Source organism: Leucoraja erinacea, chromosome 14 (genome assembly GCF_028641065.1).
Source record: "Leucoraja erinacea ecotype New England chromosome 14, Leri_hhj_1, whole genome shotgun sequence".
In the NCBI taxonomy this organism is placed as follows: Eukaryota; Metazoa; Chordata; class Chondrichthyes; order Rajiformes; family Rajidae; genus Leucoraja; species Leucoraja erinaceus.
In genome coordinates this window covers 14,193,477-14,770,192 of record NC_073390.1, presented here as the reverse complement: position 1 = coordinate 14,770,192, position 576,716 = coordinate 14,193,477, and the positions used below count along the sequence as shown (strand labels likewise).

The window sequence follows — 576,716 nt, the reverse complement described above, 5'->3', positions numbered from 1 at the left end:
ATTGTCCCAGTGTGAAGGATTTTACTATTGTGCGGGGATTGCTGGTCGGTGCGGACTTGGTGGGCCAAAGGCCTGTTTCCCCGCTGGATCTCTAAATTAAATTAAAGTATGACCATCCTCTAGCAGTAAATCTAAACCACAGCATTCCTTGCCTTCCCTTCGGTCTGTGAAATTGGGCAGCCTTTGCCCCTCCACTGGCATTCTTCACAGGCCTGTACAATCCCCACTTGGCTCGGGGAGAAGATTCCTCAAAGCCATTTGCTTGTCTCTTTTTAACCCCCATTTCTTGTTGAGTTGGCACAGACTTGTGTTTTTAATTGGTGCCATTTTATCTTTAAAAAAATATTTTAATTGATGACACGTCAGGAGTATGACTAATACAGGGTACATAATATTGCCTTTACACATGCCTCGGCCTTTGGAAGCAATTCAATGCGACTTGGGATGTTTTTGTTAAAATGGATGTTGCCAGAAGTCAACTATTTCCATATGGGCTGAAAAAAGGGAGGCTGTGTTGACGATGCAAGATGGTGTGGAACCCAATAGAATGCATCCAGTCTTCTGCAGTGGATAATAATGAACATTGATACAAAGAGCTGGTTTATTTTTGAATAATAATCCACAGTGCAAATTGTGCAGCAGGGAAAGAGAGGACTGCATGTCTTTGCCAAGGTTGTGTCCAGTTTTTGCAATGTAGTGCTGTGGAGCAAGGGGAAACATTCTTGGTCTGCTCCCTGCGACACTCTGTCAGGCAGGCTCAGGTCCGCTCAGACCTTGGATGGGAACATATCTGTTGGGCTCGTAGCCTAGTGAAACAGTGATTCAACGAGTAGACCAAATACAAGCCCCAATGAAAATCACACTCTGCTGCATGTGATTTACGTATACAGCACAGGAACAGCCCACTACGGCCCACAATATCTGTGCCAGACATGGTGCCAAGACCTACCTCCACCTAATCCATATCTCTCCATCCCCTGCATATCCATATGCCTATTAATGCCTGCACCACCATCCCAGGCAGCGCATTCCAGGCACCCGCCTTTGTCTGTGCAAAAACATGCCCAACACATCTCCGTTAAACTTTGCCCCTCTTACCTTAAAGCTATGCCCTCTAGTCTTTGATATTTCCATCCTGAGAACAAAGCTTCTGACTGTCTACCATATCTTTGTCTCTCATAATTTTATATCATTCTATCAGGTCAACCTGTGGTATTCCAGAGAAAATGACCTGTCCAGCCACTCCTTGTAGTTAATATTCACTATTTTAAAGAAAGTATTCCTTTAATCGGAGGTAAGGTCCAATTCTTCTGCAAACTATTTTCCAAGATTAACTTCAATGAAGAACCCAGAACCATTTTAATTAATATTTCATTCACAAGAGGGGAACTCTGAACAGGTCGTGGGTGGATATGTTGGAAAGGCCTGGGGTCACACTGCCTATTCCCTGCCTCAACCAACTCATTGTCTTGCCCACCCTCTTGGTAAGGTGTGCCAACTTTAATTAGGAATTCACAGCAATGAAGCAATTGAAACAAACACAATTGATATTTATCCCATTAGTTACATCTTTATCATTCTGGTTCCACAGCATACACTAGAATAGTGCTAGTGTGTGGGGATTGCTGGTTAGTGCAGGCTTGGTGGGCTAAAGGGACTGTTTCTGCACTGTATCTCTAAAACTAAAATCTAAGCTGCTGCCTCATAGCATCAGAGACCCGGGTTCGACCCTGACATCAGGTGCTGTCTTTGTGAAGTTTGCCTGTACACCCTGTGACTGTAGGGGTTTTCTCGAGGTGCTCCCGCATCCCAAAGGTGTGTGGGTTTGTTGGTTAATTGGAATCTGTGAATTGTCCCAGTGTATGTCTGGAGTGGATAAAAAAGTGGGATAACTAATGTGAACGGATGAATGATGGTCAGCGTGGGCTCAGTGGGCTGAAGTGCCCGCTTCCATGCTGTATCTCTCAATCAATCAATCAATCAATCAATCAATCAATCAATCAATCAATCAATCAATCAATCAATCAATCGATCGATCGATCGTAATATTTTCCACTTCCTCCCTCTCCCCTTCCCCTCCACCTACATTCCTTCCTCTGGCTTCACAATACACAACTCTTCAGTTGTTGTGTCTCACACCATTTCTTTTCTTCTCTGGCCTTTATCCAACCAACTTTCTATCAAAAATACCCCCTGGACTGTGTTCATCTATTACCTGTGTAGGAAAGAACTGCAGATGCTGTTTTACACTGAAGATGGACACAAAATGCTGGAGTAACTCAGCAAGTCAGTCAGCTTCTCTGGTGAAAAATAATAGGTGACGTTTCTGGTTGAGACCCTTCTTCAGTGTTTAGAAGGGTTTCGACCCGAAACGTCATCTATTCCAGGGATGTTGAGTGCTGATAGATTAGGGCCAATGTAATTTCCAATGCAGATGAACAAAACCTTGTTCACAATATTGGCGATGTCACACTTACTTAAATTGATGAGATCTGGCCTGTGGTCATTGTCTAAATTGGTGTGTTCACTCCATTAGTGCTAAGCATCCATCACAGAACTGAATCCATATTGGCAAATACACCAAAGAAAGAACTTTATTTGCTTTGTATCACCGACATTATAAACTGAATGGAAAGATTTCCTCTGCTCACAATTCCAAGAAAAATTATGAATTAAAAAATAATCTACCGGTATATTTATATTAGAAATCCAGTTTATCCAAAAACGTTTTGCTATCTCTCAGACATTGTGAACAAGTAGCGATCAAACCAAAAACCTCCCCATGGGCATGAAATAATACAGTTAAATCAAAGAATGCTACTTTCTGCCAAAATTAGCGTAGAAGATTCTGAAGTTCAGGAAATAAGTTCCATAAGTGTCTTTGGCAACTGATACAAATGAAGCAAATTTAATTTTATAGCGAAGATAGACACAAAATGCTGGATTAACTCAGCAGGTCAGGCGGCATCTCTGGAGAAAAGGAGTAGGTGACGTTTCGGGTCAAGACACTTCTTCAGACTGAGGGTCAGGGGATGGGGAAACTAGAGGGATAGAAAAGGGACAATGAACAAATGAATGAAAAGTAACAAAAGAACAAATCAGAGCCAGCACCGATGACCAAGGAAAGGCAGAGCCCACAATGTTCCATTGTTGTCTGTGGACGAGGTGATAACAAGCGGATACAACAGTGAAACAAGCAGGATGACTAGGGTGGGGAGGAATGGAGAGCGAGGGAATGCAAGGGTTACTTGAAGTTATAGAAGTCAATATATAGTGTTGATATGAATAGGTTGGACTGAGGAACATAACTCTTTGTGGACTCCTTCTGTTCTAACCATGACATCCGAACATTAATTTAGAAGCTTCTAAACTTCCATGACTTTATATGTGCAGCTCAATTTCATTCATAGTTGGAGGCATTCCGCATCAGCTGACGTACTGCCCTGGACACATTTTGTTCTGTAAAAGTCAACGCACTGTCCTAGAACTGGATTTGATAGAACTTAACATAATGTCCTTGATCAACACGTTATCAGTCGAACACTGACACTTAACAACTCTTGGGAAATTCATAGGATTATCTGCCACAACTGCCAGTAATGCAATCAAATGTTCTGACTGCCCAGCTGGTTTTATTAGGCACGAGAACTGTAGCAACTTGGAACCAAAACATTTGTGTGCAAGTATAAGAATCGGCAATTCAACTTCTTGAATTAATTCTATTTTTATATCAGCCCGAGGTGATTTTGTATCTTAGTTCCATATTTGCACTTATGTTCTGCAATCTTTAGAAAAATTGCCTATTAAAAGTCTATCAATCTTTTTAAAATCAAATAAAGTTTAATTTTCCCCACAAACTCAATAGCATTTTTGGAAGAAAATGTTTCAGACTTTATTTGTTCCATATGTGAAGATTTGCTGCTTAACACCATTAACAAGAGGTCTAGATCAGGGTTGATGTAAACTCTTGCCACTTTCATATGATCAAGGGATTTGGTTCCTTCACCGCCTCCCCTCCTCTCCGCCCCTCCCCCTATCACAATTTTTAGAGACACAAGGAACTGCAGATGCTACAATCTTGAGCGAAACACAAAGTGCTGAATAACTTTGCGGGTCAGGCACCCTCTGGGGAAGAAATGGACAGACGATGTTTCTGGCCGAGACCGACCTGCAATGTCATCTATCCATTCCCTCCGTGGATGCTGACTGACCCGTTGAGTTTATTTCTGGGAATGCTGGAAATACTCAGCAGGCCAGGCAGCAGCTGTGGAGGGAGATACAGAGATCTTCTTATCGGGTCCACATCACAGTTGAACATGTCTATGGTACTGGCTGCTCAACCAGTAACATAACCAACATGCTAGTTTAGCATCTGGATTAAACTCCTCTTATGTAGGTAAATGGTTTCGTGGAGAATGTTACACAGGGCACCAAGGACATGGTGGGCCAAAGGGCCAGTTTCTCTGCTGTATGATGCTAAGATCTTATATAACAAATGAGGAAACACAAGTCCACTTTACACCAAAAAAAGCAAAGTGCTGGAATAATTTAGTGGGCAGCACAGTGGTGTAGCAATAGAGCTGCTGCCTCACAGCAACAGATACCAGGGTTTGATCCTGACTACGGGTGCTGTCTGGAGGGAGTTTGTATGTTCTCGCTGTGACCATGTGGGTTTTCATCAGATGCTCAGGTTTGCTCCCACACTCCAAAAATGTACAGGTTTGCAAGTTAATTGGCTTTGGTAAAATTGTAAATCGTCCTTAATATCTAGGATAGTACGGGATGATCACTGGTTGGCGTGGACTCGGTGGGCGTACTCCGTACAGACAGCACCCGTAGTCAGGATCGACCCGGGTGTCTGGCGCTATAAAGGCAGCAACTCTACCGCTGCACCATCGCGCCGCCCCCTGATGGTTCCCCCAAAAGCTCTTGAATGATGCTGTCATAACTGGTTCCACCATCTCCCCTGGAAGTGCATTACAGACCTCCACCACTCTCTGTAAAACCTGTGTCATGAATCTCCTTTGTGCTTTCCCCCTCTCACCTTAAATCTATGCTCTCTAGTATTTGACATTTCCAGGATAGACCGAGAACGATTCTGACTATCTACCTTATTTATGCCCCTCATAACTTTATACACTTCTGCCCCTCAGCCTCTGGCATTCTGGAGAAAACAATCCAAGTTTGTCCAACCTCTGCTTATAACTAATACTCTCTAATCCACGCAATCCAACCCTCTTTGGAATTCTCTCCAAAGCCTCACCTTCTTCCTGCAATGTGACAACAAAAACTGCACAAAATACTTTAAATGTGACCTGACGAAACTTTTATACAGCTAGAGCATGACCTCACCACACTTGTACCCAATAACTTTACTGGTGAATGCAAGCATGCCGAATGCCTTCTTTACCACCCACAGCACGGTGGCACGGTGGCCTAGTGGTAGAGCTTTATAGGACCAGAGACCCGGGTTCAATCCTGACTTTGGATGTACCTTGGAATCCACGTGACCTGTGTGGGCTTTCTCCGATATGTTTGGTTTCCCCTCACACACCAAAGACATACATGCTTTTAGGTTAATTGGCTTGGTATAAATGTAAAATTGTCCCTAGTGTGTGTAGGGTAGTGTTAGTGTGCAGGGATCACTGATCGGTGCGGACTCGGTGGGCCGAATGGCCTGTTTCCGTGTGGTATATCTAAACTAGACAAAACTAAACTAAACCCAGTTCACTACAACTGCCACTCTCAAAGAGCCACGGACTTACACTGCATGATCCCTTTGTACATCAATGCTCCTCAAGGTTCTGCCATGCACTCTATGTTGCTTACAAATTAATTGCACGCTCTCCCACTGATACTGAACATTAGGCCATACTGCCTGACAATATGGTGATGGAGCATGTCATGCTAGAATACGCTTGAACACTGTGTGGTGCTGCACTGTATCACATTGAGTTACAGCAGTACATGGAATGTCACACTAATTACCGTCATATGCATTACATTTTGCAAGTGTTTGAATTGCAGTACGAAGAGATATTTCTATATTCCAATAAAATTCTGATAATCCGCTATTCAAATATGCAGAAAATTCATTAGAAAATTTATTGTACTTCTGTGTAACATCTACAATAATTAATTAAAAGTGTGGTTTAGTTTAGTTTATTGTCACGGTACAGTGAAAAGCTTTTTTTTGTTGCGTGCTGTACAGTCAGTGGAAAGACTATATGAGTAGGAAGGAACTGCAGATGCTGGTTTAAAGCGAAGATGGACACAAAATGCTGGAGTAACTCAGCGGAACAGGCAGCATCTCTGGAGAGAAGGAATGGGTGATGTTTCGGGTCGAGACCCTTCTTCAGACATACTGTACATGATTACAATCAAGCCGTCAAACAGTGTATAGAAAGAAATGCTGTGGGGAGAATAATAGAAATGACATCCAATAGTCCAGAAAATCAGACTGTCCTGTTCGTGCAAAGCTCTGACCATGCCAGGTTATTGGAGTTTTACTATGTTTTAAATTTGTTCTGATCGCAGTTAGAAAGTTGCAAAAGGGTTAAAATAAACTTAAATTTGCTGCACTTTTTTGGGAAATAAAAGGGGAAAAAATATGCATTAGGCATATCTTAAAATAATTTTGTTCCTCTTTTTTTCCAGATTTTTCCGTTGAATTAGTGAACAGAAAGTTGCTGGTGTGGTTCGTTTGCGATTGCTACTGATTTTGCAGTGACGTTGTGAAAGCAGCTTGTGTTGAGACCTTCACTGGAATCTTTTTGTTACCAGTCACTTGGCAGGAGAAAGGGGGCAGCTGGTGAGGAGCTCTCTTTCTTCTTTCTCTTCACATCCGCACAATATTCTCAACTGGATAAAAACGAGTGGAAATTCTCCATGTATGAACCTGCAGCCTGCCTCCTCTAAACAGCGGGTCACCCAGTTTGGCGCGCCTTTAAGCACCATTTTTTTCCCCGCGGGGAATCTTACTGCCATTAGTGAAACGTGCACATCAGCAGCATTTGTGCATCTGCTGAGGGAAAACCAAGTGCGTACAACAAATAAATCATTAACAAACTGAGCACAGGTCTAAAAATTTGGCTAAAGACTTAAGTGCAGGGCCTCATCGGAAAACTAAACATCTCCATATGGTCCGATCGTTACAGATCTGCACACTACTTTCAGTGAAGCCACATACTGTAAATACTTCAGCCCACCTACTGCATGCAACGTGGAGTAACATAGCCACTGATTAAACACTCAAAGACAGTTTTAATGGTTGTTTATTTTTGAATCAGGCTGCACAAAAGTGCAACAGTTTGCCTCCTTAAAGTTGTCACTGCATGAAAAATAAGAGGCCAAGTCGGTTGCCATGTCAACAGCTGGGGCTTAAATTTAAAAGCATTCACTCATTAATGAGCTGGACGCCATCCTTATCTGAAGAAGAGGAGGTGGTGTAGTTGGTGAACGCATGTTGTGAAGCTTTCATTTGGGCAGGAAACAGTGCGAAGAGTCTGAAGAAGGGTCTCGACCCAAAACTTCAGTCTGAAGAAGGATCTCGACCCGAAACTTCATCTATCCATGATATCCAAGGATGCTGCTTCACCCGCTGAGTTACTCCAGGACTTTGTGTGCTTTGATTTGTAAACCAGCATCTGCAGTTTCTTGTTTCCTCCTGCTTAATTGGTTTATTATTGTCACATGTATCGAGGTATAATGAAAAGCTTGCTATGCATCAGATGTACCATGTATAGATACAATCAGTTCAAACCCAAGTACAATAAATAGAGCATAGAGGAAGAAACAGAGCACAGCATGTAATGCTAAGCATTGTAGTCCTTCAGTTCTTTAAACAATGTCCAATGTCCTCAATGGGGTAAAGGTGAATCAGTCAGTATCCTAGCTAATGGAAGGACTATTCAGAAGCCTGATAACAGAGGGGAAAAGGCTGTTCCTGAGTGTGCCCGCTTCAAGCTTCTGCACCTTCTGCTAGATGGCAGGGAGAAGAAGGAATTACAAAAATGAGACAAGTTTATGATTATGTTGTCTGTTTTTCTGAGGCAGCATGAATTATAAACAGTCAATACTCGTTTAGTTTAGTGACATAGCGTAGACACAGGCCCTTTGCCCCACCGAGTCCGCGCCGACACAGCGATCGCCCGTACACCAGTTCGTTCTATCCTAAACACGAGGGTCAATTTACAGAAGCCAAATAATCTACAAACCTGCATGTCTTTGGAAAGTGGGAGGAAACTGGAGCACCCCAAGAAAAGCCATGCGGCCACAGGGAGAACGTGCAAACTCCGTACAGACAGCACCAGAAGTCCGCATCGAGCCTGGGCTGTTGGTGCTGTGAGGCAGCAACTTTACCGCTGCACCACCGTGCCACAGGCAGGAGGTCTGGTCTGTGTGAAAGACTGGGCTACATCTACAACTCTACAATTTCAAATGCAGAATACCAAGCACCCTTGCACTGATCCTTTTACAAAGGAAGTGGGAATTCATTTCAATTTTAGTGAATCTGAAAACTGACCGCAGAACTAAAAACAAATAGCAAAGTGTGACTGTGGAAATAATAATGGGAGATGAATGAAAAATATTCATGGAAGACGAATTAATTCCAACCATGTCAACTGCAATCAAAATATTGGCTGAGAAAAACATTCTCTGAAAATATGGTTCCAATTCAAAGTTGAAGCCACAAGCTGCACTATCAGAAGGCCCCTCACCATCATCATTTATACCCAGGACAAGAAACATGGTTTATCTTGGATATCTGGCCTCAGACATGTGAGTTTAAAAATGGGCATCACTGAATAGGCTCAACTGAATACCTGCTCTCTTGGAGACTATTACAGGGGAGCAGTCCACTACAACAATTATAATGGAATTGGGCAGAGTAAGTGTGGTTTTACAAAAAGGAATTTGTGTTTGACCAACTGAGTAGATTGCTTTGAAGATGCAACCAGCAGGGTGGACAAAGGGAACAAGTGGACAATACATCAGAATTTTTTAAAGGCATTTAACAATATGCCATAGATCTTTGCTCCATAGAAACGAGGCTCACAATATTGAGGGTAATGTGGAGAAGGGATAGTTAACACACAGAAACAGAATAAGGATAAATGGGTACTTTCCTGGTTGGTAGGTATAACCATAGAAACATAGAAAACAGGTGCAAGAGTAGGCCATCCGGCCCTTCGAGCCAGCACCGCCATTCAATATAATCCTGGCTGATAATCCTAAATCAGTACCCCAATTCCTGCTTTCTCCCCAATCCTGATATCATTTAGACAGACACATAAATCTACAGGAAATAGAGGGATGAATTGTAATTGTAAATCTTTATTGTCATTTCCTGAGTATTCGCATACCCAGAGGAAACAAAAAAACGTTGCTCAACCAGTGTCCATTCAGTTTGCATTAAAAAATAAATAGGAATTAAAATTATAAAAACATAGAAAAATTTAACACTCTACTAAACATTCAACAGCCGTAGACCGCCGGCACAACAGTGGCCCTGCTGCAGCCAGGGGGTTTGCCGATACTTGGCAGGGGGCATAGTCCATTTAACAGTCTTATAATCCTGTGGGAAAAGCAGTACCCCTGGTTCCTAATGCTTTCCTCTTCCCAGATGGGAGGATGGAGAAAATGTCATGCGATGGGTGGTAAGGGTCTTTGATGATGGAGATGGCTCTGTTGATACATCTCTTCTTGTATATGTCCAGCAGGAAGGGGAGTGGAGCACCAATAATCCTGCTTGCGGTCTTCACTGTGCATGTGCGGCAGGGGTGAGTTAGAATGGTTTTTTGGTGGGCATAGAACTGGTGGGTTGAAGGACCAGGACCTACCCTGTGCTGTTGTATGTTCTATGTAGACAGGGAGAACATTGAGGTTATCCAGCTTGAGGGGCTGAGCGATTCTGTTTATGTTTCAAAAAGTGAGCTGGTGGGACCATACAGGTCGGGGTCACTGCTGTATTACAGAGACCCCGTGCTCTCTTGTAGCTATGTTTAGTTTATTGTCACATGCACTAAGGTACAGTGCCATTTTTTATTTATTTCATGCTATCCAGTCAGCAGAAAGACTGTACATGATTACAATCAAGCTGCCCACAGTGTACAGGTACAGGATAAAGGGAATAACGTTGAGTGCAAGATAAAGTCCAGTAAAGATAGTCCGAGGTAAATAGTAGGGTCAGGACCAGTCTCTAGTTGGTGACAGGATGGTTCAGTTGCCTGATAACAGCCGGGAATAAACTGACCCTAAATACTGATGCATCCAACCACAGGGTAGAAGTCTAGCTTTTTCTCCAGGAGGTGAACAACATGCACACCACTCATGCTCAGTACAATTGACTGGGGATCTGGTCCTAGACATTATTACTTTCATTAATTCCTCCATTCCTTCTTGACACTAATGTCCTTTGCAGGACAGTGGGCAACATGTTTTCAACTGGAAATGCACGATGGTCCTACCTGTCAATTAAAAGGCTTTGTAGAAACAAGGAAATGCAGATGCTGATTTACACAAAAGGACACAAAGTGTTGGAAATTACATAGTTCAGTTTAGAAATACAGTGCAGCCCACCAAATCTGTGCTGACCAGCGATCCGCGTGCAGTAGCACTATCCTGCACACTAGGGACAATTTACAATTTTTACTGAAGCCAATTAACCTACAAACCTTTACGCCTTTGGAGTGTGGGAGGAAACCGGTGCACCCATAGAAAACCTACGCAGTTACAGGCAGAATGTATAAACTCCGTACAGACAGCATCCCTAGTCAGGATTGGACCCGGGTCTCCGGCGCTGTAAGGCAGCAACTCTACCGCTGTGCCACCGTGCCGCCGTTTCGTGGAGTCACGAAGCAGCCAGGCAGCATCTCTGGAGAACAAGAATAGGTGACGTTTCGGGTCGGGATCCTTCTTCAGACCCTACAAGGTATTTCTGTGCTTTCAAGATGCTACAGTACAGATAAATATTGTTGGTCGAAGTTTCATTCAGCAAGCAAGGAAGACAGTGGCTGTTTGCAAGAATCCACATCAAGACTCTGCCAACGGTTAAAGTAACATTTTATTCAGAAAAAAATTATATCCAACAAGAGTCTTGATGGATGTGCCCTGCAGTGTGCAGATGTGTATCTGTGAGTGTATGACAGTGTATGTGTGTGTGTGTGTGTGTGTGTGTATATGTCTGTGTATGTAACGTGTCTGTGTGTTTGAGTGTGTACTTGTGTAAGAGCATGTGTTTATGTGTATTGTGTGTATGTGTATGTATGTGTGTGTGTGTGTATGTTTGTGTGTGTGTGTGTGTGTGTGTGTGTGTGTGTGTGTTTATATGTATGTGTATGTATGTGTGTGTGTGTATGTGTGTTTGTGTGTGTATATGTGTGTGTGTTTGTGTGTGTGTGTTATGCCTGTATAAGAGCGTGTATGTGTGTGTAAGTGTGTATGTGTGCTTGTCTATGAGTATGTATGAGTGTATACGTGTGTATGAGCATGTCTGTGTGTGTGTGTCTGTCCCTGTCTGTCTCCGTATGTGCATGACCACTTGTGCAAGCGTGTGTTTTTTGTGTATATGCATGCATGCAAGACTGCACGTGTGCATTCGGGACATGGATCATTTGGTTTGAGCTATTCTGTCATTATACAAGTGAACCTGGCCACCAGATTGTGTAAGCATTCCAACTATTTCAGAGTTGCTCTTCCCTTGGAAGACGTCCATTAAGTGTTACCAATGAGATCCAGATGTGAGCCAAGTACGAAGGCTCACTTCCTCAAGGAATGCTTCATCATCAAGACAGTGACTTGGCCTCAGAAGGCTGAGGTGGGCCAGATGGGCCCCAAAAAATTGTTTTCTGTCTCTAATGCAAGGCCAATGCACTGGCGTCTTTTCAATAAGTTGTCAACACATATAATCAGGGACAAAACCTAACACAGATAGATTGTGGCCAGTGTTTGTTTGGACACCATTTGCCTTCTGAAAGTTGTGTCTGTACTTTATTAGATTATGAATGTTGTTTTCAAACCCGCCCTGCACTCTCCTCCCCTGTGGCAGTCGTCCAACAAGTGTCAGTATTTCCATCAGGATCCGTTTCTGAAGCTGATCTATTTTCCTATGCCTGGCAAGCAGCGTTCTTCCAAATCCCAACAATATCGGGGATTTGTTGCAGACCCACCATGTAACCTCAAGCCAGCTCTGTAATCCTGCACAGCCACGAGGCCGCCAGTACTTACTCCTCATCCTCCGCCTTTGTTTCCCCCCGGTAGGATGACCGAGGTTCAGTGTGACAGGGATAATGTTTTTGTCGATCCGTTGAAATAGAACATATGTGAATGTTGCACAATAGTCCAATAGTCGTTAGAAATAAATGCACAGGCTGTTTTTTGAGAGTTTCATTTTCAGAAGGAACAGTACATAATTAATAGGGTTTTAGGCTAATTTGTGTTCTTGCACGCAGCCACGTATGTAACATTTCAGTCATTCCACCCCCCCCCCCACGTCTGCTGCGCCACATTCGATCTTGATGCCAACAAAGACAATGAAAGTTGCCATTCCAGACTGCAGGGGTACATGCAGAAGGATGCACTGAAGTAAGGTGGAACCAACGTGAAGGCTCTGTGGGGGAGAGTCACAGTCTAGGGTCCTTCCGCTGCTGGACATTGAGGGGCCAGAGTCCGGTGGGGACACACCACAAACAAGGGTAGGGATATCACCCCAGGGACCATATGAGTAGCAAGGGTGTTATGTTCAAAGATAGATGCAAACACCACTGAGTATGCAGGAACTATCATAACATTTAAGCAGGTATTATCGCAATGTTGAAAAAACATTAGGATAGGTACATGAATAGGGCAGGATATATTTAGAGGAATAGGGGCCAAATGCAGGCAGGTGGTACTAATGTAAATGGTGCATGTTGGTCGGCCTTTTTATGTTGGGCCGAAGGGCCTGTTTCCATACTGTCTGACTATGAAACTATTGAATATATAGACACTGAGAATGTATGAAGTGTTTTGGCTCAGTTTTTGTTTCATGTATATTTTGCATTCTGATTAATGTTCATTTGTGGAAAAAAAATATTTGGAAGTAAAAATGTTTCTGATTGAAGTTCTGATTGCAGTAAGATCAATGAAAATGCTTGTGAGTGCATGTTGTAGATCTTCAGATAAAATGGAAAATGCTGGGAATACTCAGCAGGCCCGGCAACATCTATAGAGAGAGGAGAGAGTTCATGTTCTTTTACATTGATGCCTGATCATTGGAGCAGGGCAAAGTTGGAGATGCCTTATGTTGCAGAGGGTGGGGTTGGAAAATGAAATATGAAATGTCTGAGTTAGGCTGGAAATCAGGGGAGAATGATGGAGGTGCTGGCTGAAAAAAAGTTGTAAAGGTCGGTGAACGCTAAAGGGTACAATCAGGGGAGGGTTTAAATCGGAAACAATAAATGAAATTGGTGAATCTCTGGAACTCTCTGCCACAGAAGGTAGTTGAGGCCAGTTCATTGGCTATATTTAAGAGGGAGTTAGATGTGGCCCTTGTGGCTAAGGGGATCAGGGGGTATGGAGAGAAGGCAGGTATGGGATACTGAGTTGGATGATCAGCCATGATCATATTGAATGGCGGTGCAGGCTCGAAGGGCCGAATGGCCAACTCCTGCACCTAATTTCTATGTTTCTATGTTTCTAAATGTGAAATTACTATGCTAATTCCTAGTTATCTTATCATGAGATGCTAAAGTAATTAGATCTATATTCTTCAGAGTTTAAACCATTTTCCTAGACTGAAAATGTCAAGGACTAAAGTCAAGGACTAAAATGTCTAAAGTCTAATGTGATCTAAAGAATAGAGGGCATAGCTTCAAGGCGAGAGGGACAAAGCTTTAAGGAGATGTGCAGGGTATGTTTTTTACAAAGTGGGTGGTCGGTGCCTGGAATGTGGTGCCAGAGATGGTGGTGGAGGCAGAATGATAGCGGCTTGTAAGATGCTTTTGGATAGGCACATGGATATGCACAGAATGAAGGGGTTTGGATCAGGCAGATGTGGTTAGTTTAACTTGGCATTATGTTCAGCACGGACATTGTGGGCCGAAGGGCCTGTTCCTGTGCTGTACTGTTCTATGCTCTAAGATTCTTAGGGGCATGACAGGGTAGATATCGTAATGCTTCTGATTTGGGAGAATCTAGAATGAGGGGTCAAAGTTACAAGATTATGGGTGGTTGTTTAAAACTGAGGTGCCTTGGTATTGCTGAAATTCTCCACTCTGGTGGGTTGTGGAGGTTAAATTATTGGGGATATTTAAGGAGGAAGTAGATATATTTTTGAAAGAAGGAGGGATTTAGAGTAAGAAGGGTCTTGACCCAAAATGTCACTCATTTTGGTTTAAGCTCTGAGAAAAAAAAATTCACACAGAGGATGGTGAATCTCTGGAACTCTCTGCCACAGAAAGTAGTTGAGGCCAGTTCATTGGCTATTTTTAAGAGGGAGTTAGATGTGGCCCTTGTGGCTAAAGGGATCAGGGGGTATGGAGAGAAGGCAGGTACAGGATACTGAGTTAGATGATCAGCCATGATCATATTGAATGGCGGTGCAGGCTCGAAGGGCCGAATGGCCTACTCCTGCACCTAATTTCTATGTTTCCTTCTATCTAGAGATACTGACTGTCCCAATGTTTCTCCAGCATTTTATGTCTATCTTCAGTGAAAACAAGCATCAGCAGTTCCCGCCTAAATGATGAATTTGTGAAAGGGAAATGCCATGTAAGAATGGTTTAATGGTTCAATGGTGCTTTATTTGTCACATGTGCAACTGTACAGATAAATTCTTTTTGCATATTTACACGTGCAGGTGCCGCCAAGTTTTGCCGCCATTTCCGAAGTCCAAGATCTGGTGAGAATGCGAAGAGATGAGGCTTGAGGCAAATCAACCATGATCTAATGCGGTGCTGGGATAACTCAGTGGATCAGGCAGCATCTGTGGAGGACATGTCCTTCAGAGATGCTGCCTGACCTGCTGAACTAATTTAGTGTTGAGTTCTTGCTGCTTCACCTTTTTAGGTGGTAGAGAAATATCTCAGGTGTCCTTTCCTGCTGTCGGGTCTTTGTTGTCTAGCATACCTGAAGGCATGTGTTGCAGCTTTGCCGGGTTTAACATGGTCAACGTATAATCTGAAGTTGGAAGATGGAACGATGGGTACGGAGACTACAGGTGCCTCACATGTTACAGAGGTTAAAGTTAGTGCATCACAGGAACACATGGAACTACTTTCATATAAACCACTAGCTGTGATGGAGGATTACCAACCTGATATGGCAACTCCCATTTCTCTCTCCACAGATGTTGTCTGATCTGCTGAGTATTTCCTGAATTTTCTGGTTTTATTACCCAAGACGTTATTGTCTAGAAATTCATTCCTGCCAATTGCTAACTATTACTCACATCCGTAGCCAAAACGGCTGACTTTGCCAAATATTTCATATAGCCCTAAATAGTAAATGCAGCTGAAACGATGGTTTAAGCTGAGACATGTAAATCTGAAAAGGAACAGAACAGAAATAGCTCCAAAAACACCCAACGTGTCAGGCGGTATCAGAAACACGACAAACCTCCATGCGTATTTTGTCTATCCAGTTCTGATAGTGAGTGCACGTTCCAACTGTTTGTTCTCTTTGCACATGTTGCCTGATCTACCTTGTGGTGATAGCATTGTAGCACTAAGCCAATCGTAAGCCTGAAATGAATTGCGCTTATGTAAAATTCTCCATATGAAATGTTATATTTAGTTTAGTTTAGTTTATTGTGACGAATACCGAGGACAGTGAAAAGCTTTTGTTGCGTGCTAACCAGTCAGCAGAAATATTATACATGAATACTTTAAAAAAAAAAAAAAAAAAAAATTTCAAAATAGACTTTATTCAATTGAGAAATATATACAATTCATGAACCATTCGAACAAAAAATTCATCCGACATTTTCGGAGACTATACAAATTTTTTTCAGTACAATATTTTTACATTTGTCAAATTCCACCAAAACTGTCCCCCACCCGCCCGTGCCACTCCGTGGCCCCTGTCCAAGTAATAAATATATACAATGAATGTGTGTACTATACATGAATACAAGAATACAATTGATCCATTTACAGGGTATAGCTACATGATAAGGGAATAACGTTTAGTGCAAGGTAAAGCCAGCAAAGTCCCATCAAGGATAGTCTGAGGGTCATCAAAGAGGTAGTAATTCAGCACTGCTCTCTGGTTGTGGTAGGATGATTCAGTTGCCTGAAAACAGCTGGGAAGAAACTGTCCCCGAAACGTGGAGTGTGTGTTTTAACAGTTCTATACCTTGTGCTTGATGGGAGAGGGGAGAAGAGGGAGTGGGCAGGAAGAGGGAGTTCCTGCTTTTCTCCACAACATGTTCACAGTGTGTTACTGCTCAATGCTAGTTGCTTACAGAAATCACTGGCAGCCTCTCCTTGAAGCTGAATACAATATCACATAGAAATATGTAAGAAAATTATTGCTTGTGGCAAATTAAACTGTCCTATTCCTTTCTTAAATTTTGGTGAGTCTAGAGTTATATTGGTGCTGATTAGGTTAAATGATTAAGGTGCAACGTATATGAAAACTAAATTAAATTTCCGATTATTATGTCTGCAGTGAAACATGACTGAATTAAATAAGGTTTGGTGTTTGTAATACTACGAGCATTTAAAAAAGGTTCACGTTTAAAAAAATCTTGTGGTATTTTTTTGTTTACAATTATTTCCACCAACAAAAGTCATTTCAGCTTTTCAAAGCTGGAATGACCTGTAGTTTAGTTAATGCTCAGTAATTCAGTGGTATGCTCTCCAATTGCCAACTAAAACCGGAGAGAACTTTGAGCAGTAGACTTTGAGCATGCCCTCAGTATGAGGCGAACAAAACAGTTACACATACAGCATGAGCACGGAACTCGGTTTTTCCTTGATCCTAATTTACAGAGACGTTACTACAGAACCAGACTGAAAATAATCCATCTAGTCAGATCATCATTTCCAGCCTTCTACAGTTCCTGTGGCAGATTGGTAGTCTGCAGATGAAACTCTGAATATCTTATATCACAGAAAGTAGGAGCAGCTTAAGTGAGGGGGATCCTGCAATTGCCTGGAAATTCACCCCTAGCTGGTAGTGGCTTTAGACTTTAGAGATACAGTGTGGAAACAGGCCCTTCGGCCCACCAGTCCATGCCGACCAGTGATCAGCCCATACACTAGTTCTATCCTACACACTAGGGACAATTTATTATTTACAGAAGCCAATTAACCTACAAACCTGCATGTCTTTGGAGTGTGGGAGGAAACCGGAACACCTGGAGGAAACCCATGCAGTTACAGGGAGAATGTATAAACTCCGTACAGACAGCACCCGTAGTCAGGATCGAACCTGGGTCTCTGGCGCTGTAAGGCAGCAACTCTGCCACTGCGCCAATGTGCCATCACGGTACATTCGTCACTTTGGTTAATTTACTTGTTACTACCTGTTGTACTTGTGTATGGCTTGATTGTACTTATGTATGGTCTAATTTTACTAGATAGCATGCTATCTAGATTTTTCACTGTATCTAGGTACACGTGATAAACCAATATCAATATCCTGCTAATGCACTAAAGCTGATCCAACAGAAACACTGGACAATGAGTTGTTATGTTGATTTAATCACGACAGGGTGGAAGGCAAATGCTGGGATTGGAGTTTAGTCCACTGGCCTAATGTGGACCATCAGTTCAGGTACTTTATTTTTTGTTTTTATTCTTTATTTCAAGGAATCTTGGAGGAGGTGCGGCTACGTTAGTGTTTGAACATTCCACTTTGTGTGGACACAGAGGTAGTTACAGAAGGAGGCACCATGACAAAACTTCTAGACTTGCCGCTATCAGGGGTAGCACAGTGGCGCAGCAATAGAGTTGCTGCCTTACAGTGCCAGAGACCTGGGTTGATCTGGCTACGGATGCTGTCTGTAAGGAGTTTGTCGTTCTCCCTGCAACCGCATGGGTTTTCTCCTGGTGTTCCAGTTTCCTCTCAAAGACTTGGCTCCTGTAAATTGTCCATAGAGTGTAGGATAATGCCAGTGTACTGGGTGATCGCTTGCTGGCTGGGACTCAGTGGGTCGAATGGCCCGCTTCCATGCTGTGTCTCTAAAGTCTAAAGTAACGTCTAAGTCTCAGGACCTGGGTTTAATTTTGACCTCTGGTGCTGTCTGTGTGGAGTTCGGACATTCCCCCTTTGAACCTAGGTGTTTCCTTTGGGTCCTCTGATTCCTTCCAGGATGTATGGGTTGGTAGGTTAATTTGCCACTGTAAATTGCCCTGGTGTGTCGGTGAGTGTGGGCTGGTGGAAGAATCTCATGGTCACAAGCCCTTTAGACATTACAAGTGGAAGAATCTAGGGAAGTTGTAAAGAATATGTGGACAACAAATGGGATTGGTGTAAATGGATGCCTAATGGTTGGTAGTGACTCAGTAGGTTGAAGGGATGAATCTAAGACTGCAACCAATCACTGGAAAACAATGAAGATTATTGACAGCTAAATGATTTTTCACTCCATAATGGCTCATATAATTGAAACTGTATTTGCGGTGTGGTGAATGATGAAAGACTATTCAAAATGTTTCCTCCCTAAATACTGGAAAAGATGATGAGAAAATAAAAGCATTCTTACCTTTCACTTCAAATTCCTTCCACATAAACATTTACTTCATTGAATGGTGGTGATTCAAGATATCACCATTGCTGAGGCCACAGCTTTGAAATTGGTTGTGTCTTTTATTTTAAAGTTTTCTGATCTTTCAAAGGATATATCTGAAATTAGATATATTTTATTCTATAAACGAGTGTATCAAATATGACTGGGTAATTTTAATGTGCACAGCCTGTACTGAGAATATTGATATTATTGTCAGTGAGAAGCCCAGCACAAATTGGAGGAACAGCACCTCATATTTCACTTGGGCAGCTTAAAACCCAGTGTTTGAATATTGATTTCTCTAACTTCAAGTACCCCTTGCTTTCCCTCTCTCTGCCACTTCTCCCGCCCTAGTATTCTCCGACTAGTTTTACTGTCCTCCTGATTAATTTTACTGATTTTATGCCTCGTTGTCACCTTCCCCTCAGCCAACAATATTTGTGTTTGTTTTCTAGGTCTGCACAAAACTTGAGAGTCTTTAATTTACAACAGAAGTCTTTAATGCTTTACTCAATGCTGGCAGCAAGACAACTCAAACATGGTTGCACACACACCCTGTCTATAGACAGAAGAGAACTATATACACAACATCTCCTTTTGTCCTGTGCAACGCCACCTGCTGCACGGGAGGAACAAAGGGTCCTCCCACCCACACAGTCCACCAAACATCGCATTCCCCCTTTCCAGTTTGAACGTCGCCATTTAGCTGGACCTCGCTTCACTCTTTTCTTCCAGCCTTTTTTTGCATTTCACAACTCTTGCTAAAGGCTCAGAATCAACAGAGTTTTCCTCAGTGTTCTCTTTTGAAGATATATCAGTATTTGCTTTATCTGTATGCTGTTCTTTCTCCACTTGACTGTAGTTTTTCTCGGCGGTTGTCAGCGTTTTGGATGCGAACGTGATTGGTGCTTCCTTGCCGTTCGGCGCCGTTTGTGAGATTACAGCTCCAAGACCACACGGCAATGCATCGGCAGCCAGCGTATCTTCTGGGCGAGCATCTCCTTCAACCTGGTGAATGCATGGTCACACGCTTTGGGCCAGTGCCATTCGACATCCTGTTTTTGCAGGTTGTTCAATGGTGCGCACAAAGTCGAAAGTGCCGGTATGAACTTGCCATGGTAGTTCACCTTGCCAATTAAGCTTTCAAGCTGCTTCACATTTTCGGGCATCAGAAATTTCACAATGACGTCCACTCTTTCTTCCGATGGCTTCAGAACACTTGCCGAGATCACATGTCCGAGATATGTGACCTGTTGTCGGAAGAATGCACACTTGTCCACACTTTACTCAGCAGCTCGGCCATCTTAGCACACCGCAGCACATTCTTCAATGAGGAGTCGCCTGCTGGATGAATGCGTGCGTGCAGCCCATGACCAGTCAATACCGCAACGCATGGTCTTGGCACTTTTTGTAGCATTGAGGTTTAAAATCACATGCCTTTGCCTTGGTGCGAAGTTCGGCAAGAAATTCAGTAGTCATTAATTTACCACAGAAGTCTTTAATGCTTTACTCAATGCTGGCAGCAAGACAACTCAAAAATGGTTACAAACACACCTTGTCTACAGACAGGAGAGAACTATATACACAACATCTCCCTCTGTCCTGTGCAGCGCCACCTGCTGCACGGGAGGAGCAACAGGTCCTCCCACCCCACACAGTACACCAAACATCACAACAATTAACTTTAATCTGTCGTTTTCACCTGGCCCTTCCATATCCCTAGTCTCCCCCTCCCCTAACTTTCAGCCTGAAGAAGGGTCTCGACCCAAAACATCATCCATTCCTTCTCTCCAGAGATGCTGCCTGTCCCGCCGAGTTACTCCAGCATTTTGTATCTATCTTCGGTGTAAGCCAGCATCTGTAGTTCCTTCCTATGCATTGATATTAATGTTTCTTACTTTTATGCAAGGGTTTCATTAGTTACACAATGGAAAAATACTTTAACCAATCTTGGGTACATTTAGTTTATTAACGTGATATATTGGAGTTAGCAGGAACCCAGGTAGTGAAAGCACATGATTAGAACAGGGGAAGAGCTTGTTACTGATTTGATCTGCTGTTTTGCTTGGATCTTGCAGCAGTATAGTTTGAAAACAGCACAGTCCAAAGAGACGCGCGGACCTCTGGGATCTTGGCTAAGATCAGGTTGGTCTCAGCCAAAGCACAAAAGACAAACATCAGAGCTGTTGAAAATGCATGAAGGCCACCTGTGTCTTCATTAGCTTTTTTACTGTAAATTACATTTTAGAAACAAGAGCCCATGAATTGGATTGCATCTGTTTTTGGTTAGCTAAGACATTGTGGCGTTTGGAGTGTTAATGCCAATTTGGGACCACTGCAAACATTGTTGCAAACTTGGCCAAAATCCAGCGTGAAACTGCACGATGGTGATTTGGACCCAGAAACAAGAGCTACAGCAGAACTGTGAGGCTTCTGCTGCGACCGCACTCCAAGAAATGGCAGCCTCTGACACTTGCTGTGTCATGGTCAGAGAAGGGAGAGAGCATTTAAAGGCACACTGCCCTCAATAGTGCCACAACAACATGCCATGGCTGCCATGGAAGGTGGGAGAGGATCGAGGGGAGAGGAAGGCAGCCCGCCACATTTACTCAAAGGGACATTCAAGTCCTGGTCTATTAAACACATGCCCGGACAGAGGTCTGGTTTGCCAGTGCTGCCCAGACTCTCGATGGCTCACAATAATAAGAAATTAGTTGCAAGTGGCTACAGTAGTTCAAACTTATCACATCATTGCATTCTTTTATAAGCAGACTGACATTATGCTCAGCTCAAAGACATACATTATGTCTGCAGGGGCTCATACACAGTAGGTCTGTGCTGAGCTAACAAATTAATAGCTTTGAAATGTGGACTGTGAGCTGTATGAATAAGGATAAGAATAAGGGGTAGGTTTACAAGGTTAATTCCCGGGGTGGCGGGACTGCCAGATGCTGAGAGAATGGAGCGGCTGGGCTTGTATACTCTGGAGTTTAGAAGGATGAGAGGGTATCCAATTGAAACATATGAGATGATTAAGTGTTTGGACACGCTAGAGGCAGGAAACATGTTCCCGATGTTGGGGAAGTCCAGAACCAGGGGTCACAGTTTAAGAATAAGGGGTAATCCATTTAGAACGGAGATGAGGAAACACTTTTTCACACAGAGTTGTGAGTCTGGAATTCTCTGCCTCAGAGGACGGTGGAGGTCGGTTCTCTGGATACTTTCAAGAGAGAGCTAGGTAGCGTTCCTAAAGATAGCGGAGTCAGGGGATATAGGGAGAAGGCAGGAACTGGGTACTGATTGTGCATGATCAGCCATGATCACATTGAATGGCGGTGCTGGCTCGAAGGGCCGAATGGTCTACTCCTGCACCTATTGTCTATAATAAATATCATTAGTTCTCAATTAATGCCAATTTGGGACCACTGCAAAACTATAGCCAATGCCTCAGAATAAAAGGACATACATTTAGAAAGGAGACGAGGAGGAATTTCTTTAGTCAGAGGGTGGTAAATCTGTGGAATTCATTGCCACAGATGCTGTGGAGGCCAAGTCAATGGATATTTTTTAAGGCGGAGATTGACAAATTCTTGATTAGTATGGGTGTCAGGAGTTATGAGGAGAAGGCAGGAGAATGGGGTTGAGAGGGAAAGATATATCCACCATGATTGAATGGCAGAGTAGACTTGATGGGCTGAATGGCCTAACCTGGAGGCTATTAACATGAACTAATGTAGACATTCAAGATCTAACAATGATTTGGGTCTTATCCTCTGTGAAATCGCAAAATAAAATCCTGCAGAATGAAAATAAAAAGTGCTGAAAATACTCAGTATGTCAGGTGGTATCCGTGAAGTTAAACAGAATGAATGCTTTGTGTCAATGACCTTTTATGAGAGCGTTCACATTAGCCCTGTTTTTCTCTCCACTGCTGCTCCGGATCTTTTGAGTGTCTTCAGCATTTTCTCTCTTTATTCCAGTTGGTGGTCCGGGGGTGGATTGCTGCTGGGTTGGGTGGAAGAAGGCCCTGTGAAATCTGGGGACATTAAACTGAAGCACCTGTGTCTGCACAGTCCAGTGAATGCAAGTTCGGTTCTCTGTGAATTCTCTTAATCAACCAATCTTTCAACAACCTTTCCCTACAAACCATCTCAATAAATTATAATTTATATCTTTTATTGCCCACGAAATACTGTTTTTTTTATTCATCCTTTTCCTTATTATATCTTTAGTTATTCCCTCATATCACATTTTTGTTAGGCCCATTCTTAGTTATGTTATGTTCTGAAGAAGGGTTTCGACCCGAAACGTTGCCTATTTCCTTCGCTCCATAGATGCTGTCTCACCCGCTGAGTTTCTCCAGCATTTTTGTCCACCTTATGTTATGCATGTTAGCTGCAAACATTTGTCCTGCTTGACGTTTAACAATCTAAAGAACCGGTTTCTTCTAAACATATTTATTTTAGTTTAGTTTATTATTGTCACGTGTACCGAGGTTCAGTGAAAAGCTTCTTGTTGCGTGCTATCCAGTCAGCGAAAAGATTGTGCATGATTACAATCGAGCCGTCCACAGTGTATAGATCGAGGGTAAAGGGAATAATGTTTAGTGCAAGATAAAGTCCAGTAAAGTCCAATTTGTCCGGTCCAAAGTATTTGTGAAAATATCTATTTTTTAATGGATTAAAATCATGAGACAAAATAACAAAAGAGAAGAACTTTGCTTCTTTTAATCCCAAACATTAGGGATGGCACGGGTGTGCAGCAGTAGAGTTTCTGCCTTACAGTACCACGGAATTTGTTTTGATCCCGACCACCGGTACTGTCTATACGGATTTGTACCTTCTCCCTGTGATCTGCATGGGTTTTCTCCGGGAACTCTGGTTTCCTCCCAAACTCCAAAGATATATAGGTTTGTAGGCTAATTGGTTTGGTAAAAGAATAAATTGCAGCGAGTGTGTGTAGGATAGTGTTAGTGTGCGGGTATTGCTGGTCGGCACGGACTCGGTGGGCCAAAGGGCCTGTTTCCAGTAAGTATCTCTAAACCACACTCAACTAAATGTCTCCATTTATCATGACCCACGGTGATAAGCCAAGGCAAATTGGCTCCAGCCCAATGCAACAATTGTGAAATATCCTATTGTTCCTACAGGGCTATTGCTCTTTGAATGGATTCAAGACAATCAGCAGTCAAAAGTGTTTTATTGTCATATGTCCCAGATATAAATGAAATCCTTACTTGTTGTCCTTATTACAGAGAGATCAGTGGAACGTGGCCAAACACTAAGGCTGTGTGCTTTTCAATTATTGTGCCCTAACATTGCTACGTCAAAATCTGATAGCAATATGCAAATGTTGCCTTTTTTTTGCACTGGTACCACAAGGATTGTGCAATATCTGACCTGTTGGCGAGAGCTGGTCACATACCATGATCAGTTGAGGCTTAGATGTTTTATTTTGTTCGATATAGCTGATGGATTAGTCTAGAATCAGAGGATACACAATTTGCAATGGATTGCAAAAGAACCAAAGTAACATGAGGAAACACTTATTGTGCAATGTCCACAACTGGGATATTAGTGGATATAAGTTCAATTGCAGTGTTCAAAAAGGAGCTGGAAGGAATTTGGAGAGAGTGGGGGAATTTGACTGTTGGATTAGCTCTAACATCGAGCAAGTAGGGACTGGATGGACCCAGCAGCCTCTATTAGGTGCTGGTAAGGCTGCATTGGGAACATTGTGAGCATTTTTCAGCACCATAACTTAGGAAGGATGTGCTGGCTCCGGAGAGGGTCCAGAGGAGCTTTACAAGAATTATCCCAGGAATGAGTAGGTTAATCTATGATGAGCGTTTGTTGGCATTTGGGCCAGAACTCGCTGGAGTTTAGAAGAATGAGGGGGGACCTCATTGAAACATACAGTATAGTGAAAGTCTGGATAGAGTGTGGAGAGGATGCTTCCATTATCAGGAAAGTCTAGGACTAGAGGTCATAGCCTCAGAATTAAAGGGCGGTCTTTCAGGAAGGAAAGGAGAAATTTCTTCAATCAGAGGGTGGTAAATCTGTGGAATTCTTTGCCACAAAAGGCTGTGGAGGCCAAGTCAGTGGATATTTTTAAGGCAGAGATAGATAGATTTTTGATTTGTATGTGTGCCAGAGGTTATGGGGAGAAGGCAGAAGAATGGGGTTAGGAGGGAGGGATAGATCAGCCTTGATTGAATGGCAGAGTAGACTTGATGGGCCGAATGGCCTAATTCTATTCCTATCACTTATGATCTCATGACCTTCATCATGCTGCAACCATTCTGCAACCTCTGTTTCTGAGGACCTTGGCTGCCATTTTCCCAGACAAGCCTACTCCTCTCACTGCATGCATCCTTGATGATCTCCCTTCCCCATTTGACTTGGCTCAGATCCTAAACAGGGACCTGCAGCGGTCACCAACTGCTACACCCATTTCATGTCACCCACCTGACCTCCACCCATTACTTGCACCAATGTCTGTCCCTGGAGGAAACTACAAAGTCCCAAAGAGATGTGAAAAGTAAAATCTCTCAATGGCCATGCTTCAGCCAATGACAATGATTCAGACACTATAATGAGAGTTAGATTTAGCTCTTAGGACTAAAGGAAACAAGGGCTAAGGAATGAAAACAGGAAAGGGGGAATGATTTTGGATGATCAGCTATGATCGAGTTACTGGCTCGAAGGATCAAATGGCCTACTCCTGCACCTATTTTCCTATGTTTCTATCAGCACTCGTATTGATTCTCTGTCGTCTGAGCTCTATTCCAGGCCCAGATTCTAATCTTAACTCCAAATGATTCAACAATCTCCTAAACGCATTTCAGATTTCCTATGTGGAGATGATTAAGGGAGTTGTGAACAGGTGCGCTATTACCCAGGGCAGTTGCAAAATTAATTCATCTCCCAACAATAAAATAATGACCGTCTACCCAAACCTCACCATATAACAATTTATTTTGTAATTTGACAAATGCAGGCAACATTGTACTTCCGAAAAAAAACAATCACACACTCGGATAATCTTGGTTTACATGCTGTGGTGACAGTATGCTGCCACTGAAATAACAAGTCATTTCATTTTGCTAAATGGACAATTCACATGAACACAGATTTATTGGTCGGCTGTACTCAACTGTTACTGATTTTCTACCTTACAATCTGTTCCGTTCACCATCCCAGTACAGCAATGGCTTTCTTCACTGACATAATTATCCATACCATATATATATTGGTATATAAGCCTTCCAGCGTCTACCTTGATGAAAATGGAAAAGCTCTGACCAGTTTGGGAACCCAGTTTTCTACCTAAAGCCAACAAGCGGGTGCAAAGGCACGGATAGGAAAATGGAAAACAAATCTATTTCCGTTATGAAAGATTCACAGCTCTCTCACAGCGGACATGCTCTCTCCCTCAGTAATGGAAGAACAAAATAAAAGGGGATATTGTGGAAGAATAGAAGCTAGAAATAGGAAGTGGCCATTTACTGTGACTTGCCATCTTCTTTGAAGAATGCAACACCATGATTTGAAGGCCAGCATCAAGGTATTAAGATTAAATCTACAAAGGATTCAGAACATAAACCTCCAGTTGACTTTCAATTGACAAAGCCTGATTTGTGTAATCTATCCAGGTGAATGTAACTGAAACAAGCAGCTTGTACTGAACAGGGGGAAATCAAAATGTGAAATGATTCTTGCTTGCACTGAAACTAAAACAAATTTAAAATAAACAATACAATTTTGGAGTCCATTTAAACAGTCGTGCTGGCTAAAGATTTTTAATGCCTGGTTTATTCCTCTGCTTTTGAGAAACAACTGCAGATCAGAGATTTCCACGTGACAAACCTCTGAGTTTACAATCAAATATTTCCATGTGTTTTTCACAGTTGATAATACTCCACAATTTTTAAAGATTTAAACATTACATTTTAATACTTACATTTGAAATATATTTTATAAAAATGGAATATATCTTTAAATATATTGTAGCTTATATGTTGGTAGAAAGATATGAAGATAGATCAATGCATTTCTTTTTAATTGTTTTCATGTGTAAATCTTGCTGGTTTTGTTCCAATCTGAATGTAAATTTTCCATTTTGTTTTTCCTAACTGTTTTACCTGTGTGATACTTCCTCTGTAGTTAAAACTGGTTTAATTCTTGGTTGCAGCGATAAAGTTAATTGTTCTGTTAGTTTCAAGAATTTTTTTTAGGTAAATTAGCAAAGAACTAACATCAGCAGAAGTGTCAAACTCCCATAGGGAATTAAACATTGTACACTCACAGTCAGAGCAGAGCAGTTGTTTTAAATTTCAATGCAACTATTTAATAATGCGTAATCTTTTTTTTTAAACTTTTCTCATTATGTATTGTCACTTGGCTAATTTGGCAAGCTAACCAACCAAGGGTTCATTGACATTTCATCTTCAATTAGATTTCCTCTATTTGTTTCTTTCAAATGGCTCTCATCGTCAGGCCAGACTTCAACGTTGATCCCGGATTCATCGATTTCCCTCTCAGCCGTCATCCGACGCCGCGGACTCTGCTTCCTCCGAGGAGCTGCTGTGGTGGATTTTCCCGTCATTCTTCATGCTGGTGAAGGTCTTCTTGAACGCCTCCATCATGGCGTGCGCTAATTTTTTGGCTTCGAGCTTACTCCCACATTCGACCGCGTGGCAATCTATCTGGTAGGACAAATCGTCATTGATCTCTCTGTAAAGCCATGCAAAGATGTTGGTGCTGACGTGGTGATCTGCTGTGCAATAGGCAATGCGCGACACCTGGAACGCATCCATTTGGACCGCGGCCTCCCTCCTGGAATCCAAATGGTGGAGACGGACCTGGAAAGGGCGGATCTCCAAAATGGCATTGGCTGACGATATGTCTTCTTGATCCATTGCCTCCTTCTCCCACAACTCTACAACTGACCTCTCGGTGCAGCCCGACGTAAATTGTGTCCCCTTCATGACCACTTTTCCTAAGTACCTCACCTGTGAACAACAAAAAGAAAATCAAATGATTAGAACAATCGTGAATATTAACTAGTAAGAAGTTGATGGAAACAAATACGTCATCTTCCATGTCAATAAATTACATTTACTAGCTTTACTACAGCGAGTTTTCAAAATAAGTGTAAACATCCACAAGGTTTAGCATTCAAATAACTGTGCGCATGCGGTAAGTAAATTATCAGTGGGCACAGTTCTATATTCTGTTCAATCTTGTCCCTCCGCATCCTTCTAAAGTTATGGGAGCACAATTAGGTCATTCAGCCCATCGAGTCTACTCTGCCATTCAATCGTGGCTGACCTATCTTTCCCTCTCAACCCCATTGTCCTGCCTTCCCCTCATAACCCTTGACACCCTTAAGGGCCTGTCCCACGAGCATGCGACCTGCATGCGGCGAGCGCGACCAAACCGGAAGCGGGGGCCGCGCGGAGGTCGAGTGAGTGACGTGAAGTTCGAGCGAAGTCCGCGGGAAGTTCGCGCGTGACGTACGGAGTCAAGGCGCTGCGCACGCCCGTCGAGGCGATGCGTATGGCGTCGAGGCGGCTGCGGGCCGGCATGCCGTTGCCGCGCGGAATTTTTGAACACGGTCAGTTTTTCGGAGCCCCGCACATTTTTCGGGGCCAGCTCCGCACAACTCCATATGGCTCCTGCGATCGAAGTGGGACCGACCCCGCGAGGCCGTACGGTTGAAGCGACCACGTTAGGTCGCGCTTGCCGCATGGAGTCGCATGCCCGTGGGACAGGCCCTTAACTGATCAAAAATCTGTCAATCTCCGCCTTAAAATACCCAATGTCTTGGGCTCCACAGCCGTCTGTGGCAATGAATTTGACAGATTCACTACTCTCTGGCTAATGAAATCCCTCCTCAACTCCTTTATAAAGGTATGTCCTTTTATTCTGAGGTTATGGTCTCTGGTGCAAGACTCTTCCACGAATGGAAACACCCTCTCCACATCCACTCTATCCACTGTATCCATGCCTTTCACTATTCGGTAAGTTTCAATGTGGTCCCCCCTCAATCTTCTAAACTCCACAAGTACAGGCCCAGTGCCTTCAAACGCTCATCATACGCTAACCCAATCATTCCTGGTATCATTTTCATAAATCTCCTCTGGATCATCCCCAAAGCCAGCATGTCCTTCCTCAAATATGGGGCCCAAAACTGTCCTCAATACTCCATATGCGGTCTGACCAGTGCCTTATAAAGCCTCAGCATTACATCCATGTTTATATATTTCCAGTCCTCTCAAAATAAATGCTGGCATTGCATTTACCTTCCTTACTACCAATTCAACTTGCAAACTAACTCTTTGGGAATCCTGTTCCATGGATTATTATTGGTGATCAATGTACCATCTATTTGTTCGGCATGAATGGGCCAGCAATGAGACAAAATTAAAAGGAGCACTGTAATACAGTTTTATTTCCGAGAAGGCTTTAGGTTGGACCGCCAGCACTCCTGGTGGAAATACATGAGGCCCCACGATATTTAAAGAATATTGGGATCTTCTGATGTAGCACATTCCTGATTACTGATGGCAGCTACAGGTTTACATGCTGTACAGAGCAGAAAGTAGTCCGACCACTGAATGAAAATAACTAAGAGGAATTTGTTTTGCAGCTTTTCGGCAAGAAGACAGGTATAATTTCTCCCTCTGCATTGTGCAGCTCATTCTGCAGAAATGCACCTGTCAATCTGCAAGTTGTCAGCTGGATTGTTGTTTACCAACAGTGACAGCCCCGTCAAAATGTGTCAGGCAACAATGCTTGATAGACAATGTCATCATCCTCTTCACTGTTAATCTAATGAGCTTTGCAAAAGAAAACTGACCCAAACGTCTCTGTCTGCACTGATATCGCTGGACACGGCAACTTGTCTAGAATGTACAAGGCGTGATTAGTACTTTTGCAGATGATGCAGGCAGGTGGGACTAGTGTGGATGGGTAACACATAAGGGTTAGAAAGTTATAGACATAAAAAGCAGAAGCAGCTCAGCGGGACAGGCAGCATCTCTGGAGAGAAGGAATGGGTGACGTTTCGGGTCGAGACACTTTTTCAGGAAGAAAGGGGAAGTGGCCATGCAGCTCATTAGTTTGCATGAGATGGATGCAGGACGTGGCAAGAGACTGTGCAGCGGCAGGTCTGGTTCACGGCTGCGAGAGAAAGATAAGCCTGTTCGATTAACTTTTTGTAACTTCGTCCCCCATCTCTCCTGCAGAAGATGTTGTTCCTGGACTTAACATTGCCACCAATCATGCTCCAATGTGGCAGATTTGACATGCGCAGCTTCTTGGCTTCCTATCCAGTGGTTTGGATTTTTTGTTTTAGTTTAGTTTTTAGTTTTTTTAGTTTTAGTTTTAAAGATACAGAGTGGAAGCAGCCCTTTGGCCCACCGAGTCCACGCCGGCCAACGGTCACCCGTACACTATTTCTATCCTACACAATAGGGACAATTTACAGAAGCCAATTAACCTACAAAACAATTTGTTTAAGAAGGAACTGCAGATGCTGGAAAATCGAAGGTAGACAAAAATGCTGGAGAAATTCAGCGGGTGAGGCAGCATCTATGGAGCGAAGGAAATAGGCGACGTTTCTGGCCGAAACCTGAAGAAGGGTTTCGGCCCGAAACGTTGCCTATTTCCTTCGCTGCATAGATGCTGTCTCACCCGCTGAGTTTCTCCAGCATTTTTGTAAACCTACAAAACTCCACGTCTTTGGGATGTGGGAGGAAACCGGAGCACGTGGAGAAAACTGAAGCGATCACAGGGAGAACGTACAAACTCCATACAGACAGCACCTGTAGCCAGGATCGAATCCGGGTCTCTGGCGCTGTAAGGCAGCAACTCTATCGCTGCGTAAAATTTGCGCACAAGGACTTGCAGGAGGTGGTATTAAAGAGCGCAGCCTCAATGGCTTTCCCCCTGTACTTGGAGGAACTGAGGTCATTGTTGTTATCTGATGGTTTTGTGTAAAATGACCCAATTCAGCAGAGACTGAACCTGTTTAGAACATTTATATTTATGCAGCTTCAATGTCACATCGCTTACCTACAGAGCCAATACAGGAAGAATAAACATTACACTTCCAAAAGCACAAAGAATAAAATTGTAATTTTAGTAATGGCTAACAGATGGCAGAACTATTTGTCTCATACTAAAAAACATTTGGCAAGCAAACACAAATGTATCTGGTTGCGGTATTTGTACTCAACCTCACTTAGACTTAAGGATGGTTCTAACTTGTACAGATGCCTGTTGTCTATTTCCTGAACTTTAAGTCAACAAACCAGACGCAACAGCTTCATCTTCCAGCCCTGTGTGACCATCCAGACCTCAAAACAGATTAGTTTTTCCACAAAATTCTGAATGCCTGAGATTTTTTTTACAACTTTTTATCGTAGAAATGGTTTAGCCCCTTGCATCACATCCATTTGCAGTCTCCATGAAACCAGCTATTTGGAATTTTTTAATTCCTTCCACTGCACAGTATATGTCTGTAACTGAGCAAAATTTGGGGAAGGGCATTAATAATTTTTTATTATTATGAAGTGTGCAAAAGACAATCTTACCATGTTTGCAGAAATAAAGGACTGCACTTTACTTTAGATTTTAGAGATACAGTGTGGAAACTGGCACCTTGACCCACTGAGTCTATGCTAACCAGCAAACGTCCCCTACACTAGCGCTGGAGAAACCGGAGCACCCGGAGAAAACGCGTGTGGTCCCAGGAAGAATGTACAAACTCTGTTCTGACTTCACCCCATAATCAGGGTCGGACCCGGGACTATGGCACTATAAGGAAGCAACTCTACCACTGTGCCGCCCCTTAACTGCAGATGCCGGTTTATAGCAAAGATAGGCACAAAGTGCTGGAGTAATTCAGCGGGTCAAGCAGCATCTTAGACAGGTCTGAAGAAGGGTCCCGACCCAAAATGTCACCCATCCGTTTTCTCCAGAGATGCTGCCTGACTCGCTGAGTTACTCCAGCACTTGGTGTGTCTTTCTTTCCCATATATATTTGTTGGATTGAATCTAATGCATAGCACAGGTCTAACAAGGATCTAATCGTTTTTCAACATTTATGTGAATGAAAAACTTCCAATTATTTTTTTTCTGAAAATCTGGATTTAAATTCAGTAATGGGTAGGGGAATAGCGGTCAGATCTTGCAGTGTGTCCCATAATGATACCGACAAAATAGCTTGCGCTCTGAGGCTGAGAGAGGCTAGTTCACAGCAGGATTGCTGTTATTATTACAGGCAATCTGCAGTCATTTTGTCCACTCCTGGCAGTGAATGGTATACTGAACCATGCCTCTGCATATTTTGCTACAGACATGCCTCTGGAGTGTTAAACATTTCAGGCAGTACTCCAACCAAAGTACAGAGTTTGCCTTGTCCCCCATACCACACACCACTAGTGAATGTTCTTGTCATTTGCACCATCTGCTATTTTTTTTTAATGAATCTCGCCACATTCTGACCATGTGTTGTGGATTGTGCATCACCTCGCTGAATCTTCAAACGGTTCAGGAATTTGTTCACAATATCATGAGATCAACTCAAGGGCATTCATGTGTAATAATCCATTTGTTCAGCACTCGATTTAATTCTGATATCCAATTAATCAATAGTTGCAGATTAAGCAGCTTCATAAGGAGGGATACTTCGCTGGCTGTAATTACACAGAATAGATTTTACAGCTTTTACTCAGTACAAGATTATTGGCGTTAGAAATGCACTGACTATAATAATAAATAAAAACTATATTCGACAAAAATGGCACACCAATAAAACACTGAAGTGTTAAATACAATAAGTAATTTCCTGGTCCATTTGCTTGGAAACCCATGCTGTCTATATAACGAGCGTTAACAATAGACTGGCTTTTCCCCAGATTTGTCTTTCAAATGACATCATGCAATTATTGGCGGAGCAAACCTTTTCTTTTTATCCCTCCGTCTTTTTGGTTGCTTTTAGGTTTGCGTAGAGGTTTAGGTTTAATATTGTCACATAGCGAGGTAAAGTGAAAAGCTTTGTATTGCATATTATCCAATCAGATAATACTGTATAAATACAATCACGGCACACTCAAGGGGAAGATACAGAATGCATCTGTATCTGTTGTAGTGCTTAGTTTTTTTTAAGTTTTTTTAGTGTTAGAGATACAGCGCAGAAATAGGCACTTCGGCCCCCCGAGTCATCGTCAGCCAGCAATCCCTGTGCACAAACACTGTCCTACACAATTTACAATCTTTACCGAAGATGTCAGCTGATATACATCGGTGAGACCAAACGGAGGGTGGGCGATTGTTTTGCCGAACACCTCCGCTCGGTCCGCAATAACCAACCTGACCTCCCGGTGGCTCAGCACTTCAACTCCCCCTCCCATTCCCCATCCGATCTCTCTGTCCTGGGTTTCATCCATGGCCAGAGTGAGCAACACCGGAAATTGGAGGAACAGCACCTCATATTCCACTTGGGGAGTCTGCATCCTGCGGGCATGAACATTGAATTCTCCCAATTTTGTTAGCCCTTGCTGTCTCCTCCCCTTCCTCAGCTCTCGGGCTGTCTCCTCCCAACCCTCAGCCCTCGGGCTCCTCCTCCTCCTTTTTCCTTTCTTCTCCCCACCACCCCCCATCAGTCTGAAGAAGGGTTTTGGCCTGAAACGTCGCCTATTTCCTTCGCTCCATAGATGCTGCTGCACCCGCTGAGTTTCTCCAGTATTTTTGTGTACCTTCGATTTTCCAGCATCTGCAGTTCCTTCTTAAACACTTAACCTACACACATGTATGTGTTTGGAGTGTGGGAGAAAGTCGAACCACCTGGAGAAAACCCACGTGGGAACGGGGAGAACATACAAACTCCCTACAGACAGTACCCGCTGTCAGGATCTAATCCGGGTCTCAGCAACTCTACCGCTGCGCCACCGTGCAACTCTGTGTTGTAGTGCTACAGTTCTACAGACAAAGTCCAATGTCTGCAATGGGGTGGAGGTGAATCGGACAGTACCCTGGCTTATGGAAGGACCATTCTGAAGCCTAATAACATAGGGAAAGAATCTGTTCCAGCAAGACAATGATCCTAAACATACTTCCCGCCATCCCGGGAAATAACCTTGTAAACCTATGCTCCACTCCCTCAATAGCAAGAATGTCATTCCTCAAATTAGGGGACCAAAACTGCACACAAAACTCCAGGTGTGGTCTCACCAGGGCCCTATCTATACACCTGCAGAAGGACCTCTTTGCTCCTATACTCAATTCCTCTTGTTATGAAGGCCAACATGCCATTCAGTTTCTTCACTGCCTGCTATACCTGCATGCTTACTTTCATTGACTGATGAACAAGAACCCCCAGGCCCCGTTGTACTTCCCCTTTTCCCAACTTGACACCATTTAGATAATAATCTGTTTTCCTGTTTTTGCTACCAAAGTGGATAACCTCACATTTATCCACATTAAACTGCATCTGCCATGCATCTGCCCACTCACCCAACCTGTCCAAGTAACCCTGCATTCTCATAGCATCCTCCTCACAGTTCACACTGCCACCTAGCTTTGTGTCATCTGCAAATTTGCTGATGTTACTTTGAATCCCTTCATCTAAATCATTGATGTATATTGTAAATAGCTGCGGTCCCAGCACCGAGCCTTGCGGTACCTCACTAGTCACAGCCTGCCATTCTGAAAGGGACCCGTTAATCCCTACACTTTGTTTCCTGCCTGCCAACCAATTTTCTATCCACTTCAGCACTCTACCCCCAATACCATGTGCCATAATTTGGCCCACTAATCTTCTATGTGGGACTTTATCAAATGCTTATCAAAAGTCCAGGAACACCACATCCACTGGCTCTCCCTTGTCCATTTTACAGAGGCTGCACTGCAAGATGCAAACCACTACTTTGCCTCAAAAATAGGATGGCCAGGTTACAGTTTGCCAGGAAGTACTTAAAAGACCAACCACAGTTCTGAAAAAAAGGTCTTGTGGACAGATGAGACGAAAATTAACTTATCAGAGTTATGGCAAGAGCAAAGTATAGCAGAGAGAAGGAACTGCCCAAGATCCAAAGCATATCACTTCATCTGTGAAACACGGTGGTGGGGGTGTTATGGCCTGGGCATGTATGGCTGCTGAAGGTACTGGCTCACTTATTTTCATTGATGATACAACTGCTGATGGTAGTAGCATAATGAATTCTGAAGTGTATAGACACATCCTATCTGCTCAAGTTCAAACAAATCCTCAAAACTCATTGGCCGGCGGTTCATTCTACAGCAAGACAATGATCCTAAACATACTGTTAAAGCAACAAAGGAGTTTTTCTAAGCTAAAAAATGGTAAATTCTTGAGTGGCCAAGTCAATCACCCGATTTCAACCCAATTGAGCATGCCTTTTATAAGCTGAAGAGAAATCTGAAGGGTACTAGCCCCCAAAAACAAGCATAAACTAAAGATGGCTGCAATACAGGCCTGACAGAGCATCACCAGAGAAGACACCCAGCAACTGGTGATGTTCATGAATTGCAGACTTCAAGCAGTCATTGCATGCAAAGGATATGCAGCAAAATACTAAACATGACTTCTTTCATTTACATGACATTGTTGTGTCCCAAACATTATGGTGCCCTGAAATGGGTGGACTATGTATAAACACTGCTGTAATTTCTACATGGTGAAACTAACATGTATAAAATCTGAGGTACACAAAAAAAGCTGGAGAAACTCAGCGGGTGCAGCAGCATCTATGGAGCGAAGGAAATAGGCAACGTTTCGGGCCGAAACCCTTCTTCAGACTGATCGGGGGTGGGGGGGGGGGGGGGGGACAAGAAAGGAAAAAGGGAGGAGGAGCCCGAAGGCTGGGGGATGGGAGGAGACAGCAGGGGGACTGAGGAAGGGGAGGAGACAGCAAGGACTAACAAAATTGGGAGAATTCAATGTTCATGCCCCCAGGATGCAGACTCCCCGAGCGGAATATGAGGTGCTGTTCCTCCAATTTCCGGTGTTGTATAAAATCTGACAATGTGCACTTTAACCAGTGATTTTGTTCTATTACAAATCTCAAATTATGGAGTGCAGAGGCAAAGAAATAAACGAGGGGTCTTTGTCCCAAACATTATGGAGGGCATTGTAGATTTGGAACTTCAGATTTAATCCACACATTTTATGATACATATCTGATCACTGGAAATTATGCTGACAAAACTGCATTGAAACATGGGACCCAAGCATTAACTTGACATCTCTTTGCAGTTACATATCTCAATTTAACTAACTAAGTCTCAAATATAGGCTTTTAATTACCTCCGATTATAGCCGATGACCTTATCCACATACAATAAGTGTATTGCCTCTGTTTTGGCATTACATGCACCAATGAACATAGAGTCGTTGAGTCATACAGCGTGAAAACAGTCCCTTTGGCCTAACTTGCTCACACTGACCAACATGTCCCATCTACACATGTACCACCTGCCTGCATTTGGCCCATTTCCCTCTAAACATGTCCTATCCATATACCTGTCTTAATGTTTCTTAAACATCGCGATAGTACTTGCATCAACCACCTCCTCCAGCAGCTCATTCCATACAACCACCACCCTTTGTGTGAAAAGGTTAGGTTCCTATTAAATCTTTCCCCCCTCACCTTAAACCTGTGTTCTCGATTCTCCTATTCTGGGCTATCGATCTATTCCTCTCATGATTATGTACACCTCTAAACTGTACTGTACTGTTCTGTTCTGTGTTCCAGATACATCTTTGACATTTGTAGAGTTACACAAAAATGTTTAAAATAATGAATGAAAAGGGACAACATCCAAATTCATGTTAAAGCTCTTAATTTTCTATATCAATCTGATATACAAAGAAAGAACTACAGAAAATTGAACTTTATTTTTCAAAATAGTGATAATGACATTCTCTACAACAAATGGGACAACATGGAGCCTGGACACATGGGACATTTCAGCAGTTTGTCCCTCACTCTCCCAAGTTTTACCCATTAAGCACTTCCATATGCTATTGTACATATGCTCACAATTACTAGCTGTGTAATAGTTACTTCTGGAATACATTTCGTTTTCTAACCATGAAATACATGTGGGAAGTATGAGGGATTTATTTTTGTGTGCAATGATTGCATTAGTAACTCCTTGCTAAACCTGCTGCCGTTGAGTCCAACATTTCCGTATGAAGTAGTTTGCACCGTTCCTTTTTCCAAGCATAGGCCAAAACAGCTCACCTTTCCACCAACTCCAATTGCAATGGCCAGACAAGTTGATTTGCAGCACCAAGGGTTCAGTGGTAGGGTATAATGAGTCTGTATCTACTACAGTGCAGTCCTCACCTCCCATCTGTCTCATTGAAGACCTTTGAACTATCTTCAAACAAACTTTATCAGACTTCAATGTCATGTCTTGCACTAAATACTATACCCGTTATCCTTTATCTGTGCACTGTCGAAGGCTTGATTGTATTTATGTATAGTCTATTCTTTGGCTGGTTAGCACGCAAACAAAAACTTTTCACTGTATCTCGGTACACGTGACAATAATACACAACATTAAACTCAACACCCAAAATGCTTTGATAACTTTTGACAGGAGGCAAGATTGTAGTGTGAGCTACACTTCCAGGAAAATATCACACCGATTTTCAGCTCATACATTTACGATGAAAAAACTCCAAACATGCAGCTTGGTAGGAAAATTAATACAATTATTACTTTACTAAAAGGTAATCCAAAGATGTTGTAATCGTATGTACATGATACCCATAAATAATGAGGAGCGTGCATGACCACAGTAAATTCTAGTCAGTTTATTAAAAGGACTGAGCTGGGTTTAAAGGAAATTCCACTGTGCCTGTGATAACGTCTCAAAGTTCTGCAGAATATCACGGATCAAATTTGGATCCCACTGCGATAATAGTAGGAATCACATCCAATTAATTTAGAAACACTTGGGTAGGCACCAGAAAAATTACTTGGAACTTGAAACATAAGATCCTGAATGTCTTGAGAGGATGGATGTGGAGAGTATGCTTCCTTGTGCGTGAGTTTAAATGCAGGGTCACTGTTGCAAAATAATGATGTCCATTTATTACAGACATGAGTCAATATGTTCTCTGAAACCCCTCTTCAAAAGTCAGTGAAAGCAGATGCCTTGAATAGTTTTAAGGCAGAGGTAAGGTTCTTGATAAAGAAGGATGATGAAAGGTTATAGGATGTGGGTGGAAATGTGGAGCTGAGGTTAAGACTAAACAAGGCATGAACTTATTGAATGGAAGAGGATCAAGAGGATGAGATCTACTCCTGCTCCTAATTCCATACGATTTACATCACAGAAGCAGCTAGGGGCAGCACAGTGGTGCAGCGATAGAGTTGTAGAGTTGCTGCCCTACAGCACAATAAACCCGAGTTTGATCCTGACTACGCGTACTGTCTGTACGGAGTTTGTTCGCTGTCCCTGTGACTGTGTGGGTTTTCTCTGGGTGCTCCGGTTTCCTTCCACACTCCAAAGACATACAGGTTTGTAGGTTAATTGACTTCGGTAAAAATAGTAAATTGGCCCTCGTGTGTAGGACCCGGTGAGACAACGGGCCTGTTTCCAAGCTGTATCTCGAAAGTCTAAAGTTTCTGCCACTGATATGTCTCATATTCCCCAAAAACAGACATGAATGCTGCTGAACTACCAAGAAACTCTTCAGGGCACAGAAGCTGCCAGATCCACCTACTTATAAATGACTCAATATGGCAACTATTAATCCCAGTTAAACTGTTTGCCAAGCCATACCAATGCCAGAGCAACAAGGAGTGGAAAACAAACGCTGGCCCACTTGTACAGCGCACTTTTGAGACAAAAGACTGGAGGCCCATGATGCATCCAAATCACCAATAAAGCCACATGGCTGACTTGGCAGAAAATGTGATGAAAATCAGACATTCACATAGATGGATCAAATCTCCCAATTACTCAACGCCCAACTTCACGACAGTAGGTACTGTAGATGTGGTGTCCTGTTCTGATTATTTGTGGGGCAGGTTTAACTTCTCTTAGGCAGGGATTTCAATTATTTATTTCAATTTCCAATAGAGATTTCTTGGCAATCCCAGGATTGCATTGTGATGTTTATTACTTTGACATGCTGCGATAACAGAGGCAAATAATCAGGCTTGAACGTGGTTGAACAAGCTGAGGAGGAATAGAGCTTTCCTGTTTCCTATTAAAGATCAAGAATTGTTCTTCCACAAACTTCCTTCAGCTGCAAATGTAGACAAAAATGCTGGAGAAACTCAGCGGGTGAGGCAGCATCTATGGAGCAAAGGAAATAGGTGACGTTTCGGGTCGAGACCCTTCTTCAGACTGATGTGGGGATGGGGTGGTTGGGGGGGGGGGGGAAGAAGAAAGGAAGAGGCGGAGACAGTAGGCTATGTGAGCGTATAGTTGCGTATAGTTGGAGGGAAAGGGGAATCACAAAGGGGGGGCAGAGGGAGAGGAGGTTATTACTCCCTCCGTGATTCCCTCTTCCCTTCAACTCTACACCCCCACAGCCCACTGTCTCCGCCTCTTCCTTCTTACCGCCCCCCCCCCCCCCCCCCCCCCCCCAAGGGGGCAAGGTGGGAGTGGTGAGTGGAGATGAAGTTACTTCAAATTCAATGTTCATACTGCTGGGTTGTAAGTTGCTCTGCATTTTGACACCCATTCCTTTTTCTCTCGAGATATTGCCTGACCAACTGAGTTACTCTGTGTCTATTTTTAGTATAAACCAGCATCTGCAGTTCTTTGTTTTTACATTTTGACTGGACTCAAGACATGGCAGGTCTGTCCACAGCCCATTGTATTGCGCTATGTGTCTGCATCGTCTCCTCGTGCCTCCAGAAGCAACAGTGGAAAAGTACAAATGCCTCTGATTTTGATTTGAAGCACTGATGCCAAAGACAGGCTGGTTTTGTTTCGTTACACACCCAGAGATTTTCAGGACATTCTCCCAACCTCATTGGTTGACTGATGAATTAGTTATCCATAACTGTCTGAAAACAGGTTGAGCCACTGATAGCATCTTTAACCGCAAATTCCACTGTGTGATTAAGAGTGGAACAATTTGACAGAAGAATGGGAAACTAATCAAACTACGTCACTGCTGCCACTGCTTCACCTTGAAGGAGGGTCCCAACCCGAAATGTCACCTATCCATCTTCTCCAGGGATGCTGCCTAACCCGCTGAGTTACTCCAGCATGTTGTGCCTTTCCTTGGTAAACCAGCATCTGCAGTTCCTTATTTCTACATCTTACTTTGAACCATCATCCTGTTAACTGCAGAATGGCCTTTTAACAAACATTGGGCGGCACAAAGGCGCAGTGGTAGAATTACAGCCTTACTGCGTCAGATACCTGGGGTAGATCCTGACTACAGGGGCTGTCTGTACTGAGTTTGTACATTCTCCCTGTGACCATGTGGGTTTTCTCCGAGTGCTCCAGTTTCCTCCCCCACTCCAAAGAGGTGCAGGTTTGTAGGCTAATTGGCTTCTGTAAATTGTCCACAATGTACAGGATAGACCTAGTGTGCAGGTCGGCAAACAGGGCCAAAGGACCTGTTTCCATGAAGTATCTCTAAACTAAACTAAACTAGATTAGCAAAACAATTTAGGCAGAGATAGGCACAAAATGCTAGAGTAACTCCAGGCAGCATTTCTGGAGAAAAATAAAGAAGGGTTTTGACTCCGAAACCTCACCTATTCTTTTTCTCCAGAGATGCTGCCTGACCCACTGAGTTACTCCAGCATTTTGTGTCTATCTCCAGCATAAATCAGCATTCTACCAAATGTCCTTCACCATAAAACACCAGCATTGATAGTAATGGGCCCAAAACATTAACCTACATAACCTGAACCACTTTTATGATGTGGGAGTCACTTCTCAGAGATGGAATTCAACCTTACCTTCAGTTCACTAGCAAGTCTGTGTCTGCCTGAGAAAAAGCACATTTGATGATCAAAACCTCCAATCTGGCACAAAGCTCCTGGTCTGCTGGACACCAGAGATACCTGTTGTCCTGTAAACTGATGAACTACTTTCAGGAGGCACTGCAAAACACTGGAGAAGTACTCCAAAGTTGTTTCTACTAAATCCTTCAATTCCACTGGCAGCATAAATGAATTACTATCTATAACCTCTCCCAGGCCAGAATCTCCAACATGGGAATCCCTGGTCAAGGATGTTCACAGTGGAGAATGAGCATTTAGGTTGTCCATTTACAAGAAGCTCACTGCCATTTCTCCATCCACATGTATAATTGATCTATATGATCTATTGCTGTATCCTTTGACAGCCGTCCTCACTGTCTGTAACATCACCATTTGTGTCATCTGCAAATTTACTGACCAACCCATCTTCATTTTGGTCCAAGTCATATATATATAAATATACTAAATCTATACCATGTATATACTGTATATATATAGTGCAGAACTTGTGAAATTGTGACAAGAGAAATAAAGCAATATTCACTGTCTTGTATGGAAGTCAAGAACAGCAGGACAGTGCATCGCACGGGTCAAACCCACAGCTGGAGATTGGTGTTTAGTCTAGTCTCTGCACTAGAGAACATCATCACAGGCATCACACCAGGATGTGACAACATTAATGAGAATACAGAGGAGATTTATGACATGTTCTCCAGAGATGTTGCCTGACCCTCTGAGTTACTCCAGCGCTTTGCATCTAAATTTATGACAATGTTGCCCGATCTGTTACAAGAAAGCTTCTCCTTGAAGCTACGAAGAACAGATGGAGATTTAACTGAGGTGTAACAATTATACAAGAGGCGTAGATAGCTTGAACATGATACGGCAATTTCTCCTAACAGAAAGGTCAGTAGATAGTGGATAGGGATTTAAAGTTGAAAGTATAGAGGAGAAATTGCCGGTGGGAATTTGATACTCATTGCATGAAAGGATGATGGTGTCCCAAACTCAATCTATTTCTAAGCATTTGATTGAACACAGAAAGTGTTCATTGTTTGAAACCGTCAGACGTTAATGGAACATTAATGGGTTGACAGGAAAAGATAGATCCGCCATGATTATTGAATGGCAAAGTAGACTTGATGGGCTGAATCACCTAATTCTGCTCCTAGAATTTATGAACATTTCAGAAGCAGACAATTTTCGTTGCTACAATATTTTGCATTTAGTGCATGCAACTAGGGAGAATTTCATTTGTGACAAGCAATAATCTAAAAAGATAGAAGTCAAGAATTCCGAAGTGGGATTATTCTATTTTGGCCAGCATGGGCACAATGGGTTGAATGGTCTCACAAGCACTAAGTTTCTGTGATTCATTAGAGTACTCTTGACAAAATAAGATGGAGGAAGCTTAAGCGGAATAGAAACTCTGGCATGGAGCCGTTGGGTGGAGTGGATTGTTCTTGTTACAAGTTTTAGACTGTAGACTTTAAGTTTTAGAGATACAGCATGCAAACAGGCCCTTTGGCCCACCGAGTCCGCGCCGACCAGCAATGGCCCCCGTACACTAACACTTTCCTACACACTAGGGATAATTTACAGTTTTTTCCAATAACAACAAACCTACAACCCTGTATGTCTTTAGAGTGTGGGAGGAAACCAGAGCACCCGGAGAAAAACCCACACAGTCAAAGGGAGAACTCGGTACAGGCAGCTCCCTTATTTAGGATCGTACCCAGGCCTCTGGCTCTGTAAGGCAGCAACTTTATCGCTGCACTACTGTTCTGCCCCTATAGTTCTTTGTAAACTAAAAAGGAAAATTTATGAAAGTCTTTACAGATCATCCTTGCTAAGAGAAAAGGGCGGTGAAACAATATTCCAGTGGATTGAAATCCATTATTGATTTGTGGACCAGGTTAAGTAACCGTCACTCTCAACTGCATGTCCAATTTCTTTCCAATTATTCAGGGGGCAGGCAGTTGGTATTTGGAACAAGCTGCCGAGGGAGGTGGATGAGGCAGGTACCATGACAGCACTTAAGACACTTAGAGAGGTACAGGGATAGGAAAGATTTAGAGGGATATTGACTAGCTTATATGGAACATCTTTGTCATCATGGACAAGTGGACCAAAGAGCCTGTTTCATGCTGTATAATTATATGACTATTCAATTTATTTTGATGGATCTCTGAAATAATTTTGTTTTAAGAAAGGAGTATTATTTACCTGGTCTTATTTAACTTCTAGCTGGCTTGAAAACAAATGGTGAATCAGGCCTCATATCCTGCTTGGGTAGCTTACAACCCAAAGGTATGAGCATTGAATTCTCCAATTTTAGTGATACAAACCTCCCCCTTCCCTTCTTCCCCATCCTTTTTCTGCACCTCTCCCCCCTGTGCCCCACCTGAACAAGCACCTCTTTCTCCCCTTCCCCTTCCTCCAGCTACACAATTCACAGCTCTTTAATCCGTTTGCCTCACACCCTGTGTCCTTTCATCCCTTGCCTTTGTCGAAACCATCTACCCCTCAACCCCCCCTCACCTGTATCCTTTGCCAGGCTTTGTCCGGACCCACCTCTCTTCCAGCATCCACCCCTCTCCCACACCAGTCCCGACATGAAACATCACCTATCCATGTTCTCCAGAGATGCTGCCTGACCCGCTGAATTACTCCAGCATTTTGTGTCTTTTTTTTTCAGGTCTAATTAATAACCTGTAACAAATCTTACTGGCAGTTTCCGTAGATCTTTGAGGAAAAACATACGTGCAAAAGCATGGAAAATACCAGGATGAATGGATATCTGTGTTATGTAAAGAAATTTAAGGGGCATCTACTGCCATACTATATATTTTTTCCTCGGTAATAAAATGGATTAACGGAAAAATACTTGTTTGTGAGATTTGAACTGATTTGTATGTTCTAGTCAGGTAATTATTGCCTTGTGGTCATTTTAAGTCTGTTAGGGGAATGTGAAAACAAACAGCTGGTTGCTTAATCACACACTGACTCTTTGAAAAGTTAGCACAACCAGCAATCAAGATTCTGAAGAAGGGTTTCGGCCCGAAATGTTGCCTATTTCCTTCGCTCCATAGATGCTGCTGCACCCGCTGAGTTTCTCCAGCAATCCTGTGTACCTTCGATCTTCCAGCATCTGCAGTTCCTTCTTGAACAGCAATCAAGATCTCCTGGAAGTAGGTTTCATAGATATTCCATGCCTATCAGCTCCCACTGTCCACGATCTGCATTCTTTGAGTGTTTAAGGGCGGAACTATGGTGCAGCGGTGGAGTTATTTTAGAGTTTATACTGATAATGAAGCTTATTTGGCCACTCTTAAATATCCTCCTTTGCTACTTGTTTACATATTCTGTTGTGCTGCTGCAAGTTTCATTGTTCTATCTGGGACTTATGACAATAAAACACTTGACTCTTGTTTCTTTATTGAACAACAGCCCTGAGCATTCCTGTCAACATTTCTGTGGGATCCCTACCAAAGATTGGAATAGTTGTGTCGCTTGATCAGTTGGATGCCCGGACTGCCCAGATATTCTGATGATCACGGCAGGTGCATGGGGCGGCATGGTAGAGTTACTGCCTTACTGCCTTACAGCACCAGAGACCCGGGTCCGATCCTGACTACGGGTGCTGTCTGTAGGGAGTTTGTACGTTCTCCCCGTGAGCGTGTGGGTTTTCTCCGGGTGCTCCGGTTTCGGCCCCTACTCCAAAGATGTGCAGGTTTGTAGGTTAATTGGCTTTGGTAAATATCATAAATTATCCCTAGTGTGTAGGAGAGCACCAGTGTATGGGGTGATTGCTGCTCGCTGTGGTCTCGATGGGACAAAGGGCCTGTTTCCCTACTGTATCTCTAAACTAAACTAAACTAAAAAATGGTGGTGGATTGCATGCAGCAGCATTAACACTTTCAGTTTCAGGTACCAACTGAAATACCTGTACATGAAATTAGCCCATGTATCTCTTTGTGGAAGGCGCACAACTCAGCATTGAAAGTGTGGATATTTCTGACTACTTTAAGCTTTAACTGGCATTGTTAGTTAGGTCCCTGCTGAAATGGGTCAACTTTGGCATATTTGCAGTATTGGGCTCCCTGTATGTGTTGAAAATCCTGCTGGCATCTCACCCTGTATGAGGAAGTCAGAACAAAGATGGAAATTGCATCATATTAATAAAGGATTTGGAGTGAAAGTCATGCCCTTGGTGCGAATCCACCCTTGAGAAAATCCAGCTGCTTCTCTTTAATTTAATGGCTCAAGTTGATCTTGTTAGATATCGACCTGATTTAAGACTAAAACTAGTACTTGGAGATCAATTCAAAATTATGTTGCATCTTTGAGTGCAAGGTTTAAATACAGATCGCATTGATATAAATAACTAAACCAGGCTGAATTTACACTGTCCATGGATCAAATCGTTAATCTGTACATCTAAAGGGAAAAAGGTGGCCACTGTGGTCCGACTTAGTCCCCCTACACATCAACGGCGAGTGTGTGGAGAGGGTCAACACCTTCTGGTTTCTCGGCGTCCATATCGCTGCTGATATCTCCTGGACAGACAACACAACAGCGGTCATCAAGAAGGCTCAGCAAGCACAACCTGGACTCTAACCTCTTGCTGACCTTCTATCGAGAGCCTGCTGACATACTGCATTACAGCATGGTATGGCAACCATACAAGAGGCTTCAGAGGGTAACTAGGACAGCGCAGAAGATCATTGGTTGCCCTCTCCCCTCCCTGATGGATTTCTACACTGCTGCCTTAGGGGCATCAAAAGACAGCTCGTTTGGACTGTTCTGTAAGGCAGGTGCTAAAGGACAAATAGACAAATAGGCTTTCCGGCTACTCTTAATTCAAATGCACTGACTTCACAGCCCAACACCCGGACTTCCATCTGTATATGTGTATATCCACGTAATTATATGTATGCACTGAGTACGAGCAGCTTTTAATTTCATTGTACATGTATAGTGACAATAAATGGCATATCATATCATATATATCATTTATAATAAATGCTGGAAATACACAGCAGGTCAGGCCACATCTGTGGGAAAGAAAATGGGTGGCGAAAACGTGGGGGTTTGTAGTTTAATTGGCCCTTGTAAATTGCCCCTAGTACGCAGGGAGTGGATGATGAATTGGAGAGTGGGATAACATAGAACTACTGTGAACGGGTGATGGATGGTTGGCATGGACTCGATGGGTCTGTTTCCATGCCGTACCTTTCCAATTTTTCAATCAATCAACTGGATTCAGAATTGGTTTCATGGTAGACTGACGGGACTGAAGACTAATAAATCTCCAGGGCCTGATGGTCTGCATCCCGGGGTACGTAAGCAAGTGGCTTTAGAAATCGTGGATACATTGGTGATCATTTTCCAATGTTCTATCGATTCAGGATCAGTTCCTGTGGATTGCAGGGTAGCTAAATTAATCCCACTTTTTAAGAAAGGTGGGAGAGAGAAAACAGGGAATTATAGACCAGTTAACCTGACATCGGTGGTGGGGAAGATGCTGGAGTCAGTTATAAAAGATGAAACAGAGACACATTTGGATAATAGTAGCAGGATCGGTCCAAGTCAGCATGGATGTGCGAAGGGGAAATCATGCTTGTCTAATCTTCTTGAATTTTTTGAGGATGTAACTAAGAAAATGGACAAGGGAGAGCCAGTGGATGTAGTGTACCTGGACTTTCAGAAATCGTTTGAAAAGGTCCCACCTAGGAGATTAGTGGGCAAAATTAGAGCACATGATATTGGGGGTAGGGTGTTGACAGATAGAAAATTGGTTGGCAGACAGGAAACAAAGAGTAGGGATTAGCTGGTCCGTTTCAGAATGGCAGGCAATCGCTAGCGGGGTACCGCAAGGCTCGGTGCTGGGACCGCAGCTATTTACAATATACATCAATGATTTAGATGAAGGGATTCAAAGTAACATTAGCAAATTTGCAGATGACAAAAAGCTGCCTGGGGCTCCGTTAGATCGGGCGCAGCTCCTAGCGGCCGAGTGCATACAACCGTCGCGGCCTGCTGTGGCACAGAGGACGCCAACACGTCCTCTAGCCAGACTGACCACTGCAACACTGACCCAAAGCACCACCATGACACTGGGCTTTCAGCGCCAAGTTAAGACTCTAACATTTTGTAAGACACAAACATTTAAAAAAAATTGGACTTGAAGGGTACAAGATGGCATTAAAACAAGGCGACTCAATGACTCAATGTGGTCTACTATCTTACACTTAGTATGATTGTGCCTAATGTTTAATAGGATTGTCAATGAACTGTATGCAAAAAGTAAATCCACAGTACACATGATGATAAAGTACCATTGAATCATTGATACAGATTGAGAGTTCTGTAAAACTACGGAATTCTATATTAGGTCCGGAAGGCTGCAATGTGCCCAGATGGAAGATGAGTTTCAGTTCCTCAAACTTGCAATGGGCCTCATCGTAACAATGCTGGCGACCACAGGCCGATTGGTCGGAGTGGGAGTGGATGTAGAGTTCAAGTAGCAGGAAACAGGAAACTCAAGTGGCCCCTGCGGACTGAACGCAGGTGCATGCAAAGTAGTTATCCCATTTGTATTTAGTTTCTCCGCTGTAGAGGAGTCCACAATGTGAACACTGAGAGCATTGCACTTGATTGAAGTAAGCACAAGCAAATAGCAGCTTGATTCCACAACACTATTGATCTGCAAAATTATTTTCATTTTGCAAGTTTATATTGGTGGATTGCATTGAGGTGATTGAGAATCGGTTAGTGACGCATCTTTTCAACGCTGGCACTTGTTCAGCCGAACGGATGGGAAAAAAAACCTTTCCTTTCTATGCCAGCTATAAAGATTTAACTCAAAATGTGTTTGCACGGCCTGCATTCTGCTCCAAGTAGGCATGAGTCCACACAACATAATGAGCATCATTGAGGGTGATTTGGCATCAAAATGCCAGCTTCTCTCAGGGCTCAGGACGATGCTTACTGTGGGAAGTGGAAAAAGTCACTTTCGTGTGCTGGGTAATCCTGTCCTGTGGGTGTCTATTACGGCACATCAGAGATCCTTCAATTAAATGAATGTTTTGATCAAAAGTTTAAAAAAAAAAATCAAACTGAAACAGACAGTTCTTTCACAGTTCAGCAAGATGTGACGTTTACAACCAGAGAGAGAAGACTGACTACTTTCTATTCCAAACAGGTCAATACTCATTTTGAAATCCTTGAGGGAAATGGTTATGCAATCTATTGCACCACTGTTCTTTTAGCTCTGGGGCATGAACTGAAATGTGACCTGAACTGGGAAGAGTGTTGCAAAATAATAATTCTCCTTAACAGCTGGCGACTATCGAACAGTCTCTGCTCCCAAAATGTCTTGCAGATATTATACATTCTTTGGAAGCTCATGCTGGCTGTAGTTTCTGAAAGTATGAGAGATACAAGAGATAGACTGAGCAGTGGAATTATGGCTTCTTCAGAGACGTGAATTGATGCTTATGCAAAAATCGAATGATCAGCCAAACAACCCAGTCGGGAATTGCAGAGAAAGTTTGTCTGGTGCCTTAGATGGAATATTTCCAGCGTGGCTGTGATGAAAGATGCTAGCCGAAATACAAATCCATCTCTACTCTACCAATACTGGCCTGCTCTGCATTTTTAGCACGTTTAGTCTACTTTTTTATAAACACTAATATTTTTCTTGTAGTTAAGTTAGTACAGCAAAGTCAAAATACACAGAGGTCAGTGATTAGTATCCATTCCAAGTTCATGGTTTCCATGGTTCCTTGACTACCTCTTCCTCCGCCCCCTCCCCCCACTTCCTAACATTCCCTCCGATCTTCCTGTCAGGATAGTCCATTCCTTTTCCTCCAGTTTCTCTGGTGACGCCTTTCAAGACGTATTTCTTAACTCTGCTTTCCCTTCCAACACAGTTGGCCGTGCTCACAACCACATCTGTCTCATTTCCTACATTTCTCTTCTCAGCTGCTCCACTCCGAGCCAGAACAAGTATAGAGGAAGGGTCTCGACCCGAAACGTCACCCGTACCTTCTCTCCAGTGATGCTGCCTGTCCCGCTGAGTTACTCCAGCATTTTGTGTCTATCTTCGGTTTAAACCCGCATCCTTCCTACACATAGGTGGAGTTACCCTTGTTGTTACCGAACCACCCTCCATAATTTCTGGCACCTTCAATGTGATGCCACCAACAGGCACAACCTTACCTTGCCTTTCGACATTCAGTGGAGACTGTTTCTTCCACAACCCAATATATATTGGAGGTTCCCTTTCCCACCTCCACTATATGCGCTCTCCGTTTCGCCACACCTTCACATATAGACGCAAATCCCACTATTTTCCCTCTTCTGGACTCATCACCCAGTAACCCAACGCCATTTCCTCATCTTGCATTCCATGCTCAAGAGGTGACCTCATCTACCCTGGGAAAACTAAAAACAGATTAGCTGAAAAAAAAGACACAAAGTGCTGGAGGAACTCAACACATCGCTGGAGAGCATCGCTGTGTTGCTCCAACCTTTGTGGGGTTTTTTTGTAATCCTGCATCTGCAGTTGCTTGAGTTCACAGATTAGCTGACTGCTTCTGCAACACCTCCACTCATTAATCAGGGGTGACCCTATATTTCTAGTTGCCTTTCACTTTAATCCTCCACCCAACTCCTACTCCGATCTCTCTAACCTGCCTCTTCCAATTTAGCATATTATTGCTTTCCAAACAATTCTGCCTCAACAATTCCAGGTAACTAACTAACTAGTTCTGATGAAAACCATCATCTTGAAACATAAGCTGTTTCTTTCTCTATATTCAGATGCTGTCCGATCTGCTGTTCATTTCCAGTATTCCATTTTTATATTGGATTTCCACCATGTGCAGTATTTTATTTCATAAATGTTTTATATCTCAGTTCCAGCATTTAAAAAATATATTTTTTTATTCTCTCCTTCATCAATTCCCCTCTATTTCCCATCTCCTCCAGACAGATGAGCTGTGATTAGCAGACTAACCTTATCTCAACCTGTATCACCATTACATCAGGCATTTAGTCCCATTTCGTCTCCACCTTATCATTTGGTTTGTTCTTTCTATCTTTTCCACAAATTGAAACATGCCTCAATCAGCAACAATGGTGCCAAAGTGGAAATGGCCGAGAGCTTCAATTTCCTTGGCATTATTATTACCAACGATCTGGCATGAACCAACTTCATTGATACGACAGCCAAGAAGGCACACAAACGCCTCTACTTCCTTGGGAGATTGAGGAAAATTTACATGTCTCCAATGTCTCTTATAAACTTCTGAAGATGCACCATAGAAAGTATACACAGGTTGCATCAGAGCTTGGTTTGGGCACAGTTCTGCCCAAGACTGCAATATGTAGCCCAGTCCATCACACAGACCAGAGCTCCTACCAATGACTCCGTCTACACTTCACGCTGCCTTGGAAAAGCAGCCATCATAATCAAAGACATCTCACCCAGTCATTCCTTCTTCTCTCTGATCCCATCTGACAGAAGGTGCAGACACAGGAACAGCTTCTTCTCCTGTCAACAGGCTTCTGAATGATCCTTCCTGTGTGATTCACCTCTAGCCCATTGTGGACATTGGACTTTGTCCCTAGAACTGATGCGCTACAATGCTGAGAACTATATTCTGCATTCTTCCCCTTTGCTCTATCTTTTGTACTTGATTGTAATTACGTATTGCATTATCTGAAATGTTTGGATAAAATGCTAAACAAAGATTCTCACCATCCGACCCTTCAAAAAACTGATCGAAGGTCATTAACTGGTGTATTATCTCTGGGTTTTTTCCCCCATAGATGTCGCTTGACCTGCTGAGTATTTCTATATTTCATTTTTTAACAGAAACATATATGAAATAAGGCACAAAAACCCCATTCAACCATTTGTGTTTTCTCTGCTGCTGATGTATCTTTCACACTTTCACACTTTCACACACAGAAATAACGACATAGCACTTTCCTTCACAAAACCTATACTCAAGATTTCTTTAATCTCAAAGGATCAATGCATTAGGACATCAGAAATTAGGAGCAGGAGTAGACCACATGGCCCCTCAAGCCTGCTCCACCATTAAGGATGATTACAGCTGATCTGTCATTTCCCCTTTATTGCCAATTCTTTCAACTCCTTGATTGTTCAAACATGTACCTACTTCCTCTTTCAATACCCCCCAATGACCTAGCCTTCACAACCTTTTAGGATGTTGTGGGCAGCACAGTGGCGCAGCGGTATGGTTGCTACCTTACAGCACCAGAGACCTGGGTTCGATCCTGACTACGGTTGCTGTCTGCACGGAGCTTGTACGTTCTCCCTATGACCATGTGTGTTTTCACTGGGTGCACCAGTTTCCTCCCAGTTTCAAAAGACATATAGGTTTGTAGGATAATTGGCTTCGGTAAAATTGTGGTCGATGGTCGACATGATGGCCTGGCCAGAGGGCCTGGTTCCGTGATGTATCTCCAAAGTAAACGAAAGATAGAGAATTCCAGAGGCTCACCACCCTTTGCGGGAGGATTTCCGTGTCAAATATAATTTGCTGACTGAACCGTCCCTTCTTCTGTCACCTTGAGGTGAAAAGAATTAATCCCAGCTCTGCATGAATGACACCCCTCTTATTTTTAGAATATGATCCCTTGTTCCAGACATTCCAGACAGGAGAAATCATCATCCATGCATTTCCTCTATCAAGCCCTGTAAGAATTTTGTATGTTTGAATGAGTCATCTCTAATCTCAAGGGTTTATGAGCCTGGCCTTTTAAACTCTGCTCATTTCACAATGAAACATATTTGCTTGTGTCACTGGAGTGAATTCAAGACCGAGATCACTGGATGTTCAGATATTAAAGGAATCAAAGAATATGGGCTCAGAGCAGGAATGGGGAGCTGATTCAGATTCAGATTCAGATTCAATTTTAATTGTCATTGTCAGTGTACAGTACAGAGACAACGAAATGATCTATAGGAGCAGGGCAGTTAAATGTGAGACCTGCCTGGAAGGTAGTAGGGCAGTGGTTAGTCCAACGCATCAAGATGTTGCAAACTATGGAAATGAAAGGAAATTACGGTGACACACAGCTGGGTGAAGCTACAGAGCAGAGATTGGATAAAAAATATTTACTCAGAAGCAGGGTTGCGATCCAAAATGTCGCTTATCCATGTTCTCTGGAGATGCTGCCCGACCCACTGAGTTACTCCAGTTACTCTGTGCTTTTAAAAAAAATGATTTCCTCAGAAGTGGATGATCAGCCATGATCACATTGAATAGGTGACAATAATAAAGATTAATAAGAGGCAGCACGGTGGTGCAGTGGTAGAGTTGCTGCCTCACAGCACCAGAGGCCCGGGTTCGATCCTGACTACAGGTTTCTTCTTGGTTTCTTGGTCCTCCAAAATATTCCAAATGGAATTTAAACTGGAGGTGGTACCCCATCTCCTCCCTCCCCCACACCTCTCTCCCCCTCCCCCTCTCCTCCCCTCCCCCCCCTCTCCCCCCCCCCCCTCTCTCCTCCCCCTCTCCATCTTCCTCTCCCCCTTCCTCCCCCTCCTCCTCCCCCCCCCCCCATCCCTCTCTCCCCCACCCCCCTTCCCTCTCTACCCCATCCCCTTCCCTCTCTCCTTCCCCCCCCCTTCCCCCCACCCCTCTGTCCCTCTTCCGCCACTCCCCCTACCCCTCCCTCCCCACTCTTCCACTTCTCTCCCAACCCTCTCCCTCAGGTGCTGCCTGTGTGGAGTTCGTACGTTCTCTGTGTGGCCTTTTGTGGTTTTCTCCGGGTGCTCCGGTTTCCTCCCACATTCCAAAGACATGCAAGTTTGCTTCCGTAAATTCCCCCGAGTGTGTAGGATTAAAAAATAGGATACCGTAGAATTAATGTGCGGGGTGAATGGTCGGTGTGGACTTGGTGGGCCGAAGGGCCTGTTTCCACGTTGTATTTCTAAACTAAACATACCTTCAGACAATAAAGAGCATATTGTGGACATTCTTTATCAGCCATGGGTTCACAATGCCAACTGCTTAGCTGTCTGCCATTAATAGTTTTACAAGTGAGGCAGGCATTGCCATGACAAATTATAATGATGCATTATTGCACAAGGTATTAATGCGGAAGCAGAGGCTCGCACGTGGTTGAAGAAAAGCAAAGTGAATCAATGAACTGGTCAGAGAAATAGATCCAGTACAAGGTTTCCCAGAGAGAAAGATGCTCCGTCTCCTGGGATAGTGAAAGAGAGTCCATTATAAGCAGCTCGTCAAAGTCATCGGTTTGTTAATGGGACAATGGCTTCTTGTGGCTCTGTACTCACTTTCATTCACAATGCTCATTGCCTTTTTTTCCTCTAATCTCTCTCTTTCACTGCACTTCCTAAGCTCCTGGGTACAATGTGACAATTCATGGAGCTCAGTGGCAATCAGTTCAGAGGTAATTTGTGATCCCATTACAGTATAAAAGCACTGGTTCACAAAGGTTTCAGGACAACAGCGTGCTACTGCAAGAGTCCACAATCAGGTGAGGAGTAAAAGGTTCTACACTAAGTGTTGTAAGCGAGGTGATGCTAATTGAATCTGGCATGGACCATGTGGACAGAGGAGCTCTGTGGAATGGCTCAGTGTATACATGACGTGTTGTTTAGAGAACCTGAACCAGGTTTGGCTTGAGCTGGATGCTTTAAACGCAGGATCGCATTGCAATATGGAGGCAATTCTGAAGCTCCTATGAGAGATGTTACAGAACATATGGACTCACTGATGTCGGTCCAACATAATGTGAACAACATGTGCCTAATCGCAACATAGATAGGCTAGACTGTGCTGAACGCCTTGGAGATGATTCAGAAAAAGTCAGCGAGTTCAGCGAATAAAGCAACCAAGTGATTGAGTGAGTTAATAGAGTCATAAAGCATGTAAACAGGCTCTTTGGCCCAACTTACACATGCCAACCAAGATGCCCAATACACCAGCCCCACCTGCTCACATTTGCCCCATATCCCTCCATGCACCAGTCCAAATGTCTTTTAAATTATTTTTAACAGAATTTTATTCACTATACATTGATGTTGTTAGTTCATAAATGTATACATATATAGACGTAAATATTTGTATGTGGTTTTACAAAAGGAAAGTAGTTGATACATTTTTTCAAACTATACAAAGTAAAGTGTGTCTTGTGGTATTATTTTTGATTATATTGGACTGAAGTTAGTTGAGAGCACGTTGTCTTCAGTAATGGATGTCCCACTGATAAATTACCCCCTATTTCGAGTGGTGGCAGCCTCGCCAGCAGCTGTCTGTCCTTTCATCCTTTTTGTTATTTATAGTCTGTCTAAAAGTTTGTTTTTAGATGTTTTTTAGTCTTTTTTATGTGGGGGGTGGGGTGGGGGGGGGATGGGGGAAACCGTCTTCTCAGTCACAACCTGGTCCAGGTTGCGACTTTTCTCCGAGCCGTATCTTCGCCCCCTCGTCGCGGCCTACCATCTGGATTGGCGCGGTCGGTCTTCCCCGCCGGAGACCGGCCAGAGCTTCAGCAGTGGCACAGCACTGAATTACCATCAAGGAGCGGGCGATGCCTTACCTGGGATCTCTGTGTTGGAGCTCCGGAGTGTTGGGCCTGCTGACTTTAACACAGTGGAGCTGTGGTCTGCGGAGCTTGCAGCTGCGGACGGCGTTGACTTTAACATCGTGGAGGCCAGGGATCTTTCGCCGAGGATTGCCAGTGTTGGAGCTCCACCCAGCTCGGCCTCCGGTAGGAAGCGGCCGATTCAGAAACTCCAAGCTGCTGAGAGTGTTCTTCCGTTCCGAGGCCGGTTTCCATCATTCCGGCGAGAGGCCCTGAAACATCGGGCCGCCATTGTGGCGACTGCAGAGGCCTCAATAGGCCCCGACTACGGGTGAACAGAGGAAGAGGACTGAACTTTGTTGCCTTCCCTCACTGTGGGAAACGTTGATTCCGCTGGGGGGGGGGGATGATTTTATGGTTTATGTTAAATTCTATAGCGTTGCGTTTATCTTATTTGTGTGCTGCATGGTAACTCAAATTTCACTGCATCAATTGGTGTACGTGACAATAAATGTCCTTTGTCTTTTGTCCTTGTCCTATTACTTTAATTTACAAGTAGCAACACTAAAGTCTATAGACTACAATAATTTACACGTCAGTCCTTCACTGGTTACTTGAACAAAACTTCACCTCTGCTGAAATCAGGATTGATGTTAACTTTTAGCACCATGTATGGTCGGATGACAAATGATATCTTCAATGCTGCTCAAATCAACCACACCCACTCTGCACACAGCTCAGTCCTATAAGGTAGACAAAAATGCTGGAGAAACTCAGCGGGTGCGGCAGCATCTATGGAGCGAAGGAAATGGGCAACGTTTCGGGCTGAACCCCTTCTTCAGACCTAGCAGGATCTAATAGAGGAAAGATTTAAAACGACAGGATCTTTGGCAGACACAAGCACTGTATTCATTTATTTGAGCAGCAGTTATGATCAGAATGTAGTTTAGCAGTCTCCTTGCAAAATAAAGCATCTTCAAATGATTTATTTCCCTGTTTGTATCTAATTTAACAGGTTGTTGGTTTTACTATCACTATGCATAATCTGGCTTTGATGGAGAATAATGCTCTGTCTCCATAGAAAGCGTATTTGTAATTTCCTCATCAGTTGTGCCACCGTCTGCCCTTTGCTGTTCCACCCTAGTTTGTTGTCACTTGGTGATCACTCTCACTCAACATGCTCACAAGTACTGGAATACCCACAGCATTTCATAGTTCATAAGCTATAGGAGCAGAATTAGACCATGTGGCCCATCAAATCTACTCCGCCATTCAATCTTGGCTGATCTATCTTTCCCTCTCAATCCCATTCTCCTGCCTTCTCCCCATAACCCCTGACACTGGTCTTCCTGAGCTCATATTCAATCTCACTGGAGATACTTGAGTCCTTACTCACATCCTTTGGAATTTTTCAGCCTTCTGTCCTGATTATCCTGTTCTGTCCTCTCTTTTTTTCTCTTGGATCAGGTTTCTCAGGGGAGGAAGACCATGTCCAATTTACGCAGAGCCAAGTAAAATCAGCAACGTTAAGGCACTATAAAGATGTTAATCTCTTCAACCAGGTGTGGTGTCCTGGCAAATCTTATTATCATAATTTCTGCATTTATTCACACTTAGAATAGAATAGAATAAAATTTATTTGCCCCACAACCAGGGTCGGTGGAATTTGGGTTGTCAGCAGCGGTACAATAATAAAGAACACACAACCACAATAAAAATGTAACACAAACATCCACCACAGCATTCATCACTGTGGTGGATGGCACAGAACTTGGCGAGTCCTCCTCCATTTTCCCCCGTGGTCGGGACCTTCACCCTCCGCAGCCGTTGCTGCGGGCGTCCAGATGGTAAGGGACAAAGTCAAAGTCAAGGTAAGTTTAGGATCGGTTCTTCCCCACCGGAGACCGCGGCTTCAGGCTGGTGTAGGCCGCAGGCCGGCGGTCGAAGATTTAAGGTTCCCGCCGCGCCGCAGCCAGAAGCACCGCAGACCGCAGGGCCGATGGTCGAAGCTCCCCTCCAGGGGTGATGGTAAGTCCATGCCGCACCCGCGGTAGAAGTTGGCCGCGGGCCGGCAGTGATGGCTTCTTCTTCCCCCGGGTCCCCCACGAGGGATCCCGGGCTGCGGACGCCGCGCCATCTGGAGCTCTGCAGACCGCGGCGGCTTCAGGCTGCCGACTGCCGCGGGCCAGCGAAACGGAGCGCTCCCCTCCAGCGAGGGCTCGCCCGCTCCACGCCGAGAGTCCACGCTGCGCCCGCCGCTGAAGCCCCCGGGCGCGTCTCCGGAAAAGGCCGCGCCGATCTCGTTGTTAGGCCACGGGGGAGGCGACCTGGAAAAAGTCGCCTCTCCGTGGAGGAGGCGACCGAAGCGATTTCCCCCTTACCCCCCCACACCACCCCCCACACAAGACACACAAAGGAACATTAAAACAAACTTTAAAACATACTTTAAAACATACTCAAAATTGAAAAGACTAACGCGCTGCTGACAGGCGCAGCCACTGCAGCGCCCCCTACATGTACTCTTCACGACTATAGAGAGCTTTTGTGAGCATTGCAGGAAGAGTCAGTCATTTACTTCCCCGTATAGCACACAAACTGCTGGGGTAACTCAATGGGTCAGGCCTAGGGTTGCCAACTGTCCCGTATTAGCCAGGACATCCCGTATATTGGGCTAAATTGGTTTGTCCCATACGGGAGCGCCCTTGTCCTGGTTTGACTTCTACTACTCGGGTCGAGGGGACTGTCGGATCGGAGGGCCGTGTCCGGCCCCGCCTCACCCGTCCCGACGTAGTGCAGCCCATGGAGTGCAGCAGCAGTACCCTCGCCCGTGGCCGCGTTGGTCGGCAGGCGGGCCAGCTGTCCGACCTTTGGACCTTCGCTTACTGCCGACACCACCATCCATCCTTCTCATGGCCGATCATCGGTTCATGCGTTGGATGGGGTGCCGGACTTTGCGCGCAAAGCCGCGTGCCCCTGGCGCCCAGGCCAAAATTCCTCAGCTGGCCCGCCAGCTGGGCTTTGTATGCAGTCCAGCACCCGGACCAACTCATCATTCACCCAGCCATGGCCGAGTCGGTCAACAAATTGCCGTTGGGAATTTGTCCCTTATTTTGACCTTTTGTCCCTTATTTGGGAGTGAATAAGTTAACAACCCTCGTCAGGCAGCATCTCTGGAGATCATGGATAGGTGACATTTCTGTTAGGGACCCTTCTTCAGATGAAGCAGGATCCCGACCCAAAATGCCACCTATCTATGTTCTCCAGAGATGCTGCCTAATCTGTTGATATACTCCAGCACTTTGTGTCTTTTTTTGTAAACCAGCATTCGCAGTTCCTGTCTTTTCGTCACAGCAAACTAGGTTCTGGATATTTTTTCAAGTAAAAGTGTACTCTCCAGTCCTACCTTCCCAAGGCTGAACAACATGTAGAAGGAATGGACAGGCAACATTTTGAGTTGGGTCTCTTCTTCGAGGTAGATAGATGAAAAATTCTGGAGTAACTCAGCGGGACATGCAGCATCTCTGGAGAGAAGGAATGGGTGACGTTTTGGGTCTAGACCCTTCTTCAGTCTCTTCTTCATGGTGATGCCCACCCTTCACTCCCTGCCCTGTGTTTGTGGAGTAGAGATATATGTAAAGGGGAGGAAACCCAGGAGATGGTGGGAGCCTCTGGAAAAATATAAGCTATATAACATCCTAAGAGAGCAATAGAGTCCTAATAAATAAAAACCATTGCATGTTGGCAATCACGCCCACCCAGGAACATCATCACACAAGCTCCTCATGGAAAACAAAGCTTAAGAACCAGCAGCTTTTGGAAAATTTGCCCAAACCAGCGAATCAACAAAGTTGACATACAAATGCAACCTACTGTTATTTTCAACACTACCACATGTCGATTACCGCCTGCCATGCTAATTAATACCATAAAGCATAGTAAGCCTTGCAGCGTTGCAAGGACTATCACTGTATAGAAATATGTGGGAGACATGGTGGTTGTCGCCATTAAATTAATTTATTGAATAACATTAATCCATCACAACCCAGTCTGCAAGTTTACAATGTGCATAATGGTCTTCAATATTACAGCCTGATAACAACCATTGGGAGAGAAGCAAATGTTAGTGATTCTTAACAGATGTAAATTCAATCCTTATTTTAAGTTGCCTAATTTGCACCCAGGGAGTTTAGAAAAAAGCCAATTAGAGATGGTTGCAAGTAACTGGGGTGGCACAATGGTACAGCGGTAGAGTTACTGCCTTACAGTGCTAGGGACCCGGATTCGATCCTGTCTACGGGTGCCGTCTGCGTGGAGTTTGTACGTTCTCTCAGTGACCGTGTGGGTTTCTTCCGGGTCCTCTGATTTCCTCACACACTCCCAAGACATACAGGTTTGTAGGTTAATTGGCTTCGGTAAAATTGTAAATTGTCCCTAGTGTGTAGGGTTTAGTGCTCATCATGTACAGGGTGATCACTGGTCGGCGTGGACTTGGTGGGCCAAAGGGCCTGTTTCCACAGTATCTCTAAAGTCTAAACTACTGTGACACTGTGTACAAAAAGACCATGTCTACCATTTGGCAAACTGTGATTCCAGGATATAAATACACCAATATGAATCACACCATTTTTTAAAACCATTTACCCTAGTGAGTAAAAAGGAATTATATGTGGTTACATAGCGTAACCCACTCTTGACTGAACATATAAATTCACACATGGATTTAATATTTCCTGCCCTGCTAAATAAACAGGAACACCACAGTGTTATCAAGTGACCTCTCTTCAACTTGAAGAACAAACAAGAACTCCAGCACAGATGCAAGCCACAGAACCCTCACCCTGCTGAATAATCAAGCATTTTGTAACGTTCTCAATGGACTGACTGCCTTAAATGGGCTCTAGAATGCCTTGAATTGGGACTTGCTAATGTAGGGCAAGTCTCAAACAGAAATACATAGAATAATTCCACACGGTACTGCATGGAGTGATTGCCGTACATTAAGGTAGGAGGTACAATAATTGCCACCTCTTGAGTACAGAGAAACTTCCACAGTGTCACGCATTAAACAATTCTCACATAGTTTTGTCAGGGAGAGTGTCACTCCTAGAATGTAACGACCCCACACATTTAAGAACCAAATTATTCCCAGATTAACGACTTCCACCATTTTGATCAGGGAGGAACACCCACAGTCACGCATGGAGTAACCTATATATTGTACATTCCTTCCCCTGTGACTGGTGTGTCTCTCACCTGTTGATTACAAAGTAACTCCCATCAGTTGCACATGGATTTACAGTATTTCCTCACATTCCATCTGGACCAATTCCCTCATCCCGTATCCAGACGTTCCCAGACTTACACAATAGGAGGCTTATTTAAACTCGCGTTATGTAAATAATTCTGTACTCAATCCCTAGTGCAACAAAGGCAGTTTGTAATTTCCACAACACTCTATGATCACTCACGTTTACAATGGAAACAAGCCAGCAATGGTGATGGTGCTTACCCAGAAGGCCGTGCGCTGCAAAAAGTGCCCCAAGGGCGAGACGAACTCAAGGCAGCAATGGCGGCGGCGCTTACCCAGAATGCTGTGAGCCACAGAAAGTACCGCGGACACAGCCAAGACAGTCAATACAGTTGTTTAGGTCAGAGGATGGCGATGGTGATTCCGACTTACGTAATAACTAATTTATGTAAGGGTTCACGGAATATAACCATTATGTAAGTTGGGTAGCACTTGTAAACAGGAAAAGCAGCAGGTTGTTTAAAACCTTATTCAATCTATTGTATCACCCTTGTTACAAGTTAAATGTTGAATTACAAGTGTTCTGATTTTCTTCCCTGCAGTACCTCACCCAGGAAGGACATATTAGAATATCAGGACATCACTGACAGGAACAGCTTCTTCACCTCTGTTATCGGGCTTCTCAACGGTCCTTCCATAGGGGACTACTGTCTGATTCACCTCTATCTCATCAAGGGCATTGGACTTTGTCTAGGGAACTGATGTGTTACAATGCTGAGAACTATATTCTGCATTCTGTATGAGAGCTATAGAGTAGAAATGTCAAATACTAGAGGGAGCAGCTATAAGGTGAGAGAGGGAAAGTTTAAAGGAAAAATATGGGGCACATTCTGTTTTTACACAAAATGACGGGTCCCTTGAACATGTTATATAAGAGCCATTTAGAAAGGCAGAAGAACATGCGGGGAATGGAGGGATGTGTAGGAAGGAACTGCAGATGCTGGTTTAAACCGACGATATTTACAAAATGCTGGAGTAACTCAGCAAGACAGGCAGCATCTCTGGATGGAAGAAATGGGTGACGTTTCGGGTCGAGACCCATCTTCAGACATATGGATCATAGAAACATGAAATTAGGTGCAGGAGTAGATTCGGCGGCACCGCCATTCAATAGTTCATGGCTGATCATCCAACTCAGTATCCCGTACCTGCCTTCTCTCCATACTTGATCCCCTTAGCCACAAGGGCCACATCTAACTCCCTCTTAAATATAGCATGCCTCATGGGGCAGATTCCAGAGATTCACCACTTGTGGGTTCCAAAGGTCCCCTTATCCTTAAGCTGTGACCCTTTGTCCTGGACTGTTGTCTAGCCTTCTAAGTTGTATTAAATCAATCTCCTAAATTCTAGAGACTATATTGCTTTCTTCATAAGACAGTCCTGACATCCCAGTGTCTATGGCAATAAATCTCCATATCATAACCAATGAGGAACAGGGTTCGATGCGGTTAGTTTTAACTTGGCTTCCATAGACATTGTAGCAATGTTGTACTGTTCTCGGTTGATTAAATCAGGACTATATTGCGTGTAAATCTCCATATCATAACCAATGAGGAACAGTTAGTTCCCTTGTAGCAAACAGGCTCCACGCTGGGAGGTAGATATTGCAACCATTTCCAGAACACGGGGCAAAGTATTTTTGCAAATCGTGATCTGCGTGCTAACCTTTATCAAGTACATTTTTATGTGACTGATTCAATAGTCTGACTCTCAGATCCTTTCAAGAGAACCAAAATGCAAATACATTCATTTACGAGCTTTTTACAATTGGCAGCAATTTGAAAATAGTTTTATGACAATCCTGCAAACAATTCAGTGTAACTTTATATTGCACAGATTAAGCACATCCATTAAGACAGAAATAATGCTTGCCTCAGTCCAGCTCTTGTACACTCACACCCAGTCAAACCACTTCAAGAGTCAAAAGTGTTTTATTGTTATGTGTCCCAGATAGAACAATGAAACTCTTACATGCAGCAGCACAACACAATATGTAAACATAGTACACTGTGACCAATATAATAAACGAGAGAAAAAAAAAGTTCAGTGTGTGTATATATACACACATACTCACAAATACATATATAGATTATATATATATGTATATGCACACACACGCACATCCGAGATCTTCAGTTTCTAAACTAGACTAAACTAAACCCTCTGTGGTAGCGAACTCCAGACATTCACCAACCTCTGCGAGAAGAAGTCTTGGTTTTGAATGACAGCCCTCCGATCTTATTATTTTTTACCCTCAGACAGACTCTAAGTGCTGGAGTAACACAGCGGGTCAGGCAGCATCTCTGGAGTAAAAGAAAAGGTGACGGTTCGGGTCGGGACCCTTCTTCAGACTTACCCTGATTTGAGTTTCTCACTCAGGTGGAAACATCCTGTTACCTGCCCTGTTGTGCTCTCTTGGGACCTTTTGTGTTTCAATAAGATCACTCCACATTCTTCTAAACTCCAGAGAACACAGATATAATTTCTTTAGCCACTTTCGATGGGACAAGCCTCGCATCTCAGGAATTATCCTTGTGAATCTCTTTTGGATTGTCTCCAATGTTGCTATATCCTTTCTTAAATAAGAGGATCAAAACTATACACAGTACTGACTGTAATTGAGTCTCATGAGCACCCATCCAATTGTCAAGTTTTCCTTTGGTTTGGTTTATTATTATCACGTGTACTGACGCACAGAGAAAAGCTTTTTTGTTGCGTGCTATCCAGTCAGCGAACAGGTTTTACATGATTATAATCGAGCCGTCCACAATGTACAGATACAGGAAAAAGGGTATATTTCTAAACTTTAACTCTTGCAATAAAGTCTTCTATGCCACTTGCCTTCCTAACCATTTACTGCATCTATCCAATAACTTTTTGTGATGACATATGTCTTGTACCTACTAGGTAGAATGAGTTTTTAACTGGTACGCGCACATGTCACATTACCGAGTAGGGTGATCGAGAACCAGAGGGCATAGGTGTAAGGTGAGGGGGGAAAGTTTAAGTGGAAACATGAGGGGTTACTTTTTTACACTAAGGGCGGTAGGTGTATGGAACGAGCTGCCGGAGGAGGTACTTGAGGCAGGTACTATCACAACGTTTAAAGAACATTTTTGGACAGGTATGTGGATAAGACAGGATTAGACGGATATGGACCAAATGCAGGCAGGTGGGACTAGTGTAGATGGGACATGTTGTCGGTGTGGGCAAGTTGGACCGAAGGGCCTGTCCCCCGCCTTGTATGACTCTATGACTCTTTGACTATGAGGTAAAAACTCATAACGAATTCACATTTCGTGCAACCTGGGGTCTGAATTGCCTGCAGATAAAGCTGCAATTCGCTTGGATCCCATTGCCAGTTTGGTTGTGGAGTTATGGGCCTGTCCCACTTAGGCGGCCTTTTAGGCAAGTGCAGGAGACTCTGCGCTCACCACATGTTCGCTGGTGAGTCTCCTTCATGGTCGCGAGGAGTTCCCGCATTCTGAGAACGAGTCGTGGCCTCAGTATGGTCGCCGCAAGTTTTTCAACATGTTGAAAAATTTTCCGCGACCAAAACTTGAAAAGTCATTTTCATTGGCTTATTGGGGAAAATAAAACATAAGCAGGAGTTTTTTCAAAACCAAGGATAACCGACCGGTAATGTTAAATTCCCGCCGAACTTCACAGCTGTGTATCACTGGCTTATTAAAAGTTGTCTGGCTTCTTAAAAGTGTCTCCACTCCTTCTTCCCCTTCTCCCCTCTCCCCCCTCACCCTCTTTTAAGGACTTAACGTGCACTATGCTAGTCGTCTTAACTCTCCTGTTCATCGCGGTGTGTGTCTGTATCATCATGGCTTTGCACCGTGTGAAATTCAGACAGCGCTAGCCCCCGCTTGCCCTGGCCTTTGTGATGTGTTTGTGTGTGTGTGTTCCACTCTGACAGTTGCTATTCCAGTTCCCGGTTTTTCAGGCGACTGCCGGCAACTTGACAGCCGCAGGCAGTCTGCTGAAAAATCGCCTAAGTGGGACAGGCCCATTAGGATCTCGACTTTAAAAAAAAAAAAAAATTTTTGCAATTTGTCTGGACAGTTGAGGAAAATATGAGAAGAGGAAACTAAAATGCAATGCTTTCCTTGACAAAGTCAGACTTCCTTTACCCACGAAAGGCAATGATAGCCATCACCATGCATTGTGCAATTAATCTCTCACAGAGGAGTATGGAGTGCTCCCTGAAACCAATGATCTGCAGTCATCGGCAGCAGATGGTTAGAATTTGCTTCAGGAATGCCGCTGCGTGACCTCATCACCAATGTGACAGAGTCAATTTAAAGGCACGGATGAAAAAGACCACACTAAATATAGACTGTAATAGAAAGGTGTCTATTTGTAGTGGATGAGTCTCTCCTGGATTCAACTTGGATGGAGTATCGGCATTGCCTTACAGATATGACCAACATGAAAATAACCAGCTCTCATTTATCTATCTCCTAAACCCCTGTGCTTCATTCCTCTATTATTTACCCCCTCATTTATCACCACTCTCTGATTTTTCATCTGCTTTCCCTTATTTTCCATGGCTCTTCCTTAACCCACTGATTAGCTCCCCATCGATGCTAAAATACATAAACAAATCCTTTTAAAATTATTTTCTCTTGGATCATATTTAGAGGACAGCACATGTGGTGGAGTTTAATGAATGGACCACTGACAGACTTCTAAAATATCTTCCAGAAAACTTTACCCTGCAGCAGTTTTGTTTAATGCCGTCTAATCTTCTGTATGCTGCACATATGATCGATTGTGATGAATTTTCCAGTATTCATATCTATTAATTACTTCTAGATGTGAGGTTTGTTGACACTGCCTAGGTTTTGGACAGCTTCTTTCAGCAAGAGGGGGGAGAGGAAAGGCAGCTAAATATATGCCTGATTAAAAAAGGTAGACAAATGTTGAAATTATTTATTTCTGTCTGACTTTGGACCAACAACCCTGCTTTAATATAAATAAGTAGATTTTGGGCAGAGGAATAAAGAGACTCCTGTGTGCCTTTTGGAAAACAGGAGTCTAAATAAGGTGGAAGCGCAGAGAAATCTCAGGAAACAGACACACAAATATTTTAAAGTCGTGATGGAGGTTAGCACCGTAACAGTGAAAGTAAACAAAGGACTGGCGCTCATATCTAGGGGGTGAAAATGAACAAGCAGGAAACTAAAACCTGTATACCTTTTAGGTGTCTGCCAGATTGAGGCTCCATATTGTAGGGGACACTTAGAAGGGGATACAATAGGTGAGTTAAAATGATTGCAACATGGAAACAGAAACATAAAAAGATGCAACATGGAAACAGGCCCTTCGATCATCCATTCACACCAGTTCTCATCCACTTCCCACACACCAGTGGCAGTAGCAGTGGCCAATTAACCTACAAACCCTCACATCTTTGGGATATGGGAGGAAGCCGGAGCATCCGAAGGTAACCAACGTGGTTACAGAGAGAACGTGCAAACTCCACACAGACAGCCCGAGGCTAGGATCGAACCTGGATCCATGGTGCTGGGAGGCAGCAGCTCCGCCAGCTGCACCACTGAGCCGCTACAATGGTTGGGGATAATTTCTCACTCAAAGGAAGATGGTTTTGGGTGCTGGAGGTCAAGCATCCAAGTTGGAGGGCATAGTTGCAGTAATCCCTCAGGGCAGTGTCCTGGACCCAAATATCTACATTTGCTTCAACAATGGTCTTTCTTCCATCCATCATAAGGTCTAAATCCATTCCAGTTCAAATCCGTTTGTGCCTTCTTAGCAAACAAAACAATTCATGCCAAGATGCAGTAGGAACTTGACAAGACTCCGGCATGGATCGGTAAATGGCAAGTAGCATTCATGCCACAATAGTGCCAGCCAATGACCAATGACAGTACAAGTAATAGAATGGTAAAGGAGGCAAAGCAATCTATTTCAACTTCAATGGTCGGGGCATTGAGTATAGAGTCAGAAAGTCGCAATGCAGCAATATAGCTCTTTGGGTGGGCCATATTTGGAGTGTTGCATGCAGTTCTGGTTACCTATTACAATACAATACAATGGCAATGGAATTTGCAAAAGTCATTTGCTGCCTTGATTAGGTCCAAACGAAATGCGGTTGCTTTCTCAGCCATACATTACAAACAAATATAAATTTTGGTCTTGACATGTTCACATCTTTACATTTTAACATAAAGATATCTATCACATTGCTGTGATGGAAGGCCAAAAAAACTTATCCCCCCCCTGCACCCTCCCCCCCCCCCCCGATGTCAGAGTCAAAGTCAAAGCCCCCGGCTGGCGATGGCAATTGTCCCGCGGCCATTAAAGCCACGCCGGGTGGTGCGAGGTCGCACACCGGGTCTTGATGTTAGAGCCCCCGGCGTGCGCTCGCATAGTCCCGCTGCCATTCCAAGCCGCGCTCAACGGGTTGCATGTTAGGCCTTCGCTCCAGGAGCTCTTCGACCCCGCAACTCGGGCGGGAGGTTAATGTCGCCGTTGCAGGAGCCCTGAAAACTGCGGTCTCCCTAAACGATACTTTCCTGGGGGGACCCGCGGGCTCCCGGATCCCTTGCTAAATTTGGTTTTCTAAGACCCGCAGTTTGCTAGCATCCGAAAATCGGCTCTCAGCAAGCAGTTGCATTATTCCACAGACCGATGACCATGGGCTCCAGACTCGTGCAGTTCCGCGGGAACGGTGAGGTGAGTCGGCAAATGCAGAGTCCCCGGCTTCGGGCTGTATCTGTGGGAAAAAGTAACAAATTTAAGCCCCAGGTCCAGGACGATTCATTCCCGACAAGAAAGGATCGGTGTCTCCTCTGAGAGCAGTGAACCTCTTCAAGATTGGCTTTAAAAGATGTGGCCCCCTCCCAATAATAACCCCCCCCCCCCACACACACACACCCCAACAAAAAATAACAAAAACTGGAAATAAACATAGACAAAAAATAATAAAAAACGCGGACGGGCTGCAGAGGCCGCTGCTGACCAGAGTCGCGCCGCCTACCGCCAGAAAGGATATGGTGGCTTTGGAGAGGGTGCAGAAAGTTACTGGATGCTGCCTGGATTAGGGAGTATTAGCTACAATAAGCGGTTGCTTTCTCAAGGACTATTAGAGGTGGGCTATAAATTTTGGTCTTGTGATGTTCAAATCTTGAAAATTGAACAAATAGATATCTAGTAGGGAGACACTGGAAATAGGAGAGGTGAGGAATACACATATCTCTCTCCCAACCTACAGTCTCTCCTTCTCTCCAGCCTCTGCTCTCTCCGCCCCTCTTACCTCAAGTCCTTCCCCCACACCCTCCCTACATCCAGTCTCTCCGTACTCCTTCCCTCTCCCCAGTCTCATCCAAACACTTCATGTCTCCACTCTCTCCCCGGCCCTCCTTAAATGAAACAAAGCAAGACTATCTCAACTTGGTTGCAACTAACTTACTTCCAGTTGGCATTCCTTTCAGAACAACATAAATGTTTTTCTTTGGTTAATGTACATTTTGAGGTTGACGTGAGAAAAAATAACTGAAGATCTTACTTCACGATACCTCCTGGGGTGCAAAATCTAGAAATATTTCCCCCTTTCCCAGCTTTGGATTCCATTATATCCATAGAATCCAACTCCACCACCCACATCCAAAAAACCTAATTGATCCCTTGCTAAATTTGGTTTTCTAAACCTCGGGATCTTGACTATGCATTCCACTGCCAAAATTCCTCCTCTCTTTCCAATGAGTTGTGTTATTATTTAAACAGATGTGATGACCATGGGATATTTAACTTGTGCTGTTCAAGGGGAACAGCAAAGGAACAAAAACAGGAAATGCTGGAAACACTCGGGTGGTCGGGCAGTATCTGTGGAAAAAGTAACAAAGTTAAGGCTTCAGGTCCAGGACAATTCATTCACGGAAAAATGAATGGATATGTGTTCCTCTGAGAGCAGTGAACCTCAAGATTGGCTTTGGTGGAAGAGAAGTGGCAGTGGATTCAATAATAAATGAAAATTGAAAGAAGCTGCAGACATCTGACATCTGAAACAAAAAAAACCCAAAATGCTGGAAACACTAAGCAGGTCAGTCAGCATCTGCGGAAAGTGAAACAGAGTTCAAGATTCAGGTCTGGGATCTTCCATGACAGTGAAAAGAATCGCACTAGGGTGCAATGACAGTATAAGGCTGTGCCATACCACATAACAATATTGCCAGAATATGTTCATTCCACCAGGCTGTTAAGGTTTTCTATATACAAGGGATTCCTGGTTTTCGTTAAGTTATTAGAATCCAGGTTTAGTTTAGTATAGTTTTGTTTAGAGATACAGCGTGGAAACAGGTCCTTCGACCCACTGAGTCCGCGCTGACAAGCGATCCCCGTACACTGGCACTATCCTTCACACAAGGGACAACTTACAATTTTCCCCAAAGCCAATTAACCTACAAACCTGTACGTCTTTGGAGTGTGGGAGGAAACTGGAACACCCAGGGAAAACTGGTGACAGAGAGAACGTACAAACTCAGTACGCTGCATCACCATCTTATCATACACCATGTATCTCAGGAAATTCTTAGGCACTTGACCAGCAGCTTGAAAGGTAGGAAATGGGCTACCGTTACTTTCTCTAGATTACGTAGAAGTTATACCAAGGTGCACATCAGTCAGCAGAACCTGTGCATGTGATGTGCTAATGGCCATACAAGCCTCCTCCTATCATTACCCCATCAAAGTGCTGGAGGAAATCAAAGGGTCAGGAAAGCATCTGTGGAGAGAAATGGACAGGGGATGCTTTGGGTCAGGACCCTTTTTCTAACTGATTGGTGTAGAAGGGAATAAGGGAAGGGAATAAAGCTGGGAAGGGAAGGAAAGGTGAGGTCAGGACAAAGTCGGGCAAGTGATCGGTGGTGGATACAGGTGAGGGGATGGGGGTGGGGGCGGAGGCGGACTGGCAGATGGGTAGAATAGGTGCCAAAAGTTAAAGGTGAAAAGAACACTAAAGTGTGTGAAATAAGGAGAGAGGTGGAGTGAAATGTAAAGCAGGAGGGAATGAGGGATGGGGGTGGAAGGAGGCAGTGGGAAAGGGAAAGTGGAGATAAAAGGAAAGTGGGGGACGGGGATGGGAGACGAGTGTTCGAAGGAGAGAAAAGAGCAGGGTGACAGGGGTGGGATGAGAGATGATGGGGGAATTGGAAGCCCACCATGGTGGGGTGGAGGCATGAGGAAGAGAGTGGAGGCAGGGAGCATTACATTCGGTCCAACTTCAAGTAATATTCATCCTATCCCCTGATTCTTTCCCATCCCCCCACTCCCTACCTCACAAAATTAGGATTTCACCATCATACCTGGTAAAGTTCTAGATGGGAGAACCCAACCTTTGATGATATTTAATGTTTCCTTATGGTTATGAAGCTCTCAGTTTGGAACCGGTCTTGTATATATTTCATTGTACCTTCCTCTTGAGCTTTTATACCTCGTTCATGCCATAGACCTGTATACAATGCTCCAAATATGAATTAACAAGGGTTCTGTGTAAATTTAACTAGAGTTTTCTGATTTTGGAATTACATTCCTTTATAAATAAACCCCTGTTCCATCATAGGATTGTTATGGCTTTAGAACATAGAACACTACAGCACAGGAATAAGGTCCTTCGGCCCACAATACCTGTGCCAAACATGAAGCCAAGATACACTAATCTCATATGTCTTCATGTGATCCATACACCTCCATATCCATTTGCCTATCTGAAAGCCTCTTAAATGCCACTACTTTATCTGCCTTCACCACCACCCCATTTGTTAGCCTGTGTCACAGCTTGCGATGCTTTGTGAAACTGTTCCTCTCAATCTCTGTGCTACCAATCCCATTTCGACTTTTATTTCTAAAAGCACATTTGTCCTCGCATTACTCGTATGTTTAGCAATTCTGAGCGTGCAACAGTCGTTGAAGGATGTATAGATGAGAATGTTGATACTCCTACGAAGACATAAAGTGCTAGAATATCTCAGCGAGTCAGGCAGCATCTCTGGAGAACATGGATAGGTGACATTTTGGGCTGGGACTCTTCCTCACATCAGTCTGAAGAAGGGTCCAGACCTGATACACTACCTATCTATGCTCACCATAGATGCTGCCTGATCCTGTGATATACGTCAGCACTTTGGGCCTTTGTTTGTAAGCCAGCAGTTCCGTATTTATACATTGATACTCTGGATTCTGGATAAGTGCTATTGCCTAAATAAAACCAACTCTGTTCTTCCCTTGCAGGTTTTGAGTTGGTGTGGTTAATAATATTAGAGGCAGCACAGATTCTACAGGTAGATTCTATGACAGATCTGTTCAAAGTTAAATTTACATTTTTTTTTAGAATTGAAGAGCTTTTCATGAATGTATTAGGAGAATGAGTTGGAATGCCCGGTATTGCTGTCTATTGGCTGTCTAGATTCCGGGTGATTTCAACACAGCGCAAGGCCTCAAGTACTAAAACATGCCAGAAATAACAGAAGCTTTCATGCAGCAGTGAAATCTGCTGGAGCAAAATCTGTGTTTAAAGTTAATTAAAGCCACACTATTTACGCAATGGTAAAGGACAATCTGGATTCATCTCTTCTATGAGATCATTTTTATTTTCAAATTCATAAGAGGTTTTAGAAACATATTAACACATTGGCCATCATTTTCGGAGAGCCAGCATTCGGTTTTAATAAACATTTGGACTCGTTAAACATTTGGAGAGTGCACAGCGCACATTGCTGGTGAGCTTACTCCAACACCACAACACACTGCCCTTCAGCTATATCCTGGTCATTCTACGGAAGAAGAGGACTTGCCGGCTTTATGGCAATTGAGGCATCTGACCCACCCGCATCTGATCTACTAAACCTTCAACCAATTTTAACAGTGACTTTAAGGTCAACTATTCGAGATGACTCTCAGTGCTAATAGTACATGTGATTGCCAGCAGCATATTAGTGAGATGACTCAAGGACTTAGCAACATCCAATCTGGATTCTAACAAACTAAATTACAGTGGGCAGCACAGTGGCGCAGCGGTAGTGTTGCTGCCTTACAGCGCCAGAGACCCGGGTTGGATCCTGACCATGGGTGCAGTCTCTACGGAGAGGGCTAATGAAGTTTAGCATGTTTCCAACACTCTTCTGCAGACGCGCCAGAGAAAGCATCCTATCAGATTGCATCACAACTTGGTTTGTCAACAGCTCTACCCAAGACTGCCCAGCCCATCACACAAACTAAGCTCTCCACCCCGACCCCCATTCCCATTGGCTCCATCTGCACGTCACATTGCCTTAGGAAAGCAGCTAACAGAATCAAGTATCATTTTCATTGCAGTCATTTGCTCTTCTCCCCACTCTAATCGGGCAGAAAATCCAAAAGTTTCAAACCTCCAAGTTCAGGCACAGCTTCAACCCGTCCCTTATCAGACTACTGAACAGTCCTCTCATAATCTGAGAATGTGGTTCCGATCCCCCAACCTACCTCATTACAACCCTTCCACTTTACTTTATCTGAATTTCCTCTGCAGCTGTAACACTATATTCTGGTCGTATTCTCTTTGCGCAACCTGTTACACTCATCTATGGCTTGATTGTTCGTATGAATAATAAGATTTGACTGGATGGCATGCAAATAATGTTTTTCTCTGTATCACAGTACATTTGACTATAATAACCCAAAAAATTGTGTCAATGAATTACACAAAATCAGAAACTGAAATTTACTAATGATTAACCAAGTAACGCAATTTTTTCATTTCATCTGTGTATGTAAGCTACTCAGTTAAAATGACATTAAAGTAAATACTGAATACTGATCCACATATTCACAAGGCAGGCACATGAGAAATATGCTAGAAATCTGAAAGCTGTGAGCTCAAATGTAGCCACCTGTGAAATGAAATGCAATAAATGTGGTAAGGTTCAAATGACAACATATAACATGGTTCACTTGTATCATGTTAAGAATCAAGTCTTTTATTGTCATGTGTCCCGGAACAGAACAATGAAATTCTTACTTGCAGCAGCATAATAAATATAGTATATAGACAGTGCATAACTCACAATCTCCACAAGAAGTCTAACAATTTAAGAGAGGGTGGAAGGGTACATCTCCTTCTCAGAACAGATGGGTATAAGGTACAGAAATGCCCTTGCCATCAACAACATGCGGAATGCTAAATTAAAACAGAAATGGACAGCATGTGTGGCAGATATTTTCCAAATTTCCAGCCCGTGTTTAATTCTGAAATTGACTGCTTACTCTGGAAGATGCCAATTATATTTTCATTAATATCAATTAAATGAAGAAAGGGGATCCTCTCTAAAGACTGAGTATTCCTCTGCCAATTTCACACCTTTCCAATGTTGAAAGATTGCCCCAACAAGCCTTGCTGCGTGTCAAACTTTCAAAGGCATAATATAGTTATCACAAATGATATAGAGGTAATTGCAGGGGTAATGTGGAGTCCGTAATTAAATGGTCTTTAAGAGATCAATGGCACACATTAGGATGACTGATTCATTCCAAAGCTAATAGCTGTATCAAAGAGGATGCTGGTAATCTTTGAGGTCATGGATAATGATCATTCGTGTACACATTAGCGAGAGCCACATGTTCAATGACTTGAAAGATTGGACTAGAGGCCTTACAGCTGAATTCAATCCAAAATATGCCCACGAGACAGGAAGCAGCCCAAGCTGATTCAGCCAGCAGATATTAGAAACTCACATGTGGTAGCTAGTTGCACCAAGTTTTAAAAGAGAATCTCTGTGTAAAATGGCAGTAAGGTATAAGTAAGCAGTGATGACTGTCAGAATGCTTTCAAAGCTGTCACGGTTGTGAGGCACGACAATTTCAACAGACAGGAAGAAGTAAACTCGGTTACGGTAGCAGTGAATCTCCTCAAAAACATCACCTATATGTCTAGACAAGCGGAAACATATGGAAATTTCCTCTGTGACAATTGGATGAGGCTGATAAGCGAACAAACAGTGGCTGATCGAAAGTGAATTATGCTACTCGGAGTTCAGATGGTACTACTCAAGGGAATAAACTTTGATTCTCGTGGTTTGATTTGAGGGTTTCTTAACATTCTTTAACAGTAATCACAACCTTCCTGTAAAACGGAAACATTTGATCGGCGGATTTGAAAGATCTAAGCGGCTAAATTCAAAAGTGGCTGAAGCAGGTAGAGAGATTGTAGTGGGCCCATTAAATGCAACGTGGGCAAGGCGGCATCTTCATGGACCTTCGCATTACAGCGTCGCATGCACCCAGATGATCGGCAGTGGTGCCATTATTATGCATGGGTGGTACCAGCTAATGCCAGCCTGCACTACATAATGTTAACTGGCTGCTCTTCAAGAGGAGAGCATTGTGACTGCAGGCAGCGGCAGCTCTTTGTATATGAAAATCAGTGAAAGGTGGCACAATTTGCAGCCCCTAGACTGTGGAACAGCATCCCCTTTCCCATCAGAACTGCCCCCTCCATCGACTCTTTTAAGTCAAGGCTAAAGACTTATCTATAATCCCAAGCCTTTCCTGACGTCCTCTGAGCGAGGGCTACATATATATAAGTATGTAGGTGCACAAAAATGCTGGAGAAACTCAGCGGGTGCAGCAGCATCTATCGAGCGAAGGAAATAGGTGACATTTCGGGTCGACCCTTCTCCATAGATGCTGCTGCACCCGCTGAGTTTCTCCAGCATTTTTGTGTACCTTCGATCTTCCAGCATCTGCAGTTCCTTCTTGAACACTATATATGTATGTAGTCTGTTTTGTTGTGCTATTCTTATAACAAATGTAAAGCACTTTGGCCAATGAGAGTTGTTTTTTAAATGTGCTATATAAATAAATGTGACTTGACTTGACTTGACAATGTGCAGGCACTGTAGGCTTTGGAAATGTGGGCACAGCATGCACAGAAGATGACTTGCTTGTGAAAAGGATGCAGAGGGTGATTTGCAACTATATTTTACAATTGAAAGCCTGTGACCTGCTGTGTATCATTGGCATGGGTGCTGGGACCCTTAAGGTGCATCAACTATTTGGATGTGAATGTAGTAGGAAGTATGGACAGCAAGTTCATTAAAGACACAAAAATCAGTGTGTTGTTGCTAGCGAGGTGGGTACTGAATAATATTGATAAGTCTGTAAAATGGGCAAAGAAATCGCAGATGGAATTTAGTGCTGAATTTTACTTTGAGAGAACTAATAAGGTTAGAACAGTTTGGTTTATTATTGTCACATGTATCAAGGTACAGAGAAAAGCTCAGATAAACACAAAATGCTGGAGTAACTCAGCGGGACAGGCAGCATTTCTGGAATGGGTGACGTTTTGGGTCGACACCCTTCTTCAGACTGGCTGTATGTTTACATGCTATCCAGTCAAAGAAAAGACTGAGCAGGAATACAATCAAGCCACCCACAGTGCACAGATGAAGGTTAAAGTGTACAACATTTAGTGCAAGATATAGCATTGAGGTCCAAAGAGGTCTATTCCCTCCAGAAATGCTACCTGATCCCCTCAGTTACACCAGCACTTTATATTTTGCTTCATGTAGACTATTGCAAGCCAGAATAGAGGTGATTGATCAATTCTCCTGCCAATCCCACATGATGCCCACCCTGCTGTAAACGACTGAGATGGATTTTATATGTGTAACTATCCTACATTGACTCCATTACTGTGGAGAAATTACACTGCATTTACCAGGAGATGCTGCTGTAGTTTCATTCATCTATTTCTTCCACCCTTTAACACGACAGTTTCTGAGTAAATTGATTTTGTTGACTGTGCAGTAGTTACGAGCCAAGACATATGTCCCATCCTACCTCCGAGTCATTGCCTGAAGTAATGTTGTCAGTAAACACTCTCAAGTGCTGGGAACAGGACCTCAGGGTCAGCCACCTGAGGCCTAATCCGTGCTCCATGGACTGCTCCTTTCAAGCTTCCCCTATTTTTGTTTCTGTTGACTTCTGACAAATGGACTGGACGCACTGTTTAGTGCTGTTTTCTTTTTATCTACTATTAGCATAAACCTTGCTCTTTGTCGAATCTAATCTGCTTTTATTAACTACGCAGGGCAACATTTATCAGAGCTTGGTGGCTGAGCCACAGGAAATATTAGTGTCATTTGCAGTAGTACCTAGTACTGACGGCATTTATTGTGCCTCTAGTTTACAAAGACAACCTTGCTGAAATGTTTACTGAATGACAATATCGTGTTGTCTATTCATCCCAATGGTTCTGTCTCTCACTTCAACTCCCCTCCCATTCCGTATCCAACCTCTCTGTGCTGGGCTTCCTCCATGGCCAGAGTGAGCACCACCGGAAATTGGAGGAACAGCACCTCATATTCCGCTTGGGGAGTCTGCATCCTGGTGGCATGAACATTGAATTCTCACAATTCTGTTAGCCCTTGCTGTCTCCTCCCCTTCCCAGCTCTCCCTCAGCCCTCGGGCTCCTCCTCCTCCTTTTTCCTTTTTTCTCACCCCCCTCCCCCCTCCCCACCCCCTATCAGTCTGAAGAAGGGTTTTGGCCCGAAACGTTGCCTATTTCCTTCGCTCCATAGATGCTGATGCTGCTGCACCCGCTTAGTTTCTCCAGCATTTTTGTGTACCTTCGATTTTCCAGCATCTGCAGTTCCTTCTTAAAAACGTTCTGTCTCTCAGGTTCTATCCAAGCAAAAACTCTCAGAAATCTGCTAACTATTTTGCCCCAGGGGATAATTTCGGAGTCCAAACCTATGAAGCCCCTCATCAAAACCCTAAAATGGATTGAGAAACAAAGAGCAGCGGCAATCTTCCACTAATAAAACCACAGGCAATTTAACATCCCAAACCTTTCCGTTCTGCTTCAATGGGAAATAAAGCACCTCTCTGCTAGCGTAAGAATCAAAGCGTGTGTGTTGTATAAGAACTGTATTCGGTGAACCACTAAATAAGAAGACAAATGTGCAGCTCTTTCAACCAATACGTTGCTGCTAAGGACTGACCGGATGGCCACGTTCGAGTGAACTCTTGAAATGTCACAGTAGGAGATGGACACCATTTTTCTTTGTAAATGTCACGCTGTAAATCGGTTGTCTGATATAAAATGGCTTTGTAGCTGAGGTACAAAACACTTTAACAAATACTTTTAACATTGTATGCCTGCAGGACTGATGTCAATGAATGATAAATTAAAGAAATTACTAAAAGTATTGGATTGTGGACTCATGCTTATCCGGAATTGAGTTGAGTTTAAACAAATTCATTATATCAAGACTTTCCACAGCAATGATCTGAACTGACTTACAGCGCTGATGCAGCATACAATGAGGTGGACTATGCTTTGATCCAGACTGTACTCTTTGTTGCCTCCCTACACTAAATTGTAAGTACACTTACTATTTCTTGGCACCATGGATTATGCCATTATTTTCCTCAATGCTCTGTCTTTCTGATAATCACATTTTTACAATGATTGAAATCCATTTTAGTAATTAAGATATAAATATTATTATAAGAAACTAAAAGATAGCATAAAATAGCAGACACAAAGTTCTGGAGTGACTCAGCAGGTCAGGCAGCATCTCAGGAGAATGTGGATAGTTGATGTCTCGGGTTAGTATAGGTGACGTTTCGGGTCAGGCTCCTTCTTCAGACTCAGTTGAATTAAAGATAACCTAGTATCTTAAAAATGTTTAGCAGCTAGAAATTAATTAAAATCATTAAGAACATAAAATGTAGATTAGAAATCCAAAACACCAACCTGCACTTACCTTTGCAATCAATCATTAACTCCAGTCAAATGTGTGGGGCTGTTTACATGCAGAATGTCTGTGATTAAACTGAGGGATCAATAGAGGGTTTGCATTTTGTAGCAGGGTCAAATGAGCTCAGATGCAATAGTGGTGCAGCTGATACAGCCCAGAAACCGGGTTTCAATTCTGGCCTCTGGGGCTGTCAATGTGGAGTTTGCACGTTCTCCCTGTGAATACATGGTGAATACATTCCTGCTGGTGTTTGGGTTGTCTTCCATATTTAACAGATGTGCGGGTTGTGTATTTAGTCGAGACTGGTCGGCAGAGAGTGGCACAGTGGCGCAGCCGGTAGAGTTGCTGCCTCACGGCGCCAGAGACCCGGGTTCAATCCTGAACTCGAGTGCCATCTGCTGGAGTTTTGCACGTTCTCACTGTGAACGTGTGGGTTTCCTCCGGGTGCTCCAGTTTACTTCCACATCCCAAAGACGTGCGGGTTTGTAGGTCAATTGGCCTCTGTAAATTTCCCCTAACACGCAGGGAGTGGGTGCGAAAGTAGGATAACATAGAACTAGTGTGAACTGGTGATCAATGGTCAGTGTAGGGCCAGTTTTCATGCTGTATCACTAAGCTAAATCTCTAAACTAAAACAGTCTAGATGACGGGTCTCAACCTGAAATATCGATTGGCCAATATTCTCTGCAGATGCATGCCTAACCCACTGTTCCTCCAGCTGTTCGCCCTCTTTTACAGATTAACTGACTGCTGTAAATTAATAATAATAATGATAATAATATACTCTATTGTCATTGTAAATACATACAATGATATTTCAGGCGCACTGCCCGAGCGGAGCTCCAACGTATCAGAATAACAAAAACGGCAAAAAACGTCAAGTCATAATGGCCTTGGGGTAGAAACTGCTCACTAATCTTGTAGTGTGCGATTTGATGGACCTGTAACACTTTCCTGAGGGCAGAAGGGCAAACAAGTGATGTGCATGGTGAGATGAGTCCTTTAGTATACGTGATGCCTTCCGCAGGCAACGAGAGCTATAGATCTCTTCCAGGGCAGGCAGGCAGGTGTGTGTTGGTGATCTTCTGGGATGTATTGATGACTCTGCAAGGCCTTCTTGTCAGCCGCAGAACTATTGCCATACCATACCAGGATGTCATGTGTCAGGACACTCTCTATGGCGCAACGGTAGAATGACACTAGCAACTGTTGTGGCAAGTTGACTTTCCTGAGTGACCTCAGGAAGTAAAGCCTTTTTACCAGAGAGTGCGTGTTAGTTGACCACCTGAGATCTGCTGAGATGTGGGTGCCCAGGAACCTGAAATAGGAGACTCTGTCCACTCTTTCTCTGTTTATGTGCAGTGGGGGATGGTCACCTTGCTTCTTCCTGGTCAATGATGAATTCTTTTACTTTTTTGTTATGAATGCTTAAAGGGCCTGTCCCACTTGGACGACCTAATCCACGGGTTTAGAAGACCCTAGACGAGCTTAAAAAAATGTCACGGTCGCGTTGACTCGCCGAAGTAAAAGACCTCCTACGACAATGTCTACGACCTCCTACAACCCCCCTCAACCTCAGACTTCCACACCTAAGACCAACTATGACCAGCTACGAGTGGAAAATTATCACATGATAAAATGATGTCATGTTTGCATTCTTTTTCTCAGCCAAGTTACCGAGCTACGACTACCTACGACTACCACCAACATGACCTACTACGACCTACCTACGAGTAAAAAGTATCAATTTTGTCCGTGCCGACCTTTTTTTTTACTCGTGGACATTTTTTATCAGGGTGGTAAAAACGCCGCAACCTACTTGAGGCCATGGGTACGAGGAGACCACTCACGAGCATGAGGAAGAGTTACAAAGACCTTCTACCACCTCGTGTGGTGACCGTGCTGCGAGTATGAGTCGAAGGCAAACTCGGCAGAGATCGCCAATTAGGTCATGAAAGTGGGACAGGGGCTTAAGTTGTTCTCTGAGCCCTTAGTACATCGGTGAGTGTTAGAATCTGATGGGAATTAATGGTAATTTGAGGAGAATTAAATGGGTTAGCGTAAGATGAATGTAAAATTGGATGCCCGGTGGTTAGCATGGACTTAGTAGGGTGAATGAGTTGTTTTCTTGCATCTCTCTGCGACCCTGCACACAGGCATTAATCCACAGATGACTTCTGTGATGCATCGCACTGAAATGTACTTGGTGATCAATTCACTGAAAGCATCCTCTTGCACTCCACATGATCTGGTCCATTCAGGAGCATCGTGGTTCCACAGTGTTCCTGCTGAACTCAGCCAGAAAAACTGTAGCCAATTTCTCACTGCTGGAAATCCTTGCATTACGCATGACCTGATTTATGAAAATCTGACTTTATGCAGCAATGTTACAAAATTTTGAGATTTAAAAAATCAAGTCTGCAATTTATCCCATCAGATAAGGCATAACAATAAGTTTAATTTGACACCTAATTCACTTTCATCTCAAGGACAAAGGCGAAGACACTTGGGAACAGATATCTAAACCATTTCACTGGGTTTAGAAACTGTAGCCAATTTCTCACTGCAGTTTGAGTTGGCAAACAAGAGAAGCTCCACTGAACTTGAGGGCCTTTGTAGTAAAACATATTTTTAAATTTCATTTACATCAATTTATAGGCCAAATGGAAGGATTTTAGTGTTCAATTGCTGTAAATTAAAGTCTATTTTAAATCGGCTTTCTAGTGGGTTCCTGTGAATACAATTAGGATACTTTTTAGACACCTTTTGTTTGTTAATTAGAGGTAGTTATTTTAAGTTATTTCACATTAGTACAGGGGCTCCTTGGGTTACGAATGGCCTGATTTATGAAAGTCTGACTTTATGGTGATTCTTATAATCATACAGCATGGAAACAGGGGACAAAATAGTGAGGGCTCATAACTTGTAAATAGCAATGTGGCATCTCTGGAGTTTGATGAAGGGTTCTGACCTGAAACGTCACCCATCCTTTTTCTCCAGAGATGCTGCCTGGCCCGCTGAGTTACTCCAGCACTTTGAGTCTATCTTCCTTATATACCAGCATCTGCAGTTGCTTTCTACACAAATAGGGATGTGGATTGTGCTAATGTGGTGACAGGGACCTGCAGACAAAGCCTAAAAGTAGAGATATGGATGACACCCAAGTTTCAGGAACTTCATTGATTCCATTATAGTGTGTACCCATCGTGGTAACAGAAAATGGGATCCACTGTCAACAAAGTTAGATTTGTGGATAATCATTTTATTCTGTAACCAAGACCTCGTTTGTCTGTTCATCAAGTTTCTGTGTAATCGTGTCAGCTGACAATGTAAAAGCTGTACCAAGATTGCACTCGGGAGAACAGCTTTGACTGGTCTCCTGGTGTGCATCAATTTTAATACATTGCCAGTTACTTCGAACACAACACGGCGTGGCCTTTCCATTTGCTCCTAAACAGGCCCTTCTGCCCAACTTGCCCATGCCGACCAAGATGCCCCATCTACACTAGACCCAGCTGCGCATGTTCGTCCCATATACCTCAGTCTAAACCATTCCTCTCCATGTACCAGTCCAAATGTCTCCCATATATTTTCAAGTATTTTTAAAGCGAGTAATAATTAAAAAAAAGTTTCATGGTATTCATTAATGACTGAATACAGTATATATTCCATTAGTTTAATCATGAGTAATGTTAGGGTTTACATTTAATTAAAGAATTGTAGCAAGTGTATGATGAATGCCACAGTATGGGTGGATGTAAAAATCAGCAATCAGGTATGCCCATTAAATAATGATTTTTCCCGTGAGTAAATAAAGAATGTGTCCAGAAAAATAAATCTATTAATCACCAGCCAGTGAGAGGAACCCATGTGGATTAAATACATACTGTTCACAATTATTGTTTTTTCCTAAATTGCCTTAATGCATTGGTATATTTTTTAATGGAATTTATTTCCCCACACACAAAAATCCCAAATGCTCCCAAAAACTATCAAAGAACCTGAAAATTGTTAACTTGAAAAAAAAAACAAACAAACCTGTAGTGGATTTTGTTAAAAAGAAAGTAGGACTGATAAAATTTAAATGCTTCACACTGCAATGTGGATGAATATTAATTAAATCTTGTAGTTATACACCAAGATTTCACATGCAAACTGAATTTCACCTTTCAAAATAATTAGAAGCTAAATTTGCTGATTTGTATTTTTTTTTTTTTTGCCATTTAATTGTTCAGTTCGAAAAGGTACCTTGAATTGTGATGGCTGGTGATATCATTGACAGAGTAGGTACCGACTTTTGAATGGGAAACCAATTGTATTGGTAAAGGATTGGTTTAGGGCAGTACAGTGGCACAGCGGTAGAGTTGCTGCCTTACAGCGCCAGTGGCAGGGCTCAATCCTGACAGTGGGTGCTGTCTGTATGGAGTTTGTACGCTCTTCCTGTGGGTTTTCTCCGGGTGCTCCGGTTTCCTTTTGCACTCCAAAGACATACAGATTTGTAGGTTAATTGGCTTTGGTAAAAATAGTAATATTGTCCATAGTGTGTAGGATAGCGTTAGCGTGTGGAGTGATCGCTGGTCGCCGTGGAACTGGGTGGGACGAAGGGCCAGTTTCCACGCTGTATCTCTAAAGCCAAAAGTAGCTCTAAAGTAAAGGAGAACAAAAAAAGTATGTAGGCAACTATGGGATTCATGTAAATCATTGGTGCACGTAGCAGGAATTGTGCTTCTAATAATAATTGTGCTTCTATTAATTAAATTGTCATCGGGTGGCGCCGCTTGCAACAGCCTCGTCAGCAATTTGTCTGTCCTTTCACCCTTGTTGTTGTTTTTAGTCTAAAAAGTATGTAATTGGAGGTTTCTTAGTCTTTTTTATGTGGGGGGTGGAGGGGGAAGAGGGGAAACCGTTTCTCAGTCACTACCTGGTCGAGGATGCGTCTTTTCTCTGAGTCGCATCTTCGTGACCCCCTCGTCGCCTACCAACTGGATTGGCGCGGCCTTTCCTGCCAGAGACCGGCCAGAGCTTCAGCAGCGGCGCAGCACTGAATTCCATCGCTGGGCAGGCGATGCCTTACCGGGCCTGCTGATTTACACTGTGGAGCTGTGGTTTGTGGAGCTTCCAGCCGCAGGTGGCGCTGACTTTAACATCGCCACTGAGGGTCGCCAGTGTTGAATCTCTGCCCAGCTCGGCCCGTGGATTTCGGGATCCGCGGTCTCCGGTAGGAAGTGACCGATTCGGAAACTCCAAGTCGTGTGTGTTCTTCCGTTCCGAAGTCGGAGTTCCATCATCCCGACGAGAGGGCCTGAACATCGGGTCACAGTAGCGGCGACTGCAGAGGGTTCAAAAGCCCCGACCACGGGTGAACAAAGAGGAAGATGACTGAACTTTATTGCCTTCCCTCACAGTGGGAAACACTGATTCCGCTGTGGGGGATGTTCATGTTAAACTCTATCCTGTATTGTGTTTTTTTTAATTCGTATGGCTGTCTGGTAACTCAAATCTCACTGTATCAATTGGTGCGGGTGACATTAAATGTAACTTGAACTTGAACTTGAACTAATTATATATTTGGCAAAAAGCCAGTCCTAATTGGGTCATCAGGGAACTGCTGAATTATGGATACTCAGACAAATTATGTTGACCTGAAACTGCCAGTGACAAATTATCAACCCGACAAATCTTTGGACATGGACATGGCTGACGTATAGTGTTCATCCTTTATCCAATGTGCTTTTCCACTGGAAACCTTGAACATGTTACTCCTTTGGGGCAAGGGAAATATTGGAGAGGGTACAGCTGCTGAAGACAAATATATAACAAATACCATTGACGCCAAAGGTTTTGCGACAGTACTTTCAGAAACACATTTTCAACCCTTGCATTGAAGTGTCCAACTGTAAAAGGACAAAGCAACTGGACCCGTGAACGCGTCTCCAGTGTGGATTGCAATGACTCACTGAATGTTTGTTTCATTTTAATAAGGCGTCAATTACGCCATTAGCTCGCTGTTTTACTTTATCCCATCATTCATCACTTAGTTGACAAACTGCATGTATGCAATATTAAAAGTGAGTTTAGAGTACGAGTTTTAACTTATTTGCAATAAACCAGAGAGTGCTGGATATACTCAGAATGTCAGACAGCAGCTGGAGGGAGAGAAACAGAGCTCAGTTTGACGACTTTGCACCAGAACCAGAAAGGGTAGGCGATAATAATCAATCAGGTGACACGTGGGGGAAAGAACAGCGTGAAAATCTGTCCTCTCCCCGTTCCCGTTGAAACCTATTTTATCGCTCTGTTTTTCCAGTTCATTTGCAAGAATGTTGATCTGAGATGTTAACTCTGCTTCTCTCCTTACAGATGGTTTCCGACTGTTTCCAGTATTTTCTGCTTTTATTCCAGACTTTCAATCTCCATAGTATTTTCTTTTTGTTTGAAATTGCTCCCAATTTGGCGAAGGAACACTCCGAGACACATTTCCCTTTCGGCATCAACAGGGTTCACGACGATCTTGCGCGGGCGGCAGCAGGAAAAAGACAACTAAGAATATGGGACGTTCCCAGACTCCTGCTCATCCTTCACTGTGTCCGCCTGCAGGGGAGATTGTTGTTGGCGCTTGCTCGGGTTTTGCTTTGTTCCCTTTGCGCCGTGGTCAGTCTCTCCACCGCGCTCTGGAACATTCGCTTGCCTTGTGCAATCGGTCAACGGGAAAAGGAACCAGGGGGAACATCGCATCGTAACTGCGCGAGATAATTGCAAGTAGACGTAGAAACACAGAAAATAGGTGCAGGAGTAGGCCATTCGGCCCTTCAAGCCAGCACTGCCATTCAATATGAACATGGCTGATCATCCAAAATCAATATGCCGTTCCTGCTTTCATATCCCTTGATTCCGTTAGCCCTAAGAGCTATATCTAACTCTCTTGAATACATCAAGTAGTGCGAGAAAGCAGTGGTGCTGGTGGGGAGGCAATAGCTGTAGAGATGTGTTGCTGTGATGGCAGGCAGTGGCGTAAACCACTGGAAGCTATTGGCAGCCGAGGGAGGAGAGGATCTGATGGGCCACCTGGGAGTACCACTGAACAAAGTAAAAGCAGCTGTTATTCTTGAACTTTTCTCATTTAAGGACTGCCAAAGGCAAATGCATCTGATGTGACCAGGATTTTGAATAATTGCGGCAAGACATTTAGAGCAGCATCTATTTGTTGTGTCTGGCCAAAGCCACATTGCTTATATTATTTTTCTTATATATTACTTTGCACTACCCCCAACACAGATTCAGATTCAGATTCAGATTCAAACTTTATTGTCATTGTGCAGTGTACAAGTACAGAGACAACGAAATGCAGTTAGAGGGGGGTAAACAGTCTGTGGTTGGGGTGAGAGCAGTCCTTGACGATGCTGCGCGCCCTTCGCAGACAACGCTTGCTCTGGACAGACTCAATGGAGGGGAGTGAGGAACCGGTGATGCGTTGGGCAATTTTCACCACCCTCTGCAGTGCTTTCCGATCGGAGACAGAGCAGTTGCCATACCATACTGTGATACAGTTGGTAAGGATGCTCTCGATGGTGCAGCGGTAGAAGTTCACCAGAATCTGAGGAGACAGATGGACCTTCTTCAGTCTCCTCAGGAAGAAGAGACACTGGTGAGCCTTCTTGACCAGAGTTGAGGTATTGTGGGTCCAAGAGAGGTCATCAGAGATGTTGACCCCCAGAAACCTGAAGCTGGAAACACGCTCCACCTCCGTCCCGTTAATATGGATGGGGGTGTGTGTGCCACCCCTAGACCTTCTGCAGTCCACAATGAGCTCCTTGGTCTTCTTGGTGCTAAGGGCCAGGTTGTGCACGTACATACATTTTGTTTTGTTTATGGTTTCTCAGTGTGTGGTATTCTCAGCAATGGAAACATTCCCACTTTGATTCATACCAGAACTGACAGCTTAATGTTCCAAGGTACATGTGCTACAAGCAGGATAGAGGTGTTGGTAAAGGAGCTGGGGAAAATTACAGTTTTGATTACAGGGAACATCAAATCAATCGTCCAAAATGAAATTACTGAGCGGTCACCCAGTAACGCTTTCTGGATGGAGCTGGGAAATGGGGGAATGAAACATAGAAAATAGTTGCAGGAGTAGGCCATTCGGCCCTTCGAGCCATTCAATATGATCATGGCTGATCATCCAAAATCAGTACCTCGTTCCTGCTTTTCCCCCATATCCCTTGATTCCGTTAGCCCGAAAGAGCTAAATCTAACTCTCTTTCTGAACATCTTGCTGAGTTTGCTGAGGCCCCAAATAGTCACCGGAAAATGGAGGAGCAAATATGCAGGGGGTTGCAGGGAGCTGCAAGAATAATAGGGTGGTCATGGAAGGGAATTTAAACTTTCTAATATAGCCTGGGACTGCTATACTGTGACGGGGTGGAATTTGTTCAGGGTGTTCAGGAAAGTTTTTGCATATAATTTATGAAGAACCCTACTGAGGAGGCCTACTCTTGGGAAAGAGTGCAGGGCAAGTGACTGGGGTGGCAGTAGGGGAGCACTTTTGGGACCAGTGACCATAATTCTATAACTTTTAAAATAGTTACGGAAAAGGACAGAACTGTCCCATGAGTTCAAATTCTAAATTGGGGCAAGGCTAATTTTGACGATATTAGACAGGGGTTGCCAAAAGTTGTTTGGAGTGAGTTGTTTGCGGGCAAAGGGATGTCCATCAAGTGAGGGTCTTTTAAAAGTGTGACAGTGAGAGTTCAAGACCTGCTTGGAAAGATTTAATAGGAACCTGATGGGCAAAGTTTTCACACAAGGGGTGGCATCTATGTAGAATGCATTGCCAGTGGGCATAGTTGAAGCAGGTACAATGACAGGATTCACAAGCAATTTTGGACAGATATATGGATAGGAAAGGTTTAGAGGGGTAGAAATCAAATGGCGCAAATGGGATTAACATAGCAGGGAACACTGTTGGCATGGACGTTGGGCCGAAGGGCCTGTTTCCCTGCTGTCTGACTCTCTGACACTCTGTGCAGCCACGAGTTCCACATTCTCATCATTCTCCGAGCACGGAAATGCCTGCGCCGTGCTATAATCCCCTCACATACCAGACCCAAGATTTGAATTTATATTCTCTCCATATGTGAAATGTTAACAACTCCCCAGGGCCATTGGAGTAATGGTAGCATATTAGAAAATCACAGGTACACCGCTCAGAATTTAACGCATATTTGCCTGGAAATTGGATTGCATTGTTCTGCTTTCAATCCCTGGCGAAATTAGGCCAATACTAAAATTAGACGCTGCATTAGTTTACATGCATCTGCGATCTCTGGGTGTTTCTGGGTTTCATGTTTGCATGCTTTAACATCACAGTCCACACAAGTCTTGTTTCAATCCATTTTTACTAAAGCTCCACTCTCTGACCATTGTGGAACGGTTGTTGTGGGTTGTTGGATTACTCACTATTTCAGTGTACGCTCTGGGGGATTCGGCTGGGATATTCAAAAAATGACTACAGACTGCTCAATGCCTGCCATGGTTCAACGCGTGCATTAGACCCGATGGGAGTGTGTTCTTGCACCTTAATGCTCCTGAGGTGTTTATTCAATGGGCACCTGAGTAGTGATAGTGCTGGCAGCAAACTATTGCTGGAAGCCCTGTTATCATCAGAACTGACAGAGGTGAAAGTAAGTGACGGAATGAACTGCAGACGCTGGTTTACACCAAAGGGAGACAGAAAATGCTGGAGTAACTCAGCAGGTTATGCAGCATCTCTGGAGAAAAAGAATCGGTGACGTTTCGGGTCAAGACCCGTCTGAGAGTCAGGGGAGAGGGCACAAGCTGGGCACAATGGGGAATCTTATTCAGTATTCTTTAGCTCCATCTATAAAACCCAGGACCCTGTAAATCGTTTAAACATGCAACTTTTGAAAACACTGTAAATATTACACTCGATCTTCATATTCTTGAACATAGAATTGTAACTTTAGACTTTAAAGATATAGCGTGGAAACAGGCCCTATGACCCACCGAGTCCACGCCAACCAACAATCACCCCTTGCACTTGCACTATCCTACACCCTAGGGACAATTTATAATCTTACCAAAGCCAATTAACCTACAAACCTGTACCTCTTTGGAGTGTGGGAGGAAACCGGAGCACCCGGAGAAAACCCATGTGGTCACAGGGAGAATGTACAATTTCAATAGACAACATCCGTAGTGAGGATGGAACCTGGGTCTCTGGCACCATGCCACCCCTCACAGTGGCTTGAGCCTCCTGTTCGTATCTCCACGTCCATTTCTTCCATCAGAATGTAAAATTGTAAATTTCTCTACATTAAATCTCCTCTGCCACTTATTCACCAAATCCACTGTGTAATAAAAAGGAATTGCAGGTGCTCATTTGTATCAAAGACAGATACAAAATGCTGGAGTAACTCAGCAGTAACGTTTCAGGTCAGGACCTACAAAGAGTCTCCCTAATACAATCAGTTTGAAGAAGGTTCCCGACCTGAAATATCACCTATAAGTTTCTCCAGAGATGCTGCCTGACCTGATGAATTACTGCAGCATTTTGTGTCGATCTTGTGCAAAATCCACCAACCTGTTTGTTTCGTTGAGCTCCTCTGTATCCTCTTCAAAGCTCACCACTACCTCAGTTTTGCATCCTGTACAAGCTTGGAAAGTGAGCCATCTACATCCAAGTCTAAGCCAAGATAATAAATCTTAAATAAAGCTGCGGTCTTTGTAACAACCCAGAAGAAATTTAATTGCACACTTTCCTTCAGTTTGATAAATAACCTCTCACTACCACTCTCTATTTCCTGTTGCTCAGCCAATTTTCTAACCATGCTGCTACAACCCTTCATATCCCATGGCCTGCGATCTTGATGACAATCCAATTATGTGGTGGGTTATCAAACATCTTTTGAAAGTCTGTTTACACCACATTGACCACATTTCCCTCTGAATTCCTTTGTTACTTCATTTAAAAACCATAGGTTAGTTGAGTAGGAAAGAACTGCATATGCTGGTTTACACCAAAGATAGGCACAAACTGCTGGAGTATCTCAGCGGGTCTGGCAGGAATACCTGACGTTTCGGATCAGGTCTGAAGAAGGGTCTCGACCCGGAACATCTCCTATTCCTTTTCTCCAGAGATGCTGTCTTACCCGCTGAGTTACTCCAGCTTTGTGTGTCTATTGTAAGGTTTGTTGAAATGGTTTACCTTATTAAAAAAGGCTTTTTTGTCTAATCAGTTCAGTTGTCTAGTTTTGCTTCGGGTTCTGATTTCCAGAACTACATGTATCACCTCAAACAAAAGATGACCTGACTGACCTGCAGGTACTGCTGTGTTTGAACAAGAGCGCAGTGTCAGCATTTCTCCAGTGCTGAGGCACCCAGCGCAGAATCTGCAGATGAGCCTAAATAACATCACGTTGACTGTATCTCATCTGATATGGAGAATAACCTGGCTAATGGCTCAACAGTTCAAAATGTTTGCATGAACCTGATGATCCTTTGAATGCCACCCAATGCAAACAAGGCAGGCTCACTGAGGACAGTTAAAGCATCGTGGACAACAGGACAGAGAAGGATAAGATAAAGGGTGAGCCATTTAACCACTAATAGCTCTTCTGTTGTTCTGCATTGCACCTCAACATCAATGCCGCTTGCTCCAAACACATTCCTGGCAAAAGTACATGGATTCACCACAGAGGTCCTAATTGACTTCAAATTTGGGGCAGACTCGGTGGGCCTAAGGGCCTGATTCCTTGCTGGATCTCTGAAGTCTAAAGTAAAGTCTAAACTGGCAACCAAATTGACACAGTGATATTGACTTATTTTGACTAAAAATAACAATGACAAGAGTAATTGTTTCTTTTGCAGAAGTCTTGTCCATTCCTCTCTTATCCCCAACTCTAATGTCGGCCTCGGCTGTTCAATAACAACAGTTGCTCAATTTATCATCTCCAATGAAATGGTTTAATATGAGAGAAAAAAAAACATTGCGTAGGAACACATATCCACTTATAACATTGGAATCAATGGGGAAAACATGTTTGTGTCACTGAAAATCACGACACTCACAGTTTTTTAGCATCACCTGAACTTGCCAAAGAATAAACAATGCTAACATGTGTTGAGAGATTCCTTTACACAAGTGATTTGTAAAAGAACTTCATCAAAAAAATCTGAGTATAGTTTTTATGGATTGCTGGATTGGTTCCAGGTTCTTTTCCGTGCTCTCAAACTGCGCTCAGATTGCACGCAGCACGCATTTTGAAGTCACCCATGATGCTGTATGCGTGCATTTTCCATGCAAGATCTGTAACTGCAACTTGTAAAGCAAATCTCTTGAGACGTTATTTGGCAATTTAATTGCAGTAAATTAGAAATGAAAGGGCAATAATTCCACGTTTTGAATAATTTTTTAACTACATCACCTGGCTGATAAACTAGTAGAACGGTTTCACTGTATGTATCCCGTATGGTTTATGTTCCTCTTAGTTTCTAACTATCAAAGTTATTTATTACCCATTATACCTCATTTTCATTTTCATAGTTTACTGATTGCTGCATTGATTAAAATAAGATGTCTATATTCTGAAATATGGATTTGGACAAAGGTGGGGAAGAGGGCAGCTTTGCATCTTCCTCTGCCGAGGTTAATATGAAACACACCACACAGCAGCAGTTTCAGGTGGTACAGATTAATTGCCACACAAAACTCCTGCTAGTTGTGGCTGGAATAGGTTTTAAGCCAAACTGCAGGAATATTTCATTTCTCTCCCCAACCATGTGGTCACATCCCAGAAACCAGTGAACAGTGTATTTGCAATTTGCACAAAACGCAAAACATTTGATTTTAATTAAACTCATTTCAGAACTGGTAGAATGAGAAGGCGTATATCCAACCAGAGCAGAGTAACGTCAAAACTCTGGGTGACGAAGGGGGGTGGGGGGGGGAGTCAGAGTAACCCACGGAAACAATTATCCACACTTGTCTTAATGGCAGAGGCAAAGACTATTATCTAATTATTTTGTTTAGTTCCCCAGTTACTCCATTCACAAAGTTCAGATATGGGCATCGATGCAGGTGTTTGCAGGTGTCCAACAAGTCACCATCTCAATATTTTAAGGGCATCATTGACAGACATTAAATTGTGGCCTTGTCATAGATACCCACTATACCAGACGGGGAAAACTCAAAGTCTTACTGTCGTTGAAAGACAGTGAAAGCCAAAGATTATCGTGTCAATTATGTGTGCATTTCTGCAAAACTGCTTCATCTTGTCATTGCCTCTGCTATTTAGGACACAAAGAGGGTCGAGTGAAACTTTGATTTATATCATTCTGATCCGAGATTCCCCTCTGAGATCCCAAAGAAAGGACACATTTTTGATTATACATCACAGGCAATTCTCAATGGGTTTTTTTTTAAGAAAATGAAAACATTTACTGAATGATTTTTATATTTCATTTTTCAATATTTTTCAAATTTGAGTAGCCGCCAAGCGTAATGGCGATGCCTTTGTTTGCTTTCTCTTCCTGAATTAAAAAAATTGCAGAGCATTTTAAAGCCAATAGATCAAGTAATTCCATGTATGCAGCAGTCTGAGGTAATGTCTCAAGGCACCACAACCATGTACCTTTGGTAAGCTGAAGAGTGCAGTTGTCTGTACGGATTCTGGCACCATGTCCAGACAGTAAATGTTAACTGAGGTTAGGAAGTACTAACATATATTTGCCCCAGCCAGTGAGATATTCTCACTAATATATAGCATACTGTTGCCCACAAAAACATCCTGTCAAGCAATATCCTACACGCTTGCAACCAACCTTGCGCTCTGTGTTGTACTGGCTGTTCATCAAAGGAGCTGTGGGGGACAATTCGATGGCTTCTGGTTCGTGAAAGATGACAGTGGGCAAGGGTTCCTTCCGCAGAGTCAACACATTCAACTTGGTTTTCAGCATGGTCTGAAAGTGCTGGAATGCAAAAGAATGAGTCAAACTTTGGAGTGAATTGGCATCAATAACAAATAGTCTAGGTTAGATTCATTTCAACTCATCTGCAAACATAAGGAAAAGATGATTTTGTTCATAGTGGGAGAATAAAGCAATTGGCAGAACACCTGAAAATTGCTCTTGAATTTATGTTGCATAAGCACGTTGGAAACAGGTGCAAGAGTAAGCCTTTCTTACTCAGGCTTTCACTACCATTCAGATTGATCCACCTTGTTACCCAGTCTCCAAAGGCCCTATTCCTCAGTAGTTGAAAAATGTATTCTTAGGCCTGAATATATTTAGAAATGGAATGAATGCAAGTATAACTCATGCAGAAAAACTAGGTTATATTATCAGATGAAGTTATCCATGCTAAGGTAATAAAAATGAACTGCAGATGCTGGTTCACAATCACAGAAGAAGGGTCCCAACCCAAAATGCCACGTATTCATTTATCCAGATACTGCCTGACCCGCTGAGTTACTTTGGCACTTTGTGTCTGTCTTATCCGTGCTAAGGGTTGGCATGGATTTAAGAAAAAACACCATGCAGAAATGTTATTGGGTAACATTGAAAACTAACAAGGGGCACATGATAAAAGAGGGGATTTCCTGAACCTGCAAAACTTTTACTTTATCTCATTCTATTAGGGTTTGAACATGTCTTTACTTTTTGCACTATACAATTACTGTGGGTGAGCTAATTTGTATGGATGAAGTCCTCCATGTCATTGTGTAGGGATCATCTGATATTAGATGGCAACTCTTTTGTCAATGGGATTGTGGAACATTAGCGTTTATGGTGCGGGAGATAACAAGTTGCCGTGGATAGATGTTGGCATAAAGAGTCTTTTTATATTTGGCAAGTTGTAACAAATGCAGGTCTAGGTCGCCATCTTGTTATTATTTACTTAAATGACTGGGATGTGGGCACAGAAGGCCTAGTTGCTAAATTTACACAAGGATAGGGAGGAAAGGAAGCTGAGAAGAGAACATTAAGAAGCCATTAAGTGGTTGTAGGTAGGTTAGGCATGATGGTAAAGATTGGAGAAATGGAGTCTAGCTGGGCATGCTACTGTCCATTTTGTCAGCAGTAAAGAAGAGGGCACATTATCTGAATGCTAAGTGACGTGCAAAGGGATCCAGCAATGAGAAAGGCTGGTGTTCAGGTAGGGGAGGTAATTGGGAAAGATGGCAGAATAGTAGTTTATTGCCAGGGGAATTCAATACATAAGAAGGGGGAGTTATGCTTCTGTTATACAGAGCATCTGGAGAAATGTGGCTTTTAAAAAAAAAAAAAAATCGGTCTTTTTAAATCGATGAAGGTTGTTAAAGCTAAGGAAGCAATTTGGCCAAAATACACCCGATTGATACCTGGAATAAGTGTGTTATCTTACAAGGAAAGAATGGATAGGGAGAGTTTAGAAAAAAGCGATGAATTGATTGAAAAATACTAGGACCTCACGAGGTCTTCACAAGATGTGGAGAGGATGTTTGCTGCTGTGGGTGAAACTAGACATTGTTTAAAAATAAGGGTTGCTGTTTAAGACAGAAATAAAGTGACTTTTATTCTGTTAGGGGGCTGCAGATTTTGGGGCGGCCTTCCACAAAGGTGGTAGAAATAGAATCTTTGCTTATTTTTATGGCAGTGGGATATCGATGCTTAATAGGCACAGGGGCAAAAGGTTAATGGTGAAAGGTGGAAATGCAGAGTTGAGGTGGGGTGGGAGATTTCAACATTCACGTGGTCCACCCTGTTTCGACTAATGCAATCAACCCGACGTGCACAAACAAATAGATCAAATAACACAAGTTGACCTACAACTTTAGGCTGTGCACGCCATGCGCAAGAAGAAGAAGAGTTGAGGTTACGATGACATCAGCCATAATCTTATCAAAGGGCAGAGTAGGATCTAGGGCCATATTCCTGTCCAAATTTGGTTATTCATATATATCAGTTGAGAACAATATCTTGTGAAAAAATACATTTTCATGTATTGCATCCTGTCAGTTTATGAGGCAAAGTAGACGCTAACTCATGAAGCATCTTAAAAGCAAATGTCATGGTGCTTTGCAGTAATATGCACTCAGGGTGTACAAGGACACTTATAAATTTTAAAGATTTTCTTTTGCCCTCCAGGTTCCAGTTAGATCTCAAATAACTGTAAATTCCGTTGGATTTTAGTTCTCTTGAGTATCACATTTTCTTGGTATACTTTGAAATAAATTGTATTGGACAATGCGGAGTCTGTGAAATCTGAAATAGGAATATTATAAAAACATATGGGGCCACAAGGCAGTCTTAACTGTACAATTTTCTTCAAGTTAAATCAGAAATCCTGCTTGGAGGCCAAAACTTTATGGAACTTCCAGCGCCTTTCACAAGCACAGAACGTTCAAAACATCAAGTCATCACTGAATGTAAAAACAGCAAAGAGTTAAAGCCACACCATTTCATCAGTGTCCCTGTTAGAAATGTTTACCAGCTGTCTCAGGAATTTTAACCACCGGCAAATTCTTCTCAAGATGTCTTTGTAAAACAAATACACAAACTTTGAAAAACATAAAATGACCAAAACATATTCAAGCTCTCCTTTGTGTAAATGTCTGAACTGGATGTACCTGGAAGTCTGGAGTGAAAATATAATGCCATGGTTTGCATAACAGTCTGAGGGGTCTTTTATGGTAAAGCGAGTCAAATTACAATGCTTCCACATTTTGGGAAAACATTTTAAAACCAGACCCGTTCCCTGGACCATAAGCTTAGAATTTCTCATAATTCAGTTGTTGTTGACATTAAACTTCATCAACCTCACTGACATCTCACAGTCAACAGCGACGAATTGTGAAATTTAGATGCGGAAGGTGTGTGGTACCATGGTACTATAGTTTAATTTTGTTTAGAGATACAGCGTAGAAACAGGCCCTTCAGCCCACCTAGTTTGTGCCGACCAGCGACGCTAACACTATCCTACATGCGCTAGGGACAATTTCAGACTCAGATTCACATTTATTGTCACGTGCATGAGTGATATTTGAGTTACCATGCAGCCATACAATTAAAAGAACACAACACAATTAAAAAGAATGATAGAATTTAACATAAACATCCACCACAGTGTTCACTGTGATGGAAGCCAATAAAGTTCAGTCAGTCCTCCTCCTTTTGTTCACCCGTGTTTGGGGCCTTGACCCTCCATAGTCGCTGCTACGGATGGCCCGATGTACAAGCCCTCTCGTCGGGATGATGGAAGCTCCGACGTCGGGCCGGATGGAACACACTCCGTGGCTTGGAGTGCCCGAATTGAATATAATTTACAATTATACCAAGCCAATTAGCCCACAAACCTGTGGGAGGAAACCGGAGATATCGGGTAAAACCCACGCAGGTCATGAAGAGAACATATAAACTCCGTACAGACAAGCACCTATAGTCAGGATCAAACCCAGGTCTCTGGCACTGTAAGGCAGCAACACTATCGCTATGCCACCATGCCACCCGTACTGTGTTGAGGCTATATAGACAAGATAGATTGCTGGAGGATTTTAGAGTAACAAATGTTTATTTTTCCTGGGATTGCAGCTACACTTGGCCTGGAAGTATTTGATATTGATATTGGGGTCAAGTCAAATTTTTCCTGCTGAAGTGACTAAATAGGCTCATTTATTGGATGGCTTATATAATTGGGAGAAGCAGGGATTCTGAAAATATACTTGTTTCATTAACTAAATCAAAATATTCTTGAATCAAAGGATACTTCTCAAACATTTTAGGGGCAGCACGGTGGCGCAGTGATAGAGTTGCTGCCTTACAGCGCCAGAGACCCGGGTTTGATCCTGGCTACGGGTGCTGTCTGTACGGAGCTTGTACGTTCTCCCAGTGATTGTGTGGGTTTTCTCTGGGTGCTCCGGTTTTCTCCCACATTCCAGAGACATATAGGTTTGTAGGTTAATTGGCTTGGTAAAAAAAATTGTAAATTGTCCCTTGTGTGTAGGATAGCACCAGTATACGGGGTGATCGCTGGTCAACACAGACTCCGTATGCCGAGGGGCCTGATTCCGTGCTGTATTTCTAAATTAAACTAAACTAAATTTAACAGGTCACTTCCAGAGTAAGAAGTTGTTGTCATTCCAAGAGCAAAGTGAAGTGTTGAGCAGAACATCTCAATGACAAATGAGAGTATCTTTCTTCAATTGTCTGTAAGCTAAATGTGTGTGGGCTTGTATAATGGAGTGTCACAGAGGTCATGTTGATGGGAGGATGTACTCCCCCATCAAGTACCGTGTGGTTAGAGGTTTTTCAAGAGAGCACAGATGAAAGAAAATGATGGATGGGTGGCTCTGTTGGTTTGCAACATTTTAAAGGAGCATGAAGGACCTTCATGAGGAGCTGAAGAGCAAAGGAGTACATGGCCAGGAACAGCAGTCCAATTGATCTCTGCTGCAGGGCTATAGGAAATATGTGAATACACTGAATGTGTAGGCCCCAGATAAACTAATTCTATATATGTGCTGTACCCGCTCGGCAGGCCTGGTGGTCGGTGGGACCCAACCTGTAGCCTCGTTGGTCGGTGGGATCCAGCCTGTAGACTCATTGGTCAATGGGAACCCGCCTGAAGGCACATTGGTCGGTGGGGACCCCCTAGCCTGTAGGCTTGTTGGTCGGTGGGAACCTGCCCGAAGGCTCGTAGGTCAGCAGAACCAGGAAGGAACTGGAGACATCGGACACAAAGACCACGGGCCGTTAGGAGGGTAATGCATCCAGCACCCTCAGGGTTGACCCTGGGACACAAAGAAGGCCGGAGAGGAGAGGAACGTTGGTTTGTGGGAACTGCTCCACTAATTCGAGCGCGCGGGCCAACCGGACTTTGGAAATGGCGACAAAACATGGTGGCGCCTGCATGTGTAATATATGCAAGGAGAATTTCACTAGTACAAAGTAGCATATGTGACAAATAAAGAACCATTGAACCATTGAATGCAAAATCATGATTGAATGGAACATCAACATTGAGATTTGTAAGTGTATCACAGGTTTTCGATCTCCATTATAAACTTTAGCAGTGAAATTCTGAATGGAAGGGAGTATAAATAAGGATAAATAAACACCTCCTCAGCATTAGCTGACACAGAGAACCCATTCATATATAGGACCACCACACCATTTACACATAGCTGGTATCTGTTTCTGCAACCATGCTGTGTCAGATTGCAACACCAGAGTATATTGGTGAGACCACACCTGGAGTATTGCGTACAGTTTTGGTCTCCAAATCTGAGGAAGGACATTATTGCCATAGAGGGAGTGCAGAGAAGGTTCACCAGACTGATTCCTGGGATGTGAGGACTGTCTTATGAAGAAAAGACTGGATAGACTTGGTTTATACTCTCTAGAATTTAGGAGATTGAGAGGGGATCTTATAGAAACTTACAAAATTCTTAAGGGATTGGACAGGCTAGATGCAGGAAGATTGTTCCCGATGTTTGGGAAGTCCAGGACAAGGGGTCACAGCTTAAGGATAAGGGGGAAATCCTTTAAAACCGAGATGAGAAGAACTTTTTTCACACAGAGAGTGGTGAATCTCTGGAACTCTCTGCCACAGAGGGTAGTCGAGGCCAGTTCATTGGCTATATTTAAGAGGGAGTTAGATGTGGCCCTTGTGGCTAAGGGGATCAGAGGGTATGGAGAGAAGGCAGGTACGGGATACTGAGTTGGATGATCAGCCATGATCATATTGAATGGCGGTGCAGGCTCGAAGGGCCGAATAGCCTACTCCTGCACCTAATTTCTATGTTTCTATATGAACATACATAGTGACTCCTCAAAATAACAATGACAGAATATCAAACTCTGCCTTTGACTGCGACAGATGATAATAGATAGGCATTGAAAAAAGGAGGCTTTTATTTTTTTATTTTTTTAAACTTGACAGCACACAGGCTTTTTGTCAGTAATATAAATAAACATTTCCTCATTCCTGACAAACTGTGTTTAAGTTCCCATCTTCCGAGGACTGCCGGTATTTGGCTGTCAAAAGAATTTTTGAATTCTCGTTACTATTTATTTCCCATCCAAGTTAATGCAATTGAAGAGTCTGAGTAGCTGGTTGATTGGAGTCAATCATGTTTGTATTGTACATGGAGGGAGCAATTTAGTTCATTTTGCTTTAATTTATTATTGTCACAGATACCAAAGTACAGTGAAAAGCTTTTTGTTGTGTGCTATCCAGTCAATGAAAAGACTATACATGATTGCAGTTAGGTTACGCCCACAGTGGATAAAGGGAATTACGTTTAATGCAAGATAAAGCACAGTGAAGTCCGATTAAAGATAGACCGAAGGCCTCCAATGATGTAGATTGCGGGTCAGGACCACTGAAATTGTAGAAACTGGTGAGAGCTGTTGGAGAAATGCCGAATTTCCTAAGCCTTCGAAGGAAGTAGAAGCGCTGTTGCACTTTCTTGGCCATTGGTTCGATATGGCAGGTCCGGGATAAATTGCTGGTGATATTTATCCCGAAGAACTTGAAGCTATCAACCATCTCTACCATGTCAGCATCAATGTATGTGCATTGCCTTCGCTTCCTGAAGCCCATCACAATCTCCTTTGTCTTGCTGACATTGAGGGAGAGGCTGGTGTCTTGGCCCCAGGTTACGAGATTCTCAATCTCCTTCCTGTTCTCTGTCATTATTCAAAGGTTTTAAAGGTCAAAGGTCTGTTTATTATCAGGTTTACCAATTAAGATACAGTGAAACTCGATTACAGTGATTACTCGATGGTATATGATTTATGACTGCCATTTCGTACTTGTTAAGTAAACCAAATAATTTCTAATTACACGCTTCATGCTTAAATCTAGACTAGAGTTACACTGGGCGTCGTACTGACTCCGATGGCCTATAGTCATATAGTATGTCCACCCAGAATAACAGGACCTTCAAATAAAGAACTGGGAGTCTTCCACACCTTTAAAGCCCTTCAAGGCCATGATCACATAACTAATGTGATGCCAGAGAGCTCATGACACAAGTGGATGTTCCTTGCAGTTCACTGGCTCCAGGCTGGCACAATGCCAAGTAGCCCAGACCCTGAGCTGGCCTACAGATAAGGGACATCCAGAGATGGGATGCCGTATGCGAGGGCACAGAGCCCACGACGACAGTGGTTGACATTAGTCCTGTGGAGAGGCACCTGGCTCATCATTCTATGGGATGAATTGGGCAGCAATAGCAGAAACGTTTCCAATTGCAGAAAAGAGAATGGTTAAGATTTCATTTTTTAATGCAAAGGGCACACCTGGGCCTAGTTAATGCATTTTTGAACAGTTATTTATGAGGTGAATGGAAATTATTTATCCTTTAATCATTTTTGGCACTTGGACATTTTTTAATGTTAACTCATACAGTGCACGTAACCCTCCAAAGTTGTGTTGCCAATATCATGGCATTTCCTATGAGTTTAAGATTGCATTTTCAAACTACAGTACGTACCTCCACTTCCCGGCAGCCCTGGGCACGGTTTCAGCAGGCTGTCAGTAAACCACAAGTCCCTCTATTTAAAAACTGGATCAGGATCTGTGTGACGCACAGCCATGGGCAGGATGTGGGTTTGGGAGTCCAAAGTGTTTACCACTTTGGTGCTAGACTCATTATTCTTAGAACATAGAGCATCAAGAAACCGAGGTGCAGCAATCTGGAGCAAAATGCAAAGTAACTCAGCAGGTCAGTCAGCATCCATGGATCAGGAGATGTTTCACATCCGGGTTGAGGAATGATCCCAACCCGAAACATCACCTATCCATTCCCTTCATTGATGCTACCTGGTCCTCTGAGTTACTCCAGCATTTTGTGTTTTCATCCTTAGAATATTGTCTGACCTAGCACTAAGCCTGGCAAATGCTTTCACATAAATCAGTAAACCAATCAATAAATATCACTAAAACCAGATTAATGATCCATTAATTTGCTGGTTGATGATAGATACTTATAATGTACAAAACAGCACTATAGGACGTCTTGTTAACTCTTTGGGATGTGCGAGGAAACCAGATCACCAGGAGATAAACCCGTACAGTCACAGTGAGAACGTACAAACTCTGTATAGACAGCACCCAAAAGTCAGGATTGAACCTCGATCTCTAGCGCTGTACGGCAGGAAACCTACCATTATGCCACCCACAGTGTAAATGTAAATTGCTTACACGAAATACTATTAACATGCAAAAATGTATTTTTCCACCAGGTTTTTTGTTTATTTTAATTCACATCTGTATTTTGATGCATAATTAATTCATCAAGTACCAGTCACAGGTTGGAAGCTCATCTATGTTTCATTCCAGAGAATTCCAAGGCATTCAAAAGTGGCATTGTCAAAATCTTTTCATACCTCTGCATTACATGTGTCAAACAACTACAAAAAGTAGAAGGAAGGTCTCTCGTTCACTGATGCTACTTTAAGGAAAGTGGGCCCCATCCACACATTACACCTTCCCCATTGTCCGCCAAGCTTTGGTTTGTTCATAAGGAGCAGCATTAGGCCATTCAGCCCATCAAGTCTACTCTGCCATTCAATCAAGATTGATATATCTTTCCCTCTCAACCACATTTTCTTGCCTTCTCCCCATAACCCCATACACCCATACTAATCAAGAATTTGCCAATCTCCACCTTAAAAAAAATCATTGATGGCCTCCATAACCTTCTGTGGTAATTAATTCCACAGATTCACCACTCTCTGACTAAAAAAAATTCCTCTCCATCTCCTTTTTAAAAGTACGTCCTTTTATTCTGAGGCTATGGCTTCTGGTCCTGGACTCTCCCACTAGTGGAAACATCCACGGATGCACGGATGTGAAGAAAGGGAAAGTTATGTAAAGGGCCTGTTATGTATCTCTTGTAGATTAATATATACAGATTCAGAGACAATGTCTTCCCAGCTGTTGTCAGGCAACTGAATCATCCTCTTGGCAACTAGAGAGCGGTCCAGGCCTCCCAGCCACCTCCTTGGAGACATTTGAACAATCTTTAAATAGACTTTACTGGACTTTATCTTGCACTAAACATTATACCCTTTGTCCTGTATCTGTAGATTGTGGACAGCGTGATTATTCCACCCCTCAATCTTCTAAAAAAGGGGCAGTCCCACTGCGGCGATCTAATTGGCGAGTTTAGAAGAGTTTGCCCTCGACTCATACTCACAGCATGTTCGACACGAGGTCCTAGGAGGTCTTTGTTATGCCCCTGTCCCTGAACGGAAACCTCTGGTGACCTTGCGTCCCACCCAAGGTTTCCATGAGGTTCCTGGAGGTTTTGGTCACTCTCCCTAATGGTCGAAAGTGGTTTCCGCGTGGTCGAGGTTTCTTCTATGTTCCTTCGATTATTTCAACAAAATTGAAACCGGCCTCGACTAAAAATAGGTTGCTGTTTGGTCGAAGCCAGTGGAGTGGGGTTGCTATTTACTTACAGGCAGTCGAAGGCCATCTCCTTCGCTGACCGACCATTTTGATTGGCTCATTGGAGTGTCACGACCTAGACGGACCCACCGGAAGGTAAAATGCCCGCTAAGCTTTATTAAACTTCTTAAAACTGTCTCCACTCCTTCTCCCCCCCCCCCTTCTCCCCACTTCTCTCCTCCTACTCTCTCCCCTTCTGCCCCCTCCCGGGCTCTCTAAAGGACTTACCATGCTCCGTGGCAGCCGTTTACCTTCCACTTCATCGCGCAGACAGCGCTCCCCGCTGTCCCTGGCCCCCGCCTTCTCGATGTGTGTGTGTGTGTGTGTGTGTGTGTGTGTGTGTGTGTGCGTGTGTGTGTGTGTGTGTGTGTGTGTGTGTGTGGTCGGTAGCAAAGATCCTGTAGGATCTTTGGTCAGTAGATGCAGCTCACGCTTCAGTCGAGGCTTTCCAGGCGAGTGACCAAAACCTCTGGTAACTCATGGAAACCTTGGGTGGAGTGCAAGTTCACCAGAGGTTTCCGTTCAGGTTTCCTAAGTGGAACAGGGGCATAACTCTCCTGCATGCTTGAGAGTAGTCCCCGCGTACTTGAGGCCTCAGCTAGGTCGCGGCGTATTTTTCAACGTGCTGAAAGATGCCCGCGAGTAACAAAAAAGGTCACCATGGAAAAAAAAAAAGATATATTTTTTAACTTGTATGTTTAGTCGAAGTAGGTCACAGTAGGTCTGGCATGTTATTCGTATTTAATCGAGGGTAGTGGAAGGTAGTCGTAGATAGTCTTCAACATAGTCGAAGGGAGGTCGAAGGAGGTCGTCTTCAATCTCCACTATTCCGTGTCCAATTTTCCCGAAGCTAGTCGAAGTTAGTCTTCAACATAGTTGAAGGAGGTCTTCAACATAGTCGAAGGAGGTCTTCAACATGACACTTTTTCAAACTCTCCTAAACTCTTCTAAACTCGCCAATTAGGTTGCCGCAGTGGGACAGCCTCTTAAAACTAATCTATACATTAGGTTCTGATTTTTGCATTCTACCCGCAAATTATAACCAAGCCTATCATCTATGGTTCTGCTTTTTGTATAGTCATGTGGCTTGAAGTCTAAGACCTCTTTGCTGACTTTGAGCCCTCATGACAAGAGTTGGTGATTTTTAAGTTTGCAGATTGTTCGAGACATTGGAGAATGTTAAAATTGCTGTATAACTGTGGCTGTTTGCTATTGTTATAATACAGTACATAACTAGTGATAGACATGTCACTTATGTTGAAATATAATGTAAAAGAAGCCAATTGCACACACGATGAGGTAATATGGATTCTTGTAAAGGCCCATTTGAACTCAACAAAAACTGAGAATTCAATTATCCTTGAATGAAACCTTCAGAACGTCAAATGTCACCCCCACGCTCAGATCACCAGACATGCACTGTAGGGGCCACAGGTTCTGATATTTATGGGAATCAATGGACGAGTCTAGGTGGGAACCAAAGGAGGGGAGGCAGGCTTTAGTGAATCTCGCGGAGTAGAAGCCGTATCGTTAGTTGAAAGAAATAACATATTATATTTGTTATGAAAGAAAAGGAAATAAAGAGATGAAGAAATAGCGAAAGATAAAACACTTGTGGATGAACATCAAATAAAGAGAAAAGTCAATCTTCTTTCTTAAAGCCCTGTCCCACAGTGCGAGTTCATTCAAGTGCTCTCCCGAGTTTTAAAAAAATCAAACTCGTGGTAAGCACGGAGAATGAACGTAGCGGGTACATCGGAGTTCGGGGATGTCTCTTTCTGGCTTGTACCACTAACGGCAGGTACTCGGGAAGACTCGCTAATGGCAGGTAAGCACGGGAAGACTCGTGAAGATTTTTTAACATGTTGAAAAATGTCCACGAGAGCTCCGAGTACCGATGAGTGGCCAATACCGTAAATCTCCGAGTTCAAATCAGGGCAAACTCGGGAGAACTCTTGGAATGAACTCGCACCTTGGGACAGGGCTATCAGTGGAATGGCTATTTAGTAGAATATTTGTGAAAAAATATTATTCAGAACAAAATGAACATAATTGTAGAATGACTCGTTATGGAGGGATTAGTTTAGTTTATAGTTCAGAGAAACAACGTGGAAACAGGCCCTTCGGCCCACCAAGTCTGCACCGACCAGTGATCCCCACACATTAACACTAACATATACACACTAGGGTCAATTTACATTTATATCAAGCCAATTAACCTACAAACCTGTACGTCTTTGGAGTGTGAGAGGAAACCGAAGAATTCAGAAAAATCCCACGTGGTCACAGGGAGAACTTACAGAGAGCACCTATAGTCAGGATTGAACCCGGGTCTCTGGCACTGTAAGCGCTCTAAAGCAGCACCTCTACCTCTGCGCCACCGTGCCGCCCCAATAATACGGATTATTGAATTATTTATTATTTACAGATGAATGGCGGAACTGGCAGACTGACAACTGGAAAATGGTGTTGATCAACCAAGAACTTTCAAAAAAGGACAATAAGTGCTGGAGTAACTCAGCGGGTCAGGCAGAACCTCTGGAAAACATAGATGGATAACATTTTGGGTCAGAACCCTTCTTCAGACTGGAAGAGCTTTTCAGAATTCCTTCCCCGATGCTACCCGACTTGCTGAGTTCCTCCAGCACTTTGTGCTTTAAAGTGAGAAGCGCCTATCGTTACTTTTTTTAAAAAAAATGAAATCACTGAAAATAAAATACTGATTGGGATACATTTACGAGATTATGGAATATGCTAAAATATATCATGGAATTAAAAAACACCTTTCTGAAGCCAGGGAGGTTATACAACAGTTATCACACACATTGTTAAAAACTCAGCTGTAACTCTGGTTTCATTGCAACGTTGTAGGCTCCTTTGTATGCCCTGGTTTTGCAAGAATGCTGAGCAATACTCTTATGGATTGGAATAACATTATGTTGATATATGTACTTATGAACAGACCCCACCCCCCACAAAAGTGACATGGATAGGTGATGGGGTTAGTGGTGATAGTTGGGGGTTGGGACCCTTCATCAGACTGATTGCAGTGGGGGGAGGACAAAACCTGCAAGTGATAAAGGTGGATATAGGTGAGGGAGGTGGAATTTTTGGTTAATAGATGGGTGGACAGATGAAAATGTGACAAAAAGGTGCAAGGGAAGGAGAGAGAAGGAGTGAAATGTGAAGACAGAAGAAGAAATACAGGTGGAAGTGGATGGCGGGGAAGGAGAAAGCAAATAGATCAACATCTGGCTATGAGAGAAGGGTGCAAGTTGAATGCATCTGCTTGCTATCACCGAGGTGTTTATAGTCATTCTGAAGGCATCCTAATCCTTTCACACATTCCCCTTGCTCAATGTCTTTAAGTGGTTACCAGTTGGTCTAAAGTCTTTCAATGTGACAATCTAGGCCCATCGAAATAAAGCTCATGATTCATACAATGAACCAATCATAATGATTCATGAATGGGGAAAAGACTGTTTCAATTAAGTGTTTTGAGATCAGATTTTCCAAGTACAACATTGCGTTTTAAAAGTCAGGCACCTTGATGGAAACACTGCCACATCATTGTACCAGATGGTAATAGTTGAGAGCAGAGTTCAACAGTGTCTGGTACACATTTTCTTTTTTTTTTTTTTAAACACTGTTTGGGAGGAATATTGCACACCTGAAACATGAAGAAAGAAAATAGTAACAGACTGCAAGGAGGCAAATCCATCTGTTTAGTTCTAACGGCAATAGGGTAAAGTGTACTATTCAGACATCCAATTTCCTTGCCATGTCTGAACAAGTTAATATAAAGTGTGAAAGGAGTGTTAATTTTATAGCTGTTACATGTCAGAAATAATTTTAAATTAAAAGAATATTTCGGCACAGGACAAATCTTGTTGCCAGCGCCTGAATGCCGGGGACACGCTGTTATCTGGCTTTCACCGAGCTGAGTGTATGGAGTACATTTTTATTTCATTGTGGGGATTTGCTCTTTCTATCAGTATGTTTCTTTAAAAAACTTCTCCTCATTGCCACAGACTTGGCAACAATAGTTGAGTCAACAGCTGTACTTAGTTTATTCGCGACTAGCGACTTTCAGAAGATCAAAAAGTTGCAGATTCTGCAGATATAAAATAAAAGTGCAAAAAGCACTCAACATCGCAAATGGGGTTGATGAGTGAATGTCCTCTAGTGCAGTGATAATTCTCAGAATCTAAAACAGAATGACAAACAAGGAAATATTTACGTTAAACAAGGGTAATGGTGCTTAGATGGCTGTCTGGAGAGCATGCAACAAAAGCTTTAGGGGGCTGTCCCACTGCAGCAACCTAATCTGCAAGTTTAGAAGAGTTAGCCCTCAACTCAAATTCGCAGCATGCTCGACACGTGGTCCTAGGAGGTCCTATGAGGTCACTGGAACTCTCCTTCATGCTCGCGGGAAGTTCCCGATATTCACGGCCTCAGCTAGGTCGCAGAAAATATTTCAGCATGTTGAAAATTTTTCTGTGAGTAAAATTTGGTCTGCGTGGTTCTTTATAACTCGTAGTGCAGTAGAGTGGGGTCGATAATTAGTTACAGGCAGTCGAAGGCAGACGTAGGCAATCTCCTTCGCTGACAGGGCATTTTGATTGGCTCATTGTAGTTTTCAGGACCCAGGAAAACCGACCAGTATGTAAAATGCCCGCTAAACTTTATTATACTTCTTAAAAGTGTCTCCATTCTTTCTCCCCCCCCCCTCTCTAAAGGACTTACCGTTTACTGTGCCAGCCGTCTGTTAAACAATAAACTAAACTCAAACTCAATAAATTAAACTCATACACTCACAGATTATTCATGTATTTAATAATAAACTAAATAAACTAAACAAAAACTAAAATGTGCATATTAACATTGTAAGACTCGTCAGAGTGATACAGTGTGGAAACAGGCCTTTCGGCCCAAGTTCCCCACAACGGCCAACATGTCCCAGCTACACTATTTCCACCTGGTCCATATGCTTCCAAACCTATCCTATCCATGTACCTGTCTAACTGATTCTAAAGGTAGACACAAAATGCTGGAGTAACTCAGTGGGACAGGCAGCATCTCTGGAGAGAACTGTTTCTAAACATTAGGATAGTCCCTGCCTCAACTATCTCCTCTGGCAGCTTGTTCCATGCACCCACCACCCTTTGTATGAAAAGGTTACCCCTCAGGTTCCTATTAAATCTTTTCCCCTTCACCTTAAACTTATGTCTTCTAGTCCTCAATTCACCTACTGTGGGCATCTACCTGATCTATTGCTCTCTATAAGATCACCGCTGCGCTCCAAGGAATAGAGTCCCAGCCTACTCAACCTCTCTCTATAGCTCAGACCCTTGAGTCGTGGCAACATTCTCATAATTGTACACTTTCCCACTTGATAACATCTTTCCTATAAAACGGTGCCCAGAACTGAACACAATATTCTAAATGCAGCCTCACCAACGTCTTATACAACTGCACATGACTTTGCAACTTCTATACTCATGAGTTATCAGGATGTCGTACGTAGGGACATCTTGGTCCCTCTGTTCAACACTACTTTTCAATCTCTTACTGCTTAAGATTCAGATTCAACTTTAATTGTCAATGTCAGTGTACAGTACAGAGACAACGAAATGCAGTTAGTATCTCCCTGGAAGAGCGACATAGAATATGATTTCAATAAATAAATCTATTTACATGCATACAGCCATAGTGTTTTCCCTGTGGGAGGAGTGTCCGGGGGGGGGGTGATTGGCAGTCACCTAGGTTCATTGTTGAGCAGTGTGACAGCCGCAGGGAAGAAGCTGTTCCTGGACCTGCTGGTCCGGCAACGGAGAGACCTGTAGCGCCTCCCAGATGGTAGGAGGGTAAACAGTCCATGGTTGGGTGAGAGCACTCCTTGGCGATGCTGAGCGCCCTTCGCTTTGGACAGACTCAATGGAGGGGAGCGAGGAACCGGTGATGCGTTGGGCAATTTTTACCACCCTCTGCAGTGCTTCCGGTCGGAGACAGAGCAGTTGCCATACCATACTGTGATACAGTTGGTAAGGACGCTCTCGATGGTGCAGCGGTAGAAGTTCACCAGAATCTGAGGAGACAGATGGACCTTCTTCAGTCTCCTCAGGAAGAAGATGCTGGTGAGCCTTCTTGACCAGAGTTGAGGTATTGTGGGTCCAAGAGAGGTCATCGGAAATGTTGACCCCCAGGAACCTGAAGCTGGAAACACGTTCCATCTCCGTCCCGTTGATGTGGATGGGGGTGTGCGTGCCGCCCCTAGACTTCCTGAAGTCTACAATGAGCTCCTTGGTCTTCTTGGTGTTAAGGGCCAGGTTGTTGTCAGCGCACCATGCTGCTAGGAGCTGGACCTCCTCCCTATAGGCCGACTCAGCGTTGTTGCTGATGAGGCCAATCACCGTTGTATCATCTGCATACTTGATGATGGTGTTAGTACCATGTACAGGTGTGCAGTCGTAGGTGAAGAGGGAGTAGGGGAGGGGGCTCAGCACACAGCCCTGTGGAACGCCGGTGTTCAGGGTGAGGGTTGAAGAGGTGTGCTTGTCTAACCTAACAGACTGGGGTCTGTTGGTTAGAAAGTCCAGTATCCAGTTGCAGAGGGAGGGGTCGATGCCCAGGTCACCGAGTTTGGTGATCAGTTTTGAGGGTATAATGGTGTTGAATGCTGAGCTGTAATCGATGAACAGCATTCTCACGTAGCTGTCTCTGTTGTCGAGGTGGGAGAGGGCGGAGTGAAGTGCCGTTGAGATGGCATCCTCCGTACTCCTGTTCTTGCGGTAGGCAAACTGATAGAGATCCAATGTGGGGGGTAGGCAGCCTTTGAGGTGTGCCAGGACCAGCCTCTCGAAGCACTTGGTGATGATGGGGGTAAGTGTAACTGGGCAGAAGTCGTTGAGGCTTGCCGCAGTGGAGTGTTTTGGCACCAGCATGATGGAGGTGATTTTAAGACACGTGGGGACAACTGCTTGGGAAAGTGACAGGTTGAAGATGTCAGTCCAGACGTCTGTCAGCTGCGCAGCACAGGCCCTGAGCACGCGCCCGGGGATGCCGTCAGGGCCAGCGGCCTTACGTGCATTAGTCCTACTCAGTGCCACGTACACGTCGTAGGGGGCGAGTGTGAGGGGTTGGTGATCAGCAGGTAGCACAGCCTTGATGGCTGTCTCTAGATTGTCCCTGTCGAAGCGGCCATAGAAGTGGTTAAGCTCCTCAAGGAAGGAGGCTTCGCTGGATGTGGGGGTGATGTTGGAGGGTCTATAGTCCGTGATGGCCTGGATGCCTTGCCACATGCGTCGGGGGTCGGAGTTTCGAGACAACATTTCGTTGTCTCTAATGCATTTCGTTGTCTCTGTACTGTACACTGACAATGACAATTAAAATTGAATCTGAATCTGAATCTGAGTTGTTGTTGAAGTGCTCCTCAATCCTGAGCTTATGGCAGTGCTTGGCCTTCCTGATGGCCCTCTTCAGGTTAGCCCTGGATGAACTGTAGGCTCGAGCATCGCCTGACCTGAAAGCGGTGTCCCGTGCTTTCAGCAGTAGCCTGACCTCGCTGTTGATCCATGGCTTCTGATTCGGGTATATGGTCACCCGTTTGAGGGAGGTGACACTATTGATGGTGGAGTTTATAAAGTCCAGAACAGAGGATGTGTAGGAATCAATGTCCTTGTGGGAGTCATGGGTGGCCTGGGCTGCAAACGCCTTCCAGTCAGTGCTTCCAAAACACTGCTGAAGTGTGGAGTCCGCTTCCTCTGACCAGACTTTAACTGTCATCACAGTGGGTTTAACCCGTCTGATGAGTGGGGAGTACTTAGGGAGCAGGAACAATGAGAGGTGATCAGACTGACCAAGGTGGGGGAGGGGGACGGCTTTGTAAGTTTCAGCCATGTTGGTGTAGACTTTGTCCAGTGTCTTGTCTACTCTAGTGGGGAAGGAGACATGTTAGCGGAATTTGGGGAGTACAGTCTTCAGGTTGGAGTGATTGAAGTCACCCGCAACAATGAAGGCTGCCTCGGGGTTGTGCGTCTGTTGTTTGCTAATGGCAGTATGCAGCTGTTTCATTGCAAGCTTGGCATTAGCATCAGGAGGGATATAGGCTGCAGTCACAACAGTGGAGGTAAACTCTCTGGGCAGATAGAACGGTCTGCATCTAACCAAGAAGAACTCACGGTTAGCTGAGCAGTGACGCTCGATGATGGTGGAGTCCGAGCACCATGCTTTATTTACATAAATGCGCAGACCCCCCACCTCTGGTCTAAAACAAATACACTGCCTTTCTATGTTTTCAGCCAAAGAATAATACTTTTCCACATTATATTCTATCTACCATGTCCTTGCCCATTTATATAGCCTACCTAAATTGCCCCGAAACATTTTTGGATCTTCCACATAGGCACCTCGGTACACGTGTATTAGCTTCATAAGCCACCCTTGCTTTCAATTATTAATGTAGAACCTGAACACGGTTTCAGGATTATGCCCTGCAAAACCACATTGATTGCAAACTAAAAATGGCCTGTTTAATCCAAAGTGCTGGAGTAAATCAGCAGGTCAGGCAGCATTTGTGGAGAAGATGGAGAGATGATGTTTCGGGTCAAGACCCTTCTTCAGACCCATCTTATAGACTCTTTCAGAGCCATAAACATAGGTTGAATACTGACTACGGGTATTGCTTGTACGGAGTTTGTATGTTCTCCCCGTGACCGTGCCGGTTTTCTCTGGGTGCTCAGGTTTCCACCCACACTCCAAAAACGTACAGGTTTGTCGATGAATTGGCTTAGGTAAAAATTGTAAATTGTCTCTAAAGTGAAGGATAGTGTTAGTGTACAGGGATCGCTGGTCGGCGCGGACTCGGTGGGTCAAAGAGCTTGTTTCCACCCTGTGTCTCTAAACTAAACTAAACTAAACTCATCAGATCATTTAACCTCACTCTGTGTTTTGTCCTGCTGATTATTTCTGGAATAATTTGTTTTGATTCGCTACCAACAGAAAAATGAAGAAAAAAAATTATCCTCTTTCGAACTGCTGATGCCACAGCAAATGCATTTCATATGTTATTATGAAATTATTTTCCATTAACTGCAAATAAACTGAATTTTGGAAGGAGGGTTTGAGGAACATTGCAGGTTTGGGTGTTTAGTGTATCACATACTTCCTAATATCTCACATCATTTTCTTTCGTTACCTTCTATCTTCAAATGGAATAAAGTCCCTTGGGGAGAACTCTGAAATTTCCAGCTACAGAAAGGTTGCTGAGAGCACCTCAAAATTCCTATTGGGGGAGTCCGAGATTTCCAGACATTCATTCCCATTTTTGGCATTAGATCAATGTGCTCCAATAATGATATGAACAATACAGCCTTTTATTTTACCAGCTCTTGGCATGCACATTGAAGAGAATGTGGTTACAGCAATCGTTTTGACAACTGAAAAGGAACATAAGCAGTAAAAGGGAAATGTGTAGAATTTTTCAGAAGAAACATCAATCAACCATTCAAGTTTTTCAAACATAGGTCAATTTATTAGTTTAAGAGCTGGCCGTACTGTATAAAGTTAAGAAAAAATATGATGCCAAGTTCATGCAAGTTTTTTTTTCATTAAACACACAATCTGTAATCCCTGATTATTTTAAAGTGGACCATTAATGATGAATAAATCATTATATCTACTAAATTGGTGTTCATGTCTTGTGCTGTGTTCAAAATATACTGCTTTTTAATGAAATATTTAAACACCTTCAGCAATATGCTTTAGGTACACGGTGCTGTTAATGTTTTCTATATTATTGTAAGCCTATAATTGACCACATTTTGTTGAAACAAAAATTCCACAAGGCCTTTTCGCCCACTATTTTGCTTCCCCGAACCAGGGTCCAATATATTAAACCCAATCACACTTTCATCACAATTCTTAATCCCTTGGTGTTGGCTGAATCCCTGTCATTAATCATGAGCAATTTGGGGGACTTGGCAAGTTAAGGCATGTAAGAAGGTAGGAGTAGCACATTTTGCTTCAAAACGGAGCTTTTATTTAATACGATTACGGATTATCTTCTCGTTAAAGTTGCCATTCCTACCTAATCCCGTTATCTCCTGTTTCTCTTTGTTGGTGGCATCAGTAATTAAGTACTTTCGGTGGAGAATGGCAATCACTCACAACCCAAGTCGAAAGATTTCTCCTGATCTCAGTCCTGAAATACCAAACCGTTATTCAGAAACACTACCCTCTACACCACGATTAGTCTCTTGATCCCTCTGAAATCTGTCAACCAGTCTCAGAATCTAATGGTTCAATGCGATTGGATTTCCTTTTTCTAAACTCTAAAGAGTGTTCATGTACCCTGTTCGATTGTTCTTCATAATATAACCTTCAACCCAGGAATCAATGAAGTTAATCCACTCAGAACAGCCTCCAAGGCAAGCATGCTCTTCCTATGTTCAAATTTATATGTTCCTTCTATGTAAGCTCTCAATGCCAGATGAAGGGAACAGCATTAAGCATTAAAAGGGGGTCATGTATCATGTCTTGAGGCAGCAAGAGGTTTGATCCAGTAAAAAAATGAAATAATGTTTTTCCAGTCCCCAGTCAGTTTTATTCTGGTGGTAGTAATGCTTCATCAACTCATGCAGTCTACGTTTCAGGTGTTTCTGGGGGTGAACATATTATTTTCCACCTATTGTGAACAACTAAATCAATGACACCCTGCTGGGTCTAATGAAATGGTACGTGAAGATCAAAGATTTTGCAGTCCAAAAATATAATAGGTTTCATTGATACATTTTTAGAAGCATTTCCACATTCATTTCAGAAGACAGCTTGGATGTAAATATAGTTCCAACCTGACTGAACATTGGAGGGGAAACCATCTGGTGTTTTTTTTAATCTATGATTCATTGGTTTTTATTCCCCTTATTTGAAGTTACTCTTATTTATTGTCACTCTGGTCCATTACTGTAAGTTTCGCTCAATTTACACTGAGGTGTAAACTCATGCTTCATTCATAAGTTTTAGCAGAAATAGGTAATTCGGCCCATCAGGTCTACTCCACCATTCACACATGGTCGATCTATCTTTCCCTCTCAACCCCATTCTCCTGCCTTTGCCTCATAACTCCAGACAACCGTACAAATCAAGAATCTATCTATCTCTGCCTTGAAAATATCCACTGACAGCCTCCACAGCTGTCTGTGGCAATGAATTGCACAGATTCACCATCCTCTGATTAAAGAAATTCCTCCTCAGCTCTTTTCTAAAGGATCTCCTTTTAGTCTCTGGCCTCTGGTCATAGACTCTCCCACTAATGGGAGATACAGCACAGAAACAGGCCCTTCGCCCCATTGAGTCCGTGCCGATCAGTGACCTACACTAGCTCTATCCTATACACACTCGGGATAATTTACAATGTTCCCAAGCCAATAAGCCTACAATCCTGTACGTCTTTGGAGTGTGGGAGGAAACCGGAGCACCCAGAGAAACCCACATGGTCAATAGACAATAGGTGCAGGAGTAGGCCATTCGGCCCTTCGAGCCAGCACCACCATTCAATGCGATCATGGTTGATCATCCCCAATCAGTTCCCCGTTCCTGCCTTCTCCCCATATCCCCTGACTCCGCTATCTTTAAGAGCCCTATCTAGCTCTCTCTTGAAAGTATCCAGAGAACTGGCCTCCACCGCCCTCTGAGGCAGAGAATTCCACAGACTCACAACTCTCTGTGAGAAAAAAGTGTTTCCTCGTCTCCGTTCTAAATGGCTTACCCCTTATTTTTAAACTGTGGCCCCTGGTACTGGACTCCTACAACATCGGGAACATGTTTCCTGCCTCTAGCGTGTCCAAACCCTTAATAATCTTATATGTTTCAATAAGATCACCTCTCATCCTTCTAAACTCCAGAGTGTACAAGCCCAGCCGCTCCATTCTCTCAGCATATGACAGTCCTGCCATCCCTGGAATTAACCTTGTAAACCTACGCTGCACTCCCATGAGGGTCATGAAGAACGTACAAACTCCATACAGGCACCACAGTCAGGATTGAACCCGTCTGGTGCTGTAAGGCATCAACTCTACCACTGCGCCACCGTGCCACCCACCCAAAGTTAATTTACTTTTAAATTAAAGCATGCAACTCAATTAGTTAAAAAGAATTGTTAAGAGTTTCCTCACACCTGTTCCTCACTGTGCAAACAAATGGAGTTGCGGTTCCTGGGCCAGATCTAACTTGGCACAGGTTCAGGGTGCAGGTTCCCCAGTTTAAAGCTTGAGGAACTGCTGCATGGATGGAACACATGAAGAATCCAAGGTTGGAGCCCAGTCAGTTAATGCCGTTGGAGAATACGATCAGCACTTCAGCATTCAATCAGGGAATCCCAAACTTGCAGCACTTGCTTGTAAAAATGGCAACAGTGTGAGAAGCACCACACTAATTCCAGAGCCGAATTAACACTGTAAAGGGGCTGTCCCACTGTACGAGGTAATTCAAGAGCTCTCCCGAGTTTTAAGAAAAAAATCAAACTCGTGGTAAGCACGTAGAATGTACGTAGCGGGTACGTCGGAGCTCGGGACGTCTCTTAGCAGCTCGTAACGCTAACGGCAGGTACTTGGGAAACGCGGTAAGCTCGTGAAGATTTTTCAACATGTTGAAAAATGTTCACGAGAGCCCCGAGTACCTACGAACGGCTATTACCGTAATTCACCGAGTTCGAATCAGGGGAAACTCGGGAGAACTCTTGAATTAGCTTGTACAGTGGGACAGGCCCTTAAATCAGGAGCATGAAGGACGGAAAGTGCACTAGACTTTTTTAATTTGCTGATTTTATCTAGAAAGAGTTGAAGGAGGCAGTGTTTTTAGTTTAGTTTAGATATACAGCGTGGAAACACGCCCGTCAGCCAACGAGCCCATGCCAACTAACAATCACCTGTACAATAGTTCTATCCTACACGTAGAATTTACACATAGACAATTTACAGAAACCAGTCAACCTACAAAGCTGCACATCTTTAGAATTTGGGAGGAAACCAGAGCACCCAGAGAAAACCCACGCTGTCACAGGGAGAGCATACAGACTCCGTACAGACATGACCCGTAGTCAGGATTGAACCCAGGTCTCTGGCACTGCGAGGCATCAACTCTACCGCTGCGCTACCGTGTATGAATAGAGTTAGCAGTTCCACGAGGGAACTGAAAAAAACACTCGAGAAGGAAGGTAATTGAAGTTAGTAAGAGGTGGCTAGAGTTTGGTGTTTGTCCATGTTGTGACTGGCCAAAGAATTACAATCCTACTCTTGTACTTCTTATGAAACAAAAATAAAGGGTAGATTCTAGGAGGTCTCACAGTGCTGGCAGACCCGAACTCACAGCCAATGAATATTAGATAATCCAATGATTGCAGCTCTGAACACATACTTTATGTGCAACGGGAATTGGCAACAAGCTAACTGACAGAATTTACCCAAAGGTGGCAGGCAGAGTTTCTTCACAGAAGGAAATCGAGAAAATGAAAATCACAAATTAAGACAAATTTACGTTTCTTAACAAAGGCCTGATTTTATGAGGTCTCCATCTACAGGGAACAATTGAATCGAATTCTAAATTCCAAGGAAAAGAAATTACAGGCAGAATGGCTCTCTTGTAATCTTTTTATTTATAACTCATTCTCACAGCGAGAGGCCTGACACAGACATCCCCTGGATACATGTTGGATCCAGATGTGTACATCCAAACCTTTAGCATGCAACCTTTAATCTTAGGCAGTTTTCAAAGTGAGAATGTTGCAACACGAGTCCATTGATAGAGATCAGTTATTAAAACAATAGTTATTGCTTTAAGTATACTTATTAAACTTTTTGTTATGTCTGTGTGGCAAACAATATTTCATAGATTTCAATGTTTAAATTGCTACAAATAATTTATGACTTCCTGTAACACATGGATTTTTAACAAATACACTCATCATAATTGCACTGTGCTTTTTTGTTGTTGCTGAAAACCTGTCGGAATTATGTGCAACATTTGGCAGTACAGAGGCACCATATATTTTGGAGCAATAACATAACATTATCTATTTCTCAGCAAAGCAAAGAATCGGTCATAATTCTGTTGAAAGTATCATCAGTTTTATTCTTTTTACTCTTGCGCTGTGTTTCCAAATTCAAATGACTATATTTTAAGGTTTAAGGGAATAGATCTCATTCGCATTACTGTCACATATCCAGTGCTCTATTTTTCCCCATTAGTTTACTCCATCCATGATTTAAAGCTTGAAGCTCATGGTTCACTGCCTATTTAATGTGACCTTACTAACGATAAAGTTAGATCACGGCACCGGACGATTTCAGACATTCAAGTTGTCAGAATTTTATACATAAACATAAGTAATTGGGGATAAGCCTCCATTTTGAGCAATTAAATCATATTAAAACATTATAGTTTTGCAACTGCTCACTTCATCTTAGGATATAATGAATGTGTTGGTATATAGCAGCTATTGAACCTATCCACCAATTTTTCTTTTGTTCTGTGAATCGCGTACCTCTGTGATTCAGGGACTGTGTTTCGCAGCTGTTATCAGACAAGTAAGCATGCAGGTAGCTGTTAGCAGGCATGCAGGTACAGCAGGCAGTGAAAAAGCTAATGGCATGATGGCCTTCATAACAAGAGGAGTCGAGTACAGGAGCAAAGAGGTCCTTCTGCAGTTGTACAGGGCCCTAGTGAGACCACACCTGGAGTATTGTGTGGAGTTTTGGTCTCCAAATTTGAGGAAGGACATTCTTGCTATTGAGTGAGTGCAGCGTAGGTTCACGGGGTTATTTCTCAGGATGGCAGATCAGTCATATGTTGAAAGAATGGAGCAACTGGGCTTGTATTCACTGGAATTTAGAAGGATGAGAGGGTATCTTATTAAAATATAAAGGATTATTAAGGGATTGGACACGCTAGAGGCAGGAAACATGTTCCTGATGTTGGGGGATTGCAGAACCAGGGGCCACAGTTTAAGAATAAGGGGCAGGCCATTTAGAACGGAGATGAGGAAAAACATTTTCAAACAGAGGGTTGTGGTTCTGTGGAATTCTCTGCCTCAGAGGGCAGTGGAGGCCGATTCTCTGGATACTTTCAAGAGAGAGTTAGATAAAGCTCTTAAAGATCACGGCGTCAAGGGATATGGGGAAGAGGCAGGAACGGGGTACTGATTGTGGATGATCAGCCATGATCACAGTGAATGGCGGTGCTGGCTCGAAGGGCCGAATGGCCTACTCCTGCACCTGTTGTCTATTGTCTATTGACAACTGAACAGTCCTCTCACCAGCTAGAGATCGGTCCTGACCTCCCACCTACCTCATTAGAGACTTTCGAACTATCTTTCATTGGACTTTATTGCACTGTGGATCAGTACATTGCGGACGGCTTGATTATAATCATGTACAGTCTATTCGCTGACAGGATAGCACGCACCAAAAAGCTTTTCACTGGAACGTGGTAGATGTGACAATAATAAACTAAACTAAACCAATGCCTCGGCTTCACTACCAAGTCAATGGTATTAATCACTGAGAGTTCAGCATTATAATCCAAGAAACCATCGTTTGTTGCTCCACCTTGCATAAAGAGCAATGATTTTATACTAAGTCACTGAAAAAAGGGTTTAAAAACATTGAACTGAGAACAAAGAGCAGTACAGCATGGAAACAGGCCCTTCCGCCAACAATGCACATGCCGACCATGATGTCAAGACCAACTTTTATCTGCCTGCATATAATCCATATCCATGGGCCTCAACAAAAGTTTCTAAAATGCCATTATCTTATCTGCCTCCACCACCACCCTCTGGCAGCATGTTCCAGGCATCCACCACCCTCTGTATGGAAACCTCGCACAAAACACATCTCCTTTACACTTTCCTCCTTTCACCTTAAATCTAAGCCTTCGAGCATTTGATATTTCCATCCTGAGAAAAGGGTTCCGACAGCCAACACTACGCAGCCATCTCACAATATTATACACTGTACCTCTATCAGGTCTCCCCTCAACCTCCGGCATTCCTTTGCAAACAAATCCAAGTCTGTCAAACCTCTCCCTGCAGCTAATACCCCCGAATCCAGGCATCATTCTGGTGAACCTCCTCTGCACCCTCTCCGCAGCCTCCACATCTTCCCTGTAATGGGGCATCCAGAACAGCATGCAATACTCCAAAAGAGGCCTATCCAAAGTCTTATAAAGCTCCATCATGACTCCCCGACTCATACTCAATGCCCTGACCAATAAAGGCAAGCATACCATGAGACTTCTTTACCATTCTATCTACTTGTGTTGCCACTTTCAGGGAGTTATGGACTTGGACTCTTAGGCTTAGGATCAGAACCTCTCAGGTTCCGGGAGTGAAAGCTGCACAGGTAACCGCCGCTCTTGACCATTGCATCATGAAATCATTTTTGTGCGTCTATGGACCCAGAATAAAGGAAGAAGTTTTCAAGTAATGTGTCAACTATCCACACACATGAGCTTACGGAAGATGCCATGCATCCACTAGAAAGGTCCTTGGGAATGCTTCAATATTTTCACATAACATTTCCAACACGGAAAATAAATTATTCCTCCACTTCTTATTAGGTCAGGGATAAATTCAATTCCATCGTGAATGCTTGAAATAAATCAACAATTTGCTCTTCTGTGCTTCTAATAGTCAAGATTGTCACATAATTTGGGTTCCACAGAATTAACAAGTCTTGGCACAAAAAGCTCAGGAACAATAAACAGTCTCAAGAGTTACAATGAAATAAACCGAGAAATAAACTTCAAAGGATGGCGGGGGTGGGGATCTCATTGAAACTTACTGAATAGTTAAAGGCCTTGATTGAGTGGATGTGGGGAGGATGTTTCCACTGGTGGGACCAGAGGGTACAACCTCAGAATAAAAGGACGTACCTTTAGAAAGGAGATGAGGAGGAATTTATTTGACAAGAAGGTGGTGGATTTGTGAAATTCATTGTCACAGATGGCTGTGGAAGTCGTCATTTGGGTATTTTTAAAGCAGAGATTGATAGTTTCATGATTTGTAAGGACATCAAAGGTTACAGAGCGACGGCAGGAGAATGGGGTTGAGAGAGAAAGATAGATTAGCCATGATAGAATGGCAAAGCAGACATGATGGGCCAAATGGCCTAATTCTCCTCTATTGATTTATGATTTTCCAATAAAATTAATATTTCATTTTGTGCATTGAGCAGATGGGTCAACCATCCCCAAATGAGAAGCAGGAGAAGATTTGCTATCAGATATTAAGATTGCAAGAAATGAAAATCAAGACAGTGCAGATGCTGGAAATATGAAATATATACAGAAAATACTGGATAAACTCAGCAAGTCAGGCAGAGTCTGTGGAAAGAGAAACAGCTAATGCTTCAGCTCAAGAACACTTTATCAGATATGTGGCTTTATTTAAGATTAGAATGTGGCAATCACTTGCAATTTGGCGAGATTCTGTATTTCAGCTAGTCAAAGATGCATCAAATTGTCCAGAATCAAAGATTGGGTTTTGATGTAACACAGGACGACAACTCAATTTACTGCTGTTGTTTCTCATTCAGCTTTAAAAGTCAAAATCAACAACTCTGACCTCATATCCCCAGCCCATCAAGTCTATTTGACTTTCACACTGCTAAACTCAAAGGCCTGGAGTCATTCAGCATAATTTGGTCAAAAATGGCAAATGACAGCAGAAATGATGGGAGCTTCAAGTGCAAGTTATGACCAGTGCTAATTGACTTTCCCTGATCTTCTGTGTTTGTTGAACAGACTCGAAGCTGGTCCTGAGAACAAAACTGGCTACACTCTCAGTAACAAATAACCACTAATACGGAGTATTACTTTATTTGATCAGTGTGAGACAGTGAGGAGGATCTGCCATTTTTGTTTTATTAGGTCTAAGATTATTAGTCTGAAGAAGGGTTCCGACCTGAAATGTCACCAGAGATGCTGCCTGACCTGCTTAAATACCCCAGCACTTTGTGTCTTTTTTGTAAACCAGCATCTGCAGTTCCTGGTTTCTATATTAATTGACATGTTTGAAAATGTTTTTGAATTTAATTTGTTTTCTTAATTTGCTAACAAATCTTACCAATGTGCATTAAAAATTGGTTTTTAATGTGATTTAATGTGATTTTTAGTTTTAATAGATACAAGACATATCCAATTTAACCAGTGTCAAAACACAGAGAGCAGGAGTAACTCAATGGGTCAGGCAGCATCTGTGGAGAGATTTGACAGATAACGCTTTGGGCTGGGACAATATCGCCTATTCACTCCGTCCACAGATACTGCCTGACCCAGAGTTACTCCTGCACTTTATGTTTTACTCAAGATTTCAGCATCTGCAGTTCCTTGCGTCTCTCTCTTAATCAGTGTCAAGTTATGATAAACCAATTTTCAGTTTCATTCATCAAAATGCATCATTACTCTTCAAAATTCATGAATAACGTAAAACATTTAGAAATAAAAAAGCACAGGAGCAGGTTCTTCGGCCAACAATGTCTGTGTTGACCAAGATGCCAAGACCACTCTTATCTGTCTGCACATAATTCATATCCTTCCATTCCCTGCATATACATGTGCCTATCCATAAGTCTCGTAAATGCCATTATCATACCTGCTCCACCACACCTGGCACTTGTTCCAGATGCCTTAAGAAAATGTTTTTTAAAAGCATACCATTAAAAAAAAAATTAATCTTCTAAAGTGCCTGTCCCACTTTCACAACCTAATTCACAACCCTTTTAACTCGTGGACATTTTTCATCATGCTAGAAAAACGCCCCGACCTAATGGCCTGTTTCTGAACTGTATCTCTAAACTAAGCCAAACTAAAATGAGTTTGGAATGAAAATCAGGGGGGCAAAAAAATCCAGTCGTTTTGAGCTTCACTTGTACCAGATTGGCAAATGTGCCCAAAGTGACATTTCTAACCCCCCTAATACTTGATGTTGATTCAAGTAGTTCCGCAGGATGGCCCTGCTGTGACTTTATCACCCACCACGGCAGATGATTTACCTAATTTCCCTTTTCTATGGATGTCCAGTGAAGGCTTCCGGCAATGCCGACATCATAATGCTATCTTCACCCAGATGTTTTCTCTTAGTTTTAATCAGCCTTCAATGAAAATATATATTTACCCAGCTGCTTTAATGTTTCTTAACACACGCATACTTTGGCAAACATTTAAAAATATTTGAATAAACACTAAAGCTTGTAAAGCCTCTAGTAAATATTTTGTATGTCTATGGCTGCTTGAATGAATCATGTAGGGATGTTGCATTAAGAGTTTACGTAACTAATCTGATTAGTCGGGATCATTAATTTTTTGCTAAATAATCCTGTGAGCATTGACCCAAGTCAATGATCTGTGTCAGCTATTAACCCCCAATTTCCAACTCTTGATAGCTAAGTGATAACCTCAAGAGTCAAGAGTCAAGAGTATATTTAATTGTCATTTGGACACCTGGAGGTCCAAATGACCTGCATCAGGGATCGGGGGTATGGAGAGAAGGCAGGAACAGAATACTGAGTTGGATGATCAGCCTTGATCATATTGAATGGCGGTGCAGGCTTGAAGCCTATCCTTTGGTGGCTCAGTAGTGAATAAGCAAATAATGCTTCATCAGTCTGATATTGCTGCATCTATAACCAATTGTGGTCAATGCTTAGTTTAGAGATACACTCGTACATTAATTTTACTTCAGAGTCACGTGAGTGACTACGTGAAGAACCCGTCCAGCACGCATGCGCGGCATTGCGTTCACGCAGTGCAACAGCGACGAGCGGGAGTACAGGCGCTCCCGCTACAAGCCTGAAGGCCGTTAGGTAAGTACTTACCTTCAGTTTAAAATCACGACTTTGCTCTCGTTTGTTGCTCCAGGGGGAGCAAAGCAGCAGAGGGAAGCGGCCCCCGTTCGACTACAGGGAAGGAGCGTTCCGTCAGTGGAGGGGGGAGAGGCGGCACCGGGACCGCACACGCTGCGGTCCACAGCAGGGTACTGCGCCGATGCCCTGTCTGACCAACAGCAGCGGACTGGAGGGAAATTCAAAACCGGCCGGTATCCCTGCATACTCCCGACAAGGAGACACGCCGCCCGAGAACCGCAGATACCGGCCGAAAACGGCAGAGCCTCCAGAGCAAGTTAGCAAGCAAACCTCGGGCTGGAGACAGACACAGAAGATGGAACCAGCAAGTGACTGCTCTCCAAGCCTTGAGTAAGGTCATGGAGTATAAAACTCCATCGAGAATTGCCCCAGGAGCAGGGGCAAGCTCGCCAAGGGAACATAACACTCCCACTCCAGTGCTACAGCACTGTTCATCTCCCTTGTTGAGGGATTGATGGCGAGCAGAGCTGGGCTGGTCAAGAAGAGGGGTCACTGGCTGAACAAGATCGGGAGTATGCTTGAGGTACAGGATCAGGAAGAGCTGCTGGGTGTGGCCGCTACATGGCTTCACCACGAGCGAGATGGCCTTTCAGTCTCACTGACGGCCAGCCTACTACCTGTTTTTCCAAAAAACCTCTCCAAGACAGGTAGCCACGAGGCGTTGGATTCACCACGGCTCCCCTAAATTGCATTTACTCAAAGTGCCCACCATTATTGGGGGACACATTGAGCAGGGCATTTTAAAACCCAAATATCTTAAAATTGCATTTGTTACCCTGACGTCGGCTATCATGTTCGCATGCTCTATATATTAACGGCAGGGTAGTATGGCAAAACGCCTGATCCTATTGTTCACAGTAGCTCCACAACTTCTCAAGGGAAGTCACAAACCTATCCAGATATCTACGTATAAAATTCACAGGACTGTGAGAACGCCGACCTCACAACCACAGATCCTGCTATCTGGCAAGTTACCAAACCAAGCCTAATAATGGACGAAGTGTCCAAAATATTCGGCTCAAAAGGGCAGGGTCTGGAATGAGCACTACACCAACCAGACAGCAGTACCTCTGACGCGTCCACCAGGGGCGTCAAACATCATGGTACTGGTGAAAGATCGGGGCAAATGGCCAATCCCGTAAGTCCTTTATAGGCCAGGGCCCAGAGCGGGTTATGGAAAATTGCGCCACCCCCCAACACAGTCCCTACAGACAAGGAACCGAAACCGAAAACCGAAAAACTCCGAAAACCAACAGTGAAGACAGATAAGTATGGTTCCTACCACACATAAAGGTGACGGGTTTGTACCAAACAGACCCGGGGGGGGGGGGGGGGGGGGGGGTACTACTGTAGCGCGGCTGCCTCCCCGCCGGAGGACCGGGGAGACACTTAAACATCTGTAAAATCACACCTGGTTGGGAAGCTATCACTCTTGGTAGTTATATACCAAAAAATATTCAAGGGGAATAGAATTAATATCTTGCCACCAGTTCAGCTTGCACCCCAAGGGGTCTACCCTCCCACTAAGAAACATGAGGGTCTAGCTACTGGGAAAGATATACCAGAGGTCATAAGAAATCTCATATGAGCTTTGGTACCAAAAACCCCAAGATGGTGAATGTCGCTCGCCGCATTGCATTAACCGACCCCGGTATTTCACTCTATACCCACTTATGGAATTTGTAACTACTACCATGGATTCCAAGGATACTTTACGGTAGACATCGACTTTAAGATGCATACTATTCAGTACCCTTTTATATAAGATTTCGGATATACCACAATTTACCTGGATGGGACAACCATGGCGCGCATTGCCATTTTTCATTCACTGCACATCTCGCATGTGTATGTGACAAATAAACTTGACTTGATTTGAGTTGACTTATTATTGAATTGGCTTATACGAGCCAAAGCTATTCCAGAATTTCAAACTAGCCCTGACACTTAAGGGACATTTCGTCATGGCATGTCTATATATTAACGACAGACTATCCTTGGAATAGCTATATCAGCTGCATTAGCTACTAACTTATTTTAGCCTGGGCTCTGTCATATTATCCAGATATCTACGTTGACCCCATCCACAACATTGTCTATCTGGTATTCATTAATGCTATCAGTTATGGTAACATTTAACCACCTATCAACTACGTGGCAAAGTAATTGGGATAGTAGCAGCATTACCAGCTACTGAACATTGTACCTTTCCAATGAGCTGAGATACTAGTGTTCAAACTATATCCCATACCTAGAATATGGTGGCAAATGGACTAATCTGGAGTTGTCATCACTATAGACACTGGGCATTAAACCTAGTTAGAAATATTGAGTATGTTCTATTGAGTATATTCATCGGACTGGCTGCAAGGCCACAAATGGGCCGACCTCGGGGTTTTTCAGAGGAAGAGGACAACATTCTGGTGCCTTTCCCCACAGTGGAAATTTGATTCTGCTGTGGGGGGGGTATGTGTTGAGTCAATTTTCTTTATTTGTTCACCTTTTTCTATGGTATGCAAACGTATTATCTATTTTTGTAAAGCACTTTGGTGTCAATGCGAGTTGACTTAAAAACGTGCTATATAAATAAAACTTACTTATTGCTCAGTAGTGCACCATTTTTCATGTTCGTTTATAAATTAACAACATCACAGTGGTGGCATATACCAAACCACTTGGGTGGAATAAAATCGATATTATGTGACAATTTATTTAACAATTGGTAACCGTATGTCGTCAAACATGTTTAACCATCGGTAACTTACCTATCAGGTGAGCTAAATACTGTAAACGAACATTTAAACCAAAAGTATTTGCTGAGATTACAAAGCAATATGGACACCAGATATCGATTACCTTATATTCCAATTGAATCGCCACGTACCAATGTATAGAGAAGGGGTGGAGGTAGGGATGACAGGCATTATCTATTTTTGTTCCTGGGTGGTCAACAAAAGTTGACATATTTGGGCTGCAGCATAAATTATTGCAGGAAGACCCAAAGAAGCGTCCTGACCCGAAACGTCGTCTGTCCGTTTCTCTCCATAGATGCTGCTTGACCTGCTGAGTTCCTCCAACAGTTGTATGTTGCTCATAAATTATTACATAATGTGCAGATTTTATAGTGGATATAGTGCAGACCCAATAAAACTCAGCTCTTCGTGACTCTATCCTGCTTGAAACAGTTAGCTGCATTGGGTGTACGCTGATGTATTTGTACTTGAGGATGAGGTACAACCAATTGGTTCATGTACCATTATATCTTTAACTTTGTGAAAGAAGATGTCCGAAAGCAGTAAAATCTCAGCATGAACATGACACAGACCTTGATGTTTTAGCATTTGAGTAGTGTTTTCAAGGTAGTTTTCAAACCCTTCGAGGATCTTCCTTCCTAACAATTCCCCAGGGACAGTAAAACAACTTTCTGAAGGCTTAAATTCAAATCGTTTAAATTCTGGAACGGAAGAAGGTAAAAGTGCAAGTAATCCCATGTTGTTCAACTGATGAAAGACGTAACAATCTGATCAATGTCATTGCACCTTCTTCCGAACCTTTTATTTATTGGCTCAGCCAAACCTTTTTTGGTTTAGCCAAATCCTGTTTGCCACAATTGCCTTTGTCAGCAGTCATGGTATTTTTGAGGCTTTGCTGCCATAGTGGCGTCAGGGCACTTTCTGCAGCGCACGGCCTTCTGGGTAAGCACTGCCGCCATTGCCGGCTTGTTTCCAATGTAAACTTGAGCGAGCGTATAGTGTTGTGGAAATTACAAACTGCCTTGATTGCACTCAGAACTGAGTACAAAAGTGTTTACGCAAGTGCTAATTTATGCAGGTCGCATTTACATAAGTCAGGGAGTGTCTGTAGTAATATTCGGTGCTGTTGAAAATTTAATGTGTCTTTTTTATTTTGGTTTCATTTCCTTGTTTTCCCTCCTGTTACGTACCACAGTATTTTCATGATAGTTACGTATTTTTTGTTGGGTGAAATCCAGTGGACATTCTCAGACATCAAGAGGCCTTTCAGACATCAAGCAATTAGGAAAGCAAATGGTGGTCTTAATTCCAAGAGGATTTGAGTACAAGAATAAAGGCGTCGTCATACTATAATTACACAGGATCCCGATGAGACCACTTTAGAATATTGCATAAGGTCTACTTTCTCTACTTATACCTGTGATAGAGCGATAAACAGTGCATTCAGAAAGTATTCAGGCCCCTTCACTTTTTCCACATTTTGTTACGTTAGCCTTATTCTAAAATTGATTTAAATCTTTTTTTTTTATCATCAATCCACACACAATACTCCATAATATAAAAGTGAAAACAGGTGCTTAGAATTTTTTGCAAAGTAATTGAAAATAAATAACTGAAATATCACATTTACATAAGTATTTGTAAAATAAGGCTGTAACACAACAAAATGTGGAAAAAGTGAAGGGGTCCGAATACTTTCTGAATGCACTGTACACTTGTGATGGAGGAAAGATTCACTAGATTAATCCCCAGGATTGGCGGGGGAAGGAGAGACATTGATTTCAATATGGGAAGCGATAAAGTGGACCAGGCCTGTGCACTCTTGAGTGTAGAAGAACAAGAGGTTATTGAAATGTTTCAATATTTCTTATTGAAATATGCAATGCATTTAAGGGGTTTTGCAAGACAGATATGGAGATGATCTTTCCTCTCGCTGGAGCGCCTAGCGCTAGGGTTCATTGACTCAGAATAAAGGAACAGACGTTCAGGACATGAATGGAAAGAAACGTTTCCACCAGACAACAGTGAATCTTTGATTTTCTTCACTGAAGACTGCCATTGAGGTCCGGCTGAGTATATTTAAGATAGCGTTCAATAGATTGCTAGATGTCAATGAAATCAAGGGATTAGGGGACAGTACAAAAAGTGACACTGATGTACATCAGCCATAATCTTACTGAACGGGACGATCAGACACATGAGATCAAATGGCGTTGTCTGGATTTTTGAAATGGAGGCAACTCTCATTGTTGAAAACATCAATACGGTTAAGAAAATCGCAATATTTGAAATAAAGTAATACATACAGTTAACATGGAATAAATGCTCTCTTTGAAACCTAGTCACAGCCTCCGATGAGCAGCCCCATTGAGCTGCCATCAATTCCCCATTTCCTACACCAACCAACTTAATTATCTTAATTTGCCAGTTGCGGCTGATGTACAGCTTTACGCTGGAATAGTTTCAATTGGGACGAGGCAGGAAGTCCTTTGGAACTGATATTCCTCAGCACTAACGGCCGAATCACTGACCGTTTCAGGACTGCTGCAGATGCAAATTGGAGATCTTAACATCTTCATCCAGCACATCTTTCACAAGAACCATTTTGCAATTTTACTTGTGTGAATAAATCTAAATGTTTCCAACTTTTCAAAACTGTATTTGTATTCAGGTTATTTAGGTTTGACAGTCTGCAAAAATAATGTACTTTCCATTGAATTAAAAATTCCAGTTTGCAACTGTGATACAAAATATAATTAGCTTAGGTGCTGGACTTGGAATTAAGTTCCTCCGTTGATTAAAATTAAATGACAGTAATAATCCATAACCTGAGCTCAGAGAATGCAGTGAAGAATTCAAAGAAGGCTTAAATTCTGGATGCCTAGAGGGTGATCGGCATGTGTTGTGCATGTCAAAATGTTGGTGCATGCTGACCAATGAATATTATATTGTATATTATATACAGATGCAAAATAGCTTCATAAAAGTTCTCTACTAATAGCTTCATAAAAGTTCTGTAGAATGTACAAAACTGCACAGTGAAATTCTCTTAGATCTCTCATAGATCACACATGCATGTCACCATATTTTGGCACCATTTACAAAATGTCCAAAGTCCAGTCCACATACTCGATGTACTGGAGTGGACCCTGATCCAGGTAAGCCCCAAAATCATGCAAGACCAGGACTGGAGTGCAGGATGAGGAGTTATCTTATAGAGGTGTATAAGATCATGAGGGGAATAGATAGGGTAAATGCACAGACTTCTACCCAGAGCATTGGAATCAAGAACCAAAGGAATAACTTTAAATTGAGGGGCATGGGGAAGATTTAATAGGAACCTGTGGGGCAATTTTTTTTTTACATACACATAAGGTGGCAGGTATGTGAAACGAGTTGTCGGAGGTCTATCACAATGTTTAAACAACATTTGGACAGGAACATGTATAGGATAGGATTAGAGGCAGGCAGGACGAAGGTAGATGGGGCAAGTTAGTCGGCGTGGGGTAGTTGGGCCTCAGGGCCCGTTTCCACGCTGTATGATTCTATGACTAGTTGCACGTATGTTTGGAATCAGACCAGCGAGATGGCGTGATTGTGCTATGAGATGGGTGTTTATGCAACCGCTGAGCTGACTGCACGGTGGGACTCAAACTGAAAGATGGGTAAATGGCTCAGTCTGGGATCGAATGTAGGGGTGTGCTGGGCCTGAAGGTTGGTAGAGCTCTTGTGCCAGGTATGGAAATGGACATGGGCTTGCAGGTTGGTGGGGGTCAAACCAGGAGCTGGCAATGGGGTTGTACAGTGAGGGTGCCTCAGTGAGAGTTGGCAACTGGAATCATAGGGAGGTACTGGTTGTTACAGGGAGCTGGGGATGGAGCTGCTTGTCATGTTAGTGTTTGAGAGACTCTGGTGGGAAATGCTTTGTCCAGGGAGGTTGGTTGAGGTTCCCAGTGGATGGAAATTGGTGTGGATTGTGTGGCCTCCTAGTTTCTATGCAACTCTAAACAGTTATTTAGACACTTCACACCTATTCTCTGCTGGAAATGCAGTGCCACAGCGGTTAATCCCTGTTGCTGCAGCAGATGGTTTAGTTTAGAAATTGCCAAGCAACAGGCCCTTCGGCCCACCAAGTCTGGGCTGACCAGCAATCACCTGTGTGTAAATTGTCCCTATACACAAGGGACAATGTACAGAGTCTAATTAACATGCAAACATGCATGTCTTTGGAGTGTGGGACGAAACCAGAGCAACCTGAGAACACCTACACGGTCAGAGAGCGAATGTACAAATTCCGTACAGACAGCACCCATAGTCAGGATCGAACCCAGTTCTCTGGTGGTGTAATACACTGCTGTGCCACCGTGCCACCTCTGTACAGTACATGAAAATAATACTTGGACATTTTACATATTTAATGTTTTAACTATTCACAAGGCAGAAAATCCTATTGTGTCTTCATTTAGTTAGTTGTTTTTTAAAAAGACAGTGGAGGAATTACTAAGGAGTTACTAAGTGGAGGAATTCTGCTCTGATGGGGAACAGAGCAAGAGAATTAGAAGTCAAAACAAAAAAAACTGGAAACATTCAGGCAATATCTGTGAAAAGAGGAGAATCGCTTTAGGTCTGAGACTCTTCATAACACCATTGATAAAAGGTTCTGGACCTAAAAAGTTAACCATTTCTTTAGACTTTAGAGATACAGTGTGGAAACAAGCTGTTCGGCCCAGTGACTCCACGCCGTGAAGCAATCACGCCGTACACTAGCACTATCCTACAAACACTAGGGACAATTTACTATTCTACCAAAGCCAATTAACCTACAAACCTGAAGAAGGGTTTCGGCCCAAAACGTTGCCTATTTCCTTCGCTCCATAGATGCTGCTGCACCCGCTGAGTTTCTCCAGCTTTTTTGTGTACCTTTGATTCTCTAGCATCTGCAGTTCCTTCTTAAACAACCTACAAACCGGTATGTCTTTGGTATGGGAGGAAGCCTACACGATCACAGGGAGAACATACAAACTCCATACAGACTCTTTCCACAGATTCTGTCGAAATTGTTGAGAGTTTCCAGCATTTGTTCTTTTACTTCAGATTTCTAGCATCTGCATGTTGTTTTCATATTGAAGAGAATCGGTAGCTATTGAGAATCGGTAGGTATTGAGAATCGGTAGCTATTGAGAATCAGTCTTATCTTATCATCTTATTACCCATTAACTACCGGTAACTGGAAAACATGATCAGGTTGTGTTACAAGCAACTGTTTTGTTTCTACATATTTTGCACAAACTGATATTAAATTTGAGCCCTATCTGTTCTCAAAGATGAATCTGTAGCACAAATACCAATACAACAGACTCTTGCATGAACAGGCTCACCTGTACTTGGTTTTCAACAGAGGACCTAATACTTCAGTGCAGTACTGACCGAATGCTGCATACATTGTTAATTTAAGACCTTGTCTCTTTCTTTAGGTGGAAAGTTAAGTTCTTAATATATTTAGGTTTATTGGGATATAGCACCTCATCCTTAAAACATATTTTGCTGGTAATTCCCCTCATTGTTAGATGAGGATTTTTATTTTCTGTACAGAAAGGCTACTCACTGAGGCTACAGTCAATTCCAAAGCAATTTATTCCATGTGATAGTTTTTGTAACATTTCAAAGAGATAGAATAGAGAAGATATAGTTAATGGAGAGAAGAAAACAGTTCAAACTGATTCAATTAGAAACAGAATTTACATAAATAACAGCACCAATTGTTTTTTTACCATTTGTTTATCTGCAGGTACTGTCATATCTCCAGGGCAGCTCCCAGGCTCTGGAACTCCCTCCCCCAACTGATCCGCAATTCCGTGTCCCTCACCATCTTCCAGCCCCGCCTCAAGACCCATCTCTTCACCTCTGCCTATCCTTAGCCCCACGTCCCCCTCCCTTTTCATCTGTGCATTAATTGCCTCATTTTGTGTTTTGTATTGAATTCTGTCTTTACTTTGTGTACTAGTCATGTCTCTACTATTTATTTCATTCCCCTTACATGTTTTTCCTCTACCTGCTAATTTTTTGTAAGGTGTCCTCGAGACTCTTGAAAGGCGCCCATAAATAAAATGTATTATTATTATTATTATATCGGTGCATTTTAATCGTCTTGGTGTCTATCATGGTAAAATATGTTCTCTATTAGTTTGGAGCTGTTACATTCGACCACTTGCTCACATCTCATTATTTAGTGGGAAACAGATTCTTAAAAAGATCTTGAAAGGTCAATGAGTATGGGCGACATAGAGTTGATGCCTCACAGCGTCAGAGACCCAGGTTTGATCCTGACTATGGGTTTGTACATTCTCCTCGTGACTACATGGATTTCCCCAGTCTCTCCGTCCATGTTGTTTGCTTATTCTGTATTTTTATTTCTATATTGCACTATTACTACAAACAGACGCTAAACTGCATTTCGTTGTACCCATACTTGTATCTGTGCAATGACAATAAAGTTGAATTGAATTGGTTTCCTCCCACACTGCAAAGATGTATGGGTCTGTAGGTTCATTGGCAGCGGCAACGATTGTAAATTGTCCCTCGTGTGTGTGGACTTGGTGGGCTACAGGGCCCGTTTCCGCACTGTACCGCTAAACTAAACTGTAGATCAGGATCTCTTTCATCCTTTTGTACATGTGGATTGTTCAAGTATTCACCGTTAACATTGAGACATTTTATAAATGGTGGATTTGCATTACAATTGGCTATCCTCTCAACCTACCTCTCACCCAGAAGCTTAACATACTTTAAAGCTTTTAGATGTTATCCATTGATTTCCTTTGTTTGCTTAACCAGTCCAACATGAAACAATTACAGTCGGTTCAGTTGCGCAATTGATTGATCAAAATGTTCAATAACTGGATTGAGTGCACAAATTGCACCGACTAAGGTTCAAACATACTTATATGGGTGGAAGATAATGTTGATTGCGATTGCAAAAATAATTAATACACTTCATTTGTTTGTGTTTCTATAAGTAATAAAATTGCAGTAGATTGTCATCCAAAGCCAACTTTCACCACTAAACTGCAGATCATCTCACACATGAAGTGTTGTGCAAGGACCTGGATAGAATGGACGTGGAGGGGGTTTCCATCAGTGGGGGGCGGGGGAGAGACTAAAACAAAAGGGCACATCCTCAGAATTAAAAAAACATACTTTTAGAATAGAGATGAGGAGGAATTTCTGCAGCCAGAGAGTGGTGAATGTATGGAATTCATTGCCACAGACAGCAGTGGAGGCCAAGTCAATGGGTATTTTTATAGCAGAGATTGATGTTTTTGATTAGTAAAAGGATATGGGGGAAGGCAGGAGAATGGGGTTGCGAAGGAAAAATAGATCAGCCATAATCGAATGGGCTGAATGGCCTAATTCTGCCCCTATGTCAGATGATCTTAGATCAACCATCTGAACATTCCCTTCAGACTGATGGTTGCTCTAGGAGAGAGATATTTGAGAACAGACTGTAGCAATTTGAAACCTGGCATGGATAACTCTCTCTGGGTTGCTTTTAATTTGCCAATGTTTCAGATGGAGCAATGGAATATTCATTAGGCACCAAACAGCTTTCTAACAGCTCAGTATCAATGTTATCAGTAAACAGGAGATGCATGGCCAGGTGTTTCACTCAATAGGCATAGCTGATATTTTCTCACTGTTTGCAAAATCATTTCACATGTCAGCATTGTTCTTTCACTAATGAAGTTCCTGTGCTTATTCCAAGTCTTCCCAATATTTCCCATTGTTTCCTAACAGCAGTTCCCCTTCAGACTAGCTGCAACTTAAATTCCAGTCCCTTCTGACTTCACTCCAACGCTAAATTTTGCCTAAATTTAAGATCCAAAGAATTGGGAAATGTTTAGTTTAGTTTTGTTTATTGTCACCTGTACCGAGATCCAGTAAATAGCTTTTTGTTGCGTGTTAATAGAGTAAGCCAAAAGACTGTACGTGATTACTATCAAGCCGTCCACAGTGTACAGATAAAGGATAAAGTGAATCGTGTTTAGTGCAAGATAAAGTCCAGTAAAGTCCGATTAAAGATAATCCGAGGGTCTCCAGTGGGGGAGATTGTAGGTCAGGACTTCTCTCTAGTTGATGATAGCATGGTTCACTTGCCTATAACAGCTGGTTAGAAACTGTCCCCGAATCTGGAGGAATGAATATTCAAACAGCTGTACCTCTTGCCTGATGGGAGAGGGGAGAAGAAGGAATGCCCAGGGTGAGACTTGCCCTTGATTATGTTGGTGACCTTACCGAGGCAGAGTTAAATGTACATGGAGTCAATGCAAGGGAGGTTGGTGTGCGTGATGGTCTGGACTGCGCGTATAATTCCCTGCAATTCCTTGTGGTCTTGGATGGAGCTGTTCCCAAACCATGCTGTGATGCATCCAGATAAAATGCTTTCTATTTATTCTATGTTTGTACAACTTGTAGTTCAGAGTTGTGGAGCAAGGTTGCAACACAAGAGGAAAAAATAAGAAAGCGTTTTGTACAAAAGCATTGGTTTTGTTTTTAGCTGAGAGAGATACCATGAAAACAGGCCCTTTGTCCCATCGACTACACGTCGATCACCGGTTCACTCTAGTTATAGGTTATCCCATTTTCCCTTCCACTCCCTACACATTAGGGGCAAATTACAGATGCCAGTTAATCTACAAACGGAGATGGGCGGAAACCCTAATTGGTCACAGGGTGAACATGCAAACTCCACCAAGACAGCACCCAAGGACAGCATTGAATCCAGGTCTCTGGCATTGAAAGGCAGCAGCTCTACCAGCATTTGTTGCTAAATATCCACTAACAAATATAAACAACAATCGCTAATGCTGTGTTTACATACAGTTTCAATTTGATTGAATACAGTTGTTTGCGCCCAGTCGCGATCCTGCCTCGGTTTGGAATTGTATCATGCACCAATTGAGCGCATTTTGTTTAGTTTGCAGAGCTCGATGTGATGATTGCTGACTTCAACTATCTTGGTAAAGGCTTGAACCTGCACAAGGTCAGTGCTTGGTTTAACTAAGTCAGTAATTTTCTATGGGACTATCATGATGGTGGCTTCAATGGAGGGCTTTCTCACATCTTCCCTGTAATTATTTTGGAAGTGGTCTTGTTATTTCCGGAAACTTCTCCATGAAGCCTGGATGATATTTATAACGCAGCCTCTGATGACTCAAGACTCCTGATTAGAACATAGAACGGTACAGCACAAGAACAGGCCCTTCAGCCCACAAGGTCTGTGCTAAACGTGAATGCAAGCTAAACCTACCTCAAAGATAGACACAAAATGCTGGAGTAACTCAGCCGCACAGCCAGCATCTCTGGATAGAAGGAATGGTGACATTTCGGGTCGAGACCCTTCTTCGGACAGAACCTACCACAAGGGTGATTGTACAATAAAGTGGTAAAGATTGGCCAATAAATAGTCGGTTTTGATTATTTTTTAAATTAATTCATACAGTTATCTCCGCTGATCTGGAAACCCAACAGTTATACCCAGTGCCTCAGAGGGCGGTGGAGGCCGGTTCTCTGGATGCTTTCAAGAGAGAGCTAGATAGGGCTCTTAAAAATAGCAGAGCAAGGGGATATGGGGAGAAGGCAGGAACGGGGTACTGATTAGGGATGATCAGCCATGATCACACTGAATGGTGGTGCTGGCTTGAAGGGCCGAATGGCCTACTCCTGCACCTATTGTCTATTGTGGCGGAAGCATGTTATAGGGAGGTTCCACATCTGGTACTAAAGCAGCATATCTTCTTATGGAACAGCTGGATAGTCACTGCGTTTCTAGTTTGTTTGTTTCACTTCATACAAACAAACAAATAAACAAAATCTCATTTGGTGACCAAATACCACCATCTCATTTCTTTGCCAAAGGTATGCAATTATTTGGATCCACCGAGGGAAAGCCTTAAAGGAAAAGTGAATTAATAATAATCAGCTGGACCATATAAGACCATAAGACATAGGCGCAGAAATAGGCCATTTGGCCCATCAAGTCTATTCTGCCATTTAATCATACTTTATCTATTTTTTCCACTCAACCCCATTCTCCTGTCTTCTCCCTGTGACCTTTGACACCATTACTAATCAAGAATCTTTGCTTTAAGAATACCCGATGTCTTGGCCTCCACAGCAATCTCTGCCAATGAATTCCACTGATTCACCACCCTCTGGCTGAAGAAATACTTCCTCATCTCCATTCGAAAGAGTGGACCTCTTTGAAGCTCACCAAATAGTGAAGAGCCTGGATAGAGCAGATGTGGAGAGGATGTTTGCATTAGTAGGAGAGCCTAGGACCAGAGGCCAGACCTACTTCTGGTTATGGCCTCTGGTCCCAGCTCTCCCTCTAATGGGAACACCCTCTGGCTAAAGAAATACTTCCTCATCTCCATTTATTCTGAAGCTGTGCTCTCTGGTTCGAGACTCTCCCATTACTGGAAACATCCTTTCTACGTCGACTCTATCCAGGTCTTTGGGGTAAAAATTATCATGGGGTAAACATTTCACATTTACTGGGATTTCGGTGTGTTTATAGTTTTCAGAAGCTAGCAACGTACTGATTGTGCTAGATCAATATGGTAGTCTGTCATAAAATCATACGTTCTAGGAGCAGAATTAAGCCATTTGGAACCAAGTCTACTTTGTGATTCAATCATGGCTGATCTATCTTTCCCTCTCAACCCCATTCTCCTGCCTTCTCCCCATAACTCTTGACACCCTAATTAATCAAAACCCTGATAAACTCCGCCTTAAAAATGTTAATTGACTTGCCCTCCACAGCCGTCAGTGGCAATGAATTCCACAGATTCACCACTGTGACTAGAAAAATTCCTCCTCATCTCCTTTCTAAAGTTATGGCCTCTGGTCCTAGGCTCTCCTACTAATGGAGACATCCTCTCCACATCTGCTCTATCCAGGCCCTTCACTGTTTGGTAAGCTTCAAACCTCTTATCCTTCTAAACTCCAGCATGTACAGGCCCAGTGCCATCAAACACTCATCATATGTTAACCCAATAATTCCTGGGATCATTCTCGTAAACTTCCTCTGGTTCCTCTGCAACGCCAGCGCCTTTCCTCAGATACCGCCTCAAAATTGCTCAACAATACTCCAAATGCAGTCTGACCAGTGCCTTATAAAGCTTCAGCATTACATCCTTGTTTTTGTATTGTAGACCTCGCGAAATAAATGCTAGCATTGCTGCCGATTCGACTTGCAAATTAACTTTTTTATTAACAAATCCAGCACCAGCATTGCCAAGTCCCTTTGCACCTCCAATTTCTGAATTCTCTCCCCATTTACAAAATAGTCTACGCCTTTCTTCCAACTATCAAAATACACAACTCTACACTTGGCAACGCTGTATTCCATCTGCCACTTCTCAGCCCACTCTCTCAACCTGTCCAAATCCTTCTGCAGAGACCCTGCTTTCTCTACACTACCTGCCCCTCCACTTACCTTCATATTATCTGCAAACTTGGCCACAAAGCCTTCAATTCCTTCATCCAAATCATTGATATATACCGTGAAGAGCAGCTGCCCCAGCCCTGCGGAACTCCGCTAATCACCGGCAACCGGCGATCATCGGAATTAGCCCCCCTTTATTGCCACTCTTTGCCTTCTGCCATCCAGCAACCTGCTATCCATGCTAGTATCTGCCCTCTGATACCATGGGCTCTCGTTTTCTTTAGCAGCCTCACGTACGGCACCTAATCAAAGGCCTTCTGAAAATCAAGGTAAACCACATCCACCGACTCTCCCTTGTCTATCCTGCTATTTACTTCCTCAACGAATTCCAAAGTGTTATCAGGCAAGATCTCCCTTTCGGAAAACCATGTTGACTTTGGCCTATTTTATCGTGTGTTTAATCATGTCAACCGTAACTCAGTCAATGGCAGATCGTGTCTCCGAGTCTGAGAGTAATGGGTTTGGATGGGAGTAATAGGAAAGACCTTCAAGTGTGATGTTACACTGAGGTCCTGTTCATCCTCTTGGACTGATGATCTCATGGCACAGTTGGATGAGTTGTGGCCTTCCACTGATGTTCTTATCAATATTAATCTCTCCAATTTACATAACTGAACAACTCTTCTGTTTGAGGCAGTGGTGCCTGCATGACAAGCAACTACTTGGCTTAGAAGTGATTGCATGCTAAAGTACTTAGTCTGGTATCCCGAAGATGTAAAAGGCGCTAATATACAAATCCAACTCTTCTTTTCTTTGGAGACTTACAAATCAATCTTTCATACTTCTCTGGTGAAAGGATCCACCTGCCTTCATGCAAAGATAACTTTAAAATCAAGCTCCGTGACTGCAACTTTGATTAAATGTTGGATGTTTTGGTTTCGAATGAGAAACACTGTAATTGTATGGCTCTTATCCACAAGGATACAATGTGCACATGAAATCAATGAAAACCTGTTTCCCTGGAATTCAGAGTCCCCGATTTCTTGCGTTTTCAATTAGTCACTTCAACTCTGGCCACTTGTGTCAGTATCATTCTGAAATCCTCTACATCACAGTGGTGGTCACCATCTTTATTGCAATTAAGGAGCAGAGTTACAACATGGAACCAGACCCTTCGGTCCACCTTGTCCATGCCCAGCCACGTTGGCAAACCATGCGCCTGCATTTGTCACACACCCCTCCATGGGTTCAATTGAATAAAGGAGGGATTGCTCTCTAATCCCTTCCTGCTTCGACAAGAGGTTTGGTGAATAATACAGAAGGACTTTGAAGGGTATTTCAAACGCTTACTTATTTGAATTTGCGAAAGGGAATCCAGGCTTTTGAATTGTAAGTGACCCTGCTTGTGCCGGGGCGAGCCCCATGCAGACCGGTACACCTGCATTACACCACCACGTTAAACGTAGCCGTTAATTGAGGTGAAGCTTGTGGGAAGTTTGTCAGACAATGTCAATATTTCGATCCAACCCCAAAAAAGTGACTGCCTTCACTTCCGGCTGAAACCAGGATAGACACAAAAACAGGGTCGGGCCTCGGCAGAAGTGATCTATGGCCTGAAATGGACCCTTAATACATGGGGGCAGAAAACTCACAGCCGTAGTGTGATAGCTAAAGAAAGCTATTGGATGAAAAGGAACAATTTCAGATCGCAGCAAGGCAACGAGGAACAGAACTAGGTTGAATAGATATTAAGGTCTCCATCTTTACAACTTGAATACTGCAAATAAATTCCCTCAGGCTATTTATCACAAAATCATTATTAATTCACTGAGTGCTATTGGCGGCACATGTACCAAAGGCTGAGCAATTGCTGGAGTAACCAGCAGGTCAAAAAGCGTCTGTGGAGAGCATGGAATGGTGATGTTTCAGGTCAGGACCCTTCTTCAGACTCAGTCTGAAACAAACCCTCCATAGATTCCACCCGAGTTCCTCCAGCACATTAGGTTTTGCTCAAGATTCCAGCATCTACACTTTCTTGTATCTCCAGCGTATAGAAGACTGTTTACTTGTTTACTAAAATAGAAGATAAACAATGAGCACAAATATGTTCCTGCCACTTTCTACTTAGTTGGAGGTATATAGTTTTCATTATGCCTTGAATCCTACTTGATATTCCTCAAGTGAAGAGGAGGGTGGGAAAAGAGGAGGGTGGGAAAAGAGGAGGGTGGGAAAAGAGGAGGGTGGGAAAAGAGGAGGGTGGGAAAAGCGGAGAAGGAGGAGGGTGGGAAAAGCGGAGGGTGGGAAAAGCGGAGGGTGGGAAAGAGGTTGCTCCCTCCCGTCTTGCTGTTTGGCACTTAAGGGCATAACGCTAAAATAATAAAAAATATACATTTTGGAATAGCTCAGCTGCACATTGTCTCGTGTGCAGGAAGTCTTGTGAACCACAGCCCTGAGAAAGAAGGGGAAGCAAAACTAACTGAATCAGCAGCAGGCAAGCCTGTGGGGATTGCACTGTGCAACGAAAGACAATGGCTGGAGATAGGGAAGGAATTCCTCAAACCTTTAGATTTTAGCAATACAGCGTGGAAACAGGCCCTTCGGCCCACTGAGTCCACACCGACCAGCCCGCACTATCCATCCAGCACACTAGGGACATTTACAATTTTACCAAAGCCAATTAACCTACAAACTTGCACATCTTTGAAGTGTGAGGAAACTGGAGCGTCCAAATGAAACCCACGTGTTCACAGGGAGAATGTATAAACTCCGTACAGACTGCACCCATAGTCAGGATCGAACCCGGGTCTCTGTCGCTGCAAGGCAACAACTCTATTGCTGCACTACTGTGGCGCCCTTAAAACTTACTCATGTTTTCAAGTTTGGCAAAACCAGAAATAGTGAGAGACAATCCAAAGACGTACAGGTTTGTAGGTTAATTGGCTTAGTAAATGTAAAAATTGCCTCGTGTGTGTGTGTGTGTGTGTGTGTGTGTGTGTGTGTGTGTGTGTGTGTGTGTGTGTGTGTGTGTGTGTGTGTGTGTGTGTTGTGTGTGTGTGTGTGTGTGTGTGTGTGTGTGTGTGTGTGTGTGTGTGTGTGTGTGTGTGTGTGTGTGTGTGTAGGATAGTGTTAATATGCGGGGATCGCTGGTCGGCGGGGACCCGGTGGGCCGAAGGGCCTGTTTCCGCGCTGTATCTCTAAGCTAAACTAAACTAGTTGTTTGGGGAGGTACGGAGATCAGAAGGTCAGGCAACACAATGTAAACGTGTGTAATGGATTCTATGTGCAAATGGCTGATAATGGGATCTTCTCCAGTTCAACAAGCAGGGCAGAATTGCAACCTTTTAAGTAGCAGGTGAAGACTGTGACCCATTGTTGGAGACGATAAACATCATTAAAAGGTCTACCACATCCAATCTCCAGCATTATGCATCAGTTACACAGAAAAGCTGGAGAAACTCAGCGGGTGCAGCAGCATCTATGGAGCGAAGGAAATAGGCAACGTTTCGGGCCGAAACCCTTCTTCAGACTGATCAGGGGTGGGGGTGGGTGGGGACAAGAAAGGGAAAAGGAGGAGTAGCCGGAAGGCTGGAGGGTGGGAGGAGACAGCAGGGGAGCTGAGGAAGGGGAGGAGACAGCAAGGACTAACAGAATTGGGAGAAGTCGATGTTCATGCCCCCAGGGTGCAGACTCCCCAAACGGAATATGAGGTGCTGTTCCTCCAATTTCCGGTGCTGCTCGCTGTGGCCATGGAGGAGACCCAGGACAGAGAGGTCGGAGGCGGAGTGGGAGTTGAAGTGCTGAGCCACCGGGAGGTCAGCTTGGTTATTGCGGACCGAGCGGAGGTGTTCGGTGAAACGATCGCCCACCTCCGCTTGGTCTCACCGATATAGATCTGCTGACATCTAGAGCAGCGGACGCAATAGATGAGGTTGGAAGAGATGCAGGTAAACCTCTGTCGCACCTGGAACGATTGCTTGGGTCCTTGAACGGAGTCGAGGGGGGAGGTAAAGGGACAAGTGTTGCATCTCTTGCGGGTGCAAGGGAAAGTGCCCGGGGAGGGGGTGGACCGAGAGGGAAGGGAAGAATTGACAAGGGAGTTATGGAGGGAGCGGTCTTTGCGGAAGGCAGATATGGGGGGAGATGGGAAGATGTGGCGAGTAGTGGGGTCACGTTGGAGGTGGCGAAACTGACGGAGGATTATTTTTTGTATGTGACGGCTGGTGGGGTGAAAGGTGAGGACTAGGGGGACTCGGCCCTTGTTGCGAGTGCGGGGATGGGGAGAGAGAGAGCAGTGTTGCGGGGTATGGAAGAGACCCTGGTGCGAGCCTCATTTATGGTGGAGGAGGGGAACCCCCGTTCCCTGAATAGTGAGGACATTTCAGATGTCCTGGTGTGGAACGCCTCATCCGTGGAGCAGATGCGGCGTAGACGGAGGAATTGGGAGTAGGGGATGGAGTCCTTACAGGAAGCAGGGTGGGAAGAAGTGTAGTCCAGATAGCCATGGGAGTCAGTGGGTTTATAGTGTATGTCGGTTAGAAGTCTATCACCTGCAATGGAGATAGTGAGGTCAAGGAATGGTAGGGAAGTGTCGGAAATGGTCCAGGTGTATTTCAGTGCCGGGTGGAAATTAGTGGTGAAGTGGATGAAGTCAGTCAGTTGTGTGCGGGTGCAGGAGGTGGCACCAAAGCAGTCGTCGATGTAGCGGAGGTAGAGGTTGGGGATGGGGCCCTGGTATGTATTGAACAAGGATTGCTCGACGTAACCTACAAATAGGCAGGCATAGCTGGGGCCCATGCGTGTGCCCATAGCTACGCCTTGTATTTGGAGGAAGTGGGAGGAGCCCATAGCTCACAGCGAGCAGCACCGGAAATTGGAGGCCACAGCGAGCAGCACCGGAAATTGGAGACACAGCGAGCAGCACCGGAAATTGGAGGAACAGCACCTCATATTCCGTTTGGGGAGTCTGCACCCCGGGGGCATGAACATCGACTTCTCCCAATTCTGTTAGTCCTTGCTGTCTCCTCCCCTTCCTCAGCTCCCCTGCTGTCTCCTCCCACCCTCCAGCCTTCCGGCTACTCCGCCTTTTCCCTTTCTTGTCCCCACCCACCCCCACCCCTGATCAGTCTGAAGAAGGGTTTCGGCCCGAAACGTTGCCTATTTCCTTCGCTCCATAGATGATGCTGCACCCGCTGAGTTTCTCCAGCTTTTCTGTGTAACCTTCGATTCTCCAGCATCTGCAGTTCCCTCTTAAACATTATGCATCAGTTAGATGGGAGCAAACAGTGACTTCTCATCTGATTGCACCTTTGTCAATCTACGCAAGCTGTACAACTCTTTCACAGTAGCTCAAGCTTGCACAGAACTGAGCAGAGGTTCCACTGCACTCACATTTTCCGAGGGTTTTATAGTTGGCTAGTCGATAGCAACTACTGGTGACCTGAATTTTGGCAAGAGTATCGGGGCACTGTGTATGAGTGGGACGGGTATACAAATGCCAACGGCATTGACCTGCAGGCCAACCACCTTTACAGTGCCTACGTGGCCAAGAACACCAGCAGGTTAAGCCACAGGTATACTCACTAAACACTGTGGCTCTCTTGTCAGCTACTGACTGTGCCAGCTCAAGGATACAAATGTACAGCAGATGTACTTGCTCCAGATGATAAATGTTCCGTCCTGGTGACCTGTTACAGACTGAGCCATGAAATTGTTAAACAGGTTTCCAAGGCCATAAGAATGGGCTGGGATTAGCTAATCTATTTCACAAGACTTGATTTACTTTGTACTCTACCATGAAATTGAAGTGCTTTAAAAGAAAACATCTCAAAGGGAGAGTAAATTTTGCTGCCAATATTTTTTCTGGAACTTAGTATTTTCATAAGAATCTCACTTACGGAAAAATTGCCTCATTATGAACCTTGCAGCAAAGAGGTATGCTAAACATTACACACAGCCCAGCAAAAGGCTGCTTAAGAAGACATTCACCCATAGAACCAGCCACAGGCTCCTTGCAAACAGGCATGCAAGTAAGTGGAAAACTAAACATGAAATTCCCATGTACTCGTATACGGCAGAAATGTTGATCCCCAGGTAGAGGTGTTTAGAAATAGAGGGCACAGGATTATGGTGAGAGGGGAAAATTCTGAAGGATAGCCAAGGATTCGGTTTTTCCACACAGAGAATGCCGCTGGCTGGAACAAACTGCCGGAGGAAGTGGTGGAGGGAGGTACAATGGGTCGACAGGTCTAATGTAGATGGACGCCCCCTCCCCCCCTTTCTGAACTCCACGTACGATTTACAGGCACTAACCCAACGTTTAAGAATGACTTGAATAGGTACATGTTGGGTCCCAGTCACACGGGAGGCCTGGTCCTCCAACACAACCCATTCCCCAATGCAATAATCCACCACTCACCTGTTCCCCCAACGCAACGGCGGGAGCGTTCTGTAGCCAGGACACGGGGACTGCTTCAGGTGGGGCCTGTCGGGGGCTGGTGTGTGTGGGGGGGGGGGGGGGGGGGGGGGGGGGGGGGGCCGGATGTTTAGGGGAGGGGGTGTACGTGGGGGAGGGAAGGTGTGTGGGGGGAGGGGAGGTGTGGGGGGAGGGGGGGTGGAGGAGGGGTGTGTGGGGAGGGAGGAGTGTGTGTGTGTGTGTGTGTGTTTGTGTGGGGGGTGTGGATGATGTGTTTGTGTGGGGGAGGGGTGTGCGGGGGAGGGGGTTTGCGCGGGAGGGGGGGTGTGCGCGGGGGAGGGGGGTGTGGGAGGGGTGTGTGGGTGTGGGGTGTACGTGGGGGAGGGGAGGTGTGGGGGGGGGGGGGGTGTGTGGGGGGGTCGTGGGGGTGTGTTTGTGTGCAGGGAGGGGTGTGCAGGGAGGGGGTTGTGCGCGGGAGAGGGGGTGTGCGCGGGGAGAGGGGGGTGTGTGGGGAGGGTGTGGGGTGGGGGGGGAGGGGGTGTGGGGTGGGGGGGGTGTGGGGGTGGGGGGGAGGGGGATGGTGTGTGGGGGTGTGTGGGGAGGGGTGTGCGGGTGAGGGGGTTGTGTGGGGAGGGGGGTGTGGGGGGTGGGGGGGGGTGTGTGGGGTGGGGTGTGTGGGGAGGGAGGCGTGAGGGGAGGGGGGAGTGGGGGGGGGGGGTGTGAGTGTAGGGGGTCTGTGCGGGGGGCGGGTGTGTGTGGAGAGGTGGTTTGTGGGAGGGGGGTGCGTGGGGGAGGGGGGGGTGGGTGGGGGGTTTATTGGGGTAGGGGGGGGTGTGGGGGGCGGGGAGAGGGTGTAAGTGGGAGGGGAGAAGGGGTTGTGTGGCGGTAGGGGAAGTGTGGGGGAGGGAAGGCGTGGACAAGGGTGGACGGGGGGGGGGTAGGGGAGGGTGGGGGGTGTAGGGGAGGGGGGGGTGTGGGGGGGGGGTGGGGGTGTGGGGGAGGGGGATGGTGCTTCTTTACAATGTCCTTCAAAATGTGACCACTGAAAATAATGGAACACAAATACTGCCTAGCTGATGGCTTTATGTGCTGCTCACTGAAGACCTTCAAGTTGTTCAGTCCAATATAATTCCCTCCATTGAATTTAACGGTTTCATGCAGGAGGAAACAGAATCAGCCATCCATTCATTCTTTTCACTTCTTATATTGCTAAAATCCACAAATCCTTATGTGGCAATCGTCTGCTTCATTCATTATGTGTGTGTCCTATGGAATTCCACACGCTACCCAGTTTGTCATGAAATACATTTCTCTTGAAGCTGCAATGTCTGTTGTTTATTTGTAAATAGGCTCTTTTTTACTTAAAATGTACCTGTCTTGCCATTGGTATCGTGTTATCATACCTTGTATGTAATTAACCTGGGTATTTACTGAGAGTAGGGGAACCTAGAATAGAGAACTTGATGACAGAGGTTTGTGAGAGGGCAAGATTTAATAGGAACTTGAGGGGAAGCATTTGGTGGGCGTGGGAGTATGGAACGAGCTGCCAGAGGAGTTATTTGAGGCAGGTGCTATCACAACATTTAAAAAGACATTGGACAGGTGCATGGATAGGAAAGGTTTAGAAGGATATAGGCCAAACACAGGCAGGTGGGACGGGTGTAGATGTGGCATCTTGGTTGTTGTGGGCAAGTTGGGCTGAAGGGCCTGTTTCCATGCTCTATGACTCCATGACTCTAACCTGTGACCAAAACAATTTGACCAAAGACAACCGTCAACATATGTATATACCACCAAGAGCTGTCTTTTACGTGTCTCACTAGTGCATTGAAAAGAGATACCAATCATATGTTGGACATTTCCTTTATCATTGACACATACAGAGGCTACTATTCTTCCAAAAGTTCCAATCATTGCCATGGGAATAATATCAGTTTCCTAATTTTTGCTCATGAAAAACAATTTTGTAATAGAAAATTATTTGAACCCGAAAGGGCAAGCAGAGAATGCAAAATGTTTCTGATGGATAGGAAAGAAAACTGTCACTCGAGACCAGCATATTTGGAGAACTACCTACTCACTAAGCAAATCTTACTCAATTTCTGACATAACCAGAGGGCCAAAAACCAGAGAAAATATATGAGATCAACCATGTATTTATTGTTCCTGTTTAGTCGGTCAGCCCCAACTTCGCAGGCATATAACAGTACCTAGTTTTGGGCATCCACTAATTCAGGTCTGTAGATATATACACAGTGCTGGAGTAACTCAGTGGGTCAGACAGGATCTCTGGGGAAAAAAGGATGTCACACATCCCATTTCACCAGAGATGCTGTCTGACCCGCTGAGTTACTCCAGCACTTTGTGGCTATCTTTGGTATAAACCAGCATCTGCAGTTCCTTTCTAGATCTGTACCTTGCATAACAAATCTCCACCTTTGATAGGACACAAAATGCTGGAGTAACTCAGAGCGGGTCAGGCAGCATCCCTGGAGAACATGGATAGGTGATGTTTCTGGTTGGGACTCTTCCTCAGACTAACAATCTATAGAGCGAAGGAATAGGCGACGTTTCGGGTCGAGACTCTTCTTCATACTGAGGTGGGGTGGGGGGGGGAGGATGAAAGGAAGAGGCAGAGACAGTAGGCTGTGGGAGAGCTGGGACGGGGAGGGGAAGGAGGGAGAAAGCAAGGACAACCTGAAATTGGAGGTCAATGTTCATACCGCTGGTGGTAAACTGTCCAAGCAAAATATGAGGTGCTGTTCCTCCAATTTGCAGTGGGCCTCACTCTGGCCATGGAGGAGGCCCAGGACAGAAAGGTCGGATTCGGAAAGGGAGGTGGAGTTGAAGTGCTGAGCCACCGGGAGATCAGGTTGGTTATTGCAAACTGAGCGGAGGTGTTGGGCGAAGCAATCGTCAAGCTTGCGCTTGGTCTCACCGATGTAGAGCAGCTGACACCTGGAACAGCGGATGCAATAGATGAGGTTGGAGGAGGTGCAGGTGAACTTCTGCCTCACCTGGAAAAACTGCTTGGGTCCTTGGATGAAGTCGAGGGGGGAGGTAAAGCGACAAGTGTAGCATTTCCTGCAGTTGCAAGAAAAAGTACCAGGGGAGGGGGTGGTTTGGGTGGGAAGGGATGACTTGACCAGGGACAAATTCCAGCATCTGCTATTCCTTGTTTCTAAATTTGCACCACTGTATCATTTTGTCCCTTTTGTTGTTTTCAGTAGGGTGGAACAATGACACAGCAGTTGAGTTCCTGCCTTACGGCACCAGAGACCCACTTTGATCATGACTACAGGCGCTCTCTGTACAGAGTTTGTACGTCTCTGGGTGCTCCAGTTTCCTCCCATACTCCAAAGAGGTACTGGTTTGTAAGTTAATTGGCTTTGGTAAAATTGTAAATTGCCTCTAGTGTGTATGATCGTGCTAGTGTTTGGGGATCGCTGGCCAGCATGGACTCGATGGGCCAAATGACTTGTTTCTGTGCAGTATTTCTAAAGTTTTAAGTAAAGTCTAAAGTTATAAATATAATTCCTTGTATTTGGAACATGATGGTCTAAAGTGACCTGTGATTTTTGGAATGGAGAGAGTACTTTGATCATCAAAAGCCCAAGTCATGGCTACAAAGCAGAGCCATTCTCCCAGGTCACCTCTCAATTGTGTACTCCAAGGAGATTGTAAACATGTGTTTGACTTTATACGCTTTCTTTGAAAGAAGTTTTAAATCAGTGCCATGTAATAAGCCAAATGTCAAATGACAATGGAATAGCAAAAATAAAATCCAGCAGATGCTGGAAATCTGAAATAAAAAACAGAAAATGGCAGAAATGCTCAGCAGCATCTGTGGAAGGAGAATCAATTATTTGGATCAATTACTTCTAATGAAAGCTCATCAACCTAAAAGGTTAACTCTTTTGCTTTCTCCTCAGATGCAGAGTAACCTGCTGAATATTTCCAAATGTTCTGTGTGAATAGGCAATTTACATTTCCCAGTTCTTGCCATTAAAATTCAAGGAGAAGATTTCATCTTAAGGAATAAGCTATGGATGTTTAAATTATCTTTAACTTAATCATCACTTTTGGCAGCTAAGATCCTTTAGATAATCCTTTTATCTTTCATATAAGGTACACATTGAAGCTAGCAAGCATGCCAACATCCACATTACAAAGTGTAGAAAGGAACTGCAGATGCTGGTTTATAGCAAAGGTAGACATAAACTGCTGGAGTAACTCAGTCTGATGAAGGGTCCTGACCTGAAATGTCACCCACCCTTTTTCTCCAGAGATGCTGCCTGACCCATTGAGTCACTCACTTTCTGTGTATCCATATTGCAAATCGGCATACAATTCTATTCCCTGCACAGATAATAACTGAATCAATTTTTAAGTAGCACTTTATTGCTGCAATTAAGAACATCTAATGCAATCATATCCCAAAGAGCAAATGATTAATATGTGGAGAAAGCTGGCAGCGCCTTTTCTTCAAAGCAAGTTCCCCAAAAGACAGCAGTGAATAGGTAGCAAATATTGGTTTCAGGGTTACACAAAAAGGCTGGAGAAACTCAGCGGGTGCAGCAGCATCTATGGAGCGAAGGAAATAGGCAACGTTTCGGGCCGAAACCCTTCTTCATTGGTTTCAGGGCATCAGTTAAGGAAGGAATGTTGGCCAGAACAGGGGATGAACTTCCAATAGTATTAGCAATGCATTATTAAATGGCTTCTATATCTAACAGAATGGGTTGACAACTCCTTGATTTAAGACCTCATTGAAAAGGCAGTTCTCCTTATATGGTGGACTCCTTCAGTACTGCACTGCAATACTGGACCAGATTAAATACCCAGTGGGAGGTTTCAACATGGGTAATATCTAGTGATCCAAGCGCACACTGAATATAAACCCATGTCCTACCACAACAGTGTATGAAGGAACTGCAGATGCTGGTTTAAACCGAAGATTGACACAAAATGCTGGAGCAACTCAGCGGGCCAGGCAGCATTTCTGGGGAGAAGGAATGGGCGACTATTTGAGTCAAAACCCTTCTTCAGACTGCCACAACAGGTTAGGTTAATACTGCAATGATTATTCTCTAATATAAGAAACAACAACTGAAAGGAATAATTTTTTTGGACAGTTTTCATCTTTCTTTTACCCAAAGCACAATAGAGCCACTGAGGTGCTGTTGGAAGCGTGGTAACTAATATAACATAGAACAATACAACACAGTGACATGTCCTTTAGCTCACAGTGACTAACATGATGGCTGGTGAAACTAAACTTCTCTGCCTGCATCTGATCCATATTCCTCCATTCCCTGCATATCCATATGCCTCTCTAAAACCCTCTTAAATGCCACCACCACCCATGGCAGCACATTCAGGTTCCCACCATTCTCCATGTAAACAAACTTCCCCTGCATATGTTACCAGTGGCACCTTAAAACTAAACCTTCTAATCCTTACCATTTCCACCCTGGGATAAAGATCCAGACTGTCTACCCTATCAACGCCTCAAATAAGTTTGTATACTTCAATAATGGAAAGCAGATGAAGAGAAACCTCTCCAGAAATGTAACAGTGACGAGATAATCCATTTTAAAAATACTGATTGCAGGATAAATACAGCCCAGGACACTGGGAATAATTCTATGGTAGTTCAATTACAGCTTTGGGATTTTTTACTTAGACGTATAGCACAGAATGGATTAGGTTAAGAACCCCATTTGAAAGATGACATATTTGACAATGTAATGCTCTCCCAGTATTAGACAGCACCCCAGTATTTTAAGGTGAAGGGCGAAAGAAACCCGAGGGGTAACTTTTTTTTTTAACACAAAGGGTAGTGGGTGTTCAGAACGAGCTGCCGGAGGCTGGTACTATCATGTGTATGAAGGAACTGCAGATGCTGGTTTAAACCGAAGATAGACGCACAATGCTGCAGTAACTCAGCGGGACAGGCAGAATCTCTGGAGAGAAGGAATGGGTGACATTTCGGGTCGAGACCCTTCTCCAGGGGAGAGGGAGATACATGGATAAGGAAGTGTAAGGTGTGAAAACAGGTACTATAATAATGTGTAAGGATCGTTTGGGCAGGTACATGGAAAGGACAGGTTTAGAGGGATATGGGCCAAGCATGGGCAGGTGGAACTGGTGTAGATGGGGCATATTGGTCAGCATGGACAAGTTGGGCTGAAGGGCCTGTTTCCGTGCTGTATGACTATGAACTGGAATGCCAACCTAGATGAAATATCATCAAGCATGCAAGTACTGTATTGATTCCTCGCCTGCTTTCAATTGTATGTCACTCTCTGAAGTTTAAGTTTATCATTCGAAATTAAAATCTGGGGGCAAAATTTCATCCCCTATTTCCCATCCCCACCGACAGACAATCGCTATGAAATTCTCCACACAGTGGACAGGGAGGGATTTAGGCGTCGCTTTAAGGATAGTGAACAGGTTTATTTGGCGACTTTCCTGAATCTACGGACTGCAGAATATGTTCCAGTGTGACTGACACAAGTGTCCCTCGCCATTTGGCTCAAAATCTGCAATAAACGTGGAGGGGGGCGGGGGTTTAAAGGTGGAGAAAAACGGGCAAAGCTTGCAACAGTCTTGATAAGACTCGGTTCGAGTTTCCCAATGCATGCCACGGCAAATTCCACCACAGCAGGGCTACTCAGCTCTGAAAGGGATACACTTACAGCCAGGCGCAACTAGGCGAGGAGACTTATTCTAACTTTGGCTCTGCTCATCCTTTGACTGAGAAGAGTGAGGGAGGGGGACACACTTTCTGCTGAAATCTCTGCCCAGAGCCCCTTGGAGCGTGGGAGCACCCCATGTTATTCAGTGTCTGGCAGCGTTACCTTGCTACAAAACACAGCCCCAGACACAACTGGCGACCACTATCACGCCTGGCGGAGAGGCAGGTGGTGAAAGCAACAGAAAATTAAACACAAATAACGGGTTGTTTTCCCTCTTAGCATCAAGGAAGGGGAGAGAGGACGAGTGGGAGTTTGCAGGTTAGGGTGAGCCTGTTGGCTCCCAGCCCTGCTGTTCCCGTTCTCTCTCCTTAACCAGAGGTGGCTGAACGCTGCGTGTGGAGGCAGAGAGAGAGGGAGACACACACAGAGAGCGCTGGTGTCGGGGATCAGTGCAGACAGTCTGACGGTTCCCCATGGGCTGCCTACACGGCTCTTACCTGCAGTCTCTCGCTCGCTGGCTGCCACATGCTGGTGCTGCCGGAGGGCCCCGGGTGACAGTGGGTGGGCTGACCTGCTCGCTTCTCCCGCTTGCTGCCGACTGCGTCCCCTCCGGCGCTGTCTGTCTGTGTGTGGGGGGAGGTTCGACTGATGAGGCCGGCGTCTGTCTCCCTCCCTCCCTCTCACACACACACTCACTCACTCTCACCTCCTCTGGCCACTATGCTCTGCTGCAGGCGGGGATCCAGAGGCGGAAAAGCCTCACAGTCTGATCCTCAATCCCATTTGTAGTTCGCAGCGCTGGGAGAAAGGGGGAGGTCTCGCCTCTCTCTCTCTCTCCCTCTCTCGGCGCCGCGGGCAGGCACACACACACACATTAACAACATCGTCGGTGGAATCAGCTTGCAGCTTCCCTTCATGTTAATCCCACTTAAATGGCCATAAATCATGCCCCGGGATTTTGTATCAACCAGATCTCCCCAGCGAGTATGTTGAAGGTGTAAGTGCGCCAGCGGACACTGGCCACATTCCCCAAGAGAAGCGACCCCAGCAGTTGTGACCTTCCCAATTGGACTCACTTTAGCTGCAGTTCGGACGAGCTGGGGTGTGGAGGTCAGTCGCCCCTTCCTTACCCCGTGTGGCAGGGAACGAATCCCAAAGCAGGCGAGAGAGGGAAGAAAGATTCCAGGATATCTGGGATTATTGAGGAAACATTCGTTTCCCTCTCCCCCTCAGTTTAACCGTGTTTCACGATAAACGGCAGCGACCCTTTGAATGCCTATGTTTCATGCGCTGAGCACGTTGTCCGGCAGTTCGGTGGATCTAAGGGAAGTAGACAATGATAATTTTTGGTATCATTTTTACTAATTACACCCCCCTGAACTCGATTGAGAGAGAGAGAGACGCGTCAGGAAACAGAGTAATTAACATGCCAGTGACACTCAGAACCAGAGAGAATTCACAAGGGCATCCATTCCCCCTACCATTGTTACAACACAACAGAGGCTTGGCATCAGACTGGGGCAGACACAGTAATATGTTATATCACGTCTCAACAGTGAATGTCGAACCCTGGTCTTGACACCTCGAGTTAGATTTAGTTCTTAGCTCTTAGGGCTAAAGGAATCAAGGGATATGGAGAAAAAAACAGGAATGGGGTACTGATTTTAGATGATCAGCCATGATCATATTGGATGGCGGTGCTGGCTCGAAGCGGCGAATGGCTAACCCTTGCTCCTATTTTTCTATGTTTCTATGACACCAAACCTGCTTGTACAGTCGGCAAAAAGACCCTGAAATATTCAGTTTGCTGGAGCTCATTGACTGGGCTATTAAGATAAAGTAGGAATTGATTTAAAACTTTTCCATTCGCCGCTCCAGCAGGAAAATGGGATGGCTCCAAATCAAGGACTATTTTAATTCCAGCCATCACAGAGTCAACGTTTTCAAAATGTTTATTTGCTCTTTTACCTCTTCACTCACTTCCAGAATATACAAGGAAGTCAGTCTGTAGCGTGAATGCACTTCTTAACAAAACACACAGAGGTAATTGGCATGTAAAGTGGCCTGCTTAATGTTCGGTCCTGTCAGGCTGGAGCGGGGGAATGGAGTCACAGGATCACAGAGTTATACACCATGGTAAGAGACATTTCGGACCAACTTGTCCATACCAACCTAGTTGGCTTTCTGGGTGGGTCTCATTTTCCTGCATTTGGCCCATATCCATAAAAAAAGGACCAAAAGTGCTGGAATAATTCAGTGGATCAGGCAGCATCTCTGGAGAACATGGATAGAGGATGTTTCGAGGTCAGGACACTTCTTCAGTCCCGAAACATCCTTGAAATCATGTGGCTTGGATTTAACTTCAAAAGCAGAGTTGGAGTTATAACCAGGATGAAATGGAGAGGTGAATTTCTCACTTGTCTGGGGAATGCTTACTTCCCGGATGTAAATTAAAGTGAAATGAGGCAAAGTTCGTCATCACCAGGGCAAAATGCACAAAGAACAAGCAGCCTTGGGTCCAAATCTGTGCACACATTTGCCAGGGTATTCCATAGGTGAAAATTTACAAGCTTCTGAAGAGTTCCTCACACCTCAAGTATCAGACATCAAGACTGACAATTGGCATAAAGATCATGCATGAATGGAAGAAATTATTAGTTTGCTGTTTTCACTAATTGGCAGAACTGTTAAACGATAAAATAAGAATTAATTTCAAACTTTTCTGTTTGCTGTTTGAGCAGCAGCTTAGAATTCATAGCAAGTGATATCGTCAGGTTTATTGTTCGATGCACAAGTATGGTATGGTACAGGTACAATGAAAATCATGCTGCTGTATCACAAGCACATAGACTCACACAACACCCAACAAGATAAATGTTACATACATTCTACAAGCTAGTGACAGGTGTTCACAATAGCAAGATATTAATGCAATGATGCACAATTAGAAAACAAGTCTATGCTAGTGCAAGAGGTGGTCTAACGTGTTCTGTTGCTGAAGTAGAATGACAGTTGTGCAGGTTCATTTATGAAACCTGATAGTTGTAGGAAAGCACCTGCTCTTGAAGCTGGTGGTGTGGGACATCTGTACCTCCTTCCCATTGATAATAGTGAGATGACGGCATGGACCAGAAGGTGTGATCCTTGAAGATAGATGCCACCTACTTGAGGTAGTGCCTCATCCAGATGCGTTCAATGGTGGGCAGGGCTGTGCCCATGAAGGACTGGACTAGGCCCACCACTCTTTGCAGATTCTTGTGTGTTGGAATTGCTGCACCAGGCCATGATGTAGCCATTCTTTCTACAGTTCAGCTTTAGAAGATCATTGGAGTATTCAGTGACATGCCAAATCTCTTTAAACTTCTAAGAAAATAGAGGGACGGATGAACCTTTTCATCGCCCACATCTATGTGCTGGGTCCAGCACAAGTCATCCCAGATGTTAATACCAAGGATTTTGAAGCTGCTAATGTTTCACTGACCCACCAATGAAAACTATAATGTGGCCTTCAAATCTCGCTCTCCTGAAGTAAATGATCGTAGGCCCTTGGTTTTGTTGTTATTAAGCAAGAGGTTGTTGTTGTTGTGGCACCATTCAACAAGCAGTTCCATCCCTCTCCTGTACGCTGATTTATCACTGTCCGTGAGTCAACCAGCAACTGTTGGGAATTTATAGATGGCATTGGAGTTTCCTTTAGCCACCTAGTCATGGGAGTAAAGAGAGAAGATCAGGGTCTAATCGCACAGCTTTGAGGTGCACTTGTGTTGACGATAAGTGAGGCGATATTGTTACCAGTCCACACTGATTGAGGCCTGCTGATGAGGAAATCAAGGATCCAATGGCAAAGGGAGGCACAGAGGCCTAAGTTTAGTTTAGTTTAATTTAGAGATGCAGCACGGAAACAGGCCGCTCGGCCCACCGACCAGCGATCCCCGCACCCTTACCCCACCCTACACACACTGGGGACAATTTACAATTACACCAAGCTAATTAACCTACAAACCTGTACGCCTTTGGACTGAGGGAGGAAACCAGAGATCCCGGAGAAAACCCACTACTGGTCACATTGAGAATGTACCAAGCCCATACAGACAGCACCCATAGTCAGGATCGAACCCGGGTCTCTGGTACTGTAAGGCACAATTCTAACGGCGAGCCACTGTGCTGTCCACCGTGTTAGAGTTTGATGATGAGTTTGGAGGGAATGATATTGTTGAACGCCAAGCTCTAGTCAATGAACAGCAGCCTGGCTTATGTGTTCCAGTTATCCAGATAGTGGTGGCAGCATAGCAGCCTTATTCTCTGCTCAAATCTAGGCCTTAACATTGCAGTCTGCTTCCTAGTATCGGTTGCTATTTGACTAAAGCATGCTCAATATCAACTAAATGCAGGAATGCCTCTTTAGGCTTGCGTCCTAGTGCAACTACTGTACATGTACATCTACAATTCTGTACAGAGAACCTAAATTTATTCATACAATCATGGTGTTCAACTGCACTATTTCATTAAATCTCTCCAAAAGGTCAGCAGGATTACTATGAACACCATATTGAATGATGACCAATCTATCCTTGCAATATGCACGCATTCAGAGTACAACAATAGTCCTCAGTGGTTCTATGCTTCAATGGTACTTTATTGTCACATGTAGCAAGGTACAGCAAAATTATTTTTTGTATACAGTTCAGTACGTATCACTATACATAAGCAATTAGATACATCGTAGATAAGCACATCAGATACAATGTATTACAAGTGTAAAGTAGTAGTACATTGAGACAGTGTACACGGTTGCAAAATTTGGCGTCATTTTCAAGTCCAAGGGTGGTGGATGTATGGGACAAACTGCCAGAGGAGGTAGTTGATGCCGGGACTATCCCAACATTTAAGAAGCAATTAGACAGGTACTTGGATAGGACAGGTTTGGAGGGATATGGACCAAATGCTGGTTGGTGGGACTAGTGTGTAGCTGGGACATGTTGGCGGCTGTGGGCAAGTTGGGCCGAAGGGCCTGTTTCCACACTGTATCGCTCTCTGATGCTTTGACTCCTAGTTGTTATAGAGTGTAGAGTTTTTAACCTGACCATGAAGGCCCGTTGTCCTGGCAACTCTGCATGGTCGGCCTGGCCAAGCATAGTGGTTGGTGCCCTCCACAGCTGCTCCACCGCTCTGGGCCACTGCAGGCCGCTTACCATTCTGATTGGCTCCCTCTTCTCCAGTCCATGGGGTGAGCAGGGGCCCGCCTCGGTAAAGGTGGATCAGGCAGTACCCTAGCTGTTGCTGTGGCCTTGGGTTGGTGAGCCCATGGTGTCCCATCAGAACCATCACTATCATGCACTTAGAAATGCCAGAACTTCTGTAAGAAGAGCTCAATCAGTGCTATATTGAGGAAATCCAGAAAACATACAAAGGCAATGTCTCGGCTCTTTGGAATGTCCAATGGGAGGCAGCTTAATCACTTGCAATTACAGGTGAGAGAATTGGAGATTTGATTGTGAGATTTAATGCATTTTCTCTCTTCAACAGATTTAAATTATGAGCTCTGGAACCAAAGATGCTGGTGAGACATTGAATATAGAACAAATCTCCATGTAACGTATCATTTTATGTGATAATTCAAGCAAAACTTGACTGCAATTTATGCTTTGCTGACCCAGCCCACCTTCTTGATTCAGGGGCAAGCTTATCTTTGCAGAGATGATTGTGGCAGTTCAATAACTGAGGGCAAACCAAGCTAGAGTCCCAAACTCACCACACAGACTGTGGTCCATTGTGGCAAGGTTCGAATGCCGTAGACTTTACTTTTGACTTTAGAGATACAGCGTGAAAACAAGCACATTGGCACACTGAGTTTGGGCACCAGCCCACACACTAGCACTATCCTACCCAATTTACAATTATTACCAGTCAATTAACCTACAAACCTGTGGAGTGTGGGAGGAACCTGGAGCACACAGAGGAAACCCACTCACGGGAAGAAGGTACAAACTCCATATAGACAGCACCAGTAGTCAGGATTGAACCCAGGTCTCTGGCGCTGTAAGGCAGCGACTCTACTGCTGTGCTGCCACCCTATAATGGGCTACAAATGACAATTAAACACTCTTCACTCAAAGTGGTGGGCCTGAATTGGTGGCAATATTGCATGCCTCACTGACGAGCTCAATGCATTCCATACTCGTTTTAAACAAAGGTCAATGAATGACAACATTAAAATAGGATGAATTGTAGACAGTGAAGATGGTTATCAACAATGATGGCAGGATTCTAATCAGCTGGGCAAGTGGGCTAAGTCCAGGTCCAGCCACATTGATTCCACGGCCAAAAAACACACCAATACCTCTACTTCCTCAGAAGACATAAGGGCCTGTCCCACTTGGCGATTTTTTCAGCGACTGCCGGCATCATTGACTGAAGTACCAGGTCACCGAAAAATACGCGGCGTGGTTTGGCATGACGACGTATGACGTGGCGTGATGACGTATGATGCGGCGTGATGTCGTATGACGCGCTGTGTTTTTTTCAAGTGTGGCAATATTTTTTTTTGTCGCCGCTAGATTTTGAAATGTTCCAAATCTTTTGACGACATTGATATGACGCTGGCAAAATAGCCAAGTGGGACAGGCCCTTAAGGAGATTCAGCATGTCTCCAATGACTTACTTATTTCTACCGATGTACCTTGGAAAGGATCCCATTGGGATGCATGCAGCTTGGTATGCAACAGCTCAGCCAAAGACCTGAATAAATTGAGAGAGTTGTGAACACAGACCAGTCTTCTCCTCAGTCCCCATCAACTCCGTTTATACTTCACCCTGCTTCAGGAAAGCAGCCAACATAATGAAGATCACTCACACCCCAGTCATTCCTCTTCTCAAATTGGAATATCCTGTAAATGGCTTCCTGGGACTCCTGCCATGAAGCCCTTGCTAACTTGGGACATCAATCCTCCTTGGCCTTCTCCCTCATCCAAACACTAGGCAGTGGCCTGCCGCACCTAGTTTTAATGGACTTCCTGTTGTCTTTTTAGGTATTTAATTTGGGGAATTAATAAGCAGCATGATTTAAAGAGCACAAAAAAAATATTTATAGGAGCAGAAGTAAGTCATTTTGTCCCACATACCTGATGCACTATTCAAGAAAATCATAGCTGATATTTTACCTCAGCAACATTCTCGGCAAACCTTCAGTCCAAAGAAGGGTCCCGACCCGAAATGTCACCCAACCTTTTTCTCCAGAGAGACTGCCTGACCCACGGAGTTACTCCAGCACGTTGTGTCTATCTTTGGTATAAACCAGCATCTCCAGTTCTTTGTTTCTACATCCACCTGTATTTTACTGCTCGTGATAGTCATCACTACACCTTTTGAATTTTCTAATAGCTTGTGGGAAGGTGTATATTCCCCAAGAAATAAACCACAGATGGATAGCTTCTGTTTAATCAGCTTCAATTGTGAGATAGTTTATTGCAATCTATATAATATTCCCCAATGATATTGCAAATCCAGAATATATGCACGGTTTATTAAATTTAGTAAAGTGTTATTTTCAACTTTCATCTACTGAATACAATTGCTTTCACGGGCTCTAGATGCTCCTGCATAAAGTATCACTTACAGGCCAATATTTATCTTCTCACTACTCTTCAGCCAGTCACTAAGAGGTATTGCTGACTCTAACTGTCTTATTGACACATTTTCCCTTTTTTCCCCAGACCAAACACATACCCACAAGCAGCAGGTATGTCTATTCCACAAGGGCACTGGATCAATAAAGGTTCATGAACAAAACACGTTGATCCAGATGAATCCTTTACGAAGAATTATTTGGCAAACTGCGGCCAAAGATCTTTCTGTTCATCCTCGCTCAGCCACCTAGAAAGGATTTACACTCTTTCCGTCACTGCTTCCACTTGTTTCCCTGGCTGCTCCCACAATCTCCCTTTATTGTTCTCACTTGAACCCCCTGGTTAGGAACTACTGTAATTCTTAACGTCAATAGAGTGATAGATCTTTATTACCTCTTTTAAAACATCGGATCATCTCTCAGTCACTTCTTCAGGTTATGAAGCCAAATCCAACAACTTATAATTCAGCTTCACTAGGGTAGGGAGAAGTCTGGTGTTTGTTTTTCTTTAAATTTGTATGGTTATAATTTTAGGCACTGCCAGACGTTTCCAATTAAAATAGTCGACATGTATTTTGCATAACAACTTTCCCCTCAACCATGCAATCTTAGCTCACATCCTCTTTAAGTTTTTCCCAACTCATTCTTTTCAAGGCACGAATGCCTTTCTGGAATCTACAGTAAGACCTAGCTCACTGTTGAAGTGACAAATCACACAAAGTCTTCAACAAACAGATCAGACCATATGTTTATCAAAGTGTCCAGTTTTAACCGTTGGATCGAAACCAGTTACTGCTTGAATGAAGTTCATAGAATGGCTCTTTAGGAAAGGAAACAACTGATGAATGATTACGTGGATTATATAACATTTAAATAGCATGGAAAGTTTGTCCTGAAAATATATTTCAATCAAGTATTTGATAGTTCAGTCGGTAGAGCATCAGACTTTTAATCTGATGTCCCTGTTCGGGCGTTGCTTTTCCCCTTGTGGCTAAGGGGATCAGGGGGTATGGAGAGAAGGCAGGTACGGGATACTGAGTTGGATGATCAGCCATGATCATATTGAATGGCGGTGCAGGCTCGAAGGGCCTAATGGCCTACTCCTGCACCTATTTTCTATGTTTCTATGATATGAAGATTGGGGAACTTGGGTCAGTGAATGGAGATGTCTTGAGGACAGTTCGCATTATGGTTGAGGAGATACTGGATGTCCTAAGTTGTATTAAGGTAGATAAATCTCCCGGGTCTGATCAGATATCTCCGAGAACACAGTAGGAAGCTAAAGAAGCTTTGTTCTTTGGGTCTTTCTCTGGATGTCTTTGGGTCATCCTGCACTATCATGGGCTTGATATCTAATTGTGTTTTTGTACTAATCTTTAGTTTGCAGACTTTTTTTTTTACTATCTTGTATAATATATGTAAAACTTATGTTTTGTGTGTTGCCTGAGTCTGATGCTGCTGCAAGCAAGATTTTTATTGTACCTGTACATCACTGTACTTGTGCATATGACAATAAACTTGATTTGGCTTGATATTTTGAATAGCAATGATGGCATTTACGTGGGGTGCCTTGAAGGAATTATTGGGCTGGAATGTGGAAAGCTGAATCAAATGGTTATCTGTGCATTGGTTTATGCATCTCAGTACACATATGGATTTTATAATGATTACGCACATTTCTCAAATTGTCATATTGTCAATTTGGACAATTTACTGTCAACAACTTAAGCCATACTTATGAGTTTAGTTTATATTGACTTACCAATATAAATAATCATGACTTTTTAATGAATGTAGTCATAATAAAAATAGATTTTTCTCTACCCCATTTCAGACATTGAACAGTGGCACTGTTGTGCTATAATGCTGAGAATCATATTCTGCACTCTGTATCTTTCCCTTTGCTCTACCTATTATATACCGGTACATGAATTTGACCATTGGATGTCTTTAGGTTGTAGACTGTGTTTAATCGAGATATTAACAGATTTAGGCTCTGAAATTCGCCTTGGATGGTGTTAATTACCTATTGTGCTTGAGGTTAACTTGATTGCAGCTATGTATAGTATTATCTGATTTGATTGCATAGATTGACAAACAAAGCATTTCAATGTTACATGGTACACATAAACCTAAACCTAAAGTCTTAAGACAGTGGAATTGATTGTAGACTTTATGAGACCTCCCCTTCCCCCCACCCCACTCAACATCAACAACACCACAGTCACATCTGTGGAGTCTTTTAAGTTCCTGGGAACCATCATCTCCAAGGACCTTAAGTGGGGGACTACCATTGACTCCACGGTCAAAAAGGCACAACAGAGGATGTACTTCCTGCGGCAACTGAGGAAGCATAATCTGCCACAAGCAATGATGGTCCAATTCTACACGGCCATCGTAGAGTCTGTTCTCACCTTCTCCATCATGGTCTGGTTTGGCTCGGCCACCAAGCACGACACCTGGAGGCTGCAGCGAATCGTCCGATCAACAGAGAAGGTTATTGGCTGCAACCTTCCCTCCATTGATGAACTGTACACTGCAAGGGCCAGGAAGCGAGCGGGCAAGATCATCTCTGACCCCTCACACCCTGGCCACAAACTCTTTGAATCACTTCCCTCTGGAAGGCGACTCCGGACTGTCAAAGCTGCCACAGCTAGACATAAAAACAGTTTTTATCCACGAGTAGTTGCTCCACTCAACAGCCTCCCTTCGATCTGGTATTTTGTTGGTTCACATTCTTGATCATTGGTGTTTTATCATTAATGTTTTATTATTAATAATGTTTAGTGTTTTCTGAGTCATTCGTAACTGTCACTGTATGTCATGTTGTTATTTGTGAGCGGAGCACCAAGGCAAATTCCTTGTATGTGAATACTTGGCCAATAAACGTACTTACTTACTTTATTTAAACATTATTGGACGGAGATTTGCTTTGGATTGCTGAACAATTGCTTCAAGGAAAAGTTGACCAAACTTGTGTTATTTACTCTGGAGCACAAAGGTTGAGGGGGTGACCTGATAGAAGTATCTAACATTATGAGAGGCACAGATAGAGCGTTTTCACCAGGGTGGAAATGTCAAATACGAGAGGACATAAAAGGGGAAAGGAGAGCATTCAAATGAGATTTAGCAGACATGTAGTTTTTTAAATTCTTGGCGTGGTAGGTGTCTGGGATGTGTTGCCAGGTGAAGTGGTGGAAGAAAAAATGATAGCAATGTTTAAGAGGCATTTAGACAGACACATGATCAAGTACAACTGGAGGAATATAGATCATGGCAGGCAGACATGCAGTTTAATATGGTATGGTCAGCACAGTTATTGTGGGCTGAAGGGTCTGTTTGTGTGCTGTACTGTTCTATATTCTATCTTCTCTATAGTGCTGCATTACTTTTCCCTTGTAGGGTTCATCTCAATTAGAATCTAGCTCATGATATGTCATCTTTAGGGTTTGATTAATGATTGTCACATGTATCTAGGTACAGTGAAAAGCTTTGTTTTGTATGCTATCTAACCAAATCAGATAATACTATACATAAATACAATCAAGCCAAAATACAATAGGTAATTAACACCATCCAAGATTAATTTCAGGGCCTAAATATGTTAAAATCTTAATTAAACACAACATCAACAACCCAAAGATAAGAGCATTGAACGCTCCAATTTCAGGTAACCTACATTCCCTCTTCCCCTTTCTCTCTCTCATCCCATCTACCCTGGCTCCCTCTCACACTCCCTTCTTCCTCCAGCCCCCAATCATACAATTTCTTCCCCCCCCCTTTCTTCCCATGAGATCCCCTTCACCTCCTACTGTTCACTCTTCCCTTCCCTCTGCTGTCCTCATATGCCAACACCCCTCATTCTGTTCAATTTGTCATCTTCCTTTCCTATCAGTTTCCAGCTTCTTATTCTCCACTGATCACCTCCCAGCCTCTGTCGCTATCTCCACCCTTCCCTCTCCCACCTGATGTTATTTGCCAATCAATCTCACCTCACCCACCCATTGTTGGCTAACTCTTGCCTCATCTGTCCCCTCACCTCATTGCACTGGCCACTTCACCATTACTCTTTCAGTCTAAATGAAGGGTCTCCAACCCAAAACGTTAACTGCCCACTTCCCTCCGCAGATGCTGCCTGACCCGTTGAGTTCCTCCAGCTGCTCTCCTTATTTGTGACAGATTCCAGCATTTGTTGTCTCTGATGCCACCCCAACATCCATGAAATGTGATGGAAATACATCTTCTGCCCCTAATGTCAAACAGGCAATGTCAATTAGCAAGATAGACACAAAATGCTGGAGTAACTCAACAGGACAGGCAGCATCACTGGAGAAAAGAAATAGGTAACGTTTCGGGTCTTTTCGGGTCTGAAGAAGGGTTCCGATCCTCTTGACAAGTAATGTTGCATTGAGCTGACAAGGGCTGCAGTGTGCCATTTTGGTACTGGGATTATGTGTTCATTCACAGACGTGTCTTGGTTCATGCGGGTGGAGCTGTGAAAGTGAGCGTACATGACTGTTATACTGTATGTCATCTGAGCTCTGCCAGGTGATTAGGTCTGAACTGTGTTGGTGTTAAGGACGGGACTGTGAGATGTAGATGATCACTCTCCCTCCGCTTACATTATAATTTCACCGGCTTCTGATAGGAAACTTTGCTCCATCACCGAGTCACTGCTGCCCTCTGCATGGGAAGTGAGAACACAGGCATTGTGTAACAACTGGAAGTATCACTTCTCATCCTCTTGTTCCTGCCCCCTTTCATCCTGTGTCCTATATCCATCAGACTCGGGGTCTGCACACTGCTCATCCTCCTGCATCAGCTGCTGCCTTTACCCCCCCCCCCCCCCACCACCCACACACACACCCAGTTATGAAGCCCCCACACCTACAGGGTGTCTACAGCAAAGCATCTCGGGTCTGATGCTAACACTACAATCTCATTTTCAGATCATTTCTACAATGGCTTTGATGCTCCATATTGCTTTTTAGTTTTTTTTAGTTTTAGAGATACAGCACGGAAACAGGCCCACCGCGTCCGCACCGACCAGCGATCCCCACACATTAACACCATCCTACACACACTAAGGTCAATTTACAGAAACCAGTTAACCTACAAACCTGTACATCATTGGAGTGCGGGAGGAAACCGAAGATCTTGGAGGAAACCCATGCGGTCACGGGGAGAATGTACAAACTCCGTACAGACAGCACCCGTAGTCGGGATCGAACCCGGGTCTCCGATGCTGCAAGTGCTGTAAGGCAAGAACTCTACCGCTGTGCCACCGTGCATCGGCCTTCAGCCTATTAGATACTGGTGACAGGAGCCAGAGAAGTCAGAGGATTGGTTTTGTCCCCCAGGGTCCACCCTTCAGTTACAGGAAACTGTGGAAAAGGACTAGCTGTTCAATCTTGTTGAGGATAAATGAGCCACCAGAGATGTGGGATTCACAATTAGGAACGACTTCTACTGGATTTTACAACCACTTGCAGATTGAAGGATTGGGGGAAAAAATCTGGATTATTAAATGGAACCCACATGGGAATTAAATGCAGTCAATGGGAAATCTCACTTCATGATATGTTAACTATGCTTCACTAAAATCAAAGAAAATGAAACCATTTCAGAGTAGGAAGGGCTTTCGATCTGAAAACATGAACTCTTTTTCCACAGATGCTGCATGACCTGCTGAGTGTTTTCTGCATTTTGATTTTACTTAAGTTTTTCAGTATCTGCAGATTTTTTATTTTTTTTTTCAATTTTCATCTACCCTAGGTACAGTTTGTGAATGATTAGGGTCATCGAAGGAATGAGGGAAACCCACAATTAAAGATATTACCCCTGGTGAATCTGTGGACTTTATTGCCACAGACGGTAGTGGAGGCCGCCATTGGGCATTTTTAAAGCGGAGATTAATAGGTTTTTGATTAGTAAGGGGTGTCAAAGGTTACGGTGAGAAGGCAGGAGAATGGGATTGATTGTGAAAAGTAAATGAGCCGTGATCCAATGGTGGAGTAGACTTGATGGGCCAAATGGCCTAAGTCTGCTGCTATGTCTTATGATTTCATGTTTTACACACTGTAATACAATTGTGGAATACAAAGCAATCGGGATCATTTACAAGAAGAACGATATGTTTAAAGTAGCTATATTGTTTGGTGTTAAGTTGAAGAGATCTGGCACCCTTTAGTTTTTGAACTGCAAAATAACAATCATGAGATATGAAGCATTGAACAGTTAACATCAATGTAAAACATTTGGTGGTCTTAAAGCCAAATCAAATTTAACTTGAGTTAAGCATATTTATCTTCAAAAACATCCTGTTTATTAAAATCAGATTTAGCTTTTAAACAAACTCACATAAAAAAAAAACAAAATGGGTAACAAACAACTAAAAAATCTGTGACCAATTAAGGAAGAACTTTGGAAAATGTGTCGACTGCCTCTGAAGAGAAAGCAAGCTTAAGAATAAGAGGGACAAGAGGGAGTTTCTGAGATTTATTCTTTTCCAAAACTCCCCTTTGTTGGTAAGTGAGTGTCCATATCCCACAGATCTGCCATGTCCATATAGGCATCGATTGAAACTTCCATCAGATTGACTTATTAACTTGAGCTTGATTTAGGCTTTAGAGATACAGCGCGGAAACAGGCCCTTCGGCCCACCGAGTCCGCACCGACCAGCGATCACTCCGTACACTAACATTATCCTACACACTAGTGAGAATGTTTACAATTTTATCATAGCCAATTAACCTACAAACCTGTACATCTTTGGAGTGTGGGAGGAAACCGGAGCACCCGGAGAAAACCCACGCGGTCAGTTGGAGAACGTACAAATTATGTATAAACAGCACCCGTAGTCAGGATTAAACCTGGGTGCCCGGCGCTGTAGGCAGCAACTCTAGCGCTGTGCCAATGTACTGACCCTGATGGCAAGGGGGCATTAACTGTGGCAAATGGTACAGTTGTAGCATTATGTTACATAATGTAGCATTAACTGTGGCAAATGGTATCACCAATCACATTCTTAAGGGTGGGGGAAATCAAGGACTAGAGGACAGAGGCTTAAGGTTGACAGGGGCAAGGTTTAATACTAACCCGAGGGGTAACGGTTTCACTCAGAGGGTGGTGGGTATATGGTACAAGCTGCCAAAGAAGGTAGACGAGACAAAGCATTTACGACAAAGCATTTAACAAATACTTGGACAGGTTTCTATCATGGATAGGAAAGGCTTAGAGGAATATGGGGCAAATACAAGGGAATGGGACTTGCTTAGATGGGGCATCTTGGTCAGCATTGATGAGTTTGGCCAAAGGGGCTGTTTCCGTGGTGTATGACTATGAACAGATACAGAAAATTCAGCCTTACTGATCTTAACAGCTCCCTCAAACAATGTCTAGCGATTAACATCACTACAGACGGTTCAAAGTAATAACTGTAGACATGAAGTTTTTATTGACAAAATAAGATTAAAATGATGAAAGCTGGATTGTATTGCTTACAGCCACTACATTTCAGAGAAAGGGATACAATGCTAAATACACTTTCAATCAGAAGTTTATGGTTGCAGGGAAAACATAGACAGAGAAAATGATTTAACAATTAGCATTAGTACTCTTTGGATTTGGTCTTTCCATTTCTATCGATGTTTTAGATTTAAATTAAACAAACGGTGGTAACAGTGGAAATCCTGAAAAAATAACCATTGAGCTTGATGAGATCCTGAATGTAAATTATCACACCCAGTTGATGCGCTTCCATAGAAAGTTAATTAGCAAAATTATCGGACAAACATTTAACACAGTCCAATTAAAATCTCCTTTATTTTGGTGGAAATGGTACACCATTAAAAAAAAAAAATTGAAATACTGTAGATGGGTTAACACCTTCAGTAAAAGTGTTTGTCGGATCGGATTCTTGACAGCCACTTCCTAGCCTGTACTTCAATTGATAAAGCAATTTGCTAGCTGAAGATTTTAGTAATCCATTCAGGTGGTAATGGGGAATGTCTAATGGTAATGGCTAATGGTAATGGCTAGAGAAACAGTGCGGAAACAGGCCCTTCGGCCCACACCGTGTAGCGATCACCCCGTACACTACACACTGGGGATAATTTACAATTATTACTGAGGCCAATTATCCTACAAACTTGTACATCTTTGGGATGTGGAAGCCAGAGCACCTGGAGAACACACACACCCACACACGCACACGCACACCCACGCACAAAAGTAGGTTTAGTGATATAAACCTCTCCTCATACTCCAATGGAAAATAACTAAAGTTTAGGTGTCACATTTTGGAAACATATTTAAGGTTTTGGACCCTGCAGAAATCACATCAATAATTGTTTAGTGCAGCTTTGTAGCATAGAGGCTAGAATTGATCCCCAACCTATATTACATTGCTTGACTGGCAATCAGGATGTTTAATTAACCTCAATGCCCTTAAACGAGTGATGTGAACTCATCCAGTGTTCCTTCTCTACAATGATGGGCAATACAAAGACTGGGTTGGGATCAGTTGAAGAATATAATCCAGAAATTATATGAAGTGATTAACACAAAAGGTTGAAGGCACCAAACTACATTTTTTTTGATAAATCCAGGGACCAGTCGTCCATTAAAAAAAATGCAAACCAAGTTAATTACGTGTTTGACATGATTGTTACACGTAAAGCTGATGGGAGAACCCATCTCCCATTGAAGAAACAGCTCTGCTACTTTGAAGACAATCAGTTTCAAGAATGGTCCCGACCCAAGATGTAGCTTATCCATTCTCTGCACAGATGCTGCCCGAGCTGCTGAGTTCCTCCACCACTTTGTGTTTTGATCAAGATTTTAGCATCTGCAGTAACTAATGTCTCTATTTTACAGCTCTTTTTTTCCCCATAGATATAATGATTAGGCATGGTCAAGCAAAAGGAAAACTGCAGGAGGAAGTCACAGGGTCAGGCAGCATCTGTGGAGGTAGAGGGATCTGTCCGAAAGACAGGATCTTGATCTGAAATGTCAAATGTCCATTTTTCTCTACAAATGCTGTCAGATCCATTGAGTTCCTCCTGTGGTTTGCTTTCTTTGCTCCAGATTACAACATCTGCAGTCTCTTGTGATTCTAAAATTAGATATCACATCTGTTTTATTCCTGATCAGCAAGATCAAAATCCACCACTGGAAACAGAGTTTGATCTTGGCTAATTTTTAACATGTAAAGTCTTTTCTTTGACTGGATAGGACACAACAAAGGCTTTTCACTGTACCCAAGTGACAATAATAAACTAAACTATAGGTGGTTTAAATGACAAGTTATCATAAGATGTCTAATTCAGAGGGGAAGAGCTAAATTAAATGCAACAGGATAAATTGCAAGTGGAACTTTTGTATATATGTTTCAAGATTAATGTTTTAATTTGCAAATGTAAAGTTGATTTCAGGTCATTTGAAAATAATTTTTAGTCTTTGTTTTCTGTGCACATTTTAAATGTACCTAAGTACATGAATGTTGAAGTTTATAAGCTTCTTAAATAACTCAGGAAACGTCACCATCCGTCTTCCTTTTAATGGAGTATTGATTTGATCTTTTTATCAATGTAAATAACAGCTCACTTATTTTCAGGACATTCCATTTACAATGTCTTGGTTGCTATTTCTCGTTCTGGTTAAGGGTTAATAACTACATCAGTTTCACGGAGAGGGTTTAAATGGCATTGAATACATCACAGAATAACAGCAAGGCTCAAGCAATTGATTCGGAGAGGTCTCCAGCACAAATTTATCATTAGAAATGAAATTAGTACCGATTCACATGCACCAGTGATTAGATGCACTGAAGAAATCACTTATGAAAGTCAATGACTTACCAGATATGACAAATAGAAACAGGGCACTATTCTACGAGAATGCAGCCGTGAGTTTGATTTTCAGGTTGAAAGCAGCATCTGAGGTCTTCTGGATTTATTTGCAGGAATGGAATGTTCCATTTTGAAGATATTTTGTCTGGTCTTGCTGTAAAACCAAACAAGTGAATAAATGTGGAGACACACTTCTGCAAGTGAACAAATATATAGTGAAATCTTTGATATTGATTTCACTATCTAATCTCCAGGCTCCCTAAGGAAGACTGTTCTCAGACAGGCCACTCGCAGGCTGTTACCTCTGTCGTACTAAAGACTTTTCTCAAGCATGGCCATTGAAGAGATAGCCACCTTTCATTGTTTGAATATAATCCTTTGTTACCTCAGCATAAATTTCTAATCAGTTTCCTGAGTAAATGGTCCAAGATTATAGATTTGGGCAGCACAGTGGTAGAGTTGCTGCCTTACAGCACCAAGACCCTGACAATGGGTGCTCTCTGTGTGAAGTTTGTACATTCTCCTTGTGACCGCATGGGTTTTCTCCGGGTGCCCTGGTTTCCTCCCAAACTCCAAAGACGTTCAAGTTCGTAGGTTAATTAGCTTTGGAACAATTGTAAATCTTCCCTAGTGTGTCGGATAGTGCTAGTGTACAGGTGATCACTGGTCAGCATGTACTTGATGGGCTGAAGGGCCTGTTTCTGGGCTGTACAATGCATTCAGAAAGTATTCAGACTCCTTCACTTTTTCCACATTTTGTTACGTTACAGCCTTCCAAAATGGATTAAATTCATTTTTTTAATCATCAATCTACACACAACACCCCATAATAAAAAAAGCAAAAACTGTTTTTTTGCTAAGTAATTAAAAAGAAATAACTGAAATATCACATTTGCATAAGTATTCACACCCTTTACTTAGTACTTTGTTGAGGAACCTTTGGCAGCAATTACAGCCACAATTTTCTTGGGTATGACATTACAAGCATGGCACATCTGTATTTGGGTAATTTCTCCCATTCTTCTCTGCAGATCCTCTCAAGCTCTGTCAGGTTGGAAGGGGAGCGTCGATGCACAGCTATTTTCAGGTCCCTCCAGAGATGTCCAGGTTCTGGCTGGGCCACTCAAGGACATTCACCCTACTGAAGATAAATGGGGATACTGTGGATAGGGTGAGCTGTTTTAAATACCTGGGAATCCAAATCTCCGAGGATACGACATGGACATCACACGCTGCAGCACTTGTGAGCAAGGCAAGGCAGCGTCTTTACCACCTCAGGCAATTGAGGAAATTCAGAGTGTCTCCGAGGATCCTCCAGTGCTTCTACTCAGTGGCTGTGGAAAGCATCTTGTCCGGAAATATCACAATTTGGTTTGGGAACTGCTCTGCCCAGGACAAGAAGGCTCTGCAGAGATTTCGGCCGAATGCACAATGGGAACTACACTCACCCCGAGGTGCAACTCCAGAGCAAACAAGATCATGGGAGACCCCTTCCACCACAGCAATGGACTGTTCCAGCTGCTACGGTCAGGCAAACACCTCCATTGCCATGCTGTGAGAACGGAGAGGATGAGAAGGAGTTTCTTCCCAGAGGCCTAAGGACTGTAAACTCCTATCTCACCAGGGACTAACTTTACTAACTTTACTGTACCATTCACTGTTTTTTAAATTTGCTGTTTATTTCCTTTTTCTTTCCTCCCACAAATATGTAATATGCAAATATGTGATTCTGTTCCATTCTGTTTGTAGTTTGTTTGTTTGTATTTTTGTACAATCCACAAGCATTGTCACATTTCATTTCACTGCACATCTCGTATGTGTATGTGACAAATAAACTTGACTTGACTTGTCACGAAGCCACTCCTGAGTTGTCTTGGCTGTGTGCTTAGGGTCGTTGTCCTGTTGGAAGGTGAACCTCTGCCCCAGTCTGAGGTCCAGAATGCTCTGGAGCAGGTTTTCATCAAGGATCTCTCTGTACTTTGATCCATTCATCTTTCCCTCGACCCTGACTAGTCTCCCAGTTCCTGCCTCTGGAAAACATCCCCACAGCATGATGCTGCCACCACCATGCTTCACCGTAGGTATGGTATTGGCCAGGTGATGAGCGGTGCCTGGTTTTCTCCAGATGTGACGCTTGGCATTCAGGCCAACGATTTCAATCTTGGTTTCATCAGACCCGAGAATTTTGTTTTCATGCTTTTTGGCAAACTCCAAGCGGGCTGTCATGTGCCTTTTACTGAGGAGTGGCTTCCATCCAGCCACTCTACCATAAAGACCCGATTGGTGGAGTGCTGCAGATATAGTTGCCCTTCTGGAAGGTTCTCCCATCCCCACAGAGGAACTCTGGAGCTCTGTCAGAGTGGCCATCGGGTTCTTGGTCACCTCCCTGACTAAGGCCCATCGCCCCCGATTGCTCAGTTTGGCCGGGCGGCCAGCTCTATGAAGAGTCCTGGTGGTTACAAAGTTCTTCCATTTAAGGATGACGGAGGCCACTGTGCTCTTCAGGACCTGCAATGCTGCAAATATTATTTTATTCTCTTCCCCAGATCTGTGTCTCGTCACAATCCTGTCTCGGAGGTCTACGGACAATTCCTTTGTCTTCATGGCTTGGTTTTTGCTCTGACATGCACTGTCAACTGTGGGACCTTATATAGACAGCAGTGTGCCTTTCCAAATCATGTCCAATCAATTTAATTTACCACTGGTGGACTCCAATCAAGTTGTAGAAACATCGTAAGGATAATCAATGGAAACAGGATGAACCTATTGAGTGTCATAGTAAAGGGTCTGAATACTTATGTAAATAAGATATTTCAGTTATTTATTTTTAATTACTTTGCAAAAATTTCAAAACATTTATTTCCGCTTCTTCATTCTGGGGTATTGTGTGTAGATTGATGATTAAAAATGAATGTAATCCATGTAAAATTAAGGCTGTCACGTAAAAAAATGTGAAAAAGGTGAAGGGGTCTGAATACTTTCTGAATGCAGTATCTCTAAGTTCTAAAATAACGTCTAAAGCTGCCAGAGGAAGTGTTGGCAGCAGGTACATAAGTGACATTTAAGAGACACTTGGACAGGTACACAGGTAGGGAAGGTTTGGAGGGTTATGTGCCATGTACAGGCAAGCAAGACTAGCTTGGTTAAGCAACTTAGCCAGCAAGGACTAGGCTATATAGCTCTATTACTCCATGCTGTATAGCTAGGAGTCTATATTTCTATGAATCCAGGTCAGAGATCTAGCCCCATTTCAGAGGTATTCAAAATATGCAGAGCAAAACCATTGGTACAGGTCAGAGAAGCGGGACACCTTTTTGTGACTCTTGCCCCCAGGAAGCACTGACTCAAAAGGCAGAGAAAACACACTCTGAAGGTGTAGACACAAGGAACTACAAATGCTGGTTCTTGAAAAAACACAAAGTGCTGGAGTAACTCAACAGATCAGGCAGCAACTCTGGAGAATGCGGATAGGTGACGTTTTGGGTCAGAACCCTTGCTGCATTCAGATCTAACCCAGTCAGATGCTGATCAAAGGATCTATAGGGTCCCCAGGGAAAACTGAGCACTTGCACAGATTCGTGGATAGAAAAGGTTTCGATGGATATGGGCCAAATTCGGGCAAATAGGACTAGCCTAGATGGGGTATGGATGGGGTTGGCATGGAATAGTTATGATGAAGGGCCTGTTTCCGTGCTCCATGACTCTATGCAGCTCTCACAGAAGCCTTTGTTACAATTGGGAGTTGAAGATCATCGTGACCAAAAGCTGACCTGCAGTACAGACCTACAACAACATCCCTAATTTGCCAGTTCTTGCTTGTCATGAGTGGGGCTGGATAGGGCATGCCACCATGTCGGGAAATCTATGACATTCCTGGTCTGAACCCTTGCCAATTCTGGTCTCCAGGCAGGAACATGAAAGTCTACCATTGAAAGCTTCATTCATGGACGGCAGGCAAAGTTAAAGCCGGCTTGTGGCGCAAGGGTCAAGAGGTAAGAATGTTTGTTTGTCACGAAATAATACATTTCTTACTTGCTGTAACCATATAGGCCCATTGATGCAATAACACACAAATAAATATACAATAATCAGTAAAACAATAAATTCATAATCAATATTAATAATCAGTAACACTAGGTAATCAGACCATATTAGTGCAAAGCTGAAGTACTGTATGTCGTGCAACCAAACCAAACCAAACCAAACCAAACCAAACCAAACCGTATAGTAGATCATAGTTGCTGAGGTAAGGTTGTGTTTAGTGTTGTGCAGTGTTCCAGTGGCTGACATTGCTGGGAAGAAACTGTTATTGAACCTGGTGGTCACAGTTTTCAGGCCCCTGTACCTTCTTTCCAATGGTAGTAGCATGATGAGAACATGGCCGGGTTGGTGTGGGTCTTTGATGATATTGGCTGTCTTTTGGAGGCATATCCTCCTGTACATCCCTTTGATGGTGGGGGAGGTCATTACGTATCACATTCTGCAGCCTACTTCATTCTTGGGCGTTTGACTTACCAAACCAGGCCATGATGCAACCAGTCAATATGCTCTCTACTGTGCAACTGTATTTGAGTATTTGCTGACATACCAATCTTCTAAGGAAGTAGAGACATTGATGAAGTCACTTTGTGACTGTGTTAATGTGTTGAGCAATGTTGTTGAGTGATGTCCTCTATTGAGGCATGGAAGGGATGGTATACAGACACTCTCTGGAGCTTCCTGCAAGTGACAATGGCAGGAAATTTGAGGGAAGATTTGCATTAGCTGCCAACACTGGCCACTGGTGTCATTCTCATGATCTTACCAGGTTGACTTAAGAAGCGTCCTCAAAACCTAAGACATTATCATTGCAGCTACAGTTCTCGCCTTCTTCTCTCTTCTCAACTTCTCACACTGCCTACACCTTTCTTCTCTAAACACTCACCTTCCCACTCACACATGCTAACTACTTCTGGCTCCAGTAGATCTGGATTCTGCCTGCCTCACTCTCTCCCCTTTCTTCCTTTCTGATGTTCCATCTGCTTCTCTACCTCTCCATTTCCCTCCATCCTTATCCCTCTTCCCTTCTGCTTCCGATCTATTGCCCGCTGGTCTCCCTAATGCCTGAACAAGACAGTTCATGGTGGAGCTTATGTGATGCTCAAACATTGCAATGCAGAACATAGGTATGTTACAAAACCTACCTGAATCGTCATTGGGAATCTGCCCTCAGCCATGTCCGCGATTTTGGCGCTGTTTGGAGGGGGCGGGTTTAAAACGCGATTTTTACTAGGCTGTTCTAATCGCAGATGTTCAGCCTAGTAAATCATTAACGAAAAATCGCTGCAAGACCCGGTCGCAAAAGGTATTATTAGTTTTATAGACCTCGATAATATAGTTATAATAGTTTTAAAATTACTGTCTCATTCCGCAACCTCTCGCAGCCCCAGGGTTTTATAAAGCAAACAATTAAAGGTATGTACCTTATTTTTACATTAAATGGGGCATATATATAACCCTGTAATTAAAGTTATCTATAGCGAGTAGTTCATTTTGGGCTTTTTATATCCCGCAGTATTTTTCTGGGCATTTGAGGGCACTAATCCAGCGCGATGTCAACGTTCTAAACCAGCGCGTTCACATGAACCCACTAGAAAGCCGATTTAAATGGGCATTTATTTACAGCAATTGAACACTAAATTCCTTCCATTTGGCCTATAAATTAATGTAAATTAGATATAAAAATCATGTTATATTGTGAATTATATGTGAATAATCTTTGGACACTTAGGCTATTTAAAAATGTTAATCTTTCCTTAAGAAATGGGCTTTTGACTATCCAAGATCACAGCTTTTTTGTAATGTCCATTGAAAATCAATAGGGAACAAGATGCTAATTTCCGAGTATGAAAATGGCCATATCTTTTTTAATACTTGAGATATGAAAGTGAATTTGGTGTCAAATTAAACTTATTGTTATGCTTTATCTGATGGGATAAATTGCAGACTTGATTTTTAAAATCTCAAAATTTTGTAACATTGCTACAGAACAGAGCCGTCTGAATGCTACAGAGCACCGTTGGAGTGATGCAGACAACACAATCTCATGTTTATTAATCTACTGGTAATGGTGGCCATGATTGAGTAATAGTTGTCCCAGATTAAGAATTTTCAGAAAAATCAAATATTAAAGAACTTTAGTTTACAATTTTATCGGTACAGCATGGAATCAGACTCTTCCCCCCACTGAGTCCATGTGGACTATTGATCATTTGTTCACACTGGTTCTACATTATCCCACTTTACTATCACTTCTACTAACACCTAGATGCAACACACATGCTCACATGGAGAATGTGCAAACTCCGCACAGACAGCACCCTAGTCCAGGTCTCTGGCGTGTGAGGCAGCAGCTCTAGCAACTGTGTCACTGTGTCCATGTGGAGCACCATGTCAACTGGCAAACCAGCAGAGACACACACAGAAAATAATTCTAGCTGAAGATAACTTTTGCATACCTTGGTAAAGAACAAACAGGGCTAGAATGGTGAGAGAATTCTGAGCATGGAGCGCAGGTCTATTATATGAGTGGGGGCCTTGGCATTCAGAGGGGGTGATATTAGAGTAAGTAAGGGGAGTAGAAAAATCTTGTCGTCTCACCAGCAGTTAGAGGTAGAGATAAACAGGGTCCCGACACGAAATGTCCCCATGCTTTTTCTCCACAATTCATTGCTACAGAAGGCTGTGGAGGCCAAGTCAATGGATATTTGTAAGATGGAGGTTGATTGGTTGTTGATTAGTAAGGATGTCGGGTTATGGGGAGAAGGCAGGAGAATAGGGTTGAGAGGGAAAGATAGATCAGCCATGATTGTATGATGGAGTAGACTTAATGAGCCGAATGGCCTGATTCTTCTCCTATAACGTATGAACATGAACATAAGAGAGACACTTGGTGTCTATCAAAAGGGATATGAATTTCTATTCTTGAAAATCGGATCGACACTACCATTTAATCAGCCCTTTTCACATTTTCACTCGGATTACGCAGTAGTTTTTGTAAACAGGCCAAAGAAACAACAGCATCAATTATGAGCTGAATATTAATCTTACATGTACACAACAGATGTCAGACACAATTTTTACTTGTTGTAAAAATTTCTATTCAGTGTAATCTTGAGTGCTGCCAATGGATAGTGAAAGGGTAGTTTGCTCAAAGCAGCAGCGACTCGCAGCAGAAGACAATCTGCTGGCAGCTGAGCCAGGTTTGGTTTAGTTTACTTTAGGGAAACAGGCCCTTCAGCCCTCCAAGCCCATGCTGACCTACACTCCCCACACACCAGCACTATCCTACACACTAGGGGCAACTTACAATTTTGACCAAAGCAAATTAACCCACAAACATGTACGTCTTTGGAGTGTGGGAGGAAACCGGAGCACCTGGAGGAAACCCACATGGTCACAGGGAGAACGTACTAAATGTGTGCAGACAGCACCCATAGTCAGGATTGAACCTGGGTATCTGACGCTGTAAGGCAGCAACTCAATCGCTTTTCCACCGTGCCGCCCTTCTCAACCCGTTATTCCGTCCAAGCACAACCCTTACTGGTGTTAGGAGCAGCACTTCTTGAAATGCCACCTCAAGTCCCGCAGCCATATGTGTAATCATCAAAGTGAATGGCTGTTTAAGGTCTGACCTGCAACCTACATTAAGATGAGAAGCTAACTCTGCATTAAAGCATTAGAGCAGTCAAGAGATATGAACTATAGAGTCCCCATTGGGGCATCCATGTTGTGCTCATTGACCCTGCCAAAGATGTACAGGTTGTATGGGAAGAAATTGAGGTTGCTTGTTTACACCGAAGATAGATACAAAATGCTGGAGTAACTCAGTGGGTCAGGCAGCATCTCTGGAGAAAAAGAATAGGTGACATTTCAGGTCGAGACCCTTCATAGGTTTATTGGCCTTGGTAAATTGCCACGAGTGTGAATGGGTAGATAGTTCTTCTGTGTTCCAATTTTGCCTACAAGCTTCACAGACAATAATCACTCTATCTCTGTAACTTTCCTGGGGGTTCCCATTTACTACCAACTGAATAGGAATAGCCATGTACACAATGTGGCCTCAGCAGCAGGTTGGAAGCTAGGAATCCCGCGATGAGTTACTTCACCTCCTAATTCCTCAAATTCTGCCCACCATCAACATAGCTCAAGGAGTGTGAAGGAATACTCTCCCCTTGGCTGGATGAGTGGAGCTTCAACAAAACTCAAGAAGCTCAATACCATGGGCAGGCACAGTGGTGCAGCGGTAGAATTGCTGCCTTACAGTGCCAGAGACCCGGATCGTACCTGTCGACTACGGATGCTGTCTGTACAGAGTTTGTACGTTCTCCCCGTGACCTGCGTGGATTTTCTCCGAGTTCTTCGGCTTCCTCCCACACTCAAAGACGTACAGGTTTGTAGGTTAATTGGCTTGGTATTAATATTAAATTGTCCCTAGTGTGAGTAGGGTGGTGTTAATGTGCGGGTATCGCTGGTCGGTGCCGACTCGGTGGGTTGAAGGGCCTGTTTCCACGCTGTATCTCTAAATAAAATTAAAACTGCGCTCCACTAAACTAAAGCAAACCATGAGCGGCACAGCTGGTAGAGCTGATCTTGCAGCGCCAGTGACCCGAAGCCCTGATCCTGACCTGCCTCTCTGTGACCAAGTGGGTTTCCTCTGCGTGCTCCAGTTTCCTCCCACCTCCCAAAAGACATGCAGGTTTGTAGGTTGACTAACTTCTGAAAATGTAGCTGTAACTCTGCTGTGCGTTTACTATCTCATTGCACTACCTGGATACGTTTTTATTGTAATCATGTACAGATGCCTTTTTTTGGTCCCTGGATAACAGTCAAAACAAAGTATTTCACTATATTTGAGTGCACATGACATTAAACCAATACCAAAATAAGAGTGAACTCGTTTCTCTGTGTTATTTTGTTCAAAGGCATGTCACCTCATGTAGTCAATAAATTATTTCATTTGATTACCACGTCAGTGCACTGATGTAGATTGGGGTGTGTACTGCACCTTGTTTCCTGAAGTCGATGATGAGCTCCTTCATTGTGCTGACATTCAGGGAAAGGTTGTTGTCTTGACATCATGTCACTAACTTCTCTGCCTCCTTCCTGTATTTCTTGTCATTGATTGGAGTAATAAACTAGTGTAATCTGCAAACTTGTAAAAGGATTGGGAGCAGAATTTGACTGCACAGTCATGGTTGCATGCAGTGATGGGGACTCTGTTTATGTGGGGGAACTGAGCTGAACTCTATACGCTGCAGTCTCTGGAACTCGCCCTTGTTTAAAATCACACAGGATGGCAGCCGGTACCTCTGGAAAGCATTCACCTTGAACTGTGAACAGGAAGGAATTCCTAAACCTCCTGGAGAAATTTCAAATGAAACCATCTTCTAGGACAATTATGGTTGAGTATATAACCACACTAATTGATGTCACAATAAAAATATACTATGTGGGTTACATGGTTGGTTTTGAACAAGGGTTAGTTCTTTATAACTTTGATGCCTGTGTTTCTATTCTACAGCACAGTGGCACAGCGGTAGAGTTGCTGCCTTACAGCGCCAGAGACTGGGGTTCAATCCTGACTATGGGTGCTGTCAGTATGGAGTTTGTACATTTTCCCCGTGGGTTTTCTCCGGGATCTCTGGTTTCCTACCACACACCAAAGACGTACAGGTTTGTAGGTTAATTGGTTTAGTATAATTGTTAATTATTCCTAATGTGTGCAGGATAGTGTTAATGTGTGGGGATCGTTGGTCGGCATGGACACGATGGGCTGAAGGGCCTGTTTCCGCGCTGATTCTCTAAACTAAACTAAGTTCACAGTATTTTCATGCTCTATGTGACTCAAGGTTGTTGTGTATGATTTAAATGAAAGTGATAATTCCACTAAACACTAATGAAGATACTGTAGATTTAAACTTATTCTGCTCAATAGACAATGGATGAAAGGCAGATGAAATGGTTGGGAAACTTACTGCCCCCTAGAATCAAGTTGGGTTTGATCCTGATTACGGGTTCTGTCTGTGCGGGATTTGTACAGTAGGGTTGGCTGGCAATTAAGTTGGACACTGCACATTAACCTATATCTCTGTTTAATTGCTTCTTTTAATTGCCAGCTGACTGTTTCTCATGTTAACCTACAAAACCTCTACGGATACGAAATATTTTTATGGGTTTAAGGGGGACAATAATTCTCCCAAGACTCTAGGGAGGTAACCCAGGTTTCTATTGCCTCCATTGTGGCAACTCCCCCCGTCCCCACACCCAAGTTGTGCCTCAGCTGCTATGTTCGTGGCCACGTTGGCTTCAAGACCACATGCTATTGTACCAATCCAGAGGCGCTAAACACCCACAGTATTGACTTATCCATTAATGATATCCATGTGTTAAAACAGACTGGTGGATTAGTGGTTACAATTATTCCAAATATAAATCTCCCCTCCTGTGATTGTAAATATCAGAAATTCGCAAATATTACCGTACAAAGTTTGGTATAGTTAGCCTGGTTGATAAACAGTGGATATTAAAGTAAGAACTAAAATAAAAGACCAACATAATAAATGCTTCAGGGAATATTAACCAAGAAATTCAAAAAGAAAGGCTTGTACATGAGAAAATTAATTGATCTAAATTACTGATGGGAGTGTTGGGCTTTATATCAAAAGGACTGCCATAAAATAATTTCTAAAAACGGGTCCCAACCTGAAACATCATCTGTCCATTCCCATCCACAGATGCTACCTGACTCGCTGAGTTCCTGGATTCAGATTCCAGCATCTGCAGCCTCTTGTGTCTCCATAAAATAACGTTCAAGCTATTGTGCCTGTAACATGGTAGAAATGGCCAAAGTGCCAAGGAGAATACAACACCAAGCCACACGTTGATCACAGAGACAGGTTTTATGAAGCACCTTAAAGATGGAGGAAGAAGTGGAGAGGCTAAAAGAGGATGCGAGTACTTGAGGCATGGGCAGCCATGTGAGCGCTGATTACATGTAAGAACCACAGGAGATCAAAATTGGACGAGTGTGGAGATCTCAGAGGGATGGAAGGTTGGAGGAAGCATAAGATCAGGGAGTCTCAAGGCTCAAGAGGGAATTTGAAAGCAAGGTTGATAATTATAAGGCCAATATTGGAGTGGGAACAGCAAGCACAGGGGCGGTGGATGTTGGACCTGGTTAGAGGATACGGAGAACACATTTTGGTTGTGATCACATTTACGGTGGATGGAAGTTGTGAGTCTGGCCAAGAGAACACTGGAGCGGCCATGGTTAGCGGTAAGAATGGCATTGACGAGGCATTAATGGCAGAGGAATCCATTGAACCAGGTCTAACTTGCAAACAGTTAAATTATCTTTGACTTTGTGATTTCATTCATATCCAAGTGATGTAAGGAACGGTCTGCCAATGGAATTTGTAAGTGTTCAGGGTGGATGGTGGTGATAGAATTATTCATGTGTGCGGGACATTTTTCCAGCACTCAACACACACAAAGTCTCTTGCTCAGAGTGAGGGAATCGCAAAGCAGAGGGCACAGGTTTAAGGTGAAGGGGAAAAGGTTTACAGGAATCTGAGAAGTCACTTTTTCATGCAAAGTGTTGTGGGTGTATGGAGCGAGGTATTTTGAGGCAGGGACAGTCACAACATTTAAAAAAACATTCAGACAAGTTCAAGGATAGGACAAGTTTAAAGGGATCTGGTCCAAATGCAGGCGTGGGATTAGTGTGGATGAAACATGTTGGTAGGTGGGCAAGTTGGACCGAGGGCCTGTTTGCACACTACATCACTCTACGAGCCTGTAACTGAAGCTGTCTGGTCTCACCAATGTACAACTGGATGGAGCTAAGACATAAGCAGCAGGGGCATTGCGTCTGGATCGTGCTAATAGTGCAGAAGTGGTTCAATGATCTAACCAGGTCATGACAAGAAAAACATTTGCTGGATCAATTGCATCATGTCCTTTATATCCATTCTTACTTCATTCTGTGGCTGGGCAAACTAGATCACATCACTCGTCACGCCCACTCAACTCCCAGGCTTCACTTGCTAAGCATTTCACCATATTTCAATTTCCCCTTTGCCACTCACCTTATCCTTTGTGCAGTATGTCATCCTCACTGAATCCTTCTCACCCAATAGAACTTAGAACAGTACAGGAACATGCCCTTTGTCGAGCATGATGCCAAGAGACACTAAATCGCATCTACTGCACATGATCCAATCCCTGCATATTCAGTTGCCAATCTAAACTCTAATAAATACCACTATTGTATCTGCCTCCGCCACCTGGCAGTGCGTTCCAGACACTCACCACCTTCTGTAATAAAAAACTTGTCCTGCACATCTCTTTTAAACGGTGCCTATCCAAACTTAAAGCCCTGTCCTATCGTCCATGGCATTTTCACTTATGCTGTCAAATGTTCTGGCACTCATAATTTAATATTCTTCTATCAGGTCTCCCTTCAACCTCCACCATTAATACCCCCTAATCTAAACAGCATTCTGATAAACCTCTTCTGCACCCTGTCCAACAGGTGAAAATCGGAACATTGTTTACATACAGGCTTGTTCTAATCATCCTTAAAGAGAGGGACATGCAAGAGCAAGGGACTATCCAGCTACATGATGCTATATCTACATGATGCAGAGACCCTGAATCAAAGGCATCGCAGCCTTGCTCCATACTACATTGCAGATAGTGATGATGGAATTACGAATATCACTCCCTTTCCTTTATCAAGAGCAAACTGTAAGAAGACCAGAAATATTACTTTGTGGCATCTAAATTGTTGTCTGCAGGACCTTTCCCAATGCAGCAAGTGTGGCTTGACCCCATTCTTCTCTCTCCCTCATCCACCAGGTGTTTCCCATTGCCTCAGAAGATGCCACGACACAGCATGTACCAGTTGGCACTTTCTGGGGTCTACTTACAGAGTTAGTTCATTGACACTCAACACATGGGTATGAACAGGGACAACCAAAAGGCAGGTGGATTCTGACTCACTTGTCAACGGACCAATATTGCATGGGACTTGACTCGCTAATGGACCCAATATTGCATGGGATTGGACAAATGCTCACCATGGAGAGAATAGCTTCAAAACATTTTGGAAAAGCTTTTCCCACTGAGAGTAGGGAAGATTCAAACAAGGAGACATGACATGAGAATTAAGGGACTGAAGTTTAGGGGTAACATGAGGGGGAACTTCTTTACTCAGAGAGTGGTAGCTGTGTGGAATGAGCAAGGTTCGTTTTATCATTTAAAAATATATTGGATAGTTATATGGACTGGAGGGTTATGGTCTTGTCAGATTATGTGTTCGGCCACTATTTGCATCGAGATGGCCAAATGTGCTGTAATGGAGAGAATAGCTATCAAAACTCTCCACATGGCCATATAGACTTCGAGCCCAACTTCCTTGCCACATTAAACAAGATCATAAGATATTTAATCCGTCATTTAATCGTGACTGAAGTATGTTTCCCCCTCAACTCCATTCTCCTACCTTCTCCCCACAAGCCTTGACACCCTTACTAATTAATAATGTATCAATCTCCGCTTTAAAAATACCCAATGATTTGACCTCCTCAATGATCAGTACGAATGAATTGCACAGATTCACCTCCCTCTGGCTAAAGAAATTACGCCTCATCTTCATTCTAAATATAATTATTTTAATTTGAGGCTGTGCCCTCTGGTTGTAGATTCCCTTACTACTGGAAACATCCTCTCCACATCCACTCTAGCTGGGCCTTTTATTATTTGATGGGTTTCAATGAGATCCTTCCTCATCCTTCTAAAGTCCAGTGAGTACGCGCCCAGGATGATAGATGTTTTACAAGTTACTTCTCAGCATGCCCCTGATTTCTACTGGTCGGTCAGCCATAGGACCGAAGAGAGGAATGTTGACAAGGGAGACTATGTCAAGATCTAACCAGCAAATGGTAATAATGAAAAAGAATGAGCTGAGACCACAGGGATCTTTGCATTGCTGTTCAGATGTTATTTTGTGTAAGAGCTTTATTGTTTCATTAAACATACAGCTTTGATGCATGGATTTACTGGAGCAAATCAAATACCAGTCTACTTCAGTCAGAGAACAGGCTAAGTTCAGTATGAGCAGTTTGGAAATTCACGGCACACATTACAGGTCAAAACACCAATAAACAACTCGGCTTCCGCCCACCACAAAAATATACAAGCTACAAAAGAGCACAAAAGGAGCAGTTTGTACAACAGCAGGAAAAAACAGAAGCTCATACCAAAATGTGCAACTTGCATTAAACAATATTTCTTTTGCTTGAAGTGTACAATATTACTTCTTAAAACTCTTTGCGGCTTTAATAGGGATGCACAGCAGTTTTCACGGTTCATGGACTACTTCTGGTTTCATTACAATATGTAGTACTAAACTCTAGGCACCTAAAGAGTGAGTCTGTCAACATTCTTGCCTCTTGTTGTAAAAACAGTTAGGTTTTGATTAATGTTAAAGAGTTGAATTCTTTTGCAGACACTTTTGCTGTTTGGTTATAAGGGGAAATAGAAAGTGTAAATTGAACACCATTAGATTAATTTATAAAAAAATAATCAGGCATATTACATATTGCAAAGGTTCAGAGATGGATAACATTGTTCTTCCCTGGATGGCAATGCCAGAGTGCAACTGTTTGAGCAGGTCTTCATGAGTTTATTAGATCAAGCACAAGTTTCACAGTTATACGAAACTGCCCAGTTAATATCCTTTGTTGAATCTAATTCACATAAGTTGATTGCTGGGTTGTTTTTTTTTTGTTAGTCCACTGTATGTTGTTTTGTTAGTGGGAGTATGGTTAGACTTAACTGTACATAGGAGCTTCATTAACATCACTCAACTTTTTGCAACTTGCTTCACTCATAAGTTCTTAAATCATACGAGCAGAATTAGGCCATTCGGCCCATCGGGTCTACTCCGCCCTTCAATCATGGCTGATCTACCTCTCCCTCTCAAACCCTGCCTTCTCCCCATAACCCCTGACACCTTTACAAAACAAGAATCCGTCAATCTCCGCCTTAAATCTCCCCGAGGAGCATCGAGCTCACTAGCTGGTCTCAGCCTGTTAATGAGCCATTTTTAAATAGTTTTTTTGATTGAAAATCTCAACAGAAGCAAACAGTTAATAACTAATAATTGCACAGTAACTGAATTTTCAAGAAGATTCCAATGATGAGACTTGCTCTTTAAGGTAAATCTACTAAAAAAAGCACCACAGTATGTAAAAACTAAGCATTCAGCAAAACACAATCAAGCCGGTTCTGATAATTATGAATGAAAGGAGTACTTCACCCTATATAACTGTCAAATGCTTTCAAAGGATTAGCATGAATTTGAATTATTTTTTCTGCATTCTAGTTTAAATAACTTGAGACAAAAATGTTGATTAGTAAATCTGCAAAGTAAGTGATACTGACAGAGTGCTAATTAAATGAGTATCATAAAGTTTCCTTTTTAAAAGAATGTTCACACGAATCAATTCTTAGGTCCACTCTGGTGTCTATCTAGTGTAAGGTAACACAATAGTCCCACCTTCATTTCCTCATTGGCTCCTCTTCTAGTCTCTCCGGAAGAGACATTAATTTTATGACCATTTCCAGTCATTGTATTTTGGACACTGGCAGGTCCACTTTAGACAATCTCAGTATCCACAAGGACCACTAATGTTGTGGGCACAGTCCATTATCAAGTTTTACAGTTCACAAGTTAGTGTTGCTTGCAAGCCTCCACGTGCTCTCCTCTCTCAATAAAATAAGTTCAAGGAATCAACTATCAAAAACAAATCTAAATTCCTATAAGCTATGGTGCATTGTTGGTTCACAGAGACAGAAAAACACAAAATATACCACCAATCGATTTCTTTAGCTTGGAGCTCTTATCATTTCTGAATAATTCACAATCTAATAAGATAAATATTTTTAAGATCAGTAGCCACATTGAAAACATATTTCATTAACATAGCGATTAGTTTAATAAACACAAACAATTCCAATTCAAGTATTCTGCATAAAACTATTTTAAATGATAGAACTACTAGAAAATGACCATTTAACCCACAAAGCAAATCTCGTAAATATTTCAGCTGTTTCCTGTCTAAGAAATATTTAGCCGGTGTGTGTGTTCTTGTGTGTTTGCTTGTGTGTCAGTCTGTGTGAGCATTTTATCTTCCTTTTATATACCCATAAACGAGGAGCTGTGCTTTACAAATCTTTTGTTTTAATTAAAGTGACAAGTGGTTTATCATCAGGGCTGTAATCTTCATAGGCCACGGTGGTTGCATCGTACATCGCTGGTCTGGCCTTCTTACCAAACCTAAAGTGAATATAGATGGAGAGACAAAGAGTGAGAGAGACTTTGAGGATTTGTACTATAACAACGAGAACTTTATACATTTCTGGAGTTTCTGGGGATCACTACAATACCCCTTATCAAAAGTTTTACATTCATTACAATCATTTACTTGACCATGTTGGGGTTAATAGTACAGGCCTTAATGAAAACATCATTGGGATATTCCACATCTGTGGCTGGCAGTTATTAGTAACACTTTCTGGAACATGGTTATAATGGATTTTCAAATTGAAAAGGAATTTGAGTTTAAATACCTGGAATGATGGACAAGTTTGTGCTATTGTGCAGGGCCGCAGTGGTTTCAGTATTCAACTGTTGTTTAAAACGGAATACAGAGTGGGTTAGATGTTCTTGTGAATCATAAAAGATAAGCAGGAAGGTTCAACAAGTAGTTAAGGCAAACAGCGTTTTGACCCCTTCATTTGCAAAGGGGTTTGCTACGAGATGGCTGCCCTGCCAGCAGCGTGTTAGTCAATTCTACTTTTTTAGTTTTTTTTAGTATGTCCAAATGTTTGTTTTAATGTCTCTCGGTGTGTCTTGTGTGGTGGGTGGTTAAGGGGAGCGTAAGGGGGGGGAAACCGCTTTCGGTCGCCTCCTCCACGGAGAGGTGACTTTTTCCATGTCGCCTCCCTCGCGGCCTAACACCAAGGATTGGTACGGCCTTTCCCGGAGATGGGCCCGGAGCTTCAGCAGCGGGCGCAGCATGAACATTTCATCGCGGAGAGGGCGAGCCCTCGCCGGGGGTCGCCAGAAGTGAGTGGTCCGATCACTGGCACGCGGCAACCTGAAGCCGGTCTGTGGAGATTCCAGCTGGTGCGGCATCCGGAGCCTGGGATCCCTTGTTGGGGACCCCGGAGAAGAAGAGCTCCGACCGCCGACCCGCGGCCTACATCATTTAGAAACCGCGGACTGCGCTGCTTCTAACCGCGGGCGCGGTGGGGACTTACTTACTTACAATCCGGAGCGGGATCCCTCGCCGGGAATCCCTGGAGAAGAGCTCCGACCGCCGGCCTGCGGCCTACGTCATCTTCAAGCCGCGGTCTCCGGTAGGGAAGCACCGATTCGGGACTTACCTTGCCCGTACATCTTGCCGCCCGCAGCGGCGACTGCGGAGGTTTATAGTCCCGACCACGGGGAAAAATGGAGGAGGACTGACTAAACTTTGTGCCTTCCACCACAGTGATGAATGATGTGGTGGATGTTTTTGTGTTAATTTTTTTATTATGCATTGTGTGGTCTTTTTTTATTTTACCGCTGCTGGCAAGTTCATTTCACTGCACTTCATTGTGTATGTGACGAATAAATCTGACTATTGACTATTGAGTTTAAGAGTAGGGAGTATTCACCTGTAATGCTGTTTACAGTTTTAGTCCTAAAAATAAATGTTGTAACATTGGGGATCTTAGTGGGAAGGAGATCAACATGGCTAGTTCCTGTGACGAGAGTGTTATTCTATCAAACTAAATAGTTTGCAACTGCATTCTTTGAAGTTTAGAAGAATGAAGGGTGACCTTATTGAAATGTAAATGATCCTCAGTATGCTTGACAGACTAGACATAGGAACGTCTTCATGAGTGAGCGTCTTGACAAGGAGACTTAGTTACAAAATTAGGAGCCAGTCATTTAAAGCTGAGGTATGTAGACGTTTCTCTACAGTGGGTGGTGAATCCTTGGAATTTTCGACCTCAGTTTGTGATGGAAGTCAGTCGTCAGAAATACAGGCACTCCGCGACATGCGTAAGGGCTATGATCTGTGGACTCTGGGTTAAGTCAGGTGGTACGCAAGTCAGAAACGGAAGCGCTACTGTGCACGTGTAAATTTACTATTTGTCGTTGGAGCTGCGATGCGGAGACCACGTGCGAACATCTATGAGAAGAGCCGACTCGTCTGCAGAAATGGCCACAACACTGCAAAATAAAGCAGTGGGCTTAAAGAATTGCTTATGTACGTGTGAGTTTAGGTGAGTCGCCTATTACGTAAGTCGGGAAGTGCCTGTACTTAAAGTGGAGGTGGATACATATATGATAGATTGAAGAATAGAGGGATATGGAGCAATGCCACAGAAGAATAGGTGAGGCCAGCTTTTGCATCAACCATTAAATGTTGGGGAAGTTTTGAAGAGCCTAATGACCTATGCCTGCACTAATTTTCTTGTGTTCTTGATTCAAACATAGTATTTAAAGTTCTCTTGTTTGGGGTAAATAAAGGTTTGGGCTGAACGAAAATATTGCTAAAGTTGCTGAAAATATTGCTGAAATTTGGAGCAACATTACCTGGCATGTCTGATTGAAGCTATTGCACTGCTGAATTCACTGTCGATGCTCCTACAGTTGTAGAACTCTTCATAAGATGGCCTGGAAGAGCCCTGGTATTCAATGCGGCTGATGCGACAGATCCCCACAATCAGAATAATCAGCATCAGAACAAAGGCCACGCAGAGGGCCCCGATGATAATGTAGAGGGAGTGACGAGGCATGTTGTTCAGACTCTCTGCCATCTGATCAGATTTCCATTCCAGGTCTGCATTTAATTAGAGAGAGATATTCAAGGCAAAACATCATACCGTTGCTTGAACGCTGGTATCTAGAGCAAGGGATACAACATTCTACCATATTGCAAATGATGTTCTTTTTTAAGTGAGGAGAATTTAACTATGTTAAAATTCAGGATTTTACTAAGTATTTTGTTTTGTTAACTTACCAAATACGATGTAAAGATCATTACTATAGAATGCAAGTTGCTGCTGGAATTGTGGATGACAAGAGAATAAACGATCGCCTGTGAAAGTTGGCTAAAAATCCAAGACCTGTAAATTCTCAAATCATTATTGTTAAACATTTCTCTAACCTGCGATGTGATTCTTTCCAATGGAATGAATAATAAATACATCTCCATCGTTGCCGATTTGTATCAGGCAAGGATTTAAAAGTGGAAAGCTTATTGTTCGTTTTGTTGACACATTAGCAACAACCAGAAAATTTGCTCTTCCACAAAATTATAAAATAATTGTTATAATAAAATAATAAAAGAATTGGGCGGCACAATGGCGCAAAGGGGCGGCACGGTGGTGCAGCAGTAGAGTAGCTGCTTACAGCGCCAGAGACCCGGGTTTGACTCTGACAACAGGTGCTTGTCCTTATAGCGTTTGTACACTCCCCCTGTGACCGCGTGGATTTTCCACGTGTGCTCGAGTTTTCTCCCACATTCCAAGGACAAGCAGGCTTGTCGGTTAATTGGCTTCTGTAAATCGTCCCTAGCATGTGTAGGATAGTGCAAGTGGACGGGGTTATCGCTGGTCGGCGTGGACTCGGAGTGCCGGAGGTCCTGATTCCACACTGTATCTAAAGTAAAGTAAAGTGAAGTCAACAAAACAAGTTTATCTTCAGGAAAACAAAGTGCTGGAGAACTCAGCAGCATCTGGGGAGGGAATGGACAGGCGATGTTTCCGGTCAGAATCTTTTTACAGACTTTATCTCTCGGATGAGCCTGTCTGGGCAATTCCCGATGAGGGCTAAACAGGTCAACATTTTAAGATATCAAAAGAGGATGTACTTACGGACATCGCAGTTAATTCCAACCCAGCCGTGTGGGCAGTGACAATTGTAGCCATTTGCTTGGTCCACGCAGGTTCCTTCATTATGGCAAGGACTGCTCTCACACTCATTTACATCAACCTCACATTCTTCACCTGCACAAGTAGAAGAACAGCAAGAATGGTGGTTAGATTTGGCACGGGGTTTCAGTACGCCAAACCTTCCCCTTATCTGCCCAGTGACAGAGATCGGTGACAACCACATTGCCTGTAGAACCACATTCATTGGAATGAGGTTCTATTGAACCAAAGGGAAAAATCTGGTCAACATATAATTCTGAATTATTCACCATGGTCTACAAGAAAGGACTAAATCTCAAGCTCCAGGGGTGAATGTGTTGGAGATGCATTGTGCAGTCTGAAACATTTGATTTCCATTGAAGATAGACACACAAAGTTGGAGTAACTCAGCAAGACAAGCAGCATATCTGGAGAGAAGGAATGGGTGACGTTTCAGGTCGAGACCCTTCTTCAGACTGGTTAGGGAAAAAGGAAACGAGAGATATAGACGGTGATGTGGACAAAAGACAAAGGACATTTATTCTCACGTACACCAATTGGTGCAGTGAAATTTGAGTTACCAGGCAGCACACAAATAAGATAAACGCAACACTATAGAATTTAACATAAAACATAAAAAGCATCCCCCCACAGCGGAATCAACGTTTCCCACTGTGAGGGAAGGCACCAGAGTTCAGTCCTCGTCCTCTGTTCACCAGTGGTCGGGGCCTATTGAGGCCTCCGCAGTCACCGCAATGGCGGCCCGATGTTTCAGGCCCTCGAACGGAAGAACACTCTCAGCGGCCTGGAACCTCCGAATTGGCCGCTTCCTACTGGAGACTGCGGCTTCCGAGATCCACAGGCCGAGCTGGGCGGAGATTCAACGCTGGCGACCTCAGCAAGAGATCCCAGGGCTCCGCGATGTTAAAGTCAGCGCCACCAGCGGCTGGAAAGTCAGCACCGCCTGCGGCTGGAAGCTCCCGCAGGCCACAGCTCCACGGTGTTCAAAGTCGGCAGTCCCAGCACTCCGGAGCTCCAACACGGCGATTCCCGGTAAGGCATCGCTCGCTCCGCGATGGAATCCAATGCTGCGCCGCTGCTGAAGCTGAAGCTCTGGCCGGTCTCCGGCAGGAAAGGCCGCGCCAATCTAGACGGTAGGCCGCGAGGAGGGGGCGAAGATGCGGTTCGGAGAATAGTCGCATCCTCGACCAGGAAGTGATTAAGAAAAAACGTTTCCTCCTTTCCCCCCTCTCCCCACATAAAAAATACTAAAAGACCTCCAAAAACAAATTTTAAAACAGACTAAAAATAAGTTGCAGGCGAGGCAGCCACACTCGATGGCACCACATCGGAGATGGGAAAAAGTGGAGAGATAAAGAATAATGAATGAAAGAAATGCAAAAAAGTAGTGGTGATAAAGGAAACAGGTTTGTAAGGTGAAAATGAGAAGCTAGTGTGACTTGAGTGGGGGAGGGATAGAGAGAGAGGAGAGGGAATGCTGGGTCTACCTGAAGTGACACAAATCAATATTCATACCAGTGGGCTGTAAGCTGCACAAGCAAAATATGAGATGCTGTTCCTCCCTATATGAGATGCTGTGGCCTCACTCTGACAATGGTGGAGACCGAGGACAGAAAGGTCTGTGTAGGAATGGGAAGGAGAATTAAAGTGTCCAGCAACCGGGAGATCAGGTTGGTTCAGGCGGGCTGAGCGAAGGTGTTCTGCGAAACAATCGCCCAGTCTGCGTTTGGTCTCGCCGATGTATAAGAGTCCACATCTTGAACAACGGATACAGTAGATGAGGTTGGAGGACTAACCTGAAAGGACTGTCGGGGTCCATGGACATAGTCGAGGGAGGAGGTATAGTGACAGGTCTTGCATCTTCTGTGGTTGCAGGGGATGGTACCTGGGTAGGGGGTGGTTTTGGTGGGAAGGGATGAGTTAACCAGGGAGTTGTGGAGGGAACGGTCTCTGCGGAAGGCAGAAAGGGGTGGAGATGGGAAAAAGTGGCCAATGGTGGGATCCCATTTCTGATGGTTATGTGTTTTATGCAATGGCTGATGGGGGGGGCGGGGAAAGGTAAGGATTAGGGGGACTCTGTCTCTGTTGCGACTAGTGGGAGGGGGAGCACGGGCGGAGCTGCGGGGTACTGAGGAGACACAAGTGAGGGCCTCATCTATGATGGGAGAGGGGAACCCCCGTTCCCTAAAGAATGAGGATATCTCGGATGTTCTAGTATGGAACACCTCATCTTGGAATGGGGGATAGATTCTATGCAGAAAGCAGGCTGGGAAGCAGTGTAGTCTTAATAGTTGTGAGAGTCAGTGGGTTTGTAATAGACGTCAGTCAATTGTCTAAGTTTGACCTCTTGGGAGTGCCAGTATTTTCTTGATGGCAGAAGTAAACGATTTGGTCAGAAATTAAAGAACGGAAAATTACAGCTCCAACAACAGGAACTAAGAGGCACGGTTGTGCAAATATCTAGAAAAGTGTGGGGTGCACAGTGGCACAGCAGGAGTGTTGCTGTCTTATAGCGCCAGAGACCTGGGTTTGATCCTGATTGGGGGTGCTGTCTACACAGAGTTTGTACTTTCTCCTGTAACCACATTGGTTTTCTCCGTGTGCTCCGACTTCCACCTACAGTCCAAAGACGTACAGGTTTGCAGGTTAATTGGCTTCTGTAAATTGTCCCGAGTGTGTAGGGTAGCACTAGTGTACAGAGTGATCATGGGTTAGTACAGACTTGGTGGGCTGAAGGGCCTGTTTTCACACTGCATCATTAAAGTCTTAAGTCTAAAAGTCTAAAAGACACATTTGGATCTTAAATGGGAATAACAAGGTAGAATTGTACGAAGAAGCAAGGAACTGCAGATGCTAGTTTGCAAAGAAAAACAAAGTGGTGAAGTAACTCTGGCTGCATCTCTGGAGAACATGGATCGGTGACATTATGGATCGGGACCCTTCTTCTGACCCGCTGGGTTATTCCAGCACTGTGTCTTATTATTTATTTTTTATTGTATGAATATTGATTTCTGAAATAAAATCACAGTGACAATCCTATATCAGAATTCTGATTTGAATCAATTTCTGACCTCTGTTTCTCTTGCCTGAGCATCACCCAGACTGTGATTTGATCAGCAGTATTTCCTACTGAGTGCTGCTTCATAACAGTATTTCCTCTTGTACTAAAGCCGAATATACAAGAAGCAGCTGTTACTGTTAGTGCTGGAAAACTACTCACTGAAACTTGTACACAATGTTACCACTGAGCCACAGGACAAAAACATAATGGAAGGACATAAAGATAGCAATGGGATTAGGTCATTTGACCCCTTGAGACGCCCGAGTCTGCAAGAACATGGCTGATTTTTTACCTCAGTACCATCTTCATGTCCTAACTTCATAGCTGCCTGGAACAGAACATTTCAAAGATTCACCACTATCTGATGGAAAAAAACTTTTCCTCATTTAAATTCTAAATGACCCGACATATATTTTGAGATTATGATCATGCGTTCCAGGCTCCTTAGCAGGACAAAACAGCCTTTCATCTCTGTGTTTAAGAAGGAACTGCAGATGCTGGAAAATCGAAGGTACACAAAAAAGCTGGAGAAACTCAGCGGGTGCAGCAGCATCTATGGAGCAAAGGAAATAGGCAACGTTTCGGGCTGAAACCCTTCTTCAGAAAGTGATTGGGGACGATCAGCCATGATCACATTGAATGGCGGTGCTGGCTCGAAGGGCCAAATGGCCTACTCCTGCACCTATTGTCTATATCCTTGTTTAAATGGGGAGACCAAAGTTGTGCTCATTAACCCAGGAGTGAATAATTGGAGCCCAACCACCAATCCCGGGCACTCCACTTGTCATGGGAACCTGAGGCGGACCTGTTTATTCCTACTCTTTGTTCTTTCTGTGTCTTTCTTTCTTTCTTTCTTCCTTTCTTCCTTTCTTCCTTCCTTTCTTCCTTCCTTTCTTCCTTCCTTTCTTTCTTCCCTTCCTTCCCTTCTTTCTTCCCTTCTTTCTTCCTTTCTTCCTTCCTTTCTTCCTTCCTTTCTTCCTTTCTTTCTTTCTTTCTTCCTTTCTTTCTTCCTTTCTTTCTTCCTTTCTTACCAAACTCTCAATCCATGCTAATACCATGGACTTGTTTTGTAATTGCATTTTGCACTAATGTCTTGTTTCTTTACAATCTTTTCCTTTTCACTGTCTTTCAGGAACCGTGTCATTTATGTGTAATTGATGTATAATTGATGTTTTAGCGTGTGTCTGAGTCAACGTGCCTGTGATGCTGGCACAGTAGCACAACGGGCAGCACAGTGACAAAGCTAGTAGTGCCTCTGCCTCACACTCACAGTGTCAGAGACCTGGGTTCGATCCTGACCTCAGATGCTGCCTGTGTGGAGTTTGCACATTCTCCCTGTTACCGTACGGGTTTCCTTCCAGGTGCTCCAGTTTCCTCCCACATCTCAAAAACGTGCGGGTTATTAGATTAATTGACCTCTGTAAAATTGCCCCTAATGTGTAACTAGTGGATGAGAAAGAGGGATAACTGAACTAGTGTGAACACTAATCAACAGAAACTCAGTGGGCTGAATGGCCTGATTCCATGCTGTATCTCTAAACTAACTCATCATACTGATGTATATGATAATAAACTTAACTTCTTCTATATTACCCCTAATTCCATATGCTGTAAAAATTTTTATTGAGCAATATTGGGATTTCAATGGATATTTCTAAGGCAGAAATTGATAGATTCTTGATTAGTACGGGTGTCAGGGGTTATGGGGAGAAGCAGGAGAATGGGATTTCATCAGAAGTTTTCTGAAAATCCAAATACACCACAACGTCTGGTTCTCTCTAATCTACTCTATTGGATGCCATTTTTAGAGAATTGCAATGGGTTCGTCAAATATGATTTCCCTTTCATAAATCATGCTTCAATTTTACTGCTTTCTAAATATCTTGATAAAATAGTGTCATACAGCAGGGGGTGTTCACATTAAACAGTGGGCACTAATCTGTATTAATTCATCTTCCAGTACTGGGCCTGTAGCCTTCAGTGTCTGGGTGATTCGAGCATTGTCTCAACAATTCTTAATTACTGCTCTCTTCTTCCACCACTTTCCCTGCCAATGCATTCCAGGTGGTGAAACATTTCGTCCTTGGATCCGCCTTGGATCCCCTTGAAACTTCCAAACCCTGACTTTAAATCCGTGTCCTGTAGTTTGCTTCACTTCTGATTAGTTTAGTTTAGAGATGCAGAGCGGAAACAGGCCCTTCGGCCCACCGAGTCCATGCCGACCACCGATCCCCGTACACTAACATTATCCTGCACACTAGGGACAATTTACAATTTTACCGAAGCCAATTAACCTACAAACCCCTATGTCTCTGGAGTGGGGAGGAAACCGGAACCCACAGAGAAAACCCACACGGTCACGTGGAGAACGTACAAACTCCGCACAGACAGCACCCTTAGTCAGGATTGAACCTGGGACTCTGGTGTTGTAAGGCAGCAACTCTTCCGCCGTGACACCATGCTGTCCTCTCCGTAGCGCTCATAATTATATTCATCTCATTCATGTCCCCTCTTAAGTTCACTCTAGGGAAAACAGACCTAGCCTTTCCAGCCTCTCCTCATAACTGAAATGCTCTAACCTAGACAAGGTCTCGGTGAATCCCATCTTTTGCCTCCCCCGCACTGTCAGATTGTCATATCACATCCATTGTTCATAAGTTCTAGGAACAGAATTAACCATCAAGCCTACTCTGCCACTCAAACACGACTGATCTATATTTCCCTTTCAACCCCATTCTCCTGCCTTCTCCCCATAACCCCCGACACCCATACTAATCAAGAATCTGTCAATCTCTGCCTTAGAAATATCCATTGATGTCCTCCACAGCCGTATATAGGGGAAAAAAATCCACAAATGCACCACCTCTGACTTACAGAAATTCCTCATCATCTCCTTTTTAAATGTACGTTCTTCAATTCTGTGGCTATGACCTCTGGTCCTAAACTATCCCACTAGTGGAAACAACCTTTCCACATCCTCTTTATCCGGGCTTTTAACTATTTGGTAGGTTTCGATGAGGTTCCCCCTCATCCTTCTAAACTCCAGCGAGTACAGGCCCAGTGCTGTCAAATGCTTATCATATGTTAACCCAGTCATTCCTGGGATTATTTTCATAAACCTATTCTGGACCTTCTCCAGCACCAGCACATCCTCCCTCAGATACGGGGCCCAAAATTGCTCACGATACTCCAAATGCGGTCTGACCTGTGCCTTATAAAGCCTCGGCATTACAACCCCGTTTTCATATTCTAGTCCTCACAAAATAAATGCATTGCTATGGATTCCAACTTTTTTCCCACAAGTTTGAAATGCCTCTTTCACCAAACGTGAATTCAAAAGCACTTTGGTGATGCCCTGAGCATCTGGAAAGGGAATGGGAGGAATCTGACTGCATCCAATTTGATAATTATAGTGCTGCCACTACATTGGCACAACAAAGCAAGGATTCTTGTCGCTGGCAAATTACACACTGCAGCCAAACACCAATCTTCTCCAGAAACTATCAATTAATTGGCTAACTATAATATATCGTTCTCTCTGTGCCCGTACTTCCTGGCACCTGAAGCACTACCAAGCCATCTGGTTGCTACTCCGTACTAAATACATTTATAGTGTTTACATCATTGGAGTCAAAAGATGCATGTTGTGTAGATGCTAGATTATTAAGTCTGATCTGTGTTGTAAAGTGTCCAAATACCATGGCTGAGAGTGTTCACTTTGGTCATGAGTGGCACTGCCGTACACATATTGTGCAGAGCAATTATGCTCGTTGTCAGAAGTGAGTTTTCTTCCTTAAGTTGGAACTAAGTGTAAAAGGATATGATCTTGATATGATGGACGATAGGTGGGAAGAAGCTCCTTTGGGGCAATAAATACCAGCATTTTATCGTTTAGTTAGCTTTGGATTAGTTTAGAGATACAGCGCGGAAACAGGCCCTTCTGTCCACCGAGTCCGCGCCGACCAGCGATCCCTGTAGACTAGCACTATCCTACACACAAGGGACGATTTATAATTGTACCAAAGCCATTTAACCTTCAAATCTGTACGTCTTTGGCGTTTGGGGGGAAGCTGGAGTACACGTGGAAAACCCACGTGGTCACAGGGAAAACGTACAAACTCCATACAGACAGCACCCATAGTCAGGATTGAACCGTGTCTCTGGCTCTGTAAGGCAGCAACTCTGTGCCATCCTTGATCCTGGGTTGATAGAAGATGGGAGGATACTCCTTTGGAGCAATAAATACCAGCATATTATGGTTATAAAAGTTGCTATTAACAGGCACATTTAGTCAGCATTTTATAAAATAATTCTTTAAATTTAGCATTTAAAATAATTTATGGGATTAAAAAGTGATAACTGTAGATTGATTATGCATGTCAACCAATCACATATAAGTTAGCATCACTAACCCCACCCCACTATAACGTTTATATTAACACTTGCTTCCGGCACTGCTCAGTTCGAGCAGCAGTTGGGATGTTCTGACATCTAACCATCCTTTATGCTGTTAAAGTCTATGTGCTGATTAAAGATAACTTTGGATCACATAGGGTGTCTGTCTGTCTACAATAACCTATTTCAAAATTGTTGAAAATTACTTTATCATATAAAACATTTTTATTCAGTCTGGTACAGCAAAGGTGGGAAACTTAATTTTAAACAATTCAAATGACTTTGAAAATATAATGTAATAACATTTGCCGGTTGTACTGTAGCCGGTTTATGAGTACATTATATATTTGTCAGCTTTCTGAATGGCTCTATCAGTATCCCCCGATACAAAAATAACATAACTTTATAACTCTATAAAGTACATAAATGGGCATCCTTATTGGAAACATGTAATTTGTCCCGGAAATGTGGTTAAAGATGCTTGTGGCCTGTTTCTGTGTACTTTTCAACGTCTATAAAAGACAGCTAAAAATGCATTTTCCACTTAGCTAATTTACGCTTGAAATTCCTTCTTTCCTTTCCAGGGTTCATCCTTTCCTGGATGAATTAGGTTGAACAACACAAGCAGCTGGAAGCTAAATCGTCTCTTGTTTCAGTCACAGCTTTCCCTCCCCAGTGCGTTAACCTCGCCTGGCTTCTGTACACGGCCCAGGTGGATTTCAGAACCTTATTGAGAATAAAACACAAAGTGCTTGAGTAACTCAGCGGGTCCGGCAGCATCTCTGAGGACAGGGATAGGCGTCATTTTGGGTCGAGACCCTTCTTCAGACTGAAGAAGGGTCCCAACATGAAACATCACCTATCCATGTCCTCCAGAGATGACCCGCTGAGTTACACTGGCAATTTGTTTGTTTTATTCACAACTCCAGCATCTGCAACTCCTTGAGTCTCCGTCCCTTAGGGTTAAGGTTAGGATTAGGAGGGTACAGTGAGTTGCACTCCAATCAGAGAAGAACAATGCATGACTTGCTGCTATGACGACGCTGAGAATCGATTGTTCCGTTTTTGATAAGCAGTGTGCGAAAATCTCACATTATTGGGGTCGTGTAATATCACAGATGAATACTTATTTTCTACTCTTTACACTGGGCAATGTATTGCAGATCCTTCGTTGGAATATCAACTTTTCTCAAATACTAGAGGATATAGTTTTAAGGTTAGAGAGGGAAAATTTAAAGAAGATGTGTGGGGCAGACTTTTCATGCCTGGAATGAGCTGTCAAGCGGTGGAAGCAGATACGATAGTGGCATTTAAGAGGCTATTAGAGAGATAGATGAATATACAGGGAAAAGATGGATGTTAATTACATGCAGAGAGAGGAAATTAGTTTAATTTGGCATCATATTCGACACAGACAATGTGGGCCAAAGGGCCTGTTTCTGTGCTGTACAGTTCTATGTTCTCAATGACCACCACAATTAAGGTTGGTATGAGATACAGTACATTCTGGCAGTTTTAGATTCTTACTCCTTTAGAATTAGACTATTACCCAAAGATAATGTTTTGCTTGGAGGAGTTGATAATAAAAAGCATGAAGTCAGTGGCGGACTGGGTCTAAAAATATTGGTTGCCAGGAGACAAAGGGGGCCCAATTCATCAGGGGCCCACTTGATATAGGGGGCCCACGCCATCGGGCAAGCTGACATCCTGGCCAGTCCGCCACTGCATGAAGTTGTAAAAGTGAATTATGCTCTTCCTGTAATAGTCAATGTGCATGTGCTAGGGATATAATTCTAGGTAATATATCCAATAAATCGGAATAGATATTAGATTTACAAGGATGTTGCCAGGACTTGAGGGCCTGAGCTATAGGGAGAGGTCGGGTACACCAGGAGTCAGTAGGATGAGGGGTGATCTTATAGAGGTGTACAAAACCATGAGAGGAATAGATTGGGTAAATGCACCGAGTCTCTTGCCCAGAGTAGGTGAAATCGAGAACAAGAGGACATAGGTTTAAGGTGAGGGGAGAACGATTTAATAGAAACCTAAGGTGTAACATTTTTACACAAAGGGAGGTGGGTGTATGGAATGAGCTGCCGGAGGAGGTAGTTAAAGCAGGTACTATCGCAATATTTAAGAAACTTTTAGACAGGTTTGGAGAGACATGGGTCAAACAGAGGCAGGTGGGACTAGTATCGGTGGAACATGTTGGTGAGTGTGGGTAAATTGTGCCAAAGGGCCAGTTTCTGCACTGTATGACCCTATGGCTCTATATTAGATCTGTTATTAAGATATGACATCAGTACAGTAGTGAAAAATAATTTTCAGTCAGAAAATCAAAACTTCTAATTAGTTTGAATAATTAATAACAAGAGAAGAATGTCACTGGTAATAATTCAAAGGCCACTGAAAGCAGTAATACTAGAGAACAAAATGTACGGCAGGAAACAATGCGATAATTCACCTTGACACTGCAGTTGGACTGCTGGACCACGGGAGAAGGAACAAAGGGAAGAGATAAAGACCTTGCCTTCCATCACAGTGACGAGATGTTGGAGACTCACTGTGACGGGTCTTGGATTGTTTTGTAATGTAAAAAACTGTAGAAGTGATATTTCGTTCAAACCTAGGTTTGAATGACAATAAATTGCATTCTATTCTATTCTTCTAAATAAAAAGAGATGAGGTAAGGTATGTTTACTTGGAGAATGATAATGGGGAATTAAGAATGGGAAATAAAGAATTGTCAGAGATTTTGAACAAATATTGTGTCTTTAGAGTGCAAGATACTGAAAGCATTACACTAATAATATAATATCTGTGGTCAAAATAGAAAGTGGAATACAAAAATAATTACAATCAAGAGGGAAAAGCTATTAGGTAAATTAATGGGACAAAAGGCACTCGGCTCCCTTCGGCTAAATGTCCTGTTTACTGGGGTCAAGTGGAATGGGTGCAGAGACAATGGATGTACTGGCTGAGCCTAAATTCCTTAGATCCTGGAAAAGGTCCCAACTGTTTGGAAAAATCCAAGTGTAACATGCTTCATATTCAAGAACATGTAACATATTCAAGAAAGGAATGAGACAGAAAGGAGAAAGTTGCCGGCCAGTTAACATAACGTCTACCATTGGGATAAATGCTAGGATCCATTACTCAGGTACTAAGAATAAACAGTTGGTAAATCATAGTTCAGTCAAGCAGTGTCGACAGGGTATAAGGAAAGGGAATAGGTGTTGGACAAATTTATTGGAGTTCTTTATGGGTGTAGCAACTAGGTGTGGAGAGGGATCAGGGTGTCCTGATCCATGAAACATAAGATTGGCATGTAGGCAACGCACGTGATTAAAGGCAATTGGAACACTGGTCCTTGTTGCAAAGATGATGAAGTCTAAAAGCAGAGTCTCGTTACAACAGCGGAGGGCATTGATAAAGCTCAACCTGTAGTAATGCACACCTTCTGTTCTTATTTAAGGAGAACTATATTTACATTGAAGACAGTTCAAAGACAGTTCACTACTTTGATTCCCGAGATTAAAATCTTGTCTTACGTTGAGCTGGTTGGGCAATATTGAGTTTAAAGAACAAAGTGATCCTCTTGGAGAGTGTTAGGTTGAGAGAAGGCTTGATAGAGTGAATGTTGAGAAGATAAATTCCCTTGTTCGGGGATCTAGAACTAGGGGGGTATGTAAGAGTCCAGGCATGATGAAGACAATAAGGAATGTCTTCTGAGTGGGTCTTGAATTTGGGGAATTCTCTATCTTTGGAGTTTGAAGCATTAAATAAATGCATTGCTAAGATGCAATGTCTACAGCAGAGTTAAATTCTTGGGGGAATAAGCAGGAAATTGGAGCTGAGGCCAAGGCTTGAGGAATGGTGTTACCTACTCCTGCTTCTTTGTCTATATTCTTATACAAAGCATTGGTGTTACACTGTGAGGAGTTGTTCCTGCTTGTTACTGAATTGCCCAATTCCAGTTTCCATGAAAATAATAGAATTGAAAATCAAGTGAGTTCTATTTCAGTCCGCTCCATAGATCATTGCCCAAACAATAAAGGGAAAAATGATCCTCTCTGAAATACTGACTTCACAAACATGGAACAGTACAGCACAGCAATAGGCCCTTTGGCCCACAATGTCCGTGCCAAACATGATGCCAAGATAAACTAAATCATCTGTTTGCACATGACCCATATCTCTATTCCCTGCATATCCATGCACCTATCAAAACTCTTCCTAAATGCCACTATCGTATCTGCCTCCACCACCATCCCTGGCAGCGTATATTTCATTCACCCACCACCACCGTGTTAAAAATACTCGTCGCCCACATCTCCTTAAAACTTTACCCTTTTCACCTTAAAGCTTTGCTCCCTAGTCTTTGACATTTCCGCCCTGCGAAAAAGGTTTGGACTCTGCCATATTTCTGAATCTCATTATATTATATAGATATCAGGCCTCTCCTCAACCTCTGGCATTCCAGAGAAAATAATTAATGTAATTAATCAGCAATACGGTTGACACAAGACAAGCAAAATGTTATAGTCGTATGAGTGTACGTGAACAAATTGATCTCTGCACCGCTCTGCGACCAGAGGCCACAAGCCTCAGAATAAAAGGACGTGCCTTTAAAAAGGAGATGAGAAGGAATTTCTTTAGTCTGAGGGTGGTAAATCCGTGGAGTTCATTGCCGCAGACATATTTTTAAGGATGAGATTGACAAATTCTACATTAGTATTGGGTGTCAGGGATGATGGGGAGACGGCAGGAGAATGGGTTGAGAGTGAAAAATAGATTAGCCATGATTGAATGGTGGAGTAGACTTGATGGGCCGAATGGCCTACTTCCACTGCCATAACTTATGAACTTGTGAACCATTGCTCAGAAGAACAAAATCAGCTTTGAAGTTATTTTGAAAATATTCTTGTAACGTCCTCAGTTCTTCAGACCTACTGATTTGACATCTTTAACCAACTGTTAAACTTACTACACCTAAAACTCATTCTGAAAAGGACTGGGAAACCAAAGTTCCAAACGGATAAATAAAGTTAATTGAAATTGAAACTGAAATTGATTCTGGGCGCCTATCTACTACCTCTACTATAATGAGGGAGTACATCATTGAAACGTACCGAATCGTGAAAGGCTTGGATGGAGCGGATGTGGTGAGGATGTTTCCACTAGTGGGAGAGTCTAGGACTAGAGGTCATAGCCTCAGAATTAAAGGACGTTTCTTTGGGAAGGAGAAGAGAAGGAATTTCTTTAGTCAGTGTGTGAATTACAGTAGGCTGTGGAGGCCAAGTCAATGTATACTTTTAAAGCAGAGATAGTTAGATTCTCGATTAGTACGGGTGTCAGAGGTTAGAGGGAGAATGCAGGAGAGTGGGGTTAGGTGGGAGAGATAGATCAGCCATGATTGAATAGTGGAGTCGACTTGAGGGGCCAAATGGCCTAATTCTGCTCCTATCACTTATGACCTCCCTCCATGAAGCTGTTGCAAGGAAGCCTTGCACTGCTTTTAATTACAGTAAGTAGCTGACCACTTATTGATTTTTTTTGTATGAAACACTTCACCTTCCTCTCTCCTGACTCTTCTGCATATCCTTCACTCATTGCTTAATGCTGCAGAGTATTTTGCATGTATGGAGATAGGATTGATGTTGAAGGGCTGGTAAACCATCTGGAAGTGGCGGCGCTGGGAACGGCTGCGGCTCGCCTGCAGTCCGTTTGTCTTTTACTTTTTTGTGTTGTTTTTTTTCGTTTTGTCTAGTTATGTTTTTGGTTTTTAGGCTGTGTTTATGTGGGGAGGGGGGTGGGGGGTGAAACGGGGGCTGCTGTCACTCCCTTTGGGGGAATACGACCTTTTTGTCGTATCCCCCTTCTCTGCCTCCATCTACGCTGAGGCCTAGCGGAGCCGGCGACCTCGGGACTCTGGAGGCAGCTGACAGACTCGTCCTGGGCTCGCTCCCGGCCCAGCCCGGGATGGAACGGTGCTCCCGTGAGAGCGGCCTGGTGAGGGGCTGGAAGGGAACAGCGGCACTCCCGCTGGAGTGGCCCAGCCCGAGGGAGGAACGGCACTCCCGCTGGAGTGGCCCAGCCCGAGGGAGGAACGGCACTCCCGCTGGAGTGGCCCAGCCCGAGGGAGGAACGGCACTCCCGTCGGAGTGGCCCAGCCCGAGGGAGGAACGGCACTCCCGTCGGAGTGGCCCAGCCCGAGGGAGGAACAGCACTCCCGCTGGAGTGGCCCAGCCCGAGGGTGGAACGGTACTCACGTGAGGGCGATCCGGTCCGTGTGCTGGGATTACGTTAGGCGGCGGTGTCCAGAGTCAATGGGTTCAGCCGCGGGCAGGCGGCTGCGTCTGCTGGATTAGAGGTGCGGCGGCTTCGACCACCCCGGGCCGCAGTGTTTGAACCGGCCCGTTCGCGGGGTTCGGTGAGGCGCAGAACTGTTTGTACCATCGCCCGGTCGGGAATCGCCTCAGCGCAGAGGGAGAAGAGGAGGGAAGACTGCAGCCCTAAGATTTTTGCCTCCACCACAGTGATGAGGTGTTTGGAGGACTCACTGTGGTGGATGTTAATTTGTGTTTATTGTTGTTTATTATTGTATTATTGTATGTATGACTGCAGGCACGAAATTTTGTTCAGACCGTAAGGTCTGAATGACAATAAAGGAATTCAATTCAATTCAAAGCCATGGGCAATGTGGTAGATTCACTTTGGAGAGAATGTTGGTTCATATACTTACCTATTGACTGAATCTCCTGAGCACTTGTATGCAAACTTCAGTGCTGTTAAATCTCAAGCAAGTTATGTTTCTGGCTGCTTGCATGATAGTTAACTAATTACAAGATACAGTTACTTACCTCATCTATCACCCAGCGTGTGATGTAAATTATGATGAACTGCTTGGCAAAGTTTAAAGCAGGTTTTAGTGAGATGGATTTTCTTCACAAGATGAGATGTGACCATACTGCTAGTAAATCTACTGTTTCACACCACTTGCCTGAAAATCCAGATGCACAAACGCAGGTAGTATTGAGTTCCTTGCTGATGCAGGTGGCTCCATTCTGACAGCTGACATTAGCACATGGATCCTTATATAGGTCACAATGTGTACCTGGAAACAAACAACAACTTTATAAAACCAACTATCATTTATGAAAAATCCCAAACTGCCTCAGACGAAGCTGTCAAACACAATTTAATGTTGATAGACACAAAATGAAGAAGGGTCTTGACCCGAAACATCTTCTCTCCAGAGATGCTGCCTCCAGCATTACTCTAGTAACTGAGTTACTCCAGCATTTTGTGCCTAACTTCAGTGTAAGCAAACCTCTGCCATTCTTACCTATACAAAATATAATGCTGGGCTGTGCCCAGTGTTACGTATATCTGTGCATGAGAGACAGTACCACCGGGGAGAGCGTGGATAAGTATGTAGATGTTCAAGGGTATCGCAGAGGAGGTGAGGTTTAAAGGTTTAAAGAATGAATTTAAGATATTGGCAGTTGAAGGCACTACAACTGTGACACAGTGACACAGCGGTAGAGTTACTGCTTTACAGCGCCAGAGACCCGGGTTCGATCCTTTGCCAGAACCAAAGCAATGGTGGACGGTAGTTTGAGTGAATGAGGATAAGGTTGGCGACATTTAATTTGACCAGGAAAATGGTTTCCGAGCAATGGTTGCTGTTCCTGTGGTTACAGAAACTGTACAACTGAAAATCCACATATTATAATCCTGCTTCACATCTCAAATAAAAGCAGAAGGTGCTGGAGCTGCACAGCAGGACAGACAACATCTGTGGAAAGAGAAAGGCTGAGACCCTTTGTCAGATATGGGAAATAGTGTTAATAAGTTGGTATGCACATTTACTAATTTGTCTCACCTTTTCCGAGATATTCCCTTGTTTCTACACAACCCTCCCTCCCTCCTCTGCAACTACAATTAACGTTACTCTCTTTACAAGTTCCGATGAAGGGCCTCAGCCCTGAAATATTAGCACTGTTTCTGTATCCACAGCTGCTGCCCAACCTCTGGAGTGCCCCCAGCATTTTCTGTTGTTGTTTCGGATTTCACAGTGCCTGCATTTTGTTTGTGATCTCCATCCACTTCCCGCTAGAATATAACCATTGCAGGAAGCCGAGTCGAGTCGAGTCGAGTCGAGTCGAGTTTATTTGCACAAGTATGTTGTGGTACAGGTACAGGTACAAGCAAGAATTTTATTGTCCTCTCTGGGACACTTGACAATAAAACTCTCTTGACTCTTGATGAAAATCATGCAGCAGCATCATAGTCACAAAACATCTATCTATTAATATATAAAACTCTCATGCCATCCGACCGGCTGCCGTCCAGCTGCCTTTCTGCCTTTTGATTCGTTGACGGCTGCTCCTTCCTATCAGCTTCCAACACACTTCGAAACAAAGTTGCAAGACAGGAACACTCTGAACTTTTCACTGCTGCAGCAGGCAGGGGAGGTGCAATTGGATTTTGTTTTTAATCCACTGCTGAGGGAGGCAGGGGAGTGCTGGAATCTTAAATTTGGGAACAGCTTCAGTTCCATTGGAGGAGCCAGGTATATGGTGGAATATTGGGTTGGGGGATCACACCATTGGGGGAGCAGACCCAACGGGTCTGCACTTGGTCTAGCAATTCTATAAAAGTATGCAAAATAGTGAAAAGAAAAAGACTGCATAAACACAATTAGAAAACAAGTCCATGGTTAGGCAAGAGGTAGTCCATAGTGCTCCATTGCTGAGGTGGGATCTGAGTTGTGAAGAAGGTCTGAAGAAAGGTCCCAACCCAAAAAGTCACCCATCCTTTTTCTCCGGAGATGCTGCCCTGGCCCGCAGAGTTAATCTAGCACTTTGTGTCTATCTTCAGGTTGTGCAGTTGGTTCAAGAAACTGATGGTTGTTGGAAAGTTTCTGAATCTGGTGATGTGGGACTGCAGGCTTCTGTACCTCCTGGCCGATGGTAGCTGTGAGAAGGGGGCACAGCCTGGAAAGTGGGGCTCAATGATAATAGAGGTTGCTTGCTTGAGGGAGCATGCTTTATACCAATGTTTTCGGGTGGCTGTCCCCATGATGGACTAGGCCGAGTCTCTTCTGTGGCTCAACATTTTGACTTGACCTGCATTAAAAAGATTTGGTAGAAATTCTGACCTTGACTGGGCTTTTTGGCAAGTGCTAGAATTGGTAATGACCCAGTGCAACACGAACATGGGCTCATCTTTGGTGCGTTTTTGCAGTATGTTGCCATTAATCAAATCTAACAGAATCCATAAGATATTTCCAGTGCAATGGATTTCAATGTGTATTTTTAGGTTTTAAGAATGTTTACGAAAGAGGGTGAACTATGTTCTTAGACAGAAATGAATTATTAGAAGAAACCAGCTGAGGTAAGGAGAAGATTAAACATGAGAAATGTTGGAATTGAGTTCAGAAGTTCCTGTGTGACAATGCAGGTACCAATGAAATATGGCAGCAAAATAATATTGAAATGTTTCCCTTATAGGAGAACGTATGAACGAGAATGGCTTCCGTTCAATGTTTGCCCCATTTTTCAACCAAACTGAGGCTGGATAGAGGTCACAATTATTCCCACCTACCATGCAATGATGATGCAGGATGCAATGTTGGTCCAAACTTAGTTATCATTTAACTGCTTTCAGGAGGCTATTATGATGCATACAAACATAGTCTGCTGACAGGGGGATGAATGTCTCAATGATTAAAGGATAATCAGGATGTTGATAAAAAAACATTATCAATGTTGACCCACTGAGTCCACGCTAACCATTGATCACCCGTTCCCACTAGCTCAATGTTATCCCACTTTCATATCCGCTCCCCCACACACTAAGGGTAATTTACAGAGGTCGATTAGCCTACAAACCCGTACGTCTTTGGATCGTGGGAGGAAACTGGAGCACCCAGAGAAAATCCACACGATCATTTGAGAGAGCATGCACGTATCACACAGACAGCACCCGAGGTCAGGATCAAACCCGCGTCTCTGGTGCTGTGAGGCAGCAGCTCTACCAGCTGCACTACTGTGCCGTCCTAGTATGGTTATGAGAGGCAGAGGATAGGGTTGATTTGGAAAGGGTGGCAGCTGTGGCAGAGCTTCAAATACAGGGAAAGCAGTAGTTAATTTAGTGGGAATGTTGTACACAATCCTTGCTTACTGAGTTTGCTTCAGCCACCACATTACCTCAGGAGGTTATGTAAAGTAAAATTAGTCTGATAACATAAGAAAAAATACTTTTTTTTCAATGCAATCATTCCCAAAGAAAGTATGGAAAAATTGGTTTCCAACTGCAATTTGACTTCAGTGGTTTAATTGAGCCTATTTATTCAAGGGCCCCACAGTGGGGAAGTGAGCTATGCTGTTAGGCAACATTTCAGATTTGATCTCTGGTTTGCATGGAGCCAGCTGGCTTCTGCTGGGCAATGAACCCTGCACTTGGCTTCAGAAAAAAGGGAAAATTGGCCAACAGACTTGAATCTTGAATGCTCTAATTGTTCACGTTAGGACAGAATGTAAAATGAACTCAGAAATATCACATTGATCTGTGCAATATTTGTATTTATTTTGCCTTATTTTTTTAACTCAGTTTATTGAATATTTTCTTTCTGTTCTCCCCTGCATGACTTATGGGATCCTGGGTGATACTGGGCAGGTTGTTACTGAGGTCAACCCTCATTTGTGATGCAAGGTTGATTTGCAAGTGCGACCTTGAAGTTAGTAACTCTTCCTTTACTTCTCCATCGTCCTGGGGAAATATTTGGCCTCCCCATAACGCAGTGTGGCCAGAGATCTGTAGTGCAGTGGTTGAGCTGCTGCCTCCATCGCCAGAGACCCTGGTTTGAACCTGGCCACGGGTGCAGTCTGAGGGGAGTTTATACCTTCTCCCTGTGACCACATGGGTTTTCTCTGGGTGCAACGATTTCCTCCCACTTTCCAAAGACATGTAGGTTAATCCGCTTCAGTAAATTGCCCCTGGTATGTGGAACGGACGATCGATTGTCGGCGTGGACTCGATGGGCCTGTTTCCGCGCTGTATCTCGAAACTAATCTTTCTAAGCAGATTGCTTCTCCCATCTAAATCCAATGCAAATTCAGAACGTTCACCGCCACAAAACAACTTCAAATCGATACTGCAGCTCTGACCCAAATCAAAAGGTGAATCTGTTTTGAAAGCATGCATCTTCAATAGTAAATGAGTTGAAGTTGTATTTTTCTGCAGTGTAAGAGAATTTATTCATTGACTGAACCTTAAAAACACCAACTCCTCTGACCTACCTTCATATTCAGCAGGACACAGGCATTCGTAACCATTTACCAAATCTTTGCAGGTACCCAAGTTCTGACAAGGTGCTGAAAGACATTCATTATATTCCTCCTCACAATACAGACCGTGGTAACCTGTGGAGAACAAAGGCTTTGTACGTAAATCATACTGTAGAAATGGTCATTACAGACTGCAAATGAAGGATAACCCAAGGGATAAGAGACAGTATCTAACCCACCTTAACATGAAAGGATCAGTTGGACATAATATTATTACTTGTGGGCAAACGTGGACAGTGGAAACACACAATTTAAGAGCTGAACTAAATTTGCTCAGACTAATTGATTTTTTATCTAATCTTTCACGGAATCATTTGAAATGGTGGCATACTGTATATCCTCCTGAACTGAGGAAGCTCTTGAGAATAAACCACATGCTGGTGGGTTCGGAGTTGCGCACAGGATATAGAACATAGAAAGGTACAGCACAGGAACCATAGACACAGAAACATAGAAAATAGGTGCAGGAGTAGGCCATTCGGCCCTTCGAGCCTGCACCCGCCATTCAATATGATCATGGCTGATCATCCAACTCAGTATCCTGTACCTGCCTTGGACCCACAATGTTTGTACTGAACATAATACCAAGATAAACTAATCACATCTGCCTGAGCATGATCCATACACCTCCATTTCTGGCATATCCATGTACCTATATAAAAGCATCTTAAACACCACTATAGTATCTGCCCACCACCACCACCTGTGGTAGTGCGATCCAGGCACCAACCATTCCCTGTTGAAAAAACTTGCCTTGCACAATTTTTTTCAAGTTTGCCCCTCGCAGCTTAAAGCTGTGCCCTCCCGTCTCAGACATCCTGGAAAATGACAGATATCCTTCCTTAAAATACATTAGTGGATCCGATGAAGTTTTAACAAACAATCTGGTAACTTCATGTTTAACTTCACGGGGACTTGCTTGCGCCTCCATCTTGTGCCTCATGGTTTCCTCCACCTTGTACCTAACCCATGGTTTCCAGCTCCAGTTCCCTACCTCCTCCAACTCTTCTCCCAATTCATGGCTGCTGTTGCTTCAATTAGCTTTTAAATACTAGAATTTACATTTCTCAGCTACCCAGGTGAGCTTTGACCTCCTGTCATTGGATCAATGGTGCAATTGTATTTAGATCATTTGTTGTAAGAAAATAATGGAATTCTGCCTATGTTTAACTAACTTACTTCATTGAGATTTTCTCTGTTAATATTTGAACGGATGTTCAATTAGGAAAACAGATAACCAACTACTGTTGGTAGATACATTGTCAAATAACTCATGCTTTAGTTGAGTTATTGACAGTATTTTGGATGCTGGTCTACAATGTTCTTGGAGCTGATGCCCCAGTGTTGCTGTATTCTCACCTGAATATTCTGAACCCTGGTGCTGTTTGGAATTTGGAATTTCAACAGATAACTATGTCAAAAACCTGACAGGATCTTCATTCATGGTGTAAGATTAGATTAGATTAGATTAGATTCATTTATTGTCATTCAGACCTTTCGGTCTGAACGAAATTCTGTTTCCCTGCAGTCATACATATAATTTAAAAAAAAAAAAGACAAAACACATAGTCAACACAAATTTAACATCCACCACAGTGAGTTCACCAAACACCTCCTCACTGTGGTGGAAGGCAGCTTAGAATTAACTGCTGAGCAATCCTTAACACATCAAACTTAGAGTTTTAGTGATACAGCATGAAAGCAGGCCCTTCGGCCCATCGAGACCACACCGCCCATCAATCACCCTTTCACACGACTTCTATGTCATGACACTTTCTCATCCACTGCCTACACATGAGGAGCCATTTACAGAGGCCAATTAACCTACAAACTCACATTGCCTTTGGGATGTGGGAGGAAATCTGAGCACCCGGAGGAAACCCACACAGTCACAGGGAGAACGTGCAAACTCCAAACAGAGAGCACTTGAGACCAGGATCGAATTGACAGGATCGATCTGGCGCTGTGAGGCAGCAGCTCTACCAGCTGCGACACCATTTGGAATTTGATTTTTTTAAAACTATTATTTAGTCAACTACTATGATCATTGGTTACCATAATATAGTTTTATGACAGTCAAAATAATAAAAAATAAAACACATATTGAAAATATTAGCAAAAAAAAAGCAAAACACTTTGCCTGTCACTGCAGCTTGGCCAATAGATGGCAGTGTTAAATTACTATATGTTTATGTGATGGGGGAAAACAGTGAGGTTAAAACCATGATTTTTATAGTGTCTGCACATTGAACTCTCATCCTGACATTTGGCTCTGCTGAAATCAATCAGGCTGTATCTCAGAAGGGTGACGATGAATATATCCAGCTATATTTATGTTTCCTGTAGATGGCCCTGGGCAAAAGCATACCCCAAAACATCAGATTGGATTTCCAGATGAGACACCTTCATGAAATGCTCTTCGGGAGAAAGGTGTAAAATATAAACTGCAGGAACAATTACCAACGCCTATCTCTCCAAAATGCTCACAGTATATGTCCGTGATGACCTTTGCCATGATTTATTTCTGTCACTTTAAAGAAATTATGACTAATCTATTATTTCCCCTATGTTAATTGTGTGACATTAGCTGCAGATTAATGATATGAATAAATGAACAGTATGACATTCTGTTAATGATTCTGCCAAAGTAATAAACAATGGAAAGTCCTATTAACATGTTCAGCATTCTCTTTGTTGATATTGTTGGCAGTAGTTTCCCCCGTCCCGATATTTAATGAATGAATGGTATAACATTATTGGGCACCATTCCATCTGAGTGTATCACTTCCCAAATAATCACACCAGTAGATTTTTGTGGGATGTTATGCGTTCGGGTTGGGTTACCATTAGGGACTGGGTTAAGGGACTGGATAATTGACAAATTATGCACTTCAGAACTGGAATGATGATTACGAAAGCAAAGGAAAATGCAGGGTCCATAAGAGCTGGGGATTGGGATCTGCTGGAATAATCCTACAGGGAACCAACTTGATAAACCAAATGTCTTCTTTCCCTCTAGTTTCCATGATCCAGGAAGATATTGGGTTAAATAAATCGTTTTCTATGCAGCATGTAGGATGGACATTTCTTACAATCTTAATTTTTTGATGCACAGGGTTTAAAGTCATCAGGTCATAAGGAACAGGAGTAGAATTAGGCCATTCGGCCCATCAAGTCTACTCCGCCATTCAATCGTGGCTGATCTATCTCTCCCTCCTAACCCCATGCTCCTGCCTTCTCCCCATAACCCCCGACACCTGTACTACTCAAGAATCTATCTATCTCCACTGAAGGCCTCCACAGCCTTCTGTGGCAAAGAATTCCAGAGATTCACCGCCCTCTGACTAAAGACATTTCTCCTCATCTCCTTCCTAAAAGAACGTCCTTTAATTCTGAGGCTATGACCTATAGTCCTAGACTCTCCCATTAGTGGAAACATCAAGAGTCAAGAGTCAAGTTTTATTGTCATATGTCCCGGATGGGACAATGAAATTCTTACTTGCTGCAGCACAACAGAATATGTGAATATGTTAACATAGTATATAACGGGGGAAGAGGAAAAAAAAGAAAAAGTTCAATAAATAACAAATATAGTGCAATAATAATTATAGTATTTTGCAGTTCAGAGCTCAGAGCTTATTAGCTGTTGTGTTTAATAGCCTGATGGCTGTGGGAAAGAAGCGGTTCCTGAACCTGGACATTACAGTTTTCAGGCTTCCTGATGGCAATGGTGAAATGAGTGTGTGGCCAGGATGGTGTGTGTCTTTGATGATTTTGGCTGCCTTTTTGAGGTAGCAACTACGACATCCTCTCCACATCCACTTTATCCAGGCCTTTCACTATTCTTGCCTCTTACTTTATGCCATGAACTAATCATTCGCTAATACCCGGTTTCCACTCCAGCAATGCACTGATCACCAGGACGTACTCAGGTCTAAGTGTCGTCTCCACTCGTTCTGTCTCGGCCCCACTGCTGGAAGACTGGAGATGTAAAACCACCCAAGTATAATTAACTTGCTAAGGTGCTTGGACATCGAATTGTTACATTGTCAGGCCACACATGTATGACTGGGCATTAAATTTGGGCAAAAAGGGCAATTTGAACCAGGCCTTAGCTCAAAAATAGTCTGAAGAAAGGTGTCGACCCAAAACATCACCTATCCATGTTCTCTGGAGCCAGCAGTTTGTGTCATTTTTTCTCAAAAATTGATAATTAAGCTGAAACAGATATGAACTGAAAATTGAGAGAGGTGCCAAACTTGGTGAAAGTTCGCTCACACCAATTTTACATGATTGCACGATGCCAAAATTACCTTCAATTAGAGATCACAAAATGTGAGAAACAAACGTATTTCAATGTTAAATGTAGGCCCTTTGTTTGAAATTAGAGTTGAGACTCCTTACTGGAAGAATAGAGAGGATCTGTCTCAAGTAACTGAGTTGCCAAATTATATCATGGCCTTTATTTCCAATCAATAATGACTGGTAAAGCCAATAATATAAACACCGTTAGTTTGCTAAGCTGAAGCAATGGATATTTTAAAGGCGGAAAGTGACAGACTCTTGATTGGTGGAGTTATGGGGAGAAGGTAGGAGAATGGGGTTGATGGGGAAAGATAGATCAGTCATGATTGAATAGCAGAGTGGACGATGGGCTGAATGGCCTAATTCTGCTCCTAGATGTTTATGAACTTATGAAAGCTAGCTTTTTCAATTACCTGTTCATCAATGTGGATGGGATGCAGTTAATTCACCTCCAGGGATAAAATCTTTTTTAGGTTAATGTCCCAGTTCTAGTTTTATGGCCGGTTTTAGTTAGAATTCTTGTTCAAGATAAAATCCATGGTGGTGTGTTTCTGAAACCCATACAGCATGAGGCCATGTGACACAGTCTTGGACCTTGGTGGATCACTGAAGTAGATCTGCAGCTTGGGCATGATGCTAACATTGTTCATTGGCTATACATTACAAGCAGCCTCAGTTCAAAGATTTATGTATTAGTAAAGAATAATTTTTAAAAAATTGCTGGAGGAACTCAGCATTCAGGCAGCATCTGTTGAGAGAAATGGACAGAGATGTTTTGGGTCAGGAACCTTCTTCAGTGTCCACTCAATAGATGCTGTCTGACCTACTGAGTTCCTCCAGCAGTTTGTTTCTTTGCTCAGGATTCCAGCATCTACAGATTCTTGTCACTCTATGTAATAATGTAGATTTTCATGGGAAAGGCATAGAAGGTTATAAGCTTAAGGCTACTGGGATGAAGGAAGATCAGTTACACATTCCAATAGTCATTAGGAAGCACCATAAATACATTACAAAATTAATTTATAGGATAGAAGCACGAGTTAGATGACATCAGAGGTGGATTATTGGGGATATGACTTCCTCTCCCTTTGATCTTCAGTATTAATTTCATATCTATGAATCTAGGGTAGAATTTCTTAAGGATGTTTATCTCCCAATGAACTGACCCTGAGAAACAATCTCCAGAGGTCATGGGGAGTTGACATTTTGGGTCAGGCCGTTTCACATTGGGACCCGAAATGCCACCAATCCATGTTCTCCAAAGATGCTGCCTGACCCGTTGAGTTACCTCATCACTTTGTGTCCTTTTGTGTAAACCAGCATCTGCAGTTCCTTGTTTCTAAACACCAGAGGTGGTCAGATGCATCTTTGTCACTCTGGCCTAATGCTTGGTTGACTAACGAGCTTTACAATTCACCTTTTGTGTGTGATCAAAGGGCTTAGTGGTCAAAAAGGCTTTCGGCACATTGGCCTTCATCAGCCAGACTATTGAATATAGGAGAGGGCATGTCGCAGTTATATAAGGCGCTGGTGAGGCCAAATTTAGTGTATTGTGTTCAGTATTGGGCACCAAGTTATAGGAAAGATATTGTCAAGCTGGAAAGGGTTCAGAGAAGATTTACAAGGATGTTGCCAGGACCCGAGGGTCTGACCTATAAGGAGAGGTTGAGCAGGCTGGGACTCTATTCCTTGGAGCACAAGTGAATGAGGGTTGATCTTATAGAGGTGTACAAAATCATGCAAGGAATAGATTGGGTAAACGGACAGAGTCTCTTGTCCAGAGTAGGGGGGAAAGATTTAATAGGATCCTGAGGGTTAACGTTTTTACACAAATGAACTGAACTGCTGGAGGAGGTAGTTGCGGCAGATATCGCAATATTTAAGAAACATTTAGAAGGTACATAGGCAGGATAGGTTTAGAGGGATATGGGCCAAACGCAGATGCTTCCAGTGTAAATGAGACATGTTGGTCGGTGTGGGCAAGTTGGGTCTATTTCATCTCTAAATAACTCTATCACTCTACGAATCTATGGCCATGATCTGTATTTGCACCTTGTTAATACGCATCTCTATGGCAGTGGATGCAGATTTTATATTGGTTGCCACATTGTGTTACACTGACCATGCGAGACCATGTCTGCTACGTTTTATCAGTGTTGTGGAATCCACAAATCCTGTCCTGTAGGAAATTGCTCCCAAACACAAGGTCAGTTTTTTTCTTGAACAGAAATATTCACTGCACCAATGCTTACCAATTTAACTCTCCTTCCCATTCCCATACTGACCTTTCTGTCCTGGACCTCCTGCACAGTCAGATTGAGACCACACGCAAACTGGGTTTACAGCGCCTCATATTTGGCTTGGGTAGTTTACAATCCAATGGTATGATCAGTGAATTGTCCAATTTTAGATAACTAACAAACACCCCGTCTATATTTTCCCCCTCTCTTCCTTGATGTGTACTAATTTCTCCCTCAATCCCACCCGCCTTCCCCCCAATCCCCTTCCACTTGTATCCCTTTCCCTGGCTTCCCATTTGATGTCATTTCTGTATCAGCTTCAGGGCTTTGTCTAAAGCTCAACCCTCAAAGACATTCCAACCCCCCCCCCCCCCCCCCCCCCCCCCAGCATGCCACTGTGGTGACTGTAGCCAGGGCACACAGAGACATTCATGGAGCATGCAACGTACCTGGGACACAGAGACATTTGTAGCTGGTGTCAACACTGCGGCAGACGCCGTGGGAGCAGGGATTAAGGGCACAGAAGTCGATCAGCTGACCACAGACTGGCCCAGTGTAGGCTGGGCTGCAGTTACAACTATATGACGTGCCATCCGCAAAGCAGGTCCCATTGTTCTGGCAAGGTGACAAATCACACGGGTCTATCGTCTGATCGCACGTGGGGCCGGTAAAACCTGTGGTGTAATTCACAAGCAAGTCTGTTAGTGTCACACGGAGAGAAAATAAACACGATTTGTGAATTTAAAGCTGAGGCTCGGTATCAAGAGACACAGTGAGGATGAATTTCCTTGGGGGGGTCTCCCTGTATATCAGGTAATTGAAACCAAAATACAATGTACTGAATGATTAGATATTGCTGAATTTTCACCAGAGAGAAAACAATTGACAAAGAAGGTGCAGAAACCCCTGGTGATGAGTGAACCTGTGAATTCAACGCATAAGAAAACTGTCAAAGCAGAGGTTTACGGGACATCTGACTGTGAGATGCCGTCCCTACTACCTGCCGAAGGAATTCACTTCAGCTATCCTGACAGCAGTCTACATCCCCCCCCCCCCCATCCCCCCCAACCCCCCCCCCCCCCCCCCCCCCCTCACGTAGAAGTCAAATATGCTCTGCACAAACTGTATTCCATTATCAATAGCCTTGATACAAAACGACCTGAAGCCGTGGTCAGTGTAGCCGGTGACTTCAATCAAGCCAACCTCAGGGTCATACTACCAAAGTACCAGCAGCATGACTCGTGTTCCACTAGGAGCCGGAATGGTCGAAAACTTCAAATTCCTCGAAGTCAATATCACCAACAACTTTTCCTGGACCACCCATTTTGAAGCAACGACCAAAAAGTCACACCACCGCCTCTACTTCCTTAGAAGGCTTAGGAAGTTTGGCATGTCCCCTACAACTCTCACCAACTTCCACAAATGCATCAGGGAAAGCATTTTATCCGGATGCATCACAGTTTGGTTTGGGAACAGCTCCATGCAGGACCGTAAGTAATTGCAGCGAATTGCGGACGGAGCCCAGATCATCACCCAAACCAACCTTCCTTCGATTGAGTCCATTTATACCTCACGCTGCCTCAACAAGGCCAGCAGCATAATCAAGGACGAGTCGCACCCTGGCCACTCGCTCTTCTCTCTCTCCCATCGGGCAAAAGGTATAGAAGTGTGAAAACGGACACCACCAGATTCAGGGACAGTTTCTTCCCAGCTGTCATCAGGCAACTGAATGATCTTACCACAACCAAAGAGCAGCGCTGAACTACTATCTACCTCTGATGCCCCTCAGACTATCCTTGACGGACTTTGCTGGCTCTACCTTGCACTAAACATTATTCCCTTATCATGTATCTATACACTGTAAATGGAATGATTGGAATCATGTGTTGTCTTTTTGCTGACTGGCTAGCATGCGACAAAAAGCTTTTCAGTTTTCACACGTGACAATAAATTGAACTGAAATCGATGTATAGGAAGGAACTGCAGATGCTGGTTTACATCGAAGATGTAGTAATATTCACAGAAACGATGAACATTGATTTCTCTAATTTGAAGTAACCTTTGCATTCGCTCTCTCTGTGTCCCTCCCCCACACTAGTCATCCCACCAGTTTCACTGTCGTCCTGCTTAGTTTCACAGTTCGTATCCTCTCTACCTCTCTTTGATCATCGTTGCTGGCTTTGATTTGTTCTGTTCATCCCTTTCATTTATTTGTTCTTTGTATCTTTCATACCTCTAGTTTCCCTCTCCCCGACTCTCAGTCTGTAAAAGGGTCTCGTCCCGAAACACGACCTATTCCTTTTCTCCAGAGATGCTGCCTGACCCGCTGAGTTACTCCAGCATTTTGAGTCTAAATACAATCTTGTTTTGTCTTTCTCGTGTTGATTTTTTTCAGAATAAAGCAGGAACGTGGGCTTCACCACTGGTTTTAATATTTAGGATGCAACTCGCTGTACCTAGGAGTGTGAATCTGCTACAAATTGTAACGCAACACACACTTTCAGCTTTAATCTGACACCACAGGGAGTAATTCCCCAGTGTTTGCAGGAACTAAACGTGCAGAGTTTCAGCTGCCAGTCGTACACAATGTCCCACATTTGGTTTATTAGGTCACTCCCATGAATCACAGAATACGGCTGTGTTCTGCCTCCTAACTCTCAATCAATTAATACCCAATCTCATAAGAATGCTTCCAATTAAATAGTTTTAGACAGTTATTTTAGGAAATTTCACCTCATTAATCAGTCTTTGCAGGTTGCACCATTAGTTCGGGCTGATTTTTTTATTCTCTTGTCAAAAGAGCTTTGTATTTTTGCAACAACATATACCCAAATTGTCAGATTTTGGAATAGAATGAAAAGGAACCTTATCTAGGAGTACACTTCACCACCGTTCCCTTCCATTCCCAATGCAGACCCTGCAGCAACTTGTTACTAGTAATCGGGGTTGGATGAACCAAGCCAATTATGTTGTCGGTGGAAGAGTGTGGGATGAAGAGATAAAAAAAGTGAATCATAACACCGTCCCCACCGTGGGTGCAGAGAGTGGCGGTAGAATTACGGCCTTACAGTGCCAGAGACCTGGGTTCAATCCTGACTATGGATGTTGCCTGTACGGAGTTTGTACGTTCTCCATGTGACTGCGTGGGTTTTCCCCGGGTGATCCTGTTTCACCCCACACTCCAAAGACGTACAGGCTTGGAGGTTAATTGGCTTTGGTAAACATTGTAATTTGTCCCTAGTGTTTAGGTTAGTGCGAGTGTACGGGGAAGGTTAATCGGCACAGAGTTGGCGCAGACACGGTGGGCCGAATGGCCTGATTCCCCGGTGTATCGCTAAACTAAACCTAAAATAACCAACATAAAGGATAGAAATATAAAAGAAAATAGTTATATAGAAATCGCACCTTATATAGAAATCGCATACTTTCAGACCGTTCCAAAGAGCATCACAACAATGCAATCCTAGCTGTGTGACACTGACACCTCTACACTTGAGATCTCACCACCTGGCTCCAAGAATCCAGGCCAGTGAAATGTCAAATAAACTACTGAAGTTTTGAAAGGTTATATTAAAGGTTCCCATTTGGTCCATTAAACTTGCCGCTGTACTTTGTTATCATCAATTTTCACTCTCTCCTCATGAAGATATTGCTTCCTCACAGGGACATGGGGAAACTTAGTGCAACCTGAAGACAATTTCTAAGATCCTTCCTATGTTTAGCTGGAGGAAGTTTAACCTCTTGTCTGACTGCTTGGTAAACAAGCATCTTATAATGCAGAGGCAGTGGACGGGTTAAGGGAGGTGGTGAATAAATTAAACTCAAAAGTTGAGTTTGTCGTCATATGCGCAAGTATGGTGAGGTATAGGTACAACGAAAAATCTTGTTAGCAGCAGCATCATAGACACATGGACCTGTCTAGGTTTGTCACTGTTCTCCCTTCCAAAGCATGCTTGAAAGGCATGCAAAAAAAGTGTGCATCAAAAAACAGATGTGATGTGAGCCAAAGCCTGAAGATTTTGTTGCCAGGTGACAATATGAGGATATGATTCATAAATAATTTTGATATCAAAATGAACTCCACACCCTTTCCATATCACCTGTGGGATTTCTGATTTAAGTTTTCCAATTTATTTATAAAAGTCCTATGCAGGTGTAAAGTGTTGTCCTTTTATTTGTTGCAAGAATCAGTGTATAAAATCGCTCCACTCCTAAATATTGCCTTTGAAAAAACCACAACTACAATGAATCATTAAGCTATTTTGATTTTGTCGTAATTATCTTTTGTTTTGATTCAAATGCTGTGAATATTTAAATGTGTTATAAAAAAAAATCAAATTAGTTAATTATGTTGTGTAACTCGCACAGAATTTGACATGGCTCCATATTGGATTATGAATTATATAACCATGCAGATATTTGTGAATTAATCCAAAAGCAATTCACTCCTAAAAACCGTGTTCCTCCTAATTGATCCATTGTGCATTTCTCGGTCCATCAGTATAGAAGTGACTATACATTCACTTGCCAGGGGATCACTTGCCTTCTCAAACCTTCTCAACTTCTCTCTCCTCCTTCAAGACCATTCTATTTGACGAGAGTTTTGGCTGTTTCCCCTCACATGCCCGTTGTTTACTGCAGATTTGTTTCTTCTCACACAAAGTGCTGTGGGATACGTTACAAAATTACAGCTGCAACATAAATGCAAATCCTCACACTTGCTTTTAATCTCCCACGTTTCTTTGTGCCCGAGTCTCGTGGAGCTGGCAGGTTAATCCCCGATTCAGCTTTTGCAGTTCAGCATCTTATAGAGACATCCAATTACCAAGCCATCTTGATAACTGAGAGAAACAATTTTGTTAAATGAAAAAAAAAAAGGTTTAATCTGCTTGAACACTGCACAAGCCTATTAAAGGATCAGTGCAGTAGCAGAGCCATCCAGAAGCTGGGCTGCAAGTTGATTTATATTAGGGCTGCTGAAACACTATGCTATCATATGAAAACACAGGCATGAAGTCAGGTCTGAATTTCAAAACAGTTTGTCACTATTGTGATTACAGAATTATTTGAACAATTTTCTTACACTTGTATTTTTAAATTACCGTAGCTGTAATCATCCTAGCGATGCATGAAGTAATAAAAAGAGCAATTGCTTTGTGTAGAATGAATGGCTGCTTAGTTAGACAAGGACCTTTCTCAAACTCATTATATTACATCTCTGGAAGTGAGTTGATGCCGCCACAATTGTAAAACCATTTATAAAATGTAATATGACATGAAGATTGAAGAACTAAACAGACTGAAGAAGGGTCTCGACCCGAAAAGGTAACTATTCCTTTTCTCCAGAGATGCTGTCTGACCCGCTGTTACTCCAGCTATTTGTGTCTATCTTCGGATTGAACCAGCATCTGCAGTTCCTTCCCACACATGTAATATAACATCCTCCATACCTCCTTACATTTCATTACCTCAATGTTAGTGAACACCCTCTGCACTCATTTTTTCAGTTTCCAAATTCCTGATTTGAGTTCTCCAGTTAGCTAGCTGTCCAGTTCCCCAGTTAGCTAGCTGTCTTAAGTTACCGATAGACCACAGTGGCGCAGCGGTGGAGTAGCTGCCTCACTGCGCCAGAGACCCAGGTACGAGCAAATTTGGGCCCCATATCTGAGGAAAAATGTACTGGCTCTGGAGAGGGTCCAGAGGAGGTTTACAAGAATGATTCCAGGAATGAGTGGGTTAGCATATGATAGCATTGGGCCTCTACCCATTGGAGTTTAGAAGGTTGAGGAGGGACCTCATTGAAACTTACAGAATAATGAAAGGTATAGATAGAGCGAATGTGAAAAAGGATGTTTCCACTGGTGGGAGAGGGCCAGAGGTTATAAGCCTCAGAATTAAAGCGCGCTCTTTTAGAAAGGAGGTGAGGAGGAACTTCTTTAGTCAGGGGGTAGTTAATCTATGGAACTCATTGCCACAGAGGGCTGTGGATATTTTCAAGGCAGAGATGGACAAATTCGTGATTAGAATGGGTGTCAAGGATTAGGGGAAAAGGCAGGAAAATGGGATTAGGAGGAGAGATCAGCTATGATTGAATGGCGGAGTAGACTCGATGGGCCGAATGGCCTAATTCTACTGCTATAACGTGAACTTGTGACTACGGGTGCTGTCTGTCTCCCTGTGATCGTGTGGGTTTTCTCCGGGTGCTCCGGTTTCCTCCCACATTCCAAAGACGAGCAGGGTTTTAGCTTAATTGGCATCTGTAAACTGCTCCTAGTGTGTAGGGCACGAAAGTGGGATAACATAGATCTAGTGTATGGGTGATCGATGCTCAGTGTGGACCTGTTTACATGCTGGATCTCTGTTCAAAAGAAACGAGCAAGGGTCAGTAACGAGTTTGGAATTCAGTTCCTTACAGAAAGAGTTATTTCAAAAGAAATTATTAAAATAAAAGCAATTGAAATTGGACATTGCTTCATAAAGTTGTCCCATATTCAAGGACATTAATAGCACCAACGGACACACTCAAACGCACAGTGCATTATTCACAGTTCAACATTTATCATTCAGTTAATATTAAAAAAAACTATTCTGGCTCTTCTAATTGCATCTAGTTGTGAGGCCATGCCTCTCACACATTCCTTATATTCCAATGAAGACTCAATTTCAAAAGTAGCTTATTGGCTCTGAAGTAATTGGGATCAGCCTGCCACCTCAGAAGGTGCTATATAAATGCAAGTCCTTACTCCTTACAAGGTAGTAATTCCAAACTGTAATTTGTTTGCAAATAGCAAACGATTCTAATTTTGCTTTCTTTAATCAAAATCGAGAAGAAGTAAGTTCTGATTACTCACTAATGCTTCTTTTATTATTCTTCATTTCAAACATTTTCATGTTGTGATATTGAACAAATTACCCTTCTGTGGCGAGTGAATTAAAATGTATTTTATCTAAATCATTAACTAAGGGGCCCAGATGTTACAATGTCCAGGGGGATCCATTATAAATGTTGCAAATATCTGTCCTTACTGATGCATGAAATTTATTTAGATATTCTAGCTGCCTTTCACGGCAGATGTAGCTATTAGATTCGGAGGTTGCATAGAGTGAATAGGAATGGAAAATGAACTCAAAAATCATTTACAGCCAGTATTTTATTTGTTGGTAACAATGTTGTCTTAGGGAATGTAATGGAAATTCAAAATGCTTTATAAACTAAAAAAACACTTTACCAGCCAAATAAGAATGTAAATTTGTGCAGTTGTGTACTTTTGTTGCACAGCATCAGTTAATCAGCGTGAAAAATAATTGCAGATGCTGGTATGTACTGAAGATAGGCGCAAAGTGTTGGAGTAACTCAGCGGGTCAGGCAGCAGCTGTGGAGAAAATGGATGTGAGACGTTTTTGGTTGGGACCCTTCTTCGGACTGAAAGTAGAGTGGAGGGAACTGGAGGTAAAAAAAAAAGGCCAGAACAAAGCAGGGCCGGCAACAGATGACCAGTGAAGGGTGGAATCCATAATGGCCCATTGTTGGCTGGGGTAGAGGTGATAACAGAGGGATACAAGGATGTGAACAGTGGAACAAGGGTGGTGAAATGAGAGAAATCAACGTTCAAACTGCTGGGTTGTAAGCTGCCCAAGATAAATGCAAGGTGCTGTTCCTCCAATTTGCCAACTCTGTCACTGGAGGAGGCCCACAACAGAAAGGTCAGTATGGGAATGGGAAGGGGAGTTAAAATGTTTGGTGATCGACTGTGAGTTGCAAAAATTCTGGGTTTCTTTCTGGCTTCCCTGTGAGTCTGACAAGCCAATACATGGTGGTGTCCTGACACCAGTGGTGTTCAGTGTGGTCTCCATTAATGGCTTGAACCACCTTTTTTGACTGGTTCCTCCACATCGGTGTGACCAGCAATGGCCTTGGGTAATTCCTGCAGAGAATTTGCGCTCACATAGAGTGATACGGTGTGAAAGCAGGTCACTTAGCCCACTTGCCCACACCGACCAACATGTCCCATCTACACAAGTCCCACTTGCATGCGTTTGACTCGTATCCTTCTAAAATTGTCACATCCATGTACCTGTATAATTGCTTGTTAAATATTGTGATAGTTCCAGCCTCAACTACCTCCTCCGGCAGCTCGTTCCATACACCCATCACCCTTTGTGTGAAAAGGTTACCCATCAGATTCCTACAAAATCTTTCCCCCTTCACCTTAAACCCATACCCTCTGGTTCTCGATTCCCACTCTGGGCAAGAGACTCCTCTGCGGTGGAAGACTGACCCCAATAGCTTTGCACGTAAGAAGCTGAGGTCAGTGCTGGGGCCGCTACTTTTCACATTGTATATTAATGATTTGGATGAGGGGATTGAAGGCTTTGTGGCCTAGTTTGCAGATGTAATGAGAATAGGTGGAGGGGCTGGTAATGTAGAAAATGCAGGGACTCTGCAGAGGACGTGGGCAGGTTGGGAGAGTGGGCAGAGAAGTGGTAGATGGAATAGAGTGTAACAAAGTGTGGAATCATGCATTGTGGTAGCAGGAATAAAGGTGTGGACTATTTTCTGTATGGGGAGAGAATCCAGAAATTGGAAGGTGCAAAGGGACTTGGGAGTGCAAAGGGACTTGGGTGATTCCCAAAACGTTCATTTGCAAGTTGAATCTGTAGTAAAGAAGGCAAACACAATGCTAGCATTTATTTCAAGAGGGCTAGAATACAAAAACAGGGATGTAATGCTGAGGCTCTGTAAGATATTGGTCAGGCCGCATTTACAGTATTGTGAGCAATTTTGGGCACCATAATCTGAGGAAGGATGTGCTGGCTCTGGAGAGGGTCTGGAGGAAGTTTACAAGAATGATCCCAGGAATGAGTGGATTAACTTAAGATGAGCATTTGATGGCACTGGGCCTGTACTCGCTGAAACTCACTGAATAGTGAAGGACTTGGATAGAGTGGATGTGGAGAGGATGTTTCCACCAGTGGGAGAGTCTAGTACTGGAGATTATAGCCTCAGAATTAAAGGAGGCTCCTCTAGAAAAGAGCTGAGGAAGAATTTCTTTAATCAGAGGGTGGTGAATCTGTGGAATTCTTTGCCACAGAATCCTGTGGAAGCCAAATCAATGGATATTTTTCAAGGCAGAAATAGATAGATTCTTGAATAGTATGGGTGTCAGAGGTTATGGGGAGAGGGCATGAGAATGGGATTTGGAGGGAGAGATAGAAGGTAGATAAAAATGCTGGAGAAACTCAGCGGGTGAGGCAGCATCAATGGAGCGAAGGAAAAGGTGACATTTCGGGTCGAGACCCTTCTTCAGACTGATGTGGGAGTGCTGGGGGCGGGAAGAAGAAAGGAAGAGGCAGAGACAGTGGGCTGTGGGCGAGCTGGGAAGGGGAGGGGAGATGGGGAAGGGAAGGGGAGGGGGAGATAGATCAGCCATGATTGAATGGCGGAATGGACTTGATGGGTCAAATGGCCTAATTCTACTCCTATCACTTATGACCTATGACCTTATGACCTTAGCTACTTAAAATGTAGTCATCATTGTAACAAAATAAAATAGTACATGGCAAGATGCCAGAAATACATAAAATGGCCAAATCATTTTTTCCCTGCATGTTAGTTGTTAGACATAGAAACATAGAAAATAGGTGCAGGAGTAGGCCATTCGGCCCTTCGAGCCTGCACCGCCATTCAATATGATCATGGCTGATCATCCAACTCAGTATCCGGTACCTGCCTTCTCTCCATACCCCCTGATCCCTTTAGCCACAAGGGCCACATCTAACTCCCTCTTAAATATAGCCAATTAACTGACCTCAACTACCTTCTGTGGCAGAGATTTCCAGAGATTCACCACTCTCTGTGTGTTTCTCTCTGAAATACTGCAATGATCTTGTACTGGCAACATTATACCCAGAGCTGAAAGTAGAGATTAGATAAAGTCATGGGACAGTGTTGTTTGGACATGATGTTTCAAGAGTTGCTTTCTATTTTTTAGATGAAGCCAGGACCCAGATCTAACAATGTAGTATTTATTTACCGCTGCACTGGAATATCACTCTAGATTATAAAGCATTGCTCAAAATTGAAGACTTCTGATTTTAGTAAAGAAACTCTGACACATTACAGAGGAAAATATGATCTACTTCCTAGCGCAGAGTAGCTAGTTAAACAGAATTCCTTAAGTTTCTCCCTTCCTTGGATAGACACAAAATGTTGGAGTAATTCAGCGGGTCAGGAAGCATCTCTGAAGAAAAGGAATAGGTAACGTTTCGGGTCAAGACCCTCCTTCAGACTATGAAGTATAGTTCTTCATAGTCTTCTTCAAGTATACTTCTTCATTCATACGAGCAAATTGGAGGAACAGCACCTCATATTTTGCTTGGGCAGCTTACACTCCAGCGGTATGAAGATTGACTTCTCTAACTTTGCTTTCCCCCTCTCTCCATCCCTCTCCCTTCCTAGTTCTCCGACCAGCCTTACTGTCTCCGATTACATTTTATCTCTGTTTGCTTAGTTGTTCCCTTCTCCCAGCTGGCAATGATATATTCTACATTTTCCTTGATCTCCATTCCCTTTGCCCAGTTTTCACTCCTTCACACTTCCTCCCTCCCCCTGACGTCAGTCTGAATAAGGGTCTTACCCCGAAACTTCACCCATTCATTCTCTCCAGAGATGCTGCCTGTCCCGCTGAGTTACTCCAGCATTTTGTGTCTATCTTTTGTTCATTTTGCTCAATTGTTTTCCCAGATTTGTTTACTTGTTTGTTTGCTTTCTGACTTGGTATGATGGCTTCTTTTGAAAGGACGTGCTGGTTTTTCCGATGTAACATTTAATTAAGTGCAAGCAATTATCAAGGATTTAAAATTGCTGGGTACCAATAACAGACCAATGAAGCCCAGCTGCTTCTTGTCAATGGAGCCAGATGTTGAATTGTTACAAATTAACGTCAATGAATTATAGCCCCATACAAGATGTATAAGGTCAAGAAGCAGATCTGAAATATCTGCATTATTATAGATTGAAATCTGTGGATTTTCTGAAGGATTGTTTTGAGGAGCTCAAAAGAGAAAAAAAAAAAACAGTTTTCACATTCTTAAAAATCAATGAAATCAAGGCCAAAGGTCTGGACCAAACAGTATTTCATTACACTCACAGTAAAGATATTAAATAAATCTGTGGAAAATTAGTTTACTTATCAGGGTACAAAAGTCATTGCGTATGTTTTACGATCTCATCCCATTGTATGCAATATATAATCTATGCAACCCATCTAAACAACCCAAAACATCATCTATTCATTCCCTCTTCAGATGCCTGACCCATTGCGTTCCTCCACCACTTTTGCTCAAGATTCCAGCATTTGCAGTCTCTGGCATCGCCAATAGATAACCTCTCTTGCCTCTGCTATATTTTCAAATTATTCCTGATCTTTTCTCTTTGCTTATTATTTCAATCTCCTTTTCCTTTGGGTTGGAGATGAAAAATATATTACCAAAATACGTTAGACATGGGAGCTTGGAGAAAACGGATCCGAGTCACTCACGTGGACTAGATTCTGTGCCATACAGTATTCCTAGTCAAAGGGATTGGTAAGAATGCCTGAAAGATGTCCCAGCCAAAGTAGTTCAGGATATTTATCATGTAACCCTGGTAATCCTTGTATGTGAATACTTGGCCAATAAACTTATTCAATTCACTCATTCATACATTCATTCATTCATTCATTCAATCATGCATTCATTCATTGAAAATGGATGCTGACTTCCTTAAATACATATAGAGACTGAATTTACTTAATACATTCACTAACACCCAAACCTTTCTACAGCCATTATTCCCATCACTGCCCTATCTCTTTCCCCTTGAATCACACTCTCATTCAGTGCATCAATCCATTCTACTTGCTCTCTTGTTTAGTTTAGTTTAGTTTAATGATACAGCATGGAACCAGGCCCTTTGCCTCACCGAGTCCATGCTGACCAACTGGACATTAGTTCTATGTTACCCCACTTTTGTAGCCTACATACTCGGGGCAATTTATAGAAACTAATTAACCTACAAACATCAATGTAAAATCATTTCCCCTGCTCTTCGGTGTGAATTCCTTTTCTTAAACATGCTTTCAAAAGCCAGCTCATTTATCTTTAAGAGTATAAAGTCATAACAGCCAGGATGACTTTCCTCATCTCCTGGCCAGCATTTATTCTTCATCCAAATCAGCTGGGGTATTTAACCATTATTACTTGGTACTTGTTCGATCTTGCTGCACATTTATCTTTAAAAGATTTTCAAAGTACTTATTGTTTTACCAAGAAAGCTCAAACAACTGACTGTGCTTAACATCCCAAATCAAGCCGCCCTTACTGCCCTGAAACCTTTCACTGTTCCAGTTTAAGATGCTCTGTGTCCCGTTTCTTTTATTCTCTCTCTTCCCCAATCTCCCTGCCACAACAGGAATACTTTGCATTTCAATAACCCTTTGCATAATGGAACATTGCAAACAATGCTTAATGTCCAGGCACGTACTGCTAGTGCTTTATCCAACTCCACACATTCTGAGGTAAATGCTTATCCACGTACCTCCCTGTACAATTCCCCCATCCCAACACATTCCATCAAGAGAAACTCCACCCACTCAGCTTTAGCCTACTACTAAATAAAGTAAAACCAGCTCCAATCCTCTCATAGAATCATGGAGCCATACAGCGTGGAAATAAGGCCTTTGGCCCAACATGCCCATGTCGACCAAGATGCCCCATCCCTACTAGTCCCACTGACCTGCATTTGGCCCATATAAACCCCTCCAATCCATGTACCTGTCCAAATGTCTTTTAAATGGTGTGATAATACCTGCCTCACCTACCTCCTCTGGCATAGACCCACCACCCTTTGTGTGGAAAAAGTTGCCCCTCAGGTTCCTATTAAATCTTTCCCTCTCACCTTAAAGTAGGGTTGCCAACTGTCCCGTATTAGCCGGGACATCCCGTATTTTGGGCTAAGATGGTTTGTCCTTTACGGGACCGCCCTTGTCCCGTATTTGACTTCTACTACTCAGATCGAGGGGACTATCGGGCCGGTGCGCCGCGTCCGGTTCCGCCTCACCTGTCCCGATGTAGTGCAGCAGCAGCGCCTCACCCGTGGCCCCGTCGGTCGGCAGCCCGGCCAGCTGCCCGAACTTCGGATCTTAGCTTACCACTGACACTACCACCCCTCCTTCTCATGACCGATCATCGGTTCATGAGTTGGATGGAGTGCCGGACTTTGCGCGCAACGTCACGCGGCCAGGGCCAAAACTCCTCAGCTGGCCCCGCCGGCTGGGCTTTGTGTGCAGTCCAGCACCCGGGCCAACTCATCATTCACCCAGCCACGGCCGAATCGGTCAACGAATTGCCCATCGGGAATTTGTCTCGTATTTTGACCTTTAGTCCCTTATTTGAGAGTGAGAAAGTTGGCAACCCTACCTTAAACCTACGTCCTCTGGTTCACGATACCCCCACTGTGGGTAAAAGACTGTGCATTTACTCATCTTCTCACCCACGCAATATTAAATCCTAGCACCAAGTTGACAAACTCAACTGCACCATCCACACCCTCACACTGATCAACCCAGATCTGAAAGCAGTTTCCCCTTATTTTTTCCTACTGTGGCCTTTATCTATGCCGCTGCTGGCATTCCACTGAAATTAAGCCAAATGGGGTGCACCAATGAAATTCAAATCCTCACGATTAAATAAAAACACCTATTTAACTTTCAGATGAAAATAGGTTTAGAATTTGTGAATTTGATTGTTGAAGGCAGTCCATAAATCTCAGAATAACAACCAGTGGAGATCGGATTTCACCTTAACTGAAAGGTTCAAATAAAGAAATTGTCTCCGGCATCTGCTGGTGCTCACTGTGACTAACATCAGTGGAAGGGGGAAACACTTCATTTGGGTTTGATGGTGAGGAGTCACCTCTACTCCCTTGTACAATACTGTGCATGCAACCAGAAACCTGTTGATCTTTGTTCCAGATATCTGCACTGAGAAAGCTGGCAGGTTACTGTTGAGGCAATGTTTCATGTAATACTTCCTTCACCATTTTTTGGTGTAACTCAAGCCCCTGTCCCACTTTCACGACCTAATTGGCGACCTCTGCCGAGTTTGCCCTTGACTCAAACTCGCAGCATGGTCGCCACAAGGTCGTGGGAGGTCTTCGTAACTCTTCCTCATGCTCGTGAGTGGTCTCCACGTACTCGTGGCCTCAAGTAGGTTGCGGCGATTTTTTCCAGCCTGATGAAAAATGTCCACGAGTAAAAAAAGATAGCCATGGAAAAAAAAAATCGATACTTTTTACTCGTAGGTAGGTCATGGTAGGTCGTGATGCTAGTCGTAGGTGGTCAAGGTAATAGCTCCGGGGTGAAAAAAATGTCAGTAGAAAAAAAAGGTAATTTAAACAGCAGAACGTCACCTCTTTCACTCCAAGGCATGTTCATTCATAGCTGGAGAGTTTTTTTGGAGAGGAGACTTGTGTTTTAGAGATGGCACCAAAAAGGCAGCAGCGCAGGGGGAGGGCACAACACTCAATAAAACCTGCCATGCAGGTGTTGCCCACCCAGGAGGAGTAGTGGCAGGAGATGATGCCACAGGAGGTGATAGTGCAGGAGGAGGTAGCCCTGCATGAGAGACCCCTGGAGGAGGAGACCTGAGTGGTAGTAATATGTCCCCACCACCACCCCACCCTTCACTGCCTCATTTGAAGGCAGCAAAGCAGCCCTTTCTCCTGTGTCTGACACAGTATCAGAGGCAGATGACCCAATGGTGGTGAGAGAGGGCTGGAGGAAGGTTATGCCCAACACCTTCACCAGGCAGCAGGAGGGGGACCTTGAGAAATGGTTCCAGCAGAATGCCATCCTGTACGAAAAGGAAAATGAGGGGTACAGGGACAGGGACAAGAATGGCATGCTTGCCATCCACTGCCCCACATGTGTGCTTAAAGTTCCATCTTTTGTCAAAGCCCAGCACCACTCTCTTCCACTCTTTTGGTGTACTGGGACAGTCCATCACATCATCTCCATTCACCCATCGTGACCTCTTCTTGTGCTTCCTCTTCACCCTTGCTAATCCCCTTCTGCTTTTCTTAAAAAGCTGCTGAAGCAAAAGGGCTACTGCAAACAGCAGTACAGGTGCACAACCTTTTATCCGAAAGCCTTGGGATGGATTTCGCTGCTGATGCAAAAGGGCTTACTGCAAACAGCAGTAGTATTTTTAGCGTAGATTAGCGTAGGTAGAGCGGGCGGCTTAAAAGTCTAAGCATCTTCCAAGACTAGTTCCTTCCTAAATGCTTGCAGGGATTTTCACAATGATTTGCCAGGGTGAGGGGGACCAATTCGTAGTCCCCTACCTGGTCGAAGCCCCAACCTCGCGGAGCTGGGGGCTTCAACATAGGGCGAAGGAGGTCTACTTGCATAAATCCAGCGAGGCGAGTTGTCTTCAACGGCCACAGCGCTCCGGAGCCGAGGTCTTCAAGGCATAGTCTTCCCCGAAGGTCGTACCATAGCCGAGGAAGGTCGTTTGCGGAGCTGGGGCGTCACCGTGGGCCTTGGATTTTTTTCGCAGCCAGGGGTAGAGTTGCCGGGGTCGGAGCTAAAGTCGCTTAAGGTTGCGGAGCTTACTGCACGGCGCAGTGGAGGACCGCTCCCCCGCCTTCTAAGTGGGACAAGAATTAAAGTTTACCCCTTTACATAAAAGCCCTCCAAACTATGACTAACATTTAAGTTTTACAGATGTTGAGGCCCCGGTCTCTAGACTTGTCTACAACCTGGGTTTGTTGGGTCGATTTGGGTCAAGTTTGGCGCCAAACGAGCTATTGGAACAGACGACTATGGCCGGTGTTTCTGGAGAATTGTGTCCTAACACCGGATAAAAGGTCCCTAATGGGCCTGTCCCACAATAGCTTGCACAATGACTTTGCCAGAGACCAACGTACACAAGCCACAACATAGTCGCTTCCTTCACCAGTCGTAGGAGGTCTTCAACATAGTCTTGGATGTACACATAGGCGGGGGACAGGGCAAGCGTGGGGAGCACTGTCTGAGTGAAATTCACACAGTGCAAACAGCCACACTATGTGATGCAGACCAAACACTAGACTTGTCACAAGCTTTGAATTTATCAAGTCAGAATTGGAACGCTGTAATTGTGTCCTAAGACGGTGTCTCACATAGGCGACTGCCGGCAAACACACACACATCGCTTCCTTCACCAGCTCGTTATGCAGGCGGGGGACAGGGCAAGCGTGGGGAGCACTGTCTGAGGGAAATTCACACAGTGCAAAGCCAATGTGATGCAGACACACACCACGATGAATAGGAAGGTTGGCGCTGTAATTAAGACGGTGAAAGCACAGTGTACGGGAAGGGTCACGTAAGTCCTTTAAAAGAGGGGGGAGAGTGGGGTAGAAGGGGGGGGGGAGAAGGAGTGGAGACAACATTTAAGAAGCCAGAGATAAACGGCTGTGAAGCTCGGCGGACATTAACATTACCGGTCGGTAAAACTACTGTTTACGTTTTTTTTCCCCCAATGAGCCAATGAAATTCATCGAGTCAGCACCGCTACAACCTACGAGAACCTACCACAACCTTCGACCTCCTGGCAACCCACTACCACTGCACCTACGGCACGAGAATTCTCGCTACTCTCCATGGCGGCTTATTCTGGTCGCCGCTTATTTTTCAACATGTTGAAAAATTTGCGGCGACTATAATGAGGCGGCAACTAGTTCCCGGAATGCGTGAACTCCTCGAGACCATGAAGGCGACTCCCCAGCAAACCACCCGCGAAGTTCTGAAGATGCCTAAAAAGTCGCTTAAGTGGGACAGTTCCATAAGGAACAAGGAATGTAGATATTTAAAAAAAAAATAGTTTGGGACTTTACAAATATCTTATTTCCTCAAGTGTTGATCAATATTATACAATTAATTACATTTCTGAAGTAAACGCACAACATTCTTCACATTTGCGTCATGCCAATATTAACATTCGTTATTTCTCTCATGCTCCTCAGACACAGGAAGATCACTAAAAGTCCTTTGCATTAAAAGTGATGTGAATATGGAACAACTGCTAAGGACATGGGAGAGGCACACATAGTACATAGAAAATAGGTGCAGGAGTAGACCATTCTGCCCTTTGAGCCAGCACTGCCATTCAATATGAACATGGCTGATCATCCAGAATCAGTATCCCATTCCTGCTTTCTCCCCATATCCTTTGATTCCGTTAGTCCTAAGAACTATATCTAACTCACTCTTGAAAACATCCAGCGAATTGGCCTCCACTGCCTTCTGTGGCAGAGAATTCCACAGATTCACTCTCTGAGTGAAAACATTTTTCCTCATCTCAGTCCTAAATGGCGTACCCCTTATTCCTAATCCGTGACTCCTGGTTCTGGACTCCCCAACATGGGGAACATTTTTCCTGCATCTAGCCTATCCAATCCTTTAAGAATTTTATATGTTTCTATAAGATCCCCTCTCATTCGTCTAAATTCCAGTGAATATAAGCCCAGTCAACCCATTGTAGGTGCCTTGTCTACTGCCTATGATATATTAATGAGGATTATTCAAGGTGGAAGTTTGTGAAGGGCTGAGTGCAGCTAGATACACACATTTGGCTCCACTTCAACTTCTGACAGCCTTCAAAGGGAATGGCGTAAAACTGGAAAATTAACTGGAAAACATTTTGGAGCAAGAATTCGTGTCCGACAGGTCAGACTAAGCATGTCTCCCACTCCCAGGGAATGGAAAAAAAGGAAAAACAATCAGAGTCCCTGCAATTTAACAAGTCCTTTTTCTCTCCTTTCCAGTTCAGATGAAGTCTTCAACCTTAAACTTAGTTTAGTTTAGTTTAGAGAGACAGCGTTGAAACAGGCCCTTCACCCCACCGATCCCATGCTGATCATTGATCCCCCCCCCGGACACTAGTTCCATGTTATCCCACTCGGGGTAATTTTCAGAAGCAAAGTAACCTACAAACCGGCACGACTTTGGGGATGTGGGAGGAAACTCCGGAGCGCCCAGAGAAAACCCATGGAGTCACAGGAAAAACGTACAAGCACCACACAAACAGCACCCATAATCGGGATCGAACCAGGGTCTCTGGCGCTGCGAGACTGCAGCTCTACCGCTACGACAGTGTGCCACATGAACTATTTCTCTTCCCACAGAAGCAGCTCAACTTCTGAGTATTTCCAGTATTTTATGTTTTCATTTTAGATTTCCAGCATCAATGTTTTTTGATTACCATTAAGGACTGTTTTGCTGTGCGTTTTTAAATCGTTTGGATGTGATAACAGTGAAATTTAACACATCTTTTATGAATTGAGGATCTTAATTATCATTTTGATCTTAATTTGTCATTAAATTGGAAAGAATGCAGAGAAGACTTTCGAGGATGTTGCCAGGATTTGTGGGGCTGAGCTATAGGGAAAGGTTGGGGGCTAGGACTTTGTTCCTTGGAGCGCAGGAGGCTGACGGGTGATCTTATAAACGTCTATAAAATCATGAGGGGCATCGTTAGGGTGAATGCGCAGAGTATTTTACCCAGGTTAGGGGAATCACAAATGAGAGGGCATGTGTTTAAGGTAAGAGGGACAAGGTTTAATACAAACCGGAGGTACATCTTTTCCACTCAGAGGCTGGTGGGTAAATGGAACAAGCTGCCGGAAGAAGTAGTTGAGAAAGATACCAAAACCGCATATAAAATAGGTACATGGATAGGAAAGGTTTGGAGGGATATGGACCAAATGCAGACAGGAGAAACTAGATTAGATGGGGCATCTTGGTCGTCTTGGCAGGTTGGCCTGTTTTTGTGCTCAATGACTCTGTGACTATGACGTTAGGATGGCACAGTGGTGCAGTGGTCGAGTTGCTGCCTTACAGCACCAGAGTCCCAGGCTCGATCCTGACTACGGGTGCTGTCTGTACAGAGTTTGTACGTTTTCCAGTGACCGCGTGCGTTTTCTCCAGGTGCTCCGGTTTCCTCCCACATTCCAAAGACGAACAGGTTTGTAGGTTTGAAGGAGGGGTTCGGCCCGAAACGTCGCCTATTTTCTTCGCTCCATAGATGCTGCTGCACCCGCTGAGTTTCTCCAGCAATTTTGTGTACCTTTGATCTTCCAGCATCTGCAGTTCCTTCTTGAACAGGTTTGTAGGTTAATTGGCTTCTGTAAAAATTGTCCCTAGTTCATAGGATAGTGTTAGTGTACATGGTGATCGCCAGTTGGCACAGACTCAAAGGGCAAAGGGCCTGTCTCCATATTGTATCTCGAAAGTCTAAAGACCTAGAAGTGGAGAGGGTTACTTTATGGAATCAACCCCCTTTTGACACCAAAACACATTACAGAGGAATATTTTATGAACTGCTCGTGTTGAAATCTCACCTTCTGGACAGAGGCAGCTGAATCCTGTTCCTCTGGTCATGCAGGTAGCTCCATTTTCACATGGCTCGGAGAGACAGTGATCAATCGGAGTCTGGCACAGATCTCCCGTGTAACCTGGTAACGTAAAGAGGATGCAAAGAATATAATGTGTAGGAAAGAACCACAGATGCTGATTTAAATCGAAGATAGACACAAAATGTTGCAGTAACTCAGCTAGACAGGCAGCATCTCTGGAGAGAAGGAATGGGTGACGTTTTGGGTCGAGACCCTTCTTCATTCTACTCCAACATATTGCGTCTACCTTCCATTTAATATAATTATTTCTCCCAAAGGGAAGAAAACCTTTATCAATTATTTAATATTTCCACTTCTGGAAATTAGTAGAGTACATGGCCAACAATTATTCCTCAAGCAAAGCCACTAAACCAATAATCTTTCTACTTATCAGGCAACTGAACCATCCTACCAACAACTAGAGAGCAGTCCTGAGACACTATCTACCTCATTGGAGACTCTTGGACTATTTTTGATTGGACTTTACTGGGCTTTATCTTACAATAAACATTATTCACATCATTCTTATGGAATGATCCACTATGGAAAGACATTCTTGCCATAGAGGGAGTACAGAGAAGGTTCACCAGACTGATTCCTGGGATGGCAGGACTATCAATGAAGAAAGACTGGATAGACTTGGCTTGTACTCGCTAGAATTTAGAAGTTTGAGGGGGGATCTTCTAGAAACTTAAAAAATTCTTAAGGGGTTGGACAGGCTAGATGCAGGAAGGTAGTTCCCGATGTTGGGGAAGTCCAGAACAAGGGGTCACAGTTTAAGGATAAGGGGGAAGTCTTTTGGGACCGAGATGAGAAAAACATTTTTTACACAGAGAGTGGTGAATCTGTGGAATTCTCTGCCACAGAAGGTATTTGAGGCCAGTTTATTGGCTATATTTAAGAGGGAGTTAGATGTGGCCCTTGTGGCTAAAGGGATCAGGGGGTATGGAGAGAAGGCAGGTACAGGATACTGAGTTGGATGATCAGCCATGATCATATTGAATGGTGGTGCGGGCTCGAAGGGCCGAATGGCCTACTCCTGCACCCATTTTCTATGTTTCTATGTTTCTTTTCCCTTTATCATGTATCTGTACACTGTGGTTGGCGATTGTAATCATGTATTGGCTTTCCGCTGACTGGTGAGCACACAACAAAAGCTTTTTACTGTACCTCGGTACAAGTGACAATAAACTAAACTAAAGTTAACACTAACCTTGCTGACCCTAACCTTATCAGATAGATTAACAATTTACCTCTGTACATTTTCTAAATTTATGAGACATTAGCTGGGTGATAGTCCTACGCTGATACTAAGCAAAGGAAGGAAATGATATGTTGGTATATAGTAGGGGTATGCAGGGGGGAGAGGAGGGTGAGGGTAGCTGGACTGCTCATATAGAACCAGTGTGGACTCAATGGACCATATGACTACTTCCTCTGCTGTAAGCATGCTATGGTCTTTTGAATTTTAACTGAACATAAATCTACTCATTTACTAATCCCCTCAACCAGAATATAAATTGATCTAACAATTTTACTAATGAAATAATTAAATTATTTCTCTGATAGGCTCGCCATGTAATAAATCACACATCAAAGTGAACAGAAAATGCTGGGAATACTCAGCAGGTCAGACAGCATCTGTAGAGAGATACATAATCTGAAGATTCAGATTAACAACCTTTCATCAGGACCAGCAAATTGAGATCCACATGTAATGCATGTTCTTAATTTCTCTGCGACAAAGCACCAACTTCTTCTGACTCAAAGTTATCCGGTACACAACATCTTTTGCCACTTACAGTCTTTCTACAAATACGCAATTTTTTCTTCCCTTCAGACTTCATAAATTGCCATCTTAAACAGCTCTTGATCTCAAATACTCCTCAGAAAATGTCTTTCCTTCCAGGTCCTTCTGACTCCACACTTGAGACCATTCACCATAAGACATTGATACAGGATTAGGCCATTTGGCCCATTGAATTTGCTCTGCCATTTGATTGTGGCCGATCTATTTTTCCCTCTCAACCCCATTCTCCTGGCTTCTCCACAAAACCTTTGATGCCCTTACCAATCAAGAACATGCCAATCTTCGCTTTAAAAATACCCAATGAATTGGCCTCCATCTCCGTCTGTGGCAATGAATTGCACCGATTCACCACCCTCTGGATAAACAAATTGCTCCTCATCTCCATTCTAAAGGTACACCATTTTATTCTGAGGCTGTGCCCTCTGGTCGAGACTCTTTCACTCCTGGAAACATCCTCACTTCCCCAGGCACTTCCCCAGTCCTACCCCATGCAATGTTTTTACCATCCCTCCTAATATTTCCCTCTCTGATTCTGAATGACCAATTCTCAGCGGAGATGTCAGCTTCACCCCCCCCCCTACATCTGCAAATGTAATGAAGTCAGAACATGGCATGATGTTCAGGTCATCTTCCACCATTTCAGCCTCTTGGCTCGTTTCTTTGGCCAGGTCCTCACTGCAGACAGATCCTCTGTCATTTCTGGATCCTAATTTTTATTTTACTAATGAAATAATTAAATTATTTCTCTGATTGGCTCGCTATGTAATACATCACACACATCCACTAGTGGCTGTATCATCAGCTGCTTTGGACCTGAGATCTGGAGTTCCCACCACAAACAAAACCATCTTTATCTTTCCTCATTCTAGAAGATGTTCTTGCTATCCACCTTCCACACAAGCATTCAGTCTGCCTTAGGTGGCAGCGCGCCAGATTCCCATTATATATTTTGGAGAATTTACAATAATGACATCTTTTAGGTGAAAGCCTTTGTTGAAGTAAAGAAAAGAAGACATTCGTCTGCATTTGTTTGTGATTGAAAAACACAAATGTAATTCCTTCCAGAGGAAAAGGAAATATTAGTCAACATAAAGACCAGTATGATTCAACATCCTGCTTCTTAAGCCGTAAGGTTTAGTTAAGTTTAGTTTCTATTGCCACCTGTACAGAGGTATAGTGAAAAGCTCTTGTTTGCATGCTATCTAGTTAAGAAAAGACTATATATGATTACAATCCTGTCGACAATGTACAGATAAAGGATACAAGATTTAGCGCAAGATAAAGTACAGAAAAGTTCGATTACAGATAGTTCAAACGTTTCTAATGAGGGAGGTGGTTCAGCCCCAAAGCAATTTCTGCTTTTATGTCAGCATTTTCTGTACAGTTTTATTTAGTTTCAAATCAGTCACACTTTATCCACTTTGAAGAAAATAAAATATTAAACCTACTGAAGAAATATCATGGTTACATGTAGTATTAACCTTTTTATAAGAACAAATCTGGTTTACATATTAGTAATGTAAGTGGAATAACCTACAAGTACTCTACACACACCCACTATTTATCCTTATTGCGATGACATCCACTTTCTCTCACAAGTAAAACATAATTAATTTGTTACAGCTTTGCTGTCAAATGTTAGCTGTAAATGCATCAAAAAATGATTTCCAAATTGATGTGAAAGTCCTGTGGAAAAAAAAAGAAAACGCTGGAGATTTCATAAAATAGTTTTGAGATTTTACGCTAAGAAGGTGCATAATCAGATATGTACGTAATTCTTTGAAAGTAAAAATAATGGGGTAAGTCATGACTAGGTGTAAATGTAAAAAGTGTTTGACAGAAGTATAGAATGTGTAGGGAGAACTTAAGGGAGGAGTTCAGTGGGTGAAGAGACGGCATTAAATACACTGGTGGGCGAGACCAAAGAGAATCTCAGAGAATTATATAAATATGTTAAGTAAGTGATAACCTGAGTAGAGGAGAGCCCATTATTTAGAAAGATGAGAGTCAATCTTATAGAAACATAAAATTCTTAAGGGATTGGACAGGCTGGATGCAGGAAAAATTTTCCCAATGTTGGTGGAGTCCAGAACCAGGGGTCACAGTTTAAGTATAAGGGGTAGGCCATTTAGGACTGAGATGAGGAAACACATTTTTGCCCAGAGAGTTGTGAATCCGTGGAATTCTCTGCCACATAAGGCAGTTGAGGCCAATTCACTGGATGTGTTCAAGAGAGAGTTAGATATAGCTATTGGGGCTAATGGAATCAAGGGATAGTGGGAGAAAGCAGGAACGGGGTACTGATTTTAGATGATCAGCCATGATCATATTGAATGGCAGTGCTGGCTCAAAGGGCAGAATGGTCTACTCCTGCACCTATCTTCTATGTTTCAGAGAGTCAACCCTGGAACTGGAAGATGCAAGTGAAGTCTAAAATTAATATTTCTCATCTCTGTTCGTTATGGGGAAAGGCATTGTAGTTGCACCTGACACAGGACAATAAGAGGGACAGCAATAAATTTCAGAACAAAGAACGCATTGCTTGTGTGGGTGGTAGAGGCTGGTACTTTCACAGCATCTAGCTAAAACCCAAAGAAAGGCCTTGCATTGCCCATGCAGAGAAGACTTTGGACCAAGTGCTGCTAAATGTGTGATGCTAGTACTAGATAGTAGACATGGAGACAATGGGCCAAATGGCCTGTTTCTGTACTGTACATGAAACTAGTGAAATATTTATAAAAAACAAAAAAAATCACATCAGGTATCTGTAAATATATAAGTACGAGACTAAGTGGGACCCATTGGGTCCCAGCATCACACGGGAGGGCTGGTCCCCCAACGCAATATTCCTCCTCTCCACCAATTCCAATATTGGTGGTCAGTGGCGTAGGGGGTCTTTCTGGAGCACTAGTATGTTGTGGGCTGAATGGACTGTTCCAGGGGGCTAGTATGAATATTGTGGGCCGAATGGATACTTGGGCTGGCGGCTCAGTCACTCAAGCCTGTTGTGCTGGCAGCTCACTCACTCACCGCTGGTGGGCTGGCAGTTGACTCACGGCTATTCCTTGAAATTCCATTTCAAGCAGGGTGCAAGGCCACCAAATTCAAGTGCAGTTTCATACCATTTCAAGCAGGGTGCAAGGCCACTAAGACCAGCGAGTCGTGACTGCTCCCTCCTCAATCTTGCAGAGACTGAGCCATGCCCACACTTATGGGTTTTATAGTCCCTTCCCCCATCCCACCTGAAGGGGCATGGCCTTCATGGCTTGATTGACAGGAGAGGGAATCACAACATTTTTTAAAAACTAATAATTCTTTTATTTGTCATCTCTTTTATTTTTCATCGATGGGAAAAATCCTCGGCACCTGATGAGCGGAGGGGAACTCTAGGTAAGATGGCCAAAAATCACAGGCGTACGTAGTAGCGTTATTTCTAAAATCAATATAAAGCACAAACAGGAAGTGGTCAAGATTAGAATTATATAGAAGGTAAGGCGACTTTAATTGGGCAAGGCAATTTTAATTAGGCAAGGCAACTTTAATTAGGCAGGGCAACTTTAATTAGGCAGGGCAACTTTAATTAGGCAGGGGAACTTTAATTAGGCAGTGCAACATTAATTAGGCAAGGCAACTTTAATTAGGCAACATAGCTTGAGGATTTCCAAACCAAAGGCCACACAGCTTTCAATAGACAATAGACAATAGACAAGTGCAGGAGTAGGCCATTTGGTCCTTCGAGCCAGCACCGCCATTCAATGTGATCATGGCTGATCATCCCCAATCAGTATCCCGTTCCTGCCTTCTCCCCATATCCCCTGATTCCGCTATTTTTAAGAGCCCTATCTAGCTCTCTCTTGAAAGTATCCAGAGAACCTGCTTCCACCGCCCTCTGAGGTAGAGAATTCCACACTCACCACTCTCTGTGAGAAAAAGTGTTTCCTCGTCTCCATTCTAAATGGCTTACTCCTTATTCTTAAACTGTGGCCCCTGGTTCTGGACTCCCCTAACATCGGGAACATGTTTCCTGTCTCTAGCGCGTCCAAGCCCTTAACAATTTTATATGTTTCAATGAGATACTCTCTCATCCTTCTAAACTCCAGAGTGTATAAGCCCAGATGCTCCATTCTCTCAGCATATGATAGTCCTGCCATCCCGGGAATTAACCTTGTAAACCTACGCTGCACTCCCTCAATAGCAAGAATGTCCTTCCTCAAATTAGGGGACCAAAACTGCACACAATACTCCAGGTGTGGTCTCACTAGGGCTCTGTACAACTGCAGAAGGACCTCTTTGCTCCTATATTCGATTCCTTTTGTTATAAAGGCCAACATGCCATTCGCTTTCTTCACTGCCTGCTGTACCTGCATGCTTACTTTCATAGACTGATGTACAAGGACCCCCAGATCCCATTGTATTTCCCCTTTTCCCAACTTGACGCCTTTTAGATAGTAATCTGCCTTTCTGTTTTTGCTACCAAAGTGGATAACCTCACATTTATCCGCATTAAACTGCATCTGCCATGCATCTGCCCACTCCCACAACCAGTCCAAGTCACCCTGCATTCTCATAGCATCCTCCTCACAGTTCACACTGCCACCCAGCTTTGTGTCATCTGCAAATTTGCTAATGTTACTTTGAATCCCTTCATCCAAATCATTGATGTATATTGTAAATAGCTGCGGTCCCAGCACCGAGCCTTGCGGTACCCCACTAGTTACTGCCTGCCATTCTGAAAGGGACCCGTTAATCCGTACTCTTTGTTTCCTGTCTGCCAACCACTTCTCTATCCATGTCAGCACTCCACCCCCAATACCATGTGCCCTAATTTTGCCCACTAATCTCCTATGTGGGACGTTATCAAATGCTTTCTGAAAGTCCAGGTACACTACATCCACTTTCCCATTTCCAAACCAAAGGCAACACAGCTTGAGCATTTCCAAACCAAAGGCAACACAGCTTTTGCATTTCCAGACTATATTTTCAAATCACATTAAGGGCACTGACAGGTCAGTAAAACCACTCACAGTTTAGTAGACATGTGTTCAGTGTTATTCACAGCTCAGACTAAGAGACGTGACCCTCTCACTTCCCCCATCTTGCAGAGACTGACTGAGGCACTCAACATTTCTGGGTTTTATAGTCCCTCTGGAAGGGGCGTGGCCTCCAGGAGAGAGAATCTCAACATTTTTTAAACACTAATAACTCTTTTATTTTTCATCGATGGTAAAAATCCTCGTCCTACGCAGCGGATGGGGATTCTCAGTAAGATGGCCAAAAATCACAGCCGTAAGTGGCAGCATTTTTTCTAAAATCAATATACAGAACAACAGGAAGTTGTCAAGATCAGACTTTTAGTAATATAAATAATAAACTAACCACAGGACACTACATCAGCCTGAAGAAGTGTTTCGGCCCGAAACGTTGCCTATTTCCTTAGCTCCATAGATGCTGCCTCACCGGCTGAGTTTCTCCAGCACTTTTGTCGACCTAACCACAGGACTAGTTTAGTTTAGAGATACAACGTGGAAACAGGCCCTTCAGCCCCACTGAGTCCATGCTGACTAGCGATTACCTTTACACTAGCACTATCCTGCACACTAGAGACAATTTACAATCTTTACCAAAGACAATTAACCTACAAACCTGTACGTCCCTGGAATATGGAGGGGGGGGGGGGTATCAGAAGCACCCGGGGAAAACCCACATGGTCACGGGGAGAACGTACAAACTCCGTGCAGCCAGCACCCGTAGTCTGGATCAAACCCAGATCTCTGGTGTTGTAAGGCAGTAACTCTACCACTGCACCACTGTGCCACCCAATAACTAATGATCTAATTTATTTTACAACATGAGAGATTTCTTGCAATGATGGACACAGCAACTGCTGCTTCTTCCATTCAAATGTTTTCATAGAAGAAGTCCTGCCTGTTATTATTTGTGAGCTCTTCTCCTTCATATGATGTATCTTCTCATCACAATAATAGGCTGTTTAATTGACACTCTTCCAATATTTCAACATCATCTATTTTTAGTCTCAGAACAGCCAGTGGCTCTGACTGATGCATCGACCAGCTAACCCTATGAAGATCCTATGTAATATAGCACTTTAGTGACAGCAATGGATATTTTCAGAAAAATGGTGCAATTTGCAACGACTCTCTATTGATTTAACTCGCTCACAAGGTGGCCGTTTCTCAAGTACAAAACTAAAAGGCTGAGCAACCAAAATATATATCAACTGAAAACAATTTCTAATATTTAAAACTGCACTCATAGCTGTCACTTTAATATACAAATGCGTCTCTGCTTATTTCATATTGAACCACAAACTACAGAAATAAATTGTCAGCAGGATTTTAGATTGGAACAAATTTGCTGACATAGGTTAAAAGAACACAGTTCTTACAAGCACGTATCAGACTTAACAAAAAGAAAAGGCGACAGAGTGAGGAATTAATCATTGCAGTTGTAATATTATAAGTTACTAGACTAAGTGGGACCCGTTGGGTCCCAGCTTCACACGGGGGGGCTGGTCTCCCAACGCAATATTCCACCTCTCTACCAATTCCAATATTGGTAGCCAGTGGGGGGGGGGGAGGGGGGGGCTTTCTGGAGCGCTAGCATGGGTGTTATGGGCCGAAGGGACTGGTTTCCAGAGGGCTATTATGGACATTGTGGGCACACACTCACACTCACACACATTCTCACAGGACTTCTAGAGGTCTCCTTCCTCTAGCAGGGTCACCAAAACCGAACTCAATATTCCAACTGTATCCTCACCAACATCTTGTACAACTGTAACATAACATTGCAATTTCTACACTCAATACCTTGACGAATGAAGGCCAATGTACTGAAAGGCTCTTGACCACCCTATCTACCTGTGATACCACTTTCTACAAACTATATACCTGCACTCCTAGATCCCTCTGCTCTAGAACACTCCCCAGGCTCTGCCCTTCACTGTGAAGGTGAGGCTCTGGTTTGACTTCCCAAAATGCAACATCTTGCACTTATCTGCATTCAACTCCAAAAAATCCATATGGGTTAAAGATGGAAATTTTAATCAATTTTCAAGGGCGATGTCAAATGATAGAGTATGGAAACACGCCCTTCGGACCACTGAATCTACACCGATCACTGATCACCCGTTCACACCAGTTCTATGTTATCTCAACTTTCTCATCCACTCCCTACACACGAGGGGCAATTTACAGACGCAGGAGGCAGCAGTCTAAACTCAGAAGTTAAGGGAGGAGATTTTAAGCATGACAAGAGTGGGAGGCAAAACCCAGATTAACAAGAGAGAAATTAAAGAAAAAGCAAAAAAAAGCATTAAAAAAAATTTCCAATACAGCTGCTCCTCGACCTACGATGGGGGTTACGTTGAACCCATCGTACATCAAAAATAAGTCGAAAACGCATTTAACACAATTTGATCACGTGACCGGGAATGCGGTGCAGCTCGCAGCCATTGCCGAGCGTCTGCACCATCGTAAAGTCGAAATATCGTGAGTCGAAGCATCGTAAATCGGGAAGCATCTGTCCTGGTTTTCTTATGAGGAAATATCCCCATTTGTATAAAATTAAAATTTGAGAGAACTGCAGTTGTTCAGCAGTAATTTGTGTGATCACATCAGTAAACCCATCCCGAAGATGTGTGCGTTTGTATGTTAATTGGTCTCTGTAAACTGCCTCTAGTGCTTATGCCCCTGTCCCACTTAGGAAACCTGAACGGAAACCTCAGGAGACTATGCACCCCACCCAAGGTTTCCGTGCAGTTCCCGGAGGTTGCAGGTAGTGTAAGCAGGTAGGGAGACTGACAAAAACCTCCGGGAACCGTACGGAAACCTTGGGTGGGGCGCAAAGTCTCCAGTGTTTCCATTCAGGTTTTCTAAGTGGGACAGGAGAACTTAGGGAGTGAATGAGAAGGTGGGATAACATAGGACTAGTGTAAACAGGTAATGGATGGTTGATGTGGATTAATGGATTCGTTGGGCCGAAGGGCCTGTTTCTATGCTGCATCTCTAAACTCTAAATGATCACATCACTAACAAGCTCAGTTAATTCTTGATGTATCATCTTTAGCCTCTAGAGCAGAACCTGTGGGTAAATACTTCAAATTCCCTTCAGTGGCGAGTTTATTGAAATGGGCTGCAACAAAGCCCCTTCTGAAGGAACAAGCTATCTCTGACAGCAAAGTCTTGACTTTCTTACTTAACTGCTCATGCTAGAAATTACCTAATTTTTCCCATTATAATGGAGGGTGTTGTTGATCTAACTGTTAATCTGGTTTCAAAATCCATCCTCGTATGAGGATATTATTTTAAGATAGAACACACCAAAATTGATCAATTTATTATTTACTCGCAGGTCATGTAAGGAATGATGTGTATTTTGATAGCTTTTTGCTTTATTTACCTTTAGCAATGAAGACAGAGTTTGGTCCTTCAGTAGAAAGCCAAGGTAATGATGATATGACCTTTGGGAATGATAGGCCAACTAGTTTTAAACTGTGTTTTTTTTTAAAGAAAGCAGTTTCTACTTTGCTTTCCATATCAACATTTTATTTCCATTTCTGATTGTCTCCATTTGTGTACTTTCTTTCTATTTTTCTGCAATTATTTCTGAAAAAACTAATATTTTAAAACTGCTTTTTTTTTTTTGCTTAAATTAGTTTAGTTTAGTTTAGTTTAGTTTAGAGATACAGCGTGGAAATAGGCCCTATTGCCCACCCAGTCCACGCTGACCAGTGATCTCCGTACGCTAGTTCTATCCTATACACTATACATAACCTATACGTCTACCTATACATAACCATACACTATACACTATACAAACCTGTACGCCTTTGGAATGTGGAAGGAAACCGGAGCACCCAGAGAAACCCCACATGGTCACAAGGAAAACATACAGACTCCGTACAGAAAAGTACCCATAGTCAAGATCAAACCCGGGTCTCTGCCGTTGTAAGGCAGCAACTCTACCGCAGCCCTAGTTGTCTCTTAAAATTTGCTTTACAATGACAGTGGTCAAGGGTCAGGACTGTGACGCTATGTCACCCAATCCCCCGCTGCCTGACTTCAGGGTGAACAGATTCAGTGAGTGCAGGCCATTGCAGCTGGTGCAGCTGAATGTGGGCAGGTGGGACCACAAGCAGCATCTCTCCAGTTTTGAGTACAACTAGCTTTCGAGGGATTGCCACTTTTAGGTTATAAATGATTGGCCAATAAATAATGGCCCTTTTCTGCCATGCCCTGATTCCACACAATAAATAAGGAAAAATCAACGAATAAGTTTAAAGGAGATGTGTGAGACAACTTTTGTTTTACACGGAGAGTACCGAGTGCCTGGAACGCACAGCCAGGCTTGCTGGTGGAGGCAGATATGATAGCGGCATTTAAGAGGCTTTTGGATAGCCATATGGATATGCAGAGAATGAAGGGATATGGATTGTGCGCCGGTTGATGAGAGATGGCATTGGCATCATGATTAGCATAGACATTATGGCCCACAGGTTCTGTTCATGTGCTGTACTGTTCTTCGTTCTATATAATACAGACAGCTTCATACATTAAACCCGCGTTTGGCTTTGTCGTTCGATGGTGTTTAATTTGACATCTTGATGATCATAACATGACCAAACAAATCATGCGTACCTGGTGGGCAGTCACAGGTGAAGTTCCGAAGGTTGTTTCCCTCTTTAATGTCCAAACATGTTCCATTACGTAGGCACTGGATGTTATGGCAGGCATCAAATTCTTCACAGAACAGCCCAACGTGTCCGTCCTCACAGTCACAAAAGAAGGTGACCTATAAAGACATGTGTGTGGTGATAATCTTAAATACAGTAGTCACGTAAAAAAAATATCTATACGAAGTTGAGCAGACTAAAGACATTGACTGGTACGAGGGTGGTGCATTTTGTTGCACTTGTACAAGATGGTGGATAAAACGTTGAAGTTGAACTACATTGAAGGTAGACACAAAGTGCGGGAATAACTCAGCGGGACAGGCAGCATCTTTGGAGGGAAGGAAAGGGTGACGTTTCCGGTCGAGACCCTCCTTCAGACTATATTCTGACTATATTGAACTATATTCCTTGCCGAATGTCGCAAGGAAACATTGGACTTACAAGATGTTTTGGGCAAAATCGTAAGGATCTGAGGGTTAGATGTAATGAATGAATGAATGCTTAATTGACACATGTGACAAGCCACAGTGAAATACTTTGTTTTGCATACCCAGGGTATGTAAAGAGTCCCCACATAAAGGTCACCAACAACATGCAAATGTTTATAATGGCCAGGTCTGTATTTTGACACTGATTATTTTCTAATCACTTAATTCCTTTTTATTTGGAGGATTGTGATGTATTTATTTAACTCTCACTTCCATATTCAAAACCGCTTCCACTGCCGTGCCAAAGATTCTATATTCTTAGATTTATTATTTTAATCTAATTGTTGCATTGTGGGCGGCTTGATTGTCATCCTGTATAGTCTTTCTGCGGACTGGATAGCACACAGCAAAAATATTTTCATGTTCCTCTGACAATAAACTACACTAAACTAAAAATAGGCAACCACTAATTTTTAAACAGTAATTTTCTGGGAGCAGTGGAAAGATTCATAGATCTTTCGGGTCTCGTGCCTATGGCTCTGTTATTGCATTGAAATTAGATTTGCTTTTCAAAACATTCAGCATTCTCCAAGTCTGTATTGAAGAAAGGGGAGTGATAAGCCAACAGCAGGGAAGTGTAGGGGCACAAAACTAATCCAGGAGCAAGTGCGAACAATCCTCTCCTATCCACTAATGATAAAAATCATTAGTGGATGAAACTTTGTATTTATTTAGCATGGTCCCATGACAACACACGGCATTTGCAGCCAATACAATGCTTTCAAATTAAAGTGGCTGTTGTCATTAGGAACTGCAGCAGCTAAGTCACGCAGAGCGGGCTTGTACAACAGCAATAAAATGATGCATTTTCATCAGGACACCATGGATAACTGTGCAGGAAGGAACTGCAGATGCTGGTTCATACCAAAAATAGACACAAAATGCTGGAGTAACTCAGTGGTTTAGGCCAGTGGTTCCCAAACTTTTTTAGCTCATGGCCCCCTTGGGGTCTTTTAATTTTTCTGTGCCCCCCCTGACATTATTAGCGGAAAAAAAACTACTTCAATATTATAATACCTTCCATAAAAATATCAGTGTCTATTAATTGTACATATATTCTCTTTTATTCTATTCCACAAACATCAAAAATATTTCAACTACATAGATTTAAATTTATTATAACTGAAATTTAGGAGGCAACAGGGTGGTAGCTCTGTGGCCCCCTTCATTTAACCTGTGGGCCCCTAAATACCAAAATGTTCCTGTGGCCCCCCTGAAATTTGTCATGGTCCCTATGGGGCCATTTGGCCCCAGGTTGGGAATCACTGGTTTAGGCAACATCTCTTTGCTATTCTAAGTTTACTTTAGTTTAGAGATACAACGGGAAACAGGCCCTTTGGCCCACTGAGTCCATGCCGACCAGCGATTCCCATACACTACCACTATTCTATACACTAGGGAAAATTTACAATTCTTACCGAAGCAAATTAACCTGCAAACCTGTACGCCCTTGGAATGTGGGTAGAAACCGGAGCACCTGGAGAAAACCCACGTGGTCACGGGGAGAACGTAGAAACTCCATACAGACAGCACCCATATGAGGATGGAACCCGGGTCTCCAGTGCTGTAAGGCAGCAACTCTACCGCTGCGCCACTGTGCCGCTCACAATAGTACTATGTTATTTTTTTCAATATCCACATCAGAAAGTATGCAGAGACATGGATTACATCTCACCTTAAAGTTAAGTCTTTTCAACAGTACGATACTCCCTCAGTATTGTACTGAAATGACACCATAGGCTTTTCGGAATCATACGTGTGAGTTTATTTTATCCATAGTTACAGTTGACTGAGGACGAAGTGAATGTGATGGGACGCTGAGTGCAGTCAGTTTGAACATGGTCACTGAATGTGTCTGATTTACCTGTTCTTTGTTCATTGCTGGGGCCTACCAATCTTGTTGACAATCGTGCAGTTCTATCATTGCACTTCATGCAAAGTTACTTTAGCAGTAGATGCTTGAAAATACAGTTTGACAATGATCCCATGCTCGAGTTTGCAAAGAGCTTTACACAGCAAACAATGATAACATAAGGCCATGGAGTGAAATGTCAAACTGGAGGGAGGGATATTAGTGGAAGAGGACAGGGGGGGAGGAGGAAAAAGGGAGGGTAAAAGGGAAATGGGGGACAGGGATGGGAGGGGTAAGAGATGAGTGTGTGTAGGAGTGGAAAGGAGCAGGGTAGGAGGTGGGGGAGAAGTGGTGGGAACCATCCGATCACCAACTGGAAAGTGTTCCTGAGCTACCATCTACCTCATTGGAGACCCTCAGAGTATCTTTAATCAGACTTAATATTGCACTGAACTTTATTCCCTTTATCCTGCATCTGTGCCCTGTGGATAGCTTGATTGTAATCTTGCATAATCGTTCTGCTGACTGGATAGCACACAACATCAAAGCTTTTCACTGTACCTCTTTACATGTGACAATAAACTAAACTAAACTAAATGTGTGCGCACCATGGGGGGCAGGGGAGTACTAATTGAAATTGGGGAATTCAATGTTCATACCATGGGGTGTGGACTACACAAGTGGGATTTGAGGAGCTGTTCCTCCAGTGGTCTTACTCTGGCAATGGAGGAGATAGAACGGTCGGGATGGGAATGGGAAGGGAAGTTAAAATGGTTCCCGACTGGAAGATCCAGCAGGCATTGGTGAATAGAGTGCAAGTGTTGGGTGGAACAGTCGCTAGTCTATGCTTGGTCTCACCCATGTAGAGGAGCCCACATCAGAGCGCTGAATACAATAGAGTAAACTGGAAGAAGTGCAAGTCAGCTTCCGTCTCACTTGGAAAGGTTGCTGGGGTCGCTGGATGGTAGTGAGGGAAGAGATGTAGAGGCCGGCATAACATCTCCTGAGGTTGCTGGAGAAAGTGCTTGGGGAGGGGACGGGTTGGGTGGGAAGGGATATATAAGCCAAGGAGTTGCGGGGAGAACGGTCACTTCGGAAAGAAGTAAATGGCGGGGCAGGAAGATGTCACTGGGCGCATTCTCAATTACTTTGTGCCATGATTGGTAGTCAGTACAGTACAGTCAGTCAGTTGGTGTAATGAGTATAGAAGTTGGAAGGTCATGTTGCAGTTGTATAAGACGTCGGTGAGAGAGATATTTAGAATATTGTGTTCAGTTTTGGGCACCATGTTATAGGAAAGATATTGTCAAGCTTGAAAGGGTCAGAGATGATTGACAAGGATGTTGCCAGGACTAGAGGGTCTGAGCCATAGGATTGAGTAGGCTGGGTCTCTATTCCTTGGAGTGCAGGAGGATGAGGGGTGATTTTGTTGAGTTGTATAAAATCATGCGAGGAATAGATCGGGGAGATGCACAGAATCTCTTTGCCCAGAGTAGGGGAATCGAGGACCAGAGGACATAGGTTCAATGTGAAGGGGAAAAGATTTAATAGAAATCTGAAGGCCAGAGGAGGTAGTTGAGGCTGGGACTTTCCCAATGTTTAAGAAACCGTTAGACAGGTACATGGCTAGGACAAGTTTGGAGGGATATGGACCAAGCACAGGCAGGTGGGACTAGTGTAGCTGGGACATGTTGGCTGGTGTGGGAAAGTTGGGCTGATGGGCCTGTTTCCAGACTGTATCACTCTATGACTACACCTGTCTATACCTCAAGCACTGGAATTCACTCACTAAACCTCTTTGCCTCTCAACACAAAGCAGCTGGTTTCCTGCTGAGCTGAAATGAGCGGAGAACCGTGGCAGACACGAGTCGTGTAGTATGCAGGTAGAGCTTGTGCTTGTTGACATTCCTGGTCAATCTTCTTTTACTTTACGTATCGAATACAAATTCAACTTAATTATTGAAGTGACATTCTGGCCTAAAAAAAAAGTCAGAATCGGTACGGATATGGCAAATTGAGTCCATTAAAAAATATGGTTGTAACAATAAATTATTATATGGTATTTTATGGGCATTTTTATTGATAATGTGCTTTACAATACTTTGTTATTATTAAACAATATTATTTAGATTAATGATAATAAAATACTGCATTATAGAATGAATAAAGAATTTCATTCTTTATTCATAAGATGCTGTTCAGAACTTTATTATTATTAAACAATTAGCTCTTAGGGCAGCACAGTTGCACAGGGGTGCCTCACAGAGCTGAAGACCCGGACTCGATCTCTGTCTGTATGGAGTTTGTATGTTCTGGTTTCCTCCCACATTCCAAAGTCATGCAGGTTTGTAGGTTAATTGGTTTCTGTAATTAGTCCCTAGCGTGTAGGAGAGAACTAGTGTACAGGTGACCGCTGGTCGGCAAGGACTTGGTGGGTCCAAAGGCCTGTTTCCACGCGGTATCTCTAAACAAAAAAAATAATGTCCCCAATGTTTACTGCACATGATAGGGTCATAGAGTTACACGGCATAAAAGCAAGTCCACTAATCCTGTCAAAGGTCCTTGTGAGTCTGTTCAGAACCCTTTCAAACGTAATGACATCCTTTCTATACATGAACACACTCCATATTCCAAGTGCTCATTCACCAATGTCTGGTACAGCTGTAACATGGAGACCCTGCTCTTATACTAAATGCCTCATTCAACGAAGGCAAGCAACTTCTTCACCACCCTATTTATTGGCATCATGGGCATCTTTACTCAACTAACAGACTATCATCCCCTCAATCATACTTCTAATATGGCCACAAAGTTAAAAAGTAAATGTAAGACATATTTCACAGATCAATTGCTATTGTTCAGTGACTCAAATCTGAGTTTGGATCAGCTATAAAACAAGAACAAACATTTCCACATCCATAACTCAGCAGACAGACAGGTAACTTGCAGCTACTATAGCAACGTTTAAATAACATTTAGACAGGTACATGGATAGGACAGGTTTAGAGGGATATGAGGCAAACGAGGGCAGGTGGGACTACTGTAGATGGTATATGTTGGTCCGTGTGGGCAAGTTGGGTTGAAGGGCCCGTTTCCACACTATATGACTCTATAACAAAAACTTTCAGGAGGGAAATGGAGGTATCGTGATCTCTCAGTTTGAAATTTCCAACGAGCATGTTTTATTGTAGGTTTCCAAACTCGGCATTGCCTCACCATCAATGGTACCAATGTTGGGGAAACGAATGGAATTTCTGGTGGTAACAAAATGCGCGTTTTCTTATCGTTGGTGGTTAGGTGACAATTCGTTGTCACTTGTTCCAATGAAAAATAAGGGTAAAAATTGTTGGGTAATAACAGGTTAACGCTGCCATTGCCGAAGCTGAACCGATTGCTTTATTTTTTACTCTGTGGCAGAATACATGCACCTGCTGCAATGTCACGGGCAGAATGTGTTCAGCAGCCACTCTGCTCTCAGCAAAGGCAAGCAAACGTCCTTGGAGATAACCTTGCAGCAGTTTCTGCCAAGGGAACATTTCAGTAAATGTCAAAACACACAAAGACTATTAGGGAGTGAATACAAGGCTATGATTTCAATAATAAGTAGGATAGATGTTTGGAAACTATGCAGGTTGAGTATTCACATTTTCTGGCATTACTAAAGCCCATTGACTGAGTCCCTGAGCTGCAATGTACCTTTCAGCTAGTCATAAAATGATGGAGGTTGGGGGAGAAGGGAAACTTACATAATTCTTAATCATGGATCAAATGATGACGCTTGTGAGAAACAAGTGTATTTAATCATGCTCTAGCATGTCCTGTCACCGTGGATGGAAGGGATTGCCCAATTAGTTGTTATTTGTGATTGATGATAGACATTAATGAAGCAGAAATGGGCAAAGATGAATGCTGTTATCTTTGAAAGGAAGTCATTAATTTTCTCAGTGTCTTGTGCAGGTTGACTGGAAGGCTTGATGTAGACCCGCCTGACACATGACACCCAATTTTCTTCTCTGTGCCGTTGAATCGACAACGATCCTGCTTTAGAAATGGCTCCCCTGACACGACTGAGAACAAATCAACCACCTTAAAGGTTAATGCCAGCCTCTGCCAGCTTCCAAGAGGATGGAAGGTGCATGCTGATATTTCCCCACTGCATCATTATAAAGTCTGCAGAAATGTTAATTGACCTTTTTCAGCAGAGACATTGAACATGGTTATATGCTAAAGGCTACAGAATTGCTTGAGAATGGGGAATAAAAATAAGACAAAGGTAAAAGTAAAAGGATCAGGAATGCTTGCTTCCTGAGCAGCATCTTTAGAAGTGGCACATGACCACTGGGTTCAAGAATAGCAGTCACAGAGAGTCTCCATACAGCATGGAAACAGGCCCTTCAGCCCAACTTTCCCACACCGACCAACATGTTCCATCTATTCTCAGTCCATCTTGGCCTACGTGATCTCCCGGTTGCCAAACACTTTAACTCTCCTTCCCATTCCCATACTGACCTTTCTGTCCTGGGCCTCCTCCATTGTCAGAGTGAGACCAAATGCAAATTGGAGGAACAGCGTCTCATATTTCAGTAGAGCAGCTTACAACCCAACGGTATGAATATTGATTTATCTAACTTCAAGTAACCCTTTCGTCCCCTGTCCCCCCACCCCTTTGTGGGCTCCACCTTTCCTTAATATTCCTTGTTATTCTGCCTGTTTTATGATGTCTTGCTTATTTTTTTTCTGTACAGCACTTTGGTCAACTTTGGTTGTTTTTTAAAGTGCTTAACAAATAAAGTTGGATTGGATTGGATAATCATTACTTTTTTGCATATCTTTCATTCATTTGTTCTAAATCCCTCTGTATTACTGTCTATATCTCTCGTTTCCCTTTCCCCTTACTCTCAGTCTGAAAAAGGGTCTTGACCCAAAACGTCACCTATTCCCTTTCTCTAAGATGCATCTGAACCCGCTGAGTTATTCCAATATTTTGTGCTTATCTTCCATCTACACTAGTCCCACTGCCTGCATTTGACCCATATCCCTCGTAACCTGTCCTATATGTGTCCATGTACCTGTTTAAATGTTCCTTAAACATTGCGATAGTCCCTGCCTCAACTACCTCCTCTGCCAGCTTGTTCCATACACCCACTACACTTTGTGTGAAAAAATGACTCCTCAGGTTCCTATTAAATCATTCCCGCTTCACCTTAATCCTATGTCCTCTGGTTCTTGATTGCCCTACTCTGGGCAAGAGGTTATGTGCGTCTACCCGATCTATTCCCTCATGATTTTGTACACCTCTTGTCCCCAAGAACCATCAGGCTCTTGAAGACTACACTGCACAAACCTATGAACTAGTGACTGTGGTTGCATTAAGGATGGATGGCATTTTTTGGCATTGGTATTAGGGTTATTAACTCATTGAATTTCTGCTTATTACATATTATCTATGTGCATTGTGTTACTGGCCTGTTCAGCTGCTGCAAGTAAGAATTTCATTGTTCTATTGTTGGCACACATGATAATTAAACACTTGACTCTTAAGGAGCCAAACTATATATCTAATAATATATCAAATTTTATTACCCAATAAAAAGATGTGTGCATGTAATCGCCAAACTCCAAGGAAGAGGGCAGGAAGAAACATAGAAACATAGAAAATAGGTGTAGGAGGAGGCCATTCGGCCCTTCGAGCCAGCACCACCAATCATTGTGATCATGGCTGATCGTCCCCAATCAATAACCCGTGCCTGCCTTCTCCCCATATCCATTGATTCCACTAGCCCCTAAAGCTCTATCTAACTCTCTCTTAAATCCATCTAATGACGGCCTCCACTGCCCTCTGTGGCAGGGAATTCCACAAATTCACAACTCTCTGGGTGAAAAAGTTTTTTCTCACCTCAGTCTTAAATGGCTTCCCCTTTATTCTAAGTGTGGCCCCTGGTTTTGGACTCGCCCAACATTGGGAACATTTTTCAGTTAAGACCAGTCAATACTAGGCCCCAATAAATGCCTCTAGTGCCTCTTCCTTTACTTCATTGCACACAAATTAGTTTTGCAAGCGTTTTGAAGGCTCCCGCTCGACTCTGCTTTGATTTAAATACCACCATATTTTGTTGGCTATATTTATGTACCAAAATGTTTCCTGGCAAGTAATGCCAAAGTCAACAGGCAATGGCGTCAGTAAAAAATAAATGACTTCAAATAAATATAGCGCACTTCTGTCTACTCCAGTTCAACTAGGACCCTCAGTAAAAACAAACGGAAGCTATAAACCCAAACTTAAAGAGAAAGTAACGGCAAAAGTATTAAAAAAATTAAATGCAAAGAATGTTGCAAATCAAAGAGAGCAGTCCTAAAAGGTGCAAACAAAATGTAAACAACACCAGGGGTGACAATATAAACTCGCAGTTACCTCAAGTTAGTTTTCACATTACGCTGTGTTAATGTTGCACACTGCATTCACACCAAAACATAACAAGTAAGACATCCTGTTAAAACTTCCTGAAAATATGAAAGTGCCCCATCTCTCAGGTTATAGTTAACAAATGTTTAGACTGGAAAAAATAAGTAACAGATGTTTCATTTAAGCTGCTGAATGCCAACGTCAAAATTGGTTGAAATTTAAAGCTGCCGATTGATAATTCATGAAGTTCAGTGGAGGTTTACAATCAGTCTTTGGCCTCAGAGTCTGGGCAGCCATTGTGTTGTCCTCCGGGCCTAGTGTTTTCTGCCAGCTACTGGAGCCTGGGCAGCATGAATTTTCCAAACAATGCTTCCTGTGCTGCAAACTACCTCGCACCTCATGAAAGTCATTGCAAGGAGCTCAGTGCAGTTATCTTTCTTTCAGTGCGGACAGTATCGTAAGATTTTGTACACAAAAAACCCTGCTGCTCACCATATTTGGGAGGTGCTGATAAAGCTGGCAGGTGGGCAACTGTGATAACGATTTTACACTTTGCTAGTTTCGAAGTCAGCTCAATCAACACTTTTTTTTTTAAAGACATATTTTAAATGTCAGGTGTCTGCACTTTTATGCAGATTTATTCCAAAGAAATATATCAATTTGTGACAGGATATCCATAATTGGGCCAATAATTGTCCTCACATGCAAAAGGAACATAAGAATATAGGAGCAGGCATTTGCCACCAGGCCCTGCAAGCCTGTCCCACCATTTATTATGATCGCGGCTGTTTTAACCAGGCCTCAACTCCTCTTCTCTGCCATTTCTCTAGAGCCGTTTATTCCTCGATTCATCACATTTTTTATCCATTCCACTCTAAGTGTTGAATAAATAAAGATCCAGCTTCCACCAGCCACAGGGGCAGAGGATTCTAGAGATTCACCACCCACGTTGAGAAGGTACCTTTACAAAGTTGAGGAGGAATTTATTTAGTCAGAGAGTGGTGAATCTATGAAATTCAATGCCACATACAGATAGGGAGGCCAAGTTATTGAGTATTTTTAAAGCGGAGATTGATGGATTCTCTGATTAGTAAGGGTGTCAAACGCTATGGGAGGAGCGCAGGAGAATGGGGTTGAGAGAGAGAGAAAGATAGATCAGCCAGGTAGAGTTATCTCAATGGGACAAATATTAGCGTAATTCTGCTCCTATAACTTATGAGAAAGTTCTATGTGTCTCAGTTTTAAATGGCTGGTTCAATATCTTGTTGTTAAGTCTCCTTGTTCAAGACTTTCCCATTAGTTAAAAACATCCCAGTACCTACCTGTCAAGCCCTCTTAGGATATTATATCTTATATGAGAGGCATATAGGGTGGACAGCCAGAACCATTTCACCAGTGTAGGTATGTTCAACACAAGAGGCTGTAAGGTGAGAGGCTGAAAGTTTAATGGAAATGTGCAGGGTAAGTTTTTTTACAGAGAATGGTGGGGACATGGAATGCAATGCCAGGGTTGGTGGTGGAAGCAGACATGATAATGACATCTAAGAGGCTTTTAGATAGGTGCATGGAAGTGCAATGAATAGAAGGATTTGGATCATGTACAGGCAGATGTGATCAGTTTAACTTGGCATCATGTTCAGCACAAACATTGTGGGCCGAATGGCCCGTTCCTGTGCTGCACTGTTCTTGGTTTGTTTATGTGTTGGAATAAGGTCACCCTTCATTCTGCTAAAGTATCTACTTGAATTGTGCCCTACAACATTCTCAGTGTGAAGAATATGACACGTTGCTGTAACAGAACAGGAGCAGACAAGGATGATCCTCCATTTGCCCAGAGTCTGATCTAACTGATATGGGATTTACACAACAATAGTACAGGATATATCTGGGAGTTGCTGAACCAGGACTCTGACTTTTGATATGATGACTCAATTGTTTCGTAAAGGGGTGGCACAGTGGCGCAATGGTAGAATTGCTGCCTTACGGCACCAGAGTCCCAAGTTCAATCCTGACCACAGGCGATGTCTGTACTGAATTTGTACATTCTACCCATGACCGCACGGGTTTTCTCCGAGTACTTCGGATTCCTCTCACTCTCCAAAGACATGCAGTTTTGTAGGTTAATTGGCTTTAGTAATGATTGTAAATTGCCCCATGTGTGTAGGATAGTGCTAGTGCATGGTGATCGCTGGTTGGCATGGACACTGTGGGCCGAAGGGCCTGTTTCCGTGCTGTATTGTTCAACTAAACTAAACTAAACCCTTATGGTTGCTGAAATGAGAGCAAACAATTGTGAAGAACAAGGTTCACAGAACCTTCACAGCGTTCTCAGAATTGCATTCAATGCCCAGAAGCTTGACTCAATCATGCTACAAAGCATACCATTCTCCATCCTGCGGGAGAAATGAAAATGGAGCCAGGAATGTAGATAGTATCGTAACTGACATGACAAAAGGAAATGAGTAAATGGGAGAACAATTATCCTGCTCTGGTTAAGGATGAGGGCTGAGAGAAAGATTATCGGTTTGGGGTGCTAGGGCTTGGTGTATGCTGCAGAAAATCTCCAGACAGGGGCATGGTCTCCTTGACCAACTCATGAAGATGATCCTGGGTAACCCCTTCAGGCAGAGGCGGTCAGAAATTCTGTTCCACCGCATTTGTGTCAGTGGAACCCAATGTCTATAACAGACTATAACACCAAGCTGCATAGAAACGATTGGAAAGCAAGCAATAAGTCCCACTTATTGTTAGTAGTAGGTAATTTCCAAATACAATGAGCCTGCAGCATAAACCTTAGACTCCGCTCTCTCATTTGCAGGGATGCAAAGAATGGCAAATGTGTGAGAAATGACAAAGGGGAGGGGAGATGCTATTCTAACATTGAACTGCAAGAATTGCATTTCTTTGAGAAATCATTCAGGGAATTATACAGGGGTGGGTCTGCAGATTACAGTGTTGCTGCTTGACCAAACAAATATAAACATATGAAAATATCCATTGTTGAGAAGAGTAACTGTCAAGTCAATGTATCAGGTTGTAAATTATACCAGGTAACACAAATCAGCTTGTGGTGGTGCCCAGCTCACAGAAATACATGAGAAGTGGAAGGGTTGTTGATAGTGAGGAGGATAGCCTTTAGGTGCAGAATGATATTGATCAGCTGGTGTGTAGGTTATACACCATAAATACACGCACACACACACACACACACACACACACACACACACACACACACACACACACACACACACACACACACACACACACACACACACACACACACACACACACACACACACACACACACACACACACACACACACACACACACACACACACACACACACACACACACACACACACACACACAATCAAATAACCTCAATGGTGCCAACAAACAACACTAGTGCCCCCAGAGTTATGCAGTTCAGAGCTCATTTGGAGTTTGCAGTGATTAATGGCCTGATAGCTGTTGTAACAATCACCTGCTTTGGCTTCTTAAAGCTCTCCATCTCTGTGCCTCTTCTTTCACACTTCCTAGCATCCTAACTCCCTCAGATCTTTTTTCTGCTTTAGCCATTCAAGCTACAAAGTCACCTCTTTTGAAATCCCCTCTCTAGATCTCTTCCACTACTTTCATGGCTGTCATGCTTGTTTTCAGTCTGATCCTCCACACTCCAACTGCTGCATGGTGTTAAGTTCATACCCACTGTTTCATCCTTCAGTGGACACTCAGAGCTTTACATCTGCCTTTATATTGCAATGCAGTCTTTTCTCAAAGCATTCAACTCAATCAGCACTTAATTTGGTCCATTTAGCTGTTCTGTAAATAACAAGAGGCTGCGAATTCTGAGCTATTCTCCAGTGTTCACATATAGTTGAAACTTCTTAGTATTGACGTTGCTAGATCCAATCAATATGACCACCATGCAGCACCTCACGCTGAGCTTGTTGATTTCATCTTGTTGTGGACACAGATGTTTTTCTGAAGCACCTTTGAACTGCTTCTTTTATGCTGTTCAAACAGATTATACTGCATACCCTCCGAGTGAGCTGACTGCCTCCAAATGTTGCCACCAGTTAGTTCCACTCTTCCCAAATCAATATTTGAAATGGTTGTTTCTTTTAAACCTTTAACCATTGTTTCTCTCTGACACCCCATCCTCTCCAATTCTCTAATTAACTCGTCACTTAGTGCTCTGTTGGTCTGTTTCTCAACTTCATAACTGGCTTCATAGCTGGTTTGCCGGTTGATGCTTCTTGTCTTAATGGAATACTGTCATCTTAATGCAATAGTTGCTTCATTTGTGCATGTGGTGAAATATATATACACTTAGCTTTCATTCAATCAGTCAACATTGTGAATCCATGACAGGCTAAGCATGTCTTCAATATGTGCTTTGAATCTCTGATGGTAAATTATTTATTAATATTGCCCACTATTTGCAGCCCTAATTCTGCAAATATCACTTTCTCATTCACTGCCTTGTCCCTTGATCATGGTGCTACACTGCACCATTTTGTTTGGGGTTTCCTTCATACTCTACACATGCATCTTCAGCTAAACCACTGTCCAAAATCTACCCAGGAGGGTCTCGTACTTGTGTGCTTAGCTTTTTGTTCAGTCCAAGCTTCACATTCTCAATTGTAAGGACAGTTATTGAATTCCACATGCATCACTGCCCATACACCATTGCATGCACTTGCATTGCCACACTCACCCTGATGGACAGAGGTGTCTGCATCCCACTGACTCCTCAGGTTTACTTTCTCTCACTTATTCCACATAGCCATTCAGCCATAGCCATTTTCTATAGCCGTCTCATTTTGAGCCGTAGCCTGGTACCTCTAAATGGTTGGGGTCACTAGTTGGACACTTCCTCTGTAGGCCAGAGGCCGCTTTCCATATAGATAGCCAACAATGTTTGGCTCTGCATCCATGGGCTGCAAACAGACTGACTTGCTGCACAATCAATAGTTCCCTCCTCAATTAACAAACGCATCGTAAAATGTATTGTCCTCGTCATTATCCTAGGTGTATAATAGATGGGGTTAACCATTCCCCATTCTATCTCCACACTATCTAATTGTATTCTGGGTACAGTTTCCCAGATGTATTGTTTACTGAAATGTCTTCCTTACGTCTGGGCCATATTTGTTATTGATAATTATCTCATTCAGGCATTGCCCCCCTTGTAACATCCTGTCCAGTGACACTTGTAGCACCAGACCAATGGCTGGTCTGAGGGAAGATGGTTCTTGGATGGTCTATGGTAACAGGTTTCTGTTGAATCCACTTGCAGCATTTATACCACCTTTCCTATTTCTGTGGACTGTTCCCTGTTCACACCCGGGAATCATCTCCTGATATTTTTAATCAACACCTGCGTATGAAATTTCATCCGTTGTTGATGGTGCAAGTGGACTCACCAACATCTCATGTCTCTGGATCACTGCCTGCAGCAACATTAGCTTCCTCTTTGTATATTGCCATGTTTCTCTGTTCTGTGTCACCTCCCCTCAGGGCCATCTCAACTTGTTCCATGCATAGCTACATGCCTGTTCACCCATGCCTCTAAAGGGGCTGTCCCACTGCGGCAACCTAATCTGCGAGTTCAGAAGAGTGGCTTCGACCTTTAAGCTCGAGGGCATTCGCCTGGAAACCCTCGAGCTGGATCGACCGTCAGTGATGAAACCGCGAGCTGAATCGACCGCCCGTGCGCACGCACACACACACACACACACACACACACACACACACACACACACACACACACACACACACACACACACACACACACACACATCGCAAACGCGGTGGCCAGGGAAAAACGGGGGAGCGCTGTCTGAAAGACACACCCGCGATGAAGAGGAAGGTAAAAGACGGCTGCACAGTGTACGGTAAGTCCTTTGGAGAGTGTGGGGGGTGAGAAGGGCAGAGAAGGGGGGGGAGGGGGGGGAGAAGGAGTGGAGACACTTTTAAGAAGTCAGACAACATTTAATGAAGTTTAGCGGGCATTTTACTTACCGGTCGGTTTTCCTTGGTCCTGAAAACTCCAATGAGCCAATTAAAATGCCCGGTCAGCGAAGGAGATTGCCTACGGCTGGTTGCTGACTGCCTGTAACTACATAGCGACCCCACTCCACTGCACTACGAGTTAAAAAGAACCATGCCGACCGATTTTTACTCGTGGAAAATGTTTCTACATGCTGAAAATTTTTCCGCGACCTATCTGAGGCCGCGACTATGCGGGAACTTCTCTCGAGCATGAAGGAGAGTTCCAGTGACCCATAGGACCTCCTAGGACCACGTGTCGACCATGCTGCGAGTTTGAGTCGAGGGCACTCTTCTAAACTCGCAGATTAGGTCGCCGCAGCGGGACAGCCCCTTTATCCCTCCCTGCACATTTTTAATAGCTCCTTACCTACCAACACTTCTCTGCCCAGCAAATGAATAGAGGTGAAGCTTCACATCGAACATCCTGGGTTGAAGATGGTAACTCTTAATTGAACTGCAGTGTATAGCTACAATAGTTTATCAAGAATCTGAAGTGCTTAGCAGAATTAGGCATTTTGGCCCATCACGTACTCCGCCATTCAATTATGGCTGATCTATCTCTCCCTCTGAACCCCATTCTCCTGCCTTCCCCCCCATAACCCCTGACACCTGCACTAATCAAGAATCTATCTTCTCTGCCTTAAAAATATCATCCTACACGACACAAACTGTCTTTTAAAGGGAGCATTTCTGCATTTACATACATCAGATGCACGATTATCATGAGCTCGTTTTCACCCTTATTTTAACGATCATGCAGCATTGAGTTGGCTTGCTGTATTTTTTTACATTAATAGGTGTGGTTGATCATACACCACATTCACTGTTCCCACTTTTAGAGATTAGTAAATTTAGCTCCCTTTATCCCACATAGTGCAATCCAAATTTTAGGGTGAGAGATCCATATTTGTGAATTGTACAAATGACAAGTGTTTGGCATCGTGTCACCTAGACTGCTTCCTTTAGGAAGTAAATTGAGTCTAAAAATTGTCCGTCTGCGTCCTGGGACAAATGTTTCACCTCCAGATTCAGGGACAGTTTCTTCCCGGCTGTTATTAAGAATAAGGGGTAGGCCATGTGGAACGGAGATGCGGAAAAACATTTTCTCCCAGAGAGTTGTGAATCTGTGGAATTCTCTGCCTCAGAAGGCAGTGGAGGCCAATTCTCAGGATGATTTCAAAAGATAGTTAGATAAAGCTCTTAAAGGTAGCAAAGTTAAGGGATATGCGGAGAAGGCAGGAACGGGGTACTGATTTTGGATGATCTGCCATGATCACAGTGAATGGCAGTGCTGGTTCGAAGGGCCGAATGGCCTACTCCTGCACCTATTGTCTATTGTTATCAGGCAACTGAATCTTCCTGCCACAACTAGAGAGCATTCCTGAACTACTATCTACCTCATAGGTGAGCCTCAGATTATCTTTGATTGGACTTTACTGGTTTTACCTTGCACTAAACGTTATTCCCTTATCATGTATACACTGTAGCTCCTTACCTACTCAATTGTAACCATGTATTAACATATAACAATTACAGCACGGAAACAGGCCATCTCGGCCCTACAAGTCCATGCCGAACAAATGTTTTTTCCCCTTAGTCCCACCTGCCTGCACTCATACCATAACCCTCCATTCCTTTCTCATCCATATGCCTATCCAATTTATTTTTAAATGATACCAATGAACCTGCCTCCACCACTTCCACTGGAAGCTCATTCCACACCGCTACCACTCTCTGAGTAAAGAAGTTCCCCCTCATATTACCCCTAAACTTCTGTCCCTTAATTCTGAAGTCATGTCCTCTTGTTTGAATCTTCCCTATTCTCAAAGGGAAAAGCTTGTCCACATCAACTCTGTCTATCCCTCTCATCATTTTAAAGACCTCTATCAGGTCCCCCCTTAACCTTCTGCGCTCCAGAGAATAAAGACCTAACTTATTCAACCTATCTCTGTAACTTAGTTACATGTATTAGCAGATGTATTATCTTTGTGCTGACTAGTTAGCATGCAACAAAAGCTTTTCACTGTACCGTGGTAATTGTGACAATAAACTAAACTGAACTGAAATGGGCCGTCAATGTTTCATGTCGAGACCCTTCTTCTGGACTCGATGTTATTTACAATCTCAGCATCATGTCAACCTGGCAATAGTACAACAATGTAATCTCACGTTGTGCACAGTTGTTGCCCAGTTGTTGCCCTGAGATGTTTCCATCAGGAAGGACAGGATAATCCAATAGCATTATCCTTGTAATGTCACTGGGCTGGAGTTACTGATTGCTGCCAGCAGTTTCGAGTTGTTAGCTGTTTGAGTACCACACTACTACATTCAGTAGCAACTTTCACAGCTGGGAAAGATCTCCCCTTCAGCTTTAGCAGCTGTCAAAGACCTGACAGAGATGTTTCAGGAGCAGAGATAATGCCAGAGGTTTAGTTGCTGACGAGACCACATCTCTTGACTTCAGAAGTCGAGCGAGTTAGACCCTCCATCTTCACATATGATGAGCGTTTGATGGCACTGGGCCTATACTCACTGGAGTTTAGAAGGATGAGGGGACATCTCATTGAAATTTACCGAATGGTAAAAAGCCTGGACAGTGTGGACGTGGAGAGGATGTTTCCACTAGTGGGAGAGTCTAGGACTAGTCATAGCCTCAGAATTAAAGGACTTTCCTTTAGGAAGGTGAGGAGGAATTTCTGTGGTCAGAGGGTGGTGAATCTGTGGAATTCACTGCCATAGAAGGCGGTGGAGGTCGAGTCAATGGATATTTTTAAGGCGGAGATAGATAGCTTCTTGATTAGTATGGGTGTCAGGGGTAATGGGGAGAAGGCAGGAGAATTGTGTTAAGAGGAAGAGATAGATCAACCATGATTGAATGGCAGAGTAAACATGATGGGCCGAATGACATAATTCTGCTCCTATCACATTGCAGGTAGTGATGGGTGTATGGGGACGGGCCAGACAATAGACAATAGATTCAAAATCCAGTCCATTTTGAATCACTCATTGGACTTCACTCCAAGATCCCCTTTGCAAAAGTCTTTGCTGCACAAGATACATCAGCTCTGAGCTGATTAAGAAGGAACTGCAGTGTCTACCTCCGCTCTGAGCTGCTGCGGGCCAGACCTGCTGTGGCATCCAACATAATATAGCACCAGGATTTAGAGTGTCATTTATTCTGGTCTATGTACCTCAAAGGAGCCTCTAACAGCAGAAATAAAAAAAGAAAATCTTTCGTTTGTCCTACTTTTAGCAGCCAAAAGCAGAGTACAAAATGATGACCAAATGTTTTGAGCCATAATTCCAAACTGCTTGTCTCAGCAATAAATCGGAAAAATTGACTGCACAGATCTTCAAGCGACACATTATAAATAGCAGCACCAGTATAACTAAATGGATTGCAGTATGTTTCTTCCAATTTCTGCAATAACTTATCACAGAAGATTTAGCAGAGCCTTTTCTTGGTTCAAGTGATGCTGCAGTACATTGACAATGCACCAAACTTCTCATTGTTAAAAAGGCCAAAAGTCAGTAGGTTGCTTTCCCCAATTTACCCAATTAACTAAATATAAGAGCACAACTGGATTGGTTTGAAAACAGAATAGCATACTCTGACAATACCAGTTACATGATGAATCGTTGTCATCAGCTGCATTTTCTGCCAGAAAGTGGAGCAGTCAGTGCGGAGTGACAGAGCAGGTAGCTTGGGATTTGTGATAAGGAAAGGCAGGCTCACATCATAGAAAAAAAGTGGTGGAGAAACTCAGTGGGTCAGGCAGCATCTGTGGAAGGAATGTTCAGGCAACTTTTTGGGTCAGGATCCTTCTTCAGTTTGGAGCCTCCTGAAGGGTCCGAATCCAAAACATTGCCCGTTCATTCCCTCCGCTGATGCTGCCTGATCCACTGAGTTACTCCAGCACTTGCTCAAGATTCCAACATCTGCAGTTCCCTGTGCCTCACATTATGGACGGATGATCTTCTTGATACAGGAGAAGGAACAAAAATACAAGTACCTTCACTAGTTGTAAGTCAAAAGAATTTAGAGAGGAAATATGGAGAATAAATATTTCGGTCTCCATATATTGGAGAAACAAAGCAAAGTTTTTTTCCCAAACAATCTAATTCTCTGCTGTGCCAAAAGGAGAGCAGTTGGTAGAGATTGAAGAGTGTATCAGAGGCTGGAGAATGGGAAAGAGGGGGGGGGGGGGAGGGAAAAAATAGATCAGCCATGATCGAATGGTGGAGAAGACTCAATGGACCAAATGGCTTAACTCTGCCCCTATGTCTTATCAGTGGGTCACAGAATGAATAGGCCTATTGCAATGATGAAAAGGGAGGGGAATAGAAGACATGTCTGGTGGTGGTATCTCATTGAAAGTGATAAAAATCTGTAGCATCTTATAGGATATAAGGTTTCTAACAATCTGTTAAAAGTAACTCAGCTGCTCGACTTGCTGAGTTCAACCCATAGATAGATTGTTGACAACATCTGCAATCTCTTGTGTCTCCAAGGTACGATTTCTGAATGATGCATCCAAATTCATTTTACGGGCAGGGATTGGTAGCTAAACTAGATTCTTTCAACGTGGGCATTTCCATCTTTTTCATTTTGCAAATGAAAGCAGAAATAGTTCATGAGGTTGTCACCTATTTTGCATGATAATGCCAAAACATGGATTGAATAAGGTGCAGTAAATCAGAGCTTGAATAAATATCCATTATTTCAATGCTTTTCAAAATACTTCAAATAATGTTTCTGAAATTTTAATTTAACAGCATTCTGAATTGATTTCAAGGGAGGAATGATTGAATTTATGTAAACACAATTTTGTTGGTTTGCTGCTATGTCAAAACATGTGTTTACATTTGACAAGAAAAGGGAAGTGAAGGTAATTCAAGTTATGTATAGGGAAAATTCAAAGGTAATGCTTGTCAAATGGAACATTAGCAAAAGAATAGGAGTATGAACTGGTGATAAAATGGGAGAATGTGAAAGTGTACCTGAATCAATGCGAGGGAGAGATATGGATAGAGAGAGGGAAGGGCATGTCGTGGGCAGGGCAAGTCGTGCTTAGGGTATGTCGTAGCAAGGGCACGGTGTTGGTAAGGCATGTTGTAGCAAGGGCAAGTCGTGGGTAGGGCATGTGGTAGCAAGGGCATTTCATGAGTATGGCACATCGTAGGTAGGGCCTGTCGTGGCAAGAGCAAGTTGTGGGTAGGATATGTCGTGGGTAGGGCACGTCATGGGTAGGGCCAGTCATAGCAAGGGCATGGCTCCCTCTGACTTTACCTCCCAGTATTCTACAACCAACTCAAGAAGAGTGATGAAATTTAAATTCCTGCATTTACCTCGCAAGATTGAGGAGGATAATATTGATAATAATCAATGAGCTAAGGGGGAGACCATTGAAAGTGAGCAGTGGGGAATGCTGGGTGGGAAGAGAAATCAAGTGAGCCACAGTGAAGCGTGCATGAATAGGATCAACACAAATGGCTCATCCAGGATCTCTTCTTCCTTTGTCATAGAGTGATACAGTGTGGAAACAGGCCCTTCAGCCCAACTTGCCCACACCGGCCAATACGTCCCAGCCACACTAGTCCCACCTGCCCATGTTTGGTTCATATCCCACCAAACCTGTCCTATCCATGTACCCGTCTAACTGTTTCTTAAACGTTGGGATAGTCCCTGCCTCAACTACCTCCTCTGGCAGCTTGTTCCATACACTCACCGCCCTTTGTGTGAAAAAGTTACCCCTCACATTCCTATCACATCTTTTCCCCTTCACCTTAAACCTTTTGTCCTCGATTCACCTACACTGGGCAAGAGACCCAATCTATTCCTCTCATGATTTTGCACCCAAGGTACTGCAGCAATCTAATTGCAGTGACTTAGCGTGGCCAAAAGGAATTCCAACTCACCTCAGAAAGTTTGGTGACACACTGTCCTCTTCCAGAGCACTGGAGATCATCCTGGTTGTCCTTTTGTTCTGTGCAGACACTGGCTTTAACTTTCATGTTCAATCTCAAGGCTGTCAGTGCTTTAGTAGCTGAGTCATTCACCAGGACTGGAGGAAACAAAATAGGGAAAAAATCTTAAATAATATGCTTCCATAATGCCATCTCTATTTAAGCACCTGTGACCTAAAGGACACCATTTATCCTAGGGTTTACACCCAGATTAACCATTAACACAATAATTGTCATCCACTTAATGTGCTTTGGCCTTTGATTATTTTTTATCTGAATTTCTGCAAAATTATAATGCTTCCAAGTCAACAATCCCGATATGACGCCCTGCTAATATGACATATTTACTAAGATAATATTCTTTGCAACATGCTACTCCTTTATTGGCATAAGTTCTGTATTGTACGGGAGCGGATACAGTTACTCTTGATAGGCTTCTGATACATGCTACTTCTGTCATGCTGATACACAACAGAATGCCACATTCAACAACTCTCAACAATATATTTTGGGCAGTGGGGAAAGAGGTTGAGCATCGTAATACGATTCAGGTTCAATCCTAACCTCCGCCGTTGGTTGTGTGGACTGTGCATGTGGATTCCCTTCACATTCCAGAGATGTTCTGATGGATAAGTTAAATTGCTAATGTACATTAACCCTAATGTAGGCAGATGGCAACAAATTATCACTGCTCAATAAACATTAAACCCATCCTTTAAGGCTCCATTGTTCCGTGTTGCTCAAATAAGCTGTTTCTGACATTGAGAATTGCAAGATTTCACTGATTGTTAGGCACACAGGAAGGATTTGACATGTTGTTAAGTTGTATCCCAAGCTGAACCAACTGCGTTAGCTGTAAGACAGCTTTAAATGTGCATAGAACATATAATAAAACAGTACTGGATCAGGCCCACAATGCTTGTTCTGAACATGATGCCAAGTTAAACAGATCATTTGCCTGTATATGATCCATATGCCTCTAGCCCCTGCACTTCCATTTGCCTAACAAAATACCTCAATGCCACTATTTTATCTGCCTCCACCACCACTCCTGGCAATGTATTCCAGGCCCCCGCAACGCTCTGTGTAAAGAAAATATCCCACACATTAGTTTTTAGTTTAGAAATACAGCATGGAAACAGACCCTTCGGCCCACCGAATCCATGCTGACCAGCGATCACCCATACCCCAGTTCTATCCAACGCACCAGGGACAATTCACGGAAGCCAATTAACCTACAAACCTGCACGTCTTCCGAATGTGAGAGGAAGCCAAAACCTCTGGAGAAAATCCGTGCGGACACAGGGAGCTTGTACAAATTGCGTTCGGACAGCACCGGTAGTCAGGATTGAATCTAGGTATCTGGCGCTGTAAGGCAGCAACTCTACCACTAGGTATGTTACAAAACCTACCTGAATCGTCATTGGGAATCTGCCCACAGCCAGGTCCGCGATTTTGGCGCTGTTTGGAGGGGGCGGGTTTAAAACGCGATTTTTACTAGGCTGTACTAATCGCAGATGTTCAGCCAAGTAAATCATTAACGAAAAATCGCTGCAAGACCCGGTCGCAAAAGGTATTATTAGTTTTATAGGTCTCGATAATATAGTTATAATAGTTTTAAAATTACTGTCTCATTCCGCAACCTCTCGCATCCCCAGGGTTTTATAAAGCAAACAATTAAAGGTATGTACCTTATTTTTACATTAAATGGGGCATATATATAACCCTATATATCAAGTTATCTATAGCGAGTAGTTCATTTTGGGCTTTTTATATCCCGCAGTATTTTTCTCGGCATTTGAGGGCACTAATCCAGCGCGATGTCAACGTTCTAAACCAGCGCGTTCACATGAACCCACTAGAAAGCCGATTTAAATGGGCATTTATTTACAGCAATTGAACACTAAATTCCTTCCATTTGGCCTATAAATTAATGTAAATTAGATATAAAAATCATGTTATATTGTGAATTATTTGTGAATAATCTTTGGACACTTAGGCTATTTAAAAATGTTAATCTTTCCTTAAGAAATGGGCTTTTGACTATCCAAGATCACAGCTTTTTTGTAATGTCCATTGAAAATCAATAGGGAACAAGATGCTAATTTCCGAGTATGAAAATGGCCATAACTTTTTTAATACTTGAGATATGAAAGTGAATTTGGTGTCAAATTAAACTTATTGTTATGCTTTATCTGATGGGATAAATTGCAGACTTGATTTTTAAAATCTCAAAATTTTGTAACATTGCTACTACCACTGTACCACATTTCCCCCTCACAACTTATAGTTTATGAATGCCTCTGAAAACTGAAACAAAACTGTTCACAATATTTTGGACTAACATTTAGTACTTCATGAAAAATACAAGTTTTATTTTATTGATCAAACAAGAACATGCACATGGATGTAATCCATGGAAGGCTGTGGAGACCATCAATGAATATTCTTAAGGCAGAGATAGATAGATTCTTGATTAGTATGGGTGTCAGGGGTTTGGGGGAGAAGGCAGGAGAATGGGGTTGAAACATAGATAATATGTGCAGGAGTAGGCCATTCGGCCCTTCGAGCAGCACCGCCATTCAATATGATCATGGTTGATCATCCAAAATCAGTACCCCGTTCCTGCTTTCGATCAGCCATGTTTGAATGGGCGGTGTAGACTTGATGGGCTGAATGGCTTAATTCTGCTTCTCTCACTTATGAACCTATATAAGGTAAGAAAACAGGTAACATTCTTAAATGTGGCTTTCTGAGAAAGCAGCTTTGGGAGGACCTTGGACTGCAATGAGGCTGCAAGATTATTTAGCCTCTCTTTGCCCTTGACATGCTTTATTCTGGTCTGATTACTTAGCATTTATGAGATGGATGGAAACAGTAAAATGGCGACATTACTTCAAAGGCATGGGTCAGGTCTCTGCTATCTTCTCCGAGCTCTCTGAAATTTCTGGTAGGTGGTGAGTAGGTAAAGATAACCATCATACGTGAGCAAAGGTCACCACAATCTGTGGGTTCTGCTCTTCCAACAGAAAGCTACACGTTGCAATGAGAGGAAAAGTCTGTGAAAGCGTAAAGTTACGTACAAACTCTGGTGTTTTAAATAGTCAATAGTCATAGTCAATTTTATTCGTCACGTACACATATAAGTACAGTGAAATTAATTTGCCACCAGCGGTACAATTTAAAAAGAATGCAGAATACACAATAAAATTTAACACAAACATCCACCACAGCATTCTTCACTGTGGTGGAAGGCACAAAGTACAGTCAGTCCTCCTCCATTGTTCACCCGTGGTCGGGGCCATAAACCTCCGCATTCGCCTCTACGGACAGCCGGATGTACAGGCCCTCTCGTCGGGATGGTCGAACACACCCCACGGCTTGGAGGTCCCGAATCAGCGCTTTCTTACTGGAGACCGTGGCTGCAGGCCGGCGGTCGGAGCTCTTCTCTGGCTATCCCTGGCGAGGGATCCCGCTCCAGAAGTCCATGCCGCGCCCGTGGCTAGAAGCTCCGCAGACCGTGGCTTCAGGATGTTATAGGCCGCGGGCCGTGGTCAGAGCTCTTCTCCGGGGATCCCTGACGAGAGATCCCAGGCTCCGGACGTCCCGCCCGCGGCTAGAAGCTCCACAGACCGCGGCTTCAGGATGTAACAGTCCGCAGGCCAGCGATCAGAGCACTCCCTTCTGGCGACCCCCGGCAAGGGCTTGCCTGCTCTGCGATGAAAAGTCCATGCTACGCCCGCTGCTGAAACTCCGGGCCCGACTCCGGGAAAGGCCGCTCCAATCCATGGTGTTAGGCCGCAAGGGAGGTGACATGGAAAAAGTCGCCTCTCCGTGGAGGAGGCGACCGAAAGCGGTTCCCCCCTTATTCCCCTCACCACCCCCCACACAAGACACACCGAGAGACACTAAAACAAACTTTTGGACACACTAAAAAAAACCCAAAAAAAGTAGAAATAACGAACATGCTGCTGGCAGGGCATCCGTCTCATAGCACCTCCACCGACTGCTCATTTGGTAGCCATTTGGTACCAAATCTCAAGTGCTAATTTGCCCATTTGCAAATATAAAATGGTACTCCGTATGTTATGTAGTTACTTCCCCCTCATGGTTAAAAAGCATTTCAGGCATTTCTATTCAAGGGGATCTTTTCCGCTCGTCCATCGACTGACGATCGCAACTCACTAACTAAAATTCCCTTGTGATGTATGACCAAACAGCAAATGAAGCAAAGCTCACGACTTAGTTTTTTGTTAGATGCTTTCATCTATCATCTTCTCCGTATCCATCTTGACCCAGAATATATGAATTGAAACTCCAGATGTAAGCAAATTTATCTAGGCCAAATACGTTTCCTACACAGCTATTAAAGGACCACATTGACAAATTGGCTCCCTCATGAAGTAACTAGGCTTTGGACCAGGCATGCTCAAGATTCCTCCTCCATGGCCACCATCCAAAGATATGTTCTTGACTTAGATAAAAAGCCTGTACCGTGGACCCAGGAGGAACAAGTAAATGAGGTCAATGGGAGTAGAAATGAGTTGAGATGTAAAATAGCCTGCCAGTTCTTTAGGACAGATTTCACATTACTACGCAAGGAATAGCATTCCTCATTAAATGAACAAATCTGCTGATAGAAGGGGTACGAGGCATTCCATCTAATCTAAAGACATGAATTAAATCCTATGGTGATTGTAAGTAAATCTAGAAAATAAACAATATCAGTGGTGATGATGACCATTAAAGTACTAATTGTTGTGAAAACCCAACTGGTTCTTTGAGGGAAGGAAATCAATCTTTACTTGATCTGTCCCATAGGTGAGTCCACACACACTGTGGCGTGGCTGGCTTCTGAAATAGCTGAGGAATCAACTCAGTTCAGAGAAATTAATTTGTGGTGAGCAATAAATGGCCTTGCCAGTCATACCCACATCTGTCGTGTGAATAAATAAATGACTCAGAATGTCAGAGTGGGCCATCACACATCCACGGCCCTCAGCCTCAGTACCGGCTCTCCACAGGGCTGTGTACTGAGCCCCCTGCTCTACACCATCTACACGCATGACTGCACCCCAGTCCACCACAGCAACACCATTGTCAAATTTGCGGATGACACTACAGTGGTGGGACTCATCTCCGCGGGGGACGAGTACGCCTACCGGGATGAGGTGGAGCAGCTGACAGGGTGGTGCGAAGAAAATAACCTGCTCCTCAACACCTCAAAGACGAAGGAGGTAATAATAGACTTCAGGAAAAACAAAACGGACATGGTACCACTGACCATCAGAGGGGACTGTGTAGAGAGGGTGGCGGATTTCCGCTTCCTGGGAATCCACATTGAGGAGGACCTGACGTGGAGCGTGAACACCACTGCGCTGCTGAAAAAGGTCCAGCAGAGACTGCACTTCCTGCGGGTGCTCAGGAAGAACAACATCACTCAGAGGCTGCTGCTGTCCTTTTATCGGTGCTCCATTGAGAGCATACTAACATACTGTGTATGCGTGTGGTACACCAGCTGCACAGTGGCTCAGAGGAAAGCGCTCCAGAGGGCCATTGACAACGCCCAGAGGATTGTCGGCTGCCCTCTCCTTACCTTGGAGGACCTACACAGTTCCCGCTGCACCAAAAAAACCCAGAATATAATAAAGGACATCTCCCACCCCGGACACTCCCTGTTTGAACTGTTGCCGTCAGGCAGACGGTACAGATCCACAAGGACAAGGACAAATAGACTACAAAACAGTTTTTACCCCACTGCTATAAAAGCACTAAATGTGGCCGCCAAGGAACGCAGGGGCGATACAGACTAAGGGACTGTGGTAACGGTGAAATCGACAGAAGGATGGAGGGTTGGGTGTGTATGCGTGCTTTGTCTGTGTTTTTTTATTTATTGCTTATCTTTATTATTTTACCGTGGATGTTTCGTTAGCTTTAGAAATGTTTGAATGCTGCACTGACTGGCTGACATTTTAAATTTCGTTGTACATGGCCCATGTTACAATGACAATAAAGAAACTATTCTATTCTACTCTCGAGTACACGATGGCACAATTCAGTTCGAGAGAAATTACGGATGGGCAATAAACAGCTTTGCCAGTGGTTACCACATCTGGGGGAGGGAGGTGGGGGGGGGGGGGGGGGGGGGGGGGGGTGGGGGGGGGAGGGGGGGGGTGTGGGGGGGGGGGTGTGAGGTAGGGGAGGGGTGAGTAGGGGAGGGGGGGAGTATAGGGGAGGGGGTGTAGGGAGGGACGAGGTGGGAGGGGGGGAGTGTGGGCTCACCAGTTCCCGGCCCTGGCTCTGACCACACTCCTGGCTCCAGGACCCGGCTCTGGACTCACTCAGCTGCTCCCGTCTCCAGTGCCTGTCGCCATCATAGCCCCCGCCTGCAGAACACAGCCCACACCCACACACTGCTTCAGCTTTACTCTCGGCGGCTTGTGGACGGGCAGCGGCTTCTGGACGTGCTCACGGACTCAGCCCCGCCTCCGGGAATTTATTCTCCAACGGGTGCTGGAAGGGGCGTTACCTGGTTTGTGACTGACAGGCGAGAAGACCAGTCTGCTGATCTCACGATTTTTTTAAACCTTCATAACTTTTGTAATCTTCCACCGATCGGAACAAAACTTGGTGGCTTGGAGCAGCGGCGAACGGTGAGTAAGGTGGCGAATAATCCTAGCGATATAAGATAGCGTTTTCGCGCAAATTTACATACAACGTAGACCAGAAGTGGTCAAGATGAGAGTTTTAGTAATAGTATATAGATGATACATTGTCAGCAATAGAAATTCTGCATGTTGTTCTGATGAATAGCCTGGAAGAAGAGAGAAAGGCCTGGATAGAGTGAATGTGGAGAAGATGTTTGCACTAGTGGGAGGGGCTAGGACCAGAGGCCACAGTCTCAGAATAAAAGTACGCATCTTTGGAAAGGAGATGAGGAGAAATTTCTTTAGTCAGGGTGGTGAATCTGTGGAATTGATTTCCACAGCTGGCTGTGGAGGCAAAGTCAATGGATATTTTTGAGGCGGAGATTGACAAACTCTTGATTAGTAAGGGTGTCAGGGGTTCTGGGGACAAGGCAGGAGATTGGAGTTGAGAGGAAGAGATAGTTCAGCCATGATTGAAAGGCGGAGTAGACTTGATGGGTCGAATGACATAATTCTGCTCCTATCACATATGATCTTATGACCCGTGATAGTGCACAGCTTACAGGTAGTGAGAGGGAAAGATAGATCAGCCATGATATATCAGCTGAAAGTGACAAATTCCATTCACATGTATCAAAGCTGCATATTCATTCGATTAGAAATGTATGGATTTTCTACAGTTAACAAAAAAAAATTAAACTCTGGGCCCAGGGTCTCAGTTTTGGCCAAAACCATCATTGAAAGCTTGTTCATTAACTCCAAACAAAGATGGAGGTTGAAGCAGTACTATCTCTCAATGTGAAATCTAACAATCATCAATCAATCACAAAGATATTACTGACCAAAACTGAACACAAAACATTGCCTCATCAACATATTGTACAATTGTAACAAACATCCCAACTTCTATATTCAATACCCTGACTGGTGAAGGCCAACGTACCAAAAACATTTTTTTAACCACCCTACCTACCTTTGTCCAACAGGCAACTATTTATCTGTACTCATAGAGCCCTCCACTCTACAACATTCCCCTTGGCCCTACTATTCACTGTGAAAGTCCTGCCTTGATTTAACCACTCAAAATGCAACACCTTGCACTTATCTGTATTAAATTCCATCAACCATTCCTCAGCCCACATGCCCAGCTGATCAAGATCCTGTTGTAATTTTTAATAACCATCTTCACTGTCTACAATACCACCTACTTTAGTGTTATCAGCAAACTTATATATTCTCATCAAAATCATCGATATAAACTACAAACAACAATGGGGCCAGCACCGATCCATGAGGCACACCACTCGTCACAGGTGTCCAGTCCAAAAAGCAACCTTCCATTGTAGCGAAGGTGGACACAAAATGCTGGAGTAACTCAGCGGGACAGGCAGCATCTCTGGATAGAAGGAATGGGTGAACGTTTCGGGTCGAGACCCTTCTTCAGACTGATGTCAGGGAAGTGGGCAGGACCAAGATAGCCTTCCATTATAGCTGGGTGATCAGAACTGTAAACAGTACTCCAAGTGTGGTCTCACATGCAACTTGTACAGCTGCATCATGATGTGCTAACGTTTGCACTCAATACCTTTCCCAATGAAGTCAAGCATGCCATAAACCTTCACTACCCTGTCAATCTCAGTCCCCAATCCTAGATCTCTCTGTGGTGAAACACTCTCCAGGGCTCTCTCATTTGCTGTGTAAAGGGTCTGTCCCACTTTCACGACCTAATTCACGACCTCTGCCGAGTTTGCCCTTGACTCATACTCTCAGCATGGTCGTCACAAGGTCGTAGGAGGTTGTAGGTAGGTCGTAGCAGGTCGTGATGCTAGTCGTAGGTACTCGTGGCAATAAGTAGGTCGGGCCGTTTTTCTAGCCTGATGAAAAATGTCCACAAGTAAAAAAGGTCGCAAAAGTGGGACAGGGCCTTAAGTCCTGCCCTGGTCTGACATTCCAAAGTACAACATCTCACACTTGTCAAGTTAAAATTCATTTGCCATTCCTTGAGCCGCCTTCCCAACTGATCTAGTTCTTATTATGTAAACTTAGATACACTTTCTCACTGTCCACTATAACACTTATTTTGTGTCAACTGCCAATTAACTAACGATGTTAACTATATAGCTATTCAAATATTTAAGGCGGAGATTAACAGATTCTTGATTAGTAAGGGTGTCTGGAGTTATGGGGAGATGGCAGGAGCATGGAGCTGAGAGGCAAAGATTGATCATCCATGATTGATTGGCAATGTAGACCTGATGGGCCCAATGGCCTAATTCTGCTCTTATAACTTATGAACTTATCAATTATGAAATTGTTAAGGTACAGTGTATATAACAAACAGCAATGACCCCTGTGACATTCTACAGACCTCGATTAAGAGAATCAATCTTCCACAATTACCTTTTGACTCCTTCCTCCAAGCCAACTTTGAATCCAACTATGGACACAAGTGCTGGAGGAAATCAGCGGGTCAGGCAGCATCTCTGGAGAGAAAGGATGGGTTGGAATCCAACTAAAGAGCTAATTTTGAATTCCATGCAATCTAACCTTCCAGACTAGCCTAACATGCAGGATCTTGTCAAAGGCCTTGCTAAAGTCCATATAAACTCTGAGGGAGTAACTGCAATGTGTGCCCGACCCTCCAACTCAGCACATTGAAGATCCTTATGCATCCATGGGGTCTTTAGAAATGCCACTGAATGTTACAGTATGTTAATTAATACAGGCATCACATATCTCATTCTTGCTAGTGAGTCTTCATAATATCAAAAAGTACATTTAAAAATTGTATTTGTTAACGGCAAAATTGTGCATGGATTTGCAGTATTTCCACGATAAACTGAATTACATAGTGACAAGAGATGATGAATGTGGGTTGGTCAAGGCTTTGTTAATAGCAGTCATGCTTCTGACTTGCTCCCACTGCACAGATTTACACAGAGAATTCTACGCTGACACATCAGCAGGTACACAGAGGGAGTCATTTTATAGATTACATATTAAATCAAGGCCCTCTCCATTCTCACATTGGCTGTGAAAAATCTCATTACAATATTTCAAAGAACAGCAGTAAAGTTACTGTGACCAACATTCATCCTTCAATTAACATCATTAATATCTTATTATCTATTTATAACATTCTCGATCATGCGAATTTCCAACATACCAATTAGTGTTGTGCTTTCTTTCAACACTTCAAAAATGCTTTGATATTTGTAATACCGAGTTGCCTCAGATCAAGAGTCTATTGAGTCTATGGCCACCATTAAGCATCTATTTACTTAATCTTATTCTAAAGTCACTTTATCCTCCCCATAAACTCCCATCAGACACTACTGCTCAAACATTGCATACGAGGAACAATTTACTTACTAACATATCTTATGGGCCTGTCCTGCTTACGTGACTTTTTCGGCGACTGCCGGCACCCGTCATAGGTCGTTGCAGGTCGCCAATATATTTCAACATGTTGAAAATCCAGCAGCGACCAGAAAGACTCTACAATTCATGTTTAAGAGACAAGAGGGGACTCTACAATTCTTTGAGCGACTGAGGAGACTACTCACGACCATACAGGCGTCACCCGGCAACATGTCGCGGGGTGAAACCAGAGTCATACTTTGTTCTGGTCACCGCTTGGTAGCGGTGTGGAATGAGCTTCCAGTGGAAGTGGTGGAGGCAGGTTCATTGGTATAATTTAAAAATAAATTGGATAGGCATATGGATGAGAAGGGAATGGAGGGTTATGGTATGAGTGCAGGCAGGTGGGACTAAGGGAAAAAAAATTGTTCGGCACGGACTTGTAGGGCCGAGATGGCCTGTTTCCGTGCTGTAATTGTTATATGGTTATGTGGTTACTGTGTCTCTGTGCTAACTCTATGTAAATGCATGCCTTTTCTTGTTCTCAGTCAAAACATGTACCAATCTGTGCGACGTGATCTGAGCAATATGGCTTGTTTTCTTTTAATACAGGAGTGTTTCTTCAGTAATACAGTACAGGAGTTTTCCCCATAATTTTAAATTTATCTTACTGTGCGGAAAATTTGTTTGGCATTTATAGCGGTTGATGATTAATACAATATAATTGGGAACAGATCTCTCTTTGCCTGTTGTTGCATTAGCTCTCTGTGCTGCTTTGTATTGCAAGCGAGTTTATCACATCAATTTAAGGGATTATTGACAGTAATAAAACCGTGATTCCAGCAGTGACTATTGACTTAAATCACTGGAAGAGCTTTGCATAATTGAGAACAAATCAAAAGTGAAATGGGCAGCTGGGCTCTTTGCCCAGTACTTGCAAGTAACTATTTTCAAACGGCATGGAAGGACTTCATCCACAAAAAACTCCAGGACATGTTCAAATAAATGCCATGAGCTACCTTTCTTCATACAGTTCCCTGCGGTAATCTTCGCTTACGGTAATGGAATGTGGCAGGTTGCCGTTTGTACTGAATAGGCTGGTCTTATCACCTGCCACCAGACGCACATGTTGCTCTCAGCCCGAAACCTTCACACTTGGACCAGGACTTGTCTGCATTTGCCAGCATCCAATGCTGGATCCAGGCCAAGGTTGGTAGCAGTGGCATCAACTGATTCATCAACTAGATATGGAGTCCAAAGGACAGTGCAGGTTTTTGCAGCAGTCCCAGCTCTCTGGCTGGGAAGACAAGCTGGTGAACTTGGATCACGTTTAACAGGTGCATGTATGACAGCCCCGTTCAAATGAAAGGCAGAATTCGACAGCTAATTAGTCTAAATGTGTGCATATATATGCATATACGTATACATACGTATGCGCGCACACACACACGTATTATATATATATATATATATATATAGAATGTAGTCACAAAATGCTGGAGTAACAGCGGGACAGACAGCATCCCTGGAGATAAGGAATTATGTATATATATATATATATATATGTGCGTGTGTTTATATATATATGGAATGTGGCATATTGCCGTTTGTACTGAATAGGCTGGTGTGTGTGTGTGTCTGTATACATACTGTTTATACATACACACACATATAATTTATGTGTATACATGATCTTTTAATTGTTATAATGATTTTAACCAGTTAAACTTTAATGCTTTATTTTTGAGCAGACCCAAGTGATTTTGAGCATTTGTGAAAGTCAGAGGATAGCGAGCACGTTAGTCAGTCTAAGACCTACCCCACAAGACTAACAGTAATGTGTTCAGATCAGTGGCTTAATATGTGCATTTTCTTTAACCTTGTGAAAATTACTTTCATGTGAGTCTTAGCCCATCTACAGGAGTAGAGCTCCCTCCTGCTCTGACTTTTCACCAATTATCCTGGAGTGCTAGCATTGATTTTTTTAATGAGCAGCTTTGATGCAGGTTACCTGAAACTGTGGCATTAACCTATTTGTTGTTAACTCTCGGGATTACTGGATTCTGTTTAGTTGGCAAAGCACGGTTTAATATAACAGGTTTGCAATAATACTGCCTTTAAATAATATTACCCTCATAAAAACACTCAAACTACTCAGGCACTTTGGCCATTTGATAAGATGGGAACTCAGCACTTGGAGATTGAAAAGCCCAAGGAGAAGTGGGTACTTAAGATAATTAAATGCAATTTGAAATTAAAATAGAAAATGCTGGAAGTGTTCATCAACAGGCAGTATTTATAGAAAGGATAACAGTTAGAGTTTCAGTCTGTGACTTTTTGTCAGTTCTGATAAAAATATCCTTGACTTAAATTGTTTCTCTGTCTACAGATTCTGCCTGACCTGCTGAGTGTTTCCAGCATGTTCTGTCTTCATTTCAGATTTCCAGTACCTTTGTGTTTTTCTTTGTGTTTTTCATTCATAATTTGGGGCCTGGTTGGACTACATAATTGAGGTAGATAATGGCTTTGCTTGGATGGAAAGCTTCCCACGCAATTGCATGCACAAGGCCAGGTGTAAAGAATCCTTTCATATGAGGGAGGCTTTGCATTTGTGAGTGAATGAAACAGGGAGAAGGTAGAGTGTCCACTTGCGCATACATGACAGGAAATAGATTATGGGTTTCCATGCAATATATTTTCTAGAGCACTTGGTGGGCCAAAGGGCCTATTCCACGCTGTATCTCTAAACTAAACATTATCTACATTACTTCAGGCTGGTTTTGGAAACTGGCCAGATCAGGTAAGGACAGCATTACTCCTTCCTGAGATAACCTCAGTGAATCAGATGACTTAGTTTAGTTTAGAGATATAGTGCAGAAACAGGCCCTTCGGCCCACCGAGTCCGTGCTGACCAGTGATACCCGCACATTAACACTAACGTGCACACACTAGAGACAGGTTACAATTTTTACTGAAGCCAATTAGCCAACAAACCTGTACGTCTTTGGAGTATGGGAGGAAAACTGGAGAAAACCCATGTGGTCATGGGAAGAACGTACAAACTCCATACAGACAGCACCCATCATGAAGATTGAACCCGTGTCTCTGGCACCGTTAGGCAGTAGCTCTACCACTGTGCCTCCGTGCCACACTTGTGACGATGATTCACTTATTTAACAATCAGATTTACTACTATCTTTTTCTTAAAGCTCAAAAAAAATGAAGCGGTACAAAAAATGTATTAAGATATATGTGTTGTGTAGTATTGTAATTTACCGTACTTCTAATAAAAATAATTTAAATAAATAAATAAATAAATAAAATGATCAGATTAACGATACGTGGCTTTTATTTCAGATTTACTTAATTGCATATTTCAATTCCTTAGCTGTGATGGGATGAGAATTCATGTACGTTAGAATAATATTCTGCTAAAGTAGCTGCTTTCTTACCATTTCCATAATATATACCATACAGCTGACTAATTTTTGATCCATTATTAGATCACTTGTGAAAATCCATCTTCTCGCAAGATGTGAGGAATGCCTGTTCCAACCCAGGATAAAGGGACTTTCTGTCTGGTTGCCAGAGACTTGGATCGGAAATATACCCTGCTGACATGTATTTTGATGTTGCCTCCCTCTGGGCATAACTCCGTTGACTTTAATGTTCATTTTTTAACATCAAAGATATCTCACTGTTGTTATGGACCTGGGGTTACTTCATTGGTCACAGGGAACCAGACAGAATATCACCAGTGACTGGAATGTGCAGCATATTGCTGAGGAAATCGTAACCTAGCAAATATCACCACGGAAACAGATCTGAAAGATAGGCCACTGGATGATTTTTTTTAAAACTTTTTTTGACTGATTGAAACATACAGCATGGAAACAGGCCCTTCGACCTGCCGAGTCCATGTCGACCTGTTCACACTAGTTATACGTTTGCATCCACTCCCGATGCACTAGGGGCAATTTTACAGAGGCCATTTACTTCAAAATTCACACGCCCGTGGGATGTGGGAAGAACATTAGTTAGGTTACATCTGGAATATTACGCACAGTTCTGGTCACACTGTTACAAGAAGGATGTGCAGGCTTTAGAAGAAAGAATATTGCCTGGATTAGGGGGTATTAGCTACAGGGAGAGGTTACACAGACTTGGATTGTTTTCTTTGGAACGCCATAGGTCACGGGGAGAACAGATAGAAGTATTGTATGTAAAATTATGAAAGGCATAGCTAGGGTAGAGATTTAGAACCTTTCAACCAAGATGGAAAAAATAAATACTAGAGGGCATAGCTTTAAGGTGAGAGGGGAAAAATTTGAAGGAGATGTGGGGACAACTTTTTTTTTTACATAGAGGGTGGTAAGTGCCTACAATACATTGTCAGTATTGGTGGTTGAGGCAGACACGATAGTGGCATTTAAAAGGCTTTTGGATAGTCATATGATATGCAGGGAATGGAGGGATATGGATTATGCACAGGTAGATAAGAGATGGTTTTGGCATTATGTTCGGCACAGACATGGTGAGCCAAAGGGCCCATCCTTGTGCTTCATGTTCCTATCGTCTATGTCTATGGTACACCCACAGGCAGTCACAGGGAGAGCGTGCAATCTACACACCAACTGCATCTGAGATCGGGATCGTGATGGAATAGCTTTACCAGCTGTGCCATGGTGCTATCCTAAACATTTCTTATAAGATCTGCAGTGGCTTAGTGGCGCAGCAGTATAGTTGCTGCCTTACAGTGCCAAAGACCTTGGTTAGATTCTGAGTGCATGTGCTGTCTGTACGGCGTTTGTAGGTTCTCCCTGTGAACACATAGGTTTTTCCCGGTTTCTCTGGGAAATTGGCTTAAGGTTTTCCTTTAACAACAAGATCCTGCATCATTTTTCACATGTAATTCCCCTAAATGATGCAGGATTGCTTGGTTATTTAGGACATTTTACACAAGGTAGCAGATGTGAACTTTCTTCAGTGTCCATTTTGATCTGTACCATTGGCTCCAGTATAGGGCTTTCATGCAACTCAAATCATAGAGTACGTGTCAGATTGATCAGCAAAATATTTATTTTAATCACATTTATTGCCTCAATGTATCTATGTCTGTGTGCTATCTGACTGAGTTTTACAATTTATTAGTGTTTAATTTAGACATACAGTGCGTTAACAGATTATTTGCCCCACTGAGTCCGCGCCAACCAGCGATCCCCGCACACTAACACTATCCTACACCCACTAGGGACAATTTATCATTTTACCAAGCCAATTAACCTACAAACCTGTACGTCTTTGGAGCGTGGGAGGACACAGGAGATCCCAGAGAAAACCTACGCAGGTCACGGGGAGAACGGACAACTCCATACAGACACGCACCTGTAGGCAGGATCAAACCCAGAACCCAGGGTCGAACCCAGAACCCAGGGCCACCGTGCCGCCCTGGAACTATCCTATCTCCAAACTAATGCATCCACCTTAAGGGCTCCTGGACCAGGGATTCTCCCTTTCGTCACTATCTCTAAACTAATGCATCCTCTCAAAGGAATATAAGACATGGGTACACGAGCAGTCCCCAACATGTCCCTGCAAGCCTGCTTCACAGTTCAGAATGACCATGCCTTTTCCGAACTGGTCCTCAAATCCATGTTCGTGTCTAATCTTCATAAACCTTAACCTACCCTTGGTCAAAGAAATGACCTATCTGTGATATGGAACATTCCAAAGGTTCAAAACTCACAAAGAAAACAAAATCCTGCCCTTCTCCAACTTAAATGGGTGATTCCTGTTGGATAAGGTAAATAAAACATGGAAAGCTGATCGGAAAATGGTAAAATGGAAAGATTAGAATCGCCGGAAATCTGGATATCTTTAGAAACTGTGGGAGTGAAATTTAAAAGGGAGATTGGGTAACTAAATAGAGGGTATGAAAAAATATTGGCAAGTGTAATCAAAGAAAATCCAAATATGTTTTATTAGTACTGCCTTTGCAAATGAGGAGGATGTTTTAATAAAGATGAAAGTGTGAAATAATAGATGGGATAAAGATAGCACCGAGGTGTTTAGCATCTTTGAAAATTGATGAAATGCCAGCCTTAGATGAAATATATTGAAACTTTTTTGAAGAAGCAAAGGAGTAAACTGCGTAGGCACTAATTATAATTGTGTTATCCTCCTTGGAGCAGGGTTACCAGAGATTTGGAGGATACTCAACTAAGTGGGACCCGTTGGGGAGGCCTGGTCCTGGGTGTGGGGGAGGAGGGTGTGTGTGGGGAAGGAGGGGGGTGTGGAGGAGGAGGGTGTGTGGGGGAGGGGTTTGTGTGGGGGGGGGGGGGGGTGTATGGGGGGAGGGTTTGTGTGTGGGGGGGGGGGGTATGTGTAGGGAAGGGGGGATGGGGGAGGTAGTTGTCGGGGAGGGGGGGGGGGGGGTGGTGGTGGGGGGGGGGGTGGGAGGTGGGGGGGGGGGTGTGGGGGGGGGTGTGTGTGGGGGAGGGGGGTGTGTGTGTGGGGGGGCGGGGGGGTGGTGTGTGGGGAGGGGGGGTGTGTGGGGGAGTGTGCGAGTGAAGGAGACATTGAGATGATATGGCTGTGGCGGCGCGTGTGTGGCATCGCGACGGTGGGGCCTCGTGGCGGCGGCGGCGGTGGGGTCTGGGCCTGTCGGTTGCCCGGCGGGAGTTGAGCTGGGGTTGCCGCTTCTTCTCCGCGCTAGCTAGACCCACAGCCAGTTCCCCCTCTCCCCCCCCCCCCATTTATTCACACCCTCCCCCCCGGGCATTCACACCCCCCCCCCCCCCCCCCCCCCCCCTGCTCCAAAAAGGCAGCCAACATCATCAAAGACACACACCATCCTGGGCACACGCTCCACCATTGCCATCGGGAAGAAGGTCGAAAGCCTGAAAACTGTAACGTCCAGGCTCAGGAAAAGCTTCTTCACTACAGCCAAGCAAGCAACAATTTCATTGTCCTATCTGGGACATATGACAATAAAACACTCTTGATTATTGACCCCCCCCATCCGCACCCCCCCCCCCCCCCCCCCCCCCCTGCCACCGCTCCCTGGCCCCTCCCCACCTCTCAAGGTGGAGACGATTGATTGCCTCCATAAATTCCATAATTTTCATTGTGGGGGGTGATGGGGGTGATTGACTCCGGGGGGCGTCTTTCTCTGGGGTGAGCAAGAACGCCACGCCACCCCGCCACGCCACCCCCCCCCCCCCGCATTGGGGGACGTGACCCAACTGGTCCTACCTGGTTTACATCTATCTTAGTCTCTCCTTGCCTCCCTACGGGGCTATGGGTGAGTAGTGTAATAGTGTGCTGGGGGACTAGGTCTCCCGTGTGACAGAGACCCACGGGTCCCAGTTGGTCTAGTTGTCCCTAATATTGTCTGGGACTGCAATAGTGTGAGGACTTGGACAAGTGGAATTTGTTAAGGAAAGTATTCTCAATTAATATATAAATAGCTGTATAAGAAGCAGGGCAAGAGAATGAAGTAGCAGTGGTGGTATACTTTGAGACAAGCGACAATAATTATTTTAGTTTTAAAATGACTATGGAAAAAATATGACTGGTCTACAAGTTAAAGTCCTAAATTGGTTGTCTAAGATTACAATAGGCCCCAGATTGACTGGAAAAGTGAATAATGGAATTTAACTTGGGCAAGTGCGAAGTGTTGCATTTTGGTAAATTAAACTAGGGCAGGATTTACACAATAAACTCCCGGAGAATGGTGTAGGACAGAGAGACGGAGGTGTGGAAGTACACAGTTCCCTAAAAATGGTGACACAGGGAGACAGCATGGTGTAGAAGACATTTATCATGCTTGCCTTCATCAGTCAGGGCACTGAGTGGACAGGTTGGGATGTCAGGTTACAACTGTTCAAGAAGTTGGTGAGACAACATTTGGAATATTGTATGTAGTTCTGGTCACCTTACTATAGGAAAGATGTTATTAAGTTGGAAAAGATCAGAAAAGATTCACGAGAATGTTTTCTGGACTGGAGGGCATGCGTTGTAAGGAGACGTTGCATAATCCGGGGAATTTCCCCAGGAGAAAAGGAGGCTGAGCGGCGAGTTTATAGAGTATATAAAATCACCAGTGGCATCATGTATCTTGTCAAGGTTTTTTCCCCCAGGGTGGGGCAGTCCAAAACTAGAGGGCATAGATTTAACATGAGAATGTAATGATTAAAGGGAACATGAGGGGCAACTTAGTTTATTTTAGTTTTGTTTTCCACGCCGTGGGTGGGTGTGTGGAATGAGCTGCCAGAGAAAGTGGTTGAGATGGGTACAATTGTATCATTTATGACATTTGGACAGATACATGGACAGAAAATGTTGAAAGGATTATGGAGCAAATGCAGACAAGTTGCTCAGTTGGGCAACTTCATTGGCAAAAATGAGTTAGAAACATAGAAACATAGAAATTAGGTGCAGGAGTAGGCCATTCGGCCCTTCGAGCACATTCAATATGATCATGGCTGATCATCCAACTCTGTATCCCGTACCTGCCTTCTCTCCATACCCCCTGATCCCCTTAGCCACAAGGGCCACATCTAACTCCCTCTTAAATATAGCCAATGAACTGGCCTCGACTACCCTCTGTGGCAGAGAGTTCCAGAGATTCATCACTCTCTGTGTGAAAAAAGTGCTTCACATCTCGGTTTTAAAGGATTTCCCCCTTATCCTTAAGCTGTGACCCCTTGTCCTGGACTTCCCAAACATCGGGAACAATCTTCCTGCATCTAGCCTGTCCAACCCCTTAAGAATTTTGTAAGTTTCTATAAGATCCCCTCTCAATCTCCTAAATTCTAGAGAGTATAAACCAAGTCTATCCAGTCTTTCTTCATAAGACAGTCCTGACATCCCAGGAATCAGTCTGGTGAACCGTCTCTGCACTCCCTCTATGGCAATAATATCCTTCCTCAGATTTGGAGACCAAAACTGTACGCAATACTCCAGGTGTGGTCTCACCAAGACCCTGTACAACTGCAGTAGAACATCCCTGCCCCTATACTCAAATCCTTTTGCTATGAAAGCTAACATACCATTCGCTTTCTTCACTGCCTGCTGCACCTGCATGCCTACCTTCAATGACTGAAAGTTGGGTTGAAAGCCTTGTTTTGGTGACTCAATGACCAACTCTCATTCATCTCAACTTCAATGAGATTTGACTTAACCTCTTCATAATATTCTTCTTCATATACCAAACATAGGCTCTCATTTTAACACAGTACTCTTACTGGGCAAAGACAGTTTTCATTGGATTCTAAGTAATAGACCATACACACTATAATGTTCAAAATACTTTAAGAAGAACACTTTGAAGATTATCTTAGAACAATTATCATTCACAAGATGATTGCAGTTTGCTAACACAGGATCACAGGCAGAGGGTTCTTGATGGGAATCAATTATCTTGATGCAGTATCACAGCGTGCCTATGGTCTCTCGTTTAAACTCATTTATATGCATCAAATTTCAATTCTTTGAAACAGAATGACTAACTTTTCCACAAGCGATAACATTTATAAAATCAACAATATTAAAATGAATGCCGCAGTTCAGAATATTCAGCAGATCTGAATATCTATTTTAAAGATGAAACATTTGAGGCTATTAGCTCTCTCTTTACTTTTGCTGCAATTTAGTGGAGCAAAAATAGCTGTTCCTTTTTAAATGCCAATCATAGTCCTGGGAAGATAATCCCTGGGCAATGGCCTAATTACAGTATTGTGCTGGGGACGGGAAAATTACATTTATAAAACTAATTAATGTGGTTATTTAAAAGAAATGTTTAAAACATGGCCTTGCAGCAGAATATAATTATTCCACACTCTGCAAACTGGAAAGAACTATATCTGGAGGTAACCCATACCTTGTTGACATTGCTTCCTTCCATCTCTGAGGTGAAAGATTGTGTGCTTAAATATTGCTCTGAAGATTTGAGCACAATATCTAGATTGATGATTCAATGTTGTTCTCTCTTTTGCTCTCTTGTCACAGATGCTGTGTTTCAGATTATAGAATCATGAAATTAGTTTAGTTGGGCAGTGGTAGAATAGCTACCTTACAGCGCCAGAGACATGGGTTCGATTATGACTATGGGCGCTGTCTGTATGGAGTTTGTACGTTCTCCCCGTGACCACGTGGGTTTTCTCTGGGTCTTCCCGCACTACAAAGATGTACAGGTTTGTTGGTTAATTGGTTTTGGTAAAATTGTAAATTGTTCCTAATGTGTAGGGTAGCGCTGGCTTACGGGGATTGTTGATTGGCGCAGACTCGGTGGGCCGATGGGCCTGTTTCCACGCTCCATCTTTAAACGTTATGTTATTCTAAACGTAAAGTCTAAAATAAAGTGTGCATTTTCAAACTTCTGTATATCTTGTCTGCTGGGAGAGGGGGGAAGAGATCTTGCTACACAAATTGGCTGCTGTGGCTCCTGTACTGCATCAGTGACTATGTTTCAAAGATGCTTTAATTGCTGTCAGGCGTGTTAGGTTATACAGGGTGAGGAAAGGCACTGCAAAGATGAAAATCTCCTTTATACGTACTCCTGGTTTCAAAGTTGGCCACAGCCACCATTGTCTGAACCTGAGCCAACCTGCTGGAGTAACTCAGCGGGTCAGGCAACATCTCTGGAGGTGAGGAATAGGTGACGTTTCGGGTCAAGACCCTTCTTGAGACTGTGAGTCAGGGGAGAAGGAACCTAAAGGTATGAGAAGGAGCAGAACAAATAGGGCCAATGGTAGCCAAAGAGCCTACAATGGTCCATTGTTGGCTGTGGAGGAAGTGATAGCAAAGATACGAACAGTGAAACTAGCAGGATGATTAGGGTGGGGGAGGGACAGAGAGAGAGAGGGAATGCAAGGGTTACCTGATAATAGAGAAATCAATATTCATACTGCTGGGTTGTAAGCTGTCCAAACAAAATATGGGGTGCTGTTCCTCCGATTTGTGTGTGACCTCACACTGACCGTGGAGGAGGCTCAGGACAGAAAGGTCAGTTTTGGAATAGGAAGTGGAGTCTGACCCTTGGTGTGAGAGTACTATAATTGGACACAGAACATCTCTTGTCCACTGGTCTGGTTCACATGCACTTCCTCTCCCAGAATGCCCACTGTCTAGGTATTCCCATTGGGAATCCTATCGCGGACTCAAAATGTTATATTTTTTAGAAATACAGCATGGAAACAGGCCCTGGGTCTCTGGCGCTGTGAGGTAGCAGCTCCACCAGCTGCATGACTGTGTGGCAAAAAAATAGCCGAGGAGTCATTACTATCGAGGGTCATTAAAAACAATGGAACATCAAAGAATTGATCTTAATCAACCTTAGTTTATCTTCATTAAATGAACCAGAGTACAATATGAAACTTTCACCAAACTTGGACACCTATTAGCTTGTGCGTTTTGCATTGTCAGTTTAAATTCCAATCTCCTATTGAGACACTTGCATGTAAGCACTCTCATTTAACAAAAGAAAGAGATGGAACGCAGACCAGGATCGAAACATCTTACCAATAAAGTAGTTGCTGCCCATTGCTGCCATCTCCTCCAGAAGAACAAATCCATCCACAGTGTGCAACAGCGAGATACTCTTCCCATTTGAAACAGAGCACTGTTGAAATTCAGCTTCTGTAACCTCCCAAAATCCAACAGAAGCATCAATCCCATTCAGTTTGAATCTGGAAGAAAAAAAACTTAGATTGTAAACGGGTTCAGCTAATGGCAAATGCTTGATCGAAGAATTGATTTCAATGGCTGTTACTACGAGCTTTATAAAGAAATGCAGCTCCCATTTCACAGAGCGTTCTGCTTCACCTTCGAAATGATTGTGAAAACTTAACCCACTTGAAAACTACCTTGGGGAACCATGTACTAAATCCCTCTGCCAGTCCACATGGGAATTGATGCTACTCACAGAATCTTAATGAGTTACATTATATTGTAGGAGAGCTCGGGTATGAATGAAGTGATGGTATACTGGTTTAATTATACTGTAGCCTGAGGAGATAGCATCTGAAATGTCTGTGTCCTTTCTACTGTTTTTATTATTTTAAGTATGTTCTAAAAGTTAGTTTCAATGTGTCTTGGTTAGTTTATGTGGGGGGTGGGGGTGGGGGAATATGGAAAACTTTTTTTCAGTCACTTACCTTGACGGAGATGCGATTTTCTCCATGTCGTATCTCCGCCCCCCCTTGCGGCCTAACAACGTGGAGAGGTGCGGCCTTTCCTGGAGACCGGCCCGGAGCTTCAAACCGCAGGCAGGGCGCGGATTTACCATCGCGGAGCCGGGGATCCTTTGCCGAGGATCGCCAGAAGAAGAGCTCCAACCACGGGGCCCTGTGGACTTTAACACCGTGAAGCCTGCGGTCTCCGGAAAGAAGCGGCCAACTCGGGAGCTCCATGCCGCCGAGTGTTCCAAACCGTTCCGCGCCGGAGTTTCGATCATCCTGTCGACAGGGCTTGGACACCGGACCGTCGGCAATGGCAAATGCGGAGGGTTCAAGGCCCCGACCACGGGTGAACAAAGAGGAAGATGACTGAACTTTATTGCCTTCCATCACAGTGAGGAATGTTGGTTCCACTGTGGTGGATGTTTATGTTACATTTATTTTATGTGTGTATTGTGTTCTTTCACTTAGTATGGCTGTATGGTAACTCAAATTTCAGTGTACCTTAGTCGGTTAAGTGACAATAAACGCAAACTTGAACTTGAACTTGAACTGTGTGCTCCAAGTCTGCTTTCCCACCTAAAGCAACACTAAAGGACTTCAACAAAAATTTACCAAGCTTGACCCTGAGATGCAGGTTTGTCAGATGATATTTAATGTCTTGATGTTTGAAGAATAATAGTTGATCACACTGAAATATTCAAAAATCTCAATGGGATTTGGTGGATTGAGGTATGATTGTTTTCTCTGGCTGCTGTTTCTACAACAAGGGGTCAGTGTCCCAAAATATGGATTTGGCCATTCGGGACAGAGATGAGTAGAAATGCCTTCACCCAAGAAGTGGTGAACTCTGGGGCTCATTAGAGGTCGACGGAGATAGCGTTGCCAAGTTTATTCAAGACGGTGATACTTAGATCAGAACATACTAAGGGAAATAAGGGACATAGGGTTAATGCAGGATCAAAGGTGAAAGATCAGCAACATTTTGGGATTGATAGTAAATATGGAAGGATCTGAATAGCCTACTATGCTTCAACTTCATATCTTCTTATCTCGCCTTCCTTGAAATAGCAAGAATGCTCCTCAATGAAGTAGAATGCTGCTGCACTGCTGGGCGCTGACAAATGCATTGCTTCCAATGAGGTTTAGTGTCCATACAGATCGTGAATGATTTGACCTACATAAGAAATTCCCCACGCATTTGCCTACTGATGGTAGATGCACAAATATAATAGAAGAAACTACTTGGAAGTAGGGCTGTTGAAATTCAACTTTAGTGCGAGTTAAGAAGTAAAACAAGAGATAAAATAAAAACAATAGACAATAGGTGCAGGAGTAGGCCATTCGGCCCTTGGATCCAGCACCGCCATTCAATGTGATCATGGCTGATCATCCTCAATCAGTGCCCCGCTCCTGCCTTCTCCCCATATCCCCTGACTCCGCTATCTTTAAGAGCCCGATCTAGCTCTCTCTTGAAATTATCCAGAGAACCGGCCTCCACCACCCTCAGAGGCAGAGAATGCCACAGACACAACTCTCTGTGAGAAAAAGTGTTTCCTCATCTCTAAATGGCTTACCCCTTATTCTTAAACTGTGGCCCCTGGTTCTAGACTCCCCCAACATCAGGAACATGTTTCCTGCCTCTAGCATGTCCAAACCCTTAATAATCTTAAATGTTTCAATAAGACTTCCTCTCATCCTTCTAAACTCCAGAGTATACAAGCCTAGCCGCTCCATTCTCTCACCATATGACAGTCCCACCATCCCGGGAATTAACCTTGTAAACCTGCGCTGCACTCTCTCAATAGCAAGAATGTCCTTCCTCAAATTAGGGGACCAAAACTGCACACAATACTCCAGCTGTGGTCTCACTAGGGCCCTTTACAAATGCAGAAGGACCTCTTTGCTCCTATACTCAACTCCTCTTGTTATAAAGGCCAACATGCCATTTGCTTTCATCACTGCCTGCTGTAGCTGCATGCTTACTTTCATTGACTAATGAACAAGGCCCCCAGATCCCGTTGTACTTCCCATTTTCCCAACTTGACACCATTTAAATAGTAATCTGCCTTCCTGTTTTTGCTACCAAAGTGGATAATCTAACATTTATCCACATTGAACTGCATCTGCCATGCATCTGCCCACTCACCCAACCTGTCCAAGTCACCCTGCATTCTCATAGCATCCTCCTCACAGTTCACACTGCCACCCAGCTTTGTGTCATCTGCAAATTTACTAAAATTAGTTTGAATCCCTTCATCTAAATCATTGATGCATATTGTAAATAGCTGCAGTCCCAGCAACGAGCCTTGCGGTTCCCAACTAGTCACTGCCTTCCAATCTGAAAGGGACCCGTTAATCCCTACTCATTGTTTCCTGTCTGCCAACCACTTCTCTATCCATGTCAGCACTCTACCCCCAATACCATGTGCCCTAATTTTGCCCAAGAGTTTCCTTATCAAACGCTTTCTGAAAGTCCAGGTACATTACATCCACTGGCTCTCCCTTGTCCATTTTCTTAGTTACATTCCAGAAGATTAGTCAAGCATGATTTCCCCTTCGTAAATCCATGCTGACTCGGACTGATCCTGTTACTCCTATCCAAATGTGCCGCTATTTCATCTTTTATAATTGACTCCAGCATCTTCCCCACCACCGATGTCAGGCTAACTGGTCTATAATTCCCTATTTTCTCTTTCCCGCCTTTTTTTAAAAGTGGGATAACATTAGCTACCCTCCAATCCACAGGAACAGATCCTGAATCTATAGAACATTGAAAAACATGAGTAAAATCATACAAAATGGCAAAATCCAGATTCTGACACCTAGGAAAGAAATAAAGAGCCAAAAGAAAAGACAAAACAGAAAATAACAGCAACAGAAACAAACCTGAAAAAAATCTTGCATCATGTAATTTTTGCAATTACAATATAAAGAAGTAGACACAAGCTGGAGAATCTCAGTGGGATAGGCAGCATCTCTGGAGAGAAGGAATGGGTGATGTTTCAGGTCGACACCATTCTTCCCCCCATTAGGATCTCGACCTGAAACGTCACCCATTCCTTCTCTCCAGAGATGCTGCCTGTCCTGCTGTTACTCCAGCATTTTGTGTCTATCTTCAGTTTAAACCAGCGCCTGCAATTCCTTCCTACATAAAAAAGAGGTCAGACTAATGCGTGGCTCTTAGATATGGATAGCTGTGATGATATAATTAGGCAATGGCAGAATTGATGAATGATTATGTTATGTCAATATTTACATTAGAGGGGGAGGAGAGAACCATAGTTATAAGAAAGGCATCAAAGGAAACTAATATTGAACCAGAGGCAAGATTTGCCAAAAGCAAAATAAATTAAATTAAAGTATTGAAGAAAATATTGGCACCGAAGACTGACGGACCTGAGGCCAAATGATTTGTATCCCAGTTATTCAAAGAACATCGATGAGAACATTGCAGTTACCATACATATTATAAACCTTTAAAGTATGCTTGATTCAATAATTCTACTTTCAATTTGGGAAGACAGTTTATGTCACTTTAGGAAGAAGTATAAGGGAAAAATGAAGGAATTATAGAATATTTAACCTACATTTGTTGGCAAGAAAAGATTGAGATCCATAAGTAAGATTGTAAGCTGGCTTTGACAATTGTCAGTGCCTCAGTGTGTGAACATGGAATTGTGAAAGCAAGATCTTGCCTGATGATTGTGATTATAAATTGAAATAAGTGTACAACCTATTGAAATGTGGGTAATTTACAGATGTTGCTCCCACGGATTTCTAAAAGGTATTTAATTAACCTCCAATTAGAGATGGAAATGAAGCTTATGGAATTGAAGGCATATTGTTGACCTAATTTCTCATTGAAACAACTTTTCTGTAAAAATTGAGGACACGGAGAAATTAAATTTGTGGCCATATATGAACTTATTTGAACACAGATGATACCATCAGAAAGGAGAGTTATTGTGTTCGATCATATAACCTTTGAAGTTTCCTGTAATATTTTATTTGCTTAGATTTATATTACTTTAGAGTATTTACTTAGATTTAGAAACTTCTGAAAAATTTAGCTTGCGATATTCTGTGATATATGCGAATGTTTGTGATATTCTGTAAGACTTGGTTAGATTTAGCTTGGCCCAATATATTTAAACAAATCTTCGGCCTATAGGACATGGGGCAGAGAAAAGTATAGCATAAGGAACAGGCCCTTCAGCCAATGATGTCTGTGCCGATCATAATGACACAAAATAGACACAAAAATCACATACACTGAAGTTCACCGATCTGGTTAAATTTAAGACTGCGCAAATCATGTACAAAGCAAGAAATAATTTACTTCCAAGAAATATACAAAAACTGTTTATGGAAAGACAGGGTGGGTATAATTTGAGAGAGGAACATAATAAAAAAAAACTCAATGTCAGAACAACTCTTAAAAGTATGTGCCTAGCAATCTGTAGTGTGAATTTGTGGAATGGTCTGGAACAAGAGATAAAACTTAGCACAAACATAATTCAGTTTAAAAATGTACAAAAACACTTTTTTAAAAGGATATTGGGATGAGGATAGGTGATTGTGAGTGGGATATTTGTTATACTGATTGTATTGGGAAGGGTGATTATAGGGTGATGGGTTGTATATATGACTAAGATACTATAGTATATGAGAGTTTTTTCTTTATTTTTCTCTCTCTCTTTTTTGTATGGCTTGTAAATATTTGATTAGTGTATAACGGTAAATAATTTGGTGTACATATAGCTGCTGGTGTGCATATGGTGTACATATAGCTGCTAAATTTGTATAAGATAATTATAAGCAGTTGAATAAGGGGTGGGAATTAATAAGCTTTGGCTTCTTCCTGCTCCTTTTCGGACACATACGATTTCATTTATTTATAGATATTGTTTATTAAGTGTGGGCACTTTATAAATATTCTTGGTTTGTTTTTTATATGCTGTTTCACATTTGTTTTTTATTCTGTTTGAAATAAAGAATTAAATAAATAAATAAATAAACAAACTAATCTCTCTTTGGCTGCATGTGAACCATATCCCTCCCTTCCCTACATATTCATGTGCCTATCTAAAAGTCGCTTATTCCTCACTGACATATCTGCTTCCACCGTTTTTCCTGGCAGCATATTCCAGGCATCTACCATTCTCTGTGTAAAGAAACCTATCCTTCACATCTCCTTTAAACTTTCCCCTCTCATCTTAAAAGCTATACCCTCTAGTATTTTACATATAAAGCCTAGGTTTAGAACACACGTGTGAACAATACCTCGCGAAGCATCTATTGGCCTTAGAGGAAATGTTATTCTGATTTAGCAGAATGATACATGTACCAGTACCAGTTAAATTAGGTGAGGTATCTTAAACTGCATGCATGTAGTGACTTGCTTAATGCTCTCAATACTTCATGAAAAGCTGGTCAAAATTACTTCTGCTGATGGTGGAAGCAGGAATGGGGGCACACTATTAAAACTAAAGCCAGACTTTTCAGGCGTGAAGTTAGGGAAACACTTCTACACGCAGATGGTGGTAGGAATAGGGAACCCTTTTTTTAGTGCTGGGCCATTTTTAGTTTAGTTTTTAGAGATACAGCGTGCAAACAAGCCCTTCAGCCCACCGAGACCGCGCCAACTAACAATCACCCGTATCCTACACACAATTTACAGAAGCCTATTGACCTACATATCTGCACGTCTTTGGGATACGGGAGAAACCGGAACACCCAGACAAAGCAGAGAGAACATACAAACCATACAGACAGCGCCCGAGATCAGGGTCGCGCCCGAGTCTCTTACGCTGCAAGGAAACAACTCTACAGTTGCACCACTGTGACGCCCATTTGTTAAAAGGATAATCGAGAAAGGTTTAATACAGGTGGCTGATCTCCGACAATTATAATGAACGGCTGACAGACTTAAGGGGTTAAATAGGTTTGTGTTCTCCTGTCATGCTCTGCTCTTATGCTTCTGCTGACCATCTGTGGCTATTTATGGAATAACACAGCAAGTTTCTGTCGGTGGCTACAAAGTAGTTGAACAATGACACAAAATAATAACTGTACTTGTGCAATTGGATCAGCCAAATCCATTCAATAAGAACAACAGAAGTGTCTTTACCTTAGTGCAGTCTTTTCAGGTACTTCAAGAATAGGTGGCTGGCTATAAATTGATTCATTGGAGCTTAGGTTTCCACAGAGAAAATTTGAAGCATTGATCTGATTGATAAAGAAAAGTTAAAATTGTTAGCAGTCTTGGAGGAAGTTTTGAAAGTTATACTAATTAAAAAACATGCATTAATTGTATAGCCAGGCTAATCTGGTTATTTCATCAGTGATTCACACGACATAGTCATACAGCATGAAGCAGACCCTTCTGCTCATTGAGTCCATAGCGGCCATTGGCATCCATTTATGCAAATTTTATTTACTCCACATTCCCATCAACTCCTCCCAAATTCTATCGTCCATCTATCCACAAAGAGCAGTTTACAGCAGCCAATTAACTTACCAGATGGTACATCTTTGGGATGTGGGCCTAAACCGGAATGCCTGAAAAAATCCGTGTGGATACAGGAAGAGCTTGCAAACTCCACACAGTAAGTCATCAGGATTGGGCCTGGGTGACTGGAGCTGTGGGGCAGCAACTTTACTAAATGTTGTTACCCAGTCTTTAGAAAGATTCAAATAACTCTGATGCCCGACTGCTGTTTAGACCTTTCAAAAGTAAAGTGTCTGACTTTGGAAATTATACAGGTATAAATTTCCTCTAGTTAAATGCAGGGCAGGATAATGTAATTGGCCAGGATTGCAATGATGTTTGGTGGAGAACGATCAATGAACAGCAGAGTTTGTGTTGGTGTGATCCGGACTTCTGAGCCTAAGTACTGTAGCACTGGGGTTTGGAATGGATGGAGAGCAGGTGAAGGTGTATCAAAGCTCTTGCTCCACCATCAAATCCAGGGGCATTCTGTAACCTATTGTGCTAAGGGAATTAGTACACTTGTATTGGACCCTTCAACTTTGTTCCACCTACATATGGCACATGTGTAAGACCATATTTATATGAACAGCATCACTGACCTTCATTAAATAGGTAGGTTTACCTGATTTTTTGTTTATTTTTCTTTATTTGACTCTTACCTCTTAAAACACATGACAAGCCCTCTATCCAATTAAAGGAGGTTGTCATAAGCTTGTCATTTGGGGATGTGCTTCATTGAAATTCCAAGAAGAGCCATTTTTATGACTGGAGCAACTCGTGCAACTTCCAGGGTGATGTGTTCCCCGTTCTCTTTCCATTGATAACTTTATTTTAGGATGCAATTGTCATGGTGATACTATATTGGAAGTATCAGTTGTGCATGACATATTGGAACAGATGTTTCAATCAAATCTCTCAGTGCATTTCCCCAGATAGTTCTCTACTGTTCACTGCAGCATAATCAAATATACAATACCTTTGGGACAGCACAGTGGCGCAGCGGTAGATTTACTGCCTTACACCGCCAGAGACCTGCATTTGATCCTGACTATGGGTGCTGTCTATGCGGAGTTTGTTCATTCCCCCGTGACAGCGTGTGTTTTCTCTGGGTGCCCTGATTTCCTCCCACTCTTCATAGACATACAGGCTTGTAGGTTAATTGGCTTGGATTAATTGTCCTCAGTGTGCAGGATATAACTAGTGCATGGGTGACTGCTGGTGGAAGCGGACTCAGTGGGCCAAAGGGTCGGTTTCCACGTTGTAGCTCTAAATTTTAAAACAGTATGGACAATAACCGTGATCTATGACTGTGTGGTAAAGATCAAAGTGATTGCATTACAATAAACAATAGGTGCAGGAGTAGGCCTTATGGCCCTTCGAGCCAGCACCAGCATTCACTGTGATCATGGCTGATCATCCACAATCAGTATCCCTGTTCCTGCCTTCTCCCCATATCCCTTGACTCCACTATCTTTAAGAGATCTATCTAACTCTCTCTGGAAAACATCCAGACAATCGTCCTCCACTGTCTTCTGAGGCAGAGAATTCCACAGATTCACAACTCACTGGGTGAAAAAGGTTTTCCTCATCTGCTGTATGTTCTAAATGGCCTCCCCCTTATTCTTAAACTGTGGCCCCTGGTTCTGCACTCCCCCAACATCGGCAACATGTTTCCTGCCTCTAGCGTGTCCAATCCCTTAATAATCTTATATGTTTCAATAAGAATCCCTCTCATCCTTCTAAATTCGAATGTATACAAGCCCAGCTGCTCCATTCTTTCAACATATGACAGTCCACCCATCCCGGGAATTAACCTCGTGAACCTACGATGCATTCCCTCAATAGCAAGAATGTCCTTCCTCAAATTTGGAGACCAAAACTGCACAATACTCCAAGTGTGGTCTCACCAGGGCCCTGCACAACTGCAGAACCTCTTTGCTCCTATACTCAACTCCTCTTGTTATGAAGGCCAACATGCCATTAGCTTTCTTCACTGTCTGCTGTACCTGCTTGCTTACTTTCAGTGACTGATGTACAAGGACACCCAGATCTCGTTGTACTTCCCCTTTTCCTAACCTGACACAATTCAGATAATAATCTGCCTTCCTGTTCTTGCCACCAAAGTGGATAACCTCACTTTTATCCACATTAAACTTCATCTGCCATGCATCTGCCCACTCACCCAACCTGTCTAAGTCACGCTGCATCCTCATAGCATCCTCCCCGCAGTTCACAATGTCACACAGCTTTGTGTCATCTGCAAATTTGCTAATGTCACTTTTAATCCCTTCATCTAAATCATTAATGTATATTATAAATAGCTGCTGTCCCAGCACCGAGCCTTGCGGTAACCCACTAGTTACTGCCTGCCATTCTGAATTACAAAGCAATTACTTTTGGTACCTGTTCACACAATGTGACCACCACTGGCAAAGCTTGCTTATTTGCTCAACTCCATTCTCCATTTCTGACTCAAACACGTTGCTGTGGTCTGGCACCATATATGTCAGATCTGGTGAAGACTACACATTTCTTTCCCCAGATAAAATTAGTGATTCCTTGTTTTTAAATAAAAATCTTGCAGTTTTTAAATAACATGTAAATATAGATGTAATCCTGCACACTGCTTGCAATATATCACCTCTCCCTGGTGCCATCTTAGTTGTGTCACCATCTTATTTGAGGTTCCGTTTCAATTTTCCTATCACTCTCACAGCAGGTAGTATCTCACTGGCTCTCCACTCTGCTGTGGACCATTTGGAAAACAGGAACACATACACAAGGCTGCTGTTCATCAACTACAGCTTGGCGTTCAACCTTTGCAACTGGATTCCTGTCTTTCTCATCGGCAGACCTCAATCAGTGTGGATTGGTAATACCATCTCCTCCTCATAGACCATCAACACAGGTGTAACTCAAAGCTGTGTGTTTAGCCCCTTGCTCTATTCTCTTTACACCCACGACTATGTGCCTAAGCACTGCTAAAGTGCCATCTACAAACTCGCCAACAATATCACTGTGGTTGGTTGAATCGTCAATGGTGGTGAATCATCACTACATGAGAGAGATAAAACACCTGGTTGAGTGGTGCCACAACAACTGCTCGCTCAACATCAACAAGACCAAGGAACTGATTGTTGACTTGACTTCAGAAAGGGAAAGTCGGGAGACTGCACACCAGATTCTATAAGTGGACCGGTGGTGGGCAGAGTTTGCAGATTCAAATTCCTGGATGTTAGCATCTTGGCTGCCTGTCCTTTACCCAACACATAGATGCAATCACATAGAATTTGTGTCAGTGTCTCTACTTTCATAAAAGTTGAAAGAAATTCAGTATGCCATTGAAAACCGTAATGAACTTTAACTGATGCACTGTGGAAGATATCCTGACTGGTTGTATCATGGTCTGGCATGATCATTCCACTGCCCAGGAACACAAGTGGCTGCAGAGAGTGGCGGACTCAGCCCGGTCCATCATGTGCACAGCCCGCTCCACCATCGAGAGCATCTACATGAGGTGCAGCCTCAAGAAGTTGTTCCCCACCATCTCTCTTCTCACTGTTACCACTGGGCAGGAGGTACACAAGTATGAAATCCCATGCCACCGGGTTCATAAACCACTACTTTCCCTCAACTATCTGGCTCTTGACCCAACCAGCACAACTCCAATCCTACCTTGACAATGGAACACTGCAGTCCATCTCCTGCACTATAATGGTCATGTTTCTAATTTCTAATTATGTTTCTGCGCAGTCTTCCTTCTTATATAATTTTATGTGTAATTTATAGATAATGTATGTATATTTTGTTGTTGTGTGTTTGTCCGAGTCTATGTGCCTGTGCTTGGAAACAAGATTTGTCATTGTACCTATACCTCACTGTACTCATGCCTATGACAATAAACTTCAACTTAAATTTCAAGTTGATGGTAGCTTTATTAATTCAGCTTTTGAAAAAAATGTTACTCATTAAATTCCCCATCTGCTATGGTGGGATTTGAACTCCCACCATGCCATTCAAGGCTAAGGAATCTGACACAAAGAAACTGGCCTCAAGGTGTTCAATATGATCGTGGCTGATCTGTGCAGGTCTCGGCCTTCTTCTATGGCAGTTCCCCAATTCTAACATCTCCAACGCACACTTTCCTCTTGTTTGCTGCCTTTGAGCCTTTAACACAGCCCTGAATTTTTCATTTCCAATTTCTGGTGTGACATACACTGCCTCAACTTATTCATGCCCCTCGACCACCCCAACCTCGTCCCATCCAAAAACACAGCACATCACTCGTTTTGCACCAATCCCATTATCAGTTCTGATGCAGTATCTCAACCCATTATATCAGCAGTTATTTTCTTCCCACAGAAGCTGCTCAACCCACTGAGTTCCTCCAGCAGTTTGTTTTTTTTCGCACCCGATTCCAGCATCTTTTGTCACGAGTTGTATCCTTGTCTATGATCAGGCTCCAAAGGTAATGGAACTGAATGTGGGGAAATGGGAATCTAACTAACAGGTAAGTCTCTCAAATATCCTCAATGCTGGTTAGCAGAGACTAATTTCCCCATACATGTTCAAACAGAAATGCTGTCCATTGAGGTCTGAACATTGCATGGTATGTCAGTGCTCATGACAAGTTATGATAAACTGTTCATAAATGGTTTAAAAAAACATCTATAAGAGCTCACAATTGGCCAGCCAACAGTTCCCTCAGGTGCCATTCCAAATAATCAACCTTTTCTTTGGCAATATTTAACATGATACCTGCTCACCTGGTTAGATGAGATTGGGAGCCACTACAATACATCAAGTGATGCACCGGACATTGGACTTTTTGCAAATGGCACCAAAACATGGCGACTCGTGCATGTGTGATCTACGCCAAAATAATTTCACTGCGCAGTGCGCACATGACAAGATAGTACCAGTGAACCATTGTACTAGCACTAATACCATTACACCAGCCTCTTCAGCATGTCTTAACTCCAATTTCAGGATTCCCATAGTGTGTGAGTTTGATATTTATCTTCTCATCACAGGTGGCCATACACTGTAAGTCATACTGCTATTTTAGCAGCAACCATTTGCTAATTTTGGAGACGTTGTACTGATTACATATCTATTAAGGGCAGTACACAGGGGGTTGAATTTTGTCAAACTCTTTCAATACACCTATTAATATGAATTATATGGGTCATCCCAAATTTTTGTTCCAGTCAAGACAATTGCATTGGAGGGGGGGGGGGGGGGGGGGGGGGGGGGTCATCATTAGGAGAGTCCTCTTTTGAATAGTTGAAATAATAAAAAATAACTGCTATAGTTAGACCATGATTCTAATTTCTCTATTTGCCACCACTAATGAGACAATTTGTGTCTTTTGATGACCCATGCCCTTTATCCACCAAAAAACATTCAAGAGTCAAGAGTGTTATATTGTCAAAGTGTTTAAGAAGGAACTGCAGATGCTGGAAAAATCGAAGGTACACAAAAATGCTGGAGAAACTCAGCGGGTGCAGCAGCATCTATAGAGCGAAGGAGATAGGCAACGTTTCGGGCCGAGACGTTGCCTATCTCCTTCGCTCCATAGATGCTGCTGCACCCGCTGAGTTTCTCCAGCATGTTTGTGTACCTTGTGTTATAGTGTCATGTGCCCCGCAACAGAATAATTAAATTCCGCACTAAAGATGGTCGATTTTGCCTACCATGGCCCATTGGCACCAGATGTGAAGGCTCTTTGGCTTCTGAAGATTGAAATGGACCTGCTAGCATCCATGGCCACTCAAACCAGCATGACCTTGATGGGTCAAATGGCCGCTTATGTATGAGAAAGGACGAGACATATGGACACTAGATATGTGCCTAGCCACGGAGTAGTCGCAAACATAATGCACGATGCATTTCTCTTCTCGTCCTTTTGTTGCAAATACCTATGATAAACATTGCAAGGGCCAGAGGGGATGACAGTCAGTGGAATGGCTACCAGAACATTTTACACCGAGTTGGCTTGAGTAGCATTCTGTCCCTTATAACCTGAATGGAAAATCTAAACCCTTAGATGCTGCAGGATTAAGTCAGTACTCATTCGATTTGCTGAGCCAGCTTGCTTAAAGGTGCATAGGAAAATTAAAAAAAAAAATCATGCCTCCATTCCCAACAAATTGCAAACTGCACAGTGCTCGATTATTTTAATAATACCTTGACATCAGTAATCCATAATAAATTACTTTTTCCATAAACTTTCTCTGACCTTCTTAACACTCGTGCCAGAGAAGGGCAAGCTAATCGAGAGTAATGCAAAGTTTAATGAGGTGAATGTTGTCGCAGTTATTAATGCCATCTAGGGACACAAGGATCTCGTCAGATGGAGATATCCATTTATAGTTGAACCGCTTGCAAATTCTGCCACTGAGCATTCGGGCTCATTGAGTGGAAGTCATTATTTGACACGACATTTAACAAATCCAGCAAAGGCTCAGAAATATTTCCTCTATCTAATGTTTATCAGTTGTATGTGGACTAAATGTGAACAGCGACACAGCTCCTAAGGGGCCTCAATAGTAGACTTAAACTAAATCTGAATGTCAGGTTTCATGGAGAGATCCCACAGTATAATGGGCCTGCCCCACTTCGGCGATTTTTCAGGTGACAGCTGGCGACTGTCAAGTCGTTTTCGGTCGCTGAAAGAACTGTGACTGTCAGAGTGGAACAAACACACACACAAACACACATCGTTTCCTCCACCAGCCAGTTATGCAGGCGGGGGACAGGGCAAGCATGGGGAGCGCTGTCTAAGTGAAATTTACATGGTGCAGAGCCCATGTGATACAAACACACACCACGATGAACAGGAAGGTTGACGCTGTAATTAAGACGGTGAAAGCACAGTGTACGGGAAGGGTCACTTAAGTCCTTTAAAAGAGGGGGTGAGAAATGGGGGAGAAGGGGGAGACGGGGTGGGGAGAAGGAGTGGAGACAACTTTTAAGAAGCTAGAGATACACGGCTGTGAAGCTCGGTGGACATTAACATTTCTGGTCAGTTATCCTTGGTTAGCACAGGCTACAACCTACGACCTCCTGGCGACCCACTACCACTGCACCTACGGCACGAGAATTCTCGCTACTCTCCATGGCGGCTTCATTGAAAAAACATGTTGAAAAACTTGTGGCGACCAGAAGGAAGCCGTGACTAGTTCCGAGAATGCGGGAACTCCTCGCGACCATGAAGGCGACTCCCCGGCAACCACCCGCGAACATGTGGCGACCGCATAGTCTCCTGTAGTCACCTAAGTGGGACAGGCCCTTAAGTGTGTTCGCACTGGAAAAAGTAGCATTTTGGTCCCATGGATATCATTCCTCTGAGGTCAGGCAAGCATATTCAAAAGATGTAGGACAAGTTACAAAATGTAAGTATAAGGAAGCCTGTTTCTTGTGTTATCCACAACTCCATTTTTTGGCTGTCTTTCAGTTTGTTCATCTCATGTTTAGCAGTTTATAATTCCTTTTGACAATGTTATGGCAAAGCAAAGTAGAGTTGTTTGGGTGTACCAGGTTAGTGGTGAAGTTATTTGTGCACACATAATTTAGATGCAACAATCCTTCACTCACTGATTGTTCTATAACATTATAGTATGTGACAACCTGCACAATCCCAATCATTCCTTAACAATGGAACACTGCAGTCCGTCTCTCGCTGTTCCGCTTTCACCGAGTGAAATTGTTATCGTTTTTGACTCCCCCATTCTTTAGCCGACTTTCCAAGTGGGCAGCACAGTGGCACAGCTGGATGAGGCGCTGCCTCACAGCACCAGAGACCTGGGTTCAATGCTGACTTCAGGTGCTACCTGCGTGGAGTTTGCATGTTCTCCCTGTAACTACGCGGGATTCCTCCGGGTGCTCCCGTTTCCTCCCACAACCAAAAGAAGTGCGGACTTGTAGATCAATTGGCCTCTGTAAATTGTCCCTTGTGTGTTGGGAGTGTCTAGAAGTGGTGTGTGAATGGGTGATCAATGGTCTGAGTGGATGCGGTGGGCTGAAGAGCCTGTTTCCATGCTGTATCTCTAAACTAAACTACACTTACACAGTTGCTGCTTGATCACTGGGTTCTTCCAGCGTTTTTTTTTTTACTGAATATTTTTCATCACCTTTATTCAGTCAACTGAAGAAGGGCAGGATACGTTCCATTCAATGTTCTTGTTAGTTCTGGGCCAGTCAGTGTGAAAGTGAGGAAATGGGATCACGTAGAACTAGTGTGAATGGGTGATTGACGTCAGGCATGGACTTGGTGGGCCTGTTTCCATGCTGTATCTCTAACTAAATTAAATGAATTACCTTTGTGAGCTGTGCAATAGACATTTCAACACAAACTTTCCTACCTCAGTGAAAAGCAAACTGTGAGAGGAAGTCATTAGTTCAGGAAGCATCCTACATGGCAGCTACCTTCCAACTCATTGGCTGGCATGGTGCTGTCAATGGCTCCTCTTTGTCATTTCTCCAAATGTTTCAGTTTGAACTATTTCTGTGCCAAGTGGCACAATATTTTACTGTCTGTGCTTTGTGCCACAACTCCTCATATTTTATCTGCCGATCGTTATCTTTATGATGTTAATTTTCAACAGCATAAATTTTAATGTGCAAATTTGGAAACCATGGTTGTTGCAAGCTGCCAGCTAAATTACAGATTAATTTAGCGCAATACTTAATCTTGGAACTGACTAGTGAAGTGCTTCTTTCAGCTTCTGTTCCATCAATAAAGATATTCCAGCAGTACTCTTTCTTTACCACAGACTGGAATGAATCTGTTAGATAAAGGTACATAACATACTAGAAATGCTCAGCAAGATACAGCGACGGCATTGAGAGAGGCAGAGTTAATGACTCAATGTGACAACTCTTGAGAACTAGCAAGTATTACGGACGTAGCAGCCTTTCAACAATCTTTGGCCACGGGGCTGCAAGTTAAGAAAGAGTAAATAAAGGTAATAGGGTCGAAGGCAGGAATGATTGAAATGGCCCAAGGCAAGACATAAAGAATGGTAATGTATCTGGTAATGAAACTACAACGATCTAACAGAATTGCAAAGGAAGAAAACATAAAATTGCTGGAAATACTCAGCGGGTCAGGCCACATCGGTGGGAAGAGAAACAAACATTGTTTCCGGTCAGAGCCCATTATCAGGTAGCTTGATTTCTCAGTCTGTATCAGTTGTCCATCTGTAATGTTAGCTCAGCGTGGGTTTTTTTCAGGGAGGTGAAGGACATGCCATCCTGCTCTGCATTTGGTAACTCCCACATTCTTTTGTCTTCATTCTCACTCATTCACTCATTGACCAGATATCACTGGTTTACAGCTTTGTACCAGCTATCGCCCTTATCCCCCACCTCTTTCCACCAGCAGTCTCTCGTCTACTCCAGTCCAGAAGAAGGGTCCAGACCCATAGCCCTGTCTGTCCATTTCTGTCCACATCCCTCCACAGATGAGTGGCGCGGTGGCACAGTGGTAGTTACTGCCTTACAGCACAAGAGACCGGGGTTCGATTCTGACTGCGGTGTTGTCTGTACGGAGTTTGTACAATCTCCCCGTGACCGTGTGGGTTTTCCCCGGGTGCTCCGGTTTCCTCTCCCACTCCAAAGATGTACTTCGGTAAAAATTGTAAATTGTCCCTAATGCGTAATGTGTGCTAGTATAACAGGTCGGCGGGGACTCGGTGGGCCGAAGGGCCTATTTTCCCACTGGATCTCTAAAACTCTAAATTATGCATTGCCTATTCCTAGTTACTCTCGTGAAGTTTGTGGTGAGCCACATTCTGCTGAAGGAATTCCCAAAATTCGATTGAGTAGGAAGTTCCAAGATTTAGACCCGGAAACAATGAACAAACAATGACATATTTCCAAAACAAGGTGGTGTGCAAGCAGGAGGAGAGCCTGCTAGTTGCGATATTTCGATGTTTCTGCATCCCTTTTCTCCCTTGATCCTACGGGATGGTGCCCAACCCAGGCGACTCTTTGTGTGCTGGTCATTAAAGTTGATATGCAATTGCGCATCACAATTGCTCAACTCTTTTAAATCTCGACTCCAACAGCAGCATTTCTGTACACTGTGGATGGCTCAATTGTAATCATGTATTGTCTTTCCACAGATGGGTTAGCATGCAACAAAAGCTTTTCACTGTACACATGACAATAAACTAAACTACACACGTAGACGTCATAAGCGTGCTGCTAGTTTAGCCTGTGTGTAGATAGACTGCTGCTTGCAGACTGCAGCTGCTGTACATGATGGTGAAGGCGTTGAAGTTGTTAGAGGTGTTACCAATGCAATGGGCTCTTTTTTCTTGGATGATGCCAAAGATCTTTTGGACATACTCATCCAGGCAAGCGGAGATTATTCCATTATGCATTGGACTTGTGTGACCATTCCTTTTTCTCGCTGCTCCCATCAGGCAGAAGATACTGAAGCTAGAAAGCAAGCACCATCCTATTTTTCACTTCTGTTATTAGGCTTCTGAACGGTCCTTTCATAAGCTAGGGTACTGCCCAGTTCACCTGTGCCCCACTGGTGCGCTACAATGCTGGGAAGTATATTCTGCACTTTGTATGTATTCTGGGCAGAACTTTGTTCTCCCCTTTGCTCTACCTAAAGCCCTTGAGTTTGACGCGATTGTATCTATGTATAGTATTATTTGATCCGGATTGGATAGCACGCAAAACAAGTACTCGGTACACATGACAATGATAAACCTAAATCTCAACCTTGGGGATGAAATGGAGGGTTTGGGATGTGAGGAGGCGATGTTGCCTGCTGCAGGAGTTACATGGCTGCACCATTTGATCTTCTGACCCATGATGACTACCAGGGTGTATATTGCCTGTACCAGTGGTGTCAGGAGTTAAGGGGAGAAGGCTTGAGAATGGGGTTGAGAGGGAAAGATAGATCAACCATGATTGAATGGCAGAGTAGACTTGATGGGGCGAATGGACTAATACTGCTCCTATAACTTATCAGCTTACGAACACGAGCAGTGCTAATACCATTGAGATGAGGACAAATAGTTACGCTCTCCTTTGTTGGAGAGAGATGCACTTTGTGGGGAGAATGTTGATTAGATCTTGCTGCATGCAGGGATGGACTGCCTCGTTTGATGAGGAATTGTGAATGGACTTGAACTTTGTGCAATCACCAGTCAATATTCCTTGACCAGTGATAGTTTGACAATAGTCACAATAGGTGCAGGAGTAGGCCATTCGGCCCTTCAAGCCAGCACCGCCATTCAATGTGATCATGGCTGATCATCCCCAATCAGTACCCCGTTCCTGCCTTCTCCCCATATCCCCTGACTCCACTATCTTTAAGAGACCTATCTAGCTCTCTCTTAAAAGTATCCAGCACCCTCTGAGGCAGAAAATTCCACAGGCTCACAACTCTCTGAGAGAAAAAGTGTTTCCTAGTCTCCGTTTTAAATGGCTTACCCCTTATTCTTAAACTGTGGCCCCTGGGTCTGGACTCCCCCAACATGGGGAACGTGGCAATTGACGTGCAAATAGACATGCACTGCATCTACTGACAGAGCAAGGAGACAGGCTTTCTCTCTTGTGAAGGGCACAACTCCCTCTGATTTATAATTGACCTTCATTATAAATTCCCAAAAACGGGTCAGTTCAGAAAGTAATTACTTGAACATGTGCACTTCTATAGTTTTACTTGTATATCAGATATGGTCTAATGTTACATTAAAGATCCCCCTCAGGATAAGTCTGAGTTCACTGTCTGGTGCAGTAAACCTGTCTAGAATTTAAAAGTTTCACAAAATATTTTAAACTTTCAATGTTCAAGGATTAGTTTTGTGAAATATTTTGGTTTCAGAAGTGTCACTTTTTGTCCAATTCTCCAGTGACAAAGAACCTTAAAATCCACCACCACCAAGCTGAATAATCAACCTGTGCTCCTTTGTACTACATGCACAAACAATTTGCTTGGATCTTCAGAGGAGTTAGTGGGCAATATACAGCAGAGTCTACTCTGTGATTTTCTCGTGAAAGAAAATGTTGCCTTGGAATGATGTAAAAAAAAAATTCAGGGTCATTCTTTAGATACAAAGTATAAAGAGGGAATTTGTGGAAGGTATGAGAACTTCATGGTTGAGTCTGTGTTCAAAATGGTTCCAAAGAATAACTTTCAGGAAAACATCAGGGGAGGCAGTTGACTGATTTGACATTAAACCCGAGATCCTGAGGTAGCTTTGCACAGTCACCACCTTTATAATTTAAAGTTCACAATTTTCATCTGCATGTTCAATGGTAAAGCTTGTTAGCTTGCTGGTTGGTAAACAGATCGGATGCACACATTGAAGATAACCCTCTGGGATGTGGCCTTGCACACCGAAGGAATATTTAGTTCTATAACTGCACACAGTCATTGGTCCCATTGGAGAAGAAAGGGCAGTAGGATGTTACAGCTTACATGAAATATAGTTTAAGTATCAACTGTTCCAGCAAATATTTATAAAAAAATTTGAAGGATTTGAAAGAAACAGAGTTTTGTCTGGGGCATAAGCAGGGAGATAATGAAATGGGTGAGATCTTAAGCAAGATATTGGAGAAAAGATAGGTGACTTTTTACGCCTGACCCGCTGAGTTGCTCCAGCATTTTGCATCTATCTTTGGGATAAACCAACATCTGCTGTTCATTTTTATTGCAAAAAGATACAGAGTGGTTAACTGAGTTAAGGGAGCAGACAAGTGGTAGATGGAATAAAAAGGAGGAAAATATAACGTTACTCATTTTGATACAAAGAATATAGAATGGAATGTTGCTCCGTGAGAAAGTAAAGTGTTCAACAGCATTTGGGAGGCCTAGTATATAAAACACTGAATTCTAACATATAGGTAAAATAAATAGATAGAGAGGCAAACATTAATAAAAAGGAAACTCCAGGTGCTGGTTTGTACCGAAGATAGAAGGCATAATGCTGGCTAATTCAGCAGGTCAGGCAATATCTCTTCAGAAAATTGAAGAAGGCAAATAGTAGGCCTGCTTTTAGTGAACTGGGGAATAGATGCGTTCTCAGTTCTTGCTGCAACTTTGATGAAACAACAGCTTGAGTCCTATGAGTATGTTTTGGTTTTCGCACATATGGAGCTTATTTTTGCACTTTGCTAAGGCAGGTAATCTTTCACAAGACTGTTTCCTGGGAAGGATTATCCTACAGTCATTGGAGTTCTGAAGAGTGGTGGGGATCTCATTGAAATGTAAAATTCTGAAAGGCCTTGGTGAGAAAGGCTGCTTCTCCTGACTCAGGGTCATGAACTAGGAAGCATAAACTTGGAGTGAAGACCAAGCTATTTGGGACTCACCTGGGTTGAATTGTCTTCAGATAGAGGACTGGGAATCTTTGGAGATCTCACCTCCTCAGTATTATGGAGATTTAATCAATGGGTGGGTCCATGATTTGGAATGATATTTGAATTGCAGATTAATAATATTGGAAATCTGATTTTTTTTTAAAAATCAGGGATCAGCCATCAATTCATTGATGCTTAAAAGGCTTTAGACTTTACTTTAGACTTTGGAGATACGGCGTGGAAAAAGGCCCTTAAACCCACTGAGTCCATGCCGACCAGCAATCACACTGTCCACTAGCACTATCTTACACACTAGGGACAATCTACAGAAGCAGTTAACCCACAAACCAGTAGGTCTTTGGAGTGTGAGAGGAAACTGGAGCACCCAAAAACCCATTTGGACACAGGGAGAACATACAAACTCCATACAGACAGCACCCGTAGTCAGGTTCGAACCCGGGTCTCTGGCGCTGTAAGGCAGCAGCTCTACCGCTGCTCCACAGGCCCCTAGCACACAGTCCTTTTTGCTAATCTCTAAACCAGAAACAGATACCACACGGAGAATAACAGGAATAAAGAGAAACAGCTTCAAGGATGGTTAGTCCAAGTGTGGCTGATATATGGGAGAATAAACACAAGCAGCTGATGCACAATTATATTAACAAGTGTCGGAAATCAAGAATTTTTGGCAACTTTCTGAAGATTAAAAAGTAACAATAAAGCCAAGTCTCAGGGCTAGTTAGTCCAAGTGAAACTCAGAGCTGGGAGAATGAAAATAAACAGCTTGTGCAAATATATATTAACAAGCATCTGAAACGGAAAAGAAAATAGCAATTTATCCAACTTTAGATTCAATGCCAGGTTCTGAGGATTTAAAATTAACAATAAAACCAAGTCTCCAGGTGTTGAGAATGTTCACAGCAACCTAATTAGACTCGGACACAGCAATGCAGCCTGACACATTCACCAAATGGGAATAGAGCTTCACACATCTGACAGATGTTGGCAAGGAATTGTTTCCTTGTGGCTCAACGGAATACAAAGCAGAGACAGGTCACTGGTGCATGCAGCCATAACAGATGCTGTCAACCTTTGAAGATATTTTGTAAAATTTTCACATTAAATGTTCTCCTAAAATAAACCTGACCAAAGGAATTCATCTTAAACGTACGTGCGATGTTGCTGCACAAAGCCACTAATTGTTTTCCCAGGGTAATTAGTACCAAATAGGTATTGATATTTTGAGTTTAGTTTAGTTGAGAGACACAGCACAGAGACTGGCCCTATGGCCCACTGAGTCCATGCCGACCAGCGATCCACATACACTATCCTACACACTGGGGACAATTTACAATCTTTACCAAAGCCAATTAACCTACAAACCTGGACGTCTTTGGAGTGTGGGAGGAAACCGGAGCACCAGGAGAAAACCCACGCAGTCACGGGGAGAACGTACAAACTGAAGGAATGGCATCAATCTGTCCTGGTGCTGAAACTCATGAGTAGATCACATGCGTTGTTTAAACAGTGGATGCGAGCTCCTGGGTGCTCAAGGATCATGGAAAACGTTCAGGGCAACAATAGCGCGACAGTAGGTCCAAGAGTTGCCGTAAGGTTCTCACCTCTTGCTCCTTGTCAGCTTGGACATAGCTAATGCCTCCATCTTTGAACAAAGACACGAGAGGAAAAATAATCTGAAATCCAACCATTTCTTAAAAGTACAATGAGGTCGATCCCATACAAACTGCGGGTCCTGGAGATCCCTATGATAATCGTAGGTACTGGCTGTGCAACTAACTCTCAGATTATCTTTCTTACAGGAGGCCCACACTGCATCCCTTTGCTTAACTACAACTCATTTTGTATGAAGGAGGGTCTCGATCCAATATGTCACCTATTCCTATTTTCCAGAGATGCTGCCTGACCCGCTGAGTTACTCCAGCATATTGTGTCTAATTTTGACTCATTGTAGTTCAAGTGAATATTGTACAAAGTAGAAACTCGAAACTGCAGGTGCTGGTTTATGAAAAGGGCACAAAGTGCTGGAGCAACTCAACGGGTTGGGCAGCATCTCTAGAGAACATGGATATGTGACGTTTCGGGTCGAATCTCTTCTTCTTCTTCTTCAGACCTAAACATCAGTCAGTATTGTACGATGTTTAACATCATCTCTGCATGCTCTGCAATGTTAATACATGATTCAACCTGAAAGGTAGCACCAATCGGTGAGAACTTTGCTAATCATAAAGTGGAAACAGAATTTACACACAAATGGGGATGTGTAATGCAATGAAAAAAGACACAAGTTATGTGATGGAAGCTTGACCTCCGGCGCCCAAGTTAAACTGTACAAATAACATGTGTTTGGATCACTTCCAGGGTTACTTTGCTTATTTGGACATCTTTCGGCTGACTGGCCCTGTACTAACAAGAAAATTGAAAAGGACATGTTCAGCAGACTGAATAAAGGTGATGAAAATATATTGAGTAAAGAACAAACAGAATGCTGGAGGAACATAAGCGGGTTAAGCAGCATCTGTGGAGGCAAAAGGTGTAAGTGTCATTTAGTTAGGAGATCCAGCATTGACATAGGCTTTTTAGCCCACCACGTCCATGTCGACTCATTCACACACGACATCTACACACTCCTTGCACCCGAGGGCCAATTAACCTACAAGGCTACATGTATTTGGAATGTGGGAGGAAACCCATGCGGTCACAGGGAGACATGCAAACTCCACACACACACAGGACCCGAGGTCAGGATCAAACGTGGCTCTCTTGAGACGCCAGTGGTGCTGCCCTTGATGCTCTAACTGTGGTGAGTAATGCCAATAGCATGCAGCCTTCGTGGAAGTGCAGTAGTCGCATGATACCTGCACAGTGAAAATTAGTCTTCCTTGTGTTTATGAGACTCTAAAGTAACCTGCACATTATGTGCTGACAGCTAACATCTGGTGCAGACTGACGATGCAGAATCAAAGAGAATCTGGGGAGAAATTCCACTTCAATTCTGCACTGAAGGTCATTAATAGAAACAACTGATAATCCACATGAGACAGAAATGGGAAAGCAGACAAATGAGATTATCAAATGGATGTTTTTACAAGCTTTGTAAACTAAGCGGAATAGTTTAATGATAAAATCTATATGCTAATAAATGATGTCCAAATTCCCCATCAAGCTTTTTATGCAACCAGGAGAATTCATAATTCTAACCTACATACTCATTCAACGGACCTTTATTCTTCAGGTCTCCACCATCCAATTTCCAGAGGTTCTCCCTGGTAACCACGGTCAGAGACCATGCCTTCAAGCACATTTTGGCTCTCCATTCTCACTGAAGCTTTAAGTAGCTTTTTATTGAACAGCTTATTGGAAAAATAAATAATAGCAGCATGTGATGGAGCTCGTAATCATGTTTTGGATTACTTGTATGAAATTGGGGTTGAAGGTGACAGGGGAAAGATTTAGTCATAGCATCATACAGTGTGGAAACAGGCCCTTTGGCCCAACTGGCCCATATTGACCGACATGTCCCATCTACACTAGTCTCACTTGCCTGCGTTAGGCCCATATCGCTCTAAACCTGTCCAATCCATATACCTGTTTAATTGCTTCTTACACTTCGCAATAGTTCCTACCTCAACTACCTCCACTGGCAGCTTGTTCCATACACCAACCACCCTTTGTGTGAAAAAGATACCCCTCAGATTCCTATAAAATCTTTCCCCCTTCACCTTAAACCTATACTCTCTAGTTTTCGATTCCCCTACTCTGGGCAAGAGACTGAGCGTCTAGCCAATCTATTCCTCTCGTGATAGATTTAATCGGAACCCGAGTGTGTTGCCAGTACTGCGGGAGCATATTGGTTATCTACGTGCAATTAATGTGAAACTTCATGGAAATCTCAGAGAAATTGCAGTTCTGCACAACATGAGTTTAGGGTGATAGATTCATACAGCTTAAAAACAGGCCCTTCGGCCCAACTCATTCATGCCAATTGCCAACCAAAATGTCACATCCAAGCTAGTCCCATTTTCTCAAACCCCTCCAAATTTTTCCTATCCACGTACCTATCAATATATCTTTCACATGCTGTTATAGGACCTACGTCAACTACCTTCTCAGATAGCTGATTCCATATATTCACCACCTTTTGAATTAAAATGTTGCCCCTCGGGTTGCTATTAAATCTTTCTCATCTCACTTAAACCTATGTCCTCTGGTTCTTGATTCCACTGTCCTGAGCAAAAGCCTGTTTACATTTACTCCTTCTATGCCACTCCATAATTGTATACAACTTTATAAGATCACGCCTCAAATTTCTGTGCCATAAGGAATAAAGTCCTAACTGCCCAATCTTTCAGTATAATTAATTCACACGAGTATTGGAAACATCCTCAGGTTCCTCTTAAATCTTTCCCCTCTCACCTTAAACCTATGTCTTCTGGTCCTTGATTCCACTACCCTGGGTCAAAGACATCATAGAAACATAGAAAATAGGTGCAGGAGGAGGCCATTCGGCCCTTTGAGCCAGCACCGCCCTTCATTGTGATCATGGCTGAGCGTCCCCTATCAATAACCCGTGCCTGCCTTCTCCCCATATCCCTCGACTCCACTAGCCCCTAGAGCTCTATCTAACTCTCTCTTAAATCCATCCAGTGACTTGGCCTCCACTGCCCTCAGTGGCAGAGAATTCCATAAATTCACAACTCTCTGGGTGAAAACGTTTTTTCTCACCTCAGTCTTAAATGACCTCCCCTTTATTCTAATATCCTATCTATTCCACTCATGCTTTTATACATCATGCTTATATTTCCTGGAATATTTACGGGATGGGTTTTAAAACCAATATGTAGAGGAACTGACTAGAGGGCAGGCCATCCTAGACTGGGTATTGTGTAATGAGGAAGGATTAGTTAGCGATCTTGTTGTGCAAGGCCCCTTGGGCAACAGTGACCATAATATGGTGGAATTCTGCATTAGGATGTAGAGTGACCTGGTTAATTCAGAGACTAGGGTCCTGAACTTGAATAAGGGAGACTTTGAAGTCATGAGACGGGAATTGGCTGGGATAGACTGGCAAATTATACAGAGGGTTGACAGTGGAGATGCAATGGCACAGATTTGAAGACCGCATGGATGAACTCCAGAAATTGTTCTTGGTTCTTGGTTTCTTGGTCCTCCAAAATATTCCAAATGGAATTTGAACTGGAGGTGGTGAAGGGAGGGCTTAAGCCAGAAAGGGTTATTGGGAAGAAAGAGCTACTTTAAATTTAGTTGCATCTGGCGAAAAAATAAAACTGGGAAGGCGGCTCAATCGTGGCTGACGAGGGAAGTCAAGGACAGCGTTAAATCTAAGGTTGAGGCAAGAGGCAAATACATTGGCAAGCAGAAGTGGCAAACCAGAGGACTGGGAGAAATTTAGAACTCAACAGAGGAGGACAAAGGGGTTAATTAAGAGGTGGAAAAAAGAGCATGAAAGAAAGCTTGCAGGAATATAAAAACTGACTAAAAGATTCTTTAGGTATGTAAAAAGGAAAAGGTTAGTGAAGATGAATGTAGGTCCCTTACAATCAGAGACAGGTGAATTAATAATGGGAAACAAGGAAATGGCAGAACAGTTAAACAAGTACAGGGTACTTTGGTTCTGTCTTCACTAATGAAGACACAAACAATCTCCCGGAAATACTAGGGGAACGAGGATCTAGTGGGAGGGAGGAACTGAAGGGAATCCACATTAGTCAGATTAGATAAATCCCCAGGCCCTGATGGTCCGTAGCCCAGAATACTCAAGGTGAGGCCCTAGAAATCGTGGATCAGTTCCTGTGGGCTGGAGGGTAGCCATTTTTTAAGAAAGGAGGGAGAGGGAAAACAAGGAATTATCGACCAGTTACCTTACATTAGTAGTGGGAAGATGCTGGAGTTGATTATTAAAGATGTTATAGCAGTGCATTTGGAAAGCAGTGACGGGATCGGTCAAAGTCAGCATAGATTGATGAAGGGGAAATCATGCTTGACTAATCTTTTGGAATTTTTTGAGGATGTAACAAATACAATGAATAAGGGAGAGTGGATGTGGTGTATCTGGACTTTCAAAAAGCCTTTGACAAGGTCCCACACAAGAGATTAGTGTGCAAAATTAGAGCACATGGTATTGGCGGTAGGGCATTGACATGCGTAGAGAACTGGTTGGCGGGAAGGAAGCAAAGAGAAGGAACTAACGGTAGGCAGTGACTAGTGGGGTGCCGCAAGGCTCGGTGCTGGGACCCCAGTTGTTTACAATATATATTTACGATTTAGACGAGGGAATTAAACATGACATCTCCAAGTTTGGGGATGACACAAAGCTGGGTGGCAGTGTGAGCTGCAAGGAGGATGCTATGATGCAGCAGGGTGACATGGATAGGTTGGGTGAGTGGGCATAAGCATGGCAATGTGGACAAATGTGAGGTTATCCACTTTGGTGGCAAGAACAGGAAGGCAGATTATTATCTGAATTATCTGAATATTATCGACTGGGCTTGTATTCGCTGTAATTTAGAAGGATGAGAGGGTATCTTATAGAAACATATAAAGTTCTTAGAGGATTGGACAGGCCAGATGCAGGAAAAATGTTCCCGATGTTGGGGGAGTCCAGCACCAGGGGTCACAGTTTACGGATAAGGGGTAGGCCATATAGGACTGAGATGAGGATAAACTTTTTCACCCAGAGAGTTGTGAATCTGTGGAATTCTCTGCCACAGATGGCAGTGGAGGCCAATTCACTGGAAGTTTTCAAGAGAGAGTTAGATTTAGCTCTTGGGGCTAAGGGAATCAAGGTTATATGGGGAAAAAGCTGGAACGGGGTACTGATTTTAGATGATATTGAATGGCGGTGCTGGCCCGAAGGGCTGAATGGCCTACTCCTGCACCTATTTTCTATCTTTCTATGTTTCTATGACATAAATATTAAATTCAGTTCTCATTGCAAGTAGAGAAAATGGAAATAAAGTTATTATTGTCTTGCTTTCCGTTACTCTCCCACACAGTAGTGAGTTTCATTTCCGTGCTTTTCTCTGAATAAAAACGTGTCCTCCTTGTTTCCTGATTGGATTTATTAGCCACAAAATGCATCTATGGCCATAAAACATCACAGATTATGCCTGACCTGCTGAATATTTTCTGCATTTATTGTTCTAATTTTGTATTTAGACTCCATGCCCATGGTCCGTCTACAACTGGAAGCATCCTAATGATTACCCTAAGGGTGCACTTCATCATTTTAAGACTTTTATTGGTTCAATATCATTAGCTCCTCTTTCCAGTAAAATAAAATGTCAATCTTTATTAGTTGGGGGAGGCTGACGACTGCCATCCTGGTCCTGTCATGTAATTTATTTATTAATCTCTTTTATTGGAATACATCTTAGAACACTATCCAATTGTGAAGTTTGTCAGAGTTTGTTGTCGTGCCACAGTTAGCATCATAACTTGGTTTCAAGACCAGGATTGTAATGTTATAACTAACCGTTTGTTCAAACAATCCAATTGATAGTGGTGTCAAAGATAGACACGAAATGCTGGGGAACAAAACAGGGCCGGCAACAGATGAGTGGAGTCCATAATGGTCCATCGTTGGGCGGGGAAGATGTGCTAACGGCAGGGACACTAGGATGCGAACAGTAGAACTCGGATGACTAGAGTGGGGGGTGGGGGGATGGAATGCTGGGGTTACGTGAGTGGTCCCCTCCCAGTCCTGCTGCAATCCTCATTACTGTTTTATACTTTCTTATCTGCCACTCACATTCTCTTTGTAAAATGCACCAATCCCAAAGTCAATCCCTTGCAAGTAATTTTGTAACCTAGCTGTGATGGGAGGGAGATGTGGCAACTAATTTCCAACTGGAAGATCCCATAACCAGATTATGGAGATGTTGGGTGAAGGATATCTATTGGCAAAGACACTGGGACTCCCTTGTCCTTGGAATAGTCCCCTGATCCCTGTGTGCTGAAACAGTAAAGGTAAGAATATATATTGACAGGTCTGCCCTACACAGATCACTTAGGTCTCTAGCCTATACTTGTGGCATATCAAACTATTTGTAGCATGTTGCAATATTTTGAGGGGTGCTATATCAAAGTGTCAAAAGTAAGTTTCATGAATTTGCAGTGATTAAAATCGCTGTTTTCTTCTTCTTATCATTGGCACATTTCAGCTTCACATTTGACATTCCTCTAAGATCTGGATTAGAATATTTATTTCCAGTTATTTTAATGCACGTTCCGTTTTCCTTTTATATATGTATAAATTTGTTCCAAAGTCCTACTCTAGTTAAATGTGGCAAGTTTAGAAGAGTTTGCGCTCGCCACATGGTCGACACGTGGTCCTAGGAGGTCACTGTGACTCTCCTTCATGCTCGAGGGAAGTTCCCGCATACTTGCCGCCTCAGTTTGGTAGAGGAAAATTGTTCAGCATGCCGAAAAATCTTCCGCGAGTAAAAATTGGTCGGCATGGTTCTTTTGAACTCTGGTAGTGCTCTGGTAGTGGGGTCGCCATGTAGTTACAGGCAGTTGAGGGCAGCCGTAGGCAATCTCCTTTGCTGACCAGGCATTTTAATTGGCTCATTGAAGTTTTCAGAACCAAGGAAAACCGACCGGTAATGTTAAATAACCGACCGGTAATGTTAAATGCCCGCTAAACATTATTAAAAGTTGTCTGGCTTCTTAAAAGTGTCTCCACTCCTTCTCCCCTCTCCCCCCCCACTCTCCACCCACCACCCCCCCCCCCCCCCCCCCCCCCCCCCTTCCCGCTCACTTACCGTACACTGTGCCAGCCGTCTTTTACCTTCCTGTTCATCGCGTGTGTGAATTTCAGACAGCGCTCCCCCGCTTTCCCTGGCCCCCGCCTTTGCGATGTGTGCGTGTGTGTGTGCGTGTGTGTGTGTGTGCTGATGGTCGATCCAGCTCGCGGTTTCTTCGCTGACGGTCGATCCAGCTCGAGGTTTTTCAGGCGCGAGCCCTCGAGCTTGAAAGTCGAAGGCAGTTGCTGAAAAGTCGTTTTAGTGGGACAGGCCCTTGAGAACTGAGATATGGTGACCAGGATGATTTATGCTTGCAGTTGGACAACTGCAGGCATTTGAAGACTATACAGACACTCCCAACTTACGCAATAGAATACTTACATGAAATACAAAATCATGAGAGGAATAGATCGGATCAATGCACAGTCTCTTGCCCAGAGTTGGGGGAATTTGAGAACTAGAGGACATAGGTTTAAGGTGAGGGGGAAAGATTTAATAGGAACCTAAGGGTTAACTTTTACACAAAAGGTGATGGGTGTATACAGAACGCGTTTCCGGAGGAGGTAGTTGAGGCAGGCACTATCGCAATGTTTAAGAAACATTTAGACAGGTATATGGATAGGATAGGTTTAGAGGGATATAGGCCAATCGCAGGCAGGTGGGACTAGTGTAGATGGGTCAGGTTGGTCAGTGTGGCCAAGGTGGGCCAAAGGACCTGTTTCATGATGTATGACTCCATGACTCTAACTAGCGCTTACATAAACAAATCTGTATTCAGTCCCTAGTGCAATCCAGGCAGATTGTAATTTCAAATTTACATCGGAAACAGGGCGGCAATGGCGGGCATGCTAACCCAGAAGTCAGTGCACTGCAGAAAGTGCCCTGGACATTGCCAGATGCCACTGAGATAATTAATACTCTCAGTGAGTTATATCGGGCAGGGTTTGGGGAAGGTCATAAGGTCATTAGGTCATTAGGAATAGGAGTAGAATTTGGCCATTTGGCCCATCAAGTCTACTCTGCCATTCAATCATGGCTGATCTTTCTCTCCCCATAACCTTCTGCCTTCTCCCCATAACCTCTGACACCTGTACTAATCAGGAATCTATTTGTCCTGGGCCTCCTCCATGGCCAGAGTGAGCACCACCGGAAATTGGAGGAGCAGCACCTCATATTCTGCTTGGGCAGTCTGCACCCTAGCGGCATAAACATTGAATTCTCCAATTTTCGATAGCCCTTGCTGTCTCCTCCCCTTCTCAACTCTCCCTCAGCCCTCGGGCTCCTCCTCTTCCTTTTTCCTTTCTTCTCCCCCCCCCCCCCCCCACCCCACCCTCCATCAGTCTTCAGAAGGGTTTTGGCCTGAAACGTGGCCTATTTCCTTTGCTCCATAGATGCTGCTGCACCCGCTGAGTTTCTCCAGCACTTTTGTCTAACTAAGAACCTATCTATCTCTGCCTAAAAAATATCCACTGACCTGGCATCTACAGCCTTTTGTGGCAAATAATTCCACATATTCACTACCTTCTGACTAAAGATGGTGATTTAGACTTGTGTAAAATCAGACTTAGTCAGGGAGTGCCTGTACATGGCAGTCGAGTTCACCTGCTTTGTTTCACTTTGATCAGCTACGCCATAGCTCTCTGTATGTGAGCTGCTGATCCAGCTCAGACAGCTCTTTGTTCAGGGTATGGCCACAATATAGGTTCCCTCCCCCTCAATCAATTAAAAAATAGTAGAGGAATGTATGAGTCATCCTTACATCTGAACAAATAAACATTCGATTGGAAAACTGCTTTCTTTTCTTTGGTTGGGGAATATGAGGATTAGAAGTTAGTGTCATATACTGAACAGTGTTTCCAATGGAAGTCCTGCTATTTTATTAACACATTTTACCGGAGCAGATAGACAGTGGGAAGCGGAGCAAGCGGGCATAACAATTCCATTTACCTTTCACTTTGAATCCCTAAGGAAAAATTTCACATCACAACCTCTGAAACAGACGGATCATCTATCAGGTTTTGCTATGGTAATGCACAGTTTAATTACTGGACCTACTGCCAAGGTTCTGGACCATTGATCCAGAAACACAAGTTTGAATTCCACATAGGTTGTGGGGGGATTTAAATTCAAGTAATTGTATTAACATGAAGTTTTACAAAGCCAGTCACAGCTGAGCATAAAATGACTGGATTGCTGTCAAAATCAACTTGTTTAACAATGCACTTCAGGAAAGGCAATTAGCTATCCTTACCCTGCCTGACCTGCGTGAAACTCCAGATCCACTAACACGGTTTACTTTGATCTGTCCTCTTTGTTCAGGGCAATTAGGAATGAACAACAAATATCAATGTTTAATTTAGTTTAGTTTAGTTTAGTTTAGTTTAGAGATACAATGTGGAAACCAGTCTGCACCGACCAGCAATCCCCGCACATTAATACTATCCTATGCACTCAAGGGACATTTGTGCACACTAAAATGTACAATTTTTTTGAAGTCTATTAACCTGCAAACCTGTAGATCTTTGGAGTGTGGGAGAAAACCAGAGAACCAGTAGAAAACCCACGAAGGTCAGGGTGAGAACGTACAAACTCCGCAACCACAGCAGCCATAGTCAGGATCGAACCTGGGTCTCTGGTGCTGTAAGGCAGCAACTCTACTGCTGTGCCACCATCCCACCCCAATGCTGCCATAATTTTTTTTTTAATTGGATGCTCGTTCCTTCTGGTTTTCTGTCTGCTTAAATTAAAATGGGTGAATAATGATTGGTAAGGGTTGCATGTCTGAATGTGTGTTTATGAATCCAATGACTCTACACCATGGGTTCAGTGGCCAATTGCTGTTCTTAATCTGTATGTTCATACGTGCACAAACTACTTGTATATATATTTCTTTCTCCACCTGAACCTGGAAACCTCCAATTCCCATTGATAAAGGGAGCTGAATTTGCCTCCACTTGTTATGCTTTGGCTTGGATTCTCTCAATGGAATTTGCTTTAACTTGGATCGGACTTTAATGGAGATCCATTAAGGTTGAATTTCATCCTGTGCTAAAAAAACTTATAAATCCCATACTGAAATTGAGATTAAAATTGGGCACTTTTAGTACCAGGCTGTTGATCTGCACTACTACTTATATGGTGAATTATTAACTTGAAAATTAGCATTTTGGCTCTCACTGTTATCAGGCTTCCAGAACTCAGCTCCTTTACATTAAAGAATACCCTAGGCAGAGGCCAGTGCCTCTGTGATTAGCACTTCCACATTCTGTAACACCACTCCATGTGACATAGTCATAGAGTCATACAGAACGGAAACAGGCCTTTCAGCCCAACTCGTCCAAGCTGACCAAGATTCCCCTTGTAACCTTGCCTGCGTTTGGCCCATGTCCACATAAAGCATTCCTGTCCCATGTACCTGTCCGAGTGTCTGTTAAATGCTGTCATGGTACCTGCTTCAACTACTTCCTCTGGCAGCTTGTTCCATGTATCCACCACCCTCTGAGGAAAATAGTTGCCCCTCAGATTCCTACTGAGATCTTTCCCCTCTCACCTTAAACCTGTGCCTTCTAGTTCTTGATTCCCCTACTCTGGGGTAAAATACTGTGCATTTACCATATCTAATCCCCTCATGATCTTATACACCTCTATAAGATCACCCCTCATCCTCCTGCGCTCCAAGGAATAAAGTCCTAGCTTGCCCAGCCGCTCCCTATAGCTCAGGCCCTTGTGTCCCGGAAACATCCTCGTAAATCTTCTCTGCACTCTTTCCAACTTACAACACAAACATCATTAGGGCTAGGAATGGGCTACTTTTCTGTTCCTTATTACCAAAACATGTAAGGGAGTTACAAATAGCCTGCCTTTTGCATCAAAAATACTTCATAATATTGGATTCATGGATTAGGATTTTTTTTCCCCACACATCTTAATCTATTGGTTTTACTTCAGTAGCACATTAAAATTCCCAATTGTTCATTAGAAATACCTCACAAACACCTGGTTCCTTGCATTTTAATAAACAAACATGATACCCTGGAGAAAACTCTTTATTAAAATTCTATTTGCAATTTAAAAACATGCCTCCTGATGGTTGTGGTTTGCATAGATCTTGAAGTTGAAAAGTTGTGGTAAATTGAGGATCGCAGCATATGTCAGTATAAACCAACCTTAAAGAACTGAGTGTCCTAAACAATTGGGCCTTGTTGTATCAGACACTGCTGTTCAGTTGGCAATGGGTGCCTTCAATTCATCTGCTTCGTCTGAGATTCAGGACTTGCAGCATACCATTAGATACGCAGCATACCATAGGATACATAGCTCTGACTAAAAGGTGTTGCGGATGGGAGTTTTCTGCATGTGAGAAAAAAAAAGGATAGATCCACTGGTGAAGGAAGCTAAAGAACTCTTTCTTTGACTCAGAGCAGGTGTAGTGAGGAAATGATTATATGGGATATGTCAAGAAGATAAACAGTTAGTCATTCACCCTGAATGAGAAACATCTGAAAAATGCAGAAGGCGATATTCTTTCTGGTAGTAGGGTCAGGGTTACAAGATTCATTGATGAATATGCTGCGAATGTGAATTAATGCTGAGGTATCATATGGTAGACTTTGAAGGGACATTTCAATCCAATGTCATTGGAAGCTGTTGAGAGAATCCAAGTGCACCAGTTTAAAATGGTGGACCTAATAGTCAAAGAAGGTGGCAGCAGGGAGTTTAGGAGAGAGAAAATGGAAGGCCTGCTTCTGAGAGCAAGCAAGGAGCAGGTCCACGGAATTGGAATAGAGGCGAGGTCATCTTTAAATATAGACACTCCCCAACTTATGTAAGGTTTACATCCTGTGGACTTTTGAGTAAGTCAGCTGTTACATAAATCAGAAACTGAAGAGCTATTTCGCAAGCATATATTTATTATTTGACTTGGAGACCACGTGGAAGCTGCGACAAGGAGATCACATGGGAGCATCGACAAGAACAGCTGACTAGCCCGCAGAAAAAGAAGCATGCGCAGTAACGCACCGCAACCGGGACAATCAACTCGGAAATAAAAGCAGTGGGCTTAAAGAATTGCTAATGCACGTGTGAGTTTATGCGAGTCGTCTATTACGTAAATCGGGGTGTGTCTATAATCTGATTTACGAAATTATCTGTGTGTTGGTGGGAAACCAGTCATAAGATATTGGCAAAAGATGAGAGGCTATGTCACAAGAATGGAAAAAAATAGGACGAGTTCCCATGAGAGAGCAGCAGATTCAATGTCTATACTGCATTACTGCAGCCATGAGATTGGGCGTCATTCCCAAAAGTGAACGTTTTTCAAGATGCTACTGTTACTGTTGGCATAGAAAACAAGAAGGCGAGTATTTGGGGTTGACCTATTGAAGTACTGTACAATAGAGTCTGGAGAAGGTTCTCAACCCGAAACCTCAACCATTCCTTCTCTCCAGAGATGCAGCTCTTCCCGCTGAGTTACTCCAGCATTTTGTGTCTACCTTCAAAGTACTGCACACATGAACTCAAGGATGAACAGTTGGAAATGGGAACTTTAACTACATTTATTGCATAACTGAAGAGAGTGGATAAAATCCTACATGTATGTTGGCCATGTTGATTGAAGAAAGAAGTGAAAATATAGAAATTATAATGAGTCATTCATTAACTTTGGAATGTTTCTGCTGAGAAGGCTGACCATTCTCCAGGTCATCCAGGAACTGGACCACAGGGTAGACACAAGGAACTGCAGATGCTGGAATTGTGAGTAAAACCCAAAATGCTGGAGTAACTCAATGGGTCAGGCAGCATCTCTGGAGGTCATGGTCAGGTGATGTTTTGGGTCAGGACACTTCTTCGGAAAGAAGAATGTATTCCAGCACTTTGTGGACCACTAGTTGTCTAGCAGGGATAGTTGGACACAGATGCCTATCATAATTATGGGCATTAAGCGAGTACCTGGAATGGACTAAATTGATTCACATAGACTGAGGGATTGTGTTTTTGATGAGATTATTGCTTGACCAGTGAGGCACTTTCAGCCCTAGATGCACAAGATGTGTTCTAACAGAATGTTGGTCAGGTAGGTTCATAAATTCATAAGACATAGGAGTAGAATGAGGCCATTCGGTCCATCGTCTACTCTGCCATTCAATCATAGCTGATCTATCTTTCCCTCTCAACCTCAATTACCTGCCTTCTTCCTGTAGCCTTTGACACCATCACCAGTCAATTACCTGTCAATCTCCTCTTTAAAAATACCCAAAGACTCGGCAATTAATTCCACAGATTCACCACCCTCTGGCTAATGAAATTCCACCTCATTTTAGTTGAATTTTGTTTAGTTTGGAGATACAGCGCAGAAACAGGGCCTTCGTCCCACCGGATCCGCGCCGACTAGCGATCCCCGCACATTAGGGACAATCTTTACATTTACCAAGCCAATTAACCTACAAACTGTACATCATTAGAGTGTGGAAGGAATCCAAAGATGTCAGAGAAAACCCACGCAGGTCACAGAGAGAACATATAAACCGTACAGACAGCACCCGCAGTCGGGTTCGAACCCAGGTCTCCGGCGCTGCATTCACTGTAAGGCAGCAACTCTACCGCTGCGCCACCGTAACCGCCCAGTCATCTCCTTTCTAAAGGTAGGCCCTTTTATTTTGAGGCAATGCCCTCTGGCCTGAGACTCTCCCACTAATGTTGGATAGAAAATCTCCAGATAACAGATACTTGTTGACAAGTACTGAAGGCAGTCGAGTGAGCTGGTTACACAACACATTGAGTTAACGGCGACAATCAAACTACCTGAGTAAGAAATGGGAGATTGAAAATTTGCAAAATAGCATCACAAATGGAAGACGTATTTTAGAAACTACATGTAACATTGTTGACAACTTAATATCCTTGGAAGAAAATGCCTTTCGCTCTATATGACAGGTTTATGCAACTAAATCAACTTATTGGCTGATGTTGGGAAATTCCCAAAGACACAAAGCTGGAGCTAAACAGAGAATATTTCAAATAACAGTTGTCTATAATGAGGAGTGGTGCAAGAGCAAGGCAATGCCTCAGTGTTGGACGTTAACATGACATTTCCCGAGAGGAAGTTTCAACGTACCCGAGTGACCAGGGATAAAATGATGAAGTTTGCAGGCGAGAGGGCAACGCAGGAAATGGTTGCAGAACATTAATTGCTAAGAATCTTTCACACAATTTAGTTAGTTTAGAGATACAGCGCAGAAACAGGCCCTTCAGCCCACCGAGTCCGCGCCAACCAGCGATCCCCGCATATTAACACTATCCTACACACACCAGGGACAATTTTTACATCTACCAAGCCAATTTACCTACATACCTGCACGTCTTTGGAGTGTGGGAGGGAACCAAAGATCTCGGAGAAAACCCACGCAGGTCACAGGGAGAACGTACGAACTACGTACAGACAGCATCCGTATTGCCGCAAATGCGGTAAGCGCAGTAAGGCAGCAACTCTACCATGTGCCACCCAGTTGAAGCTGCTTCCTTCAAGGCAAGCATCAAGGATTGCCATGGGCATTAGAATTCCTTTCTCATGAACCTCAGGATGTCATATTCATTGGGTATGGGAGTGAAATGGCTGCAACACCGGCATTGGATCGAAGAGCCGTGGTTTAGAATTTGAGTTTAGTTTATTGTTGCATGTGCTGAGATACAGTGAAAAGCTTTTGTTGCATGCTAACTAACCAGTCAGTGGAAAGCCTATACATGATTACAATCAAGCCATCCACAATGTACAGATACATGATAAAGGGAATAGTTGGTCCGAGGGGCCTGTTTCTGTGCTGTATGACTCTATCTCTAAGAATTGAGTGAAGAAGATGAAAAAGGTAAGTAAAATAGAAACATTTCCCGTTGACCTTAGCATGCCGAATATCTGTTGTATTTATTAATTGGAGTTACTAGATTTTAGTGTTCAGGTTTATGCAAACTGCATACATCACTTAGATTTCATTAAGATGGCGAACCACAGCAAGTACAATCAATGTTATGAAGGCAATTATGTTAATGTCACATTTAAACAACAGGATGCCAGGTCCAATGTCTGCAAGACCTACATGAAGAACACATTCTGAGAATATTAAAAAGCTAGAATGTTCGTGTCTTTAGCAGACAAGCAATATAGTTCTGTAGGTAGGATAATAGCAATGAATAAGATTATTCTCTTACAGGATTTATTTTAATGTATTACTTTATGTGATGCCATTTGGTAATGTGTGTGACATTTTGGTTCATTTTCCAAGGAATTACCCAATTACTGAAATCACTAAACCCCAATGAGATACTTTGGAGTTGTTGGGCACATTCTGAAGTAGAGTTTTGTAGTCACGAGGAATAAGAGATTGAGTGAATTTAAATTTGGTCAAATTCATAATAGTAAATATGGCAGCCTCCAACTGGTATCGACCTCGATCGCAGAGCCTGGGGACTTACCATCACAGAGCTGGCTGACTTCGGAGGCTGCGGTGGTGTTGCGGCTGCCACCCGACTTCGGAGGCTTCGGGTTTGCTGCAACATGTTTCACAAAACATGGGGGGGGGGATTGACTCCCACCTCTCAATACATGGGGGGGGGGGGGGGGGGGGGACAGGTCCCCCCGTCCCCCCCCCCCCCCCCACCCCCCCCCGATTTCCCACCATGTCGGGCTTTGTGCAAGCGGTGGTGGCTGCAGTCCGGAATTTCAATGGATGACCACTGTAAACTAGAAGCTGCTGGTCGTGCAGCAATGAGACAGTTTCAGAGGTCAGCATCCAGTGGAACTTTTGTCTGATCAAACCCTCCCTATAATATCACCCAGATACACATCACTCCGGTGACACAAAATGCTGGAATAACTCAACGGGACAGGCAGCATCTCTGGAGAGAAGCCAGCTGGTGACGTTTCAGGTCGAGACCCTCCCTGTAGGGTGATTATTCCAGCATTTTGTTTCTACCTTGGATTTAAACCAGCAATTGTAGTTCTTTCCTACACATATCAGTCTGGCCTTTGGTCCTTAGGCCACAGCCCTTTAGACTTTAGAGATTCAGTGCAGCAACAGGCCCTTCGGCCCACCGATTCTGCGCCGACCAGCGATTACCCCGTACAGTAGCCAAAAAAATGGGGGGGGCTACAGCCCCCCCCCCCGGTTCCACAGCCCATGGTAATCTGTCAATCTGCGCCTTAAAAATATCTACCAACCTCTTGGTAGAAATCTACTCTACTGATTAAGTATCCACTGTCTAGTGTCATTTTCATGGATTTAAAACATCAAGTTTTGTTGTGTATTCACTTCCTTTAAATATTAATTGAAGTAATACTTTTTTGTAAAATATATATATTTTTCGCCCTTGCCTCAGATTATATTGATTATTAATTTCATTACAAAAGTCCAGCATCCCTGATAAGCAGATTTGGCTTAATGTAGCAACAAGGAACTGCAGATGCTGGTTTACACAAAGAAAGACACAAAGTGCTGGAGTGACTCAGCGAGTCAGGCAGCATCCCTGGAGAACATGGGTAGGTGACGTTTCGGGTTGGGACCCTTCTTCAGATGGTCTCATCAGTCACTCCAGCACTTTGTGGCTTCTCCTCTTAATGTATATTTGTAGATAATTTTCTTGCAAGTGGAGGTAATAGCTGAATCTATTTCTCAAAAGGATATACTGACACAGAAATCCAACAGTAAAATCACTGTAACTATCCAGGCAAAATCTGCACCCCAACCCAAGCACCTTGTTGAAGGATTAGACTTCCAACTTCAGATATACAGAGTGGAACAGGCCCACCCCCCCTCGCCCTGAGTGCACCGACCACTGATCACCCCGTACACTAACACTATCCTACACGCTAGGGACAATTTACAATTTTACCAGAGCCAATTAACCTATAAACCTGTACATCTTTCGAGTGTGGGAGGAAACCGGAACACCCCAAGAAAACACATGTAGTCGCAGGGAGAATGTACAAACTCCGTACAGACAGCACCCATAGTCAGCATCAAACCCAGGAAGCAACTCTACCGCTGTGCTGCCCCATCACATGATAGAATTCCTGCAATTTGCTCGACAGAACTAGAGAAAAGCAGAATTATTTTGCCAAAAGACTAACATTTGCCTCAGGAAATAGTCCCGCCTACAAATTGCTTACGTAATGCGTTTAATAAGCAGATTCCTTACCTCTCTGAGGTCCCAAGACAGGTCTACCACATTGTGCCCCGCCGCTGGGTGCCAAGACGACAAGGTGGTTGTTTGCCATGAGGACGTGGATGGGGTTACTTTCGGAACCATAGAGGTTGAGGCCGGCTCAGGTTGCCAAGGCAACGTGGACTCTGCCCACAGAGGTGCAGGAGTGCTTTGTGGCGGCTGTTCACAGTTTTCACCTTGATAGCCTTCTTCGCAAATGCAAGCATAGCCATCGATGTGGCTGCTGCAGTTGCCATAGTGACAGGGATTGCTTGCACACTCATCTGTTCGATCCTGAAAGCAAAAAGAGCACATGATTACTTGTATTTATTTCCCCTGTTGGAGTTGATTTGTTTCCCAACACAAGAATGTATCTCAAGCCCTAAAAAAAAACTTGTATATGTATTAACTTTTCTTCGACAATCAAAATACATCGTGTGATATGCATGAACATTCCCTGTGGAAAATATCAGCAAATGTCACATTCCCAGGCACTTCAGAATCACCGGCATTGGGATGATTCTGCCTTTAGTTTCCCATCCCATCCTGAGCTGAATGCCTCCCATTGACAATACAGCTTGTAAGGCAGAGTCACCACAAAAGGGGTTCTGAGTCATTGCTCCGCATGAGGCAAGGCTTTAGCATGTCAAAACACAGATCCATCATCCCAGTCAATGCAGGGATAAGAATTACTCAGTTGAGGTGTTAATGATAGTGCTGAGACTATATCCGCTGCTGAGACATCTGTCATGCAGTGGGCCATGAGATGATTTCTACCGAAGAGCAAGGTTAAATAAGGTATCATTACAGCACCATTCAATGTGTTGAAACATTGAATTTAAAAAAAACAACATTCATGTTTCAGTAGTTAAAATCAGTGGAGTTCCATCTAAGACTCTATTTTCATGCACTGGCGAGCACTGATATCACCATTACACGGAGATCCCCCAGCTATGCCCATCACCACTAGCTGCACCACTGTGCTGGCCCACAATATCTCTGGAGCAGTGGGAGCATTCTGGGTGGCCCTGAAGGCTCTACGTCCTGTGATTGCCTTCCAGAGAAAACTCTAATGAAACGAGTCTCATGTAATGAATGATATGCCCTGATGACCAAATGCTTGGTGCGTCATCCTGGACAATAAAAGGTTATCTACTTCAAAGTGACCTTCATGATCTTTTTGTTTTTTTCTACTTCATTCTCTTGGAACACACTGTGGCGGCCTCTGACTTCACCACCCAAATACACCCAGCCAAGACTGCCAATCGCTTATCTGTCGTGTAGTTGTGCATAGTATCATGATAGTGAAAGTAGAAACTTGCATTTTCTGTCCAGGTTCACTTCTTGTCATTCGTCCTACTTTGCAGTCCAACTTTCACAGTCTTCCAACCCATTTGAGGACAGTGAAGAGAAGCTGCATATGCAAACTCGGTTCAATTCTTGCTGAGGAATTTAGCAAATTCAGCACAAGTAAAATGTTTGCACTGTCTCTTACAAGTGGCTCTGCAAGGCCATGTATACTGATGACTATTCTGTACTGAGATGTGCAAGTATTTGTGGGAGTTTCTTTTATCCACTTTAAATATGCATCCTCTATAATTATTTTACAATCTACATCTTTACCACAAATGAACCGATGAATTACTCATGTAGACACAAGGAACTGCTGAAGGTACACAAAAATGCTGGAGAAACTCAGCGGGTGCAGCAGCAGCTATGGAGCGAAGGAAATAGGCAACGTTTCGGGCCGAAACCCTTCTTCAGACTGGGTTTCTCCAGCATTTTTGTGTACCTTCGATTTTCCAGCATCTGCAGTTCCTTCTTAAACACAAGGAACTGCAGATGCTGGTTTACAAGAAAAAAGACACAGAGTATGGGAGCAAATCAGCAGATCAGCCAACATCTCTAGAGTGCATTGATAGGTGATGTTTTGGGTTGGGACCCTTCTTCAGACTCCCTGAAGAGAGTTCTGACCTGAAACATCTCTTATCTAAATTCTCAAGTATACTTGAACGTGGGTTCTCATGTATCCTTCAGCTTGTTATTGTGAAGCAAACTCCCCTTGTGTTAGATTTCTCCACAATTAAAAACATCTTCTTTGTGTCCATCCCTCAAGTTTCTTCAGAATGTTACATGTTTCAATAAAATGACCTTATTTTACTTCGGAGTCACGTGAGTGACTACGTGAAGAACCCCGCCAGGACGCATGTGTGTCATATCGCTACACGCATTGCAACGAGTCACAGCAGGGGGAACGACATTCCCCATAGCGGCAGAATTTAAAAGCCGGGAACAGCAGGTAAGGAGACTCTGCGTTCTTTCCACTTACTTCACAGGTGGAGGCATGGACAGATCCACGAGAAACAAGAAGGCTGCGAAAAAGCTGGCGGGGGAGAACCGCGGAGTTGCGGGCAGCCAGCAGCAGCCAACGGCACTGCAATCTCCCGTAATGGGAACAGCTGTGCCCGACTTCGCTCCCGCACCGGCCAAATCAACACCGCGGCCGGGCGGTAAAGCGAAGCAAAAAACTGACAGAGTCGTTGACTCCGATGAGTCCGACTTTGAACAGCCGTGAGCAGCCAGTGCCCATGAGCATTGGGGCCGGTTGGAGCGGCTTGAGGAACAGGAGCAGCCGCGAGCGGCCAGTGCCCGAGAGCATTGGGGCCGGTTGGAGCGGCTTCAGGAGCAGCCGCGAGCGGCCAGTGCCCGTGAGCATTGGAGCCGGTTGGAGCGGCTGGGAGCGGGGAACAAGAGCAGCCGCGACGGCCAGTGCCCGTGAGCATTGGAGCCGGTTGGAGCGGCTTGAGGAACAGGAGCAGCCGCGAGCGGCCAGTGCCCGAGAGCATTGGAGCCAGTTGGAGCGGCTGTTGGAGCAAATACTCCAAAGTGGCAGGCTCCGGGAGATGGAGACTAGTCACAGTGGGCAGCTAGTAAGTCCTACAGCAGTACCTCTTGTAGGGCTGCACAGTGTTTCTCCCTCATCAGAGGGGAGTACGGGGGGTCAATTCTGGGCTGACCCTGAAGAGGGGTGTGCAGAACATACCCCTAGTGTGCATGGGGTGCAAGAAAACCTATTGGATATGGTGTCCCAGTTTATTCAACCCGACCAAACTGGCCAAAACCTGGAGCCTAAAATAGCTGCAAGTATCGACTACATGTCATTCAACCAGCTACAAGGACAGGCATTATTGGACACCACTGCAAGACACTTACCACCAGGGAACTGCAAATCACTAAATGTTCCCAGTGTCAACCAGTGTATTTGGAAACATGTCGGAGCATCAATCAGAGCCAGGGACTTGAAACTACAGAAAGTTCTGAAAGTCCTAACAGCGGGAATTACGGCTTTCGCCCGCACATTAAACGAACAAGACATGACACAAGATCACCAGGATGCACTGGCTTTATTTTGCAACTCCCAATACAAGTTAAATAGTATTAGGAAGAGTGCCATCCAACCGGCTTTAGACCCCAAATTTGCAGGCCTGTGCAAACCTGGAACCTCCAAACCACCAATATTACTATTTGGAGGTGACTTATCCAAACAGGTAAAAGAACTTGACGAAGAGGCTAAAACCCTGGGGCTCATTAAAGCAACGTCCAAAAACTACTTCGGCCAGAAACAGCACCCCTACGCACCCACCAGTCGGCCAAGACAAACTGGTGAAAGCTCGAAGGCCAGGAACACTCAACATCGGTCTTTTTTAGGCCATGGCCCAGACCGGCCTTCCTGGAAAATGCGCAAACCCTCAACACCAACCCAACTACAGACCCAGACACCGGCGCCTCAATGTCCACGGAGGATGCCGAAAAAGTAACAAACCTACCACTGGTAACCATGGAGGTAGGTGGGTCTGGTTCCTTATGAATTGAAGGGAACATGGAGGTTGGTGGGAGATTACAATTCTATCTGGATGCATGGAATAAGTTAACTACCGACACTTGTATTTTAAGCAGTATCCAGGGTTATACCATAGAATGCATACAAAAACATAACCCTCCAGTTCAGCATGTACCGAACCGAATGTTCGTGCTTACAGGCAAAGAAAAATCAAAAGCGCATGCAGAACTACAGCGGCTTTATAAAAAAGGAGTAATTGAGAAAACCCAACACGAATCACTGGAATTCGTGTCCAATATCTTTATCAAAAACAAGAAAGATGGTGGTTGCCGCATCATCATAGATTTGACTAATTTGAATACTTTCGTACAATATATTCATTTCAAGATGGAAACCTTTGTTACTGCTAAGCAATTGATTTCCAAAGGTTACTACATGGCAAGCATCGATTTAAAAGATGCTTACTATACAGTACCCATAAGAGGTGACCACAGATGTTATTTAAAATTCAACTGGATGGGTCAGCACTGGCAGTACAGGGCACTACCTAATGAGCTAACATCAGCCCCCAGGCTGTTCACTAAAATTTTGAAACCAGCCCTAGCGTTTCTGCGGAAACAAAAACACATGGTAATGGCATATCTGGATGACATACTTATTGTGGGCAAAACTTTGGAATTGGCTAAACAAACGGTAACAGCCACAAAACAATTATTTGAAAAACTGGGGTTTATCATCCATCCAGTTAAATCTAAATTAACGCCTTCAACCACAATGGATTATCTGGGGTTCACCATTAACTCAGTTCACATGTCAGTGACTTTGCCAAAAGAAAAGGTTACAGCCTTAATAGAGGCTTGCAGCAAAATCATTGACATCACTAAACCATCCATCAGACTGGTAGCAAGAATAATTGGCAAAATAGTGGCTGCGTTTCCAGCCACACAATTCGGACCTTTACATTATCGAAATTTACAGAGGGCTAAAATACGAGCACTCAAAATTAATGGTGGTCATTTTGACAGACCAATGAAGCTACCAACAGAGGCCATAATGGAACTAAAATGGTGGAAAGATAACATTAGGCATTGTTCCAATCCAATCATTATCAGCAACCCGTCTATGGTACTACAAACTGATGTCAACTTGGTTGGGGTGCTACCAATTCCATCTCCAGCTGTGGAGGGAGATGGAATGCAAAGGAGGCATCATTATTACAAACACTGGGCATAAACTATCTGGAAATGTTAAATGCATCCTTTGGCCTTAAGTCATATTGTACTGGGTTATATCACCAGCATGTTAGACTACAAATTGACAATACCACTGTGGTAGCATATATCAACCACATGGGTGGAAACAAATCGACATCATGTGACAATCTGGCCAACACAATTTGGCAATGGTGTATCCAGAGATATATTTGGATATCAGCTACCTACTTACCAGGTAAACTAAATTTAGTGGCAGACACCAGGTCACACAAATTCAATGAAAACACTGAATGGATGTTGGATAAAAATGTATTTGCTGAAATTACAGCATGGTATGGAACACCAGATATCGATCTATTCGCATCCAGGCTCAATCACCAGTTATCAAATTATGTTTCATGGGAACCAGACCCTGGGGCAGCGGCAACAGATGCATTTTCGCTGCATTGGGGGAAATTGTTTATTTATGCATTCCCTCCTTTCTGCCTCATCAGTCAGGTATTAAGGAAAATACAGCAAGACTCTGCGTCTGGTATTTTGATAGTACCCGATTGGCCTACTCAACCATGGTTCCTGGTGATACTCGACATGGTATTAGAACCATGCATCACCATCCATCATAGACCTAATTTACTGGTTCATCCCGTAACAAGGGAAAGTCACCCATGTCATAATTATACAAACCTATTAATTTGTAGAGTTTGAAAGCACCTCTACTACACCTGGGACTGACGGACCGAACAGTGGATATTATTTCAGCGGCTCACAGACAGTCCACCAAAAAACAGTACTTGGTGTACATCAAGAAATGGGAAATGTACTGTCACAACAATAACATCACCCACAGATCTATGAACATCCCGTCTGTTCTGGAATTCCTGGCAAGCCTCCATTACGATGAGGGGCTCAGTTATAGTGCCATCAACTGCGCCAGAAGTGCTCTGTCAACATACCTGTGGCAAGGAACAGAGCGGCATTCTGTTGGGACACACCCCCTGGTAACCAAACTCATGAGGGGCATTTTTAATGTTAATCCCCCAAGAACCAGGTACTCCCAAATATGGGATGTGAGCATTGTACTGACCATGTTAAGAAACTGGTCTCCAGCTACAGCTCTGTCCCTACAGAAACTGACTATGAAAACAGTCATGCTGATGGCCTTGGTCACGGCACAAAGGGTCCAGTCGCTACAGAAACTAAGGCTGGACAACATGACTATTTCATCTGGAAATTTAACTTTTCACATCAATGAATTAGTCAAACAGAACAGACAGGGGTCAGCAGGCCTAAAAATAGAATTCAGGGCCTACCCGACAGATGATCGTCTCTGTATTGTAACACACTTACTATTATATATGGAGTATACTAAGATCATCAGAGGCAAAGAAATGGCACTTTTAATCAGCTACAAACAGCCACACAAAAAAGTGACCGTCCAGACCATCTCGAGATGGCTAAAACAGGTTCTAATAAAGGCTGGAGTAGACACTAACATTTTTAAATCTCACTCCACCAGGGCTGCAGCTACATCGGCAGCTATGAAGTTGGATGTTCCTATGGACCAAATCCTCAAGACAGCAGGATGGTCAACGGAGAAAACTTTCCAACGATTTTATAACAAACCAGTAATTGAACCTGGAACATTTGCTTAAACAATTTTAAGTTCTGTAATATAATTTTACCCCATAAATAGGGGCTATAATTTGGTGTTAATAAATTTATCGTTGTTTTTTCAATATCGTATTGATGTCTAATGATGTTAACACTATTCTCCCCATAATCAAGGCAGATGTGATGCATGGACTCGTTTCCACGGCATGAAATCACAGAACTTTAAAATCTTCACGTAGTCACTCACGTGACTCCGAAGTAAAATAGTAAGATTAAACGAGAACTTACCAGTTTGAAGTTTGATCGTTATTTTATGAGGAGTAACGTTGAGGGAATACGTGCCCTCCGCTCCCACCCTTGATCATATACTCAACTGCTATCTCTTCTCTAATCTTACTATGTTTAGTCATTACAGTTATCTGTGATTTCACACCACTGCTTTGAAGAATGACACGCATGCGTCCTGGCGGGGTTCTTCACGTATTCCCTCAACGTACTCCTCATAAAATAACGATCAAACTTCAAACTGGTAAGTTCTCGTTTAATCTTACTATTTCTGCTAAGTTCCAATGCGTACAGCCCAACCTGCTCAGTGATTCCACATAAGTGAACCAATTCATTCCAGGAATCAAATGGTGAGCTTCTCCGTACTGTCGCCAAAATAATTGTCCCTTCCTTAGTGAGACACAAAATGCTGGAGTATTTCAGGGGGTTAGGTCGCATCTCTGTAGAAAACGAATAGGTGACAGGTCACCACCCTTTTTCAGATTCAGAGTCAGGGAAACTAGAGGTATTGAAAAGATTCAGAACAAATCAGAGCCAGCACTGATGACCAAGGAATGGCAGAGCCCACAATGGTCCATTGTTGGCTGTGGAAGAGGTGATAACAATATGGGTGCCGACAGTGAAGCAAGCAGGACAACTAGTCTGTGGAGGAATGGAGAGGGAATGCAAGAGTTACTTTAAATTAGATACATCAATATTCATACTACTGGGTTGTAAACTGTCCAAGCAAAATATGAGGTGCTGTTCCTCCAATTTGCGTGCTGCCTCACTTTGACAGTAAGGTGATAATAACTGTAGGCACTAATCGAGCTTTGCCTGAGCCTTGTACTGCTATAGCAAGTGGTCCCTACTTTTACACTCTATCCCCTTTGGAATTATGGTCTTTTGCCTTCCTAATTACTTTAATCACGTATGTGTATGCTAACGTTGCTGATGTTTCATGCATGACACCCAGATCCTTGCAAATAGCAGTATTCCTTAGTCTCCTCCATTTAAACAACATTCTACTCAATATTTAATTTCTATCCTTGCTATCCAAGAGGAGAGCCTCACAAATCCCCGCATTGTACATCTGTACAAATTGTTGCCCGCCCACATCAATTTTCTTAGTCCTCCTAACAATTTGCTTTCCTGCATACAGCAAATTGAGCTTCAATACATTCAGTGCCTGCATCTCAGGAGCTCCAGCAAAAATCCTGTACCATTAATTAGAATGTACCAACTTGAAAATTATTAATTTATCTTAACTCTGTTTTCTCTTCATCAGCTAATCTTCTATCCATATTAATATATACCCCCGGTGCAATGTGTTGCAATACCTTGTGTAATAATAACCTCTTATCTATCACTTTATCAAATGCCTTTGGGAAATCAAAAATAAACTACAGGTTAACCTTAATGCACCTTGTTAATTACATCCTTAAAGAGCTCAAATATATCTGTCAAATACAACCTCCCTTTCCTAAAACAATGCTGACTATGCTCCATTATACTATCAGTTTGTTAAAGTTCTTCCACTGCTTCATTAATAATGGCTTACAGCTTTTCTCAGTGACAGATATTATGATAACTACCCACAGTTTCTGGCTTTCTGTTTTCCCCTCTTCTTCAAAAGGGGCATTTGCAGTTTTTAATCAATATGGATAAAATTTAAATCTTAAAAAAATAAATTATAATTTAATAATTATTAATTAGAATAAGACCAATATAGATAGAAAATTGTGAGAGGCATAGATAAGGTAGACAGTCAGAACCCTTTTCCCAGAATGGAAATGTCCAACACTAGAGGGCATAGCTTTAAAGTGAGAATGCGACAGTTGACAGGAGAATAAGCGAGTTCGGTATCTCGATAAATGCAAGGAATCATGGGATAAATGCAAGGAATCATGGGATTTGTCAAAGGTCATTCGGGATTTTTAAAAAAGCGAATGCAGCGCTGTATAAACTGGGTATAAATTGTTAACTATTCTACCAAGGAATTAATTTAGAATTCTGTCAACTCAATAGCTTCCTTTCTTGTTCACTCACTACTTTGCACAGTCCCAGTTCCTGTTCAGTTCATTAATCTGCAATTATGGGATATTCAAAAAGTTAAAGAATTTATTATTTTAATTTAAACATTAATGTGTTTGCTACTGGAATAAGAAAATCTTACTTGTGTTTGAAACATTTTCTTATCTTTATTCATGATTATTGTGTAAAAATATATTTAATCTGAGGCAAGCAGCGACTGTATCAGTGTGATGTGGGCTGATGCTTTACCTACAGGCGGTGTGAGTGTACCGTTAAGGCAAAGATTCACCTCAGAGGAAAACTGAGTACATGGTTGGCCCTGTGAAGTAGCCGCCAAATCCGATATAAGACATTTAACTGCGAAATGCCTTTAGTGTTGGATAGATTGAGTGGCAGGTCTGTGCTGTTTCAAGTTTGCGGTGATTGTGGTGCGTTATCCCCAGCCATCTTGCCCAGTACACGGTGACCAGCACAGTTCGCCAGCCCTTGTTAGCAGAGGCTCTTTGTGCAGGTGTTACCCGAAGCCCAAAGGTTTTGTGGAGGTTCTGCGTTAGGATCGGGCATGCAGCGTGCTAGCGAGAGGGCTGTCAAATCAGATCAGTCCAGGTTGCCGAGTGGCCGAAGGACGGATTATAATGGGTCGTTATTAAACTGTTCCATCTGTGCCGCATCGCCAGCTCTCTCTCTCTCTCTCTCTCTCTCTCCCAGATCCCCCACCCCAACTATCGACAAAGTCTGATTGAGAAAATGCTCCCACTCGTATTGCGGATTGGCTCCACACTTGTCCACTCTCTGGGGCGGGCGGCGCCTCCTTCAAAGAGAGCGAGAACAGGTCCCATCAGCTGGGGAGCTGCGACCGACTCCTGAGTGAAACCACTAGTTTGGCTGTGGTTAAAAGGGCTGTAAATTCTCATCATTATCATCGCCCAGTCACCCAGACCCGGCTCCCAACTGTGCGCCCTAACAAACTGGAACCAACCCCAGAGGTTAAAGCAACAGCATCTTTATTTAAGCCAACCCGCCTCAAAAGTTTAACCAGCCTTTTCGAATCCAATCTGAACTTTCCAACCTACCCCCCACACAGCTCATTCCCCTCGTTTCCTTCAATCCAAGAAGGTTTTTTCGTAAGGGCTGTCTCAAATTGGTTGACCACACAACTTGTAATTCGTGTAAATCAATATCAAATTTAAATGGCTGTGAGTCAGGCTAATGCCAGCGATTTGATAATTGACAGGTTCGTTCCAGGCATTCCTGCATTTTCAAGGCTGGTGCTGTATTGAGTCAATAACTTAAATAGATGCAAATGTGGATTTGTGCAGCCTGCAGTACGCTGTGGCCTACTGCTGACATATTTGACGGATACATTTATTTATGAATCTCATTGAAATTAATATGCAGGTCCGTGCACGCACAGTAGCTCAGCTTTCGAGAATGTTTATCCTGAATGACCCATGACCTAGACATGCGCAGTTGTAATACCGAACGGGGGGAAGGGTGTGGGAGGTGGTAGGGAGCTTTCGCATTTTTCAACTTGAAATTGTGCAATCTGGTGCATACTGTAGCGAGTCATTTAACTTACACTTGAATGCAACATTTATACTTTAAATTCGATTAGGTATGAATAAGGTTAGGGTAAATTACATTCCTAATGCATTGTGAACGTGATGCCATCTCTTACCTACCTGCGCATAACCCATTTCCCTCCATTTCCCACGTATCCATGTGCCTATACAGGGCTCTAGTGAGACCACACCTGGAGTATTGTGTGCAGTTTTGGTCTCCAAATTTAAGGAAGGACATTCTTGCTATTGAGGGAGTGCAGCGTAGGTTCACAAGGTTAATTCCCGGGATGGCGGGATTGAGCTGAGAGGATGGAGTAGACGGTCTTGTATACTCTGGAATTTAGAAGGATGAGAGGGAATCTTATTGAAACATATAAGATTATTAAGGGTTTGGACACGTTAGAGGCAGGAAATAAGTTCCCGATGTTGGGGTAGTCCAGAACCAGGGGCCACAGTTTAAAAATAAGGGGTAAGTCGTTTAGAACGGAGACGAGGAAACACTTTTTCACTCAGAGAGTTGTGAGTCTATGGAATTCTCTGCCTATACAAAGGGAAAGGGCATGGGGCAACTGTGCTACTAATGATGAGAAGAGTACACTTGTGAGAAATTATCTTTGGTGAGAAGACCAATTTGTCGAATCAGTTTGAGTGGAGGTAAGAAATAACAATGGACAAAAGTCCTGGTGAGAGTTGTCTAAAGGACCCCTATTGATGGAGGATAAATCAACAAATCAGCTTGTAAAAACAGTGCTGCAAATCACGGGTGATTTTAATCTTTGTGTAGATTGACAAAACAAATTTGGAACGGTCGACTTGAAGATGAGTTCAGAGAGTTCATAGAAAGATTGATTCAACTGTCAGTTTGGAATTCTACATCAAGAGGACCAATTCTCTGAGGCTGTCACACCGGTTTATTATCCACGGCATGAGAGGTAGAATCATCAAAAACTATAACACAGAAATGGGCCCTTTCGGCCCATCTCATCCATACCGGCCACGATGCTGGCCTACACTAATCCTATTTGCCTGTTAGGCCTGTAATCCCCTATTCCCTTCCCGCCCAAGTTCCCACCCAAATGCCTTTCAAATGTTGTCAAACAGTTTCTGCGTTTGCTCTGCAGCTTGTTCCAACTAGTCAGGTGTGAAATATGTGGCCTTTAAATTTCTCCCCTTTCACCATAAACTTGTGACAATAGACAATAGACAATAGGTGCAGGAGCAGGCCATTCGGCCCTTCGAGCCAGCACCGCCATTCAATGTGATCATGGCTGATCTTCCCCAATCAGTACCCCGTTCCTGCCTTCTCCCCATATACCCAGACTCTGCTATTTTTAAGAGCCCTATCTAGCTCTCTCTTGAAAGCATCCAGAGAACCTGCCTCCACCGCCCTCTGAAGCAGAGAATTCCACAGACTCACCACTATCTGTGAGAAAAAGTGTTTCATCGTCTCCGTTCTAAATGGCTTACCCCTTATTCTTAAACTGTCCCCCTGGTTCTGGACTCCCACAACATCCGGAACATGTTTCCTGCCTCTAGCTTGTCCAAACCCTTAACAATCCTATATGTTTCAATGAGATACCCTCTCATCTTTCTAAACTCCAGAGTGTACAAGCCCAGCTGCTCCATTCTCTCAGCATATGACAGTCCCGCCATCCCAGGAATTAACCTTGTAAGCCTACGCTGCACTCCCTCAATAGCAAGAATGTCCTTCCTCAAATTAGGGGACCAATTTGTGCTCAATAGCTCTCGTATTCCCTGCAATGGGAACAAGATTATGATGACCTAACCTATCTCTGCTCCGATCTATATTACTAAAAGTCTGATCTTGACCGCTTTTGGCTCGCTGTGCTGCGATTTCCGAGAGAACGCCGCCAACTACGGCCGTCATTTTTGGCCACCTCGCTCAGAGCCCCCCCTTCGCCTTCCGGGACCAGAGGATTTTTCCCATCGATGAAAAATCAGAGAGATATTATTGTTTTTAAATAATTTGCCATTCTCTCTGCTGCCCCTGCTGGAGGGAGGGGGAGGGACTATAAAACCAGGAAGTGGTGTGCCTCATTCAGTCTCTGCAAGATGGAGGAAGCCAGAGGGTCACGTCTCTCTGAGCTCTGAATAACACTGAACACATGTCTACTCAACTATGAGTGCCCTTAATGTGGTTTGAAAATGAAAATATGGTTGGTTTGAAGTAAAAATGCACCGCAAATGGTTGTTTGGGTTGAAGTAAAAATGCACTGCAAATGGTTGTTTGGGTTAAAGTAATTGGTGGAGCGGTGGAATTGGTGGAGAGGTGGAATATTGCGTCGGGGGACCTGCTCTCCCGTGTGAACATGGGACCCAACGGGTCCCACTTAATCTAGTAATTTTATAAACCTCTGTAGAGGTGACTGTAGAAGCTATGTTCCACTGAGATTAAACCCAGACTATCCAATCTCTCCTTCTAACTACAGCCTTCCATTCCAGTAAAACACCCTGGTGACTAGGCACTCTCTCTCTTGCTAACATGGTTATTCCTATACTGTGACCACCAGTATTATACACTTGTGCACTGATCTAAAGACTTGGCTTAGAACGTGCGTGCATAAAGACGCAAAATGCTGGAGGAACTCAGCTGGTCAAGGGAAACTTCATGCATCCATGTTCTCCAGGGATGCTGCCTGACCCGCTGAGTTACTCCAGCACTTTGTGTCTTTTTTTTGTAAACCAGCATCTGCTGTTCCTTGTGTCTGCATCGCACATAATTAGTTTGTCTTGCAGCATACATAAATAGTTTGCAGATTCTGGAAGATGGTGGGTTATTCAGGGATAGGTTCCAGGCGGATGTTAGATTCCTCCCAACCAGAAGAAGTTACTGTGGGTGCTATCCCCTCTTGTATCAGATACCAGATCACATTGGCAGAACTGCCTGCGTTATCGATAAAAATCGCGTACAATGTTGATGTTTCGCTGCACATAATACAAAGTAGGATAAAATGGAAACAATACAAGTTTTTAAAAAAAATCTTGTTATGGTGCTGCCCAAAGTGAATGGATTGAGTTTTAGTTCTATCACCCACTAACATTTAATTTTTCTCACAACTAGTTCTTTTGCCAATCTCACTTATATCACAGTGCGAGGTATAAGAAAACTGATCCCCAGTGTGAAAATATTACCGTTGTGATGAAAATACAATGTTTACTGCTATTTTTAGTATAAAAATGTCACCGCAGCCTTAGGCAGGTCACCTCAGTAGTTAGCAATTATATTAGAGCAAGTCTGCTATTGAATGTCGTATTTGAGATTGTTAAACCCAAATATCTTAAACAGCAAACAAACACAATTTCACACAGGTATATGCGCAGGTTAAATAGCACTCACTTTTCCCTTTCTCTTACATTCCTCACTTTTAATATTCTCTTGATGTCTTTATCTCCTATTAATAATTCTCTGCTCCCATTTGCGTTTTTTCCATTGTATCTTTTTTGGAGTCTTGCACAGTCTGTCTCTATGAACGTGTGCCTTGCTTCCTCCCATTATTCATCTTCCATTGTTTCACTCGGTTTAACTGTTTGCAGATATATTATTAAAGATCTAATTACGAGCAAAGAAGTCTTACAGATAAAGGAAGGTTACATTGGCATGGTAACCAGTGGCATGAGGCTGCATTTATAATAGTTACATTAAACATATAAGGTTCTGAACCTTTGGAGAAATTATTACTGAGATAAACCCTAGAGTCCTTTTTATGTGCAGCAACTTGCCATCTGATTGAGCTGGGTTTCATCGGGTTGAGTCACTTTAACAAAGCAAGGTCATCTGTAAGATTCAGCTCCCAGTTCTGCCGTGCAACTGATATTACTGTGGCAACCATCACATGACCACAGATGGGACTAGTCTACCTCCTGCTAAATCACAGAGTCAACTATGCAGTTCCAAAAGCGTAGTCTGACAACAATTTATACAGCCCTTTTTATTAAAAAGCAATACTAAAAGTGGACATATAATATATTTGGAGTTTGCATTCAGTGCCGGGAAGTAGTGCTGAATCCAGACTCCGAACCAATTGTTCCACGGAGCAAAGGCATCGCAATACATTACAATTGATTTTAACTCTATAAGTGGCACACTTCTGAAAGCAAGCCTAGTGTTTTAAAGTCCAGTCTGAAGAAGGGTCCTGACCTGAAACATCATCTATCCCTTTTCTCCAGAGATGCTGCCTGACCCGCTAAGTTACTCTAGCATGTTCTGTCTCTACAGTCTTTTAAATAATTGAAATGTCCCATCAGAACAGTTCCTCTTTCCCCAATACTGATGCCAATGTCCCACAAATTCAAATCTACTTCTCCACCATCAATCTTTGAGCCACAAACATGTGTCATTTTACTTTTGTACAAAGAATAAATTTGTCTTTCAAAATCACAGATTTGTAAAAATCGTACATGTTAGTTTAAGAATTCTGTGCCTATTCCAACATTTCCAATCATAAAATTAGAACTTAGCAAGATTGCTTCATAAAAGGTGAACATTTCCACACTTATTCTCCCGTCACTTTATGATTCTGTTCAGTGTGGGAAAGGTTTGAGTAATGCATGCATGAGAAGACATGTACACAAGTCGAGAGACTTGAGCACAGAAACTGAGGCTTCCTTTTCCAAAAACAATAGCGAGGCAGTGCCTTGAGTTACCTTGAATTGTGTCTAAGACAGAGGTCTATATCTACCCAGTGTAGAGAGAGTACCAGAGTTGGCCTAAATGGCTGTGCAATTCTAAGGGACTGCTATATCTGTGCAATGCTGAGGGACTGCTGGAGAGTTGACCTAGATTTCAGCTCTGTACCGAGGGAGTACTGCAGTATCCGAGATGCTATTTTACGAATGTGATGTTAAACCAAAGTCCTGCCTGTACTCTTTAGTTGAATGCCAAAGAACATCGAGGTATGAGCAAAAGCAAGGGAGTTATCCCCAATGTCCTGTATAATGTTCATCCTTCAAGGTCACAAAAGTAGATTAACTTAGTATTAACTGACTGACATTTTGTCAAGCTTGCAACGCACAGATGGGTTTCACATTATAAACAATAACATAAACCTTCGAAAATACTCAGGAGGTCTGGCTGCTTCTATGGAAAGAGCATCATAGTTAATGGTTTGGGTCAACAATCCATCATCAGAAAAGGGCAAAGTGAGAAAACAAGTTTGTTTGAAGTTGTACAAAGAGTGGGAGACTGTGTATAGACAATAGGAATATACCTGAGCCAAGGTTGCCCAGGTGATCCCAATATTTATGGAAGCATTTGTTTAGTAGATTTATGAGAAAGGAGATTTTTTTTTAAATTGTTCTATGATGCTATAAAAATAATTGGACATATTACATTTAAAGGTAGACAAATAATGCTGGAGAAACTGAGCGGTTGAAGCAGCTCAATTGGAATTGACGGATGGAATTGACGACATTTTGGGTCGAGACCCGAATTCAAAAGTGTTGCTGAAAGTGAAACCAAAAGGAGAAGCTGGAAATACTTGACAGATTAGGCACTGTCTGTATGAGGAAAAATTAAGTTATGGATTATCTAACAGCAGAATGAAACAATTCTTATACGGGAAATGTATCTCAAATTGTTGAATCCAATATCAAGTTGCAAAGGCTGCAAAATGCCTGGGGCCACGGTTGCCAACTGTCCCGCATTAGCCGGGACATCCCGTATATTGGGTTAAATTGGTTTGTCCCATACGGGACTGCCCTTGTCCTGTATTTGACTGCTACTATCGGGTCGAGAGGACTGTCGGGTCGGAGCGCCGCGTCTGACCCCGCCTCACCCGTCCCGACGTAGTGCAGCCCATGGAGTGCAGCAGCAGCACCTCGCCCGTGGCCCCGTCGGTCGGCAGCCCGGCCAGCTGTTCGACCTTCGGACCTTCGCTTACCGCCGACAACACCACTCCTCCTTTTCATGGCCGATCACCAGTTCATGAGTTGGATGGGGCGCCAGAGTTTGCGCGCGACTTCGTACACAAAGTCTGGCGCCCGGGCCAAAACTCCTCAGCTGGCCAGCCGGCTGGGCTTTGTGTGCAGTCCAGCTCCCGGGCCAACTCATTCACCCAGCCAACGAATTGCCGTCGAATTGTCCCTTATTTTGCCCTTTTGTCCCTTATTTGTGAGTGAGAAAGTTGGCAACCCTACCTGGGGCCCTGAGGTACTGTTCCTCATGCTTACGTCAGGCTTTGCTGGAACAGTTTGCAAGGCCACAGGAAGCAAGGCCAGCGTGAGAGTGGGATGGAACTACCAGGCAGATGGAATTTCGGAGTTAGTCTTTCAGATTGAAGGACGTGCCCTGCAAACCAATCACTGAATTTAGACCTTAGACTTTAGAGATACAGCGTGGAAGCAGGCCCTTCGGTCCAACAAGTCCATGTTGACTGGCGTTCAGCCCATATACTAACAGTATCCTACACCCTGGGGACACTATTTACCGAAGCCAATTAATCTACAAACATGTCTTTGGAGTGTGGGAGGAAATTGGAGCACTCAGAGAAAACCCATTGCAAAGTTGTGAGAACTGCTGTGTTACCAATAATGCATTTTTAATTCTTGCCATTTGGACCTGAAGAATGTTCCTGAACCTCATTCTCATCACGCTGACAACCTGGTCCAGCAACCCCCACTCTGACTCTATCTACTTTCTTGCCATTTACATCCACATCTTTACATCTGCATTCAGTCTTCTTTTGAATACCTATGCAGCAAGGCAGAGTATTGCAAGTCCAATTGCTCAGGTTTGCAAATGAAGATTTCAATCAAGAAATTCGAGTGCACCTGGCAGTAACTACTCACCAATAACTACTATGGTAAAGTGCCAGAACCTACACACATCAGTAGTGCCATAAACCATTGTTACTGAATGGGCAAAGACACTGTGCTGTTCTTGTACAGTGATGTACAATGGGGGGTGTACAGTACAGTTTTTGTTGCTCTACTGAATACTGCACAGAGGCAATGATTCATAAGCGACCACATTGCAATACATAATATTGCAGGATGGGGTGTTGAAAGGGTGGGGTGCTGGCATTAATGAAAGAAGGCCCAGTTAATGTGTTAAGTGACATGTTGGGAAGTAGTTGATGAGAAGGTGAGAGGCGTTTCAGTGGGGATTTCCAAAAGTCAGAGTTAGGCTTGGACATCAGAGTGACAATAGGCCAAAGGATGGCTTGGGCTGGACTACGTGGAAGTTTGCTGGACTAAATGGAAAGTGAGGCGAAGCGGTGTGAGGAGGTTAATTTATTGTTCGGCCGAGGATTCTGGTTTGTGATGGTTGTGTGGCTGGTATCTCAGCAGACCACAAGGTTGTGGGTTTGAGATCTGAAACACAGATGGTCACGGTGAGGACCAATGTAGAGAGTGGCGGTAGATTGGTGACTTGATCTTGTATAACTAAAAAAGAGGTTTTCCTTAATTTTCACATCTTTCATTATTTTTCAATTCCCCATATTGCATTTCCCCCTCCTATATTAGTAACAATTCAGAGCACATGCCTCCAAATCACCAGGCTCTGCCGTAACATCTTCCCCACTATTCACAGCTCCCCAGACCTGCGTAGGGACTGATCAGGACAAAAATGGGACATCTGTTAAGGTCATGACATGGTCAGGCTGAGAGCTAAATCAGTCCTTTAAATAAACTTATAACCACTTCAGAAACGTTTGCACTTTGTGCAAATGCCACGCACAATCTCTTGATGTCCCAATCTTCAGAGAATATTCTGTATTGCAATGCAGTAGTTTATGAATTATGCCTCCATGAAATATTTAGTGGGGCAACAATATTTTGTAGAAACAAAGAACTGCAAATGCTGGTTTATACCAAAGATATACACAAAGTGCTGGCGTAACTCAGCAGTCAGGCAGCATCTCCAGAGAAAAGGGATGGGTGACGTTTCGGGTCGGGACCCTTCTTCAGTCTGATGATGCTTGACCCGCTGAGTAACGCCTGCATTTTGGGCATATTTTAAAATTACAAAGCATCTTTTTCAACGCAGTTCCTCAGAAATCTATGAATCTTTGAATCTGAATGTTGGTTATTTGTTCCTATAGATTAAAGGAAAATTAATCAAATTTTGTAACTGAAAAATGCGTCACAAAATAAGTCAAATGCAGTAATTCTGAATCTTTTGAAATAGTTTTCAGTGCAGTGCACGATTTTAATACTTCCTTGACAATTATCATTCATGAATGAAACTTTTTTTTCATTTGAAGTAAGACACTGTCCAAACTCTGGATGAAAGTCTGACAATGTAAGGTAACACTGAGTATTACCAGGAGTCCTTGACGTCTTGTCCTTCTCTGGAGGGCACTCCAAAAATAGCTTTAGATGACACTGAAGCTGTCATAAAAGTAGGACAATTGAATGCAGAATAAATTACACTGGGAAGGAGAAAGCTCGGCTTAAATAAAGGGGAGAAATTATTTTGCCCTAGCCTGCACTATAGACTTACCTTAGACTTTAGAGATACAGCATGGAAACAGGCCCTTCAGCCCACCGCGTCCATGCCGACCAGTGATCACCGTACACAATATCCTACACTAGGGACTATTTACAATTTTTACTGAAGCTAATTAACCTACAAACCTGCACGTCTTTGGAATGTGGGAGGAAACTGAAACACCAGGAGGAAACTCACGTGGTCACGGGAAGAACGTACAAACTCCGTACAGACAGCACCCGTAGTCAGGATCGAACCCGGGTCTTTTGCGCTGTAAGGCAGCAATTTTACCGCTGCACCACAGTGCCGCCCCTAGATAGGCGTGATATTATCAGCTGCTGACTGTAATCACCCTGTCATTCCATTCCACTGAAGCTCATGATGTGCAGAGCACTGTACCAGTATGACAGAGGCACACAGTGTGTTTAAAAACTCGCTGGAGAGGGAACACACGGTGTCCACTGGGACCCTGGAGGCCTTCAGTGAATGCTGGTCGCCACGGGAGGTCAAGAGTATTGTAGATAAAGATGGCACTATTGTATTATAATGATCGCCTGATGTAATGTGACTATTAAAAGTCTTTGTACCAGCACAAAAATCGGCCCTTCGACCAAAAGGCCCAAAGTAATTTCATTGTGCTCTGCATACATGACAATAGAGAACTATTGAACCATTGAACTCACCCACAACACCCAAGATGCCCCATCTAAGCCAGTCCCATTCTAAACATTCCCTATCTATATACCTACCCAAATGTTTTGTAAATGTTGTAGTAATACCAAACTCATCCACTTCCACCAGCTTGGTCCACACGTGTCTACTCCTCTGTGTAAAAAAGTTGCCACTCGGGTTTTTATCAAATATTTCCCCTCTCACATGAAACTTATGTCCTATTGTTCTTGATTGCCAAACCCTGATAACATGACTGTGTGCATTCACTCTATATATATCACTATGCACCCCCTCCCCCCCCCCCCCCCCCCCCCAACCCTCCTCCCCATATATCTCAGCCAGGGCACCCACAATTTCTTCTCTAGTTTCCCTCATTGTTCGTTGATCTACCTGAATAGGCCCTGCTGATTTATCCACTTTCATACATTTTAAGATATCCAGCATCTCCTCTACTGCAAATCAGACTATCCTCAAGACATTCCCATTAATTTTCCCGACTTCCTTGGTCTTCTCGTCTCTCTCCATGGTAAAAACAGAGGAGATATATTCAATGAGGGCTTTGTCCATCTTCTGCAGCTCCACACACAAATGCCTACTCTGGTCTTTGAGGGGCCTATTCTATTCTCTCCCAGGTACTCTTTTCCTCTTAACATACTGATAAAATCTCTAGGTTTTCCTTTATCCTCTCTGCCAAAGCTATGTCATGCTGTCATTAACATCACTATGAACTCTTTGATAGAAAGCTGGTCCTGGAAGCGGAGGTGATGTGCTGTGCCGTTGGGCTGCGTAGACCGAGCAATATTGTGAGGCTGACAACATGTTCACTGCGCTCATCACAGCCACGGTCCCCTATCCGGGAGTCAGCCTTCAAACCCTCTGAAAGCCAACCCGTCAGGAGTAGGACGTTAACGCGAGGAAATAATATTAACTCTCCACAGAAACCTAATTGGAGCCTGTGATATTTAAGCAGCAAGGGAAATGCAGAAAACAAACGATTACCAGACGATGCAATTATCGGGAAAGATGAAGAAATCAGTGAGATAGAAAACTATGAATTGAACCACTGGGTAACACTGGTGCATTTAGGAGGAAGCTCAATGAAGAAAAAACAATTCTAGGAAAACAGCTAAAGAAAAACGTAATGTGGACACTGGCAGACAGGAACAGGGTGTAATGATCGGTTTCTATCCTGTGGATTGTATGCCACCAGCCTAATCTTGCAGAATGTATGCAGTGGGACAACATTAAACGTACATGCTTCATACATATTTATGTAGCAATTAAGCACATTGTTACTCTGTAACATTTAACCAGATCCATTCTGGTTACATATTCATTTTTAATGATACATCTCTGTTTATGCTAATCTATCTTTATGCAAATAGCATATATATGGAGCTGGCTTTATATAAGCATTTTGGCTTTAGGCTAAGTGATTGTATTTAAATTACTTCTATATTTTATTTTTCTCCTCCACGCTGATGACCTGATGGCATTGCAGGGAAGGAAGCAGAAATATAGAGGGCAGCATTGGCGCAACGGTAGAGTCCCTGCCTTAAAGCGCAAGAGACTCAGATTCGATCCTTACCTTGGGTGCTCTCTGTGTGGAGTGTGCACGTGCTCCCTGTGAACGTGTGGGTTTTCTCCGGGTGTTCCGTTTTCATAGAAAAAGTAGGCTATTCGGTCCTTCGAGCCAGCACCGCCATTCATGGCTGATCATCCAAAGTCAGTACCCCGTTCCTGTTTTTTCCCCATATCCCTTTAGCCCTAAGAGCAAAATCTAACTCTCTCCTGAAAACATCCAGTGAATTGGCCTCCACTGCCTTCTGTGGCAGAGAATTCCACAGATTCACAAATCTCTGGGTGAAAACGTTTTTCCTCATCTCAGTCCTAAATGGCCTACCCCTTATTTTTAAACTGCAACCCCTGGCTCTGGATTCCCCCAACATCGGGAACCTTTTTTCCTGCATCTAGCCTGTTCAACCGTTTAAGAATTGTAAATGTTTCTGTAAGATCCCCTCTCATCCTTCTAAATTCCAATGAGTACAAGCCCAGTCGACCGATTCTTTCATCATATGTCAGTCCCGCCATCCCGGATATTAACCTGGTGAGCCTACGCTGCATTCCCTCAATAGCAATAATGTCCTTCCTCAAATTAGGAGACCAAGACTGCACACAATACTCGAAGTGCAGTCTACCCAGGGCCCTGCACAACTGTAGTAGGACCTCCTTGCTCCTAAACTCAAAACCTCCCACATTCCAAATATGTGCAAGTTTGGCTTCTGTAAATTGTCCCAAGTGTGTAGGATAGAACTGTGTACAGGTGATCACTGGTTGGCACGGACTCGGTGGGCTGAAGGGCCTGTTTCAACGCTCTATCTCTAAACTTAAGCTCACGTTGCAAACACATTGGTGAGTGACAAAAAGGCCTGTCACCCCCCCCCCTGACGTTAACTTAATCATCACATCCACCCTGCAAGGTATAGGTAGCTCATGGTTTCAACAAAACGCCTGGCATCGTAATTCTGTGGCTGCTGTTCTGTGGGCATACTTGCGTCAGAAGGTACCTTAAATTACGTCTTAACATCACAAGATAACTTGTGAATGTGACCATTCCCCCCCCCTCTGCAGTGTAAACAAGCATTACTGGAACTTGGAACTTGGAACTTGGAACAATCTGCAACTGAAACTTAACTTTAGAGAGGGGCTGAGGCTTTAAAATGAAAATATTTCTGACGGTATCAGGGCATAAAAATGTTAACACAATTGGTACATTAATTTTGCTTTGGTGTAAACTAATATCCTTTGCTTAAAAATGGTGCCTGTTTAGTTTGTGAAGTGAAAACATGACTTTTTTTTTGTTTAAATGTACATTGAATTATTGCAAAAAGCAAGTCTTAATAACTGTTGATGAAGAATCCTTTGGATAGAAATGCATTTTGAAAGCAGGTTTCCTTGATGAATATTGACACAAAATGTGACAAAACAACCATAGCAATAGGAAATAGAATGCAAGGCATGAGTATTTTGGACAATACATGCGTGCAGCAGATATTTAGATAGATAGGTGTGCAGTGTTCTCTCCCATGAAGTTACACTTTCCCATGAAGTCAAACAATGACGGCTTGTGCTGGTGATCTGACAACCTGGTTCTGATCTTACTGTTGCTAGAAGAAACATAATAGGGGTTAGATGCTTTGCACGGAGGCTGAGGTGAAAAGACCCAATATCACTGTAACTGCAAGTTCCTCTACAAACCCTGCAGACGGAAAGTGTCACTGGCAAAGAGCCAGGTAAAGGTCACCGCATAAAATATACAAATATAAATGAAAAAAAAACTTAACTGAGAAGAAATAGGAATTTTCCTCAGAGGTATATAAAGTTAACAAAGCAATTGATACGAGAGACAGTCAGAACTTTTTTTTCCCAGGGTGGAAATGTCAAAAACATAGCTTTAGATTGAGGCAAAATGTAAAGGAGACATGTGGGGCAAGTTTTCTTTTACACAAAGGGCGATAGGTGCCTGGAACACATTGCTAGGAGTGGTGGAAGAGGGAAATATTATACCTAGTGGCATTTAAGAAGCTTTTAGACAGGCCTCTTTTAAACCAGCATGTGCAGTTCTTTATTCCACTTTTAGACAGGCACATGGATATGCAGGGAATGGAGGATCTCGTCATCATGTTCGGCATAGATATTGCGGGCCTGTACCCGTGCTGTACTTCCCAATGTTGTATGTTGTACTTTTAGGCCCCTTTTTGCAAGATATGGATTAAAAGTTGTTTGTTTTAGAGATACAGCATGGAAACAGACAGGTGATTTAGCCCGAGTCCACGTCGAAGCATCAATTACCCTTTCACACAAGTTCTATGCTATCCTACTTTCACATCCCAGGGCAGCCAACTCTCACGCTCAAAGCGTGAGACACACGCCCTCACGCAAACTCTCACGCCCTCACACTGATCAGAAATTTCTCACGCTCAGTGGTGAGAAATTTTGTGATCAACGAAAATTTCCAAACTCGTATAAACTGCATGGTCCGCGGGTGTTGGAGAGCCGGGGCTGCGGGAGGGATGGGAGCAGAACCAGCGGCGGGAACAGATGCGGGGAGCCGGGACTTGCGAGTGTTTGCGGCGCTGTCGAGTGTTTACGGGGCTAACGCTGCCGCTCCGGCCATGGAGCGCTCCGGACAGTGCAAGAGTCCCGGGCCGCGGAGCCGTCAGAAGCGTTGTGCCGCTGCCGCGAGAGTCTCTGTGCCGAAGGGACAGACTCTCAAAGGGAGGTGGAGAGAGAGAGAGAGAGAGGGGGGGAAAGGAGACAGGGAGACAGAGGGGGAGAGAGAGGGGGGGGGGGGGGGGGGGGGGGGGGAAGGGGGGGGGTAGAGTGAGAGGGGTGAGAGGGAAGGGGAGAGAGGAGAGAGAGGGGAGGGAGGGAGAGGGAGAGGCGAGGGGGAGAGAGGAGGGGGGGTTGAGAGAAGAGAGAGCAGAAGAGAGGGGGAGAGAGAGAGGGGATGAGAGAGAGGGGGAGAGTGAGGTGGGAGGGAGAGAGAGGGGAGAGAGAAAGAGAGGGAGGGGAGAGAGAGGGGAGAGAGAGAGAGAGAGAGAGAGAGAGAGAGAGAGGGGGGAGGGAGAGGGGGATAGAGAGACAGGGCTGCCAACTCCCATGCATTGAGCGTGAGAATCACGCATTTCACCAAATTCTCACGCTGATCGCAAATTTCTCTCGCTCTGTTGTGAGAAATTCTGCGATCAACGAAAATTTCAAAACTCATATCAACTGCATGGGCCGCGGGTGTTGGAAGCAGAAGCAGCGGCGGGGACAGATGCGGACGGGGAGCGGGGCTGGAGAGTGTTTGCCGGGCTGGCGAGTCGCTCACTGCAGTTCCGGCCATGGAGCAGCCTCAGTGCAAGAGTCCCGGGCTGTCGGAGGCATCGAAGCGTTGCGCCGCTGCCATGAGTCTCTGTGCCGAATTCGCCCAGGTGACCGGCATGGATCAGGCTGCGGCTCGGTGCATCCTGGAGGACAACCAGTGGCTGCTGGAAGTAAGTACCAAGCACTGGGTAGATACGGTGGAAGGTAGTGGACTTCAAATGGGGGTGGTTGGTGAAAGCATCCTGCTTGCCTTCTAGATTTTCACTTACTGTAACTGCAGGAAATATGTTCCCGATGTTGGGGGTGTTTAGAACCATGGGTCACTGTTTAAGAATAAAGGGGGGGGGGGCAGTTAGGACTGAGATGAGAACAAACTTTCTTCACAAAGAGAGTTGTGAATCTGTGGAATTCTCTGCCACAGAAGGCAGTGCAGACCAATTCACTGGATGTTTTCAAGAGAGAGTTACATTTAGTTCTTGGGGCTAACGACATCAAGGGATATGGGGAAAAAACAGGAAAGAGGTACTGATTTTAGATGAATATCCATGATCATATTGAATGGCAGTGCTGGCTCGAAGGGCCGATGGCCTATTCCTACACCTATTTTCTATGTTTCTATGCTTGAGTATATGGCAATAAAACTCGATCACTTGATTTTGAAGCATTCATGCATGGTGGAGGTATAATGTAGTCATAGAGTGATACAGTGTGAAAACAGGCCCTTCGGCGCAACTTGCCCACACCCGCCAACATGTCCCAGCTACGCTACCTGCTTTTGGTCCATACCTCCAAACCTGTCCTATCCATGTATCAGTCTAACTTTTTTTTAAATGTTGGTATGGTCCCTGCCTCAACTACCTCCTCCGGCAGCTTGTTCCATACACCCATCACCCTTTGTGTGGATAAAGTTATCCCTTAAAAAGTTACCTCTTAAAAATACTTCAAACAAAAAACATTGAAATCATACTTCTACAGTGCACTAAAACATGATTTTAATACATCAAATTTCAAAAAGTTCCTACCCTGGGAGGGGGGACACCCTTCTTCCACACCCTCTCCCCACTCGGTTGCTCCACTCCCTCACCGGGTACCCCCAAGGCCAGTGATCAGTAATCGCACAGCCTCCCCCCTTTCAAAAACACTCCAATCCAATTTAAAGCATATATATTGCATTCAAGTGTAAGTTAGAAGACTCGCTACAGTATGCACCATATTGCACAATTTCACGCTGAAAAATGCAAATGTTCCGTACTCGGGCTTAGTCTCTCACAATTTCTCACTCCCAACTCTCACCCAATGTTGGCATCCCTGCATCCTCTCCATACACATTAGGCACAATATACAGAGGCTATTTAAGCTACAGACCCAAAAGTCTTTGTGAAGTAGGACGAGACTGGGTCTCTGATGCTGTGAGGTAACGGCTCTACCAGCTGCACCACTTTGCTGCACCACTTTGGGCCCAATGATTTTGTGATTTTTTAAAATCTATGTTTTTATTTGAATAACGTCTGAAAAAGAGAGTTCAACTCATCAGACAAGTTACGGGGAATTCATTAACTGGTATGTACAATTACACCCATAAAATAAAAAAGTTCTGCAAAATAAACTGCCTATAATTTGATTTCTGCCGGAATTTCATTTTGAGAAGCTTTCATTCTGTTTGAGCTTCAGGACAGACAGAGCAAGAGAAAGACACACACGTTATGGTCGGTATTAAGGTCATACTCTGAAGAATGCAATTGGATCCACAGATTGGTTTTGTATCAAGATTGAGGATGCATTTGAGACCCATTTCAGATCAGGATGTGATGCAAGGCTCAAACCTTGATATGAGAAAGAGAATATTGTACAGGTTCAGACAAAATCAAAACCTGCCACTGCAACAGAAACAGTGCTGCCTTGGTCTCAGCGGTCAAATCAATGTATCCCTCAATAAACCCACTGGAATGTTATGTTGTTTTTGAGGTCAGTTGTTTACACCACATATCAGAACACAAACATGTTAGCCAATTTTTCTAATAGGTTACATCAGAAACGTGAAAAATCTGATGGGTTCAAAATATATAATGAAGCTATCAGTAAACACCAAATTAATCAATGTTCTCAGCTGGTTGGGCAGTACAGTGGTGGCGCAGCGCAGTAGTAGAGTTGCTGCCTCACGGCGCCAGAAACCCGGGTTCAAATCTGACCCTGGGTGCTGTCTGTGTATAAAGTTTGTACTTTCTCCCAGTGACCACGTGAGTTCTCTGTGGTTTCCTCCCACTTTCCAATGACTTGAAAGTTTGTAGGTTAATTGGCTTCTGTAAATTGCCCCTAGTGTGTACAACATAGAACGAGTGTACGGGTGATCGATGGTTGCCGTGGACTTAGTGGGCCTATGGGTCTGTTTCTACCCTGTATCTCTAAACTATGTCTAAAGCTATGAATATTAAGCCTAAAATACCATGTAGAAGCCTGGTTGAAGTCCAAAAGACTCAGCGTTGAGATAGTCATTCTTCTTTCGCATCCAAGGAATTGTTATTGTCTTCCTTTCCAGAGGAAATCTAACTGAATGGGAATCAAAAATCCAAAGACACACGGATCTCCCTTGTATCACCAGCATGCCATTACATTGCTTTTCTTTCCTTAGACAATTGAGATGCCTTCCACAGTCAGTAAGGAACCCTGCGAGTACATGTGTAAACTGAAGTTAAATTCTACCAAAGCACAAAGCACCAAAGCTATTTTTATGGTTGACTGGGCAGAGCATCTGCTGCAGATTTGCTTCCCAGTAAATCCCAGAAGGCAAGAAGCTGGTGAGTTTACAGAATTGTGAACATTATTTCCTGGGGATGTGGAACAGTGGCAATACTTCCCCGAGCTCTGGGGTGAAAGGTTGATTCACTGCTGCATCGAGCTGGCCGTCCTCTGTGCCAGCAAATCCCCAACTCGAGCAAACTCTGAGCTGCTTGTTACTTGTGGGCTAAATGCAGATGTTTCTGCAAGGCAAGCACTTTGCAGCCATGCCAATTGGACTCAGGCAACTTGCACCAGCACATGTCACAACAGTCCTAGGCTTAGCACTCTAACGTCCCCCAACTGGTCGAACATTAGATGCAATCTCTGATAGCAAGCCAGATAACTTTGCTAAATAGTAACCATTGTATACCTTCCAGATAGCCACGTGTGGTAAAGTTTTACTGCCTTCACATTATCATGTAAATAACAATCACTCGGAAACTAGGCCTCATCACCAAACACATGCATTCCATGTTATCCTATTTTGCAGACTTTACAAAATATTAATGTATCTCGACAGATCTTGGGTTTAGGTTTAGGTTTAAGTTTACTATTGCAGTGAAAAGTTTTTGTTTGTGTGCTATTCACCTGGTTTCCAATGAACATACTCTCCAGAAAGCTATAAGGGATAAGATGGCACAAAGAGAGATTGGCCATGGAGATGTATCAAGCTATTGTCAAACTGGGACAGTTCAGCAGCAATCGGACTTCTCCGAGAGAAGAGACAGAAAGATTGCTGCTGAAGTTGACATTTAACAACCTGTGGGCTGGCAGCAGGGAAGATGGGCTGGAAAATAAGACTTTGCCATACAGCAGCTGGTGGATGCAGCAAATCTGGCCACAGGTTTTCTGAATCTTTCACAAGCTTTGGTTCAACTACTTGCTGAAACTCATAAACTTTGCATAATTAAAAGCATATTATCTTTCCAATAACGAACTGGACAAGTCATGCATTTAAAGATTAATTGCCTATGTTAAGTCCAGTAAACAGATACAATTAGCAGAAATTCACTGGACCAGTCAATTCAGTCCTGTGCTTGGTGATCAAACAAGCGAAGCTACCACTGCTCTGTGCTTTAAATGATCACAAAATAATACAAGATAAGAAAAGGAGTGCAGCAGGTTTATGATGGGTTTTACAGAGTACTCTGTTTATTTACCTGTTGTGTTGCTGCAAGTAAGAATTTCATTGTTCCGTTTCTAACCATAACACAATCAAACACCCTTGACGTACATGATTCAGCATTCGTATGCTGAAGATGACCTGCCAAGAACCACCATTTCTTTGAATTCAAGGTCTCCCTGACCATTTGTTCAGGTTGAGTTTATTTCTGGGAACGGGGGAAATTTCTATCCTCGTTTCTATTTTCGTTAGTAAAAACAGAAAATGCTGGAAACATCCAGCTTGTTAGGCAGCATTCAGGCCAAGACAAACCGAGCCAAGACCTTTCAACATATGTGACTTCTCCATGAAATATTATCTGTACCTGTGTCCACAGACACTGCCCAACTTGGTGAGGGCTTCCAGCATTTTCGGTTTTTATTTCAGATGTCTAGGGCCTGCAGTTTTCAATTGATGTTAATATTGTGGCTGTTGGGCTTGGCCTTGCAAACCAAGTGGAGATATTGAGTCTTGGAGGATCAGGAATCAGAATGGCACACTACATACAAGTTAGCTTAAGAATGGGTAAATGGAATGGGCCTGTAGACATGGATTAAAAGGTTTGGGTGCTAGTGCTGATGGATCGAGGAGCTCTGGGCAGATCGGAGAGAGACCGCAGCACTGCAGAGGGGAGGATTGAGATGGTGGCACCATTTATGCTGAGGATGGGTGAGGGTTGAGGGGCAGATGTCTCAAGAGTGATAAGGGTAGTGCTTTAATGGGGTGTCAAACAACTGCTGTACTGTGAACAGTTGACCTGGGGGAACTTAACAAAGTTTTCTCCTGGGATGACCTGATCTAATGTGCCCTGTGGAGACCCTACCGGGGGCATAGTGGGTATGACAATACCCTACTGGACTATGTACGACGGCACAGTGGCGCAGTGGTAGAGTTGCTGCCATACAGCACCAGAGACCCGGGTTTGATCCTAACTACGGGTGCTGTCTGTACAGGAGCGAGTTTGAGCGTTCACCCCGTGACTGCATGCGTTTGCTCTGGGTTTCCTCCCACACACCAAAGACGTACAGGTTTGTAGGTTAATTGGCTCGATAATACTTGTAAATTGTCCCTAGTGTGTAGGATAGTGTTAGTGTACGGGGTGGTCACTCGGTGGCCGAAGGGCCTGTTTCCACGCTGCATCTCTAAAGTCTAAAAGAACTTCACTGCAACATGTGACAATAAAGGACCATTGCTCCATTGGATCAGTAAACACAGGCCTGCACCATTGATCTATTCTAGAGACACACGTTTGAAGCCCATCCTACAGTACCAGGCCGGGATAAATTCAGTTAATTGAATAAATCCGGAAAAATGAAATTGGCATTAGTAATGAGTATGAAACTACCAGAAATGTTTGATTCACTATTGTCATCAAAGTTGGAAACCAACAGTCCACACCTGGTCTGGCCTGCATCTGAATCCAGCTGTAAATTTGCTTGGTTATCTCCTAATTTCTGGGCAATTGGGAATGGAAAATAAATACCAACTTGATGTCAATGTCCACATCTTAGCAACAAATTAATTGGACTTGGGCCCGATGACAGAATTGTTCCAAAGTGCATGCATGACTAATGTTGAGAAGTACACGGTCAAATTTCCAAAGTGACACAGTGCAATATGAAAATGATCTTATCATGATTTTCTTTCCATTGTTATTGGAAAGTACATCTTCAATCCCATAGGATTGAAATAAACAATAATGCGCAGACACTTTAAAGCAAATGATTCCATGATTCCACACTATGCAGGGGGCCGGTCTGCCCCTTGTGTCTATGCTAGCCCTCTGAGACCAATCTGTTCCATTCCTCTGCTCCTCCAAACTCCTGCAACTGTCTTTGTTTCTTAAATAGACAGATTGCTGTACAATCTGCTTCTTCCTCCTGTTTCAGCCACATTCCAGATCACGGCAGCCGTAGATCCAAACTTTTCATCTGCCCTCATCCCACTGTCATTTCTTTCACCTGTCCTCATTACACAATTTGAGGAAGGATATTATTGCTATTGAGGGAGTGCAACGTAGGTTCACCAGGTTATTTCCCAGGATGGCGGGACTGACATATGATGGGTCGACTGGGCTTGTATCACTGAAATTTAGAAGGATGATACAAAAGAAGCATATAAAATTCTTAAGGGATTGGACAGGCTAGATGCAGGAAAAATGTCCCCAATGTTAGTGGTGTCCAGAACCAGGGGTCACCGTTTAAGAATAAGGGGTAGGCCATATAGGAGGACTGAGATGAGGAAACACTTTTTCACTGAGAGAGTTGTGAATCTGTGGATTTCTCTGCCACAGAAGGCAGTGGAGGCCAATTCATTGAGAGAATTAGATTTAGCTCTTGGGGCTAACGGAATCAAGAGATATGGGGAAAAAGCAGGAACGGGGTACGGATTTTAGATGATCAGCCATGATCATATTGAATGGCGATGCTGGCTTGAAGGACAGAATAGCCTACTCCTGCACCTATTCTCTATGTTTCTCTTGCATGCTGTCTGCAGAATCCTGTTTTGGTAACAAAACATTATGGATCACCTCTTGCACTACCATGGGACATTGTGTTTTGTTTTAGTTTTCTAATTGCATTTGTACTAATGTATTTTTTTACACTCACTTTATTTTTGTTTTAACTGTCATGCAGGATTTGTGTATTGTGAATAATTTATGCATCATTTATGTTTTTCTTGTCTTGTCCAAGTCTAGGTGCCCGTGATACTGCTGCAAACAAGATTTTCATTGTATCTGTACCTCAGCGTACTTGTGCGTACATGACAATGAACCCAGTTTGACTTGAGGGGTATTTAATGCCCATTCAAATGCAGCAAAACCAATGAACTTAATGAGAGTAAGATTTATTGCTGAATCATTGAAACGGCATTGACATTTTCAATTGGAGCATGGGTAACATTAAGCATCTGCAAGTGGTCTCTATATTATTTTCATACAGTATTTTACACTCACACACATTGAAATCCAGTAGGATAATGTATCGATGCACTTCAGCTGTTCAAATTGTTACCTCGCTATGCTTGACAGAAATTCCCAATAGCTTTCAAAGTTGACTGACAACTTGTATTTCCATGAAAGACAGGTCCTGTTCATTTTCATAATGCCTCATTTTCAACGTTCCATTGAATGGGTGAAAAACATATCTTTTTAACATAATAATGAAAGATCTGTGGTCATTCAGCACGTTTTGCTATTTCGCCAAATGGTCTTCCCTTCAATAATCTTCCTAATTTGCTCTCAGGTTCCCCCATGGTCTCTTATAACTAAAACCATGTGAAAAACTGTCCACTATTCTGACACAACAAAATCACTGAGTACAGAAACTTACATAGTCATGCTTAAAATCAGCAACTAAAGAGCTACAAGTTACTGCGGGGAATATTAAATGACAAATGCTCAACATATCTTGTAATATTTCATTATCCAAACCTTTAAAAACAGTCTAACTTATTAGAAATAGAAACAAGTTGATAGCTGCACACAAACTTGGAACATATTCAAGCAACTTTAAAACTTTGGCAAAAACTAAAAGGTGGAGGAACTGAGCGGGTCAGCCAACATCTATGGGGGGAAGGGTGGGTACCCTCCTTCAGTCTGATGGAGTGGGAGGAGGAAGCTTGAAGAGAGGCGAGGTGAGGTGGGAGGGAGGCAGAGTCTGGCAAGTGATAAGTAGAGGCACAAAGAACTGCATGTACTGGAATCTTCAGCAAAACACAAACTCTGCAATCAGGCAGTATCTGGGACGGAATGGACTGACGTTTCATGTTGGGACCCTTTGTGATCAGTGAATGCAGATGAGGGGATCGGGGGTGATTTCACTCCTATGTGACACCCTTTTGCCTCCTCTATGCCTCTCACCTTTGTTACCTACTTCACCTATCTGCTTATCACCTCCATCCTTCACCTGCATCACTTGCCAGGTTTTGCCCTACCCCACCTCTCTTTCCCAGCTTTCTACCCCCCACTCCATCAGTCTGAACAAGGGTCTTGATCCTAAACGCCAACTGTCCTGTCCACTAGCTAGCCATTCTGGCTGTTCGTGAAGGACTCCCTCTGGAGAAATTATGAATCGACTTTTAAAAGTTTGGAGAAGCTAAATGCTCCAGATGCTTTAAAACTGATATAAAACTGGAAATGTTCAGCAGGTCGGTCCACAATGGTGGCGAGAAAAATAGTGAACACTTCAAGTTAATGATCTTTGATTGATCAGAGCTGGGAGATGGTGGAGAAAAGCGTTTTAAGATGCATCAGAAAAGGGGTAAAGGGGGCAGAGTCAAAAGCGAAAAGAGGAGAGGAAGGATTAAATGACAAAAAAGAAAGATAAAAACTGATTAGTCGTGCTATCCTTTAGATCTAAATAAATAGTTGTACCATTTGCTTTTCTGCCTGTTTTAATGCTGATATTTTCCTGCCTGTATTTGGTGCAGTGTTAAAAACATGGCCAGATGCTAGCCTGTTCAAGCACACAATATCTGATGCACTGGTTTCTCTCTGCTCAGTCGTTCGTCTTCACTCTACAGCTTCTGAGCTTATTTCTGGTTGATTTGATCCGTCTTGCGAGCATTGTTCTGCAAGGGATTGCTGATCTTTCAAAGTAGAATGAAAAGGCAACAGAATTAGCTTGGCATGAGCACATCCCCAATCGGTGATTCGAGCCAAGTCTCAGTTTCATTGATCTATTGTTACAGCGAGTTTGTCAAGTTTCTAAGAATATCTATGAATATGTGAAAATCTAGCAGTCTGGCTCATAACTAATCACTATTGCAGTTTTAACATTAGCTCTATCTGAATCCCTGTCTCTGGCAGTGATTGCCATGTATCTGACAAACTGAAGTATGGATATGTGAGAGGCAGTTCCAAAGCTTCGTTGCAAAGGTAAGTGAAGAAAAATAATAGCCTTTCCCCTTCTCCTAAGGAAAAAAATAGAATAGTGGCATCTTAACTGCAAACCAGCAAAATGTTATCCACAAAAATGATTTATCATAGGTTCAGAATGACAGATAGTAATCATTAGTATCTAAGGATAAAGACTCACTTCTAAAGCATTGTACTCACTTCTAATAAATAAAATATATATTAAAAAAAAAGGCCTGTTCCACTTTCATGACTTGATTCACGACCTCTGCCGAGTTTGCCCTTGACTCATACTCGCAGCATGATCGTCACAAGGTCGTAGGAGGTCATGGGTCGCGGGCTACTGAGTTGGATGATCAGCCATGATCATATTGAATGGCGGTGCAGGCTCGAAGGGCCGAATGGCCTACTCCTGCACCTATTTTCTATGTTTCTATGTAGGTAGGTCATAGATAGGCCGTGATGCTAGTCGTAGGTACTCGTGGCATCAAGTAGGTCGGGGCGTTTTTCTAGCCTGATGAAAAATGTCCACGAGTAAAAAAGGTCGTGAATTAGGTCGTGAAAGTGGATGAGGCCCTCAAGTCCATTCTAATTATTAACATATTTTAAATTTTGACATTTTCTTCTACACCTTGTTTGATGAAGATTCCTTTAGTTTTCCTCACATCAATGTTAAGCTGACTGGTCTATAATTCCCTGGCATGTGGGAAGAATGAGTGGATTGGACAGAGAAGGTAGACGAAAACAGAACATCTTTTGCTGGATTTGTAAATGTGGTTCAGTGTGTACAGAGAGCAAGTTATTGATGATGTAGGTAGGATATTGTCCTAAAAATTGGCACTGGAATAATTAACTTCTTACTTGCTGCAGTTTAACAGGCCCACTACCACAATAACAAAGCAAAAAAAAAAAAAAAAAATCCACAAAAATACAACAAATTATCAGTAATCCTAGGTAACCAGACCATAACATTACAAACTGAAGTATGTACAATCAAAGCAATGTCCATAAAAATTGTTGTTGAAGTAGAGTTGTGGTTAAGATTGCTTTGTGTGGTTCAAGATCCTAAAGGTTGATGTGAAGAAGCTGTTCTTGAACATGAAGGAAACAGTTCTCAGGCTCATGTGCCTTCTTCATGATGGTAGCAACAAGACAGGAGCATGGGCAGGGTGGTGTGGGTCTTTGATGATATTTGCTGCCTTTTTGAAGCAGCACTTTCTGTAGATCCCTTCGATGGTGGGGAGGGCAATACCCGTGATGGAGTACACAATGTTCCTACTGTCTGCAGCCTCCTTTGTTCTTGGCCATTCGAGTAACCCACTCAGACCAGTCAGTATGCTCTCTACCATACACCTATACAAGGTCGATAGGGGATGGGTATTTGGTGACATGCTGAAACTCCTCAATTGTCTAAGGAAATAGAGGCATTGATGAGCCTTCTTCATGATTACATCAATATGTTGGGCAAGTGCTCAAAAACGATCAGTCAGTGTTACCATTGTTTCAGAGCATAATATTTAGCAAATCAATGCATTAATTTGGTTTTGTGCCCATTGTCATGGAACAGTTTTAAATGTGCATGTACCACCAGGAGAAATCAAGCACACATGCTCTGCTAGGCTTGCAGTGACCTACAAAGCGTGACTGATTCTTCTTGTTAAAATTCTGTTGGGAAAACAAGGGGAGGTTATTGATGATGGAGGTAGGATATTGTCCTAAAAAGCAGATTCAGCTCTTGAAAACTTGTTTGATTGAGAGAGGAGATTGGAATGCCGAAATCTTGCTGAGGTCATTCCAGACATTATAGCAGAGGCCAGAAGAAGCAAACGGTTGAATGGCAGTGAATGGTCGGGCTCTGGGAAGTATTGTAGAACATAAGGATCGAGGAATGCAGGTACATAGTTCCTTGTAGGTGGCATCGCAGGTAGACAGGGTGGTCAAAAAGGCTTTTGGCACATTGGCCTTCATCAGTCAGAGTATTGAGTATAGAGGTTGGGAGGTCATGTTGCAGTTATACAAGTCATTAGTGTGGCCTTAGTGTGATATTAGTTTTTGGGCAATGGGCAGGTGCTATAGACCTGCACGGGAAGGTAGACGCTCCCGCCCCCACGAGTCTCGGGCAGATGGGGCTCGTCAGCCAGGGAAGGCAGTCCATCTAGGAGAGGGAAAACTGATTTAAAATCTCCACTGCCCTGTGGCCATATCCAGTCATTGGAAAGGCTCCTGGAGTAAACATCAAGAAAATCCAGAGTCGGAGCCCCTAAGGCAGTTCGTCATTGTCTACAACCTCGCTGGCAGCTCCTGCAACAGCGCTGGTGCCAAAGTGTAAAGGCCCTGCTGTTCCTTTGGATCGATCAACGACATGGAGAGGGGGGGGACGTGCTGCATGGGCAACAGCCTGTCCTCCATGTGACATCGCCCAGGCTTGCATCCGACCACACATCACCTGCAAACTAAGATGCATCACCCATGGTCAGTCATGACCCGAAGGGGGCCTACGAATGTGGCCGCATTTAGAGTATTGTGTTCAGTTCTGAACACCATGTTATAGGAAAAATGTAGTCACATTGGAAATGGTGCAGAGAAAATTCACAAGGACGTTGCCAAGACTCGAGGGTGTGAGCTGTAGGGAGAGGTTCAGCAGGCTGGGACTCTATTCCTTGTAGTGCATGAAGATAAGGAGTGATCCTATTGAGGTGTATAAAATCATGAGAGGGATAGACCAGGTAGATGCACAGAGTCTCTTGCCCAAAATATGGGAATCAAGAACCAGAGGGCATAGGTTTAACATGAAGGGGTAAAGATTTTATAGGGATCTGAGGAGTAGCTTTTTCACACAAGGGGTGATAGGTGTATGGAACAAGCTGCGGTGGAGGGGTCTAATTTCTTCTTAAACGTATGGAGGTAGTTGAGGCAGAGACTATCGCAGCGTTTAAGAAGCAATTAGACACAAAATGTTAGAGTAGCTATCTTTGTGTCTATCTACGGTATAAACCAGCATCTGCAGTTCATTCCTACACCTTCAAGAAGCAATTAGACAGGTACATAGATAGGTTTAGAGGGATATGGGCCAAACGCAGGCAAGTGGGACTAATATAGATGGGACATGTTGGTCGGTGTGGGCAAGTTGGGCCAAAGGGCTAATTTCCACACTTATGACTCAATGATTCTATTCCCACCGATACCCTCTGTTTGTTACCTACTAATATGAACATTATGGCCTTGGGATTAGCTGTTTACATTTACACTGATTTCCCGCTGGGCAATAAGCTGAACATCTTGGCTGTGATCAGGTAAAACCATAAGTACGGTTATTAAGCCACTGGATTTTGTTCCGTTATTCATTACACCACAAGACTGAGTGTTGGCACTGCAAACTGATGGGGTAGGAGAAAGAGAAAATGCCCCATCATCATCTTTAGTGGACTATTCCTCCTGCTGGCTACAGTAGGCTTTTATTATCGCAGAAAGTGCAATAATCAGCCTGAGAGGATTTACAGAAGACAGTGTTTGGCCAAGCCTGGGTGTTGAATGGGTGAACTGTATCACACCACATCCACTAACCACTCCCTTCTCCCTTCTAGTGTTTTTAACTGCTGGCCATTGGCTTTTCCAATGCAGGTGAATGTTTCACCTCTTTGGTCCCACATCAGGTATTGTCTCACTATTAGAGGAGGTTCTGTCTGGATTAGAGGGTATTAACCTTGATTAGAATGGGTGTCAATGGGGAAAAGGCAGGAATGGCGGATTAGACACGATAGGCCAAATGGCCTAATTCTACTTCAATAACTTGTGAACCAGAAGGAGAGGTTGGGCAGATGTGGGTTGTTTTCTCTGGAGTGGCAGAAGCTGAGGTGAAACCTGATAGAAATTTATAAAATAATGAGAGATAGAGATAGAGTAGACAGTCAAAATCTATTTCCCAGAATGGAAATGTCAAATAGTAGAGGACTGCGATTTAAGAAGAAAAGGAGAATGTTTAAAGGAAACGTGCAGGGTAGGTTTTTTTACACAGAGTCGTAGGCTCCTAGAATACAGCGCCAAGGGTAGCAGGAAGCAGATATGACCGTGGCATTTATGAGGGTTTTCGATAAGCGTGAATATGCAGGGGATAGAGGAATATGGATTATGTGCAGGTATAAGGGATTAGTTTAACTTGGCATCATCTTCAGCACAAACGTTGTTGGCTGATGGGGCTGTTCCTGTGCTATACCATTGTTGGAATGATTCCCATCCCTAACAAGTCCAACCAAATTAATTGCAGCACAAATGTCATGTGATCCATAAATTGCCAATCCTGAACCTGCAAAACTAAAATGGCTGATTCCAGATCTATAATGGAACTGATCAGTGAGCATGTCCCTTATGAGGTATTGCCATTAAGGCAATATACTTCCTTCATATGTAAAATAAGGACTAAGATATCCAATAACCAACATATCTGCATTGTTGATGAATTTTCTGGCCAGATGCCTCGTGAGGAGGTAATCACTACAATTTATTAATGGTAACAACATTGGCAAAGTAAAGGTTTTTATAGCAAAACAACTCTATATAATGTACAATTAATTTAATAATTATTATATTTGCCAGATCATTTGCATCGACTGTAAGCACTGATAATAATCAAATGATCCCCTTGGATGTTATTCAATCAATAAATAGTTTGATGGCATCTTCTGTTTGAATTGGAAATGTTCAAAATACTCAGGGAAATTGATCCACATGCATGGTTTTAAACTGTCTCAGAAAGCTAAAATATTTTAAGCCGTAGCATGAAAATTAGTTTCTCCACATAATGCGTGATGAACGTATGTTTACTGCAGGAATATTCTGTCTGTCGTGAAGCAGATTAAGTGGCAGTGTATCAGCATACTGAAAGATTCTAGGGAATACAATTTGTAAATTCTATGAAGCGTTTCAGTGGGTTTCTATGTATATTGAGAAAAAGGATTTTAGTGGTAAATTCATGAATATTTATTGAGGAATTGTATTCAGGATGTATAGTTCCAGGAAGGCTAAATAATTTGCTGTGTGGGTACTTCTAACGGGCTGATACAGAATATATACTTAGCTACCCATCATACGACTAGCAAACTGGAACCAGTTTTCCCTTTGTTTTCACCTGCAGTAATGACTCTGAATGAAAGTATAAATTATACATTACAAATGTTTCAGATAATGCAGAAATAGAAAATGTCCTCATTTAACAGAACCGACTGTCCAAGTATTGTTTCTGCGTATACTGGAGATGAAACAGCATCAATCTATCTAGCTACCTACCTATCTATCTACCTATCAACTTCCTATGTAGATACTCAATATACACAGAGCTACTTGTCCAAAGAATAATTTTGGATGAAAGTGGAGATAAACTTTTTTAACTTTTTGGTCACTTAAAACCAAACTCTTGTCAACTGGGTAGCACATTCATTAAGAAATGTAACATGAGCTACTCATGAAAATGGGGGGTGAAGGGAATCTAGAGCAGTGCAAAGTTTTCTGCCAGTTTTTCATGAAGCTGCATGGGGGCCGGGCCCTCAAAGATACGTTCAATTCCTAATGCAGCAGTTGTTAGAAATCTTAAATTCAGGTAATTCAATAAGTAGGGAAGAAACAGTGAGTATCAGTGATGGTGATGACAAATTACTACACTCTCATAAAAAACCCCATTTAATTCTCGTATCTCACCTGCATGTTACTCCAGACCTGCCATCACAGTTCAAGGGTCATTCGAGGTGAGAAATAAATGCCTGCAATGCTCCCACGTTTTGAATGAATATTCATTTGGAGTGGCGCAGTGATAGAGTTGCTGCCTAACAGCGCCGGAGACCCGGGTTCAATCCTGACTATGGGCGCTGTCTGTATGGAGTTTATACGTTGTCCCAGTGACTGCGTGGGTTTTTCTGGGTGTTCCGGTTTCCTCCCACACTCCAAAGACGTACAGGTTTGTAGGTTAATTGGCTTCAGTAAAATTGTAAATTGTGTGTAGGATAGTGCTAGTGCTTGGGGTGATTGCTGGTCTGCCCACACTCAGTGGGCCTGCTTCCACGCTGAAGTCTAAATCACTAAAATAATAAGAAAATTGTTCCCGCGTCACACTACTTGCAGTACTACTTATGTAATACTGTATATATCCTGAATGTAACCTGTGTTAAGTTTTATACCAGGACACCTGGAGCAGAAAAATATTCTTCAATACTAATGATCGTCCCCAAGGGCATTAGCAACATTCATCCAGTGCTTTTTTTATGCAGATAAAAAGATACTTGAACGCATGATTAATAAACATAGGTGTCATATGAGTAGAAAACAAAATAATGAAAGTTAACTTTTTAAAGATGCCGAACGCCGTACCAGCTCTTACCGTCACAGCCATGGCGTTAGCATCAAGGCAAAGCACACTTAATCGCCAACGCGATCTCCCGATTGCTAAACAGTTTAACTTCCCCTACCATTCCCACACTGACCTTTCTGTCCTGGGCCTCCTCCACTGTCAGAGTGAGGCCAAACGCAAATTGGAGGAACAGCGCCTCATATTTCGCTTGGGCAGCTTACACCCAGCAGTATCAGTATTTATGTCTCTAACTTCAAGTAACCCCTGCTGTCCCTCTCTCTCCATCCTTCCCCCACCCTAGTTCTTCGACTAATTTCACTGTCCTCATGATTAATTTTACTGTTTGTTTGCTTCATTGTCACCGTCCCTTCAGCCATCAATGAACAACTGTGCATTTCCTTGATCACCGTCTGCTTTGAACTGTTCTTTTCACTCCTTACATTCTCTTTGTACCCTTCCATCTTTAGTTTCCCTCTCCCCGACTCTCAGTCTGAAGAAGGGTCTCGACCCGAAACGTCACCCATTCCTTCTCTCCAGAGATGCTGCCTGTCCCGCTGAGTTACTCCAGCATTTTTGTGTTAACCTTCACATTTAATCACAAATGGATAGACAAATAGTTTTACATTCAAGCCACGAAGGTGAATAAAGTTACCCCACACAGCCAATGATATGTAAACTAGTGCAAGGCTGAAGTGACTCCCTCTGCACAAATCATCGCCCAATATGGCACATACTTCCAACAAATTTAACATCCTCGCCAGATGCAATGAAATGTTCCTAAGTCAAATTTAATTAAGTGAAGGTTAAGCAGCGAGATTGTAGAAATAAAGGGAGATAGCTGACAGGTGAAGTGGATTTGGGACTCTTAAACTGATGATTCAAACCAATATACTCCACTGCCAGAAACAAAAGATGATGTTAGGTTGTGTAAAAGAGGGGAATAGAATATTGCCATAATCATAAGATGATGTTATAAATGATGTTGTTCCCAGCATCATTCTGGGGTGTGATCCTTGCTGGGTAGCCTACAGCACCAGGCAACCATGAGGGACTGTAGACACACAGGCTAAGCAATTAAGCTGACATAAAAGCTTACATTGGACAGAGGAACAGGCAAAACCTCCCCTTGTGTCTGCTCCACCATTTAATCTGATCAAAGTTGGGCTTCATCTCCATCCAATTTATTTTAACCAATCAAATGTCTATTAATCTCAGTTAAATGTTTCAACTCTTAACAATATGACAATAAAAATTTCCCCTCCCCCCCTCACTGTCTTTCCCCATCCCCCTCCATTTGTGTGAAGGACTGCTTATTGATTGAATTCCTGATTGGCCTTGTTGTAATTATAAAATGATGGCTCCTTGCACTGCGATGACCGATGGGATGAAACAGTTTTACTGCGATCGCCTTTATAAATCTTTTAAACGTTGCCAATAGAACATCCCTCAACATTTCAAGTTCAAACAATATCAAACCAAGTTAATGCGACTTGTCCTGCAAATTCCTCCGATAAGCCCTGTTAAATTCAGGTGATGCTGATCTGAGACATTGTGGTTTGCTCAAATGAAATGATCCAGAGAAGGCCTGATAATGGATATGTACAAGTAGTACAGCATGGTTATAATGGGCTGAATGTCCTCCTTCTATGTTGTGTCATTCAAGGATTCTAACTGATAACTTTGTAAAGTTTAGTTTAGTTTAGATTAGTTGTAGACACAGCTTTGGCCCACCAAGTCCATGCCAAACATTGATCACCTATTCACACCAATGTTATCCCATCCTGTCATCCACTCCCTACATTAGGCGCAATTTACAGAGGCCAATTATCCTACAAATATGCACATCTTTGGGGTGTGAGAGCACCCGGGAGAAATCCACGTGGTCACAGGGAGAACATGCAAACTCCACACGGACAGCACCCAAAGTCAGGATTGAACCCGGGTTTCTGGTGCTGTGAGGCAGAAGCTCCACCAGCTGCACCTCTGCACCACCTCTGAACTGATGTTAAGTGATGAAGTTAAGTGATGTTAAATGAACTGATGCTAACTCATTACTCAGCCTGTATAATCCACAGCGATTAAGTGAAGATGTAACCAAAAACCTTTTGCATTGATTCTGTGAATAAATTAATTGCATAAACTATTTAACTTTTGACTAATCACCAGATTACATTGCCACAACTCAAACTGCCTAACAATCAATGCAAGGAAAAATCTACGTGACATATGGCAAGATTCTTTCATCAACCAACACGGTGGCGCAGTAGTAGAGTTGCTGCCTTAAAGCGCCAGAGGCCCGGGTTCAATTTTAACTACAGGTACTATCTGTAAGGAGTTTGTCCATTCTCCCCGTGACCACTTAGGATTTCTCCAAGTGCTCCGGTTTCCTCCCTTATTCAAAAGGCATGTGGCTTTGTAGTTTGATTGGCTTCGGTAAAAATTCTAAATTGTTTCTACTGTGTAGGATAGTGCTAGTGTACGGGGATCGCTGGTCAGCGCGGACTCGGTGGGCATATAGACTGGTAATGTCTCCTCCACCAGCTGTTCAAAAAAATATTGATAAAGTGAGAAATTAAATCTTTCTCCTGCTAAAATTCATTTTGTAAATGATGTTGTTCACAGCAGCATTCTGGGGCGTGATCCTTGCCGGGTAGCCCATAACGCCAGGCAATCATGAGGAACTGTAGACGCACAGGCTAAGCAATTAAGCTGACGCTCACGATAAAAGAAATATAAGTGGAATAATGTTAAAACTCTCACAGGAGAAATGAGTTTTGTCACTTTTATCATCCCTGAACATTTAAAAATTTTAATACACAGTTGGCATGAACTGATTCAGCACTGTATGTGTTAGATGGCTTGCCACCCTTTTTATACAAGCAAGAATTAGCTGAATTATAATCACCATTTGTATAGTCTTAGTGAAGTGAATTCAACAATAATGAAAGCCGATTAAATACTTCAGTTTGAATTTTCACTTGGGCTCAAGCTGAGATTTGCAGCTCTATATCTCAGATGGGGCTGTGATCTTAGCATTACGTCATAATATCTGAGCATCAACTTCAGGGAGAAAATTTCCTGATGCTTAACGTAGGTAGGCTGGACAAGAAGAATGTTCTGTTGCACTGAGCAGCTAAATTTACAGTAGGATAAGAACAGATTTATTTATTTTAGACCTGTGTGAATTTAGAATTCTTTCAAATTTTATCCATCGTATACTTAAAAACCTAAAAACTAATGTGACATTACCACAAGACTGTAATGTGGCCACCTGGACTCTTAGTCGGATATAATAAGGGAATAATATTGCACTTTAATGCAGGGCTAAAAGAGAAAAGAGACTTGCCAAAATAAATACTAATCCTGAAAATGAGGCAATAATCATCTAGTTTTTAAATTATGATTTTTGAACTATATTTAATATTTCCTCTCATAAAATGAAAACAAAATACCAAGCCTACTAAATTATGCCAATTATTTCTCCCCTGGGTTTATTTTTATCTGTAGAAAGCTTTGGTTATTTCAATACAAGAAGAAAAAATCAATTATGTTTTTGTTTTTGTAATATTAACATTATCAAAGCCAGGCATTTTTCTCAGAATATCTAATGATTAAAGTGTGTCACATAAGATCTGATGATTTCATTCCATTTGATCACATTTAATTTGATCTGCTTATCTTTAATTGAACAGTTTATTTTTAAATGTACTAAAACTGACTACGGAACCAGTTGATTTCCCTGTCTTCCGACAGAGAAACATTAAAATACAATATTATTCATATTTTATATACATATGCATTTATATCATTTATATAATTATACAGCAGTAGAGTTGTTGCCTTACAGCTCCAATGACCCAGGTTCGATCCTGACTGTGGCTGCTGTCCATACAGAGTATGTACGTTCTCCCCATGAATGCGTGTGTTTTCCCCGGGTGCTCCGGTTTCCTCCCACACCTCGGTTTCCTCCAAAGTTTGTAGGTTAATTGGCTTCAGTAAAAAATGCAGATTGTCCCCTGGTGTAGGATAAGGCTAGTGTACTGGATAATCTTTGGGTGGCACGGACTTGGTGGGCCTGTTTCTGCAATGTACCCCGTATCTTTAAACTAAACTAACATTTTAGTTTCAATGGTAATTAAGAATTACCAGAAGGTGCAGAACAAGATTAAACTCCTTCAAGAAAACATGATTTTACTAGAAAATATAAAATTCTTAATTCAGTGGAACAACAAATGAAATTCAAATGAATTTCTTGCACTATCTTGGTGCCTGAGGTAGTAGGTTCAATCATTTTCTTGTAAACATGCCTGGTTTCTGCAAGAAGCCCATGTGTCTGTTACTTGACAGCCTCCTTATATGTGATCTGGTCACCAACTGAATCAGTAATTTTCTAAGGCTGTGGACAAGTACATAATGAATGGAAGGACCTTTGTAACTTTGTCAGTGCCATCATGGGCAACACTTGTGTACTGTACTGCCTAGTTTGTATGCAAAACAAAGCATTTTTGTCTCACTGAGTTGCTCCAGCATTTTGTGTCTATCTTCAGTATAAACCAGCATCTGCAGTTCCTCCTACACTGTTCACCATATCTTAGTACCCTAGGTACATGTGACAATAAAGTATCATTCATTCATTCATTAGGGATTGTTGAGGAACAGATGGATCTCAGTGCACTGGTCCAACGAACCTTGAAGGTGGCAGTACATGTAGATAAGGTGTTGAATATGGTCGTGTGTGGACGGGAAGTTGAAAGACGAGAAGCCGAAGCCAAGAAGTGGAAGCCAGGATACCGAACGGACATGACGCCGAAAGGACACAAACCTGAATGTACACCACACCGTAAAGACAAGACGCAGAATGGACATGACGTCTCTGGGGATGGGATTTGTCCGAGACCTTGTCAGCGATTGGTCCAGACCCCCGTGTCCATCATATCACTGGCCGGGGGGTGGGCAGGAGAGCTTCAGCTTGTGTTTGTAAAATGGTGGCATTGACTCCAAGCTGCTGCAATTGCTACAGAGGCAGTGATGTGATGGACGCTGCTGGGATCTGGATCAATCGCTGACCTTTGTTGATGACTAACAAGGTGTCGGATCCATCCTGTCCCCGGAGATGTACAAGGTACAACAATTTAACGATATCAAAATGTAACAAGGTACAACAATTCTTGCAGCAAATATAGATTTTTTTTAAAGTGTTTCATACCTATTTATCATTTCGGTTTCATGTGCGTTTGGTGTCAGATTGTTTTTGGGCTTAAAATCTGACGGGGAACGAACATGATGTCGAAAAGTCTCTGTTGCAATCGCAGCAGCTTGGAGCCACTGCCACCATTTTACAAATGCAAGCTCAAGCTTCCCCCCGCCCCTCCTGTCTCCCCCCCCCCACCCCCCCCCCCCCCCCCCCCCCCACCCCCCCCTATCCCCCCCCCCAACCCCCCCCCCCCCCCCCCCCCCCCCCCCCCCCCCCCCCACCCCCCCTGGCCAGTGATATGATGGACGCAGGGGTCTGGACCAATCGCTGACCTTTGTCGATGACTGACAAGGTGTCGGACCAATCCCGTCTCCAGAGAAGTCATGTCCATTCGGCTGCTGTTTGACGTCATGTCCGTTCTGCGTCTTATCTTTGTGGCGTGGTGTCCATTCGGGTTCATGTCCTTTTGGCGTGATGTACTTTTGGTATCTTGGCTTTTCGGCGTGATACACTTTCGGCATCTTGGCTTCCACTTCTTGGCTTCGGCTTCTCATCCTTCGATGTCCCGTCCAGGTACCGAATATGGTATATAATAGTCGTGCCTTCATTTGCCATGGCTTTAAAGACAGCTACAGTTAGATTATGATGCAACTGTATAAATTCCTCTTGGGCCACAGCTAGAGTACTGCATACTGCACTGTTTGTAATGTTATAGGAAGGACATGATTGCACTGGTGAAGGTGCAGAGCAGACTCGTTCGGATGTTGCCCAGGATGGAGAGTTTCAGGGACAGTTTCTTCCCAGCTGTAATCAGGCAACTGAATCATCCTACCACAACCAGAGAGCAGTGCTGATCTATTAGCTACCACTATGATGACCCTCAGACTATCCTTGATCAGACTTTGCTGGCTTTACCTTGCACTAAATGTTATTTCCTTATCATGTATCATACACTGTAAATGGATTGATTGTAATCATGTATTGTCTTTCTGGTTAGCATGCAACAAAAGCTTTTCACCGTATCTTGGTACACATGACAATAAACTAAACAGAACTGAAACTGAGTAAAGATTGGGTTGTCTGAGCTGTTTTCCTTGTATTATCGAAGGCTGACAGGGTTTAGCTTAGTTTAGTTTAGAGATACAGTGTATAAACAGGCTACGCCGACCAACGGTCACCCATACACTAGTTCTATCCTACACACTAGGGTAATTTATGGCAGCAAATTAACCTACAAACCTGTAAAGCTTTGGAGTGTGGGAGGAAACCGGAACACTCAGTGAAATCACATGCGGTCACAGGGAGAATGTATAAGCTGCCTACAGACAGTACTCATGGTCAGGATCAAACCCAGGTGTCTGAAGCTATGAGACAGCAGCTCTACTGCTGGCCACTGTGCAGGTGTACACCATTATAGGTGGTATAAATGGGGTAGATAGTGAGAAACACTGCCCTATAGCAGAGCCATCTAATTCTGGAGAGCATAGGTTTAGGGTCATTTAGTTAAAATTAGAGAGAATCGGAGGAAAACATTTGTCACCATTATGGAAAGCCGTTGGAAAGCCATGCCTGAGTGGGTGGCAAAGGCAGGTATCCTTACAACATTTAAGTAATAGCACTTGAATTACCAATGTGTAAAAGACTTGGGGCCAAGTGCTGCTAAATGAAATTTGGGCAGATAAGTACTGGATGGTTGCATTGGACATTGTGGGCCAAAAGGCATCTTTCTCTGCTGTATGACACTATGACCATATTCCATGTTATTGGTGACTGCATTACTAAGTCATTTCCAAGCCTGAAAAAACATACAAGATCTTCAATTTACTGAGGGCTTTGTGCAGCACACCTTTGTCTAAAAGATGATCTTCTGGCATCTGCGTCTCAGGTGGACATGGGATCATTTTGTTGAGTTGAAGGTCTACAAGTAAGTTGTATCCACTCTCACTTTCCTGCTGAGCAGAATGACCATAATATTGTCTTGCTACCAGATACATAAAGAAACTCAACAGATTTAAATAATATTTCCAAATATTTTGAAAATAATGAAACATTTTAGAGTATGGAGGAAGGTATGGAAGAAAACTGTGTGTTCATACAGAATTGAAAATGTTTTCAGTTAATCTTTCAGTTGAGTTTTAAATGTTGAAAGTTCTTGCCTTGGTAGGCTGCAAATAAATCTAAAGGAGGCTTTAAATATAGCAGCAGCGCTTATATCATTGGATGCTTTATCCCAATAATGCTTCCCTTGTTAGATCTGCTTCCATGAAATACTCTAGATTGGGTTTACATCTTTAAATTTAATGCAAAATATGTTTTTAACAAAGCCATATTTCCAAAAGATACAAGATGTTATGACTTTCAAGAGATTTTTGGACAGACGTATGGAGAGGGAAGTTTACAAATGCAGGCAAATGGAATTTTCCCACAATACCCACTAGGCCAGCATGGACAAGGTGGGCCTAATGGCCTGTTTCTGTATTGTATAGCTCTATGACTCTACATTTTACATTGATGCTACAAACTTTGTGATTAACTTTTTCTCAGACATACAGGTAAGAGCAAATTAATGGATGTAGATGATCAGCATGGTATCAGGTGGACTGAAGGACCTGTTTCTGTGCTGTATGACTCGTTGATTCTGTGACTAAAGACAGTCAAGGGTGTTTTTGTGGTCATATGTACCAAAGCAAAACAATGAAATTCTTAGTTGCAGAAGCTAACTCCTCAACATTTCCTGCAAGCTTTGTTTGTTGTGCAAATATAGATGGAAATTGGAGTCTGAATTTGTGTAGTCTTACTCTTACCAACCATTGCCCTTCCTGAGCCCCTGAGCTGATTGGAATGATTGATCTTGTAATGCATATAATTGTCATGTCAATCTTTATGGGGGAATATTGTTACATATAAATAGATATGTTGCTGATATTTTAAGCAAACTATGTTTTAACTATTTCTTTACATCTAACAAAGATAATATACTGTATGTGGACATTAAAATGTAGAAAATATTTTTATATGTTCAGCAGTATTCCCAATATAATGAATGGATCTGGTATCCTGCAGTACCTCCCTCAAATTATTATTTTGTGGAAGAAATATTTATGCCAGAATCAGCAGCAGTGGTTGCCCCAATTTCACATCACATAATTCAAACAATATTTTATTTTTCCCGTGATCCAGATTCCAGTGATTCCATGCACAGGGTTTGTTAAAACATCAAAAATTCTCAAAGATTTCAAAAGTTCAAAAATAACTGGTGTTTGCATATTCTGCCAGAGACTGAGTGGGTTTCCTCTGGATGCTCCAGTTTCCTCCCACATCCCAAATGACATGCTGGCCCTCTCACCCTGGCCACAAACTCTTTAAATCGCTTCTCTCTGGAATGCGACTCCGGACTGTCAAAGCTGCCACAGCCAGACATAAAAACAGCTTTTTTTCCACGAGTAGCAGCTCTACTCAATAACCAAAAATCTGTAGTCTCCTTTTGCTCTGGTATTTTATTTAATTCACATGTTTAATCAATAATATTAACCATATAACCATATAACAATTACAGCACCGAAACAGGCCATCTCGGCCCTACAAGTCCGTGCCGAACAACTTTTTTTCCCCTTAGTCCCACCTGCCTGCACTCATACCATAACCCTCCATTCCCTTCTCATCCATATGCCTATCCAATTTATTTTTAAATGATACCAATGAACCTGCCTCCACCACTTCCACTGGAAGCTCATTCCACACCGCTACCACTCTCTGAGTAAAGAATATTTTATTATTAATGTTTAATGTCTTATGTATCCTTCTTAACTGTCACTGTATATCATGTTATCACTTGCGAGCAGAGCACCAAGGCAAATTCCTTGTATGTGAATACTTGGCCAATGAACGTTTTCATTCATAAACATATTCATTCATTCATTTGTAATGAATGAATGAATGAATGAACTGCTGTAAATTGTCCCCAGTATGTAGGGAGTGGATGAGAAAGTGAATAACATGGAACTAGTGTGAATGGGTGATCATTGGCTGGTGTGGACTTGGTGGGCTGAATTCCCAAGTAGCTGTTTGATATGTCCTTTGGGTTTCAAAGGGTTGAATTTTAAATTTTGCCAACTCTATTTTGCTGAATCTATATGATGAAAGACTTGTAATTTCCTACAGTAAACTGATCAGAGGAGAAAGTATATTCATTCCAGTGTCAAATCCATCCCAAACAAGATGTTGCAGCACAATGTCACAATATCCTACACACTGAGTGAGGTGTCTACCAAACCTAAAAAGCAATGGAAACCAAATAAAGATGTGCGTTTGCAGCAACCTTAGGAATTATATTAGATTGGGATGAAAGAGTTGGTTTGAACAGTTGGCACATGTACTGGAATGCTTGGGTGAGCTTATTGAAACATATAAGATTATGTGGCACAATGGTGCAGTTGTTAGAGCTGCTGTCTCACAGCCCAGAGACCCAGGTTCAATATTGTCCTTGGTGCTGTCAGTGTGGAGTTTGCAAGTGCTCTCTGTGATCTCTTTGGTTTCCTCTAGGTGAACCGTTTTGCTCCCACATCTCAAAGGTGTACAGATTTGCAGGTTAATTGGCCTCCTTAAATTGCCACTAGTGTGTAGGGAGTGGACACGAAAGCGGGATAACATGGCGTGATCGATAGTGGGCATGGACTCGGTGGGCTGAAGGGCCCGTTTCCACGCCGTCTCTCTAAACTAAAAACCAAAATCTTGACAAGGTAGACGATGAGAGGATATTCCCCTCTTGGCAGAGTCTACAATTAGAAGTTGCCTACTTCAGATGAATGTGAACAGGAATTTCTTTCCTTGATGAATGATAAATCTTTTGAGTTCTCTCCCCCAGATCGTTATGGAGGCTGAATCATTGATTATATTGAAGGTCGCCTCACTTAGATCATTGGAATTTGATGCAATAGAGAGCAACATGAGATTAGCCATAACTTTATTAAATGGCAGAGCAGGTTCAAGGGGGATTGTAGCCAATTCCCACTCCCACATCTTGTGCTCTTACGATTTTATGGATGTATATTATTGCCACTCCTCAATAGCACAAAGGTTAGAAAAGTCTCTGGAGAATGCTATTATACTGGCATCCACTGAAGCCTCTGGGTAGGTAGGTCTGCAGAATGTTCTCACTAATAAAGGTTTTATTATTGGTGGGAAGACCAGATTGGAGCTCAGGAAATAATTGAAGCTGGACAGTGTCATTAATTACACGGCCGTGTGTCATGAAGTTACTCTAATTAGAAGCTATCCACAGTCTGTGAAACGACAGTGTGGCCTGAAATCTACCGGGAGCAAGAGAGGCACAGGCAAGCAGACAGATAGTATGTAGCTGAAAGAAGTGTTTTTGTGCAACTGTGCACTGTGGTTTGAGATTAATGGTTTCAATATACCTGTGAGCTACAATGGATAAACGTCAGATACTGGAGAGAAAATTGACTAATTCAAGCGCAGTTGTTGCAAGGTGCATCTTTAACATTAATTGAAAACAATGGACCTGTCAATTTTCGTGACGGTTGTAAATTCCCTGCAATATTTATGCCTTGATAACCTTCTCGGTGTTATTCTGAAAATAGCAGACAAAAATTGCAAGCAAAAAATATTTGTGTAATCCACGCAAGAATAATTCATAATGTTTGGTTTTGTTATGGGCGGCTGAAATATTGCTTGTTCATAAATAGGTGAAGAAGCCAAGTAAACCTTGCACCATATTTGTCAAATCAAAGTCAGCAGTTCAATTGTATGATTTGTTATTGCTTTTCATTGGCAATTATGTCTACTTTTTTTTTAATGACATTTACACATCATTTTCATTAACTTAGGATATCTGTGAGCATTTCATGGGCAATTATGTATTTTGAATACTATTTACTATTGTAACTTAGGGAATTGTAATGCACCAATTTGTGCACTTGTTCTCACAACAGCAGTGAGAGAACGATTAGATAACCTCTCTTAGTGAAGCCACAACATGATCTTATTTTCAATCTGTGTCAAGTCTTTATATCGATGCATAATATTTTTTTAATCTTGCAATGACTAATTCAAAAAGGACCAGCTTGTGTCATAGCCATACAGCGATGAAAAAGGCCCGTTTTTGTCAAACTTGGCCATGCTGATCAACACATCCCATCTACACTAGCCAGCACCACCTGCCAGCATGTGGCTCCATATCCCTCCAGAACTATCCTATTCATGTACCCATCTAAATGCTTATAAAATATTTACGATAAGTATCTGCCTTGACTACTTCCTCCAGCAGCTCATTCCATACATCCTGTGGCTTCAAACCTCTAACTCTTGCCTCAACTTAAGGTTCCTTTCCCTTCCCCGATGACATAAATTCTGATTGACAAGTGCTTCTGTATAACTGAAGCAGTTTTTTTTTTGCTGTAAAACCATCAACAGTCTTGCCATAGCAGGATTTGATCTCGTGTCCCTGGATCAAAACTTTGGCAGCTAGTCCAGTAACCTAACCATTATACAAATCATATGTGTAGTCTCAGAACTCTAGCAACTTTGCAGAAATAAACAATGTTAACAAACATGTGTCTGGTCTTTCAACTTAAAGTCGAGAGCTATTGATGCAAACTTGTCCTTCTCACCAGGACCTCATTGAGAACAAGGATTCTCTTTTTGGGATTAGAGCCTGTACAGTATGAAATGCGCTTGAGCTCAAAGATTTTAATTACCAACTTGGAAAGATATACTGTGCCCACTCAACAGAGAAGCTTTAAGGATGCCTTCATAAGCCAATGGTTTTAGTCCCTCTAATAAATCTTAAATCACTCAATACATCATAAACCTGAAATGAAGTGAAAGTTTCTACTTTTACATATAATGTTTCTTGTATATTACACTATTCTTCTCCCATTTTTCTTCTATCAAGTGCAGCATTATGTCCACAGTAGAAAAGGTATGTGTTGTGGGGAATGAGAATTACAGTAAGGGGGCAACACATTTAAAATAACTTACATTTTTGCAGTATCGATCATGACTTCAACATCTACCAAAGTACTTTACGGCCAATTAAATAATTATGAAGGTTAGTCAGAGTATAGAGAACAACTCTGAAAACACAAACATATTAATAATCAATCTTGGAGATTGATATTAACGGGAATCACGTGAGATGCATGAAACATGCTATGAATTATTTATTGTGGGATTAGCTTTCTCATCCCTGATTTCAAGGCAGTGGCTCTTGATTCTACCTAGGACATTTAATTGGCAGTTTAGTTTAGTTTAGAGATATAGCGTGGAAACAAGCCTTTTGGCACACTGAGTCCATGCTGACCAGCGCATCCCATACACACGCACCACCCTACACACGAGGGACAATTTTCAATTTTTTACCAAAGCAAATTAATCTACAAACCTGTACATCTTTGGAACGTGGGAGGAAGCTGGAACACTCAGAGAAAATCCACGCGGTCACAGGGAGAACGTACAAACTTTGTATAGACAGCACCCGTAGTCAGGATCAAACCTGGGTCTCCCGTTGCCGTTGCACTTTATTCTTAACACTGACTATAAATAGTCCCATACTTGAAAGCAACAAAACATACGTTCAAAAATTCCTGCTTGTGATCCATACGTGGTGGCTGTGATTCTGTATCTTCAACAACGTATATGTTTTTTCACCTCAGAGTCTTTCAACATATCCCACCTAAAATACGTATTTTACCATCGTTCAGGTTTAGTGGTTGTAACACACAGAAAATGGCTATTTAGTATGTTCCACCATTTAATTACATCATGCTGATGGCTGAATTGCATTTACCCACCTTGATTCTATGCCCTAAGATCTCCTGAGTCTGACGAAGGATCCTGACCCAAAATATCATCTACTCAACCCTTCCACAAATGACTCCTGACACCCCGAGTCCTTCCAGTGCCTCATGTTTTGCTGAAGATTCCAGCATCTGCAGTTCTTTGCATCTCCAAAGATTCTTTGAAATTATTTCGCATATTTTCAACTGTCCCTTTAACTGTCAACTTATCCTCCACTGCATTTAGCAATGAAGGGAGTTCTGTATTCATGTCACATTTTGCAAAATAAACTGCTTCTTGACATCATCTTAAGGTATTGCCTCCTTGTTCTTGACTTCCTTATCAAATGTGTGAGAAAATATGGAATCAGACATATGCTTTCACCAGAGAAGCACACGGCAGCACTAATTTATTTAACGTAGGATAACACAATAATTTTGAAATGTGTTGTGGCCTAAAGACTCACTTAAGACTTTTCTCGTCGGCTTTTATTATTAAACCTTCTCCACTCATCGACATCCTGATAAAGTGGGAGTTACCAGTTTAATTAAAAATAAACTCTCACCTTCAGGTGGTCAGCATCAATATAATTTTCACATATAATTGTGATTAGCTTTACAAGTGATGCTGCTTAAATACTATTGTTTTATCAAATACTTTCAGATTGTAATTTGGATTGCCTTGATTAATTGTTCTATTTAGAAAAAAAGGGAAAATTATATTAGATAAATGACTTGCATAATAAGTATCCAATCTCATGTCTAATTCTGAACAGAACTGACCTGCGGAAAAATGTATTATAGCTTTTGCGATAGATAAAAAAGACCATTGAGCTCAAGAGGGCCACACAAGGCAAATGTATATCAATTATTAAAATCCCTAGGGCAGATGCAAAATTAAATTGAAGAGGGTTTCAGAATGTTGGCCATCTATATAGATCATTTAAATCTCTATAGATCTGAATTCAAGTAAGTAGAGATCCTGCTACTACTTGTATAAAGACTTAGTCAAACCACACTTGGACCATTAACGGTGAGGCATACTGTATTCATCATGGAGAGAAGGCAGCGTAGAATTATTAGAAAGATATCTGGACTCTAAGTGATGAATTTAAATTTGAGATTAATAAACTTCATATATCAGAGGTGTGAAGGTGTCTGGAGAAAAACATATAAGGAACGAGACTGCACATCAGGCATGAAATCATTGAATGTTTAGAATTGGAGGCTTGTGCTAATTGGCTTATCCTTGCATCTCTGTGCTCCTGCTCCCATGGTTCGTTCATTCCTTTACACCACTGATGCTTATTAATACTCTGGCTCTATACCTTGTCTGCAGTAGCTGCTGAAATCTTCAAGGACCAACTATTCATCGTTAAAATGAACTTAAAGCTGTTGTTCATAGTTTGGGACAGCAAAATCTTTTCAAGGGAGCCTTGAGGTGCCATTTTTTATAAATATACAAAATCCATTTTTCTCTATACACCTTCCTGACCCGCGCAAGAACAATGTCAGAATCAGAGAGGTAAACATGTTGCTTACTAACCAGAGCCAATAACATGGACTGAAGAAGTCTCAACCCGAAATGTCACCCAATTCCTTCTCTCCAGAGATGTTGCCTGTCCCGCTGAGTTACTCCAGCTTTTTGTGTCTATCTTCGGTTTAAACCAGCATCTGCAGTTCCTTCTTACACATGAATAAAGAATCTCGCTTTGCTTGTCATGATTCTGGATTTTTCTGCTTTATTGTGGTCAAGAACGCAGGGGCGATACATACTAAGGGACTGTGGTACACTGTGAAATCGACAGAAAGATGGAGGGTTGGGTGTTTTTGCGTGCTATTTTCATGATATTTATTTTAGTTGTTTATCTTTTAATATTTTATCTTGTATGTATCGTTAGCTTTTAGAAATGTTTGAATGGTGCACTGAATGGCTGACATTTTTTAAATTTCGTTGTACATGGTTCATGTTACAATGACAATAAAGAAACTATTCTATTCTAAATCACTTTCGCAATGTGCAAGTTTTAAACTTTTACCTTTCTTGCTGTTAATTTAATTTAATAATTCTTCGTACTGAATATCACTTTCCAACAAGATAACTTCAATTAATATCTAAACAAGAACTCAAACTTGTTCTTGACCTCTGCCAATCAACGCCTTCAAAAAACGTAAGGAGAGTAACGTGATTGGGGAGCGGTTATCCAACAAAATCATTAGTTTACAAACTAAAACAACGTCAGCAGAGGTGGGAAATCAGAAATAAAACAAAAAATACTGGAGAACATCAAATCATCAACCTGAAATGTTTGCTCCATTGCTGTTGTTTGACTGTTCCAAGACTGTGCTTGTAGCTTTATCCAATAACACAAGTCATCAGAGGAACCACTTACTATATGGAGCAAGAGGCAGGCAACGTTAAGAATACAGGTAACATCAATAAATGTCACTTCTAGCCAATTTCACCCTTCAGCAGTGTCTTGGATAAAGTTCTGTGTAACTTTGCATAATATTTGTTCTTTCAGACTGAAAATAGATCTGTGCTGAAGTGTTGAAACAAGCAACCTGAATTATACATGACTCCATCAATCAGGGGCCTAGGTAGCAATAAGGAAACTAATAGTTTGATTGGTGATGTGACAGCATCACTCAGAAACAGTAGATATAGGAATAATATACAAGTTTGTGAGGAGCATAGATCAGGTGAACAGCCACAGACTGTCCGCAAGGTTAGACGAGTATAAAAATAGAAGGTAGAGTTGAGAGGAAAAGATATAAAAGGGGGCAGAGGGATATTTTCCACACAGGTCGTGGTGTATACATAGAATGAGCCGCAACAGAAAGTAGTCGAAGTGGATGCGATTACAACATTTAAAAGCCACTCAGACAGTTTAATGGATGGGAAGGGTTGAAAAACTATGGGCCAGGTGTACTAAGCAAGTTGGAGCAGCTTGGTAAGTCAACTTGGTCAGCATGGATGAGACAGGCCAAAGGGCCTGTTTACGTGCCGTATAGCTCTCTGACTCTACGGATCATTTCCCATACTTCAGAATTAGTTGCTAGTGTTCAATGCACTAAGCTAACAATCATCGGCCAACCTTTTTTGAAAGCAATAAATTAAATATAGGTCCTTAAATTATTCAATATGATTTGTCATGTTCCTTCCATTCATTTAAAGACTTTGAATAGCTGAATTATAGGAACATTTTAGAAGCATTCAAATAATCACAGATAATGCAGCATTCAGACTATATTTTTAATACAAAAATAGGCAGCCAAGTATTACATTGAATTTTATATTGTATAAACAGACCATTTGCTCTATCAGGTCTAATTTTTCTGCTGATGACCTTCCTTATAACCTACTCCATCTCCCATGCATCATATCTTTCTATTCCTTTCTATCCAGAATCCTCAAATGCACATCTATGGGATCCACTCAACCATTGCATGTGGTGGCATGTTCCCTGCTACCAGCAATCTCCAAAATTCCTGAAGAAGGACCCTGACACCGAAATATCACCTATCCATGTTCTCCAGAGATTAATCTAGAGATGCTGAGTTACTCCAGCGCTTTGTATCTTATTTCCATTGAAATAAAAATGGAAAATGCACGTCAGGCATCACCTATGGAACTCTTAACTCACTTAACTCAATTTCTCTTTCCATAGATACTGCCTGGCCTTGCGTGAGTGTTTCCACTATCTGCAGTTTTGTAATATTAAACATGAGATGAATTATAATCATGAACTTTTTTTGTATTTTAACATCCAGGACTTTCTTTACTCAATATCACAAGGGCCATACAAATTACTGAAGCCAATATTGGGAATAGATACCAACTCATACACTGCACTTCACTCACTGAAATGCCTTTGCAATTTCCTTGACCCAATTTAGTTTAGTTTCGAGATGCAGCATCTAATTAGGCCCTTCGGCTCACCGAGTTCATGTCGACCATGATCACCCATACACTCCTACACACCAGAGACAAGTTTCCAGAAGCCAATTAACCTACAAACCTTCACGTCTTTGGAATGTAGGAGCACCCGGAGAAAGCCCACGCGGTCACAGGGAGTATGTACAAACTGTGTATAGACAGCCCCCACAGTCAGGATCGAACCCAGGCCTCTGGGGCTGTTAAGGGCCTGTCCCATTTAGGCAATTTTTTTTAGGCAAGTGCCGGCGACTAGGCTGTTGCCACATGGTCGCCGGGGTGTCGCCTGTATGCTCGTGAGTAGTCTCCTCAGTTGCCCAAAGAGTCGTAGCGTTTTTCTAATCGCCGCTGGATTTTTGGAATGTTCAAACCTTTTCGGCGACTGTAGGCTTGTTGTAGCTTGTCTTCTCCTGACGTAGGTGATGTCGTAGACTGTCGCCAGGTGAGGTAGATTGTCGCCGGTGCTGACCGGTGAATTCCATTGTCGTAGTTGCCGGCAGTCGCCTAAAAAATCATCTAAGTGGGACAGGTCTACTAGTCCAGTCGCCATTTTTTTGGCGACCTGCTACGATTATGACAGTCGTCTGCAGTCGCCTAAAAAATCGCCTAGTGGGACAAGCCCTAAATGCAGCAACTCTACGACTGCGCCACTGTGCCGCCCAATTTGGTTTCACTCCCTGTATGCAGTAAATTGCAAATCAGAAACTATTCTTCAGCTGAAATAAGCTGTCATACAGAAATCAACGTTGACATGGAGTAGTGAAGACAATCTATTGGCAAGCCAATTCAAACCTCACTGTAAAGCATCTGCTACTGCACGATATACAAAGAAAGCTGCCCAGGGTTTGGTTGTCAAATGCTGCCTGCCTGGGTGAGAATGTTTTGGGCAGTTGGGAAACATAGAAACATAGAAAATAGGTGCAGGAGTAGGCCATTCGGCCCTTCAAGCCTGCACCGCCATTCAATATGATCATGGCTGATCATCCAACTCAGTATCCCGTACCTGCCTTCTCTCCATACCCCCTGATCCCCTTAGCCACAAGGGCCACATCTAACTCCCTCTTAAATCTAGCCAATGAACTGGCCTCAACTACCTTCTGTGGCAGGGAATTCCAGAGATTCACCACTCTCCGTGTGAAAAATGTTTGTCTCACCTCGGTCCTAAAAGATTTCCCCAAAAGAAACACCATTAATGGAGGCATCATCATGAGAGTGAGATATACTCATGTGGCCTCCCTTTCTTGTTGATGACCCCAGCATGGTGAGGGATTTTCCAGAGGGAGAGACTGCAATGCTCAGCCAGTTTGGCAATGTCATTGAAGCTTTGTTGAGCGAGTTTGCTCAGGAAGCTGAGAGGAGCAGTTCTACCTCGACAGCAGAAACTACTTCTAGCACTACCAGAAACTTGTGGGATTTTTTTTTTAATTGTGTTTAGCGCTAATGTGTTGTTTTTTTTTTGCAATCTTCTTAGCTTTAGGAATTTTACGTGCAATTTATGCATAATTGATGTTTTTGTACATTTGTCTGAGTCCATGTGCCTATGAGGCTGCTACAAGGTAGATTTTCATTGTACCTCACTGTAACTGCATATGACAATAAACTCAACTTGATTTAACTTAACTTGACTTGACTTGTCTAGTCTTTCTCTGGACCCACCCAGGATGTTTGCTTTTATCTGCCTCCTGAAATAGCCTGACAATGTACTAAGTACAAGCTGTACACAGGAACACACAGTAAAAGCATTGACAATAAATGCTGGCTTTTCCATGACAACCACATCCCAAAGATAAAATTATGAAAACCGATGGATTGCTGTGTTCCTCCTGTGGCTGGTTTCAAAGTGACTTCCACCAATTATTTTAGGAACACTTCTGGGGAATGTTTAATCACTGTGGCCATAATCAGAGTCTAACTAAAATCGGAATAAAGATACAATGACCGATAAACTAATCCGTTGTTGGTGATATATGTATATATATGTTATGCTGCATTGTCAGTGGACGACACGTTTACTCCCAAAATTGAGTTATTTGCCTCGAATGCAATAAATTTCAGTTGCAGATTAGAACACCCTGAATCTTACTAATGGTGTGCATTCTGTCACCAATTTAGTATTGAACTTCTCATCAAACTGCCCACGTTAAATATGGTATACGAATGATAGATCTATATAGCATTCCAAATGCAAAATAGACGTGATATCTTCATGGACGAATGTGATTGTTCCAGCTCCTAAAGAGGATGAAAGTTGATTGAAATTCATGAATTTAACAGCTGCTCATATCCACCTTATCACAGCTCCATCTATTTGCAATCTGATTTCCAATTTGATTATATATATATATCTTACAATGAGAGATTTGGAAGACATGCTCAGACTAGAAACAGAAATACCAGTCGCTTGCACTACCACCAGTGATGTGGGACATTCTAACTGTTGAAATAATGAATAATAATTGAATCTGAATTGAATAACAATGAACATTAATTGAATCTGAAGATTGAATTTTCCTTTTGCCAGTTGGGCTCCTGGAGTGTTTCAAAAGCGTGATTTCTGAAGGATCTTGGCCTAAACCTGTCCCATCTGATCACTCATCATCTTATCTAGATCTAGTCTGTAAGTGCCATCATGAAGGCTCCATGACAAACAGAGGTGGAGGTGGTTACATTGCTCCTTGTGTCTGTCTCCCCATTCATCAGGATCATGGCTGATCTTCGATCTCAATGTTATTTTCTTACAACATCTTCATATCCCTCGAGGACCTAACAAAGATCTATCTATCTCGGTTTTGAGAAGCTATCCCTCCCCAGATCTCTTGGATAGAGACCTCCTAAGATTCATAATAATACAGCACAGAACAAGCCCTTCAGCCCAACTCTTCCATACCGACCAAAATGCCCCATCTAAGCTAGTCCCACTTGCCTGCATTTGGCTCATATCCATCTCAACCTTTCCTATCCATGTACTTGTCCAAGTGTCTTTTAAATGTTGTTATTTTACCTATCTTATTCAACTACCTCCTCTATTCACCCAGTACCCAGAGTGATAGAATTGCCCCTAACATCCTATTAACTCTTTCCCATCTCACCTTAAATCAATCACCTAGCGGCGCTACATACATATATTCAGATGGAAATTCCGTGGTGATTTTATACAGTGAAGTCAGTGCATGTGTGAATTAGAATTAATAGTAGTTATAATTCTCGAAAAGCAACTATTTCTGAGTCTATTTGTCCTGGATTTGATGCACCTATAGCGCCTTCCAGAGGGCAGCAGGTCGAACAGTCCAAACGCAGGATGGGAGCTGTCTTTGATGATATTCTTTGCCCTGCTAAGGCAGCGGGAGGTGTAGATGTCCATCAGGGAGGGGAGAGGGCAGCCAATGATCCTCTGCGCTGTCCTAGTTACCCTCTGAAGCCTCTCCCTGTCTGCCATGGTGCAGCTGCCATACCATGCTGTAATGCAGTATGTCAGCAGGCTCTCGATGGACGAGCGGTAGAAGGTCAGCAGCAGGTTAGAGTCCAGGTTGTGTTTCCTGAGGACCCTCAGGAAGTGCAGCCGCTGCTGAGCCCTCTTGATGACCGCCGTTGTGTTGTCCGTCCAGGAGATATCAGCAGCGATATGGACGCCGAGAAACCGGAAGGTATTGACCCTCTCCACACACTCGCCGTTGATGTGTAGGGGGGCTAACCTTCCCTCAACCTTTCCTATCCATGTACTTGCCCAAGTGTCTTTTAAATGTTGTTATTTTACCTATCTCAACTACCTCCTCTATTCACCCAGCACCCAGAGTGATAGAATTGCCCCCAACATCCTATTAACTCTTTCCCATCTCACCTTAAATCAATCACCTAGCCTGGCTAAAGGATTCCGTGCATTCACCCTATCAATTCCCCTCATGATTTTATACACCTCTATAAGATCACCCCTTAGCCAACTGTGCTCCGAGGAATAATCCCATCTTGCACAACCTCTCCCTATAGCTCAGTTCCTCGAGTCCTGGCATCGTCCTCATTAATCTTCTCTGCACTCTTTCCTAGAGCAGGCTGACTAAAACTGAACACAATATTACAAATGTGACCTCACCAGTGTATTCTACAACTTTGGTTTACACCAACATCTGCAGTTCCTTCCTATACTCTTCTATAATTAAAACAGAACATCAATACATAATGCCCTGACTGATGAAGGCCGATGTACCAAAAGTCTTCTTTTCCCACCCCATCACCTTGTGACGCCACTTTCAGGGAACTGTGTACCTGTACTTCTATATTCCTCTACGCTACAACACTGCCATTCTGCTCTGACATTCACTGTGAATGTTTTCCCCCTGGTTGACTTCCCAAAATGCAACATCTTGCACTTATCTGCATTGAATTAACCATTCCACCGCCCTCTTTTGTCCAACTGATCAAGATCCTGCTGATATCTTTGATGACCCTCTTCACTGTCAATGATACCACCTACTTTGGTGTCATCTGCAAACTTACTAATTGTGCCTTGCGCATTCCCATCTACATTAATATAAACCACAAACAACAAATGATTCCAACACCGAGCCCTGAGGTACACCACTAGTCAGAAGCATATACACTAGTCATAGTCACTCTAAAATGTCTCTGAATTTTAGTCCTAAATAGTTCAATCCCATATCCTGAGATGGTGAGCCTTAGTTTTACACTTGCTGACCTGGGAAACATCCTTCCTGATTCCAGTCTGTCCTGCTGTGTAAGGATTTTGTAACTTTTCAAAAGATCATTTGTCATTCTTTTCAACTCTGTAGAAAAGTCCAGGAGTAGACTACTAAAGAGTCTACTCAAGTTATTCATGGATCTACTCATGAATAGTCCACTCAATCTCTTCTCCTTTTTCCTATCTGCCACACTTGGAACCAGCCCAGTGAACATTTGCTGCACTCCGTCCACAGCTGCTGCAATGGCAATTCTCAAATCAACCCTTGCTGCACTAACCTCTATCCTTCCTACATCAGGGGGACCAAAACTGAAGAGTCTGCTCCAACTGCCATCTTACCAAGGCCCTGCGTGATTGCAGTGAGAAATGCTTAGTCCTGTCCTCCACTCCTCTCATAATAAAAGTCAATGTGCAACTAGCCTTCATGTCGCTTGCTGCATATACACGTTGGCCTTCAGTGCCTTGTGTAGAAGCACATCTAGGTACCTTTGAATATCGCTATTACCCAATCCCTCACCATTTTAGAAAAATCACCCCTTTCCAGCTTTGTATCCTGAAGTGAGTAACTTCATATTTTTATTATGACATTCCGTCCACCACAATCTAGCCTAATCACTCAGCTAGTCCATGTCCACTTGAAGCTCTTTACATTCTCTTCCCTATTCATGGCACGGTGACGCAGCAGTAGAAACTAGTACAGCGCCAGAGACCTTGTGAACGCATGGGTTTAACTCGAATGCTGTGGTTTCCTCCCACATTCCAAAGACGTTCAGGTTTGTAGGTTAATTGGCTTTGGTAGATATTTGTAAATTGTCTCTAGTGTGTAGGATAGTGCTAGTTTGCAGGGATCGCTGGTCAGTGTGGACTCAGTGGGCCGAAGGGCCCGTTTCCGCACTGTATCTCTAAACTCTACTCAGAATTCCATTGTTTTGTATCTTCAACAAGATGGAAATATGATATTGATAGTTTGGACAAATTAGTAATAGAGGAAGCCCCAAGCACCAATACCTACAAATCCTATTAGTTGTTGAGTGAATGACTAGGCCCCAAGCACCAAACTCTGCCAGACCTTATTGGTCACAACTTGTCAATCTGAAAACCTTGTGATTATTCCCACTCTTTGTTTTTTGTCCAGTAACCAATACATTATACGTGACATTATATTACTTACAACTCCTTATACTATCACGTTCATGACCGACCTCTTGTGTGGAACTTTATTGAAAACCTCCTGAAAATCGAAATACTGTCAAACTCCAACAATTGGTGCCCCAGGGACATGTTAGGCATGGGACCAGCAGACTTTTTCCAATATTGGACTTTGCTCCTATTAATACCCCAATGCACCTTAACTTCACTGGTATTACATGATATGCAGTAGTATAATGCCATCTTACCATTTGCAGATGAACCTAGTGAGTTTAAAAGGGATGGGAAATAGAAAGCAGTATATTTCAGCAGTATCCTTTAGTTTGTTTAAAACATTCTGTACCACTCTGTACTCCAGCACTGGTTGCAAACTTCTCCGTTTTGCTGACCCCAGCTTCTGCCAAAACCTACTCACTGACCCCCAGCTCTCACTAGACACCTGGCCCACAGTCAAGTCCAAGGCATGGCTATGGGCACCCGCATGAGCCCAGCTATGCCTGCCTCTTTGTAGGGTGTGTTGAACAATCCCTGTTCAAGGCGTATACTGACCCTATCCTCGAACTCTATCTCCATTTCATTGATGACTGCATCGGTGCTACCTCCTGCACCCATGCAGAACGTCATGAGCTTCATCACCAATTTTCATCCTGCACTCAAATTTACTTGGACCCTCTCCGACACCTCCCTCTCCTTTCTTGATCTCACAGTGTCCATCACAAGAAATAGACTATTGACTGACGTCTATTCCAAACCCACTGACTTCCACAACTATCTCGACTACATTTCTTCCCACCCTGCTTCCTGCAAAGGCTCCAATTCCTCAGTCTATGCCGCTTTTGCACCCAAGATGAGGTGTTCCACACTAGGACATCCAAAATGTCCTCATTCTTTAGGGAACGGGGGTTCCCCTCTCCCATCATAGATGAGGCCCTCACTCGTGTCTCCTCGGTACCCCGCAGCTCCGCCCTTGCTCCCCCTCCCCCTAGTCGCAACAGAGACAGAGTCCCCCTAGTCCTTACCTTCCACCCCATCAGCCGTCGCTTACAACACATAATCCTCCAGAATTTCCACCACCTCCAACAGGATCCCACCACTAGCCCCATTTTCCCATCACCACCCCTTTCTGCCTTCTGCAGAGACTGTTCCCTCTGCAACTCCCTGGTTAACTCATCCCTTCCCACCCAAACCACCCCCTCCCCAGGTACCTTCCCCTGCAACCACAGAAGATGCAACACCTGTCGCTATACCTCCTCACTCGACTCTGTCCAGGGACCCCGACAGTCCTTTCAGGTTAGGCAGAGGTTCACTTGCACCTCCGCCAACCTCATCTACTGTTGTTCAAGATGTGGACTCTTATACATCGGTGAGACCAAACACAGACTGGGCGATCGTTTCACGGAACACCTTCGCTACGCCCGCCTCAACCGACCTGATCTCCCGGTTGCTGGACACTATAATTCTTCTTCCCATTCCTACACAGACCTTTCTGCCCTCGATCTCCTCCATTGTCAGAGTGAGGCAAAACACCAATTGGAGGAACAGCATCTCATATTTCGTTTGGGCAGCTTACAGCCCAGTGGTATGAATATTGATTTGTCTCACTTCAGGTAGCCCCGGCATTCCATCTCTCTCTATCCCTCCCCCACCCAAGTCACACAACCTTCTCATTTTCATCCCACAAACAGCTAACAATGGCCTGTTTCCTTTATCATCATAACTTTTTTGCATATCATCCATTCATTGTTCTTTAGCTTGCCGCATCACCATCTATTTCTCTCGTTTCCCTTATCAGTCTGAAGAAGAGTCTCGACCCAAAACGTCACCCATTCCTTCTGTCCAGAGATGCTGCCTGTCCCATTGAGTTACGCCTGCTTTTTATGTCTATCTTTGGTTTAAACCAGCATCTGCAGTTCCTTCTTACACACCACAGTCACCTTGGCTCCAGTTGCATAAGCGTCCTACTCTTTGGGGAGTAGCATGCTTATGCAGGGAGACACGTTGTAGACATGTATCAAGATATCTGATCAAAACACAAAGTGCTGGAGAAGCTCAGTGGACCAGGCAGCATCTGTGGAGGGCATGGACAGGCGATAGTTTGGGTTAGGACTTTTCTTCAGATAGTGTTTTTGAACAAACGGGCTGGTAACAGATTATCTGAGTAATATTGTAAATATAAGGTCCCCCGTATCTATTCCCCTCGTCATATCCTCAATAAAGTACAATGGGTTAGTCAAACATGATTTCATAACTTCATGTTGAATCTGCTCACTGCTACTTTTTTATCCAATGTATTACATATTTCACTGTGGACTCCAGCAACCTTCCCCCTCTGACATTAGGCTAACTGGTGTACTGATCCCTAGTTTCTCTGATCCTCCACTTTTCAATAGTGGATCTCTTTAGTTACCCTCCAATCCAAAAAAGCAATTCCAGAATATATAAAATTCAGGTAGATAGTAACCAGTAATTGTTCATTATCAGTTTAGCCACCCTTTCTGGATGTGAATCATTATATCTTTGGGATTTATCAGCTTTTAGCCTCACCAACAGTTTGAGCACTCATCAGATTGTTCTGTGGCACAAGTACACACAATTCAGTGCAAGCTCACTTTAACTCAAGTCTTGGCACATCAGATAGGGGTTCGTGGCTCATTTCTTTGTATGGAAGAGTAATTGGGATGAGCCCGATTCCAGTTGTCACATTTATTACTACAGAAGGTGATCACAACGTTTAATACTGTGAGAAGGCAGCAAGAGGGTCTTTAATTAGTGCAGAATTGATCAATGAATTGCAAATCTCTTGGAATATTTCTGTGGATGCCCATTATTCACGACATTGGCACCTTATTAATGACACTGGCAGCTCACCAGTCATTTTAATTCAACCTTAGATATAAGGGTTGATTTGAAAATTGCCATTCCAGCAGAAAGTAAGGAGGAGGGTTTGTGTTGGCAGGCCTCTAGATATATCATCGCATGATACTCTGTTAAAAATTGCATGAGAGAAGCAGTATAAGTTGCAGGATAATATTCCCTTTCATAAAACGTGCAGCTATTTTTCAACCACGTGCCTGTCCTCTTTAGATAGCTTAGGAGCTCACCTTGTAATATAATCACAAGTGAAAAACTATTATGCATAGCTTATGGCATTGAGAAATTACAATACCTTATCTCTACTGGAGAATGTTATGACATCTTTTCAAATTTACGGTCACATTTGATAAGGTCACATCAACGCAGAAGCAACTGGATTAAAATCAATATATGTTTTAGTTTTGTTTGGAGATACGGTGCGGAAACAGGCTCTTCCGCCCACCGAGACAGGGCCGAACAGCGAACGCCACACACTACCACTCTACACACACCAGGGACAATATACAATTTTGCCAAGCCAATTAGCCTGCAAACTGGCACGTCTTTGGAATGTAGGAGGAGACCGGAGCTCCCAGAGAAATCCCATGCAGGTCATGGGGAGAACGTACAAACTCCGTACAGACAGCACCCATAGTCAGGATCGAACCTGAGTCTCGGGCGCTGTAACGCAGCAACTACTGCTGTGACACTATCCCCGCCATTTTGTTTGATAAAGTGCAATTGTTATGTTATTAATGTAAGTCACTATTAACATATCCTCTGATAATGTTCGGCATATTAAATGTAAATGTGCATATTCACATTTATAGCACCATTTCCTTAGGCTACTGGGAATAGTTTCATAAATAATCATTTGTTCAATCACCATCTTGTTCATGTAATAAAGGGCAGAGAAGTCACTTGAGCATTATTAGAACCTTTAATCGTTTATAGCTCACGTTTTATGGTTCTCTGTTAATGCGACAGCTAACATTTAACTTCTGTACATCTGTGAAATGTAGAGACTATTTTTTTCCTCTCTTGAATTAAACCAACTTCTGCCCCACCCCCTCCCTCATTGTTACCTAAAACAGATACAGCCTGCTCCACGGAGAAAGTGCTGCCACATCACAAGATACTGTATACGTTAACCATTCCAACGGTATCTGCCGAGTGTAAAATCCAATTTCACTGTAGCCTTACATTTATCGGGTCTTCTGAAACCAGATACAAGACTGCCAACTCACCAGGCTAAGAAACTAGTCTTATGATTACAGCTATACTTTAATGCATTAGATATTTTTATGCACATAATATATTGAATCAGAACATTCATATAGGAATTGTATAGACACTTGAAGAAAATTGATTTCCAGGGCAAATGGAAAAAAAACCCGAAGGAATGGGACTGGCATCCTCTTGAAAGGTCTCCTTTTGTTCCGACACAGTTCCTTGACACAAAACTGATGTAGATCTCCAAATTTGGAAAAGTAGTAGCTCTAAGGATGCCCCACATAAATCATGTATGTATGTATGTATATATGTCTTACCTATCATGTATATATATGTGCTTGTGCTGGGATAGAGTCAATCATTAGGGGTGGCACCAGAGACCCATGTTCGATCTTGACTACTGGGTGCTGTCTGTATGGAGTTTGTACGTTCTCCCTGTAACCATGTGGGTTTTCTCTGGGTGCTCCAGTTTCCTCCCATACTGCAAAGACGTACAGGTTTGTAGGTGTTCATAAATGCTTGCTGTGCTCATTCTTCCAGATAATTAAGATTGCAAGCACAGAAAGCGCTGTCAGAGGAACCTGGGCTGCTAACTGCAAGATGCACCATGCAGCCATTATGCAATGATGGAGGTAAGTATGAATATTTAGGGCGGTATTTATTTTGTTCTGGTGTTGACCTCAAGTTGTGTTGGAACTAGACTCATCCATGCAAATGGAGAGAATTCCATCAAAATCTTGACTTGGACCCAATGGAAGATGGAAAGGCTTTGGGATGATAGGAGGTGAGCCATATGTCACAGGGTCCCCTCTGATATGCTCTTGTAGGTGCAGTGTTTTATGTGGTTGGTCTAGTTCAGTTTCAGGTCAATAGGCATGCCTCCCAGGATGTTGATAACATACAACACAGCAGACGAACCAAAATGCCCAACCTGACACCAAGTTAAACAAGTTAGTCTGAAGAGGGGTTTCGGCCCGAAACGTCACCTATTTCCTTCGCTCCATGGATGCTGCTGCACCCGCTGAGTTTCTCCAGCATTTCTGTGTACCACCAAGTTAAACTAATCTCCTCTGCCTGAAGGTAATCCATATCCCTCCATTTCCTTCATGTTCAGGTATCCATCTAAAAGCCTCGTATATATCGGTATTGCATCGGCTTCCACCTCCGCTCCTGGCAACACATTCCAGGAACTCACCGCTCTCTGTGTAAAAAATCTCCAGATCTTCTTTAAATTTCCCCCTCTGGCATCAAGGCTATGTCTTCTAGTCTTTGACATTTGATGGCAGGGGACGTTTGCTTGCAATGTAATTGAATGTTAAGAGATCTGACTCTCTCTTGTGAGAGATTTTTGTTGCAAGAGCATTACTTGCCACTTCTCAGCTCACATCTGAATATTATCTAGATCTGAATGTAGCCATATTTGCTGAGGTGGTGCACATGGAAATGTAACATTGTGCTATCAGTAAACATCCTACTTTTGACCTTAGATGGATAGAAACGTGGACTAAGATTTCTTAATTTAGAACAAATAACAGAATTTTAAAAAGAACTGTGTTTCAGATTGTGAATGACCGCATGTGATGAGTCAACTCCAAATATCACTACCCTTCCCTTCTAAACAGCAAACTAAATCAATGGAAGATGAGTGAGTTGTCAGCATAGAACCGTGATCTTGAAGATTCTAGCCATCTTTCTAGCTTCCAGTGAGCTATGACCCAAGTATCTTCATAGTTTGAAATGACAAACAATAACAGAATCTGTTATCATAGAAATTGAATGATTAAATTATGTTCAATATTTCCATCCACATTGTTTTAATAACTGGCTAAGTATAAAGAAATCCTTCTTCAATGGTTCTGGACTCCATGAATAAGTTACACTGACTTTCGAGTAAATCAGGCTAGGCAGTCAGACCATACAACAGCAGAGTTATTGGGACGGAAGTGAACCATTCAACACTTCAGCTTGTTCCAACATTCACTTTATCCACTTATCCATATCCTTTGATACCATTAACAAAATCTATCAATTACATTATTGAAAATAATTATTAGCCCAACATCCAGAATCAATTTCAGTTGAAGTGGCTTTCATATTTCCATTGTTCTTTGTGTAGGAACAGCCTAGTTTTAAGATTACACCCTGTTGCTCTGGATAACCCCCCATGGGTTTATCTGTACCTTCCCATTGAATTCCACACTCAATTGCAATATCATGATTATATCAACTTTCTAAATTGATCAGAATAAAGGAAGCATGCACGCCACCTGCACGTCCAATTAACCCCTTTAAACCCTAGAATCGTGCTGTTGACTCTGCATTGTACACTCAAGGCCAAAATATTTAAGGAAACTCAACTTAGTATTCCAAGTGCAGTTTAAACAAGGTTCTGTATATTTGATTTATTGCTTCTTCCTTTTGGAGTCCTAACCCAGTAGATATAGGAGCTGAACCTATTAGATTTCATGGTTTTCTTTTGTAACTACAGATGACTTTAAGTGTTTGTGTACATGAAGCCAAACTCCTTTTGCTCATTCATCTTGTCCTTGACTTGTTGAGAAAATGTTTCATATCAGCTTTCTTAGGTTCAAATGTCCAAATTCTGAGTCAGAATGAAACCGTCTAACACTAAAGAGGATTGAGATGAGCTAATCTTGCCCATGCCTCTTGCCTGAAGCTCTGCAATGGTAAACGATGTCAGTATGTAAGGCTTCCTAATTGCATTTACATGAATTGATGTGTCAACAATCATACTGTTATAAACTACAAATGAAAATATAAGCTCAATTATTTTAAATCTGCAGTACACTCTGTGGCAATTGATAACAATTTACTCACACACTCCCATTGCTTATGATTCAATGTCAATTCCAAAAAAATATATATTTTGTATTCATTCACTGTATGTGATGTGCACTGAGAAAAACAACAATTTAAGTCCATCCCTATGATGACACTAAAATAGGTGGTGTTGTGATCAGTGAAGATGGCTATCAGGAATTACAATGGAATCTGGAAGGGCTGAGCAAATGGGTCAATGAATGGCCAATGGAGTTTAATTCAGGTAAGTGTGAGGTCTTGGATTTTGGAAAGACAACCTAGGCTAGGACCTTCACAGTGAACAGCAGGGTCCTGGGGATTGTTGTAGCACACTAGGAATACAAGTCCACATCTTCCTGAAAGTTGCATCGCAAGTAGATGGGATGGTGAAGTAGGCTTTTGACACACTGGCCTTCATTAGTCAGGAAACTGAGCAGAGAAGTTAGGACATTATATTACAATTGTACAAGACATTGATGAGACCGCATTTGGAGTATTGTGTGTGCCATGCTATAGGAAAGATGCCATTTAGCTGGGGAAAATGCAGAGAAGGAAATGGGGATTAGGAAAGTAGGGGATATGTATGAAGTGGGCAAACTGTTATTTCAACAATTAAAATTAAATTTTAAATTGAAGGATAATCAATATTTTAAATATATACAGGTATGTGACTTTATGAAGAAATATACACATATATTTCAAACTATATTTTTAGACCCTTTAGAAGTAGCAATGAATATTAAGGCTGATTCACAAAAATTAATATCATACTTATATAATAATATATTAAATAGAGAATCACCCTCAACAGAAGCATTAAGGGAAGATTGGGAACATGAGCTAATGATAAAGATCTCAAAGGATAGATGGGAAAAGTATTTGATGACTACACATAACTGTTCTATTAATGCAAGACATAATTTAATTCAATTCAAATTATTACATAGACTATATTATTCAAAAACGAGGTTGAATAAATTTTATCCAAACGTCTCTCCCAGATGCGATAAATGTTTGTTTCAAAACGCTAATATAACACATTCATTTGTAGGATGTACAAAGTTGAATACATTTTGGAGTGATATATTTGATATATTTACAAAGCTTTTCAAGTCAAGAATAGAACCCAAAACGGAATGGATTATATTTGGAATAATAGGAGAAGATACCAATTTAAATAAAGATCAAAATGTTTTTTTTAAATTATGGGTTAATAATTGGAAAGAAATTGATACTTAAATTTTGGAAAAATACAACTATACCAACTGTTAAAATGTGGATTAGGAATATGATGGACATAGCACGCCTTGAAGAAATGAGACTCCGACTAATAGATAAATATGACCAATTCTTAAGGAGTTGGTCTCCTTTCATCGACTTTTTGGAATCATGTGATGCAGCGGTACCGTAAGGATTGCTGATTTCAGTTCATGACGCGGATAGATCTACATCTCCGAATACAGATTTGAAAATTTCTCTTTTAAGGGGCCTTCTCTTCTATTTCTACTTTCCACTTTCTCTCTTTCTTTTTTATTTTTTATATACACACTTCATGTTTTTCTACTCTCTACCACCTATTTTTCCACTTTTTCCTCTTTCTATTGTTTTCTTTTTCTTGTCTTGCTTACTTCCTTCTCATAACATAAAACTAGAGGTTGTACATAGAATGGATTACGGTATTACATAGTTGGCACCTTAAATTAGGTTCCACTGTACTGTTTTGTGCTGTATTAACTTCTAATAAAATAAACAAAAAAAATAAAAAATAAATTTTAAAAAAATGCAGAGAAGATTTACAAGGATGTTGCCAGCACTCGAGGGCATGAGTTAAAAAGCATTTTATAACATTTAAAAGATATTTGGATATGTCCATGGATAGGAAATGTTTAGAGGGATATGTACCAAACACAGGCAAATAGAACTAGTTTAGATGGGCATCTTGGTCAGCATGCACGTGTTGGGCCACAGGTCCTATTGCTGTACTTTAGTACTCTAAGACTGAATTGCTTCCTGAGGGCAATTAAGATTCAGTGACATTGGTAAATCTGTATTTACTTATAGACCAGATTCTGTAAGGAATGCAGAAATAACATTAATGAAGCAGAGAATCACCTGGGTGTTTATAAAAATCTGATCATCTTCTTGACTCTATCCTTTTATTACAGATTTATTTAATTGCTTGAAATTAATTTGCTTTGCTTCCCTATTGGGGATTCAAAATCTTGCCACGTCTCTGCATCTGCGGATTGGGATTCAGGGCACTAGTCCAATAATTTAGTCATTGTCTAATAATTGAACTACAATCCCAGTATTCAGTACATATCTATTTCAAAGGATAGCATTCAGTCATACACTCATTTATGCTTCAGTCTCAGCTTCTGCATGAATATATTGTGCAAAGCTGATAAAAAATATGTACCTGCTATAACCTACATACCAGTACATAATGCTTTGTGATGGTCGGTCCAAAATAATTTGTTGACCAGACTATCATTTTGAATAGGGTATAAATGCAGAACTAAAGTTGTATATTTATACGCTGTGAAGAACAATGGAGGAGCTGGCGTGGGGGAACCACTGTGAGGGACAGTGGGAAAACATAGGGGGACCTGGTGTGGGGGAGGGGAGGGGCACTCTAGTTTTAGAATCCTCTGCCCAGGGGATATAAGCCTGCGCTCGTTTGTTCCAGTTAAGTTGCTGTGCACCCAGCAGCCAGCTGACAGTCGCTTGTCTTTTCCCTTTTTTCACTTTTAATTTAATTTTAATTTCAAGTTTTTGTGTGTTATGGCAGACCAATATCCCCCCGGGGATGAATAATGTTCTATCGTATCGTATATAAAAATACAGAGATAACATCCACATTTTGATATGTGATCAATGCCCTGCAGATGTTTTACTTGCAGAGGTTGATTGAGGTCCATGCCCCATTTCCCCATATTCTTTTCCATCCTGCAGATAGATGTAACCATGGTAACTAGTCAAAGTTATAACAATCATTAATCATGAGAGGCATTAATGTAGAATGTATACTGCAGTTTGTCTTCGATCTGTTGACCATGTTTTTTTTTCCTTTGTGGTCATGACCTCGCCTGAGCACAGAAAGTGCGTAAGACAGTTTAAGACAAGATAATGCTTATCACTTGCTTTGCCACCAGTAGCGGCATGGTCACTGAAAGTAAGGCTACATTTTTAAGGAGTTCAGATTTTTTTAATCACATACATTTTTAATAAAAATTGTTTCATATCCATCATAACTCTTGAAATATATCAACATAAAATTAACAAGTGGTCATGTAATAAAAAGAGTTCCGGTGGAACAAAAATATTCAATTTTCAATATTCAATCAATTTTCAACAGCTAAAAACTGAGTATAACACATGCCTTCAATAACCACCTTGTACATCTATAAGAATCACTTGTGGAAAGCAGAAGGCAAATTAATTGGTCCCAAATGTCATTGAACATAACATTTAAATGCGATTTCATTTTTATGTATGACAACTTATATTGAAGTTATTAATAATTATGTAATTAATAAGTTCAAGAGCAGATTAACGGTGGCATGTATCATAACCAAACTACATGTGTATTCTATGCAATTTATTGAAGATAGAATATGCAGTGCCATGGAGACAAAAAGATGATAAAATATTCACAATGGCCGATTTATAATGAGGACAGTTCATCAGAACCCAGTGTTTAAAAAATTGAATGCTACACAACTGTTGACATTGAGCATAACAAATGAAGCCACAGATGATTTTGGGCTGAGGAAATAAATGCAGTTTTCAATTATTCAAACTGTTCCGGTTGGAATAGTTTAACCTTTATTGTTAGAGATTAGATGAAAGTCTTCATTCTGTGTGAAGTGATTTCAAAAATTTCCTTCATTCTAACTCCCTGGAAGGAACTTGCCTGCAATCCCTTTGGACATTCCTATGGCCTTCCTATATCTGACATGTGTCTGCCTGAGGACAAACACAGTGGGGCTGCTCTTTTCTCGATATTTTCCAATAATGCATAATATTTCCTTCTTTGAGAGGATGAGGCAATTACAGAATGGCATTCCCAACTTTGCTCCTAAACTGTGCTTCCTGACCCAACCACGATGCATCTAACCTAAAAGGATACAACACGATTAAGAACCAGACAGAAGGACCCAGGTCTACCCATCCAAAATTCCATTAACCTTCATTGGTTCCTTCAATCCACATTAAGATTTTGAACCCGTTTCAATTTTTTTAAACACTGGGTTCTGATGAACTGTCATTACTATAAATCGACCATTGTGAATATTTTATCATCTTTTTGTCTCCATGATACTGCATATTCTATCTTCAATATATTGCATAGAATACACATTTAATTTGGTTAGGATCCATGCCACCAAGATAATCTGCTCTTGGATTTATTCATTACATCATTATTTTAGCTTTTTAAACTTTAGCTCTCATTTCCAACGCCTTTCTTTACTCTTCAAGATGGCTTTAAAGGGAATCTGTATTTTGCTATTTAGTATATCACTTGGCCCATTCTGTAACCTCATTGCGAATTATACAGTGTCATATGTGCTAGTTAGAGAGAATCAAAAATAATTTTTAATCCCTCTCTCAGTAACTAAAATAGAACTGAACTGCACTTATCGAATGGCAAATCTACGCTGCACTTCAGTGTAGCAACCAAATGCAATCAGCGTCATGGCATAAAATATGAGGTCTTTATGGCTCTATGCCAGAGGATAACACCTCTGCAAGAGAAGAGTCTAACATGCAATATATTACACTGCATGTCAATGGCATATGTTATGACCCAGAGCAGACAGGCCCTGGAGGCCAAGACCCGTGCTCATTTCCCCAAACCACTGGCTTTGAAGGAACCAGGTAACATAGAGCAACATAAAAGTGCCACATGTAATTCATTTCTTCATTCCCTAAACACCTTTTTGTTTGAAAAGTTGCATTAGTTAAAGATGCATTATTAAACTGTGATTTGATTACACTGCAAAAATCCTATCAGTTGCGATCTATAGATTAGCAGAAAAAACAATCTCTGACTCGGAAACAATTGTTCTTCTATTTAGACATCATAAAAGAGAGATGAAGATGTAATAATCTACATTTTTACAAAACAATATCAATTATTGTTGACCCCAAAAAAAGTCTGTGAAATTGTTGAACATATTTTACCAAACCCCAATCGTTAGTAATAAAATGTGCTATTCAAATTCAAGAGTCAAGAGTGTTTAATTGTTATATGTCCCGGATGGGACAATGAAATTCTTACTTGCTGCAGCACAACAGAATATGTGAATATGTAAACATAGTACATAACGAGGGAAGAGAAAAAAAAGAAAAAGTTCAATAAATAACAAATATAGTGCAATAATAATATAGTATTTTGCAGTTCAGAGCTCAGAGCTTATTCGTTGTTGTGTTTGATAGCCTTATGGCTGTATGGAAGAAGCTGTTCCTGAACCTGGATGTTACAGTTTTCAGGCTCCTGTACCTTCTTCCTGAATCCTGATGGTAATGGTGAAATGAGTGTGTGGCCAGGATGGTGCGGATCTTTGATGATTTTAGCTGCCTTTTTGAGGCAGCAACTACAGTAGATCCCTTCGATGGTGGGGAGGTCAAAGCCGGTGATGGACTGGGCAGTGGTCATAACTTTTTGTAGTCTTTTTTGCTCCTGGACGTTCAAGTTGCCGAACCGGGCCACGAAGCAACCAGTCAGAATGCTCTCTACCATGCACCTGTAGAAGTTTAGAAGAATCCTCTTCGACATGCCGAATCTCCGTAATCTTCCCAGGTGGTAGAGTCCCTGATATACCTTCTTTATAATTGCATCGGTGTGCTGGGTCCAGGAAAGATCTTCGGAAATATGCACGTCCAGGAATTTGAAGTTTTTGACCCTCTCCACCATCGTCCCATTGATGTGAACAGGATTATGGGTCCTCATCCTTCTCCTATTAAAGTCCACAATCAGTTCCTTTGTCTTACTGATGTTGAGAGCCAGGTTGTTGTGCTGGCACCATTTGGTCAGTCGGTCAACCTAACTTCTATACTCTGACTTGTCCCCATCTGTGATTCGCCCAATAACAGTTGGTGTCGTCGGCGAACTTGATGATGGAGTTCGCACTATGTCCAGCTACACAGTCATGGGTATAGAGTGAGTAGAGCAGGGGGCTTAGCATGCAGCCTTGAGGTGCTCCCATGCTGATTATCACTGAAGTGTTTCTGCCAAATCGAACAGACTGTGGTCTGTGGATGAGGAAGTCGAAGATCCAATTGCAGAGGGATGCGCAGAGACCCAGTTCCGTGAGCTTGGGTAACCAGCTTGGAATGGATGATGGTTTTAAACGCCAAGCTGTTGTCTATAAACAACAGCCTGACATAAGTGTTTTTTCTCTTATTTAGGTATACCTCTTATTTGGTATATCTCTTGGCCCATTCCGTAACACTGAGGATTATTCATTGGACTCACATATTCCAAGGGGCCAATTAAAGAAAATGGGATTTATTGGAAAAAAATGGCTTGCAGACAAAATGCCCAGTGGAAAAACATTCTGAGTGGGTGGGGCGGAGTGATGGGGTGAGAAATTACAACATGTATGGTAAAATAAAGTCTCACATGGATAGGCTGACAGTAAATTGCATGCACAGTGGAAATATCTTCTTGGGTGTTGGGAGGTTTAGGTGACATTGGGTAATATTACAGCATGAATATTCATCACCTTTGCACTTACAAAACTGCAACACAGACATCTCTCCCGACTAAAGCTTTCTGCTTAATAATGAATCGCATCATGGGTCACTGAGCTTACCGACAGAAGGCATAATGACCACTGGCCATGGCTAATGTAACAGACCTTCCTTGGGCAGGGTCCAGAAATGCACAGGGATTTTGTTATTAATCATTTTACGATACATATTTGTACGTAAGCAATGGCGGAGGACCAGAGCAGCTATCATCAATAATTAACAACAATTTGTGTTCAATGTAGTAAATCATCACAAAGCTCTTTCGCCAGCTACTGTTTCCATTGTCAAAGCCCCACTTCGACAGGGAGAAATGGAAGAAAAAAAAAGAAATTATAAAATAAACTTTATCAAATGTATAAGATGTCATTAAAAACCTGTATCCACAATGAAATGATCTTGCAAAGTATCCCCCCAAATATTAGTTATCTAGCAAGTTAATAATTTAAAACTCATCAGAACAGACCAGTTATGATTAACGGTTGATGACAAATGCAAAAAAAAGTTGGGAGATTTAAACAGGAGACACTTTGCAGCAGTGGCTGCTTAATCACAATTTCATTTCTCTGGAAAACCAATAAATTGTTTAGCATTAACTTAACACAAGAGTACCAACTGTGTGGATTTTTTTACTATTGTTTTATTGAGTATTTGTATGCCAAGGAGTATGCTGATTCTAATCTTGATCAACAATGAGAATATTCAGTCTATTCGCTGAAGAGCATGATCACTACCACTCGTCAATCTTCCCCAGCAGTTAAAGGCTTGCATTTCTGCCGCCTCCTGGAATGAACTTTATTCTTTCAGAGGAGTTGGCCATGAAGATGGTCGAGATTAGGAGGAGGAGGGAGGGTGATAGAGAAGGTGATAAAGGGAAAGAGGAAGGAGAAAGGATGAGGGAGGGAATGGTAATGTTGATGGAGGAGATGGGTAGAGGGGAGAGCATATGAAGGAGAGGAGATGAAGGGAGGGAGATGGTAAAGGGAGGGGGGAGGGTGAAAGGGAGGATCAGATAAAGGAAAGGATGGAGTGGAAAAGGATAGGAAGGAGGCAAGAGGAAGAGGAAGGAAGAATGGACGAAGGAAAAATAAGTAGGAGAGGATGGGAAAAGGGGAAAGTAGTGAAAACAGGTTTAGGGAGGAAGGAGTAATGGAAAGGAGCAGAGGGGTAGAAAAGATGGGAGAGACTGGGAGGTGACAGGGGGGAGAACATGGGAACGGCAAGGGCTAGGGTGGAACAGGAGGCTGAAGGAGTGGGGAGAAAGGATGGAAGGGAGAGGAGGAACAAGAAGGGAGGGATCGGGATTGGAGAAAGGCGGGAGAACATAGAGGGGAGGAGGGAGGGAAGAAGTGAAAAAGAGAAAACGTGCATATAGACAGGAAAGGGGATATGGGGAGAAGTGGTGAGGGAGGATGTGAAGGGGAAATGTGGAGTTAGGAGAGTGGGTGGGATTGTGTGAGAGCCAGAGTGAAGGATAAGGATGTATAATAAGAAAGGAAGTTCGCTGAGAATATCAGGAGAAGATATGTGTGGAGCAATATGTGTGTAACCTGATATGTGTGTAACCTGTGTGGAGCAATATGTTCGATTTAGATGCAAGCAAAACTGAGGAATTCGACCGGTGCTGGGTCTCTAAGCACCACGGATAGCTCCAGGTAGGAGATGGGGTGAAACCCCGAGATTTCGGTTAGTAATCAACCTAATCAGCGGGGAAAGAACCCCATCGGCCCAACTCTCCCTTGCGCACCGTTGCCTAACGGTGGTCCCATTGCCTGCGCCCATTCCCCTTAGCGAGAGGGTTAAATCTACCGTCCACAAACCATTGTATCATTGGTGTGATCTCTAGAGAAAGTGAACAGAGATTGTCCAGAGATACTTCATGTCATTCAGGTTGGCTTCGATTCGCCCTCTTGCCCTTGTGGCCAGTGTATGTGTGTGTGTGTGTGTGTGTGTGTGTGTGTGTGTGTGTGTGTGTGTGGGGCCATGGACAAGTTAGCAGGATGGATGAAGCTTTGCGCCGACATATGAAACAATGTCCAGGGCTTCGACAAGTCCCTCGCGATGTTGTCACTAGGGGTGCAAGGAAGGCGAGCGCTCCTCGCCCTGAGATGCACAAAGTGTCCGCGGCGCCAGGAGTCAGACAACAACCGGGCGGCCCCGTCATTGACTCACCTTGTTCAGCACCAAAGTCCCACACGGAACTCATGCGGAGAATGGCGGGCAGCGTTGGCGCCACATCTCCCCCCCCCCCCCCACACACACACACCAGCGGGCAAGGTGGTAGTTTTGATGTGTCCCCCCCTGCCCCGCCACCCCCCACCACCCTCTCCCCCCCCCCCCTCCACCCCCCACTCCGGACCCCACACACCCCACCACCTGCTGACACCGCCGTGAACCCACCCCCGGGGATTAATCACCCCCCCCCGCCCTTACCTGGCAGCGCTGACCGGTGAACCCGGGCCGGCAAGTGCAGTTGTAGGACGCCGCCTGCCCTTGGAAAGTTAGACAAGTGCCGTTGTTGAGGCAGGGCCGGCCGGAGCACGGGTTGAGCGGGGCGGCGGCGGCGGTCAGGAGAGCCACGGTGCTCAGGAGCATCAGGGGAGCCGGCATCGTGCCGAGTTGCCGGGGCTGCAGCGCGGTCGGGGCTGGGGTCTCTGTCTCTCTGCGAGGCGGCTGGCCGAGCGAGGGACCGGCGCTGCGGGCTGGAGGAGCGGTCACCACTGACGAGCCGTCGGCGAGAGGATGAATGCTGACAGGTTCCCTGCACTCTCTCACATCCAGCCCGCGTTGCTATGATCTGGGGCTATTTTTACCCTGAATGGGCTGGTGCGATGTGAAGGACTGTGTGTGTGTGTCTGTGCCGAGTTCAGCACTCGCTCGGTGCCAGTGAGCAGAGGATTGCAGCAAGTTACAGGAGCGGGGAGGCGGAGACACAGCCGAGCGGGACCCGGGCACCAGTCAATTCCACAATGAAAAAAGCTTCCTCTCGCTTTTTCCTCGATTATTTAAAACCTTTCGCACGGCCCGCCCCCCCCCGACACTGGCCCAGATTATCATCGTTCGCAGTCACATTGACGTACAACATTGAGACCTCCTCTCCTCCTCTCCTCCTCTCCTCCCCTCCTCCTCTCTCTCTCTCCCTCTCTCCACCCATCTCCTCCTCCTCCCCTCTCTCTCTCCTCTCCCTCTCCCTCCCTCTCTCTCCCTCTCCCTCTCTCCCTCTCCCTCTCCCACTCTCGTACTCTCTCTCCTCCTCTCTCTATCTCCCACTCTCCTCTCTCCCCCCTCTCCCTCTCCCTCCTCCCTCCCCTCTCCCCTCTCTCCCTCTCTCTCCTCCCCTCTCTCTCTCTCTCCCTCTTTCTCTTTCTCTCTCTCTCCTCTCTCGCTCTCTCTGTCTCCCTCTCCCTCTTTCTCCCTCTCTCTCTCTCTCCCCCTCTCCCTCTCCCTCTCCCTCTCTCCCTCCCTCTCTCCTCTTCCCTTTCCCTCTCTCCTACTGGCGGCCGCGCTTCATTCGACGTCACCTCCCTTGACTTTTTATATTGGGGCAATTACGTTTGTTGTTGGGGGTGATGGGGAGCACTTAATTCTCACACTCAAGGGTAAAATGTACTGACTAGCTAGGTCTTGCTAGGTCTCTTCAAACGTCGGGAACATTGGGTCAGGTGTCAAACGTCGGGAACATTGGGTCAGACCAGACTTGGGAAGGATGGTAGACGTTTTACCCAAAGGACGTGTGTGTTAATGGATTGATTGATTGATTGAAAGATAGTGCGTGGAAACAGGCCCTTCGGCCCACCGATCCCATGCCGACCATCGATCACCCGTTCACACTGGTTCTATGTTAACCCACCGTCTCATCTAATTCCTTCGAGCTGGGGGGGGGGGGGGGGGGGGGGGGTTACAGAAGCCAATTGACCTACAAACCCGCACTTCTTTGGGATGTGGGAGAAAAACCAACAGGGGAACATGCAAACTCCACATAGCACCCGAGGTCAGGGTCGAACTTGCGTCTCTGGGCTGTGAGACAACAGCTCTACAACCTGCGCCAGTGTCGTGAATAAATGTAGACAATACTAGTAGTTACTTTATTGATGCTAGTTTTTCAATTCCAGAATTTTTTTAATTGAACTGATGCTTCAAATTTAGGGGGACATGAACTGGTCTCTGGATTATCGTCATATCGGGATACGAGTAGAATTAGACCATTCGGCCCATCAAGTCTATTCCTCCATTCAATCATGACTGATACACATCTCTCTCTCTCTCTACCTCCTAACCCCATTATCCTGCCTTCTCACCATAACCTCTGATACCTATACTATACTCATCAGAATCTATCTATCTTTGCCTTAATCATCCCAATCACCAACCCCTCAGCAAGCATGTCCTGTTGAAATGTTTTTGTTCCCTGGTGGAAACACTTGCCAAGGGACAATGTAATGTGGATGTTGTGCCCGTGGCTCTGTCAAAGATTATTAGACTGTTGCTTAGACTTGCATTTGGATGGAAAAGTCCATCCAAATTCTTTCAACTTTGTGCAAGTTGTCTTTTAACCAATAGTGCAGCAAATAATTTGAATGGACTTTTAGTCAGTAAAAGGCAGGCAATGCGTGGGAGATTGCAACCTTCACGTGGTCCACCCTGTTTCGATCAATGCAATCAACTTGCCGTGCACAAACAGAAGATCAAACAGAACAAGTTGTCTTACAACTTTAGGCTGTGCACTCCATACGCACGAAGAAGACTAAATGCCCATGCCACAATAATTTATTTTGCTTCAAATCAATCAATCAATCAATCAGATGTATTCATCACATACACAATAAAGTGCAGTGAAATGAATTTGTCAGCAGCGGTACAATCAAAAAGAACACACAATACATCCTTCTACCATCCTTCCCAAGTCTGGTCTAACCCAAAGGCAATAATAAGAACAAGAGTCAGTCATTACACTTGTGTTTTCTACATGGGTGGGAATTGTTGCTCAAGTCATTTTTTTCCAGAGACTGATGTTGCTTCCAGTTATTGTCAGCCTCACTGAGACAACGCAGGGGCCATAGAGAGACAGCCCAAAGTGAAGGGAAGTAAACAAGGTGACAAGCAAGAGGAGGACCAGATCAACTGCGGTGGTCCTGAATGTGGAATGTTACCTTTGGGTAGGAAAAATGGGGGGGAAATGCAATATCAACCAGAAGACTTAATTCTAATAAGGGTAAAGGGATAAAGAGATATGAGAATATATGTGCATTGTTTGTTGAACATAGCCGGGTATATTAAGAAAGTGATTTAAAAAATGTAAATGGAATCCTGGGCTTTCTAAACAGACACATTGAATATGAGATTAAGGAAACCAATATGAACCTTTATAACATAGAAACATAGAAATTAGGTGCAGGAGTAGGCCATTCGGCCCTTCGAGCCTGCACCGCCATTCAATATGATCATGGCTGATCATCCAACTCAGTATCCCGTACCTGCCTTCTCTCCATACCCCCTGATCCCCATAGCCACAAGGGCCACATCTAACTCCCTCTTAAATATAGCCAATGAACTGGCCTCAACTACCCTCTGTGGCAGAGAGTTCCAGAGATTCACCACTCTCTGTGAAAAAAGTTCTTCTCATCTCGGTTTTGAAGGATTTCCCCCTTATCCTTAAGATGTGACCCCTTGTCCTGGACTTCCCTAACATCGGGAACAATCTTCCTGCATCTAGCCTGTCCAACCCCTTAAGAATTTTGTAAGTTTCTATAAGATCCCTTCTCAATCTCCTAAATTCTAGAGAATATAAACCAAGTCTATCCAGTCTTTCTTCATAAGACAGTCCTGGCATCACAGGAATCAGTCTGGTGAACCTTCTCTGCACTCCCTCTATGGCAATAATGTCCTTCCTCAGATTTGGAGACCAAAACTGTACGCAATACTCCAGGTGTGGTCTCACCAAGACCCTGTACAACTGCAGTAGAACCTCCCTGCTCCTATACTCAAATCCTTTTGCAATGAAAGCTAACATACCATTCGCTTTCTTTACTGCCTGCTGCACCTGCATGCCTACCTTCAATGACTGGTGTACCATGACACCCAGGTCTCGCTGCATCACCCCCTTTCCCAATCGGCCACCATTTAGATAATAGTCTGCTTTCCCGTTTTTGCCACCAAAATGGATAACCTCACATTTATCCACATTGTCCACATAAAACATTGGTTTGGCCACAAATGGAGTACTGTGTCCAGTTCTGGGTGCTACGATTTAATAGACAATAGACAATAGGTGCAGGAGTAGGCCATTCAGCCCTTTGAGCCAGCACTGCCATTCAATGTGATCATGGCTGATCATCCCCAATCAGTACCCCATTCCTGCCTTCTGTTAATGTTAAGGATTTGGAAAGATCTAGAACAAATTAACCAAAAAGATGCCAGGGATGAAAGACCGTAGTTATGTGGAGAAACTGCAGTTGTTTTTCTTGGTGCTGCGGAGTTTGTGAGGTTATGAAGGACATTCACAGAAAAGGTATTTTCAATTATTCCCATGCCAGAAAGGCCAGAATCTATGTGGGCTGGAAAGAAGGCAATTTGTAAAAAACCCTGAGTCATACAAGAACATTTTTTTGCACAGCGAGTAATTAGGGTCTGGAATGCACTGCAAGGTGGAGGAAGATTCAACTGCTCTGTTCAAAAGCAAGATCGATATGTATCTGTAAAGATAGAATTTGCAGGGCTATGGGAAGAGTGCAGGGAAGAGGAGCTAGTCATTTCCTCTTACATAAAGATGGTAAGAACTCAAATGTCTGTGCTTGACTCATCAAAGCTACAGACTTAAGGTAAGAACATTGGTCTGTATAGATATGTATAACAGATGGCAATGACATGAGGACCACAGGAGCTGTTTCTGTTCTCTGTTGTGACTTTATGACTCTGAATGGCTTCCTTTCATACTGTGGCAGTTCTGTGAAGCCACTGAGGAATAATATTCAGGCCTTTGTGTGGTGGATTGGCAGCGTGTGAAGGACAATATATTACAGGTTGGACAAATGAATTTGAAAGAATTTTTCAATGGATTGAATGGACTTCATGTAATTCAATAGGTTTAAAAGAAAATAAATCAACTCAATCAGAAAAAGCATGTCAACCACCAATGATTCAGGGGGCAAAAACCAGTTCAAACTTTCTCAACCATACAAGCAAATCTGAATCCCCAAATTACGTTATTATCTTAAAAATGTGTACATAATATTTGGTTAAAATTTTATTTCTTATTGTTGTCAGGTACAGTGGGTTTCTGCTTTAATATGAAGATTTTTCAATTTTATGATACATGATTTGAAAGGAATGAATTAGATTTGCTGTTTATACCGAAGAGATGACATTATGTTAATTGGTCTAATGTTCTGGAATATTTGTGGTATAACTCTTGCAATGTTATTAAACATAGTGAATAACATAGAGTTATCTGTAGAGGGGGCAACTCAGTATGAGACATGCCATGTTGGATGAATTGACATAGTCAGAGAGCCATGGAGTCATAGAAAGATACAGTACATAAGCCAGCCCTTCAACATATCAACCATCGATTTACATTAATTCCACATAAGTGCCTTTAAAAAAAATTCTACCACCATTCTTGTCAACGTTCCCCAGATTCTACTTCAGCTCTACGCTATGGGTAGCATAGTGGTCGATCAACCTGTATATCTTTGAGATATAGGAAGAAACCGGAGCACCCGGAGGAAACTCATGTGATATCAGAGAGACCATGTAAACTTCACACAAACACTTTACCCACGAGGAACAAGAGGAATAGAATATCAGCATGTTATGGTAAAAATGGTTCCGTATTCCCACAAAGGCAAGACACCATTTACTACATTTGTACATTTGTTGCTGTTTATCATAAAAGGATTGCTCAACACAATGCAAGTGGTCGCATATGTTCTAAGTCACATGCAGAGAATGTTCCAAAATTTAGGTGCAAACACAACAAATGGAATAAGACGGCATGGTGGCATAGCGGTAGAGTTGCTGCCTTACAGCGCCAGAGACCCGGGTTCGATCCTGACTGCAAGGGCTGGTCTGTACGGAGTTTGTACATTTTCCCCATGACCTGCATGGGTTTTTTCCAAGACCTTTGGTTTCATACAACACTCCAAAGTGGGATCCAAAGATTAATTGTCTTGGTATAAATGTAAATTGTCCCTGGTGCATTTAATGGCACTGGGCCTATATTTGCTGGAGTTTAGAAGAATGAGGGAGGACTTAATTGAAATGTAGAGTAGTGAAAGGCTTAGATAGAGTGGATGTGGAGAGGATGTTTCCATTAGTGAGAGAGTCTAGGACCAGAGGTCATAGCCTCAGAATTAAAGGATGTTCTGTTAGGAAGGAGATGAGGAGGAATTTCTTTAGTCAGAGGGTGCTGAATCTATGGAATTATTTCCCACAGAAGGTTGTGGAGGCAAAGTCAGTGGATATATTTAAGGCAGAGATAGGTTCTTGATTAATACGGGTATCAGAGATTATGGGGAGAAGGCAGGGGAATGGGATTAGGAGGGAGAGATAGATCAGCCATGATTGAATAGCAGCGTAGACTTGATGGGCCCAATGGCCTAATTCTACTCGTATCACATATGATTTTATGATAGTGTTAGTGTGTGGGGATTGCTGGTTGGTGCGGACTCAGTGGGCCAAAGGGCCTGTTTCCACATTGTGTCTCTAAACTAAACTAAAAAAGACACTAAATAAATACAGTGCAGTGTAATAGTAAAGTATCAGTACGATTAAAAATGAATAAATACATCTTGGTTCGGCCAATAAGAGAACACATCCAATGTCAGGCTTGCTGTTACCAAACAAATAGAATGGTCTAAATAATAAATGGAAAGCGGATCAGACTGTGATGCGAGTCCTAGACTTGCATTAACAAAAAGGGCATGAAGATACTCAAGCAAACATCAGAATAAATGGACACTTTTGCACGTAGAATTAATGAAGCCACTTCCTTTTAATAAACGGAAACTATTGCAGGAAACTGAATAGTGTGAAACATTAACATAATTCACCTTCTGAGAGCTCCCATCAGATTGATAAAACAGAAGTCTTTTCCCTCTGTTGCTGTATAATCCTTTGTCAAGTGAGGGTGGAGCAACCTCAGGCTAGTTTCTGGCGGGCACCAATCAAGAGGATAAAAACGCTGGTGATTCAGTAGAACATTGCAGGAATTTGACCATTGGAATGGAAAATGGAACATTGCCACATTTGTGCAACAGAAAATGTCCTCCCGGGTCTGGAATTATGGATTAACATTTCAATTGTGTGACTTGGTTGGCTCAGTAGAATAGTTCTTGCTGAGAGCCAACAGTTTGTGGTTTCATGTCATACCCCAATGAGGCGCATTATTGTGTCTGAATCTCCTGTCAGAGGTGTTTGTTTTGGATGAGATGTTAAAGTGAGACTCTCTCCTGAAGAATAGAGCAAGTCCCGTGACAGAATTTGAAGTAATGCAGTGGACTTTATCTGGTTAATATTCATCCCTCAACTAACAGTGCTAAAATAAATTCATCTAATTCGTCACATGTCCCCTGTTTTTGCAGGTTGTTTATATGTGAATTTGGCTGCTATGTTTCCTCAGCTTACAACAGTAATCACAGTTCAAGACGTACTCACGGATCGAGAGGCTCTCGGGGACAAACTATGTAAGCCAATTCTTACTATGCATTTGAGCCTCTAGCTTGTGTTGATCCAGGTCCTTTCTTGTATTTCCCTGAAGAATATAGAATTGTTCATGTTTTTTTTTCACCAAAATATCTGACATTAAACTGTATCAAAAAGACAAAATGCCAGAAGCATTGGTGGGGTCATCTAAGAAGAGAGAAACCAAGTCAACATTTCAGGTCAACGGCCCTTCGTCTGTACGTCACCTTGCAGCCATGATCACAATGAATGGCGGTGCTGGCTTGAAGGGCCGAATGGCCGCACCTATTTTCTATGTTTCTACTACCCATTGCAATGACTTTCCTTAAATCTCAATGCATTTCCCTTATCACTTTTTACATTGTCATCAAACATCAGTGTTATATTCCCCACGCTATATCCCAACCAAAAGTGCATCCAGCTCTGACTTCTAGTGTCCCCTCTCCAACTTGTCCAAAATCTTGACATCTATTCTAAGGGGTATTTATCAGAAATAAATACAATATTTCCAACCCTTCTTTCAAGCAACACGGTATCCGACAGGTTAGCATTGTGACATGGCATTTAGTGCTGCTACCATACAAATGCAACACCCTGGGTTTGTCTCTGTGGAGTCTGCACTTTGGGAGACTACGAGGGCTTCTCCCAGATGTTCCAGTTTGGTCCTTCTGCCAAAGACCTGCTCTTTGGGTAATTGACTACTGTATGTTACACATAGTGTAGTGGGTGGCATGATACGCATTGTGGAGTTCATTGAGTCATACAGTATAGAAGCAGGCTCTCTCATTCACCATCTCAGAGGTGCATAGAATCCAAGGTGGGCAAGGTAAATGGATTCAAAATATGCTTGGAGGAAGGAGTCAAAGGATTGATGGTGAAGGTTTTTTTTTCTGATTGCAGGACTGTGACCAGTGGAGTCGGTACTGGGTGCACTGTTGTTAGTTCTGTGCATTAATAATTTAGATGAAAATGTAGTTAACATTGTTAGTAGGTTTGTTGATGACACCAAAATTGGTGGTATAGTGCACAGTGAGAAAGAATATCTAAGTTTACAAAAGGATCCAGACCAGCTGGGAAGATGGGCTAAATGGAATTTAACTTGGATAAATGTGAGGTTTGCACCTTGGTATGTCAAACCAAGGCAGGGCCTACACGGTAAATGTGGAGCCCTGGAGAGTGTCACTGGACAGAGGGAGATAGGAGCACAGGTGCCTGGTCCCCTAAAAGTGGAGAGTCAGGTGGACAATGTACTGAAGAAGACATTTGCATGGTACACAAAAATGCTGGAGAAACTCAGCGGGTGCAGCAGCATCGATGGAGCGAAGGAAATAGGCAACGTTTCGGGCCAAAACCCTTTTTCAACTGTCTCCGGAGAGAGGAGGAGAACATCTTCAAAGTAGGCATACCTTGAGGAGATTTTGCAGTGGAGTAGACAAAGTGTTTAAGAAGGAACTGCAGAAGATGGAAAATCGAAGGTACACAAAAACGTCAGACATTTGCATGCTTGACTTCATTCAGGAGGGCGTTGAGTACAAAAAGTTGGGACATCATGATGTAGAATTGATGAGATCAAACTAAGAATACTGTGTGCAGTTTAGTTTAGTTTAATTTAGAGATACAGCTTGAAAACAGGCCCTTTGGCCCACCAAGTCTGTGCTGACCAGTAATCACCCATACATTAGTTCTAATCTACACACTAGGGACAATTTACAGAAGTCAATTAACCTACAAAGCCGCACGTCTTTGGAATGTAGAAGGAAACAGGATTACCTGGAGAAAAGCCACACAGTCACAGGGAGAATGTACAAACTTCATACAGACAGGATTGAACCCGGGTCTCTGGCGCTGTAAGGCAGCCACTCTACTGCAGCGCCACCGTGCCACTCTTTGAATTACAAGCTTGAGTTACTGGGTGAGGTTAGATAAGCTGGGACTTTTTTTCTGTGGAGTGTAGCAGGCTAAGGAGTGACCTTATCGAGGTGTACAACTTCATGAGGTCTGATCACCCAGCTATAGGAAGGATGTCATTAAGTGGGAAATGGTGCAGAAGAGATTCATCAAGTGGTTATTTGGACGTGCAAGCTTGAGTTATAGGGAGAGGTTAGAGAGGCTGGGACTTTATACTGTGGAGTATAGGAAGCTGAGGAGTGACTTTATGGAGGTGTACATCTTCATAAGGGGCATGGATAAAGTCAACATTCATAATATTTTTCCTAGGGTAGAGGATTCTAAAACTAGAGGGCATAGCTTGAGAGTGAAGAGATTTAAGAACATCAGGGGTAAATATTTCACTCAGGTGATCTTTTTTTTCTGGAATGAACTGCCAGTAGACACGTTAGAAGCAGATACAATTATGACTTTTAACAGTTATTTGGACAGACATATAGATAGGAACGGTTTAGCGGGATATTGGCCGAATGCAGGCAAATGGGACTAGTCCAACTTGGACAAAGTGGGCTGAATGGCCTGTTCCATGCGGTATTCCTCTATGACTTGATACGTATATTAACCATCAGTACTCATCTATACTAATCCTATACTTTACCAGAGCTATCTTATTGGCAAATAAAGGTAACATTGTAAGTAATTTTGAAATCGGAAAACATCAAGTCAGGTTTTGACAGTAAATCATGAAATTAAACTGGATTGCTAAATGTGTTGGTGTTAACCATTATGATTTCTCTCCCCTTTTCTGTCAAGATGTATTATTGCTTTGCCTTCATTCAAGTAAGAATCAATTCAAGATGTTGAATCAACAAACACGTTCTGGGAGTGACCAAAGCTGAATTTTAAATCACTGAATTCTATGGCTAATCCATTGTGGAATGTGTTCGAACATGCTCCTTTGATCAAATGGAGAAGGCTGGGATTAGATTAGTTTTATAAACGTGCATTAAGTCAGAATGAATTAGAATGTGAGGTGGGCATAGCAACGGGGCCCTGTAGTGGGAAATAAAGATGTTGCTCCTCAAATCAAAGACTGGCTTCGGAAAAAGTGAATTTGCGTCAAAGATTAGGCTGCATTTAAAACAAATTATAAACATGGGATCCTTAAAATTCTTAAGGGGTTGGACAGGCTAAATGTAAGAAGATTGTTCCGGATGTTGGGGAAGTCCAAAACAAGGGGTCACAGTTTAAGGATAAGGGGGAAATCTATAACGACCGAGATGAGAAAAATATTTTTCACACAGAGAGTGGTGAATCTGTGGAATTCTCTGCCACAGAAGGTGGTTGAGGCCAGTTCATTGGCTATATTTAAGAGGGAGTTAGATGTGGCCCTTGTGGCTAAAGGGATCAGGGGGTATGGAGAGAAGGCAGGTACAGGATACTGAGTTGGATGATCAGCCATGATCATATTGAATGGCGGTGCAGGCTCGAAGGGCCAAATGGCCTACTCCTGCACCTATTTTCCATGTTTCTATGTTTCTATCCCTGCTTTATTTCAGGAGCAATAGTATGGGGATAAAACACGCAAAAAATAATTCAGCATCTATAGAGATGAAGGGATAGTCAACATTTTGGTTTGACACCCTGCATCAGGACCTGTGGCTCCATAACATCGGTTGGACCTCAGTATCATGATTCGTTCTACTCCTTATCAGCACCTTTTTGGACAGGATGCCACGATATCAGAATGGAGAGGATGATCGGAATGATATCAAAGAGTAGACAGTCAGGTCAAACCCTTTGACCAATGAAGGTTGAGAGGAGATTTGGCAGATTGTTCAAAATTATGAATGGGTTTGATGATATAATTAAGGGAAACTGATTCATGTGGGAATAAAATAACTGACAATCACCGATCAAAATCATTGAAAATTGACTCTCAGAGAGCAGAAAGGGTAGGAAGAAAATGGATGTTTTTCAGGCTGGAAGGAGGCACAGTATCTAGTAGAATGACACATGGATTAGATTTTTGCTTGTTATGAACCAAGGTGTGATGAGGCAAATATATGTTTTACTTTATTCGTTGTTGTGATCCACATGAAGGACAGGATGTAGATTTGATGATATCGTTCAACACTGAATTTACAGGATTACATAGAAAGAGAAGCAGAGTGGCAGTAATTAGATAAATCCATCAAGGACCCATCACAGCATCACAAGGGTGAATGGCCTTAATCTGTACCTAATCATACTTTACATGCTACATAATTTATCCTCATCAATGTAAGGCATCAGCTGACAAATAAACCTATTTTTTAATATAAAAATAAACATCTCCAGATCAGCTGTAAATTATATTACAGTCTATAATTTTAATTTCTTATCGAGCTGAAAACAAAGCCCAAGCTGTTCAACTGTTACAATGATAGGAAAATTACCTTTAATCACAGTTAATTTTAGTTTAGTTTAGAGATACAGCATAGAAATTGGCTCTTCAGCCCCCCATGTCCAAGCTGACCAACGATCACACTAGTCCTATGTTATCCCACTTTCACACCCACTCCCTACACACTAGGGACAATTTACAGAGGCCAATTAACCTACACACCCACACGTCTTTGGGTTGTGGGAAGAAACCAGAGCACTGGAAGGAGACCCACACGGTCTCGGGGAGAACATGCAAACTCCATACAGAGAGCACTCGAGGTCATGACTGAATCCAAGTCTCTGCCGCTTCTTCATGGTTCTCGGAAGGTTATATCGCAGGGATTCAGGAAGAGCCAGCTAACTGGATACAGAACTGGCCTCATGGTAGGGAGCAGATGGTGATGGTAGGGTGACAGATAGTGTGCCTCACAGATTGATGCTGAACTTATTGCTGTTATCTGTATCAATGATTTGGTTGAGAATGTACAAGGCATGACAAGTGAGTTTGTAAGATTACACTAAAATAGGTGGTATTGGAGACAATTTAAAATTTACAGGAGGATCCTGTTCAGCTGGGTTGGTGGGGCGAGGAATGCAAATAGAGGTGAATTCAGATAAGAGTGAGGTGTTGCATTTTGGAAAACTTTCTATGACATCTGTAGAAAGTCCTTGGAGACATTGAATTTCCTTGGTCTTCTGATGAAGGAGAGGTGTCGATGTGCTTTCATGGCCATTCAATTACTGAGGTTAGATCAGCACATATTGGGGATATTTAAAATAGGAACCTGAAGCTCTCGGACATTTCCACTTCAGCCCCATTGATACACACTGAGGCATGTACCACACCCTGTTTAGTGTCAGAGCTATACTGCACTGTATCAGGCCCCGCTGCCATCTTGTCCATGCTAACCAAGTTGGCATACTTGGCTAGTCCCATTAGCCTGCATTTGACATTTCCAAATCAGGTCATTGAAATTAATGACAGCCTCCTTTGTTTTGCCGCTATTGAAGGAGAGGTTGTACTAACACAATGCTACTAGGCTCTTTGCCTCGTTCTGTACTCTATCTTGTCATAATTTGAAATCAAGTGCACTATGGTGGAGCCATCTGCAAACTTGTAAATGGAGTTGAAGTAGAATTTGTCTGGCCATTTGTGAATGGATATGACGTATAGCAAGGGGTTGAGAAAGCATCGTTCCTGAGCACCAGTGTTGAGAATTATCATGGAGGACGTTTTGTCGCCTATACTCATGAATTGTGGTCCATGGGTCACAAAGGCAAGGATATAGTTGCAGAAGGGGATGCTGTCCTAGGTCCAGGAGATTGGAGATGAGACAGGTTGGGATTATGGTGCCGAAGACAGGGCTACATCTCTAATTCTTCACAATACAAACGTTCCCTCCTGTCAGCTGTGTGAGAGTTCTTCCACCACAAGGACAGCAGCGGTCATGAGATTGGCTCACCTCTTTTTCAAGGACAACTAGATATGGGCAACAAAAACTGGTCTTGCCAGTAACACCGGCATCCTGTGAACATGCAAAAGAAAACACTGTCACATCACCATCACCCACATCTCACGGACACAAGAAATCTGAACCATGAAAATAACCTCTAACTCGTTCTTCAGTCTTATTGTTTTTCCCATAAATATACCTACCCACACACGCACAGTATAGTTCATGGGAACTGTTTGGCCTGGCTTGTTCTACTGCTGTAAATAGGAACTGCTACTGGATGCTAGTGGCCAGTCTTCTTCTGGGTACCTGATGCATCTAAAGATATCACAACAAGGTTGGATTAACTCATGGAAACAATTTCTGCAATTAAAGCATCAGTAAATCTCACCTTAACTGAGAGAACTGTAGCGAAATTGGTTGATTTAAGCATTACATTCTGATATGATTTGCTTTATTCTTATTCATGCAAACATTCTACAAGATTAGTCATAGTCATACAGTTTAGAAACAGGCCCTTCAGCCCAGCATGCCCCATCTACACTCGTCCCACCTGCCTGCTGCCTGCTGTGTGTGAGTGTGAGTGTGAGTGTGAGTGTGAGTGTGAGTGTGTGTGTGTGTGTGTTTCCTAGCTTCTTCCAAACGCTAGGCCACAGCCTTCCCATTTTCACACATCCTACTCATATTTTCCCTGTGGTAGCGATTAACATCTTCCCGTCGTATTTCCACCTATATTTCCGAAGTTATTAATCGTTACAATTTTTGTACACCTCTATAAGATTCCGCTTGAAGGAATAAAGCCCGAGTCTGCTCAACCTCTTCCTGTGGCTCAGGCCCTCTAGCCCTGGCAACATCCTGGTAAATCTTCTCTGAACCCTTTCAAGCTTGACAACATCTTTCCTATAACATGGTGACCAAAATTGAATGCAATCCTTTAAATGTGGCCTCACCAACATTTCATATAACTGTAACCTGGTCGTACATGGCAGCCTCGCCAACAGCCTGTCTCGTCCCTTTCTTCATTTGGTGTTTTTAGTCTGTTTTTACTTTTTAGTGTATCTTTAGTTTTTGAATTATGTGGGGGTGGGGGAAACTTTTTTTATCTCTTTCCGAATATTCCAAAATGTTGGCCACAGTCTTAGAATAAAGGGGAGGCCATTTAAGACTGAGGTGAGAAGAACATTTTTCACCCAGAGAGTTGTGAATTTGTGGAATTCCCTGCCACAGAGGGCAGTGGAGGTCAAATCACTGGATGGATTTAAGAGTTAGATAGAGCTCTCGGGGCTAGTGGAATCAAGGGATATGGGGAGGAGGCAGGCACGGGTTATTGATTGGGGATGATCAGCCATGATCGCAATGAATAGCAATGCTGGCTCGAAGGGCTGAATGGCCTCCTCCTACATCTATTTTCTATGTTTCCTCGACAGAGATGCAACCTTTCCGCACTGTATCTCCTGCACTGCGGCCTTAACATCGTGGAGCTGGCAGTCCCTTTGTTAGGGATCGACTTTGGGAGCTCCAACGGCAGGGGCTTCGAGCGCCCTGATTGCGGATGTTTCAATTGCCCCGACTGCGGGAGATGAGGAAAGATGGTTTACGTCATTTGCCTTCCATCATGGTGGGGAATGTGAGGTCGCTGAAAAACATGATGGACCTGCTGCCTGCGTTGGTGGGGACTCAGAGGGATTGCCGTGAGTGCAGTGATCTTGGTGGGTGCAGGGACATCACTCCATGAGAACTTCCTGGCATCTGCTGCGAGTGCGGAGGACTTTCTGACTGTTCGGGCGGACAGGGACTGCAGAGGAGTGACAGCGATCGGTACAACTCTAATCACATCATGAAGAGCGTGTGTGTGTGTGTGTGTGTGTGTGTGGCCCGGCCATTGAGCTGATGGCTGTGGGTCTCTACTAATGCAGTGAGCCATGGGGGTTCTCACATGCTGCTGTGGTGGCTGTTTAAGTGTATGTTTAATCTTTATGTAGTAATGTGTCTTGTTGTTTTTTTCTTTGTACGACGATAGTAAATCAAATTTCACTGCACCTCAGTACACATGACAATAAAGGACCATTGAACCAACTCAATATGTGTACGAAGGAACTGCAGATGCTGGTTTACACTGAAGATAGACACAAAATGCTGTAATAACTCAGTGGGTCAAACAGCATCTCTGGAGAAAAGGAATAGGGAAGGAGCAAACTATACTCTATACTCCATACTCCGACTGATGAAGGCCAATGTGCCAAAAGTTTTCTTGACCGCCTCTCCACCTACAACACTGCTTTCAATGAACTATTCATCTGCACCTCTAGATCCCTCCCCAAGCCCAACCATTCATTATGTAGGTCCTGCCCATTTTAGATGTCCCATAACACCTCGTATTTCTTTATATAAAATTCCATTAACCACTCAGCAGCTCACCTGCCCAACCGATCAAAATCCTTCATGTCATTCATTAGGCCCCGTGTCCTCGAGAACGTCTATCCCTAAACCAGCATCACTAACACTGACTATTTGATCACTAGCGCAGAACTATTTATGTATGATCGCTCTGCACAAATTGGTTGCTATCATTTTCATTGTTGATACATTTAATTGTCATCACACTACAAAAGAACTTAATTGGTTTTCGGATGTCCCGTGATGCTATATGAAATTCATAGTTGAGTAACTGAGTGGGGCAGACATGCACACACCTTCTTTTCCTCTTGTTTATAGTGTACTATTTTACATATTCTGTTGTGCTGCAGCAATGAAGAATTTCATTGTTCTATCTGAAACCTATGACAATAAAACACTCTGGCCTTTTGAGAAGCTTGAGTTTTCATGGATCGGTTCTGGAGTTGAACCGATGTGAAGGAGTGCCAAAAATACCCGTTTCCTAAAACCACAGGAATTCCTAACATAAAGGGTTAGACACAACTCAATACACAGTAATACAGAATGTAAAAACAATTGTCATTGATGTAGTAGAGACAGGAACTGATTTGCAAAGCTGCACACCTTTATTTTGGATCTTGAATCGAAGGAATGAACCTACTTGTTGGTTGCAATGGTCAGTGCAATTTCAGATAATAAGAGCTGAGTGTCCCCTTGTGGTGAAGAGAAGTAGTAAAACTTATCTTTGTGAAACCACATGAACAGACTTTGTGAACTGTTCTGTTCTTTATTGAAGGGCTGATACCGGACATTTCTGTAATGAGTGGAGTCGTACACATATCAAAACACAACACATATTTATTAAAGTCCACTTACAGCATTGGTCAGCTGAACTTTACAGTACCTAACAGCTACTCAGACTGAATTAGTAATATAAACCGCATATTAGGCGGAGCAACTACTAACAAGCACTACAATTGGTTAGTAGGAAATAACCAATCTACATTTCTCCTTGTAGAAACAGAATAGAGCATAGATACGTGGAAACATGGTGGCCGAACAATATTGTAGCCGGAACGTTAATATCGCATACGGGCAAGTATAGATAGTTACACAAAATCACCGTATCTAATGGGAGGCCCGCTGACCCGTCCAGCACGTGTGCGGTACAAATCTGCATCTCCTTCCACCGGTGAAGTGACCGGGGAGGGAACTGGGAAATGACCGGCGACCCGCCTGGTGGAGGTGGTATAATAGTTGAACGCCGTGGAGAGGCTGCAGGGGACACAGTGTCTGATAGTGAAGCAGCCGGCCCGGTAGTGGGAGGGTATACAAAACGCAAAACCTCTGGATCCGGAGTCACAGGACGCGGTTCCGTCACAGGAAGGAGATGTTGACGGTTGCATCTGTAAATGGCCCCGTCCACGCTAACCATGTAAGAGCGCGGTTCTTTGGCAGGGCTGTGGATGTGACCCAGACGGCCATAGCCCTTGTTGGTCTGGAGGCGAACAACCTGTCCACTGGAGAGAGGTTTAAGTGGCTTTCTGGATTTGTCGAAAAAAATATTTTTGCGCATCGCGCTTGAATTGTAGTTGTTTCTGGACTGTGGGAGGAGAACGAACCTGTGGCTGCAAAAGCTGCTGGGGTACAGGCAGGGCAGCACGGACTTGACGAGACTTCAGTCGTTGTGCTGGGGAACCCAGTATGGGATCCCTGACAATGTTTCTTAAATGGAGCAGGTCCAGGTGGACGCCAGATTTTGCAAGATAAGAATGCTCCATAAGTTGTTTTGCGCTTCGGACGGCCCGTTCGGCGAGTCCGTTGGACTGCGGAAACTCAGGGCTGCTGGTGATATGTCGAAAGTCCCATAGTTGCGCAAAGTTTCTGAAAAGCTGACCGGTGAACTGAATGCCGTTGTCGGATAGAAGGCGAGCAGGGGAACCGTGCACGGAGAAATGGCGTTGCAACTTCTGGATAACTGCTTCAGATGTGATGGTTTGGAGTAGATCGATGTCAAACCAGCCCGAATAAGAGTCGACATGAACCAGATAGTGTTTCCCATGCCATTCGAATATGTCGGTGGTTACCATGGACCACGGTAGAGGAGGAACCGGGTGCAGCCAGTCGAGGCTGCTTCTGCTGATGTGGCGTCAGGCTTTTGCAGAAGGCGCAGACTTCAGTTTTGTCACGTATGTACTTGGTCATACCAGGCCAGTAAAACGTGCTCTGTACCCATTGTAAGATGGCCTCCACATCGGGGTGGCCCCTGTGAATGGTGTCAAAGTACTTGTCCCGGAGGACAGCTGGGCCAACTGCCTGGTGGCCCTTGACTATAATCCCGTCCTGTAACACCAGTTCGTCGTGAACCAGGACGTATGGGCGTATCGCGAGCGGGGTGTTGTGTTGTTTATCCGGCCAGCCACGCTGGATGACTGCGGACAGCAATTGTAGAGTCTTGTTAGCAGCCGTGTGCTCTACCAGGCTGCTGAGACAATCAGTGGTAACATACGATACCTTCATCACTGAGAACTGGTCCTGTTCTGAGAGTTGTTGTTCGCTGGTTTTGCATGGGGCCCTTGATAGCGTGTCAGCTATGTGCATGTCCTTGCCTTTTTTATAGACAATGTTGAAATCAAAACGCTGCAGCTGCATCATCATCCGTTGCAGGCGAGCTGAAGCGGCGTGAATGGGTTTGTTCAAGATGGTAACCAGCGGCTGGTGGTCTATTTCTATAGTCACATACTTCCCAAAAATAAAGTCTTTGAATTTCATGCAGGCGAAAACCACTGCGGGCAATTCTTTCTCAACCTGGGCGTAACGTTGTTCAGTGTCAGTCAGTGCACGGGAGGCATATGAAAGAGGCTTGCAGTCACCATTGGTAGTGGTCTGTGGGCAAGCAGCGCCAAGTCCGCACTGGGATGCGTCACATGCGAGCTTTACAGGTAACTCCAAAGCGAAGTAGGCGAGGGTGGGTGCGCTGGCCAGCTACAACTTGAGGATATCAAAAGCTCTTTGGTGCTGTGTATACCAGGACCATTCAGTGTCTTTGTGTGTCAGTTCCCGCAGGGAGGCAGGTATATCGCTGAGGTTGGGAATAGATTTCCCCAGGTAGTTGACCATTCCAAGGAACCTTTGTAGAGTCGCAACATCAGTAGGAGCTGGCATTTCGTTGATAGCAGCAGTCTTCGATGGGTCTGGTCTGAGACCAGCACTTGTGAAAACATGTCCGACGTAGGTAACATTCAGGACCCGAAACTTGCACATCATGTGATTGAGTTTGAGCTGGATGTCTTTGGCACGGTCCAACACTTTCTTCAGATTAGCGTAGTGCTCAGCCCAGTCATGCCCGTAAACGAGAATATCATCAACAATAATGGCGCATGGATACCCCGCAAACAGTTGTTCCATCATGCGCTGGAAAACCTCACTGGTAGAGTTGATACCAAAGGGCATTCTCAGGAATTTGTAACGGCCGAAGGGTGTGCCGAATGTAGTAAGGTCGGATGAGTCTGGGTCCAGCAGAATCTGCCAAAATGAACTTTTGGCATCCAGAACGAAGAACACGGATGCATTGTCTATTTGCGAGGCAACTTCCTCTACCGTTCGCATAGGGTAGTACAGGCATTTAATAGCTGTGTTGAGATCCCTGGGGTTTATGCAGATACGGATTTCCTATTTGTTTTTTTTTGTCGCAACCACCATGGTGAAAATCCAGTCAGAAGGGTCAGTAACTTCAGCAATGACACCCAGGGAGACCACCGCTTGAGTTCATTGTGTACTCTGTCACACATGGCATGGGAACACAATATGGTGCTCGAACCACAGGAGTGACGTTGGGATCAATGGCGATGTTGTACTTAAGGGGCAGTTTGCCCAGCTCACCATTAAATAGTTCTCTGTAATGGGAGAATATTTGCTGAGTGGGGCCCTGAGAAAGAAAGAGTTGATGGACAGCGTGGCCAAAGTATACTCGGCCTAGATTGTGGCATGCATTGATACAAGCAGTTTCAGAATCCTCCTTGACGATATAAAACTTTAGTGTATAAGGCTGCGAGTCTATGATGCAGTTTAAATCAGTTGGTCCAAGCTTGTGTAGAACATCACCCCCCGGAGGCTCGAAGCGTGGCTGAGGTATTTTTAACATGTTCAGAATTACGTATTTTTTTCAACTCAGATAATGAGATGTTGCATTTCACACTGGTATCTATCTTTGCAATCACAGACCTGTTATTCACAAACATAGTTACCTCAGGGTCAAGTTTCTCATTAGAGCAAGGGAGGAGAGAGTGGATGGCTGAACTGTTATCTTCACTTTGGTACCTCAAGCTCTCGGCTTTCATTATCAGCAGACTCATGTTGTAACAGGTGCAAACTCGGCCTTGAGACGGATTGAGTCGCATGGGAACAGTAACATTTTGCAAAGTGGTTGAATTTCTTGCAGAAATGGCAAATTTTACTCTAACCAATTCAGGACTCCCGACCCGGAGCATGTGACTAGTTACAATTAGGACATCGAGCAGCAGACCTTCGCTGCTGCCAGACATGGGAAGGCTGCGGATGCGGGTTGACAGATGTCTGTAAGGTTAACACTATACTGGGAGTGCTGCCCAGAGGTCACAGACTGCGTGTGAGAAGCTGTTATCTCAGCAACCCGACAGGTGTGTTCTGCTTGATTAAGAGTTAGTTCAGTATTATGAAGCAATTCGCCTCTCACCTTGTCATTAAGCATACCTCTAACAAGTTTGTCGCGGATCAGTTCATCGCATAAATCTCAAAAATGACAGCGTGCAGCCATGTGTTTCAAGTTGCTAATAAAACATATCGGCTCGCCAACCTGTAGAATATGAACAAAAAACTTGGTACGTTCGATAACAGAGTTCAAGGGGAGGTCACAGAGCTGTCTAAACGTTGCAAGTATGACAGCAGGGTCATCAATCGTTTCTGCAGGCACTAGAATCTGTCCATTTGTGTCTAAAACAGCAGGCTCAAAAGTAAAACTGTCGGCACATTTCATTGTCAAGCACAGCCAGGTTTAGTAGCACAGAAGCGCGTACATCTGGAGGATCGTTGCAATGAACGATACGAATGTAGTGAATGTAGTCGCGCTCGAAAAGGCGCCAGTGGTCAGCAATGTCAGTGTCAAAGATCAGAGGACTAAGACGGCGAGACGAGTTGGCCATGATAGAGAAAACAGGCACATAAAACAAATGTAAAAAAAAACCCCGATAAAAATGAACAGAGTAGGTAAGACTCACTTCTTGACACCATGTAATGAGTGGAGTCATACACACATCGAAATACAACACATATTTAATAAAGTCCACTTACAGCATTGGTCTGCAGAATGTTACAGTACCTAACAGCTACTCAAACTGAAATACGTAAGCAAGCTCTTTGTAATATAAATCGCATATTAGGCAGAGCAACTAGTAACATGCACTACAATTGGTTAGTAGGAAATAACCAATCTAATAATAATAATAATAAATTGAAATCTACAATTTCCAATGCTCAAGATATTGTCTGTTACTTGTGCAGTTGAAATACCAGATGATCTTATTGAAGAATATTTGAGCAAGATGACCCATAACATTTTTTCCAAGTCTATTGGTTTTCTAGAGCTGGGGTGGATTTTTGTAGAAATAAATAATTTAATTGTAAAGCACCTCTTCTGCAGTGGTCCCTCAGGATAGTGGATGACTACTTGCATCCACATATTGCAGGTCCTGAGGTGACCAATGAAGTCCATGTAATGGCATCAAATTCTTCCATGGGTGGCGAAGGAAGCACCTGGTGGGAGAGGTGCATAAATAGTTTGTGAACTGGTGCCCTCCTGCCGTCAACCATGTGTGGCTTGTGTTCTCCGACACATCATCCCAAATGCTCCTTCTCACTTTTGGTTCCCGTGAACCATTGGTGATCCTTAACGTTCCAGTGAATTTGCAGGATATTGAGACGACAATATTGGTGGTATATTTCCAGAATCTTGAGGTGCTTTCTGTCGGCAGTGCTGGTCTTAGGCCAGACAGGACTTTGGGGGGGGGGGGGGGGGGGGGGGGGGGGGGGGGGGGGGGGGGGGGAAAAAATCACTGTCCGTTTTCTTTCACCGAGTAGTAGATCGAGCTGCTCACCATTACATAATTCAGATGAACTAAGGACAGTAGCATTGCCTCAGAGTTTTGTTCAAAATCTATTTTTAGACAAAACCTACATTGCCATTGTAATAGATAGACATAACTTCTATATCAAGCCAATGCAATTTAGAAACATACATAGAAAGATGGATGTGCAAAGACTTGGAATACATTTCAATAGCTTTGCTTAGTTTCTAGCTCCGTCATTTATAAAACCTAATAGCATTAGGCTCAGTACTGCTCCATTTGGCATCATATTGGTGCCCCTTGCCAAGTTGACATTTCTGCATTCAGTTATTCAATGTTTTTTCTGAGGTAACCAATTTTCAATTGGCTTCAGAAGCTTTCTTTTGATTCTGAGCGTGCTCATCCCATGCACCAATTGGTTGTGCAACACTTAAAATATCTTACCACAAACTAAATGTTACATGTATGGGATGTCAACTTTCAATGTCAAGTTTATAACATTGACTAATTCAATAATTATTTCAATAAAAATCTCCTCTCACTAAAATTAACTCGACAATTAATGTTTGCTCTTTCGATCTGTGCACAATTAGAATCATGGTAATGCAATTTCATTGGTGATATTCAGAGCCTTTCTTGTGTGCTACATATTTCGACTGAAATAAAAACTGAAAATGCTGGAAGGTCAGGCAGTATCTGTAGAGAAATGCCTCAGATCAGAATTAAATTTCTGATTGACATATTTAGTCTTGTTGCCTCAATCTTTTTACATATACGTTGAAATGTGACAAGAATTGCTAATGTATTAATATCTGGGAAGATTTTATCAGATGAGAAAGTGCAACTCCTTTATTCAAATAGGGACCAAGTTAGCAGGATACGAAAGGCCGATGAACTTATCTGTGGAATTCTCTGGATGCTTTCAAGAGAGAGTTGGATAGAGCTCTTAAAGATAGTGGAGTCGGGGGATATGGGGAGAAGGCAGGAACGAGGTACTGAATGTGGATGATCAGCCATGATCACAGTGAATGGCGGTGCTGGCTCGAAGGGCCGAATGCCCTACTCCTGCACCTATTGTCTGTTGTCATAGGGAAAATGTTAAAGCAACTATTAAAGATGTTATCACAGCAAAATTTAAGATAATCAAGCAAAGTCAACATGGTTTTGCGAAAAGGAAATACTGTGATTAACCTATTGGCGCTAGTCATACAGCATGGAAACAGGCCATTTGGCCTGACACCACACAAACCTGTGGGGAACCATCGTATTAATTCCACCTTATACTGGTATATTACAGCATGTGTACTGAGACGCAGCGAAAAGCTTTGTTTGTGTGCTATCCAGTCAAATCTAACAACGCACAAATACAATCAAGCCATACACAAGTGCAACAAGCGATACAAAGAAAAAAAATACCAGAGTGCAGAATATCGTGGTAGAACATTATAGCTTTTCAGTTGCAGAGAAAATGCAAGTCAAAAAAAACATGGTGTATAACAAGGTAGATTGCAAAATATGCGGGACTGTTAATTAATCTAATAACAGTGATGGAGAAGCTGCTTTTTGTGGGGAATCAAGAATTAGATCTCAAAATAAGGGGTTGCCCATTTAAGACTGAGATAAGGCAGAACAATTTCTACTGGGTTGTCACTGGCAAGAACACTGCCGCTCAAAAGCCGATTTTTTTGAATATTTTAGGTAGTTAATAGTCAGAGATATAGAACTCATCCATGGCACCCAGGTTGCCTAACCCAACTAGTCTTGCTTACCTGTGCCCGACACATGTTCTTCCAAAACATTCCTATTCACGCACCTGTTGAAGTGTCTTCTAAATGGCACAATTGTACCTGCCTCCAACAGTCCCTTTAGACATTAGAGATAGAATGCAGAAACAGGCACTTTGGCCCATCAAGTCCGCATTGCCCCAGCAATCACCTCTCCCACTATTACTACCATAAACACTAGGGAAAATTTAGTTTTACAGAAGCCAATTAAACTAAAAACCTGTACCACAAAACCCATGTCTTTGGAGTGTGGGAGGAAATGAGAGCACACTGGGAAAATGTATTGGGGCAATGCATTGATCATTTGTTAATGGACAGAATGCAGCAGGAACAAACAGGCCATAAAACAATTCAAGAAAGCAGGTTGTAACACAAGTTCCACAAGGAACTGATCTGTGAACCAGTCTCAGACATATACAACTGACTAATTACTTAAAGGCACACACAAAATGCTAAAGTAACTCAGTGGGAGAGGCAGCATCTCTGGAAAGGAATGGGTGACGTTTTGGGTCGAGACTAAAGTCCGAAGAAGGGTCTCGACCCAAAACGTCACCCATCCCTTCCCTCCAGAGATGCTGCTTGTCCCGCTGAGTTACTCCAGCATTTTGTGTCCACCTTCGATTTAAACCAGCATCTGCAGATCTTTCCTACACATGACTAATTACTTACTTCAGAGGACTTTGCGAATGCCACAAAGCTAGAGTAGTGAACCAGACAAGTCACTGTAGGACTGAACCGCATTCCACTAGGATAATCTACAACCCAATGGTATTAATACTGAATTCTTCAAATTCAAGTGACACCCTCCCTCTCCAACCCTGGTTCACCTACATTTATCCCATCACATTAGCTACCCAGGTCCTTTACACTCTGATCTTCCATCCCATATTTCATTTTTCCCAACATCCCCCCCCCCCCATCCTTTTAGCTTTACATTTCACTCATGTGACACCTCGTTTCCTTTTCACACCTTGCCTTTGTCATATACTCCACTTACCTGCATCCATCCATCCATCACTTGACAAGCTTTGCCCAAACCCCATCTTTCTTTAACCAGTTTCCTCCCCCTACTCCAGTCTGAAGAAGGGTCCCGGCACAAAACGTGTTCAGTCCATTCCCTTCGCAAGTTCAGGCTGACCAGCTGAGTTCCTCCAGCACGGTTTCATTTGCTCACGCCATAACCAGATCTGGACTAGATATTAGATTGGTTAGCAAAATTTTACATACCATAAGTGTAGAGTTCTCTGAAAAGACTGGACTAAAAAAAAAATTACATGTTCTTGTACACAAATGAAAGTCTAAAAATGCAACTTAAAAAAACATGGTGAATTGAAAAGAAGCACCAGTAACTTTGCAGCAATTCTAAAGGAACGAATTAACTCCTGCTAGTGATATGGACACCCAAGATTACACTTGGGATTCTGCAGGAGCGAGATAGAGAATTCAAAATATTTATAAATCTTACAAAATGCTGGTCCGAACTGACCACCCATCTATCGGGAAAGCAGACTATTACCTAAATGGTGGCCGATTGGGAAAGGGGGAGATGCAGCGAGACCTGGGTGTCATGGTACACCAGTCATTGAAGGTAGGCATGCAGGTGCAGCAGGCAGTAAAGAAAGCGAATGGCATGTTGGCTTTCATAGCAAGAGGATTTGAGTATAGGAGCAGGGAGGTTCTACTGCAGTTGTATAGGGTCTTGGTGAGACCACACCTGGAGTATTGCGTGCAGTTTTGGTCTCCAAATCTTAGGAAGGACATTATTGCCATAGAGGGAGTGCAGAGAAAGTTTACCAGACTGATTCCTGGGATGTCAGGACTGTCTTATGAAGAAAGACTGGATAGACTTGGTTTATACTCTCTAGAATTTAGGAGATTGAGAGGGGATCTTATAGAAACTTACAAAATTCTTAAGGGGTTGGACAGGCTAGATGCAGGAAGATTGTTCCCGATGTTGGGGAAGTCCAGGACAAGGGGTCACAGCTTAAGGATAAGGGGGAAATCCTTTAAAACCGAGATGAGGAGAACTTTATTCACACAGAGAGTGGTGAATCTCTGGAACTCTCTGCCACAGAGGGTAGTTGAGGCTAGTTCATTGGCTATATTTAAGAGGGAGTTAGATGTGGCCCTTGTGGCCAAGGGGATCAGAGGGTATGGAGAGAAGGCAGGTACGGGATACTGAGTTGGATGATCAGCCATGATCATATTGAATGGCGGTGCAGGCTCGAAGGGCCGAATGGCCTACTCCTGCACCTAATTTCTATGTTTCTATCCTGTCACTGGAGCCAATGCAGGCTCCCCAGCCAAGGGGAAAATCTTCCATTTGGGTTAGTTAGGAGTGACCCCGGGTGCTTTGTAACTTTGTCAGTGCCATAGGTGGCCGCTATTTGCATACATTGTGTATGCAAGCAAATAATCTCACTGTGCTTAGTCACATGTGACAATAAAGTATTCCTAATCAGATATTTCTTTACTCAAAATCTTTTGAATTCTAATTTAAGGGCTTGTATGCCCAATCATCAAACATGTTCAAGGCAAAGGTAAAAATGGCAGATTATTTATTCCAAGGGAGTGGATATGGCTCAGCTTGGAAGGGAGACGGTTAATCAGCCCTGATACAAAGCTTGAGGACATGACCTATTTCTGCACCTTTTGACATTAACAATCCGCTGTTACACTTGCAATATTCCCAGGTATTAAAACAAATTGAAAAAATTAATTTACATTAATACCCAAATTTAAAAATGCTCACCTAGATACCAGGTAATTCTTTCAATTGCAACGCTGATACTTCTGTCCATCCAAATTTAATACAGCATTTGTAAGGGACAACCTATTTTTTACTGCTGCATCTATATGAACTAAATGCTTCATATGCACATCAGTTGAACTTTTTGGATGGGTACGGGAGATCAAACTGATTTGTTAGCAGAAAGGACCAATTGGTGGTGCTCAGAGATGAAGCAGCAACTGTGAAAATGGTAAATACCTACACTTGGACCCAACAGCACCTTTTGAGGTGCGATTACACCTTTGAAATCTTGACATCGCTTATTTCCAGAATGACTACATGGTCCAAAGGAAACACTAAATTCTGGAATCACAACACTTTCACAAGTTCATAACATGATCTAGCATCACTTTTGACAGATGGCATACTCAAAAATTAGGTAATGCAGGTAATTGAAATCGAACAGCAACCACTTCAAGCATAGTTATCATATTTATCTCTCCATCAATTACTGCAAGCAATGTAATTGATAAAAACCTAAATAAGTTCACAATATTTATTGTATCCAGCCAAGTTATGATGCAGAGTATTTTTGAATGGAAGGCAGATTAATGACTTGACCTCGTTTGATTTCTCTAGGGAACGAGACAACCTTCATTTTTCTCTTTCAAGTACAACTGATATGAGGACAAACTTTGAACCTGTCTTTTATGGCATACCGAGCACCAGTAAATGAAGAGCCAAATAATTATTTTCAAAACAGTTGCTAACGTGTCTTCAACACGGCCTTCATTGCTCCACTTATCCCAAAATATTTCAGCAAACTCATTTCACATTGCAGATGTGAAAAACAGATCTTACACAGAGCTATTTCAGGAAACAATTAGAGCCAGCTAAATTGTACACATTAAATCCTAAAGCTTCCTATGAATCAACATTTTAATTAAATAAAAACTCAAGTCTAATCAAGAGATTAAACCAACTATTGGCTATACACAAAGATATTTTACAATACCATGGAGTTCAAAAACAGAACATTTGGTATGCTTTCCTTCCCACTCACTGCATGTGCATTTAGAAACCAGTTTTGCATTATTGCAATTTAAAAACAAATTCGATGGGAAATTGCACAAATTCCTCGTTCAACAACAACACAAAATAAATAAACAAATCTGATGTATTAAATCAGAATTGCAGAAATAGGTTCCTAGAACTATGAAAACATTCCGGTGATTGAATGACTTTCGCTTGAAAGATAGTGTATAGTAAAAACCATGAGTTTAAACAAATGTTCATTGTTATCCAATTTGGATGAGGTTTTATGTTCAGTGTAGCTTCTATAACCCTTTTATTACAGGAGATAAAATATGAATAGTATTCAATTGCAAATGGAAGTGGTGGGAATAATGATCTTATTGTCAAATGCAATGGACTATTTAAATGTTAAAAAAATGGACATTTTTAGATCCATTAATTAACACAAGATATTCTGTTCAGTCGATTCGACATTTAAACAGGATATATTACCAAAGTGAACATGATGGCATTGGTGCTTACTCATACTTTAAAACAGCAAATCATTACTCCTTCTGATATAGGAAGCAATAATCTGATCGGGTTTGCAATATGTCATTTCGGGTTTTTAATATTTGTAAACTAGCAAGAAACAAAAAGGTAGCTCAAACAAGCAAACTATGGGATGAAGCAACAAATCAGTGACTGAAGTAGGCAGCATGTTTCAACTGTTCTGCAAGCACAAAACATTTCACAAAATGATGAAAACTGTAACAAATAGACTGAATGGGTCATGTATTAAAAGCCTATTTGAATTATTTACAAGTAGTAATGCAAAATAGAGAAAGTATGAGGTAGTATTTTAACTTAAAGTATTCATCCAAACTTTCTCTTCCTCCTCCGCTTAACCCTGTGGCAAATGACAACCTGTGCAAGTAGAATCCAGAAAAGGCTATTTCTGCAGCTATCTTTCAAGAGCAGTTACTGCAGTGGCATCAACCTTACTTCACAAAATTGGGTGGTTGCCAAATGACAGCCACAAGGCAAGGTCTTTCCTGGTTGTAAACCAGAAGTTGTACCATTCACTGGGTGCATTAATGCCACTGTACAAGTGAAATATTTGCTCTTGATAGCAAGCATACCAAAACGTTTTGGGGGGTTTTTTTGGGGGGGGGGGGAAGAAATTGAAAGTTATGCTCAAATGACTTCAAATCTTGTTCTTGCCATCTTTATGATTCCCTTGTACAGAATTGTATTTTGGAAACGGAAATTCAAACTAATTTTTGAGCGTCATAATAAAGTGACCAGGAGTTAGAGGCAGACAGAGAGTGAAGGTCAGCAAAGTAGTTATTAAACCAGACCACGTTAATTTTGGTTATTTATTAATGGATATAATTTACTTCTTTCCCAAATTCGACCAACTTCTCCCAGTCAGATCCCTCAAAAAAAAATCAAATCTCCACACTAATGAAGGATAGAATTTTTACACATTTGTTTTTGTTTTTTTTAAAACATAAAATGAGGGCCACTGAAGGCAATAGTCCTCCAAGCATTACAACCACATCAAATAGTTCCACCTTTATTTACTCAAACTCCCATCACAATTTTTTTTTAATTTTTTTTTTTTTTTTTAGACACTTTGGCACTATCCCTGAATTAGAAATGTTTGGTTGCTGAATACAAAATAATTATACAAAAACTGAGTCAAACATTTTATTTATTTATGTTCAGGTAAAAACATTAACCTGATGAAGTAGTTATTGCAGATTTCAGAAACCAGCACATGAACAGTTGGACAGAGCATTGTTTACAGGGTGCACTATCCTTATCAAACCAAGAGAGCTCAACTATTACTTTTGTTCAAAGCTAGCAGTGCAAAAACAATTAAGTGAACTACAACAAGGTAAATTAAACAAGATAAAGCAACTGTCCAACTATAACAGCAAGTGGAACTTTTCTTTTAAAGTTTTACACCCTTAAATAACAGACTAACCAGCTTGACATTGGTTTAAACTACCGAATTTAAGGGGGTTAAAAAGAAAAAGTTTCCTCAGTATTGTTGAGAATTGTTGCCTGAAATCATTCTGTAAACAATTCTAGTGTGTGATTAAAGGCTTCTGCCAACAGTCCTATTGTTTCACAATAAAACTATGGGCAAGTACTAGAATCTGAATATTGTAAAGAGGAATAAATTTTAGACTATGATACAATTGAGGGCGATGTCGGTTAAGTAAAGCTTAAATCTTCAAGCTCCCACCTTAACCTATGGTTGCATCGTGGGGTTAGGAAACATCACACACAAAAGCAGAACCCTATGTTACATCACACAAGTGCAGATGAGTTAAACAGAAAAAGACAAACCAGATGAAGGAGAGGGCGAAGATTGACAAGAAAAATGCAAATGACACTAACCAGAGGTTAAATTATTTTATGCAAGGTATAAGCGAGTCATTTCTGTATGTTTGTACATATTAATCTTTGGAAACAAAAAAAAAAAATCACCAGAAATGTAAGCTCCAGATGGATATACACACCAATATCAAACTGCACAGTGACATTTTATTGTTCCGTCATCCTGGAAGATAAACATCCCATTCTTTTGAATTTGAATACCACACAGCAAAAAAGCGATTTAAAAACTGCACCCAAATAATTGTTAAATTAACAAGAATTTCTTTATGAATTTATTTGTTTAAATCTTGCATTAACTTTGGGGTCTTTTTCAATTTCAGTCCGTAGGGGCTATTTTAATAAATATACCATCCATGTCTTTTTGTTGAAGAATTGTAGCATACCAAGCCATTTCTACAACAGGTACGCTGTACACATTGCCTTGATGCAGTGATATACTTAGAAAATAAATCATGATTTTTGTCATTTGTTGTAACAGGCAGCTTGAAGATTCAGATGCTGTGATCAGGAGAGATGGAACGACTGCTGCCCTTCTCTGGCAGCTATTAAAAGTTTTTCACGCATTATGTCGATACTGGAGTAATCTGGCAACTTGAGATAATTAACACAGGTCATTACAGAGGGTAAGAAATCATCAGGGTTTTCGGTAGACTCAAAGGTCTTGCGGACAATGGTCAGTGGAGGGTTCAAACTCCGAAACCCTGCAAACAAAAATCCAAAAATTTAAGTTTCAACAGAGCAAACTTAAATCTACCGTGAATCTGACAGAATGGTAAATTTAAGGTTTAAGCTATGCTCCAAAATAAAACATGGATATAGACTTAATTGTTTTTTCACACACAAATACATCCAAGTGGCAGTAATTCTTTATACTAAGTACAACCTTTTAGGATTATTAATGTCATATGTCCCAAGTTACAGCAAAAAGCTTTGTTTTACATGCTTCCAATTAAATCAGAAAATATTGTACATAACAAGCTAATCTAGAGTGCAATAGGTGGAAGGGTACTTTCCAATGGGTGATTTGCTTTTTCCCATTCCAGATAATTTGGCTAAGTCAAAAAGAGGAATTTTTTTTTTAATAAAGTCTGAGGATGGATCTGGCTGTATCGATCAGGATGAGAGGGTGAGGAATAGAATCTTTACACATGCAGCATGCCTCTGCTGCCAAAAGATAACATTTTGCTTAGTATTGAGCACTTTGCCCGTCAGAAATGGTCCAATTTCACTACAAAGTCTTGCACGGTGTTTTCAGCAGCAAGTGCCATTTCACAAATGGAATAGTAATCCAAAGCTGTGTTTGTTAACTAAAGGAGTTTATCGATTCAGGAGGCATTGGAAGAATGGGAATTTTAAAATTAAGCCAAAGCAGGAAGGGGTGTTGATGCAAGGGTGCAGGCAAAGTTTTGGATGAGCTCATGTCTATAGTTTGGGAGCAAGGTCAGTATTGTGTGCTTTGCTTTAATCAAGTCTAGAAATGACAAATGCACAGATACAGCATACAAGATTGTGGCATCATGGAGGCAGAGATAGACAGTGATGGGGCCTCAAGGCTCACGTGAATATCAAAGGAATATGTCGGACCTCTGTATTGACCAGGGAAACTGCAGTAAAGAATTACATGCCTTCATTTTCTGAAGGCATTGGGAAATTTGCTCCAAGCAATAAGACAAGGTGAGAATTTTACTTACAAAGTTTACAACTATTACACCTCAATGTTTATTCCAAATGGAAACCACAACCCTGGAAGTGTTAAAAGCAAGCTTACCTCCTACAGGAAGCCGGGGACTTCCAGTTACAAATTGAAGAAATAGTCTTTGTTGCTCACCATCAAAACTACTGAGTATTTCAAAGAGAAACTTCACTGCACGGCTGCGATTTAAAAAAGACAACATGGATTAAATTGAAGTAGACTTTTCACTATGCCCTCTCCAGAAATAACTAGAGACAAGAGTTGCTCAGTACAATCACACAGCACTAATTTATACAGTTTCAGCACTGTTAAACCCAATCAACCCATGAATCAACTCTTAAGAAAAAGTTTTAAGAGTTACAAACTTCAGTTATTTTTATATACCATGGCATCTATTGCAAACGGTGACTGGGAAGAATAAACCAGTTGTAGTTCTTTGAATATCAAGGCTTTTGTTGGTTCATAACAAGATAGAAGCCAGCAGGCTTCATCTGCAAATCTAAACATCAAACGTTTCACACCATTTTTAGGAACAACCTCAATGCTGCACGCAAAATAAAGACCAATTAGCTTAAACACAGGGTATCAAGAAAATTAACAGGACACTTCTATCAACGATATACCCCCAAAAAGTCAAGTAATTGGAATCTGTGTAGCATAGGGTCAAAGGGAGTCATGAGCAACTTTACCAAGTTCCTTTGCTGTCGTAACAGATTAGGTAGAAAGTGGTGATGCCATGGGTATATTTGGCTTTCCTTGAACGGGACAGTTACTAATCCAAGTAGTTGGCTTATGACTCAAGTTAAGGTACGAAGTTGGAGGTTAAATAACAGAATGAATTTCAATTTGGCTACAAAAATAGCATGGAAATAGGCCTGACATCACACCGAGTCAGCATTGACCTTCAAAAACCTAACTACACAAACAATTCTTATTCACCTGCCGTTCCCATCATCTTCAAACATCTCAGAGGCAATATCTCAGAGGCCAATTTATCTATCAAATTGCTTGTCTTTGGGAGGCCAATTTATCTCAGAGGCCAATTTATCTATCAAATTGCTTGTCTTTGGGATATGGCATGGATCTAGAGCAAATGCATAAAACCCACAGTCAAAGGAAGAACTTGAGACCCACTAAAGTCAGGAGTGCTTCCAGACGATTGGAAAACTACAAATATTACTCTGCTGTTCAAGAAGAAAGTGAGGCAGAAGAATGGAAACTTATATGGTTATAGGCCAGTTAGCCTGAATTCAGTGGTTGGTAAGACTATTGAGTCTATTATAAAGAGGTTTCTGCCTACTTAGAAGAGCACAATAATAGGCTGAAGTCAGCATATTTTTGTGAAAGGGAGATAGACTGAGTGATACAGTGGAAACAGGCCCTTCAGCGGAAACAGTCCCTTCAGCCTAACTTGCCCACACCGGTTAACATGCCCCAGCTACACTAGTCGCACCTGCCTGTACCTGGTCCATATCCTTCCAAACCTGTCCCATCCATGTCCAACTAGTTTTTAAACAATGAGATAGTCCCAACTCCAACTACCTCTGGCAGCTTGCGCCATATACCCACACTCTGTGAAAAAGATCTTGCCTAACGGACTTGTTGGAATTCTTTGAGAAAGTAAATAGTAGGATAGACAAAAGAGAGTCAATGGATGTGTTTTACCTAGATTTTTAGAAGGCATTTGATAAGGTGCCACACGTGAGGTTGCTAAAGATGATGGGAGCCCAAGGTATCAGAGGGAAGATTCTAGCATGGATAGCAGGTTGGCTGGATGGCAGAAGGCAAAGAGTGGCAATAAAGGGGGGCTATTTGGCTGTTGTTGACCAGCGGTATTCCACAGCGTTTTGTGCTAGGGCCACTACTCTTCACGGTATATATCAATGATTTGGATGTGGGAATTGAAGGCTTTATAATAATAATAATAACTTTATTTGTTAAGCACCTTAAAAACAACCAAAGCTGACCAAAGTGCTGTACAGAAAAAAGAAAACAAGCAAGACATCATAAAACAGGCAGAACAACAGAACATACAACTAACACAAGGCGCATAAATTACATACAAAAATCCAAACAATAAATTAAAAAAAACAAAAAAACATAAAACACAAGTACGAACAACGCAGCAAAACCAAGCAAATAAAGTTAATAAACAATTCAACACCTCACTGTGGCCATGGAGAATAGATAGGTAGTGTAAAAACAGCTAGAGAAGGGGCAACGTGCAGAGGCAATTCATACAATCTCGAAGCCGACTTGGAGCAAGTCTTTTGGGGAGAGTGATCGTCTGACCTGAGAGAGCGGGAGGGCGGATAAGGGTGAATACAATAGGTGGACGGGGCAAGACCACTTAGCAGTTTAAAAGTAAATAAAGAATTTTGGAATAGATAGGCAATAAGAGGCCAAAAGTAGAAACATGATCATGCTTTCGTAAAGAGGAACAGCTGCAGACCATCTGGAACGGGCGATGGAGGACCGACTAACCCCCAGAACATGCATTGCAGGTACAAAGGGTGGATTGGTGCTGCCTTGACAAAATCGGCTTTATTTTTGCCAGCTGCCTCAATGGAAAAAACCAGATTTAATTACCTGCAGTCAAATCTAAGCTCAGGGTCCACTTTAATCCCCAGGGTAGTAAGATATGCAGACAAGAGCCTAGATGGGGGGGGCAGAGGTGCCAGTATACCTTATTGTCATCATTAAATTTTAAAAAGAGGACTAGATTCACAAAAACAAGGCCCGATGTACACCCCCTTTTTCCAGAGGCACATAAAGCTGACAAGCATAAAAGTGGAATGAAATCCCGTGCTTCCTAGGATAAGCAAATAGAGTCAAGAACTGAGCCCTGTGGGATCACACGTGGCTGAGGAGGATACAGAGTCCCCAAGGCTCACAAAAAGTACCCCCAAGTTCCCTGAACCACTCCAGGCTATGCCCCTGATACCCCCCGCTCTGCAAATTTCATGATCCACTGTTCAAAGGCAGCTGCATGTGGCATCTAAAAGCACTAGGACGAACAGTACCTTCATAAGTAGCACTGGTCATTAAAAACCGATCAAAAGGGCCGATTGTGCTGTGCCGGGACTTAAAAACTGTGTCAAAGGCGGACTGGAAAACCTCCAAAACGTCATGTTCCTCCAAAAAGGCCATCAATTGCCTGTGCACGATCCTCTCTAGGACTTTTGATAAAAAAGCAGTTTGAGATAGGCCTGAAATTCCAAGAACTGCAGGGTCAAGAGCAGGTTTCTTAATCAGGGGTTGTGCTACTGCATGTTTTAAAAAGCGCAGGAACAACACCCGAGGACAAACTGCTATTAACGACAGCGATAACAGATGGTCCTACAGTGGGCAACACCTCCTTAAACAGCCGAGAGGAACAGCATCATTCGGAGAACCTGAGGGCTTTGAACGACCACCAACAATCTCATGCAAAAAAGGAGAGAGACACCGGCTTAAAATGATCAAATACAGCCATGCATGGAACAGATACCGAGGGGTCATAAGCAGATGGTGGGATTAGAGCTCTAATCATAGCGACCTTATCAACAAAAAAGCGGAGGAAGTTCTCACACACAGCAGGGGACGCCTCCATACAGACTGCCTGCGGGGCATTAAGAACTGTGTTAATGGTGTTAAACAAAACACGAGGGCTGCGGCAGTCAGAGAGGATAATACCTGAGAAATGTTTCCTCTTAGCAGCTTTCACAACTTTCTGATAATGACACCAACTCTCCCTCAACATTTGAAATGACACCTGCAGTTTGTCTTTCTTCCACTTCCGCTCAGCTCTACGACACTCGCGCCTGACAGCACGAGTCGTGTCATTCATCCAGGGCTCAAATTTAGTTTTAGGCTGCCTGAACTTCAATGGAGCCACAGTGTCCAAAACAGTCTGGCAGGTGGAGTGAAGCCATGAGCTAAGCTCCTCTGTATCACACACAGACTCAGGAACGATGGAGTTCAGAGCAAAAGCAGCCGAGAACTGAACAGCAGTGGAGGGGCTAACAACACGACAGTGCCGAGCAGGAGCGCGAGGTCGAACTGCAGTAGGTGCAATAATAACCTCAAATAACACAGGCATATGGTCGGAAAACACGGCATCACAAATCACTAGATTAGAAACGGGCAAACCGTATGATAGAACAAGATCGAGTGTGTGACCATGCTCTTGTGTGGGCCCGGACACAGATTGTACAAGACTAAATGAATCAATGAGATTCAAAAAGTCCTTTGCCATAGGCTTTTCAGGACAACACACGTGAACATTAAAATCCCCTACAATAAGTACACGGTCATATCTAGGCATGATTTCAGCCAGGAAAATAGAAAAGTCATTTAAAAAGTCCTTATTATACTTTGGAGGCCGATAGACCAGAGCACACAACACTGTGTTAGAGCCAACCAGCTCAAACAAACTTAATTCAAAACTTGCTAAAGAGGATGAAAGCAATAGCTGTTTACATTTAAAATGACTCCTAAAGACAGTAGCTAGTCCTCCACCTCTGCCCGACGTCCGCGGGGAGTTAAGATAGCAGCAATCAAGGGGTAACATCTCAGCAAAAGCGCTGGACTCACCAACACCCAGCCATGTCTCAGTTACACAGAGGAGATCTAACCCTCTGGATTCAAAAAAATCTTTCAAAATAAAAGTCTTGTTCACCAGCGACCTAGCGTTCACCAGGGCAATCTTGACAGGAACAGGCTGGTCCACGGCGTCCGATGTCAGGGGAGCCCGGCACAAGGGCCGCAAGTTGAGGAGATTTAAAACCACGCCTGCGGGGTCGAGGAGAGGAGGGGCCACACAAGGGCCAGGAGCAGCAGTTCTTCCGGGCCAACGACGGCAGGCAGAATAAGCAGCAGCCACTCAGGAAGACGCAGGTAAACTCGTCCACGACAAGCCTTCGTCGAGGAAGAACCCTAAGAGAACGACCAGTCCCACTCCAGGAAGACGCAGAAGTGGGTGTAACGTACCGCGGCCACCACCATCAAGTCCACCTGAACCAAGTAAACCTTTTGCGATCATAAGCAGGTAGTGTAGAGAAAGCAGGGAGTCTACAGAAGGACTTGGACAAGTGGGGAGAGTGGGCTGAGAAGTGGCGGATGGAATACAAAGTGTGCAGTTATGAATTTTGGTAGTAGGAATAAAGGCGTAGACTATTTTCTAAAAGGGGAGATAATTCAGAAATCAGAGGTACAAAGGGATTGGTGCAAGATTCCCAAAAAGTTAATTTGCAAGTCAAATTGGTAGTAAGGAAGGAGAATGCAATGCTAGTATTTATTTCAAGAGGACTAGATTACAAAAACAAGGATGTAATACTGAGACAATAGGTGCAGGAGTAAGCAATTCAAGCTGTGATCGTGGCTGATATCCACAATCAGTACCCCGTTCCTGCCTTCTCCCGATATCCCCCGACTCTGCTGTCTTTAAGAGCTCTACCTAACGAATACTTCATAAGGCACTGGTCAGACTGCATTTGGAGCATTGTGAGCAGTTTTGAGCCTCATATCCGATGAAGGATATGCTGGCGTTGAAGACGGACAGAGGAGGTTTTCGAGAATGATCCCAGGGGTGATTGGATTAACATATGATGAGCATTTGAAGGCACTGCAACTTGTAAAGATTAGATAAAAATAAGGGAAATAGACAAGCTTCCACATAACAGAAACCATAACCAGCACAAAAATGCAAGATATTTAATAATAAACGCAATGTGGAATTTAAGAGTCTTTTTTAATCCTGAAAATGTGGTTACAATTTGCTGACGTAGTGAAGAGCATTGAATAACTTGTTGCTGTTGTTGTGCTAAGGGGCTGGGAAGCAGCTCCTCTGGATCTTAAAATCTGCCACATACCTGGACTGAATGTTCGTTACTATACTGCAAATACAGGCTAAATCAAAAACTGAAAATGGAAACTACTAGGGATAACAATGTAGTCCAAAACGCTCCCCAATGTGTTTTCTATTAAACATGAATAAGAGGCAACTTAGCAGGGTTTTTCTGAGCATTTGACCATAGGTTTAAACAAATTCCAGAGCAATGACAAATGCACTCGTTTTCTTGGGCTCCTTGGCTTAAATTCTTTAATGAGGCACTGAATCACTATATTCCCAAATGGCTCCAGAGGTGGTAGTTGAGACTTTAACCAGATCTTCCAGAGCTATAGCAGATGGCAGGGGCAACCGCTGAGAATTTTAGGTGAAACTTTAAAGGATTAGGTGAATCTTAAAGGATTGGACAGGCTAGATGCAGGAAAAATGTTCCCGATGTTGGGGGAGTCCAGAACCCGGGGTCACAGTTTAAGAATAAGGGGTAGGCCATTTAGGACTGAGATGAGGAAATACTTTTTCACCCAGACAGAGGTGAATCTGTGGAATTATCTGCCACAGAAGGCAGTGGTGGCCAATTCACTGGATCTTTTCAAGAGAGAGTTAGATTTAGCCCTTAGGAATCAAGGGATATGGAGAAAAAGCAGGAACGGCCATGATCAGCCATGATCATATAGAATGGCGGTGCTGGCTAGCCGAATGGACTACTCCTGCACCAATTTTTAAATGTTTCTATTTACCTGTCATGATTATATCCATGATCTGGTCTGCAACACTCCATCAAAGTTTTCACATCCCATGCTTCAGACTTGCTGCCGCAGAGCAGTTGATCCAACTACAGGTCAAATAAGGAGAATGTCACACAATGCAAGGATAAACTTCAAGTTAATTAAAAACAATTAAATGCTTTATTGAACTTGTTGATAATTTCTGCTCACGGATGCTCACACCTGCACTCAGCTAGGCAAGGGCTGACTTTAATCTCAGCGTGACACCATAGGTTCTCGAGGATGGCCAGAATACAGGAAACCAGAGTTCACCAATTTGATTTACAAGTGCCAAAACTCAGATAATCACACAGAATGCATTAAGGATTTTTTAATTTTTTAAATCACCGGTCCACTAAGCAGAATGACGGTGGGTTTCAAGAGACTAACAAATAGACTCTCCCAAAATGGCATGGACTAGGGTCACAGAGATGTACAGCACAGAAGCGGCCTTTTGGCCCACCTTGTCCATGCCGCCCATGTTGGCATACCAGGCAGGCCTCATTTCCATGTATCTGTCCAAACGTCTTAAAAATTATAATTGCATTGTATCCTCTTCTAAAGTTCCCTTTTACAGATACAGACCATCTCCAGAGTGGAATAAAGTTGCTCCTGAGATCCCTCTTAAATCTCTCCCCTTTCACCTAATGCCTAATGCCCTTCAGTTTTAGAATCCTCTTCACTGGAAGACGATGTGATCATTATATCCTTGCTCCTCACCATCTTGTGCACATCAATAAGGTCACCTCTCAGCCTCCTATGCTCCAAGGAAAAAACACCAACCTATCCAACCTCCCCTATAATTCAAGCCGAGACAACATCCTGGTGAATCTCTCCTGCAGCCTTTCCACCTTCATGTCATCTTTCCTTTGCTGGGCGACCAGAACAGCAAGTATTCCAAGTGTCTCACCAACAACTTGTAGAGCTGCATGATATACCAACGTTTGTACTCAATACCCTTTGCAATGAAGGCAAGTATGTGCCAAATTCCTCCACTATACTGTTCACCTGACACCACTTTTAGGGAAGCGTGCACCTTTACTCTCAGATATCTCTGCTCTGCAGCACTCCAGGGTTCTTAAATGTGTTCCTAGCATTTTCCTTTACCTGACCTGCCGGCTCCATTTTATGTCCTCTATTGCTTCGCTATGTATATCTCCTCATGTTGACGAACCATAGCGTCAACCTCTCGTGAACCTAAATGCATAAGCCTTGCCCTTCACCTTCACGGGAACGTGCTGCCATCAGCTATTGCTAATTCAAAAAAGCCTTCTACTCGCTAGTCTCCTTCTTACCTGCAAACACTCTCCCAATTAACCACTGCCAATTCCCTAATGCCTCAAATCAACCTTGCTCCAATATAGGACCTTAACATGTGGGCTAGTTAAATCATTCTGTATAACGACCTCAAAACTGATATGATTATGGTCACTTTTCATGAAAACACAACAACTATTTTCTTTAAGAAAGAACTGCAGATGCTGGAAAAATCTAAGGTAGACAAAAATGCTGGAGAAACTCAGCAGGAGAAGCAGCATCCATGAAGCGAAGGAATAGGTGACGTTTCTGGTCGAGACCCTTCTTCAGACGAAGAAGGGTCTCGACCCGAAATGTCACCTTCGCTCCATAGATGCTGCCTCACCCGTTGAGTTTCTCCAGCATTTTTGTCTACCAACTATTTTCTTTTGTGAGATAAAAATCTTCATACAGATGTTTGTTAAATGAGATATAAACGAGGTGCCCATAAGTCAATAAAATGCAGATTTTTGGAGTTAGTCAGGAAAACTGCATCAGTAAAGGGAAAAATTAGATTTTGTACATTCAGTTCTTGTGACTCATGTACCTATCAGATTCACACAAATAGTTAGAAGCATAGCAAGTAACAGAATTAATCACTGGATCCAGTTTCCTTCAAGTGGATTTATCACTTTAAGGAATCTGTATATCAATAATGCTAATCTAGCAGCACCTAATCTTTCAGGATCACTTGGACATTGGATCAAGCAGAGCCATAATAAGTTTGTATAACAATGAATCATGTCACTGAAAATGACACGGATTTTTAAACTTTTTTTTTTACTATCTATTTACTATTATATCTAACATAAAAAATGAATTGCAAATACATAATCATATTGACATGACCAATTTCAAAAATAATTCAGCTCCATTTTTCAAACAGCAGTCCAATGCTTTCACATGCAAGAATTTACTGTACAACCTTCAAGATAAATTATATTTTCCAACTATGGTTTCCAACTTAGCTGGCTTTGAATCAAAATAATGTAGACAAAATAAATTAATATTTACAACATGTAACATTCCAACATTGCATGTTTTTAGCATACAAAGAAAGATCAATTCACAGCTTTTCAGTGCATAAAAATAAACTTTGGCATTCACGAAAATCATGACAGGAACTGCTGTTTATTGTATGCATCTATTTAAAATGGTTCCAGGTGCGGTGCTTACCTCCTCTGGGTAAAAATACTGTAAGTGATGGAGTGGAAAAACAGACTCGAAGCCATCTCGAAAAGATTCAAACTGCTTGGAAACACCTTCATTCAGGGTCCAGTAAACCACAAGCTATAGAGATTGAACACAACATCAGTGTTGCCGTTACACAACAGAATACAATAATGAATAACCTTTAATGTGAAGACAAATTACAGAAGCATGACCAAATATAAATATGACAAAGTAAGAGAGACCTCAAAGACAGGTAACAAATGATTTGGTCCAAACTTTAAAGAAAATTAAGGGAAAGAAAGGGAGGTGGAGGCATTTCTTGAATGTTGGGGCAAGATGTCGGCAGAGGGTGAGAACGCGAAACAAAAGGTGAATAAATAGCACAAAAGATGAAGAGTGTCAGGAATCACTGTGGGTCAGGAAGCAAAAGGGTGATGGGTAAACAGTTTATTTACAGTGGCAATCAAATTCAAAATTAGAATGAAATGTGCAAATGTAGTAGTCTGGGAAAATTAGGAGAAGGTTTTGCAGATGATTGGGAAGAACTGATCATTTTTTAAATTGGGGGCCTGAAATTGTGGAGAACAGTTATCAGAATGTTACTTTGTCGATGTAAGGAAGAGGTTAAGTTAAACATCAGAGTAAAGGGCCTGTCCCACTTTACGAGGTAATTCACAAATTCTCCCGAGTTTTCCTCTTGATTCAAACTCACAGAATATTCGTAACGGGTCCGTAGATTTATCGTAAACCAGCCATAGGTACTCGGGGCATCCTCCCGACTATTTTTTTACTCGTGGACATTTTTTATCAGGCTGGAAAAAACGTCCCGACTTGATGCCCCGAGTACCTACGGCTGGCATAAAGAGCCGCTACGATATATCTACAGACCCGTTACGAACATTCTGCGAGTTTGAATCAAGGGGAAAACTCGGGAGAATTCATGAATAACTCAGGAGAATTTGTGAATTACCTCATAAAAGTGGGACAGGCCCTTTAGTGCAACGAATGAGCTAGAAATGTAAATATCATAGGAACAATCAGCTAATTTTATCTGGAAAGGTAAGGTAAAGATCAATAAATAAATAACTGCTTCTGGAATGAGATTCCATTGCTCCATCTGAAGATAACACTACCAGCTCTAAAGTGTTGGAAGCTATGAAAAAAACCCACTTTTGATACAAATGACAGGTAGGACCAGATAACCTTAATGCAAATAGCTTTACAATAAAATAACACTAAATGAGAAGAACATTATGGGTCACCAACTTCAATTTGCTAATGACAAATCAGGGGATGGCAGTCAATTAATGCTATACTGTGCTAAAATGTGGGAACAAATGTCACAATGAATGCTGTCCAATTGGTACCAGCAGGAAATTAGATACTGACGCAATTGGACATAAATTTATATCTGAGATCTTGAATAAAATGGGAAAGGGAAGACGACAGTTATCGGTAAAGTGTTTACATCATTCTCCTTAAATCACAAAAAGATTTTACACTTGAGAATTTATCTCATGTCTGTATACCCGAGGAAATCATTCACTTCACAGCCATATTTTGGCAGTGCATTCTCCACATGAAAAAATCCTTTGCTTTACCATAGAAAATATTTTAAACATTTGGAAATTGATGTGCATACCCTCAGATAGTCTTCCAAATTATGTATGGTGACAACTGCGTCCTTCCCTCCTTTCTTCAGTTCAACATTAGCATACCCAGGTAGTGTGAAATCCAAGCCTAGTTCTTCCACAGAGCAGCCATTCATGTTTAGGCTTTCCAGAGCTTGCTGAAGACATTCTTTGCTCTGTGGAAAAAATTCAGATTGACAATATTAAACTTTAACTTTTGAACACCCATCCTTGTTATTCTTAGTTAGACACAAACCGCTGGAGTAACTCAGCGGGTCTGGAGAAAAAAAAAGGTGACGTTTCGTGTCGAGATGATTCATCAGACATTCATTACTTAACTTTCTCCTATGAACAAAGCACCTCACAAATCTCACACTTGAAACACTTTTTTTTGCACTACTTCACGTTGCACTACAATCTTTGCATTATTCTGCAGTTTTGTGTACTTTGTTGTATCTTTTATTTCTGCGTACTGTTTGACTATGAGCTTTATGCCAGCAAGAAATTTCATTGCATCCGTTATATGACAATAAACTAATCTGAAACTAAATATAGAAGGCTCGAAAAGAAAGGTTCTGGTACATTTAGCAACGACAAATAAAATTAGCTCAACACTTTCCACCCCACCAGCAAAGCAGTTACTGGTAACAGCATAGTATGCATTTTTAGTCATGTGCAAACATGTGCACTACTTTAAATGGTTATCAGCTACGTGTACAAATCACTCAGCACATATTAACACAATGTGTGTGCCTGACCGATTCCATTATATATCTATAGCGACTTACATCTCGGAATTGCCTCAGCTGCCGCACCAAAATATCTTATACTGCTAATTCAGAAAATTAAATTCCCTGGTGTGAACTGAAAAATGCTTATGGAAAAATGAAGGTAGTCTATGCACAATGTAAAAACGAAAGGCATTAATGAAAAGTTAATTTATTAGTGAGATTCAACAAATAAAATGACAAAAAACCTCTAATATTTAATTTGTACATCTAATATCAATGAATTAAACCAGAACTGTCCATTTTCTTCAGTTACATTATTTCATAATAGAACAGCAAATTTAAATTCAGCTTAGATGCAGCGCGGAAACAAACACTTCGACCCACTGAGTCTGCGCCAACCAGCTATCCCCGTACACTAACACTATCCTACATACACTCGGGACAATTTACAATTAAACCAAGCCAATTAACCTACAAACCTGTATATCTTCGCAATGTGGGAGGAAACCAGAGATCCCAGAGAAAACCCACAGTAACAGGGAGAACATTCAAACTCTGTACAGACAGCACCCATAGTCAGAATCAAACCCAGGTCTTTACCACTGTTTACCAGCAACTACTGGTGCGCCACCTTGTTGCCCAAAGTGAATTGAACAAAGTAAATTCTTCAAATGTTAAAGGGTGCAGAACAAAATGGCAGGTCCAGCAGGTTTCATTCTTACCTGCGATCGATCTTGTTCCAATTTCTTTTTTTGTTTTATGATGTCCTCAAGGTGACAAATTGATTTTGCTACTACTGGATCAATGTTGAAAAGGTCATGGGAGCAAAGGGAATTTTCCTGTCGGAGCATCCACTTGTAAAATGATAAGCCGAGGGGCAAATCTAACTGTTCAGACCAGGAGAGAGAAATAAACTCAGTTCTCAGCAATAATCAGAACGTGCAGAAAACCATTCTTAATATACCACTATTTTTTAAGGTTCTGAATGTTATGTATTACAGTCAGAAATATATACATCTGTAGCCTGTGTAGTACGTAATAATAATAATAATAAGCATTATAAACCCCAAATATGTTTTTAAAATTAAATGTAAAAAAGAATTTACTATCATTTCAACAACTACAACTGAAATATAATTTGAAAAATAACCAATATTTTAAATATCTTCAAATTTGTGATTATCTGAAAAAACACACAAAAGACTATCATAATATGCCTTCCGACTTATTGGATGAAGCAATGAAGACCAAGGCGGAATCAGCTAATTTAATATCGTACCTATATAATATCATTTTAAACATAGAAATACCCACAACAGATGGAATTAGAAAAGATTGGGAACAAGAATTAGCTATAAAAAATCTCAAAAGAGACCTGGGATAATCATTTACTACAGGTGCATAAATGTTCAATCAACGTACGACATACGCTCATCCAATTTAAAACATTACATAGATTATATTATTCAAAAACTAAATTAAATAAAATCTTCCCTAATGTTTCACCAATCTGTGATAAATGCCTGTGTCAAGAAGCTACCATAGCGCACTCTTTTGTTTTTTGTACAAAAATCCAAAAATTCTGGTATGAAATATTTGATATTTTTTCAAAATTGATCAAAATAAAACTGGTACCAAAACCAGAATGGATTATCTTCGGAATATCGGAAGGTAACCCTGAATTAAACGCGTTTCAGAAGAATTTATTTAATTATGGGCTAATAATGGGAAAAAAAAGCTTATACTTAAATTCTGGAAAAATGCGCCGACAACCAACAATAAAAATGTGGATATCAAATATGTTTGAAACATTACATCTGGAAGAGATGAGATTCCTCCTAGCAGGTAAAGCAGACCAATTCCAAAAGACGTGGTCTATGTTTCTGGACCTATTACAAGTATGAGGTGCAATAGTAATTAAAAAAAAAAACAAATATATAAATAAGTGGTATCAGGACCTGGTAATGGGAGGTAAAACAACAAAAACAGACTTGGTTGGTAGTCCCCTTTCTGTGGAGTTTAATGTTATAATAGAGCGATTGTTTCTATTTTCTCTTTCTTTCTTTTCTAGGGTCTATTTTCTCACTTTACTTCCTTCTCTAACTTCTTTCCTAAGGGGCTTTCTTTTCCCAACACTCTTGCACTTCACGACTCTCTTGCACTTTCTTTACTTTCCTTACTTCTACCTTTTTCTTAAAGCTCAAAAAAAATGAAGCGGTACAAAAAATGTATTAAGATATATGTGTTGTGTAGGATTGTAATTTACCGTACTTCTAATTAAAAAAAAAAAAAAAAAAAAAAAAAAAAAAAAAAAAAAAAAAAATTAAATGTCAAGATGCCAGGAACAAAAATATGGATCAGCACAAACCTTAGCTGTGTGTAAACATGCTGAACCGTGCTTCTCAGTATTTCTATCATACAATGCAATTAATACAGCTTTGTTCTTAAGTTTGGAGCAGATTTTTGAAAAATAAGCAGTTTGTATAGTTCAAGTGGATTCATCTGTATTGAGCAAGCATTTGCATACCAAGGAATTGTGACTGGAGATACATTTCCAAAAATGTATCTACATTCAAATACTAGGGTCTGCGCAGATTTCATTGGAGACCCACTAATTTAGAGAAAAGTGGTTGATATAGATGTTATGGATCGACCTTTATTTGAGCTAAAGACTGAAGTTTATATAGTGTTATATATCTTCAGTAGGGATTCAAATTATATTCCTTTTAGTCCATTCATTAATTTAAGGTAGTTCTTGGCTGGCAATCATTAAAGCAACATTTCCAATGTCTTAAAATCTTCTTACTGGATTTCTGTTGCATCTGAATTCACTTGGACTAACATTGAAATCTCAGTTTGGACGTTGTTACTGAAAGGTTTCAGGTCATTCATTATTTATGCCATAATTAGAATCTAATTATCTTGCCCAATTATTCAACAAGTCTTCAGATGGAACATAAATTAGGACATTTTCACTGATATTAACATATTAAAACTAAACATCAATTTTTGGCAGATGAATCATGTGAAGGTAACAAAAGAAGCATACCAGTCGAAAATCCATGATTGCTTTGGCCAAGAACTTGCCAAGAAATCGCAACTTCATTTTTACTTTGGCGACATATGCTGGTTTTGTGTTTCTTCCAAAAGGAACAGGGAAGAGGCCACGGGGATTATGGACATATTTGGTCCCTTCTTGGATGCCTAGAGACACAATTAAGTTAGTTAACGCACAAGTCATTTGTCTTTTTTCAAAATATTTAAATTATTTGTTTGTAACAGTGCAACAAATTCTTGAAAGAAATTCAAAGGGAGCCACAAGGATTCACTAAAGAAGTAAAGATTAGAGAACGTCCTAGCTAAAAGTCCCCATTCATTAGGTCTTTTCATTTGCAGAACTACATCATATCAGCTGGCTACATCATCCAAAAGCTGAAAAAAAGGTTCTGTAACATGGGGATATAAATGTTGAGTAGACAAAAGATTTAAAAAAGAGTATTTTCCGGGAAAAATAATAAAAATACTAAACAGTGATTGGGGAGCTTCAAAAAGCAGAGAGGCCTGGTTAGCCTGCTGCATTATCTGTAAAAAGCTAGTCTGCAATTGATGCAAGGAATATGAAAACTAATATTATTGTTCACTGACATGGAAACCAAATACAAATGTTGGTGATTATGCTTCCGTTACATTGAACATTGTCATTTTATCTGGACAATATATACAACACTTCATTGAGTTCATTAATAAATGTGAAGTTTCAATAATTTATGCATTAAAATATGACTGAGTTACATTTTTAAAACATCATCACATACATATGAAAATAAAAGTTGAGATTTACATGTACCTTTAGGGTGCGACAGTGAAACTTCATCCCCCCGCCACAGACCGAGATCAGCTCTCTGCAGTTCCTGAGATACAAGTGCATAGAATTCCAATGTCGGACCCAGACCTGTGCCAACCTAGAAAGCATTAAATGGTTAGTTTTATGTGAAGCTCATCCCAGCTGTCGACATGATTCAAGTATATGACCACAGCAAATTCTGAAAGGGAAATTACATTTGAAACAGGAAACATTGTGCTTACTTCATTTTCATACTGTATCTCCAGCATTGCCCTGGAGCTCCCCAAATCCTGCATCACCGATTCTGCTTGTTTCAATAGCTCTTCCCGGTTCACTGTGCGCTACGTGGGGGAAACAAAATAAAACAGTTGGAACAGAATAACCTGCATAAACCCATTTCCAAAAGGTTATCCCACATTAAATTGCTCTTAACTTTCAAGGCTTGGATAGTTGGCTGGAGTACACACCAACTCCAGGAGTATCTCCATAATTTCCACCCCCCATCAACGCAGCTCAATGCTTGAATGGACTTAATGGACATATTGCAGCTGAGGCCATCCTTATCCTGAACCAGGTCTTTATATGTAGAGTTCAATGCATGGCTATTAAGACTAAGAATCACTACAGATGCCCCACTAAATTGAGGACAACTCATTAGAGCCAATTTTAAATTGTTTTTTTTGTTTTTAAAGCTAACCAAAAAGTTCAAATTGACTTAAAAAATATGTTTGGATTTGAAGTCAACTCGTCTAGCCAACCAGGCAACCATAATCCTAGATAGGTTAGATGGTGCCACTCAAATGCCTTTCAAGTAAAGCGTGAAGTTTTGATAAATTCATCACGGTGGGACAACAATTAAGGCAGCATCACCAACAACAATGCAATACAAAAGAGCCACAAAACAATAATAAGATGTTTCTTTCAGAGTGTGTGCCAATATGGTGAAATAGTGTTAATTAGTATTGCCATAAATATCTCAAGGGTTTAATGAGATCTGTATTTGGTGCTTACTACTTTACCAAACGCCTACAATTCACCTTACAGTAGTTGCCTAAATGCCTTAATGAAAGGCAAAATGTTATGAAATGTAGAAATTACATTTCTTACACATATTCTTTTGCAAAATGTGTGTAGAATGTTCATTAATATTCTCGCCCAGATGTCATTGTGCCATTTTCCCTCCCCTGACACAGCAGAAAAACAGTCATTAGTTCCCAGTTAGCCTTAACATTGTTTTGCTTCCAACTAAGTTTCTGATCTTTTGGCACTTCCATAGATCAGTGAAACAGTCTTCGGTGTTGGGTTAGCCTGTATAGTTTTTCAGTTCTACAACAGCAATATTTACATTTTCTCAGACTACTGTTGAAAACTACAGCAACATTGCCAATATCTTGATCACAACAGGAAATTAGATGATACGTACCCACATTACAGTTAGTAACATGTAAAATACTCACCTTTTTCCTATCCAAACGAGGAGCAACCCTGCTATCCTGGGAATCTGACTGGTTGATTTCTGGATTAGTGTCCAGTAATCTCTGCATGGCTCGATCACGATCAAATGCAGTCACATAAAACAGCATTTGCCGAGTGTCAAATGGGAAAAAGAATGGGCTTGAAGGAGAAAACAAAATTGATTGGTAACCCATTTAGGCACTTACAGAATAATTACAATAAATCCATGCTTCATCTTTATTACCACAAGATGCTTATATTTAAGACATTAACTACAACTTTGAAAAGTTGAACACTATTTTAGTAGATTATTTGTTTTCTTAAAATAAAAATGTCAACAAGTTGGTAACTGATTTAGGAATCCAATATATCAATCTAGCCATATATTTCATTGGAAATTGGTGCCCTACATGTACCGTGAAGTCCTTCAATTATCCGTGGACTGCATTAGTCACCCATGATATATGCAATGAAAGGGATCTGTGATTCTCTGCACCCCCCCCCGCAAAGTCAAATGCAAAGCGGTTTCAAGGAGTATTCCGGAAAATCGCCATTATGAAAGTCCAAAATTAATGAACTTCGCACAGAATTCCCCATGTGTAACTTCAGGTAACCAACACATCAATTTCAACTTATCTTTGGAGAAAATCACTCTTAGCCAGTTTGATAAACAAGGACACCCAAACACCGACATTTTAAATCAGGTAGGGATGAAAAAAGGAGCTTCAGGGTAATATAATCAGGCAGATACTATTTGTTTTTAATCAAAAAATGCTGTCCAGGGTATGCTATTTTTTTTTTCTCAATAATTTTGTTTGGTACATTGAACATTTTTAATGTTATATAATTTTCCAACACAAAAATATGGCATGGGTATAGATTAGATTATTTTAACTAGAAAAAAAAACCTCCTTGCACAATGAATATAATTAATCTTATGTAGTCAGAAGAAAAAGCAGCAATTTCATATCATACCAGGTCCTTCCCAACTCTGTCAACCATGTTGGTATGTTTCCTGTCATAATAACCAAAGGATCTTGAAGCTGGCGGTTAGCCTTTGCTGTCAATTTGCTATTGATCAATTCGTTCGTGGGAATAATCTCTTTACAAACTGCATTCTGTAAGAAACGTATTTGAGAAGACATTTTGACAAATGAAATCCAAATGTATTTAATTAAATGTCTAGTTTATATCATCAATTTACGTTTGAGCTGCAAGGAGCAAGATGATTTACCAATTGGACTCATAGAATCTTACGAGCACGATAATATGCCCTGCGAACCAACTTGCCCATGCTGACCAATATGCAAATTGACACTAGTCCCACCTGGCTGCGTTTTGCCCATACCTTTCAAAACCTTTCCCATCTATGTACCTGTCCAAATGTCTTTTAACTGTTGTTATAGTACAGGCCTCAACTACCTTCTCTGGCAGCCTGTTGCATATACCCCTCAGGTTTTTGTTAAATCTTTCCCCTTTCACTTTAAAGCTATGGCCTCTGGTTCACAATTCCCATATTCTGGGAGAAAAAGACTATGCTTTTACTCAATCTATTCCTTTCATGATTTTCGACACCTCTTTAAGATCACGTGTTCAACAAAGTTGCCGCATTGGGAACATTAGATGCAGTAGGTACGGTTAGAGGTGGTGCACATTAATCGGTCCCTCACCTGGTAGGACTGCTGCAGTCCCTGGATGGAGGAGAGGGAGGAGGTACAGGGACTGGTGGTATATCTCCTGCGGTTGCTAGTAAATGTGCCTGGGGAGGGGATGGTTTGTTGGGATGTGTGAACAGAGGAGTTGCAGAGGGAGTGGTCTCAGCGAAAGGTGGAATGGAATGGTGATGGGAAGATGCGACTAGAGGGAAAATCACATTTGCAAATGCCAGTGAATGATGCGTTGGATGCGGAGGCTGGTGGGGTGAAAGGTGAGGAACAAGAGAACTCTATCCATGTTCCAGCGGGGGGGGGGGGGGGGGGGGGTGAAGAACAGGTGCTTGATACCTATACTCTGGGTAAGACTGTGCCTCTAACCTATTTATTCCTCTCATGATCTCTATAAGATAATCCCTCGTTGTCCTGCACGCCAAAGGATAAAGTCCTAGCCTGCCCAAACTCTCCATGTTGGTCACGCCCTCAAGATCCGGCAACACCCTTGCAAACCTTCCCTGCACTCTTTCCAGTTGAACAACGTCTTTCCTATAGCAGCGTCGCCAAAACTGACCACAATACTCCAGATCTGGCCTCACCAACATCTTGTAAAGCTGTAACATTACGTGCCAACTTCTATACTCAATATTCTGACTAATGAAGGCCTTCTTGACCAACCCATCTGCTTGTGACATCACTTTCAAGGAACCTGCACTCCTGCTCCACAACATTCTCCGGAGGCCACCCATTCACTGAGTAGGTCCTGCCCTGGTTTGACTCCCCAAAATGCAACAACTCACTAATCAGCATTAAATTCTTAACCATTCATTAGCCCACATGCTCAGCAGGCCAAGATCCCACTGTAGTTTTTGATAACCATCTTCACTCCTATACCACCCCTCGGCCTTCGGGCTCCTCCTCCTTTTTCATTTCCTCTCCCCGCCCTCACCCCCCATCAGTCTGAAGAAGGGTTTTGGTCCGAAACGTTGCTAATTTCCATCGCTCCATAGATGCTGCTGCACCCGTTGAATTTCTCCCGCATTTGTGTACCTTCACTCCTATGATACCACCCTTCTTTAGTCATCAGCACACTTACTAATCATGCCCTGCACATTATCAGCCAATTATTGATATAAACCACAAACAGCAATGGGCCCAGTACTGATCTCTGAGGCACCTTATCAAATGCCTTGCCATAAAGACGACAACTACAGCTTTGCCCTCATACTTTTGTTACTTCAAAAGACTCAGATTCATAAGACACAATCTCCCATGTACAAAATCATGCCAGCTTTCCCTAATCAGTCCATCTAGTCAAATCCATATACATCCTATCCTTCAAAATGCTCAAGTAACTTGCTTCGCATAGATGTTAGGTTCACTGGGTCTATAGCTCCCAGGCTTCTCCTTTAATAGAAGCACAACATGAACCACCCTCCATTCCGCCAGCATCTCACCCCTGTCTAATGATGATTCTTATCTCAACCAGGCCTCCAGCAATTTTTTCTCTTGTTTCCCAGTGTCCTGCATTTAGTGCATAATTTATAACATACATTTTTGAATCATTGTTTTGAGCAGTCTACTCAAACTTGAAACAGCCTTTGTGAATGATCACACCATTCAGCACAGAGGTCTGGATGTGCTCCGTTATTTGCTTGGCTCTAGACATTTTATGGCTCTGGATAAGACCATTTAACTAAAACAAAAGCAGTATAACTACATTCCTCACAAGGTGAAATATTATTGAGTCTGGATGAAGTAATGATTAGAACATTTCTGTTTCTCTCCACAGATGTGAATCAACTTGCTGAGTTTTCAGTAACTATTTTTTATAACAACTAATGTACAAGGAAAACTAATGCTAATTTCAGAGTAAGTGAACATTCAAACTCGCAAATGTAAGTAGATTTTTACTCCAATCATAGAAACATAGAAATTAGGTGCAGGAGTAGGCCATTCGGCCCTTCGAGCCTGCACCGCCATTCAATATGATCATGGCTGATCATCCAACTCAGTATCCCGTACCTGCCTTCTCTCCATACCCTCTGATCCCCTTAGCCACAAGGGCAACATCTAACTCCCTCTTAAATATAGCTCCTCTTAAATATAGCTCACTCCTGCCATCCATGTTGATTGATACTATGTGGTACTCACATTATACAAGTAATACCAGTATCTACTGATAGCGTGAAGGACTCTCAGAAGCAAAATTACATCCAGTGATGGGTCTTCAAATGTTATACCATCTGGAGGAATTGAAATCATGTAGGTTTCCAAAGGATTTCCCACTGCAGGACACACACCATCTAGGTGTAAAAAAAGTTACATCATTTAACTTAAACCTGGACATAAATGAAGACATTTTTCTCACTGAATATCTCATTGCATACAATTACAGAACTGTAAACATGCTTCTATTTATGTAACAGAAGGAAAATGTTCAAATTATTAATCCTTGGGCGTCTTGCTAAATGTTTTTTCTGAAGTTTGAAGAAATGCAAAGACAGTGAAGGCTACTTTCACCCTACTATAGTGCTCACTATCTCCAGTTGTTCCTTGAAAGAGGAAGACATTTCATTTTCATTTTGATGTAACTGATGGGAGGAAATGTGCTATTCTAGAATGAAATACGAAAATATTGGATAATTACAGCAAAATATTTAGTTCTTAAAGGGGGGAAAAAAAAAAAAAAATCAGAACCTGGTTAATGGGGCACATTGCCCACACAGCATAAACTGGTGGAAGACATCAAACTAGATAGCAGGAGGTCCAATTTTAAACCAAGGGCTTAGGCCAACATGTTCTGCTGAACTGTATTTTTATTCATTACTTAAAGCGCCTTTTCTTTTGAATTTACACAAAACGCAAAAGGTGCATTTAAATCAATGATGAACCTAAATAAATTCTTCACCACAGCAAAACATAGGTTAATTGAGAAGTACATCAAATGCTTAGATGCTCAAGATTCATGCCATTTTGAAATTATGTCCCAAATGCTCACCATGCCACAGCTCGTCATGTTTCCTTGCGTTTCTGGGCGAGGTTTTTGTAGGTGCAGACTGAGCTCTTCCTCGCTTCCCACCAACTGTATCCTTATTTCCTTCTTCCTCTTCTCTAACAGGTTTGTACCTATTTATGAAATTGAACAATACTTTCAGCCATTTCAGAGAATTTGGACCACCATTTATGGCAATTAAAGCAGCACAGGTGAATGTCATGAGAACAGTGGTCCTACACTAGACAAAATACACGAGCCTGCGTGAGACTTAATAATTCATTTAAGTTTATTGGATGACCAAATTCAGTATGGATGACAAGCAGCATCAGATTATAATGAACAAGGTTATTATATTTCATTGAAGATAGACAAAGTGCTGGAGTAATTCGGGTCAGGACTATTTATCCATGTCCTCCAGAGATGTTGCCTGCCCAGCTGAGTAACTCCAGCACTTTTCTTGCAAACCAGCATATGCAGTTTTGTGCCTACAAGCTATTCAAATATGGATGAACATGTAATACACTACCCAAAAAAATATTACAGGCAATGAAACTGAAGCAACGGAAAATGCTCGAATACTCAGGTCACAGTATCTGTTAAGGCAAAGCTTTCTCTGTGCAGAAACTGCCTAACTTACTATCTGCAGAACTTTGTGCAACCTAACAAATCTATTTTGCTGGAATCATAATACACCAAGTCATTGCCGCACTACTCTGCATCTCACAGAATTAATTATATCCTTCATTAATGATCGTTGCTCCAGTAATCAGCTACGACAATCAAGGATTCACCCCACTCAGACATCAGCAATGTTTGTATCATCCAGATTTACTAATCTCCACTCTCCTACTTCCTTTGCCCTCCCCACCTCCCCCTACTTGTCTATGTTTTCAACATAAGTTAGACAGTACAGAATCGCAATAAAAAAGGGCACACGAGTGCTGGAGTAACTTAGTGGGTCAAGCAGTATTCCTGAAATACATGGATAGTTGATGCTGCGGGTCAAGAACCTTCAGACTCAAAGGCCATAGGCAGTGCAGATTATTGTAACGAACCGCATTGCGTACAATGAGTGCATCTACTACATACCATATCGTGTGGGTTTTCGTCCATATTCCTGCCCGTCCTAATGGATTACTCTCGTCATCAGTAGATTCTCTTTCCTCATCAGCTTGCACACTGAACTGCCTGACAGCTTGGTAAACAGTCATGTTATAAGGCAACAAATGATCTCCTATGTAAAACTGCAGTCTGTGCCTTACACTCCCCGAATTCAAGAACTGGGCAGCCTAGGAGAAAAAGGGCAATATTTTAGTATATAATTCCTTATTAGTTGCTATTTCAAGTGGTCTTAACAATAAAAATCCTTGCACGCAACATTTGGTCGAGTTCGAAATGTAATTAGATAAAAGTTTTGAAAAAATAATCTGTTTAGCATTGGGCATTCAGATGAGTGCTGAAATTAGTTGTAACTGGGATGAGGATATTGTACATGTGAAATTCTAATGGTTTAGAAATTACTATGCACAAGATCCCAATCCCAGCTGCTACTAACCACGAGAAAATCTTCCATGCAATTGGATTAAAGAATCCTGTATATTGAGCTGCATGTTTTTGGGATAGATAATGGGAGCCCAGATTTTAATTGCAATAGGGCTCAACTGGGGGGGGGGGGGGGGGGGGGGGGGGGCTTGTTGCACACATCCAGGGATCCATGAAGGCAACAAAAGAAATGCATAAGGTAGCATTCATTGGTGAGGTAGTAAAAAGGAATTATGAAACAGCAAGTTATGGTCCAACATCATAAAATATTTGTAGGAAAGAACTGCAGATGCTGGTTTAAATCGAAGGTAGACACAAAATGCTGAAGTAACTCATTCCTTGTCTCCAGAGATGCTGCCTGTCCCATTGAGTTACTACAGCATTTTGAGGACACTAATATGTTGCCGGGGATGGAGACTTTAACTAAGAGACTGGAAAGGCTGGATGTGATTTATTTTGGATGGAGGAAGTTGGGGAGGAAAGGGAAATCTCACTCAAGTCAACAATATTAGAAAAAGGAAGGAGTAAATAGTGGTTAACTTTCCTCCTTGACATGGGTGTCTACTACCAGAGGGCACAGGATTACGTTTAGAGTAGTATCAAAAGGTATCCAATCGTCATGGTGGGCTGAAGAGCTTATACCTGTGGTGCAAGATGCAATGAATATGTATTTATTTATTTTAAACGTCCTCCTCTTGTTGGGTGTATCCAGGACAAGGGGACATGACTAGGCCAAGTGAGAGAGGCAAGGAAACACTTTATTAACTAGTGACAGAAGAGCAAAACTTCCTAGTTGGCAGACGCTTGTTCAATTATTCCAGAACTATTCACTAGTCAAGGGTATTGTAAATTCCAGATAGATGCTTAGCATAGAGTATCGCTGTAAGTTATAATTTCATTGCTTGGTCTGGGACATGTGACAATAAAACACAACTCTCAACTTGACTTGATTATTTCTCCCCTTTTACATCGGAAGAATACTAGCAGGAACACTTACCAATGATTCATCAATTTCATCATCTGAGCCATCATCATCACTATCTTCATCCTCTTCACGTATTCTTCCACTGGAGAAAAAGGATGGGTGATGTTTCCGACCCTTCTTGAGTGGGGGGGGGGGGGGGGGGGGGGGGGGGGGGGGGAAGAGACAAGAGAAGATGAAGAGCTGGAGGTGAGATAAGACCAGGACCAATCAAGGCCAGCCACACATGATCTCAGGGAGGGTGGTGTCTGGTAGCTCGGGAAGGTGTAATCCCAAGAGGAACATGTGGAGAACTGTGGAACTGGTAAAACAACTAGGGCAGAGGAAGGGAGTGGGGAGGGGAATGCAAGATGAAGTTATTAAAATTAGAACATTTAATGTTCAGACCACTCAGTTAGTGAGGCCACATGCAAATTGGGGGAACAGCACCTCATATTTTGCCTACAGTCCCAACCCATCTTTTTTCTCGAGATGCTGCCTGACATGCACTGAGTTACTCCAGCACTTTGTGTCTATCTCTTGTTCTAAACATTTACTGACCCTATGCCTTCATTCATCTAGGTTTCATCCATCAACTGAACCTCGCATCTCAAAATAGCAAGGGGATTTTTATTCAAAAATTAAACATCCATAACTCAATGAATGAATGCCATGTAAATCACTAAGAATTCAAGTCTTTATATTTCCTAACACTAGGCAGAACAAATTAATTTTACTCAATAGTGACCATGTACTGTGGAACCAAGTAATGCAAGTCTTACGATTTTAGATAGCTTTTGTGATTCAACTTGGTTTTATAAACAGGAATATAATAAAAACTACTTTTTCTTTGTATGCCATTAACATCACAAGAGCCTTGAATTTCGAAACAAATGGCAATAACTACTATTATTTTCAACTTCATGTCGAAGAAAATTGCTCCCTGCAGTTTCCCTACAAAACCTTTCAATATTTCTTCAGCTTTCTGGAGAATTAATTGTATTTTATGTCAACAATAACATTTGACACCACCTTCAAGATATGCATCTTAACAGTTTTCAGGTTTGGAGGTACTTGTTCACTTTGAGTTTTAGTATGACACAAAATCTGCCATTTCTGCTGAACATGCTAACGATTTATAACAGAGCTTGCTGTCCTGACCCTAATTTCATATCCCATAACATTCAAAGGCAATTCCATAGGTAGCTTTTAACACCATTGAATTCCGTCAATGTTATTTGTAATAACATTGACGGTATAAGCCCTATCTGGAAAAAAAACTGAGGTTTGTCAAAAAATGCCTGTTAAAAGTTGAACAGATACTCTCAATTCCTGTTTTGCTTTTTGTTGTTGCTATTTGCAATTAAAGGGCACTATATAAATACCAAGAACTCTTAAATTGTTAACTTTTTTTTAACAAGGTCAAGTCATGCACAAAATGGAGAAGTAGGGGCAAGACTAATTTTTACAAAGAAAATCTTGTCCTTCCTCAAAATTAATAACATGGATATTGAGTTGAGGTGCAACCCCCAAGATTATCAATCACTGGCTACTGGTCTTGCCTATCAGGGCCAAGATGCAAACTTCCCTTGAAGCTGACTCCCAGCTATGAGCAAGGCCCAGTATATTGCAGAGTCTGTGATCCAAGCTCACATGTGCGACCTGCAGCTGTGACTTGATCCATTTAGCTTACAGTCCCAGTCTTCTCCACCCGTAATATTTGTACAACATTACGTAATACCAATAAAGATAGCAAGTAAATGAGGCATTAGAAGACTAGAAAACAATTTAAAACATTAAAATTGGTTCAATTAAATAAAATCAACTTGTTCTGAACAGATAAGCCACTGTTAAATGGAGGACCCGGGCAGGTGTAGATTAGACATAGATTTGGTCTTGAGAAAAATTGCACAATTGGATTTTTACCCCACCATAAAACAAATATTATTTCCCTGCATCATAACATAAAGGAGAGAAAAATGTTACTGCTTAATACTGAAATAAAGCAGCCACCACCTCTGACAACAAGATAACGCTCAATAGCCTGTACTAAAGCCAATGGATCAATCTTCACTGGACCACCCTTCCATTGCTTGACATTGGTACTGTCCGGATGTCTCTGCAGCTGGCATTTCAACTGATGCGTGTTGAAGAATTTCAGAGCCTGGGAGCCCCTGATGAATAAAAAAGACAGTAAGTGAAAAGCAATGTCAAGGAAAAGGGACAATTTTACCTAAACAGTCAATTTAAAACAAATGATTCCCTATTCAAAAATTAATATGCAAGTCTAACACTGCGAAAGGAGAGGGCGAGGAAGATTGCACATCAGCAGTTCAAGGAAATTAAGTCCGCAATTAAAAACTTTTTATAAACCATCACAATGTTTTCTGATTCTGATTGTCTGCCACGCTGGGACATTCCAATTAAAGGCTAATTTTAACCCAGGGAGACAGCTGGTAGTTAAAGTGGCAGCAGTGCCACAACCAAACATACAGATTACAATTAATAGCTAATTTTTGAGCACTGTAGAATTTACATATGTACATGTTTCTTCTGGTTCCATTTTAATTTTCTGGTAATTAGTTGACTACTGTATATTATTATTTAAATGTCAAAACAAATCAAAAAGTGTTGATAGGCCCGTGAGAGAGAATATATTGCAGGAGTACATGAAAATGATAGTAGTACTTATTGCCCCGAGATCAGATGTGGAACCAATGGCTCTCTCCTATTTCAAGATACCATGCCATTTAAACCTGGGCTTACATGAGAAGGCGATGCCTTTCTTGCTAGTCTTGCATGGCCGACAAGTACTTGTAAGCAGTATGGAGTTTATTTTTAAATTCATTTTCAAGTGTGTAAATGACAACGGAAGACCCAGATCTGCCTTATGCCTCAGCAAAACCCATACGTTCAATCATACAACTTCAATTATTTAGTTAAATCAAGGGGGCAGCACAGTGTGCAGCGGTAGAGTTGCTGCCTTAAGGGCCTGTCCCACTTACGCATTTTTTTCAGCGACTTGTCGCGGGGTGTCGCCTGTATGGTCGTGAGTAGTCGCTCAAAGAGTCATACTTTTTTCTGGTCACCGCTGGATTTTGAACATGTTGAAAATATTCGGCGACCTGCTGCGACTTGCACTCCAGCAAGTGGCCGAAAAAAATTGCGTGTGGGACAGGCCCTTTACATCTCTTGCGACCTGGGTACGATCCTGACTACAGGTGTTGTCAGTACGGAGTTTGTACGTTCTCCCCGTAACTGCGCGTGTTTTCTCTGGGTGCTCTGATTTCCTTGCACATTCCAAAGACCTAGAGGTTTGTAGGTTAATTGGCCTCGATGTAAATTGTTCATAGTGTGTTGGATAGTGCTAGCGTACGAGGATTGGTGGGCCCAAGGTCCTACTTCCATGCCATAGTTCTGAACTAAAGGGATAATTAAAGATCAGTCTGACATCTGAATCATTAGATCAAGTTACTTCAATCAGTGGGTATTTAGCTCATGGGTAGTAAATGTTTCTCAATGGCTGGCTTTCTTTTGGACTGTCTGGCGGTTGGTGTAGGCAGCAATGGAACGGACTAATCATTGCAGTTTTAACATACCATTAAAGGTTTGATACTTCCATTCAAAACCATGTTAATACACAATTCATACCTGCTTCCTGTTCCATTTCCACTCGGGAAATCATGCACCTTCACTGGAAATTGCTCCATCTGACTCAGACAATTGTTCATTTTGTGCACCAATGCAAGCAAAGGCCCGTTTCCAAGAGGTTCAAGTCGATCAAGAGGTTCGTCTCCTGGAGGCTGCAAAGGTTGATAAAATGCATTACATTCCTCAAAGTTCACTATGCTTGATTATTTGCAATCTCCCCTCCCCCACATGTTTTAATACCTCTTCATTGACTAAATGTATCACTGCATGAAGCATTCTAGTGACATAGCCAACATTTACAACATTGAGGCAGAACTGTTTCACAGCTGCGTCTTGGGAAGACCGCTTTCAATCCAATTATGTAAACAATTTATCCGTATAACCAGACTGTGACTGAACGCGTTCTATTATAAATAGACTTGTTATAGAAGGAATAATTAGCAACCAGATAAATCCTTTTTAAGATGATCAAAGGTTGATATATTTTCTGCATTGGTAACGTCACAGGTTTGATATATTGCATGTTGACGATATGATTATTAACGCAATGCTTTTGCATCTATATATTTAGAGGTTTGAAAGTGGTTGTTCAAAATACAAATGGTAATATTGAAATTTCCCATACAACTGTTAGCATGCAAAAGTAATTTACGTCCAACAACATTTGCCTCAGTAACAAAAGTAATAAAGCATCGTGCCTATTAGCACAGAGCAGCAGTGGCACAGAGGTGGAGCTGCTGCCTTACAGCGCCAGAGACCCACCCGGGTTTGATCCCGACTACAGGTAGGTGCTGTCTGTATGGTGTTTGAACGTTCTCCCCGTGACCTACGTGGGTTTTCTCCAGGATCGCCAGTTTCCTCCCACACTCCAAAGATGTACAGGTTTGTAGGTTAATTGGCTTGTTAATTGTAATAATTGTAAATTGTCCCTAGTGGGTGTAGGATAGCGTTAGTATGCGGGAATCGCTGGTCGGCGCAGACACAGTGGGCTGAAGGACCCCTTTCCATACTGTTTCTCTAAACTTAAAACAAATTTAGCTAGTTTCGTACCAATATCGCATCTCACACATTTAGAGTCACAGAATGATATAGCACAGAAACAGGCCCTTTGGCCCACCATGTCCACGCTAACTACCACTTGCCATCTACACTAATCCCTAATCCCTCTATGCTACCAACATTTTGTCTGTAGCCTCGCATGTCTTTGTGATTCAAGTGCTCTGCTAGATTTTGAAATGACCCGGGAGTAGGTGACTCCATTATCTTCTCAGGCAGATTGGACCCCTTGTGGGTGAAAGAAAAATGATTTTTTTGTATCTTTGAGACACATGATAAAATACCAGGCAGACTATATTTCAACTAGACCCGTGTACACATTTCTTCATCAATTCCATGGACAATCCAAATAAAGGTCACCCATATTTACTAACTAACCATGCCCAGTTACCTTAATTTTGATGAGACCAATTGTTTCCCACTCACTGATAAATATTTGGGCGCTATAAGCAAAACTATTCCTAACTTTTGATAAACACCTACAAAAATTTCTGGTTAATACGAGCAAAAAGATATTTCCACAAAGAATTATAACCACTGAAACTTAAAAATAAATAACACAAAGCGACATTTAAGAGTTTTTGATTGTACCATCAGTTTGAGGATCTGAACTAAACCAGATGCAATTAGCTACTAAATTTGCAAGACATAATCACGAGGGAAAATATCAAAATGCAGCTGCAAACAGAAGTTACTCACAGGACAACCGTAGAAAACGTGAAGAAACCTTCTCAATCTGACATTTCGGTTCACAAGGTCTTTATCACTTTTTGACGTCAAATACAACAGCAGTTGTTTTACAAAACCACTGTGCTGAATTTCAAAGGACGACACATCAGACTCCGAGACTATTGAGCGAATTTCTAAAAGGCACTCAATTCCTCCATCCACCTTTGGGGGTAAAAAAAAAATAAGACAGTGAGTCTATGGTACACAAAATACCAATTAAAGCAAATCTGCTTCAGAAAGTTTATGTAGAAGTCATTCTTATGCTTCAAATGGGGCTGTAAAGTACTTTTCACATAAGCTCCTCACTCAAAATGAAATATTCCACGTCCTAAAATTTTAAGATTGGACGTCTTAAGTCTCATACAATATTCATTTTTAAAAACAGACTGTAACATTTTGATCTTCAATTATCTTCAACCTGACCAGAGGCAAATGCCAGAAACTGTAGGACATGCACCATGTGCAGTGTTGCACAATTAAAGTTCAAGGCAAATAAGTGGGCAGATACCATGGAGGAATATCACAGCCTAATTAATATACAAGTCAAGTCAAGTCAAGTTTATTTGTCACATACACATACGAGACGCGCAGTGAAATGAAAGTGGCAATGCTCGCGGAACAACAAAACAACCAAACAAATTATAAACACAATCATAACACACATATTATTTTACATAATAACACAAGTTCAAGAAAGTGATCGAGGTGTGTTCCATTACACTCGAGGGGAAATTTAAAGCATTGAAGTATTCAGAATTTTAGGCATGTAATGGATCTCAAGAGAAATGAAAAGTTGGATAGAAATTACAAACTGCATAGACTAAAATGACAACAGCCTTTGCAGGAGTCAGTTCAGAGAACACCAACACCACAGGATAACCTAATGAATCCAAAAAAGAAAGTGCTGGAGTATCTCACCAGTTCAGGTAGCATCTGTAGAAAATATGGAAAGCTGACATTTTGGGTACGGACACTCCTTCAGTCTCGACCCCAAACATCACATCCATGTTTTCCGGAGATGCTGCCTGGCCCACTGAGATACTCCAGCATTTTGTGCCTTTTTTGTAAACCTGCATCTGCAGTTCCTTGCGTCTCCAATGTAATCCAAAATTGGGTGAAATATCTTAACAATGAAACCCATTCACTTGGCCTGATCTTTATTTTTTTTAAGTTATTCATTAAGATCCCCCTTAAAATTTTTAATCAATTTTGCCCCCCACCCCACCAACTTTTCATGAAGGGCCCTCGTCATTTCTGAAGCATGGCACACACATTCCAAATAGTTTCAAAATGGCCGAACTTGGTCTCTCCTCGGGCAAAGGAAAATCTGTCAGAAAAAAAGGTGGAAGGGATTATGTGCCATGCATGCAGAAGGCAGGACAAAGATGATTGAAGTGACCAGATCAAGACAGACAATATTATTGGATTGGTTGTGTTATAAAGGTGTCTTCTGGCACAGCTGCAGAAATGAAGCGTACATTGCTTTCCTGGATGGATGTTAAAAAATCTTTTCTGAGAAGTGAAGCAATTTCCCATTGCTCCGATTTGTAATTCTGGGGCCGAATTGCACAAATAGAAATTATATGACTTTGCTCAGGTGCTATATTCTTACTGGCTACTTCAAATAACTATGTTAGAATCAAGATATTTAGCCAACCACCTAAAATATCAATATCCTTTTGTAGCCTTATTTCCTCTTCATACTTTTCCACCATCTTTGCCTTATCAGCAAACTTAACCATTCTAACTTTGATCCTGCATTATCAGCCTGTGCAGTCTCATCTCTGATAAAAAACTTGAGTCCATAACATCAGAACCAAGAGGCAAAGGTACCATCCAAGTTACTGCTAAAATGTGGCAGTGATAAACAGAGTTGACGGTCATCATTGCTTGCCATGATGTGAAAGTAAGCGTTTTTTCCACAAACTGAAATAGCTGGCACATCAGAAAGTGCTACTGTCTCCACAAAAGAGCCCTCATCCGATAGAAGAGTTGTTACATTAACTGGCTGTAACAAATTAACACCTAGAGTAGATAGATGGTAAAAGAATTGTAGTGGAATTGACGTGCATGTAATAGAATAAGTAGAAAGGCCACAGGAATTAGGGAGAGGGGTAATGGGACCAATAGGATTGCCCTGCTGAGAACTAAGATGGACTTAATGCGTCAAATGCCCTAATTTTGGATTTAATGAAAAGAAGACAGAGGTGATTTTATTTGATCCCAATGGCTGCCGTGAACCTCCATTTGTTGATTTAGGTCCATTGTCAAGGTACGTGAAGCCAACAGTTGTGAACCTGGGTTTTAGGATGGACAGTGACTTTAAATTAGATCGCCAAATATGCGCGGTGGTTAAGTCCAGCTTCTTTCACCTAAGGAAGCTGGCGAAGGTGAAGCCCATTCTCGAGCGGCAGCATTTTGAGACAGTAATCCATGCCTTTATTACATCTAGGCTGGATTACTGTAACGCGCTCTATTTTGGTGTTGCTCGTTCTTCACTGGCTCGTCTCCAGTTGGTTCAGAATGCTGCTGCTCGCCTTTTAACAGGGACTCGAAAGAGGGAGCAAATATCGCCAATTGTCCCTACACTGGCTCCCGGAACTTTCGGGTTCATTTTAAGTTACTGTTATTTGTTTTTAAATCTCTGAATGGGCTCGCCCCGCCTTACCTCTCTGAGCTGCTCCACCATACACTCCTGCCCGGTCCCTCAGGTCAGCTGGTCAGCTGCTCCTGGACCGAGGTCTAGTCGGAGGCTCAGAGGGGATAGAGCCTTCTCTGTTGCTGCTCCGGCACTCTGGAACACCCTGCCGCTGCACATCAGACAGGCCCCCTCACTGTCCATCTTCAAATCCAGTGTTAAAACGCATTTGTACTCCCTGGCTTTTGACCATGCCTGAGGCTTTGCTTCTGTTTGTGGTGTTTTTGATGTTTCTTAATTTTATTTGTCTTTTCCTACTATTTCTTTTGATTGTTATTTTTGGTGTGTATTAGCTTTTTTGTCAATGATTAGTGATGTACAGCACTTTGTTGCAGCTATGTTTGTTTTTAAAGTGCTCTATAAATAAAATTATTATTATTATTATTATTAATTTTGCTTTACAGTTAGTCAGATAGTTAAGTCGGTTATAGGTATTTAACCAAAGGATGAAAAAATGCACATATCTCTTGCAGCTAAACAAGTGAATAAATAATGAGGAATCAGATTCTGCAACCATCTGATAAGGAATGAAATATTCAGAAACTGGACTACAAATAGCAAAACTTAAAGATACATATTTGGTCACTTGAATTTTTTTCAAGCTGCAGCCCCTATTGCAAATCATTTACTCATTGGTTTTTGAAAAGCTTTTGATACAGACCTGCAAACTTAGTTGCTCAGTGGCAGAACAAAGTCTCTGAAGAACATTCAGTGCTGGATTGCTTGTATCCACATTCTCTGAGGTGAAGTAACGGTCAACAAATTTATGGGCTTGTTCCTTTATCCACACTTTTATCTTCTCTCTGTAAGGAAAGTGGTTGTTCAAAATACAAATGGTACTATTGAAATTTTCCATACAACTGTTCGCATGTAAAACTGATTTACATCCAACAACATTTGCCTCAGTAACAAAAGTAATAAAGCATCGTGCCTATTAGCACAGAGCAGCAGTGGAGGTGCTGCCTTACTGCGCCAGAGACCCGGGTTTGAGCTCGACTAGGAGTTTGTACATTCTCCCCGTGGCCTGCGTTGTGTTTTCTCCAGGATCGCCGGTTTCCTCCCACACTTCAAAGATGTACTGGCTTGTAGGTTAAGTGGCTTGGTATAATTGTAAAGTGTCTCTCGTGGGTGTAGGATAGCGTTAGTATGCTGGGATCACTGGTCGGCGCACACACACAGTGGGCTGAAGGGCCCATTTCCATACTGTTTCTCTAAACTTAAACAAATTTAGCTAGTTTCGTACCATTATTCAGCTTGATAAACTGTCACCACCAATCAAACTGGTGCATAATTGTACTTTACTGAGCAACCCTCCAAATAAAGCATAAACCCGAATGAAAAGATTGACTATTTTAAGCAGCAGTGATAAAACTTGAAACAATGAGGCATTATGAAATCTAAAATATTTCCTCATAATTCTAAAGAGTAGTACCTGTTATTGGACATGGTATCCTTTGAGGTGACCCGTGCAATGCCACTTACTCCGGCAGTGCGTGCTGGTTCAGCATTGTTGCTATTTGACTGTGTGCTTAGCCTTCCCCATGTTTTGGGATTCAAACTTGCTAGGAAGGAAGATTTAGGTGACTGGGCAGCTGTAGGACTCTTTGCTGTAAGGAAAAAAATTGGAAGCTAGTTAAAAGGCTGCACTTTTCCACATGGAGACATTTTCCTGTAGTTCAAATTTCTGTCCAATAAAGTACTGCAGATATAAAACTATGCAGTGCTTAAGGTAATCTTAGGGCCAAATTTCTAACTTTGCCCACAGTATAACCAAAGTAGCTGATGATTCATATCTAAGCTTCAAGATTTAACCAACACGACGGAATCCATGCACTTTGGATTTTCAAGCAGTATTTGATATAGTGTCATATGACAAATAATGGAGAAAACAGATTCACAAGGTGGTGCTAATACCTAGCAAGTTTGGCCATAATATCTTGGCATGAACAGGGGATAAGTTAAAAGGCAAAAGGATAATAAATTATTTGCACGTTAGCAATGATCACGAGTGGCTGAAGGATCAGAACTGGGTCCTCATAATTAGCTACTATTTTCAACGATTTTATGAAAAGATCGTTCAATATTTGATGACAATATAAAGCTAGTTGCGAAAATGAGCTGCGAGTCAGATGGGCTAAACAGGTGAAGAGGGCAGCAGATACAGTATAAAATGCAAACACATGAAGTTAAGCAAAGAACAAAAGAGCAAAATAATTTCATTTTTCACTTTTGGTTACAACATTTGTTAATACAAGATACATTTATTTGTCACATGTGCCAGTTGGCACAGTGAAATGTGATCAACATTCAGCCATACAATAAAATAAAGAACACAACACACAATAGAGTCAGACATAAAACATCCCCACACAGCAGAATCAAAAGTTTCCCACTGTGAGGGAAGGCACCAAAGTCAGCCAATCTTACAAATGCAAGTGATACTCAATATTCTTGGCTCGTTAACTTCCAAAACCAAGACACACACTCCAACAGTCTTCCAACACAAACTTCAAGTGTTTAAACAGACCAGCAAAAACAAATTGGCATTTCCATTATTGGAGGACTGTAACATTACAGGAACTGTACCTTGATTGTCTACTTTGTCATCATCTCTTGGAGGCGAGTACTTCTTCGTCCTCCTGGTTACACGTTTTGGCAATCTTTTCCTCTTTAAGACATCACTTAATCGTCTGGAAACAAAGCAAATGTCCTTACAGATAGCCGTGACTATACCCGTTAAAATTTAACGCATTTCATGGAAATAAGTAGACCTGTAATTTACAATTACCTGGTAATTACCAAGGAAACTTATCCCCGTCAATAGAACACTGTTGAACTTCACAAATTGCAATGAAGCAAATAATCTGTGGTGTTGGTCAATATACTGATAGTTTCCCCTCATGTCTTGGCCAGCATCACAGAAAGTACAATGTAACATCTTTCAGATGCTAACACATCATATCACTGCTGTCTACTGCATTGTTTAATAAAGTTTTCATTTTGCCTTCACGGGTCCAACTGAAGGTATGTTGGACAGAAGTATATTGAATTAATTCCACGAGAGACTTGGAAAATTATTTTTTATACGAGGACAATATAGCACAGAAACAGACCCTGTGCAGAAACATGATGCCAATTTAAACTGCATATTTGTCTCCATATGGTTTAAATTTCTTAATTCCCTAACTGTTCACGTGTCTATGTAAATGCCACTTTAATAATGTTATTATACCTGCTTCCACCACTTCTCTTGGCAGCATGTTCCAGATTCTTACAATTGTGTAAAATTGTAACAAAAATCCTTTAAATCTTCCCCCATTCATGTTAAAGCTATGCCCTCTAGTATTTGATATTTCCATCTCTTCGGAGAAAAGGCCATCTAATCTATCACTGCCCTCAATTGTGTACACTTCCATCAGTCACCTCTTAAGACGGATGAATCAGGAAAAACAATCCACGTTTGACCAGCCTATTTTTAAAAACAATCCTCTAATACTACCCCCCCCCCACCCCCCCCAAAGCTTCCACATCCTCCCTAAAATGCAGCGACTAGAACTGCACACAATACTTCAAATGCTTCAGGTATAGTTCCTGTAATGTTAGTCCACTAATAATGAAATTCCTATCCAATTTCAAAATGTTGCAACACAACCACCTGACTCTTCTACACGATGCACCAATTCAGTATGCCTTCTTCACCATCCCATCACTGTGTTGTCACCTTCAGTGAGCCACGGACGTGCACCCCAATATTCCATTGAACTTCCACGCTTTTAAAGGAACTGTCATTTACTGTACACTTTAAATATGATCTTTAAATATCATAGGAATATCAGATAAAACAATCCTTTTAAAACATGTGCTAAACTATTCTGTATGTATTAAGGCAAAAAAAGTTCGTCAAAAAAGCATGGTTTTAACTATACTGTTTGAAATATGTCACATGATCAGCTAATACTTGAACTTCATTCTAAAGTTAAAATATTCCTTTCCAGCTTACATTTACAATTTATCGTGATTTTTCAGTTTTTATGATATTATTGGCTAGCATTTGGCAGAGTCTGATCTGGCAAGAAGTGCATTCCCGACCTGCAACCAACTCCTGCACCACCTCACTCGTAAATACGATAGTTTAAATATAGTAAGCAGTGAAAAAAAATATTTATCCTTGCATCCCTGTGCACACATTGCACTTTTGCCATCTAAATTGCAAGCATTTGAGTGTACAGATTTTTCTAGTGAATATCCAGCCTAGGAGGGATAAAAATGTAAAGATCTGCCAAGCTCCTGCTGAGCTTCACTTTCTGATGTGTATATGCTTTCAATTTTCTTTAACACCAGTCTTATGATAGTCTACTTCCAGCCACCACGCTAAAATTAAAAGTGTGACTTTCCACATATATAACCTTCCACATCATTGATAAGAATAGCTTGTTACTTATTGGAAGCAAATGTTAAGCAGCATTGACATACTTACCATGGAACAAAATATTACTTTAGAGAAACTAGGGGTATTATTAGTGGCTCAGCAATGCCATTTTATTTCAAATCAATATTAGATGTAGCCCAATTCCAGCTGTATTTCACACCTCTCAGAAAAGCAGCCAAACGCATTCAAAAACGTTTTCCACTCTGGTCATTCCTCCTCCTTCCCACTCCAGTCAGGCAGAAGATAAGTTTGAAAGCACGTCCCACCACACTCGGGAACAGCTTCTTCCTCTCTGTTATTAGCTTTCTTAATGGTCTTTCCATAACTTTCCATAAGCTAAGATACATATATCTTGAACCATTGCACTCTAATGCTGAGAACTATATTCTGCACTATCAAAGGACAAAGGACATTTATTGTCACATACACCAATTATTGACATTTGAGTTACCATGCAGCACACAAATAAGATAAACATACATTTTAGAATTGAACATAAAACATAAAAAATATCCCTGCAGCGGAATCAACATTTCCCACTGTGAGGGAAGGCACCAAAGTTCAGTCGTCTACCTCAGTTCGGAGGCTATTGAGGCCTTCGCAGTCGCCGCTAAGGACCCGATGCTTCCCTCAAACACTCTCAGCGGCCCGGAGTCTCCGAATCGGCCGCTTCCTATCGGAGACCGCGGCTTCCGAAGTCCACAGGCTGAGCTGGGCGGAGATTCAACGCTGGCGACCTTGGCGAGAGATCCCAACGCTCCGCGATGTTAAAGTCAAAGTCAGCGACGCCAGCGGCCGGAACGTCAGTGCCGCCAGCGGCTGGAACATCAGTGCCGCAGACCACAGCGCCACGGTGTCAAAGTCAGTAGTCGCAGCACATCCAGGACCTCCAACACGGCGGCACCAGTAAGGCATCGCTCACTCCGCGATGGAATCCAGTGCTGCGCTGCCACTGCTTCAGCTGAGGCTCTGGCCAGTCACCGGCAGCAAAGGCAGCACCAATCCAGGTGGTAGGCCGCAAGGAGGGGGGTGCGAAGATGCGGCTCGGAGAATAATCGCATCCTCAGCCAGGAAGTGACCAAGAAAAGTTTCCCCCTCCCCCCACATAAAAAAGGCCAAAAGATATCCAAAACAAACTTTAAAACAGACTAAAAAAGTAACAAAAAGAATGAAAGGACCTACAGCTGCAGGCTAGGCAGCCACACGCGATGGCGCCACCACTCGAGTGAATCATTCTCTTCACTCCACCTAATGTACTCGAGTTTGGCTTGTGTATAGCATTCTGATTTGATTGGATAACATGCAAAGCAAAGCTTTTCACTGTACCTCAGTACACATGACAATAATAAACCTAAATCTAGTACCTGGCAATTACTGCACCCTTGCAAATCAGTCACCATCCTAAATTACAAACTTTATTACACTTCAGCAATATTTCAGTCTACAAAGTACTGCTTCGTAAACAAAAGAAAAATCAGACCATTAGGTAATTCTAGGCAGATTTCTGAAGACGCGTTTCTTTTAATAAATACTTGTGCTTCAGGTTTACACAATGCCTGTTATGTCTGTCGAAACGTACACTGAACCTTTACTGTTGCGGCTTTATTGTGCAGCGGTACCAGGCATAGCGCGAATCAGATATAAATGAGGCTTCAACAAGTGATATCTCATAATGTTGTTTTAAATGTGCCCTGACTAAAAACTACATGGCATTTAAAAAAAAAAGTTGTGCTAGTTATTAAATTGCACCTAACTAATATCCAAGATTATTTATCTGTTTGTTAATCAATAAAATCCCAAAATGATGAGAATGCAGAAGCATTTTACTACATGAATGAAAAATGTTCAAACTTACCCCTGGGGGCTTAAATCCAAAGAGTCGTCCATACTTTGGAAGCTGGGAGATCCTAGATCAGGAATGGTATTGCTTGCAGCTGTAGCTGTGCTAATTGTAGCCGTTGTGCCCAGACTTCCTATCCCACTACTGCATGCCTTGGGCGGGCTGGTCAGCAGAGTCTCAGACTCGGCTAAGTTTTTCACTTGGTGCATCACTCCTTTGACCAAAATTAAAAAAGTATTTTATACTTCTCAAAATTCCAAATTTTAATTACAGAAAGGAATGAAATTCAACATTGTGCATAACTCTAGAAATAAGAGCAATTATCTGAGAGAATTAGTTCCATGTGTAAAGCACGAAACAGGCAAGAATTATTCAAATTTTACCTTCTCTTCTGAAGTAAACGCTGAAAATATCTGGTAACTTCTGCATTAAAATTTCTGCCATCTGAAGTGCTCCTACTACGATCTTGAAATCTTGACTTGATAACATGGACGCGATGTGGCTTTGGATTGGATTTTGATGGTGGGATGGAAATAAAAACAAATGTTCACATAAGAGTAGAAGAATGCATACACGATAATTGATCATATCACCGAAACTAGTTTTGAATTAAGAAATGTGTTTGTGTAACAATGACATGGTCAGTGGTGCTATTGAACAGTCCTTCATGTCACAATCATCATGAACAGATAGTTTAAAATTACAATTTCCCAATCAGCTTTGCATTACACTAAAATTAAAACCAATGTTTGAGTCAGTAATTACAATTTATGCCTCATTAAATCCCATTGTGGCTTTAAACTGAATAAGGGGGGTGGGGTGTTGAATGGGATAGTGGAGGATGGAGTTAAAGGGAAAGGGTTTCTTAAATGTGTGAGTGTAGAGACCGAGGGGTGTAAAATGAGGGTAGAAGAAATAGGTAGCAAGGTGAAAAGTAAAAGTGGCAGGCAGACAAAACCAGGGCAAAAATCAAAAAGGGCCACTTTTCAACATAATTGTATAAGGGGTAAGAGTGTTGTAAAAACAAGCCTGAAGGCATTGTGTCTCAATGCAAGGAGCATTCGTAACAAGATGGATGAGTTGAATGTGCAGATAGCTATTAATGACTATGATATAGTTGGGATCACGGAGACATGGCTCCAGGGTGACCAAGGCTGGGAGCTGAACATCCAGGGATATTCAATATTCAGGACGGATAGACAGAAAGGAAAAGGAGGTGGGGTAGCGTTACTGATTAGAGAGGGGATTCATGCAATGGAAAGGAAGGACATTAGTTTGGGGGATGTGGAATTGGTATGGGTAGAGCTGCGAAACACTAAGGGGCAGAAAACGCTGGTGGGTGTTGTGTACAGGCCACCTAACAGTAGTAGTGAAGTTGGAGATGGTATCAAACAGGAAATTAGAAATGCATGCGACAAAGGCAAAACAGTTATAATGGGTGACTTCAATCTACATATAGATTGGGTGAATCAAATTGGCAGGGGTGCTGAGGAAGAGGATTTCTTGGAATGTATGCGGGATAGTTATCTAAATCAACATGTAGAGGAACCAACGAGAGAGCAGGCTATTTTAGACTGGGTATTGAGTAATGAGGAAGGGTTAGTTAGCAATCTTGTTGTACGTGCCCCCTTGGGCAAGAGTGACCATAATATGGTTGAGTTCTTCATTAGGATGGAGAGTGACATTGTTAATTCAGAAACAATGGTTCCGAACTTAGAGAAAGGTAACTTTGAGGGTATGAGACGTGAATTGGCCAAGATTGACTGCCAATTAATTCTAAAAGGGTTGACGGTGGACATGCAATGGAAGACATTTAAAGGCTGCATGGATGAACTACAAAAATTGTTCATACCAGTTTGGCAAAAGAATAAATCAGGGAAGGTAGTACATCCATGGATAACAAGGGAAATCAGGGATAGTATCAAAGCGAAGGATGATGCGTACAAATTAGCCAGAAAAAGCAGCATACCGGAGGACTGGGAGAAATTCAAAGACCAGCAGAGGAGGACAAAGGGCTTAATTAGGAAAGGGAAAATAGATTATGAAAGAAAACTGGCAGGGAACATAAAAACTGACTGCAAAAGTTTTTATAGATATGTGAAAAGAAAGAGATTAGTTAAAACAAATGTAGGTCCCTTGCAGTCAGAAACAGGTGAGTTGATCATGGGGAACAAGGATATAGCGGACCAATTGAATAACTACTTTGGTTCCATCTTCACTAAGGAAGACATAAATAATTTGCCGGAAATAGCAGGGGACCGCGGGTCAAAGGAGTTGGAGGAATTGAGTGAAATTCAGGTTAGCCGGGAAGTGGTGTTGGGTAAATTGAATGGATTAAAGGCCGATAGATCCCCAGGGCCAGATAGGCTGCATCCCAGAGTACTTAAGGAAGTAGCTCCAGAAATAGTGGATGCATTAGTAATAATCTTTAAAAACTCTTTAGATTCTGGAGTAGTTCCTGAAGATTGGGGGGTAGCAAACGTAACCCCACTTTTTAAGAAGGGAGGGAGAGAGAAAATGGGGAATTACAGACCAGTTAGTCTAACATCGGTAGTGGGGAAACTGCTAGAGTCAGTTATTAAAGATGGGATAGCAGCACATTTGGAAAGTGGTGAAAACATTGGACAAAGTCAGCATGGATTTACGAAAGGTAAATCATGTCTGACGAATCTTATAGAATTTTTCGAGGATGTAACTAGTAGCGTGGATAGGGGAGAACCAGTGGATGTGGTGTATCTGGACTTCCAGAAGGCTTTCGACAAGGTCCCACATAAGAGATTAGTATACAAACTTAAAGCACAAGGCATTGGGGGTTCAGTATTGATGTGGATAGAGAACTGGCTGGCAAACAGGAAGCAAAGAGTAGGAGTAAACGGGTCCTTTTCACAATGGCAGGCAGTGACTAGTGGGGTACCCCAAGGCTCAGTACTGGGACCCCAGCTATTTACAATATATATTAATGATCTGGATGAGGGAATTGAAGGCAATATCTCCAAGTTTGCGGATGACACTAAGCTGGGGGGCAATGTTAGCTGTGAGGAGGATGCTAGGAGACTGCAAGGTGACTTGGATAGGCTGGGTGAGTGGGCAAATGTTTGGCAGATGCAGTATAATGTGGATAAATGCGAGGTTATCCATTTTGGTGGCAAAAACGGGAAAGCAGACTATTATCTAAATGGTGGCCGATTGGGAAAGGGGGAGATGCAGCGAGACCTGGGTGTCATGGTACACCAGTCATTGAAGGTAGGCATGCAGGTGCAGCAGGCAATAAAGAAAGCGAATGGTATGTTAGCTTTCATTGCAAAAGGATTTGAGTATAGGAGCAGGGAGGTTCTACTGCAGTTGTACAGGGTCTTGGTGAGACCATACCTGGAGTATTGCGTACAGTTTTGGTCTCCAAATCTGAGGAAGGACATTATTGCCATAGAGGGAGTGCAGAGACGGTTCACCAGATTGATTCCTGGGATGTCAGGACTGTCTTATGAAGAAAGACTGGATAGACTTGGTTTATACTCTCTAGAATTTAGGAGATTGAAAGGGGATCTTATAGAAACTTACAAAATTCTTAAGGGGTTGGACAGGCTAGATGCAGGAAGATTGTTCCCGATGTTAGGGAAGTCCAGGACAAGGGGTCACAGCTTAAGGATAAGGAAGAAATCCTTTAAAACCGAGATGAGAAGAACTCTTTTCACACAGAGTGGTGAATCTCTGGAACTCTCTGCCACAGAGGGTAGTTGAGGCCAGTTCATTGGTTATATTTAAGAGGGAGTTAGATGTGGCCCTTGTGGCTAAGGGGATCAGGGGGTATGGAGAGAAGGCAGGTACGGGATACGGAGTTGGATGATCAGCCATGATCACATTGAATGGCGGTGCAGGCTCAAAGGGCCGAATGGCCTACTCCTGCACCTAATTTCTATGTTTCTATGTTTCTATTTGCAAGGCACATATACAAATATTCTTTCAAATTAACTTGGTTTATTTTTGTAATTTAAGACCATAACATCAGGAGCTGCAATATTAAAAAACTAAGATAGATTTAAACTTTCATATTAATAAAAGGACAAAGTTTGTATAGTAAGTTGGTTCCATCAATGAGAAGTGTTTGAGGAGTCGGGGATGTGGGGAAGTTATAAAACATCCCATCGTCCCAAGGCATCACTTCTTGTGTAAAACCAACAGAAAGGCAATTCTGAATAACTTTAAAGTCAATGGGGAGACACGACAGAATGAAACAGCAGAAGGTAATTAAACCCACTGTGTCCATGACAACTTTATTCAAACTAAACTACAACCCTGAAAATGTTAATGCATTGTCCAATTTCTGGCACTTCCAATGCCTTTGATGAAAGGACATTCAATTTGGGACAAAACAAGCTGCACCCATGACTATTTTGTAAATTAATTTACAACCACATCCTCTGGTTCCTTGCCTTCTTCCTCTATTAAGATTATAAAACCCATAGTGAGGATAATTAGTGATTTTATACATATTCAATGTTCTGGTTCCCCATGCTCAGTAGAAAAAGTACAGTTTTTAAAATAAAACTTCAAGATTTTACAATTAATACCTACCTGGAGACAGCATGATTTTTTAGAACATCCTTTAGAAGTTCAGCATCAGCAAAATAAATTATTCTAAGAATTGCTCTAAGGCACTTGTGTCTGACAGCAGGTCCAGCTGACGAACTATACACTTCATACAACACACCAAACAATGTCTTTATAAAGCATTTAGCCAGGTCTGGATCCTCCCTCATTAGTTGAGCACGTGCATCATCCTTCCTGGTTTCAGAGTGACCACCTACATAATTAAAAAATAAATCTAACATCAGGTTACTTTATTCTGATTGCTTCCATATCTGTATCAACATTCATAATAACTCATTAACTTTACTGAATTCAGGTAACCCCTATTCAATGGCAAGAAATTAAGGCAGGATGCTAATCTATTCCTACACCAGCAAATGTCTCATAGCCAAATGTTCGAAACAGGTTGGCTCAACTTAATTTCTGCTCTGGTCTTGAGCTTTGCATTGGCATTCACCAGCGAATATGAGATAGAGTATAGAGAGATCAGTGTGAGGTGTACTAAAACACTAGACAGATCAATAAAGTGGAGGTGTTGGACCTCTTAAAGAGCATTAAGGTGCATGTCCCCAAAGCCTGATGAGATCTATTCCAGGTTATTGCAAGTGGAGATTAATGGGACCATTGTATCCTCTCCACCTGCAAGCAAGATCCCAGCGAACTGGAGAATATCCATTGTTATTCCTTTGATAGGTTAGGAAGTATGGATAACTAATAAATTAGGCTTGTGAGACTCAATGACAGGATGGCTATCGGAGAGGATTCACTTACATTTGGAAGAGAATGGGATAATTAGGGGCAGTCGGCATGACCTTGACCACAGCAAGTCAATTTTTGCCAACTTGATTGTGTTTTTCGAGGTGACAAAGGTGATAGATGAGGATAGGGCAGTGCCAGTTATCGACATGGACTTCAGCAAGTCATTTGGCAACATTTCCTCATGGTTGACTGCCCCAGAAAATCACAATGCATGTGATGCACAGTGACCCAGTAGTCTGGATTCAGAATGGACTTGCATAAAGACTGAGGGTGGTGGTGGCTGGAGGTCCAAGACAAGTGATGCTGCGCAGGGTCAGTGTTGGGATCTCTCTTTGTGATATTAACAACGACTTGGATGGAAAAGTAGATGGATTGTTTAGTAAGTTTGCAGACATTACAAAAGGGTTGGAGTTGCAAACATTGAAGATGGCTGTCAAAGGAAACAGCAGGATATAGGGCAGGGAAAAGGCAGATGATCAGTCCTGATTGGATGATACCACCTTACAGCGCCAGAGACCCGGGTTTGATCCCGACCACGGGTGCTGTCTGTACAGAGTTTGTACGTTCTCCCCATGACCGCGTGAGTTTTCCCTGGCAGCTCCGTTTTCCTCCGTCACTCCAAAGACAGGTTTGGAGGTTAATTGACTGCAGTAAAAATAGTAAGTTGTCCCCAATGCGTAGGATAGCGTTAGTGTGCAGGGATCACTAGTCAGTGCGGACTCGACGAGATGAAAGGCCTGTTTCCGCACTGTCTCTAAACTAAACTAAAGCGCGAGGTATTGCATTTTGGGAGGTCAAATGCAAGGGTAAAGGATACAGTTAGACACAAAAAGCTGGAGTAATTCGGCAGGGCAGGCAGCATCTCTCGAGAGAAGGAATGGGTGATGTTTCGGGTTGAGACCCTTCTTCATTTAATGGCAGAACTGAACAGCATTGATGTAGAATCACTAGCTGCTGAAAGTAGCAACACTAGCAGATAGAATGGTAAAGATGACATATCTATGCTCGTCTTCATCGGTCGGGACATTAAGTCCTGTCAGAAAGTCGCTGCAACTTTCTAAAATTTTGGTGAACATTGTGCGCATTTTCTGGTTTCTCCATGACACGAAGATGTGCAGGCTTGCGAGGGGCGCAGCAGATGTTTATTAGGATGCTGTCTGAATCAGAGGGTTGTACATAATTGTACAATATATAATTCATAATAATATAGTGGGCTGTACAAACTTGTATTGTTTTCTTTGGAAACTGAAGAGAGACCCAATAGACGTTAACAAAATGACGATCAGAGGCACAGTTAGGGTAGATAATCAGAATTTTTTGAGTGGGGATGCCAAATACTCGAGGACAAAGCTTAAAAATGAGAGGCTGCAAGTTAAAAAATGTGCAGGATAAGTTGTTTTTTTAATTAATAAGCAGAGTGGTAGGTGCCTGACCCGTGCTACCAGAGGTGACTGGAAGCAGATACTAGAGTGATTTTGATTAGGCATATGAATATGTAGAGAACAGAGGGATATGGATCATGTGCAGGTAGATGGGATTAGTTTAATTTGGGATCACGTTTAGTACAATAATAATGGGCCAAATGGCCTGTTTCTGTGCTGCACAGTTGAATGTTTGACACGTAATACTGATTAACACATCACATCTTTAATTGTCACCGATAATACTGAGCTGTAAAGTTCTAACATTTAGAATCCAATCTGTGCTTATTCACCTACCCGTTCCTGCAAAAACACCAATTGGAACATAGAAAAAGTTACAAAGCACCAACCTGGTTAGAGCATTATGACCACCAATTCTAGCACCAAACATATGAAGGTATTGAAAAAATGTACATCTAGGTATGAGGGCTTGCGATTACACAAAGTAACCATTGACTTAATTACAGCCGATTCTACACAAGTCTTCAAAGTCGTGTAGTGAGAGAAACAATTATATTAAAGGTAAGAAGGTAAAGATTTTTAAAAAAAAAGGGATTGGAGAGGCACATTTTTCCAAAGACAGGCTTGTGTTTTTTACCATGTAGAAATTACAGCAGTGTTTATACATAGTCCCCCCATTTCAGGGCACCATAATGTTTGGGACACAGCAAAGTCATGCTTCGTACTTTGTTGCACATCGTTTGCATGCAATGACAGCTTGAAGTCTGCGATTTGTGGACATCACCAGTTGCTGGGTGCCTTCTCTGTTAATGCTCTACCAGGCCTATATTGCAGCCATCTTTAGCTTATGCTTGTTTTGGGGGCTAGTCCCCTTCAGTTTTCTCTTCAGCATATAAAAGGCATGCTCAGTTGGGTTCAGATTGGGTGATTTAATCGACGAATTGAATTTCTTTATTTGTCATTCAAAAACAAGTTTGAACAAAATTACATTGCCATGCAGTCATAACAGTAAGAAAGCAACAAAAACACAATTAAACACAAACATCCATCACAACGAATCTCCTACAGGCACCTCCTCACTGTGATTGATGATAAAAGTCTTAACTCCTCCTTGCTTCTTCTCCCGCGGTCAGGCAGTCAAAACTGCTGGTTCGAGGCGATCGAGGCTCCCGATATTGAAGCCCCTGCCGGGCGATGGAAGTTCCCACAGCCGATTTTAAGCCATGCCGAGCGATGAAAGGCCCTGCGAACGGGTCGATTCAAGCCTTACGATTCGGGGTTGACGAAGCTGCTGTTGCTGGAGCTCCCGAAAATCGGTCACCAACCAGGGACCTGCAAGCTCCCGATCCACAGGGCCAGCGGTCGAAGCCTTGGAAGTCGGGTCGCAGCCGCAGCGCAACCACAGCCTCCGAAGTCAGCCAGATGGTAGGTCCACAGGCTCTGCGATAGAGCCCTTAAGGTCGATTCCAGTTGGAGGCCGCCAGCTCCTCGATGTTAGGCCGCAGCGCAAACGGAGATACGACACGGAAGAAGGTTGCATCTCCATTGAAGAAAGAGATTTTTTAAATGTTTTTAAAAAGTTTCTCCCACATAATACACAACTAAAATAGACTATAACATAGATCATGGCCAATGAAGAATTGACCATTTTGTAGCTTTGAAAAACTCCTTTGTTGCATTAGCAGTATGTTTGGGATCATTGTATATATATTGTATATATATTTATGATATTTGATATGCAATGCATTTTTAATGTAATGTTGCCCCTTGGACCTTGAGTCCGTAAAAAAGTTTATTATTATTATTGTCTTGCTGTAGAATGAACCGCTGGCCAATGAGTTTTGAGGCATTTGTTTGAACTTGCGCAGATAGGATGTGTCCATACACTTCAGAATTAATGATGCTACTACCATCGGCAGTTGTATCATCATTGAAGATAAGTGAGCCAGTACCTAACAGCAGCCACACATTCCCAGGCCATAACACCCCCACCACCATGTTTCACAGTTGAGGTGGTATACTTTGCATCCTGAGCCGTTCCTTCTCTCCTCCATGCTTTGCTCTTGCCATCACTCTGATATAAGTTAATCTTCGTCTCATCTGTCCGCATGACCATTTTCCAGAACTGTGGTTGCTCTTTTAAGTACTTCTTGGCAAACTGGCCATCCTATTTTTGAGGTTTCCTGGCCATCCTATTTTTGAGGTTAACCAGTGTAGCCTTTGTATTTCTGTTCATGAAGTATTCTGCAGACAGTGGCCATTGATAAATCCACACCTGATTCCTGAAGAGTGTTTCTGATCTGTCGGACAGGTGTTTGGGGATTTTTCTTTATTCGAGAGAATTCTTCTATCATCACCTGTGGAGGTCATCCTTCGCCAGCCAGTCCCTTTGCGATTAGTAAGCTCACCAGTGCTCTCTTTCTTCTTAATGATGTTCCAACCAGTTGATTTTGGTAAGGCTAAGTTTTGGCTGATATCTCTAACAGTATTATTCTTGTTTCTCAGTCTCATAACGGCTTCTTCGACTTTCATTGGCACATCTTGGTCCTCATGTTGATAAACAGCAATAAAAGTTTCCAAAGGTGATGGAAAGACTATGCCCATGTACTGAGAGCTCTTATACCTTCATTAAGGAGGCATTTAAACACACCCAAGCAAATACAAACATCTGTGAAGCCAAGTGTCCCAAACATTATGGTGCCCTGAAATCGGAGGGGGGGGGGGGGGGGGGGGGGGGGGGAGACTATGTATAAACAGCTGTAATTTCTACATGGTGAAACCAAAATGTATAAAAATGGCCTTTAATAAAATCTGACAATGTGCACTTTAACCACATGCGATTTTTTTCTATTACAGATCTCAAATTGTGGAATAAATAAGTAAATGATGAGTCTGTCCCAAACATTATGGAAGGCACTCAAGTGCTAATATCTACAACCAACATGGACTTTTAAAATTAAATTAATATATAAAAATGTTGGAGAAGCATATTAGTTATCAATAGTTATCCATGACTCCAAATTAAAATTGTAAATTCAAGTCTCACTTGGTCTTGAATGAAAATTGGAATGTTATGGAGAACGAGTCAAATCTAAAATATTAAATCAACCTGCTCTCAGGAAGACAAAAGATTCACCGCACGCTTTCAACAGCAATCCATTAAGTTACATATTTTAGTTTAGTTAATTGTCTTGTGTACCAAGGTACATTGAAAAGTTTTTTTGCTGCATGCTAGTCAGCAGAAAGACTACGCAGTGTATAGATATAGGATAAAAGGAATCAAGTTTAATGAAAGATAAAGATTTTTAAATTATTCTTTGTAGGATATTGCCGAATTGAAAAACCGACATATTTTCCTCCATAAATTAATTGGAGCCAGCAGTCTCAGAAAGCACTCCATGATGAAAAGTTGTCTCTTATCTCAACCATTTCATGTGCAAAACCACCTTTAGCTACAAAAAGATTCAAGTCAATGCAGGTGCATTTTCAAACCTTAATTACTTTTACTTTGAGACTAACAAGCTTTAAGGTTAATTCATAAGTACTCACCAGTATTCGTGTTGGCCAATGGATTGGGTTTTCTCTGAATAGCACGGGCTGTCCCAGTGTCCTCATTGATCTGCTGCATAGAGTTAAAGTCAATAGTATAAACTCGACCCAATGTTGACAAGCTTATTTCATCCTCACCCACTTGATGGGCCGCCTGTGAACAATGTGAACAGACTGTCAAAGCATACAAAAAAGATTACTGCAGACCTAAGATCTGAATGCTTGCCAGTGTGTCCAACGTACTTTGCTCAATACTTACACGGATGTGTAGGGCATTTCAGCTTCAGCTTGCAGCCCATTCCCACTTCTCTACTCACTGCAAATCATATACATGCCTGCGCATATAAAGATGTGCTGTGTTTCAAGTCTAATGTATTAACAGGAATTAGGAATGCAAATGAATCACAGCGGTGACACAGTTCTTGACATTGTACACGAGAATACATCACAGGTTAACTGGGATTCTTTGCCATTTATGATTTGATGACATTAGGATGTTCATACTGCTTTTATATCCAAGAATACAAATACAGCATCAAATTGTCAGCATGGCCACAACTTAGAAGGCACAAGCTGTGGTACAAATAGTAGCACTCTCACCTTCAAATCATTAGATAATGGGGCTTAAGTTCCATTCCAGAAATTGGAGCACAAAATATGGGCATTCTTGTACGATAATATTGTATTGCAACACTATGATTGGGTGCTGTAGCTGACAAGGCATCAAGCCAAGGATAGTGAAAGAGCTTTTGATTTCACGCAAATTATAAAATCTGTGGCACATTCTTAAAAGAGCTGGGAAATATCCCCAGAAATTATAATATTCAATATGATACCATTATCAACCCTTTTCTCTCAGATCAACCCAAGATTACAGCCATTATTACATTGTTCTTTATAGGAGCTAGTGCACAAATTGGCTCGTCCATTTCTTAAATCAGACAATTTGTTGAAAGCTTTCTAGTTCCCGAAGGTTATCAAAACACACAAAAGATTGTTCATATGTTGTTTTGAATTTAGTTAAGCAATTTTCTTTTGCTTTGATATTAAATTTGTATTTTGCTTCCATGGGCTGAGATGTAAACTATATATTAAAAATCAATATTTAATCAAGATAAAATTCAGAAATCAAATTTTAAAACACCAAATTTACACCTGCATTATTTACTGTGTTTCATTTCTATATAATTCAATCTTAAAAAGCACAGCAACTGATCAACTCACAATGCTTGCTGGTAACAGCCAATTTCTAGAATACAATTTGAATATTGCCATTTTAATCCCATGTGGTTTTCTCTGGTAAACGAGCTGTAAAACAGGCAGTTTGAAAGGGAACTGTGAAAGATTCAAAATATTTGTTTTTTAAATCCTCGAAATTTCAACAGAAGCAGGATATTTGTAATCTTTAAATGTTGCCTAGGGTACAAGAATATTGGCAAGTCAGCACCCCCCGATATTTGAAAGTTTAAAGGTGCAACCATATTGCAGGGTTACAATCACACCCGTTACATCAAGTGACAATTTTTTATTGGAAACAGCTACTAGAACTTGATGTGAACAGCAGCTCCCTACACAAACTTTGTGATCAAAGCCAAGATGTGTGCATCTCCTTAACTGTATTGATGAATAGTTACTGAACTGAGTCAGAATCAGTTCTGATGAAAGTACATCGACTTGAAGTGTTAATAACTTTTCTGATTTCCAGCATCAGTAGCATTTTGCTTGCATTAGAACCAGGGATGTCACCTGAGCATATATCAAATTAGGATGCAAAAATCCAGATATAAAAGGGAAATTAAGGTTTTAAAGCTATGGAACTGAATAGACAAGGTAAACATTCCTTTAAAAAATCTCTAATAAGATCCAAAGGAATGAGACATCATAAATGGAGGTTAATTTCCAAGGCCAGAGAAAGTAACTGAAAGTTAGACAAATTACTCTCCAATAAATGCAGATAACTACATTATTTTTACTGTAATACCAAGCCCAATTCTGAGGTTTGCTCGTTTTGTCACCAAGCTACAGTACTCATGCCATGGTAGAACAAGAATGCGGATGAAGCAATTCTCACTCATTTTACATCCCACCCATTCTACCCCGGTCTTCTTCGTCCCTCCCTTTGGTGATACCATATACTAAAATATTATACCTCTATTATGCGACTATCGATTCGGTTGTATGGATGCCACAGACCTCGGTCATCACGCCATTGCCATATTGCACCATCTGTATTTTGTGCACTTCCCTTCTTGAGCATGGTATCAACAGCAAAAATTCCTTCTTTGGGTAGACAAGGCATCAATTCACTAAGAAATTAAATCAGACTTTAATAAATTTTGGATTCTTATAAAGGTTACCTATATTGTGCGGACGTGGTCATGTTACACACAATACAACAAATAGACCGAATATCCAAATCAATAGAACCTGCGTGTGTAGCTATCGAAAATTGAAGGTTCAGGAGTACTGAAGTATAATGACATGCTAACCAGCTGTTTAAAGATTTAATGACCTTCAAAAGTATGCACAGATTATTCAAGTAGTTTAGCGATTCAGCTTTGAAGCAGGCCCTTCGGACCATCAGGTCTGCACCGACCGCCCGTTCACTCTTTCGCGTTATTCCACTTTCTCATTCACTCCCCACATATTAGGGGTAAATTACAGAGGCCATTTAAACTACAAATCTGCACATCTTTGGAATGCAGGAAGAAACTGGAGAACCTGGTGGAAACCCACATGGTCACAGAAAGAATGTGCGTCTGACAGCATCTGAGGCCAGGATTGAACCTGGGTCTCCGGCGCTGTGAGGTAGCAGCTCTACCAGCAGCACCACTGTGCTGCCCATAATTCAGAACCAAGCAGCACAGAAGATAGTTCTTCATCTTTCATGCCACTGATCTCCTCCCCCCCCCCCCCCCCCCCCCCCCCCCCAGAGAATTCTCGCATTAGTTCCTCCTCTTTCACTTTAAAAATAGGTCAAATAATGTGGTGCAGTTCAAGTTAGAGTGGAAGAGGTATATTCTTTTCAAAATGCATTTTATGTTGCATTTGTCACCAAGCAGTATGTATTTGAATGTCACTGAACACTCTATCGAACTTCTACATGTAATAAGGGAGAGAGCATGCTGACTGCATCAAAGCTTGTTTCAGTAACTCCAATACTAAGGGATAAAGGAAGCTGCGGAAAGTGGCAGACATTACCTGGTACAAACATGCTTTTAACCGATCGACCAAAGGCCTCTACAGGAATCATTGTTACCATAAGGAAGATGGTATTAAAGGTTGAGAACTGTGATCTCCAAGTTCAAGAACAGCTTCTTTCCGATAACCACCAGGCTCTTAAATCACTCTCCACAACCCTACCGCAGTAACGATCTACTATGGACTACATACTTCAGTTTTGCACTATTATGGCCTGGTCACCTAGTATCATTGTTTCCTAAGTTATTTAGTATTCTATATTTGCTGTGCTATTGCTCATTAATGGGGCTATAAAGCTACGGCAAGTTCATTGTTTCATTCCTGTTGCATTAAACATACGTCTTCCTTAGTAGTTTCAAAACCAAGGAATCATAGATATTCAAACAATTATCCGATAAATGTGTTTAATTTCAATGAGGCAACATATGTTGCCAAGATTAAAATGTCTCAAAATATCCGATAAGCATCTCACCAGATAAGGGAAGTAAGCTCATAGAGTTCTTGTGGACTTCTTGGTACAAGGTCAATTTGTTCTTGGCAGCTGCCACTTGAAGCGCCACAAAGTAAAAAACGCAGTGTTTCTGCAATATCTGTGAAAAAGTAAAAAGATCAGCTTTAACCTTCTAAGTTCATATTTGCCAGGATTGACACCCTCAGGAAAACCAACCCTACTAATATTTGTCAATATCTCTGTTAGAGTTGAAACACCCACTGACATGTGATAAGGTCAAAGCTTCAATCAGCCTTGATTCAAGATTAAGATCGAAAATGATCAATTATCTAGTTGTATTCATTCAGATATAGGTGGACAGTAACTGCTGTTTAACAATTGGATCTCACCAAGAGATGGCTACCTTAATGCAACAAAACTGCTGGAAGAATTCAGCAGCTAAGCAGTATCTGTGGAAGGGTGGGCAGGAGCAAGTACATGCACACGGGAGAGGGAGAGGGAGAGATATGAAGATAACGTATGTGATGTGATCAGTGGAGATAACAAGGGGCCTGAAGATGGAGACTGATGGGAAAGAAAGTTAATGGGTTCAAGTAAGAGGTCAGGTGGGCAGATGGAAACTTAAGGGGGGGGGGGGGAAGAGAAAGACCTGATGGGAGAACTGTGTGGGTTATGGGGTGGGTGGGATTTAATAAGGGCAAGAGAGGGAGGATCAGGATGGGACAGAGGGGCAAAAGAGGACGTTTCCTGAGATTAAAGAATTCAATGTCTATGTCAAACCGCCGAGGCAGAATACAAGGTGCCATTTCTCTAGTTTGTGTTTGCCCCCCCCCCCCGGCAGTGGAGGAGGCAGCGAACAGTCAGGTCAGTATAGGGATGGGAAGAGAAATGGAAATGGCTAGCACGTAGGCCACAACAAACAGAACTCAGGCTTTGGTAATGCAGTAGGCTGGTCTGCACTTTGTCACACCAATGTAGAGGAGGTCACATTGAGAGTGCCAAATGGAACAGAAAAGGTTTAATGTTGGGCATATGAATCTCTGCCTCACCTGGATACAGCGGCTGCAGACTTTTGTACCTTAATACTTGAACACATTTTGAAGGGTTTTTGTTAACAATTAACAATGCAATTTCAAATAAAATTGTGAGCTTCTCAAGTGACAAAGAACAATAGAGGAAACCACAACTTTTTTTTTGTAAACAGTGTCATTTGACCGAGCTCTCAACTCCACCAGTGACACTTCATATGTTGGAATCCAATTTAAATGTGTCCTGCCCTCTGTCAGTTTACAAAATGTTCTAAAAGAAACACCCCATTGTTACAATATAAATCCTATATCAACATTTGTGAAGACTGACCACTTCTCCCAGATATGCCAGGAAAAAATATACTCACTTTGCTTCATCAGCTGCACAGCCAGAGTGGGGCAGTTTGAACACATCAATGAGAACATGCGGACCACCATTATAAACATGCCAGAGCTAAGAATTGGAGGAGTCACCACCAGGAGCTGCTGTATGTTTGTCAACAAATCCCGAGATGCTACCTGCTGCAGCAGATTCTATTAATAGAAAAAGTTACGAAATTAATCATACCCTCATCATATTAAACATAAACAGCAAGATCAAACACTTATTGGTATATAATCAGTGCTCTATCCATAAGCAAACTATTAATATACTAACTAGAAGAATCAATTCTCTACAAACATCCACACGGCAATTGTAAAAGGGCACATTTTAACACTTTTTCATCATTTATGATAAAAAAAATTACCACCTTCCAGAAGATTGTCATGCACATTAAAATGTTTAATTGTTGTCCCTTCTAAGAATATGACCCCAAGAAGACCACCCATCTTTGTCCAATAGAAGGATTGTTACAATCACCAAGCGTCCTGCAGGTGGCTCTTCGACTCAATGTAAATTCCCATATTCTTCTAATTAACATGCACAATTGGTTTGCTATTAATCAAACTAGTTTCTGGAATTATGTAGATGCTGTTAACTTCGTTAGTTCTCATCAGGAGAGCTGGGAGTAACAATACCCTGACGTATTTATGTCTTTGCAGGTTGCAATTAGTTAAATACTTAATCACAGAATCCAAACAATTTTGATCAGGATGAAGATCGAATGATATTGAGTAACAAGCCTAGGTGGCTGATAAGTTGACTGCCCACTCAAATGCAAATAATTTTGGTCCAAATATAATTGCCAAGATGAATTCAGTGATCTCATTGAGAGGATCCAACACTTGAGACAAAATTGGCTTGCTAGAAGGAGTTAGCAGGATGGTTGTGAGGTTTTTCAGATGTAATGGCTCATGACCAGTGATGAGTGCTGTGTTGCAAGGATTGGTGCTGGGTCCATTGTTTGTCAACTATATCAGTGATTTGGAAGACAAATGTTGTTAACACAGTAGGTTTGAGGATGACACCAACATTGGTGGCATAATGGAACAGTGAAGAGCGTTAACTAAGATAAAGGATCGAGATCGATTGGGGAAGTAGGCTAAAGAATGGCAGATAAAATTTAACTATAACTAGTGTGAGGTATTGCGCTTTGGAAAGTTAAACCAGGTTACAATTTACATAACTCAGGTACGGATACATACTTCCCCTGAAAGTGAAGACAGAGATAGACAGAGGTGAAGGTGGTGTTTGGTACACTTGGCGGCTTTGAATACAAGAGGTGCATGTTATGTCATGTTATAACTGCAAGGATTGTTGGCGAGACCAGTGTATTGTGTGCAGTCCTGGTAGGAAGTGGGTCATTAAACTGGATAGGGTGCAGAAAAGATTCACAAAGATGATACTGGGACTGGAGAGCTTGAAATGCAAAGAAAGGCTGGACAAATTGCGATGTTTTCCCCTGGAAATTTGCAAGTCAAGGAGTGACCTGAGAGGTACATAAAACTGACGGGCATACGTAAAGTGGATGGTCACAGTCTTTTCACCACCAGCATCTGGAGTTCCTAATTTCTACATTTTGCAGATCTTTAATGAGGTTATTTGCCAAGCTCCTGCATGGCAGGCTGATGCAGTCTCACATGTTAAGTCAGCAAGATGATTGCAAAATTGGCTTGGTCATAAAATACAGTACAGGTGGAAGACTTTGCCTTGGAGCACAAGTAGATCAGGAGTGATGTTATAGTGGAATATAAAATCATGAGAATAGATATGGTAAATGTACTAGGAAATGTTTAGAGGGATATGAGCCAAATGGAGGCAGGTGTAGATGGGCATATTGGCTTGCATGGGGAATGTTGGCCAAAAGACCCATTTCCATGCTGTATGACTCAACATGTGAGAAGTATTTTAATAAAGCAGTAAATGCCTACTACTACCACTACACCCCACTAGATGATAAAAGCAGATCTAACAGTAAAATTTAAGAGCTTTTTAAGCACACATGAGTAGCCAGGGAATAAAGCGATACAGGCCATGTGCAAGCAGATGGGATTCATTAAGATTGACATATCAGCTGAAACAAGGTAGGCTAAAGGGCCTGATCAGGTGCGATACTAAGGAGTTACACTGCACATACTGCTGTATGTTTTGCTCTACATTAACCACATTGTAATATGCGGCATGGCATGCAAGGAAAGAAACCTAAACAGTGGGTAGCGAACTAGCTTCTTTATTTGATCCGCTTTTGCGTAAAAGAAACGACTGAAAGCCAAGTTGCACTGCTCAGTACTACATGATGGCTACAGAATTCTTTACTAATTCTATTTACAAACTCTTGAGTGGATCTGCGATTGATTTTGTGTCATGCACATAAATCATAAGAGCAACTACAGTTACTTTGTTCAGAATTTCAAGTTTTTTTAAACTTTTGGAAATGTCATTTTTAAAAATGATTTTAAGCTATGGAAATGAATGACTAAAGTATGTGCGCTCAACAGTAGTACGATGATCAGCACATAATCAGAGTAATCTGTGCCTTATTTAGAAAATCGTAATTCAATCACGATTTTAAGGAAGGCTGCGTCTGCCCTCTTGTGGATGAAATTCCCAGCACCATTAGAGGAAGAGAGCTATTTCCTGTGGAGGTTCCAAACAGACAACTGTTTCTGTCCCAGGGAGACATGGCAGAACCATCAAATTTCAGAATGTTATTTTCTACTGGGGAACTCGGAGAAAGTGACAAAGCTCTGTTTCGATCTCAAAATAGTCCAATCTACAGCTTGTTCTACAGAATTTGTGATTAGCATATGTTCGATATCAACAATGGAAAGGAAATCACAGAATCTTCAAGAAATTTCCAAGCAGTGGTGATAATTAAAAGTTTTAACCTACATGACAATCAAATTATGTGATTGGACTCTTTCCTGCTCCCTTTAATGCAGCCCGATTTTAATTTCTACCAATGTAAACGTAGTGAAGCTAAATACCCCCAAACAAAATGAATACGTAACCAAACCGTCCAGCAATAAACTAATTAAATGTATTTGTTTGAATTCTTTGGATTAGATTTTTTTTCCGTTGAAGAGTTTTTAAATATGCTTCTAGAGCTTTTAAACATAATTAGCAGCTTCAAACCCAAAGACCTTCAGCATATCCAGCTGGCATATACAATATGGACTAAACTGAGACAGAAGAAACATAGCTGCCAAAAATATCACGTGGAACCATAAGTCATGCAACTACAAAAACAAGATGTTGCGAAGTACTACATGAATGTTGCCCAACATGTCAAAACCAGAAAAGTAATTAAAAGTGTACAAGAAAAGGCTTCTCTGCAGCATTATTGCAAAATCTGTGGCTTTATATGTCGGCAGTTTCGTTTTCTTCAATCTTCAACACTGAGTTCAACCAGTAAATCAACAAAATGCAAACCCTGCATTATTTATTTTTTAAAGTGTTTATAGCGATTTTCCCCGTTTGTAATTGATCCAAACAGTAAAGAATCACACCAGGTTCTGGTCAGCAAATTATGTTTGGGAGTGCATTATCAAAGTTGCCAGTCAAAAAAATTCCCAGTAGTCTGAGCCCCAACTGCATACCAGTATTTCAACAAAGACAACCGTTCCCCCACCTACATCTGTCAGAACCTGAGCAGTCAATTGTCAAATGCCTCACATGTGCACCTCTCCATGGCCCCACTTACAAACCAATGATCATCAAATTTTCTAATTTCAGGTAACTAACAGCCGATGTTGTCCTCCTCCACGCACCCTCAGCCCTCGACCTATTTTTCTCCTTCCGTTCCCGTTGGAAACTGGTTTTGCATGTCCATCATCCTCTCCCAATCTGATTCACCCGTCATCCATTAGGCCCAATCCAACCACTCGCTCCCTTCTAAACTCCTCTACTATGGCAAAGATTAATTGTTCCTTAGTCCTGATGCAGGCTCTAAACCCAAAACATTAATCTTTATTCAAAGCCAAAAAATTTGGCACAGCTTATGATGCGAGAGCAGTATAGAATAGCATTTCTTGTAAAATGACACTCAAGATATCTTACTTCTTCATGCTGGAAGTTGTCCACCAGTCGAGCAAAGCACAGGCAAGTACTTTCAACGGATTTCTTGTCCTAATCAAAAATAATTCGTTTTTAAAATGTTATTACATCAAATGAAGTTTACTTACATAGTCATAAAACTATGACTATACTTTGTCTTTACTTTGTGTACTAGTCATGTCTCTACTATTTATTTCATTCCCCTTACATGTTTTTCCTCTACCTGCTAAATTTTTGTAAGGTGTCCTTGAGACTCTTGAAAGGCGCCCATAGATAAAATTTATTATTATTATTATTATGATTCAGGTTTTAAATTCTTGAAGCATCACAATTTCTAGAGGAAATCTAAAAAGTTAAAATTGCTAATAAAACTAATTTAAATTTCATACTGTACCCACACTAATTTTTCATTCACAGACTTTGCAGTAGTTATTCTCAAACTGTACAAATTATTTCCTAGTGTTTACTCTTTATAGACAGTTGCCACAGGCATAACTTGACAATCACACAATTTAGGCGCAAATCTGTGATTAACAGTGGCACTACTGAATAGAGTGGCTATCAAAGCTATGCATCCAGATATCACTGAAGCTTTTCTTCATGCACACAATGCTTTCAATTTAGCATGGGCAGAAGTGATTTACAATTGAGATGTGCATGTGTAATTCGGTAATCAACAAGCAATTTCTTTGTCAATACTTAATTGAATATTGTGAGACTTCATGGGTTTTAGAGTCCATGTTGAAGACTCTCAAGGTCATCCACTCCTGAATGTATATCTGTGCCATCACATGCTATAAATCCACTCCATCAATGAAACATAATTCTTTGATTGTGAGAATTCCCAGCTGCAGCTCAACTGGTTGGAAGGGTGAATATGTAACCTATCCAATTTTGGCACAAATCCTTTTGGGTTCCGAGGATCATCTCTACTGAGTGTATCCTGAAGGTGTTTATGGCCGAAATAATGCTGGATTGCCCATCTGGTTTTATCTTACTGCCATTATTAATTTGGAATAACCGAGTGGGGTGCTTTGCGGCTTATCTGTTCAAAAAGTTGTGGAAGAGGTCAAATTTATGCCACAGAAGGGGAAGAAATGGCTTTGTCTAAAACAAAATGAGCAAGATGGCATTTTTTTCCCCAATGGCAGCCTGGGGGCTACGTGGTTGCTACTACTTTAATTTTGTACTTTAATACCAGTTTAAATAGCCTACTGTCATCTTTTTCAAATAACAGAATTACATTTGGGGAAGAAGGAAAGTTTGTATTTGACTCAACAGCTATACTTTGATCTCAAAAATCAAAAATGTTCGATTGCAATATTTTTTATTAGAAATGAACTAAATAGCTCTAGTTACACACTATTGTTTTTCAGTTCTCGGATGGAAGAGTTGCCAAAATAAGATAGAATACACACCTTAAAAATTACATTTTATATTGTGCTGGATTTGCAAAGATTGGTCAAACTAAAACTTGCATGCTTCAATGTTTAACTTTATGAACTACATTGGCAGTCACGGTGGCGCAGCAGTAGAGTTACTGCCTTACAGCAAATGCAGCGCCAGAGACCTGGGTTCGATCCTGACTACGGGCGCTGTTTATACGGAGTTAGTATGTTCTCCCCGTGGGTTTTCTCTGAGATCTTCAGTTTCCTCCCACACTCCAAAGACGTACAGGTTTATAGGTTAATTGGCTTGGTAAATGTAAAAATTGTCCCTAGTGGGTGTAGGATAGTGTTAATGTGCAGAGAACGCTGGTCGGCGTGGACCCGGTGGGCCGAAGGGCCCGTTTCCACGCTGTATCTCTAAACTAAACATCATAGATAAATGGATTACAGATGAAACAAAAATGCAGAGTTAAAATCTGAAGCTTTCTCTTAGAAATGTTTGAGGAAAGCACTTGTTTTCTACCAGTTGAGTTTGCAGCACTTAAAACCAACCCTACGTGTCTTCCATGGTTGCATTAACTAATTAGGAGTTTGTAGCACACCAAAGGAAATATGACATTTATATCTATAAACTATGCATTTAAACTCCATTTCACAAGTTAAGATTTGAAAGTTTAATTGAGCTATGTTCTCTGACTTGCAGCTTCGCTTCCTCCAAACACTGCGAACTACAAAATTAAAAATGTTTCAAGTATGGACTGATCAATTTCCTGGAAGCAATGGAGTTAGAAAATAATTGGCAGAGGAATAAAAGGGGAGGAACAAAAGTATGGAGCTACTCGCTTACAAAGCAAAACTTGGCTTGGTTTTATACACTTTTTGCACCAAAATTACATCAAAGAGTTGCCCCCATTTTTATCTGTCATTGCTAAAAGAAAAGTATAATCAGTACCTGATGGGTCAGTCTCTGAGTTAACAGAGGCAATGAATCAGCCACAAAGTGAAATTCATCAGGAGTAATACTTTGACAACAGTTTGCTGCAATTGCCAAAGCATTTCGCTGTGCATTGATGCTGAAGAATTCCAAGTACAGCAAGCAATCAGCCAATCCTCCCTTTAAAACAAAAAGTATTATATTGGGAGAGGGTAGGAAGAGTTTATGAACATAATTCACAAAACAAATTCTGGAATGACATTTACTTTACAATTTATTTATAAAGATCAGAAATATTGATATTTTGCAGATCACTGCAAGACAAACAAGTCAGGATAAGATGAAAGTTCTTAAACCAAGCAAATACTGGATTCAATGTAAATGTACACATTCAAATGGTTGAGTTATTAGGTCATTATTAGGCCATTCAGCCTATCAAGTCTACTCCGCCATTCAGTCATCGCTGATCTGTCTCTCCTTCCAAACCCTATTCTCCTGACTTTTCCCTATTACCTCCGACACTATCTATCTCTGACTTAAAAATATCCACTGACTTGGCCTCCACAGCCTTCTGTGGCAAAGAATTCCACAGATTCACCACCCTCCGAGTAAAGACATTTCTCCTCATCTTCCTAAAAGAGCATCCTTTAATTCTGAGGCCATGACCTCCAGTCCTAGACTCTCCCACTAGTACAAATATTCCACTCCACATCTCTGGACCCTCTCCAGAGCCAACACATTCTTCCATGGATATGGTGCCAAAATCACTCAATATATGCAAAATGCAGCCTTACCAGCACCTTTTAGAGCCTCAGCATTACATCCCTGTTTTTGTAAGCAAGCCCTCTTGAAATAAACGCTAGCATTGAGTTCGCTTTCTTTACTACCAATTCGACTTGCAGATCAACCTTTTAGGAATCCTGCACCAACACTCCCTAGTCCCTTTGCACCTCTGATTTCTGGACTCTCTTCCCATTTAGAAAATAGTCTACATATTTATTCCTACTACCAAAATGCATGACTTCACACTTTGCTACACTATATTCCATCTACCACTTTTCAGGCCATTCTCCCAACCTGCCCAAGTCCTTCTGCAGAGTCCCTGCTTTCTCTACACAACCTGCCCTTCCACGTGTTTTCGTATCACCCGCAAACTTCGCCACAAAGCCTTCAATCCCCCTCATCCAAATTATTAATATACAACGTGAAGAGTAGTGGCCCCAGCACCGAATCCTGCAGAATTATGTTAGTCACTGGCAGCCAACCAGAAAGAGCCCCCTTTATTGACATTGTTTGTCTTCTGCCATCCAGCCAACCTGGGATCCATGCTAGTATCTGCCCTTTGATACCGTGGGTTCCCATCTTCCTGAGCAGCCTTGTGTAGCACCTTATCAAAGCATTTCTGAAAATCGAAGTAAACATCATAGACGGACTTTCCTTTATCTGTCCTGCTGTTTACTTCTTCAAAGAATTCCAGCAAATTTGTCAAGCAAGACCTCCCTTCACAAAGCCATGCTGACTTCAGCCTATTTTATCATGGATTTCTAAGTACTCCATAACCTTATCCTTTATAATGTACTCCAAAGTTGTTTCACCTAAATATCATTCGCAACATACATAAAATTGCTGGTATTAATTTTCCCCTTATTTTCAGGATTTAATTTTAAAATACCAAAATATTGCAGCTATGGCTGCTCCTGACCTTTAATTGCTCTTAATGCAAATGCACATTTCCAAGTACAGGCTATTGGCACAGCATTTTTAAATAGGCAACTCAAGAGGAATCTCCCAGTGTTTAGATAATAGACAATAGGTGCAGGAGTAGGCCATTTGGTCCTTCGAGCCAGCAGTGCCATTCACTGTGATCATGGCTGATCATCCACAATCAGTACCCCGCTCCTGCCTTCTCCCCAAATCCCCTGACTCCGCTATCTTTAAGAGCTCTAACTCTCTCTTGAAAGCATCCAGACAATTGGCTTTCACTGCCTTCTGAGGCAGAGAATGCCACAGATTCACAACCCTCTGTGTGAAAAAGATTTTCTTCATCCCTTATTCTTAAACTGTGGCATTCCACACCAGGGCATCGGAAATGTCCTCGTTCTTCAGGGAACGGGGATTCCCCTCCGCCACCATAGATGAGGCACGCACCAGGGTCTCATCCATACCCCGCAACACTGCTCTCTCTACCCATCCCCGCACTCGCAACAAGGACAGAGTCCCCCTAGTCCTCACCTTTCACCCCACCAGCCGGGAAATACAACAAATAATCTTCCGCCATTTCCGCCACCTCCAACGTGACCCCACCACTCGCCACATCTTCCCATCTCCCCCTATGTCTGCCTTCCGCAAAGACCGCTCCCTCCGCAACTCCCTTGTCAATTCTTCCCTTCCCTCCCGTACCACCACTGCCCCGGGCACTTTCCGTTGCAACCGCAAGAAATGCAACACCTGTCCCTTCACCTCCCCCCTCGACTCCATTCAAGGACCCAAGCAGTCGTTCCAGGTGCGACAAAGGTTCACCTGTATCTCCTCCAACCTCATCTACTGCATCCGCTGCTCTAGATGTCAGCTGATTTACATCGGGGAGACTAAGCGTAGGTTGGGCGATCGTTTCGCCAAACACCTCCGCTCAGTCCGCAATAACCTACCTGAACTCCCGGTGGCACAGCACTTCAACTCCCCCTCCCATTCCCAATCCGACCTCTCTGTCCTGGGTCTCCTCCATTGCCAGAGTGAGCAACACCTGAAATTGGAGGAACAGCACCTCATATTCCGCCTGGGTTGCTTGCGTCCGGATGGCATGAACGTTGAATTCTCCCAGTTTTGCTAGCCCTTGCCGTCTCCTCCCCTTCCTTAACCCTCGAACTGTCTCCTCCCATCCCCCCGCCCTTGGGCTCCTCCTCCTCCCTTTTTCCTTCCTTCTCCCCCCCCACCCCCCATCAGTCTGAAGAAGGGTTTCGGCCTGAAACGTCGCCTATTTCCTTCGCTCCATAGATGCTGCTGCACCCGCTGAGTTTCTCCAGCATTTTTGTGTACCTTCGATCTTCCAGCATCTGCAGTTCCTTCTTGAACACTTCTTAAACTGTGGCCCCCTGGTTCTGGACTTCCCCCAACATCAGGAACATGTTTCCTGCCTCAAGCGTGTCCAAACCCTTAATAATCTTATATGTTTCAATAAGACTCCCTCTCATCCTTGTAAATTCCATAGTACACAAGCCCAGCCGCTCCATTCCATCAACAAACGACAGTCCCCCCATTCCGGGAATTAACCGGGATGGTTTCATTGATTTGGGTGCAGCTTTTCATCTGGTTGATTATTTGGCTTAATTGGTTCAAAGATCTTAAGGAATTAGAGACCGTTAACTAATAGTTAGCCAACTATTGGTTAAGCAAAATTTGATTGCCCCATAAAGATTTTAATTTTGCAAAAAATTAAGCCTTCCAGCATCTAGTGTAGTGTGCACATGGGTGAACAAAAGCTGAGGCTCCATTTGATTTTTGATCCACTGACTAGAGAATTCTTCCGCTCCCTAGTCCAACTTGAAAGGTGCTGGAGAAATTGTCCTGTTCAAAATTGGGGGGGGGGTGGGGGGGAGGGTTGGTAAGAAAACTGGCTGCGGACACAAGATTCTCAGACGAGAATACAACATTTGATGTCCCCTCCCTGCAGATTGTTACCTCAGCTCATAAATTTAAGCCAGACTAGAGAGATGCCAATCCAACGTGTATAGCCCAAGCTTCAAGGGATAGAAAGTAATTTAGGGAATAGAGCAATATCTTCCTCAGTAAACCGATGACAAGCATAGCAGTACTTACAGCTTGTAGGATGGCTTTACTGTGTCTTCGTGATAACATTTCCAGAGCAGTCAATGCTTGCTCAGCTACATCAATGCACTGGATGACTTGCAGCTAGGAAGGATGAAAGTTACTTTAACAAAATGATTCGCAAGACATTTTTCATAGACAGATCAATCAAATATTTTCATACTTTAAACCTTAGTTGTTCTTTAAAGGTGCTCTGCAAAATTAAAATGTAAACCAAAACACAACATGATTACTTAAATAATTCTTTACTTCAACTGGCTTTGTACATCTTGAACAGATTTTTCGCAGGTTGCCAATTTTAAAAGGCTATACGAATCATTGTAATGCAAGTAAATTGCGACCACCTCAAAATACTGAACTTGCAGCCTATTTAGAAACGTTGCTGGTTACAAAATAAAAATTCCAAATGTAGTCTAAATCTAAATAATTAAAATTTCACGATCAATGCTAAGAGTACAGAGACAAAATTCTGAAATCACTGTCACAGTTCCAGGCGGCAGCTCTCCACCACCTTCTCATGGGTAATTAGGGATGAGCAATTACATTTGGCTCGGCTTGAATAGAAAGTGGCCACTCAAAATGAAAAGCCTCTCATTCTGAAATCCAGTCTGTAAATCCACTGAATGGTTCCACAAGGTGACAAATGGAGAAACAACTGCCTCCTGCAGATCTTAATGGATAGGTTGATGTCATCTTTTCCATGGTTTGGTACCATATTTTTTGTTAAGGCCACAGAGGATCTAGTGTGGATGTTACTTCTCACAAGCTCTCTACAATATTACCATTCCAAGATGTGAAAAGTCCTTGGAGCAAATCCAGAGACAATGATTAGAAAACCACCAGTTAAAATTTGTTAGCATAGAGGACACTATTTTTCCAAGACATGGAAAAAGAAATCAGTTGAGATTCAATTCAGCTGAGAGTCATTTTTCCACATCGGTCATTAAATTGTACAGATTCACGGAATGGTAAAAAAAAATCAAGATCGCACAAAAATATCTTAACCAGCAAATCAAGAAATCATAAATGAGAGGTTTCCATGCTGAATGGAGCTGGAGGGGAAAGGGAAAGTTAAACACAGGAGTGAAGCGATCATTTCACAAAAGCCATGGTCTAAATACATCCTTTTTAGACCATGTATTTTAAAAATAAATGTTTCCAACTTTGAAAATACCAACTTATGAACAAATTTATTTCTACTAGAAAAATAAATGCTGGGAATTAAACAACATTGAGAGAATAATTTGGAAAAGCTGCATTTGCCTAACTTTTCAGGTCAATGACCTGAAATCAAGGCTGATTTTGAACATTTTGTTAAAAGGTTATTGGCCACAAAAAAACCCATTTCTCCTGACAGATGTTGCCTAGCCTGTTAAATATTTCCAGAATTTTGTTTAGCCAATGAAGTTCACATAGAATCGGGCAACAACAACACTATTTAATACATCAATCAACATTGATAAAATCTTCAACATAAAATACATCAAAATACTTTGCAGCAGAGTTGAATATGATTTAGCATGAACATGACTAAAGTTATGTCTGTTGAAGGCATAAAGGTGGGTGAGGGAAACCAGGGTCAAGTGGAGGAATGAAATGTGAAATAAAATGCATAAAACCTGTTGCTAAAAAATGTTAGTATTGTATTATATTTGCTGATGGAAGGTCAAAACTTGACAGATGCAGTTTAGAAGCCGTATTTGGAAAAAATGCTTGACATTTCACAGAACAGTGTGCAACATTAACAGACCCTTCAGTCCAAATATCTGCACCAAACATGAGGCCGTTAAATTATTCTCTTCTGCCTGCATGGGATCCATATTCCTCCCTTCTCTGGATATTCATGTGCCTACAAACGCCACTATCATAACTGCTTCCGCCACTACCCCTAGCAGCACATTTCCAGGTACCAATCTCTCCATGTGATAAACAAACTTGCCATGCACATCTCATTTAAATTTGATTGAGACAATCGAATTACAAAGTCAGGATTTGACATTAGCAAAATTAGTCTTAATAAATTGCAATAAAAATTTGAAATTTTAAGGGCAAAATCCTCAAAATGCTTGGACACAGAAATTCATTACTTAAGAGTTCAGAAAGATGTTGCGTTTTCACATATTTTCTAATGATAGAAGATTTCAGCCCATTGAGTACACACTGGCTCAGGAAGCAACCCTGTTCTCCCAACTTTACCTGCAGGATTCTTATCAATTCCTCCAAATTCTACCACACATGTTCACGGAGGTTAATTTAAAGTGACCTACTAACCTATGCAACTTACAATAGTGGAAAGAGGTTATCTGGATTCATTTTAGGAAAATGAAAAGATTACAAAAGATAACTTGCAAGGGAAGTAATGAAACATTTGGGTGTAGTGTAATCTTGTCTCAAATGCATCTCCAAAGCTGTTGATGCAAAACTAAAAGAAGAAATCCAGAGAAAAATCAGAAGTATCTAGGGTACCTAGCTATTGCGAAAGCAGTGACAATTGCTCCCAACATATTTTCCGCAAACAATTTTTGTCTATTAAGCGAGTCAGAGACAATCACTGGAATTACTTGGCATTTTAGACCTCTAAAAAAACAATTGTGTGGAAGCAATGCCAGTCAGATCACTCTTCAAACAGTGCAAGGTCTGGAAAATGTAGTTTTACATGAGGGCATGGGAACGCAGGTCAGGAGGTATCATTTGTTTAAAATATTAATTTACACTCATCACTTTGGCATGAGTATAAAAGGGACGAGGATGATTGTGACATATTTGCAACTGGTCATCTCACCTTTTCAAGGAAGACTGGAATGGCATCAACAACCACAGCCGATGACCTAGGTAGAGCTTCCATCATGTAAGTCAATGCTCTGCAAGCGTGGTTCATCTATCATAATAAAATTAAGCAAAACACTTTAATAAATGAATAATGACTGGAAAATGTTTGATCAACTCTATCAGTGTAAAATACTTACAATGTCAAAGTTGTGCTCCATTTGCAACAAAGTTATCTATAAAGAAATAAGGAAAGTTATTAACAATGATAATTGATGTATATATTTCAACGGTCAAGGGCAAACACAAAATTAGAAATTGTATGAAATGGTGAATACAGAAGCAGTAAAAACACTTGGCTATTTTACCCAAGACTGCTCCACCTTTCAATGAAACAGTGTGATCTAACTCCATATCCTTTAACAGGAAACTCAAGACTTAAAAATAAAATTTTGCCTATGAGGTGCTACAAATTCATATCAACCTGCATCCTCTCCATGTAGAAATGGTTTCTATCATTGAGCTTAAAAACTGCATACCATTTCCTATCAAAGTTCAAAAGATTTGTATTTCTAACAAAAACTCATTGCTTCAGTTGCTTCACTTTAACGTTATCTCAACTATGCTCAACAAAAATAACACACGTACTTGGTAGTTCCCACCCACTGTTAAAACCAGAGATGGTCATTCTTAGAGCTTTGACAACATGTAGTTCATTCAGTCAACTAAATGATACATAGTTAAAAGACCAAATGCCAGATAAAAAACAAAATTCACATAGGGTCTCCAACTTAATATAGATACACATGAAAAATACCCCTCTGTAAAACTAAAATGTCAAGAATCAAATACATCCATTGGTTCGGGCTTCAGGTGATACTAGTGCCCTGAACTGAAATTAGAAAATCCTTCCTGGAACTCGCGTTATTTTTAAGTAGAATGTTATGGAAATGGAAAATATTGCGGCAATCCAGCTTTCTAGCGCAAAATTAGACATTTTATTTAAGATTCCTACCAATGCTGGGACAACACTCTTCACTGGAAATCCTCCCAGGGTTTCTTCATTTCCCATTACCAATAACTGGCACATTTCAATAACTGCTTGAAGTTGCTGGCTCTCATCTCCAGTAGCCTGTAGACCCTGTAGAAGCTGCTGTGCCTTGGAACCTTAAAAATAAAATGAAGTTCAATCCAACGGTGTAAATTAATTACTATTAAAGCTGCATTTTGTTGCCACCACAAGATCACTGTTCAACAAGATCAAAGTCCTACAATAGTTCAGATTAGCTATGCCGACGAGGCCGAAGAATGTAATATCAACAAATACATTTTTCAACTGCCCAGACTGAAATTAAACTAAGTCTGTCACTGTTGAGCTATGACCAGAAATTTAGAATAAACTACTTCATTAAAGCAGACTGATGTCATGACAAAATAATGTAAAAAGTTTCAAATTGAAATTAGCAATGCCAATTCCAAAATGTATAAATTCTCAAAACAAAAAATAAAAATGTAATCTGCAAACTTTGTATATTTTATTGAAAGCAGAGCTGGCGTGCAAATTGGATGGTGTTAAAGAAAGAAATCGCATCAGCAATATGTACATTCTTTGACTGAACACCGTGGTATATTATTGCAGCAAACTAAAATTTGACTCATGACAATTATTGACCCTAGATTAATTAAGGCAGAGACTTGACATTCAGAGGAGATTGTTCATCCATACAAACATCAAAATTACAACATTTTATAAGTTTAACTGACAAATGTAAGTTCAATTATTCTATGACTTATATCTACATTACTCACTTGCTCCACTTCCAATTGTTCTATGAAAAAGCTGGGACATTCGTGGACCGAGAGGACCAAAAAGGTGGGGTGGAAGGCCACGTGCCTCCAATAAAGCTGGAAGACAATGACAAGCTTTGATCTGGTAAAGCATTTAAGTACAATAGTGTTCAGTTCACTGGGAACTCTAGAATTACACACTATTTTGATTTTTATTGGAAATGTATAGTTCAGCAAGTTTCTACAGGTAAGCCCAGAAATCTGTAGGAATACGTCCTTGCCATTGATGGATGGCAAGCATACTATACTTACCAAGTAGTGCAAAATAATTCCCATCTGGTTTGCACATAGTTATCAACACATAACCAGCAACACCAGCCCAAGTTAGTATTACATGCACCAAAACAGAAACATAGAAATTAGGTGCAGGAGTAGGCCATTCGGCCCTTCGAGCCTGCACCGCCATTCAATATGATCATGGCTGATCATCCAACTCAGTATCCCGTACCGGCCTTCTCTCCATACCCTCTGTTCCCCTTAGCCACAAGGGCCACATCTAACTCCCTCTTAAATATAGCCAATGAACTGGCCTCGACTACCCTCTGCGGCAGAGAGTTCCAGAGATTCACCACTCTCTGTGTGAAAAAAGTTCTTCTCATCTCGGTTTTAAAGGATTTCCCCCTTATCCTTAAGCTGTGCCCCTTGTCCTGGACTTCCCCAACATCGGGAACAATCTTCCTGCATCTAGCCTGTCCAACCCCTTAAGAATTTTGTAAGTTTCTATAAGATCCCCCCTCAATCTCCTAAATTCTAGAGAGTATAAACCAAGTCTATCCAGTCTTTCTTAATAAGACAGTCCTGACATCCCAGGAATCAGTCTGGTGAACCTTCTCTATTTCACTTTTGGGAGAATGTAACAAAGTGTGAAAACACAGATTTAAAAATATCAAGAAATGGGGAAAAAATTCTATTTAATATTTTAAACTTCACTGTGAGCCTGCCCGAAGAGAAAAACTGTCTTCACCACAAGAATCTTTAATTATGCAAAGCAACTTAAATGTTGTATCAAAGTTTTTGCCCCAAGATCTGGTGTGATACGTCGAGTCAAGAGTCAAGAGAGTTTTATTGTCATATGTCCCAGATAGAACAATGAAATTCTTACTTGCTGCAGCACAACAGAATATGTAATCATAATAAATAATAACAAAAACTCAGGAAAAACAATAAGATTCAAGATTCAATTTAATTGTCATTCGGACCCCTTGAGGTCCAAACGAAATGCCGTTTCTGCAGCCATACATTACAAACAAATAGACCCAAGACACAACATAATTTACATAAACATCCATCACATCGCTGTGATGGAAGGCCAAAAAAACGTATCTCTCTACTGCACTCTCTCCCCCCCCCCCGATGTCAAAGTCAAAGCCCCCGGCTGGCAATGGCGATTTTCCCGCGGCCATTTAAGCCACGCCGGGTGGTGCGAGGTCGCACACCGGGTCTTGGTGTTAGAGCCCCCGGCGTGCGCTCGCAGAGTCCCGCGGCCATTCCAAGCCGCGCGGGGCGGTGATGTCAGGCCCCGCTCCAGGAGCTCTTCAACCCCGCAACTCGGGCGGGAGAAGTCGCCGTTGCGAGAGCCCTGAAAAGCGGTCTCCCTCCAGTGACCCGCGGGCTCCTGGTGCTGCCGTCCGCCAGACCCGCAGTTGCAGCCTCCGAATCTCCGGAGGTCGGGCCGCAGCAGCAGCACTCCACCACCGCTCCACCCACTCTGGACTCGGCCAGCTCCGTGACGGTGAGTCGTCGGCACCAGTCCCCGGTCCTCTCCTGTTGGAGGCCGCTCCTCGTTGCAGCCCCAACGACAACGGAGAGCCGACAAGAAAAGGTTGGGTCTCCCGTGCAGGGAGAGATTTAAAAGTTACCCCCTCTATCCCACCCCACCCCCACCCCCCCACACACACCCAACAAAAAATAACAAAAACTACATAGAAACATAGACAAAAAATAATAAAAACGCGGACGGGCTGCAGAGGCCGCTGCTGATGAGAGTCGCGCCGCCTACCGGAACAGTGCAATAATAATAATAATAATAATAATAATAATAAGTATTGCAGTTCATGGCTATGAGGTTGTAGTGTTTAATAGCCTGATGGCTGTAGGGAAGAAGCTGTTCGTGAACCTGGACGTTACAGTTCTCAGGCTCCTGTACCTTCTTCCTGATGACAGTGGTGAGATGAGTGTGTGGCCAGGATGGTGTGGGTCTTTGATGATGTTGGCTGCCTTTGAGGCAGCAACTACAATAGATCCCTTCGATGGCGGGGAGGTCAGAGCCGGTGATGGCCTGGGCAGTGTTTACAACTTTTTGCAGTCTTTTCCGCTCCTGGGCGTTCAAGTTTCCAAACCAGGCCATGATGCAACCAGCCAGTATGCTCTCTACTGTACATCTGTAGATGTTCAAGAGAATCGTCTTTCACATACCAAATCCTCTTTCACATACCGAATCTCTGTAATCTTCTCGGGAAGTAGAGGCGTTGATGTGCTTTCATTATGATTGCATCAGTGTGCTGGGTCTAGGAAAGATCATCGGAATTTTGTTTTTTACTCCATCGTCCCATTGAGGTAAACAGGATTGTGGGTCCTCAACCTTCCTCTTCCAAAGTTCACAATCAGTTCTTTGGTTTTGCTGATATTGAGAGCCAGGTTGTGGTGCTGCACCATATGGTTAGTCGGTCGATCTCACTTCTATACTCCGACTCATCACCATCTGTAATTCATCCCACAACGATGGTGCCGTCAGCGAACTTGAAAATGGAGTTTGCGCTATGTCCGGCTACGCAGTCATGGGTATAGAGGGAGTAAAGCAGGGGACTGAGTATGCAGCCTTAAGGTGCTCCCGTACTGATTATCACTGAGGATGAAGTGTTTCTGCCAATTCGAACAAACTGCGGTCTGTGGATGAGGAAGTCGAGGATCCAATTGCAGAGAGATGCGCAGAGAGCCAGTTCTGTGAGTTTTGTAACCAGCTTGGAGGGGATGATGGTATTGAATCCCGAGCTATAATCTATAAACAACATCCTGGCGCAAGTGTTTTTATTGTCCAAGTGGTCCAGTGCGGAGTGGACAGCCAGTGAGATGGCATCGTCCGTGGACGTATTGTGACGGTAGGCGAACTGTAGTGGGTCGAGGTTCTTATTGAGGTAGTGGTTGATATGCCCCATAACCAACCTCTCAAAGCACTTCATTACCATAGACGTTAGTGCCACTGGTCGATAGTCATTGAGGCACGTCACCTTACTCTTCTTGGGCATAACATGCTCTACAGAGAGACATTTAATAAGATTCCATTACCAGAGGAATGAAATTCTGTTGCAACTCTGTTCTATGATTTGTTCCCCATTTTGATGTAGCACGTCAGGTAAGTTGCTGCTAAATGTGAAATCATTACACCCTCAGGTAAAATTATAGTTTTATGATTCGATTTTGATTTGGAATTAAAAAATGAAATACACTGTCAGCTTGACACACAAATTGCAAATTTGAAAATATCTTCCACCGTCCAAGCTTATTAGATTGAGACACTTCAGACCAAATTCCGAAACAATTGTCTTTGCATCAACACAGATAAACTTTGACCATAAAATGCCAAATCCAAAGAGGCTGGCTATTATACAAGTACATTTCTCTTTCATATCGACAGCCTTTCCCACATTTTATGGGCTCTAATCCTATTTTCATGCACAGCTGTTGCATTCCAAAAACATTTCAATCTGTACCATTTGGATATGGCACCTCTACCCAAAAGATGTATAAAACATTCTCTACACCTACATTGATGGCATGGCATTTTCCGGCTTCACATTAAGTAAATTTATTTAACTATTTGATGCAAAGCTTTATTAATACATGGTGCCGAGGGATTTCTTACCTTGTAATCGGCCCATCTCCGAATCATCTGACTCGCTCTCTCCAGAGGTTGGCATTCCCACGGCTCCGGCAACAGAACTAGACGCTGCAATTAACAAAACAGTCATTACATTTTGCTGATGAAATCTTCACTATAATTGAAGTTATAAATAATGCTCTGTCCATTGGAGACTCCATTACAACATTTCAGAGAATACAGATTGCTTATGGGAAACAATCTTTGCCATTTTTCCCTCAGTTTGATTCTCCAACTGGATGCAATAATTATTCAAATTTTAAAATGTATTTAGTTTTAAACACCCAATACACAACCAGAGACAAGTATCATTATATATTCAATATTTAACAATTTCACTGACAAAGTAAATTGTAAATCATTACAGCAAGCCCCTGGTAATACCCGGAATATTTCAGCAGACAGTACTGTTAACAGCTTGGCCAGAAAACAATTGATCTCATAAGTTGATCTATTGCTTGTGATTATCTTCCAGTACAGGAACAACCACCCCAAAATGCATAGCTCACTGTGATAAAAGCAATCGGCACGGCTTACGATCCTTAAATATGGCTTTTCAAACTTAATCTAGTGCCCTCCATGATGTTTGGGACAAAGACCCATCATTTATTTGCCTCTGTACTACACAATTTGAGATTTGTAATAGAAAAAACAAAAACAAAAAACACATGTGGTTAAAGTGCACATGGTCAGATTTTTATACATATTGGTTTCACCATGTAGAAATTACAGCAGTGTTTATACATAGTTCCCCCATTTCAGGGCACCATAATGTTTGGGACACAGCAGCGTCATGTGAATGAAAGTAGTCATGTTTAGTATTTTGTTGCATATCAGTTGCATGCAATGACTACTTGAGGTTTGCAATTCATGGACATCACCAGTTGCTGGGTGCCTTCTCTGGTGATGCTCTGCCAGCAGAGCTGCCAAGTTTTGTCAGAGCATTTCAGTATTCTAGTACCTGAAAATCACAATTTTGCTGAGGAAATCAGTATTGTTACGCAATGCCATTTTGCGGAAAAAAGTGTTATTTTTTTATGTGCGGTCATACTCATGTAAGAGTACAAGAATGCATAACTTTGCTACCAATTGACATGTCATCTACGCACCTAATTTGACATTGCCATCTCTTTATATACTGCTCTTTGAACATCTGCTTCCTGCTTTTAGCACCAGATGATGATGTAGAAGCCATTTTGGAAGCCTCCCTCTCCCTCCCTCCGTTTCCCTCCCTCTCCCTCTTTCTCTCTCCCTCCCTTATTCCCTCTTTTATTCCCCCTCCCTCTCCCTCTCCCCCTCCCCTAACAGTCTGTGACCAATAGCGCTGTGGCCATAGTGCTATGTGTAAAGCACTCCAGCTGGGAGCTCTATTTTTAGAACCCATAGCGCTGTTCATTTAAATTCCCACATTAAACAGACAGCCCTGTTTAAACCTGGAGCGGGACGGGCAGATCAAAGCTTCCAGATCTTGTTTTTTAAAATACTAATAATCTGCTATAATTTTTAGAGTTACAGTATGACTTTTTATATCCTTGCATTTAAGCAGCAAGAAGAAACAGGAAGTCGGGCTGATTTTTTTAAAATCCTTATTTTACAAAGCAAATCCGTACATCGGTATTCTGATCGCATTTCCGTACAAACTAAGGAAAATCCGTACTACTTTACAGTTCTGTGCCAGGGCTGTATTGTAGCCATCTTCAGCTTATGCTTGTTTTGGGGGATAGTCCCCTTCAGTTTTATCTTCAGCATATAAAAGGCATGCTCAATTGGGTTCAGATCGGGTGAATGACTTGGCCACTCAAGAATTTACCATTTTTTAGCTTTGAAAAACTCCTTTGTTGCTTTAGCAGTACGTTTGGGATCATTGTCTTGCTGTAGAATGAACCACCGGCCAATGAGTTTTGAGATGTTTGTTTGAACTTGAGCAGATAGGATGTGTCATACACTTCAGAATTCATTATGCTACTACCATCAGCAGTAGCATCAATGACGATAAGTGAGCCAGTACCTTCAGCAGCCATACATTCCCAGGCCACGACACCCCCACCACCGTGTTTCACAGATGAGGTGGTATGCTTTGGATCTTGGGCAGTTCCATCTCTCCTTAATTCTCTTGCCATTATTCTGATACAAGTTAATCTTCGTCTCATCTGTCCACAAGACCTTTTTCCAGAACTGTGGTTGCTCTTTTAAGTGCTTCTTTGCAAACTGTAACCTGGCCATCCTATCTTTGCAGTTAACCAGTGGTTTGTATCTTGCAGTGTAGCCTCTGTATTTCTGTTCATGAAGTCTTCTGCAGACAGTGGTCATTGACAAATCCACACCTGACTCCTGAAGAGTGTTGCGATCTGTCGGACAGGTATTTGGGGGGTTTTCTTTATTATATTCTTCTATCATCAGCTGTGGAGGTCTTCCTTAGCCTGCCAGTCCATTTGCAATTAGTATGCTCACCAGTGCTCTCTTTCTTCTTGATGATGTTCCAAACAGTTGATTTTGGTACGCCTAAGGTTTGGCTGATTTCTCTTAACAGTTTTATTCTCGTTTCAGTCTCATAATGGCTTCTTGGACTTTCATTGGCACAACTTTGGTCCTCATGTTGATAATTGATAAACAGCAATAAAAATTTCCAAAGGTGATGGAAAGACTGGTGGAAAAACTAGGTGCAGAGAGCTCTATACCTGCATTAAGGAGGCAATTAATCACACCTGAGCAATTACAAACGGCTGTGAAGCATGTGTCCCAAACATTATGGTGCCCTGAAATGGGGGGGGGGACTATGTATAAACACAGCTGTAATTTCTACATGGTGAAACAAAAATGTATAACATGGTCTTTAATAAAATCTGACAATGTGCACTTTAACCACATGTGATTTTTTTTCTATTACAAATCTCAAATTGTGTACAGAGGGAAATAAATAAATGTCGGGTCTTTGTCCCAAACATTATGGATGGGACTGTAAATACTTGAGAAATTAGCCAGAAGAACTTCCTGGCTCGTAAAAGATGCAACTCCTGTTCAAGAGAAAACTATATAGAACCAATATATGAATGATATGGTCCTCTGAAAATATTTAATTGATGTTGATGTTAACATGCAACACACCAACATCAAAAATGAAACCATTTCATCGAGCCACAGTGCAGTAATAATTAAGATTTATACTGGCTCAAAATGGCATTATTGCTTGGTAATGGCACTTTCTAGTTCCAAATGTCTTATAACCTATAATCTATGATGGACCAAGAATCAAGACATCCAATGGAAATCTAAAGGTAGATTTGTTATTTGGGTTAAATGCACAGATCCAACTTGAGTCAAGAATTTCAGACATTAAGAAGATCAAACATTTAGCAACAGTCTAAAAAAATGTTCAAAAGCATACGAGACTGTCACACTCCATTTAAAGAAAACCATGAATATTATGCACAGGCTTCTGAATTTTTGATTTAGAAATTAAGGTTTCCTTTTATGTCGAGACCGATTTGGATTCATTCATCAGTACCCGCCACCAATAAAGTTCTTACCCGATGCTCCTTGAGGTACGTCTTCTGTGCGTGCAGAAGAATTTGCTCCATCCTGGTTGTTATCAGGATCTGCCATCTTCTCCTGTCGGCGAGCCTCAGATGCTCCTCTTTTGCCCAGGCCAGAGCCTCGCCGACTGGTTTTGTGGAAGAGAAAATAAAGTCAATTAAACTCTGAACTGCAAACATCTCTGGAATTAAGTTGGTTCTGATACAGATCATTAAGTCCTAAATTCACACAGCAGCAGATTTAGTAATTCAACACCTCAAAGGGAAATTGATAGGACAGTGAAGCACTGCAGACCAATCTGTTAATAATGCTCATATGGGATATTATCAAAGTGGACTACTCTTCTCACTTTGGATGCCCCAAGGTTTTTCTAGCCAAGTCAAGTCATTTAAAATTCAATCACTGGTGCAGAAAATGTGACATCTGATTTGCACACTGTGCTTCTGCAGACAGCAGTGGTAAGGACAAGATCATCTTTTCAAACTGCTGTTGGTTGGGGAGTAAATAGGAATAACTGAGTCAATGGGACTTTTCAACATAGCATTTAGTCCCGACCTGAAGCATTGTCTGTTCATTTCCCTAGATGCTGCCCGACCCGAGATCCGCAGATCAAGATCAAGATTCCAGCATCTGTAGCCACCTGCATCGAGGATTTGCTGAAGTATTTCATATAGTGAAAAGGGGCCACCTTCTTGATGTGATATCACCCTTTGAGGCCATACACATAGGAATTCTTAGTTGCGTGATCTCCTTTCAGTTCTGGTCAAGACTATTTTACAAGTTATAAGCAAGCTGTTCATATTCACTGTGGTCCTCCCATTGCAAACAATTTAACCATTTATTGCTAACACAGCACTCCAAATACATTAGGCATAGCTTTTCACACTTCTTGGAGACCTGGATGTCAGGATTCAAGACCAATTCGTTGCATTATTTTTCTCCCTCATTTATCGATTTTAAATGATTAAAAAGTGTCAAATTTCATTTGTCTTCCTGGTCTAAATTCTGTAACATTTCAGAACTATACTAACATGACCTCTAGTAATTCTAGATTACATAATGCGCTTTGGCAATGCAGCTCGTCAACAGCAGATGCAAACTGGCAAGCACTGTTCACAAAGAATCCAACTGCCCAACATTGATTACATCCAAGATAGTTTATAATAGATGAAGAATATTCAAGATTCAAGAGAGTTTGTCATGTGACCAAGATAGGACAATGAAATTCTTGCTTCGTTTCAGCACAACAGAATATGGTAGGCATGAATACAGAACAGATCAGTGTGTCCATATACCATTATATAAATATATACATACATGAATAAATAAACAGATAAAGTGCAAATAAACAGATAATGGGCTATTAATGTTCAGAGTTTTGTTTGAGTTGAGTTTAATAGCCTGATGGCTGTGGGGATGGAGCTATTCCTGAACCTGGACGTTGCAGTCTTCAGGCTCCTGTACCTTCTACCCGAAGGTAGCGGGGTGATGAATGTGTGGCCAGGATGATGTGGGTCCTTGATGATGCTGCCAGCCTTTTTGAGGCAGTGACTGCGACAGATCCCCTCGATGGTAGGGAGGTCAGAGCCGATGATGGACTGGGCAGTATTTAGTACTTTTTGTAGTATTTTCCGCTCCTGGGCACTCAAGTTGCGAACCAAGCCACGATGCAACCGGTCAGCATGCTCTCTACTGTGCCCCTATAGGTTAGAGAGAGTCCTCCTTGACATGCTGACTCTTCGTAATCTTCTCAGGAAGTAGAGAGGCTGATGTGCTTTCTTTATAATTGCATCAGTATTCTTGGACCAGGAAAGATCTTCAGAGATGTGCACGCCCAGGAATTTGAAGCTCTTGACCCTTTCCACCATCGACCCAATATTTAACATTGTCAAAAAGTTTTGCAGGTAAACATGCAAATATTCAGCATAGTTTGATTTTGACCTCACAATTGATTGTTGGTTTTCTTACAACACCACAAAAAAAAATAGAAATCCAGTCGTAGGCATTTAGCTCCTTGTTCATTCTTTGGTATTAAAACCACAGCTGATTTTTTTTTTTTACCTCAGCACCGCGTTTCTCTACAAAACACATAGCCCCATTCGTTTAATAGCTAAAACACTACGGACTTTTATCTTGAACATTTAGCAACTAATCCACCACAACTCAGTTGGATAGAAATTTTCAGAGACTTGTTTCTATCTGAATGAAGATTTTGCCATTGAGTGTAGAAAAGCATCACCTCTCCTATCCTGCCAAGCCCCCAACAAACTTCGAACATTTCGAAGATATTATCTCTCATTTTTTCTAATTTGAGTATAGGCACAGCCCACATCATCTCTCTGCATAAGACCAACAAACATGTCAGCAGATAATCAACCAAATTTACACTGCATGGCTTTTGTCACAAGTAAATCCTTCTTAAGGGAAGAAAAAGGTAACTGATAAAATCAAATCGAAACAAAAATGCTTAAAATATTCTTATAGCAGCTGTGGAGTAGCTCTGGTCAAAGTTCTTTAACGTGGTGCAATGGCGCCTGTTGCATCAGCATCCACCACCCCAGGTCCTCGCTTTGTGGTAGCTGCAAACCCATGCCCAATGGAATGCTCTTCAAGAGTCTTTTGCTGCTCGTTCTCTCCCCGCCTCTGCACTGCATTCTGCCTATCAACTGCCACCACAAACAGACACCTTCTGATTATATAGTCCATTGCAGCGCGGGTTTACTGTACGGTGACAGCTGATAAAGTTCAACTTTAATCATAACATTTATTTATTTTTCCTTTCCAATCAAGAATTTAAGCGCCTAATAGGAATCCTCCAAAATTACACAATATTTAACACAAATATACATCTAAGAAATGTATCATAACTTGAGATTAAGACATATATTTCAATATCGCTGGAAACTTGTGTAACTTTATTAACTTGTGTTGAAAGATTTTATTTTCATGAAATCAGTAAAGTTAATGTATGATGCTTTTCTCCTTATTCTCATCATTTCCACACCTTCCACTGACGTATTTGACACACAATGAAATGTTTACAATCTACATATCATTTAAATGCAGTTTTGGGCCAACATGGGCTTTTTATTTTTTGAACTGCAAATGGTTAGGAGGTCATTAATCATGACTAAAACTTACCTTGCGACTCCAAAATAACTAATGCTATTACAAGTATCGCAAATCGACGATAGAGATAAATTTGGCCTGAAGGTGCTGAACAAAAACTCTGCTGGGTAAATTAATTAATACAGAATCTCAAATTTAAAAATGTAATTCCATTGGATAATCCATGGGAAATCTCATCATCAAACCAATTCAGATATTTTGATGATAATAGCAGCCAATAGTCAAATAACAGTAGAAACACACTAAATAACCCATTATTTAGTTAACGAGTCTCAAGAGATTGAAATCAAGTTACTTCAGGAATACGAAAAAAATCGTACCATCAAAAGTATAGCACTGAACTAATTCCAAACTGAACCTTTATTTTTAAAGCAATTACCTGGTACTAGCACAGGAGCCCGTGGTCTTTTGCCGTGTGCTCCGCCTCAAACTGGGGAGCTCTGCTGGTGGCGATTCACTGCGCTTCTTGGTAGACCTTCTCAAGCCTTTAAAAATTCAACAGTACAGGGTGCATGTTTATTTCTAATATCTTAATGTAATTATATTCAAACGATAAAACCCTTTTAAAGGTTTTTCTTTCTGAAATATTTCCGTTTTATTTGTGCATTTGCTGGTTTCACAATTTAATGCTGATCTGAGAATTGGTAAGGACACTCCCTGTGGCACTATTTTCCCTAGAAAACAGAATACCAACTTTCAAATTAAACTTATCTAAACTTTAAAAACCCAATGTAAATGCTCAGATTCAATGTTACTTGGCATATTAGCCACATGAACCAAGAACAAGAACATAACTGATTGCAGAAGAAATTTTGCTACCATGGACAAGGATCGTAAATTATCCACCTCTCTTCATGCTCCACACTCACTTGTGTGGAATTACAGCTCGAAAAAAAAATTCCTAACATATAATGCAAGGGCAATTTATTTGCCACAGAAAATTACCAGTGGCATGGCATGGAAGAATATTGCAATTTTCCTTCAAATACAGGTGTATAAAAGTACAATAATTACATTTCATACCTGTAAATTTGATTATGAATTATTATTTGCACAAGTGATTTCTCACAATTTAAATTATTAAGTATTTCAGTATCATAATGATCTGTTTATATTAATGAGATAGCTTCTTAAGAAAACAGTTTCTGAATTTGAATAACAAAACACAATTTCAAACACTCACTGGCTAACTTTGCTTGGAGGCCTGAAGGCCCGGGTTTTGAAGTCTCCGATTTAGAAGATCCTGGGAGTGACAGTTTTGCTTTTGGCAGACTAACTTTAGGGCTGAAGCGAGCAGCCCACTCAAATTTGGAGGAACTACCAGTTTTGCTCTGCTCCTTTTCCCGACTGCTTCTGCGAGGGCTGGGACTGGAGGCTGAGCGAGAACGACGAGCTTTATTCTGATCTTTTCCTTGTTTTAGCCTGGCTCCCTGAGGCACAGCAGCAGAGGAGGAAGATGATGTGGAGGCAGAGGAAGAAGAATCAGTGACAGTGCTGCACCCAGCTTTGGCTGAGGTCGCTGATTTTGAAGCCAGCTTGGTTGGTTTAGCAGATCTCTCTTCAGCACTGATCGAGTCAGGCAGAGAATCACTTATAGATGCAGCAGGTTCAAGCTTTTTCCTTTTTTGAAAAGGGGAAGCACCAACAGACCCAGTCTGTTTTCTGCTCTGGGCCTTACTAGTTGATGCTGCTGGAGCAGTTCTTATTTGATCCTGCACAGGTTTCCTTTTCTTTGGGGACTTAGTTTGCAGCTTGTGTTTTTGCGTTTCAGTAGGATTCTCAGTGGATTGAAGGGCTTTGGATCTTTTCGCAGAGCAGGTTGAGTTTGAACTGCTGTAATCAGGACTTGGACCACGCTTTACGCCTCTTAGGCTGCTTTTCGAGTTGTCCCTTTTAGTTTGTCCCGTTTTGGGTCTATCAGACCTAATTCTATCTTCTTGCTGTGGCACAGATGCGACCGATGAAGAGCTACAGCTCCTGGAATTCCTGAAGATACAAAAGTACATTTACCAAAGAGAACATATTATGAATATTAGTAACTTCAAAAACTTTAAAAACACATGCCCATGACTAAACAGATTATGGACAAAAATATTTCCAGAACAATTATTTTTAGTAAGTTTTATTTTTGATTTATAAATGGTGAAACCCTTGATGTAAATGGAGCCAAGGACATTGTCCCAAATGGATTAGGATAAATATTGAGATTGTTCACTTAGGATTAGATCCAAGCCACCTGAACATTGGGAACATTTCAGTGCATGCAATCGTATGCAGTTGCTTTAAGTTGTGAAACATCTACATGAGACTACACATGGAAACAGTGGGAGAAACAAAAAAAGAAAGTTCAATAAAATCTTAATTTCTCCACAAACAAGGAGCAAATTCAAGAATTTGCTCAATGTTGACATTATGGTAGCTCTACCATGGTGAGAAATTGAAAGAATGTAAACATTGGATTCTGGTATTCAATGCAACGTTTACCTAGAAAAATACATTTCAACATTTAAGAAAGAAAAACTGCCAAAAGACAATTTTACTCATATCCTGAGAAAATTACACAGGCAGCCAAGCCCAGAGTATAATTTCCGATTAAAAGATGCTTAAAAATTACATCAGGTTGCTGCAATTGCACAGAACCTTTCTGACAGATGCAGTATAATATAGATAAATGTGAGGTTATCCACTTTGGTGGCAAAAACAAGGAGGCAGATTATCTCAATGGGGTTAGGTTAGGTAAGGGGGAGGTACAGCGAGACCTGGGTGTCCTTATACACTGGTCACTGAAAGTTGGCGTGCAGGTACAGCAGGCAGCGTAGAAAGCTAATGGAATGTTGGCCTTCATAACAAGAGGATTTCAGTTTAGGAGTAAAGAGGTTCTTCTGCAGTTGTATAGGGCTGTGGTAAGACAGCAGCTGGAGTATTGCGTACAGTTTTGGTCTCCTAATTTGAGGAAGGATATCCTTGTGATTGAGGCAGTGCAGGTTCACGAGATTGATCCTTGGGATGGCGGGACTGTCATGAGGGAAGATTGAAAAGACTAGGCTTGTATTCACTGGAGTTTAGAAGGATGAGGGGGATCTTATAGAAACATATAAAATTATAAAAGGACTGGACAAGCTAGATGCAGGAAAAATGTTCCCAATGTTGGGCGAGTCCAGAACCAGGGGCCACAGTCTTAGAATAAAGGGGAGGCCATTTAAGACTGTGAGAAAAAACTTTTTCACCCAGAGTTGTGAATTTGTGGAATTCACTGCCACAAAGGGCAGTGGAGGCCAAATCACTGGATGGATTTAAGAGAGAGTTAGATAGAGCTCTAGGGGCTAGTGGAATCAAGGGATATGGGGAGAAGGCAAGCACAGGTTATTGATTGGGGACAATGAATGGCTCGAAGGGCCAAATGGCCTCCGCCTGCACCTATTTTCTAAGTTTCTATGTTTCTAACCTCTTTACAAGCATCTGCACACTGTGATAATTACAATCATATTTTCATCTTAGAAGACAAGTATAAGTTACACCACAAAATTAATGTTTAAGCAGCTCATGACAGTAGAATAATCATGAACGGACATGTTTTATTCAAATCCCCTACTAATTTGCTAGGGTTTAAGTTCCTCTTGGAGGTATCCATTGCCTTAAAGAGGAGTAAGATGCCCTATTAACAAGGTTCCAAACAAGGTTCCAATGAGGAGGAAATTGAGGTTATAATTTTCATTATGCAAAGTTACATTAATTTATTTTTTGCAAAATTGATGTTTAGAGCAGTTTGTTTAATTTCCAGCTAACATCAAGTAATGAACATTTATGTTGTTAGATAAAATATACAATACCTTCGCGACACACGCCCTCTGGATTGACCAGAGGTAGTGTCTGACTGCAATTTTGTTGCTTTAGCAGTTGTCGTCCTTGGAATCTGGTTTCTCTCCTCTGACTGTGATCTATTGCAAGGAACCAAACAACGATACATCAGTTTCTTAGTTAGGTATTGCTAGTACATGACATTGTCACATCCAAGAGGAATGTCAAGGTTAGATCTTTATCAAATGCAGTTAGAAATTTTGTATTTGGATTACAATTGTTAAGTACCAATAGTATATTGTTTTAGATATCTATGAAATGGTGTACTTAAAAACTTTTGCTCATTAACTATTGAGAGCAGTGCTTACTTTTAGAGAATGAGTGTTCCCTAACCAGAAGCCTTGTATCAACAAGGAGGTCCACAATCGACAGAGGACCAAATCTCCAGCATTCAAGTCATTTGATCCAAAGTCATACAAGTTGCCATCACAGGGTGAGACCGAGCAGCCCAAGTAACAGTAATGCATCACCCCTGGATAAGCTCAATGCTTTCTATGCTTGCTTTAAAATGTAGAACAACAATGTACCTTTATGGGCCCCCAACAAACTTTATGGCCTCCCTGACAACCTTTATGGGCCCCCGACAAACCGACAAAGCAGTCTCCGGGGCCCATTTCACCCTGGCAAACCTGGGAAAGTGTCTGACCCAGGTGGCATATCTGGCCGTGTTCTCAAAACGTGTGCAGACCGACATCCCGGAGCTGTGGCAGACATCTTCAGCTTAAGAGCAAGGTGAGGTGTCTGAATGACAACCAACTTGTACACTCACGTCCAGTGACGAAGTGCTTCAAGAGGTTGATTGTGAAGCAAATTAATTCCTACTTCAATAATGACCTGAAGCAAATTCAATTCACCTACGGCTACATCGGATCCACAGTAGATGTGGTCTCACTGACTCTCCCCTCTGCGCTAGCCAACTTGGATAACAGGAAAACGTACGTCAGTCTGTTGTTCATCAACTACCTCCCAGCGTTCAACATCATCCCTTCTCAACTTATCATCAACTTAGGGAATTGGGTCTCTGCTCATCCCACTGCAACTGGATCTTCGACTTTCTCATCTGTAGACCTAAGTCAGTATGGATTGGCAACAACACTAACTCCTCACTGACCACTTTAGGTTAGCATACTCAATCCCCTGCTCTATTCTTGTTATACCAATGACTGTGTACCAAATGCAGCACAAATGCAGTCTTTAAATTCACTAATACCATTGTTGGATAAACAATGAGTAACAAATCAAGAGTACAAAATAGAGAATAATAATTTAGTTGGCGGTGGCAAACCAATGATATGCCCTGGGTCTAGCACACAGATGCAATCACAAAGAAAGCTTACCAATTGTGTTTATTTTCTCAGATGTTGGAGATTTAGCTACACTATCGAACATCTATCCGTGTATGGAGCAGAGCATACTGACTGGTTGCAACAAGGCCTGGTTCAGTAATTCAAATGCTCAGGAAAGAAGGAGGCTGCAGAAAGTAGTGGGCATTGTTACCCAGTTCTCATTGCCCACTCCAAAGGGATCTAAAGGAAGCACTTCAAGGGTGCAGCTAGTATCATTAAAGACCCACACGGCACTGGTGATACTCGCCCTCACTGCTATTATCAAGCAGGCGGTCCAGGAGCCAGAAAACATACCTAGTTTCAAGAACAAGCTCTTCCCATAAGAAAAAATGTTCTTGAACCACTATGCACAACCCTAACCACAACTCTACCTCACCATCAAATAATTACTTGCACTCTTTTTGTTTAGATTAGTTTAGTGTCACGAATACCGAGGCAGTGTACTAATCGCCTAAGTGTGACATGCCCTTAAAGCTGTTGTTGCGTGCTAACCAGTCAGCGGAAAGACTATACATGATTACAATTGAGCCATCCACAGTGTAGATGCATGATAAAGGGAATAATGTTTAGTGCAAGATAAAGTCCTGCAAAGTCTGATTAAAGATAGTCCAAGGGTCTCCAATGAATTAGATAGTAAATCAGGATCTCTCTCTCTCTTAGTTAATAGGATGGTTCAGTTGCTATGGAAGAGACCTTCTACAGCTTGGAAGAAACTGTACCCAAATCTGGAGGTGTGCCTACTCGCACTTCTGTACCTCTTGCCTGAATGGAGAGGGGAGAAGAGGGAGTGACTGGGGTGAGACTCATCCTTGATTAGGCCGATGGCCTTGCCAAGGCAGCATGAAGTGTAAATGAAGTCAATGCAAAGTAGGTTGTTTTGTGTGATGGTCAGGGCTGCGTCCTCGATTCTCGGCAATTTCTTGTGGTCTTCAATAGAGTAGCTCCCAAACCATGCTGTGATGTTTCCCAATAAAATGCTTTCTGTAGCGCATCTGTGGACGTTGTTGAATATGCCAAACTTCTTCTACGTCCTTGGATGGCTTAAGGTTTGCTTTCTTGGCCATTGCCTCTGTATGCTTCGCACCATGGTTATGCATCATCATGGTCTGGTTTACATAGAATAACTGAATTTTATTTTATTTTTTTTAAATAATTGTTCCCATTTATGTCCATTGCATATAATGAATAAATACATGATCTTACCATTCACCGTTTCATTAACACTGAAAGCGTTATGCTGACACTGCCAAACTGATATATAATGCGACAGGTCAGTGAAATACTGCCCATTCTATAAGAGTTAAAAAGGACCACACGTGCCAGGCTGATAGAATTTTCATCTCACCACAGGACTGTCAAGAGTATTCACATGCAATACAGCAAATAAAGATGTTTAACTCTCCATATTTTACTTGCCTTCCTCCTGCTGCTTCGTCTTGTGGCTGGGCCCCGGCAGTGTTCCTCTGTGAACGTCGCAGTGACCCCCCTGTATTGTAATTAGGCCGGTTGGACATTGGCACCTCTCTCCTTAAGGGACATACCCTTTCTAGACACTATCATTCACTGAAACAGAGATTTTGAAAATCAGAACAGAAATATAAAATAATGTTGCCTTATTTACATAGCAATAAAATTAATCAGTTTATGGCTTGACATTTTATACTAATCTGAATTAATCTTTATACGAGTTAACCAGTGTGATTATGATTAATGAAAAATAACCGCCCCAGATACTTTTTTTTTTTTTTTTTTAAAGCACCAACATGGGTTCATACACCATATTTTATGTCCTTAAACCAAATACGTGAATTTGCACTCTCCAAGAGCATTCTATTGAAAGAGCCAATAGCCGATAAGAGTTACAATAATGCGGCACTCACAGGATTTTGGTTGGGCCACACAGGCAGGTTAACCCGACCGACTTCAGTTTTCCTCCTATAACTCTACAACCCACTTAATTTTTCTGTGAACCACGTGAATTAGACAATAGTGTAGGCCATTTGGCCCTTCGAGCCAGCACCGCCATTCAATGTGATTACGGCTGATCATCCCCAATCAGTATCCCGTTTCCTGCCTTCTCCCCATAAAAAGCAATGTGGGGAAAATAAACAATGAGCTCAAGCTCACCATGGCTTAACTCCAACATTCTTGCCTGGCAGAATCAAATGCCGCAAAATCTAATCAATTTCAGGGCACAATAATGTTTGGGACAGCAATGTCATGTAAGTGAAAGGAGTCACGTTTAGTATTTTGGTGCATATCCTTTGCATACAATGACTGCATGAAGTCTGCGATTCATGGACATCACGAGTTGCTGGGTGTCTTCTCTGGTGATGCCCAGCCAGGCCTGTATTGCAGCCATCTTTAGCTTATGCTTGTTTTGGGGGCTAGTTCCCTTCAGTTTTCTCTTCAGCATAAAAAAGGCATGCTCAATCAGGTTCAGATCAGGTGATTGACTTGGCCACTCAAGAATTGACCATTTTTTTAAGCTTTGAAAAATTCCTTTGTTGCTTTAGCAGTATGTTTGGGATCATTGTCTTGCTGTGGAATGAATCGCCAGCCAATGAGTTTTGAGGCATTTGTTTGAACTTGAACAGATAGGATGGGTCTATACACTTCCGAATTCATTATGCTACTACCATCAGCAGTTGTATCATCAATGAAGATAAGTGAGCCAGTGCCTTCAGCAGCCATACACGCATAGGCCATAACACCCCCACCACCATGTTTCACAGATGAGGTGGTATGCTTTGGATCCTGGGCAGTTCCTTCTCTCCTCCATACGTTGCTCTTGCCATCACTCGGACATAAGTTAATCTTCGTCTCATCTGTCTACAAGATCTTTTTCCAGAACTGTGGTTGCTCTTTTAAGTATTTCTTGGCAAACTGTAACTTGGACATCCTATTTTTGCGGCTAACCAGTGGTTTGCATCTTGCAGTGTAGCCTCTGTATTTCTGTTCATGAAGTCTTCTGCAGACAGTGGTCATTGACAAATCCACACCAGACTACTCAGACAGGGGTTTGGCAATTCTTCTTTATTACAGAGGGAATTCTTCTGTCATCATCTGTAGAGTCTTCCTTGGCCTGCCAGTCCCTTTGAGATTAGTAAGCTCACCAGTGCTCACTTTTTTCTTAATAACCATATAACAATTACAGCACGGAAACAGGCCATCTTGGCCCTACAAGTCCCTGCCGAACAACTTTTTCCCCCTTAGGCCTTTAATGATGTTCCAAACAGTTGATCTTGGTAAGCCTGTTTGGCTGATGTCTCGAACAGTTTTATTTTTGTTTCTCAGTCTCATAATGGCTTCCTTGACTTTAATTGGCACAACTTTAGTCCTCATGTTGATAAACACCAATAAAAGTTTCCAACAGTGATGGAAGGACTGGAGGAAAGACTAGGTGCTGAGAGCTCTCTTATATCTGCATTAAGGAGGCAATTAAACATACCTGAGCAATTACAAACACCTATGAAGCCACGTGTCCCAAACATTATGGTGCCCTGAAATGGGGGCACTGCATAAACCCAGCTGTAATTTCTACATGGTGAAAACAAAATGTATAAAAATACCCTTCAATAAAATCTGATATGGTGCACTTTTATCACGTGATTTTTTTTCCTATTACAAATCTTAAATTGTAGAGTACAGAGGCAAATAAATAAATGATGGGTCTTTATCCCAAACATTATGCAGGCACTGTAATACCCAAGGCTGTGAGGATATAACTATTTTGACAGTCTAGGCCAGCAGGAATAGATACAGTGAATAACAAACTAATTTGAGTTCACCGTGTACAAACATACTGCATGTAGCTGTGGCCCAAATTACAGATGAAGACACTTTATAAATATTTTTCAAGAAAACTAGAACAATAAGTGAAATGCATTTCCCGTTGCTGATTAATGACTGGATTTAGTATAGATTCATTGAATTGGGGGTAGTGTTCAGCAGACTAACTGATGAAATGAGATTTTAGCAAGTGTATGAGGAGTGATACGATATGGGTAGCTTTTGAAAACGGACATTTCTGATTTATGGAGAAATAAGCTTACGGAAAGTACTCCAGAACTGAACCTTTGCATAACATAGGGACCGCCCGCGCATCTTCATGCAAATAAATCTGTCCCTTTAAAAGTCAGTCAGGCTGCTCAACAAGTTGAATGTGCTAAACCAAATCTTTAAATGGGCTAGATTTATTAGTTATGCTAGTTATTAGATTTGTAGTGTGGTTGTGTTTTCGAAACATTTTTTTTTTGTTTGTTTTTTTAAGCTGCACATGCTGGAAATCTGAAGTAAACAGAATGCCAAAAATAAAACCAGGTCAGTCGTCAACCGTGGAAACAAAGATTATTTCATATAGCTGACTTTTCAGCAGAACGAGTCAAAAATTGGAAACATACATGTTTACACAGGTTTCCTCCTCTCCACAGATGTTGACTGACTTGCTGAGTATTTCCAGTATTTTTTTCTACAATTCTCCACTAAGTGTAGTATTCTGTACCCATCAGTTCCAACATTTTTCTTCCTTTCCTCTGTCCTAATTAATTTATTATTTATACCTCCAATGACAAAGTCTTCACCAGCCTCTATCAGCCAGCAGCTTCCTACAATTTCAGCTCATCTCTGAATCTTCAAACAATCTCAGACAGTCCCGTGATTCTCTCCAACCTCTGCAACTCAAAATGCAATTGATTTCCAACTGTTTCTAGTTCCAACAAAAGACTAAGGTCTGAAGAAAGGTCCAGACCTGAATTGTCCCCTATCCATGTTCTCCAGAAATGCTGTCTGACCTGCTGAGTTATTCCAGCACTGTATTCTTACCAAATAAAGATGTGACGGTACACTATTCATTCCTCTCTCAGCAGATGCTCTTATTGCAAGAGTATTTCCAGCACTATTTTAGTTGTATTTTCAACTTTTCTCCAACTTAAAATGTAGCAAACACATTTACTGAAGTGTTGTGGTAAGCAGCAACTGCTATTCCATGTCAAGCACAGCATACCACATTGAAATGAGAAAGGAGCCAACAAAATCAAGAATAATTTCGCATTTCTTCATTGCAAGTGTACATTCTGTACACAAATACTGTTATTGTTACAATACAGTAGAGCTAGTCAAATACAAAAGACCTTGCATAGTAAAAACCTGCATTTCTCAGATTCATTGCTGAACTGCAGTTCATCATAAATCAATTTTTTTAATCTAAAGAAATACTTCTGATGACAAGACCCGAAATGGAACAGATGAGATATTTACAACCAAATGATAATTTTGGGCTCAGATAGCGTTAACAAATTATATGAACCTCTACCCAGACAGTCAAATCTTGTTCCGGCCCACTTTGTTTACCCAAGAAAACTTCCTTAATTGTTACTGTACTCAGACCATCAATAACAGTATCTTACACAAACATGCTCTATTAAACAGGACTTTCATTCAGCTGCCGGAATGGACATCAATTTAACTTAGGGATTAATGATTCTACCAATAGTATTGACAGTATTTTAAAACAACCCGAATGCTCAATCCGCAAAAGAAATGTTTCACATTTCAAACACATTTGCTGGACTATTATTTAAGAATGTGGCTTTAATTTTGTCCTGTACCTCAGTCAAAGAATGAGTACCAGAAATAGCCATGACACAGAACTGATGGCCGTTCTTGCAATCAGAGGATAACAAGTTCAAGTTCTCTGTTTCTACATTAAATTTCTTGTTGAGATGCTATCAAATCATCCCCTACAAAGTACACTTCTCTTACCTGTTTGCATCTGCATTATCAATTCACAACTTAAAGCATTGTCATGCACATTTTAGGACACACAGCTTATATCTGTATATTTTTCTTTGAAACATCCATGAAGAACGGGGTGGCATGGTGGTGCAGCGGCAGAGTTGCTGCCTTAGTGCCACCAGAGACCCGGGTTCTCACCCGACTATTGACGCTATTTACAGAGTTTGTACGTTCTCCGTGTGGCCTTTGTCGGTTTTCTCCAGGAGCTCACATATTCCAAAAACATACAGGCTTGTCGGCTAATTGGCTTGGTAAAATTGTAAATTGTCCCGTGTGTGCAGGATAGTGTTAGTGTGTGGGGATCGCAGGTCATCTTGGATTCAGTGGGCCCAAGGACCCGTTTCCACACCGTATCTCTAAACCAAACTAAAGAAAACAATTGGCCACCACTTGAATAATCTTTTCAAGTAAACCAAGATAAATTCAAGAAGTCACAATAGCAATTAAATAAAAACAAATTTAAGACAGATGTTTACTCCTTCTGGTTATGGAGCAAAATGGCCTGTCTTTAATAGGCAAACATTTTTGTTAGAGCTATGTAACTATTCAAATAACATTACAGGTGGTTAAGGGCAGGATGGTTCATTCTATTTTGGTCTAAGGATCCTCCCCTCCAAGCATAACACTATTGGCAGCAACACAAACATTCTCAGCTGCGGCTCAGATTGCAGCCCTCTTAACCAAGTCACATGTCGTGGATTCAAATACCACTGCAATGATTTGAGTACAATAAATCTACACTGACACTCGTGTGATATACCATGCACCATGCCTGAGGAAGCCTTGTGGCAACAACTTTCCGGTTGTTCCAATATTGCCACACACGGCATTATCTGTCAAATTTAATGCACTTCATGACTGAAGAATGGTTAGATGGGATATACCCTTAATCCAGTATGATCATTATTTCTCAGAAATGAATTATGATTAGCTTGGGAACCAGAAGATATCCCTGGCATCACCCACTGCTGTACAAGACAAGATCATGACGGAATGCTTAATCCTTGTGCCTGCTCATCTTTAGCATTAAAGATGAAGTTGCACAAAGTTTAGCCAGAGTTGCAATGTTTAAGGCTGCAAGACTGATGTGTGCTCCCATCCAGTAGTTAAGGAGTCTGGTGCAAAGGACATGCTGCCCTCATCAACCAAATGCCACAACCAGCATTTTCATAAACATTAATTTAATTTTAACCTCAAAGTAATACGACCAGAATGGAACCAGTAAATTATCATTAATCCCGTTTCACACTATCCAATTTATTATCTGAAAATGTTCACAAAAATACATATTGAATTTCAATTTTTTTTAATATATGACAAATCACCTTGCTAATCACATGTATCCAATAACAAAAAATAGCCAGATGCCTATGGCACATTTCTATAATAAGCCTGAACACACCTGTATTTCCACTACCTCTGTATCGTCACCCAGTTTCTTGCCCTTGCTCCACCCACTCATCACTCTTCCCTATCTCAGGTTCATCATTAGCTCATTCTGCCCATCATCCCTCCGTTTCTATACTGAACTCAACACGCTCCTTTCTTCTCAGATTTCACCTTTTATCTACTCAACATATCATCTCATTAATTTAATTATACCAATCAATCCCCTCACCTATATTCACCCATCACTTTCCCGGTTCCTTCCCCTCATCTCTCTACCGGCCATTTCCTCCACTCCAATCTTGAAAAAGGTAATCTGACCACTTGTTTCCACAGATGCAGAACATTTCAGTATTCTAGTACCTGAGAATCAGTATTTTGCTAAGGAAATTAGTATTTTTACACGGTGCCATTTTGCTGAAAAAAGTGTTATTTTTAATGTGCGGTCATACCCATGTAAGAGTTTAAGAATGCATAACTTTGCTACCAATTGACGTCTTCTACGCACCTTATTTGACTGCATTCATTGCCATCTTTTTGAATACTGCTGTTTGAACGGCTGCTTCCTGCTTTTAGCACCCTGATGATGTGAAAGCCATTTTGGAACACTCCCTCTCCCACCCTCGCTCTCTCCCTCCATCCTCTTTCCGCCCTCCCACCCTCTTTCCTTCCCACACTCTCTCCTTTTTCTCCCTCCCTCACTTATTCCTTCCCTCCCACTGCCTCTCTCCCTCCCCTAACAGTCTGTGACCCACAGAGCTGTGGCCATAGCCCTATGTGTAAAGCCCATTGCGCTATGTGTAAAAGCAATAGCGCTCCAGCTGGTAGTGCTATAATTAAGAACCCATACCGATAAACTGACAGCGCTGTTTAAACCTGGTGCAGGACAGGCAAAACAAAGCTTACAAAAATAATCAGCAGATCTTGAAATGTATAATACTAATAGATTTAATCTGCTATAATTTTTAGAGGTACAGTATGACTTTTTATATCCTTGCATTTTTTAAGATTAAACAAGAAGTCGGGCTGATTTTTTAAAAATCTGTATTTTACAAAGCAAATCCGTACATCCGTATTCTGATCGCATTTTCATACAAAATACGGAAAATCCGTACTACTTGGCAGCTCTGCAGATGCTACGTGACCTGCGAGTTACTCCAACATTTGGCTTTTTGCACAATGATCCAGTGGGTTAGTTATGAACAATCTTAATGTATGTTCCTGGGCATGAACTCGCCAAACAAAGATGGCCAATAAGGTCAATTTTTCCCCAGATTAGTCATTGCATTTCTGCCACAGAATTGCATATTTGCAGCATAGAAATTAGCCGAGTAATCTAATATCGTATTTAGAAAATTGCTACTATCTTGTATTATTGAATGGTTGCATCCTACAGTATCATTTAACCATTACTTAATAAAAGATATCCCCACAAAACAATTACACTGCATTATTACAGTATGGAATGTCATAGTTGAAAACACCTCCAAATCCCTCAGGAGGAAAGTATAATATGGTATCCCTACAATTCCTTAATATTTCAGATACTACGCAATACAACATTACAAATATGACACAATAACTCAAGTTATAGAATACGTAAATATCGTGTGTATTGCATGCCAAATTAGTCTAGTTTCACTTAAACATTTGTTCCGTCACTATTTCACAATAAACCACAATAAACTGAAATACAAGTTATGAAAAACCACACCCACCGCATCCATTTTCCCTAATCCCTCCCCAAAATAGCAAAACATAAATCCAGCTCTGTTTGAAATTCAACCACATTGCTTTCTTGATATTTCCATTAATGCTTTCAGATCAATTTTGTTACAAATACTTTTTCCATTCCCTTCTATACCCATCCCTACCCAAGATCATCTCAGTAAATCTTCTTGGAATTGCCTTCAATTTTCAATAATAGTAATTATAATAGTATTTCTTAAAATTGCAAAAATTCTGGCAGATCCGATATAATTGTTGTAAAACTATCCAATGTTTATACTCCAAATCTCTTGAACAAGTCAGTCCATGTGCCTTCTTCACTACGTGTAAGAAGGAACTGCAGATGCTAGTTTAAACTGAGGTTGGACACAAAAAGCTGGACTAACTCAGCAGGTCAGACAACATCGCTGGAGAAAAAGAATAGGTGATGGCACCTGTATGATTATTATATTTCATGAACAAGGTCACACCAAATCTCTTCTGCTGCAGCAATCTTCTTCCATTTAAATGATCTGTTTCATCATTCTTCTTGTCAAAGCCAACAACTTTAGATTTAGATGAGTCTACACAGATGGTCAAGACTCATTGTCAGAAACTCTAGGTCACACAGCAAGTTCAACCAACGCAAGTCTTTTCAAAAGAATGTTTTACATGAAATATTTTAGCACGATTACAGAAAGAGAAATTCTAGCATAAATCAGGTATTTAAATCCAAGATACCCATTGGGTTCTTAACAGACGGAAGCAAAAAAAAGATTAATGTCAATTTATAATACTATTTTTAGAGCTAAACTTTAAATCATGAATACTTCTTGAAACATGTTAATACAGAAATATTTTAAGGTAATAAAGCAGTGATAAAATCAGAAAATCCTGTAAGCAAAAGTTCCAAATAACTGCAGTACATGTATTAGATTGCATCATACAATTCATTCATCACTCCCATGTTAATTGGTTAAGTAACTGATTTATGAAGTTATCTCCTTGTTTTCAAATCCATCCAAGGTCTCATCTCACATTTCCTCCAGCATAAAGAAGTTCTACCTCAATTTATGGACATAATCTCAACAGTAAAAGCATACAAATCTGCAGGTGATAGATGCGAGCTCCGATAGACATAAAACTCTAAAAGGACAGCTGGTGAACAAATTCTCAGCTAAACACAAATTCCTTCTGACACAGTAGCTCATCCACAGGTGAAGAACATGTTTTGAAAAGACAGACAAGAAATCAAGCTTCATTGAATTATCAGCTCACTCATCTTCCAAGCCAGTTGAAGAATAGATATTTGGATAATATCTAAAATTATCTTTCCCGCCTCCAACTTGCTAACCACTTTTAAATCCTGAATTAGTGCATTAAATCCATTTTAAGAATTTCAATAAAAATGCAAACAGAGAAAGCAGCCACCCAGATGACTAACTAGGACTAATCCGCATTGACATTGAACACACAAGTTCCAAGTGCAATGCTGGAAAATACGGCTGTCGTCATCTATTATCTGGCACATTCTTATGGAAAAGGACCAGATTTAAATCGCACTGGAAGGCATCAAACTACATATTTCCGAAATACTGTGTGAGAACATAGTGGTTTGCAGATTGTGCACTTTAGTAAGCAGAACTTCAGAGGGATAGGGCAGAGGAGAAGTGACTCAGCATGAATGTGAAAGTGTGATATCACAGGTCAAAAGTAATGTTGGTAGAAGGCAGGCTGCTACTTTGCAATTTCGAAACATCAACATTAGGTGTTCTAGCCGAAGAACACTTTAAAAAGTAGCTCAGTTGAATGGAAAGTACATCTGCGCACATGGGAAATCATGGACAGTTCATGACTTGGACATATATACAGGAATCATCCATTATCTGAACTCCAGGTTTCAGAGCTGAAGAGCAGCTGGAGTTACTGAGCGCATTGATATGCCTGAGGACTTTGTGGATAGTACATTTTGGGAAATGGTCACATGGCAGGTTAAACTGGAACTGTCAGGTGGACTAGAAACAGCTGCAGTCCTGGATTGCTTTCATTCAATAACTGGCAAGGACAGGATTCCACAGAGGCATTGAAAAAGCTAAGAGTACGTCATTGGGAGGTGGGGGATTTGTGAGAAATCAATGGCTCAATTAATAGGGAGACAGACCGGTGTTTCTATGGCATTAGACATGATAGTATAGTCTAGTCCTGATGCTAGAATTACAGGACATCACTGAATGACTGCAGAATACCCAAGGATAGGATCAAGAACCAGAAGTCAGGGTCCACACTGGTATCAAAGGACATGGATAGGAGGAAGGACAAGGTCCTGGAAGCAGATTTAGGATGCCAGGGAATATAAAAAGCAAACTTCAAAGATGACTATTTCTTGTGCCACCCAATGTCAAGCCCAGAAATTAGAGACCAGAATAAACAAACTCACAGCTGGAAAGGGTGCAAATGTAAGTGCTTAGATTCAAGGATCATTTATGGGGTTGGCAGGATACTGGATCAGGACCAATATGCGTGAGGGCAGGGTTTGCTGGAGCTTTTTGTGAGGGCTCAAAGATGGAAACCCCAGAAATCAGAAAAAAGGCTGCGAGCTAGAAATGCAGTCAGCAAAATAAACAAGCAGCAGAAACAAAGGCGTCCAACACACAGTCAAAGTATGGAAAAATGCAACAAGTACAAATTTAAAGACAATAGAAAATGCAACTGAAATCTTGAAACAATTAACAGCATACGTCAAGTTGTAAATTAGTATGATCTAATGGCCATTACAGAAATATGACTGCAGGGTAACCAAAGCAGAGCACCAAGTAGGCCAAGGAATTTGAAATCCTCACATTTTTTGCCAAAAGGATCATATCCTCATTAGATTTTTTTAATACTATGTCTTTCGTAGCCAAGGCCCTTATCTATCTATATCTATATTACTAAAATTCTCATCTGGTTTGTTTGTATGTATGCATGCGTACAATATTCCAAAACCCCGCCAAAACTGCACACGATAGCTATACAATTTTCGGCCCACCTTACTCACCATTGCCCTGGCATATAAAAGAAAAGTTTTGTTTGGATTGATGTTATATTTTACAAGTTATAGTTTAAACTTTACAAAAATCACTTATCAAACCAATTTTCCACTCGCCCTGCCCATCAGCAGCGTTCAATGTCACAATGGGATCCCGGATCTCATTTACATTTCTTTTTTTTTGTAATCGTGACTTCCATTGTGGGGGTGAGATAGGGGGGAGGTGAGGAGTGGTAGAGCAGGAGGATAGAGAGGGAGGAGGGGGGTAGGTAGGGGAGAGAGGGGGAAGTGGGAGAGGTGAGGGTGCAGGGATATAGAGGGAGAGGAGGGAGGTAGTGACTATGGGTGGGGGAAAAGGAGAGGTAAGGGAGGGAGGAGAGGGGAAAGAAGAGGGAGGGTGAAGGAGGGGAGGGAGTGCTGGGGACGAGGGGAAATGGAGGAGGATAGGGATAGGAAGAGGGATGGCGAGGTGCAGTTGGGAAGGGTTGCCGTGATTCGCGTCACAACAAGGTTCTCTGGCATCACAACGGGAACCCCTCAGCTTTGCCTGCGCAGTTGGGGGCTATGCATCAGTGGTGGAATCTTTTGTTGGGGGACGGGGCCCCAACAGGTCCGCACTTGGTCTAGTAAATATCCAACATAAATATCAAAATCATGAGGTGACAAAGTTTTCTCTGTCTGAACTTGGAATACAAGAGCAACCTCTGCAATGCATGGTGCCAGTGTATTTGTAACCTATAAGTTTTATTCAAAATGATCACCATGAGATATATATTCAGAATGTTACAGAGTCCAACTAGTCCTTCATACACTCCAAAATCTACAGGTAGCAAGAGATTTGAGAGGGATTTAAGAGCTATATTTATGAGGGAGCTAGATGTGGCCCTTGTGGCTAAATGGATCAGGGGGTATGGAGAGAGGGCAGGTACAGGATACCGAGTTGGATGATCAGCCATGATCATATTGAATGTGGGTGCAGGCTCGAAGGGCCGAATGGCCTACTCCTGCACCTATTTTCTATGTTTCTATGAAACCAGAAGTACATTGTCAAACTAAGACTTAATCACCAATTCTCCACTAATTGAAATTGGTTTACATTTGATACTTTGTAAAATATACAACATAGCTGTCTCAACTGTACCTGTAAATTAAATTAGTTAAATTTTACTCTAAATGACAATAAGAGATTTCCTAAATAGATAAAATGCTGGAGCATTGGGTCGAAGGACCTGTTTCCATGCCATAAGACATAATTCTGAGAGTCTAATCAAAGTGCATACAATGAATGGATTTCAGATTAGCAGCATGTATTACTCAATGCCTGACCACGTTCAGTGGGGATGAGGTATAGGTATTGCGCCAGCTCCTTTCTATAGAAAAAACATCCCTATTGCTTAAGTTCATGGGATCAAACTCGCAATCAGCAAATTTCTTTGACCTCTTCAATAGATATCAGAGCAAACAAGACTAACACAATAATGGCAGCTACAACAATCAAGATTCACCAAGTTATTTTGTGCTGGTCAATAAAGAAGATTACTTCGCCAATTTAGAAATTCACCAACATCGCTCAGCCAATTATGAGATGCGTAACATCAGGAGAGGTTTGGATGCAGATGGAAATGAAATAAAACTCAAGGATAGACCAGGTAATATGTAAGAATATATCTGGCATTAGCATGTCATATGAATGGGCAAGTTCTTTTTTTTACTGCATTCTTTAAAGTTTCATGAAGTATACACATTGCCAGCCAGTCATTAGTGATGCCTCAATCTGTCGATTTACATTTGAAAGCCTCTGCTATAATGTTGATTTCATTAAAATGTTGTCTACACATTGGGACCAGATTTAAAACACTGTTTGAAAGAGCAATATTCCAACTTGAAGGCTAGAAGCAATACTTACTAATAGTTACTCCCATTTGCAATTCCTTATCCAATTTGGCACATTTCCTTTAATTCAGAAATAAAAAGCCATTTTCCCCCAAACAACAAATAATTTTCTCAGGCAATGAAAGCCAATGCAGAACAAATATTTTTTTTCAACCAGAGGACAATGGATTTCTCTACTGGATGGCTGATGCCAGTCATTGCTTTGGTACACTCAAGACTGCACTGTTTTTAGATGATAAAAAAAATCTAGGCATGTGGTCTTATAGAATGATAGTGGCACTCAGGTAAAACATAAGCAAATGGCAACTCAAGCTTCTAATTCTTATGTTCTTGAGCTCAAAAGGCTAGATATTATTTTGCCCAAAATTGATATGACAAACCTTAAAATGGTGCTTAAGGACCGACTAAGACCAAACAGTTTTAATTCAAATGAACCAGAGTGAGAGACTCAACACCAGAATGCCAACTTGTCCTGTTATTTAGATACAATTAGATATAATTTATTACCACACAACCAGGGTCGGTGGAAATTTGGGTTGTCAGCAGCAGTACAATAATAAAGAACACACAACCACAATAAAACTGTAACACAAACATCCACCTTTTGAGCCTTTACTTGTTTTACCTACCATTCTTTTTTACATGATTATGCCAAAATGTGTCATTTTTCTTTGGGCATTTAGCCTTTTTTAAAAGAAACATCTAATTGGAACATTCACCAGAGCTATAGCAAAGTATTGATTCTACCACTGCACAGACTTCTCCAGGCAATGAAACAAATGTAATTAAAAAATACATATATTATTATTAGTTTCTCCTGACATCAATCTGAAGGGTCTCAACCCAAAACATCACCCATTCCTTCTCTCCAGAGATGCTGCCTGTCCACCCGCTGAGTTACTACAGCATTTTGAGCCTACTTACATATTATCTGTGATGAATGGTAAACATCCTAAAACAATGGTAACAAATTTGGTTCCCTTTATTATAGAACTGGGAAAGGTAAAAGGAGTATTTTTAAATAAAAACTAACAATCTCCAAATATCAAAGGCAACCAGTCTAAAACTGAAGCTCTTTTTCCAATTGATGTCACAAACATTTCTGGCACTACATTTTGTAGCAATGTTACAATACTTACCTTCAGCGGCGCTGCAGTTCCGCTACTAGCCGTGTGCGCGACTTTGGCGCCTTGGGGGGGGGAATTAAAATTCTGTTTTGTACTGCCTGTCTGAGGCGGACTTCCTCGGGCTGCTGATGAAAAATCGATCAGACTTCCGTTCCCACTACATTTAAAAAAAAATTAGCTGGACAATTTAATATTTTAATATTTGGATTAAAATAAAAAGCAATGTCGAACGCCCTCAACGTGACGGACGCAGAACGCAAAACAAAGGTTAAGTCGTCTATTTTACATATAATCTTGCTTCTTGGGATGGCTTTGCAATCTAATTTTACGTTGTGAAAATGTGATTTGGGCCCCATACGAACTGGCAGTGTTTTTCCTGCCGATATGGGGTTCAAATTCGCCGCAAATGCAACGTTCCAATCGATCGTGTTCCAGAAGCATGATTAAAATGCCCTTTGTTTTGGACAATCAAGTCATAAGCCGTCCAAATTGTCTATATTTTGTGTTATTCTCTCTCCATGGTCATTAAATTTTAAACTCACTATTCACAACAGTTTAAGTCACATGTATTGTGCAAAAAATAATAATTTTGATTATTTTGAGGATTTTTCTGGATTAATTTATGGGAATTAAACATTAAATTCCTTCCATCTGGCATATAAATTCATGACAGTGATGTTTTAAAAATCATGTTATATTGAGAATTCCTGTGAATGGGATTAGTTTGTTTTATGGATACTTACGCTATTTTTTTAAATTATCCTTTTCTTAAGAAATAGAATCTACAGGACATTCTTAATGTGAAAGTAGTGGGCAGAAAGGCATGTCATGTGTGGTTTGAAGAGCAAAAACTTCTAGTTTACAATGCCAAAATTGAAAAGTTGAGGAAAAACAAGGCGTACAGAGTTGCTTATTGGTTACAATCCGAGTACGATGATGCTACTGATTACGCCAAGCTAGCAACTGATCTTCTCCATACAGACTGGGTCTATTGCTGGAAATTGTAATTTATTTACCTATCTGTTATGGACTTACAGCATATTATACAATAATATTAAAGTTCTGATCTTGAGAAAATCACATTTTTGAATTTTCAAGGCAGTTTGGGTGTTTATTACTATTTCTGTCACAACGGTCACTTTGGTAATTAGCTACAATTAGGTAATTAACTAATTATATGCTTTAATTTCAGGTCATCAAAGTAAGATGATATATATTTGTTTCAGAATGTTTCAACCTATAATAACTGAATGTAACATTGCTACATTTTATTTTGGAATAATTTGTGACATCCAAGAAAATTGCATATGCATATTCAAAATTTGATGGCTCCAGTTAACGGGCTGAACAGTGCTCAATTTATCCCTTCAGCCCTGGCGTGAATTATACCAAGCCTCCTGATGTTGGAAGGTGAGGTGTGACATGGCCTTCAGTCTGAAAAGAAGTGTCTTGACCCGAAACATCACCCATTGCTTCTCTCCAGAGATGCCGCCAGTCCCGCTGAGTTACTCCTGCATTTTGTGTCCATCTTCAATTTTCTTGGCCCCACTCTGGGAGTAGAAGTGGGGGCGGATCCTGACCGCAACAGCCGTGAGCCCAGGCCGAGCTCAGCGATCGTTTGCCTGCTTCTGCTGCTGTTGGAGGTGAGACGTTGCGTCGCGCTAGGGTCTTAGGCCTGTCCCACTTTGGTCATCAATTACGTGACAGGCCGTTTGCGTGCAAAGATTTTGTTCGCTACAAAAAGTTCAGAACCCCGTGCGATGTCGCGCACAACTACATACCCCTCAGCACTTCCCAGTGGAACCGGCCCCGCGCGGCCATACGACGCCCATGCGCCTCAACGCGACCACGAGGTTGCGTAATTTGCGTGCCAAGGACACGCAAATGGGACAGGCCCTTTAGCCTGTGTATAAAGGAGGAACTGTGCTCCTGGAATACACATCATTGTAAAAGCTTTTTATGAACTATTTTAACAAAATATCTCCAATAGATTTAGATAGTTAAAATGATTTCCCCTCCCAATACCACCCAACAACCTTATACACACATGGTTGGAGGCTGACGCCAATTAAGTCCATCTAGGAACTTGTATTTCACTGCTCAAGTCAAGAGCACACCTTATCTGTGGAAGAGCAGACAATAAATATGTGGATGCCCAGCTTCAAGCTCATTACAATGTGCTGAAGTCCAAAGACATTGGGCATCAAACAATTGATAGCTTCTGGTTCTGCATGAACTATTTTTTTTTTTTTGCAGGCACTCACAATTGAGAACAATGATAAACAAGTACCTCAATGTACAAAGTTAAGTTTGAGAAATTAAAGCCAATATCTCAGCAAATGGCATTTACCATGTAGCAGTTTTAAAACATTCTTTGCGCAATGCAAAATTCTATTCAACACATATTCCTAATTAAATGCATAAATGTAGAATGTACAAGTAATATGATGAAATACTTCACAAAACAGGTACAAACGATATACTAAAGTAGCAAACAGGAATTAAGTTAACAAAGAACAACTGGTATCTCCAACAACCATTTATATCCCATGTACAACTGCCGCAGTCATATTTTAAAAGAATGATCGTAGGGATGATTGGAGTAACATATATTGAGAGTTTGACAGCACTGGGCCTGTAGTTACTGGAGTTTAGAAGGATGAGGGGGTGGGGGACCTCATTGAAGCTTACCGAATAGAGAAAGGTCTAGATAAGAGTGGATGTGAAGAGGATTTTTCCACTTGTGGGAGAATCTAGGACCAGAAGATACTGCTTCAGATTTAAAGGACATACCTTTAGAAAGGAGATGGAGGAATTTCTTTAGTCAGAGGGTGGTGAATCTGTGTAATTCTTGTTACAGAAGGCTGTGGAGGCCAATAAATATTTTAAAGGTGGAAATTGATAGATTCTTGATTAGTATGGGTGTCAGGGGTTGTGGGGAGAAGGCAGGAGAGTTGGGTTGAGAGGGAAAGATAGATCAGCCATGGAGTAGAATGGCAGAGTAGACATTTTATGGACCAAATAGCGTAATTCTGCTGAACATATTGCTAGGATTTGTCACCCTTTCTTTTCTAACAAAATATCAAAAATGAAAGCAGAAAGGATGCCAGTTAAGATTGCAATTGTGTTTTCCATCATTTTCAGAAACGACGTATGAAACAAGCAAAGGATCAATGAATTATCCAAATGCAACAGATAAAGCTGCAAAGCAAATGCCAAGTAACCAAGATTTGTTGTTTACAAACTTGATGCAGACTTTTAAAGTTCACATTTTACTACTTTTGCCCAATTACTAGAACATAATGAAATTATATTCACCATTCTTACTCTCGCCTCAATAGCCATTGGGACAACATTCTGCTATCTGCAAGCCTACTACAGTTGCATCATCATCCATTAGTTTTCTTCAACCCAAGAAAATTAAAGATGCTTTATGATGTCACTTCATTATTGACTCATCATACTGTGGAAGTTCAATTTCTGCCCCAACACAAGCTTAAAAACTTCTTTCCCTTAAAGTTTTAAAGTTTATAGACCTACTTTTGAACTAAGGAAGCATCTGGGTAAAATTATACTGAGACTGAAGTTCCGAGTTGCACGATCGAAGTACTAACAAGACATCTAAGATGAATTTACTATGCCATCACATTTTGCATTATACCCAAGTTTTCTTTTAGCACAACACATGAGGCAGAATGACATTTCTGAACCACCACAGCATTGCATTAGAATGGATGAACGTGGAAAAGTAAAATGCAGATCAAAACTATTTTGGATAGCCATGGCATAGAAAAACTAATATTTTAAATTCCAAATCAACCAATAGATAACAGTTTCAAAAACAATTATAGAAAAGCTTATATAAATACACACACGCGAGGAAAAAACACAAAGCATTTGGCCTTTGTGGAGAAAGAACTAAAGTACACACCTCATGATCTACTAGGCAGCAGTGATCCCTGCCCATCTGTGCACTTTGGAGGGATGGACTACTAACAACAGGCACTTCAAAGAACTGAAAATGTACCACCAATGCTGTTGCCTCTAATTTCTGCGTCCGGAGACAAGAAAGCAAGCATAGTCCCCCTCGCAGGCTGACAAACCAAAATTCAGTGCTTTAATTACACTTAGCTATCCGAGTATGCCACATTGTTCTCATGCTAAAGACCAAAAAGAGCACCTATTCTCAAAGCAGACACTCTACTCCAAATGTTGACATAGCTAGAGATTGCCAGGTCAGAGGAAGGAATCAAAAACAATTTCAAATTCTTCTTGAAACATCTTCACCAATTTAAGATTATCTGATTAAGGGTTGCTGCAAATAGAAAATGAGTACTCAGGAAGGTACTCAGAAAGAGACATCAAGTCTTTTCAACAAGAACATGCTAAGCAGTCACCCAGTTTCCATTTGCTCAGCATCATAAGAAATCAAATAATAGCAAATACAGTGTACTGTTTCAATTGGCAAATGTGGACTCGGGCAGGGAATAGAAGGTGGGGCTGCAGTTGCAATGTGTAATTGGAGTTGAACCTGCTGTGATAGATTAAAATATAAAGCTTGGAAATAGCCCTTTCGGACAAACTAGATCAACAACAAAGCGCTCATCTTAGCTAATCCTGTTTGTCCACATTTGATCCATTTTCCTCCCAGTCTTTCTTATCCTGCCCAAATCTGTCTTAATTGTCATTATTGTATTATTGTACTTGCATCCGGCAGCTCGTTCCATTATACATACTAACCTGGGTAAAAACTACCCCTCAGGTTCCTGTTAAATCTTTCCCCTCTCACCTCAAACCTACTCCCTCTTGTTCTTGATTCCCCAACCCAGAGGAAAAGACCACATTGTTTTCAAACATATAGTTCCTTTTGAATACTGGAAGAGAAAACAAATATTTTCTGATTAACGTGGAGGCTGGTTGGGTGAAAGAACTTCAATCATTTTTGTGAATGCGTATATAAATAGGTACTCCGTCCACCACAGTAGAAAGGAATCAAGTGCATAGGATTTGTTTGTTAATGTAGTTCTTACAGACGGTGTCAACCCAGCAGCTGTGAGTCATTTGACTCAAGATATGGGTCAATTGCCCATCTCCTGATAGACTCAACTTTTCATTTGGAGATTAAGCTGAAACCATTATAAACCCAACAACTGAAATAGAGATTTTGTATGCACCCACATTACCCTGCTACGCAGCATAAGAGGGGAATTTGGTGCTTTTTATGATCTTCCCTCTTCTGCAATCAGTGGATGGAGCCTTTGATTGCTTTGTTCCCTACATTTCACATTTCCTGAATTACAAGCAGATCCCTCTAACCAAACCAGCTTCTTGAATAGACCCCGTCAACATTTCTGTTATAAAACCATCTTCCCTTGCAAGCAATGACACTCTACTCCCTAATTTCCCCCTTTCTCAAACATTTTCCATCTGAAAAGGCAATTTAAAAGCAACATTTTACATTTACTATATTGTCTTTGTTTTTTTTCCACAATATTCATCTCTACATTAAGGATAACGAAGTAGATTGATCACTTGCCAGAACCCCTTTAGTCCATAAGTGTACTACACAACTTCCAGTTGCTCGACATATTAATTCTGTACCCTTCTCTCATCTTTTTGATCTCCCTGCATTTAAGGGTCTCTTCGACACTTTACCACCACCTTGATATAGCAATAAATCAACATATTTCATATAGCAATTTTATTCCTCTTTTACTCCAGGTTTCTTTCTCCACATGTCCCAATACACATTTGGTCCTACATTTGAGCAATTAATCTTTCAGGAATTTCATAGTACAAAAACTTCCCTTACATTTTCCTTTTACCACTCAAATCATGCTCACCTCTCCCCCAACTACACCCAGCTCTGGTGAATGTTCACTGCAGATGATACCTAACTGGCTGAATAGTTCCATCACATTTTTAACATCTGCAATATTTTGCTTTGAAACAAAATCATATTTCCACACGACTCAAGAGTTGGCAATGAATATGAATGGAAAGAATGCAAAGTTTTGCAATGACCATGAATTTTGATTTTATGGTACATGTCTTATGCCATCTAGTGATTTCATGAAGAAAATTGACAAAAGGACTGAAAAAAAGTATTCTGCTGAAACATCTGCATCTCAATCAGATTTATCTAGAAACATTTCTCAATATGGTGACCTAATGGCAAAACCTATTGCAAAGTTTGTCTTATAATACTGCTAGTATTACACTGCAAACTAACCACGGTCTTATCTACAATAAGATCTTTGATTAATACATGCATAACATTTTTTTTGATTTATTAAGATGTACACCAAAAATTAGCGAGCACATCTACAATTTTAATCATGAGAAAGTATTTGTTGTTTTTGGAAGTGATAGATTAACTACCTTTCTAAACTGACTATAAACCATGATTTTATGAAGACCTCTCTTGGGATCTACAGATTACAAAAATCATAGATTTTCTTACAACGATTAATTTATACAATTTTAAAACTTTCCAAATTGCTAAATAAACATCAAACATTCAACTTCAACGTGAATGAACTCTGCAGCTTCATACCATATAGTCACGGAGTGATAGTGTTAAAACAGGCACTTTGGCCAAACTTGACCACACCATCCAACATGTTCCAGCTACACTAGTCCCACCTGCCCACATTTGGTCCATATCCCTCCAAACCTGTCCCATCCATGTACCTGTCTAACTGTTTCTTAAATGTTGAGAGTCCCTGCCTCAACTATCCCCTCTGGCAGCTTGTTCCATACACCCACCACCCTTTGTGTGAAAATGTTACCCCTCAGGTTCCTATTCAATCTTTTTCCCTTCACCTTAAATCTATGTCCTCTGGTCCTCGATTCACCTACTCTGGGCAAGAGACTGCACATCGACCCAATCTATGCCTTTTATGATTTTATACACCTCAATAAGATCACCCCTCATCCTCCTGTTCCAAGGAATAGAATCGCAGCCGACTCAACCTCTCACTAGAGCTCGGACCCTCTAGCCATGGCAACATCCTTGTAAATCTTCTCTGTACCCTTTCCAGCTTGACATCTTTTCTATAACATGGTGTCCAGAACTGAACTCAATACTCTAAATGCAGCCTCACCAATATCTTATACAACTGCAACATGACCTCACAACTTCCACACACAAATTTGTATCAAATTGATATAAAATGATGAGACATTGATGGATAGATAAAATCTTTATCTCAGAATGGGCACATCAAATGCTAAAGGGCATAGCTTTAAAGTGAGAGGCCAACATTTAAAGATCTGTGGAGCAAGTTTTATTGTAAAAACTCAGTATAGGAAGCCTGCAATGCACTCAGGGACCACGGTTGAGGCAGATGGTATATGGATATGCAGGGAATGGAGAGATATGGATTGTATGCAGGCAGATAAGAGTTTTTCTTGGTATCATGTTCAGCATAAACACTGAGCTTAAGGGCCTGTTCTAGTGTTGTCTGAAGAAGGGTCTTGACGCTAAACGTCACCCATTCCGTCTCTCCAAAGATGCTGCCTGACCCGCTGAGTTACTCCAGCTTTGTGTCTATCTTCTAGTGCTGATCTTGCCCATGTCATTGGTTGAAGTCAGGCTAACTGCAAGTATTGACCATTAAGTATTAGTGAGGGAAAAAGATAACTTTCAAAACATGAACTCGCGATATACTTCAACAATCTTTCCTTCACTGGTCCCTATGAACTCCACAACTGGCAAACTCAATACAAGCAATGTTTTATCCATTTTGCCCCCATATCATTGCAATGTGTTGAAAATCTTACAATTCTGATAGCCAAATCAGAGGATAAGCTAAATTCACATTAACTACACAACAGTAAACATTCCCCGGACGACCAGTATGTAGACACAACACACGTTCCAATTCCCATACATTTATTCTGCCAAAATGAACTTTTATTTTGCCAAAGTGATAAAGTTTAGACAAACATGATAGTACCAGATTATTAATACAACATCCAAAATAAAGCTTAGTATTCAAATGAAGTTGTCTAAATTTATTAAAAACTATACCCATAACCATCACACCCAACAATTCACATGGATAATTCCATTGTCAAAATGGAAATATCAAGTCACAGTATGTTGGACTTTCGGTATTTGGATGCCTTAATTTAACGATAGTTAAACACTGAAACAACTCCTACACAATACAGTATAAAACTGGCATACCAAGAATACAATCTCAATCACCTACCCAGATCCTGTATAACAATTAATTTGGACAAATCCTTTGGAAGTTTTCCACTGAAACCTTAATCAACCATGATGACAAACAGTAGTTTAAGTTTCAGTTGTGAGGAACCACAAGTTTAAACTTTAATTATTATAAATTCAAACTCATTAGGGACATGGTTTCAAAGTTACTAACTCCAGGTATTCCATCATGTGTTAGGTGACAACAGGATCATACAAGGAAGTTGTGGAGTTAAATTCTGATCTCCACCTAGATACTCAATTCCAAAATTAGAAAACAAAAAAACAATCTGGCCTGTGCGTCAACACAAGGCTACACCTTCATCAATTAAACAATCAGCTTGACATGGTTGCAAATCTTACAATATTTTAAATAAATACAGATCATAGCTGCCTTATTTAAGGGCTACATATAGCTCTAGAAACGCATTCAAAACCAAATTACCAGCAACTTTTGTTGCATTAATTGCCAACAAATATTTTAATGTTCACCCAAAGTTCAGTAAGTGCAAGAGTTGGCCATTCGGCCCTTCGAGCCAGCACGCCATTCACTGTGATCATCCATACTTAGTATCCCATTCCTGCCTTTTCCCCATATCCCTGGACTCCTCTATCTTTAAGAACTATATCCAACTCTTGAAGAGTTTGTCTATGACAAACCAAAGTGTCTCAGGCAAGACAAACACCCAGCAAAGGGAGTAGCTAAATACTTTTGGTGCATACTATTCAAATAGACTTTGATGTAAACAATTAAATCAGTAAGCTCAGAACATCCTAGCTGACTTATTACGTAGTCATTGTAAGCAAGATTTAAATATTCTTGTACCTTATTTGGCAATTACAATATTAATTATTTGCATTTATTGCCTATCCTTTATTGCATTGAGATAATGGTCTCTTCACCTTTAATCAGAATCATAAAATGGTAACAGTAAGGAGGCAGTCTTTCAATGTACCCAATTTCTGAAAGACTGGCTCCTATTTCCCCCATAAACTTTGTGGGTTTTTTCCCTTTAAAGTATTGATCCAGTTTCTTTGAGAGCTATGATTATGTTTGCCTATACCAATTATTCAATTTCACCTGCATTAACTTTAACTGACAATAGTAGTTTGATACAACTGATATGCTTGCATTGCCATATCAGACTGGAGCCTGCAGCAATCATGAAGACGAATGGCTTACGCTGGTGTGGAGCCCTGTGTGCGCGAAGGGCAACCCAACAGCTTCAGTCATATTTACAAATGTCATTTTTGTATTTCCATTCTTTTTATCCAAAATTATTTCACTGCCACCAATATAGAGAGTTTAAATTAGTGTCTTCCAATATTAATTCATATCTGGATTTCTTGTCCAATAACAGTAACATTACTAATATATTAAATACTCCATACAATAGGTATTATTTTAACTCATGTAGAGAAGGGCTCCTGAGGAGCAGACCATTTAAAGGAATAAAGGACAAGATTTTTTGCTTAATTCCATCATGACTACCACTATTCAATAGTAAATCAGTCATAAACTGAACTATTGTTAATCAGACTTTGAAAAATGCCACCTATAATGGCAGTAATATATATGTCATATGAAAAAAGAATTTCACTGTGTAGTTGCATATGTTACAAATAAAGCACTATTGAACTATTGATAATTGTAGCTAGGAAACAAAAGCTCATGTTCTGCAAGTACCCTAATTCAACTTGCATAGAATTAGTCAAGGATGCATGCTTTCTCTTTGATAAACTACAAAGGCCATTCAGCCCAATTATTCTATGCAACCCATCTCATGTTTTGCATGATCCAATTAAACTGCTTTAAAAAAAATTTTAACCAGCGTTCCTTTTAATGCGTCGGACCATTTATCTCAATTAGCACCATAATAGCGAGTTCTATTCTCGCATTCCCATTGGGTTTCTTCCAAATTATTTTTAATTGTTTTGGTGGCTGTTGATGGGCTCTAGTTCTGCCCTCCACCAACAGGAAGCTGTTTAGTTTAATAACTTGAAATGCCTTTCAAAAGGTTACCATCCAGGATACTTTATTCAAAATGAAAACAACCAGCTTGATTATACTTTTCTAAAGAGTATCATCCTTCCACTTTTTGGTTTTGGTCACCTTCAAGAGAGAGCTAGATAGGGCTCTTAAAGATAGCAGAATATGGGGATATGGGGAGAAGGCAGGAACGGGGTACTGATTTGGGATGATCAGCCATGATTACATTGAATGGTGGTGCTGGCTCGAAGGGCCAAATGGCCTACTCCACCTATTGTCTATTCTCCAGTACTTTCATATTCCTTTTATAACATGGAAGCTTTTCCATCTCCTGGGTCTTTGAATAGCTCTCCTTTACATTTATGGCCTTGGAGTCAGCTAGTTAGCCATTCTTCCACTCGCTCATTTATTAATTCAATGTGTTAATTTATGGAAGGTAGACACAAAATGCTGGAGTGGCTCAGCAGGGCAGGCAGCATCTCTGGAGCGAAGGAATGGGTGACGTTCCGGTCAAGACCCTTCTTCAGACATGGAAAGTCTTGGGAGAATACAGAAATTGTATTTACTGCACGACCCATTCACTCTTGCATAGAAACATAGAAAATAGGTGCAGGAGGAGGCCATTCGGCCCTTCGAGCCAGCACCGCCATTTATTGTGATCATGGCTGATCATCCCCAATCAATAACCCAAGCCTGCCTTCTCCCCATATCCCTAGGTTCCACTAGCCCCTAGAGCTCTATCTCACTCTCTCTTAAATCCATCCAGTGATTTGGCCTCCACTGCCCTCTGTGGCAGGGAAATCCACAAATTCACAATCCTCTGGGTGAAAAAGTTTTTTCTCGCCTCAGTCTTAAATGGCCTCTCCTTTATTCTAAGACTGTGGCCCCTGGTTCTGGACTCGCCCAACATTGGGAACATTTTTCCTGTACCTAGCTTGTCCAGTCCTTTTATAAGTTTCTATAAGTATCCCCTCATCCTTCTAAACTCCATTGAATACAAGCCTAGTCTTTTCAATCTTTCCTCATATGACAGTCCCACCATCAATGTCAATGTCGTGAACCTACACTGTAGAAGAACCTCTACTGAAATCCTCTTGTTATGAAAGCCAACATTCCATTATCTTTCTTCACTGCCTGCTGTACCTGCAATCAAACTTTCAGTGACCGGTGTACAAGGACACCCAGGCCTCGCTGCACCTCCCCCTTACCTAACCTAACCCCATTGAGATAATAATCTGCCCCCTTGTTTTTGCCACCAAAGTGGACAACCTCACATTTATCTATATTATACTGCATCTGCCCATTCGCTCAACCTGTCCAGGTCACCCTGCAACCTCCTAAAATCGTCTTCACAGTTCACACTGCCACCCAGCTTTGTGTCATCCGCAAACTTGCTAGCGTTGCTAATGCCCTCTTCCAAATCATTAATATATATGGTAAACGGTTGCGGCCCCAACACCGAACCTTGCGGCACTCCACTCGCCACTGCCTGCCATTCACTCCTACTGCAGCAGAGCTTTCCATTTTGAATTCTATGCTGGCCATATTATATTATATTTATGTCATATCTATTCTTCCTCATATTATTTTAACATGCATGGATGCAATTATGCACAATTCAAGGCAAATTTCTTGACACATCAAATATTTAAATTTATATGGCATTTCTCATGACATCACACAATGTCATGGCCACACAAACCATTTTATTGATACTGTGTATGTACCATGGAATACTTCAGTGCAGCATTAGATGACCTCACAATATTACAACTAAAGTAGATATCCCTTAAATTTCTACACACAGCAAAGAACCTCTAAGATTGACAAAACTTGCCATCGTGAATGTTTTTAATGAAATGACAACAGGAATTTGAATAAATCTAACCTATTTTTTATTGTTTGGAACTTTGGCACGGTGCAAGTAGGAATTGATGTATACACGCCTTCAATATCTAGCTGTACTGACATGTCATTTAAAATATGATGTTAATTAATGCACAAATACTGCAATGAGCCAGGATTCCTAATAACTAGAATTAAAAATATTTCAACGTGCATCATTGTAGATCACTAGAAATTAGAGAATGCAAGAAATTTCTATGACTACTGCTGCTTATTCTCAAGTTTTCAAATTAAGCATTTCAATTAAGTTTAAATAATTGGCCTTCAACACCAGTCTTTATGCTTGGTGCTAAATCTAGCCAGGTATGCTCCTTGATATTAACCGGCTTCCATTTTAGCAAAGTTCTTTGATGCCGCACTCACTCAAATGATGCCCTAATATCAAGATTCATCCTCACTAGTTTCTTTCAACATTTGACCCAAACAGTTATCATAACTGGATTGAACACATCTTAAATTGAACCAACTTGCTGATGATTGAGAGTACACTATTGCGGCGAGTAGAATTAGATCTGTACTGCTTTCCATGATTCAGATCATCAGTGTAATTGTTCACATTCTCTAGATAGACAATAGACAATAGGTGCAGGAGTAGGCCATTCGGCCCTTTGAGCCAGCACCGCCATTCAATGTGATCATGGCTGATCATCCCCAATCAGTACCCCATGCCTGCCTTCTCCCCATAACCCGACTCTGCTATTTTTAAGAGCCCTATCTAGCTCTCTTGAAAGCTTCCAGAGAACCTGCCTCCACCGCCCTCTAATGCCTAGATTGTAGCACCCATGGGTTAGCCTGGCCAGAGGTAAAACTAGCTGTGAAAGGCAAACAGTCAGCACTTTATCCAGGATATCAACCTCATATCATATGCTATACCCATTACACTTTTCAGCTTTTGGACATCACAAGATGGATTAATTGCTTTTGTGCCTGCTATTGCTCTTGGACTTTTGTAATTATGCAAACTGGGAAGGGCATTGCAAGCTGCATGCTGCAAATGAAGCTCCATTTCACTATACAAAAAGTGTGTAATCTTGCTATGCTATGGTCAAATTGCCCCCAAAAAATACTAAAATGGTTGCACTTATGTGTCGTACAAAGACAAAATGGGATATAAATGGCAAACATAATATAAAATATCTTGGTCAAAGTCAAAAGATTTTTCTTATTCAAATTAACCAGTGGCCAGATTTTATGTAGCTAGACTTAAGTGAATCGGCACATAAAAAATAAACTGATTCAGTGCAGATTAAAAATACAAGAGCAAGCTTCCAACATTCTGCCCAAACCCATTGCCATTTTAGTGCTAGAACCACATTTCAGTTTCACATCTATAATCAGTTTCCTCAGCTATTACCTACACAGAAAACAGTTTTCAGGCTTTGCTTGGCAATTATAAAAAAAAAAACGCACCAGCAATGAAATTATGATACATTTTGGGCACTTAAAATGGATATGCAGATGCAAATGATCCCAGTCTTCCTTTATACTTTGGCTTCCACACCCCCTCCCCCTAAATTCCACACCACAGAAGTTTTCAACAACTCTTCAGAACAGCCCAAACATCCTGATGCAATGCCCGTTTGTTAATGAAAGATAATCCCAGTTTATTTTAACTAACGAAATTAGAGGCCATATCATTTTTTTAAAAAAATCAGATTCCACAATAGATTCCCCAAATCCAAGCCAAATAACATTCTTAGTTATTTTTTAGAGGGGTGGAGGCAGGGGATGATCTGGAGTTCCAAGAAAGCAAATTAACAATATAGGGAAATAAAACGACAAATTGCAGTCATATTTAATCTTAACCTCATGTTCCAGCAAAATACCCTTGGGTTTAGCAAAAATTTCACCCATTACCAATGATTATTCAATTTTATTTGCCCAATATTTGTAATTCTTTATTAACTGATAAAATTCCAAATATTCAGCGTTAAAATGTAATGCATCTGCTTTCAGGCTGTCAATAGAAATCTTAGCCCTGTTTACTTACAAATTGTGCAAGGACATCAGTGCCAGATTATATAACTTTCAATGCACCCTGAGCAGGAACATCACGTGAAACTGACCTGTAAGCATACAAAAAAGTTGCAGCCATTTTAACTTTTTGAAATGATTGTCATTTGGTCTTTTGGTGAAAGAGTAAGATGGGAATGGAAAAACTGTACATGGACTCATTACTAAAAAGTGAACAACATGTTTTGACGTCTTGAAACATCTCTAATGATATACATTTACTCTCATTTTAGCTGGTCCCAATATCTCCAGGAATCTGAAAAAAATTATACACCTTATCCCAATCAAAGAAATCAAAGTATTAGATTTTAATTGTAGATTAACCATATTCCAAGTAAAGATTTTTTTATTATTCTTTGTGGTCAATAATTCAATTTGGCATTAAGGTATCCATGCAAATTTACACAAAATATTCTCGTACTATAAAGGACTGATCATCCAATCTAAAAATAAATGTTCCTAAATATCTTGCTGATTCACAAGACAGAATAACATTTTCACACCTAATGGAAAGAGATAAAGATGCATAATTGCCAATAACATAGAACCATGTTAAAACAAACCATAAACCTAATCTTGGAACCAGTGAGGACGTTATGAAGGAAAAACTTGACATCTACATCCGGAATTAGTTACTTCAGATTACAATGTTCAACGAAACAATACTTTTTTTCCTGGTTTACAAAAGTGAAGTGCTTTAGTAGCTCAGCTCATTACTTCAAAATGTGACTACGTTTGTCCATCAGTTGCTTGCCACTAAATATAATTCAGATTGCTGTAAACAGGCAAGAAACTTCACAAGACATAGAAAAAAGTAACTGCAGATACTGGTTTACAAAAAGACACGGTGCTGGAATAACTCAGCAAGTCAGGCAATATCACTGGAGAACATGGATAGGTGACATTTCAGTCAGGCTCTTCAGACTCCACTTGGACATGGCCATTTTTCCAATTAAATACCAAGGCTTTACACTTAAATACAAAATAAAGAACCTTCCAATGTTTAACCATTACCACACCCCCATGAACAAGAAGAGTCAAACATTCAAGAGTCAAGCAAGAAAACTCAGATCATACTTCATGAAAAATATGTTGCCAATATTTATCTGGACTCAAGATGGGTAAGATACATAAAACCAACAAAAGATGTGAAAAAAAAAACATACTTTCTGCAATGGAGTAAGACGTTTTAAAACTAGTGGCTTCAAATTTAAAGAAAGTAAAGTGTCAAAATCAAGAATTAAACATTAGAAGTCTTATTTTGTTTTTCCAATTTACTGTCAATTGTTCAATCGTCCATTTTAAATCTAGCTACTGGAAGAAAAAAGATCTCCATACGCAAAAAGCTAAACTCTTAGAATAACCTGGTGGATAAAATGTAGAAAGTTGAACATTTGTAGCAAATGATATAGTCTGAAAATATTGAAATTACGTACATTCGTGGCTAAAACTCAGACTTCCCTGAAACAAATTAAACTCACGTTTAACAAAATACAGAGAAATGAAAGTGCTGCTGGTTGAACAAACGTTGTCGAAATGGTGCCGAACTTTAGGCGCTCTCTATAAAAGTTTCAGTAAATAATGTAAACATATTAGTCTTTGTTGAAATTAAGACAAACAATGGGTTTGCGGAGAAACACAGTGCGTTGGCCATTCCGGTTTACTTTTGCGGCCTACACAATACAGCTACTGTACCGTCATGGTAGTAACGAAATGGTTAACTTATTATTTCAACGATAAACATCGCAGCAAAGCACCACCACTATCCTTTGCTGTAAAATGCACAACTTGCTTTTTCAAAGTACATCTTTAACCTATGAAAACAAAATTACTGCGCGCAGAATGGGGTTATTGTTATACTCGTCTGATCCATGGAAAATATTACTAATCAGGCCTAGACAACAGGTCTTTTATTTCAGAGCGTTCGGTATGGTTATAAGCGGCCTACCTCGTACTGGGGTTTAAGCCCAACAATTAGCAGGGAGAGGGTTGAAGCAACTTTAGTTACTGTCAGGTTCAAGCCTAGTTGCCTCTATTACTATATCATAAAGACATTTTTAAAGAGCGAGGGAGGGGAAAGGGGGAGGCAGTGGGATGTCAGCGTCCAGGCCTGTGTTTCAGCATCAATCCCCGCTGTCGGAGTTACAGCTGTCGCCGGATGTGTGAACGTCAAACACCAAGTGCTGCTGGGAAGGAAGTCGAGGGGGCGGGAGAAAGAGGAAATTATTAAAATAAACTTCCTCTGGCAGCCCCCTCCCTCTGCCCTCCCCCCCCCCCCAAAAAAAAACAAAATCCAACCTTTAAACAAAAACCCACACGAAATGTTAGGAAGACCTTAAAGAATTAACTAGCAAAATATGGTTATTTTGTTCCTTGGCCTTCGGGCAAGGCTCAGCCGAGGCGGCTTCCTATTATCCTCGCACATACAGGAAAAAGCCAAATGTGCTCACTCATTTTCAGAAAGAGAAACGAATCAACACTATCATATAGTCTATAATAAAACATGATACACACAGCCCTGGCATTCGCATATTTAAGAAACATTTAAAAGCGGTGGTAGGAGCAAGTAAATCTTGCACATCCTGGAAATAGACAGAAGGCTGAGGAATTCATTCTTGGTGCCAAGGAGGGGAGGGTAAAAAAAAAAGCTCAAAAATGTTTTGCTTTCAAGATAAAGGAATCACACTGTCCTTCGTTTTCCCCTTCCTTTCTCTTTCTTTTGCCACTGTTGGAAATAAATGTTATTACCTAGTTTGTTCCAATTCTACAGCCTGCCACCAGCTTACTCTGCCTCTCACTAAACTCTCGGCCACCGCGGCGATTCCACTGGGCCAGCCGGCCCGCCCGTTCACCCTGTGCGGCGCCTGTATCCCTCCCCGTCGCCGGGCCTCCTTCCCCTTGTTTCAAGTGGGCGGAATGGAGGAGGGGACAGAGGTGGTGTCACTCCCTTCCTGGCCCCACTAACCAAACAAACCAAAAATAAAACCCCTCTTCCCTCTCCTTTACTCTCAACTTCCTCCTCTCATTCCACATTTACCAGGGTAAAAAATATGTTATCTCTTTCCTTTTTTTGTTTCGAAACCCCCCCCCCACAAATACCCCTCTAGTCCGCAATATTTACAATTAGTCAACTCTTCTCGCTCCTCCGCCTGCAGGGGTATCACTGCGCGAGGGTCATGACCCCTGCCGGCCCTGCAAGTCCTGGGAACTGTTCGTCACAGTGACCGGTTGACGTTAGCGATTACACGGCAATTTCCGCGAATTTTTTTATTTTTTATTTTTTAATCGGTTCCGCTGAACGTTTCTTTCAAAGGAAGAGCACAATGAAGAGTTGCTAATGCATCTCTGACGAATTTGCAGTGCGCGAACTTGCAGTGAAGTAAAACTAGTCGCGGCTGCTCTTGTTTACATTCGACGCCGTTGCTCTGGCAATGAGAAGCGTCCAAGATGGCGTCGTTATTGCAAGGCACACTTTTTGAAATGAGCGCACAAGCTCCTCCACCGAGTAAGGATTATTACCAGCTGCTGGTCACTAATTCTATGGTGAGTATACCAGTCGAAACATTGATTAACATTGCCTTTAACCTCTCGCGTAGGTCTGGTGTAATAGAGCAAGTTCGCCGGACGTGAACTTTACCTCTTGTCAGTCTTCAGTGTTAAAATATCTGACTCGTTTGCTTTCGGTAAATTAATTTTTTTTCTGCCTTTTCAAAAAGTTATTATATCAGTAAGAAATGTTTTAATTACATCCTCCAAGTTAGCACATATTTAAAAAAAAAAAAATGAACTCTAGCGAAGTATAACATTTTAATACCTATGCAAAAAAAAGAAAAATGCATCTAATTTGTGTGTATGTTGTGAGACTTAAAAATAGTGCGAGAAAAATAGCATCTCCCGTTGCAGGTCCCGAAGAGCACAATGGCCTCCGTCATTCTTAAATTGAAGAACTTTGGAACTACCAGGACTCTTCATAGAGCTGGCCACCTGGCCAATCGGGGGAGAGAGGCCTTGGTCAAGGACGTGACCAAGAACTACTCAGTAAAAGGCACATGACAGCCCACTCGGAGTTTGCCAAAAGACACCTAAAGGACTCTCAGCCGTGAGAAACAAGATTCTCTGGTCTGATAAAACAAGATTGAACTCTTTAGCTTGAATGCCAAGCGTCACGTCTGGAGGAAACCAAACGCTCATCACCTGGCCAATACCATACCTACGGTGAAGCATGCTGGTGGCCAGCATCATGCTGTGGGGATGTTTTTCAGCGGCAGGAACTGGGAAACTAGTCAGGATCGATGGGGAAGATGAACGGAGCAAAGTACAGAGAGATCCTTGATGAAAACCTGCTCCAGAGCATTCTGCACCTCAGACTGGGGCAGAGGTTCACCTTCCAACAAGACAATGACCCTAAGCCCACAACCAAGACAATGCAAAAGTGGCTTTGTGACAAGTCCGTGAATGTCCTTGAGGGCCCTGCCAGAGCCCAGACATGAATCCGAGTGAACATCTCTGGAGGGACCTGAAAATAGCTCTCCATCCAACATGACAGAGCTTGAAAGGATCTGCAGAGAAGACTGGGAGAAATTACCCAAATACAGGTGTGCCAAGCTTGTAGCGTCATACCCAAGAAGACTTGAGGCTGTAATCGCTGCCAAAGGTGCCTCAACAAAGTACTGAGTAAAGGGTGACGGACACACACACACACACACGCTCACTCACTATGTAGTTCAGACCTTATTGGTGGTTGTAGTGTTTACTAGCCTGATGCTGTAGGGAAGGACCTCTTCTTGAACCTGGACGTTACGGTTTTCGGGCTCCTGTACCACCTTCTTTATGGCAGGGATGAAATGAGTGTGTGGCCAGGGTGGTGTGGGTCTCTGATGCTCTGCCTTTTTGAGGCAGCAACTCTCTGTAAATCTCTTCGATGGTGGGGAGATCAGAACCAGTGATGGACTGGGTATAGGCAAAATAATGGGCTTCTCGTAGGACCAGTATGCTTCGTACTTCACAAGAAGGCAGTTGTTTGTCTTGTTTTGGTTAAGTTTTAGTTTGTTGGGTTGTGTTAGAGGGGGTGAAAGATGTTCTCTGTCTCTTCCTTCGGGGGAATGCGACTTTTTCGTGTCGTATCCCCCTTCTCTGCCTCCGTCTGCGCTGAGGCCTAATGGCAGAGCTGGCGGCCTCCAACCTGCGACCGACCCCGAGGCTCCAGAGGCAGAGCCAGCCAGGACTTACCAACGAGAGGCTGGCCGTCTTCGGGGCTAAGGCAGCGGAGGCCCGACTTGCTGGTGCGGCGTTCTGGCTTTCAGCGGCGGCCTGGAGCTGATGCAGCGGGGCTCAGAGCTGAGACTGTGGGACCTGGAGCGGCGACTGCGGGACCCGGAGCTGGGGATGCGGCCCGGAGCGGAGACTGCGGGACCCGGAGCTGGGGCAGCGGCCCGGAACGGAGACTGCGGGAGCTGGGGCTGCAGCCTGGAGCTGGGGTGGCGGCCCTGAGCGGAGACTGCGAGACCTGGAGCTGGGGCAGCGGCCCGGAGCGGAGACTGCGGGACCTGGAGCTGGGGCAGCGGCCCGGAGCTGGGGCGGCGGCCCGGAGCCAGGGAAGCGGCTGGAGCTGGGGCGGCGGCCCGGAGCGGAGACTGCGGGACCTGAAGCTGGGGCGGCTGCCCGGAGCTGATGCTGTGGCGGGCCGTCTCGGAGCGGAGACGACGTTCCGGCTTTCGGTGGCATCACCACGGAGGTTCACTGGACTGGAGAGCGGCATCTTCGGCCTGGATCGATCGCCTCAGCGCAGAGGGAGAACAAGGAGGGAAGAGACAGAGACTAAGACTTTGCCTCAATCACAGTGAGGATGTGCTTGGTGAACTCACTGTGGTGGATGTTTAATTTGTGTTTAGTGTATGTTTTGTTATTATTGATTCTGTGTATGACTGCAGGCAACATAATTTTGTTCAGACCGAAAGGTCTGAATGACAATAAAGGATCGATCTTGTTGTTTGAAACTTTCAGGGTTTTTATTGCAGTGGCTTTCTTTTTCCTAGTGATTGATGTGGACATCCAGGATTAATAAGTGTTTGATGGCAGAAAAGAGTATTTAATTCAATTGTAGCATGCAGAAAAGAGAATTTAATTCAATTGTTTCAACTAATTTGTATTTTTTGTTCATTTGTAGAATACTTTGAGCATCTGCCTTTCTCAAGAAATCTTCTGTTATTCCCCACAAACAATACCTTTTTCAAATCAGATACAATAAGAAGAGCAATTGAGAATTGTAATATTAATTAAGTTTGCAGAGATAAAGGTCAAATCTTGAATACATTTTACATTAAAGTAAAGATTTTTTTTTGCTGTGTAGAATTTGTGTTGATATGATGGGGCACTTCAAGTGTTTGGAATGGCCAAGCTCAATGGTTGACAGTTTGCATTTGAATGTTAGCCATTTTCTCGATTCAAAACCTGGAAGTAATTTTTATTAGGTGAAATGTAGAATTGATTGCTTAATGATCATTTTGTTTTGGCAATCTCAATTGGGGGCATTGGAAATGACATGTTTTGTTAAACATAGGCAAAAACATTCGGAGATTAATTAATTACAGATGGATTCTGAGCAGCTTCAGGGCTGTCCAATTCAAATGGCATCTACCTTACTCCCAGGATTCCCTATAAGAAACATTAAGTGGACATGATTATCTTTTCTCAAATGCAGGTGGGAAAATAACACAGCTTTCCTGAAATAGGCACAAATAAAGTTGTGACATTACTTGGTAATAGATAAAGAGATGCTGACTTCACCAAGATCCGAGGGTCACTCTCCTCATTAACAGAATGAGTGTTATTGCTAAACTCGATACTGGAGCTCGTTGCAATATTCTGTCCTTATCTGAGCTCCACAGGATTCGGAATGCTGAAGTCATAAAACAAACTGCTGCTACGTTACTTCCCTTTGGAGGGGGTACAGTGCACCCTGTTGGAAGAGTCGAGTTACAGTGCCATCTAGCTTCACATGTATACATATCTGACCTCAGCGGTTCATGAACTGTCTATAACACATGGCTCCACTCAACAGTTCCTGTCATAATACGGAAATCTCTTCGACAACAAGCTTGGCAAGCTTCCCATAAAGTACACAATCACGACCAACCCAGAGGTCCTGCCAATTGTCCGTCCCTCAACGGATTCCCCATGCTATGCAGGATCACGTACAAAAATAACTTAACAGGATGGAGACTCGGGGTGTGATTGCTCCTGTTGTTGATCCATCGGACTGGGTCTCAACCATGGTAGTAGCAACCAAAAAGAACAAGGAAGAAATACAGATATGTATCAATCCCAGAGATTTAAACACTGCCATTAAATGACCACACTATCCCATGCGCACAGTGAAAGATGTCTTAGCGCAACTGGGCAATGCAACAGTATTCTCAGTTCTAGACGCAAAGAGTTCATTCTGGCAGATTCCGTTGGATCACAACCCTTCCAAACGAACTACCCTTCAGTACACCTTTTGGACATTGCAAATTCCTGTGCATGCCGTTCGGCAAAAACTCGGCAAGTGTAGTATTTCAGCGCGCCATGGTTACCACTTTTTGCTGGTTACCCATGCTCAATCAGTGTTGATGACATTCTCATTGCTGGACAAAATGTACAAGAAAATGACGCAAATTTAAAGAGGATTCTGGACCTTGCCAAAGAGATCAACCTCGTTTAACCCCCTAAAGTGCAAATTCCGGGTGAGTGAGGTGAACCTCGTGGGTCATGTATTCACCAGTGACGGTCTTATACCTGATCCATCCAAGACTATTGCAATTAACGAGTTACCAGCACCCACATATGGGACCAGCCTGCAGAGATTCCTTGGAAAACTATTTGGGAAAATTAATTCCGAATTTCAGCGAACTATCGGCCCCACTGTGCCAGCTAATTCACAAAGATACTGTATGGTTCTGGCATGAACAGCAGCAGAGGACGTTCGACACTCTTAAACAACAGATGTCTTGTGCCCCCACCCTCACCTATTTCGATGTTAAGCTACCTGTCACACTGACTTGCGACGCGTCCCAGTATGGCTTAGGAGCAGCCTGCCTTCAAAACAATGGTGATGGCAACAGACCTGTGGCCTATGCCTCTCGCACAATGACTGATTATATAGTGAGAAGGTAGAGTCCTGTGCGGTATGCAACAGTTTGGTTTTGATTGGCATGGCAAACAATACCTGATCCTAGACAACTCGTACTCTGGATGGTTTGAAATTGATCTACTCCATAGCCCCACCTCCTCAGCGGTAGTCCAGAAACTGGCACACCATCTCTCTGTCCACGGGGCACTCTATTAACTACTTTCCGATAATGGCAATCAATTTATCAGCCAGTACTTCATACACTTTGCTACACGCTGGGAATTTTGTCATATCACCAGCAGCCCCGAATACCCACAGTCAAATGGGTTGACTGAACGTGCTGTCAGGAATGACAAACAAGTGATGGAGCGATCCCACAGAGCAGGGTCAGACATTTTCCTAGACTTGCTCAACCTGCGCAACATTTCTTGTGATCTTGTACTGGGCTCACCCACCCAGAGCCTGATGTCAAGACAGACCCGAGCCACGCTGCCTGTGGCAAAACAGACCATAGAATCGCAAGTTCGCACACCATCCAAAATCCAATCCAAGCTACAACAAAAACGAGACGTTCGAAAAAGATGGTATAACAAAACGAGCAGACCACTCCCACCACTATTTAAGGGGCAAGTAGTCCATCTACAAATAAAAAAGGGTCACGGCCGCCTCGGTGAAATATCTTGAACTGCTCCCAAACCACGTTCAGATCTGGTCAATGCCAACGGCGGCACCTACAGATGTAATTGACAGCATATCCTGCCTGTGAATGAACCAGCGCCATCTCTACACCATCCCGACCGCACAAGCATACTTCCATCCCACTTCTGACACCATGTTGAATGATGAGACCCATACACGGGAGTAATAACTCATAGTCTTTATTGTAACACAAGCTCAAGGTAACATTACATGCTATCATCTCCATGGCCAGCATCTAGTCTGCCGGTGAGACAGTGATGTGCTATATTAACATTATTAACAATCCAGGGTTGGGATGAAGATCTGGACTGGACTACATATGGAATGTGCAGCATGCATAATATTTGTGGTGATAGATATAGTAAAGGCAGACTAATATGGTTAATCTACGGTTCAGTTCAGAACTTGCTGCCTAACTTTCAAGAGATCATTTTCAAAAGTACAGACAGCATCTTTAATCACTCTTTCCGCAATGTCTAGACGGAGTAAAAAAGCAAGGTTTGGGAATATATTGTTTAAGCTTGATTTTAAATGAACACATTTGCATTTATGTGGCACCTTTTCAAGATTTCACATTTTGCAATACTCCAGTTGGAAGCGCTGTATTTTAACCTAGTTAGACGTTTGTAGTTGATCTGATCTGCTGCACGTTGCCTTTGTACCATTCTTGTGGTCAACATTACTACAGGTGCACAACCTTTTATCCGAAAGCCTTGGGAACAGATACTTTTCGTAATTCAGAATTTTTCGGCTTTCGGAATGGAAGATTTTTAGCGTAGATTTTAACGGCCGGCTCAGTGGTAGAGTGCTCGGCTCGTATCCGCAAGGTCGCGAGTTTGCGCCTCGATCCCAGCAGTTACTCGATCGCGAGTTTGAGTCTTCAATGTAGTTTTTTCTTGCAGAATAGGAGAGAATAGGGAGGGTTAGGCTGGGATCATTCTCTGCGAGATGATCTTAGTGCGGGAGACAAGTGTAGGAGAGGTGTACTGACTGTGTGGGCAGAACTTTGGAAGTGATTGCCCACCATTCTCAAAAGCCGCTGTGTCTCCCTGTCCCTCCAACTCCAGAGGAATCCGCTCCCCGATGGGCCGCTACGGCGACAAGTGGCAGTTCGCCCACAGCCCGAGCTGCGCCCCCTCATCCGCAACCCGGGTTCCTCTGGAGTTGGAGCGGGGCTGGGCTAGAGTTGTTGCTGGCTGTGAGTCTCTGGGATCTCCGTGCTTGCAGTGGGCCTGGGGGTCGGTGTCCCGATGAGGGGGATGGGCGCAGCTCGGGCTGTGGGCGAAGTGCCACTTGTCGCTGTAGCGGCGCATCGGGGAGCGGCTTCTGGTGGTCCTGACGTCTCTCAGCTCCTGTCCAGGGGGATGGCCGGAGACGTCAGGACCAACAGGAACCCGCTCCCCGATGCGCCGTTACAGCGACAAGTGGCACTTCGCCCACAGCCCGAGCTGCGCCCCCTCATCCGCAACCCGGGTTCCTCTGGAGTTGGAGCGGGGCTGGGCTAGAGTTGCTGCTGGCTGTGAGTCTCCGGGATCTCCGTGCTTGCAGTCAGTGTCCCGTTGGTCCTGACGTCTCCGGTCACCCCCCTGGAATGGAGCTGAGACTGGGAACTTTACCACCCTTGCCCCCTCCCTCTGCAACTGCAAACAACCCCACAGTTCCCAGTCTCAGCTCCTGTACAGGGGGGTGGCCGGAAACGTCACAGCCCGAGCCATCACCTTCTGCCCCTACGGGGACAGCGGAGAGCGTGTTCCTCTGGAATTGGAACGGGGCTGGGCTGCTGCTGGCTGTGGGTCTCTGGGTTCTCTGTGCTTGCAGTGGGCCTGGGGGCCGGTGTCCCGTTGGTCCTGACGTCTCCGGTGACTGGCACTGGCTCCGGCGTGAAGACAGTGCAAAGCCCCCGCGCCGGTGCAATGTGCGGGGAGCTGGAGAGGGGAGGGAAGGGGTCACACACATGGCCGGGAAGCAGAGGGGTGGGTGTAGGTGGGGTGAAACTGAAGGGAGCGACAATCTACTGCTGCCTGCACGCTGAGTTAAAAAAGTTCCCACGCAAGACTCACGATCCACTGTGTATCGTGAGTCTACCGTGGGAACTTTATAACTCAGCGGGCAGGCAGCAGCATATTGTCAATTATTAACCCTCCCGCGCAATATACCCTCACCTTCTCTTTTATGAATGGGGATTTAGTTCCCCTTTCTTCGAGGACCGACCGGAGGTTCCGCTGTCACCTCTGCGGGCCGCCCTCGGTGAACGTTTTCAAGGACCTTTATTCAAGGACTGAAAAAATGTCGCTATTCGGAGGTTTTCGTTATTTGGATCGTCGGATAAAAGGTTGTGCACCTGTACTTCCAGCCTAATTGTCACGTTGATCCTGCAGCCGTGGAATGGTCTGTGAGCAGCAGCCAGTCCTAAGGCAGTGAATCCTGAGATACTGCCCCAAAGCCATTTTAAAAACTGGATTTAAATTTAATGTTTTTTTTAAATGAAGTTTACATAATAGTTTTAAACTCATTGAAGCCTTTTTTTCCTCCAAGACATTTGATACTATGAGGTTTTCATCTACGCCAGTGAAATAATTAATGATCACTTCTAGATTGGCTTCTAAACAAGAGTCTTCAACGCACAGTAAATCTCTATACTTTCTGGATCATCAAATCTTGGGAGCTGATAGATCAAATCATCATTGTAATTACAGGACCAATTATAGGTTGCTGATAAAGCAGGACTGAAATCGCCCCAGGTTTAATTAGAGCAGGGGTCGGCAACCTTGTTCTGCATAGGGCCCTGGACGCATGTCTGTGAGCGGATGGCGGGCCACATCTATCACATGGATCCTGCCCCGGATGGCAGGCATCAAATCACGTGTTCACAAAAGGTAGACAAAAATGCTGGAGAAACTCAGCGGGTCAGGCAGCCTCATGCAATCCTGCATGTCTTACCGCTGAGTTTCTCCAGCATTTTTGTCTGTCTTTGATTTTTCCAGCATCTGCAGTTCTTTCTTAAATGTGTTCACAGAATGTGCGCGGCCATGCCGGCGGCTTTGCGCAGGATGCGGTACAGCCAGAGCTCGGGGCGCCTGGATGAGGACAGGGGAAAGATCACCCAAACCGGAAGAGGACAAGATGAGAGTTTTAGTAATAGTGTGCATAGATAGATATCCTAGACCAAGTGGGACCCGTTGTGTCCCTGACACACGGGAGGCCCGGTCCCCCAATGCAACCTGTTTCCCCCAATGCAATAATCTACCACTCACCCATACCCCCAAGGGAGGCCTGGTGCCCCAACGCAACCCATTCCCCAAGGCAATATTCCACCACTTACCAGTTTCCCCAATGCAACCCGTTCCCCCAACGTAATATTCCACCACTCACCCATAGCCCCCAACTTCGCAGCGGCTGCTCATTTCACCTTATTCACCCTCCCTTATTTAAAACTTAAACACAAATTCAGTGTGCTGTGACTTTAAAATATATTTTTTTAAATGCACCATCCCTCCATGCTGCCAAGAATATACTTGCTGCCAGGAATATAAAAAAGGGATTGCAACATTGCAGGACTGAGTGTCCCGGGAATGCAACATTGTAGCTGGTGGGGTTACAATCCCATTGTGAAGTCATACTGCAGAGGGAAGATTTTTTTTCCTCTCAAATTTGGATTTTCTTAATTAAAAAATGTGAAATAACTTGTGAAATACAACAGCAATCTGAACGAAACTTGACACAAACCACCACAGGACAATTGTGAGAAAGGTAGTGCAAAAAATGTTTGCGCTATCATGTACCGTTTTGCCGTAGTTCCGGGATCACGTATGGACGGACAGACAGACAGACCAACAGAAACAAACAAGATGAGAGTTTTAGTAATATACTAGACTAAGTGGGACACGTTGTGTCCCAGCATCACACGGGAGGGCTGGATCCCCAACACAATATTCCACCTTTCCACCAATTCCAATATTGGGAGGGGAGGGGAGGGGAGGGGGGGGCTTTCTGGAGCGCTACTATGGGTGTTGTGGGCTGAAGGGACTGGTTTCCAGAGAGCTAGTATGGACATTGTGGGCCGAATGGATTCTTGGGCTGGCAGCTCAGTCAATCAAGCCTGTTGTGCTGGCAGCTCACTCACTCATGGCTGGTGGGCTGGCTGTTGACTCACGGCTATTCCTTGAAATTCCATTTCAAGCAAGGTGCCAAGCCACCAAATTCAAGTGAAGTAAAGCAAAAACAGATGTGGGCCAAGTACTGTGCCCTGAGGTGTACCAATCAACACTGGATGCCAATCGGAGCTCTTTCCGTTCACGCACACGCGCTGAAGACGTTTTGTCAGGAAACTGGAAATCTATTGTTTTGTGTTGGAACGAATACCGAAGCAGTCTCTGGTCTGGGATGACATCAAATGCTTTAGAAAAGTCCAGCACTACTAAATCCGTGATGACGTTGCTATCAAGGTGCTTGGCCAGGTCATTTGTCGTCAGGATGAGCTGAGACTCACATGATCTATGCTTCCTAAATGCATGTTGGTTGTCAGCAAGAATGTTATGTTTGATCACGTGTCTCATCAGATTACTCTGCAACTTTACAGACTGAAGTTATGGCACATACTGTGTGTCCTAGTGAATCTTTCAAATCTCGTTTCCTAATTTAATATATTTTTGTCTGTACGTTCACTTTCATTCATTCCATAATTTTAAGTTGTATTGAAATTTTTCTTTTCAGTTCTGTATGTAATTTTTGGTCGTCAATATTACCCATTGCTGAATCTTAAAAATAATTGAAGAATTACCAGTAGAGGAACAATGTGCTTAAACTTCTGTGGAACATTGTAATGCAATCAGCATCTAAATTTCTTTCAATAGAAATAGTTTGTAAAATGAAATTCTAATTTTACCTTTGCTGTGCTATAGAGTTGGCAACTAAATGGAATTCTGTAAAATGTTTGAAAACTGAAATGAATTAAAACTATTTGGGTGTGTATTGGAACAGAACGTCCCTGATTGGTGATAAGAGACCAATGTGGTTTCTTAACGTGAACCCATGTAAACTTGATATTCATGAGTCACCAAGCTATTGCATGTAGAACACTTTATTAAATGTATGTCACAACATTGAGGAACCATTGAAAATGGAACCCGGCACATTCAGGTGTACATGCCACATCAATGTTGAGATCATGCAATTGATTAAATGACTATTTGTACCCTTAATGGATGAAAATCAGAAGTGTTCTCTTTGTCAACGTGTATACCTGAAACACCATCATTAAATCTTCTTTGTTTATTAACACATCACTCTTTATAAGAACTTACTTGAAAAAGTTGGAGGCTATGGTTATCTATCTATATATTACTAAAACTCTCATCTTGACCACTTCCTGTCTGCGTTGTAATTAAATCTGCGCAAAAACGATCCCTCATAGAGCTACGATTTTTTCCACCTTACTCACCATTCTCCTCTGCTGCAAGTCAAATAAGTTTTGTTCCGATCGGTGAAACTGTACAAAAGTTGGGGTGGGAGATTGCAACTTCACGTGGTCCGCCCTGTTTCGACAAATGCAATCAACCTGGCGTGCACAATCATGTAAGATCAAATAGAACAAGTTGTCCTACAACTTTAGGTTGTGCATGCCATACGCAAGAAGAAGAAATAGTAGAAAAGTTATCAAGGTTTTGAAGGTTTCCCACACGCCCCCCCATCCCCCCCACACAGCCCCCCTCCCCTCACCCCCCACACGGGTTAGGGCCCTTGTGGCTAAGGGGATCGAGGGTATGGCAGGTTGGGGGTTGGATGATCAGGTGAGGCGGTGGGCTCGAAGGGATGGCCTACTCCTGCACCTAATTTCTATGTTGGGGGAATGGGTTTGCTTGGGGGGACAGGGGGGGGACGTTGGGGAATGGGTTGCTTTGGGGGGGACCAAGCCTCCCGTGTGACTGGGACCCAATGGGTCCCACTTAGTCTAGTTACATTATAAAAATAGATGTCAAAAATATATTGCTTGCTGTGAAACATCATTGGATATCATCAGTTTGTGAAGCGCTCCAAATATAAAAGGTTTTTACTTTTGACCATTAGAAATACTTGATACCAAAATATGTGAATTTCCACAGGATTGCCAGTGAAATATTAGAGGGAGAAAAGGGATTGGAAATTTGAATGAACTTGAGATTCTGGGCCTCCACTCAGTCAATCCTTGACTGCCATTTTTCACGTCTTTAGGGCAGGCAGATCTTGCAATTGACCTAAACTTATTCTTGGCATTAGAGATGTGTGGACAGTATAATTCTGGGAATTTCTTTGTTTCGAGTAACATAGGGCTCTTATTTTCTTGGCCTTATTTTCTCACCTCTTTGTAATGGAAGATTTATTGTACTGAAGTATAATAAAGTTTCAGAGCCATTTGGTTTCCAAGCAACTTGTCAGACTACTAATTTCTTATTACACTTTAATAAACTTCCCTTATTATGCTTATCTGGTGGTTGTCCGCAAAGGTTGATATATTTGCATTGTATTGCTTGCACAGCTGCGTATATACAAATTTAAAGAGCAGAGCTCTTGGATTTAAAAATTGTACGTCCATGCAGTGCATTGAGAAAGTATTCAGACCCCTTCACTTTTTCCACATTTAGTTACGTTACAGCCTTATTCTAAAATGCCTTAAATTCATTTTTTTTATCTGCAATCTACACACAATAGCCCACAATAAAAAAGTGAAAACAGGTGTTTAGAAAGTTTTGCAAAATAATTAAAAATAAATAACTGTAATATCACATTTACGTAAGTATTCAGACCCTTTACTCAGTACTTTATTGAGGCACCTTTGGCAGTGATTACAGCCTCAAGTCTTCTTGGGTATGACGCTACAAGCTTGGCACACCTGTGTTTGGATAATTTCTATCATTCTTCTCTGCAGCTCCTCTCAAGCTCTGTCAGGTTGGATGGGGAGTGTTGATGCACAGCTATTTTCAGGTCCCTCCAGAGATATTCGATCGGGTTCAAGTCTGGGCTCTGGCGGGGCCACTTAAGGACATTCACAGACTTGTCACAAAGCCACTCCTGCGTTGTCTTGGCTGTGAGCTTTGGGTCGTTGTCCTGTTGGAAGGTGAACCTCTGCCCCAGTCTGAGGTCCTGAACGCTCTGGAGCAGGTTTTCATCAAGGATCTTTCTGTACTTTGCTCCATTCATCTTTCCCTCGATCCTGACTAGTCTCCCAGTTCCTGCCGCTGAAAAACATCCCCACAGCATGATGCTGCCACCACCATGCTTCACCGTAGGTATGGTATTGGCCAGGTGTTGAGCGGTGCCTGGTTTCCTCCAGACGTGACACTTGGCATTCAGGCCAAAGAGTTCAATCTTGGTTTCATCAGGCCAGGGAATCTTGTTTAGGTGCCTTTTGGCAAACTCCAAGCGGGCTGTCATGTGCCTTTTACTGAGGAGTGGCTTCTGTCTGGCCACTCTACAATAAAGGCCTGATTGGTGGAGTGCTGCAGATATAGTTGTCCTTCTGGAAGTTTCTCCCATCTCCACAGAGGAACTCTGGAGCTCTGTCAGGGTGACCATCGGGTTCTTGGTCACCTCCCTGACCAAGGCCCTTCTCCCCTGATTGCTCAGTTTGGCCAGGTGGCCAGCTCTATGAAGAGTCCTGATGGTTTCAAAGTTCTTCTATTTAAGAATGACGGAGGCCACTGTGCTCTTCGGGACCTGCAATGCTGCAAAAGATGTTTTATACCCTTCCCCAGATCTGTGTCTCAACACAATCCTGTCTCGGAGGTCTACAGACAATCCCTTCGCCTTCATGGCTTGGTTTTTGCTCTGACATACACTGTCAACGGTGGGACCTTATATAGACAGGTGTGTGCCTTTCCTAATCATGTACAATCAATTTAATTTACAACTTGTGGACTCCAATCAAGTTGTAGAAACATCTCAAGGATAATCAATGGAAACAGGATGCACCGAAGCTCAATTTTGAGAGTCACAGCAAAGGGTCTGAATACTTACGTAAATGTGATATTTCAGTTATTTCTTTTTAATTACTTTGCAAAAATTTCTAAACACCCGTTTTCACTTTTATACTATGAGGTATTGTGTGTAGTTTGAGGATTAAAAAATGACTGTAATCAATTTTAGAATAAGGCTGTAATGTACCAAAATGTGGAAAAAGTGAAGGGGTCTGAATACTTTCTCAATGCACTGTATATCTCTGGTCATTTAATAGGACCAAGAAAGGATTAAAATAATTTCCATCTTTAAATACTTTTCCAAAAATAGTAGCCATAAGCCTGCCTTGCTTTATGGCAATTTGGGTAATGGAGATTCTCCCTTGTAGAATTCATAAATCAATACATATACTCTACATATAGATTGGGTGAATCAAATTGGCAGGGGTGCTGAGGAAGAGGATTTCTTGGAATGTATGCGGGATAGTTATCTAAATCAACATGTAGAGGAACCAACGAGAGAGCTGGCTATTTTAGACTGGGTATTGAGTAATGAGGAAGGGTTAGTTAGTAGTCTTGTTGTGCGTGGCCCCTTGGGCAAGAGTGACCACAATATGGTTGAGTTCTTCATTAGGATGGAGAGTGACATTGTTAATTCAGAAACAATGGTTTTGAACTTAAAGAAAGGTAACTTTGAGGGTATGAGACGTGAATTGGCCAAGATTGACTGGCAATTAATTCTAAAAGGGTTGACGATGGATATGCAATGGAAGACATTTAAAGACTGCATGGATGAACTACAAAAATTGTTCATCCCAGTTTGGCAAAAGAATAAATCAGGGAAGGTAGTGCATCCGTGGATAACGAGGGAAATCAGGGATAGTATCAAAGCGAAGGATGATGCGTACAAATTAGCCAGAAAAAGCAGCATACCGGAGGACTGGGAGAAATTCAGAGACCAGCAGAGGAGGACGAAGGGCTTAATTAGGAAAGGAAAAATGGATTATGAAAGAAAACTGGCAGGGAACATAAAAACTGACTGCAAAAGTTTTTATAGATATGTGAAAAGAAAGAGATTAGTTAAAACAAATGTAGGTCCCTTGCAGTCATGTTTGCAGTGGATGTGGTGTATCTGGACTTCCAGAAGGCTTTCGACAAGGTCCAACATAAGAGATTAGTATACAAACTTAAAGCACACGGCATTGGGGGTTCAGTATTGATGTGGATAGAGAACTGACTGGCAAACAGGAAGCAAAGAGTAGGAGTAAACGGGTCCTTTTCACAATGGCAGGCAGTGACTAGTAGGGTACCGCAAGGCTCAGTGCTGGGACCCCAGCTATTTACAATATATATTAATGATCTGGATGAGGGAATTGAAGGCAATATCTCCAAGTTTGCGGATGACACTAAGCTGAGGGGCAGTGTTGGCTGTGAGGAGGATGCTAGGAGACTGCTGTAGATGGCGGCGTTCTCTCGGAAATCGCACCCCCTCATCTTCACCATGGACATCCAGTCACTCTACACCTCCATCCCCCACCACGATGGTCTCAAAGCCCTCCGGTTCTTCCTCGACCAGAGAAGCAACCTATACCCAGCCACTGACACTCTCCTCCGCCTAGCGGAGCTGGTCCTTACCCTCAATAACTTCACGTTCGACTCCTCCCATTTCCTCCAAATACAAGGCGTAGCTATGGGCACACGCATGGGCCCCAGCTATGCCTGCCTATTTGTCGGTTACGTCGAGCAATCCTTGTTCAATACATACCAAGCCCCCATCCCCGACCTCTACCTCCGCTACATCGACGACTGCTTTGGTGCCACCTCCTGCACCCGCACACAACTGACTGACTTCATCCACTTCACCACTAACTTCCATCCGGCACTCAAATACACCTGGACCATTTCCGACACTTCCCTATCATTCCTTGACCTCACTATCTCCATTGCAGGTGATAGACTTCTGACCGACATACACTATAAACCCACTGACTCCCATGGCTATCTGGACTACACTTCTTCCCACCCTGCTTCCTGTAAGGACTCCATCCCCTACTCCCAATTCCTCCGTCTACGCCGCATCTGCTCCACGGATGAGGCGTTCCACACCAGGACATCTGAAATGTCCTCATTATTCAGGGAACAGGGGTTCCCCTCCTCCACCATAAATGAGGCTCGCACCAGGGTCTCTTCCATACCCCGCAACACTGCTCTCTCTCCCCATCCCCCCACTCGCAACAAGGGCCGAGTCCCCCTAGGCCTCACCTTTCACCCCACCAGCTGTCACATACAAAAAGTAATCCTCCGTCAGTTTCGCCACCTCCAACGTGACCCCACCACTCGCCACATCTTCCCATCTCCCCCCATATCTGCCTTCCGCAAAGACCGTTCCCTCCATAACTCCCTTGTCAATTCTTCCCTTCCCTCTCGTACCACCCCCTCCCCGGGCACTTTCCCTTGCAACCGCAAGAGATGCAACACTTGTCCCTTTACCTCCCCCCTCGACTCCGTTCAAGGACCTAAGCAATCGTTCCAGGTGCGACAGAGGTTTACCTGCATCTCTTCCAACCTCATCCATTGCGTCCGCTGCTCTAGATGTCAGCAGATCTATATCGGTGAGACCAAGCGGAGGGTGGGCGATTGTTTCGCCGAACACCTCCGCTCGGTCCGCAATAACCAAGCTGACCTCCCGGTGGCTCAGCACTTCAACTCCCCCTCCCACTCCGTCTCCGACCCCTCTGTCCTGGGTCTCCTCCATGGCCACAGCGAGTAGCACCGGAAATTGGAGGAACAGCACCTCATATTCCGTTTGGGGAGTCTGCATCCTGGGGGCATGAACATCGAATTCTCCCAATTTTGTTAGTCCTTGCTGTCTCCTCCCCTTCCTCAGTACCCCTGCTGTCTCCTCCCATCCCCCAGCCTTCGGGCTCCTCCTCCTTTTTCCTTTCTTGTCCCCGCCCACCCCCGCCCCCGATCAGTCTGAAGAAGGGTTTCGGCCCGAAACATTGCCTATTTCCTTCGCTCCATAGATGCTGCTGCACCCGCTGAGTTTCTCCAGCTTTTTTTTGTGTACCTATAAATATACACTGTTTTGTTTTGTTTTCTCGTTTATAACATTGTTCACAGAGTACTATGTTTACATAATGTGGGATAGAACTAGTGTATGGGTGATCGGTGGTTGGCGTGGACTCGGTGGGCCAAAGGGCCTGTTCCCATGCTGTATCTTTAAATTAAACTAATAATACTAAAACCAGAGGAAATCTAAAGAAGGGTCTCTACCCGAAACGTCACCCAATTTCTTCTATCCAGAGATGCTGGCTGCTCCATGGAGTTCCCCCGCACAATTAAAGCATTGAATAGTCTTCACCCTACCATAGTTACCCAACCAGATGCAACTAAATTTTAACGTAGCTCTTTTTTCCCCAAGAACGATTTTTTGCTTAAGTCCAAGTCAAGAGTCAAGAGGGTTTTATTGTCATGTGTCCCAGATAGGACAATAAAATTCTTGCTTGCTGCAGCACAACAGAATATGTAAACATAATACAGAACAGGAGATAAAAGTTCAGTGTGTCTATATACCATAGACCATATATATATATATATATATATATATATACACAATAAATAAACAGATAAAGTGCAATAGGCTGTTTCAGAGTTTGGAGTTTAGTGGTGGAGGGTCCACTACAGTTTAAATTCCATTTGGAATAGTTTTGGAGGGCCAGGAAACCAAGAAGCAAGAGTTACTCCAGGGAGTTCCTCCAGCTCCAGGGAGTGATTTTGCATTGGTTTTTAGTGGTCGCGACGAGGCGGCGACCAGACAGCAATGGTGACCAGATCTCCCACAATGCAAAGGGAGGGAGAAAGTGCCCGGTGCCGACCAGTTGCCGTGGCAGTGCACATGTGCAGGGCGTCCGATGATGTGCTGGTAGTGGTTGTGCGCACGTGCAGGGGGAGGATGTGCAAGGTTGCCGGCCATGCCGGCGGATAAGGAGCGGGCGGAGACAGGACCCAATTGGGCCCCGCGCCAGAGTATTCTTCTCACGGATCAGGTGGATCTACCCCGGTGGGGGGGGGGGGGGGGGGGGGTAGAGGGGTGGAGAGAGAGTAGAGTGGTGGAGGGGGTAATGGAGAAGGGGGAAAGGGCGACGTGGGTCGTTCCCTCACGGTCGCGGGGCAGCGCTCTCGCCCCTCCAGTCGCCGTGCTTCACGCACACAGCCCCGGCTCCACCCCTCTCTCAGGGAGGGCCGAGCCTGGGGTTGGAGCAACGTTTACAAACCTCGGCCTCAGCTCACACCCATCCGTCCCGGCCCCGGCATCTGCTCCCGCCGCCAGCTCTCTCCCTCCCTTTTCTCCTTCCTTCCCTCCCTCTCTTCCCTTCTTTCCTCCTCTTCTTCCCTCCCTCCCTCCTTCCTCTCTCTCTTTGCCCTTCTCTCTTCCTCCCTCCCTCCCTTCTCTCCTTCCCTCCCACACACACACACACATCACGCACAGACAACTAAGACACACACACAACCCCCCCCCCCCCCCAAGTTAGGATGGGGTAGAAGCTCAAAGGGTAGGATGGGGCTGAAGCCCAAAATGCAATGCCTGGACTGGTTTTTCGCCAATAGTTATTGGTTTTCCAGGATCTAGTTAATTATTTTTTTGTTTCATTTCACAGTCACTAAACCAAGTGGTATTGTAACTATGTACTTTTCAGAGGTGATCTACATATTTTGTTTGTTACTTGTAGACTTACATGTATGCAATTTTATATTAAAATGTAGCTTAGATCTGTTTGGTCCATTAACTCGCAGGAATTTTTTACACACACATTTTGATTATTTATCCATTCTACCATAGAGAAATAAAGTCTATAATAGACTTTATTTGTATTCCTATGATTCTACAGACCTTGGCTGGGAACCTGGGCCTCACCAAAATTGTTCCCAATTGGGCCCCGCACCTCCTAAGGCCAGCCCTGGGCGGAGAGCAGAGAACCGGCGGCCTGGACACGGATACTGATGGTGGGCAGAGATGGAGAGTGCCAGAGAGAGAGAGAGAGAGAGAGAGATAGAGAGGGGGCCCGCTTAGAGTTGAACGATACATGTTGGCACGGCTTTTAGGTTTCCCGGCGGGACTTTAGGTCGCCATTGGCACCTGGGCAACCGATAATTTTGAGCCGTGAACTACATAACAAAGGAAATGGCAATGGCTGGGAATCATCATAAGGAGCAGGAACTCTTTACCAAGAACACAAACCAGGGAATTGTGGAGAAATGGGTAAAAGTGAGTCTTGAGATGAGCTCCGTTAAGGTCTGAGCAGAGTTTCAACCGGTAGAATGGACAAAGCTCTCCAAGCACAAGTGGAAAAGTCACAACAGCCTGGGAACTGATTTAACTTGATTTCAAAATAATGCAGCAAAGGAAAATAAAGAGACAAGGAAAAAAAGATTGAAAAAAAGATAAAAATCTAAGTTACACAAGGATTATTTTAATTGTGAATAAAATCTGAAGATTGATGAGGTTCTGGTATGTTGAATCTTTTGAAGACTTTCTTCAATTTGCAAATTGGACTAGATTTGTGCAGATGTTGCAGGAGGGTCCTTTCAAATAGAATGGCAATAATAACCCCTCATTGTTTCTATCATTACACGTTGTTGTGTTGTGTTCCTAGCAAATGTTCCGCATCACAACTTTCCGTAGTGCAAAGCCACTTATCTGCGTCAAGAAGCAAGAGTCGAAAAATTGTGTTTATTTTTACTTTAGATAAACTCCACTATATCACAACTTTACAGTATTAGAAACATAGAAATTAGGTGCAGGAGTAGGCCATTCGGCCCTTCGAGCCTGCACCGCCATTCGCAGCACAGTGGGCCAAAAGCGGTCAAGATCAGACTATAAGATATATATATATATATATATATATATTTGATATTGTTATATATGTTCATATATTTACATTGTTATATATTCATATATAAATATACACTGGGGGATTTTGGAGGTTCCGGTGGGCAAGTGGAAGAGTGGGGAGGGAGGAGGAGAGGGGTAGGGGGAGTGTGATGGACAGACGGACAGAGGGAAGGGGGTGGGGGAAGGGGGCGGGGGAGGAGAGATGGGGAGGAAGGGGGTGGGGGGGGGGAGGGAGAGAGGTAGTGGGAGAGGGTGGAAGAGGGACGGGGAGGTGAGGAGGGGGGGGGAGGAGAGGAGGAAGGGGAGAAGGGGAGAGAGAAGTGGAAGAGTGGGGAGAGAGGGAGGGAGAGGTAGTGGGGTAGAAACGGGAGTGGAATGTGGAAGTAAACCTGGAGAAAACCTATGCGATCAAAGGGAAAAGGAGCAAACTCCAAACAGACAGCATCCATATTCAGGATCAATTCCGGGTCTCTGGCACTTTTAGGTTGCAACTTTATGGCCAATGTACTGCCCCATTGTCCTGAACTGAATTAAAACATACAGTAGCTGTAAAGGGCGACACAGCGTCACTGAGAGATTTAAGACTGAAAATGGATAGATTCTTTTTTTTTTAGTAACCAAAGCTATCAACGTATAATTTTGTGTGTGTTGGAAAACAAAATATAGTGGCACAGCTGGTGGACTTGCTGCCTCACACGCCAGAGATCTGTGTTTGATCCTGTCCTCGGGCACTGTCTGTGTTGAATTTGCACATTGTCCCTGCAAGCGTGTGGGTTTCCTCCCACATCCCAAAGACGCATTGGCTTTGTAGGGTAACCTGTCTCTGTAAAATTGCCCCTAATGTGTAGGGAGTGGGTATGGAAAGTGGGATAACAGAACTTGTGTGAATGAGTAGACAAAAATGCTGGAGAAACTCAGCGGGTGAGGCAGCATCTATAGAGCGAAGGAAATAGGCGACGTTTTGGGTCGAGACCCTTCTTCAGACTGATGTGAGGGTGGGGGAGCGGAAAGAAGAAAGGAAGAGGCAGAGACAATGGGCTGAGGGAGAGCTGGGAAAGGGAGGAGAAAGTAGGAACTACCTGAAATTGGAGAAGTCAATGTTCATACCGCTGGGGTGCAAACTGCCCAAGCGAAATATGAGGTGCTGCTCCTCCAATTTACGGTGGGCCTCACTCTGGCCATGGAGGGGGCCCAGGACAGAAAGGTCGGATTTGGAATGGGAGGGGGAGTTGAAATGCTGAGCCACCAGGAGATCAGATTGATTATTGCGGACCGAGTGGAGGTGTTGGCCGAAGAGATTGCCAAGCCTACGCTTGGTCTCACTGTTGAGCAGCTGACACCTAGAGCAGTGGATGCAATAGATGAGGTTGGAGGAGGTGCAGGTGAACCTCTGCCGCACCTGGAAAAACTGCTTGGGTCCTTGAATGGAGTCAAGGGGGGGAGGTAAAGTGACAAGTGTAGCATTTTCTGCTGTTGCCAGGGAAAGTGCCACAAGAGGGGGTGGTTTGGGTGGGAAGGGACGAATTGACCAGGGAGTTACAGAGGCAGCGGTCTCTGTGGAAAGCCGACAGGGGAGGAGATGGGAAGATGTGGCCAGTGGCGGGATCCCGTTGGCAGACAAAAAAGCTGGAGAAAATTAGCGGGTGAGGCAGCATCTATGGAGCAAAGGAATAGGCGACGTTTCGGATCAGGACCCTTCTTCAAACTTATGTTGGGGGGGATTGGGGGGTGGAAGGAAGAAGCGGAGACAGTAGGCTGTGGGAGAGCTGGGAATGGGAGGGGAAGGAGGAAGAAAGCAAGGACTACCTGAAATTGGAGAAGCCAATGTTCATACCGCTGGGGTGTAAACTACCCAAGCGAAATATGAGGTGCTGTTCCTCCAACACTGAATAATCCAACCACATTTTTGTTTGAAAGTGGAAAGAAATGATAGAAATTGCATTCATTGCAACGTGTAAAAATAATTGAGATACTGTATATACTTTATTATAATTTTGCTTCATGTCTGTGGTATATATAATGTCTTGATTGGTGAATATGTTTAGTTTGTGACTTTATTTGAAGCAGAAATAGAAACATAGAAAATAGGTGCAGGAGTAGGCCATTCGGCCCTTCGAGCCTGCACCGCCATTCAATATGATCATGGCTGATCATCCAACTCGGTATCCTGCACCTGCTTTCTCTCCATACCCCCTGATCCCTTTAGCCACAAGGGCCACATCTAACTCCCTCTTAAATATAGCCAATGAACTGGCCTCAACTACATTCTGTGGCAGAGAATTCCAGAGATTCACCACTCTCTGTGTAAAAAATGTTTTTCTCATCTCAGTCCTAAAAGATTTCCCCTTTATCCTTAAACTGTGACCCCTTGTTCTGGACTTCCCCGACATCGGGAACAATCTTCCTGCATCTAGCCTGTCCAGCCCCTTAAGAATTTTGTACGTTTCTATAAGAATTACCCTCAATCTTCTAAATTCTAGCGAGTACAAGCCGAGTCTATCCAGTCTTTCTTCATATGAAAGTCCTGACATCCCAGGGATCAGTCTGGTGAACCTTCTCTGTACTCCCTCTATGGCAGAGAAGGTTCACCAGACTGATAAGTGAATGCTTCATTGAACATAATACCGACTGGTAACTACGCACTTCGTCCGAGTACATTATCACACGCGTCATGCAAGCCGTCTTAAATGACCACCTAAACGGTCATTTGGCAACCTAAAAAGGTGCCTAGGTTGCCCGGCTGACATCAGAGAAAAAAAGTTAAGTGAGAGCCTTGCAGTTTCAAATAATAGTTCATAGCTATCAGTTTTTGAATAATTTATTGCTTGACCAAGAGATTAATCTGATCATTCATGCATGAGGTGGAGAACAGTTTCGATTTTGTGATCCATCGTTTTATTAAGTCTGCCCATAATGCTTTGTGGAATGCAACAGGAGTTTAAATAAGTCTATTCTGAGATGAATAATTAAAAACACAAGTAACTTATTAAGGATTCTTCACTCAGTTAAAATATTAAGGCATGCTGTTGCTTGACCAGGTCAAACATGTCACAGATCTCTAGTAAACATTTTACAGTTCTCTAGTAACTACTGGTTGTACCTGAAACACCCTTGCACATTCTCTGGGCAACTGAAAGCGCAATTGCATTGTTACTGACCATATTGTTACCGATATTGCTTGAATTAAATCTAATTTCATTTAGAAGTTCCCTTCTATAATGAAGCAAATGATAGCCCAACTATTGGAAAAATAACCGTCTATTTTGTCATTTGTCATTGCAAGCTGAAAGACTGTACACATCCAGTTTACCATTACCCTGGTGATGATCATCTTCTAATATTCAAATGACACCCGTAAAGCAGTAGTGAAATTAGAATTAAACACTTCTGTACTTTCACTAAGTGCTCTTGACCTTCTTCCACTGTATAAGAATGCTGTCCTTCAGCCTAGGCTGTGTTCCTTCATGTAAATCCAGATGTTGAACTGTTAAATGGGTCACAAGGGTAGTGCCTGGAGATCTGCATCCCACTACATTTCCACAGTTACTGGTGTAGGCTGATATATCGTCCAATGAAGCATTTGGCATTATGCTGCCCTTTGCAAAGTTTGTAGCTTGAAAGCATCAAAATCTAGAGCTGTTAATAAAGAAGATCATAAGACATGGAAACAGAATTAGGTCATTCAACCGAGAGTCTGCTAATCTACTGGAAAATGTTCAGCTTCCTGCCACTGCATTTGATTGTGTCTCTTGATGTTACCATTGAAGCAAGATGGAGAGCATTATACCAACATTGTACTCAGGAATTTCAGTTTTATTGCTGACATGGTGGAGGGCCAGCTTTAACGTTCAGGAAGCTGAACATTGAAAGTGATCCTAAATATTTTTCAAAAAGATGTTGGCAAGTGTGCAGTCAATCTGTTTTGGTGGTATTATCAAGATCTTCATCTTGTCCACAAAAATAAGCTGCAGCAACAACAATTGCCAGAATGGAACTGTTATTTTCTTCCTGGGTGACACCACAACAATACTGTTGATCTTTCAGAAACAAAATATCTGGACTAGTAGAATGGATTGGAAGCTACTTTTAAAATTGGTGCTTGGGACAGCAGCAAACTAAAGTTCCTAGGCTAATGTTATACGGCATAGGGTGTGTATTGAAAGAGAAGCTTTGACATTGATACCTGGGTGCTCCATCATGATATATTGAGATACTCGCCTATTCCATGTTAGAAATTATCGTCCCATGTCCTTTGCCAATTTAGCATAATAGAGTTTTTGGAAGGCTTTCCATTGCTTCAGTTGGATGTAGATGCTTATTAAATGAAAATTAAAATAAAAAAATTCAAGATGTTGGAAATTTGAAATAAACACAAAATGCTGGAAAAGTTCAACAGGTCAAATGGCAGCAGTAGAAAGAAAACATATCTTGCATCAGAATTCCCTGTTAATTGTTTTTATTTCCACAAATGTTGCCGGAAGTCAGAGCAGCACAAGAACAGAACGTCTATGCTATGCACGGTGCCAATTTACATTGCATATTTGCCCGCATATGATCTATATCCCTCAATTCCCAGTTTATCGAATATATGCTGTTGTTTATGGTCATTTACTGATTTGTGTAGTGCGAACCATCAAAGCTTTCTTCAGAATCTGCTGGGGGAAAGCTACATGTTGGCCCTATCCGACAGTGACATGGCATCTGCGATGCCTGTTTGCCCATCTAGTTTTTCTGATGAGTTGGAGCAAAAATACTCTAGTTACTGGAAAATCAAAACAAAAACACAGAATACTGAGCAGGTCAAAAGGCACCAGGAAGAAGAGAAACAGGAGCAACTCTTTGGTTTCGTGACCCTCAATCAGAATTGGGAAAGTAAGAAACCAAACATATTAAATTACAGAGTGGAAGGAGTAGCAAATATGAGGCACTTGTGGTAATAGACATGCCTTGTGTTCTTTGCACTTTTAATGAAAGATCCATGACTTAAAATGTTGGTTCCACTTCTTACCACAAGGTTATTCTCATCTATCTTGGCTTCTAAAGACCTACAGTGTTGTACTTTTAAGCATATGGCTATGATTGAGAAATGTCATCTCCCTATGTTCATTGACTGGTTCATTTTCCTTATCTGACCATGAAGTCTGCATTTTATTGGTAACGGGATTGAATAGGCAAGAGTTGAATGAGGAGGATGAAAAAAAGTGAAACATTTTCTAAATTATCTTCAGAATGTCATACCCAATACCACTCTTAGTATCTGCAATGCATTACCCCTTTAATAGAATCAGACTACTTTTAAGTAGCTCCACCTTTGGGCCACTGATAACATGAGCTGTGATTGAGCAGGGAGGTGGTGATATCAGCAAGGTTAAAAAAAATGTTGAATCTGCATGGGGCACCAATTTACCATCCCAGCTGTGGTGCACTGAATTGGTTTGGTTCATCACATATTCTGAGCCCATTTTCAGAGCGCATCCAATTTCATAACCAGCAACACTTCTTCGTTATGTAGCAGATCTTATTTTCATTATTTAATCTTCAGTATACTGAGTAAAGTAAGGAAATAACTACAAGGATCTTCTAAAATTATTTAGAACTTTCATCTTTCCCTTAGCTCCACCTATTGTACGAGTGTGACTTGAGGATATTTATGTATAGTATTATCTGATCTGATTGGGTAGCATGCAAAACAAAGCTTTGCACTGTACCACATGACAATAGTAAACCTAAAATTGATAGATTTTGCTCACAGCTCAATTTAATTTTTCATACAACTTTGGGATTTACTGGGAGCTTGCCAAGAATGGCCAGAACATATTGCCCTCTTTACCTCTCTTTATGTAACAAATATTTCTGACAGACAGTTCTGCTCAAAGTACTGATTATAAATACAATTTGGCTCCTAACAAAGTTGAAGGGCTGTTTTCAAGCTGTACAGCTCTATGTCTCTGAGTTTGGAGGCGAGTTTGATTAGTATAGTGACAGATTTTCATATCGCTTCAAGGATTCCTCCTTTAGTCACTATGATTGAAGACAAGGGTTCAGGGGACAATCAAAACATACTCACAAGCTCTCCACGAGACATTCAATGCCATCCAAAGATAAATCTTCCAAACACAATCTCTTAATTAATAGCTTCTTTATTGTAGTAGTAAAAACAGTAAGATATTCATCCAAACCTCTTACATAGAAACATAGAAACATAGAAATTAGGTGCAGGAGTAGGCCATTCGGCCCTTCGAGCCTGCACCTCCATTCAATATGATCATGGCTGATCATCCAACTCAGTATCCCGTACCTGCCTTCTCTCCATACCCCCTGATCCCCTTAGCCACAAGGGCCACATCTAACTCCCTCTTAAATATAGCCAATGAACTGGCCTCAACTACCCTCTGTGGCAGAGAGTTCCAGAGATTCACCACTCTCTGTGTGAAAAAAGTTCTTCTCATCTCGGTTTTAAAGGATTTCCCCTTTATCCTTAAGCTGTGACCCCTTGTCCTGGACTTCCCTAACATCGGGAACAATCTTCCTGCATCTAGCCTGTCCAACCCCTTAAGCCTGTCCAACCGCCTCATGTATAAGTACATTTTGATCTTACTCGTGATCAAACCCGTGCATGGTCGAAAGCCGTGACCTCTCCCCCATGCTTCTTCAAACTAAACTAAAAACTACTAGGGCGTCTGCGTGAGAATCCCAGCCACAAACACGCCTCCGACTAGGTATAAATCCCACCCACATTATTACAGGCAGATAAAATTTAAAGGTAACTGGTTATAGTTATAACATACTGAGTTAAGCTAAATGGCTGGTAGACAAAAATGCTGGAGAGACTATTTCACACCGCAAATTGGATGAGCAGCACCTCATATTTCACTTGGGTCGTTTACACCCCAGCGGTATGAACATTGACCTCCAATTTCAGGTAATCCTTGCTTTCTCCCTCCTTCCCCTCCCCTTCCCAGCTCTCCCACAGCCCATTGTCTCCGCTTCTTCCTATCTTCTTCCCACCCCTGCACCCCCACATCAGTCTAAAGAAGGATCTCGACCCGAAATGTCACCTATTCCTTCGCTCCATCGATGCTGCCTCACCTGCTGAGTTTCTCCAGCATCTACCTTCAATTTTTCCAGCATCTGCAGTTCTTTCTTAAGCTAAATGGCTAATCCAGTTAGTATAATGGTGTTGAAGGTAGTAAATAGGAATCTGATGTCGGTGCCCTTGTCATCTAGATGCCCCAGAGACGAGTGTAGGGAGATGGCATCTGCCCTGACTTGTGGCGAAGGTAGGCAAACTGCATTGGATCAAGGCTGTCTGGGAGGATGGAGTTAATGTGCACCATCCCCAACCTCTCTAAACACTTCATGATGGTGGATGTCACTGAAACGTGATGGTAGTTATTAAGGCACATTACCCTGCTTTCCTTGGCTGATAGTGGTCTTCAAGCAGGACAGGACTTCAGAATTGGGTATTGAGAGATTAAAGAAAAACTCCTGACAGATATAAAGTGCATTCGGTGGATGGAGCAGTAGCCTCTTTCCCTGGATCCTTGTAAATTCCTGGACCTATCCAGATCTCACTTGAAAGCCATAATTTGATGTTTCTAGCTGATACCTGGACCCCCTGGGAACTGATGAAAATCTTTTATGTTATGCAGACAGTGATAATGATTTGTGATCTTGTAGTTTCTACCACTTGTCTGCCTATTCTGCCAATCCATTTCCTTTCACAGCTTTATGCTAGTGTCCAAACTGTCTATCACATCTTTGAACTTGATGTATACAGACATACTTTAATTTCGCGTATCCAAATTATTAAATATCAGGAAAACACAGTGGTCCCAGCACTGCCCGATCGCATGTGCTACTGTCCATCATCATCTAGGCTGGTAAAATTACCATTCACCAGTTACTTTGCATTTTGTTTTCCAAGGGTACATTTTATTGTCTAATATTTGTCATGGTCAGTTTGGAAAAATGTTTAATATTTTGAGATATTCAAGAAGTGATATGTCAAACTATCACACTAGAGCTGTAAATAAATAAGTCTTTGATAACTTAAAATAGTTTCAGAATGTAGTTAATTTTGTTTTTTGCTTTTGTTTTCTTGAAGCCTGGGATACAAAAGAAGATAGGAGGAAGGATATACAAAATTGCAGGCAGGTAGGTGACAGTATGTAGGAGTTGTGTATACATTTTGGAAGATGCCATTCAGATTATAAATTGGCATGAAGGGTGGGGTCATGAATCTAGTATAGAAGTCTCATGAAATGCCTGATTACCAATACACAGTTTGGGGGATGTCAGAGCATTTAGAAGGATGGTCTTGTTGCAGAGTTGCAGAAAACTACTCTTGAGATGTTGGATCTGGAGAATTGAATGATAGTCAACAGTCCTTTTGGTATAGATATATAAAGTTTACCAAGTATGGCAACAATGGGAAGATTAGATGTTTTCGCTGTTGCTGACAGAAGTGTAAGATAAAGGTTTTCCAAGTGATTGATGTGCAATGGCTCCAAA

General features: G+C 42.5%; 4 protein-coding genes and 1 long non-coding RNA gene across 7 annotated transcripts in view; 2 read left to right on the top strand and 3 right to left on the bottom strand.

The window, feature by feature from the left end:
- Nucleotides 1–25,674: 25,674 nt before the first annotated feature.
- On the bottom strand, nt 25,675–147,795 carry pid1 (phosphotyrosine interaction domain containing 1). Of its 3 annotated transcripts, none has more exons than XM_055645660.1 (3): nt 147,775–147,795; nt 90,222–90,368; nt 25,675–27,728 (listed from the first exon to the last, which is right to left on the bottom strand). In XM_055645660.1, exons 2-3 carry the CDS (start codon nt 90,354–90,356, stop codon nt 27,255–27,257), a joined length of 609 nt encoding a protein of 202 aa, XP_055501635.1. In that variant the 5' UTR covers nt 90,357–90,368; nt 147,775–147,795; the 3' UTR covers nt 25,675–27,254. The 3 variants fall into 3 exon arrangements, with proteins under 3 accessions (XP_055501635.1, XP_055501633.1, XP_055501634.1); XM_055645658.1 differs by lacking the exon at nt 147,775–147,795 and adding an exon at nt 147,566–147,741; XM_055645659.1 differs by lacking the exon at nt 147,775–147,795 and adding an exon at nt 109,925–110,018.
- A 30,779-nt stretch (nt 147,796–178,574) lies between these two features.
- dner (delta/notch-like EGF repeat containing) lies at nt 178,575–401,780 on the bottom strand. Its single transcript, XM_055645657.1, has 13 exons — nt 401,200–401,780; nt 322,673–322,972; nt 290,004–290,101; nt 283,215–283,381; nt 261,637–261,782; nt 240,882–241,035; nt 229,359–229,472; nt 210,388–210,612; nt 203,346–203,468; nt 199,040–199,153; nt 184,524–184,655; nt 183,241–183,487; nt 178,575–180,927 (listed from the first exon to the last, which is right to left on the bottom strand). The coding sequence occupies exons 1-13, from the start codon at nt 401,374–401,376 to the stop codon at nt 180,816–180,818; spliced, it is 2,109 nt and encodes a 702-aa protein (XP_055501632.1). The 5' UTR covers nt 401,377–401,780; the 3' UTR covers nt 178,575–180,815.
- On the top strand, nt 398,896–416,525 carry LOC129703304 (uncharacterized). The gene is made up of 3 exons (XR_008724540.1): nt 398,896–400,421; nt 408,348–408,449; nt 415,643–416,525. It is a non-coding gene; the product is annotated as an uncharacterized LOC129703304 (long non-coding RNA).
- Nucleotides 416,526–429,920: 13,395 nt separating this feature from the next.
- On the bottom strand, nt 429,921–548,466 carry trip12 (thyroid hormone receptor interactor 12). Its single transcript, XM_055646499.1, has 43 exons — nt 548,315–548,466; nt 545,544–545,619; nt 517,920–518,066; nt 515,130–515,237; nt 512,483–513,285; nt 511,679–511,784; nt 508,164–508,297; nt 504,622–504,705; nt 500,721–500,816; nt 499,927–500,078; nt 499,112–499,147; nt 498,928–499,023; nt 496,137–496,229; nt 492,339–492,500; nt 490,002–490,070; nt 485,929–486,094; nt 484,554–484,671; nt 483,030–483,186; nt 480,881–481,034; nt 475,176–475,404; nt 470,987–471,105; nt 470,619–470,817; nt 466,921–467,024; nt 465,767–465,941; nt 464,996–465,137; nt 461,607–461,798; nt 459,852–460,003; nt 458,159–458,374; nt 456,237–456,306; nt 454,787–454,986; nt 453,701–453,828; nt 452,854–453,005; nt 450,026–450,168; nt 449,053–449,209; nt 447,838–447,936; nt 447,599–447,713; nt 446,801–446,955; nt 444,474–444,638; nt 443,032–443,196; nt 441,393–441,506; nt 438,894–438,988; nt 432,402–432,505; nt 429,921–431,334 (listed from the first exon to the last, which is right to left on the bottom strand). The coding sequence occupies exons 3-43, from the start codon at nt 518,015–518,017 to the stop codon at nt 431,138–431,140; spliced, it is 6,219 nt and encodes a 2,072-aa protein (XP_055502474.1). The 5' UTR covers nt 518,018–518,066; nt 545,544–545,619; nt 548,315–548,466; the 3' UTR covers nt 429,921–431,137.
- Nucleotides 548,467–548,682: 216 nt separating this feature from the next.
- Nucleotides 548,683–576,716, top strand: part of LOC129703301 (F-box only protein 36-like) — a 43,240-nt gene continuing 15,206 nt past the window's right edge. Inside the window, exon 1 of the mRNA XM_055645655.1 lies at nt 548,683–549,109. Coding sequence (XP_055501630.1) covers nt 549,014–549,109 — 96 coding nt within the window. The 5' untranslated portion in view covers nt 548,683–549,013. The remainder of the gene's footprint in view (nt 549,110–576,716) is intronic.

What these genes read in the sequence shown, in the direction of transcription:
- pid1 (XM_055645658.1), bottom strand. Translation starts at nt 147,595, where the DNA reads ATGTGGCAGCCAGCGAGCGAGAGACTGCAG. An exon ending in CAGCGAGCGAGAGACTGCAG is followed by an intron (nt 90,369 to 147,565) that starts GTAAGAGCCGTG and finishes TTTGCATTCCAG; the next exon opens with CACTTTCAGACCATGCTGAA. An exon ending in AGTACAACACAGAGCGCAAG is followed by an intron (nt 27,729 to 90,221) that starts GTTGGTTGCAAG and finishes TGTTGTTCACAG; the next exon opens with GTGAGGTACTTAGGAAAAGT.
- dner (XM_055645657.1), bottom strand. Translation starts at nt 401,376, where the DNA reads ATGCCGGCTCCCCTGATGCTCCTGAGCACCGTGGCTCTCCTGACCGCC. An exon ending in CCTGAAAAGACTGCACTAAG is followed by an intron (nt 283,382 to 290,003) that starts GTAAAGACACTT and finishes TTTTTCTTCCAG; the next exon opens with ATTCAAACTGAATGGGATTG. An exon ending in GTGTCCTGCTGAATATGAAG is followed by an intron (nt 199,154 to 203,345) that starts GTAGGTCAGAGG and finishes GTTTGTTTCCAG; the next exon opens with GTACACATTGTGACCTATAT.
- trip12 (XM_055646499.1), bottom strand. Translation starts at nt 518,017, where the DNA reads ATGTCCAACCGGCCTAATTACAATACAGGGGGGTCACTGCGACGTTCA. An exon ending in TGTGCAGCTGATGAAGCAAA is followed by an intron (nt 484,672 to 485,928) that starts GTGAGTATATTT and finishes ACTTTTTCACAG; the next exon opens with ATATTGCAGAAACACTGCGT. An exon ending in ACGAAAACCCACACGATATG is followed by an intron (nt 453,829 to 454,786) that starts GTATGTAGTAGA and finishes TTTCATAAATAG; the next exon opens with GTACAAACCTGTTAGAGAAG.